At 45.0% G+C, this 576,716-nt stretch overlaps 3 protein-coding genes, 1 long non-coding RNA gene and 1 pseudogene across 5 annotated transcripts in view; 3 read left to right on the top strand and 2 right to left on the bottom strand.

Annotated features, from left to right (window-relative positions):
• The window catches only part of LOC134910018 (uncharacterized), a 35,286-nt gene extending 14,504 nt beyond the window's left edge, over nucleotides 1–20,782 (top strand). For both annotated transcript variants that reach the window (XM_063917555.1, XM_063917556.1), the window contains exons 2-4: nucleotides 9,125–9,589; nucleotides 18,326–18,784; nucleotides 19,560–20,782. In XM_063917555.1, the coding sequence (XP_063773625.1) occupies nucleotides 9,146–9,589; nucleotides 18,326–18,784; nucleotides 19,560–20,081 (1,425 nt within the window). In that variant the 5' untranslated portion in view covers nucleotides 9,125–9,145 and the 3' untranslated portion in view covers nucleotides 20,082–20,782. The remainder of the gene's footprint in view (nucleotides 1–9,124; nucleotides 9,590–18,325; nucleotides 18,785–19,559) is intronic.
• A 57,836-nt stretch (nucleotides 20,783–78,618) lies between these two features.
• On the bottom strand, nucleotides 78,619–156,678 carry LOC134910970 (protein unc-93 homolog A-like). Its single transcript, XM_063919361.1, has 8 exons — nucleotides 156,589–156,678; nucleotides 152,989–153,170; nucleotides 148,379–148,608; nucleotides 140,205–140,333; nucleotides 123,036–123,235; nucleotides 116,941–117,076; nucleotides 80,554–80,685; nucleotides 78,619–78,863 (listed from the first exon to the last, which is right to left on the bottom strand). Exons 1-8 carry the CDS (start codon nucleotides 156,676–156,678, stop codon nucleotides 78,619–78,621), a joined length of 1,344 nt encoding a protein of 447 aa, XP_063775431.1.
• On the top strand, nucleotides 127,004–128,443 carry LOC134909362 (tetratricopeptide repeat protein 39B-like; annotated as a pseudogene).
• A 129,730-nt stretch (nucleotides 156,679–286,408) lies between the features above and the next one.
• On the bottom strand, nucleotides 286,409–569,588 carry CAPN9 (calpain 9). The gene is made up of 20 exons (XM_063917552.1): nucleotides 569,207–569,588; nucleotides 459,985–460,054; nucleotides 453,238–453,356; nucleotides 441,033–441,166; nucleotides 437,101–437,269; nucleotides 418,848–418,931; nucleotides 399,414–399,499; nucleotides 391,018–391,095; nucleotides 390,286–390,446; nucleotides 387,588–387,745; nucleotides 371,242–371,450; nucleotides 358,422–358,458; nucleotides 348,874–348,954; nucleotides 345,019–345,076; nucleotides 339,206–339,270; nucleotides 323,338–323,406; nucleotides 319,989–320,067; nucleotides 317,051–317,167; nucleotides 288,211–288,269; nucleotides 286,409–286,767 (listed from the first exon to the last, which is right to left on the bottom strand). The coding sequence occupies exons 1-20, from the start codon at nucleotides 569,417–569,419 to the stop codon at nucleotides 286,741–286,743; spliced, it is 2,073 nt and encodes a 690-aa protein (XP_063773622.1). The 5' UTR covers nucleotides 569,420–569,588; the 3' UTR covers nucleotides 286,409–286,740.
• Nucleotides 542,295–569,212, top strand: LOC134910016 (uncharacterized). The gene is made up of 3 exons (XR_010176093.1): nucleotides 542,295–542,502; nucleotides 567,870–567,971; nucleotides 568,059–569,212. It is a non-coding gene; the product is annotated as an uncharacterized LOC134910016 (long non-coding RNA).
• Nucleotides 569,589–576,716: the final 7,128 nt, after the last annotated feature.

Raw genomic sequence — 576,716 nt, 5'->3', positions numbered from 1 at the left:
GGCCGGTGCTAAGGTGTTAGGCGCCCCCCTGCAAAATATCAATTTGCGCCCTCTCTCCTACAAAGGCATACACCGAGTGACAGAGGGGCATATATGGTGACAGTGGCAGATATATGCGGGGTGACAGGGACATACACAGGGTGACAGTGGCAGATATACACAGGGTGACAGGGATATACACGGGGTGACAGAGACATAAACAGGGTGACAGTGGCAGATATACATGGGGTGAAAGGGACATACGCAGGGTGACAGTAGCACATATACACGGGATGACAGGGACATATACAGGGTAACAGTGGCACGTATACACGGGTGACAGGGATATATACATGGTGACAGAGGGGTATAGACAGGGGACAGTGGCACATATACACAGGGTGACAGTGGGTTATGCCCTCGAGGTGACAGTGAGACATAATTCACAGAACATAGGACAGTGGGTCATGCACAGAGTGGCAATGCTGTGCCAATCCCCCTCCCCACTGTGCCCCAAATTACATCATACAGTATGCCCCACTATGCCTACAGCTTAATATAATACAACAGCTTAATTCTTACATTTTTCACAGTATTTCTCCTTTCAACTTTTTCCTCTGATCTTCTACTGTACTTTTTTCCGTGCCATGCAGCTCCTCTTGCACAGTGGCTCCTCATCATCTGTGCAGCAGCCGGGCACAGAACAGCTACAGAGGGAGGGATGCCGGGCAGACAGTCCCAGGCCAGCGCACGCAGAGTGACTGATGGAGTCAGATGCGGCGAGCACTGTGCAACACCCGAACATCATGGTGTGCGTTGCTGCCGGCAGTACGGCCCAATGTGCGGTGGAAAGGTCATTGGAAGAAGACGCTACAGACTCTGCTGAGCATGCTCAGCTTCCTCCGTCTCACCTCCTATTGCTATCACCGCGGTGCTCACTAAAGCAACTGCGGTCCAGCTTAAGTAGTTCGGCAGGTAGTTTTTTCACTAGCGGGGGGGGAGGGATGTGCCAGGGCCCCTCGGAAGCACGAGTACCCGTAGTACCCCCCTATTCAAGGGCCTGCCAATGGGCGCAGTGTGGAGTAAGGGGCAGGGGGAGGAGGACAGACACTGGAGATTGCACGGCGCACTTCACTGTTCACGCTGCACAGCCGGCAGTAACAGTGGACAGAAAGTAGCAGGGTAGCAGAGCGGGGAGAGCGCCTCTCCTAGCCGGCGCCTCCCTGCTTTGCATACCCTTGCTGAGTGGGTAGCGCCGGCACTGGCTGGAAGCTGGCCGGGACAATGACAAGCGGCCCTGTCGGGCCGCTTGTCATTGCATGCAGGCGGGAGGCAGCGGGCCGGGCAGGATCGGTTCGCGGGCCGCATCCGGCCCGCGGGCCGTATTTTGCCCACCCCTAATCTAGCGTCTCTCTTACCTGCTACTGCATTGGACTGGTTAACAAAACTGAGCTCCAGTGCCTGGAGCCGGGACTATAGAGGAGGTGGTGCATTGCATCCTGGGAACAGTCAAAGCTTTAGCCTGTTGGTGCCTCGGATCAAGATCCAACTCTACACCCCAATGTTATTCCCTGTGGAATCCAGTGTACCTCGCAGAAAGAGATTTAACAATGGCAAGTCTACCATAAATCTCCTTTTTGTTTTGTTTTTTTGTTTTTTTTTCCCCTTATCCAATGCTTAAAAAACTGAGGATATTTATTTTTTTGAAAACAAGGAGTTTTTATTGAAATTGACCAACAACCATAGTACTGGGAGACAAAAAATCAGTTACAGGTTTCAACAGTGAACACATGGAAAGCGTTCATCGACAATTTTGAACATCGAGAAAGTAGTGAAATGTCTAAACAATAGACTACGAAAACATATTCCGTGAAACTGCAGATCATCCGTGAAGAACAGCATACCACCCATCCAAGTATAGCCTACTTGGTGGTCATTCTCTATTTTATATAATAGATACAGAAATAAAAAACAGTAATAGGAACACTGAAGATAAGAAAAAGGAAAAATATAAGGGTGGGAAGGGGAAAGTAAGAAATAAGCAGATGAGTAAATGGGAGAATGGTCGCGGATATGGACATGGGTGTCAGCAGAGCCCGGGTATGGGTAAAGAGCGTGTGAGGAACCATGGGGACCAGATGTTATGAAACTGAGCCACTGTATTATTCCGTAAACTAGTCATCTTTTCCATGTCAGCAATATAGTTAATCTTAGCCACAAGTGCAGTTAGGGAGGGTGCCTTTTGGTCTTTCCAGTAGCTATCAGGGATTTAGCTGCCATACAGAAGTGCATAATTAGTTTATTTTGGCTTCTGGGCAGGTCGAGGATATAGACCTGAAAAAACTGAGGATATTTCTAAAGGAATAAGTTGTTGTTAACCATAAAAATCATATTCTGTTATCTTCATAGTGCTGTTTTGAGAATGAAAACCAATATATGGTTGCAGTGGACACCAGTGCTTTCTGTACAGCCGGATACACACTGCAGTGATGTTGGGATGTTTTGCTGTTTCGTAACGACAAATTGTCAACATTGTGTCATGTGTATGCCTGATTTGCGCTCTCCCGCTGTCGTTAGCAACGTATTCCTAACAGCCTATCTGCGGGGATGACAAAAGATATTGCTAGTGTCCCAGTGCAGTGTAAATGAAGGATGGAACAGTATGTTTTTCCATCCTTGATATGTGTACGGCCAATCCCCGCTGTCGCGACCATGGCACAATTGGCCATCGCTGTAGTGTGTACATAGAATATGTTTAATGCAACCACTATAAATGTAATGGTACCAAATTATATACACACATAAAACCTATATCCTGCTGGATTACCTCTGTGCTTTTAAATTTCCATTGTTCTAGTATACATACTTAACAAAAATATAAAAGCTGAAATCATACTGGTAGCCTGTATACTAAACATGCATTATTGCAGTGATTGTTTTGGAGGATGGGAGAGTGAGCATGTATTATCATCACTCCTTGGTCCTCACCACCAACAACTCAGCAGCATGTCAGTTTATTTATTATAAGTTTCTTATATAATGCCGTACATTCCGTTGCTCAGCCGCGAACCCTCAATTTAGAACATGTGTGAGCTTAGTATTGACACTAGCCACTCAGAGTTTAATGGGAGGAAGAAAGGGGCAAATCTTTAACGGGTGGTGACTGAGGAACACAAAACAGCCAGCTGCAAGCAGCCAAGGCCAGCACTGAGGACACTTGACTCTCATGGGGAGAGGTGAGTCTTCGTATGGCTGTGGACTGTGACTCACTGATGAGCCATAGAATTCTTAGGATTTGAAAGCTTACCGTGAGAGGAAGTGTGTGGTATCCTTGGACTTTTACACCCAGAGCTATTCAGTTACAGCCCCTTTTCTCTAACGTCCATGGGGATACTGGGACCATGGGGTATAGATTGGGTCCATTGGAGCCGTGGCACTTTAAAAATCTTCAGTGTGTGCTGGCTCCTCCTCTCTATGCCCCTTCTACATACTCAGTTTAGAAAAATTTGCCCAAGGAGCTGGGTGCATTCTCTGGAGCTTCAGAGAGTTTTCTTCAAAACTTTATTTTAGTTTGTTATTTTTAAGCAGAACTGACTGGCACCAGTCTGCCTGCGCCGTGGGACTTAGGAAGGGGAGGACTGAACCAACCTATTACAGGTTTAATGGTCCGGATCCCCGCTGACAGGACGAAGCTCCTGAGGTGTTGTTTCGCATTACCCCCAGGGTAATGCGACAGCACTCCAACAGCATGCCGCCACCCCTAACAGAGCTGAAGACGCTGGTGCGGTGAGTACAGAAACCAGGGTCCCGTTAGCGGGTCCCCGGTTATTATGGTGGCATAAGGGTGCAGCGGGCACACGGTGCTTCAGGCTGTGGTGCCCGCTGCATATCCACAGACTGGCGCTGGTGCAGTAAAGGGGTTTTAACCCCATTTTGTATGAAACATAATGAAAGCCAGTATAAATATCTTCAGGGACCGCGTGCCATTGAGGGGACGGGGCTTCCTGGAGAGCGGGACCAGCGGCTCAGAAGGCTTCATTTCCTGCTGCATCAGACTCCAGGCTGCATGCAGGGAAGCGCTGCTTCTCCAAGGACCCTCTGAAAACACCTTGTACTTGTACCAAGGGGGTTGTAGAAAGGGTGGAGCAATATATATTGAAAGTGAAACTAGTTCCCTTATCTGCGGCTCTAGTTTATGCCCGGCTAGACTTTGCTTTAGCTGTTGAGGCATAGTGTGCTGGTTCTGTCCCTCTCTATGTCACTCCATACAAGCTGTTTGGGGTTCTGTGTTATATCACTGGTACTGTGTTATTTCACTGCTATTGTGTGTGTGTGTGTGTGTGTGTGTGTGTGTGTGTGTGTGTGTGTGTGTGTGTGTGTGTGTGTTCTGCTGTACAAACATGTCAGGCAAAAAGGCAGTATGTCCCTCATGTAGCACAAAGTTTTCCCCTTCTCCAGGGGGATCTCTGCTGTGTACTTGGTGCACTTCCCCCTCTCAGGGAAGCAGCACACAGGAACCAGCAGGGCTTGATTATTTTTAAGGAATGATATCTAACATTAATTCTGAATTGGCTACTGCCAGGCACGAAAGACAAATGCTTTAAAAAAAATCTGTGGATGATTTTTTAGTTCATACTTCTGACCACAGACCGGCTTCTGTGCCCCCCTTGTTGGTTTCACAGAAACGCACACTCCCACAGGTACTCCAATCTGACACTGACATGCCAGATTTGGAAGAGGGAGAAGTAGATGGGGACAAAGGTGACATTACTCTGCCTCAGGGTGTAGAAGCCCTAATATATTCTATTAGTAATTTTTTTAATGTGAAGCCTAAATCTACTGCCACATTTCCTGTCTCAAAGGAATTAAACACTCTCTTTAAGGAGACGTGGGTTAATCCTGACAAAAAGTTTCAAACCCCTAAGCGGTTGTTAACCTCTTTCCACTTTCCTCCTGAGGATAGAAAAGTGTGGGAAAATCCCCCTATTGTGGATAAGCCAGTCTCCAGGCTGTTACGAAAAATTGGGGTGGTATTCATGTGACTGGCGGTCTGCTGACCGACAGTCACATGACCTCCTCCACCATCCCGCCGGCTCAGTATCCCGATGGTCGGCATGCCGACCAACAGGGACTATTTCCACTCGTGGGTGTCCACGACACCCATAGAGTGGGAATAGAACCCGTGGCGACCGCAGGTCGCCACCGAGCCCGCAGCGTGGCGAGCGCAGCGTGGCGAGCGCAGCGAGCCCGCAAGGGGCTTGCTGCACTCGCCCCTCCCCGCCGGGATGCTGCCGGGATCCCGGCCCGCCGGTTAGCCATACTACACCCGAAAAATTGTACTTCCTGTACCTGGTGCTATCTCCCTGAAAGACCCTGAGGATCGTAAAATTTAAACTATGCTCAACTCCATATACACTGCAATGGGAGTAGCACAGAGACCCACCATTGCTTGTGGTTGGATCACAAGGGCCATGGTCAAATATAATTAAAGGGTTTGACACTATGCCTCAGGATGAGATCCTAACTCTGTTGAAACATATCCAGGATGCTGCTAACTTCATGAGTGAGGCGATCAAGGAGATAGGCCTCATTATTGCCCACTCCATGTCTATGGCAGTACCAGCTCGCAGGGCGCTATGGCTGCGACAATGGACAGTGGATGCTGATTCCAAAAAAGGCGTTGAGAATCTTCCCTTCACGGGAGATGCCTTGTTTGGTGAAGAACTAAACAAGTGGATTTCTCAAGCAACGGCAGGTAAGTACCTATCTGCCATCTGCAGCTCCTGCGGCTCAAAGACCTTACCTTGGCCCCTCTTTACAGTCCTTTCGTGTGGCCAGGTTTGGAGGTAGGGCCAGGGGTGCCTCAAATGCAGCTAGAGGAACATGAGGAAAATCTCGCAGACCAGCGACCGCTGGATCCCTTGACCAGACATCTGTTTTTTCCACCACTGCAGGAGGACTATCAGGTGGGTGCTCGACTGCAATATTTCATCCAGGTTTGGGCAGAATCCTGCCGGGACCCTTTGGTAAGAGACCTAATATCCCAAGGTTACTGGTTAGAATTTCAAGCACTCCCTCCTCACAGATTAATCAGGTCGGGCTTACCAGCTTCACCTGTAGCAAGAGTTACCTTGCAGGACGCCATTCAAAAACTGCTATAAACGCAGGTTATTGTTTTAGTCCCTCCTCAGTTCTGAAACGGGTTTTTATTCAAGCCTATTCATGGTACCGAAACCGGACAGTTCAGTACAGCCGATCTTGAACCTCAAATCTCTGAACCTGTACCTACCTGTGTTCAAGTTCAAGTTGGAATCTCTAAGAGCGGTGGTCTCCGGTCTGGAGGAAAGGGAATTCTTGGTATCCCTGGATATCAAGGATGCAGACGTGTTTAAAAGGTGTCCTTCGCATTCAGCCACCCTTTATCCCTCACACGGCTCCGTGGGATCTCAATTTGGTCCTGACCTTTCTCCAATTGGATTGGATTGCTTTGAACCTTTGCATAGTCTTGAAATTCTTAACGTGTTAGACTGTCATGTTGCTGGCATTGGCCTCTGCGGGGTGTGTGTCAGAATTGGGGGCCTTACCCTGTAGGAGCCCTTATTTGATATTTAACGAGGATAGGGCGGAGCTCAGGACTCGCCCACAGTTTTTGCCGAAAGTGGTATCTGCTTTTTACATAAATCAGCCGATTTGTTGTTCCGGTGGTGCCTGACACATTGGTTACTCCAAAGTTCCTGGACCTGGTTCGGGCTTTGAAGACATCAAGCGCACCACTCGTCACAGAAAGTCTAACTCGCTTTTTGTCCTCTACGATGCTACAAAGATTGGATGTCCTGCTTCTAAGCAGTCAATTGTTCGTTGGATCCATCCGACTATCCAACAGGCTTACTCTTCGGCAGCATTGCCACTGTCGAGTTGTATTCAGGCCCCTCCACTAGGTCGTTTGGTTCTTCTTGGGTGGCTATTCGTGGTGTCTCGGCTTTGCAGTTATGCCGAGCTGCTACTTTGGTCTGGGTCGAACACGTTTGTGAAGTTCTACAAGTTCGATATCTTAGCCTCTGAGGACCTTCAGTTTGGTCAATCAGTTTTGCAGGGGTCTCAGCACTCTCCCACCCGTTCCGGGAGCTTTGGGACTTCCCCATGGTACCAATACCATCCCAGTATCCCCTAGGACGTTAGAGAAAATAGGAATTTAATATCTACCGGTAATTCCTTTTCTCGTAGTCCATACGGGATACTGAGCGCCTGCCTCAGTGCTTCGTGGTTTTCCTGCATACTTGTATGTTTCTTGGTTGGGCCTGCTGTTGCTGTCCCTGTTCCTGTTCTGGTTAGCGTTGCTATCCTTTGTTACTATTGTGTGTTGGTTCGTTGACTCGCCGTTATTCTTATCTATTTTCCTTCTCTCAAAGTATGTCCGTCTCCTCGGGCACAGTTTTCCTAGACAGTCTGTAGGAGGGGCATAGGGGGGAGGAGCCAGCACACACTGAACATTTTTAAAGTTTCAAAGCTCCAATGGACCCAATCTATACCCCATGATACTAATACCATCCCAGTATCTCTTACGGACTACGAGAAAAGGAATTACCAGTAGGTATTAAATTCCTATTTTCCTTGGTAAAATTGCAGCTAATGCGTTTAAGTACCCAGAGCTATGGGTTAACACAGGGATGGGGAACCTTCGGCCTTCCAGCTGTTGCTGAACTACACATACCAGCATGCCCTGCAACAGTTTTGCCATTTGGTCATGCTAAAACTGTTGCAGGGCATGCTGGGATGTGTAGTTCAACAACAGCTGGATGGGCCAAAGGTTCCCCATCCCTGGGTTAACACAACTTACTGCAGAATTCTGTTTGTGCCTCCTTCAGGCTCTAACAGAAATCCTTGTTAAGTCCAGCCTGCGGGCTGTAACTGAATAGCCCCAGCCAACGCATTAATTAATTAATTAACTAATTAATTGAATCTTGCCCTTAAATACAATCCTAAAACTTATTTTTAAATTAAAAATATATTTTCTGCTTAGAAAAATTATGATGTGCTCTTTATTACCTAGTGTTCAGTCTGAGCCCTCAGAGTGTACTTAGCTGGGGGGTGTAGTATGGTATGCCGGCGGCCGGAATCCCAACCGTCAGCATACCGACAACTGAGCGAGCGCAAATGAGCCCCTTGCCGGCACGGTGGCGCGCGTTATTCCGAGAATAGGTGTCAGTATGCCAGGTGCCGGTATACTGAGCGCCGGGATCCCAACAGCCGCATACTGAATACCACTTTAGCTGGGTTGTAGACAGTTTCACTTAAGTACGATTTCAAGAACTTGAGTATTTTCAGGTAGTTGAGGCTGCACATCTTCCCTGGCTCTGACGTCTATATTCTCTTTTCCACCTCTGATTTAAGAGGCACCAACCAGCTCTCAACTATCTATGATGAGACTAGACCTAAATACAGGTATGTCATCATACAGCTTTGCTGCAGTCACAGCAAATCGCTCCTCTTGGCACGTCAGGTCGCTTGAGAATAGTCTAGCATCTTTTTTTGCTTCTATTGTGCCGACTAGGGCGCACGAGTAGACTGCTGAATAATTTGATATGACACTTGTATATCTGTGTGACTGAGTGTCTGAATCTGTACACAAAGTGCTACAATGTAGCAGCCACAGCTTTTTTCCAAAAGTTCTGTTCTGCCCCATATGCAGACTCATTCACACACAATACACAAGTATAATATATCAAATGATTCAGCACAGTCTCCTTGTGCGTCCTAGTTGCATTGCGTGGTGACTAAGAAGCAGTTTTGACAAAAAAAGACACCCGGTATTTGCAGAGTTGCACAAGACCTGACGGCTCACTCACGCCAGGTATCTCGCACTGCATGGCGTATTGAGGCTAGATGTATGAGGACACATTTGTAGCTAGATAGCCAACTGATGTTTGAGCTTCTTTTGCATTTGCTTTTGTAAGTATGCGTTTGTAATAATCTTTAATTTTATCTTAAATTAAAAGTAATAAAGTAAAATAAATATGATCTAGTGCTTGCTATTCTTTCAAGGATATATATTGATCTCAAAGGACAGTACACATTTTATTCAGTTATCGAGGTTAAAGATTACACTGTACATTTACTTTTTTATTTTTTTATTACTTTTTTGTAGGTGATTATTATAACGAAGAAAATGTCTACAGAATGCCTAATGAACCCAGATTTTCTAATAGAGTTCATTGAAATGTATCGCTCTTTTCCTTGCTTATGGAAAGTGAAATGCTCTGATTATTCCAATAGACAGAAAAAAGCAGAAGCATATGACAAATTAGTCAGTCTTTGCCAATCAGTTTGTCCCACAGCAACAATAGAACTTGTTAAACATAAGATTGCAAATTTACGAACGGTGTTCAAAAAGGAATTAAAGAAGGTTGAGTCCTCAAGAAAATCTGGCGCCTCTGGTGATGACGTTTACATACCACGACTGTGGTACTTCGACCTTCTGAAATTTACTATTGACCCGGATGCACAACCACAGTCTATAGCCAACTTTTCTGACACATATGATATGCGACAAGAGGAAGAAAACACAGATGACAGCCTAGAAAGTGTTGGCGAAAGTACTAACGTGTCCCAGGTATTACGTTCATACTTTCCATTAGCCTATTGAATTATTTTTGCATGAATTTTAACGATATACAGAAACTCATTGCACCTTATCTACTGCACAAAGTCCTATCGAGTAAATCTCCATACACACTAGGCGATATTTCAACTATAGCCCTCATTTTGACCTTTCTGAGCCATGTCATTTGTAATATCGTCCAGTGTGTACGCACTATATCATTAACGAGGTGCTCTGTCGTCCGTACATGCAGGTTTTCACTCCCCCGCTTCGTCATACAAGATGTACTTACATCTTGTCGACGTCCCTTCCTGCTACATTTACCACCTAGCGCCAATTTGTCCATAATGGTAAGTCTATCCTACAGGTATGGATACAAGCCCCCCCCCCCCCCCCCCCTCCCTCTCCTTTATCTCTATTTAAAACAAAACTATTTTTTCTCTTTGGCTAGGCATGGGTGTAGGTAGTACAAGAAATGGAGGCAAAAACCGATTGATGGATTTAAATGTGGGAGAATTTTATTGTGACCCTCTCCACATACATTCAAACCCAAATTCGAAACTCCTTATGTAACATCTCCTGGTATCTTCTATGAATTGTCGAGGGTAACCTTCAACTTCAGTGTGATCATGGGGCATGGGGGTGTGAGCAGACCTTATTTTGTCAAATCCAACTTGATATAGGAGCAAATTTAGTGACCTCAGATTGCCAGATGGTGAGAAGCCCCCCATCCTAGCCCACAGCTATGTTTTATTTCTCTGTTACTTTTCCCTGATGATTCAGGGAGTGATATAAATTTAAGAAGCTGACATTCCAACCCAATGTATTAAAGATGATGATCCCAATAAACTCTCAATCAGGTTAAGGCCACATCAAAGATGCTTGTGTCACGGATAGTCATCCATTTGACAACAACCTAAAACAGACTTTCTTACAAGGCAAGAAAGAGCTGATAAATATAGTATTATATAACCAGATGAGCCATGTATCTATAGATTAATTCAAATCAGAAACCAGACAATTCAGTATGGTTATGAAAAAGGCCTAAGCAGTTTTTTACCCTAAAGATTCAGAATATTCAGATAGTTTGGAAAGTCCTTCTGCAGTGAGTGATGTCTCTGGCCGCCGAATCTCCTCTGCAGCTGTGGGAGGCCAGAGATGGATCAACACTTAATGTACATAAGTACGTAACAAATTCTTTTTGATTTAATGTAACTAAAGTGTTTGAAAACAATCATTTTGTCATATTACTTAGCAAATATTCTCTGCTGGGAGACTTGCATTTAGCACATTGTCACTTCAGTGGGACTTTTTGAATCTCTGTGGCTGGAGACTCATCCCACACAATACATTTGTGGCGCATTCACCATTATCTAAATATACGAGTTGGCGTTAGGTGCCATATACTGTAAATGTACATGGGTTAATGTTTTTTTTAACGTTCTATTTAGCGCTGTAGGCACAGTTGTAGAATTGCACATTTAAAATTTCTAGATTATACACTTCTAAGAAATGCATAACATATATTGTTTCCAAAAATCTACGGCATTTAAAAATAAGTTGCTCTTGGGACATTCTCACACAGGAATTGATATGTTATGACCCTTGCACTTGAAGGGGTCTATGGACAAGCAATTTCTTTGAGATGCAGTCCAAGGGAGTATTCTTGTGTGTCAATAGGTGTATTGAATACCTGTCAGAAGCTGCCGTCTTGTCGGTGTGGCTGGCTACGGGTATTGGGGATGAGACGTACCTTGACGGCCGTTCCCCGGCCAGGCACCTCTCTTGCTGCAGCACTTCTCCCCCCCTCCGTCGCAGACATCACTGCCGCCACTGGCAGCTCCCCCCCGCCAGCCGGCGCTCTATGCTCCCACCGCCGCCATCCATCTCTGCCTGCAGCCAGCCTGCTCCCCTCGCCGCCGCTGTCATCGCACCCGGCAGCCACTGACAGCAGCAGCAGGACAGGACCCCGGGTACGGCCAAATCCGACAGTCTGATTTGGCTCAAATCCGACAGTCTGATTTGGCCGTCCATTGAATAGAGCTTGTCAGATCCATTCCGACAAATGCATGTCGGAATGGATCCAACACTTATTGAATACACCCTTAGATATGTGAATGGAAGGATGCAATTGAAATTTGAGTTATTGACGTTTGTGAAAAAAACAAGAGTATGTTAATCAGATTGTGCTTGGTCAAGCAAACTTTTGTGTCATATATGAAAGAGAGCAGGAAATTCTGATGTACTCTGTATTTCTTTAGATTTTGTGACATAGCCTGATTAGTTAAAAAGACCACAGGGCGCACAATTTAAGAACCACTGGTGTAGACTGTAGAGGTTTATTTTCTAATTACCAAACAATAACTTTAAAGGGTCTAAATTGTTTGAAAGATTGGAATCCCTACTTTAGAAAGAGTGCACCACTGAGTTTCTACATGCTAGAATGGGGGTGATTGGATAATTTTAGTATATCCCCCTTCTCAGAGCATGGCTCTTCTGGTATTTCTGTAGTGTACTGGTGAGTGCCTGAAGCTGCGTGACACCAGTTTGCACCCACCCGATTACATCCTGATGTGCCTTCTTTTCAGCAAAAATCTCTCTCTGTTTTGTGCTGTACATTTTATAGTCTTGAAATTTATGAGTGCTGAGGGCGAGCATTTTAGAGCTATGTTGAAGACTGGTACAACTTGTCCTTAGCACTAAATGGTTTAATGTTAGTGTTTCTTGTAAATGAATTCAATGAAAAGGTGAGTAACGATGATATACAGTACAATCTAAATGAGCTCAATCTAATTGGGTCTACTAACTGTATAACATGAACCTATTTATGAATAAAAACATAATAAAATACTACAGTCACTACATTTATAGAGCTGAGATAACGCCTCAACAAATTTGTACGGTCACATGGGTATATGTATGAAGCAGTGATAAAAGTGGAGAAGTTGCTCATGGCAACCAATCAGCTGCTCTGTATAATTTTATAGTATGCAAATTATAAATGTTACGTCAATGCTGATTGGTTGCCATTGGCTGTAAAAATCATAAACGTAGGACGACACAATTTTTTCTATACAATATACATACAGTGTTAAAAAAGTTTATGTGGTAAAAACACAAATTGCATATGGTGTTATATAGAAACAATCTCCCTATATGGATCTAGGTTGCAAGTCCACGCATAAATTGATGCACATGTGTGGTCATTCCGAGTTGTTCGCTCGCTAGCTGCTTTTAGCAGCCGTGCAAACACTATGCTGCCTCCCACTGGGAGTGTATTTTAGCTTAGCAGAAGTGCGAACAAAAGGATCGCAGAGCGGCTACAAAAAAATTTTGTGCAGTTTCAGAGTAGCTCAAGACCTACTCAGCGCTTGGGATCACTTCAGACTGTTCAGTTCCTATTTTGACGTCACAAACACGCCCTGTGTTCGGCCAGCCACGCCTAAGTTTTCCCAGCCACACCTGCGTTTTTATCTGACGCCTGCGTTTTTCCGTTCACTCCCTGAAAACGGTCAATTGACACCCAGAAACGCCCACTTCCTGTCAATCACTCTGCGGCCAGCAGTGCGACTGAAAAGCTTCGCTAGACCATGTGTGAAACTACATCATTCGTTCATAGTACGACATGCATGCGCAGAAGTGCCTTTTTTTGCCTGATCACTGCGCTGCGACCGAAATCTGCTAGCGAACAACTCTGAATGACCCCCATTATTCAGCAGGTTGATTAGGCTAGGACACCTTCCTATTAAATGCAGTCACTGCAAAGTGGTATTCTTTTTACCGGATCAGATGAAAGATGATCCCTTTGATGTTGCATCAGCCTTAGGAGTAGTCCATTTCAATAGCTGCCAAATCTGGATGCCAAGTGATCCAATTGAGTGCAAATATTCTTCACCTGATAAATCGGATTTAATTAAAATTTTTAGAAACTGGAGGATCTTCTGAAACCGAATCTAGAAATTGGCTAGACAGTATTAACCTGCAACAATATGTTAACAAGAAAATGATCCCCAGAGGTCTTCGGCTCTTTAAACCCTCCATTTTTCAGGAGAATAGAGAATATCAAAAACAATGGGACCAATTATTAGATAATTGCCCCTTAGAATTGATGATGTTGATTATCAGGTACAGAAATACAAGAGTTTTCTTGATTGAGAAAGAAATAGAGGAGTTGAAGAAAACTATGGAAAAATATAATAATGAGCACATTTTTGAGAGGAAAGATAGAGCTATTAATGAGAAGGTCATTAAATTTGAACAAGGTCTTATGGATACAAACCGTAAGAAATGTAAATGTGATTTGTATGATTATGAAAATAATGAAGTTCGTACATATAAGCAGAAAAACAGACAAATAGAGAACAAAATTTAAACTAAAAATACGATACATGATGATCGATATTCACGCAGACCCTATAGAAAGGACAGATACCTGAGCATAGAGATCTTACCTACCACAGTAGATATGATAAACTTACAGACAACGACGAGTCAACAGGTACTCTCCATAGGAATACACTGCGTAGAGGAAGATTACCCAGTCGTAGAGAGAATGTGAATCATCATTCTAGGTTTAATGAGGGTCATGAACATAAGGAGAATTTTTTTAAGGGCATGCCACAAAACAAATATGAGGTGGTCAACAGACACCAACCTAAGAGTAACTCCAAAAGAAGAAGGGATCCAAGTATAGAGGATGCAGGGGAGGGAGACATGGGAAACAAAAACCCAAGGAGACAGCACATCTTTGGAGTCCAAATCCAGCGTTTTTAATATAAAACCCTCTCTAGGGCAGAGGTAGCCCCTCTAGAAAAGGGTCTGAAATTTTCACCCACCAATGCTCCCAACATATTCGAACTATGGGGGTAATTCTGAATTGATTGCAGCAGGAACTTTGTTAGCAGTTGGGCAAAACCATGTGCACTGCAGGGGAGGCAGATATAATATGTGCAGAGAGTTAGATTTGGGTGGTTTATTCTGTTACTGTGCAGGGTAAATACTGGCTGCGTTATTTCTACACTGCAATTTAGATTGCAGATTGAACACACCACACCCAAATCTAACTCTCTCTGCAAATGTTATATCTACCCCCCCCCCCTTGCAGTGCACATGGTTTTGCCCAACTGCTAAAAAAATTTCCTGCTGCGATCAACTTGGAATTACCCCCCATATGTTGACCTAAATAGGTTTGTATGTACCCTTTGTAGAAAGAGATATTTTGCCAAAAAAAAGTCTGTCTAGAAAGGAGTCTCTTCCCATCATTCCAGACAGTACAGATAACATTCTGTTGAGCAACTTCGAAGAGTTATGGGAGGAAAATCATGTGACCCCTGAAGAACCTTATATAGGGGAAAAGATTTTTGATATTAAGAGTCCTTACCACCTCTCCACGGATCCCACTCCACATCTCTTGCACTCAATTGGATCACTTGGCATCCAGATTTGGCAACTTTTGGACATCAAAAAACAATATGTGGAAATACCACCAATACTCCTGGCGCAATAATCAATAATTAGTTTATTTCACTTTTGTTCAAAATTCACCAGCTACACAAACAAAGGCTTTGCAAGAGCCTAAAGAGAAATACTATATAACACAAGGAGTAAGTAGCTAATTGTAGCTGCTACATTTGTTTCAAATATTTTTACATTGTAATAGTGTATGTGTTATAGTAAACATTTGAATCTTAAACAAGTCTCTTGGATTCTGTGAGTGAAAGCAAACACCTGTTAATCATTTACTTTGTTCTGAATTACCTAAGCGCACTTACTCCTTGTGTTATATAACTTTTGGACATCGTTTCATTATTGCATCCAGATTGCAGCAACTCTTCTATCCCTTCAGCTATTGAAATGGACTACTCCTAAGGCTGATGCAACATCAAAGGGATCATCTTTTATCTGATCTGGTAAAAACAATACCACTTCGCAGTGACTGCATTTAATAGGTAGGTGTCCTAGCCTAATCAACCTGCTGAATAATGTGCATCAATTTATGAGTGGACTTGCAACCTAGATCCGTATAGGGAGATTGTTTCTATATAACACCATATGCAATTTGTGTTTTTACCACATAAACCTTTTTAACACTGTAAGTATATTGTATAGAATAAATTGTGATTTTTTTTTTTTATGAAGCAAACCGTCCTACGTTTATGATTTTTACAGCCAGCACTGGTTCCGTTCTCTCTCTCTCTCTCTCTCTCTGTCTGTGTGTGTGTATATATATATATTTATTTACTAGGGGGTATGACCATCTCCATACCAGCTGCTGCTGTTTGCACGTTGAAACAATTCTGTTCTACTCCTATATAAACCTTGAAACAAAGTTTTAAGCAAATAGATATAAGACACCCCTTCGGCATAATTGAGAGTTGATCGCAGCAGCAAGTTTGTTAGCAATTGGGCAAAACCATGTGCACTGCAGGGGGGGCATGAGTAACATGTGCAGAGAGAGTTAGATTTGGGTGGATTATTTTGTTTCTGTGCAGGTTAAATACTGGCTGCTTTATTTTTACACTGCAATTTAGATTTCAGTTTGAATACACCCCACCCAAATCTAACTCTCTCTCTGCACATGTTATATCTGCCCCTCCTGCAGTGCACATGGTTTTGCCCAACTGCTAACAAAGTTGCTGCTGCGATCAACTCAGAATTAGGCCCTTGTCTTATCTCCCAAGCAAATCTTTCTTAGGGAACTGAACACACCTAGGGGAATTAAGTATTGAAGAAAATGTGGCACTTTGCTCTGATAGAACAATCGGTAAGTAATCCCGTCTCATCCATCAAGTATCCACTAAAACCCCTTTCAGATATTTGACTCAGGAATTTGCTGGGGCAAGCCGTGTCAACCCAGATACTGTGTGATATGGTCTACCCAGGTCAAAATTGCCGGGGCTTCTAACCTAGTCACTACCAAGGATATTCCCAGATCTAACCTGGGTTGCCTGCTGTCTCAAAAGTTCGACCTGGGTTTTTGAACCTGGGTCATGTTTAAATAGAGCCGATTGGTGGATCAGGAGCGCTGACTCATGATTCATCAGCCTGTGATGTCCACTTTTGATGATTACATTGTTTTGCAGGGCAGACACGGGTTCTGTTTGAAAGGGGTTGACCCGGGAATAATTCTGGTCCAAGCTGCAGTATGAAAGGGGTGTAGGAGCTGTGACTCTGGTCCAACCCATGTTCACAATCCCTGGCTTATGTCTGAAAGTGGTATTAACCAGTGTTTTAAGTGAATCTCAATCATGATCTTATACACTAATTTAACCACTTGCCTGGCGTGGTTGCATTATTTGTGAACATGCCAGGCTGTGCATTGTCTGACATTGTCGCAAACACTGCAAGCAGCCAGAAATATGGAGTGACCTCACTTAGGGTCCTCCCAACCCCTCTGCATCCCTGCAACCTACCCCAGTGACCCGGCGGCTTCAGAGAGGAGCAGTCAACCAAGAAATGTAAATTAACACCCCTCGGCTCCTCCCCAGTGTGCACCTGGTAGCTGTGCAGAGGAGCAGCCACTGGGGAAATCAAATTTGCAATGTCTTCGTTTAATAAGTCGTTTTAGACAAGTTTTAAATAGATGTTCTTGGCCGAATTCAATCATAAAATAATACAACAATTTCTGAGCGGTTTTTGGAAAATAATTTGGCAGTTAAGTGGTTAATACAGTTCAGTAAGATCATCAGAATGTGGGCTTCTCCAACACTGCTATAATACACTTATTTTGACCGTCTGTTGTCAGAAAGTAGTGCATATAAATGTTTCTGAATTTTAGTTTTTTGGGCCAGTATTTGAATGCCCTGACATGTATTCCAAAGACATGTATACAAATAATTTGTTTTTCTCATTGAAAGAGATTATTTAGATAGTATAGGCAACAACTTTTATTTGTAATTTAAATATTTAATAAAAAGTTATCCAGTTAATTGTTTAATAATTCATTTATTTACTAAATCTGTCCGTAGATAAGAAGGTTAAAAGGGGGTACACACGGAGAGATCTGCGCTCAATTTCAAAGCAATCTGACTGGTGTGTATGCCGCATAGCGATCGCCGGTACTAGATTGTGCCATTGTGTGTAGTGAGCCACCTCCCGCCCCCCTCGCTCAGCACACATCTCCCCGTGTGTGCCCCCCTCGCTCAGCACACATCTCCCCGTGTGTACCCCCCTTAAGACTCAAAACAAAATGTTGCAAAATAATTGATCAAATTTGATATCATAAATTAGTTTGAGATAAACACGTCTGCATTGGTTTCTTCCAATTGTGCTGTTATATTGCTGTTTCGTAGAAGGCTTATAGTGGAAGACACAATCAAAATGGTACACATTGAACTATCTTAGAGGAAGATATGTCATCTTACGGTTTAACGTATTATAAGGGTAGTGATCAGTGACATGGCACCTGGATTGTATCAGACTCCCTTTCACTGCTCTAACAGTATGGAATGTCTGTGCCTGGTAACAAAATATTGCAGTCTGTATAGTAAGAAATTGGTGTTTAGATAAACTGCAAGGTATAAATTTACAGATACGGTATACTCAGATTCCATAAAAAGGACAAAGTCAGCTCTAGGTAAAGCACCCTGCTATATACTTGTAGCACAACAAATATATTCTATGCAGCAAGCTTGCCAAACATATGATTTTTTTGTATACTGCATGGACAGACACTTTAAAAAAAAATAAAAAAATGTATTGTTAATATCTAATTAATATACCATTATAATTGAAAGTGTATTTTTATAGGTGGTTATTACAAAGAAGAAGATGTCAACAGAAATTTTTATGAATCCAGATTTCCTAAAAGAGTTCATTGAAATGTACCGATCTTTTCCTTGCTTATGGAAATTGAAATGCTCCGATTATTCCAATAGACAGAAAAAAGCAGATGCATATGACAAATTAGTCAGTCTTTGCAAAACTGTTTGTCCCACAGCAACCATAGATCTTGTTAAACATAAGATTGCAAATTTACGAACTGTTTTCAAAAAAGAATTAAAGAAAGTCGATTCCTCAAGAAAATCTGGCGCTTCTGGTGATGACGTTTACATACCGCGGCTGTGGTACTTTGATCTTCTGAAATTTACCATTGATCAGGATGAGCAATCTGTATCTAACTATCCTGACGCACATGATATGCGACAAGATGAAGAAAACACAGATGACAGCCTAGAAAGTGTTGGCGAAAGTACAAACTTGTCTCGGGTATGAAATCCAAACAATTAATTTACATTTTAAATTATATACAGATATGTTTCAATTTATTTACTTTCATAGAGTACTACATATACAATGCTAAAACATGGTTCTGTGTTGCACAAAATCTAGTTTTTTTTGCATGTCATTTACTAGTAAAATATAAATACTCCATTACCCACAGCAAGAATAAGCATAGATCCATCCAGTGTAACTGAACACACGTTTGATTGGTTGCAATAGATTTCTGCATATCTGCAATTGATTGCATTGAAATCTTACATGTAACATCCTAGTTTGAGCTCACTGTTTGTAGGAGTAAAGGATAGGGAAGCCAGTCTTGTAGTTGTAGTAGTTTTATGTACTATGGTGGTTTTTAAGAGATGGTCGCAGATTTTGCTATCGCAGAAAAATCTGAGACCATACTACTCACATGCTGGGCGCCGCCATGCGATTGCGATTCACTTGTGATCGAATAGAGGTTGATCTCTGCCATGTTTACTATCATCGGCTGGCCCCGAAAACGGTCATGACATGCCTACGTTTCCTGCCCTCCCAACGCCTGTCAGTCATGACGCAATTGCATCCTGCGGCCGCGGCGTGTGCACAGACCGCAAACCTCCAGCCTTCATAGCAAACGCAGCAGCTGCAGTCAGCTCTGAATAAGGCCCTTTGTGTTGGTAGGGATTTACTAATGCTCACACTGCTGGAAATATATAATTGAATTGACAGTAAATATATATATATATATATATATATATAATAATTTTTTTTTAATGTTTAGGTTTGTATTCGTTCTCGAAGTCATGAAGTCATTGAAATGCAACCACAAACCATTCCAATACTCAACCAGAGAAAAAGAAAAACCGTCAATGATGACTTAAGCAGACAACTACTTACTGAAGCTGCTGCAGTACTCAACCAAAAAGAAGATGAATTTGATGCTTTTGGGGTTACTGTCGCAGCAAAGTTGCGTAAAATGGATGACAAACAAAGACTATTATCAGAGGTCCTTATAACTGACATTTTGTTTAAAGGGATGATGAGAAAACTCACAGAAGACACAAGCATTTCTCTGTTCCAAATTCCACATTATGCTTGCCAGCCACCAAGTTGTTCTAGTTCTATTGAATATAATATTCAAAATCCTCAGACGGCAGCCTCACCGCGACAAGAATTTGTCTCCTACAATCATGAATATAGCTGTAGTCCAACACCAGGCAGGGGAAATGCCTCTTTCTGTATTTCCCCACTCCGTGGTTCACAAGTAACAGAACCTTCACAGTACAAGGAAGAACATTTATAGCCAGCGCACGTTTCTGCCATGTGACATCAAACACTTTATAGTGTTTTTTCTGGGACAGTACAATTAAAGCAGTTTCTTATTAGGGTTCTAATTTAAGTTGTTTTTATTATACATTAGTAATTCTGTTTTTATACAAAACTTTAATACTGTTTAATTTCTTTATTTTAAGAAAAGTTTTTTGTATGACAAATTTTGCAGTACAGTTGAAGTTTTCACTGTCTTTATTTTCTTAACTGACGTAGGCCAGGGAGGGTTATTTCCAACAAACCTTCCTATATATTTATGGTGGCGAGTGGGCAGGCCTAGCACAGCAAGTACATTCAACAATACCAGAAACCTATTCATATGGTCCCAGCTTAGATTATGATTATTAGCAGTTATTGCACCTGCAATACCAGGTCTGATCCACGACACTTACAGTAATTGTCAGATAACTATTGATGGTTAGAAAAGGCAAAATCTCTGACTGAAAACAGTGCAGAAAAATGCATTTATTTTTCTGCCTTGTCCGTAACCTTTACACTTTTTGGAGTTGTCCCCATAAACACTCTGCAGTCTTTTTGTGGGTGACACACAGATGCTCACTTTCATGTCCAGTTTTTACCACCCAACCATTAATTTTTACCATTTCAGGTTGCCTCCTAAAGTATTGCTCAGCTAAATCCTATTTATGTCTTAAATAAAGCAAGAGAGTGAGAAGGCATTGTCTTTATTATCATTTATTTATGTAGGGTCACTAATTATGCAGTGGTGTACAGAAAGGAATATTTGTCATTCAGATAAGTTCTTGCCCCCCTGGAGGTTAAGTTGTCGAACACAAAAGCACACACAGGGTACAAGGCAGCAGCAAATAAAACATACCAGTATATGTTTGTAGTGTTGGAGGAAACTGGAATACCTAGCAGAAGCCCACGCAATCATGGGGAGAACATACAAATAAAAGTAAAATAAAAAGATTTTTCATGGTTGGGAATCAAATGCATGACCCCAGAGCTGTGAGCTATCCTCCACTGTACTACCATCTATGTTGCTTAGATATGTATCATTATTGTACATACTGTATGTATGTTTCTAATATATTGGATTAAAAAAATAAATGTTATATATATATATATATAAACCACATAAACTTTAACCACCGAAAGAGGCAAAATATAGGGGACAGCACACCATTAAGTGGTAAAAAAAAATTCTTTAATCCATCAAAAAGTTAAAATCCATGGTATATTGGGGCCAAAAAATTAGGCATATCAAGAATAGATCTCACAAACTGCAGTCATAAAAGCGGGGTATAGTATAATCACCCATCCACATGTAATGCTTCTATATTTGTCAGAGTCGACGGACCCGTTTCAGTGCAGCATGCACCTTCATCCTAGACTACCTAACTACGTAATGCCAATGTGGGACATATATACCAAACACAACACATGAGAAGGATACAAAATACCTGTTGACAAAATATATACACGTTATGGTAAGAACTTACCGTTGGTAATGGTATTTCTCCTAAGTCCACAGGTTCCACAGAATAACAGTGGGATATGATGGAGCGACAGCGGATTGGCACCAAACGATCACAAGATTTCAGTCCTCCCAGGATGCAACTGGCCCGTCCATATATCCCCGCCCACTGGCTCAGGCAAATCAGTTGTATTCCAAAGCATTTAGGCAGGAGCATCATGTAGAGCCCTAATCAGGCGAGAAGAACACACATGCGCACCCTTCCGTACAAGAAGGAAGAGGTTTAGTGAGTAGAAAGATCCTCAAATCAGGTGCGTCAGGGTGGGATCCCTGTGGGACCTGTGGACTTAGGAGAAATACCATTATCAACGGTAAGTTCTTACCATAACGTATATTTCTCTGGCAGGGTCCACAGGTTATCCACAGGATAACAATGGGATTTCTCAAAGCAATTTAGTGGTTGGGACGCTCCTGATTGGACAGGAGAACCTTTCGCCCGAATTCAGTGTCATGAGAGGCAAAAGTATCCAAGGAATAATGTCTAATGGATGTGTTAATGGAAGACCATGTGGCTGCCTTACATATCTGTCCTGCTGAAGCACCATTTTGTGCTGCCCAAGAAGGACCTACCTTGGAGTAGAGTGAGCAGAGACATTATCCGGAACAAGGAGATATGCTCGAGAATATGCTTCTGAAATCGTCATTCGACGCCATCTTGCCAGCGTCTGTTTAGTAGCAGGCCATCCTCTCGTGAAATCTGTAGAGAATGTAGAGAGAATCTGTCTTTCTGATGGCACTGGTACGGTCCACGTAGATCCTTAATGCCCGGACTACATCCAGCGACGCATCTCCCGCAGAAAGTCCCGATACCTGAAAAGCCGGGACTACAATTTGTTCATTAAGGTGGAATTTAGACACCACCTTCGTAAGATACCCAGACCTAGTTCTGAGAATTGCTTTATCTGGATAAAAAGTCAGAAAAGGAGAACAACAAGAAAGCGCTCCTAAATCTGACACTCTTCTAGCTGATGCCATAGTCAGTAGAAAGAGAACTTTAGCTGTCAACTATTTAAGATCCACTTTCTTAAGTGGTTCAAATGGAGCAACATGAAGGGCTTTCAGTACTAAATTTAAGTCCCAAAGCACTGTAGGAGGAACAAAGGGAGGTCGAATGCGCAGCATTCCCTGGAAGAAAGTACGCACATCCTGTAAATTTGCAATTTTCTTTTGGAACCATACAGTCAATGCTGATACTTGTACTCTCAAGGAAGCCACCTTCAAACCTTTATCCATTCCCGCCTCAAGGAAATCTAAGACCCTAGAAATTTAGAAAGATTTTGGGTCCATATTTCTTTCACTGCACCAATGAATATAGGCTTGCCATATTCGGTGATAAATGTGAGCTGAGGAGGGTTTCCTCGTTCTGAGCATTGTTTGGATTACCTGTTGTGAGAATCCTCTTGACTTCAGGATAGAGGTTTCAAGAGCCACGCCATCAACGATAGTCGATCCAGATGCCTGGGGCCTTTCTTCTTGACTCGTGTACGGGTACTTTGTTGTTCAGACGGGACGCCATGAGATCTATCTCTGGCAAACCCCACTTGTCTAGTAGAGTCTGAAAGACTTCCGGATGTAGAGCCCATTCGCTTGCTTGAATGGTGTATCGTCTGAGAAAGTCTGCTTCCCAGTTTAGGACTCCCGGGACGAATACTGCGGACAATGCTGGAAGATGGAGTTCTGCCCATTTTAGTATGTGACTTACCTCCTTCATTGCTGTTTGACTGCACGTTCCTCCCTGATGGTTGAGGTACGCTACCGCCGTTACATTGTCCGAGCGAATCTGGACTGGTCTTCCTTGAAGAGTGTCCTTTGCCTGAATCAGTGCCATGTATATGGCCTGAAGTTCTAACAGATTTATTGTCCAGCAACTGTCTTCTGTGGTCCAATCTTCCGGACACTGTTCCCCAGCCCTGTAGACTGGCATCTGTTGTCAGGATCTCCCAATCTGATATCCAAAAGGGTCTCCCTTTGTCTAGATGGGATGTTTGTAGCCACCAGGCTAATGACTTTCTTACCTTGTGTGAAAGTACCATAGTCTGTTTCTTTATTGTCTGATGTATTCCATTCCATCTGGCCAGAATCGGACGCTGCTGAGGTCTTGAGTGGAATTGTGCATACTCCACCATGTCGAATGTTGACACCATCAAACCCATCAGTCGCATCGCTGCCTGGATTGATATTGTTTGACTGTGTAACAACTCCTGAGTCCTTGACTGTACCTTGGCTATCTTTTCCCGAGGTAAAAATATTTTCTGCAGACTTGAATCCAGTACAGCCCCCAAGTGAGTCATCCGTTGTGATGGAACTAGAGACGATTTTACCCAATTTATGAGCCATCTCTGCCTCTGCATACATGTTATTGTCTGTTGGAGATGGTCCAGAAGCATTTCCTGTGATTGTGCTAGAATTAACAGGTCGTTGAGGTATGGAAAAATTGTTATCCCCTGCTTAAGAAGATAAGCTGCTATAACCACCATGATCTTGGTAAATACTCTGGGTGCCGTGGCTAACTCAAAAGGTAATGCCTGGAACTGAAAATGTTGCTGGAGGATAGCGAACCTGAGATAGCACTGATGGGACAGTGCTATAGGAACATGTAGGTAAGCATTCTGAATATCCAGGGATACCATATAATCCCCTGGTTCCATGGCCAAAACTATGGAGCGTAACGTCTCCATGTGAAACCGTGGGACCCAAATATATTTGTTCAGCATTTTGAGATTGAGAATTGGCCGGAATGACCCATTTGGCTTCTGAACCAAAAACAGGTTGGAGTAAAACTCTGTCCCCGTTGTGCAGGGGGTACTGGAATGATTACCTCTAACTGAAGCAATTTCTGAACTGCTTCTTGCAAAGCCCTGGCCTTCGTCTCTACCCGAGATGGGCTGGTGCAAAAGAACCTTCGAGGAGGATGCTTCTTGAAAGAAAAAACATAACCCAGAGATAAAACTTCTTGCACCCAGGCATCTGTTGTAGACTGCTGCCATATCTGTGCAAATTGAAGATGTTGGCCCCCTACCATGGGGTCCCCCAGGAGGAGGCCCGCACCATCAGACTGATGGCTTATTCTCTGGTTTTAAGGCTGGCGTTCTGGTAGTCCATTGCTTTTTTGCCTTACCAAATATATTATATTGGGGCTGCTTACGATCACTTATTCCTTTTGCTTTTCCTTTTGACCCAAAGGGCTGAAAAGCGGGACCCCTACGTTTGGAGTTATATGTGGAAGGAAATTTTACCTTTTTGGAGTCTGCTTCTGACTCCAGAATATCTGTCAATTCTTAACCAAACAGAATGTTTCCTGTAAAAGGCAAAGATTCCGGAACCTTCTTAGATTCTGAATCCGCTTTCCATGTATGTAACCAAAGTGCTCTGCAAGCAGCTATTGTTGAAGCTGATGCCCTGGAGGTGCCCATATCTATTGCTGCTTCTTCCAAGAATATTGCAGCCTGTTTTATATGAGCTATATAGGATTCTTGCTCCCTTGAAGGTGCTGAAAGACCGTCTTCCAGTACCTCTATCCAGGCAGCAACTGCTATTGCCATCCAAGCTGAAGCCATGGCTGGCTTTATGACTGCCCCAGACAGAAAATATTTTTTCAGAAAACCATCCACTCTCGTATCCGTGACCTCATCCAATGACGTTGATGGCAAAGGCAATATAGATTTTCGCACTAATCGAATGACATGCGTATCTACTTTGAGAGCCATTTCCCATTTTAAACAGTTCCCAGCTGGAAAAGGATAATTGGAATCCCATTTTTTGGTAATTCTATATTTTTTACTGGGTGTAGTTAAAGCCTCTTCTATGATTTCCGTTAGTTGGTCTGACCCTGGAAACTCAGTCTTACCTGCTTTGGGCAATTTAAATACAGGTGCCTTGGTTTTTAACATGGGCTCTGCTGAATCCTCGAAGGATAGAATGGCCTTTCTTGCTCTAATTAATTCGGCTATATCCACTGAGCTGAGACCTTCTACTTGTTCTTCGTATGCCGAAGTAGAGTATATAGAGCTTTCATCGTCCGATGAATCATCCTGTGTAGCCTGGGAAGTTGACGGTTTACTTACACTTGGTTTATCAGCTTGTCTCTTTGTAGAAGCTGGTGAGGAAAATTATATACCGTAAGTAGGGAGCTGAATGTATGGGTTATGTGTGTACCCCATTCCTGGTAGCGAAGTTGTAGGAATTGCCTGTTCAGCTATACTGGACAAGGTCTGTGCAAACATCGCCCAAGGTGGATCTATCTGTACCTGACGTTGAACATCTGCCTTGTAATCTGCTGAAACGCAAAACAATTTGCACATAAACCATCCTGTACCAGATCCTGAGAGGATAATACAGTTTTGCAAGACCAACATGATATGAGTGTTGGTGTTACTGTGAGTGTACCCTCGTCACCTTTGGCACTCTTAGACATGATAAATAATCAGCACTTAAACCGTGTACTACACAATTTGTGACTGTAATCACTTTAACCTTCTACAGTGATATCAATCTGACCCTACCCATGCACCAGCATTGAGGACGAGAAGAAACAACTGATAAACATATATTAAAGTCAGCAATCGCCCTAGCAGTCAGTCACATGTTATATATTAGTCATATGAGCACATAATCAACTACAAACACATTTTAAAGTATGTAGGAGTACATATTACTGAATTCTGTTTTATACAGATCTTAAAATATTCAGACGCAATGCAAAGAAAACCACAGTAATGTACACAGACTCCTATACAAAAGGCACTTAAATTTAACTATTCATACTGACAAAAGTAGATAGAAATTTAGTGCTGTATAACCTGTACTCTGTAGATTGGGATACAGGGAGACTCGCCTCACTTCCAAGATCGATCAATACGTTAGCGAACTCTGAGTGGATCCAGACGCTACTAGTGTACACTGCCGCTCCGGGAACTCTTAAGTGGACGCAGACGCACTGTGCATGCAGACGCACTGGTCATAGAGACGCCTGTACTGTGACCGGGTCTCCTCCCGGTAGCGCTTAGTGAACACAGACGCAGCGGCCTATGCTGCGACCGAGACCCCTCGTGGTAGAGTCTGAGACGGAAGTGAAGCAACAGTTCATGGCGGGAGACTTGCGGAAACTGGTCATGAACTGGGGGGAGGGGCGAACAGGAGAGCGTCTAACTCCCTACCGCTGACATCAACCCTAGGGATCGCAGCCTCGTACTAATCCTGGTGCCTTATGATCCCTAAGGCCTAGCGCTGGAGCACCTGTGGTGGCAGCGTGTCAGCTACTGTTTGGTAGTCTATTCCCAGTACAGTGCGGCTGTGTCCGTATTCCCTGACTACATGGAACCGATGCCTTACCTTCTCCCCATGCTCCGGTCACAGCCTGGTAACGTCTACTAGATCTGCTAGTATATCCGACACAGACGCCCGTCGAGACAGCACTGTACACATGGGTAAGCGTTGCGACCCGGCGGAGAGAGTTGTTGGAGCGACTCTTTCCAATATAAGTATAAGACGCTGTTAAGAAAGATCGCTCAAAAACATAGACTATAAAAATAAAATAAAGCTTAGGGCTGCCAAGAACAGCAGCCCTCTGACCATGGTCTGGTTCCTGCCGCACCAAACAAAAAAATGATTTGTCTGAGCCAGTGGGTGGGGATATATGGACGGGCCCGTTGCATCCTGGGAGGACTGAAATCTTGTGATCGTTTGGTGCCAATCCGCTGTCGCTCCATCATATCCCATTGTTATCCCATGGATAACCTGTGGACCCTGCTGGAGAAATATTTATATATGTATGTATGTGTGTGTGTGTGTGTGTATATATATATATATATATATATAAGACACTCGCTTTCCCAGCTCATTGGTAAAAGCAAAACAAGCCAGCACTCACAGTTTAGATGAAGAATCGAAGAAGCTTTATTCCATATCAAAGCGACAAGTGTACATACAGGCACAGCCCGACAGCTGTTTCAACCGAAATAGGTCTTCCTCAGGGGCTACAAGAGCTGCGTGTAGCACAGGAATATAAGCGTAAAATGGCGCCAAAAACAAAAGAAACCATCACCCAATGGGAGGAGAGGGAGGCGGGACGAGTCCTGTATGCGGCTCCCCCGTCTCTCCTGCTCCGTCGCGTCATCGCTATTGTAAACACAGCCGGCGCCTTCCTTAGCAACGGCTCAGGTGCGCTATTCGCGAAGGGGGGACACCAGTGCAGTCGATGCTGAGCCTGCACAGCGGGCGGGGGGCAGAAGCGGGTGAATGTATAATGTACATGAGGATACATAAAGGCAAAGCAAGTGGCAAACAATAAAAGAAAAGTGTTGCGCATGAAAAGAAAACAAATATGATATTCACGTAGCATATGAATAAACAAAAACCATGTAAATAAACAAAAAATACATATGGGTCAATGTACATGCAAGGAGGAAGTAAGCTCCGCTGGAACCCACTGACAAACTAGTGTCAACACAAACTGCTAATGAAGCCCTATGTGTAGAAATGTATGAAGGAGTATGCATCATACATAGTACTGCATGCGTAAACTGTACCAAAGAGATTAGTCCCTAACTGCGCTACAAAATATCGACAGAAGCTAGAAACATTTTCAACAAGTTATGCACAACGGGTGGTAACACGAGTACTCATAAATGACACACGGCTATGTCAATGGGCAAAAGGAAGAATGTCCAGCCAAGCATATATTGAACAACATGCAAACCCACTCACCCTAAGGTGTGACAAAGGCTGAACTAAAAGCAATGCCAAGGCGTAGATGGAGCAGAATGAACTAACCATAAAGATGGACTGAGCACCATGGTCAGTATAGGGCAACAGGGGGAAATGGAGAGGAATGAATCCTATTAGAGCCCAAGTGCACATAGGTACCAAATAGGTTGAAGGTGGAAGAATGAGTGGTGAACATCGTCAGGGGAGGATGAATGAATGAAGGGGGAAGGGAAGTGAATCAACGTGACAAAAGATTGCCCAAACGGTAGCCCGCGGCTGTATGTGGCTGAGTGATAAAGATACAGCACTCGGTATTCCCAGGCTGTCCCCAAAACTGGTACTGACTGGGCCCAACACTGCTTAGTTTCCAAGATCGGACGGAATTGGACGTCGTCCAGTGTGGTATGGCTGTAGAGATCACTAAACTGCCACGTCCATGGCCAGAAAGGTGCTACCTGTTGTAGGGCCATGCTAAAGGTGGTAGTGAAAAATGGCAAGTTAAGATGCCAAGGTCAAAATGGTCACTTCCACAACCCCTGGAATGCCAATGTAAATAGCCACAAAGCTGTTTCATAGCCTGGAAAGTGCACGAGGGCTCAACCAAAAACCAACAGGAAGAAAACAATGGTGCTGGACACACTGCGGTGCCAGAGGAAATGAAACCAAAAACCCGGCTGAATCGCTTCACAAGAAACATCCCAGCCGGAAGTCTTCATTCATGCCATTGGGAGTCAGAGTATGCAGTCTGTGAATCCACTGGAGTTCTCTTTGAAGCAACAGTCTATCACGATCACCTCCCCGTTGCAGTGGTGGTATCTGGTCTATGATGCAACATTTGAGCTGATTGACCGTGTGGTGTGCATCTTTAAAGTGTCTTGCAACTGGTAAATTGGTAAAGTCTCTCGTGGTATCTGTGGACATAAGACACTTCTTGATAGAAGAACGGTGTTGGCTAAGTCTTTCCTTCAGCATTCTGCTGGTCTTGCCAACATACAGCCGATTGCATGGACATTTAAGTACATAGACAACTAAGCGACTGTTGCAATCCAGACACTGTTTGAGTACTCCTTGTTGTCAAACGGATTAATGAAGCGGTTGCCCAATGTCAGAAACGAACAGTTCGAACATCCCGTGCATCTGTATACCCCGGGTTTTTTAGTCAGCCAATTAGATGTTTTGTTGGTCTTTCTTTGAGAAAAGTCAGTCTTGACTAAAAGGTCCTAAACTGGATCATTGGCAATCAGGTGCCAGTGTTCACGTATTGTATTGCGGATAAAGCCAGAGGCTGTGGTGTACATACTGCTGAAGTTTAATCTGTCCCGTTCACTGTCTGCAGGACGATCCTTTTTGAGTAGAGCGTCTTCTCTCTTGATTTGTCCGATCCTGGATAGGGCATCATCTATCTCCTTCCTAGGATATCCTCTGTCAAGAAATCGTTGACACATAGATTCCAATGCAGCCGGAATAGCCGCAGGATCCGAGGTGATGCGAATCACCTGCAACAGTTGTGAAAAGGGTAGTCCCCTTTTCAGGGGTGCAGGGTGGAAGCTTGAGTGTAGCAACAGAGTATTTCTGTCTGAGTCCTTGCTGTAAATGTAAGTCAATAATTTGTTATCCTCCTTTTTGATCGATACATCCAAGAAATTGATGTGTGTTTTACTGAAAGTCAGGCTAAACCTGATAGTTCCTGGAAGTGAATTAAGTTAATTGATGAATGCCAAAAGGTTCTCTTCACTGCCTTGCCAAAGGAAAAATAAGTCATCAATGTAACGTACATAAAATGACAAAAATTGACCAAAAAAAGGATTACCAGTAATTTGCACCTGTTCATAAGCCGCCATAAAAATATTTGCGTAAGAGGGCGCCATGTTTGAACCCATAGCGGTCCCCTGTTTCTGTAAATAAAAACAATTTTCAAAAAGAAAATAATTTTTGTTAAGAATGACATCAATCAACAGCAGCAAGAAGGACACAGGTGGACCAAAATAGGCATCATTGTCAGTGAGAAGCTCTCTGCATGCTTCCATCCCTTGTGTGTGCGGGATATTGGTGTAGAGACTCGAAACATCTAGCGTCACCAGCAGGGTATCATCCGTGATGTTGTGTACCCATTCAAGTTTCCTCAAAAAATCCGACGTGTCTTCAATAAAACTGGCCGTTTGCTTAACCAACGGCTGTAGATAAAAATCTACTAGTTGAGATAAAGGTTGACAAAGGGACCCCCTTGCTGAAATAATGGGTCGTCCTGGTGGTTGAGAGAGAGATTTGTGAATTTTTGGGAGTGTATATAAAATAGGTATCCTGGGATGTGTAGTGGTCAGAAACTCAGCTGTGTTCTTGTTGATGTATCCATTATTAAGTCCCACCTGAATCCAGCATACCCGACCCACCATTTGCTGCTGTCTCCATTATAAACTTGACTAGGAGGGAGGAGTAGGAAGGAGGAAGGAAGTTAACGGTTAGAAAAAGATACCTTTATGTGGAAGACGACTCACAAGATATAGTAAGTCGGATATGCTGGATGTCAGTTCATTTCCCTAAGGTTTAGTGAAAAGATACCTTTATAAGATTTATACAGTTTTATTTACAGTAAGTAAGGTACGGTTTGATACCATACTTTTATATCCCTCACTGTGGTGGACCTTTCTAAAGGAGATTCACACCCTTCTGAGAAATAAGGTGACGGACCCACCCTTTTCGATTTCTTAAGGGGTTGGAGAAAGAAAGGGGTAAGGAGAATCCCCGTCTTCAGACCTACTATAATTCCTGTTCCCCTCTCTCTGTCTTGCTATCCTCAATGATCGAGACTGGAATAACCACCAGGCGATAGAAGGGAATTATTGAGCGCAGAAAGGAAGAGAGTTGAAATAAAGATACTTTTATGTGGAAGACTACTCCTGAAACATAGTAAGTCGGGTACGCCTAACACCATCCCATCTCCCTTGGTGATAAGATACCTTTATAGGATTTGTACAGTTTCATTATTAGTAAGTAAGGTACGGTCTGGTACCATACCTGCTTATCCTTCACTGTGGTGGACCCCTAAAGGAGAGATACACCCTTTCTGAAGAAAGTTTTAAGAACAATCAGAATACTCCCATCTCCTGCTTTAAGGAGAATAGGGTGACCGACCTACCCTGTTTGATTCATTACGGGGGTAATGGGGGTGGATAAAAGGGGAAAGAAATTTTCACCTCCAGAGTTCACTACAATCTTGTTTCCCTCTGTCTGTTTTTTCCTTTTAAATCGAGAAATCAAGTTACATGGGACTGAGAAGAAATCGTTTATATCCTGTCAGTCAGAACAGTGAGGAACATCTAAGGACTGTCTCCCAGTTTATGAGTACTAACTCCCATGTATGATTACATTTATGGTTTGTGAAATATCTGAAGTGAGCGCTGTCTAAGGTGGTTTCCAATTTTGATTGTAAAAGTTTATATATATTTCTCTAACGTCCTAGTGGATGCTGGGAACTCCGAAAGGACCATGGGGAATAGCGGGCTCCGAAGGAGGCTGGGCACTCTAGAAAGATTTAGGACTACCTGGTGTGCACTGGCTCCTCCCACTATGACCCTCCTCCAAGCCTCAGTTAGATTTTGTGCCCGGCCGAGGTTGGATGCACACTACTTGCTCTCCTGAGCTCTTAGAAGAAAGATAGTCTTAGGTTTATTATTTTCAGTGAGACCTGCTGGCAACAGGCTCACTGCAGCGAGGGACTAAGGGGAGAAGAAGCGAACTCGCCTGCTTGCAGCCGGATTGGGCTTCTTAGGCTACTGGACACCATTAGCTCCAGAGGGATCGACCGCAGGCCCAGCCTTGATGTTCGGTCCCGGAGCCGCGCCGCCGTCCCCCTTACAGAGCCAGAAGCAAGAAGATGGTCCGGAAAATCGGCGGCATGAAGACATCAGTCTTCACCAAGGTAGCGCACAGCACTGCAGCTATGCGCCATTGCTTCTCTCACACTTCACACTCCGGTCACTGAGGGTGCAGGGCGCTGGGGGGGGGGCGCCCTGAGGCAGCAATAAAAACACCTTGGCTGGCAAAAATACCTCAATATATAGCCCCAGGGGCTATATATGAGGTAAATACCCCTGCCAGAATCCAGAAAAAAGCGGGAGAATAGGCCGCGGAAAAGGGGCGGAGCTATCTCCCTCAGCACACTGGGCGCCATTTTTCCCTCACAGTTCCGCTGGAAGGAAGCTCCCTGGCTCTCCCCTGCAGATTACTCTACAGAAAAGGGTAAAAAAGAGAGAGGGGGGGCATTTAATTTGGCGCAGTATATAGTTTATATTAAAAGCAGCTATAAGGGACATAACTCAGTTAGTCCCTGCCTTATATAGCGCTCTGGTGTGTGCTGGCATACTCTCACTCTGTCCCCCCAAAGGGCTTTTGTGGGTCCTGTCCTCTATATTGAGCATTCCCTGTGTGTGTGGAGTGTGTCGGTACGGCTGTGTCGACATGTTTTATGAGGATAATGAGGTGGAGGCGGAGCAGATACCTTTAGAAGGGATGTCACCCCCTGGGGGGCAGACACCTGAGTGGATGTGCTTATGGAAAGAAATGAGTGCACGTATAGACTCCTTACATAAGAAATTTGACGACATGCCGACTGCGGGACAGCCGAGCTCTCAGCTCGTGCCTGTCCAGGTGTCTCAAAAGTCATCAGGGGCTCTGAAACGCCCGCTATCTCAGATGGCACAAGTAGATGTCGACACGGATACTGACACCAGTGTCGACGACGAGGAGTCAAATTTAATGCCCATTAAGGCCATTCACTGCATGATTGAGGCAATGAAAGAGGTGTTAAATATCTCTGATTTACATCCAGGTACCACAAAAAAGGGTACTATGTTTGGGGAGAAAAAACTACCTGTAGTTTCTCTATCGTCCTAGTGGATGCTGGGGTTCCTGAAAGGACCATGGGGAATAGCGGCTCCGCAGGAGACAGGGCACAAAAAGTAAAGCTTTACGATCAGGTGGTGTGTACTGGCTCCTCCCCCTATGACCCTCCTCCAAGCCTCAGTTAGATTTTTGTGCCCGGCCGAGAAGGGTGCAATCTAGGTGGCTCTCCTAAAGAGCTGCTTAGAAAAGTTTAGCTTAGGTTTTTTATTTTACAGTGAGTCCTGCTGGCAACAGGATCACTGCAACGAGGGACTTAGGGGAGAAGAAGTGAACTCACCTGCGTGCAGGATGGATTGGCTTCTTGGCTACTGGACATCAGCTCCAGAGGGACGATCACAGGTACAGCCTGGATGGTCACCGGAGCCTTGCCGCCGGCCCCCTTGCAGATGCTGAAGTAAGAAGAGGTCCAGAATCGGCGGCAGAAGACTCCTCAGTCTTCTAAAGGTAGCGCACAGCACTGCAGCTGTGCGCCATTTTCCTCTCAGCACACTTCACACGGCAGTCACTGAGGGTGCAGGGCGCTGGGAGGGGGGCGCCCTGGGAGGCAAATGAAAACCTATTTTGGCTAAAAATACCTCACATATAGCCTCCGGAGGCTATATGGAGATATTTAACCCCTGCCAGAATCCGTTAAGAGCGGGAGACGAGGCCGCCGAAAAAGGGGCGGGGCCTATCTCCTCAGCACACAGCGCCATTTTCCCTCACAGAAAGGCTGGAGGGAAGGCTCCCAGGCTCTCCCCTGCACTGCACTACAGAAACAGGGTTAAAACAGAGAGGGGGGGCACTAATTTGGCGTTAGAAATATATAAAAAAGATGCTATAAGGGAAAACACTTATATAAGGTTGTCCCTATATAATTATAGCGTTTTTGGTGTGTGCTGGCAAACTCTCCCTCTGTCTCTCCAAAGGGCTAGTGGGTCCTGTCCTCTATCAGAGCATTCCCTGTGTGTGTGCTGTGTGTCGGTACGTGTGTGTCGACATGTATGAGGACGATGTTGGTGAGGAGGCGGAGCAATTGCCTGTAATGGTGATGTCACTCTCTAGGGAGTCGACACCGGAATGGATGGCTTATTTAGGGAATTACGTGATAATGTCAACACGCTGCAAGGTCGGTTGACGACATGAGACGGCCGACAAACAATTAGTACCGGTCCAGACGTCTCAAAAACACCGTCAGGGGTTTTAAAACGCCCGTTTACTTTAGTCGGTCGACACAGACACAGACAGGGACACTGAATCCAGTGTCGACGGTGAATAAACAAACGTATTCCTTATTAGGGCCACACGTTAAAGGCAATGAAGGAGGTGTTACATATTTCTGATACTACAAGTACCACAAAAGAGGGTATTATGTGGGATGTGAAAAAACTACCGTAGTTTTTCCTGAATCAGATAAATTAAATAAAGTGTGTGATGATGCGTGGGTTCCCCCCGATAGAAAATTATGGGCGGTATACCCTTTCCCGCCAGAAGTTAGGGCGCGTTGGGAAACACCCCTTAGGGTGGATAAGGCGCTCACACGCTTATCAAAACAAGTGGCGGTACCGTCTATAGATAGGGCCGTCCTCAAGGACCAGCTGACAGGAGGCTGGAAAATATCATAAAAAGTATATACACACATACTGGTGTTATACTGCGACCAGCGATCGCCTCAGCCTGGATGTGCAGAGCTGGGGTGGCTTGGTCGGATTCCCTGACTAAAAATATTGATACCCTTGACAGGGACAGTATTTTATTGACTATAGAGCATTTAAAGGATGCATTTCTATATATGCGAGATGCACAGAGGGATATTTGCACTCTGGCATCAAGAGTAAATGCGATGTCTATATCTGCCAGAAGATGTTATGGACACGACAGTGGTCAGGTGATGCAGATTCCAAACGGCACAAAGGTGTATTGCCGTATAAAGGAAGAGGAGTTATTTGGGGTCGGTCCATCGGACCTGGTGGCCACGGCAACTGCTGGAAAATCCACCGTTTTTACCCTAAGTCACATCTCTGCAGAAAAAGACACCGTCTTTTCAGCCTCAGTCCTTTCGTCCCTATAAGATCATATCTGCCCAGGGATAGAGGAAAGGGAAGAAGACTGCAGCAGGCAGCCCATTCCCAGGAACAGAAGCGTTCCACCGCTTCTGACAAGTTCTCAGCATGGCGCTGAGACTGTACAGGACCCCTGGATCCTACAAGTAGTATCCCAGGGGTACAGATTGGAATGTCGAGACGTTTCCCCTTTGCAGGCTCCTGAAGTCTGCTTTACCAAGGTCTCCCTCCGACAAGGAGGCAGTATGGGAAAAAATTCACAAGCTGTATTCCCAGCAGGTGATAATTAAATTACCCCTCCTACTACAAGAAAAGGGGTATTATTCCACACTATATTGTGGTACTGAAGCCAGAAGGCTAGGTGAGACTTATTCTAAAAAAAATTTTGAACACTTACAAAGGTTCAAATCAAGATGGAGTCACTCAGAGCAGTGATAACGAACCAGGAAGAAGGGGACTATATAGTGTCCCGGGACATCAGGGATGCTTACCTCTATGTCCCAAATTTGCCCTTCTCACTAAGGGTACCTCAGGTTCGTGGTGCAGAACTGTCACTATCAGTTTCAGACGCTGCCGTTTGGATTGTCCACGGCACCCCGGGTCTTTACCAAGGTAATGGCCGAAATGATGATTCTTCTTCGAAGAAAAGGCGTCTTAATTATCCCTTACTTGGACGATCTCCTGATAAGGGCATAGTCCAGGGAACAGTTGGAGGTCGGAGTAGCACTATCTCGGATACTGCTACAACAGCACGGGTGGATTCTAAATATTCCAAAATCGCAGCTGATCCCGACGACACGTCTGCTGTGCCTAGGGATGATTCTGGACACAGTCCAGAAAAAGGTGTTTCTCCCGGAAGAGAAAGCCAGGGAGTTATCCGAGCTAGTCAGGAACCTCCTAAAAACAGTGCATCATTGCACAAGGGTCCTGGTAAAAATGGTGGCTTCCTACGAAGCAATTCCATTCGGCAGATTTCACGCAAGAACTTTTCAGTGGGATCTGCTGGACAAATGGTCCGGATCGCATCTTCAGATGCATCAGCGGATAACCCTATATCCAAGGACAAGGGTGTCTCTCCTGTGGTGGTTATAGAGTGCTCATCTTCTAGAGGGCCGCAGATTCGGCATTCAGGATTGGATGCTGGTGACCACGGAGCCCAGCCCGAGAGGCTGGGGAGCAGTCACACAAGGAAAAAATTTCCAGGGAGTGTGATCAAGTCTGGAGACTTTTCTCCACATAAATATACTGGAGCTAAGGGTAAATTTATAATGCTCTAAGCTTAGCAAGACCTCTGCTTCAAGGTCAGCCGGTATTGATCCAGTGGGAAAAACATCACGGCAGTCGCCCACGTAAACAGACAGGGCGACACAAGAAGCAGGAGGGCAATGGCAAAAACTGCAAGGACTTTTCGCTGGGCGGAAAATCATGTGATAGCACTGTCAGCAGTGTTTCATCCCGGGAATGGAAACTGGGAAGCAGACTTCCTCAGCAGGCACGACCTCCACCCGGGAGAGTGGAAACTTCATCGGGAAGTTTTTTCCACATGATTGTAAACCGTTGGGAAATACCAAAGGTGGACATGATGGCGTCCCGTCTGAACAAAAAACGGGACAGGTATTGCGCCAGGTCAAGAGACCCTCAGGCAATAGCTGTGGACGTTCTGGTAACACCGTGGGTGTACCAGTCGGTGTATGTGTTCCCTCCTCTGCTTCTCATACCTAAGGTGCTGAGAATTATAAGACGTAGAGGAGTAAGAACTATACTCATGGCTCCGGATTGGCCAAGAAGGACTTGGTACCCGGAACTTCAAGAGATGCTTACAGAGGTCTTATGGCCTCTGCTGCTAAGAAGGGACTTGCTTCAGCAAGTACCATGTCTGTTCCAAGACTTACCGCAGCTGCGTTTGTCGGCATGGCGGTGGAACGCCGGATCCTAAGAGAAAAAGGCATTCCGGAAGAGGTCATTCCTACCCTGGTCAAAGCCAGAAAGGAGGTGACCGCACAACATTATCATCACATGTGGCGAAAATATGTTGCGTGGTGTGAGGCCAGGAAGGCCCCACAAAGAAATTTCAACTCAGTCGTTTCCTGCATTTCCTGCAAACAGGAGTGTCTATGGGCCTCAAATTGGGGTCCATTAAGGTTCAAATTTCGGCCCTGTCGATTTTCTTCCAGAAAGAATTGGCTTCAGTTCCTGAAGTCCAGAAGTTTGTCAAGGGAGTATTGCATATACAACCCCCTTTTGTGCCTCCAGTGGCACTGTGGGATCTCAACGTAGTTCTGGGATTCCTCAAATCACATTGGTTTAAAACCAGTCAAATCTGTGGATTTGAAGCATCTCACATGAAAAGTGACCATGCTCTTGGCCCTGGCCTGGACCAGGCGAGTGTCAAATTGGTGTTTTTTTCTCAAAAAAGCCCATATCTGTTTGTCCATTCGGACAGGGCAGAGCTGCGGACTCGTCCCCAGTTCTCTCCCTAAGGTGGTGTCAGTGTTTCACCTGAACCAGCTTATTGTGGTGCCTTGCACCTACTAGGGACTTGGAGGACTCCAAGTTGCTAGATGTTGTCAGGGCCCTGAAAATATGTTCCAGGACGGCTGGAGTCAGGAAAACTGACTTGCTGTTATCCTGTATGCACCCAACAAACTGGGTGCTCTTGCTTCTAAGCAGACTATTGCTAGTTGGATGTGTAATACAATTCAGCTTGCACATTCTGTGGCAGGCCTGCCACAGCCAAAATATGTAAATGCCCATTCCACAAGGAAGGTGGGCTCATCTTGGGCGGCTGCCCGAGGGGTCTCGGCTTTACAACTTTGCCGAGCGGTTATTTAGTCAGGGGCAAACACGTTTGTAAAATCCTACAAATTTGATACCCTGGCTAAGGAGGACCTGGAGTTCTCTCATTCGGTGCTGCAGAGTCATCCGCACTCTCCCGCCCGTTTGGGAGCTTTGGTATTATCCCCATGGTCCTTTCAGGAACCCCAGCATCCACTAGGACGATAGAGAAAATAAGAATTTACTTACCGATAATTCTATTTCTCGGAGTCCGTAGTGGATGCTGGGCGCCCATCCCAAGTGCGGATTGTCTGCAATACTTGTACATAGTTACAAAAATCGGGTTATTATTGTTGTGAGCCATCTTTTCAGAGGCTCCGCTGTTATCATACTGTTAACTGGGTTCAGATCACAGGTTGTACAGTGTGATTGGTGTGGCTGGTATGAGTCTTACCCGGGATTCAAAATCCTTCCTTATTGTGTACGCTCGTCCGGGCACAGTACCTAACTGAGGCTTGGAGGAGGGTCATAGGGGGAGGAGCCAGTACACACCACCTGATCGTAAAGCTTTACTTTTTGTGCCCTGTCTCCTGCGGAGCCGCTATTCCCCATGGTCCTTTCAGGAACCCCAGCATCCACTACGGACTCCGAGAAATAGAATTATCGGTAAGTAAATTCTTATTTTTTCCCCCGTCAGCTGAATTAAATGAAGTGTGTGAAGAAGCGTGGGCTTTCCCTGATAAGAAATTGGTAATTCCTAAGAAGGTACTAATGGCGTTCCCTTTCCCGCCAGAGGATAGGTTACGTTGGGAAACACCTCCTAGAGTGGATAAAGCGCTCACACGTTTGTCTAAAAAGGTGGCACTACCGTCTCAGGATACGGCCGCCCTTAAGGAACCTGCTGATAGAAAGCAGGAGGCGATCCTGAAGTCTGTATATACACACTCAGGCATTATACTTAGACCAGCTATTGCGTCAGCATGGATGTGCAGTGCTGCCGCTGCGTGGTCGGATAAACTGTCAGAAAATATTGACACACTAGACAGAGACACGATTCTGCTAACAATTGACCATATCAAAGACTCAGTCTTATATATGAGAGATGCACAGAGGGAAGTCTGCCGGCTGGCATCTAAAATAAGTGCATTGTCCATCTCTGCTAGGAGATGCTTATGGACTCGCCAGTGGACTGGAGATGCAGATTCCAAAAGGCACATGGAAGTTTTGCCTTATAAGGGGGAGGAATTATTTGGGGATGGTCTCTCCGACCTAGTTTCCACAGCAACGTCTGGGAAGTCAGCATTTTTACCCCATGTCCCCTCACAGCCTAAGAAGGCGCCATTTTATCAGGTTCAGTCCTTTCGGACCCAGAAAAACAAGCGGGGAAAAGGAGGGTCTTTTCTCTCTAGAGGCAGAGGTAGGGGAAAAAGGCTGCAACAAACAGCAGGTTCCCAGGAGCAAAAGTCCTCCCCCGCTTCCTCTTCCAAGTCCGCCGCATGACGGTGGGGCTCCACAGGCGGAGCCAGGTACGGTGTGGGCCCGCCTCATGAAATTCAGCGATCAGTGGGCTCGCTCACAGGTGGATCCCTGGATCCTTCAAATAGTATCTCAGGGGTACAAGCTGGAATTCGAGGCGGCTCCACCCCACCGGTTCCTAAAATCTGCCTTGCCGATTGCTCCCTCAGACAGGGAGGCGGTGCTAGCAGCGATTCACAAGCTGTATTCCCAGCAGGTGATAATCAAGGTACCCCTACTTCAACAAGGCCGGGGTTACTATTCCACACTATTTGTGGTGCCGAAACCGGACGGTTCGGTGAGACCCATTTTAAATTTGAAATCCTTGAACACATACATAAAAAAATTCAAGTTCAAGATGGAATCGCTCAGGGCGGTTATTGCAAGCCTGGAGGAGGGGGATTACATGGTATCCCTGGACATCAAGGATGCTTACCTGCATGTCCCCATTTACCATCCTCACCAGAAGTACCTCAGATTTGTGGTACAGGATTGCCATTACCAATTCCAGACGCTGCCGTTTGGACTCTCCACGGCACCGAGGGTATTTACCAAGGTTATGGCGGAAATGATGATACTCCTTCGAAAAAAGGGAGTTTTAATTATCCCATACTTGGACGATCTCCTAATAAAGGCACGATCCAAGGAACAGTTGTTAGTGGGAGTAGCACTATCTCAGGAAGTGCTGCGCCAGCACGGCTGGATTCTGAATATCCCAAAGTCACAGCTGGTCCCGACGACACGTCTAATGTTCCTGGGAATGATTCTGGACACAGTCCAGAAAAAAAGTGTTTCTCCCGGAGGAGAAAGCCAGGGAGTTGTCTTCTCTAGTCAGAGACCTCCTAAAACCAAAACAGGTATCGGTGCATCACTGCACGCGGGTCCTGGGAAAGATGGTAGCTTCTTACGAAGCAATTCCATTCGGCAGGTTCCATGCCAGGATTTTTCAGTGGGACCTGTTGGACAAGTGGTCCGGATCGCATCTTCAGATGCATCGCTTGATAACCCTGTCCCCAAGAACCAGGGTGTCTCTTCTGTGGTGGCTGCAGAGTGCTCATCTTTTGGAGGGCCGCAGATTCGGCATACAGGACTGGGTCCTGGTGACCACGGATGCCAGCCTACGAGGCTGGGGGGCAGTCACAAAGGGAAGAAACTTCCAAGGACTATGGTCAAGTCAGGAGACTTCCCTTCACATAAATATTCTGGAGCTAAGGTCCATTTACAATGCCCTAAGTCAAGCAAAATCCCTGCTCCTACACCGGCCGGTGCTGATCCAGTCAGACAACATCACGGCAGTCGCCCATGTGAATCGACAGGGCGGCACAAGAAGCAGGATGGCAATGGCAGAAGCCACAAGGATTCTCCGATGGGCGGAAAATCATGTACTAGCACTGTCAGCAGTGTTCATCCCGGGAGTGGACAACTGGGAAGCAGACTTTCTCAGCAGGCACGACCTCCACCCGGGAGAGTGGGGACTTCATCCAGAAGTCTTCCAAATGATTGTAAATCAGTGGGGTCGTCCATAGGTGGACATGATGGCGTCCCGCCTAAACAAAAAACTAGAGAGGTATTGCGCCAGGTCAAGAGACCCTCAGGCGATAGCTGTGGACGCTCTAGTGACACCGTGGGTGTACCAGTCAGTTTATGTGTTCCCTCCCCTACCTCTCATACCAAAGGTATTGAGAATAATAAGAAAGCGAGGTGTAAACACAATTCTCGTGGTTCCGGATTGGCCAAGAAGAGCGTGGTACCCGGAACTTCAAGAGATGATCTCAGAGGACCCGTGGTCTCTGCCGCTCAGACAAGACCTGCTACAGCAGGGGCCCTGTCTGTTCCAAGACTTACCGCGGCTGCGTTTGACGGCATGGCGGTTGAACGCCGGATCCTGAAGGAAAAGGGCATTCCGGAGGAAGTCATTCCTACGCTTATTAAAGCTAGAAAAGAGGTTACAGCAAATCATTATCACCGCATATGGCGGAAGTATGTTGCATGGTGTGAGGCCGAAAAGGCCCCAACAGAGGAATTTCAACTAGGTCGATTTCTGCATTTCCTGCAAGCAGGAGTTAATATGGGCCTAAAACTAGGCTCCATTAAAGTACAGATCTCGGCTCTGTCGATTTTCTTTCAAAAAGAACTAGCTTCAGTACCTGAAGTTCAGACATTTGTGAAAGGAGTGCTGCATATTCAGCCCCCATTTGTGCCTCCTGTGGCACCTTGGGATCTCAACGTGATGTTGAGTTTCTTAAAATCACATTGGTTTGAGCCACTAAAAACCGTGGATCTGAAATATCTCACGTGGAAAGTGGTCATGTTATTGGCTTTGGCTTCAGCCAGGCGTGTGTCAGAATTGGCGGCTTTATCATGTAAAAGCCCTTATCTGATTTTCCATATGGATAGGGCAGAATTGAGGACTCGTCCCCAATTTCTCCCAAAGGTGGTGTCAGCGTTTCACCTGAACCAGCCTATTGTGGTGCCTGCGGCTACTAGGGACTTGGAGGACTCCAAGTTGCTAGACGTTGTCAGGGCCCTGAAAATATATGTTTCCAGGACGGCTGGAGTCAGAAAATCTGACTCGCTGTTTATCCTGTATGCACCCAACAAGCTGGGTGCTCCTGCTTCTAAGCAGACTATTGCTCGCTGGATTTGTAGTACAATTCAGCTTGCTCATTCTGTGGCAGGCCTGCCACAGCCAAAATCTGTAAATGCCCATTCCACTAGGAAGGTGGGCTCATCTTGGGCGGCTGCCCGAGGGGTCTCGGCTTTACAACTTTGCCGAGCAGCTACTTGGTCAGGGGCAAACACGTTTGCAAAATTCTACAAATTTGATACCCTGGCTGAGGAGGACCTGGAGTTCTCTCATTCGGTGCTGCAGAGTCATCCGCACTCTCCCGCCCGTTTGGGAGCTTTGGTATAATCCCCATGGTCCTTTCGGAGTTCCCAGCATCCACTAGGACAATAGAGAAAATAAGAATTTACTCACCGGTAATTCTATTTCTCGTAGTCCGTAGTGTATGCTGGGCGCCCATCCCAAGTGCGGTTTATCTGCAATACTTGTACATAGTTATTGTTAACTAAATCGGGTTATTGTTGAGCCATCTGTTGAGAGGCTCAGTTGTTTCATACTGTTAACTGGGATTCATATCACGAGTTGTACGGTGTGATTGGTGTGGCTGGTATGAGTCTTACCCGGGATTCAAAATCCTTCCTTATTGTGTACGCTCGTCCGGGCACAGTATCCTAACTGAGGCTTGGAGGAGGGTCATAGTGGGAGGAGCCAGTGCACACCAGGTAGTCCTAAATCTTTCTAGAGTGCCCAGCCTCCTTCGGAGCCCGCTATTCCCCATGGTCCTTTCGGAGTTCCCAGCATCCACTACGGACTACGAGAAATAGAATTACCGGTGAGTAAATTCTTATTATTTATTATATATATATATATTATATATATATATATATATATATATATATATATATGACAATAGCGTTCGGCACTCTGTATGACTTGGTAATACCAGCTCACTGGGTGCCCTCCACAGCGTTTGCAGCAATGTAGAATATTGTAACATGCGGCACTCACGGGTTTCTGAATAAACAAGTAAAGAGATGACTCCTCCTTGTGTACTTAACGTTTCGGTTTATTAACCGTCTTCAGAAGTAACAATTTACAAAAGTGAACAATCTTACCTTTATACATAACTATGACCACCACGTGCAATGTCCTCCGTTCGGACTGACTTCCGGTTTCGTCATCATCTAGAGACAACGCTGTCAAAGAGATGACGTGTGCTGGATTGTGATTAAACCATCACCATAGTAACAGGACAACATGGCAACACAGTAACAAAGGAATGCATTGTTTCCACATAGTAACTAATCAGAATATATTTACAATACAATCTCACAAATCCATAGTAACTGGTTGAAATTCATGTTAATCCACATAATGCATTTATAACCGATTAAAAAAGTTACATGTGCGAAGGATCACATTTGCAGCTAACTCACAAGAAACTGACCAGAGATAAAGTTTCATTGAGACCATATGGAGCCACGGTGTTAAGCCGGTGTATCCACCGTGCCTCCTTCTGCAATAATACCCTATGTCTATCTCCCCCTCGTTTAGATAAAGGGACTTGTTCTAATATCTTATAGCGCAAAGCTGCCAACGTGTGATTGTGCGACTTAAAATGTTTAGCTACGGGCTGATCTATATTTTTGCCTTCCAAAATCTGTTTGATGGCGCTTCTGTGCTGGGACATACGTTCTTTAAAAAGACATGTGGTCTTTCCGATATAATACAGACCACATGGGCATTTTATACAGTAAATTACAAACTTACTCGTGCAGGTAAGAACCTGCTGAATTTTAATTTTAATACCTGTATGAGGATGTAGTATGTAATCACCCGTCTCCAAATACAGGCATGTGGTACAGCCTGTGCATTTGTAATTACCTGGCTTCCTTTTCAAAAAAGTGCCACCATCTGTGTCACCCAATTGAGATATGTCATTGTGAACAACCAAATCCCTTATATTGCTACCCCTTTTATAACAAGGAAGAAACCTGCTAGATTTGATACTGGAGAGGTCAGGGTCTGCTTGTATTACCGGCCATATCCTTTTGGCCGTCTGAGTGAGTTTATGACTAGCTGTAGTGTATGTGGAAACGCATATAACTGCATTATCCAGTGATTTTTTTGTTACTAGCCGTTTCTGCTGGTATCTTAGGTTCTAGCATCGCTCTTGCCCTAGCTGTTTGAAGCAGATTATTACTATACCCCCGCTCCAAGAATCTTTGGGTCATGAAATCCATTTGCTTAGATTCTTCTCTGGAATCACTACAGATTCTACGTACTCTAAGGTACTGAGAGTAGGGGAGCCCATTTTTTAGAGATTTCGGGTGGTGACTTGAGGATAGTAACAGACTATTGACATCTGTAGGTTTATGAAAAATAGAGGTAACCAGTTTACCGTCAAGTTTGCTCACATTTACATCTAGAAAGTGTATGCTCTCAGCTTGTATGTCAAATGTGAATTTAATGAATTCATCCATTGTGTTCAATTGCTCCATCATATCTATAAAGGCTTCTTTTGAGCCAGTCCACAAAATAAACACATCATCTATGTAGCGTGTATACATAGCGATATTGGACTTATAGTTGGTATTAGACAAAATCAGATCATTTTCTATATTAAACATAAATGAATTTGCATATGCCGGTACGGCACAAGACCCCATCGCACAGCCTTTTATTTGTTCAAAAAATTCATTGTTAAATAAAAAATAGTTTCTATATAACGTGAGTTTTAGTAACGAAATGAAAAACTCTACCGCAGGACCATTGTAATTAGAATTTCCTTCTATTAATGTTTTGACTGCTTCTAAACCTCGATTATGTGGAATGCTGGTATACAGACTAACCACGTCTGCCGTGCATAACCAGCATGTTTTTAAATTAACTTCCAGATTACGTAGTTTTTGCAAGAATGTAGACGTATCTTTGAGGTACGTATTCTCATTCTGTATCACTGGCTGTAAAAAATAATCTATGTTTTTGGCCACATTAGAATATAAGGAATCCCTGGCTGCGATTATAGGACGCCCTGGGGCGCACATTGAGTCCTTGTGCAGTTTGGGGATAGTGTAGAATATTGGCACTTTAGGAGCCGGTGTCATTAATGAGGCATGTGTGTTCTTAGTAATGATACCATCTGTGACTGCCATCGCAAGTAGTTGATCTAATTCTTTAGTATATTTAACAGTAGGATCTGTAGGTAATCTTATATATACTGTATTGTCATTTAACTGTCTATACGCTTCAAGTTTATAATCAACCAGATCCTGAACCACTATGCCACCCCCCTTGTCGGCGGGGCGCACAGTGATATCAGGGTATGTTGATAAATTGCGCAAAGCTGTGCGCTCCTCTGTAGATAAATTAGAAACGTCAGGTGACACATTGCATTCATCAATACATTTAGACAAAGTTTTAGTGTATACCTTGATGGCAGGATTTATAGAATAAGGATCAAAAGTAGATTTGATTTTAACAGGACATTCAGGTACTGAAGGATTATTATCAGATTTAGAGTTGAAGAATTCTCTAAAATGAAGTTGTCTATTAAATCTGGACAGATCAACCATGCTATCAAAAGTTCTGTGCTGGTTGGTAGGCACAAAATTCAGTCCTTTAGATAGAACTTTGATCTCTGTTTCTGTCAGAGAACGTGAAGAAAGATTGTGCACTACTTCTTTGGTTTTGCCCCTTTTCCTCCCTTCCCTTTGGCATTGCTTGCCGCGTCTTGTTCTTGTTCGTTTGGGCTTTCTCGTTGGGCCCTGGTTTTGACGCCTAAAGGGGCTTGTTGAGCCTGGGGACGTCGTCTGGTGGGCGCTGCATCAGACTCACTGTTGGAAGCCCCACTCGAAGTGTCTCCCTCCAATGGAAATCTACGCCATCTTCCATATGATTTTGGACGATAGGAGTGGGGTTTAAATGATGGATTGTTAGCCCAAAGGTACACTTTATTTTCAACATAGTCCTTAGTGACTGTAGCTAATTTTTTGGTCTTGAATTTGATCAGATCTGTTTTATACTTTTCAACCTGCTGTGACAGTTTCAGCATCCAGTCACAGCTTGTATCTGTTGTTAGAATAGGCAATATAGTTGTTTCAAGCTCTCTGATTTTGTCCCGAACATTATTTAATTCTCTTGTTGCTTCCTCCACAACGAGTAACATCAAATCAAAGGATGCCTTGTTTAATACAGCCGCCCATTTGCGGCAAAATTCTGAATTATACCTGACAATCGTAGGAGTGTTTCGGATACGGAATCCTCTGGGGAGCATTCGGTCCCGATAATAATAATCGGCAAGCAATGCCAAAGGGAAGGGAGGAAAAGGGGCAAAACCAAAGAAGTAGTGCACAATCTTTCTTCACGTTCTCTGACAGAAACAGAGATCAAAGTTCTATCTAAAGAACTGAATTTTGTGCCTACCAACCAGCACAGAACTTTTGATAGCATGGTTGATCTGTCCAGATTTAATAGACAACTTCGTCTTAGAGAATTCTTCAACTCTAAATCTGATAATAATCCTTCAGTACCTGAATGTCCTGTTAAAATCAAATCTACTTTTGATCCTTATTCTATAAATCCTGCCATCAAGGTATACACTAAAACTTTGTCTAAATGTATTGATGAATGCAATGTGTCACCTGACGTTTCTAATTTATCTACAGAGGAGCGCACAGCTTTGCGCAATTTATCAACATACCCTGATATCACTGTGCGCCCCGCCGACAAGGGGGGTGGCATAGTGGTTCAGGATCTGGTTGATTATAAACTTGAAGCGTATAGACAGTTAAATGACAATACAGTATATATAAGATTACCTACAGATCCTACTGTTAAATATACTAAAGAATTAGCTCAACTACTTGCGATGGCAGTCACAGATGGTATCATTACTAAGAACACACATGCCTCATTAATGACACCGGCTCCTAAAGTGCCAATATTCTACACTATCCCCAAACTGCACAAGGACTCAATGTGCCCCCCAGGGCGTCCTATAATCGCAGCCAGGGATTTCTTATATTCTAATGTGGCCAAAAACATAGATTATTTTTTACAGCCAGTGATACAGAATGAGAATACGTACCTCAAAGATACGTCTACATTCTTGCAAAAACTACGTAATCTGGAAGTTAATTTAAAAACACGCTGGTTATGCACGGCCGACGTGGTTAGTCTGTATACCAGCATTCCACATAATCGAGGTTTAGAAGCAGTCAAAACATTAATAGAAGGAAATTCTAATTACACTGGTCCTGCGGTAGAGTTTTTCATTTCGTTACTAAAACTCACGTTATATAGAAACTATTTTTTATTTAACAATGAATTTTTTGAACAAATAAAAGGCTGTGCGATGGGGTCTTGTGCCATACCGGCATATGCAAATTCATTTATGTTTAATATAGAAAATGATCTGATTTTGTCTAATACCAACTATAAGTCCAATATCGCTATGTATACACGCTACATAGATGATGTGTTTATTTTGTGGACTGGCTCAAAAGAAGCCTTTATAGATATGATGGAGCAAGTGAACACAATGGATGAATCCATTAAATTCACATTTGACATACAAGCTGAGAGCATACACTTTCTAGATGTAAATGTGAGCAAACTTGACGGTAAACTGGTTACCTCTATTTTTCATAAACCTACAGATGTCAATAGTCTGTTACTATCCTCAAGTCACCACCCGAAATCTCTAAAAAATGGGCTCCCCTACTCTCAGTACCTTAGAGTACGTAGAATCTGTAGTGATTCCAGAGAAGAATCTAAGCAAATGGATTTCATGACCCAAAGATTCTTGGAGCGGGGGTATAGTAATAATCTGCTTCAAACAGCTAGGGCAAGAGCGATGCTAGAACCTAAGATACCAGCAGAAACGGCTAGTAACAAAAAAATCACTGGATAATGCAGTTATATGCGTTTCCACATACACTACAGCTAGTCATAAGCTCACTCAGACGGCCAAAAGGATATGGCCGGTAATACAAGCAGACCCTGACCTCTCCAGTATCAAATCTAGCAGGTTTCTTCCTTGTTATAAAAGGGGTAGCAATATAAGGGATTTGGTTGTTCACAATGACATATCTCAATTGGGTGACACAGATGGTGGCACTTTTTTGAAAAGGAAGCCAGGTAATTACAAATGCACAGGCTGTACCACATGCCTGTATTTGGAGACGGGTGATTACATACTACATCCTCATACAGGTATTAAAATAAAAATTTAGCAGGTTCTTACCTGCACGAGTAAGTTTTTAATTTACTGTATAAAATGCCCATGTGGTCTGTATTATATCGGAAAGACCACATGTCTTTTTAAAGAACGTATGTCCCAGCACAGAAGCGCCATCAAACAGATTTTGGAAGGCAAAAATATAGATCAGCCCGTAGCTAAACATTTTAAATCGCACAATCACACGTTGGCAGCTTTGCGCTATAAGATATTAGAACAAGTCCCTTTATCTAAACGAGGGGGAGATAGACATAGGGTATTATTGCAGAAGGAGGCACGGTGGATACACCGGCTTAACACCGTGGCTCCATATGGTCTCAATGAAACTGTATCTCTGGTCAGTTTCTTGTGAGTTAGCGGCAAATGTGATCCTTCGCACATGTAACTTCTTTAATCGGTTATAAATGCATTATGTGGATTAACATGAATTTCAACCAGTCACTATGGATTTGTGAGATTGTATTGTAAATATATTCTGATTAGTTACTATGTGGAAACAATGCATTCCTTTGTTACTGTGTTGCCATGTTGTCCTGTTACTATGGTGATGGTTTAATCACAATCCGGCACACGTCATCTCTTTGACAGCGTTGTCTCTAGATGATGACGAAACCGGAAGTCAGTCCGAACGGAGGACACTGCACGTGGTGGTCATAGTTATGTATAAAGGTAAGATTGTTCACTTTTGTAAATTGTTACTTCTGAAGACGGTTAATAAACCGAAACGTTAAGTACACAAGGAGGAGTCATCTCTTTACTTGTTTATTCAGAAACCCGTGAGTGCCGCCTGTTACAATATTCTATATATATATATATATATATATATAGCAGAAATGAAGGAGCGGCACTCAGCTTCTTGAAAATAGTTGAGTGTATTTCAAAAAACACAGTGGAAAACCAACGTTTCGGGGCTTACATGCCCCTTTGTCAAGGTGTGTGTAAGCACTTACACACACCTTGACAAAGGGGCATGTAAGCCCCGAAACGTTGGTTTCCCACTGTGTTTTTTGAAATACACTCAACTATTTTCAAGACGCTGAGTGCCGCTCCTTCATTTCTGCTGTATCGTATCTCTTTGGAAAAGGCACAAGCGCAGCATTGGGACTAGTCAGGGAGTGCCAACTCATCCACTCACTATATATATATATATATATATATATATAGAGTAAAGATACACTCGGCACTCCGCCAAATAAATGTAGACATCTTGCCCGGTGCCTTCCTTATGAGTTTGATATAAGTATGGTATGTAGGCGGCACTCGTGGACTTAATTCAAATAAGAAACCCGGACACTCCTGGGTTGAATACAACGTTTCGGATTTATTATCCTTCGTCAGGTATATAACAGATGCAAGAAATCAAGCTTACCTTTATGCAGTTAAGAAACACCAAGTGAAAGTGAAAGTAAGTGCAAAAACACTCCCCATGCTGCTGCTGCTGACGTCATCACCAATAGACGGCGCCTGAGCAGTGACTGGGACAAAGTGAAAATGAAAGTGAAAGTAAAAACCGTTACCATGGTTACAATGATACATTGTACAAACGGACATTACTACAGATGATCTTACAGCAATACTACAAAAAATAGCAACATAACCATTATAAGAAACAATTAAAGGAAATCATTTCATTTAGTCCATGCGGGGAAACAGTATTCAAAAGATGTATCCATTTAATTTCTAACTGCAGAAGGATCTTTCCTCTATCACCCCCCCTGATATCTTCCTTGACATGGTCCAACATCATGTAGCGTAATGAGGAGAGACTGTGCTTGCAAGTTTTAAAATGTTTGGCAACAGGCTGATCTATGTTTTTCCCTTCCAATATCTGCTTAATGGCGCTACGGTGTTGTGCCATTCTTTCTTTGAACTGGCACACCGTTTTGCCTATGTAATATAAGCTGCAAGGGCACCTAATGCAGTAGATCACATATTTGCTGGTGCAAGTAAAAACATGTTTTAATTTGATCTGTTTACCACTATGTGGATGCCTGATATAATTGCCGGTGTCCAGATAGGTGCAAGTAGTGCAACCTAAGCACCTGTAGTTTCCTGGTTTTTTAGTCATGAAGTGTTTAGGATATGTGGGTGACATGTTAGCAATGTCAACATGTATCACATGGTCCCCGATGTTTTTACCCCTTGTATAACAAGGTAGTAACGCACTTTCAGACAATTCTGCAAGGTCTGGGTCTGCTTGGACTACTGGCCAAACCCTTTTAGCGGTACTGACAATGGTCTTAGTAGATACCGTGTAATTGTTGACCCAAATCATGGTAGTGTCTATTTTATTAGGTTTGGGACAGGTGATATTCTTTACTTTAGGTGCTTTGAGTGCCTTAATTTTGGCTGATTGTAAATCCTTGTTGCTGTACCCCCTTTCTAGAAATTTTTTAGTCATAAGTTCCATTTTATTCACCTCATCAACAGGATCACTGCAAATGCGGTGAACCCGTAAGAATTGCGAATAGGGGAGACCTCTTTTAAGGGAGCCCGGATGGTGGCTGGAGGCATGCAGCATATTGTTGCAATCAGTGGGTTTCTGGTAAATAGATGTACTGAAGTCAACACCACGTATTTTTACCTCTACATCTAAAAAATGTATGTTTTCCTTTTGAATGTTCCACGTAAACTTGATGTGTCTGTCCCTAGTGTTGGCCAGTGACATCATATTAGTGAATTCCTCCTCTGTGCCCCTCCATAGGAGGAACACGTCGTCTATATATCTTGTATATAGGGGTATGAGATTGGCCAGGTCCTGGTTATCAAAGAACAATTGGTGTTCAACTAGGAACATGAAAGCATTCGCGTAGGTTGGTGCGACACAAGATCCCATCGCACAACCCCGGGTCTGCAGGAAAAATTCATTGTTAAAAATAAAATAATTTCTCTCCAAAACCAACCTCAAAAGTTGCAAGAAAAAATCCACATTAGGACCAAGATAGAGGGTGTTATTGGTAATCAAACTTCGTACAGCCTCGAGTCCCCTGTCATGAGGAATACTAGTGTATAGGCTTACTACATCAATAGTGCCTAGCCAGCAGTCTTCAGGTATAACACCAAAAGATCTGAGTTTATGCAAAAACATTGTCGTGTCTTTCAGATATGTAGATTGATTCTGAACTACCGGCTGGAGGTAAAAGTCAAGATATTTGGATACTTGATAGTACAAGGAGTCCCTGGCAGACACAATGGGTCTGCCAGGTGGCTTCTCACTGTTTTTATGCAATTTGGGAAGCATATTGAATACGGGTACCCGGGGATAATTACAACACAAAGCATTCTTTACAGATTCAGTAATATGTCCAGCCTCAACCGCAGACAGCAAGACATCCTCAAGCTCCCTTAGATACATAGCAGTGGGATCAGCCTCTAGCTTGGTATACACATTATCATCACATAACTGTCTGTAAGCTTCATCTCTATAATCACATAAGTCTTGCACCACAATGCCCCCACCTTTGTCGGCAGGGCGTATTGTTATGTCATTACAGGTCGCAAGATCACGCAATGCCTGCCATTCAGCAGGTGATAAATTCATGGTGCTAGTGACATTTTCTTTTTCACATAAATCAATACAATTAGTGACAGTTCTAGTGAAAGCTTTTATGGCTGTGTTGGAAGAATAGGGGTCAAAGTTAGATTTTGGTTTAACAGGACATGCTGGTTTATCAATTTTAGTTAAAGGTTTATCAGAGTCATTTTTACTAAAGAATTCTTTCAGTCTCAGTTGCCTGTTAAGGCGACTCAGGTCAACTTTGCTTTTGAGACTATTATGGGGGTTAGTCGGAACAAAATTCAAACCTTTACTCAACACCGCAGTCTCAATGTCAGTCAATGTGCGTGATGATAAATTATATATCATTTCTTTGTTGTTTTTGCAGCTCGCTTTGGTCTCCCTTTGGCATTGGCCGCCACGTCTGGTTCTTTGTCTTCTGCGCCGTCCTCCTTTGCTCTCGTTTTTACCCCTAAAGGGGAACGACCTCTGGAATTGGTGCGACTGGTGCTTGGTAGTTCTGCTTCACTGTGAGAAGTTCCACTGGAGGTGTCAGTATCTTGAGATGATCGTCCAGATTGTTTATTAAATTTATTGAACCTCCTGCGGTATGGTCTCCGTCCGCCCGGTTGCGGATTCGCCCAGTAGTATACCCGGTTCTCATCATAGTCTCTATTGACAGTAGCCAATTTTTTGGTTTTAAATTGAATTAATTCAGATCTGTATTTTTCTACCTCTGTGTTTAATTTAGCGATCCAGTCCACAGAAGTATCTGAGATCAGAGCATCCAGGCTGTTCTGCTCCAGAGTTTTAATTTTCTCTCTGGTGATGGCTAACTCCCTTGTGGATTCTTCAATGACGAGCAGCATTAAGTCAAACGAGGCTTTATTTAAAACGGCTACCCATTTCCGACAGAAATCTGTGTTGAAGCGTCCAATGGTGGGCATGTTTTTAATGCGAAAGCCCCTGGGGATTTTTTTCTCCCGAAAATAGTCCGATAAGCATACTCCATGTAGGTAGAAATCAGTTTCCCTGTTTCTGAGTCTCAGAAAATCAGTATAGATTTGTTCACTGGTTTTGACTCCAGTAGTTTGTGCCAGCTTGTCTGTAATCAGGATCCTGTTGGCATCAATATCAGATAAGGATAGAATTTCCCCAGTTAGTAGTGTAGTTGCTCTGTATCCTGGAACGTCCTCTGGTATCGTATCCATGATGTGCGGTCAGGTGCAGGATAAAATCAAAGAAAATATACTGACCCACTTGGTTCAAAGAAGTGCGGTTGCCTTAGCAATGGTGTGGATATGGCAGTCCAACCTATAGTAGAGTAAAGATACACTCGGCACTCCGCCAAATAAATGTAGACATCTTGCCCGGTGCCTTCCTTCTGAGTTTGATATAAGTATGGTATGTAGGCGGCACTCGTGGACTTAATTCAAATAAGAAACCCGGACACTCCTGGGTTGAATACAACGTTTCGGATTTATTATCCTTCGTCAGGTATATAACAGATGCAAGAAATCAAGCTTACCTTTATGCAGTTAAGAAACACCAAGTGAAAGTGAAAGTAAGTGCAAAAACACTCCCCATGCTGCTGCTGCTGACGTCATCACCAATAGACGGCGCCTGAGCAGTGACTGGGACAAAGTGAAAATGAAAGTGAAAGTAAAAACCGTTACCATGGTTACAATGATACATTGTACAAACGGACATTACTACAGATGATCTTACAGCAATACTACAAAAAATAGCAACATAACCATTATAAGAAACAATTAAAGGAAATCATTTCATTCAGTCCATGCGGGGAAACAGTATTCAAAAGATGTATCCATTTAATTTCTAACTGCAGAAGGATCTTTCCTCTATCACCCCCCCTGATATCTTCCTTGACATGGTCCAACATCATGTAGCGTAATGAGGAGAGACTGTGCTTGCAAGTTTTAAAATGTTTGGCAACAGGCTGATCTATGTTTTTCCCTTCCAATATCTGCTTAATGGCGCTACGGTGTTGTGCCATTCTTTCTTTGAACTGGCACACCGTTTTGCCTATGTAATATAAGCTGCAAGGGCACCTAGTGCAGTAGATCACATATTTGCTGGTGCAAGTAAAAACATGTTTTAATTTGATCTGTTTACCACTATGTGGATGCCTGATAGGTGCCCTTGCAGCTTATATTACATAGGCAAAACGGTGTGCCAGTTCAAAGAAAGAATGGCACAACACCGTAGCGCCATTAAGCAGATATTGGAAGGGAAAAACATAGATCAGCCTGTTGCCAAACATTTTAAAACTTGCAAGCACAGTCTCTCCTCATTACGCTACATGATGTTGGACCATGTCAAGGAAGATATCAGGGGGGGTGATAGAGGAAAGATCCTTCTGCAGTTAGAAATTAAATGGATACATCTTTTGAATACTGTTTCCCCGCATGGACTGAATGAAATGATTTCCTTTAATTGTTTCTTATAATGGTTATGTTGCTATTTTTTGTAGTATTGCTGTAAGATCATCTGTAGTAATGTCCGTTTGTACAATGTATCATTGTAACCATGGTAACGGTTTTTACTTTCACTTTCATTTTCACTTTGTCCCAGTCACTGCTCAGGCGCCGTCTATTGGTGATGACGTCAGCAGCAGCAGCATGGGGAGTGTTTTTGCACTTACTTTCACTTTCACTTGGTGTTTCTTAACTGCATAAAGGTAAGCTTGATTTCTTGCATCTGTTATATACCTGACGAAGGATAATAAATCCGAAACGTTGTATTCAACCCAGGAGTGTCCGGGTTTCTTATTTGAATTAAGTCCACGAGTGCCGCCTACATACCATACTTATATATATATATATATATATATATATATATATATATATATAGTTCCATGTAAGAAATGGCACTCAGAGTCGGCATTAGTGAACAAGCAAACAAATCTGTATTGAAGTTGAGTACTTTCGGGGACAGCACCCCGTCCTCAGAACTATACAGCAGATAAGACAGATAATGAAATCACAAACTCACCCGCAATATAAACCCCCTGTCACCAATCACCTCCAATACAGTATCCCGCGGACAAGACGGCATCCACAGCTGTGAACTGACGAGCGTGACGTACACCCGGCGGAAGTAGTCACGTCGCCATGGTAACAACCTGCCTGCGCTCCAAATAGAACGGAAGCCTGCGTTCCAGGACTTGTGACACTACCGAGGGCTGTCACTGCATCGCCAGTCACGTAACTGAGCCGATCGCGGGAGATCCGAACACTGGGCTGGGACCTACACCCCAGTCCATGTGTGCAATGTAGACCACAGTGCAACATATTAAATATAAAAATGCCCATACAGCAATGTACAAAAAATTAAAAAAAATATACATTAAAAAACATATATGTTAGCAACCGTGATGTGGAAACCACCTCCAGCCGTGAAATATGCTCCCTCGGTATACAGAGAGAACACATGCACAAAAGGAGACAGGATAAGGAAAAAAAAAAAGGTACATATCTATTATAAGACAGAAAGGAGGGTAATCTATACACCCACCATCAGATACCTCAAAAACCCAACAGTGAATGGTACCAATAATACTCATAGACAGAAAATCTCCAATATATCAGGGGGCCAATCGTACAATAAGGGGCAGGAACACAGGCGGAACTAGTTTAGACTGTTCCAATTTATCTTGTCGTTGAGACCGCCTGGTTTGATGGTACCAAGCCTCACTATCCATCGAGATTCTTTGAGTAAAAGAACCTTAGCTCTATAGCCCCCTCGAGGTGATTCTGGGACATGGTCGATCAGAAAATATCTGATGTCATCTAGTTTATGATTATGCAGCTTAAAATGACGGGGAACAGGTTGGTCAATATCCTTACCAGCTAGTGATAAACGTATCGCTGACCTATGTGCGTTCATACGTTCCTTGAATTTACGTGTGGTCTGTCCTACGTAGAATAACCCACACGGACAGACCACCACGTATATAACAAAGGACATATTACAGGTTAGAACAAACCTCATATCATACGTTTTGTCAACGTGTGGATGTTTAAATTTGGTACATTGAATCATAAAACGACAGGTAGTGCAATCATGACATGAATAACATCCAAAGGGTTTCCTGTATACGTTCGGGGTCTGTGGGATGTTACGACCTGTAATATCGGTATGTACCAACAGATCTTTAAGGTTACTCCCACGCCTAAATGCAGCCACAGGTCGTTTCCCCCTAAACATTGGAAGTTCACCATCAGTGCTGACAATAGGCCACAACGCTTTAGTAGCCTGTTTGATTATCGGACTGGCCACTGTATAGTCACTAACCCAAGGTAGAATCTGATCTTGGTCCCTGTTGTGTGGACTCAATAATTCAGATCTAGACATGTTCAACACCCTAGATTTATGGGCCATAAGGGACTTCTTGTCATAACCACGAACCAAAAATTTGTCAACAACTTTGTCTAGTTCCAAAGGAACCGTAGCAGAATTACTACAAATGCGGGCAACCCGCATCATCTGGGAAAGTGGTAACCCCTGTTTTCTCTGACGTCCTAGTGGATGCTGGGACTCCGTCAGGACCATGGGGGAATAGCGGCTCCGCAGGAGACAGGGCACAAAATTTAAAAGTTTGACCACTAGGTGGTGTGTACTGGCTCCTCCCCCTATGACCCTCCTCCAAGCCTCAGTTAGGTTTTTGTGCCCGTCCGAGCAGGGTGCAATCTAGGTGGCTCTCCTAAAGAGCTGCTTAGAAAAAGTTTGTTAGGTTTTTTATTTTCAGTGAGTCCTGCTGGCAACAGGCTCACTGCAACGAGGGACTTAGGGGAGAAGAAGTGAACTCACCTGCGTGCAGGATGGATTTGCTTCTTAGGCTACTGGACACTAGCTCCAGAGGGACGATCACAGGTACAGCCTGGATGGGTCACCGGAGCCGCGCCGCCGACCCCCTTGCAGATGCCGAATAGAGAAGAGGTCCAGAAACCGGCGGCAGAAGACGTCTCAGTCTCCATGAGGTAGCGCACAGCACTGCAGCTGTGCGCCATTGCTCTCCGCACACTTCACACCAGCGGTCACTGAGGGTGCAGGGCGCTGGGGGGGGCGCCCTGGGCAGCAATGTAATATACCTATTCTGGCTAAAATATATCACATATAGCCCCTGGGGCTATATGGATGTATTTAACCCCTGCCAGGTTCCAAATAAACCGGGAGAAGAAGCCCGCCGAAAAGGGGGCGGGGCCTATTCTCCTCAGCACACAGCGCCATTTTCCTGCCCAGCTCCGCTGCGAGGAAGGCTCCCAGGACTCTCCCCTGCACTGCACTACAGAAACAGGGTAAAAACAGAGAGGGGGGGCACTTATTGGCGATATTTATAATATTTGAGCTGCTATAAAGGGAACACACTTATTAAGGTTGTCCCTATATATATTTATAGCGCTTGGGTGTGTGCTGGCAAACTCTCCCTCTGTCTCCCCAAAGGGCTAGTGGGGTCCTGTCTTCTATCAGAGCATTCCCTGTGTGTCTGCTGTGTGTCGGTACGTGTGTGTCGACATGTATGAGGACGATGTTGGCGTGGAGGCGGAGCAATTGCCTGTAATGGTGATGTCACCCCCTAGGGAGTCGACACCAGAATGGATGGCTTTGTTTATGGAATTACGGGATAGTGTCAGCACGCTACAAAAGTCGGTTGACGACATGAGACAGCCGGCAAACCAGTTAGTACCTGTCCAGGCGTCTCAGACACCGTCAGGGGCTGTAAAACGCCCTTTACCTCTGTCGGTCGACCCAGACACTGACACTGAATCCAGTGTCGACGGTGAAGAAACAAATGTATTTTCCAGTAGGGCCACACGTTATATGATCACGGCAATGAAGGAGGCTTTGCATATCTCTGATACTGCAAGTACCACAAAAAGGGGTATTATGTGGGGTGTGAAAAAACTACCGATAGTTTTTCCTGAATCAGAGGAACTGAATGAAGTGTGTGATGAAGCGTGGGTTACCCCAGATAGAAAACTGCTAATTTCAAAGAAGTTATTGGCATTATACCCTTTCCCGCCAGAGGTTAGGGTGCGCTGGGAAACACCTCCTAGGGTGGATAAGGCGCTCACACGCTTATCAAGGCAAGTGGCGTTACCGTCTCCTGATACGGCCGCCCTCAAGGATCCAGCTGATAGGAGGCTGGAGAATACATTAAAAAGTATATACACACATACGGGTGTTATACTGAGACCAGCAATCGCCTCAGCCTGGATGTGCAGTGCTGGCGTGGCTTGGTCGGAGTCACTGTCTGAAAATATTGATACCCTGGATAGGGACAGTATTTTACTGACTATAGAGCAGTTAAAGGATGCATTTCTTTATATGCGAGATGCACAGAGAGATATTTGCACTCTGGCATCAAGAGTAAGTGCGATGTCCATATCTGCCAGAAGAAGTTTATGGACGCGCCAGTGGTCAGGTGATGCGGATTCCAAACGACATATGGAAGTATTGCCGTATAAGGGGGAGGAATTATTTGGGGTCGGTCTATCGGATCTGGTGGCCACGGCAACGGCCGGAAAATCCACCTTTTTACCCCAGGTCACCTCCCAGCAGAAAAAGCCGCAGGCTTTTCAGCCGCAGTCCTTTCGTTCCTATAAGAACAAACGAGCAAAAGGACATTCCTATTTGCCCCGAGGCAAAGGAAAGGGTAAGAGACTGCAACAAGCAGCTCCTTCCCAGGAGCAGAAGCCCTCCCCGGCTTCTACAAAGGCGTCAGCATGACGCTGGGACCTTACAAGCAGACTCAGGGGCGGTGGGGGGTCGCCTCAAACATTTCAGCGCACAGTGGGCTCACTCGCAGGTGGACCCCTGGATCCTGCAGGTAGTATCTCAGGGTTACAGGTTGGAATTCGAGAAGTCCCCTCCTCGCCGTTTCCTAAAGTCTGCTTTGCCAACGTCTCCCTCCGACAGGGCGACGGTATTGGAGGCCATTCACAAGCTGTATTCTCAGCAGGTGATAGTCAAGGTACCCCTCCTACAACAGGGACAGGGGTATTACTCCACGCTATTTGTGGTACCGAAGCCGGACGGCTCGGTAAGACCGATTCTAAATCTAAAATCTCTGAACCTGTACATACAAAAATTCAAGTTCAAGATGGAGTCACTCAGAGCAGTGATAGCGAATCTGGAAGAAGGGGATTTTATGGTGTCCTTGGACATCAAGGATGCTTACCTTCATGTTCCAATTTGTCCTTCACACCAAGGGTACCTCAGGTTCGTGGTCCAAAACTGTCATTATCAGTTTCAGACGCTGCCGTTTGGATTGTCCACGGCACCCCGGGTCTTTACCAAGGTAATGGCCGAAATGATGATCCTTCTTCGAAGAGAAGGCGTCTTAATTATCCCTTACTTGGACGATCTCCTGATAAGGGCAAGATCCAGAGAACAGCTGGAGGTCGGAGTAGCACTAACCCAAGTAGTGCTCCAACAACACGGGTGGATTCTGAATTTTCCAAAATCCCAACTGATCCCGACGACACGTCTGTTGTTCCTAGGGATGATTCTGGACACTGTTCAGAAAAAGGTATTTCTTCCGGAGGAGAAAGCCAGGGAGTTATCCGATCTAGTCAGGAACCTCCTAAAACCAGGAATAGTATCTGTGCATCAATGCACAAGAGTCCTGGGAAAAATGGTAGCTTCTTACGAAGCGATTCCATTCGGCAGATTCCATGCACGAACTTTTCAGTGGGATCTGCTGGACAAATGGTCCGGATCGCATCTGCAGATGCATCAGCGGATAAAATTGTCCACAAGGACAAGAGTGTCTCTGCTATGGTGGTTGCAGAGTGCTCATCTGTTAGAGGGCCGCAGATTCGGCATACAGAACTGGGTCCTAGTGACCACGGATGCCAGCCTGAGAGGCTGGGGAGCGGTCACACAGGGAAGAAACTTCCAGGGCGTGTGGTCAAGCCTGGAGATGTCTCTTCACATAAATATACTGGAGCTAAGAGCAATCTACAATGCTCTAAGCCTGGCAAAACCTCTGCTTCAGGGACAGCCGGTGTTGATTCAGTCGGACAACATCACGGCAGTCGCCCACGTAAACAGACAGGGCGGCACAAGAAGCAGGAGGGCAATGGCAGAAGCTGCAAGGATTCTCCGCTGGGCAGAAAATCATGTGTTAGCATTGTCAGCTGTGTTCATCCCGGGAGTGGACAACTGGGAAGCAGACTTCCTCAGCAGACACGATCTGCACCCGGGAGAGTGGGGACTTCATCCAGAAGTCTTCCACATGATTGTGGTCCATTGGGAAAGACCAATGGTGGACATGATGGCGTCCCGCCTCAACAAAAAACTGGACAGGTATTGCGCCAGGTCAAGAGACCCTCAGGCAATAGCTGTAGACGCTCTGGTAACACCATGGGTGTACCAGTCAGTGTATGTGTTTCCTCCTCTGCCTCTCATACCAAAAGTACTGAGAATTATAAAGACTTACCGCGGCTGCGTTTGACGGCATGGCGGTTGAACGCCGAATCCTAAGGGAAAAAGGCATTCCGGAAGTGGTCATCCCTACCCTGGTAAAAGCCAGGAAGGAGGTGACTGCACAACATTATCACCGCATTTGGAGAAAATATGTTGCGTGGTGTGAGGCCAGGAAGGCCCCGACGGAGGAATTTCAACTGGGTCGATTCCTACATTTCCTGCAAACAGGATTGTCTATGGGCCTCAAATTAGGGTCCATTAAGGTTCAAATTTCGGCCCTGTCGATTTTCTTCCAGAAAGAATTGGCTTCAGTTCCTGAAGTCCAGACTTTTGTAAAAGGAGTACTACATATACAGCCCCCGGTTGTGCCCCCAGTGGCACCGTGGGATCTTAATGTAGTTTTGGATTTTCTCAAATCCCATTAGTTTGAGCCACTCAAATCGGTGGATTTGAAATATCTTACATGGAAAGTAACCATGCTACTGGCCCTTGCTTCAGCCAGGAGAGTGTCAGAATTGGCGGCTTTATCGTATAAAAGCCCATATCTGATTTTCCATTCGGACAGGGCAGAACTGCGGACGCGTCCTCACTTTCTGCCTAAGGTGGTTTCAGCGTTTCACCTGAACCAGCCTATTGTGGTGCCTGCGGCTACTAGCGATTTGGAGGATTCCAAGTTGCTGGACGTTGTCAGAGCATTGAAAATATATATTTCAAGGACGGCTGGAGTCAGAAAATCTGACTCGCTGTTTATACTGTATGCACCCAACAAGCTGGGTGCTCCTGCTTCTAAGCAGACGATTGCTCGTTGGATTTGTAGCACAATTCAACTTGCACATTCTGTGGCAGGCCTGCCACAGCCTAAATCTGTCAAGGCCCATTCCACAAGGAAGGTGGGCTCATCTTGGGCGGCTGCCCGAGGGGTCTCGGCATTACAACTCTGCCGAGCAGCTACGTGGTCAGGGGAGAACACGTTTGTAAAATTCTACAAATTTGATACCCTGGCTAAGGAGGACCTGGAGTTCTCTCATTCGGTGCTGCAGAGTCATCCGCACTCTCCCGCCCGTTTGGGAGCTTTGGTATAATCCCCATGGTCCTGACGGAGTCCCAGCATCCACTAGGACGTCAGAGAAAATAAGATTTTACTTACCGATAAATCTATTTCTCGTAGTCCGTAGTGGATGCTGGGCGCCCATCCCAAGTGCGGATTGTCTGCAATACTTGTACATAGTTATTGTTACAAAAAAATCGGGTTGTTATTGTTGTGAGCCGTCTGTTCAGAGGCTCCTACATTTGTCATACTGTTAACTGGGTTCAGATCACAAGTTGTACGGTGTGATTGGTGTGGCTGGTATGAGTCTTACCCGGGATTCAAAATCGTTCCTTATTGTGTACGCTCGTCCGGGCACAGTATCCTAACTGAGGCTTGGAGGAGGGTCATAGGGGGAGGAGCCAGTACACACCACCTAGTGGTCAAACTTTTAAATTTTGTGCCCTGTCTCCTGCGGAGCCGCTATTCCCCCATGGTCCTGACGGAGTCCCAGCATCCACTACGGACTACGAGAAATAGATTTATCGGTAAGTAAAATCTTATTTTAAGGCTGGTGGGTGGTGACTAGATGCTACTAGCAATGTGTTTCTATCAGTCGCCTTGGTGTATACTTCTGTGGTGAAACGACCATTGGACAAAAATACATGAACATCCAAAAAATTGACATCCGTATAACTTGATGTATACGTAAACTTAATTGGAGTATCTAACCCATTAATATCCAACATCATATTTTCAAATTCTTGTTGACTACCTGTCCATAACAGGAACACATCGTCTATGTAGCGCTTGTAGAGTAGGATGTTCCCCCGATAGCGACTATTCTGGAAGAACATCCGACTCTCAAGCGCAAACATAAAAACATTTGCATAGGAGGGTGCCACGGGAGATCCCATAGCACACCCCCTAAGTTGCAAATAAAAACAACCATCAAAAATGAAATAATTCCTGCATAGTGTCAACTCAAGTAATTGCATGAACAGAGAATGATCAAACTGCTCATGTGGAACATTGGACTGTATGAATCCCCGCATCGCCTCTAGGCCACCATCATGGGGAATACTAGTATATAAACTACTAATGTCCAAACAACACATTAGGGTTCCACGGGGGACATCTTGGAAATCATCTAGGAGCTTCAAGAAAGTAGTAGTGTCTTTGAGGAAGGTATCTTGAGCCACGAGGCAGGGTTGCAAAGCACAGTCCAACAACTGAGAAACATTTGTGTACAAAGAGTCTCTGGCCGAGATTATTGGCCTTCCTGGGGGTTTCTGGCTGTCCTTGTGCAACTTAGGAATTGTGTAGAGTACTGGCACCTTAGGAAACTTCACACATAGTACCTCACAAATCTTGCTAGAAATTCTGTGACTTTGAGCTGCATCTTTGAGGATAGCACTTAGCTCACTCTGGAATTTGGACGTGGGATCCCCCTGTAATTTCTTATAGACAGACTGATCCGAGAGTTGCGCCAAAACTTCATTCCTATAGTCCTCCAGATTCTGGACGACTATGGCGCCCCCCTTATCCGCTGGTCGGATAGTAATATCTTCATAGGATTTGAGTTGTTGTAAAGCTCTAAACTCAAGTTTAGATAAATTAGGTCTAATTTGATGCGGTACCTGAGTAAATTTATTAACTGATTCATCCAATAATCGACTAAATGTCCTGATAGATGGGTTATACGAAACCGGATCAAATGTAGATCTAGAAGATTTTTTCAAAAAGGACGAAAATATTGGATTACCGCTATCAAACTGCTTGCCATGGAAATGTTCCTTCAGTCTCAGTTTGCGTGAGAATTGATGGAGATCCCGCTTCCAATTAAATTCATTGAAGAAATTAGTGGGTACAAAACTAAGACCCCTATTAAGAAATTGTAGTTCTAACGGACTCAGAGTTCTGTCCGAAAGGTTGAAGATTAGGTTTTCTTCTTTTCTTGTACTCTTCTGGTCCCTCTGGTTCTGGCCACCCCGGCAGGTGGGAGGTCGTCTTTGGTCTTTGACATATCTTTTTTTGCTGCACCTAAAGGGGCTGCACCGGACCTGTTACCCTCATCCGATTCAGAAATCACAAAGTCACTGTCAGTACTGGATCGATTGTCGGTGTTGCGTTGATTTGCTCTATTCCTCTGCCATGGTCTTCGTTTGGTCGAGGAAAACGAATTGCCTTGATTGCCACCACCACCAAGCCAATTATATACACGATTTTCGTCGTAATCGGCATCCACTGCAAATCTTTTGCTCCTTTTGAACTTCAGGAGCTCCCTGCGGTATTGATCACACTGGGATTCCAGTTTCTGCAGCCAATTGCAACTGGTGTCCTCCTCCAGCGTACTTTTGTGCTCCCTCTCATATGTGGCAATCTTCTGTCTGGTAATCTGTAGTTCTCTGTTGGCTTCTTCGACTACCAAAATAATGAGGTCGAAGGCACACTTGTTGAGTATAGCAACCCATTTACGGACAAAGTCCGGGTTGTTGCGTCCAATGGTAGGGACGTTTCTCACCCTGAATCCCCTAGGGATTTTTCTATCTCTATAATAGTCAGATAAAGAAATGCTATGTAGCAAAAAATCAATTTCACGGCGTTTTAACCTCAACAACTGACGGTATATATCATCTGCATTAAACGCCACATCCTCTACTAATAGCACTTCTTTAGATAAAATTCTTTCCACTTCAATGTTACTAAAACTAAAAGTTTCCCCCAACGGGGTTGCGGTGACTCCTGTGCCACCAACAGAATCAACAGGAGCAGGACTGACTTTATCTGGCTCCATGAGTTCAGCAATTTCACCAAACAATCACGTTAAGTAAATCCAAACACACTGTAGATAGAGGAAAGCAGTCTCTAGAGGGTAACAGCAGAAACAACAGAACCGGTGCCCTGCAACATGTGCTAAATAGCACAATGACATAAATCCATATATTGCCGGCACTCACTTGTAAATCAGCATGCCCTGGTGCAGCATAATCAAATTCATAGTTCCATGTAAAAAATGGCACTCAGAGTCGGCATTAGTGAACAAGCAAACAAATCTGTATTGAAGTTGAGTACTTTCGGGGACAGCACCCCGTCCTCAGAACTATACAGCAGATAAGACAGATAATGAAATCACAAACTCACCCGCAATATAAACCCCCTGTCACCAATCACCTCCAATACAGTATCCCGCGGACAAGACGGCGTCCACAGCTGTGAACTGACGAGCGTGACGTACACCCGGCGGAAGTAGTCACGTCGCCATGGTAACAACCTGCCTGCGCTCCAAATAGAACGGAAGCCTGCGTTCCAGGACGTGTGACACTACCGAGGGCTGTCACTGCATCGCCAGTCACGTAACTGAGCCGATCGCGGGAGATCCGAACACTGGGCTGGGACCTACACCCCAGTCCATGTGTGCAATGTAGACCACAGTGCAACATATTAAATATAAAAATGCCCATACAGCAATGTACAAAAAATTCAAAAAAATATACATTAAAAAACATATATGTTAGCAACCGTGATGTGGAAACCACCTCCAGCCGTGAAATATGCTCCCTCGGTATACAGAGAGAACACATGCACAAAAGGAGACAGGATAAGGAAAAAAAAAGGTACATATCTATTATAAGACAGAAAGGAGGGTAATCTATACACCCACCATCAGATACCTCAAAAACCCAACAGTGAATGGTACCAATAATACTCATAGACAGAAAATCTCCAATATATCAGGGGGCCAATCGTACAATAAGGGGCAGGAACACAGGCGGAACTAGTTTAGACTGTTCCAATTTATCTTGTCGTTGAGACCGCCTGGTTTGATGGTACCAAGCCTCACTATCCATCGAGATTCTTTGAGTAAAAGAACCTTAGCTCTATCGCCCCCTCGAGGTGATTCTGGGACATGGTCGATCAGAAAATATCTGATGTCCTCTAGTTTATGATTATGCAGCTTAAAATGACGGGGAACAGGTTGGTCAATATCCTTACCAGCTAGTGATAAACGTATCGCTGACCTATGTGCGTTCATACGTTCCTTGAATTTACGTGTGGTCTGTCCTACGTAGAATAACCCACACGGACAGACCACCACGTATATAACAAAGGACATATTACAGGTTAGAACAAACCTCATATCATACGTTTTGTCAACGTGTGGATGTTTAAATTTGGTACATTGAATCATAAAACGACAGGTAGTGCAATCATGACATGAATAACATCCAAAGGGTTTCCTGTATACGTTCGGGGTCTGTGGGATGTTACGACCTGTAATATCGGTATGTACCAACAGATCTTTAAGGTTACTCCCACGCCTAAACGCAGCCACAGGTCGTTTCCCCCTAAACATTGGAAGTTCACCATCAGTGCTGACAATAGGCCACAACGCTTTAGTAGCCTGTTTGATTATCGGACTGGCCACTGTCTAGTCACTAACCCAAGGTAGAATCTGATCTTGGTCCCTGTTGTGTGGACTCAATAATTCAGATCTAGACATGTTCAACACCCTAGATTTATGGGCCATAAGGGACTTCTTGTCATAACCACGAACCAAAAATTTGTCAACAACTTTGTCTAGTTCCAAAGGAACCGTAGCAGAATTACTACAAATGCGGGCAACCCGCATCATCTGGGAAAGTGGTAACCCCTGTTTTAAGGCTGGTGGGTGGTGACTAGATGCTACTAGCAATGTGTTTCTATCAGTCGCCTTGGTGTATACTTCTGTGGTGAAACGACCATTGGACAAAAATACATGAACATCCAAAAAATTGACATCCGTATAACTTGATGTATACGTAAACTTTAATTGGGGTATCTAACCCATTAATATCCAACATCATATTTTCAAATTCTTGTTGACTACCTGTCCATAACAGGAACACATCGTCTATGTAGCGCTTGTAGAGTAGGATGTTCCCCCGATAGCGACTATTCTGGAAGAACATCCGACTCTCAAGCGCAAACATAAAAACATTTGCATAGGAGGGTGCCACGGGAGATCCCATAGCACACCCCCTAAGTTGCAAATAAAAACAACCATCAAAAATGAAATAATTCCTGCATAGTGTCAACTCAAGTAATTGCATGAACAGAGAATGATCAAACTGCTCATGTGGAACATTGGACTGTATGAATCCCCGCATCGCCTCTAGGCCACCATCATGGGGAATACTAGTATATAAACTACTAATGTCCAAACAACACATTAGGGTTCCACGGGGGACATCTTGGAAATCATCTAGGAGCTTCAAGAAAGTAGTAGTGTCTTTGAGGAAGGTATCTTGAGCCACGAGGCAGGGTTGCAAAGCACAGTCCAACAACTGAGAAACATTTGTGTACAAAGAGTCTCTGGCCGAGATTATTGGCCTTCCTGGGGGTTTCTGGCTGTCCTTGTGCAACTTAGGAATTGTGTAGAGTACTGGCACCTTAGGAAACTTCACACATAGTACCTCACAAATCTTGCTAGAAATTCTGTGACTTTGAGCTGCATCTTTGAGGATAGCACTTAGCTCACTCTGGAATTTGGACGTGGGATCCCCCTGTAATTTCTTATAGACAGACTGATCCGAGAGTTGCGCCAAAACTTCATTCCTATAGTCCTCCAGATTCTGGACGACTATGGCGCCCCCCTTATCCGCTGTAATATGTCCTTTGTTATATACGTGGTGGTCTGTCCGTGTGGGTTATTCTACGTAGGACAGACCACACGTAAATTCAAGGAACGTATGAACGCACATAGGTCAGCGATACGTTTATCACTAGCTGGTAAGGATATTGACCAACCTGTCAATATCCCTGGTGGGAACTCGTCTACTACTTTTCAGTCAGTCCGGGAATAGACTAAGACCTGTGAATTAAGTATAGAATACAAAGAGGGACATTCTGGCATTTACAGATGTTTCCCCTCACTGATTTTTCAAATAGATCTTGCCGTTTCCCCTCTGGAAGGGGAGGTAGTACGCGACGCCATACCAGAGTTGCGTCAGGTTCAGGGAGTTGTCCTGCTGTCCCTGTACAAAAAAAAAAAAAAAAAGATTTCTCTTTACGTGGTTGACCTACAGGATGGATCCTCTCAGACCAGAGAACTCCAGCACGTAAAGGTAGAAAAGGGGTAAATGCGTGTTTCTCCGCATTCGGCTTACCTGGGTTGATATTCAGGATTGTCTTTTCCATTTCACCGGAGTGATGGCAGTCTGATGGGTTCTTTCAATAATAAGAGCTATTGTCATTCTGTACTGAGACGCTCTCCTGATTAAGGCGAGGTCAAGAAACAAGTGGTGCAAATCGTTGTTTCTCTCTGACTGTTCTTCAACACAGGTAATGGCTGTTGTTCCCAACGACGCAGATGTCGGAGGTGGGTATCGGAGTAGTTACTGAACGGTTGAAGTTCTGTGTTTTCCTGTGGAAAGAAGTCTGAGGACCCAGAGTCGGATCAGATTTGCAGATCCTGGTGTCCGTGCATGCAGATCTCCGAGACTGGGGAGCAGTCCTTGCAAGGGAAGTATTTCCAGAGGAAAAGGTCAAGCTGGGAAGCTTGTCTACAATAAGCTTTCTTGAATTAAGAGCTATTTTCAATAAACATATGCTTTGTGATCTACTGTGTTAATTCTGTCGGACGACTTGAAAGCTGTGGTGTAAGTAAGCCGCTTGGGGCGGAACATGGAGCAAAGCGGCAATAGCAGATGCCGTAAAAGTTTCCGCTAGGTGAAGGGACTGGTAAACGCTATATTAGCAGTCTTCGGTCCGGATGTAGACGATGGAGAAATAAATTCCCCTGCAGATGCGTTCTCCATCCGGGAGATATACAGTCGTCATCGAGAAGTTTAATTGAAGCGACAGGTCTTTGAGGTGCGCCTCAATTCAACATATTGGTGTCGCGCCTCAGCGAGAGATCTCAAGGATATTGTTCCAGGTCAGTGGACACTCAAGCTATAGCAGTGGACGTCCTCGGGACATCTTGGGTGTTTTCAGTCGGTCTATGTGTCCCCTCTGTTTTCACTCTTCTGATGGTGATAAACGTAAGACGAACAAAGGTTCAGGCGATCCTCATTGTTCCGGTCTGAACATGGAAGGCTTGTTATCCAGTTCTTCAAGATTTACTCATAGCGGATTCCTGGCCTCTTCCTCTACGTGACGAACTTGTTACAGCAAGATCCGGGCGTGTATCAAGACTTACCGTGGCTGCGTTGGGCGGCGTGGCGGTTGAATGCCATATCCTAGCCAGAAAGGGTATTTCCAGTGAAGTAATTTCCATTTTTCTTCAGGCTAGAACAAAAGTAATGGCAAAGCCTTACCACCGTGTTTGGAGAAACTATGTGTCTTGGTGTGAATGCAAGAAGGCTACTACGGAAGACTTTCAGTTGGATCGTTTTTCTCCATTCTTTGCAAGCAGGTGTGGGTGCAGGCCTAAAGTTAGGCTCCATTCAAGTGCGGTTTTGGCCTTATAAATTTTCTTTCAAGAAAGAATTGGCGACCTTTCCAGAAGTTCGGACCTTCGTGGAAGGAGTACTACACATCCAACCTCCATTTGTGCCCCCGTTGGCACCATGGGACCTTGACGTGGTGTTGCGTTTTCTTGTGTCACACTGTTTGGAACCTTTGTGAAAGGTTGTGTTAAAATTTGTCTTTGGAAAGTGGTCATGATATTGGTTTTGGTATCCGCAATGCGGGTGTTCGAAGTAGCGGCCTTGTCTCACAAGAGCCCCTTTGATTTTCCGTGTGGATAGAGAGGATTTGAGATTCTGCGAAATGTGTTTTCTGGGTTTCGCAGAAATCAGCCTATTTTGATGCCGTTGGTTACTTAGGCATTAGCTGAGTCAAAGTCTCTCGATGTATTCAGGGCTTTGAATATTTAGGTCGCCAATTTGGCTCAGATTGGGAAAACAGAGGCTCTGTTTGTCTGGTGTGTTTCCAGCATGATTGGGGCGCCTGAGTCTATGCAGTCTGTTACACACTGGATCTGTGATACGATTCAACGTGCTCGTTCTACGGCTGGATTGTCATTTCCGAAGTCGGTGGAGACCCATTTTACTAGGAAGATGGGCTCTTCTTGGGCGGATGCCCGAGGAGTCTCGGCGGTTCAACTTTGCCGAGCGGCTGCTTGGTCGGGTTCAAACACTTTTGTTATGCTCTACAAGTTTGATACCCTGGCTGATGGGGACCTTTTGTTTGCTCAGTCAGTGCTGCAGAGTCGTCCGCACTCTCCTGCCTGGTCTGGAGCTTTGGTATAAACCCCATGGTCCTTACGGAGTCCCCAGCATCCTCTAGGACGTATGAGTAAATAGGATTTTAATACCTACCGGTAAATCCTTTTCTCTTAGTCCGTAGAGGATGCTGGGCGCCCGTCCCAGTGCGTACTGTGTCTGCAGTAATTGGTTATGGTTACACTCTGGTGGTGTTTCTTTCTGTCAGCCTGTTGCTGACGTTGTTCATGCCATGGCATGCAGTGTTTTCTTATTGGTTGTGTTGACACACAGGTTGTGTTACATATTCTCTCAGCATGTGGCTGTGTATTTTTTCATACCGTTGGCTGGTATTCTATTGAATGCCACGTTTTGCGGTATGTTCGTGGTGTGAGCTGGTATGACACTCACCGTGTTTAAATAATACATTCTTTCCTCGAAATGTCTGTCTCTCCTGGGCACAGTTTCTATAACTGAGGTCTGGGGGAGGGGCATAGAGGGAGGAGCCAGTTCACACCCAGTCAAAGTTTTTTTTAGTGTGCTCAAGCTCCTGCGGATCCCGTCTATACCCCCATGGTCCTTACGGAGTCCCCAGCATCCTCTACGGACTAAGAGAAAAGGATTTACCGGTAGGTATTAAAATCCAATTTTAGTGTCTTTCCGGGTAAGTTTTGTGCTGTAGGCCATGCACCATTTTAGTTGCCCTAAATGTAAATTATAGCATATGTCTTGTTATTTAATAACCACACCTCGTATATCAGGTGAAAGCCATGCAGGCGTATCAACAGTAGAGTGCAGGTGTCAAGGGCTCGTCAGCCATTACCACATCTTCACAAATACAGCTTGCAGACACCAGCGGTGGAAGTGATGGGATCACAAGTGCTGACAGACGTTAGTTGACTTTCAGGTCATAACACATTGGAACTATTAATTACAGTCAAATTGGACTCATAAGGTCTCTCTGGACTGACTCAGATGTAATGGAGCAGGTAGGTATAGATTTAAGATAGGGTGAGCAAGGTATCCTCACTGATGCAGAATTATTAAATTCTAAACGAAGTCTATGGGGTATATTTACTAAAGTGCGGGTCATTTATCTAGCACCTTCTAGAACAGGGGTGGGCAATTATTTCAGCTGAGGGGCCATTTGACACTTTCTTGTCACTATCCGTGGGCCACGCATAAAATAGCAGCTCCCAGCCCCCCCCCCCCCCCCCCCCCCACATGCCAAAAATATAGGGACGTGGCTTTGTGTGGAAGGGGCATGGTCAACAAATAATACAGATTCATATTAGGCTGCTCCATTATTCAAATTGCGCCACACAGTAGCGCCACTTACACACATTACACCAGGTAGAGCCCCTTTTACACACATTATGGCAGGTAGAGCCCCTTTTACACACATTATGGCAGGTAGAGCCCCTTTTACACACATTATGGCAGGTAGAGCTCCCTTATACCCAGTATGGATGGTAGAGCCCCCTTTTACACATTACAGCAGGTACAGCCCCCTTTTACACATTACAGCAGGTACAGCCCCCTTTTACACATTACAGCTGGTAGAGCCCCCTTTTACACATTAACATTTTATTTGGGATAATCATTGCGCAGCAAGCACATTATCCAGTGTCTTGTGGCCCCTGGGGAAAGGTGTGACACAGTGACAGAACTCGGGGGGTGACACAGTGACAGAACACGGGGGGGGGGGGGTGACAGAGTGACAGAACACGGGGGGGGTGACACAGTGACAGGACGCGGGGGTGACACGGTGACAGAACACTGGGGTGACATGGTGACAGAACACTGGGGTGACACGGTGACAGAACACGGTGGGGGTGATACAGTGACAGAACACGGGGGGTGACACGGTGACAGAACACTGGGGTGACAGTGACAGAACACTGGGGTGACACGGTGACAGAACACGGTGGGGGTGACACAGTGACAGAACACGGGGGGTGACACGGTGACAGAACACGGGGGTGTGACACAGTGACAGAACACAGGGGGGTGACAGAACACTGGGGTGACACGGTGACAGAACACGGTGGGGGTGACACAGTGACAGAACACGGGGGTGACACGGTGACAGAAGACGGTGGGGGTGACACAGTGACAGAACACGGGGGGTGTCACGGTGACAGAACACGGGGGTGACACGGTGACAGAACACGGGAGGGGGTGACATGGTGACAGAACACGGGGGGGGGTGACATGGTGACAGAACACGGGGGGGTGACATGGTGACAGAACACGGGGGGTGTCACGGTGACAGAACACGGGGGGTGACATGGTGACAGAACACGGGAGGGGTTGGTACAGCGAGAGCTAAAGATCTCTACCTCCAACCTAAAAACAGTCTGACGCCACTGCCCGCACACACAAATATACACACACTAACACACACACACACACACACACACACTTTATTTCTTTCACTCACTTTTTTCAGTAACTCACTGATCTGGCTGGCAGTGCAGGAAGGATTGATCTGTAGTAGTCTGCTCGTCCCTGTAGCCACGCCCCCTGAGGTCCCGTGTAGCCACGCCCCTTCATCGGCCCGTAGCTCCACCCCTTTTTCGGCTGAACACAGCCGTTGTCACTGGGAACTCTGGAGGCGCCGTGCAGCAGCAGCAGGGGAGACTGCATCGGCAGCTTGAAGGTACTGCAGAGCAATGACAAGCAGTCGGGCCGCTTGTCATTGCTCGCTGGTGGGAGGCAGTGGGCCGGGCAGGATCGGTTTGCGGGCCGCATCCGGCCCGCGGGCCGTATTTTGCCCACCCCTATTCTAGAAGATAATGGGCAACATCTCCACTTCTATAAACCCGCACTTTGGTAAATATACCCCTTACATTAAATTTTGTCAACCACGGAGTAAATAGAAAGTAAATCCACCATTATATGCTTCTCACCCGTGACCCCACCAGCATTTATTTTTATTGGCCATTGTTTGGATTCTCTTTAGTTTTAATACATTTGATTCTATTTGTAGTTGATTATATGTGGCTATTCATTTAGATTTAATGTTAATTTTGACCCGTAATAACTTTGCTGCAAGTGTCAATAACAACGTCCATTTTATGATTTGCTTATAATCTTCGTGGTAACTGATTATTGACAGACTCAAGTGAAAATTAACATTCTTGGAATAAGCTACTGATTTTTGTTGCACTTAATAAATAAGGAATTGCTATTACTTTATTTATGAAAAAGAGCATGTTGATTCAAGCCAGAGGTACAACTGTATGAGTTTGAAGGTTGCAGCCAGGAAGAAAGAAGCTTTATAACTGAGCTCCTGTGGAAAGTCTGTAGAAAATTGATGGACTCTCTGCTCACTGAGATCCTCCATTTAAATGGTGTGCAATCATGTACTTAGAGTCAGTATCCTCATTAGTGCACACTACACAGCATTTATGTTGTATTGATGTCACCACAGATATTGTAAGGGCTGAAATAGTGCTTTAGACAGTTACATTACATACAGGCATATAACCCAGTGCCCTACTCTTTTTAAATAACCTCCTAAGCATAAAGAAATCTATATTTCTTAACATTGTGGCATGAATTTACAGAAGTTGGATTGCAGAAAATAAACATATAAGGAGAACCTTGTATGTATGTAAAACAAAATGGATATAAAACATATTCTCCTTTTATCTTTGCTCTCTAATTTCCCATTTTACTCTAGTAATTTTAATAATAATAAAAAAAATAACAGGAGTAGTTTTACTAACCATTTACTTCTAGTTTTATTCAAACTTACTATAATGTGAAAATTAATTAGTGGTGTGTGTGCATCATGAATAAAAACCATTTGTGGTTAGTTGTATTTTACAAACTTTAATTACATGTTCAAACCTTGCATAGACTTTAAAAAAAAATCAAAACCTGGGTAAAAAGAGTAAAACACTATTTCAAGTTATATATAATACTGTACTGTACATTCAACAGAAAATAAAAAAATAATTTTAAAATAAGGATAAAAAAAATACACAACCAACTAGCAATGATGATGAAGCTCAAGTTTTCTGAGTGTTTTTTTAATTAAATTATTACATTTTACATGACAAAACAATTGTGTTTTTATACAATGTTAGTTAATAAAATTTATTTTAAGATACAAAACAAATGACAAAATACTACACATAGCAAACACATGCCACCATCATGCACCAATGATCTTTCATGAACCATAAATAAACATAATTATCGGTATGATAAAAATACAAATAGGAAGGTAGTATTATATACTAGTCCTGCAAATTATATATTGCTAAACCCGCAGATACGGTATGTAGTAAAACATATGCATGTCCTAGTTTAAAAACATCTGTCAAATTGTAAAATGTTAAAATTGTTTTGTTGTATTAGTGATGATGATAGAAGCTCTAGTTAGATACCCCGCATTTGCGAGACACTGTACTACTATTAGTGAGATTCCACATCCAGCCGCAATTCCGCAGATACAATTAAAACTATTATGAAGTCCTATGATGTTCAGGGACAAGAATATGAGGGCCAGATTAATATTGGGGCGGATGGAGCGCCAGGCCACCACATAAAAGTAGGACCATCATCATGACAGCATAACAATGAACAGCTTGCCTAGCAGGCCACACAGTCGGCCATAAATCGTAAGTATTTAAATTGCATTACTATTTTTATCACAAAATGATGCATATTTTCTATTTTACGTATTTAGGAAGACATTGGGGCTGATAGTGTAGGGCAGTGATCTCCAACCCGTAGCTTGCGAGCTACCGGTAGCTCGCCGTAGTATTTTCGGTAGCTCACAAAGTTCACGGGCTTGGGCAGTCACTGGCACTCCTCCTCCCTTCATTTTTAATATGGTGCCAGCCGTCAGCCAATCAGAGCTCGTGGACCGGCAGTGGCGGCACCTGATTGGCTCACTTACCGGCACCATATTTCAAATGCTCGCCACCACCGGAGACTCTGTCACCCTCACCGCAGCTGCTCTCCGGACTTCACAGGATAGGCGCGCTCGGCGCTCTCCTCCCATTCCGTCCCACATACAGGAGGAGCAGCGGCAGTAGAAGAAGCCAGCAAGGGTTAGCACTGTGTGGGGCACTGTATCGGACACTGCGGGGGGGGCATTTTATCTGGCACTGGTGGGGGCATTGTATCTGGCACTGCTAGGAGGCATTATTTGTGTATGTGGCACTGCTGAGGGGCATTATTTGTGTATCTGGCACTACGTGGGGGGGCATTACTTGTAGTTGTGAGGCCACACCCACTTTCGCAGGAACGCACACATATTGGGGGGAGGGGGTAGCTCCTTCAGAGATTTTATTTTCCGAAAGTAGCTCACACCCCAATTAAGGTTGGAGACCACTGGTGTAGGGGGTGTACACACCCATGTGGTTCTGGCCACACCCACACTGTACTGGTCATGGCAAAGATGGATGACTGGAAAACTGCCAAGACTATTTATGAATTTTCTGCCACAGACATTGATGGTAAAACAGTGTCTTCTGGAGAAATATAGGGGAAATGTCTGCATCATCATCATCAATGTAGCACCTAAATAACGAAAAACACCTGTAAACTACACTCTGCTTGTCAAGCTTCACGACAAATATGCTGAGAGGAGTTTACACATCCTTGGGTTTTCCTGCAACCATGGGCCTAATTCTGAGTTGATAGCAGCATCAAATTTGTTAGCAGTTGGGCAAAACCATATGCACTGCAGGTGGGGTAGATATAACATGTGAAGAGAGAGTTAGATTTGGGAGGGGTGTGTTCAAACTGAAATCTAAATTGCAGTGTAAAAATAAAGCAGCCAGTATTTACCCTGCACAGAAACAAAATAACCCACCCAAATCTAACTCTCTCTGCACATGTTATATCTGTCCCCCCTGCAGTGCACATGGTTTTGGCCAATTGCTAACAAACTTGCTGCTGCGATCAACTCAGAATTACCCCCCCATATTGGAAAAAAGGAACCTGAGAATGAAGCTAAAATAAAAGACTTTGCTGCAAGGAAGAAGTCTGTTTTAATGCAAGAGATCAAACTATATTCTCCACTAAAACCGCTTACTGGAGAATGTCGTTATATGGAGCAATGCAAAAATTACTTCAGGGCTAGAAGAATGTAAGGAAATGCAAATAAAACATTATTTTAAAAAGGAGCAATGTACTTCACTAATTCATCCAGGCCAATCTTTTAATATCTTTGGCTATTCCCACAATAACGTGGAGAGCACACAATTTTAGTTTGAAGTCTCTATGATGATGGGGAGGGGGGGTCTGTATTTTGGCAGAGAAGTATATTTGTACGTGTCATACATACCAAAGTGATACATTTAATAAATACTCATGATTTGCAGTACATCCGGAAAGTATTCACAGCGCTTCACTTTCCACATTTTGTTATGTTAAAGCCTTATACCAAAATGGAATACATTTTTCCCTCAAAATTCTACACACAATGGGGGTCATTCCGAGTTGATCGTAGCTGTGCTAAATTTAGCCAATCAGGCAGAGGCAATCGCTAGGGAACAACGGCCTTCGGCCGTCTGGCATGCTCCGACGCACTGCGGCGCCGGCGCATGCGCAGATCTTACCCGATCGCTGCGCTGCGATAAACTGCAGCGAGCGATCGGGTCGGGATGACCCCCAATACCCCATAATGACAAGATTTTTGCATATTTATTTAAAAAAACAAACTAAGAAATCACATGTACATAAGTATTCACAGCCTTTGCTCAATACTTTTTGATGCACCTTTGGCAGCAATTACAGCCTCAAGTATTTTTGAATATGATGCCACAAGCTTGGCACACCTATCTTTGGGTAGTTTCGCCCAATCCTCTGTGCATCACCTTTCAAGCTCCATCAGGTTGGATGGGGAGCATTGGTGCACACTCGATGGGCCACTCAAGGACATTCACAGAGTTGTACTGAAGCCACTCCTTTGATATCTTAACTGTGTGCTTAGGGTTGTTGTCCTGCTGAAAGATGAACCGTCGCCCCAGTCTAAGGTCAAGAGCGCTCTGGAGCAGGTTTTCATCCAGGATGTCTCTGTACATTGCTGTATTCATCTTTCACTCTATACTGACTAGTCTCCCAGTTCCTGCCGCTGAAAAACATCCCCACAGCATGTTGCTGCCACCACCATGCTTCACTGTAGGGGTGGTATTGGCCTGGTGATGAGTGGTGCCTGGTTTCCTCCAAACATGACACCTGGCATTCACGCCAAAGAGTTCATCAGACCAGACAATTTTGTTTCTCATGGTCTGAGAGTCCTTCAGGTGTATTTTGGCAAACTCCAGGTGGGCTGCCATGTGCTTTTTACTAAGGAGTGTCTTCTGTCTGGCCACTCTACCATACAGGCCTGATTGGTGGATTGCTGCAGAGATGGTTGTCCTTCTGGAAGGTTCTCTCTCCACAGGGGAATGCTGTAGCTCTGACGCAGTGGCCATCGGGTTTTTGGTCACCTCCCTGACTAGGGCCCTTCTCCCCAGATCCTCAGTTTAGACGGCCGGCCAGCTCTAGGAAGAGTCCTGGTGGTTCCGAACTTCTTCCATTTACAGATGATGGAGGCCACTGTGCTCATTGGGACCTTCAAAGCAGCAGATATTTTTCTGTACCTTTCCCTAGATTTGTACCACGAGACAATCCTGTCTCGGAGGTCTACAGACAATTCGTTTGACTTCATGCTTGGTTTGTGCTCAGACATGCACTGTCAAGTGTGGGACCTTATATAGACAGGTGTGTGCCTTTTCAAATCATGTCCAATCAACTGAATTTACATCTCAAGGATGATCAGTGGAAACAGGATGCACCTGAGCTTAATTTTGATCTTCATGGCAAAGGTTGTGAATACTTATGTACATGTGATTTCTTTGTTTTTTATTTTAAATACATTTGCAAAAATCTAAAAAAAAAAAACTTTTTTCACTTTGTCATTATGGGGTATTGTGTGGAGAATTTTGAGGGAAAACATGAATTTATTCCATTATGGAATAGGGCTGTAACATAACAAAATTTGGAAAAAGTCAGGTGCTGTGAATACTTTTTGGATGCCATGTATGTAAGCCACAAATAAGGCTACAGTATTTTAGGAAACAAATGGAACAGTTTACAGTATCTAAATGAGAGGGGTAGGAGGCTGGAAGTGAGGTTATGTGTACACTGTACCTGCTACTGATTTCCATCTCTGCAAGCTTGTAACAGTGTGGACCAGTGTGTATTTAGCAGACCATCTAACTGTAGACACACTGGAGTAAAAGAATGGTGTTCTTTGTAACTGAGGACTCAGTAAAGGCAGTAAATGGGCATTGGTGAGCACAAGAGAATAATGCTATGAATCAGTATTAACATAAGAGTGATAAAAAAAATCACTTAAACAGCAGCAATATGGGTCCAGGTATGTCTATCTCATTTTATGCTTTTAGAAGTGGTAGACCATAAGTACACAGGTACTGTAGGTTGTTCTTAGTCATGGCTTTGCACCTTTCCACCAGGTATAGGCTACTGAAACAGGCCTCACAGTTTTATGCAAAGTGCTGAAATGCATGTACTGTATGTGGGAAAGCATGTGGACAGTGAGACAATGCAGTTGCCCGTTCAGTCAATGTTTTGAAAGTGTTTTTTTTTTTTAGTAGTTTCCTTGGGAACTATAAATATCCTATTAGATGTCACTTTAAATCGGCACTGCAGCTTTTTTGTTAATGTGTTTTGTTAATGAGTTGTTCTATCCTAATTATCCCTTCAAATAGCATTAAAGGAAATTGTTAATAATTATTTGTATTATTTTGTGTTTAGAAATGACTAAATGATGTCAACAAGTTTCTACTTTGTAAATTTTCCAAAATTTCAGCTAACAAATGATTTGTTAAAATAGGGCAAATAAAGGGAATTGTTTTTGAAATAGAAAAATAGAAAAGTACCAATCAGAATTCCATACAGCCTCTCTCATACAGTAACCACAGTCAATAGGCATTTGACAACACCAAAACTTGCAATTTGACCAGTGGCATCCAAAGATATATATATAATAGGTATAATATGTAATAAACTGATTGATTCATTCCAGAAAAGGGGGAAAAATATTTAGCAAAATGCTGTGCATAAATACATTATGCTGTATCTGTATCTTTGGGACCTTCTTCATTCGTTGCAGTAGCATTCCCGTATTCTATATATTCCACTGCTCCATAAAGCAAAATTCCAACCACTACAACACACATTAATACATACAGCTTGATATAAACACATAAAAATGAACTGTACCCAAAGGCAATGGCAAATCCAAGAGATTCCCAAAGAGAGAAATTGGCAAAGGCAGCTTCTTTATTCTTTTCAAACAGTACACCATATAAAGCTGCAAAATAAGACAATAATCAGAAACATTTTAAATCTGGGACTCAATAAAGATACTAGTAAGGGATAAACTTGTAATTTGTGAGTTATACTTTAATTAAGATCATTTCATGCACTATTTTCTTTAATGATCATTCTGTTATTCAAAACTTAAACAATATTTTATTATTTTTTGTTTTTTGCTTTAAGCATGTGATGATTTGTTTATATGCTTATATGCTTCTAAAGGTACATTCAAATGTACATGCTTCTGATGGCTGAGTCATCCTTAAGCTGGCCATACATTAGGACAACCAGCATTAGATCCGATTCCTCATAAGATTTCCCCTGGCACACAATTTGGAGTTTTATGTGAATAGGATGAAGCATACAATCTATCAATCGATTGTATGCCTCACAAAAAGCATGTGATCACCTGGAAGGACATGCCACTCAATAATGATGCTGATCATATACGATGCATTGTATGTGCTGTGAATAAAACACGGTACGATGTGCATACGATTACAACGGATAATATGGGCTGCATATATGATCTGAGGATGTGACATTCGACCCATGGGGCCACGCATCGCATTGTAATCATACCCAAAACATGTACAATGTGCACATAATGCATCATGTGACGCGTCTAAATCATACATTCGTGAGAGATCTCGTACTAGTGTATGGCCAGCTTTAGTCAGTGCATCCTAGTCTCCCATTTCTAGGTTTCTGAGTCTAGAATCTCTTCAATGAGGTGTTCTTACCCTGAACTAACCTTTTATTATTGTATATGTGTATACATAGAGAGAGAGGACGATAGTCTTCATCATAATGATCAAATTACACATTGTGAACAATCTACAAAATCAGACCAAACAAAAACACAACTAATTTAACTAATTTCATAGTTGCAAGTAGCCTGTAAATCTTGATTTAGTTATTACTATACAGTACAATCATGCCAATTTATTATTCACTTGTTACAAACCATAATGACCACATTTTAGGGCAGTTATGTTTAATTTTTAATATAAATAACAACATTGGGTGTGGTTCAATAGATTGATCATAATTAGGTCGACAGGGTCAAAAGGTTGACCTGGAAATGGTTGGCACAAAAATGGTCAACACAAGTTGGTGTCATTTTGTATGTTTAACCAAATGTAGAGCAAATTATTGGAAATGTGTACCCTCACAGGCTCACTTTGTTTGCAACGCTTCATGCCATTGTAGTCCACGTGGATGGTAAATGATAAAAAAACGTGTGTTGACCATTGCCATGTTGAACTTTTGAACTTGTTGACCTTTTACATGTTGACCTTTTGACCATGTCATCCTACATAAGTATGTGCATCCTAAATAAGTATGTACTCTAGGTTTGTTTTTCAGCATGTACTGTAGTTTTTTTTTACTGGCCAGTAGATACCAGCACAATTTAAAGGTGCAGTATAAGATTTAAAACCATTTGTTTAGTTGTGCATGGTGATATAATTTCGGTGGTCTTTATTTAAAATGTTTGATCCCTATATGACATATACTAGGCAAACCATTTCTGGCCTTTTTTACAAATACATAGAACTACTGACCCAATTGATCAGTGATAAAACAGGCACAACTATAGTGAGCACACAGGAGGCACAATAAAAGAAGTTACATTAGCACACTACTTCAAAGGCTTTATAGTGACCCCGCATGCTTGTACTTACAGCTTAGTAGTGTCTGCCACACTGCATCTGCAATTCCCCAGAGACCAGACATGACAAAGAATACAGCAAAATTGCCAGCTGTCGGTTTCCATATCAAGAAGCCAATAATACAACCAATATTTATAGCTGCTCCTGTTACAGAAACATTTGATGCAATTGATTAGGTTTCAAATAATACAATATATACAGTCAAAAGACTGTTGCAAAGATTAATTGTGAGTTAATAGAGATAATTTCATTATTATTATTATCCTTTATTTTTATGGTGCCATAAGGAGTCCACAGCGCCTTACAAAGTACAGAAACAGTAGGAGCAGAACAATAAAAAGAGATTTACAGTACAAAACATAGCAAATCATAGATAAGGTTTATTAACATTGCCGCAGCAGCAGTCAATAAGGCTTGAAAATTGGTGTATGCGTAGACAAGTAAGTCTAGGTGATGTACAGACCAGGGTAATCCAGTTAATGTGGTCAGCAGCAAGGGTGGTACACTAGTAAGTCTGGTTAAAGTACAGGCAAGGGTAATTCAGTTAATATGGTCAAACAGTTCCAGGATCAGATTCAAGTCAAATTATAAAAGTGTGCAGTTCTAGGCAGAAAGGACATGTAATGATCAAGCCCATCTGGGCTGTTCCTCCATAAATAATGGTGATGCTGTGATGTCAGCTCATGTCTCAGTTAGTCACTCTCACTAGAGGAAGTCTCAGCTCAGTGGCATCTGAGGGATGCAGTGGAAAGGGGACACTGGAAATTTTGAATGCAAATCGGCAGCTTAAACTAAGAAGACAGCCAAGTATACATGTGACTTCCTGGAACCCCTCTTCTGCCTCTTTTCCAGAGTTTGTGTCACCCGTTCCCCCACAACACAGAGGTGAATACTGCTTGTGACACCAGCTGCTGAAGGTGACTATCAGAAACAGTGGGACTATTGTTAAAATGCAAAAATTTATGAGATGGTCTAGACCAGTGGTCTCCAACCTTAATTGGGGTGTGAGCTACTTTCGGAAAATATAACCTCTGAAGGAGCTACCCCCTCCCCCCAATGCGCGTGTGTTCCTGTGAAAGTGGATGTGGCCTCACAACTACAAGTAATGCCCCCCGCGTAGTGCCAGATACACAAATAATGCCCCTCAGCAGTGCCAGATACACAAATAATGCCCCTCAGCAGTGCCAGATACACAAATAATGCCTCCCAGCAGAGACAGATACACAAATAATGCCCCCAGCAGTGCCAGATACACAAATAATGCCCCCAGCAGTGCCAGATATACAAATAATGCCTCCCAGCAGAGACAGATACACAAATAATGCCTCCTAGCCGTGCCAGATACAATGCCCCCACCAGTGCCAGATAAAATGCCCCCCGCAGTGTCCAATACAGTGCCCCACACAGTGCTAACCCTTGCTGGCTTCTTCTACTGCCGCTGGTGCTGCTCCTCCTGTATGAGGGACGGAATGGGACGAGAGAGCAGCGCGCGCCTCTCCTGTGAAGTCCGGAGAGCGGCTGCGGTGAGGGAGACAGAGTCTCCGGCGGTGGTGGGCATTTGAAATATGGTGCCGGTAAGTGAGCCAATCAAAACTCGCGGTCCGGCAGCCAATATGGTGCCGGCCGTCAGCCAATCAGGTGCTGCCACTGCCGGTCCACGAGCTCTGATTGGCTGACGGCCGGCACCATATTAAGAATGAAAGGAGGAGGAGTGCCAGTGACTGCCCAAGCCCGTGCACTTTGTGAGCTACCGAAAATACTACGGCGAGCTACGGGTTGGAGATCACTGGTCTAGACTTAGGTATGTAGAGGAAATGAAACACTAAACACAGAAGCGACTAATACATCTTCTGAATAAAGGACTGAGGGCCTGATTCAAAGATGTACGCAATGCCGATATATATACGTAGTTTAGTGTTTATCGACATTGGTGCATGCGCGACAGTCTCACTGCACTCGCTCCAAGGTTCCTTAGAGATGCCGCTCGCAGTGCGGATCTCTTTTCACACTGATTGAGAGTCCGTGCAAGTTTAGGTGAGGTAACGGAGAGAGGCAGCAAAAGGCAGGCATGTCGTGACCGTTATTGGGGCATGTCTCATCTTACATCTGTGGTCCTGTACACAGAAAACATGGCCCATTATCTCAGATCCAACGCCCATTCTTTGCGACTATAGGGTTACTCAGTTGTTCGAATATTGAAATATCTGACCATCGCTGCATGTTTGTGTGTAGCGGCTTGGATCTATGAAGCTGCCAGTGGACATCTCCATACATTTCCAGGTGGGTACAGCATTAGCATATTCTCACACAGCTGCTGCGATTGCATTAGCAGCCATCCCTGAATCAGGACCTGAGATCAGTGCAAGGTTGGACACCATGGATGAGAGCGCACAGTAAAGAACAGAGGATGAAGTAAAGTGTTCAGCAAGGGAAAATAAGGGTAAACCACCTGTTTGCCTTTCTTAAAAAAACAAGTGCAAGTAATAAAGCTACATGGACGAGTGGCTGAAGATAAATTATAATCCATTCCCAAAAGTATAGTATCTTGAAAATAATCTTGAAAATAATGAAGTGATGTGTGCACACTACAATTAGAACTTTACGTACACTGGCAATGCAGAAAAGCAGTAGTAAAATTAACTGTGGGGCTGGTATTAAAACCACTTTCAACTTGCCACCAAAGAACTGAAACCAAATGAGTTGCTTCTGAGAGGTGTTCTGGGTAATGAAAAAAGAATTCACTTTGCGCTTATTTTGATAATTAAAGGCTTAAATGAGATGAGTACAACCACATGTCGCAATATATATTTTGTTTTTAATGTATATTTAGCACTAATTAGTGCCTATTCCCACAGATTTAATACACTAGTAAACATAAATAAATATAAACATCAACAACCTAATCTAATACATAAATATTTTCTCCTAAATATTTGCAATAGATAAATCACTTCTTTATAAAACAACCACTAGTAGAGGTGGATCAATTACTAAAAAAGACAGTGCACTGTCAGATAAAAAGCATATATAGCAGAGCCTTTCCTTTTTTAAAAATCCAGCACAGATGCTTAATGAATGTCCTGATACAAATTGTTTCCAAAAGGTTAAATACCGTTCATACACATGTGTTGTATTCATAAGTGAGCCAGTTCTATTACCACGCCAATATGTGTAAAAGTTCAATATCAACCATTTATGAGGATGTTACTGGGCTCACCACAGTTAAGTGTACAAATGATGAAGCGGCTTCTCCCACTGAGTCAATCGTGTAGTACGAAGGAGTCGGCTAGGAGGCACCGGACGTCTCCGTCCTCCCCAGTCAAATTACCACTGCGCCTTCTGATGATTGCCAGTTAGTTTACTGCCGCTGTCTGGTGATAAGCTGATGCCCGTTTTCAGATCTATCCTCAACGGTTGGTTCCTCGTCACGGATACCTCTGACGCGTTTCGCTCGTACTGGAGCTTTATCGAAGAGTGACACTCTTAAAGCTCCAGTACGAGCGAAACACATCAGAGGTGATGAGGAACCAACCGTTGAGGATAGATCTGAAAACGGGCATCAGCTTATCACCAGACAGTGGCAGTAAACCAACTGGCAATCATCAGAAGGCGCAGTGGTAATTTGACTGGGGAGGACGGAGACGTCCGGTGCCTCCTAGCCGACTCCTTCGTACTACACGATTGACTCACAGTGGGAGAAGCCGCTTCATCATTTGTACACTTAACTGTGGTGAGCCCAGTAACATCCTCATAAATGGTTGATATTGAACTTTTACACATATTGGCGTGGTAATAGAACTGGCTCACTTATGATACAACACATGTGTATGAACGGTATTTAACCTTTTGGAAACAATTTGTATCAGGACATTCATTAAGCATCTGTGCTGGATTTTTTAAAAAGGAAAGGCTCTGCTATATACGCTTTTTATCTGCCAGTACTTTTTTAGTAATTGATCCACCTCTACTAGTGGTTGTTTTATAAAGAAGTGATTTATCTATTGCAAATATTTAGGTGAAAATATTTATGTATTAGATTAGGTTGTTGATGTTTATATTTATTTATGTTTACTAGTGTATTAAATCTGTGGGAATAGGCACTAATTAGTGCTAAATATACATTAAAAACAAAATATATATTGCGACATGTGGTTGTACTCATCTCATTTAAGCCTTTAATTATCAAAATAAGCGCAAAGTGAATTCTTTTTTCATTGTTTGTCTCCTGTAATAACGGGAGGTTTTTTTTTTATGCGTACACAGGCATAATTTCACTGTTTGCAGCTGAATCGTAATTAAGATTTGGTGGAATATTATAGATTTGTTTATAAATAAAAAATTTAACTAGCGCCTAGAGACATATTTGTGGAAACTGTGTTCTGGGTAATGCATTGCACGGATTGCTAGGATCTGTTCAGGCTTTCTATTTTCTTATTTGCACAAGTAACAAAAAAAAGCTGAAAATAATCCGAAATTGATAACCATCTCAAGGCCTTAAAGCCTAGGCTGGTAGGGAAATGTCAGGCTAAAAAGAGTGGGGTCCCCTGGTTTTTCATTAACTAGCACTAGGCTTCACCAGCCAGAGCTGTTGGCACTATAGTAGGTACACTTAGGGCTGTATTAAAATGATATATCACACCCAATCTCCTTTCTAAGATGATCCCAGTTATTGCACAGACTGCGCCCATAGTAATCAGGTTTAGTTGTGTAAAGGGTTGGGTGCCTCGCTACCCCGGGGGTAGGAAGCTGAAATTATATCATGCCCCCAAGGGCAGAAACAGAACGGGTGTGGAAGGGGATGAAAAGAATTGGATACCGCCCTTAGTGTGGGGTCCTCCCAACAGAGTGCCAACCAGCCCTAGGCCTGTCACTACAGGGCTGGTATTCCTAGGGCATTGGGCCCGCAAAATAATGTGAGCCCCCTTAGGGACAACAAGCCCTTTGCTGGGACTATTCCCCACACCCCTAGGAGGTGGATATGAGTTAATCATTTTGTGTACTGTCCAGTCCTCCCCATATCTAGCCACATAACTAGGTTTACCATACTATCTCTTTAAACCAGGACACTCATGGCACAGGTTCTGCAGCTGATAAAAACAAGGTGAAATGCAGGCTTGAAGTCAACCAGCCACAGAATCTGTGTAATTTATGAGTGTCCCGGTTGAAAGAGATAGTATGGTAAGCCTATGCATTACCTCACTTTCTGTCTGATACTCGCTCTGTGATTCTACCCCTCATCCCCTCCCAGAATCCCCTGTGGGAGACTACCACTCTGCTTAGGTTTCACCTTTACACCTTAGGGGACTCAGACAGTGGCCATACTGGAGGACGTCATCTGGAAGAATACCTGTCCTGTACTTTGATCAGATTTCTACACTATTGATATTTCTTATTTGATACAATCATGTTGGGTACGAAATCACGGCACTGAAATCCCTGACTGTCGGGATGCCGCTGTCGATATTCTAACTGTCGTTATTCCGACTAGCGGGATCCTGACAGCATCCAATATAATCTACTCGGCAACATTCCATGTCCTTTATTTTATTTTTTACATTTGTTTTTATTAAAGATTTTCAACATGTGGGTTATTACAACATATATATAAAAATAATCACAGCGAGTATATACAAGGATAAAGAAATATCACTATTACATTTAGCACATAGTGAAGTGAAAATTAATAACATAACCAATTATGGTAAAGAATTTGTACAAAAATTGTAAAATATAAGTAGTTTGTATAAGAAGGGGAAGGAAAGGGAGGAAAAGGTCGCCTGCAGCCCAACACTCCCCAAGCATAAAATTCAGACCTGATCGCTGCTGTGTTTTCTCACAGGCTGCGATCAGGTCTGAACTGCGAATGCACTGCAATGCGCAGGCGCGACGGATCACAGCACCGGTCAGCGACGGGATTGTGCGAAAAATCTGAACGCAAGGCGATTGACAGGAAGAGGGCATTTGTGGGTGGCAACTGACCGTTTTTAAGGAGTATCCGGAAAAACGCAGGAGGGACCAGGTGTTTGGAGGGAGGGTTTCTGACGTCAGCTCCAGCCCCAATCATCGCAGCGGCTGAGTAAGTCCTCGGCTGAGCAGAAACTGCACAAACTTATGTTTGTGCAGTTCTGCTACAAATGCAGTCACACACCTGCACACATCCAAAACCCTCCCCCTGTAGGCGGCGACTACCTGATCACAGGGATGCAAAAAACACACCCTAGCGATCAGGTCTCAATTACCCCCAATATTCTAACCAAACTGAATAGGAGCGTCAGATAGAAACATTCTGTTGTTTGGTTGAAATGTTCAGAATATCAATAAAAGATTCCCAGTCGGAAAAAAAAATTGTCAAGTCGTTGTTCTTCATATAAGCATGTCTCCATCCAGTCAATTTTAAACACAAGTTTATCCTTATACATTTTCAGAGAAGGAAAGGAGGGGTGTATCCATAGCTGAAGTATACACATCCTCACCACAGCTGTGAGTACCAGAAGCAGTTTGCGGTAACCCAATGAAATTTTGTAATTGATTGTTAATATACCAAAGATAGTCCATTCCAGGGTAAATGGTAAAAAATGTACCAGCTATGAAATAACAAATTCCTTGACTTGAAGCCAATTTTTTTTAATGGGGGTACAATCCCAAAAACAATGGTAAAGGGAAGTATCTGATCTAGCACATTTCAGACATGTTGATGAGGGAGAAAGTCTGATTAGATGACAATGGGAGAGGGACAAATATCCTCTATAAAAAAAGAAATAATTCTAAAACATTTCTTGGTAGGTTGTGGCTGCTAAAACTTGAATCTATGCATCTTATAAATAAGAAAGTCTGTTTGTTTGTCTGCTTGAGATAAACTCTGAAACCACTGAACCAATGCGGTTTTAACCATTTTGTAGGTAATTTTCTCAGGCAGTTTTAGGCTAAGTATCATCACGATTGGTCGTCAGGAGCAAGCCCAGCGACAGGGGAGGTGAAAGGGGACACAATTACCAGGCCCCGTCGTTCAGAGGGGCCAGAGGATCAGGGAGGGTGGGGAAACGGCACCATAACTTGGTCTCTCTTGGTCTGCGTGACACTGCCCTCTCCTGGCTGTCCTACCTCTCTGATCGTTCCTTCTCTGTCTCCTCTCATGACACCCCCCCCTTCCTCCACTTCCACTAACTTCTGGTGTCCCCCAAGTTTCTGTTCTTGGTCCTCTACTTTTCTCTCTCTCTATACGTCCTCTTTAGGTGAACTCATTAGGTCTTTCAACTTCCAATATAACCTCTATGCTGATAACACTCAAATCTACCTTTCCTCCCCTAATCTCTCCCCGGCTCTCCTCATTTGTGCCTCCAACTGTCTCTCTGCTATCTCTTCCTGGATGTCCCAGCACTATCTTAAACTCAACATGTCCAAGACTGAGTTGATCATCTTCCCACCCTCCCGCACAACCTCACCTCCCACAATCTCATTATCCATTTATGGCACGACTATTTCCTCTAGCTGACTCTCCAGTCTTCTGATTACTTCCTCCCACTCCTATCTCCAAGATTTTTCATGTGCTGCTCCCTTACTCTGGAATTCTCTACCTCTCCCCCTCAGACTCTCGACAGAACTTCAAACGGGCTCTTAAGACCCACTTCTTTACCAAACCCAGCCAAATCTAATCCTAACCCTCTGTCCCACGCCCGGTCTATCCCATCTGGTCACCCCTGTCTGTCTGCCCCTCCCCTTTAGAATGTAAGCTCTCATGAGTTGGGCCCTCTTCCCTCATGCACTTATCCTTTTATTACTTTAATAATCCTCAACTGCCTAAATCATGCAGTTTTCGGCCACCTTGATACTTATCTCAGTGTCGTCTACTGATGTAGTTATGTTCAGTTACCCCGTATTTGTCCTATATTGTCTTCAACTGTAAGTTACTGTTTTCCTGTTTTGATTATGTGCATATGTACTCTGTAATTGGGCGCTGCGGAACCCTTGTGGCGGCATATAAATAAAGGATAATAATAATAATAACATCCATGAATAGTTTTTACATTGTCTACACCAACGACCCACCAGTCACTTGGTCCGGTTCCCATGGTCCCGCCTCTATTGCTGACATTTCAACGTCATATACTGTGCTGCTCCTGTCTTTCCCATTCCCTGTCTCTTTCTGCCACTGAGGAGTAGAGAGAGCAGCAATGGGCAGGGCGAGCAGGATGTGTGGCCTGGGCAAAGGGAGCGCTGACTGGAGCAGATACATGGGACCAAGATCACGCTCTCCCCTTCATCAAACAGTACAGCTGCGATGTGGAGGCAGAAAGAGCAGAGGTAACCTGGCAGCCAACCTCTAAACAGTACATCTAAGACCCAGCAACTGCATAACCTTGAAATCAGCAGCACAGGAGATTGGACCAATCGTGACCTCCCTTAAGGTCATTTCAGAGAAGGGAAAACAGACTGCATTGCTTCAGTATTAGCAGCCAGATAGGAGTCCTGGCTAGCATTAAAATAAATCTTTGTGTTTGAATAAGAAAAGAACAATTTCCCTGGAGCTGCATGAGGTGGTCAGCCAAACACTAGAATTGTCAAAACACTGGACCCCCTGGAGATACCCATAGGAACCAATCAGATTCCAATCAACATTTATCTAGCTGCTGCTAGAAGATAATAGCTAGAATCGGATTGGTTGCTATGGGCAACATGTCTACTTCTAAAAAACTCACACCTTAGTAAATATACCCCTGTCTCTCTTTCTCTCTCTCTCTCTGCCCTGGTCTGTCTCTTTATCTCTCTCTCTTGCTGCCCCTGCTTTCTCCCTCTTTGCCCCTGGCCTGTTTCTCTCTCTCTTTGCCTCTTGTCTGTCTCCCTGGTCTCTTCCTCTCTCTGCCCCTGGTCTGTCTGTCTCTCTCTGTCCTTAGTCTGTCTGTCTATCTCTTTCTCTCTGTCCCTGGTGTCTCTCTGCCCCTGGTCTGTCTCTCCCTCTCTCCCCTTCTGTGTCTGCCCCTTGTCTCTCTCTGCTTTGGTCTTTCTTTCTCTCCCTGACCCCCCCCCCCCCCCCCATCTCTCTATCTCTCAGCCCCTGATTTGTCTCTCCATGGTCTGTCTCTCACTCTGCTCATGGTCTGTTTCCCTCTCTCTGCCCCTGGTCTATCTCTCTTTCCCTGGTCTGTCTCTCCCTCTCTCTCTGCCCTTTGTATGTCTCTCCCCATCTATCTCTCTCTGGCCCTGGTATGTATCTCTCTGCCCTTGTCCCTCTCTCTCTGGTTCCCTTCTCTCTCTGCCCCTGGTCTGTCTCACTCCCTCGTCTATCTCTCTCACTGCCCTTAGCCTGTCTCTTTCACTGCACCTGGTCTGTCTCTCTCTGTGCCCATGGTTTGTCTCTCTCTGGTCTCTCTCTCTCTGCCCCTGGTCTCTCTCTCCCCCCTCTCTCTCTCTGCCTCTGGTCTCTCTCCCTGCCCTCTTTCTCTCTGGCTATTTTCTGTCTCACTGCTGCTGGTCTGTCTCTCTCTCAATCTGTGCCCATGGTTTGTCTCTCTCCTTGGGTCTCCTCTGTCTCTCCGTGGTCTGTCTCTCTCACTGCCCTTGGTCTGTCTCTCTCTGCCCATGGTCTCCCCCCTCTCACTGCCCCTGGTCTGTCTCTCTTGTCTATCTCTGCCCCTGGTCTCTCCCCTCATTCTTACTTTCTGTCCCTGGTCTCTCCCCCTTATCTTTCTGTACCTAGTCTCTCCCTCTCTTTCTGCCCCTGGTCTCCCCCCTCTCTCTGCCCTGGTCTATTCATTCCTCTCTCTGTCCCTGGTCTCCCTCTGTCTCTGCTGTCTCTCTACCACTGATCTCTCTCCCTCCCTCTCTCTGCCCCTGGTCTCTTCTCTATGCCCATAGTCTCTCTCTCTCTCTGCCACTGGTCTGTCCTTCTCTGCCCTTGGTCTCTCCCTCTCTCGGCCCCTGGTCAGTCTCTCTCCCTATCTCTCTGCCACTGGTCTGTCTCTCCCTGGTCTCTCCATCTGTCCCTGGTCTGTCTCTCTCCCTGGTCTCTCCCTCTTTCTGACACTGGTCTCTTACTCTCTCTGCCCCTTCACTCTATGCCTCTGGTCTCTCCCCTCTCTCTCCCTGGTCTCCCTCTCTCTGCCCCTTGTCTCTCCCCCCATTCTCCCTGCCTAGTCTGTCTCTCTGCCCCTTGTCTATCTCTGCCCCTGGTCTTTCCTCTCTCTGCCCCTGGTCTCTTCCACTCCCCCTCTCTTTCTCTCGCTCTGCCCCTGGTCTCTCCCCTCTCTTTCTCTGCCCCTTGTCTGCAGCTCCTCTCTCTCTCTGCCCCTTGTCTCTCTCTTCCTCCCTCTGCCCCAGATCTTTCTTTATCTGACCTAGGTCTCTCTCTCACTCTTCCCTAGATCTCTGTCTATCTCCCTCTGACCCATGTCTTTATTTCTCTCCCACATTTGTCGCTCTCTCTCCTTTTCTCATGTTTCTCTCAGCACTGATAATGGCTTCCACCCTGCCATCAGTGTAGAGGGTGTCTCACTGGGACCCTGCAATTTCACTAGGCCCCTCCACTTTCATTGTCTTCTCTTCTCGGCCTGGATGATGGCAATGTTGCTCTGAGTCTGCAATGCTAGTTCTGTTCCTTGCCTGCTCCCTCTGATGGTACCATCAACAGCTGCATCCCATCTGGTGCTGTCACGTTCCAGAGGATGGTTTGTCTAACCTGACTATATGCGGGATGCTCGGGGCCATGAGAAGGTTCTGTATGTGTCATTGGCTCCTACTAAGTTGGGGTTGAAGGGGTGTAATTTTTTACATTTACCCTGAGTGCCATCAGGGTAAATGTAAAAAAGCCTCTGGAGAGCAACTTTGTGACGAGCAGGAAAACTGCCTCCTGCCTGCATTCCCACTTCTGTCCTTTCAAACACGAGACACCCTGAATGTGGTGACTCCCTCCTGGGTCCTGGCACCCTGGTAAATACTGTGATCATTGCAGTAAAAAATATAAATGAATCACAGTCACCAGCAAAAAAAAAATTCTGCAGCCAGATATGTATGTATACAGATGGAGCCTCCATTATTCAATCTCCTTCTGTGACTAGGCGTGCCCACCTGGACGCACCTAGTCACTGTGAGCGTCTTCGTCTGAATGGGTGCGCGTGCCCGGACAGGGATGTTCCCCATTCACTTGAATGGAGAGCGTCTCCGTCCATCAAACAGAGACACTTACAATGGGAAGCGGCTCTGTGCACTCCCGACGTGACTAGACGAATGGATCGCCTAGTCACGCCGAGAGTGCGTGCGTGTCCCTCGGTCATCTAAGATAACGCTGGCTCCATCTATATATATATGTTATAATGACACAACACCACTAACATGATTGGACACACTAGGTCACATGATCAAACACTATTTGCCAACTGTCACCAAAACCTCATAACAGAGCCACAACTGTATCACTCCTCAATTGTAAACACTAGTATTATTCACAGAGACAATACTCACAAAAGAGAAGCACTGAAGCCTCACTGCCAGCAGCACATCAGTCCAGCACTGCCAGCAGCACATCACTCATTCCCAGCAGCACATCACTCCTGCACTGACAGCAGCACATCACTTCGTCACTGCCAGCAGCACATCACTCCTTCACTGTCAGCAGCACATCACTCCCTTACTGCCAGCAGCACATCACTGCCAGCAGCACATCACTCCTCACTGCCAGCAGCACATCACTCCCTCGCTGCCAGTAGCACATCACTCCCTTACTAACAGCAGCACGTCACTCCCTCACTAAAAGCAGCACATCACTCCCTTGCTGACAGTAGCACATATCTCCCTCGATGGCAGCAGCACATCTATGCATGTCTCACTAGGAAAGATGCAGATCAACCAGTAGCCAGACATTTCAAAACAGCTGGTCATCAACTAAGATATACGATCATCAATCAAGTAACATCATCTATAAGGGGTAAAGACAGAGCAAAGAAACTCCTTCAAATGGAATCCAAGTGAATCTATGTACTGTACACCACACATCCTAAAAGACTTAGGGGTCTATTCATGAAGCAGTGAAAAGAGTGGAGAAGTGAGCCAGTGGAGAAGTTGCCCATGGCAAACAATCAGCATTGAAGTAACATTTATAATTTGCATACTATACAATTGTACGGAGCAGCTGATTGGTTGCCATGGGCAACTTCTCCACAGGCTCACTTCTCCACACTTATCACTGCTTCATGAATAGACACATTAATGACAGGATACTATGGAGTGTTTTCTTTTAATTCACTGGGCCTAATTCAGACCCCGTCGTTGAAGTGCGAAAATTGCAATGAAGATAGGCTGCGTAGGCAGGGGGCTACTCGAAACATGCAAAAGCATCACCGCCGTGAGATGCTTTTGCATTTCTGTGGGGGGAAGGGGGGGTGTTTGCAGGATCCAGCATGCGGGGCGGACTTGCCCTGTGCTGGGCGTCCCCCCGCATGTCAAAGAATTTGATCGTAGATGTGCTTTTTATTCCGCATATCTACAGTACGATCAGGTTCGCATTACCCCCCTTTTCTCTAACGTCCTAAGTGGATGCTGGGGACTCCGTAAGGACCATGGGGATTAGCGGCTCCGCAGGAGACTGGGCACAACTATAAAGAAAGCTTTTAGACTACTGGTGTGCACTGGCTCCTCCCACTAAGACCCTCCTCCAGACTTCAGTTAGATTCTTGTGCCCGGCTGAGCTGGATGCACACTAGGGGCTCTCCTGAGCACCTAGAAAGAAAGTATATTTAGGTTTTTTATTTTACAGTGAGATCTGCTGGCAACAGACTCACTGCAGCGAGGGACTAAGGGGAGAAGAAGCGAACCTACCTAACAGGTGGTAGTTTAGGCTTCTTAGGCTACTGGACACCATTAGCTCCAGAGGGATCGACCGCAGGACCCGACCTTGGTGTTTGTTCCCGGAGCCGCGCCGCCGTCCCCCTTACAGAGCCAGAAGCAACGAAGAGGTCCGGAAAATCGGCGGCAGAAGACTTCGGTCTTCACCAAGGTAGCGCACAGCACTGCAGCTGTGCGCCATTGCTCCTCATGTACACCTCACACTTCGGTCACTGATGGGTGCAGGGCGCTGGGGGGGGGGCGCCCTGAGGGCAATATATGACACCTTGGCTGGCAAATATACATCATATATAGTCCTAGAGGCTATATAGATGTAAAATTACCCCTGCCAGTATTCCAGAAAAAGCGGGAGAAAGTCCGCCGAAAAGGGGGCGGGGCTTCTCCCTCAGCACACTGGCGCCATTTTTCCCTCACAGCTCCGCTGGAAGGAAGCTCCATGGCTCTCCCCTGCAGTCTGAACGCTACAGAAGGGTAAAAAAGAGAGGGGGGGCACTAAATTTAGGCGCAGTATAGATAATATATATATATATATAAGATATATAAAAAAGCAGCTATAAGGGAAAACACTCATTGATAATGGGATCCCAGTGTTATATAGCGCTCTGGTGTGTGCTGGCATACTCTCTCTCTGTCTCCCCAAAGGGCTTTGTGGGGTCCTGTCCTCTGTCAGAGCATTCCCTGTGTGTTTGCGGTGTGTCGGTACGGCTGTGTCGACATGTTTGATGAGGAGGCTTATGTGGAGGCGGAGCAGATGCCTGTAAATGTGATGTCACCCCCTGCGGGGTCGACACCTGAGTGGATGGTGCTGTGGAAGGAATTACGTGATAGTGTCGACTCCTTACATAAAAGGTTTGACGACATACCAAATGTGGGACAGCCGGCTTCTCAGCCTGTGTCTGCCCAGGCGTCTCAAAAGCCATCAGGGGCTCTAAAACGCCCGCTACCTCAGATGGTTGACACAGATGTCGACACGGATACTGACTCCAGTGTCGACGACGAGGAGACTAATGTAACTTCCAGTAGGGCCACACGTTACATGATTGAGGCAATGAAAAATGTGTTACACATTTCTGATGTTACCCCCGGTACCACAAAAAAGGGTATAATGTTTGGAGAGAAAAAACTACCAGTAGCTTTTCCTCCATCTGAAGAGTTAAATGAAGTGTGTGAAGAAGCGTGGGCTTCCCCTGATAAAAAGCTGGTAATTTCTAAGAGGTTACTAATGGCGTACCCTTTCCCGCCAGAGGATAGGTCACGCTGGGAAACATCCCCTAGGGTGCATAAAGCGCTCACACGCTTGTCAAAAAAGGTGGCACTACCGTCTCCGGATACGGCCGCCCTGAAGGGATCTGCTGATAGAAAGCAGGAGGCTATCCTGAAATCTATATATACACACACAGGTGTTATATTGAGACCGGCTATAGCTTCAGCCTGGATGTGCAGTGCTGCTGCTGCGTGGTCAGATTCCCTGTCAGAAAATATAGATACCCTAGACAGGGACACTATTTTGCTAAACGTAGAGCATATAAAAGACGCACTTTTATACATGAGGGATGCACAGAGGGATATTTGCCGGCTGGCATTCAAAATTAGTGCAATGTCCATTTCTGCCAGGAGAGGGTTATGGACTCGGCAGTGGACAGGTGATGCAGATTCCAAACGACACATGGAAGTTCTGCCTTATAAGGGTGAGGAATTGTTCGGGGATGGTCTCTCGGACCTCGTTTCCACAGCAACAGCTGGGAAGTCTACATTTTTACCCCATGTTCCCTCACAACCAAAGAAAGCACCGTATTATCAGGTACAGTCCTTTCGGCCCAATAGGGGCAAGCGGGTTAAAGGCGCGTCCTTTCTGCCCAGAGGCAGAGGTAGGGGAAAGAAGCTGCAGCATACAGCTAGTTCCCAGGAGCAAAAGTCCTCCCCCGCTTCCTCTAAGTCCACAGCATGACGCTGGGGCTTCACAGGCAGAGCCAGGTACGGTGGGGGTCCGTCTCAAAAATTTCAGCAATCAGTGGGCTCGCTCACGGGTGGATCCCTGGATCCTTCAAGTAGTATCTCAGGGGTACAAGCTGGAATTCGAGACGTCTCCCCCCCGCCGTTTCCTCAAATCTGCCTTGCCAACCACTCCCTCAGGCAGGGAGGCAGTGTTACAGGCAATTCAAAAGCTGTATTCACAACAAGTGATAGTAAAGGTGCCCCTACTTCAACAAGGAAGGGGTTACTATTCCACAATGTTTGTGGTACCGAAACCGGACGGTTCGGTGAGACCCATTTTAAATTTGAAATCCTTGAACACATATATAAAAAAATTCAAGTTCAAGATGGAATCGCTCAGGGCGGTTATTGCAAGCCTGGACGAGGGGGATTACATGGTATCGCTGGACATCAAGGATGCTTACCTACATGTCCCCATTTACCATCCTCACCAGGAGGACCTCAGGTTTGTGGTACAAGATTGTCATTACCAATTCCAGACGTTGCCGTTCGGTCTCTCCACGGCTCCGAGGGTCTTTACCAAGGTAATGGCGGAAATGATGATACTCCTTCGAAAGAAGGGAGTTTTAATTATCCCGTACTTGGACGATCTCCTGATAAAGGCGAGGTCCAGAGAGCAGTTGTTGGTAGGGGTAGCACTATCTCGGGAAGTGCTACAACAGCACGGCTGGATTCTAAACATTCCAAAGTCACAGCTGGTCCCTGCGACGCGCCTGCTGTTCCTAGGGATGGTTCTGGACACAGAACAGAGAAAAGTGTTTCTCCCGGAGGAAAAGGCCAAGGAGCTGTCATCTCTAGTCAGAGGCCTCCTAAAACCAAAACAGGTGTCGGTGCATCACTGCACGCGGATCCTGGGAAAAATGGTAGCTTCCTACGAAGCGATTCCATTCGGCAGGTTGCATGCAAGAACCTTTCAGTGGGACCTGTTGGCAGTGGCGTCATGAGGGGGGTGCGGGGGGTGCGGCCCGCACCCAGGTGTCACCCTTCAATGGGGTGACACCAAAAAGAGTTGTACACCCACACTCTATTCACCGCCGCGGTGCCGCCTGATCTGTACTGCCGCAATCTATAGATGCCGGGTGCAGGACGTCACTCTCGTGACGTCACCACGCACGCCGGCACCGCAGGGCAGATCATTCTGTGAGGGAGAATGGGAGTCGAGTGCATGGTGCCCACGTGGGGTGCGCCCGGCTCCCGTCTTGCAGCTAGCGGGGTACCCGGCTCTCCTCCCTGCCTGCCACCGCCGGAGCACCGCCGGGCGCGCACAGGAGATGCGCCTGGATCTCATCCCTGCCGCTGAAGGAGCACCGCCGGGCGCGCACAGGAGATGCGCCTGGATCTCGTCCCTGCCACTGAAGGAGCACCGTCGGGCGCTTGGTTCCTGTACCTATCGCTGCTGGAGCTGGTAGGCTTTAAAATTAAATGACAATCTCCAGTATGTTCCTCTCCAACCCAGCGTCCTAATCCCCAGTCTGTCCCTCTCCCACTCTGCATCCTCTCCCACCCAGCATCCCAATCCCCAGTATGTCCTCCTTCCACCCTGCTTCCTCTCCCACCCAGTGTCCCAATCCCCAGTATGTCCCCCTCCCACTCTGTGTCCTCTCCTACCCAGCGTCCTAATTCCCGGTATGTCCCCCTCCCACTCTGCATCCTCTCCAATCCCAGCGTTCCAATCCCCAGTATGTCCCCCTCCCACTCTGCATCCTCTCCCACCCAGTGTCTCAATCCCCAGTATGTCCCCCTCCCACTCTGCGTCCTCTCCTACCCAGCGTCCCAATTCCCGGTATGTCCCCCTCCCACTCTGCATCCTCTCCAATCCCAGCGTTCCAATCCCCAGTATGTCCCCCTCCCACTCTGCATCCTCTCCCACCCAGTGTCTCAGTCCCCAGTATGTCCCCCTCCCACTCTGCGTCCTCTCCTACCCAGCGTCCCAATTCCCGGTATGTCCCACTCTGCATCCTCTCCAATCACAGCGTCCCAATCCCCAGTATGTCCCCCTCCCACTCTGCATCCTATCCCACCCAGCTTCCCAATCCCCAGTATGTCCCCCTCCCCACTCTGCGTCCTCTTCCACCCAGCGTCTCAATCCCCAGTATGTCCCCCTCCGACTCTGCATCCTCTCCCACCCAGCGTCCCAATCCCCAGTATGTCCCCCTCCCACTCTGCGTCCTCTCCCACCCAGCGTCCCAATTCCCGGTATGTCCCACTCTGCGTCCTCTCCCACCCAGCGTCTCAATCCCCAGTATGTCCTCCTCCCACTCTGCGTCCTCTCCCACCCAGTGTCCCAATCCCTAGTATGTCCCCCTCTCACTCTGCGTCCTCGCCCACCCTGCGTCCCAATCCCCAGTATGTCCCCCTCCCACTCTGCGTCCTCTCCCACCCAGTGTCCCAATCCTCAGTATGTCCCCCTCCCACCCTGCGTCCTCTCCCACCCAGCGTCCCAATCCCTAGTATGTCCCCCTCCCACCCTGCGTCCTCTCCCACCCAGCGTCCCAATCCCCAGTATGTCCACCTCCCACTCTGCGTCCTCTCCAACCCAGCGTACCAATCCCCAGTATGTCCTCCTCCAACTCTGCGTCCTCTCCCACCCAGCGTCCCAATCCCCAGCATGTCCTCCTCCCACCCAGTGTCCCAATCTTCAGTATGTCCTCCTCCCACTCTGCGTCCTCTCCCACCCAGCCTCCCAATCCCCAGCATGTCCCCCTCCCACCCAGCATCCCAATCTTCAGTATGTCCCCCTCCCACTCTGCGTCCTCTCCCACCCAGCATCCCAATCTCCAGTATGCCCTTCTCCCACTCTCCGTCCTCTCCCACCCAGTGTCCCAGTCCCCAGTATGTCCTCCTCCCACTCTGCGTCCTCTCCCACCCAGTGTCCCAATCCCCAGTATGTCCACCTCCCACTCTGCGTCCTCTCCAACCCAGCGTACCAATCCCCAGTATGTCCTCCTCCAACTCTGCGTCCTCTCCCACCCAGCGTCCCAATCCCCAGCATGTCCCCCTCCCACCCAGTGTCCCAATCTTCAGTATGTCCTCCTCCCACTCTGCGTCCTCTCCCACCCAGCCTCCCAATCCCCAGCATGTCCCCCTCCCACCCAGCATCCCAATCTTCAGTATGTCCCCCTCCCACTCTGCGTCCTCTCCCACCCAGCATCCCAATCTCCAGTATGCCCTTCTCCCACTCTCCGTCCTCTCCCACCCAGTGTCCCAGTCCCCAGTATGTCCTCCTCCCACTCTGCGTCCTCTCCCACCCAGCGTCCCAATCCCCGGTATGTCCCCCTCCCTCTCTGCATCCTCTCCCACCCAGCATCTCCCCCTTCCTCTGTCCCTCTATCCTCTATCCATTATGTCTTTCTCCCACCCTGCATCCCCCTCTCACCTAAAGCCCCCAACCTCCTCAGTCCCTTCCTCCATCATGTGTCCTCCCTCTCACCCAGTGCCTCTTAAGGACACCCACCTACTGATTGGCCACACTCCTTTTTCGGTATCTGCCACAGTACACTCTCGAGTGGACACTACCCCTTTCAATTTTCCATACCCCCACTTCAAAATTCCCTCTTCGATTACCGTATGTGTGTATATGTATGTGTGTGTGTGTGTGTATATATGTATATATATATATATATATATATATATGTATATATATATATATATATATATGTATGTATATGTATGTATGTATATGTGTATATATATATATTTTATACACACACACTGATAAGAAACCGTGTGGTGTGCTACGGGAGAAGGTCCATGGGGGGTGACACCATGAGTTACCACACCGGGTGACACCAACCCTAGTGACGCCTCTGCCTGTTGGACAAGTGGTCCGGATCGCATCTTCAGATGCATCGTCTGATAACCCTGTCTCCGAGGACAAGGGTGTCTCTGCTGTGGTGGCTGCAGAGTGCTCATCTTCTAGAGGGCCGCAGATTCGGCATACAGGACTGGGTCCTGGTGACCACGGATGCCAGCCTTCGAGGCTGGGGAGCAGTCACACAGGGAAGAAACTTCCAAGGACTATGGTCAAGTCAGGAGACTTCCCTGCACATAAATATTCTGGAACTAAGGGCCATTTACAATGCCCTAAGTCAGGCAAAACCCCTGCTTCAAAACCAGCCGGTACTGATCCAGTCAGACAACATCACGGCGGTCGCCCATGTAAATCGACAGGGCGGCACGAGAAGCAGGACGGCGATGGCAGAAGCCACAAGGATTCTCCAATGGGCGGAAAATTACGTGTTAGCACTGTCAGCAGTGTTCATTCCGGGAGTGGACAACTGGGAAGCAGACTTTCTCAGCAGGCACGACCTCCACCCGGGAGAATGGGGACTTCATCCAGAAGTCTTTCAAATGATTGTAAACCAGTGGGAAAAGCCACAGGTGGACATGATGGCGTCCCGCCTAAACAAAAAGCTAGAAAAATATTGCGCCAGGTCGAGAGACCCGCAGGCAATAGCTGTGGACGCTCTGGTAACACCGTGGGTGTACCGATCGGTTTATGTGTTCCCTCCTCTTCCTCTCATACCAAAGGTACTGAGGATAATAAGGAGAAGAGGAGTAAGAACCATACTCATTGTTCCGGATTGGCCAAGAAGAGCGTGGTCTCCGGAACTTCAAGAAATGGTGTCAGAGGACCCATGGCCTCTAGCGCTCAGACAAGACCTGCTGCAGCAGGGGCCCTGTCTGTTCCAAGACTTACCGCGGCTGCGTTTGACTGCATGGCGGTTGAACACGGATCCTGATGGAAAAGGGCATTCCGGAGGAAGTCATCCCTACGCTGATTAAAGCTAGGAAAGAAGTGACCGCAAACCATTATCACCGCATATGGCGAAAATATGTTGCGTGGTGTGAGGCCAGGAAGGCCCCAACGGAAGAATTTCAGCTGGGCCGGTTCCTGCACTTCCTACAGTCAGGGGTGACTATGGGCCTTAAATTGGGTTCCATTAAGGTCCAGATTTCGGATCTATCGATTTTCTTCTAGAGAGAATTGGCTTCACTACCTGTAGTTCAGACTTTTGTTAAGGGAGTGCTGCATATTCAGCCCCCTTTTGTGCCTCCAGTGGCACCTTGGGATCTCAACGTGGTGTTGGATTTCCTAAAGTCACATTGGTTTGAGCCACTGAAAACCGTGGATTTGAAATATCTCACGTGGAAAGTGGTCATGTTGTTGGCCTTGGCTTCGGCCAGGCGTGTTTCAGAATTGGCGGCTTTGTCGTGTAAAAGCCCTTATTTGATTTTCCATATGGATAGGGCAGAATTGAGGACTCGTCCCCAGTTTCTCCCCAAAGTGGTATCAGCTTTTCATCTGAACCAACCTATCGTGGTGCCTGCGGCTACAAATGACTTGGAGGCTTCCAAGTTGTTGGATGTAGTCAGGGCCCTAAAAATGTATGTTTCCAGGACAGCTGGAGTCAGAAAGACTGACTCGCTCTTTATCCTGTATGCGCCCAAAAAGTTGGGTGCACCTGCTTCAAAGCAGACTATTGCTCGCTGGATCTGTAGTACGATTCAGCTTGCACATTCTGCGGCTGGACTGCCGCATCCTAAATCTGTAAAAGCCCATTCCACGAGGAAGGTGGGCCCTTCTTGGGCGGCTGCCCGAGGGGTCTCGGCTCTTCAACTTTGCCGAGCAGCTACTTGGTCGGGGTCAAACACGTTTGCTAAATTCTACAAATTTGACACCCTGGCTGAGGAGGACCTTGAGTTCTCTCATTCGGTGCTGCAGAGTCATCCGCACTCTCCCGCCCATTTGGGAGCTTTGGTATAATCCCCATGGTCCTTACGGAGTCCCCAGCATCCACTTAGGACGTTAGAGAAAATAAGAATTTACTCACCGGTAATTCTATTTCTCATAGTCCGTAGTGGATGCTGGGCGCCCATCCCAAGTGCGGATTGTCTGCAATACTTGTATATAGTTATTGCTTAACTTAAGGGTTATTGTTGAGCCATCTGTTGAGAGGCTCAGTTGTTATCATACTGTTAACTGGGTATTGTATCACGAGTTATACGGTGTGATTGGTGTGGCTGGTATGAGTCTTACCCGGGATTCAAAATCCTTCCTTATTGTGTCAGCTCTTCCGGGCACAGTATCCTAACTGAAGTCTGGAGGAGGGTCTTAGTGGGAGGAGCCAGTGCACACCAGTAGTCTAAAAGCTTTCTTTATAGTTGTGCCCAGTCTCCTGCGGAGCCGCTAATCCCCATGGTCCTTACGGAGTCCCCAGCATCCACTACGGACTATGAGAAATAGAATTACCGGTGAGTAAATTCTTATTATTCGTCCCTTGATACATTATAGTGCTATGTCTCCCCTAAAATTGGTTATCTTTTCCATCTAACTACTGTATATGTTATTAGCATATACTATTGAGGTGAACCTTAATAGACACGTATGTCTCTTATTAGTATATTCTGTATTGACTGCTTTACAGCTCATACTCTCTTTATAAGCGATGTAGTTATGTGACCGTCACAATACCGGCACCTACATCCTGCTGCAGCAAAATCTCAACAGTCGGCATGCCGACTAGCAGGTTCTATTCCCACTCCGGGATGCCCACGACACCCATAGAGTGAGAACAGAAACTGTGGCGAGCGCAGCACGCCACTGAGCCCGTAAGGTGCTTCATTGCGGTCGCCCCCACCGGCATTCTAATCCCCGCGATCTTCGCATTGGTATGGTGACCCAACCCCTTTATTATTATTGTTTTAACAGCACACCATGCATTTTATTCTCTTTTTTTTTTTTTCACTTTTAACACTCATCACATGTGTCCTTCTTCTCTCCCCACCAGTGACGTGTGGTGGGGTGAGGCAGGTGAGGCAGAGCCTTTCCTGTCATACTTACGTTTAAACCAGAATTTTGATTGAATAAAGTACATGACAAATACTAATAATTTGTTTGAAATATCTTCTTTGCATTGTTCTAATAATTTTTATAGCCCAAACTCTGGAGTAAAAAGTCTATGGCAGGTGAGGCAGTGCCTCACATATCTGTCTTTTCTGCACATCTCAGATCAACACTCACCAAATTTCCAGGAGTTTATACTGCTGCACCTGTGTATAATGCCCAGATGTACCATTTGGCTTATATATTGCATGGAAATCTGGCACTGGGGTTAGCCAGTGCCTCCTGAGCCATTTAGCTCATAACACGTCCCTGCTCCCCACCCAGGGGGATGTGGATTTCTTCTCTCTAGCAACTGCTGCAGCGCTTCTCTCACTAACAGTGCATCAAGCTGTTGCGGTGTCCCAGCATTCATTACACTCCTGGAAACCGCCCTTCATAGCAACCGCAGCAGCGCTTCCCTCTCAACTGCCCCAACATGCTTTGCTCTCATCCCAGCATGCACGTCGGCGCCTGACACATGCCGAGGATGTCACTATGCCAGCGCCACCCAGGTGGCCGCGGGAGGAGGACTTGCACGGGGTCACCTAGGGATCATAGCAGGGACGTGCAGTCAGGGGAGGCAGTGCCTCCCCTGTCTTTAATGATTACAATAATACAAAGAATATACTTATGACACACTGTTTGTGTCATAAGTATATACTTTAGCCTTTGCATTATTTTGATAATTTTTTACCTACTAAAAAACTGTTTTAAAAGTGTTTTGAAGGCACCGCTCTCGGTGCTTCCCGCTGTCAATGATACAGGGCTGGAAGCGGGGGGCGTGTCCAAGCATAGGGCAGTCATAGCCCATAAAAAAAAAAAAAAAAAAAAGCGGCTCCTCTAGAAGTGCCGCTTTGACAGGGGTGTGCTGAAAGCAAGCACATGCAAGCACGCCCCTGTTACTGAGTCTCACGTGATTGGGCAGTGGGCGCAGGGGTTAAAGTGGGCCAGAACTGGGCCCGGCAATAGGGGAGTACAAAGTTAAAACCGTGGCGGGCCGCGAGTATCAGAGGGGCCTCTAGGTTCAGAGGCTCAAAAACCCTAAAAGTACATTTTAAATTGACCGGGCCAGCGAACCCCCCTTCCACTTACTACCGTAACTTGGTCCGGTCCTGACTCCCAGCAGTCCATGCTTCTTTGCTAAAAATGCTACTGAATGACACTGCAACGTCCTGATGCTGCGCTGAGGTGGCCCTTCCTCGCTTGTCCCTTCATGAAGAAATACCACCCTCCCTCCAGGCACTGAGACTGCTTCAGGCAGCAGCACCACCGCTGTCAGACTCCGCTTGCTACACAGACACCGTGGCAGTCCCTGAGGCAGCATCCTTAGCCTGCATTACGACGGGTGTGGTAAGTTAACATTGTATTTTTACTTTTTATTTTATTTTACATTGGAAGCCTGGCTGTGATTACTTCCTGTTACAACTGAATGGTGGGGTCAGAGGTGAAATGTTTGGGGGCACCAGGGAATGTCATGCTGGGGGATCAGGCTCCTGGCACCCTCACTACACCCCAGTGCTGGTTCTGTTATAACCCCAATAGTCACCATTACACTTCCAGCTGGGGTCTCTCCAGATGTGAACTGGTAGCTGCCGGGAGAACTGAGCCCTGAGGTCAGGAGACTGCAGCTGGCAGAGGGGCCCTTCACCTTCACTTTGAAATTTTTCTGAGCACGGACTCAGAACTTGCTATTCAATATATATATATACATAATACTGTATGTATATGTATGTGTGGGTGCTGGGGTCAAGGGGATAACGCTGTCCTGGGCCCCAAGATTTCTGTTGCCTGCTCTGGTCCCCCCCCCCCCCCCCCCCCCTCATCAGTGGCGCTATGTCACTGTCAGGAAGCAAGGATGGATTAAAGGGGAGCGGGTGATATGTTTGCCCCCATGGGGACCCTCCCACACTGCAGCAATTATTGCCCTGATGCCTTGCTGGCTCCCAGCAGCAGTGTTTAACCTGATGTTAACTGGACATAAATAACTACAAGTCCCTGCTGCAAGACTCCTGGCAGCAGCGACTTGTAGTTCTTTATGTTCAGTTACCGCAAACAAGTGCAAGGAGGTAGAACTACACCCCCCAGGAGCTGGGTACTGACAGCGATCTTCTGCTGTGTGGGTGAGCACTGATATACGCCTGTGTTGTGTGCTACTGGGTCAGTTGCCAGGGGAATTGGTATCCCACTCGCCAGAACAGTGTTGCTGTGTTTGCACTTTGCAGCATTGTCATCGATGTGGGCTGGGACATGCACAAATGAGCAGCCTGGGGAAAGAGTTAGTTCTGTGCTCCCACATAGCACACACTGAGTCACAAATACTAAGGGGAACTGCTGCAGGAGGGTCACAGGAGCAAGGAGCTACTGCTGTGACACGGGCAGGGAGCTGCAGGAGGGACACAAAGGCATGGATCTGCTGCAAGGACACAGGGGTAGGGAGATACTGGTGGGACACAGGGCACTTCAGCTGGCCACACACAGGCTGAAGCCTTGAGCAACAATATTAGTCCTGCATGCAGTTAGGAAAATTGAACCAAATAAGGTTAGGCGAATAAGGGGCACTACTATGTGACATAATGTGTATAAGGGGGATTACCGTGTTGTGTAATGTGAACAAAGAAAACTACTATGTGGTGTAATATGAATACAATTGTGCTACTATGTGGCATAATTTTAATTGGGGTTACTATTGTGTGACCATACCCATTAAGTGTAAACCACATCCCTTTTTTGCGCAGCGCGCCTTCGGTGCGCACTGTTCCTTTACAGGGTATGGGATGTAGGGCACAAATTTATCGTTTGCAGAGGGGCACCAAACACCCTAGCTTCGGTCCTGGTTAGGAGCAAGGGCAGGATGGTGGCGTCGAGGGAGCCAGGGCAGGATGGTGGCATGGAAGGAGACAGGGCAGGATGATGACGTCGAGGGAGCCAGGGCAGAATGGTGGCATGGAAGGAGACAGGGCAGGATGCTGGCATAGAGGGAGAGAGAGCAGGATGGTGGTGTAGAAGGAGACAGAGCAGGATGGTGGTGTAGAAGGAGACAGGACAGGATGGTGGCGTCGAGGGAGACAGAGCAGGATGGTGGTGTGGGAGGAGACAGGGCAGGATGCTGGAGTCGAGGGAGACAGGGCAGGATGGTGGCGCTTGAGGGAGACAGGGCAGGAAGGTGGCAGCCATTTGCATGGGCAGAGGCCATTAGTGGTGGTGGTAGTGGGCATCGGCTAGGGGGCAGTAGCAGGCTTCGGCTTGGCGGTGGTAGGGGTCATTGGCTGGACTCGGTGGACATTATGGCTGCAGTGCCTCACCAGCCACTGACCTCACCGCACGCCACTGGATCATAGCCCCTTATTTAAGGTAAGCTTTTCACTGTATTCACTGTTTGCACCCTGATGAAAAGGCCAATAGGGGGGACACTTGCATCTACATACACACACACACACACACACACACACACACACACACACACATATTTATATATATATATATATATATATATACACACACACACTGCTCAAGAAAATAAAGGGAACACTTAAACAACACAATGTAACTCCAAGTCAATCACACTTCTGTGAAATCAAACTGTCCACTTAGGAACCAACACTGATTGACAATCAATTTCACATGCTGTTGTGCAAATGGAATAGACAACAGGTGGAAATTATAGGCAATTAGCAAGACACCCTCAATAAAGGAGTTGTTCTGCAGGTGGTGACCACAGACCACTTCTCAGCTCCTATGCTTTCTGGCTGATGTTTTGGTCACTTTTGAAAGCTGGTGGTGCTTTCACTCTAGTGGTAGCATGAGACGGAGTCTACAACCCACACAAGTAGCTCAGGTAGTGCAGCTCATCCAGGATGGCACATCAATGCGAGCTGTGGCAAGAAGGTTTGCTGTGTCTGTCAGCGTAGTGTCCAGAGCATGGAGGCGCTACCAGGAGACAGGCCAGTACATCAGGAGACGTGGAGGAGGCCATAGGAGGGCAACAACCCAGCAGCAGGACCGCTACCTCCGCCTTTGTGCAAGGAGGAACAGGAGGAGCACTGCCAGAGCCCTGCAAAATGACCTCCAGCAAACCACAAATGTGCATGTGTCTACTCAAACGATCAGAAACAGACTCCATGAGGGTGGTATGAGGGCCCGACGTCCACAGGTGGGGGTTGTGCTTACAGCCCAACACTGTGCAGGACGTTTGGCATTTGCCAGAGAACACCAAGACTGGCAAATTCGCCACTGGCGCCCTGTGCTCTTCACAGATGAAAGCAGGTTCTCACTGAGCACATGTGACAGACGTGACAGAGACGCCAAGGAGAACGTTCTGCTGCCTGCAACATCCTCCAGCATAACCGGTTTGGCAGTGGGTCAGTAATGGTGTGAGGTGGCATTTCTTTGGGGGGCCGCACACCCCCCTTGTGAGACCATATGCTGGTGCGGTTGGCCCAGGGTTCCTCCTAATGCAAGACAATGCTAGACCTCATGTGGTTGGAGTGTGTCAGCAGTTCCTGCAAGACGAAGGCATTGATGCTATGGACTGGCCCACCCGTTCCCCAGACCTGAATCCAATTAAGCACATCTGGGACATCATGTCTCGCTCCATCCACCAACGCCACGTTGCACCACAGACTGTCCAGGAGTTGGCGGATGCTTTAGTCCAGGTCTGGGAGGAGATCCCTCAGGAGACCATCCGCCACCTCATCGGGAGCATGCCCAGGCGTTGTAGGGAGGTCATACAGGTACGTGGAGGCCACACACACTACTGAGCCTCATTTTGACTTGTTTTAAGGACATTACATCAAAGTTGGATCAGCCTGTAGTGTGTTTTTCCACTTTAATTTTGAGTGTGACTCCAAATCCAGACCTCCATGGGTTAATAAATTTGATTTCCATTGATAATTTTTGTGTGATTTTGTTGTCAGCACATTCAACTATGTAAAGTATTCCCTTTATTTTTTTGAGCAGTATATATATATATATATATATATGTATATAATACTGTTCAGTTACTGGACACATTTTATATACAGAGGCAGAACTACTGCCAGTGCAGCCAGTGCATTGCACAAGGCTCGCCGCAGGGAGGGGTCCACAGCCAGCAGCATTACAATGAGTCAGATTGACGCATAAGTGGCAGTTTGCCGCCAGTCCCCTGACTGGGCCAAGCTACTGTCTGCGCTGCAGTCCAAACCGGAGGGGGAGCATTATGGTCAGAGGGGTGTCCCTTCTTCTCCCTGTTCCTCCACTTAAAGAAATTTGACTGGTTGCCAGGTCAGGGCTGTGGGGATTCTGTGGAGCTCCGGCTGTGTGAGCTGCTCTGCAGGGGGCTGTGTGAGGCTGCACAGAGAAGCAGCAACTGTTTGAGGAGCTCCAGCTGTACTTCACTTCAGGCGGCAGGGTCCCGGACACAACCCCCAGAGGGAGATCATGCACGACCTTTTTGGCTTCACTAAGGTCTGGGGTTCTTCAGGTGAGGTCCCTGTTATTAGGGTGTAGGTGGAGCTTTTTGGATGGGGTGGGTGGGATGGGCCTGTTGTCACCCCTTGATGGGACTATATCATATAAAGTGGTAGTGATGTGGGGTGGTATGCCCTCTATGGCTCCCAGTATAAAGGAGCAGGATTTTGGGCATGGTGTGTAAGCCTTAAAGGTGATGTCAGTGAGTGCTGGGATGGCACTGGAGAGACACACAGGGAAATAGCCCTGAGAAGACACACAGGAGGATGGCGCTGGAGATACACACGGGGATGACGCTGGTGAGACACAGAGATGGATGGCGCTGCAGAGATGCACAGGTTGGTGGCACGGAGACACAGGTGGATGGTGGTGGGGAGATGCACAGGGGCATGGCGCTGGAAAGACACGGGGATGGTGCTGGAGAGATACAGGGGGATGGCACTGGAGAGAAACAGAGATGGATGGTGCTGCATAAACGTACAGGTTGGAGGCGCTGGGGAGACACAGGTGGATGGTGCTGTAGAGACACAGGGATGGCAATGGAGAGACGCACAGGGGGGTGGCACTGGACAGACATATGACGATGGCACTGGAGAGACACAGAGATGGATGTCACTGCAGGGATGCACAAGTGGGTGGCGCTGGGGAGACACAGGTCGATGGTGCTAGGGAGAAGCACAGGGGCATGGCGCTGGAAAGACACATGGGGATGGTGCTGGAGAGATACAGGGGGATGGCACTGGAGAGAAACAGAGATGGATGGTGCTGCAGGGACGCACAAGTGGGTGGCGCTGGGGAGACACAGGTGGATGGTGCTGGAGAGATACACAGTAGGATGGTGTTGGAGAGATGCACAGGGGGATGGTGCTGAAGAAACACAGGGATAGCACTGGAGAGATGCACAGGGGGATTGCGCTGGAGAGACACACAGGGATGGTGCTGGAGAGAAAGACAGGGATGGCGCTGGGGAGGTGCATAATTGGGTGGCTCTGGGAAGACACATGGAGATGGCACTGGAGAGACAGACAGGGGGATGGAGCTGGGGAGATGCACCTGTTGGATGGTGCAGAGAAGACACACAGGGATGGCACTGGGGAAACACACAGGGTGATGGCACTGGGAGACACACGGGGATGGTGCAGAGAAGACACACAGGGATGGCACTGGAGAGACGAACAGATAGATGCCACTGGAGAGACACAGAGATGGATGGTGCTGAAGAGACACACAGGGATGGCACTGGAGAGACACAGGTTGATGGCGCTGGAGAGACACAGATGGATGGCGCAGCAGAGACACAGGTGGGTGGTGATGAAAAGACACACGGGGATGGCACTGGAGAGACGAACAGATAGATGCCACTGGAGAGACACAGAGATGGATGGTGCTGAAGAGACACACAGGGATGGCACTGGAGAGACACAGGTGGATGGCGCTGGAGAGACACAGATGGATGGCGCAGCAGAGACACAGGTGGGTGGTGATGGAAAGACACACGGGGATGGTGCTGGAGAGACACAAGGGGATGGCGCTGGAGAGACACAGATGGATGGCGCAGCAGAGACACAGGTGGGTGGTGATGGAAAGACACACGGGGATGGTGCTGGAGAGACACGGGGATGGCGCTGGAGAGACACAGAGATTGATGGTACTGCAGAGATGCACAGGTGGTAGGCGCTGGGGAGACACAGGTGGATGGTGCTGGAGAGACACAGGGATGGCACTGGAGAGACACACGGGGATGGCACTGAAGAGATACAAGGGGATGGCACTGGAGAGACAGAGATGGATGGCTCTGCAGAGACACATAGGTGGGTGGTGATGGAAAGACACAAGGGTATGGTGCTGGAGAGACACAGGTGGATGGCGCTGGAGAGACAGAGATGGATGGCTCTGCAGAGACACAGGTGGGTGGTGATGGAAAGACACACGGGGATGGTGCTGGAGAGACACAGGTGGATGGCGCTGGAGAGACACAGGTGGATGGCGCTGGAGAGACACAGATGGATGGCGCAGCAGAGACACAGGTGGGTGGTGATGGAAAGACACACGGGGATGGTGCTGGAGAGACACAGGGTGATGGCACTGGGAGACACACGGGGATGGTGCAGAGAAAACACACAGGGATGGCACTGGAGAGACGAACAGATAGATGCCACTGGAGAGACACAGAGATGGATGATGCTGAAGAGACACACAGGGATGGCACTGGAGAGACACAGGTGGATGGCGCTGGAGAGACACAGATGGATGGCGCAGCAGAGACACAGGTGGGTGGTGATGGAAAGACACACGGGAATGGTGCTGGAGAGACACAGGGGGATGGCGCTGGAGAGACACAGAGATTGATGGTACTGCAGAGATGCACAGGTGGTAGGCGCTGGGGAGACACAGGTGGATGGTGCTGGAGAGACACAGGGATGGCACTGGAGAGACACACGGGGATGGTGCAGGAGAGATAGACAAGGGAATGGTGCTGGAGAGACACAGGGATGGCACTGGAGAGACACACGGGGATGGCACTGAAGAGATACAGGGGGATGGCACTGGAGAGACAGAGATGGATGGCTCTGCAGAGACAGATAGGTGGGTGGTGATGGAAAGACACATGGGTATGGTGCTGGAGAGACACAGGGGGATGGCGCTGGAGAGACACAGGTGGATGGCGCAGCAGAGACAGGTGGGTGGTGATGGAAAGACACACGGGTATGGTGCTGGAGAGACACAGGGGGATGGCGCTGGAGAGACACAGAGATTGATGGTGCTGCAGAGATGCACAGGTGGTAGGCGCTGGGGAGACACAGGTGGATAGTGCTGGAGAAATACACCGGGGAATGGCACTGGAGAGACACACGGGGATGGTGCAGGAGAGATAGACAAGGGGATGGTGCTGGGGAGATGCATAAGTGGGTGCCGCTGAGGAGATGGTGATGGCGCTGGAGAGACACACAAGGGGATGGTGCTGGAGAGATACACGGAGATGTCACTGGAAAGACACACAGGGGGATGGCGCTGGAGAGATGCATCTGGGGGATGGCGATAGGGAGATGCACAGAGGGATGGCACTGGAAGACTACAAGGCGATGGCACTGGGGAGACGCACTGGGCGATGGCACTGGGGAGACACACTGGGCCAGGGCCAGTGCTAGGGTGTTCGGCGCCCCCCTGCAAACTATAAATTTGCACCCTCCCATAATTTACAAAGGGGCAGCATGCAGTGAAAAAGAGGTGTGGTCTCACAAGGAAGGGGCGTGTCCACACAATAGTACCCCCATTTAAAATTTCGCCACACAGTAGCACAATCTTATTCACATTACCCTGCGCATAGTAGTGCGGTTTATACACATAATGTCCCCAGTAGTGGCATCGGTTATACACATAATAACCCCTTTAATAGCGCCGGTTATACGCATCATAGCCCCTATAGTAGTGCCAGTTCTACGCATAATACCTCCTGTAGTAGTGCCGGTTCTACGCATAATGGGGGTCATTTTGACCCATTTGCACGCAGCGGTTCTTCGCTGCAGTGTGAACAGGTCAGAAATGCGCATGTGCGGCGGATGCATTGCGCACGCGCATTGCCTGTCGACGTACAACGACGCCACCAGAGACAAATGTGATCGCAGCGGCGATCGCAAGAAGATGGACAGGCGAGAGGCGTTCGGGGCGGAAACTCACCATTTCCAGCCGTTTTCAGGGAGTGGTAAGAAAAACGCAGGCGTGTCCAGGCAAATGGAGGGCGGATGTCTGACTTCACAGCCGGGTCCTGCATCGCTGGAGCCGTCGCACAGGGTAAGTAGGTCTAGGGCTAGTCTTGTTTTGTGTGCAACTTTTTTAGCATAGCAGGGTTGCGGAGAATAGTTGATCGCACCAGCAGCAAAAAGTTGCTTGGTGCGATCAACTCGGAATGACGGCGATTGTGCCTAATTCAGAGTTGATCGAAGCAGCAAATTTGTTAGCAGTTGGGCAAAACCATGGGGGTCATTCCAAGTTGGTCGCTCGTTGACGATTTTCGCAACGGAGCGATTAAGGCAAAAATGCGCATGCGCATGGTACGCAGTGCGCATGCGCTAAGTAATTTAGCACAAAACTTAGTAGATTTACTCACGTCCGAATGAAGAATTTTCATCGTTGAAGTGATCGGAGTGTGATTGACAGGAAGTGGGTGTTTCTGGGCGGAAACTGACCGTTTTCTGGGAGTGTGCGGAAAAACGCAGGCGTGCCAGGATAAAACGCAGGAGTGGCAGGAGAAACGGGGGAGTGGCTGGCCTAACGCAGGGCGTGTTTGTGACGTCAAACCAGGAACGAAAGGGGCTGAGCTGATCGCAGTGTAGGAGTAAGTCTCGAGCTACTCAGAAACTAAGAATTATTTATTCGCAATTCTGCTACTCTTTCGTTCGCAATTCTGCTAAGCGAAGATACACTCCCAGAGGGCGGCGGCTTAGCGGGTGCAATGCTGCTAAGAGCAGCTAGCGAGCGAACAACTCGGAATGACCCCCAATGTGCACTGCAGGGGGGGGGGGGGGCAGATATAACATGTGCAGAGAGAGATTTGGGTGGGGTGTGTTCAAACTGAAATCTAAAATGCAGTGAAAAATAAAGCAGCCAGTATTTATCCTGCACAGAAACAAAATAACCCACTCAAATCTAACTCTCTCTGCACATGTTATACCTGCCACCCCCTAATAGCCCCTGTAGTAGCACCGGTTATACGCATAATAGCCAGTGTAGTAGTGCCAGTTATACTCATAATAGCCCCTGTAGTAGCGCCGGTTATACGCATAATAGCCCTTGTAGTAGTGCCAGTTATACGCATGATAGCCCCTGTAGTAGCGAAGGTTATACGCATAATCGCCCCTGTAGTAGCGAAGGTTATACGCATAAGAGCCCCTGTAGTAGCTCCGGTTATATGCATAATAGCCCCTGTAGTAGCGCCGGTTATATACATAATAGCCCCTGTAGTAGCGCTGGTTATATACATAATAGCCCCTGTAGTAGTGACAGTTATATATAATGCCCTCAGAAGTGCCATTTTTTTTACAAATTATGCCCCCCGTCCCACACACACATGCACATAGTCCACACACACATGCACATAGATACACACACACACACACACACACACACACACACACACACACACACACACACACACACAGCCGGTAGTAGCAGGGGGCACAGGGATACAGAGCAGGGAGAGCGCCTTTCCAACCTGGCGCCTACCTGCTTCGCATCCCTTTGCTGAGCAGGTAGTGCTGGGTCTGCACGGGGCGACAGCATTGGGGAGACGCATAGGGCAATGGTATTGGGGAGACGCACAGGGCGATGGCACTTGGGAGACGCAAAGGTCAATGGCACTGGGGAGACGCACAGGGCAATGGCACTGGGGAGACCCACAGGTCAGACTGCTAGTAGGATTAGAAGAAAAGGCTCAGGGACAGTAATTTTCAGTAAGATACCAATTCTAAAGAAACCATATTAATGATACAATTGGTACCAAATTAGCAAATACATTTTATTATTATAAAATAGTTTGATCAGGAAAACTCACATTTTTCCCTGTCCTGAAACTTCTGTTACTAGGTTTTATCTGGTGAACCTTTGTTGCATGATGACATTCGCTTTATTCCTACACAACCAGACAGCTTCCGGACCATATGATTTCCTACATTAAGGGTAATGGTCCCCTGCACTGCTTACCTGTAGTTTTTGTTGAGATTTCACAATGCCTTTGAGAAAATCTTCACATGGTCGCGACAGTGCTGTTATAAAAAAGGGCCCCTAAGCAGAACCTGGTATAGCAGCTAGTAGAATATAAAAGTGCTTTTAAAATCCATATCCCTTATTAACATGATTTACCCCTGTATAATCTTTGTTCATTGTAATGACAGCAACTACTCTGCAAGACATCAGTCTAGCATTACTTGGTTTACTGCAATATCTTTTTTTCAATGCAAATGCCTCATTGTATCCACTTACATTGAATTTGCAGATTCCTTTTATTACATCATTGCTGATGTTGTGGTACCACCTTGTGGTTTTTGCTAGCACTACACTTGGGAATATATTTTGCTACTTTACATGATTATTTGACCATAGCTACCATATTTGCGCGTATCTTATACATATCTGTTGCTGCAATCTTCTGATCTTGATATTAAATGGGCATAAATGCCACCCATACTGGGTGGTAAATGTATGAAGCAGTGATAGGAATGGAGAAGTGAGCCAGTGGAGAAGTTGCCCATGGCAACCAATCAGCATCGAACTAACATTTATAATTTGCATACTATAGAATTATACAGAGCAGCTGATTGGTTACCATGGTCAACTTCTCCACTGGCTCACTTCTCCACTCTTATCACTGCTTCATACATTTACCCCTATAGCTCTTGTACCCTCTAGCTCCCATTTTGTATGTTACATATTAGAAGACTGTAATACTGTAATTTTGTTTTTAGCAGATTGAGTCTCAATCTACACATCTCACTCCTGTTTTTTTCCATTGGTTTAAATGAAAAACTAATTTCACATCAGATGGATCCAACCGGTTCTTTGCCCACATTACAACTAGAGAACACTCTGCTGTATCATGTGTCTGACTCAGATTGCTCTCAACCACCCTATCAATGCAAATACAAATCTACAAAAACTACCAAACCCTTGAAAATGAAGTCCTCTGACATTGCTGTGGTCTATGGCCACAGATTTGGCTCAGTTAAACCAACCTTTGCAAAGATTTCATGAATCTGAACAATGCATCTCCAATTTGGACGATGAATTGCACCCCGCCAAACAAGTCATTAATGATCAGACAGAAGCAATATCCTCATTAGCTGACAAGTTGTATGACTTAGAAAAGTAGAATAACATGTGAGTTGGTCAAAGGTCATAAACTAAATGATACCGAATCATGTTCAAACAGCTATTATTTACATAATTTGATCATTAAGAAAGCCACAAATTTTGAAAAAAATATTAACCAGTTCAGTCAGTGCCAGATTCATCCCTTCAGTGGTGAGTTTTCAATTTAAAAACACACCCTGGGAGTGTGTTTTCAAATTGCCTTGGGAGCGGGGAGGGGAGTGATGGGGCAGGGCGTGGTTATCGCCTGGCAATCGCCCACGGGGATCGTCAGCCCCAGTGCTGATTCCCAGCCATCTTGCGGCACCTGGGAACCAGCATAAGCCATTATACAGCTAAGTCCACCCCCAGCCAATAGGAGTCCGGGGGGAGGTGTGACCAGTGCTCTGTGTGTGCGTGGCCAGCTCCGTGTGGGTGTGCACACCTCCTACACTACACTATCAGCCCCAATGTCTCCCTAAATACTGTACGTAGAAGTATTGCAGAATTTTGTGAGAAAATTAGAAATACAATTTAATAATTTTTGGCTGACCGTGTGGCCAGCTGGGCGACTGATCATTTTGCTGACATGATGATGCTCCTCTTTTTATCTGCAGGCCTGGAGCGCCAGCTCCATCTGCCCCATTGCTAATCCAGTCCTGAGTTCAGTGGTGAAATATTTTCATGGTATAAAAGTAGGTAACGGAGAGAAGTAGGGTCACTGCTTTTTCAATCAGTTTTGAGGAATATGAAACCTTGGCTATAATTGGACAAGTGAAATTGGGCACACAAATTCATGAGATATTTGGGTACTGCACTTCGCCCCCACCACTTTTATCTTTACACATACAGGGCAGTGTTTGCAACCGAATTTGTGTCTAGCTGTGGTAATTTATGGACTAAAATATGTTCATTCTGTTAATCTTTGTGCGTGTTAGTAGGATGTCATGTGTTCCGGTCAAACCACCAATTGTGTTTTTGTGTCTGTGCCTCAGCCATAATCATAAGTATCTGTACTTGCACCAGCCCCATGCTGAATGCAAAAGCTCTGTCTGAAACAGTAATCCCAGCTGCATCCCAACATCTAATGCAAGCGTGGAAGTCTGGTCTATGACACTCCCATCAGAAACAGCTACTCCATGGACCAGATTGAAATGATATCCACCCGCTATCTCCCGTTTAAAGTGATGGGAGATAGAGGAGCGATATGCAAATATGCCCCGTTATCACGCTGATTACACTCATTACAGTCTGGTTTAGGCGCGTCAAGTGCCTAAACCCAACTAAAGTAATGGGCGCGATCATGAAGAGACCCGTTTGGGCACCCAAATGGTCTCTCCACATACATTTCAGCTGGCTACCTCCGGGGGTAGCAAACTGAAATGAAAATGTCGCCCCCGTTGGCAGTAACATTAGAATACCGCCGGCGGGCGCGATAGAGGGCGGGAGGGAATTAGGAACATTTGAATCCTGCCCTATGTGTCTTAATACTCCAAAGCCAGTTCCTGCCTAAAAAGACGAATTGATATTAATCTCTGCACAAGATCTGACCAACACAGTCGAAACTACTGTACTTGCTACTTTGGACACATCATGTGCACACTATATTCTCAGATTCAATGACAGTACAATGACACATCTCTAGTTGCACTACAATTGCAAGTATCCACTGGCGCCTATATATTTGTAGATCTATAAGCACCAGCTAGCAAGAACAATCATTTGGGCAGATGTATTAATCCTGGAAAAGTGATAAAGCAGTGATAAGTAGAAGGTGATAACGCTCCAGCCAATCATTACGGGTTTGAACACTGACAGTTAGGAGCTGATTGGCTGGTGCGTTATCACCATCCACTTATCACTTCTTTATCACTGCTTTATCACTTCTCCGGGCTTAATACGTATTAACCTGGAGAAGGCATAAGGAAGTGATAAACCAGTGATATGTGAAAGGTGATAAACAAACCAGCCAATCAGCTCCAATATGTAAAGTAACAGTTAGGAGCTGATTGGCTGGTGCGTTTATCACCTTGCACATATCACTGGTTTATCACTTCCTTATGCCTTCTCCAGGTTAATACATCTGCCCCATTGTCTCTTAGTCCATGTTTGCAAAAGAATTGCCACACATGCTTTCATTGTATTTGGAAAGTATTACCCTGGTACCCACCAACCTTGCATATATGTAGGGACAGTAGGCTGAGTGAAGCTGGGCTTTCAGAAAGCAGAAAAATAAACCTTTTACTGTACGTTTTTACTTTAGTTTAATTAAATACAAGTGAAGATGACTGATTGACTCATCATGCTATATATTAGAAGAGAGGTCCTTCAAATCAAACTAGATGATTTTATAAAAAATAAATAAATTAGATGATAATAGACATACTACTTACCAAGTAAAAACAAAGGAATCCTTCCAGTATATTGTGTGAGTTTTCCAAAGATAACTGCACATAATGCATTAGTAACACCAAAGCAGATTATTACAAATCCCACATATTTAAGTCCCAGGATACAGGTCACGTAAGACTAGAGAACAGAATCAAAATTGTATTAGCAATTGACAGAAAACTCCTGCTAAAGGCAGAATTTCATTTTTTGGAGAACACAGACAAAAACACCTGCCATATTGTTTTCCTGAAAGCCAAAGTATTCTAATATGATCATTTAAACTGAATCCTTTAGGAAGGGTTAATCTATCATTTATACAATTTCAGGACTGCCATATTGTATGTTTGTAAGGGAAGATTGTATAATCAGGGCAATGTTTTTTGGTACTTTTGTACATCCTTTGCAATTGGTTGAAACACCTGCTCTGATGATTTGTGGAGTACATACAGCATACTTTCCATTTTGGCACAGCATACCCACTACAGTAAAGCAACCGATAGGCTTAAACAATAGGAGTTTCAGAGATTTCTTAGTCATACAAAATGGCCAGATCTTTACAGTACCTAGCAAAAAATCAGGCTTTGGCTTTATATCTAATGGAAATATAAACTTAGTATGTAAAATGGCAAACATCCATATTTTTAAAAAGATTAACCTGAAACGAATAATCACTCTCCACAAATTAAATAAATGTGGTCCTGATCCACCTATAGACCACACCCCATTCTCATGAGATGCCTTTCTGAGTCCAAGAATTGGGACAACTCCACCAAAATTGGGACATGTAAACTAAGGCAAACTCAATGCTCACTTAATATCATTACTTATTTAGGACATAAATACAGCTCAAACAAACAGAATAAAAAAAATGGAAAAGCTATAATAATTATTACAGATAATAGTCCATAACTAATATAGGTCACCGTCACAGGCAATATATTCCAGATTTTCCGGAAACGTACCAGTTTTTAGGTGTCCGTCTTGGGGGCCCAAACCACCCAAATGTCTCAGGATTTAGACGGGAAGGCTGGAGGGGCGGCCATGGGGTGTGGGCTGAAGATGGGCATGCCTGGTGGCAATCAACAGTGAGGGACTGCGTGGCAGTGGCTACAGCCAGCGCACTGGCAGGCAGCCATAGGCAGAGAGTGGCATTTTAAATCTGGTGCTGCCGTGAGCCAATTGGAGCTCACAGACCAGCAGCCAATCTGGAGTGGCCACAGTGGCGGCTCCTGTTTGGCTCACGGCCAGCGCCAGATTCAAAATGACACAGAGCTGTCTATCCATGCCTGCCTGTCAGTGTGCCGGCTGTCGGATCCTTCACCAGGCATCCCGGGAATGATGGCCAGTGAAGGAGGCAGGTCAGTGAGGGGAGCAAGGGGGTGGTATTTGGGGGGTGGGGGGAGGGTGGCAGTCCTGGGCCCCACAATTTCTCATGGCAGCAATGCCTCACTCTCTGCCCTAACCCCCATATGCTTGCAGAACAAAAGGTGCCCTACTTTCCCACTCCTGCAGTAGACTTCTCTTTAGCATCACTGTGTGTGGCATAATTAGTCTGTCAGCCAGTCACCCCACACAGGAGATGAATATGGGGAGATTCCAGCTGCACAACAGCACTGGAGAGGAGTAATGTACAGGCACAGGGTGTTTGTGTTGTGCTGATGGGCAGGGTCTCCTTTGCTTATGTTTCTCATTGAGGTGAATAGCGCTTTTTTTTTGGGTGTGGGCAAAAGCCAGAAACATATTAAATACAATGAAAAAGCCGGAAACCATGTAAAGTGTATTGAAAAAGCCAGAAATCATATTAAATGTATTGAAAAAGCCGTAAATCGTAGTAAATGCATTTAAAAAAGCCGGAAACCATGTAAAGTGTATTGGAAAAGCCGGAAATCATAGTAAGTACATTGAAAAAGATGGAAACCGTGTAAAGTTTATTGAATAAGCCAGAAATCCTATTTAATGCATTGAAAAAGCCGGAAATCGTAGTAAATGCATTCAAAATGCTGGGAAATCTTAGTAAATGCATTGAAAAAGCCGGAAACATAGTAAATACAATGAAAAAGCCGGAAACCATATAAAGTGGGGTGGGGTCGGCGTGAGCGGCGCAGGGCGAGGGGATGCGGCAGCGGGATGCAGTAAGATGCCCATAGGCTTCTATAGGGTATCATCATAAAAATCTGGTGATACCCTCTGCATTGTTAAGCGGGCAGCAAGGGGTTAGTACATTTGAAAATGTGGTAAAACCACAGAAAACGTGGGTTTTACCACATTTTTCCTTTAGTGCATCCCTTCCCAGCCATAGAGCATGGAGATATTAAAGGGACAATTATGGATATGCTGAGTAAACAGGAAAGTCTTGAGTTCATTTTTGAAGGATACTAGAGTGGGGGCCTCTCGAACTGTACGGGGAAGAGAGTTCCATAGAGTTGGAGCCACATGGCTAAAAGCTCGACCCCCAGATGAATTACGGAAGATTCTAGGTACTGCTAATAGTCCTTCATCTACAGATCTCAGTAGATGGTTTATGGCTTTTTCAATGTATTTACTATGATTTTTGGCTTTTTTTATACGCTTTACACGGTTTCTGGTTTTTCCAATACACTTTAATATGATTTCCAGCTTTTCCAATACACTTTACATGGTTTCCGGCTTTTTCAATGCTTTTATTATTATTTACGGCTTTCCAATACACTTTACATGGTTTCCGGCTTTTTATAATGCACTTTACTATGATTTTTGCCTTTTTCACTACATTTACTATGATTTCCTGCTTTTTCAATATATTTTACATGATTTCTGGCTTTTTCAATAGATTTACTATAATTTCGGTGTTTTTTTTTAATGCACTTTACTATCATTTCTGGCTTTTTCAATACACTTTACATGATTTCCGGCATTTTCAATACGTTTACTATGATTTCCGGCTTTTTCAATTAATTTTACATGATTTCCGGCTTCTTCAATCTATTTACTATGATTTCTGGCTTTTTTTAATACACTTTACATGATTTCTGGGTTTTTCAATACACTTTACATGATTTCCGGCATTTTCAATACGTTTACTATGATTTCCGGCTTTTTAAATTAATTTTACATGATTTCCGGCTTCTTCAATCTATTTACTATGATTTCTGGCTTTTTTTAATACACTTTACATGATTTACGGCTTTTCCAATACACTTTACTATAAATTCCGGCTTTTCCAATACACTTTACATGGTTTCCGGCTTTTTCAATGCTTTTACTATGATTTACGGCTTTTCCAATACAGTTTACATGGTTTCCTGCTTTTTAATTACACTTTACATGATTTGCGACTTTTCCAATACACTTTACTATGATTTACGGCTTTTCCAATACACTTTACATGGTTTCTGGCTTTTTCAATGCATTTACTATGGTTTCCGGCTTTCCAATACACTTTACATGGTTTCCGGCTTTTTTAATATACTTTACATGATTTACGGCTTTTCCAATACACTTTACATGGTTTTCGGCTCAATGCATTTACTGTGGTTTCCAGCTTTCCAATACACTTTACGTGGTTTCCGGCTTTTTTTAGTGCACTTTACTAAGATTTCTGGCTTTTCCAATACACTTTACTATGATTTACGGCTTTTCCAATACACTTTACATGGTTTCCATTTTTTTCAATGCATTTACTATGGTTTCCGGCTTTCCAATACACTTTACATGGTTTCCGGCTTTTTTAATGCACTTTACTATGATTTCCGGCTTTTCCAATACACTTTACATAGTTTCCGTCTTTTTTAATTCACTTTACATGATTTACGGCTTTTCCAATACACTTTACATGGTTTCCGGCTTTTTCAATGCATTTACTATGGTTTCCGGCTTTCCAATACACTTTACACGGTTTCCGGCTTTTTAAATACACTTTACATGATTTACAGCTTTTCCAATACACTTTACTATGATTTATGGCTTTTCCAATACACTTTACATGGTTTTCGGCTCAATGCATTTACTATGGTTTCCGGCTTTCCAATACACTTTAAGTGGGTTCCGGCTTTTTTAATGCACTTTACTATGATTTCTGGCTTTCCCAATACACTTTACTATGATTTACGGCTTTTCCAATACACTTTACATGGTTTCCGGCTTTTTCAATGCATTTACTATGGTTTCCGGCTTTCCAATACACTTTACATGGTTTCCGGCTTTTTTAATACACTTTACTATGATTTCCGGCTTTTTCAATACACTTTACATGGTTTTTGGCTCAATGCATTTACTATGGTTTCCGGCTTTCCAATACACTTTAAGTGGTTTCCGGCTTTTTTAATGCATTTTACTATGATTTCTGGCTTTTTCAATACATTTTACATGATTTCTGGCTTTTTCAATACATTTATTATAATTTCTGTTTTTTTTTTAATGCACTTTACTAAGATTTCCGGCTTTTTCAATACACTTTACATGATTTCCGGATTTTTCAATACACTTTACATGATTTCTGGCTTTTTCAATACATTTACTACGATTTCCAGCTTTTTCAATACATTTACTATGATTACCGGCTTTTCCAATACTCTTTACATGGTTTCCGTTTTTTCCAATGCATTTACTATATTTCCAGTTTTTACCCTCTTCCCTTTTTTTGTGTGTATTATTTTTGTATTTTTAAATGTTTTTAAAATAGTATTTTTAAAACTGTTTTTGAGGGGGAGGGTGCGTGGCCATGCCCTTGATTTGGACAGGCACCCAGACAGTGGCGGATCCAGGGGAGGGGGGCACTCGGACCCGTGCCCCTCTGTCATTTGTGGCCCCAACCCTATGTGACCCCCGGCGTCGCACAGGGAGATGACGGGCGCCCGCTGAGATTGTGTTACCAGCGGGCGCCCGTCTCTCCTCACCGTGAGCCGGAGGCAGGAGCTCAATACTGAGCTCCGGCTTCTGGCGCTGTCACTGTGCGGCGTGCACTATAGGAGACGTCTCTCTCATAAAGCTGACTGAGGAACGGACGCCCAGAGAGGAGGAGGACTGCAGCGGTCTGGAAGCGGGAACGGGGCTCGGTAAGTATGATGTTTTTTTTCTTCCTTAGTGCAGCAGGGGCATCTAATGGGGGCAAACTACGGGGGGGACCTTATTACTTGGGGGAGGCATCAACAAGGGGCATTACTACTAGGGGAATTAATACTGGGGGGCATCTACTGGGGGGCATTACTACTGGGGGGTCATCTATTGGGGGCAAACTCCTGGGGGGCATTACTACTGGGGGCAGCTACTGGGGGACATTTTTACTGGGGGGCATCTACTGGGGGCAAACTACCGGGGGACATTATTACTGGTGGCATCTACTGGGGGCATTAATACTGGGGGCATTATTACTGGGGCATCTACTGGGGGCATTACTACTGAGGGGGTCATCTATTGGGGGCAAACTCCTGGGGGGCATTACTACTGGGGGCAAACTACTGGAGGACCTAACTACTGGGGGGCATCTACTGGGGGCAAACTACTGGGGGACATTATTACTGGGGGCCAACTGCCCCTCACACACTGCACCCTGCCTCTCACACCCTGTCCCTCACACGCTGCCTCCTGCCCCCTGCACCTCACACGCAGCCCCTGCCCCTCACACCTTGCCCCCTGCTCCTCACACGCTGCCCCCTGCACCCTGCCTCTCACACACTGCCCCCTATAACCTGCCCCTCACACGCTGCCCTCTGCCCCTCACACACTGCCCTCTGCCCCTCACACGCTGCCCCCTGCCCCTCACACGCTGCCCCCTGCCCCTCAAACGCTGCACCCTGCACCTCACATGCACCGAAGCCGCACACAAATGTACTTGCCCCTTCCATGGTGCCCCCCCCCCCCCCTATCATTTTGTTCTGGATCCGCCCCTGCCCCCAGAATTGGTTAAGCCCCCCAGTGTGTCCCGGATTTTTATTTTTTAAATATATAGCAACCCTACTGAGGAACCACAAACCAGTCAAATTTAGCATGTACAGTATGTCCTACTATGACTGTCCTATGACGTTTTTTGACGACATGCTTTAGCTACAGTACCATCTATAATCTCATAACTCAATCATTGTTATGGATGAATCACAGTAAATGCTATTTCTAAACCTACCTTGGTAAAGTCACTAGCAATAAAACCTTGTTCAAAACCACTAAACATAGTGAGTGGGATGAGCAGACATTGTCTCTTGTCACGGAGATGCTTGAGTGCTGACAGAAGTGTGGAACAGGCTTTAGCTGCTTTTTCATCTTTATCTCCTTCTATTTGATCCAAGAATATAATTATCATCAAAACTGCTAGAACTCCGCAGCCTTAAAAAGGGAACACACAGACTTTACATTAATATAGCAAGTTAGATGAATGGATATATACTGTAAATATATATCACAGCTGGCATATGGTTCTACTAACTTTTGTCCTGTACTCTTTGTAATATTTTCATTGGTTATAGTTGGTTGGTAAAATGATAATTTAATAATAATGGACAAACATCAATTTTTTTTATTTATGTAACATAAACATGTAATTGCACCATTTGCATTGAATATATACTTTTTCATAGATAACAATATTTTAAAATAGTTTGTAGTAACAGTTTGCTGCTGATGTAGGCCATTTAAGCAGGTTCTATTTATTAAGAGTGAGCCCTCACTAACAATTTGTATCTCTACACAGCAATAAAAAAATAATTTACCAATCTGGAGCCCTGGTGAAAACCCTGCACCTCTGCACCTAACACTGGGGGTAATTCCAAGTTGATCGCAGCAGGAATTTTGTTAGCAGTTAGGCAAAACCATGTGTTCTGCTGGGGAGGCAGATTTAACATGTGCAGAGAGAGTTAGATTTGGGTGTGGTGTGTTCAATCTGCAATCTAATTTGCAGTGTAAAAATAAAGCAGCCAGTATTTACCCTGCACAGAAACAAAATAACCCATCCAAATCTAACTCTTTCTGCACATGTTATATCTGCCTCCCCTGCAGTGCACATGGTTTTGCCCAACTGCTAACAAAATTCCTGCTGCGATCAACTCAGAATTGCCCCCAATGTCCCCCATTGATGAGAATATGGTAATGCTATCTTAAATGGCATTACCGTGCAACAAAAAGCAAATCAAATTTAGTTAAGCTAACTGTCCCTATAGAGTGCTATGGGGCAGCAGCAAGTGTGTCAATTTTGATAAACAGAGAAAAGACTCTTGGGAAATTTTGAAACGCGTTAGTTTGAAGTTACAGCAGAAGAAGATAATAGCACTGATGGAACTCTCCTGTGACCGAGGAGTCTCAAAAACATACAACTAAGACAGCAGACCAACTTATACAGTGGCCACTTTCCTCCAGCAAGGTACCTTCTTATACACAGTGCGTGGGCTGGGAGACATAGCCACATGGACAATTTACAGTGCACTAGTTTAGTTTAATATGATACATGTTGTTTTATGATATTTTAGCCAGGTTTACATTTGGGATGGTAAGTACTGTACCTTAAATTGTCTACTATTGGAGTATGGGCCCGATTCATGTTTGTATGGAATTGCAGAGCCGCAAGGAAGTGGCTGTGCAATTCTATTTATTTATTTATTTATTAGCAGTTTCTTATATAGCGCAGCATATTCCGTTGCGCTTTACAATTAGAACAACAATTATAGAACAAAACTGGGCAAAGACAGACAGACAGAGGTAGGAAGGCCCTGCTCGCAAGCTTACAATCTATAGTCTAATTCAGCCTAATTCTAATGTAGCAGCAGGTGTCTGTAGTGGATAGAGGCTTCATGTTAGCACTAGCACGGATCCAAGTGCTGCGTCTGAGAATGCAACCTCTGATCATCACCATGACCATCAGCTGCCCTTACTCAGGCTGGCCATAGGATGCGAACACCAGGGTCCAGGATGTCTGCATCCGTTCAGAAGAGCGGTGCCAGGAGCTACCCCCGCTACGCCCTTCAAACATTGCAGCATGCTGACAGGAGGCTGCGAGCTTGTGCCTGTGCGGACCCCCAAACTTTGCATTTGTGCTCAGACCACTGGGTTTGCATGCAGATATAAATCAGGCCCTATGAACCTCTCAAATGTTTGGTGCTATTGTTTTTAAAGCTGTGGACAGAGCCGGCCCTAACCAATATGATGCCCTAGGCAAGATTTTGGCTGGTGCCCCCTAGCACCACCGCTGGTTCCGCCTCTGACCTTTCACCTCTTTCCCAGCACCACCACCCCTCATCCATAGCAGTCCTTATTTTGGTGTTTGTACCCCCTATATTTTAAATAGGAACAGTTCGCACATTTGGCGCACAGCCCAAAAAGGGGTGTGGTTTTGCTGGCAAGGGGCATGACCACACAATAGTAACCCCAATTCCAATTACGCCACACAGTGCTGCAACTTTATTCACATTTGATCATGCGATAGTGTCCATGTTACATCCCACAGTAGTATCACTTTACCTTATAAACATTACTCCTCACAGTAGAGCCCCTTATTCACATTACATCACACTGAATTGCTCCTTATTCACATTACACCACAACCTATTGCTCTTTATTCACATTAGACGAGTAGTGCCCTTTCTATACGCAATACCACATAGTAGAGCACCTTATACACATAATTCCACACAGTAATGCCCCTTACACATATGAGACACATTATTAATGTCCTTATAAACATTATGCGCCTTACACATTATGACAACCTTTATTAATGCCCTTTTACACATAATGTCCCTTACACATATGCTGCACATTATTAATGCCATTATACACATGACACACATAGTGCCCCCTACACATTTGCTGCACATTATTAGTGCCCCTATACACATAATAATGACACACATACAGTAGTACCCTGTTACACATATGCCGCACATTATTAATGCCCTTATACACATAATGACACACCTAGTGCCCCTTACACATATGTTGCACATTATTAATGCATTTTTACATGACACATATAATGCTCCTTACACATATTCTGAACACTACTGCACAACCAACCCGCTCACATGCACACAGCACTCACACTTCCACTAACACTGTGACCTCTGCCTCTGCTTGGATACAGATGTGTCCTCATAAATCTTGCCTCAATGCTAACGTCGGGCACATTTTTTTAATGAAAATGCATCTTATTTGCATTGCTATGTGGCTAGGATGCACAAGCAGCTTCTGCTAATTAAAATGATATGCAGCATGCCTATATAGTGTGTGAGACTGGCTGTATCTGCATATGAAATGCTACACACAGAATATAGACATGCTGCATATCATTTTAATCAGCAGAAGCTGCTGATGCCCCATGGCATATCAAATGCCCTAGGCAATTGCCTAGTTTGCCTATGCCTATGGCCGGCTCTGCCTGTGGATATGGTGCTGTGCCTCTTATAGATAATAATAAATGTATAATGTCTTTTATATTTCTGCAGACTTTATGTTAATATTTGTGTGCATTAATGTTATTATTAGGATAATTATATTAACAGTAATAATAATAATAATAATAATAATAATAATAATAATAAAAAACATTTTGCAATATAAAAAAAAAACAGTTCTTTGAAGTGACTTAAGTTCTGCCATATAACTTTTTTTTAATTAATTATTAATATGTGATTACAAGGGTGGACCTTGGAACACTACTACCCCTATAGTGTCATATTTTATCAGTTTGAGTATAAATAATATGCTTTTGTATTTTAAATTAGCCTATAAAAAAAAGAATGGATAATAATTGTATCTAAAAAGTCGAAAAAAAAGTAATTTTACCAATTTTTTACTGCCAAAGAGGCGATTAACTGCATTCAGGGTGATGGGCTCAGGGCATATGCATATTTATAATTGGTGCACCGTGCCAGGTGTGCAGTGCACACAGGGCCCTGGGTACAGGAGGGCCCCAGACTGCACAACCTGCACCCAGAGTATTCTTAAGTTGTGCCAGCAAGCTGGTCCCTCCTCCTCCATGGTGCCATCTTCCCAGTGACATCTTCTGGAAAATGGCGCCACACAGTGAAAGCAAAGACTTTGGCACGTGCCAGAGTTTTTGCTCTCTTGTGTGTATCCGCCATCTTCCTGAATATCAGTGTAAAGATGCCACCGCTGATGAGTGAGAACCTGCTTGCCGACACAAGGTAACATACAGTACATAGGTGCTGGGGGACCCGCTGCTCAGAGGAGAAGTCCTGCTGCACACGGGCCCCCTCAGACACCAGCCCCACCCTGCTCAGGGTAGGCTCTGATAAATAAATATATAAACCAGATGAGCTGTTTTTGGTTGGAGTGAGCAAATATCCAACCTGATATTGGAATACTTCATCCTGAAAAGAAATATGGCATTTGTAAATTACAGAAGAAGAGGTAGATGATGAAATTTTTGAAGGTGCATATGAAAATATTAGAGTAGCCTCCAAGATGGATCTACACGGTGTCCTGAAAGAATCCACTTTGTCTCTTAACTTATTTTAAGACAAGTTTTCAAAAGTTTTTTTTCTATTATTATATCCTTGGATTAAAGACAGCAAGTATCATGGATATAGCACCATCTTGGTTATGCAGTCAGCAATGACATTTGAGCCACATAATATACAGATAAGAATTGGTACAATAAAATAGGCTTTGCAGACATGTCAAAAGTTCAGGAAGAGAAATTCTGTTTTGGACTGCTTCTCTAATCTAGTATCAAACCATACAGGGAAATGTACTCTGAGATCTGATATTGAAAATGCCTCCTGCAGGAGGTTGCCTCGACAATTGTGCAGGATCAAAATCCAATCAACTTTATCAAAGGTCAGCTCAAAATCAGGACATGTTACCAAATCTAGAAGGAATTCCAGCAAGTACTTGCAGGGGTTTTCCAAGAAGATAAGGACTCAAGTGACACGCACAGTTTGAAGGGGGTGCCAAACTAGATATTGGAGTGTTTAATCTGATGCTTTCTGTCCTAACTTCAAGGACTGTAAGGCTGCTGGTAGTCTGTGGATTTTCCTGTGATAGGGAAGGTGGATCGTCTCCAACTACAAGAAGGAGCTTCTGGAGCTAGTTTGGAAGCAACTTGTGTGTCCCTGCAATCCTGTTTTATCATATGTACGGTACATCTCACTGATAGTTGGTACTAGGTAAAGTTATCCCCAAGCATATGTACTTATTGTACCTTACATCAAGAATTGCCCAAAGGGCTCCATTTTGTTCTATGCTGCTCAGCAAGATGTACTTACAGGAAACTTCAAAAGGGCACAGACAACATGCTCAGCAGGAATGGAAGCAGAATCACCACCTGCATTTCTGGGAGGTAATGTATAACTATTCTTTTTAGTAAGACTGGCTGCTAAAATACTACTATGCTGACCTGCTATGCAAGGGTAGCAGTGGTCAAATGCAACCTCTGTACTCCAAAAAGCAGCAATACTGATCATGCTTCTAGAAAATGCTGTGAAAACCACAGGAGAAGTTGCCTTGTTCAGACAAGTAGAAGATATGAAACAAAAAATTTGTGGGAAATCCATCCCAACAGGAAAAAAGTATAGATGCTAGCCCTGTCAAACTGACTCTGGCAGTTTTCCATATAATGTATGTGTGGAATGGCATCACAATACTTAGGAGCAGGAACGTGCAGTGAAATGGTTGAGGAGGCGCTGGCTAGTACCAAAGCCAGATTTACACACAATTTATGAGCCAAAGGTTTCATGTGGGCATTATGCACAGGTGCAGCAGTATATACTGCTGGAAATTTGGTGAGTTTTGATCATAGATATGCGGAAAATAAATAGACTTTTTATTCAAGAGTTTTGACTATAAAAATGATTAGAATAATATAAAGAAGAAATTTCTAATATATTCTTTGTATTTTCATATACGTTATTAAGTAAAAACTTTGGTTTAAATGTTAGTATGACTGGAAAGGCTCTGCCTCAACCCACCGAATGTCACTGCTTGGGAGAAGGCCTGACCTCACAGTAGATTGCTGGTTAGTACTAAAAAGCCGAATCTGCTTTACAAAATAAAAAAAATAAAAAATGTAACTGGATTTTTTAGATATGACCAATGCCTTGTCCAGTTGCTGAAAGGTCTTAAAGTTAGAAATACAGTATGTGTGTACAGGCTTCTTAATAATGCAGACTTTCTGTACACACCAGCGGATCCCCTGAGACAACGTTCAGCCCATTTGCTTAACCAGTGAAGTGGTTTATTGAAGGAATAAACTCACTGTTAAAAACATTGGTTCTCATGGAGCAAAGATGTAGGGGGGACATTCAAATGTGCACGGAGTTGCTATAGCGCTATATGGTGACACAGCAGGAGGCACCTATTACAAGCAGGCACCTTCTGAGGCAATAGCAATCTGTGCTGTATCTTGAGAAGCAGTATTGGATCATTCAGTCACCACCAATGGTGCCAATGGTGCCACACAAGCTGGCCGTCACAGAGGCCAGGAAATCTCTGACCTCCCATGCACCGAAAATCGGTACTTTACAATGATGGGTGTTGACCCCCTTGAGTGGAACAGGGTCTCATACAGCTCACCAGCCAGTGAGTGTATGTGGATGCAGGTAGCAGTGCAAGTATGCTGGAACTTCCAGGTAGGTGATAACAGGTCTCACTGGTGCTAAGTGGAAGACACGAACACAGCAACAAGATGGCGCCATGCAGCACTTAATTCTGCGGCCATCCTGGTAGAGGGAATGGCATGGAGTCTGGTAGCGCTCTCCACTATAAACATTCAAAACATTTGCATATACTGTATTACTACAGATTATTACATGTTGAGCTTCACTTAAATCAATTGACACAGAGTAAACAGAATATTTTAGCAGCTTGTGATGAATTACCTGATCTTCAACAGGCCATCATTAAAGACCATCATAAACAAGAGAACTCTCTTTGGGAAGAGGAAAGAATGATACGACCCATCCCACACCTTCCGAGTTATGTGTATTTGGACAGCATATATTTTATGTCTATAGTTATTTATATATCTTATATATTTTGTTTTGCTTTGTATATTTATTATCAGTTTTTTATATAGCACACACATATTCCGTAGCGCTGTACAGAGAATATTTGCCCATTCACATCAGTCCATGCCCCAGTGTAGCTTACAATCTATATTCCCTATCACATGTACACACAGACACATTCAAGCTAGGGTAAAAATTTTTTGTTGGGAGCCAATTAACCTACCAGTATATTTTTGGATTGTGGGAGGAAACCAGAGTACAGGGAGAATATACAAACTCCGCACAGTTAGGGCCATGGTGTGAATCGAACCCATGACCTCAGTGCTGTGAGGCAGTAATGCTAACCATTACACCATCCGTACTGCCCTGTATATATTAGAAAATACGTATTATAGCAATATGTTTTGTTTTTAATATATCTACTGTACAGTATATATGATGTGTTTTCATTTGATTTAAAAAAGCCTGGCTTCTAATACTACAGGTGTTATATTTTGGCTGTAAATGTAAATGAAGATGGATGCTCATGATATAAATACTAATGTACGAACAAATATACAATTTACATGACTGTTTTTGGCAATCTTTAATGAAGTATAGTTGAAAAAACAAAACACATGAAGGTGGTTTTGCCAAAATCAAACCACAAAGATGGGTTTAGAACAAAAACCAAAACATGGGGGGCACACACATCTCTATGTTTGTGTTAAATCTATTTTGAGATACGTTAGACTGGACATATATGTTTGTATCATATTTGTGTTATACAATTTTGACAGATATGTTCAGGGGACAAAATGGCTTAAATTTTAAATGACTGGTATGTCAATAACTAGTTTGCAATACAGAAAATTATACCGCTTTCAGACATGTGACCGGGGAATTTGCGGGGTCTAGCAAGTCGGCAAACTACCGTGTCACAGCTCTGTGACCCTGGTCAGGAGCAGAGTCGTGAACCCGGGACTTAGTCCCGAATCATTTGCATTCACACATACAGAAAACCCAGGTTGATGAGCGTTCACATGCAAAAAAACTTGATTTCCATGACAGGGATATTACAAAACTACAGTATACGGCAAAAAAGTTAAAACTGTTTCTACCCAGTTTTGTTCTATTACTTATAAACAACAAAAAAAGAAGAACACCTACACTCAAGTAGTCCCCCTGGCGCCAATATAATTAGTTTTATTCAATTACCAACATGTATATGTCCCAAATCCGCATGCAGCTCACCATATATAGAGGGACTTCCCAACCCCCTTCAAATGAACAAGAAAACTAAAACACAAGAAATACAGATAGCGCTTGCAGATTTATTATTATAATAAATTTATTAATTAACTATTATCTCAATGATAATTCTCCACTAGTACTATTATAGTACCAAGGATATAGATTAATAAAAAATATATATTTCCCTTGCCTTGACAACAAATTTTCATATATAAAAAAACTAAAACCACATTGACATCATTTAATAATATATAAAAAAATGCTCTGCTCCACAAATTGGTTTAGCTAGCCCTCTTAATACAGAAAGAGATACAATAGTTTCAATGAATCCAAGTGTTTCACTTAATTGCTACAAAGCTGCAACAGCTGAGTCCATTGTCTGGTTACTTAGTTTCATTTAGTTTACTGCTGTTTCCTTTCTTTGGTGATGGTAATCTTGAGATAGATGTTATAACATTAGATAATGTATGATATATATAATAGGGCTTGCTTTCAATCACACATAATACGTATAGTATTTAGCAGCTTTTTTGTCCACTTTAAATGACGCTGATCAGGTTAACAGCAATTTCATCGTGAAGCAGTAGAATTAATGAATATAGTCACCGTTTTTATAAGACATGGCCATGTTAAGTTTTAATTACCACTCCGCCTCAGGTTTCCGTCTTTGTAGTAGAGATGAGCGGGTTCGGTTTCTTTGAATCCGAACCCGCACGAACTTCACTTTTTTTTTCACGGGTCCGAGCGACTCGGATCTTCCCGCCTTGCTCGGTTAACCCGAGCGCGCCCGAACGTCATCATGACGCTGTCGGATTCTCGCGAGACTCGGATTCTATATAAGGAGCCGCGCGTCGCCGCCATTTTCACACGTGCATTGAGATTGATAGGGAGAGGACGTGGCTGGCGTCCTCTCCATTTAGATTAGATTTAGAAGAGAGAGAGATTGCTGTGATACTGTAGATTAGAAGAGAGTGCAGAGTGCAGACAGAGTTTAGTGACTGACGACCACAGTGACCAGTGACCACCAGAGACAGTGCAGTTGTTTGTTTTATTTAATATATCCGTTCTCTGCCTGAAAAAAACGATACACAGTCACACAGTGACTCAGTCTGTGTGCACTGCTCAGCCCAGTGTGCTGCACATCAATGTATTGTATATAAAGCTTATAATTGTGGGGGAGACTGGGGAGCACTGCAGGTTGTTATAGCAGGAGCCAGGAGTACATGATAAATAATATTATATTAAAATTAAACAGTGCACACTTTTGCTGCAGGAGTGCCACTGCCAGTGTGACTAGTGGTGACCAGTGCCTGACCACCAGTATATTAGTAGTATTGTATACTATCTCTTTATCAACCAGTCTATATTAGCAGCAGACACAGTACAGTGCGGTAGTTCACGGCTGTGGCTACCTCTGTGTCGGCACTCGGCAGGCAGTCCGTCCATCCATAATTGTATTATATACCACCTAACCGTGGTTTTTTTTTTCTTTCTTTATACCGTCGTCATAGTCATACTAGTTGTTACGAGTATACTACTATCTCTTTATCAACCAGTGTACAGTGCGGTAGTTCACGGCTGTGGCTACCTCTGTGTCGGAACTCGGCAGGCAGTCCGTCCATCCATAATTGTATTATAATATATACCACCTAACCGTGGTTTTTTTTTCGTTCTTTATACCGTCGTCATACTAGTTGTTACGAGTATACTACTATCTCTTTATCAACCAGTGTACAGTGCGGTAGTTCACGGCTGTGGCTACCTCTGTGTCGGAACTCGGCAGGCAGTCCGTCCATCCATAATTGTATCATAATATATACCACCTAACCGTGGTTTTTTTTTTCGTTCTTTATACCGTCGTCATACTAGTTGTTACGAGTATACTACTATCTCTTTATCAACCAGTGTACAGTGCGGTAGTTCACGGTTGTGGCTACCTCTGTGTCGGCACTCGGCAGGCAGTCCGTCCAACCATAATTGTATTATATACCACCTAACCGTGGTTTTTTTTTCATTCTTTATACCGTCGTCATACTAGTTGTTACGAGTATACTACTATCTCTTTATCAACCAGTGTACAGTGCGGTAGTTCACGGCTGTGGCTACCTCTGTGTCGGCACTCGGCAGGCAGTCCGTCCAACCATAATTGTATTATATACCACCTAACCGTGGTTTTTTTTTCATTCTTTATACCGTCGTCATACTAGTTGTTACGAGTATACTACTATCTCTTTATCAACCAGTGTACAGTGCGGTAGTTCACGGCTGTGGCTACCTCTGTGTCGGCACTCGGCAGCCCGTCCATAATTGTATATACCAGTGACCTAACCGTGGTTTGTTTTTCTTTCTTTATACATACATACTAGTTACGAGTATACTATCTCTTTATCAACCAGTCTATATATTAGCAGCAGACACAGTACAGTGCGGTAGTTCACGGCTGTGGCTACCTCTGTGTCGGCACTCGGCAGCCCGTCCATAATTGTATATACCACCTAACCGTGGTTTTTTTTTCTTTCTTTATACATACATACTAGTTACGAGTATACTATCTCTTTATCAACCAGTCTATATATTAGCAGCAGACACAGTACAGTGCGGTAGTTCACGGCTGTGGCTACCTCTGTGTCGGCACTCCGCAGCCCGTCCATAATTGTATATACCAGTGACCTAACCGTGGTTTTTTTTCTTTCTTTATACATACATACTAGTTACGAGTATACTATCTCTTTATCAACCAGTCTATATATTAGCAGCAGACACAGTACAGTGCGGTAGTTCACGGCTGTGGCTACCTCTGTGTCGGCACTCGGCAGCCCGTCCATAATTGTATATACCAGTGACCTAACCGTGGTTTTTTTTTCTTTCTTTATACATACATACTAGTTACGAGTATACTATCTCTTTATCAACCAGTCTATATATTAGCAGCAGACACAGTACAGTGCGGTAGTTCACGGCTGTGGCTACCTCTGTGTCGGCACTCGGCAGCCCGTCCATAATTGTATATACCACCTAACCGTGGTTTTTTTTTCTTTCTTTATACATACATACTAGTTACGAGTATACTATCTCTTTATCAACCAGTCTATATATTAGCAGCAGACACAGTACAGTGCGGTAGTTCACGGCTGTGGCTACCTCTGTGTCGGCACTCCGCAGCCCGTCCATAATTGTATATACCAGTGACCTAACCGTGGTTTTTTTTTCTTTCTTTATACATACATACTAGTTACGAGTATACTATCTCTTTATCAACCAGTCTATATATTAGCAGCAGACACAGTACAGTGCGGTAGTTCACGGCTGTGGCTACCTCTGTGTCGGCACTCGGCAGCCCGTCCATAATTGTATACTAGTATCCAATCCATCCATCTGCATTGTTTACCTGAGGTGCCTTTTAGTTGTGCCTATTAAAATATGGAGAACAAAAATGTTGAGGTTCCAAAATTAGGGAAAGATCAAGATCCACTTCCACCTCGTGCTGAAGCTGCTGCCACTAGTCATGGCCGAGACGATGAAATGCCAGCAACGTCGTCTGCCAAGGCCGATGCCCAATGGCATAGTACAGAGCATGTCAAAACCAAAACACCAAATATCAGTAAAAAAAGGACTCCAAAACCTAAAATAAAATTGTCGGAGGAGAAGCGTAAACTTGCCAATATGCCATTTACCACACGGAGTGGCAAGGAACGGCTGAGGCCCTGGCCTATGTTCATGGCTAGTGGTTCAGCTTCACATGAGGATGGAAGCACTCAGCCTCTCGCTAGAAAACTGAAAAGACTCAAGCTGGCAAAAGCACCGCAAAGAACTGTGCGTTCTTTGAAATCCCAAATCCACAAGGAGAGTCCAATTGTGTCGGTTGCGATGCCTGACCTTCCCAACACTGGACGTGAAGAGCATGCGCCTTCCACCATTTGCACGCCCCCTGCAAGTGCTGGAAGGAGCACCCGCAGTCCAGTTCCTGATAGTCAGATTGAAGATGTCAGTGTTGAAGTACACCAGGATGAGGAGGATATGGGTGTTGCTGGCGCTGGGGAGGAAATTGACCAGGAGGATTCTGATGGTGAGGTGGTTTGTTTAAGTCAGGCACCCGGGGAGACACCTGTTGTCCGTGGGAGGAATATGGCCGTTGACATGCCAGGTGAAAATACCAAAAAAATCAGCTCTTCGGTGTGGAGGTATTTCACCAGAAATGCGGACAACAGGTGTCAAGCCGTGTGTTCCCTTTGTCAAGCTGTAATAAGTAGGGGTAAGGACGTTAACCACCTCGGAACATCCTCCCTTATACGTCACCTGCAGCGCATTCATAATAAGTCAGTGACAAGTTCAAAAACTTTGGGTGACAGCGGAAGCAGTCCACTGACCAGTAAATCCCTTCCTCTTGTAACCAAGCTCACGCAAACCACCCCACCAACTCCCTCAGTGTCAATTTCCTCCTTCCCCAGGAATGCCAATAGTCCTGCAGGCCATGTCACTGGCAAGTCTGACGAGTCCTCTCCTGCCTGGGATTCCTCCGATGCATCCTTGCGTGTAACGCCTACTGCTGCTGGCGCTGCTGTTGTTGCCGCTGGGAGTCGATGGTCATCCCAGAGGGGAAGTCGTAAGCCCACTTGTACTACTTCCAGTAAGCAATTGACTGTTCAACAGTCCTTTGCGAGGAAGATGAAATATCACAGCAGTCATCCTACTGCAAAGCGGATAACTGAGTCCTTGACAACTATGTTGGTGTTAGACGTGCGTCCGGTATCCGCCGTTAGTTCACAGGGAACTAGACAATTTATTGAGGCAGTGTGCCCCCGTTACCAAATACCATCTAGGTTCCACTTCTCTAGGCAGGCGATACCGAGAATGTACACGGACGTCAGAAAAAGACTCACCAGTCTCCTAAAAAATGCAGTTGTACCCAATGTCCACTTAACCACGGACATGTGGACAAGTGGAGCAGGGCAGGGTCAGGACTATATGACTGTGACAGCCCACTGGGTAGATGTATGGACTCCCGCCGCAAGAACAGCAGCGGCGGCACCAGTAGCAGCATCTCGCAAACGCCAACTCTTTCCTAGGCAGGCTACGCTTTGTATCACCGCTTTCCAGAATACGCACACAGCTGAAAACCTCTTACGGCAACTGAGGAAGATCATCGCGGAATGGCTTACCCCAATTGGACTCTCCTGTGGATTTGTGGCATCGGACAACGCCAGCAATATTGTGTGTGCATTAAATATGGGCAAATTCCAGCACGTCCCATGTTTTGCACATACCTTGAATTTGGTGGTGCAGAATTTTTTTAAAAACGACAGGGGCGTGCAAGAGATGCTGTCGGTGGCCAGAAAAATTGCGGGACACTTTCGGCGTACAGGCACCACGTACAGAAGACTGGAGCACCACCAAAAACTACTGAACCTGCCCTGCCATCATCTGAAGCAAGAAGTGGTAACGAGGTGGAATTCAACCCTCTATATGCTTCAGAGGTTGGAGGAGCAGCAAAAGGCCATTCAAGCCTATACAATTGAGCACGATACAGGAGATGGAATGCACCTGTCTCAAGTGCAGTGGAGAATGATTTCAACGTTGTGCAAGGTTCTGATGCCCTTTGAACTTGCCACACGTGAAGTCAGTTCAGACACTGCCAGCCTGAGTCAGGTCATTCCCCTCATCAGGCTTTTGCAGAAGAAGCTGGAGGCATTGAAGAAGGAGCTAAAAGGGAGCGATTCCGCTAGGCATGTGGGACTTGTGGATGCAGCCCTTAATTCGCTTAACAAGGATTCACGGGTGGTCAATCTGTTGAAATCAGAGCACTACATTTTGGCCACCGTGCTCGATCCTAGATTTAAAGCCTACCTTGGATCTCTCTTTCCGGCAGACACAGGTCTGCTGGGGTTGAAAGACCTGCTGGTGACAAAATTGTCAAGTCAAGCGGAACGCGACCTGTCAACATCTCCTCCTTCACATTCTCCCGCAACTGGGGGTGCGAGGAAAAGGCTCAGAATTTCGAGCCCACCCGCTGGCGGTGATGCAGGGCAGTCTGGAGCGACTGCTGATGCTGACATCTGGTCCGGACTGAAGGACCTGACAACGATTACGGACATGTCGTCTACTGTCACTGCATATGATTCTCTCAACATTGATAGAATGGTGGAGGATTATATGAGTGACCGCATCCAAGTAGGCACGTCACACAGTCCGTACTTATACTGGCAGGAAAAAGAGGCAATTTGGAGGCCCTTGCACAAACTGGCTTTATTCTACCTAAGTTGCCCTCCCACAAGTGTGTACTCCGAAAGAGTGTTTAGTGCCGCCGCTCACCTTGTCAGCAATCGGCGTACGAGGTTACATCCAGAAAATGTGGAGAAGATGATGTTCATTAAAATGAATTATAATCAATTCCTCCGCGGAGACATTGACCAGCAGCAATTGCCTCCACAAAGTACACAGGGAGCTGAGATGGTGGATTCCAGTGGGGACGAATTGATAATCTGTGAGGAGGGGGATGTACACGGTGATATATCGGAGGGTGAAGATGAGGTGGACATCTTGCCTCTGTAGAGCCAGTTTGTGCAAGGAGAGATTAATTGCTTCTTTTTTGGGGGGGGTCCAAACCAACCCGTCATATCAGTCACAGTCGTGTGGCAGACCCTGTCACTGAAATGATGGGTTGGTTAAAGTGTGCATGTCCTGTTTTGTTTATACAACATAAGGGTGGGTGGGAGGGCCCAAGGATAATTCCATCTTGCACCTCTTTTTCTTTTCTTTTTCTTTGCATCATGTGCTGATTGGGGAGGGTTTTTTGGAAGGGACATCCTGCGTGACACTGCAGTGCCACTCCTAAATGGGCCCGGTGTTTGTGTCGGCCACTAGGGTCGCTAATCTTACTCACACAGTCAGCTACCTCATTGCGCCTCTTTTTTTCTTTGCGTCATGTGCTGTTTGGGGAGGGTTTTTTGGAAGGGACATCCTGCGTGACACTGCAGTGCCACTCCTAGATGGGCCCGGTGTTTGTGTCGGCCACTAGGGTCGCTAATCTTACTCACACAGCTACCTCATTGCGCCTCTTTTTTTCTTTGCGTCATGTGCTGTTTGGGGAGGGTTTTTTGGAAGGGACATCCTGCGTGACACTGCAGTGCCACTCCTAGATGGGCCCGGTGTTTGTGTCGGCCACTAGGGTCGCTAATCTTACTCACACAGTCAGCTACCTCATTGCGCCTCTTTTTTTCTTTGCGTCATGTGCTGTTTGGGGAGGGTTTTTTGGAAGGGCCATCCTGCGTGACACTGCAGTGCCACTCCTAGATGGGCCCGGTGTTTGTGTCGGCCACTAGGGTCGCTAATCTTACTCACACAGTCAGCTACCTCATTGCGCCTCTTTTTTTCTTTGCGTCATGTGCTGTTTGGGGAGGGTTTTTTGGAAGGGCCATCCTGCGTGACACTGCAGTGCCACTCCTAGATGGGCCCGGTGTTTGTGTCGGCCACTAGGGTCGCTAATCTTACTCACACAGCTACCTCATTGCGCCTCTATTTTTCTTTGCGTCATGTGCTGTTTGGGGAGGGTTTTTTGGAAGGGACATCCTGCGTGACACTGCAGTGCCACTCCTAGATGGGCCCGGTGTTTGTGTCGGCCACTAGGGTCGCTTATCTTACTCACACAGCGACCTCGGTGCAAATTTTAGGACTAAAAATAATATTGTGAGGTGTGAGGTATTCAGAATAGACTGAAAATGAGTGTAAATTATGGTTTTTGAGGTTAATAATACTTTGGGATCAAAATGACCCCCAAATTCTATGATTTAAGCTGTTTTTTAGTGTTTTTGGAAAAAAACACCCGAATCCAAAACACACCCGAATCCGACAAAAATAATTCGGTGAGGTTTTGCCAAAACGCGTTCGAACCCAAAACACGGCCGCGGAACCGAACCCAAAACCAAAACACAAAACCCGAAAAATTTCAGGCGCTCATCTCTACTTTGTAGTCCTCCCGGCTCTGGTACTAATTTACCGTTCCAATTGAGCCTTATCTGGAGATACGTCCAAAGTCCTCCTGATACTCGGCGTGAGTGGTAGAGTAAGTTGTCACTGGCAGGTGCAAATACAGAGACGCGTTTCACTACCTCCTGGCATCGGCAGCTTCCTCAGACTGAGGAAGCTGCCGATGCCAGGAGGTAGTGAAACGCGTCTCTGTATTTGCACCTGCCAGTGACAACTTACTCTACCACTCACGCCGAGTATCAGGAGGACTTTGGACGTATCTCCGGATAAGGCTCAATTGGAACGGTAAATTAGTACCAGAGCCGGGAGGACTACAAAGACGGAAACCTGAGGCGGAGTGGTAATTAAAACTTAACATGGCCATGTCTTATAAAAACTGTGACTATATTCATTAATTCTACTGCTTCACGATGAAATTGCTGTTAACCTGATCAGCGTCATTTAAAGTGGACAAAAAAGCTGCTAAATACTATACGTATTATGTGTGATTGAAAGCAAGCCCTATTATATATATCATACATTATCTAATGTTATAACATCTATCTCAAGATTACCATCACCAAAGAAAGGAAACAGCAGTAAACTAAATGAAACTAAGTAACCAGACAATGGACTCAGCTGTTGCAGCTTTGTAGCAATTAAGTGAAACACTTGGATTCATTGAAACTATTGTATCTCTTTCTGTATTAAGAGGGCTAGCTAAACCAATTTGTGGAGCAGAGCATTTTTTTTATATATTATTAATTGATGTCAATGTGGTTTTAGTTTTTTTATATATGAAAATTTGTTATCAAGGCAAGGGAAATATATATTTTTTATTAATCTATATCCTTGGTACTATAATAGTACTAGTGGAGAATTATCATTGAGATAATAGTTAATTAATAAATTTATTATAATAATAAATCTGCAAGCGCTATCTGTATTTCTTGTGTTTTAGTTTTCTTGTTCTATTACTGTTGTTCTAATTGTAAATTGCAACGGAATATGCTGCGCTATATAAGAAACTGTTAATAAATAAATAAAATAAATAAATAAAATCCTATTCTCACAGCAAAGGCACGGCAACATAATATACTTTATAGTCTCAAAACTATTTTTTCATCTATTCAACTACGTACCTGTGTAAGAGCCCAGGAGAATGTAAATAACAGTGTTTGATGGGCGATCTGCTGTATTATTTCCAGACTGAGTCAACTCATTTGGACAGTCACCTGCTCCACAAATAGTTTGATTTGGAGTATTCAGACCTACGAGTAGTAGAACAGTGTTAAAATGAGCATTTTGCTTATTGAGTTCATAAATCGATCATACAATATTATGCAGCACTGTAAACCAAGGAATTGTCCTATAACTGCACACAATTACACCTACATTTTAGATTCTGGTGCCTGACAGATGGAGAAACCAAGGAGGTGGTAATATAGAGATACGAACCACAGTCTCAATCACTCTTATAGGGGTATATTCACCATGAAAAATTGTGAACTAAGAAATTTTAATTTGCTGTATACTTAAGGCACACTAAACAGACAGTTTTTCGGAAAGTGATATATTTCCCCTTATTGCAGAGTCTCCTAGGATCTGTCCGGCTGCAGGCGCTGACCCCCTACCTCCTCTCAGCTGGCACCCTGTCAACAGAGGCTTCCCCCACTCCTCCCGTCACTTTGCTAATAATACTGGACTGCCTTACAGCCGCGGCCGCCCGCGCAAACCCCTGCAGCATGATACACGTTTTTTCCAGCGACCTGGCAGATCATACCGCTCTGCCCGACCCCACATGTTACTCTCTGCAGTTACGACCACCCTCTGCTGCACAAGCTACCATGTAAACGGCAGCATATGATGAGTTTCAAGGGCTGTTTGCCATCTCTTTTTCGGAGTTTGATGAATGTCACAATTTCTACATCCCCTGGGGAGTGTAGAAATTGTGACATTTTAAGGATGATGAATATGCCCCATAGTAAGTTATTAAGGAACATGAACCCGTTTGCTGCTAAGAGTTTACACACCACTAAAAAAATGTCATTATCACTTATTTTTTTATGCTGTGCCCACACAAATTCTACTTTTCTTTTCTTCAGAACACTCTTTGTTTTTCAGAAAATACCATTGGTCTTTTTGCTCAAATAAAAATTAAAAAGCATTTACCAAAATAAGCAAACAAAAGGCCTAATTCAGACCTGATCGCTGGGCTGCTAAAATTGTTGTCCTGCGATCAGATAGTCGCGGCCAATGGAGAATGCAAAGCCCTAACCCCCTCCCCTGTAGGCGGCGATTAGATGGTCGCAGCAGTGCAAAAAATAGCCTGCGTGCGACTAGGTCTGAATTAGGCCCACTGTCTTGTAATTACAGGTAAATATTGAAGGGCTCCACCATTTTAAAAGGGGCTCTCTGTTTCTTGTCTGGGTGCATGCTTATTATTAGAAGCCAGGTTGGGAAAGATTTTCCACATCCCTGAACTCAATTACTTTTCTGTATTTGAGGTCGTTATAGTCTGATGACCAGACTGATTATCAGACATTAAGTTCAAATAGGGCACTCCCCTCTTTCACACAAGGGGTCCGGGAGAACCAGGAGTGGGGAGGTAGATGTACTAAAAGTCCTTCTCATATTTTCATTATTTTTATTTTATTTTACATAATGCTACATAACTGACAGGGCTGTTTGTAGACAATTTGACTCCCAGTGTGAACACAAAAAAGTGCCCCCACCCATATACATATAAAAAATTAACATGCATGGGTGCCCCCAAAAGGGGGTGTGATCTTTATGTAATGGGCGTGGCTTTGCAGGAAAAGGCTACTTTTCACCATCATAGTGTCCCTTACACCATATTATGCCCCACACAGTAATACCCCTGCACCATATTAAGTCACCACAATAATGCCCCTGACACCATATTATGCACCACACAGTTATGCCCATGTCACCATATTAAGCACCCTCAATTATGCAACTGTCATCATATTATGCCCCCACTGTAATGCCCCTGACACTATATTATGCCTCCGTGTCGGGTGGTCTTCAGGTTGCCGACTGTCGGGATCCCGGCGCACAGTATACCGGCGCCGGAATCCCGACAGCCGGCATACCGACAGATATTCTCCCTCATGGGGGTCCACAAAGGGAGAATAAATAGTGTGGCGCGTGTAGCGCACCACCGTGCCCGCAAGGGGCTCATTTGCACTCGCCACGCTGTTGGTATGCTGGCGTCGGGGCTCCCTGGCGCTGGTATGCTGGTCGCCAGGAGCACGGCCGCCAGCATACCATACTACACATGACCGTGTCACCATATTATGCCCCTACTGTAAAACAGTATGCCATAGTACCTGTTTGTTCTCAAGGGGTTCTGCTGGTTGTCAGGAGATCCTCCCTGGCACCCACTAGTCTCTGGGGACTACTGTTTGTGCCTACTTCAGGGCCGAATCTAGACCTTGTGGCGCCCAGGGCGATAGTTTCCTTTGCCCTCCCCTCACCACCCCCAAACACCCCCCCCCACCCCCCCACACACAGACAAAACAGAGTTCGTGCTCGCGTCAATAAATAGGGGCTTGGCTTCATAGAGAAGGGGCGTTGTGCCCCCTGTAGCTGTGCCCCCAGCAGTTGTGCCCCCAGTAAATTTGCCCCCAGTAGTTGTGTCCCCTGTAGCTGTGCACCCAGTAGATTTGCCCACTTTAGCTGTGCACCCTGTAGTAGCGCCACTTACAAACACAAAAAAAAATAGAAAAACAAAACAATACCCACCAGCCCCGCTCCTGCTTCCCGAGCGCTGCTGCCGCTGCTGCTGCTCCATCTCTGGCCGCTTGCTCCTCTCTATGGGAGATATGTCATGACGTCTCTCCCATAGCAGCGCCGCACAGACAGTAGAAGTCAATTATGACCTCTAGCGTATGACAATCGCGCCGGCTGCATCGGGGGCACCCACACAGCCCATGGTGCCTGCTGCAGCCAGGGACCAGGATGCGGATGCCGGGTGTGGGTGCACGGCAGGCGCCTGCTGCCGTGCCTGCGGGACACAGCACCCCAGGTGCCCGTCCTGCTTGCCCGTGCCTAGATCCACTCCTGCCCCAGTTCACAGTATTAAAAATGACCATGTCAAACTGGCTGCCGTCTCCTCTAGCATCCTTAAAAACTATATTCTATGAGGCGGCAGCCATGTTGGGTAGGACATTTTCAATAGTATTCCAGATGGAATACTGTAACATGCAGTTTCCGGTGACCCTTTGCAATCGCACAGCTCGCACGGCCCTAGATATGCCACTGATAACTGACGTTGATGCAGAACCCACTCCCTGGCAGATTGCAAGTCCCCACTGCCTCCAAGAGTGGGGAGAAGAGGGTACTAATTTCCCAGACCTGATAGAGGGGCTAGCTGCTGTGTGCTGGTGGGTCTGTGGTGGTGTAGGGAGGCTGCTGCCACTTAGAAACAGCAGCAGTCTCTTCTGCTTGTTCGGTGGGCAAGGGGGGAGCAATCACACTGATCACGACCAATCTCTGTATTTGCCCTGGGCTCAAGTGCACGATAGCGACCCCCAAAGTGGTGGCACTGAAAATACCTATTTTTAAAACAATTATTTGTATAAGGGTGTGAGTGATTAGGCCGCACTCCCAAAATGTACCTAGGCCCGCCACAGCTCTCTACACTCCTACAAGTCCCCACCGGTCTACCTGCACACTGCACTACTGAAAGCTGGGCTTCTGAGGCCCTAGAACTCATCAGAGTTTTGTTTTTGGTTATTTGGTTAGGATCTACCAGTGGATGTCCTGCGAGCTACCGGTAGATTGTGTTTTACCTTTTGGCCAGGTCTGGTGTAGACTAATGTTCTTATACACAAAGAAATATAGCACAGCAGAACAAACCAATGAATTATCTGTGTGTTTTTTTTAGCTGTATTAGAGTGGTTGTGTGAAGAAAGCTGCCGTGGGGATTACTAACCTCCACGAGGCTGTGGTGATTGGCAGCGGGTCTGTATGGGCGGAGAAGCGGCGGCGGGCGCAGCTGAGGAGGGACTTAAAGCCGAGATGATTCAAGTTCCTCCAACCAGCAACCAGGGATTCACACCCCGTGCCAACAGCGAGCCAATCCCAGCTCATGGGTAGGCAGACAATTGGAAGCCGCCGTGGCGAGCCAATCGGAGCTCGTTGTGGCGAGACAATAGGGATCCACCGCTTCATCACTCTGACCCCTCCCAGTGTCTTATAATAAACGCTAAGGAGCCGCGGAGCTTAGTCAGGCGCTGGGCACAGATGAGTGAAGAGCTCCAGAAAGAAGATTTGGCGGCGGAGAAAGAAGAAGCCGCAGCGGGAGAAGAGAGAACCAGCAGTGGAAAAAGAAGCCTGGCAGCGGCGGCAGAAGAACCAGCGGTGGGAGAACACCCGGCAGTGTCGGAAGGAGATCCAGTGGAGGAAGAAGACTGGCGGAGAGCCAACAATTCTGGTAGGAGGTCCGGGGGACCTCTGCACTTACATCTAATCTACCCTATACCACCAGGCTGTGAGGAGTTAGGCCTGTGAGCACAGACAGGCAATAGGCCTGAGGGTTAGCAAGGAGTACTGGGGCCCTGTTCTTATAGTGATCTTGGGGCTAGGCCAAGATCACTTGTGGTCAAGTAGGCAGGCGCTAGGCCCATGGGTGAGTACAGGCACTAGGCCTGAGCACACATTAGAGGGCGCTAGGCCCTAGTCATTCTCCATTGGCCCAAGTAGGCAGGCCTAAAGGCCTGTGCTGCATAAAAAGGGTGTTCTGGGCACAGAGAATAATAGTTTGTTATTCCCAGCTCCTAACTGTCATTTTTCAAACCCAGCCTGTAACATGGAAGTTAGGAGCTGATTGGCTGGTGTGTTATCCCCTTCCACTTTATCACTTCACCAGGCTTAATAAATCTGCCCCTGAATAACAAAGAAATCTCAAGTTGAGTTCATGACTGTTGTATAGGTATTAGTGACGGAAGGGGTGGGGGAATGAGACAGGGGCAGTCAGGAGATGCTGGTTTTTAAAAAGGGGGGAAGCTGCAAGTGAAAGTAATTAAAACAGATAATTGACAAGTGCCGCCAATAATGCCCCCTGCAACGCTATGTGCACCCTCCGCACACACCTAGTTTCTGCCCTGGTGATAGATACAGTATCTATCCTCGATGGTACCATTGATGTAAAACATCGATGGCAAAAACCCATCTGTTAGGGAATCATCGATTATTTCACCAACCGATGGTCATCCATGCATTACTATGGAATGGGCTGCAGGCCAATCAGCGACTGGAGGGCTTTGTGGGTGTCAAGGGGGCGAAGCAATGCTCAGTGTCCCAAGACATTGTAAGGGGGAAAAAAACTGTCTGGTTGTTCTTTATCATTGATAGCTAGAAACCATCTGGTTCTCCCCCATCAATGGCAAAAATTATTCAACATCGACCATAAACCATCAATGATTTTGAATCATCGATGGTCAATGGCCATCCCTATAATTATGCTTATATAAGGGAAAATTTTTACATAGGAGAATGTGATATATATAGTATCTATATAATATGTACATACATGATATACTACCCCTTATACACCTAAGGCTGAGTACAGACTGCACAATATCATGACGATTAGTCTGACCTGAGAGAATCGGAACTACAAAAATAGGCCGCATTGTGCAGTGTGTACGGCGATTGCGCACTCCCGCAGGTCGCATTTGAGGTCATGTGTCACACGACAGAAAATCTGTGGTTAGTTCTCCAAAATGTTTGGAAAACCCTTCATGCCGAATTCCTTCAAAACTGTGTGCAAGTGTACCTAGAAGAACTGACGCTGTTTTGAAGGCAAAGGGTGGTTCCACAAAATATTGATTTGATGTAGAGTTCTCTTCTTTTCATTCACTTTGCATTTTGTTAAGTGATAAAAAAGAAATTATTAACACTTCTATTTTTAAAAGCATTCTTACTTGGCATCATGTTTTCCACACCTGCCTAAAACTTTTGCACAGTACTATATATATATATATATATATAGAGAGAGAGAGAGAGATTATATCTAGAATTTACCCCTGAGGAAGTCCTGTTAAAGGACGAAATGCGTATGGTGTATAAGGTGATTAGGATACCCTGTTTACATTTGGGAGTCCCCACCACTGAGCTCACATCCTGGGGTGGTTGGTGGCACTTGAATGTACATCTGTCCCGGTGTAACGCTGGTTCCTTAAAACACCTTGTATATGATGTGAAAATTGTTTACACTGTACATTTTATGCTGGATGTTCAAATAAACATTGTTCTATTAATCAAAGGCCTTGTGCCATATCTTGGGTGTCTACGTTTTTTGGTGTGAGATCTTTTCAGGAGAAATACTTGGCCGAGCACAACCAAGCAGTGATCTAAAAACTTCATCACTCGCCCCCAGGCTGGGGCTTCAATCAAGTCCTATTGGAATACGTTATGAACACTTGGACATTTGCATTTTTTAACCATTTATGAACTTTATTATGGACATTTGTTTTTGACACCTTAGCGCCCTCTGGTTTCTATTTTGTCTACATTTCTGCTGTTTCCACTAACAGGTTAGACTGTGAGCACTGGCGTATCTACAATGGGTGCAGTGTGTGTGGCGCACATGGCTCCTGGGTCCAGAGGGGGCCCACACCGCACACACTGCATCCATTTCTTCTATACTTACCTTTCCGGTGTCCATCGGCGACTATGTGTGGGCCCCCTCCTCTCCCGTAGCCGTCACCGCCGCTACTAGCGCACTGAGCGCTAGAGACTCTGGCACAGTGCCAGAGTCTACAGCACATGCGCAGGACTCTGGAAAAATGGCACGGCGGCCATTTTTCAGAGTCCTGCGCATGCGCTGTAGACTCTGGCACTGTGCCAGAGTCTCAGTGCTGAGAGCGCTAGCAGCGGCGGTGACGGCTACAGGAGAGGAGGGGGCCCACAAATGGAGTCTGCACACAGGTCCCCTCCTCTCTAGAAACGCAGCTGACTGTGAGGTGCTGCTCTTTGAAGCGCTTGAAAAAGTGTGTGTGAAAGTCTGTACAATTGAGTCCATTCACAAAATTCCACTTTTTTTTTGTAAGGTTTAGCCTGCTGGGGAGGGTTAGGTTTAGGCTGTGTGGAAAGAGGATTAAGTTTATCCACCCACAGGGATGGTTAGGATTAGGCTGCGGTGGGATGGGGGAGGGTTAGGTTTAAGCTGCTGGAAGGGGAGGTTAGGTTTATGCACCACCGGGAGGGTTAGAGTTAGGCTGCAGGGGGGAGGGTTAGGTTTAGGCTGTGGTAAGGGAGGGTTAGGGGGATATGGGGTAAGATTCTAACTATCGGGATGCCGCAGTCAGTATTCACAAATGCTGGCATTTCAGCCCCAACCCATCTATATAGCTCCATTAATATTTACTATTTATTTATAACTAATGTCCGATAAGACATCTATTTAAAATGTATTAATTGTGTTTTGTTAAACTTGCCACAGAAGCCTTGTTAGAAGTAGCAGAGTTATATTGCTTTCTAGAAGGTATGCAACTGTCTTTTAACTTATAGTTTTTTTTATTTTCTTTTTAGCAATTGATTGCTGGAGAAAAATGTGGTTTATTTAATAAATACAGTGCATATGAAATGCAAATGCAGCCCTGCAGTACTGTATGTGCATTTAACTTGTATTCAGCTATAAATGGTAGATGAACCAAAATAATTTTAGCCATAAACATGTTTACCAGCGGCATTCCAATAACATTTCTGCTGCCCAATGTTTTTATTTTGTTCCTGAGCTCCCAGTGTTCCTCATCCCTCCCTTCTTGCTGAACTTATTGAATTCATTTATAGAAGCAGGTGGGGAGTTTGACTGTGGAGGTACATCTGTGAAACCATAACACAGGTGTCCTAAGGTGAGCTCTGGGAGGACAAAACCCTCCCATGGAGCAGAAGGATCAGGATATTCAAGAAGAAAGGATAGTCAGGACAGTTAAGAAGAAAGAATAGTCAGGGCAGTCAAGAAGAAAGAATAGTCAGGATAGTCAAGAAGAAATATAGGCGAGTGCTGAAAAGTGCACATGTGAGTGCACGCTGCTCTTCCTACTTAAGATAACAACCTGAACAACGCTGCCATGCCAGGACCTGGAATAGGAAGGAGGACATGTCCTATGCTCAAGAACAACCTTCAAAGTAGGTAAACACATAAAATATTACCGCAGAAAGTCACAATCCACTCACCAGTGAGCATAGGTATTGGGATGGTATGTAGGGAAAAACTGAAATTAATAGAAGCATTTCTATTCTAAATATCATTCATGTAATATTTACAAGATTTTTTATTTACCTGCATTTGGTGTTAAGTTGAATACCAACGAAGAGATGAGATTTCCCCAAACACGACATGTTTGAACAATTAGAAAAAAATAACCAAAGTACTGGTTTACAACATCTTTAGATATTTTGCCACATGTTTCTGCATTTTTGCTTCCGATTATTGTAATATAAGTGCTTTTGCTTGCCCATAGCGGCCCTCCTCCTATTCCAACAAGTATAGAGGAAATGATCAGCGTTGGCCTGAAAAAACACATACACCTTTACACAAGTGTTTGATATTATTACCATTGTGACATGCATAAACATTTAAGAATCTGCAGGAATTTTTAAATATTTACCAATATATTTAAAGATGTATACAGTACATGGTCCAAAATAAGGGGAGGCATTTGATATGCCGGCTGTCGGGATCCTTGCGCTCACCATTCCCACCGGAATCCCGACAGTCGGAATCCCGTCAGCCGGCATACCGACAACTATTCTCCCTCTTGGGGTGTCCACGACACCCCTGGAGGGAGAATAAATAGCGTGGCACGCATAGTGCGCCACAGTGCCCACAAAGGGCTCTTTTGCTCTCACCTAGCTGCCTGCATGCCTACGGTCGGGATCTAGGTGCCGGTATGCTGGGCGCCAGGATCCCAAGCGCCAGCATAACATACTACACCCCAAAATAAGATATCTAAAAAGCATACACCCATCTTACATTTGTACGCTCATATTATGTGCTACTTGCCTATTAATATCTCTGATCTGCATTTAAAAGGTGTACGTCAGGATATCTACAAATCTAATGGTGCCCATGCACTAGACGATATTATGAACGATTTGGCCATTTTCGACGGATAGGAATGACAAATCGTTCATAACAGTGCAGATCGTTCAGTGTCCATGAACTATAGTGATCACGATGCGCGGTCCTGCTGGTCGTTGGTCGGTGCTTCTGATCTTCCCTGCTGCAAGGAAGATCTGAGGCTATAGTCAACGACAGCATGCTCCTGGATGTAGCCTTAAGATACCTGTATATCTTATGTGCATTGTACTATATCGTTTGCCCAGCACTACCAGGGAGCTGCCTGGGGAGTTCAAGGGAAATCGTTAAAAATAAATCATCCCTTACAGATCATCTAGTGTATGGGCGGGATGCGGTCAAGATCCCGCCAGACGGAATCCTGGCGGTCGAAATACCGACACCGGAATCCCGACATATTCTCCTCCATGGGTGTCCACGACACCCATAGAGGGAGAATAAAATAGTGGCGTGCGTTCTGCTCGCCACCCCTGTCGGGATTCTGCTGGTCGGGATTCCGGTGTCGGCATTTCGACCGCCAGGATCCCATCCAGCAGGATTTCGTACTGATCCCGTATGGGCACCTTTACAGCGAAAGCAAGTTACTGTATGTGCATGCACAATGCAACAGTTTGGTGAAGCTTGCATTGTGCATTTATCTGTCCAATATGGTAAGCAGAACGGTAACCCTTTGTCAGTTATTGTGTGAAAGCCGCCAGAACAGGTTTTGATGGTTTCCGTGCTTCCTTTAACACAATGCGATATGATATATGTCAGCATCCGGAGTCTTACCTCCGGTTCTGATCCCTGCGGCCTTCCTGTTGGTTGGCTGGTGTGGCTGCGACGGATAGGAGCTGCGGCAGCGAGGTCCTCCGGTGCGGCTGCCAGGCATCTGGAGGCCGGGATGCGGGTCCTGGGGAGCGGAGCATGGCAGCCGGAGGTGTCTGTTTCCCGGTGTCCTGTTGCTGGAGTGCGGCATCTGGGAGGCTGAGGCCAGAGGTAGTGGCTGTGTGCTGGTTCAACATATGTCCTCTGTGCAGGGAGCAGACATGTTGAAGACCAAGCCTAGCCAATATGTATCCCAGTTCGCGTCCAGCCAATCCGGTGCAGTCTTCCCTTATAAAAAACGGTGGATGCTTAGCTATGGTGCTAGTGCTTCAAGTTACTTGCTGCTGTAAGGTGCTCAAGCTCTGTGCTCCCAGGTTAACCCCTGGAATCCTGGTTCTGCTGTGGCTGTCCGGTGGTCAGTTCTGTTATTGCAGTCCTTTGCTCTGTCCACCACTTCTTGCAGTTTAACCACTGGTTCCACTATCCAGTAGAGGGTCTCCGTTTGCTCCTCTGTTCAACATCATATCACAAGTCATCTCTCCATTCGGTGTTCTTCAACATTGTTTACAAATCACAAGTCATTTCTCCTTTCAGTGTTCTTCAGCATCGTTTACAAATCATAAATCACTTCTTCATTCAGTATTCTTCATCATTGTTTACTAGTCACGAACACTTCGTCCTTCAGAATTCACTCAGTCTTATCGCCTAGCCGTTGTGTATGATTGAAGTCTCATTAAAACTGAGCTAATCTTTCCTCAGTGTTTCGTTCACAGTCATTGATCAGTCATCAGATCCCCAACTCAAGCCGAGCGTGACAATATACAGATGCAATTTTAAATCCATTAGTAATTAGACGGAATCCTGGCGAACCTCTATAGTTTTAATGAAGCCTGATAAGGTGTCACCTGCACAGTATAATAAGCCAGGTGGGTACCTTCCCAGTGTAGATATCTTTTAGTAAACATGGACTAATAAAAAATAAAACTGACCATCTCTAGTGCTATATAACCTGGGGCTAATTTTCACTATAACAGGGAGACCACTCCCGTCTGGAAAGACTGGCCCGATTCTCTTTATATCAGGGAAACAAGTAAGTGGGCTTCCCTGTGTTATTAGCTGCTCTATCACAAGTGTTTTTCCTAAAGCTGGACAATAACAATCTGGTCACTAGTGAGCAGGTAGCAGCGACCAGGGCCAGATTAAGGGCCACATGGGCCTGGGCTGATTGTGAGAAAGAGGCGAGGTGTGGCCAGTGCTGTGTGGGTGTGGCCAGTGCCATATGGGCGTGTACATACCCTACACTATCAGCTCTAATGTCTCCCCGATATGTCAAAATTATAAAAAAATTGCATAATTGTGTGAGAAAATTAGAAATGCAATCTTAATAGTTATGATTTATGGTGACCATGTGGCCAGCTAGTGGCTAGTGATCATCATGCTGCCATGATGATGGGCCTATTTTTATGTGGAGGCCTGGAGCTGTAGCTCCATCCGCCCCATTGTTAATCTGGCCCTGGCAGTGACATCTCATGGGGGGAGATAAAGTGGTGTAGTTACTCCAAGTAGCCAGTCTGCTTCTGTCATTTATCTAGCACAGTTTTTGAAATGATAGAAGTTGATTGTTGACAACTGCTTCACTTTATCTCACTCCAATACTTGATAGATCCCCCTATGATGTGTTATTTATTACTAATGGACAACAAAGAAAAAAGTTTTACCATTGGATTATGAGAAACAAGAAAACAAGACCTTTTGGGGGTAATTCCAAGTTGATCGCAGCAGGATTTTTGTTAGCAATTGGGCAAAACCATGGCCCTCATTCCGAGTTGTTCGCTCGCTAGCCGCTTTTCGCAGCAGTGCACACGCTAAGCCGCCGCCCTCTGGGAGTGAATCTTAGCTTAGCTGAATTGCGAACGAAGTATTCGCAATATTGCGAAAAGATTTTTCTTTGCAGTTTCTGAGTAGCTCGAGACTTACTCTGCCAGTGCGATCAGTTCAGTGCTTGTCGTTCCTGGTTTGACGTCACAAACACACCCAGCGTTCGCCCAGACACTCCCCCACGTTTCTCCAGCCACTCCCGCGTTTTTCCCAGAAACGGCAGTCACACACACCCATAAAACGGCCAGTTTCCGCCCAGAAACACCCACTTCCTGTCAATCACACTACGATCCCCAGAACGATGAAAAAACCTCGTAGTGCCGTGAGTAAAATACCTAACTTCTTAGCAAATTTACTTGTCGCAGCCGCAGTGCGAACATTGCGCATGCGCAATTAGCGGAAATTTGCACCGATGCGAAGGAAAATAACGAGCGAACAACTCGGAATGAGGGCCCATGTGCACTGCAGGGGAGGCAGATATAACATGTGCAGAGAGAGTTAGATTTGGGTGGGGTGTGTTCAATCTGCAATCTAATTTGCAGTGTAAAAATAAAGCAGACAGTATTTACCCTGCACAGAAATAAAATAACCCACCCAAATCTAACTCTTTCTGCACATGTTATATCTGCCTCCCCTGCAGTGCACATGGTTTTGCCCAATTGCTAACAAAAATCCTGCTGCGATCAACTTGGAATTACCCCCTTTATTTAATACATAGATGACAAGGGATTTTAGGTGAGATTTTATTACATATAAACTTCATTTTTTTAATTTACTTTGTGGTGTAAAGAACAATGATTTTAGGGAGTCTTTACCATTTTGTAATGTACATATTATGATACGGTGTACCTAGGTTTCATCTAGCTTGCTGCAAATTATCTCTCAAAATTACAACCCACAACAAACAGAATACTGAAATCACTCTATGAAATGTAGCTATATGTTGACATTTAATGGTTCATACTCTCAATTATTTGTTTTTGGATTTTCTGGATAGTTGACTTCTATATTGACCACACATATATGACTGGTTATGCCCCCATAGTTAGGTACCATGAATGATATTGTTCAATGTAATTCATATGTCAGACATTGTCATTTTCATGTAATGTGTGTAAGATATTTACCAGCTTGAATAAAAATTGCAGAGACTGTAGGAAATGAAGCAAAACATAGAAGCCACAATGGTCCACTTGCAACCAATTTTCTTTATCAGTAGAGGAGGGAGGAATAATGAAGAGAGACTGAGGGTCACATACATCACACTTAGTGAAGCAACACCAAGTCCTTCGATCTGATTCATGCTACTCTGTATGTGTAAAGAAGGTGAGAGATACATGATAGGTTACAGCAAGAGCACAAAACACATTTGAAAACTTTTTGTATTATTTTATTTTTAAATGTCATTTTTTTTATTGTGTTCAACTTTTTGGAATTCTGAATATTCTTGTTTATGTTTTGGGATTGTTTTGAACAAGCAATCAATATGCTGGATATATATTGTCCCATCTGATTCTTAAATATTGTTTCAGCGTTTCAAATAGTTTTGAAATATATCAGCGTATTTTGGAGGTGAGTCAGAGCTAATCATAGAAAATTAGCACATCTGCAATCAGATTCCGTGACATGCGGGGAAGGGGGGGGGGATGCCCAGCACAGGGCTAGTCTGCCCCGCATGTCAGGCCCTATCCCTCCCCCTGCACAGGTGCGAAAGCATTGTACGCCGGCGATGCATTCGCACCCGCCGAGTAGTTCCATGCCTGTGCAGCCTAGCTGCTCTGGCAGACGGCTACCCATAATATTTTGGGTCACAGCGGCTGCGTATGATGTCAAGCAGCCGCCGCGGCCCACCCCAGCAACATTCCGGACACGCCTGCGTTGTCCGGACAGCGTCACCCCTAATGGTATTCTAACGAAATTGGCACACACCCTCCTGACCCGCGACCACCTCTGCCTGTCAATCAGGCAGAGGCGATCGCACCAGTGAGATGCTTTCGCATCTCACTAGGTACACAAGCTCACTCCACAAAGGGCTTCAGAGTGTAATCGCTGCCAGTGCATCGATCGCCTCTGAATTAGGCCATTTGTTAATGGCAAAATTTTAGATGTGATGTTTCGCTACAGCTACAATAGCAACACAACATGTATAACATTTTGCCCTTAAACAATAAAATATGCCCTCCTTCCTGATTAGGTGCATGGTGCTAGAATGAACACTATTATGAATGTTATTTTATCTATTTTTTGTCAATTATAGCTACTGTATGTGCAAACTATAACTGTATTTCTTATTAAAATTACATTTTAACACATATTAACATACTAAAAGTTATTCTTATAGGTTTAACAATGCCCCCCCAAAATTCTATTTTCTCTACCATCATGTAATCAGTTACTTAAGTATTATAGACGCTTTCACTGCTTTCTAGTCATTATTACATAATAATTATGGTAAACACTGCAATGCATAACACAACATGTCATCTGTCATTTTAATGTGAAGAAAATTGGCAGCGGTAACAGCCCAAGGGAAGAGCCAAACACGCCTCATTTGGATGTGCATGACACAGCTCGTTCCTTCTTTCATGTTAGACTTTCTAAATTACATGACACTACATTTAAACGCACAATGTGTTGCATACTGCACATGATGCAATTGCTTTTCCGTTTATAATTATGATGCTTCCTTGAATTTGAAAAAGTAGCTCTTTACCAACAGCTATAAATGCATATGAGCCATGCGGAGGTGTTATGACTCCAAATACTTGATGCATCATTATGTATAAAAGGGATGTTTGTTAGGAAATTATTTCACCAAAATAATGCAGTGATGGTTTCCACACCTTCATGAACGGAATGAGTGAAGCTTTATTATGGTAATCATAAGTGCATGATAAGTTATGATCAAGGTGCTTGTAACTGGTGTGCTTCATTTCTATTAATCACCTCTTGAACTACAGGTCATGCTTGCATAGCATTGATTATGTGGCTGATTTTAGCTGAAACAAAGGGGGTCATTCCGAGTTGATCGCTAGCTGCATTTGTTCGCAGCGCAGCGATCAGGCTAAAAAATGGCAATTCTGTGCATGTGTATGCGGCGCAATGCGCACACGCGACGTACAGGCACAACGAATGAAGTAGTTTTGCACAGGGTCTAGCGAAGCATTTCTGTCGCACTGGTTGCCGCAGAGTGATTGACATGAAGTGGGCGTTTCTGGGTGGCAACTGACCGTTTTCAGGGAGTGTTCAGAAAAACGCAGGCAGGCCAGGGAAAACACAGGCGTGGCTGGGCGAATGCTGGGCGGGTTTGTGACGTCATATCCGGAACTGAATAGTCTGAAGTGATCGCAAGCGCTGAGTAGGTTTTGAGCTTCTCTGAAACTACACAAAAAAAATGTGCAGGCGCTCTGCGATCCAACCGTTTGCACTTCTGCTAAGCTAAAATATACTCCCAGTGGGCGGCGGCATAGCGTTTGCACGGCTGCTAAAAACTGCTAGCGAGCGATCAACTCGGAATGACCCCCAAAGTCATGTGGTCACAATGTAGTATAGCACTAAAAGAAGGTGAACAGTCCATTTTAAAGGCGAATTCCACTGTTTGATTATCGGATATGTAGCCAGCACTCTAAATAGGTGAAGAACATAAGCCAGACGGACCCTTTCCTTTATTGATCTTCCAGTGCCACTGCACAGTAGACAGAACAAAGAGCTTAGGTGACTGGGGGAAATTCAACCTGCTATCTCTGTTGGCAATTGCGGTATTGACAGGAGCAATAGACTAACCAACACACACAGCCCCTATCCGAACTCTTCGGTATGTACTACCAGCAGACGGCTGTCCATATTCCGACAGCAGTATCCCACCCGCCAGAATGCCTACAGCAGGGCGAGTGCTAAGAGTCCCCTTGCGAGCTCGATGCACTTGCCACAGGAACTATTCCCACTCTATGGGTGTTATGGACACCCATGAGAGGGAATAGCCTTGTGCGCCAGGATTCCGGCTTGCTGCATTGTTGGGATGTCGGTGTCTTGGTATCCTGAATGCGGGGATCCCGACCGCCGACAGTTTGACTGCATCCCCTTGAAATAGTTTTCACAGACTTAGCAAACCACATCCAACTGCATGCTGGGGTAGTCACTAATTATTTGCAGCCTAAGGGCCCGATTCAGCATGAGTTGTAGGTTTGTGAAAATCCAGGCTGCCCCGAATGCCGGGTCCTAACCCCCTGCTAAAATGCCAGCACTTTGCTGAACAGCAAAGTGCACGCATCATTAACATAGCACCATGCCTGCGCAGCTTAGCTATGTATGGGTCACAGCGGCTGCATGTGACTTCACGCAGCTGCCACGGCCCACCCCACAAATGGTCTGGAAATGCCTACATTGCCCAGACCGTGCACCCCCAACGCCACTTACGCCCACAAAATGCTGCAATGCCGCCCCGTCACCACCCTTTTCCAGCACTTAAACTGTGATTGATTACGATGCGAGCAGCAGTGTGCGCGCGCGCATGTGCAGAAGTGTTGAAATCGCCGAATAGCGATTTTCGCACTTCAGCGATCAAAGCTGAATCGGGCCCTAAATCAACTAAAAATTTTAAAAACTTAAAAACCCCTTCCAGTGTTTCATTTTAAGCACGAGAAACATATATATTCCCAAGACATTTAATATTCTCAATAAGATTTTCATCAATACATAGCAAATTAAGAAAACAATGTGCACCTTACCTGCAGAGTCTGAAGCCCCATGTATGCAGTATATAAAAGTAATATTCCAAATGATAGAACAAGGATGTTTTTGATATTTGAACATTGCATCCTGTATCGCCTTATTTCTTGCAGTATGCGGGTAATCTAAGTATGTAAGGAACAGTGAAGTGTCACGGGGATTTTATTTAACACTTCTAATTTATAAAACATATGTTGCATAAACATATACACAGGTGAATGCATGCATTCTGCTTTTTCATGTTTGCACCTGCTTTAGTCGCTTTGCACAACATTTTGTTAGCTTGCAGTGTTGATTATATCATCAAAAGTTACATTGTTAATGCAGTTACTACATCCTTATTTAATTAAAACTATTCATTTTTTTTAATTAAATCTTAAATACTGTGTTTTAGAGCATCAGTAAAGTTAATGAAAGAACACCAAATCAAGATAAAAATGTATTAGTTTTCAAAGGAGGGAATTCAGTAGTTTTGGGCATCTAATAATCCAGTCAAAACGGGACATTTTAGACGCCCAAACAATTGTCACTATTCAATTGTTGTTTGGGCGCACAAGCATATCACGCATGTCGCACCCAAACAGACAGGGTTTAGTTGCATATAAACGGCTAAACCCGTCTAAAGTCCTGCTGTGGGAATCCAAAGTGCCCAATTTGTGCACATTTCTCCTCACACCTCAGGAGGCTGCGAGAAGAAATGTCATCCCTACTGGGCGTCTAAATGGAGCAACAATTGAATTGCTACGTTTTGTGCCCCCAAGTGGTAGCCGCAGGGTAAATCAATTGAATTCCCTCTTAAGAGTTAAAAAAAGAAAGCCGTGCTTACCATTTATGTTCCATTCACCAGACCTTCTTGGGTTCCCGCTGTTTGATACCAACTTGTGGCACCTGCTGTGCTCTTTACTCTATCCTCGCTGGGCAAGCTGGCATGAGTACCCTTTCCCATGAACATACCATTCATTTCAGTTTGAAGCACACACACGATTACAGTACAGGGCAGGGCAATATGGGGCCACTACAGGTCTGGTGTATACAGCAAATGGAGTAAGTGCTTATGCAGAGTTGAACATATACCCATTTACGAAGCATTTTTTTGTGCTAATTTGTTCATAAAATAGGCACACACAAGTATTGGCGATACAGAGTCATAAACATTTTGAATGCATCTGTCTTAAGATGAGTTCCGGGTTTTACCTTGGGGCTGCAGCCCCCTTCCCCCCACCGTAAAAATCTGCCACTACCAGTGAGCCTCCAGTAACTTACTGGCTGTAAGTGCAGTTGCTTCACATTTAAAGCACTGTCAGCTAATTGCTCTTTGGACTGCGATCAGCAGATATTGCTTCAAATGGGAAACCACTCCCCTGCCTTCCTGACAGCTTTAATATGCTTCTAGGGGCTGCAGCTAATGCAGTCCCAAGAAGATGGAGGGGAGAAAGTAGCTGTTGTGCACATGCGCAAGTTTCGCTGCTAGCCATAATGTGCTTCTAGATGCAGTCCATGCAAGCCAGGCGTTTGTGAGCATGTTCTAGTCTTTGTTTTCCCCTATGCTTCACAGTGCTGCTTAGGCAGGTTGTGGACAGCGGCAGCCCCTCTCAAGACAAAAGGTAGAAACCACCACTGGTTAAGAAGACTGAAGAGGTGGTTTGTTATGGGGCATTCTTACTTAGGCAAAATTCACTGAGGGAGCATTCCCGCCAAGGTGTTCTATGCAGGTCTGGATGTAAGTAAAATGATGCCCTTTTGGATGTGTATTAGTGGCATCTAGTACAAAGCTGCTGGGTAGTAGCAAACCAGGTGCACATGCAGATATAGGGGGTCATTCCGAGTAGTTTGCTCGCTAGCAGATTTTAGCAGCATTGCACACGCTAAGCCGCCGCCCTCTGGGAGTGTATCTTAGCTTAGCAGAATTGCGAATGAAAGATTAGCAGAATTGCGAATAGAAAATTCTTAGCAGTTTCTGAGTAGCTCCAGACTTACTCCTACACTGCGATCAGCTCAGCCCGTTTCGTTCCTGGTTTGAAGTCACAAACACGCCCTGCGTTCGGCCAGCCACTCCCCCGTTTCTCAAGACACTCCCGCGTTTTATTCTGGCACGCCTGCGTTTTTCCACACACTACCATGCGCATGCGCATTTTTGCCTTAATCGCTCCGTTGCGAAAATCGGCAACGAGCGAACAACTCGGAATGACCCCCATAATCTCATATCAAGACACATTCTGCTCTGCATATGGCCAAATAGAAACATTTTGCTTAAACTTTCTACAGTACGTCCAGTCTACTTCCAAATCTACATCACGGCCCAGTGTGCGTGTGTAATGAGTGCAAGGGTAGATAAGACTATCTCAATTACATGTACCACATTTGTACTGTCATATTTGAATTTCATTGCTATATATGTGCATATAAGTTTATAGACTGGATAAAAGACACTCTAATAAAAGTAATGGCATGAACCCAGTTATCACTGCCACTGGGGAAATGCAGATATCAAAGCATTGTGTGTATTATAAAGGCTCTTCTAGCACTCATGAACTAGGATTGCCTGCCAAAATACAATCTATACCCACATCAAGGGGGTAATTCAGAATTGATCGCAGCATCAAATTTGTTAGCAGTTGGGCAAAACCATGGGGGTCATTCCGACCCATTCACACGCTGCAGTTTGTCGCAGCGGTGCAAACGGGTTGGAACTGCGCATGCGCGGCAGATGCATTGCGACACCACCAGTAGAAAAAGGGATCACAGCAGCGATCACAAGAAGACTGACAGGTGGGAGCAGTTCCGGGGCATCAACCGACCGTTTTCCAGGCATGGTGAGACGAATGCAGGCAAGTCCAGGCGTTTGGAGGGTGGATGTCTGACGTCAATTCCGGGACCTTCGTCGCTGGATCCGTCGCACAGGGTAAGTAAGTCTGACCCTAGTCTTGTTTTACAGGAAACTTTTTTAGCATAGCAGGGCTGCACAAGCGATCGCAGCCATGCTATGCTTAAATACACTCCCCCATAGGCGGCGTCAACTTGATTGCACGAGCAGCAAAAAGTTACTACGTGCGATCAACTCAGAATGAGGGCTCATGTGCACTGCAGGTGTGGCAGATATAACATGTGCAGAGAGAGTTAGATTTGGGTGAGTTATATTGTTTCTGTGCAGGGTAAATACTGGCTGCTTTATTTTTACACTGCAATTTAGATTGCAGATTGAACACACCACACCCAAATCTAACTCTCTCTGCACATGTTATATCTGCCCCCCCTGCAGTGCACATGGTTTTGCCCAACTGCTAACAAATTTGCTGCTGCGATCAACTCTGAATTACCCCCCAAGTTCATTAGGAAAACCTGTCACACCAAACAAAGGGGGTCATTCTGACCCATTCGCATACTGCAGTTTTTTGCAGCCGCGCAAACGGGTCATAACTGCGCATGCGCGTGGGCGGCAATGCGCAGGCGCATTGCAGCCTGGCGATGGCCGTCGCCGGGCAGCGACGAAAATAATGAAGAAAGCGTTTGCAGCAGCGAACGCAAGAAGATTGACAGGAAGAGGCCGGCCGGGGGTGGCAACTGACCGTTTTCTGGGAGTGCCAAAGAAAATGCAGGCGTGTCTGGCAGAATGCAGGGAGGGATCCAGCGGGTAAGTCTTGAGCTGTGCAGAGACTGCACAAACTTTTTGCTTCTGCAGTCTCTGTACAGCGTGTCACAGCCCTGCACAGCGATTCTCCCCTCCCCCGTAGGCAGCGACTACCTGATCGCAGCAGTGCTAAAAGTAGCCTACTAGTGATCAGGTCGGAATGAGGGCCAAAATCTTTTCCCATTTTGATGCAGAATCAGATGAATCACAGCTTTGAACCTCTTTAAATATTTGTTACTGATTAACTAGATATTATTTTTGTATTTGGGCACAAAAATCATAAGATTGCTACTTTAATGTGGGTTGAACTAACAGTAATGGAGTAGAAATCCACACAAGTTGACAAAAAGGCCACAAGTATTTGTAGGTAAGCAATGCTTTGAACAGCAGTTTTTGCCCCAGCTAATACCCCTTTCACACTGCCAATGCCAGATCCCACACAGGAATTGGAAACGGGTCCTTCCGGGGTGGGATCCGGCATTGGCCGCTGCTGCAGGCTTCCCTGACCCGGCAATATGCCGGGCGGGTTGCCATAGCAGCAAGGGGCGGAGGTGGAGAGGGCGCTGGGAGATGAGATCATCTCCGCGCTGCCTCTCCCTGCTGTAGTAAACGGGTCCCGGGACGCATCGACCTGGGAGCCCATTTACGCAGCCAATGACCCGGTATTCTACCCAGGTATAAAACTGCTTTATTCCCAGGTTGAATTGTCGTGTCAGGCGACCCGGGATTTCAGCTATGCCCCTTTCACACCGCACGCTGACCCGCGTCGACCCGGCAATATGCCAGGTCGATATCAGGTTATTTGTGCGGTGTGAAAGGGTTATTACATTGACATTACATATAATAAAGTATAATGAATGCTTAAAGAGTGTAGAGGCAATGGTTAAAGCATTATTTATACTGAAGGTAAGTGATAAATCAACTGCTAGTGGGCCTAATTCAGAGTTGATCAGAGCAGCAAATTTGTTAGCAGTTGGGCAAAACCATGGGGGTCATTCCGACCCGATCGCACGCTGCAGTTGTTCGCAGGGCAGCGATCGGGTCGGAACTGCGCATGCACCGGCACCGCAGTGAGCCGGCGCATGCCAGACGGCCGAAGACCATCATTACCTAGCGATCGCCTCTGCCTGATTGACAGGCAAAGGTGTTTGCTGGGCGGTGGCATTTAGCCGCTATTTTCGGGGCATTTTCCAGCCAACGCAGGCGTCGCCAGACCTTGCGGGGACGTCACACACAGCTGCTGCGACCTGGGGCAGCGACGAGGAGCTGCGCTGGCTGGGAGTTACTCTTCAAGTACAAAAGCATCGTCACTGTGCAATGCTTTTGTACGGGGGGTGGGGGGGTGGGGCGGACCGACATGCGGGGCGGACTAGTCCTGTGCTTGGCGTCTCCCCACATGTCTGGGAAGATGATCGTAGCTGTGCTAAATTTAGCACAGCTACGATCAACTCGGAATGACCCCCCCCCCACGTGCACTGCAGGGGGGGCAGATATAACATGTGCAGAGAGAGTTAGATTTGGGTGGGGTGTGTTCAAACTGAAATCTAAATTGCAGTGTAAAAATAAAGCAGGCAGTATTTTCCCTGCACAGAAACAAAATAACCCACCCAAATCTAACTCTCTCTGCAAATGTTATATCTGCCACACCTGCAGTGCACATGGGCCCTCATTCCGAGTTGTTCGCTCGTTATTTTTCTTCGCATCGGTGCGCCTGCGCCAAGTAAATTTGATAAAAAGTTTGGCTTAACGAAGAAATCTCTTCGTTCTGGTGATCGGAGTGTGATTGACAGGAAGTGGGTGTTTCTGGTCGGAAACTAGCCGTTTTATGGGTGTGTGTGAAAAAACGCAGCCGTTTCTGGGAAAAACGCGGGAGTGTCTGAAGAAACGGGGTAGTGTCTTGGCGAACGCTGGGTGTGTTTGTGACGTCAAACCAGGAACGAAACTGACTGAACTGATCGCAGTGGCAGAGTAAGTCTCGAGCTACTCAGAAACTGCTAAGACATATCTATTCGCAATTCTGCTAATCTTTCGTTCGCAATTCAGCTAAGCTAAGATACACTCCCAGTAGGCGGCGGCTTAGCGTGTGCAAAGCTGCTAAAAGCAGCTAGCGAGCGAACAACTCGGAATGACCCCCATGGTTTTGCCCAACTGCTAACAAATTTGCTGCTGCGATCAACTCTGAATTACCCCCAATGTACGCACAGTTGCCATTGCTAGATTCACGTGGTGGTAGCTTCAGTCCTGGCTGTTAAGGCATTTAATAAATTAATAAAAGTGTAAAGCATTGACCACAGATTGGGGAAGGGTTCAACAGACTTGCAATTAGACTTGTCAAAGACCGAGTTGCTTCATTCATAGGCAAGTTAGAATAAATTCACTATTGGTAATGAATGGAGGTCATTGCTGGCCTGTGTCAGAAAGTACAGTAGCACAAGCACTTTTACTGTGGTGTGCAGCATTATTAGTAGAAATCCCAAAGTACAGGAAGAATGTATAATATATAACTCATTTTTGTTAGTTTCACACATCTAGCATAGACAAAACACTTTTAATAGAAAAATGCAATATTTCAATTCAATTAGATATATATATGTATATACAGGTTGAGTATCCCTTATCCAAAATGCTTGGGACCAGAGGAATTTTGGATATCGGATTTTTCCGTATTTTGGAATAATTGCATACCATAATGAGATATTATGGTGATGGGACCTAAATCTAAGCACAGAATGCATTTATGTTACATATACTCCTTATACACACAGCCTGAAGGTCATTTTAGCCAATATTTTTCATAACTTTGTGCATTAAACAAAGTGTGTGTACATTCACACAATTCATTTATGTTTCATATACACCTTATGCACACAGCCTGTAGGCCATTTAATACAATATTTTTAATAACTTTGAGTATTAAACAAAGTTTGTGTACATCGAGCCATCAAAAAACAAAGGTTTCACTATCTCACTCAAAAAAGTCCGTATTTCGGAATATTCTGTATTTCGGAATATTTGGATATGGGATACTCAACCTATATATATATATATATATATATAAAAAGAAATCTACCGCACTCGCCATTCATTCCTAGGTTGGGGTGCAGTGGCCTGTGATGTCATTGTATGTTTCGTTCTTGTAAGTTTTTTATTTAAGCAGAGCTCTTGTCACTCACCATAGTAAACTAATTTGCCTTAATACATAATAATGGGGTTTTGGTTCATGGATTGATCAATACATTTAAGCTTGCAGCCCAATGTCAAGGGTCCCCACTTCACTACAAGTATTACTCTATTCAGGGCTGCCATCAGGGGGGACTGCCAGTACTGGAGTCCCGGGCCCAGACAGAAAGGGGCCCAGTCTGGCTCCCACAAGTAATAGAATGAAATAGAATCTCCCCTTATTTTTCCTCTCTCTATCCCACCTATTCCTTCTGTTCTCTCTACCATGTCCCTCTATTCCTTCACAATTCTCTCACTCTTGCTCTCGCTTCATCCCTTCCCTCCATGGGAATCATGATGGGGAGGCAAGGGGGCCCTGCCTATATGCGAGTCCCGGGTCCCACAGTTTATGATGGCAGTCCTCACTCTATTACCCAGATTTTTAAGAACCTGGTAACTGAGCTGTAAACCAGGTAGCATATTTTCAGCTTGACTCTCATATGACAGCATTTGCCAGGTACTTAAAAATCTGGGTAGGACTTGTAGTTAAATATGGTCCCTTGACACCGGGCTGCAAGCTTCAATATATTTATCAATCCATGAACTAAAACCCCATTATTTATGTTTACTATGGTGAGTGCTGAGCTCTGTGTGTGTGTGTGTGTGTGTGTGTGTGTGTGTGTATATATATATATATATATATATATATATATGTGTGTGTGTGTGTGTGTGTGTGTGTGTGTATATATATATATATATATATATATATGTGTGTGTGTGTGTGTGTGTATATATATATGTGTGTGTGTGTGTGTGTGTGTGTGTGTGTGTATATATATATATATATATATATATGTGTGTGTGTGTATATATATATATATATATATATATATATATATGTGTGTGTGTGTGTCTGTCTATCTCCTCTCCACAATGTTAGTCTATTTTTGGCAGAACAAAAAGAGAAAATAGCAGAAATAAAATACTTAAAATAAAACAGAGACAAACAAGGGTATCCAATTACCCGCGGTCAATTGTATCGCTGAGGTCTATCCTATTAGCCCAGATGCAGCATGCTCCCCCTGATGCCAGAACCTATAGTTGATTATGCTTCGGGTGCCTCAGGCCTGAGGCACCCGAAGCATAATCCGCAATAAGCAGCAGCTGGAGCCGCGATAACACATGGGATCTGGGACTTATTCCATGATCCCAAGTGTTATTGCGTGATCGCAGGTCCATTTTTGGATGATGAAAATGGCCTGCAATAGGATACTGCGATAATGACCATCAGTCATTAACCGCGATATCCGTCTGGTTTCACCCTGCCGAAAATGAATCGGCCGTAATTGGATACCCCCCAAAATATTTCCATCTGTGTCTACCCATCTTTAGGTTACTTGTTTTATTTATTTGATTATGAAGATTCCGTAACATGTGAGACCTAGAATTTTAAAAACCAGAGTTATCGTGGAACAAATTAATCACTTGACTGTTGTAGTATAAATATTAACATCATAGGACTTAAAAGCTATCTGAGGATCTGGTGAGTAATCATATTTAGCAATCATTGTGCCTCATTAACCTTCTGATTAAACATTTTAAAGCTGTCATTTAAATGTAGCTACGTATCCATATACAGGTATTTTATAGTTCTGTATTACGAGCTGCTGTCATGGTGAAGCCACCAAGCCAACTAATTGTTCTCACTTAAATCTGTGGACTTAATTAAACTACTGTCTCAAATGAGATACATTGCGGCTTTAAACCTTATATACAATTTAAAGTCATATATTTTAAACTTTTGTACTACCTAAAGATGAGTGCAAATGAAAAACAAAAGGTGATTTTGAAACATTAAACAGAAACATAGAAACATAGAATTTGTCGGCAGATAGGAACCACTTGGACCATCTAATCTGCCCTTTTTTTTTTTTTACATTATTTTTTTATCTCTAACCTTATTTGATCCTTATTTCTTTGTAAGGATATCCGTATGTCTATCCCATGCATGTTTAAATTGCTCTATTGTCTTAGCCTCTACCACCTCTGATGGGAGGCTATTCCACTTGTCCACTACCCTTTCTGTGAAGTAATTTTTCCGCAAATTTCCCCTGAACCTCCCCCCCTCCGGTCTCAGTGCATGTCCTCATGTCCTATTGCAAACCCAAAATATTAGATAAGGTTCTCTTTGTCTACAAACTTTCCCTGCTCATTGCCAAATTCAATGTTCTTTGGAAGTTGATTTGTACAAATAGAGGAGGAGATTAAGCATATCTCGGAGAGATATAAAGTACCACCAACCAATCAACTTCTAACTAATTTTTCAAATCAGCCTGTAAAATGGCATTTATGAGCGGATTGGTTCTTTTATCTGTTTCACTTAATCTCTCCAAGATTTTATAAATCTCAGTTATTGCTTGGGGTAAAGATCTGTTGGCAACAACAGTTGGAAATCCTGAAATTATAATTGAGAGGCTCAGCCAATTAGATGGGGCCATGGTGGAGATCAAAGATTGGACCCCTCTTGTTATATCAGGTAGAGTGCAGATTCCCCATTGTTGCAGTAACATGTGTATTATTACAGTACTAAAGACCCACTAATACTTGATGCTCCCTCAGAAAACACAACATTTACCAAAAAGCAAGCAACTAAGCTGTGGGGCCTAAGATAAATGTGAACGTTTGGGCCCAATCATTTATTTTCAGCCATAAACCTTATAAACAGGACAACCAATAAGGGAAAGGGGAATGGGGGGAATATCTTCTGCACAAGTCGAAAATCAATTATTCTTTTGAGTCTAATGAATACCCCAGTAATACATATATTTCTGTTATGATAATAGGGAATTAAGGACAAGCTGTGATATATACCTCAGAGGCAAATAATAGTGAGGATTTTGAAGGCTGCAGTAACTTGTCGGACCCTGAATGTATAATCATATTTATTAAAGTTTATCCTCATACTGAATAGTGAGATTATTATATGGTGGTCCTGGTTCTATAAACACCAATAACACAGCATATGGTAATATAACAAATTACACACAGTGAATACTTTTAATTGATACAGTATCTTTTATTTAATAATATTCTTCCGTAAATATTTCACATCATTTTAATCGTTTGACATTAAAAGTTATATTTTAGATTAATTATAATCTTTTCTTCTTTCCGTGCGCCAACAAAGAGACAATCTTTTCTATCCTCTTTTTTGTTCTTTATAAACAGGACATACAGGGGAATGGTCAGCATTTATTCATAACAGTATTAAAACATATTATGATCGTAATTCAATTATGGGGTAATTCAATTGTGCTTAATACTCTCGCCACCACGAGTTAGTGCGGCAACATTTTGGACTTGCACCACTTTGTTTGCAGCCCCATAGGGCTGCGTACAAAATTATGCAAATTCAAGGTAAATACTGTTACCGGCGTTTCAATGCCACTGCAATGGTAACTCGCACTTTACGCCTGTAATTGGGTTCACCCATATATAAGCTATGATGTCATATTTCCCACAGTAATGCGTTGAACACTGACCAGTTCACACTGCCAAAGAAACACCCATGGCATTCATTGTAAATACAAACCCCAGGAAGAATTTCATAGAGTATTTTGTACCGTATCTTACAACAATTATGCATACCTCATTATACTTGATGAAACATAAAGCCTAATACTAATTCTGTCACTTTATTCTCACAATTCTATACATCAGACTACTGTCTTTCCGATTGTACTGAATGGTATGCAATACAGCCATCATTTTTTAGCATTTTTAAATTTTTAAAAAAATGTATGTAAACAGGAAGAAATCAGTGATATAATTTCACAAATGAATGAAGACTTGACTAGAGTATTGAAGCTGCTGTAAACTTTGTATCAACTTGTAACTTTAGAAGAGTAACCTTGTGCACCTTGTTTAATAGAAGAAAAAAAAACTGTGCCAGATACAAAAGGGGCAGTTTGCTAGAGTGAACACAGGATAGGGGGAGAGAGGCTGGAAACTTGTGATTTTGCCCTAGCCTAATCACCCTCTCAAAACAACCTTAGTAGAGTCAAACCAATAATGTATATTTATCATTGTCAAAACCATAGAATACCACTATTCAAGTTTAAATCTGAATTATCTGAGTCCCTTATAGCTCTGGGACCTGGACTACTGCTTCAAATGCCCTCATGTGGCCCCTACAAAGAGGACAATAGTTTGCACTCATTAAGTCAATAGTTGTATATACAGTATATATATATATATATATATATATATATATATATATATATATATATATATATATATATATATATATATATAAATAAACAGCAATTGTGGCAGCACTCCATAATGACAACGATTACTTGCCTGGTGCCCTCCTAGGTACCTCAATAGCTTAATGTCCAAAATAGCAGACAGATGGGCGGTACTCAGAAATAATATCAGGCAACAAGCAGGGTAAGGCAACGTTTCGAAGTGTTCACACTACGAAACGTTGCCTTACCCTGCTTGTTGCCTGATATTATTTCTGAGTGCCGCCCATCTGTCTGCTATATATATATATTATATATATATATATTTTTTCCATTGCTTCAGAATTGTATGTGAATATAACATCTACAAACCTATTACCTCATCTTAGAGGTCCTATGTCATGCTCTTGGGACATTAAAAAAAATGTATGTGAACTATTGCAGTTTTGGTGATAATGTGAAGTTAAAAGCTGAAATATTGTGCTTTTTTTCATCACGTTTATACAGAAATACAGTAATTATTTAATGCAATACTATTAAGACATTGAAACTAATATATGCTAACATTTGTATAATTGCACCAATTATGTCATTTTTGTGGCATAATTTGCAAATATGTAACCTTACATTTTCTGTAAGGGTAAGCATTCATCTAAAAGTATTCAGCGTATGAATTTAAAAATGCAAGAGAACTACCCAGTGATTAAAAACAGTTCATGTAACATAGTGATCCATAAGTATTAATAAAAATAAAGCAACAGCTTAGCATTCTATGCAGCACATTTACTAATGTATTACACCAAATGTACAAGACATTTAAAAAATAATTAAGAAACAAGCAGATTGGCACTCACTTTTACAAGGCAATTCCGTCTTAAGAAGGTGCTTGGTCTTTATATTGTACTGAATATAATGGTCAACAATGTTCAAATAATAAGTACTGTATTCTTTCGACAGGTAGAAATTAAGTTCCTCATGCTGGTTTCAGCTTTTATAGTAAGTAGTTGTAACGCACACCCTCAAATTATATTAAAATGCTCTAGGTTACACCTTATTTTAGCTTTGTCAACACTTTTTGTAACAACCATTATGTGTTTAGTGATTTATTTTATGTAATTGTATGAATAGGGACACGTATATGTATGTATATATATATATATATATATATATAAAATTTAGTTAGAAGTTAGTAGGGACAGAAGAGTACAGAACAGAAGGTTCTCATGTCTCACCTACCGATACACTTCTGTTCCCAGTGACTATCTATGCCTGAATGATAACATGATGGTGAACAGTCTGCTGCTGAATTTCTAAGCGGAAAGACAGGGTAGGGGTATGTGGTTTGTCAGTTGCCAATGTGTATTCTCAAAATGCAAAGTTGATCAATTGTACAGTAAATGTATATAACCAATTTCAATACAGTGCTTATGTCAGTACTACAGTATTTTAGATTTATACACTTCAGATCTGTTTTTGTTTCATAATCACTTTAGAAAAGTACAGACTGAAGCACAAAGAACGTATTAAAGGTAGTTAATGGCTTTTTCTAAGAAAGCACTGAGCTAAAGAATAATAAAAGTGTGTGTGTGTGTGTGTGTGTATATATATACTCTATCTATCTATCTATCTATCTATCTATCTATCTATCTATCTATCTATCTATCTATCTATCTATCTATCTATCTATCTATCTATCTCTATCTATATACAGGGGTGCACTTAACTCTGGATCTCCACGGAGACTACTACTGTAAAAAGGCTGCTGCTGGCGCCACCACCTGCTGCTAAATGTCCTGTCCTTGTCAGCTCTTCACTCTTCGGGGATGCATTACTCCTCCCAGTTAGGCATTAGTGAAGTACCGGCTAGGACAGGACAAGGGGCAGCACGCTGCAGCGCTGGCGGCAGACTTTTAAAATAGGAGTCTCAGTGGGGATCCGGAGGTAAGCTCTCCCCCTCCCCAGTGCCTGCACCTGTTTCATGTTTTAGGGAGGCATGATGCCCCTTTGCCCCTCCCCCCCGTTCCGACGCCTCTGTATATTGTAATGCTGTAAGGGTACAAGGTGCCGTTTCCTGGGATAAATGGCAGCCTGCAGCAGCTGAGGAACCACACAAGTCCAGTTTCCGGTACAACTGGCCCAAGCCAGTTTTTATTAGACAGAAAATAAAACAAACCGCAAAAGAAAAATACCTTGCCTGTCCGCCACTAACTAAACACAAGATGTTCCTAACTATCACTAAACAAAAAAACACAGAGTTCTCCAGTACCCTGTATAGCTCACTTGTATCAGGAAGCGTGTCTCTCTCACAGAGATCCTGCAGTCTTCCCAGGCAGTCTGCACACCCTAATCAGGCCAGCAGCTCTATAACACTCTTACACAGCTGAAAGCCTGATTAGCCTTCTGTGAGGCCAAAGACCCGAACTGGGCCCAATGTCTGGAACTTGCCCCATCTCTCTTTCAGGGTCCTTACCCAGCTTTTCCAACAAACTGAAAAGGTTCTGACAAAACAAAACAAAAACAAAAACATATTCCTAGAAGTTTTCATTTTTCTAATACATGTAAGACAAGAACCTGGGACAAACATACCTGCCCTCAAACACTATCCCAGTGTTCTTGTCACATATCCCCCTCCCCTGTTTCGACCAAGGGGCCGGAACACTTGTAGCCCCCAGACAGAAGATGCGGGACAATGCATCTGCGTTGGCCAATTGTGTACCCGGTCTATGTTCGACAGTAAACTTAAAATCCTGCAACGCTAGAAACCATCTAGTTACCCGAGCATTCTTGCCTCTATTTACATACATCCATTTTAAAGGGGCATGATCCGTCACTAGTCTGAATTGTCTACCCAAGAGGTAATATCTCAAGGTATCTAGAGCCCACTTAATGGCCAAAGCCTCCTTTTCCACAATGGCATACCTTTTTTCATGCTCATTGAGTTTCCTACTCAAATAAATGATAGGGTGTTCGTCCCCATCTCTGGTTTGGGACAGCACAGCACCTATCCCTACCTCTGAGGCATCAGTCTGTACCACAAATTCTTTTGAAAAATCTGGTGTTATCAACACCGGTTGTGAACACAAAGCCACTTTTAACGCTTGGAACGCTTTTTCTGCATCAGGGTTCCATTTGACCATATTTGACCTCTTCCCTTTGGTAAGGTCTGACAACGGCACCGCTGTGGTCGCAAAACTGGGAATAAACCGTCTATAGTACCCAGTAATTCCCAAAAAAGCCCTTACCTGTTTTTTATTCACTGGACGAGGCCAGTTTTGAATAGCATCAATTTTATTCAATTGGGGCCTAATCAGACCTTTGCCTATGGTGAAGCCCAAGTATTTGACCTCCTCCATTGCGAGGCAGCACTTCTTTGGGTTAGCAGTTAACCCTGCCTCTCTGATTGAGTCCAGTACTGCTTGTACTTTAACCAAATGGGACCCCCAGTCTGTACTGTGAATTACCACATCATCCAAATAGGCAGCTGCATATTTTCTATGGGGCCTCAAAATTTTATCCATCGCCCATTGAAAGGTTGCTGGAGCCCCATGCAACCCAAAGGGTAACATCTTATACTGGTACAGCCCCTCCGGAACCGAAAAGGCTGTTTTTTCTTTGGCGCTATCAGATAAAGGTATTTGCCAGTAACCTTTGGTCAGGTCCAACGTGGTGAGAAACCTGGCTGTTCCCAGCCTTTCTATAAGCTCATCCACACGGGGCATGGGGTATGCGTCAAACTTGGACACCTCATTTAACTTCCAAAAGTCATTACAGAAGCGTATGCTACCGTCGTGCTTCGGGATGAGCACTATGGGACTGGACCACTCACTGTTAGATTCCTCTATGACTCCAAGTTCTAACATGGTTTTAACTTCTTTAGAAACAGCTTCTCGCTGAGCTTCAGGAATCCTATATGGCTTTAAATGAACCCTGACCCCTGGTTCTGTGACAATGTCATGTTTTATTATGGTCGTTCGGCCAGGCAGCTCTGAAAATATCTCCCTATTTTGGATGAGAAATTCTTTAACCTGATTGTTCTGATCAGCTGATAATGTCTCTGACACCTTCACTGCGGGAAGCAACCGAGGTGAAGACACCGAAGGGCAAGGCTCCGCTGACAGAGACAACCTATCTTTCCAGGGTTTGATTAAGTTAACATGGTCTGTTCGGGTTTTCTCTTTCCCGGCTGGTATACTTTGTAATTAACCTCATTCACTTTTTCCCTAATCTAAAATGGACCCTGCCATTTAGCTAGGAATTTGCTTTCCACAGTGGGTACCAAAACAAGAACTCTATCTTCAGGAGCAAATTCCCGTATCTTGGCACTCCGGTTATAGACCCTCTGTTGAGCACTTTGGGCCTGTTCCATGTGCTCTCTGACAACAGGTACCACGGCTGCAATCCTATCCTGCATTTGTGTTACATGTTCAATAACGCTTCTATAAGGAGTGGGCTGTCCTTCCCACGTCTCTTTGGCAATGTCCAACAGCCCTCTGGGGTGTCTACCATACAACAAATCAAATGGAGAAAACCCCGTAGAGGACTGAGGAACTTCTCTGATGGCCATTAACAAGTAGGGCAACAAACAATCCCAGTCTTTCCCATCTCTCTCAACAACCTTTTTTAACATACTTTTTAATGTTTTATTAAACCTTTCCACCAACCCGTCAGTTTGGGGATGGTAGATGGACGTCCTGAGGTGAGTGACCTTAAATAATTTGCACAATTCTTTCATGATCCTTGACATAAATGGAGTGCCTTGGTCAGTCAAAATTTCTTTTGGTATTCCCACTCTACTAAAAACCTGCACCAGCTCCCTAGCTATCGCCTTGGTTGTGATAGTGCGTAAAGGGACAGCCTCAGGATATCGAGTGGCATAATCCATAATTACCAGGATATACTGATGGCCTCGAGCAGACTTTAACAAGGGCCCCACGAGATCCATGGCTATTCTGTCAAACGGGACCATTATAATAGGCATGGGAACTAGTGGGCTCCTGAAATGGGGTCTAGGGGCATGATACTGGCATTCAGGACAGGAAGAACAATATTCAGACACTTCTTTATAAACCCCTGGCCAAAAGAACCTTTGTAAAACTCTTTCAGTGGTTTTTTTCTGCCCCTAAATGTCCTGCGGTAACGTGACTATGAGCTAAATCTAGTACCGTTCTCCGATAAGGCTGGGGAACTACCAGCTGTTCCACCACATCCTCATCCCTTTTGACAATGTGGTACAAGAGCTCATTACAGATGGCCATGTGGGGATACGTAACCCTGTCACCTGGTACCACAGGTTCCCCATTAACAATCTTAACATTCTCTCTAGCCTTTATTAAGGTAGGATCCTCTAACTGTTCAGACGCAAACAGATCCTTCTTTACCTCCAGGTCAGGCACGCTTTCAGTTCTAACTACTATGTCTCTGTTCCCAGCAAGAGGGTCCTCACTGGACTCCCCATCTGTCACTTCCCCAGCCAAACTAGCAAAAGGCAAAGGGTCAGAAAGTTCCGAAGACACACGTACATCCATAAAATCATCGGTATTATCAACTGGCTCTTTACTTCTCACATCTGTTGATAACCGTGATTCCCACAGTTTCCAAAAATTAGGAAAATCCCTCCCTATTATGGCCTCATGCACCAAGGTGGGGACCAGTCCTACTTTAACCATTGCTGACCCACAACAAGTTTCTATATTCACTTCAGCAGTGACATAATGTTGGGTATCCCCATGTATGCAAGTTACCCCAATAGGTATTTGCTGGACCTTTAAGGGGTTCAGTAACCCAGCTTGTACGAGGGTAACTAAACTTCCTGAATCTAGCAAGGCCTCTTTTCGGTTACCCTCTAAGAACACATCACATATTTGTTTTTCCAGCTCAGGTGAAGGTACCACAGTACAGGCTAACCTAGCAAAGAAAGACATTCTGCGACATTCAAAGGCAGCATCACATTGCATGGGTTCTTGCGTGACTGGGCAATTGGCAATAACATGACCTGGCATACCACACCTAAAACATTTAACCACACGATTATCAACCCGTCTGGGCAGCATAGACCGTTCTAGCCCCATTGGCCTGTCTCCAGGGCCAGTGTTTACAGTCTCTCCAGCCTTGCGTTCTCTTAACCGCCCAGCAACGTTTTCCCACGGAACAGTCTTACCAGTCTTTACTGAAGGGCGCTGTCGAGGATCTATGGGTTGCTGGGTGGTCATCAGTAGTTCCTCTGCTGCCAAATACCTCTCTACCATGTCCACTAATTGGTCAGCAGTACCCGGGTTTCCATGGCTCACCCACTTGCGCAGGACCATGGGCAAAGATCTCAAGTAGCGGTCCATGACGACTCTTTCAACCATCTGGGGACCAGTTAATGTCTCTGGCTGTAGCCATTTTTTTGTTAGCTGAATAAGGTCGTGCATCTGGGAGCGCAGAGGCTTCTCCATGGCGCACACCCAACGGTGCACCCGTTGTGCTCGTACTGACAGCGTGACTCCCAGGCGGGTCAGGATCTCAGTCTTTAGTTTATCATAGTCCCGAGCCTCAGCAGGGCTTAAATCAAAGTAAGCTTTTTGGGGCTCACCTGACAGAAAAGGTGCCAGCAGACTGGCCCACTGTGCTTTCGGCCAGTTCTCACGCTCGGCAGTCCTTTCAAACGTGGTCAGATAGGCCTCCACATCATCAGCCTCTGTCATTTTCTGCAGGAAGTGACTGGCCCGTATAGAACTAGAGCTGGTCGGAGCACTGACGGCCACATCTCCAACCCGAGCTGCAAGTCTCTGCACCACTTCTGCTAAGGCCTCTCTATCCTGACGCTGTAGTCTCCAATTTTCCTCCATAGCCACCTGCTGCTGTCTGTTCGCCTCTTGCTGAGCCGCTGTAGCTTGCAGCAGGGCTTTAAGCAGTTCCTCCATGTCGACAGATTTTCCAGGCGGCTTTGTAGCTGCTTTCACCCAGGACATATATCAAACCCTCGGGGTGAGTCTCAGCAACTTCACACTGTGCTGTATCTGCATAAACCACCGTTTTCTGCAGGCCTCATAAAGCTGCTGCTTTCACTTATGCGCAGAGCGGCTTGCTCGCATTCTCCACCAAGTTGTAACGCTGTAAGGGTACAAGGTGCCGTTTCCTGGGATAAATGGCAGCCTGCAGCAGCTGAGGAACCACACAAGTCCAGTTTCCGGTACAACTGGCCCCAGCCAGTTTTTATTAGACAGAAAATAAAACAAACAGCAAAAGAAAAATACCTTGCCTGTCCGGCACTAACTAAACACAAGATGTTCCTAACTATCACTAAACAAAAAAACACAGAGTTCTCCAGTACCCTGTATAGCTCACTTGTATCAGGAAGCGTGTCTCTCTCACAGAGATCCTGCAGTCTTCCCAGGCAGTCTGCACACCCTAATCAGGCCAGCAGCTCTATAACACTCTTACACAGCTGAAAGCCTGATTAGCCTTCTGTGAGGCCAAAGACCCGAACTAAGCCCAATGTCTGGAACTTGCCCCATCTCTCTTTCAGGGTCCTTACCCAGCTTTTCCAACAAACTGAAAAGGTTCTGACAAAACAAAACATATTCCCAGAAGTTTTCATTTTCTAATACATGTAAGACAAGAACCTGGGACAAACATACCTGCCCTCAAACACTATCCCAGTGTTCTTGTCACAATATATATATATATATATATATAAATATATAATAATAACTTTATTTATATAGCGCTCTTTCTCCAACAGGACTCAAGGTGCTTTACAGACATCAAAAACAATGCACATAGGCCCTCATTCCGAGTTGTTCGCTCGTTGCCGAGTTTCGCTATATTGCGATTAGTCGCTTACTGCGCATGCGCAAGGTTCGCAGAGCGCATGCGCTTAGATATTTTACACAAAAGTTAGGTATTTTACTCACGGCATAACGAGGATTTTTCATCGTTCTGGTGATCGGAGTGTGATTGACAGGAAGTGGGTGTTTCTGGGCGGAAACTGGCTGTTTTAAGGGTGTGTGCGGAAAAACACTGCCGTTTCTGGGAAAAACGCGGGAGTGGCTGGAGAAACGGGGGAGTGTCTGGGCGAACGCTGGGTGTGTTTGTGACGTCAAACCAGGAACGAAACTGACTGAACTGATCGCAGTGGCAGAGTAAGTCCCGAGCTACTCAGAAACTGCTAAGAAATTTCTATTCGCAATTATGCGAATCTTTCGTTCGCAATTCTGCAAAGCTAAGATTCACTCCCAGTAGGTGGCGGCTTAGCGTGTGCAATGCTGCTAAAAGCAGCTAGCGAGCGAACAACTCGGAATGAGGGCCCTAATACAGAAGATTTAAGTAATTCAGCAATTAACAAGCCACACAGGCATAAAAAGAAAACATTGAGCACACAGTAAGAATTATGCAGGATTGGTGTAGGCATTTTGGGTAACAACTTTCAAGGGTTGTGTATTCCACCCTCACAAGGTACCAGATGAGACAGCCATCTTGGGTGCACTGCATAGGTTTACCCTGGGTGGAATAGTCTACCCCTAGAAGATATAACACAAAATGGGGAGATTGTAACGTCTTCATGCTCAAGAGTAAGGTCCCAACAAAACCACCAAGTCCATGTATGTTTCATCCCATCCACATGTGTTCAAAATGAGGTAGTCATGTTATAAGCACTATGAAGGTTACACTCTGGTAGGTGAGCCATACAAGGGCCCAATGCATACATGGGCAAACTGACACTTGTGTAGCAGTAGTAGTAGTATACACTATACGGAAAGATCCACATGAAGAACAGCCTGCGTAGGAACCATCTGAGGCTACCATCTTGGGTGCACTGCATAGGTTACACTGACACACACACACACACACACACACACACACACACACACACACACACACACACACACACACACACACACACATTTCTGCAGCAGGTTACATTGGTTTCCACAGGGAAACATTGGGGTGTACAATGGACCTTGATCCAGAGGCACTAACAGGCTAAAGCTTTAGGCTATCCCAGGATGCATTGGGGCCTCCTCTATAACCCCGCCTCCAGGCACTGTGAGCTCAGTTTTCGTTGGTGTCTGCAGCAGCAGGTCACTTAACTGTGGGCTGCACTGGGCAGCCCTGAAAAAGCTTTTTCTGACAGAAAATTTCTTCAAAACTCTCTGGGACTGCAGGGCAAGGTCTCCCTTGTAAAGCCGCCTGTATACAGCACTGTGACTTTACAAACACTTGAGTATTCTATATGTCTTTATACAGACAGCATTATTGAAGAAAATGTGTATCTATTACAGGATATATTATATGAGTATTCTAACATATAACTCCGGTCTAGGACCGCACTGTACATATACTAGTCCAGTGCAGTTTTACTGTCATAATAATTATCTGCATTGCCTGTTACTGTGTGTGCCTGTATCTGCTGTGTGGTTTAACTTTTCAGTGTTTCCCAGATATATCTATCACTATATTCTATACCCTGTGGGACTAGATGCATCAGGGTCATATATATAGTGCGTCACAGTATTTATCTATTACGTGTATTCTACTGTGTACTCAGTCACATAACACTGGATTTATTTGCAGGTGTTGTGTACTGTGTATTCAGTCACATATTAACTGATTTAATCGCAGGTATTGTACTCTGTCTGGCTTTATCGTAATAAGTCGCTCTGTTGTTGCATTTGTGTACAGTGTCTAACAAGAAGGGCAGTAAGTCTGTGGACGCTCCTGCATCATGCAGAGCATGCACCAAAGGTTTACCAGATGGTCTGTCTGCAGCTCCTGGAAACAATCAGGAGCCACCCTGGGCTGCATTCACAAGCCTACTGGGTATTCTGGTGGAACTCCTTACGCCCCCTATGGGACCACCTGTGCCATTACAACCACAAATTGTCCCTATGGTTAATCCGCCTTGGGCGGAAAATTTGTCTAACCAGTTGCAGCAATTAAATCATTCCTTAGGCAAAAATCTACTCCAGGTCACTCTCGTGTCTCTGGGTCATCTAGAGGGCTGCTTCCTCCTCCCAATCCACTAATCTCTCAGATGTTTCATCTGAAGAGGAGGGGGAGAATACTGTCCTGTCATACACTGAATCAGGTGTTTCTGATGAGGATTCTCCAATGCAAATTGAAGTCCCTGCCCTTGTGGTTGCTATTAAGCAAATCCTACAAATCACTGATGATGAGGATTCCACTACTGTGGCTAAGAAAACTGATATCTTTAAACGGCAGAAGGTGGTTAAAAATCTATTAACCCATTCTGACCATTTGGTGGACATCAGGCAGGAGCCCTGGTCTAAGCCAGGGAGGAAATTCCCTATGTCTAAATGGGTCTTGGCTCGCTACCCTCTCCCTGCAGAGTTATGTAACAAGTGGGAAAATTCACCGCCGGTGGATTCTCATGTCACCCGCCTAGTGGTGTCGTCTACTCTGCCTGTCACCACTGTCACTCCACTGAAAGAACCGACAGATAAGCATGTGGAGGGATGCCTGAAGTCTATTTACTCCCTTACAGGTGCTGTACATAGACCCACTATTGTGGCCTCTTGGACTGCAAAAGGAATTGAAGAATGGGTTCAGGCATTATAGGAAAAACTGCACGAGGATATGTCTGACAATGCCAGACAATACCTGTCTCATATTACCACCGCCGCCTATTACATATTACATACAGGAGGCGTCCTCTGAGGCTGGTGTGTTGGCAGATTATGGCAAACTCCCATGATGTCCTCCTCAGTCATCTGCAACTGACGGTAAGCTTCCTACAAGCCCACGGGTGGCTCATCAATTGGAAGTAATCCTCACTGGTCCCAGCTTAGATTATGGTGTACCTGGGAGCACTCCTGGAAACACACAGTCAACGACTGTTTCTGTCTCCAGAAAAAGTCCTGAGACTTCAAGACAGGATAAGATGCTTCCTTTGTCGCCCCAGAGTGTCGATACACTCGGCGATGCTAGTACTTGGCCTGATGGTGTCAGCATTCAACATGGTAGAGGACGCTCAATTTCATTCTCGCCTTCTGCAGAGGTTAATCCTTTCCAAGTAGGGCGGCCTACTTCATCGGATTAGATCTCACATAATCACTTTGACTCTGGAGGCTTATCTGTCACCTACCTGGTGACTACAGGACCAGCAATTGAGCAGGGGCCATCCCTTCTGGATCCTCTACTGGGTCCTGCTGACAATGGACACCAGTCTGAGGGGATGGGGTGTGGTGCTGGAGCAACACTCTTTTCAGGGTCGATGGACAAAGGAGGAGTCACTTTTTCCAATAAACATTCTGGAGTTCCGGGCGGTGTTCAATGCATTGACTCTCGTCCCGCCTCTGGTACAGAACAGGCTGTTTCAAGTACGGTCACACAATGCCACTACAGTGGCATACATAAACCATCAAGGTGGCACTCGAAGCCGCAATGGCTATGATGGAAGTGTCAAAAATCCTTTGTTGTGCGGAGCACCATCTGCCAGCAATATCGGCAGTGTTCATTCCAGGTGTCCTGAACGGGGAAGAGGACTTCCTCAGTGGCCTGGACATGCACCCCAGAGAGTGGAGTCTTCATCCAGAAGTCTTTCAACTCCTAGTGGACAAGTGGGGCCTACCAGATGTAGACCTGATGGCGTCTCGACACAATCACAAGATTCCGGTCTTTGGATCAAGGACCAGGGATCGTTAAGCAACGTTTGTGGATGCACTGGCAATTCTATGGAACTATCGGCTGCCCTACATCTTCCCTCCAGTGTCACTTCTGCCCAGGGTCCTGCGGAAGTTCAAACAAGAAAGAGGATTTCTACTTCTAGTCGCTCCAGCATGGCTCGGACGGTATTGGTTTTCAGACCTGCAGGGTCTATCGACAGAGTATCCTCTTCTACTTCCTCAGCACCCAGACCTCCTCGTCCAGGGACCTTGTCTTTATCCGGACCTGGCCAGGCTGGCTTTGAAGCATCGCTCCTGAGAGCCAAAGGATTCCCTGAGGCGGTCATCCAAACTATGTTAAAAGCCAGTAAACCGGCTTCAGCTGGGATATATTACAGGGTGTGGAATTCTTACTTCACCTGGTGTGCTGATAAGAATTATGATGCGTACAGATTCAGAACTTCCAGAATTCTGGATTTTCTGCAAAGAGGCCTGGACTTAGGCCTTTGTCTGGCTTCCCTCAAGGTTCACATATCTGCCTTGTCAGTATGTTTCAGAGAAAAATTGCGTCTATACCTGACGTTCATACATTCACTCAGGGTGTCTTATGGATTCAGCTTCCCTATGTCCCTCCTGTGGCTCCATGGGATCTGGCTGTTGTCCTGAATGCCCTGCAAGTGTCTCCATTTGAACCTCTTGAGACGGTGGACCTTAAATGTCTCACAGCCAAGGTCTTGTTTTTACTGGCTATTGCCTCTGCTAGAAGGGTGTCGGATTTAGGTGCATTGTCTTGCTATCAGTGTCCAATCCCTTTATCTACATAGTCTGCATGTGTGTGTATATGTATGTATGTATGTATGTATGTATGTATGTGTATATATATATATATATATATATATATGTATACGTATGTATGTATGTATGTATGTATGTGTATGTATATATATATATATATATATATATATATAAATATAAATTAATCTCTGATAACCCTTTCTACAGCGGTCCTGATGTTGATTTTTTTCATCCGTCTGTTATAACTTACACTCAAATGCAATTACTTTATGTTTATTGGTGCCTTTTTTTTGCAGCTGCAAGGCTGTGCCATGGGCTCTAATGTAGCCCCTTCTTTCACTAATAAAGTAATGTAGTGGGTGGAAGAAGATTTTTTTTCTCTGTGATGCCTCCATTATGTCTGACATTCTAATGTTCCTTTGTCAATTCAACCTCTTTTCTCTTACGTCCTAGAGGATACTGGGTTCCACATTAGTACCATGGGTATAGACGGGTCCACTAGGAGCCTTGGACACTAATAAATCAATAGTGTGCACTGGCTCCTCCCTCTATGCCCCTCCTACCAGACTCAGTTTAGAAAATGTGCCCGGAGGAGCTGGTCACACTTAGGGAAGCTCCTGAAGAGTATTCTGCATTTATTTTCGGTTTATTTTCAGGCAGGGCTGATTAGCACCAGCCTGCCTGCTTCATGGGACTTAGGGGGGAGAACGGCCCAACTTCCTGGAGAGTTAATGGTCCTGTTTCTCCGCTGACAGACACTGAGCTCCTGAGGGAGTCATTTGCAAGCCCCACCAAGGCGAGCGTACCCTCTCGCAGCACGCCGCCACCCCTAACAGAGCCAGAAGATAGAAAAGTGGTGAGTACAGCGCTAGCGTCCCGGTTAGTGGGTCACCGGTGGGAATGGCAGCACAAGGGTAGGATCACAGCGCTGATGCAGGCCGTGCGCCAGGGGGCTCAGTAAGGATATACACAGGGATGTGTCACACTGTGAGGCAGGTGCGCTGAGCCACCAATGAGTACCCAAATCTGGCCACATACCTAACAGAGGGTTTTAACCCTCTGTTTGTCACTATAGCCCTCAGGCCAGTATAAAAAATGCGGGAATCCGCGCACCATTACGGGGGCAGGGCTTCACTATGAGCAGATACAGCAGCTCACCAGCATCATTTTCCCTCTGCAGCTTCAACTGGCAGGATTCACAGGGAAGCGCAGCTCCAACACAAGGACTACACGTCTCCTCAGCGGTACCAGAGGGTCTTAGTAAGAGGGGGAGCAGTGTTCATATACTAAGCCCTATTAAGGTGCTTAGTTTGTGACCCAGCTGAGTTTTACTTTAGCTAGAAGGGCGCTGTGTGGCTGGCTCCAGCTTCTGTATCTCCCTGCGGGCTCTGTGTGGGTTAAACTGTGTTTTCACCATCTGTGTGTGTGGGTGTGTACCTTCCCATTGCCATGTCCAGGGGCTGCATTTCCTGCAAAGCAGAGTGTCTGTCTTTTCCAGGAGACTCACTACCCTGTACTCAGGATAGTGCACATTCTCAGGCCAGTGGGGCTGAACTCCTATGGTTAGATTCTATTAAGAGGATGATATCTAATATTTCTACTAAATTATCCCATACTGAGAAAGAGATGCAATTCTTAAGACAGTCTATGGATGACCTGATAAATAGAGATTCAGTTCCCATACCAGCGTCTCAGACCCAAGCCATTTGCCCCCCACAATAGCGTATTCTGGCCCAGCTCATGCAGGCTGATACTGATGATGATACATCAGACCCAGAGGAGGGTGAAGTGGATGCGAGTGGGGGGGATGCTGTCCTGTCACAAGGAATACAGGCCCTAATAGAAGCTATCAGAAATGTCCTGCACATTCCCGACAGGTTGGCTGAGGTCGAGGAGGGATCTTATTTTAATGTAAAAAAGAACTCCTCAACAACTTTTCCTGCATCCAAGGAATTGAATGCCCTGTGTGAAGAAACTTGGGCTATTCCTGACAAAAAGTTTCAGATCCCTAAAAGATTAATTACATCCTTTCCCTTCCCTCTGGAAGATAGAAAGAAATGGGAAAACCAGCTGATTGTTGCTGCATCGGTGTCTAGGTTGTCATGTAAAATAGTCTTACCTGTTCCTGGGGCAGCATCCTTAAAGAGTACGGCTGACCGCAAGATTGAGACCACTCTCAAATCTTTATACACTGCTGTGGGGGTGGCCCAGAGACCCATTATTGCTTGTGCATGGATCACTAAGTCCATTGCTAAGTGGTCAGGTAACCTAATTGACAAATTAGATTCCTTACCCAGGGGGGAAATAATTTTACTCCTACAGCATATTTAGGATTCTGCTAACTTTATGGTGGAGGCCATAAAGGAAATTGGTTTACTCAATGCATGCACCACTGCCTTGGCGGTGTCAGCGTGCAGGGGCTTGTGGCTATGCCAGTGGACTGCGGATGCAGATTCCAGGAAAGGCGTGGAAAGCCTGCCATTCACAGGTGAGGCCCTTTTTGGAGATGAACTGGATAAGTGCAGCACTCCCAGCTAGGAAAACCTACTCTGCTCCAACTCTGCAGTCCTTTCGGACAGCGAAATTTAAAAGCAAAGCCAAAGGTTCTTCTACTGCCTTCAAAGGCAATAAAAGTAAACACAGAAAACCAGCAGCTGCAGGTTCTCAGGAACAGACCTCTGGATCTGCTTCCTCAAAGCCTTCAGCATGATGGTGGACCGCACTGCCTGGAAGACAGGCAGGTGGGAGCCCAGTTACAGTGTTTCAGTCACATTTGGGCAGCATCTTGCCAGGATCCCTGGGTAACAGACCTTATCAACCAGGGATACAGACTGGAGTTTCAAGAACTCCCACCTCACAGATTCTTCAAATCAGGCTTACCAGCTTCTCCAGAAGCAAGTATGATTTTACAGGCAGCCTTTCAAAAACAGACAGGTCATTGTTCCAGTTCCACCTCAACTACACAACAAAGGTTATTACTCCAACCTGTTTGTGATTCCGAAACTGGATGGTTTGGTAAGGCCCATTTTAAACCTCAAATCACTGAACCCGTACTTGCGGGTGTTCAAGTTCAAGATGAGTCTCTGAGGTTGGTGATCTCAGGTCTGGAGGAAGGGGAATTTCTGGTGTCTCTGGACATCAAGGATGCGTACCTTCATATTCCGATTTGGCCGCCTCATCAGGCTTATCTAAGATTTGCACTACAAGACTGTCACTACCAGTTACAGATGCTGCCATTTGGCCTCTCCACGGCACCGAGGGTAGTTACCAAGGTAATGGCAGAGATGATGTTTCTCCTCCGCAAGCAGGGAGTGAACAAATTACCATACCTGGACGAACTGCTGATAAAAGCGCCATCCAGGGAGAGGTTGTTGGACAACATTGTCCTCTCAACCTGACTACTTCGGGATCACGGGTGGATTGTGAACTTACCAAAATCCCACCTGGAACCAACACGAAGGCTTCAGTTCCTGGGGATGATACTGGATACGGAGCAACAGAAGGTACTCTTCCATTGGAAAAGGCATTAGTGATCCAGTCGATGGTGCGGGATGTTCTCAAACCAGCCCGGATATTGGTGCATCTATGCATTCGCCTTCTGGGGAAGATGGTCGCCTCTTACGAGGCTCTGCAGTATGGACGATTTCATGCGAGTCCCTTCCAGCTGTAACTGTTGGACAAATGGTACGGATCGCATCTTCACAAACGTCTGTCGCCAAAAGCCAGGATTTCTCTTCTGTGGTGACTTCAGACTTCTCACCTGACCGAGGGTCGAAGGTTCGGGATTCAAAATTGGATTCTGCTAACCACAGACGCAAGCCTCAGAGGTTGGGGAGCGGTCACCCAGGGGGAAAGGTTCCAAGGAAAATGGTCAAGTCAGGAAGCCTTTCTTCAGATCAACATTCTGGAACTAAGGGCCATATACAACGCCCTTCTACAGGTGTCCCATCTTCTTCAAGATCACGCCATTCAGGTTCAGTCAGACAATGTGACGGCAGTAACGTACAGAAACCGACAGGGCGGAGCGAAGAACGAAGAGCAGAGCGGCAATGTCAGAGGTAACAAGAATTCTCCTCTGGGCAGAAAGACACGTGGTGGCACTGTCGGCAATCTTCATTCCTGGAGTAGACAACTGGGAAGCGGACTTCCTCAGCAGACATGACCTCTACCCAGGAGAGTGGGCCTTCACCCGCAGGTGTTCGAGTCCTTAACACGTAGGTGGGGAATTCCACAGATAGCCTCAACAAGAAGCTAAAGCAGTATTGTTCCAGGTCGAGGGACCCACAAGCAGTGGCAGTGGATGTTCTGGTGACTCCATGGGTCTACCAGATGGTTTATGTGTTCCCGCCTCTTCCATTGATTCCAAGAATTCTCAAAAGAATCAAAAGGGAAAAGGTTCAAGCAATTATCATTGCTCCAGATTGGCCAAGAAGGAGCTGGTACGTGGATCTACTGGAGTTGCTCCTGGAGGAGCCATGGCCTCTGCCTCTTTGAGAGGATCTTCACCAACAGGGGCCGTTCGTCTATCAAGACTTACCATGGCTATGTTTGACAGTGTGGAGGTTGAGCATCAAATTCTAGCCCTAATCCAAGCCAGGAAAGGGGTAACGTCTAAACCAGTGTTTTTCAACCACTGTGCCGTGGCACACTAATGTATCCTGAGCAGTCTCCATAGTGTGCCGCCATAGAAGCAGAGCCAGGCCCATCAGTGTTTTGCCACTACTGAGGCTCAATACTGGTGGGTTAAGTGGTTGGAGAGCCAGGTCTAATTTTGGGCAAGGGCAGTGTTGGGCTCTTCTGGCTTTCTCAGATGTGGCTCAGGCGTTACCTATGGAGAAGCTGAGACATGTCATCCTAAGACACGCAACTGCACCATGCATAACCATTATATTTGACTGTGTCTTGGCAATATTTAGATCTTGTTCAGTGTGTCGCGAGTTGTAAAAGGTTGAAAATCTGTGGTCTAAACATTACCACCATGTTTGGAAAAAATATGTTTCATGGTGTGAAAACAGGAAATTTCCTGCAGTGGAATTTCAGTTGGGATGTTTTCTGCTTTTCTACAGTCAGGTGTGGATGTGGGCCTACGTTTGGGCTCCTTGAAAGTCCAGATTTTGGCCTTGTCCATTTTCTTCCAGAAACAATTGGCTTCCCTCCCTAAGGTTCAGACGTTCATGAAGGGTGTTACAAAAACAAACATTCCATGTGGCGCTTAATAATACATAAAGAATTTCTGTATTTTATTTTTGTAAAAAATATGCAATAATATCAAAAACTCCCAGAAGTCAGTAACAACACAACATACAATATGTGCTTCAAGAAAATTACATATATATTAAAATAGAAATGGAAAACCTTAACACCGTAACACATCAATATAGCCTGACTGGGACTCAGTATATCATATGGCTGTCTGCACTTTTGGTGAGTTATTAGAGTCGTGCACTGAGCACCACAGCTGATGCTTGATAGTGTTAGGTTCCTGGTGCTCAGAACAAGGGAGATGTTGCTTAGTGAGTCCAGAGCACCAGAACGTGATGCTGAAATAAGGTGTGGTGTGGAAATAGCCCCTAGCACCCTACCTCCACTGTTTCACCTGTGTGGTCAGTTCACGCCTGAGTGACTATGGTTTCTTGGACCCACGGCAGCCGCGTTTGAAGTGCGGATTAGGTCTGCCCAACTCCGATGCCCCCAGGTCTTAGAGTGAGACAAGGCGTGAACCGAGACAGGATAACAAGGGGACCTCTAACTAAAGCAAACAGAAGGCTAGGGGCTACTAACAACCCTAAAACTAAATATATGTGCGGCACGCCGCCAAAGGAAAAGAACAACAAAGGAAATGCTGTCCACATGCCGACACAATACTGTTGTGTACCGGCGGTGACAGCATAAGCAGAACCCTCTGCAAAACACCAGTAACAAAATATAACCAAAGAATACTGCGGCCTAGGCCGACGGACGCGGCAAAGCCGCTACTCACGGAACCGGTACAAATACTGGCAAACTGACAGGAACCCCCAATGCAGCCGACACAGACTCTCAGAACCGGAGGACAGGCAGAATCCCAAACGACAGACCGGTGGACACCAAGAAGCCAGACACTCGACCAGGCACAGACAAAGCCACAGGACTTCTGGACAGGAACGCTTCACGGCAGGACACTGGGATCGGACACTGGAACCGACACTGGAACCGACACTGGAACCGACACTGGAACTGACACTGGAACCGACACTGGAAGCAGCTAGACAGACACTGCTAGACAGGAGCTCAGTAACTGGCAGGGACTAGCTCAGAACTCAAGAACTCTGGAACTATCACCAGCATCTGTGTATTGCACTGAGCCAGAATATAACAGAGAGTCCTAATTAATTATGTAGTGCAGCTGCCCTGCTGCACAACTGAGAGGTGCAATTAACAGACAGGTGAGGCTGAACACATGGGAACAAGCTGCAATTACACAGACTCACCACCGGCAGCAAACAAGAGTCTTCTTAAACCAGAGCAACGGGAAATCCTGGCCTGCAAGACAACTATAAACATAAAATACGGAAAACAGGAATGAACCACTACCTGTGGTTCATAACAGTACCCTCTCCTTAAGGGTGAGCTCCGAACACCCCATGACACCCATAGGGAACTTAAACAGAAGTATAACATAAAATACATAACCAAAATGCAAAACAGGAATGAGCCACAGCCGTGGCTCATAACAGTACCCCCCCTTGAGGAGGGGTCAAAGGACCCCAAAATTCAGGTTTTCCAAAACAAGGTATACATTAATAAACCTGACACTGAAACAAACAGACAAAGACAAGAAACAGAAATAAGCTGTGGCAACAGCTTGTAACAGTCCCCCCCCCCCCCCCCCCCCCCCGACGGTGGCCACTGGACACAAGACAAGGAGACATTTTTTTTTTATTTTTTTTATATATCAAGGCAAGAGTCAATAATTATTTCTTTTTCTTCCTCTTCTTATTTTTACAAAGTTCTTGAGGTCTGACCAAGGTAATTCCCCAAACATTGTCTGAACTGATGGTACCTCCCAGCAAAGGATCAAATCAGAGATTGGTTTCTTAACCTTGGGAGCTGAACTTTCAGGCAAAGTACTACTATTAGAAGAAGACAGAAAAGCACATCCTGCAGTCAAAACAACGGGCTGAGACTCTTGTGCCGAGTTTACAGTATACGGTGAACTCTCAGCAGATAAGATGGGTGACCTAGAGGAACCTGAACCAATTTCTTTGGAACCATATCTTTTAATAACTGCATCACTGAATGCTGAGGGATCCTGAAGAATGGGATCTTCAGTTTTCATTAAATTGGATGCCCACTCAAAAGGCTCCCCTCTAAAGGAATATATCAGATAGAGCACAAGGTTCTCTGAAGTGATGCCCAGAAATAGTCTAGACAACATAATGATGTAATAGTGTTTGTAAAGCGCCAGAAATTGGACTAAGTCCCCATCAAAGATTATAGATGTTGAGATATCAACAGAGTCAGGATCTGCTTCCTTCCCATCTGACTGACTAGAGTGCTTTGCTAGGACCTGGTCACTATTGACCTTACTTGAGGCTGAGACTTTCTGAACCCCACCTGGGGCAGTGGCCCTCGGAACCCCACCCGGGGTAGTGACTTTCTGAACCCCACCCGGGGGCAGTGACTTTCTGAACCCCACCCGGGGCAGTGACTTTCTGAACCCCACCCGGGGCAGTGACTTTCTGAACCCCACCTGGGGCAGTGACTTTCTGAACCCCACCGGGGCAGTGACTTTCTGAACCCCACCCGGGGCAGTGGCCTTCGGGAACCCCGCTGGGGCAGTGGCCTTCGGGAACCCCGCTGGGGGCAGCACCTCGGATTCTTTTACTGGGACCGGGCCGTCAGCCTCCCTCTCTGGGACCGGGCCGTCAGCCTCCCTCTCTGGGACTGGACGTCAGCCTCCCTCTCTGGGACCGGGCCGTCAGCCTCCCTCTCCGAGTCGATAATTATCGAAACTTCTCCCGGGACAATGACTTCCGGGACTTTTGCTGAAGCTATAACCTTCAGAACCTCCACTAACGCTATGCCTCTTGAGTCCTTTCCTGGGGAAGCGACTTCTAGACCCTTCTCTGGGGCTGTGTCTCTCGAGACCCCACTTGGGGATATTACTTCAAAGATCCCTTCTGGGGTTTTGCTTCTCGAGTTCCCTTCTAGAACTATGGTTTTAGACACCATCTCTGGAGTTGCACTTTTCAAGTCCCTACCTGGGGTAACAGCTTCTGAGACCCCTTCTGGTATTGACACCTGAGCTTTAATATTCGATGTCCCTCTATGACCCAGGGCATCGGGTACCGCTCCAGGACTCTGGGCATCGGGTACCGCTCCAGGACTCTGGGCATCGGGTACCGCTCCAGGACTCTGGGCATCGGGTACCGCTCCAGGACTCTGGGCATCGGGCACCGCTCCAGGACTCTGGGCATCGGGCACCGCTCCAGGACTCTGGGCATCGGGCACCGCTCCAGGACTCTGGGCATCGGGCACCGCTCCAGGACCCCGGGCATCGGGCACCACTCCCGGACCCCGGGCATCGGGCACCACTCCAGGACCCCGGGCATCGGGCACCACTCCAGGACCCCGGGCATCGGGCACCACTCCAGGACCCTGGGCATCGGGCACCACTCCAGGACCCTGGGCATCGGGCACCACTCCAGGACCCTGGGCATCGGGCACCACTCCAGGACCCCGGGCATCGGGCACCACTCCAGGACCCCAGGCATCGGGCACCGCTCCAGGGGTTTGAAACTCTGCTTCAACAGGAAAATCAAGAGAGGAGAGAAACATTCTCCTTTGGTCCCTGAATCTATAATGGGGCTCCCTAGCCCAAGGACCCCAATTATAGGACAGAGTGCTTTTTAGTGTGGGTTGTGTGACAAGTACCTCTGTCACAGTAGAGACAGGAGTAGGTTTTGTATCCTGACTCAACTTGGCCAGAGGGCAGGACTTGTCGCCACACTTTGGCTTGAGGTCTGCAGATAGTGGCCTAAACCCCCACAATATAGGCATAAATTTAAGTTTCTGCGATGCAGACGCTCCTCTTCTGAGAGCCTGGGCCGCAGAAAACTTTTACACTTTTTCTCTCCAACTGAACCTGAGGATTCTCTTGTCACCATATTGTGAGCAAGAGTCTCTTTAGAGGTAGATGAACTCTCAATGACTTCTGGCAAGATAAGCTAAATTTTAGTCAGAAGGTTTTGCAGTTGCTTTAAGGATTGCTGCAAAACTTCCAGTCGCTCAGGTTTCAAAGCACTGAAAGCAGAGTTTAGGGCTAAGAGAGACGCCTGCAGGGCTTGCATAGTTGGCATAGGAGGATTTTAAACTAGACAAGACAAGACTAAACTAGACTAGACAAGACAAGACTGGACTGGATTTTTTTTTTTTAAACCAGACAAGACTGGATTCTGCACACCGGACTGGATTCTGCACACTGAATTCTAGACAGGACTGGATTCTGCACACCGGACTGGATTCTGCACACTGAATTCTAGACAGGACTGGATTCTAAACACCGGACTGGATTCTGCACACTGAATTCTAGACAGGACTGGATTCTAAACACCGGACTGGATTCAGCACACTGAATTCTAGACAGGACTGGATTCTAAACACCGGACTGGATTCTAAACACTGAATTCTAGACAAGACACTGGACCAAAAAAGAAAAAACTACTATTTAGCTTTGTTTCTTTTTTGTTGTATGGCTGGTGATAATGTTAGGTTCCTGGTGCTCAGAACAAGGGAGATGTTGCGTAGTGAGTCCAGAGCACCAGAACGTGACGCTGAAATAAGGTGTGGTGTGGAAATAGCCCCTAGCACCCTACCTCCATTGTTTCACCCGTGTGGTCAGTTCACGCCTGAGTGACTATGGTTTCTTGGGCCCACGGCAGCCGCGTTTGAAGGGCAGATTAGGTCTGCCCAACTCCGATGCCCCCAGGTCTTAGAGTGAGACAAGGCGTGAACTGAGACAGGATAACAACAAGGGGACCTCTAACTAAAGCAAACAGAAGGCTAGGGGCTACTAACAACCCTAAAACTAAATATATGTGCGGCATGCCGCCAAAAGAAAAGAACAACAAAGGAAATGCTGTCCACACGCCGACACAATACTGTTGTGTACCGGCGGTGACAGCATAAGCAGAACCCTCTGCAAAACACCAGTAACAAAATATAACCAAAGAATACTGCGGCCTAGGCCGATGGACGCGGCCAAGCCGCTACTCATGGAACCTGTACAAATACTGGCAAACGGACAGGAACCCCCAATGCAGCCGACACAGACTCTCAGAACCGGAGGACAGGCAGAATCCCAAACGACAGACCGGTGGACACCAAGAAGCCAGACACTCGACCAGGCACAGACAAAGCCACAGGACTTCTGGACAGGAACGCTTCACGGCAGGACACGGGATCGGACACTGGAACCGACACTGGAACCGACACTGGAACTGACACTGGAAGCAGCTAGACAGACACTGCTAGACAGGAGCTCAGGAACTGGCAGGGACTAGCTCAGAACTCAAGAACTCTGGAACTATCACCAGCGTCTGTGTATTGCAATGAGCCAGAATATAACAGAGTCCTAATTAATTATATCGTGCTGCTGCCCTGCTGCACAACTGAGAGGTGCAATTAACAGACAGGTGAGGCTGAACACATGGGAACAAGCTGCAATTACACAGACTCACCACCGGCAGCAAACAAGAGTCTTCTTAAACCAGAGCAACGGGAAATCCTGGCCTGCAAGACAACTATAAACATAAAATACGGAACACAGGAATGAACCACTACCTGTGGTTCATAACAGATAGATGGTGCAGTCATTCATCATGGATATATAATCAAACTCAAAAATAAAAATGAAAATAAAGAGTTCTGAATATTAGATTTGCTCACATAAGTTTAAGGGATCCTTGATTCCCAAATAGTGATGCAGCACAGCATGTTCAGCACCTGGGATAGATGACAATGAAAGCCAGCCACTGGTGTAGAGTTCAGTATCTGGGGCCCCATGTCTCGCAGCCAGCGAGACCGGGATCTGCAGTTCTATTAAAAGAGTCACTCAGTGTGACTAGCAGTGGGTGCTCCGACAGTGTGCCTCCGGTGTGCCAGCGGAGGCGATAGGTAATCACGGCTGCCGGGTGCGCTCGGTGCTGATTAGCACGTTGGTGGTCTGTGGCGCTGCTGTGAGCACCGACAGGGCCGTAACTAGGGGGGCTAAGGGGTCACGTGCCCCGGGCGCCGGAAGGAGGGGGGCGCCGAGAACTCTGCCCGGCTCCTTCGGCCATCTGCTCCTCCGCCCGCCGATACATCCTAAAAATCCAGCATTGTCACGGAGGGGAGGTGGTAGCTATTGCATCCAGCAGGGCATATTTCTGTTATCATCAGCTGCCTACTGGACTATACCAGGTTACCTGCATTCACATACTGACACGCTGACCGCGGCCCGCTCACACAACAGTGCTTCGCTGCACTCACGATCGGCAGCACCAACACTTTACACTATCCGGCTACCTGCAATTGCATATTGTCAGACTGACAATGGTCAGCACATTTAACAGTGCTCCACTGAACTTACAATCGGCGGCACTAACATCCCGTGTGGATGTTAGTGCCGCCGATTGTAAGTTCAGTGGAGCACTGTTAAATGTGCTGACCGTTGTCAGTGTGACAATATGCAATTGCAGGTAGCCGGATAGTGTAAAGTGTTGGTGCTGCCGATCGTGAGTGCAGCGAAGCACTGTTGTGTGAGCGGGCCCCGGTCAGCGTGTCAGTATGTGAATGCAGGTAACCTGGTATAGTCCAGTAGGCAGCTGATGATAACTGAAATATGCCCTGCTGGATGCAATAGCTACCACCTCCCCTCCGTGACAATGCTGGATTTTTAGGATGTATCGGCGGGCGGAGGAGCAGATGGCCAGTAGGCAGCTGTTGATAAAAGAAATATGCGCCGTGTCATTACTGGCTGTCTCCATTGGAATCCAAGAACACATCTACACGATGCATTTACAGCACTACAGGCTTGAAGTGCACATTAGTAGGAGAGCCACAGCTGTGATAGGTAAAGTTGGAAACTGTCTAAAGAATATATGTGAAACATTTTGATAGTGACAGCAGTGACTCCCATCTCTCCCTCACCCCTCTCTCCCTATCCCTCACCCCTCTCTCCCTATCTCTGCCTCACCCCTCTCTCTCTCCCCATCTCCCCCTCAACCCCCTCTCCTATCTCTCTCAGTCTCTTCTCTCTAATCTTTATCTCTCTCTCACCCCTCTCTCTCCCTCTCCTCCATCTCTCTCCCTCACGTCTCTGTCTCTCTCTGCTCTCCCATCTCTTTCTCCCTCTCTCCCCTGTGGGGCTGCATAATGTTAATGAGGGGTACTACTGTGCCGTGTGATGAGAATAAGGTTGCACTACAGCGTGGCGTAGTTTTAATGGTTTTTTCAATTAACGTTTAATTATTATTTCTTTAAATTTTTTTACAAATGAAAATATTTTAATTAATGGTTTTTATTTTTAACTTATATATATATATATATATATATATATATTTTTCGGGGGGGGGTTTGGGGGGTTGGGGGTGCCAAATTACTGCCTTACCCCGGGTGCCGAGAATCCTAGTTTCGGCCCTGGCGCCGGTCCCCGTGTTTGGAGTGCTCAGGTAAAAAAGGCAGGCTCTGTTGGTTGCAGCAAGAGCCGGGTGTTTGGAGTTGCAGCGGCTGAAAGTCCGAAGATACTGCTCTCACCGTGTGTGGCAGATGGTATCGGCTTTGCCGAGTGATCCCCTGGTGTTGTGCTGATGGATGCAGTGAAACAGGCAGGCTAATAGTGTGCCTGGAAAAGGTTCTGCCGGGAATGAATGCGAGTGGGTCCTGTGTCCTTGCGTTTCAATGCACAACAGTGCGTCTTTATCCAAAGGCAGTTCTTGAAAGGGGTTCTGCACATCCAACCACCCTTTGTGCCTCCCACGGCACCTTGGGATCTTAACGTGGTGCAGCAGTTTCTACAATCGGAATGGTTTGAGCCTTTACAGGAGGTTGACGTAAAGATTCTTACGTGGAAGACTGTTACACTGTTGGCCTTAGCTTCCGCAAGGCATTTGTCCGAACTGGGGGCGTTGTCTCACAAAAGCCCCTATTTAATTTTTCATGAGGATAGAGCTGAACTCAGAACTTGTCAGCAATGTATTCCTAAGGTGGTGACTGCATTTCATATCAACCAACCTATTGTGGTTCCGGTGCCTACTGACACCTCTGCTACCTCAAAGTCCCTGGATGTTGTGAGGGCTTTGAAGATCTATGTGAAGCGGACAGCTCGTCTCAGAAAATCTGACTTGCTGTTTGTTCTCTATGATCCCAAGAAAATTGGGTGTCCTGCTTCAAAGCAGTCTATTGCTCGCTGGATCAGGCTTACTATCCAGCAGGCTTATTCTACGGCAGGATTGCCGGTTCCTAAAGTACAGGCCCACTCTACTAGGTCGGTGGGTTCTTACTGGGTGGCTGCCCGGGGTGTCTCGGCTTTCCAGCTCTGCCGAGCAGCTACTTTGTTGCGTTCTAACACGTTTGCTAAGTGCTACAAGTTCGATACTTTGGCCTCTGAGGACCTTCAGTTTGGTCAGTCAATTCTGCAGGATCCTCAGCACTCTCCCACCCGGTTTGGGAGCTTTGGTACATCTCCATGGTACTAATGTGGACCCCAGTATCCTCTAGGACGTAAGAGAAAATAGGATTTTAATCTCCTACTGGTAAATTCTTTTCTCATAGTCCGTAGAGGATACTGGGCGCCTGCCCAGTGCTTCGTGTTTCCTGCACTGTTACTTAGTTAAGTAATGTTGTTGGTTCAGCTGTTGCTGTTCCTGTTCAAGTTTGGATAGCATAGCTTTCCTCTTATTTGTGTGTGCTGGTTCGAATCTCACCACTGTCCGTCTCCTCGGGCACAGTTTCTAGACTGAGTCTGGTAGGAGGGGCATAGAGGGAGAAGCCAGTGCACACTATTGATTTCTTAAAGTGCCCAAGGCTCATAGTGGACCCATCTATTCCCATGGTACTAAAGTGGACCCCTGTATCCTCTACGGACTACGAGAAAAGGATTTACCGGTAGGTGATTAAAATCCTATTTTCAAAACCAATTAAGGTTGCTGTTACCCCAGAACCAGCTCTCTACCTAAGTCTGATTACTGACAGGTCAAATCCTATTACCAGCTAGAGCTGCATTAGCACAATTTGGATGCAGTCAGGATCCCACCTGTTGGGATCCCAGCAGTCAGATTACTGACGCCGGAATCTCAACACTATTTAGAATGCCGACACCAGCATCCCAAATAGGTAGACTTCCCGGTATCGAAATCCCGACAGTCGGGATGCCGAACGTCCTGACACCGCGCCGCTGAAGAGGTAAACTGCGGGGGTGGGGGAGGTTAGGTTTAGGCTGCGGGAAGAAGGTTAGGGTTAGGCAGCTCCCCGGGAGGGTTAGGGTGTGGGGAGCAAGGGTTAGGGTTAGGCACCCCCCTCCGAGGGTTAGGGTTAGGCTACAGCCCAGGAGGGTTATGTTTAGGCAGCAGGGACAGGAGGTTAGGTTTAGGAACTTACAGGGGGAAGGTTAGGGTTAGGCCCTAGGGGGGACGTTAGGCAGCATGTAGGGAGGGTTAGGGTTAGGGGAGGTAGGGGAGAGGGTATACACCCCTTATTTACCTCTGTCAGCTTATTCACTATCAGAATCCCGATGTCGGTATTTCGAATGCAGGGATCCCGGCCACTGGCTTTTCGTACTGATCCCGCACAATTATGCAAATCCTTTACTACCACCACTTTAGCTAAAGTTATTACTAAAATTCAATGTAACTTTGAATGGAAACTTTTACAGCTTCATAGTCTTCATAGTATGACTCCCTTATTCTCAAATGCTCTGTGCAAACAGAATTACAAACTATAAGACAAAATTAGAAATGGAATTTACCAGGATGGTTGACAATTTTGTAGCATGAGGCTATGACTGATGATTTAATGAAAGCAAAAAACAAATTCCTTAAGATATCTAGAGCCTTGGCACTTCAAGAAATGACTAGAAAACAGACTGATATCTTCAGGTTTGTGGTTGTTGTGTCACACAAATGGCGCTACCCAGTGAACCAAATAGCAATGTGTTTTATCTTTTCAGAGAATAACAATTTAAGATATATTCACAATACCTTATTTAATGACAAATCATAACAGATAAAAGTACACAATACATAACAAATATGGAAATAAAAGAAATTGCATTCTTTAAAAACTTCTCCAATGAATAAAAGTCTTAAAAATGGGGCATACCGCATCTGGTGTTGAGGAGCTGCAGGTGTCGTTAGAATGGACTGCAGAGTAACCGGTTTACTCTGCATAGGCTCCTAAGCTTTACCAGTCGGTGGTGTCTCAGTCCCCAATGTAGTCTCGTTCAAAGCTGTTGGTGTCCACAGGTGGAGTGCGCCAATGCGTTTAGAAACATCTAGTCTCTTTTTCAAGGCTAGACAAGCCTACATAGAATTTGTTACAGCTGTAAAAGATACAATAAATCACCCCTTCTGTCATGCAGTTGATAAAATGTTAGAGTATAATGATTTTTCCAAAATGGTCAGTGATAGTCTTGAGAATGAATTGGCATGCTTTGCAGTGGCTGCATGGGTATGTACCTATGGTTGTAGGTGTCCTTTCCCGGATTTGTTGAAAATGGCTGGTGACCAGTCTGTCCTTCAGGATCGTGGATCTTCTCCAACTCATCGAGACCTGAGGGCCTAATTTTGCAGATAAAATGGGATCTTGGGCAGTATGGATGGTGTAATGGTTAGCATTACTGCCTCACAGCACTGAGGTCATGGGTTCGATTCCCACCATGGCCCTAACTGTGCGGAGTTTGTATATTTTCCCCGTACTTGCATGGGTTTCCTCCGGGTGCTCCGGTTTCTTCCCACAATCCAAAAATATACTGTTAGGTTTATTGGCTCCAAACAAAAACTAACCCTAGCGTGAATGTGTCTGTGTGTACATGTGATAGGGAATATAGATTGTAAGCTCCACTGGTGCAGGGACTGATGTGATAGGGCAAATATTCTCTGTAAAAGCGCTGCAGAATATGTGTTTACTATATAAATAACTGGTAATAAACTAGTAATAAAACTTGGTTGAGGACTCCCCAGTGTTTCTGAATTGCTTGTTTTACTTGATGCCATTCCTGGCAGAATCCTCCTGCAAATCTGACAGTATTCTTGTCTGGTTTCTTTTGTTTTTCTCAAAAAACAGTTCTTCTCTATTCATGTGTTTCACATTTCTACTGGCTTTCTTAATTGATGTCTTGCTGTACCCCCTTTCCCTCAGTCTGGTAGAGAGGTCTATACTCTGTTCTTCAAACTGTAAATCATCTGAATAGTTTCTTCTCAGATGGAGAAATTCCCCTTTGCGTATATTTTCAAGAGTTGGGGGGAAATGAGAACAGGTCTGATGTAACAAAGTATTAGTGGATGTTTCCTTTCTGTACAGTTTTGAAGAAAGCATGCCTCTATCATTCTTATAAATAAGTAGGTCGAGAAATGGAAGTTTCTTCTGACTTATATTGTGAGTTAAGTGAATATTTAAATTGTTGTTGTTAAGATGTTCGATGAAGAGGGGTAATAATTGTATATCCCCATCCCATATCATCAGGATATCATCAATATACCTTATCCACATTGTGATGTTTGAAGTAAAGCTGTCATTTTGGTCTCAAAATACAAATTCTCTCTCCCACCATCCAAGGAAAATATTGGCATATGTGGTGCACAGGCAGCCTCCATAGCGGTCCCCCTGGTTTTTAAGTAAAATCTATTGTTAAAGGTGAAGAGATTATGGTGCAATATGAACTGGAGTAGTTCAGCCAAGAAAACATGGAATTTTTTCTCTTTCAGTTTTATGTCGTGTATCTTACGAAGAACATCCGTAGTGTCCTGAATGCAGGAGGGAAGGCATAGTGCGTGATGTTGTAGATGTACAGTAAGTCCACAAAGATACTGGCCTTTTCTCTAAGTGACCCTATCCCAGAGTCGATCGGTCTGCCAGTAGGTGTGTTGATATCCTTGTAGAATTTGGGTAACATGTAGAAAGTTGGAATGTGTGGGTGATACATTTGAAGATTTTGAAATTCAGTAGTTGTTATGGTCCCTTCCTCATATGCCTTGTTAAGGATCCTGTGGTATAGAGTTTTATAATTCTCCAAAGGATTAAGCAAAACTCTTTGGTAACACTTGGTATTCTCCAGCTGTTGGTATGCCTCCTTCAGATATTTTTCTTGAGGCCATATTACCACATTACCCCCTTTATCTGAGGGTTTAATTATGATGTCTTGCCATGTTTCTATTTTCCTGAGTGCATTCAGTTCCTTTCTGGATAGATTAGAGTTGTGAAGTGGCCTGGATTTTCCTGAGTGAATCTGATCGAATTCTTTTGATACCTGTCTGGTAAATATTTGTACTTTTGGACTTGTTTGTTCCATTGGAAAAAATTAGAACTTTTTCTTACAGATTGGTCTGTTACTGACCTCCCATTGCATACCTACTGTGCCCATAGATTCTTGATCTAGTTCCTGGAGAGCTTCTAATGCATCGGATCCCAGTTCTGACGTCTCTGGTGGATTTAAATTAGTTATCTCCTCATGACTGTTAGAGTGTGTTGGTTCCACTCCATCGTCCTGTGCTTTATTATGATACGTCATCAGAAGCAGCTTTCTAACAAACATTTTCAGGTCCTTTTCCCAACTGAATCTATTGAAATTTTCAGTTTGGGAGTAGGATAAACCTTTTCCCAAGACTGAGATCTTTTCCTCGTTTAATTTATGTGTGGAGAGGTTAATGATGTTTAATTTTGATGAGGGTCCATGTGGTAATGCCAGTGGGTTTGAAGGATCCGATGTTATCTCCTCCATGTGTTCTGTGCTGGTTGTCTCCTTGGGGGTGGTAAGTCCCATAGCTGTTGTTGTCTTCCCCTTCCTCCTCTTGCTCCCCATCCTTGTCTTTCATCGTTGTGACGATACCCATGGTACATCATTTACCATAATTTACCTCCAATAGAAAATTATAAACAGCTAAACCTCTATATCTAAACTCAAGGTAGGGGCACGCTAAAACTAGGGAAGTCTCTACATCACTACTTTCACCCTAGAAAATTATAAACAGCTAAACTTCTATATCTAACTTCAAAGTACAGGCACGCTATTATGGAAGTCTCAACATCACAACTTTCGCCCCCTGGCGGCCGATACATACCGCCGATAGCATGTCTCCAAGAGCAGCAGGAGGCAACATTGAGAACCTATTTATAGCAATCTATCACTCCCCACTACATGTCTATCTTATCTCTACATTCCCCAGGTCTAACATAAGGTTCCAACATACTAGTCGTAATAGCTAAGCGCGACACATCCAGGAGATACACTCCTTTGCTCCTATTCCACTAATTGTAACAATCCTTTTATAAAGTACCCCAATGAATAAATATAAAAAATCCCCCTTTCCCCTTCAATTTTATTTCCTTCAAATGCTCTACTATTGGTATTTAAAATATGGGTTGGGCATATGATAATCAAATCTAATCAACATTTGAGTTCATCTCTACCTGTTTCAGTTTTCTAGCTCATTAATCTAAATCTGCGGCCATGGAGAATATGGCTATAGTACACTGCTTATGCGGACAAGTGACAGACGAACATACTAATATAAATGTACATGGTACAAATGGTATGCACCTACTTTTCAACTTGCCAACACGCTGCAATTAGCTGTAACACTCAAAATGAATGCATAATGATCGCAGCTTGTAGACATGCAGGTAATGGTCATAGTACATTGCTCATGAGATAGACGAGCAAACTAATACAAATGCACACGGTGCAAATGGTATGCACCCACTCTTCAGCCAGCTGACATGCCAGAACATGATCTTATTACAATTAGCACTACTGGTCCCGGAGCTCAGAGGGTGTGCTAAAGTGTATGCAATACCCGCGCCGCTAATTGGACCACCCCAGGAGAGCCACAATTGGAAGCTTCCCCTGATATAACTTGGACCGGGAGGACTCAGAGTTCATGCTACCCGTAAACAAGTTTTTGTGAAACGTATGTAGGGAGCAGTGGACACGGTCACGGAGGACACGCACCCGTGACAGCGAGAGCCGGCAGGAGCAGAGATCCGCACAGCCATTCAGTCCTCATCGTGCCTCCAGGCAATAACCAAGGCGAGAGGGGGAGGACGCACATTGAACCATATTGTATGGTAAAAGCCACCTATGTGCATGTTAGCAAGGGTATGAATTCATAGGCTTTTTCCCTTTTATGTGCAGGATGAGCCAGTCCTACTAACTAAGGCGATTCCAGACAGGCAGTATTGAGAAAGAACAGCTAATCAGTATTAGGACAGAGATTTGCTCAAATAACCCCAAACTGCCTACTTCAGATTGAGAATTTACTGTATCTATATTGTTTCTGGAACACTGCCAGCCACTTGCGAGAGGAAGTAATTGTAATAAACTGTTACAATTACTCCAAATCAGCATAGCCATGTTGGGATACAATGTGTCATGTGTAGCCATTTGTTAGAACTATTATAGTAACAATCATTGTGTACACCTTTCAACTCAGCATATCAATGCAAGGAAGTTCAAGGAAGTATTACGTTGATACAATTGGAGAGAGACCAGCAAAGGGAAATTCTATCCCATATGACAAGCGGAGTTCATACATCTATTGCACACATATGTATGTGTCAACTTTGTTTCCCTGTCCTCCATTCCTGATTTTGCCGCACCTTGGACGGGCATTGAGATAATTTCCCTGCACTCTGATTTTTTCACAAGAAAAGTCTCTTTGCTGCCAAAAGGGCAGGACATATTTTCTTCTCCTTCCTTCAAGCTATAAAACGGTGTCACAACTTCTCTCATTCCCTGCCCAATACCAACTACCTGGCAAGACAGGAGAACAGCAGAAGGGTAGGGATGACTCTCACAATGGGTTGCGTTTTTGGAGGGCTATTCTCTTTTTAGGAGGGATAGGGCTACCAAAAGGGGAGGAGGGCTATGTCTCTTCATTAAACCATCTCTTAAACCATGCTTAATAGATACTATTTACAATGGGATTGGAGATAACGTGGAGTCGCTATGGGTTGAGATCAAAAGTGAGGGCACTGAAGCAAAGAAACTAATCATTGGCATGTGCTACAAGCAACCAGATATTAGCATACTAGGCAGTGCCGACAACCGAGATTGAGAAACGCTAGCCACATGAGGAATTTTTATTACATTCGAGCTGTTTGAATAGGCAATTTGCCAACAGCAACTAACAAGAGGGCACTGAAAGTTATGTATTGTGTGCTATACCAGTACAATTGCATTGCATGAGGCAGCGTTAACAGCAGAGACTGAGAACGCTAGCCAGGTACAACAGTTCTGTCCCCAGATTAGCTATATGATTGGGCAAGCTGCCAATAGTTATTTGTAGAAGGAAATTCCAAGAACAGCACTCTACAATACAGTACAATGTACCATATGGGACAGCACTGACAGCAGAGTCTGGAAATGCTGACCAACATTGTACTTTTATATATTTGTCAGTACAAATTTGATTGATGCTCATCAGTGGTGATACAGCATTATGTGTTAATATAAAGAGATCAATTGGTATCAAGAAGGATAGTGGTATAGTGAATATTGTGGGAACATCGGATGATGTAGTCACAATTTTGACAGGCAAGGAGCTAATTGGGACATATTGAGCTTATCTGGTCTACCCTATCAGATCTAACGTCTAATAACATACATGTTACAGTACACTTAAGGAGCCCATATCATATTAAATTGATTGACAGAATTGTGGTTCACTTAGGTGGAACTTTTGTTATTCTGATAAGCACGCATACTCATAATCGAGGTCATTGTACACAATAATTGAAGTATTTTATATAAGACATTGCACAGCATAGTGGGTGTAGTGTGTGGTTTTTTAATAATCACAGGTTGCACTTTGTCTTTCACTTGTCCTTTCATTTATTTTAATATTTCACAGTTACAGGCTTTTTAAGTATATGAAATAAAAGTTATATTTTAAATGTAAAATCATTTGTATTAGTGCGCCACCTAAGACCAATCTTTTCTTCCTTGTTCCAAAACCTATATATATATATATATATATATATATTGGCAACAATATATGTGTGGCAGCACCCCCAGTTGATACATAAGACAAGGAATTGTTATGAATTGTAAGTTGGGGTTTCGTCATTGTTCAATTTAGAATATGGTACTAGTGCAGTAGTTTTCCCATCCCCCCCTTTTCCTTTGTAACATTATAATATGAACAGATTAACGCAGAATACAAGTTGAATTCGATGGGCAGTTTGCCTCTTCTCAACCTCACTGACTATGTAACTGTATAACTATAACAGTCACAGCTTTCATTGTTTATCAATATAAGCATACATAATTCAAAAGGAATACCTATAAGCAAGTGAGACTAGAATGTCTTATACCTCTACTTGATTAACATTGGCTAATACCAGCACAGATCTTTATTGTAATATAAAAGCAACAGTGACCACATGATTCAAACCCTGTGTATACTCTGACTATTGGGTAACCTATAGGTGAATGACGGTCATTTTTTACATAACATATGGTTTGTGAGTGAACTTCATAACAAAAGAGGTACTATTCTTATACCATAAGGTGGCATATTACAAATTATACCACCTCTTCTTGAAAACCTATACAATTCCTTCTCTCCGCAAATAGTGGTATCCTGCTGCTGACTGTTCTGGAGAACCTACGATCATACCATACCGTAAATGCCCAACCTCGTCTGATCTTGGAAGCAATACGATATTGGGCTTGGCCAGTAACTGGTTGGATGACCACCAGGGAATACCAGGTGCCGTAGATGTCCAGATACACCGTTTCAGCTAAAGGACCATCCTGCACGGTCTCTAAAATATATATTGAGCATCCATGCTTTGGATAGACCACAATTTCTTCAATATTTTCTTGGAAGAAACCTTTACGTTCGCTATATATAGCCTAATTAATCTTTTTATGTGCTGGGCATAATTTGTGTCTTTATATTAAAAGTGTTTACATTAAAAGTTATGTTTTAATTCACATTTATCAAGCCTTCACCTCAGAGTTTGAGTGCTCCCAATCAAGGTTACTTCTTTTTCTCTCTCCCCACTTGCATATTCAGTTATGTCTACTAACCCTTTGGGAGCACCACTGACAATCACACTTATTGCTAACTAACTAGTATGACACTATAGGTAGAGAGTGATAAATACCAGACAGCCGTCTTAAGTCAGTTTTCTCTGAGACCAACTTTATTGTCTATTTCTTACATATACCCACTACCCTGTGCGGCTTCCCTAACCCTACCCTCTTTCTCGCTAACATTCAATACGGTATCATTGAATGTATATTGTTCATCCCACAATAAAGTTGTTTAAGACAAGTTACATGTTATAGATCAATACTTATTTTCAAACACTTGCATTATGAGAGTAGTTTGAGACCTTGGTATAAAATCTAGATAGATGCTCCAACGGTCATGACATTTAGCTATGCCTTTCTCAATATCTACTAGAGCTGATCTTCTGTCATACTTCAAAACCCTCCGATGGTCTCTGGCAGTGTCAGAACTTGCAAGTGGTGGTCCCAGGTGCACAAATTTGCTCTGCCCCCCCCCTCCCTCATTCTGCCATACAGATAGAGGGTGTGGTTGATGTGAGAAGCAGTGGCTGTCAGTGACAGAGGCTGTGGATGACAGCGGCAGAGGCCTTGGGTGTCAGAGAGGCAGGTGGTGACTGGCGAGTCATTGGGTAAAGGAGCGGTAGCAGGTTACAGGGAGAAGGTGGTAGAGAGAAGTAGTGGATGACAGGAGAGAGGCAGTGGGTGAGAGGAAGAGGCAGATAGGTGACAGCAAGAAAGGCTGTGGGTAACGAGAGAAGTTGTGAGTGACAGAGAGGCAGGAAGTGTCAGGTAGAGGAGGCTGGGAGAGACAGAGGGTGAAAGGAAGAGGTAGTGGGTGGCAAGGTGATAGTGGGTGATGGGAAGGCATAGGGTGACAGGGAGAGAAATAGTTTGACAGTGGAAGGCAGTGGGCAACCAGTGAGAGACAGTGGGTGACTGGTGCGAGGCAGAGGGTGACAACGACAGTGTTCTCCCCAGAATTTGTTTCAAGCCAGATGGCATTATGAGGTGGTTGGACAGGGTGTGGGGTGGAGGTGTTAATGTATGGGCTTTGGGGGAGAGGTGGGCCTGATGTCTGTGGTGGCATCATGTCTCAGGGGCCCCCTTTACCTTCACAAATGTGACAGGTTAAGGGGTTTCTAGGTCGACATGGTCTCTAGGTCTACATGTTCTAGGTCAACATGACAGAAGGTCGACATGAGTCATTCACATTTTTTATTTCTTTTTTTAACTTTTTCATGCTTTACGATCCACATGGACTACAACTGGAAATGGTAACCTTGCCTGAAGCATGGCTAGCGCAGTGAGGGGACACGGTGCACTAATTGGGGTTTCCAGTCACTCGTCTGTAACGTCGACCTTGTACATGTCGACCTAGAGACCATGTCGACCTAGAAACCATGTCGACCTACTTACTGTTGACCAATAGCGGTCGACCTAGACACTGTCGACCTAAGTGTGGTCGACCCTATGATCCACACCCATAAGGCAGACACATATTTCTAGCAACCACAGATACAAGAAAATGATGTCATTTATTATTTTAAATCAACTGCACTTTCAGGTGTAGAGAAAGTGGGACACAACTTACACAGCACTCTTCATTACATAGCTTGCTAAAGAAAGTCTATAAATATAAATGTGATCTATACAAAGCGCTTAGCATTCTGTCTCAACACAACCATAGCCTTAGTCACTCTGTCATGTGTGAGGTTGCCCTACATAATAAGTATTACACGTCCTATTAACTCTGTACTACCTTTGCAGTGTTTCTTACTATAGGGATTACTAATGAGGGTGTGCATCTGAAATATGATTATACTAAGCCTTAAGCTTGAGTACATAAATGGCAGGATACAAATTAAGCCTGCTTAATGAATTAAATGTAATTATCTATTTTATAACTAAAAACATTTGCACATTTACGATTAGTTAAATGCTGTAAGGAATATTTTTCCAGTTGTTTATAGAAATTGCAACAAATTGATGCTGTAACTGATAATCTTCAAATTTGTAGGTAAGTGACATTGATGATAGCTGAAACCACTGGTTACATATCCAGGAGAAAATACAAGCACTGTAGAAGCATTGGTAAGGGGCCTCCGTGAACCTCAGTGTCGCACATAAATGTATGATCACATGTCTGTAGTTATGCAAGCACTTAATCGTATAATATGGAACTGGACATTATATTTAGTTTTTACTTAAGGTCAAATACATTTTTCAGTCCATTATATGTAGAATAAAAGCATGGCTGCTGGCATAACTTGTTAGTCACATGCACAATATCTCCTTTTATCCTGCAATACTACAGTATGTTTATCTTCTTCTGCTCCGCTTTGTCAGTCCCTCTATATGGATGCCTGTGTATTAATTACCATATAAAATACATCCACATACTGTAATTCTATTCACAAAACTCACTAACATATATCTTCTTTTATTTCACAATATCTCCCAGCTCCCAGCTCTGGTCTGCACAAGATCTGCATCTCTCTAATGCTGGCCATACAATTGTGAGATATCGGGTACAACCATGTGATTTTGATAACTCTCAGTGACAAATCGCATGGTTTGCACACCAATCACATGTGTCACCCGACGCTATGCGTGGGCACGCTGGACGAATCTCGCATCTGAAGATATTATGTGCTGAACATAGTATTCGATCACCTGATTTGAGGTCGCAAGGGGCATGCGATTTATCGTGTGATCGTTTGCACATCAAATGGCAAAAAAAAGCACTTCAGATGTGATTTATCGCACGGGGAGCTTAAAGGGAAATTGCAGCGCATACAATCGCATATATGTATGGGCACCATTACACATGCATTACCTGCTCTCAGTCACGGTAACGGGACTTTTTTTTGTGCAGCGTCCACTCTATGCAATACCCCTCACTGCACAGGACTTTCCTCTTCAATCCAAACCTTTAAACATTCCCTGAGAATTCACTTCTTCAGGCAGCTTATGATATTCCATAACCACCCACACAACCTCCATAAGTTATCCTACCCATTTACCTTCTATGTAGTCCACACATAACTTTACATATTTTCTTGCCATGCTGCTTTCGGTTCTCCTCCTCCGCCACTTGCAAGCATTAGCATCTGCGTGGGTCCTGTTTTACTTCAAGTCCTCCCAGGGTGTCAGCAGCTTCAGTTCTCACGGCAGCCGTGCATACAGGTACACAACGACCATGTCACTGCCTCGGAAGTGGCAGTGCCAATGTCCAGTGAGGGTACTGGGGAGACTGGACTAAGGGAGGCATTCTCTGTCTCCTCTAGATATATTAGAAGGGTCGCGATAGGGAACCAATTTAATAACAATAATCGCCAGTGGTTAAAAAGTTAATGACAATTTATTATAATTACATATGTATGTATACACATCTCTTTAAAAACAAAAAATACTAAAAAGCAGACAGCACCAAAAGATACATATGCATGTAGTAATCAAGGATAAATGTAGCAATCAAGGCTGTAGTAGATACTTATGTTACAGTTCAGTTCATGCATGTATCTAAATTCCTCAGTGGAATAGACATGATTGTAAATATTACAGTCCAGAAGTATACAAATAAAGTACTGTATCTAGGTTTGAGTCAGATATTATAAACCGGCTAGAGATATGGGTCCAGTTAGAGAATTAAAGTCATTAAATATATATAAATCCAAGCTGTGACTTTTAATTAGTATGGTGTGGTGGTCAGTGAAGGGGAGAAGGGAGTGCTGTAAGGGGATCAGTGAAGGTGTTTTTCCTGTGGTGGCCGAGGTCTGTTGTTGCAGGGTCAAAAACTCGGGTGTAAGTTAGCCTTTCCTGCAAGGCCACACCAATTTTAGAGAGGCCATGCCCATTTTAGCGGGCCACGTCCCCTCAGGGGAGCGCGCACAAAATCGTATTTTAATGTCTATGCAGAGGGGGCTGCATTTTTGAATGTCTATGGCAGGGTGGCATTTTTTTTAATGCTTGCACTGGGAGACAAATTGTCTAGAAACAGCCCTGGAGGGGTCAGTCAGGAAGATATGAGGGGATGGCTAGTAGAAAAGCCACAGGGCTCCTGTCACCTGGGCCAAGGAAGTAGTTTGTTGCCCCCCCCCCCAAAAAAAAAATCAGAAAGAGAATGGGGGGGGTAGGAGTGGGGGGGGGGGGGGTTTGATAGAGAGAGAAGGCCAGAGAAATACAGGGGAGAGATAAGAGAGAGAGAGGATGGAAAGATAGAGGAGAGACAGAGAGAAAGGGGGGAAACAGAGAGAGAGAGAGAGAGAGAGAGAGAGAGAGAGAGAGGATGGAAAGATAGAATGGGAAGAGGGGAAGGGTAGAGAGTTGGAGATAGAGAGCGGGGAGGGAGAGAGAAGACAGATGAAGCGGTGTCCCTGCCTGGGATGCAGGTTGTGGGTGAGGAGTGTGGGTGTTCGCGGACCTTGGAGCCGAGGATGGAGTTTCTAGATCTGCAGGCCTTGTCCAGAAGTAACTGGAGCATGATGGATGTTCAGGCCAGGGTCCAGAAATGGCAGCTGGTCAGGTCCACATAACATCCCAGTATAGTGTCAGATACACATAATGTACCCACTATAGTGCCAGATTGTTATGAGTCACTGCTGTGGATAATTTCTGTTTGTGTTTTCTGGCTGTCTCCTAGCAACCTGGAAGTTGGCTACTGTGTGTAGCAGCACACCTATTTGGGAATGCTTTGTTACCTGACTCCAGCCTGTTGTTTCTTGAGAAAGTCAGGAGCCTGGTGGATGTGCAGCAGCACAGCTGCAGAGAGTTGGTAATTAGGAGAGGCTGGCTTTGCTGTGACTCTCATTGACTCTTGTGCCCTATATATGTGTTGTCTGTCTCTCACTTCTTGCTGGTCATAGTTCCTGGTTGCAGCGGGTACCCTTGTATCAAGGTTCTATTGATAGTCGTGGAAATCTTTGGTTATTCTGCTACTGTCCTCTGCAGTATTCCTATGTTCAGTTCTGTGTCAGTTGTATAGGTATCAGCATCCAACTCGGTTATACCTGTGTCTAGATCTGTGTCGGTTATGTAATTATCAGCATCCAACTCAGTTATACCTGTGTCCAGCCCTGTGTCAGTACATAATCATCAGCTTCTTACTCTGTGTCAGTTGCATTATATGTCTTGATTGCTTTTGTTATTTCTGCTTATAGTACTCCTCATCTTCTTGCTATACAGTCTTGTGTTTCCTCAGTTATCTATCTTACCTGCATATCCTCAGTACTCCCAATGCCAGTGAGTCTGTCTCTTCATTGTTTTGTCTAACTTCTTTCTGTAGATTATAGTCTGTGTATGTACTTTATGTTGTTTCCTCACCCGAAAGCTGTCCAAAGTTTGGGAGAGTTATGTGTTTAAGTGTCTATTGTTTGTTCTTTAGTCTCTTGTCTTAGAGCAGCTCCTATCCTCTTTTGGTCTTTCGCTCCATTGTCATTGATTAAGGTCACTCAGGGGTTGAGCTCATACTACAACCAGTGGTGTAAGACCTGGCAGCATCCTAGTACTAGTAGGCATGTTCCACCTTATGGGAAAAGTGGCTGTTATAGGAGTGAAGACCTGCTGGTAGTTTCTATGAGTCTCAACTCTGGGTGTACAGGGGTCACTATCCAGAAGACCTCCAGAAGCTTCACACTTCTTAGAAGGAGAACCATTGCTAGCTGTAACACAGATACACATATGCCCCCAGTATAGTGTCAGATACACATAATGCCCCAGAATAGTGCCAGTTATACATAATATCCTCAGTATACTGCCAGATACACATAATGTCCCAGTATAGTGCCAGATACACATATGTCCCCAGTAAAGTGCCAGATACACATATTCCACCAGTATAGTGCCAGATACACATGTCCCCAGTATAGTGTCAGAATGTCCCCAGTATAGTGCCAGATGCACAAAATGTCTCTAGTATAGTGCCAGATACACATATGCCCCAGTACAGGGCCAGATACACATATGCCCCCAGTATAGTGCCAGATACACATATGCCCCCAGTATAGTGCCAGGTACACACATGTCCCCACAGTGCAAGATAGACATATGCCCCTAGTGCCAGATACAAATATGCCCCCATAGTGCCAGATACACACATCCCCCATAGTGCCAGATACACATATGCCCCCATAGTGCCAGATACACAAATTTCCCTCACTGCCAGATACACATATGCCCCCACTGCCAGATACATATATGCCTCCTGTATAGTGCCAGATACACATATGCTCCAACTGCCAGATACACATATGCCCCCAGTGCCAGATACACATATGCCCCCAGTGCTAGACACACATATGCCCACAGTGCCAAATACACATATGCCCCCATAGTGCTGCTCACTGCTGCCAGGCTCCTCTGCTGCTGTCACAGCCGCCACGCTCTGCTGGCTGCCACCGGGCTCTTCTTCTGCTGTCACCACTGCCAGGCTCTGCTGGCTGCCAATGGGCTTCTCTGATTCTGTCACCATCACTGGGATCCTTTGCTGCTGACTGCCGCTGGGCTCATCTGCTGCTGTGGCCGAGGGGAGGAGAGTGCAGCGCGCGCCTCTCCTGCCCCTCAGGCCGGTCTCTGGCGGTGACCATCTCAAATATGGCACCAATTCATGAGTCAATCAAAGCTCGCGGTCCAGCGGCCAATCAGGAGCCACTGCTGCCGGTCCACGAGCTCTAACACAGTAAAATAGTAAAATAGTAGGTGAGGTTGAAAAAAGACCAGTAGTCCATCAAGTTCAACCTGAATTATATTATAGTCCCTATTTTATTCTGGTTAAAGGCAATATCCTCGGATATCTTTTTCTGTTAGTAATTTATCTAGAGAAACAAACAAGAAAAAAAGAAGACTCTTTTGTTTGGAGGCACTCTTCTAAATTAGTTAAAATTTAACTTTTATTACATCCTTTCATAAAAAATCTGTTATAGACAAAGTGAAAAATTACAAAATAATTCCAAATAACACACCAAAAAAGAGTCCTATATAATATATGATTTATGAGTATTGATATGAAGCTCCTCTATATATCACATAAATCACTCAGCACCACAAAAGATGCAAGATGACTGAAAATGTGCATACAAAATATCAACCCACAGACCCAATAAGGCCAGTTTCTCAACAAAACAAACCGGCAGCAGACAAATCCCACAATGCCTGGGATTGAAGGGATAAATGTTTTATATATACATGCGTCACTAATATCATGAACCGCCTACACATGTCCTATAATAGGATGCTCCTCTACGTCACCTAAAGTTATAAGGCATATAATCATTGGTGATGACGATTTGAAGGCATTAGTATATTAAAACACACTCAAGATCATGTGGTCAGTAACAAAGTTAGAATGTAACATATTAGCAACTTATGCTCATTTTGATATTTGTATACACTGATAGAAAAGAAAAGAGAGATCACTTGTCGTAGGGATAGTAATAGCATAGAAAAACACATGTATTTGACTCGGATTGCAGATCTGCTTTTGACCATATGCTCGTCAGCAAAGAATGGCCAATGAGAGTCCGTTAAACCGATACACGTGATCAAAAGGATCCCCTGTATCTGCTGTCAGCCCCTAGAAATGGGGCTCATGAGAGTACAGAAAGTATTAGATAAATAGGAGCATAGATCTCAATAGGACTCTAATGTGATAGAAAATATTTGGTATCCGGACTCCAGGTCGACAACAAAAAGGTCGACACACCTTAGGTCGATGCCAATTGGTCGACACACCTTAGGTCGACATGGACAAAAGGCCGACATGAACACGGTCGACATGGAAAAAAGGTCGACATGAGTTTTTCACAATTTTTTTCTGTTTTGGAACTTTTTCATACTTAACGATCCACGTGGACTACGATTGGAACGGTAATCTGTGCTGAGCGAAGCGGAGTGGAGCAAAGGCACCATGCCCGAAGCATGGCGAGCGAAGCGAGCCATGCGAGGGGACGCGGTGCACTAATTGGGGTTCCCAGTCACTCTACGAAGAAAACGACACCAAAAATAAATAAAAAACTCATGTCGACCTTTTTCCATGTCGACCTTTTGTCCATGTCGACCTTTTGTCCATGTCGACCTAAGGTGTGTCGACCAATTGACGTCGACCTAAGGTGTGTCGACCTTTTTGTTGTCGACCTGGAGTCCCAGACCCAAAATATTTAACTATCCCCACAACCAAGGCTGAGGATTTCTTAAACAATATAATTAATAGTGTGCAACCATATGTGTATACACACTTGCTTTAACAGCAAATAATGCCCTATATAATTAATAGTGTGCAACCTTATGTGTATACACACTTGTTTTGACAGCAAATAATGCCCTTTAATTATACTAATCAAATATATTTTTTATAAATATTTCTCTGCAGCGTTTTTTTGAAACCCCTATGGAGGAGAAATAGTGAAAGAGAAACGATCTCTGTTCCTAGATGTAATTTACAACCCTTGAACATGTGCCGAATGGCAGTGAATGCCTTTAGGCTGCAAAAACGTTGTACTAAGAGATACTAGCTATAAACCCCTGCTTGGAAGTAGAATACAACAATGCCAATTGAGGAAATCCTCTCTACTCCCCAGGTGATATAGTGAAAGAAGGAAAAAGTGATTAATACCTTTAACAATTTGCTGCAGAGAAGGGCTGCTGCCAGACAGACGTTAGGGACCCGGTGTGCACAGCCGGACTCCCTGGCTCTAACACGTGTTTCACCCTGTGGGCTTGATCACAGTCAGACTCCATTTTGTTGCCCAGACTTCCAGTTTAGATAAATCACTCGACTCCATATCCATATCTGACTTGATTACCCTACATATTTTAGTATCATCTGCAAAGATTGAAACTGTGCTTTCTAGTCTTTCTCCTAGATCATTTATAAATATGTAAAAAAATGGTGGACTCAGCACAGAACCCTGCAGTTTTCCACTGATTACTTTAGCCCAGGTGGAAAACATCCCTTTAACCACCACTTGCTGTTCCCTGTTATCAAGCCAATTCCTCACCCATGTACAAATAGTGTTTCCTAATCCAGATCCCTTAATTTGAAAATTAGCCTCCTGTGAGGCACTGTGTCGAAAGCTTAAAAATCCAGATAGACCACATGTACTGCGTTACCCTGGTCAAGATTGTTGCTTCCTTTCTCATAGAAGCTAATCAAATTAGTTTGACATGACCTACAGTACTTCTCACAAAAGCATGTTGGATCTTATTAATAGCCTTGGAGTTCTCCAAGTACTCCTGTATGCTATCCCTTAGTATACCTTCCAATAGTTTCCCCACTATTGATGTCAGACTAACCGGTCTATAGTTACCAAGATGGAGTTTAATGCCCTTTTTAAATATTAGAACAACCTCTGCTATATGCCAATCCTTTGGTACCATGCCTGATACAAGTGAATCAGTGAAAATCAGATACAGTGGCCTTGCTATTTCAGCGTTTTGCTCCATCAGAAACCTTGGATGAAGTCCATCCGGACCAGGAGATTTATTAGTCTTAATTTTTTTTAATCGCTCACGGACTACTTCCTCAGACATATAAGTATTAAGCAACGGCCCTTTAACATAACTTTTATTATTGTTACTCACTAATCCCACCATCTGGTCCTCTCTAGTAAACAATGATGGAAAAAATGTGTTCAATATTTCAGCTTTTTCTTTGTCATCATTTATCAAGAATCCCAGTTCACTTTTTAATGGTCCTATATTCTCCTTTTTTAGCCTCTTACCATTTACGTACTTAAATAATTTTTTAGGGTTACTCTTCTTAGCGATTTGCTTTTCGTTTTTTATTTTAGCTGCTCTGATTTCCTTTTTGCATTTTTTGGTTACATTTTTTGTTACATTCCTTGGAGTACTGGAATGACTCCGCCTTCCAAATCTGATTTAAAAGCTTTGAATGCTGTCCTCTTTTTATCCATTTCTCCCTTTACCTTTTTGTTTAGCCACATTGGATTGAATTTAATACTCTTATTTTTATTGCCCATGGGGATGCACTTTTGGGTATATTTGTCTAGCGTTGATGTAAAAACAGTTCACATTTCAGCAATGTTCTTTCCCTAAAACAAAGTTTCCCAATCTATGTCCTTTAGTGCATGTTTCAGCCTGTTAAAAATTGCTTTTTTAACGTTAATAGTTTTAGTTGAACCCTTAGAGTGCTGCTATTGAAAATTAATGTCAAATTTGATCATATTATGATCACTGTTACCCAAAGTCTCACCTACTGTGCTATTGGCTATTATCTCCACGTTAGTCCTTACTCTGGTTGGTACTTCAACTATTTGTGACAAGTAGTTATCTTTTAGCATATTTAAGAACCTTTTACCCCTAGCTGTATCACATGATTCGCTGGCCCAATTTATGTCTGGATAATTAAAATCCACAATGATTAGGACCTCCCACAGTTTCACTGCTTTCTCGATTTGCATCAAGAGTTGCGCTTCCTCAGTCACAATAATATCAGGCGGTTTATAGCATGTTCCTATTAAAAGCTTCTTTGTACATTTACTTCCCATAGACATTTCAACCCATAATGTCTCCACAATTTCTCCAGTCCCCTCATAAATAACCTCCTTTAGTTATGGTTTTAGAAATGGTTTGACATAAAGACATACACCACTCCCTCTTTTAATAGCCCTGTCTCTCCTGAAAAGAGTATAACCCTCCAAGTTAGCTGCCCAGTCATGAGAATCATCCCACCATGTCTCCGTGATACCTATAATATCATATTGTTCCTTTATTACAAGCAATTCTGGTTCCCCCATTTGCATGAAAGGCTTCTTGCATTTGTAAGCATACACTTTAGGTAAATAATACCCTAATCTATATTTGTCTATTCATTGATATCCTTTCCAATCTTAATTTAGCTTTCCCTAATTTTCCAATTATAGCTGTTCTTTCCCTCCCTCCTTCTACATCCTCATTATTCCTAATACCTCCCCCCTTGCAGCACTCGCTAATTATCCCGTAGCTTCTTACTAAACCCTCCCCCCTGCCATCTAGTTTAAAATCTCCTCCAACCTTCTAACCATCCTTCCCTCCAGCACTGCTCTGATTGGCTGATGAACTGGCGCCTGATTTGAGTTGTCTGACGGGCCGGTGGATGGATACCCATAGGAGTCCACTCCTAAGGAAGGTGCCTTGAGCCGGCCCTAGCAGTGTTCACTGCAGCCACCGCTGGATGCAATGAGCAGGCAGGGCAGGGGACCAAAGCAGCGTGTGCAGCTATAGGTGAGTGACAGGCCAGTGCAGGGGGGTCTCCAGCAATACAGCATAGTCCAGAAAATGGTAGGCTGGACTCCAGGTAGACATGCAAATGATATTGTTCAGTGAGTATGAACGATATTGTTTGCGGGGGACCTTGCACGATGTCACTGACATCAGCAAGTGTGTACCTAGCCTTAGTCACATGCAATGCCGATATTCACAGAGTTGCAGGATTTTTTGCTACTGTTCATACATGATGATTTGGAAATATAATTTTATCCGATTATAAATGTCCACAAAAATGTTTGAAGTGCAAAAGAAAGGTGTTTGATTAAAAGATATTCAATTAAATTAATATGGATATCAGAGCAGTTCTCATCCACAAATGCTCATTTAAAAAGATAACATCATGCAGCATGAGTACAGTTCCATAAAATGAAGAACTGACCCCCAATATATTTTTATACACTGAGTTTTATACTGCTACAATTACTAGACAGATTAACTACCAACCAACCAACCAACCAACCAACCAACCACATCACACAATATAAAGACACATTTAGGCTATATTGGCGTAAGCTCAAGGCTCGTCCTTGGAATGGGATCTACATGTCTGTGGCATTTTGACTCTGTCAACAGGAAGAACATTGGGGCAGCTGTATTAACCTGGAGAAGGCATAAGGAAGTGATAAACCAGTGATGAGTGCAAGGTGATAAAGGCACCAGCCAATCAGATCCTATCTGTTCATTTACATATTGGAGCTGATTGGCTGGTGCCTTTATCACCTTGCACATATCACTGGTTTATCACTTCCTTATGCCTTCTCCAGGTTAATACATCTGCCACATTGTCTTATCTGTGCCTAGAATATCTTAAGACAAAGCCTTGAGCAGGACAGAAGTAGCTTGTGTCAAAGTCGAAAAATATTGCAGTACACACATCACGTACAAACAACACACAGATGGCCTCCGCGCGTGTACTTGTTCTGCTGTGCGTGCACATATTCGCAATTTGCGTATGGTCGCTCCCGCGGTCGTGCGCATCAGCGCGTGGTATGGATATTTACAGTAGAGTTTGTGAACGCATGGAGAGCTATTAAAACACATTACATATTTAATCCAAATAGTGCACAATGTACACATAGTCCCCCTGACCCACACCAGAAAATAACAACAGCTTAAATAGTTTCAGAACAAGGGGATTCACCTTTACAGAATAGGAGGGGACATTACAAGGTCATAAGGTGGTGTTTGGTATCCAGCTGTAGGGTATTTTAAGGGTAACATTCCGGTGTTGGTTTGAGGAAGATTTCATGTTCCAGCGGATAGTTATGTGCAGAAGCAGAATATAGATATGAACTGTATTTACTGTACATTATGTATGCGGCAGGAATCGAGAGGAGACCACCCACAAGAGCAGTTAGAACAGACATCGCCCACCATTTCAAACCGACCTATGACCTCTCCTATACTGTAAAAGTGCATTCCTGTGTCCAATGGACAAAGGGATTACAGTATCCATTGTAATGCTTTTGGAAGAATTGTATAAATAAGCCTGCTGCAGCCTGGTCTGGCACAAGACTCACAACGTTATCTATTAGATTACGGAGGACCGGACCGGGAAGTGCACGCGAATATACTCACGTATGTACCATTGACTGTAGCCATTGTTCTGTTATATTGTCTTATATTGTATTGTATATATTGTAACCCCCTTTCAGCAATATTACGCTGTGGTGTCGGAACCCAGCGATTTAACTACAAATCGGTGTTGTGTCTTCCTTTCCCCGCTATGGTTTAAAAGTGTATTAGTAACGCATTGCATTGCTGTGTAAGGTTTAAAGCGTATTCATTGGGTGTGTACGCGCTGCGGGTGCATTGTACCATCAGCGCGACGTTTGTACACAGAGTCCGTACATCGTACGGGACTCTGTACGCTAATAGCGTAAAAAGTACATAGCGTGTGTACCAAGTATAGCGGCCGCAGCGGCTAAAGGTTTAAAGTGTGTTTAGACTGTATAGAAGGTATAGCTTTTCATTCCTGTATATAAATCGACATTATCAATTGGGGGCATCGTCCGGTTTTCCACATATCCACAGCCTAACAGGTCACAGCAGACTTAACCTATCAGCAAAAGGGTGGACAGGTATCCTACGTATCCTTTTCTTGGTCGGTGGATGCACTGAGAAACCCTACTTATTTGCTGATTAAATGACGTCTGCTCTGTATGGTTTGTAGGGATGCTGGTAGAACTCGTAAATTAAACAGAGGGAAAAAAAAGCTATTTAAAATCTGTGAATTTATTTTTGGCGCCAAATGCGTACACAACAAAAGCGTACACCCACACTCTTTGTACACCCGCTCACATTGTTGCCATAGGACTGATTGCTAGATTCATAATATAAATATTAAGGAAGTAAGTGTAAAACACAAACACAGTCTGGCCTAGTTATAAAGGTTTATACAGAAAGAAACTGTCTGGCGTGTTAAGTGAGCGATTATAGTTAATATTGCTCACATTTATAGAAATTGTGTGAGTTGTTTTATTGCGTCCGCACATTGGTACACGTGGTACGGAACGTGAGGACAGCGTACACAAAAACATGCACGTGGCACAAGGTCGCACACATGGCACAGAGGTACGCACGGTTGCGTAATTACGCAAGCTTGCGTAGCGTTGTGTGCGCAGAATAAAACCACACGATAGTTTGTTTAGTTTAAAGGTGGTACAGTAGCCACGCTACAATAGCACAAGATTGCCCAGTTTCCAAAGTTTAGAATAAAACTCTTATTTACTGTATTGCCTCTGGGAGTAAAACTGCTTGTCTGAATGAATGATAATTTTCTATACAGAAAAACCAAAGTGTATTTGAGTGAGCGAACGTAGGAGCGAGTGGAAATTTGAACCCCGGAATTCGGGATCCCGTCGTGCGGTACATCAAGTGAGTGGAGACTTGGTGGCGTGAGGCGGTTGACTCACGTTAGTATAAGGTTTCAAACGCAAATCGTGAGGTGATTTGTAAAGGAGCGTGATAGTGAATTGTATTGCGAAGTATTGAAGTTAAAAGGTTTTTGGTATTACGCTCCAGACTGAGGGTCCCAGTTTGTATAACGACCCGTGTCGTACAGCAGATAAGTAACAAGTACCTATATGCTGTGCGATTGGACAGCGCATTTGTGGATGCGATATATATAGCGCAACTGGATACCCCTTTACGTGCTTTGCATAAAATCGCTGTACCATTAGCACTGTATAGAGCATACGCAAGTGTGATTTGTGTATAAGTGTATAGGGAGTTTTTGCTGGTCTCTCTCAGGAAAATCTCCAATGGTGTATATTCACTGGAAATAGGTAAGTCACTCCTAAACACTTCCAGTGAATAGAAATCAGATAGGGACCTCACTGGGTACGTGGTGGTCATTCTTGGAGTGAGTCGTGGTACCCGGCGGAGAAGGAGTGGGTGAAAGCGCTTTAAGAACTTTCACCGTCTATTCGTATTGTGCATTGGGGATTGCGTAATAAGGAAAAAGTCCGCGATGGGATCCAATTGCACAAGCGGTGGATGTTTAACGAGGGTTCAGGTTGAGGTGCCGCGGCCCAAGGGGTCACCGAGGTTTGTTATGTGTGGTAAATATGGATCACACACTGAAAACTTTTTGTCTGAATGGGTACGTATGACTGACAAAGATAGGGTACCATTCCCTAAAGTGGGCAGTTTTGAACCAGAGGTATTGCAGAATTTAAGGATAAGTATATGTTTAATAAAATCCCGAAAACAAAGGATTAGACATACAGATTGTTTAAACTTATGGCAACAAGAGGGGGATATACAAAGAGAATTAGCTCGCGCAGCAGGTTCCAAACCTAGCGGGAAAATAATGGCGACCGCACCACCACCACCACCATATATTGTGGGGGAGAAAGTGGCTACAGACAATGGCACATTGGTACAAGATAAGAGTGTAATTGATAAATGTACTAATGCTAACCCTTGCCAGTTGAATCCCATTTTAAATTTTCCCCAGGACTGCGAGCAGGAAGATGAGCCCAGCACAATATCGGCACTCTCTCTAGCAGCCACTATACAAGACACTCAGGTGGGCACGGCCCAACCAACAAGAGCAGTAGTCAGGCCCCCTAGCGGAGGGATAAGTGAGGTCGTGTCCACAGGTAAGTACGGTACCGTACATTATGCAGAAACCATAGCACCCCACATTGTAGAATCAAACCAGAATTATGTAATTGAATTAAATCCTGTCAGGGTGATTGCAGTCCCCAATGGGAAGACTGACGCTCAGGGAGTAACTCCCGTCAGGAACATTGCCATGCATTGTCCCTGGTCCCAGACAGAATTGAGGTCAATTATGTCAGAATTTCCTGATCCCGGAAAAGATCTAGTCGCATGCCAGAGGTTCATTAAAGAGTAAGGTAACGCCACCGAACCCACAAACAAAGATTGGCGAACAGTGCTATGGGTATGTTTACCCTCCAATATTGACCCCGCGAAGTTCATAACTGATTGTAACTTAGACGCAGAGGTACCTCTCACTGAGGAGTACACTCAGGAGAATGTGCGGCAAATAAATCTGCAATTAGGAGTATATTTCCCTACTGTTGTCAAATGGAATAAAATCTTTTCCATAAGACAAAAAGAAGGTGAAATGGCATCTGAATATTTCCATCGAGCACTGCAGGAAATGGCTAGATACACTGGGGTCGAGGATATTAAGGACAATGCACATCACAGGCAGGTAGCCGTTTCTGTATTAATGGACGGGTTGAAGGACACACTGAGGACAAGGGTACAGACCTCTCTACCAAACTGGAGAGGTATCTCAGTGGCTGCATTGAGAGAGTCCACTGTCGAACATGATAGGAACATCATTAAACACAGGGAGTCACAGGGGGAAAAACTGATGACTGTAAGTATAGGTGCACTTACCACAAAGCGACATCAGCTGAAACCCCAGACCCCTGATGGTAAGTCACATGAAGCAACATGCTATAATTGTCACAAGATAGGACATTACTCAAGGGAATGTAGGAATAAAGGTTCACATAATGTATACCGACCCCCTAGACCAGGATATGAACCACACTACAATACACATAATTGGGATCAGGGACCGCATAGGAGAAGTTACAAGCCACACGCAGGGGAAACAAGGAGGTACCCACCTAGGAGTGACTGTCAGACCTCTGAAAATTCTCAGCTACCCCCCTCACATATTGTAGCTGCCAGTGCACTGCGGGAGGGTCTCATCACACAATAGGGGTTGGGCCACACCTGTAGTCTGCAGCCAGTGAAGTTGATTGCTAGCCTTGGTAGTGAACCTGAGGTCACGGTTGATGTAGCTGGTATACCATTACCTTTTCTTGTAGACACAGGGGCGGCCAGGTCAGTGTTAAATTCGACTGTAGGTATAAAAACCACGGGTAAAACAATTGCGGCAATGGGAGTAACAGGAACAGTGCAACACTATCCTTTGAGTAGACCTGCAGAGATTACGATAGGGCCCTTGCAAACCAAGCATACTTTTTTGCTGGCTGCAGCGGCTCCGACTAACCTGCTTGGAAGAGATTTATTGTGTAAAATGCAGTGTGTCATATACTGTACTCCTGAGGGTGTCTACTTGGATATACCTGAGAATCACGTTCAGGAAGTACAAGATATATTAGACACCCCTCAAAGGCTAATGTCGCATTCTGCTGTTATAGACAAGTGTCCAGCAAAGGTAGAGGGAATGATCTCCCTTTGGACCAAAGATGGACAAGACACTGGATTGATGGCGAATGTAGCTCCGGTAATAGTGCAAGTAAAAGATGGTAGGATAGCTCCAAAAATCCCCCAGTATCCTCTGAAGCCAGAGGTAGAATTGGGAGTGTACCCCGTCATAGAGCGGTTGCTACAACAGGGCATACTAGTCAGGACATCCAGCACTGTCAATAGTCCCATCTTCCCTGTGAAAAAGAGTGGGGGGGAGGGGTTACAGGCTAGTGCAGGATCTAAGGGGGATAAACAAGATAGTTGAGAGCCAATTCCCCGTAGTGCCCAATCCAGCTGTCATCCTCATGCAAATTCCCCCTACTGCAAAATTTTTCACTGTCATTGACCTCTGTTCTGCCTTCTTTTCTGTCTCTCTGCACCCTGATAGCCAATACCTCTTTGCATTTACATACAGGGGAGTACAGTACACCTGTACTCGTCTCCCCCAAGGTTTCATTGACAGCCCAAGTATTTTCTCCCCGGCTTTACATGACTGTTTACAATCCTTTCAACCTGAGAGTGGATCAGTACTAATACAGTATGTCGATGACTTATTGTTGTGTTCTGATTCACTCGAATCGTCCTTGAAAGACACGAAACAGCTTCTGTTTCATCTTTCCCATACAGGACACAAGGTTTCAAAGGATAAGTTGCAGTTGTGCCGGACCAGGGTAAAATATTTGGGACATTGCTTGACTCAAGGACTTAGACATCTCACCGCTGATAGAATACAGGCGATTCGCGACATGACTGCCACAAACCCAGCAACAGATCCGCACTTTCCTTGGAATGTGTGGGTACTGCCGAAACTGGATCCCAGGGTTCTCCATGCTGGCTTTACCTTTGCAAGAAATGGTCTCTTTGAACAAACCAGATCGGATCTCGCACACAGATGAGTCCGAACTGGCATTTGAGAGACTCAAACAGTGCCTATCACAGGCACCTGCATTAGGTATGCCAGATTATGGGAAGCCCTTTGAATTATATGGTACAGAAAGTGCAGGGTGCGCGGCAGGTGTCTTAACCCAGAGACATGGTGATGCCAGTAGGCCGGTAGCTTACTACAGTGCACAGTTGGACACTGTAGCGCGGTCTCTCCCCACATGCTTGCGAAGTGTTGCAGCGATAGCTTTGCTAGTAAGTAAAAGCGAAGACGTAGTGTTAGGACACAACCTGACCATCCATACACCTCATGCATTATCAGCCTTACTAAACTCCGCCCAAACCAGACATGTCTCATCGGCACGGTTTACAAAATGGGAATTATCACTGATGGCCCCTGTAAACATCACCATTAAGAGATGCAGCGCACTAAATCCTGCAACTTACTTGCCAAGTGTGCCTGGACAGGCACAAAGGGTGGAGGATGAGAATGATGGTGAAGGAGGATTTAGTGCAGAGACTGATACGCATGATTGTATGGAATACCTGAATCAGACTTTCACTGCGAGACCTGACATCAGTGACAACCCACTGGAAGGCGTAGACTTTACCTTTTACACTGACGGTAGTTGCCATAGACAGACAGAATTGGGAGACTTGTGTACTGGATACGCAGTTGTAGACGACAGAGGTATCATAGAAGCTGAACCCCTGGGCCCACCGCACTCAGCACAAGTTGCTGAGCTGGTCGCCCTAACCAGAGCGTGTCAATTGGCCAAGGGTAAGTCAGCTAATATATACACAGATTCTAGGTATGCCTTTGGAGTGGTGCATGATTTCGGGGCCCTATGACGCCTCAGAAATTTCATGACGGCAGCTGGCACACCTGTAGTGCATGCGTCTCACATAAAAAGGCTTCTAACAGCGATATAAGAACCAGACAGAGTGGCTGTTATCAAGTGCAAAGCACACACTTACAACCAAGACCCAATTTCACTTGGTAACAGCCGGGCAGACGAAGCTGCTAAATCAGCAGCCAGCACCCCCATACAAACGAACATCACATCACTGATGACATTCAACATAATCAACACACAAAAATTAATTGAAATGCAAAATTTGTGTTCCTCACAGGAAAAGGCGGTCTGGAGGTCAAAGGGGTATGGCCAGGAGTCCTCAGGACTCTGGACAGATGGACACGGTAAGCCAGTGGCCCCCAGAGCATATCTTCCAGGTCTAGCTGAGGCGGCACACGGTCTGACTCACCTGGGCAAAGAGTGTATGTGCAAGCTAGTGAGAGCCTACTGGTGTGCGCCAGGATTCTCTTCTCATGCAGGTAAGAGAGCAATGACATGTTTTACTTGCTTGAGGAAGAATATTGGAAAGTCAATACCAACAGAGCCATCCCATATCCCTAAACCAGACAGAATGCTGGGTGTGCTCACAAGTACCTCAAGGTCAGAGCAAGTCAGGATTAGTACCATACCCTTTAGGTAGATGAGGTACTCGAATTGCGGGGTGGGAGACCGGTGGAAAAGAAATTCAATATTTCTAGGCCCCCTAGTTTGAAGCTCCACCAGTATCATGTAGATAGATCCTTATTATGTTTCAATATTTCCAATTACCGAAAACCGGGAAATTGGGAAGTGACGTGGAATAACCAGACAATGACCTTTTCACACAGAGCTGATAGGATACCCATATACTCTGAACTTGTACGCCAAATAGCCAACAGTGGAAGGTATTTTCGGTATAGGTATACTCGAGGAAGCAAGACCATGTGGGTTGGAAAAGTATCGCCAGGGTATTGTGCTCATATCATCCAGCCCGATACTTGTACTGAGCAGATGGGAGAACTAGGGATTGGGTTTTTCACGGGGAAAGTTTGTAATATGGTGATGTCATATTCTGTCCCCTATGTTCTCCCGGATGATGCCTATTTTATTTGTGGGAGGAAGGCGTACAAGTGGCTTGCCCCGAGCTCAGAGGGATTGTGTTATATTTGGAGAGTACTGCCAGATGTCATGACCATAACCCATGATAAGATGAGAGATGTTCACTGCAGTGCTCAGGCTCCTTATACTCATACTCACTATGAACACATCGTCAAGAGACATCTCATAGATAGGACAGAGCACGCAGCCTCTGGTTTGATCCACGAATCCACCGGGATTCAATTCCTTCTCGCATTAGACATCACCCGTACTGCCAGAGGAATTATAAATTATAGGTATATCCATGCGCTAGCGAACTTGATAGATAATATCACTGAGATGTATGACGACACCTTCAGGTATACGGGAATGGAGTTACAAGCTTACAAGAAGGAACTGATCCAGCACAGGATGGTCCTTAATTATATCACGGCCGTGACGGGTGGGTACTGTGTCACTTTGGCAACTCAATATGGTGTGAAGTGCTGTACGTATATTACAAACAGCACTGATGACCCAACCGAGATTATCGATCAAAAGATGGACGATATCTTGCAGTTGAAGTGGGAGATCCGGAGGAGACACAACCTTACCTAACGGCTGTGGGTAATGAGCTGACCGGCTGGGTCTCATGGTTGAACCCACAAAATTGGTTCTAAGGATTAGGAGAGTGGGCTCAAAATGTTATTATGAGTGTAGGGAAGCTTCTCCTTTGTATCCTGGGAGTTGTCATAATTATTAACTTGATATTTAGGTGTGTTCGAATTCTGACGCGGCGAAAGCACGGCACAAAGTTGATGAGTCTAAGGAGCGAGGGCATTGTTATAGCAGCAGATTTAATTTACGACCCATCCATAGAGACAGTGTTATGATAAGGATTGCAAATGAATTCCATGGCCTGTTTCTTTCACCCGTTTTTCTTTTGTCTCCCCCTCTGCCCAGATACACCCATCCGGAAAAGACATCAGCCCTACCCAAGAATGTTTATGTAAATGTTTATGTGAATGTATTTTAGATATGTGTCTTATCTTCATCTCCACAACCTCCAGTTAATAGCACACATAGTCGACAGGTGATATCCACATATACTAGCACTCACATATGTTCCCCCTCCATGTATCATCAACTAAATGTGCACCCCATTTGTTGGAACAAGAAGCCGAAAAGAGCTCGGTAGTGTTTGTTGGCCCATTTACAGACCCTTAATACGGGATGAGAAGGATTTAATGTATACTTCGCAATACCTCGAAGCTTATTTAGAACATATACGGCCCGATGATACATGCCCCTCAGACATGGATTCATACATACATGCTTTTTACTATACCATTAGGTCATGCATTTCCTACCTACCACTCTCCCCCGACCATCCAAAACTTCTGTAGATATTGTGTAGATATTTTTCTGTTTAGTGATTAGATAGTGGCAGTTATTGATGACTGCCAAAGGGTGGACTGTCAAAGTCGAAAAATATTGCAGTACACACATCACGTACAAACAACACACAGATGGCCTCCGCACGTGTACTTGTTCTGCTGTGCGTGCACATATTCGCAATTTGCGTATGGTCGCTCCCGCAGTCGTGCGCATCAGCGCGTGGTATGGGTATTTACGGTAGAGTTTGTGAACACATGGAGAGCTATCAAAACACACTACATATTTAATCCAAATAGTGCACAATGTACACACAGTCCCCTGGCACCACACCAGAAAATAACAACAGTTTAAATGGTTTCAGAACAAGGGGATTCACCTTTACAGAATAGGAGGGGACAGAACAAGGTCATAAGGTGGTGTTTGGTATCCAGCTGTAGGGTATTTAAGGGTAACATTCCGGTGTTGGTTTGAGGAAGATCGCATGTTCCTGCGGATAGTTATGTGCAGAAGCAGAATATAGATATGAACTGTATTTACTGTACATTATGTATGCGGCGGGAATCGAGAGGAGACCACCCACAAGAGCAGTTAGAACAGACATCGCCCACCAATTCAAACCGACCTATGACCTCTCCTGTACTGTAAAAGTGCATTCCTGTGTCCAATGGACAAAGGGATTACAGTATCCATTGTATTGCTTTTGGAAGAATTGTATAAATAAAGCCTGCTGCAGCCTGGTCTGGCACAAGACTCACAACGTTATCTATTAGATTATGGAGGACCGGACCGGGAAGTGCATGCGAATATACTCACGTATGTACCATTGACTGTAGCCATTATTCTGTTATATTGTCTTATATTTATTGTATATATTGTAACCCCCTTTCAGCAATATTACGCTATGGTGTCGGAACCCAGTGATTTAACTACAAATCGGTGTTGTGTCTTCCTTTCCCTGCTATAGTTTAAAAGTGTATTAGTAACGCATTGCATTGCTGTATAAGGTTTAAAGCGTATTCATTGGGTGTGTACGCGCTGCGGGTGCATTGTACCGTCAGCGCGACGTTTGTACACAGAGTCCGTACATCGTACGGGACTCTGTACGCTAATAGCGTAAAAAGTACGTAGCGTGTGTACCAAGTATAGCAGCCGCAGCGGCTAAAGGTTTAAAGTGTGTTTAGAGTGTATAGAAGGTATAGCTTTTCATTCCTGTATATAAATCGACATTATCACTTGGTATATAGGCTGAAAGTTATATACTGTACATCTTTGAGTATAACAGTTCCTAGTAGATTGCTATAATACAAATGCTTCTGACCGAAGTGAAGCCATTTTGTCACAACTATAATTTAAAATGGCTTCACTTATAATTAATACATATACTTTTCCCAAACTATCCCTTTATCAACTCCCTTGAACCCTATTTTTCTTCCACATCAGTAAAAATCCCTCATAACTCGTATGGTGCATGCGTTCAGGGCCATCTTTTCGTATGGGCTCAGTGGGCAGTTGCCCAAGGGCCCCAGGATTATAAAGGCCCTAGTCTGATAGCTGAGGGTCCCCTTTTTCCAGGGGTACCAGATTTTTGAAAATCTGCCCTGGGGAATTGGAGATATACGAGTTCAAAGCAGTGGTCCCCATCCAAGCCTTATTTGCTCTTCCCAGCCAGATATCTCGGGTTCTGTCTAATTTAGGGGGGTATTCAGTTAGTGCCATTTTTTCGACCAGTCGAAAAAACTGCACTTTTTCAAGCATTTTTAGGTCGAATTTACATTCGACCTATTCAATGCCTATGCCGGTTTTCTGACTGGTCATAAAATACACACGGGCGAAAACCGTCACTGATCCAAGGGGGTAATTCTGAGTTGATCGCAGCAGCAAGTTTGTTAGCAATTGGGCAAAACCATGTGCACTGCAGGGGGGGGGCAGATATAACGTGTGCAGATAGAATTAGATTTGGGTGGGTTATTTTGTTTCTGTGCAGGGTAAATACTGGCTGCTTTATTTTTACACTGCAATTTAGATTTCAGTTTGAATAAACCCCACCCAAATCTAACTCTCTCTGCACATGTTATATCTGCCCCCCTGCAGTGCACATGGTTTTGCCCAACTGCTAACAAAGTTGCTGCTGCGATCAACTCAGAATTAGGCCCCATGTGTTTTGTCGATCTTGCTGGCGATTTTTAACAGTTTTTGGGTCCGTTTTCACCCATGCCGATTCAATAAACCCCCCCCTCCCGGAAAAGACATGGGCGACAATGGATTAAAAAACAGGCGAAAGCGGCCACTATTGGAAACACTGAGGTCGAATTTGTGCCAATTTTCCGACTGTCATAAAATTCAGCACTAATTTAATATACCCCATAGGGTTTTATGAAAGTATACTCCAAAATCTGGGACTCTTCTCTCTCGGTGGACACTATAAGCTTGTCTCTATCTTGCCCAGAGCCAGAGATATCAGTCTTCCAACTGCTGGTTCCTGTTCCAGTGCCATACGCCTGGTATGCAGTTTCATATTTTCATTGGGGGATTGCACTGGCTCCCGAACTCTGTTCCCCAAGTTCCCAATACCCTAAAGGTAGTACTCTCTAATTTTTAATTCCATTGAAAACTAAGAAATATATTTCCAGGAACTGGAGATATCTGCAGTCAAGCAAGCTGCCCTCCCACTGGGTAATGATGAATATGAAGCACATTGATGCCCTATCCACCCCTCCACTGCTTATTAAACACCCTCTACCACCCTGGAAGTCATGTACTGCGGCCCCTTCATTCAGTCCAATGCCCCCTTCTACAGTTTAGTGTTCTCCCTCCCACCATCTATGCAGTAAAGGGGTAATTAGCAGTAATTATTACTCTGGGTCCTACATGCTGAGAGGAAGATAGAACACCCCCTACCGCACACGGAACATCAAAGCTGCTGATGATAGCACCCCACACCCCTACCACTGGAGGATGTGTAGGGACCCCAGTGCATTGCTTTGCCCAGGGGTCTACACTTCTGGTAAGACTACCCTGCATGCATTACACAGTGGAGAAGCTGCCCACAGCATACGCGCACACAGAGGCAGTTTCCGAGTACCTGGAACCCCCCCCCCCCGCCCGACAATCCATCAGCGAGGCGGACAATTTTTTTTTTGAGCAGAGCGCAGGCAGTTCTGTCCGTAGCATGGCAGAGCTGCCATGAGAATCCGCTTACTGAATGAAGGGTAGCTGCAGCGCGCAGCTCCTCTCATTAATTTCCACTTCCCCTGGAGCTGGGCTGGCTGGGTGAGAGGCAGCGACTGTCTCCCTTGACTCTGGTAACGGTGAGTGTCTGGTAGTGTGTAGGAGAGTGCCAGCGGTAGCGGGAGAGGGGGGCAGCAGGCATCTTTAATATATGAGGCTGGCTCGCTGAGCACTCTCTGATGTCCTGGCAGCTTGCGGGGGATGGGGGGCGGAAGGGGGGGGGGGATGTCTATAATAAATGATAGTGGCAGTGTTTTATTTACATGTGAAAGAGGTGAATGTGTATATAAGTGTGTTATGTGTACTGTATATGTGTATTTTTATGCTGTGAGTATGCATCCTATATGTGGGTTTATGATGTGTGCGTATGTATGCTGTGTGTGTATGCATCCTATGTGTATGCATGTCCTGGGTGTTTGTAAGTATGCCGGGTATAGGTATGTATCGTTCATGTGTCACACACACACACACACACACACACACACACACACACACACACACACACACACACACACACACACACACACACACATATATCCTTGTGCCCCAAAAGGTGTATATTTGTATGTAGATGTGCGTGTGTTAAAAAAACCCTATATATATATATATATATATATATATATATATATATACTTATACACACACAGAAACCCCCCCCCCCCCTAAAAATCCTGCATTTGCCCTTGCACAGCAACCAATCACAGTGCCATGTTGGAGGAGGTACAGTGGACCACGATCACAGCAGCAGTGCAAGTTGCAGCTCTCAGAAGCACATGCCCTAACTCACGCTGTGGGATGTAGCTGGAGCATAGGGGCAAAGGGCCCTAGAGGCACCTGGGATGAAGACGCTGGGCAGCTGGACAGTGTGTAGAGGAAGAAACGCTGGGACAGGGAATGACAAAAGCAATAACAACAGGATAAGTATAATGAGAAGACAGAAAAAAAATAAAAAATGGGAAGCAATATAAGAAAAATAAAAAGAAAGCAACAACCTTATGAACTACTAACCACCCTCCCCCTTGAGACCTAAGGTACACTATCAATAAACCCCATATTTCTGCTGCTGTTGTCAGGGGTCACTGAAGCCTGCCCCATGCCAGAGGGTTTAATTGTTCCTCAGGCATATGAAATGCCTTCTGACATAATTATTTCAGACATTAAAGTAAATAATAAAAAAACCGAAGACTAACAACCTGCTTTATTATACTGATGATTCAAACACCTTAACGTGTGCACAGCATCTATAATTTTAACTAATCTCTGCATTAACTCTGGGAACAGTTAAACACGGCAAATGACATATTTTCATTATGTAATATACATTTTATTGTAAATCTGAAATGAGCTGTCATTATATTCATGTCATACAGTATGGCATGTCATTTCTTCTTACATGTACAAACATAGAGAATGTGAAATATCTCACGTGTTGTCACGGTATGGGATATGTTAAGGGGCCAAATAGTTTAAATTGCATCGAATATGGTGCATAACGCACCGTGTGTGCAGGGCTTGCAATGCCAATGCGCGGTCCCACTGCGTCGGTATTGCAAACCCACATCTCATGTACATGCATGCCAAATGTGATCAGATTGCAAGCAAACACGGAGCATATCGCACCGTGGCCCTCATTCCGAGTTGTTCGCTCGCTAGCTGCTTTTAGCAGCATTGCACACGCTAGGCCGCCGCCCTCTGGGAGTGTATCTTAGCAAGGCAGAATTGCGAACAAAAGATTAGCAGAATTGCGAATAGAAATTTCTTAGCAGTTTCTGAGTAGCTCCAGACTTACTCCTACATTGCGATCAGTTCAGTCAGTTTCGTTCCTGGTTTGACGTCACAAACACACCCAGCGTTAGCCCAGACACTCCCCCGTTTCTTCAGACACTCCCGCGTTTTTCCCAGAAACGCCAGCGTTTTTTCGCACACTCCCAGAAAACGGCCAGTTTCCGCCCAGAAACACCCACTTCTTGTCAATCACACTACGATCACCAGAACAATGAAAAAGCTTCGTTATGCCGTGAGTAAAATACCTAACTTTTGTGTAAAATAACTAAGCGCATGCGCTCTGCGAACCTTGCGCATGCGCAGTAAGCGACTAATCGCAGTATAGCGAAAATTTGGAAACGAGCGAACAACTCGGAATGACCCCCCGTGTGTATAGAAAAGCCTTGAGATCCTGATTTACGTCACCCAAGCCACTCCCCGGACACTGCCTGAGCCCTCCTCTTTTCACACTGCGTGGAGGAAGGAAAGGAAGCCATCAAGCAGCAGCCAGAGCCTTCAGTTTTGGTATTAAAAACCATAGGCAAAACTAGAGTTCTGGTAATGGGTAGTCCCAGTTTTAGCACTGTGTCAGAATATATATATATCTGAGTGAGAATTTTTTAAGCCCCCACTCCTTCCAATGCTCGCCTGGGAAAGTGGGCGTGGCCCCGCAACTATATATTATGTTATCAAACTATAAATATATATATATTATCACACTCCCCTCAAACACACATAATTGGCAGCCTTACACATAATGGCCACAGAAATACTGTAGCTGCTTACACATACTGCCCACCGATATGAGGATTGGGAAAAAACTGTAATGGCCCCAGTAGTGCCAGTTACACATAATGCACCAGTAGTGCCAGTTATAAATGATGACCCCAGCAGTGCCAGATACAAATAATGCCCCAGCAGTACCAGGTAAATGTAATGTCCTCAGCAGTGCCAGGTACACATAATGCCCCCAGCAGTGCCAGATACACGTAATATCCCCAGCAGTGCCAGATACATGTAATACCACCAGTGGTGCCAGATACATGTAATGCCCCAGTGGTGCCAGTTACACATAATACCCCCAGTGGTGCCAGGTACATGTAATACCCCTAGCAGTGCAAGATACACATAATGCCCCCAGAGGTGCCAGATACACATAATACCCCCACACACATTGCCAGCCTATGCCCTCCCATCACACACATTGCCAGCCTGTGCCCTCCCATCACACACTTTGCCATCCAATGCCCTCCCATCACACACATTGCTAACCTGTGCTCTCCCATCACACACATTGCCAGCCTGCTCCCTTCATCACAGCCATTGCCAACCTGCACCACCATCACCAGCCTGTGCTCACCATCACCAATGCCAGCCTGTGCCCACCATCAATGTCAATGCCAGCCTTTGCCCTACCATCATACACATGTGCCCTTCACTACACACATTTCCAGACTGCCTGTACCCTCCTTCACACGCAATGGTAGCCTGTGCCTTCCACCATACACAATGCCAGCATGTGTCATCAATCAAACACAATGCCATCCCTTGCCCACCATCACACCCAATGCTAGCTTGTACCCAAAATGACACCTAAAGCCAGCCTGCACCCCACATCTCACACATTGCCAGCATGTGCCCTGTCATTAAACACATTGCCAGACAGCCTGTACCCTCCATCACAATGAATGCCTCTGTCATCCATCATACACAATGCCATCCCATGGGCACCATCACAACCAGTGACAGACTGTGCCCACAATTAAACCAAATGCCAGCCTGCACACACCATTACACACATTGCCAGCCTGTGCCCTTAACTACACACATTGCCTGTCTGCCTTTACCCTCCATCACACACAATGCTAGCCTGTGCAGCCATCATACACAATGCCTTACCATGCCCGCCAGCACACCCAATGCCAGCCTGGGCCCTCAATTACACCCAATGCCAGCCTGCGCCCTTCACACACATTGCCAGCTTGTGCCTTGCCATCACACATTGTCAGCCTGTGCCCTCCTTTACACAGATTGCTAGCCTGTGTCTGCCATCACATACATTGATAGCCTTGCCTTCTCATCACACACATTTCCAGCCTGTGCCCTACATCAAGGTTGTAGCTACCATAGGTGCAGGGAGTGCAGCTGCTATGGGGCCCAGAGCTGAGAAGGGCCCACCTTCCCTATCAAAGTTACATATGTTATATACATTTTTCGTCATTGGGTGGTACGTATGGGTCCTTTCAAGCTTTTTCCTTGGGGCCTGCAATATATCTAGGTATGCCCCTGGACCCGCTCATTGTAGTGTAGTAAAAAATTAACTGGAGGGCATTTTAATGTTATATAATATGAACCGAGGCACTGTAATGAGGCACAATATGAACAGGGAGCACTATATATCATAATGTGAATTGGTGATTGATGTGCGGCAGAATGTGTACTGGCAGCTCTGAAATGTGACATAGGGTGATCTTAAGCAATACTGCTATTCATAGAAGAAACTAGGGAACTACTATGGGGCATAACATTAAATAAGGCTCCACTATGGTTCAGAAAGTGAACTAGGGCACTATTATAGGGCATACAATTAACAACTGTGTCTCTCTAGATGCATTGGGATGGGGGCCCCATCAAAATGTTGCTATGGGGCCCACAAAGTTCTTGCTATGCCCCTGCCCTCCATCACGCACATCACCAACCTGTGCCCTCCATCACACACTGCCAGCCTGTGCCCTGCATCACACACAATGCCAGCCTGCAATATCCATCACACAATGCCAGGATGCACCCTTCATTTTACACATTGTCAGCCTGGCTGACTGCAACCTCCATTACACACGCTGCCAGCCTGTGGCATCCATTGTACACAATGACAGCCAATGCCCTCTCACTAATTTAACTGTACATATACGAAATCAGCAAAAAATGTCCCCAAGAAAAGCATTGGAGAGGGGGCATTGAGGCACAGTCTCCGCTCTTCCACCATGCAATGGAAGATGAAATCCCGGTAGTGTGATGTAACAAGTCACGGGGGGCAATTTTTTACATTTTTCTTTACCATGGTGACTGGGATTTGCCAGAGATAGATGGACTAAGATGTGAGATGGCTATAGAGCACATATAACAGAGGATATATAACACATTGTGACTAGAAAATACTTCTACTTCTGCAGTTACAGTAGATTGTGGACTTTCCAGTATGGGTGAAGAATTAGAGATGTGCACTTGAAATTTTTCGGGTTTTGTGTTTTGGTTTTGGGTTCGGTTCCGCGGCCGTGTTTTGGGTTCGACCGCGTTTTGGCAAAACCTCACCGAATTTTTTTTGTCGGATTCGGGTGTGTTTTGGATTCGGGTGTTTTTTTCAAAAAACCCTAAAAAACAGCTTAAATCATAGAATTTGGGGGTCATTTTGATCCCAAAGTATTATTAACCTCAAAAACCATAATTTCCACTCATTTTCAGTCTATTCTGAATACCTCACACCTCACAATATTATTTTTAGTCCTAAAATTTGCACCGAGGTCGCTGGATGACTAAGCTAAGCGACCCTAGTGGCCGACACAAACACCTGGCCCATCTTGGAGTGGCACTGCAGTGTCACGCAGGATGGCCCTTCCAAAAAACACTCCCCAAACAGCACATGACGCAAAGAAAAAAAGAGGCGCAATGAGGTAGCTGTGTGAGTAAGATAAGCGACCCTAGTGGCCGACACAAACACCTGGCCCATCTAGGAGTGGCACTGCAGTGTCACGCAGGATGGCCCTTCCAAAAAACCCTCCCCAAACAGCACATGACGCAAAGAAAAAAAGAGGCGCAATGAGGTAGCTGTGTGAGTAAGCTAAGCGACCCTAGTGGCCGACACAAACACCTGGCCCATCTAGGAGTGGCACTGCAGTGTCACGCAGGATGGCCCTTCCAAAAAACACTCCCCAAACAGCACATGACGCAAAGAAAAAAAGAGGCGCAATGAGGTAGCTGTGTGAGTAAGCTAAGCGACCCTAGTGGCCGACACAAACACCTGGCCCATCTAGGAGTGGCACTGCAGTGTCACGCAGGATGGCCCTTCCAAAAAACACTCCCCAAACAGCACATGACGCAAAGAAAAAAAGAGGCGCAATGAGGTAGCTGTGTGAGTAAGCTAAGCGACCCTAGTGGCCGACACAAACACCTGGCCCATCTAGGAGTGGCACTGCAGTGTCACGCAGGATGGCCCTTCCAAAAAACACTCCCCAAACAGCACATGACGCAAAGAAGAAAAAAAGAGGCGCAATGAGGTAGCTGTGTGAGTAAGCTAAGCGACCCTAGTGGCCGACACAAACACCTGGCCCATCTAGGAGTGGCACTGCAGTGTCACGCAGGATGGCCCTTCCAAAAAACACTCCCCAAACAGCACATGACGCAAAGAAGAAAAAAAGAGGCGCAATGAGGTAGCTGTGTGAGTAAGCTAAGCGACCCTAGTGGCCGACACAAACACCTGGCCCATCTAGGAGTGTCACTGCAGTGTCACGCAGGATGGCCCTTCCAAAAAACACTCCCCAAACAGCACATGACGCAAATAAAAATGAAAGAAAAAAGAGGTGCAAGATGGAATTGTCCTTGGGCCCTCCCACCCACCCTTATGTTGTATAAACAGGACATGCACACTTTAACCAACCCATCATTTCAGTGACAGGGTCTGCCACACGACTGTGACTGAAATGACGGGTTGGTTTGGACCCCCACCAAAAAAGAAGCAATTAATCTCTCCTTGCACAAACTGGCTCTACAGAGGCAAGATGTCCACCTCATCATCATCCTCCGATATATCACCGTGTACATCCCGCTCCTCACAGATTATCAATTCGTCCCCACTGGAATCCACCATCTCAGCTCCCTGTGTACTTTGTGGAGGCAATTGCTGCTGGTCAATGTCTCCACGGAGGAATTGATTCTAATTCATTTTAATGAACATCATCTTCTCCACATTTTCCGGAAGTAACCTCGTACGCCGATTGCTGACAAGGTGAGCGGCGGCACTAAACACTCTTTCGGAGTACACACTTGTGGGAGGGCAACTTAGGTAGAATAAAGCCAGTTTGTGCAAGGGCCTCCAAATTGCCTCTTTTTCCTGCCAGTATAAGTACGGACTGTCTGACGTGCCTACTTGGATGCGGTCACTCATATAATCCTCCACCATTCTTTCAATGGTGAGAGAATCATATGCAGTGACAGTAGACGACATGTCCGTAATCGTTGTCAGGTCCTTCAGTCCGGACCAGATGTCAGCATCAGCAGTCGCTCCAGACTGCCCTGCATCACCGCCAGCGGGTGGGCTCGGAATTCTGAGCCTTTTCCTCGCACCCCCAGTTGCGGGAGAATGTGAAGGAGGAGATGTTGACAGGTCGCGTTCCGCTTGACTTGACAATTTTCTCACCAGCAGGTCTTTGAACCCCAGCAGACTTGTGTCTGCCGGAAAGAGAGATCCAAGGTAGGTTTTAAATCTAGGATCGAGCACGGTGGCCAAAATGTAGTGCTCTGATTTCAACAGATTGACCACCCGTGAATCCTTGTTAAGCGAATTAAGGGCTCCATCCACAAGTCCCACATGCCTAGCGGAATCGCTCCCTTTTAGCTCCTCCTTCAATGCCTCCAGCTTCTTCTGCAAAAGCCTGATGAGGGGAATGACCTGACTCAGGCTGGCAGTGTCTGAACTGACTTCACGTGTGGCAAGTTCAAAAGGTTGCAGAACCTTGCACAACGTTGAAATCATTCTCCACTGCGCTTGAGACAGGTACATTCCACCTCCTATATCGTGCTCAATTGTATAGGCTTGAATGGCCTTTTGCTGCTCCTCCAACCTCTGAAGCATATATAGGGTTGAATTCCACCTCGTTACCACTTCTTGCTTCAGATGATGGCAGGGCAGGTTCAGGCGTTTTTGGTGGTGCTCCAGTCTTCTGTACGTGGTGCCTGTACGCCGAAAGTGTCCCGCAATTCTTCTGGCCACCGACAGCATCTCTTGCACGCCCCTGTCGTTTTTTAAAAAATTCTGCACCACCAAATTCAAGGTATGTGCAAAACATGGGACGTGCTGGAATTTGCCCATATTTAATGCACACACAATATTGCTGGCGTTGTCCGATGCCACAAATCCACAGGAGAGTCCAATTGGGGTAAGCCATTCCGCGATGATCTTCCTCAGTTGCCGTAAGAGGTTTTCAGCTGTGTGCGTATTCTGGAAACCGGTGATACAAAGCGTAGCCTGCCTAGGAAAGAGTTGGCGTTTGCGAGATGCTGCTACTGGTGCCGCCGCTGCTGTTCTTGCGGCGGGAGTCCATACATCTACCCAGTGGGCTGTCACAGTCATATAGTCCTGAGTCTGCCCTGCTCCACTTGTCCACATGTCCGTGGTTAAGTGGACATTGGGTACAACTGCATTTTTTAGGACACTGGTGAGTCTTTTTCTGACGTCCGTGTACATTCTCGGTATCGCCTGCCTAGAGAAGTGGAACCTAGATGGTATTTGGTAACGGGGGCACACTACCTCAAGAAATTGTCTAGTTCCCTGTGAACTAACGGCGGATACCGGACGCACGTCTAACACCAACATAGTTGTCAAGGCCTCAGTTATCCGCTTTGCAACAGGATGACTGCTGTGATATTTCATCTTCCTCGCAAAGGACTGTTGGACAGTCAATTGCTTGGTGGAAGTAGTAAAAGTGGGCTTACGACTTCCCCTCTGGGATGACCATCGACTCCCAGCAGCAACAACAGCAGCGCCAGCAGCAGTAGGCGTTACACGCAAGGATGCATCGGAGGAATCCCAGGCAGGAGAGGACTCGTCAGAATTGCCAGTAACATGGCCTGCAGGACTATTGGCATTCCTGGGGAAGGAGGAAATTGACACTGAGGGAGTTGGTGGGGTTGTTTGCGTGAGCTTGGTTACAAGAGGAAGGGATTTTCTGGTCAGTGGACTGCTTCCGCTGTCGCCCAAAGTTTTTGAACTTGTCACTGACTTATTATGAATGCGCTGCAGGTGACGTATAAGGGAGGATGTTCCGAGGTGGTTAACGTCCTTACCCCTACTTATTACAGCTTGACAAAGGCAACACACGGCTTGACAAATGTTGTCCGCATTTATGTTGAAATACTTCCACACCGAAGAGCTGATTTTTTTGGTATTTTCACCAGGCATGTCAACGGCCATATTCCTCCCACGGACAACAGGTGTCTCCCCGGGTGCCTGACTTAAACAAACCACCTCACCATCAGAATCCTCCTTGTCAATTTCCTCCCCAGCGCCAGCAACACCCATATCCTCCTCATCCTGGTGTACTTCAACACTGACATCTTCAATCTGACTATCAGGAACTGGACTGCGGGTGCTCCTTCCAGCACTTGCAGGGGGCGTGCAAATGGTGGAAGGCGCATGCTCTTCACGTCCAGTGTTGGGAAGGTCAGGCATCGCAACCGACACAATTGGACTCTCCTTGTGGATTTGGGATTTCGAAGAACGCACAGTTCTTTGCGGTGCTTTTGCCAGCTTGAGTCTTTTCATTTTTCTAGCGAGAGGCTGAGTGCTTCCATCCTCATGTGAAGCTGAACCACTAGCCATGAACATAGGCCAGGGCCTCAGCCGTTCCTTGCCACTCCGTGTGGTAAATGGCATATTGGCAAGTTTACGCTTCTCCGACGACAATTTTATTTTAGATTTTGGAGTCCTTTTTTTACTGATATTTGGTGTTTTGGATTTTACATGCTCTGTACTAAGACATTGGGCATCGGCCTTGGCAGACGACGTTGATGGCATTTCATCATCTCGGCCATGACTAGTGGCAGCAGCTTCAGCACGAGGTGGAAGTGGATCTTGATCTTTCCCTATTTTTGGAACCTCAACATTTTTGTTCTCCATATTTTAATAGGCACAACTAAAAGGCACCTCAGGTAAACAATGGAGATGGATGGATACTAGTATACAATTATGAATGGACGAGCGACTGCCGACACAGAGGTAGCTACAGCCGTGGACTACCGTACTGTGTCTGCTGCTAATATAGACTGGATGATAATGAGATGAAATTAATATATATATATATATATATATATAATATCACTAGTACTGCAGCCGGACAGGTATATATATTTATTATGTAATGACGGACCTGCTGGACACTGTCAGCTCAGCACCGCAGACTGCTACAGTAAGCTACTATAGTAGTATGTATCAAGACGAAAGAAAAAAAAAAACCACGGGTAGGTGGTATACAATTATGGATGGACGAGCGACTGCCGACACAGAGGTAGCTACAGCCGTGGACTACCGTACTTTGTCTGCTGCTAATATAGACTGGATGATAATGAGATGAAATTAATATATATATATATAATATCACTAGTACTGCAGCCGGACAGGTATATATATTTATTATGTAATGACTGATGACGGACCAGCTGGACACTGTCAGCTCAGCACCGCAGACTGCTACAGTAAGCTACTATAGTAGTATGTATCAAGAAGAAAGAAAAAAAAAAAAACACGGGTAGGTGGTATACAATTATGGATGGACGAGCGACTGCCGACACAGAGGTAGCTACAGCCGTGGACTACCGTACTGTGTCTGCTGCTAATATAGACTGGATGATAATGAGATGAAATTAATATATATATATATATATAATATCACTAGTACTGCAGCCGGACAGGTATATATATTTATTATGTAATGACGGACCTGCTGGACACTGTCAGCTCAGCACCGCAGACTGCTACAGTAAGCTACTATAGTAGTATGTATCAAGAAGAAAGAAAAAAAAAAACCACGGGTAGGTGGTATACAATTATGGATGGACGAGCGACTGCCGACACAGAGGTAGCTACAGCCGTGGACTACCGTACTGTGTCTGCTGCTAATATAGACTGGATGATAATGAGATGAAATTAATATATATATATATAATATCACTAGTACTGCAGCCGGACAGGTATATATATTTATTATGTAATGACTGATGACGGACCAGCTGGACACTGTCAGCTCAGCACCGCAGACTGCTACAGTAAGCTACTATAGTAGTATGTATCAAGAAGAAAGAAAAAAAAAAAACACGGGTAGGTGGTATACAATTATGGATGGACGAGTGACTGCCGACACAGAGGTAGCTACAGCCGTGGACTACCGTACTGTGTCTGCTGCTAATATAGACTGGATGATAATGAGATGAAATTAATATATATATATATATATATATATAATATCACTAGTACTGCAGCCGGACAGGTATATATATTTATTATGTAATGACTGATGACGGACCTGCTGGACACTGTCAGCTCAGCACCGCAGACTGCTACAGTAAGCTACTATAGTATGTATCAAGAAGAAAGAAAAAAAAAAAAAAACACGGGTAGGTGGTATACAATTATATATATATACAATTATATATATATATATATATATATATTAAACTGGTGGTGATTAATTAAACTGGTGGTCAGGTCACTGGTCACACTATCAGCAACTTGCAAGTAGTACTCCTAAGCAGACAATCACAATATACTGGTGGTCAGTGTGGTCACAATGGCAGTGTGGCTGGCACTCTGGCAGCAAAAGTGTGCACTGTACGTTAAAATATGTACTCCTGCTCTCAGACTCTAACTGCTCCCCACTGTCTTCCCCACAAGTCAGATATACATATACAGTCACACTACACTTCAGCAAGTAGTAGTACTCCTAAAAATGCTCCCCAAAATTACTAAATACTGTGTCTCTCTCTACTCTAGTCTCTTCTCTATAAACGGAGAGGACGCCAGCCACGTCCTCTCCCTATCAATCTCAATGCACGTGTGAAAATGGCGGCGACGCGCGGCTCCTTATATAGAATCCGAGTCTCGCGATAGAATACGAGCCTCGCGAGAATCCGACAGCGGGATGATGACGTTCGGGCGCGCTCGGGTTAACCGAGCAAGGCGGGAGGATCCGAGTCGCTCGGACCCGTGAGAAAAAAGCTGAAGTTCGGGCGGGTTCGGATTCCGAGGAACCGAACCCGCTCATCTCTATGAAGAATGCTTGCAGAATTGGAAATAGGCAGTTACCAGTTCCACAATCAAAATGGTGGCACTCTTCTGCCAGTTGTTGGTGTCAACCTACAGCCTACCCATTTGTTGTTTTACCTGGGTGTTAGCTGCGGTGTGTATATCTCCCAGATTGATTGTTGTTCTCCCACCCAGGTTCTTGGCCACACCCCTCATTATCTCTTTTTCTACTCTATTCCCCCCTTTTTCATATTTTTTTTCTTCCCGGTTTGTTTTTAATTTTTTTTCCATCTTTAATATTCCTGTAAAAAAAATAAGTTTGATATATTGGCCCTCATTCCGAGTTGTTCGCTCGGTAATTTTCTTCGCATCGCAGCGATTTTCCGCTAATTGCGCATGCGCAATGTTCACACTGCGACTGCGCCAAGTAAATTTGCTAAGAAGTTTGGTATTTTACTCACGGCATTACGAGGTTTTTTCTTCGTTCTGGTGATCGTAGTGTGATTGACAGGAAGTGGGTGTTTCTGGGCGGAAACTGGCCGTTTTATGGGTGTGTGTGAAAAAACGCTACCATTTCTGGGAAAAACGCGGGAGTGGCTGGAGAAACAGGGGAGTGTCTGGGCGAACGCTGCGTGTGTTTGTGACGTCAAACCAGGAACGACAAGCACTAAACTGATCGCACTGGAAGAGTAAGTCTCGAGCTACTCAGAAACTGCACAGATAAATATTTTCGCAATATTGCGAATCTTTCGTTCGCAATTTTGCTAAGCTAAGATTCACTCCCAGTAGGCGGCGGCTTAGCGTGTGCAATGCTGCTAAAAGCAGCTTGCGAGCGAACAACTCGGAATGAGGGCCATTGCCTATCTATTTATTTGGTTTTATTGCTATTGGGATGTCAGTCCTATGGGCTATTTCACACAGAATAAATTAGATTCAATTTCATGGCCCAAGCAACATAGCGTTGCAATAAAGGGAATCTGCTTCCCAGCACGTCTGCCAGAGCTCTCATATATAATACATATAATATATAATAAATAGGTCATTTACTCCCAGTTTATGACTCCTAGCTTATTATATGATTTGTGATCACCAGCTGTATACAGTGTAAACAGCTGGTGGTCACAAATCATATAATAAGATACATTTGCTAATAGAATTTTGTGGGTAATTCCAAGTTGATCGCAGCAGGAATTTTGTTAGCAGTTGGGCAAAACCATGTGCACTGCAGGGGAGGCAGATATAACATGTGCAGAAAGAGTTAGATTTGGGTGGGTTATTTTATTTCTGTGCAGGGTAAATACTGGCTGCTTTATTTTTACACTGCAAATTAGATTGCAGATTGAACACACCCCTCCCAAATCTAACTCTCTCTGCACATGTTAAATCTGCCTCCCCTGCAGTGCACATGGGGGGTCATTCCGAGTTGTTCGCTCGGTATTTTTTTCTCGCAACGGAGTGATTAGTCGCTAATGCGCATGCGCAATGTCCGCAGTGCGACTGCGCCAAGTAAATTTGCTATGCAGTTAGGAATTTTACGAGGTTTTTTCTTCGTTCTGGTGATCGGAGTGTGATTGACAGGAAGTGGGTGTTTCTGGGCGGAAACAGGCCGTTTTATGGGAGTGTGCGAAAAAACGCTACCGTTTCCGGGAAAAACGCGGGAGTGGCTGGAGAAACGGGGGAGTGTCTGGGCGAACGCTGGGTGTGTTTGTGACGTCAAACCAGGAACGACAAGCACTGAACTGATCGCAGATGCCGAGTAAGTTTGAAGCTACTCAGAAACTGCTAAGAATTGTCTATTCGCAATTCTGCTAATCTTTAATTCGCAATTTTGATATGCTAAGATTCACTCCCAGTAGGCGGCGGCTTAGCGTGTGCAAAGCTGCTAAAAGCAGCTTGCGAGCGAACAACTCGGAATGACCCCCATGGTTTTGCCCAATTGCTAACAAAATTCCTGCTGCGATCAACTTGGAATTACCCCCATTGTGCCCTTGGGATGAGTACTGTACTGTATGTTTTCATGTCTTTTTGGCTGAGAGTAAATTACCTATTTATTATATATTATATGTATTACGGTATACATGAGAGATCTGGCAGACGTGCTGAACCATCCATTAGCCTGTAACTAGAAGGTCACTTACTGACTGTACTTCCAACTTCCAAGCTGTAACGGTCTGCACTGTCGCAGAAACGCGGGCGGGACTCGAGGGAGGACGGCAGCTTCAGAGGCTGTGGCTTCCGGACGGGTACGAGTGCAGCGTGACATCATAACGCGGTGCCACGCCATGCACAAACAATAGAATTGAATTGATTTCCAACATGGGGGGGTCGGAGCTGTCGAACTGTCGGTCAGCAAATACATTCATGACCAGGAGGATACTAATTAAATTAATAAATCAGGTTTTCAGGCAAATGGGTGGTTTGGTGCACCCCCAGACCACCCCCCTCTTTCGCCTATATTAAAAACCACTGACCACCAATGTTTTTACTTAAAATGGACACCACTATGTATCCTCTGTAATACCAACCCACTATTTAAATGAGCTTTTTGTAAAAATTTTTAGCATGGTACAACATGATTCAAATCGCTCATGGTTCACCATGTGTATATGCAATATCGGCTCCCAGGACTTCAAGGGAAATCGCACGGAACAAATCTCACACGGTACAAATCTCACCGTGTGTAGGTCACTTTACATATAGTTTGAGAATGTTATTAGTAGCTCTGTAATTGTTTTGTAGTAGCCCATTAAAAAGATGGTGAGATGTAGCTGATCGCTGATGGAGGGTACCTCATGCTTCTGATAATAACCTGCCTCCTTTTGACCTCAAGGTGGTGCTATAATGATACAGTTCTCAAAGAATCACTTCCTATTGGCTACATCATGGACATGTGCTTCATGATATGCTCCCTGTACTATTTCAATATGGAATTGATGAGTTGCGGAAGGCTCATCTACCCTTCCGGTAGTATTTCTGATGGGCATGTAGCAAAGTCTAATGTACATGTAAGGGCCATGTTGGGGATTTATGATGGGCATATTTTGAGGTCTTATTTTGTGTCTTTTTTGGGTTTTTTTTTTTACTTTCTTCAAATTAAGGGTAATGTGTGGTTCTTTTGAAGTCTGAAGGGCCACATATGCATACCTTAAAGTTTATCAGGTTTCTCATCACTGCTTTGGACAGTAGTAGGGTGTCTCTTAACCCACCATTGTAAAATTGTATACAGTACATTACTGTTAGGTGCACATGGCTTCCCCTTCACGAGCAGAACAGGGTGTAACAGAACATACCTTGTGACTTTCCCTGCAGTTGAAATTAACAGCACAGGACTGTGCCACTTGTATCTGGACAGTTCTGACTGTGATGCTGTCTCTCAGGGCTGCCATCAGAAATGATGGGGCCTGGGACTGACAAATTAGGCAGCCCCCTCACCACACACACTGCCACATAGCCACACATACACCGCCCCATAGACACACACAGCTCACAGTCCCACAACTGCCTCCAAACTCTCCTTCCGCTCCGCCATGCATCCCCCACAGCTTACCATTGAGAGGAGGCCCAGGTGGCAGTGGAGAGGGACAGCGCCAGCAGCTCCGATTTGCTTTATAGTCAGAATACCTCCATGGCTTTGTCCCTCTGTGGCTGCCTGCTGGTACACAGGCAGCCAGCCCAGTCCCAGACCCTCTCTGTAGCTACCTAGGCCCCATCCCAGTCCTGGCTCGAGATTAGAGTTCCGACCGTCCCCCCTTGATGGCGGGCCTGCGGTCTCTTACCTGTTGATGCAGCTAATATCTACTACTGCTGTTGTCTTAAGCTCAGTTGTTTATTGTCTGAATTATGCAATGTTGTGAACCTGATATAAAAAATATATAATAAATAATACTGTAAAAGCTGTTGTGTATGTGTGTACAGCAGGCATGTCCAAACTGCGGCCCTCCAGCTGTTGAGAAACTACGCATCCCAGCATGCCCTGACACAGCTTTAGCATTCACTGAGAGCAAAACTGTGTCAGGGCATGCTGGGATATGTAGTTTCACAACAGCTGGAGGGCCGCAGTTTGGACATGCCTGGTGTACAGTCTTGATGGTGAGCAGCCTTTAGCGGAGCAAGGGTGCACACAGCTCACCAGCCAGTCATTGTCCTCTCTCAGAGTAGCGGTGCAGGTCTCTGGAACAGCACATAAAGCAAGGTAGCATTACAGGTATCAGGAGCTAAGAGGAGGAGATCCACCATGTCATATATACACAGTGGCAAAATTACGCTGTGCATGCGCAGATACATTATCAGTGGCCATCCTGGCAATGGAATGAAGCATCCTTGATTAGCTATTTTTGGACTTCTAAAAGCCCCCATGCTACAAGCTTCTCAATGTTACAGCTACTTCATAGCAATCTGTAAAAAAGGTAAGTTTAGACTCATAAAAGAAAATCATTTAATCAAAAAAATTGGGTTTCTATGGAACTTTAGCAAAGCCCATCTTCCTAACAATGTAGGCTTCAGCAATAGTTTCTTGACTCACAAATATTGAACTGTTGTCAGTGTCACAATGCTTGATGTCTTTGTGCTTTAGACTCCTGTTTCTTGAAAAAGTATTTTCCATTCACACCAGTCAGTCTTTGACTTTGCAATTTGCATCTCCTGAGGTACACAATATGCAATGTTTGTGAACTCTTCATAATATCTTCTGGGTGGCTTGCTGATGTTTGATATAGCAGATGATCTTTGTTGTGGTTGAATGTCCATGCTGATAGTTTCTAGTTCACAATTGTCTCCATCTGCTGGCATGTCCCATTGCACAAGTATGCTCTACATGTTAAAATCTGTTTTTTTCTGCAACTTCCATTGTTTCTTTGAATACAATGGGCTTAATTCTGACCTGATCGCTGGGCAGCTAAGCTTTTTCCTGCTGGCTCTGGCTGCTGCAGTCTGGCATCTGACAGGCAGCTGCAGCTATGACTAATACCTAATATTTGAAAACAAAGTTAGGCAAAGCATCTGCACAGTACCAGGTTTTCTCTGATCAGAAGAGAAGGAAAGCACCCTTGTTGAACCCAGGTGATATGTTCTGGCTATCAACTAGACATTATTAAAATTGTGGGAGATACCGCACTGACCATAGATACTCTGCTTACCAGCATAAAGAAACCAAAATTAAACAAATATAAAGGTAAATTCCTCTTAGTGTTTGTATTGGTGGTGCACCCTGAGTCAGTACTGTACTAAGCAATAGAACATGGAGAAAAAGAATTCAGGAAGTGATCAAGCCCTAGTACGGGCGAAACACATCTTCCGCCAGCCTCCTATCGTCAGTTCTGTCATCCTTCCATGTAGACCACGGGTGTATGCCGCACAAGGGTTCTGTCGACTTCCGCTTGTCCCGCCGCTATCAGCCCCACAATTTTTGACTGCAAACCACAGGTAAACTGCCATAAGGCATCGCTGACTGCCTTTTCTTATCATAGATAGGGACTATGGGGCATACTCTTATTTGTTCCAATCGATTCATAACGTTACCAATCTGTTTGTATTGCATATCTGCTATTTCATTAGATAATTTGCCAACCTATTTCTAATGGTACATAATGTTTATATTGCAAAGCTGTTGCTTTGAATAGTATATTAGTGATGATTATACACGTTAGGATCATGGAACCTGGACAATAAGCTTGTCATTGGATTAATTCTCTATAACATCCATTTCCTTATCACATTTAACAGGTACACCTTTTTGTCTTGCTAAACTACAATGGACCTAATTCAGAGTTGATCTCAGCAGAAAATTTGTTAGCAGTTGGGCAAAACCATGTGCAGTGCAGGTGGGGCAGATATAACATGTGCAGAGAAAGTTAGATTGGGAGGGTTGTGTTCAAACTGAAATCTAAAGTGCAGTGTAAAAATAAAGCAGGCAGTATTTATCCTGCACAGAAACAAAATAACCCACCCAAATCTAACTCTCTCTGCACATGTTACATCTGCCCCCCCCCCCCCCCCCCCCCCTGCAGTGCACATGGTTTTGCCCAACTGCTAACAAATTTGCTGCTGCAATCAACACTGAATTACCTCTATTGTTGCTTGAAACAGCTATATACATTTATCTATCTCCAATTTTTTATGCATAGGGTCTATTAATACTGTTATGAACCTACTTATTGCACCTACCAACTCTATAAATGCATATCGCTTTCTTTACATTATATTATTCGACGTATATATGCCCTATTCCATGATTAGACTTTACTACACTGGAACCAACTGTGCACAGGTTTGCTTATTGAACAACAGTGTTTGAACACACTAGTTATTGTTTGTATCAATCTAACTCAATCAATTTGAACCTATTTTGCATACCTATTTTCTACAATAGTGACACTTCATTTTCTTTTCTACATTCTGGACTCTCACCAGCGATCCATTGGTTTACGGGTGGTTTTACCCCCTATACCTTGCCAAACGTTGGCAGCAGATCAACCTATCTAAATTTTCCCATATTTCCTAAATTCTCAATCACTTCATACCTCTCTTTGTTTACGTGAACTCTCATCAGTGATCCCAGAGTGACGAGGGTATTTATACCCCTACTATCATACCACACTGTAAATGCGCGACCCCGTCCGATCTTGGATCAGTACTTGGATGAGTGACCCCCTGGGAAGACTGAGTTTAGTAGAGATTTGAGTGATTGGCAAACTCTGTGCCTAACGCTGACAGCAGATTCACTATCTTTTTCTATCTTATAAAGTACGAATACGTACGGTCATCTCTGCTGTTTTCTTAATCTTTATTCCAACGGTTCATGCAATTTAGGTGTGAATTCCCCTATATGTGAATTCTTTCTACTTCAAAGTTCAACCATTTTCAAGACTTACTTTTGAAAATTGACAAGCAAGCACACCCATAGGTTCACACAATACTGATCGATTTAGGGTATCGATGACTATCACTGACTACTAATATTACATATCTGGTCCCCCCATTAGGGGTCATTCTATACATTGTCAATAATTGAGAGACCATTTATGCTACAGTTTTTACTATTATGCATGTTGTTTATTTGTTTGTTTAGGGCACACCAACTGTCAAATTTTTTTTTATAACGGAATAAATAAATATATATGTTTTACATTTTCAATATTTTAGTCTTCTTTTGACTAATTTCAAGAGTGCACCCACGAAAGAGTCTTCTTTCTTTTTCTCCATGTTATATTGCTATCAACTAGCTTCAGCTGAAAGTTAGCTCCCTGGTTCATTGGTGCCTTCCAATTGCTTCAAGTAATTAATCCAGTGGCCATCAGATTTAATCTTCCAGCTACACTCAAAGTTCTTAATGATTTCCATAACCTTAGCCTTATACCACTGGTTCTTAATAAGTTTGAAACATCCAGAAGTCCTCCTTCTGCCATTTCAGTTGACCACCTGGGGGTATATTTACTAAAATTTGATCTTGAGATCACTTTTGTGAATCTAAAAAAGCAACTGAAATCACTTCTATTTGATTTTCTAAATCCCTGAAAAAACCCTCATTTACTAAATATCGATTTTGCATTCGATTTTCAAATCAAATTCGATTTTGATTCATGTTTAGAAGGGATCTTGGGTTGAGATTTTGAAATCCCTTCCAAAATTGAACCTCAAGTACCCATTAAAACCCCCAGCAAAATCAAATGCAAAATCGAACAGAACTTCCTCATTGCTTCCTATTGGTCCAAATGTACAGTATTAAATGCACACAAATTATTTTTTTTCTAAATACTTACAGCTGAAATAGTTGGCAATAAGCTTAGCACTAATTGTCAGGAATCGGCGTTCAGCTGCGTCTCACTTACCAGCGCGCTGGTGTGCGGGCCTCCGGAGGTCATGGCCCCAGTTGCAGCTGCATGGACGCGCTGACCGCGAGCATCATCTCCCGTGTCACTGAGTACCCCTGAGTCTGGTCCTGTGTGTGTATTCTGCTGGGTGCCGGCATCCGGCCTGTATGGAAGCTGCCATGACATCTGCGCTCAGCTGATCCCGGCATCCAATCCAGCGCTGTGTTTCCAGCCAGAGTTCAGTGACCAATCACTGCAGAGCAAGGGGTATAAGTTCCAGTCCGTGGCTCACTCACATCGCCTCGGACAACGAGTCACATACCGTGTGCCTTGTTCTCCTGGTTCCTGTGTTCCTGTTTCCAGCATTCCTCCGTGGTTACCTTCATTGTTCCAGTTACCATTTCTACAAACTCTCCTGTTACTCTGGATTCCAGCTACATCCAGCCACAAACCCATCAGCAGTAAGAGACTCTCCTCAGGTGTTCATTTCATTACCTTACCTGTGCACTCATTATCAGCATACCATCTGTGCATCTCAGCAGTTATACCAACTATTTGCTTAGAGACTGTCTCCTGCTTAAGCCTAGTGTGGCTATATGGACTTGTGCTATATAGAGACTGTGTGTTTCTCAAGTATACCGGAGTTCTGCTTATCCAACAGTTGTCAGTTTATCTCATCTTGTGTTATACAGAGACTGTGTGCTTTCAAGTACTATTGGAGTTCTTTTCATATCATCTGCATTCATTATCAAGTTGTTTTACAGTTTACTGCAAGAGACTTTCAGTTGTTTGGATTCAGTTACCTATTATTGTTTTCTGCATTACCGGTTTTCAGTTTATATAGTGTTATACCATCTGCTCTTTGCTAATAAACATCAGCGCATATGCGCAGGACTTTTATATTGCCTCCACGCTTTATACATCGCACCAGCACTGACCCACTAGCGCCCTGCCGGGGACAGACAAAACCAGAGACCTGACACTAATCTGCCTACCTGCCTGCCTTCCGCTTTCTGTGCTCACATAGTCAATTGTTGGTAACAAAACCTCTGCCTGCTCCCTGTATATTGTATAATCATGTGTGATTATGTAAAAAAAGTCAGCAGAACACAATATTGGACACTTTTGCTAAATGATATAATAATATGCCTCCAGAATTATCTAATTTTAATAGACCAAAGGGGCATTCTGTCATGGATTGGGTGGCTATATGTATAGGTAACTTACCCATTAACCATCCCTCTGGCATTTTTTTGCAGGCAGAGATGATTTGCTGGGGATGTAGGCATCATGGCACGAACCAGGATAGCCAGTTACAACACTAATGAATTTAAGTTTATTATATCATCCAACAAAAGTATCAGATATTGTGCTACGCTGCTATCTATTGCACATTCATGGATTATGTATGATGCTCATTGGAATAAAAATATGAAGTGTTAAACTCATGAAACTGCTAATGTTGCTCTGATAATTGCTCTGATTATTGCTCTTGGGATCTCTCAGTCAGGTGGTAATTTGCATACTGCAGGTAGGTGTACAACATACCATAACTTTAGACAGCTATTATTTCTACATTCACACTGCTTCACATGCATGTAGGTACTTAAAAAGTCATCACAATAATTTTCCTATTTATAAGCTCAAATCGAATCTAACTTCATTCTATTCATTTGATGATTTCAAGTTCGATTTAGAGTTTGATTTCAAATTGAACTTTAGTAAATGAAGGGATTCTATATAGGACTATGGGAAAACATCGGTTTTTTTTAGAAATGTGATTTCTATTGAGATGTGAGTTGAATTTGACTTTAGAAACAATTTGACATTCAGTTTTGCCTTTAGTAAATCTCTTCAGTCAAAATCGAATGGAAATAGAATGCCAAAATCCCATTTAAATCAAAATCAACAATAGTAAATTTTGCCCCTGGAGGAATTCGAGGCGAGGAAAATTCTGAACTCCAGGATCTCTCAAAGATCTGTTCAATACCTGAGGGATTGGAAGGGGTTTGGTCCTTAAGAATGTTGTTGGGTGAAGTCTTTGTACATTCATGCTCCTCAGCTTCTACAGAATATCCATCAAATTTTTCCTCATAAGCTATTTGAGGGGTGTCCGGTGCCCACCCTAACTCTAGTGGGGGCAAGGTGATGTCATTGTTATGGGGTCCAGGGGCTTGGGAGGGCTGGACCTATGTTATAAAGTTGCATACCAATTTCCAAGATTTGCCTGTTAAGCAATTGGGTCTGATCCATTAGACAGCCTGAATTGTGTGACATTACATTTTCAGTAAGAGGAGTGCTTAGTGTATGTTATAATGATAAGGGGGTACTATCATGTGGCATAATTTGAACTGGAGGCCACTGTAATGTGGCACAATATGAACTAGAGGGCACTGTAATGTAATGTAATAATCTGATCTACTCATTTTAATGTGGTTGGCACTATAATGTTACATAATAAGAACTGAGGCACTAGGTCTCTCACCCTTCAAACAGCTCAAAACATAAAATAACAGGCACTTTTAATAATATAGTCTATTTTTTTTCGCACCGTTCAGCTCCCCTAGCAAACCCCACTACTAACAGCATTCTCCTTCAATAAATATACCAACCACATGGGCTCACGGCCCGACATTAAACATCAATAGAATGCACAGATAGGCCTGTTGGCCAGTAGAGGTAATTGCTCTAATGTGTTAATTTACAGATAGTAATTTATCATAGGTGAGGCTTGTATAACAACGTATTCTCCTACAAAGTCTATCACACAGTTGTAAAAGCATACTGTATGGTTATGAGACTGAAATAACAGATTTAAGATTAAGAAATCCAACATTCTTCTCTTACAATCCTGCTGTCATTCATTCATTCATTCATTCATTCATTCATTCATTCATTCATTCAGTTACCTGCTGTTAGCAGGTTTAAGTTACACTAACTACACTATAAGGAAATTGAATCCTATTATTTATACCTATTAATTGATAGCCTTAGGAAGTAGTTCTATTAAATCTATTATATGGCAATGTACTTTGGCAGTCAATGACAGAGCCCTGCTACACGGTAACTGAATCGTACTGTAATTAGTGATTAGAGCAAGTGAAGTTTGTATTGCTACAGTAGGTCTATATTAATTATTGACTACACTTACATAGTTACACAGTTGTTAAGGTTGAAAAAAGACAAATGTCCTTCGAGTTCAACCTATATTATAATTTTTTTATGTTAATTAAATGCTGTATCCCTGGATATTTTTTTCCGCTAGGAATTAATCTAATCCATTTTTAAACTTATTGATTGAGTCCACCATTACTACCTTCTCTGGCAGAGAATTCCAAATCCTTACTGCTCTTACTGTGAAGAACCCTTTTCTCTGTTGAGTATGGAATTTTTTTTCTTCTAACCTCAGGGGGTGTCCTCATGTCCTATGTAGGTTTTTTTGGTACACAAATCGTTTGATAAATCCTTGTATTGTCCCTTAATGTATTTATAAATATTAATAATGTTCCCTCTCAGTCGCCTCTTTTCCAGTGTGAACATATCTAACCTTTTAAATCTTTCCTCATAATCCAGTACCTCTAACCCCTTAACCAGTTTAGAGGCTCGCCTCTGAACCTTTTTGAGTTCCAAGATATCTTTTTTATACTGCGGTGCCCAGAACTGTACACAATATTCCAGGTGTGGCTGCACCAATTATTTATACAGTGGCAGGATTACACTCTCACCCCTTGTCCATACCCCGTTTTATGCATGCTAACACCTTATTAGCTTTTGTTGCTGCATTTTGACATTGCGTACTGCTACAAAGTTTATTATCGATGAGCACTCCCAAATCTTTTTCAACCACCGTTATCCCTACATTTTCCCCATTTAGTTTATAGGCTGCCTAATTGTTCTTAGTCCCAAAGTGCATAACTTTACATTTGTCTGTATTGAACCTCATTCTCCATTTATCCGCCCAGACCTCAAGGCTAGATAAGTCATTCTGTAAAGACTCACCATCCTTGTCTGAATTAATTATTCTACATAGTTTAGTATCATCTGCAAAAAATTGACACTGTGCTTTCCAGTCCCTCTCCTAGGTCATTAATGAATATGTTAAACAGCAGTGAACCCTGCGGTATTCCACTGAGTACTTAATAAGTGGTTTATCTGTTAACACTGCCATATATGTACAGCAAAGTTTAAACCGTACAGTGAAAATCGAAATAAAAGGCACATCTATAAATGCTCACTAATGTCATTTAATGCTTTGAGAAAAACTGAGAATAGACAGTTAGTTCTAAACTATCTGTAGAAGTGACAATCGGCTCCTGGGGTTAGTATCTCTAAAGATTAATTCTGAACATTTTCTTTTGAAAATCGATTTATAAAATTTAACATCAATGTTGTGTTTCGGGTTCTAAAGCACACATTTAATATAATAACATACAATTTTAAAAACAATGTCAAAAACTGGTAGGAAATGTACTATTTAAACCCTGCAGCACAACATGGATGTTGAACAATTCAATGAATGGTTTGAAATGACAGACATCGATCTTTTGTAAATTTACCAACTAGAGAATGTGCAACAAATTAACACATTAATATAACAAAATAAAAGCAACATTTCTTTAGAACTAAACTGAAATTGAGTATCCTATAAAGGGAGACCAAAATCATATCACCATACTGTATATAGGATGATCACTATAATTATAAATGTAATTTAGGAATCTAAAACATTTCAATATTTTGTTCCCTTTGGAATTAACAAATGAAGCTTTCATTCTCATACTTCTGCCAACACATATAATCAGAGAGAATTTACCTTGATAATATTATGTTAGTTGGTCATTTATAATGATAAAATATCTTTGGACCTATTGGAGTACTGTGTATGCAAACACGTCAATTAATGGTAAATACCCAGCATTATATGAATATATAACTCTTTATTCTACATACAGTGTTCCTAATTATAATTATACACTAGCGGATACATTCACATTACCTATTGTTGGAGTTCTAAAACTACCTAATATATATGGGCATCTGCAATAATTTATTGGACATTTTTAATGGAGTAAAGTCCAAATTATTTTTGTGCTACTGTATATTTATTTATTGTAATAGACAGCTATCCTATTAGTATTTACTAATATAAGAGACAATACGGTCAGTAACAGATCACTTGCATACATTAAAAATATTGTAGCTATAGAAGGCAACATAGAGGCATACATCTGAGAAAACAGTTTAATACTGTACTTTTTATTCACATTTTCATTATCACATTCTTTATACTTTATTGTAAATATATTTTGCTATATATTGTAATAATTTATTGATTTTAAATAAGAATGATAAAGTTTATATTTATATACATTCTTATTTTGTAATACGATTGGTCTGTGGTAGCATTCCATATCCAATAATTGATATTGAGGTGATTATATTATTAAATTACTCTACATAAATTTTCCCAAGTGCAACACGTATTCTTTTTTTTCCTTTTTTTGCTGCAGGAATAACAGCCTAGTAGAAAAGATAATAATAACACAGTTGTCGAACCAACAAATCACAGGCCTCAGGCCTGTACAGGTAAATGTTGATAGCTTACCAGGCTAGTAGTCTTTACACCAATACAGTAAGGTTGGCAAAGCTCATAATGAAAAGTGATGCTAAATGGCATTGTCTTTGGGCCTTCCCACGCTTATGTTGAATATTAAAAAAGGACATCAACAGTTAAACAGGGACTGCCATTTTTGTTAATCATCCTCAAAGTTGAAGATTTCATCATCCTCATCATCATCCTCATCACTGTTTTTACTATCACCATCACACAATATTCACTCATCCCCATTGGAATCAACCTCTACAATCTCTGTAATTGGCAGCAACAGTATTCCTATTGGAATTTGTAGTTCATTTTGATGAAAAACAGTTTTCCCACATTTTTTGGAAGTAGCATCCTACGCTGATTGCTCACAAGGTTCCTGGATTTGCTAACCATTCTGGGGGAAATGTAATAGGGTGTGAGAATCAGAAAGTGAGAGATTTTGGTAAAATTCTCCTGTTTTTTTTTAAAGTGGCAATCATTTAAATAGCAAAACCAGGTTGATTTTGCCATTTAAATGATTGCCACTTTAAAAAAACAGGAGAATTTTACCAAAATCTCTCACTTTCTGATTCTCACACCCTATTACATTTCTACCTCTTTCTGAGTACACACTGGAGTGTGGGCAGTTTAAGTACACAAAAGCTATTTTTCAGGGTCTGGGTCAGTCAAGCAGGGAGCCAGATAGCAAGGGAATTCCAACAACAGGTAACCAAGATGGAGCAGATACGCAATAAGGCTAAGCCCTCCCTGCCTTTTACTAGTCAAGAACCAATCCGGATTCCCAATGGGGAATAAGCTCTGTATTCTAATTGGTGGCAGTGGTCACGTGAATAATTGGGAAGCAGCAGTCTCAGCTGTAGCAGTAGAACTGAGACGGCATAGGAAGAAGCATCCCGGCTGCTTAGCAACAGCCAGGCCTGAAGCCATTGTGAGCCAACACTGCAGTGTGGCAGCTCGTAGTGTCCCAGTTGCCTAGCAATGGCTGGGATGAGGTGGGCTGTGTAAGCCGTTGCAGCAAATGTGGCGGCTCCTAACAGATAGAGGTGTTGTGTTCTTTAAGATGCGATACAGTGTTTATATTTGAGCTTCCTTTCTTACACCTTCTTTCCCTTGACCCCCTTTAATCACTTAACTGACGATTTTGTCCCCACAAAACTGCTCAGAAATTGCAGTTTTTTTTTTAATTACTTATTAAAGCTTAAAAAGTATTTTAATAATATATTAAAATATTTTATTTAAAAAAATATATCTAGGGAGTGTTTTGCACCCCTCCATCCCCCCATGCCCATAGGTCCCCCTTTATAAAATATCTTCCCACCTTCAGTGGCAATAGAACCCCCAGTGGTCTTAATTCTTTGTAATAGTACCCCCACAACCCGTTCATAGTAAAAAAAACAACCCATTTTTTTTATCCCCCTTTCCCCATCCAGCATAATTTAACATTATATTTCTCCTACCCCATCCCGACTGGTTATAGATCTTCCCCTGGGGGTTAACCATGAGCATATACTACCCCCATCCCCCACATAGAGAGTGCAGCCGAGCGTGTGTTATGGAGGACTGATTATTATTCCCCTCTGCTGCAGTTGATCTGTGCACAAGTAGAGATCAGCCAAATTAAGCAGGAGCTCCAGAATGCTGGCCACAGAGCATTCTGGGGTGCAATTCTGGACATGATGTTTGTGTTCAGAGACTGCTGCATCACTCCAGGGGATACTGGGAGCCAGAGGAGATCTGTTCGGCACTTGCGCAGAACGGATCTCCTAATAATCACGATAAGAACACAGGGCAGCGTGTCACATGTGATACAACCTGGCCAGGTAATGTACACCTGGCTCTGGTCACAACACAGTGCTAGGGAAGTGGTTAAAAGTAGATGTTGAACCTACTGCCAGCACTAATACTGGGTTTGTTACTTTTCTTTTATTGACTGATCCATGATAGATTTTCTTTTTTACAGCAGGGCAGGAGTAAACTGAGGCATGTAGGGGTGAGCGGGTACTAATTACCTGGGCCCTGCGGGCGCCCGGGTCAGCATGCCCTTCCTTCCCCACGTGTCAGCTGGCAGCAGCCTCTCTCTCACCCTAGCAGCCAGCACATGCTGCTGTCTACTGGGCTGCATAGGTCTGGGGAGGCTGCTGTGATTGAGCTACAGCAGTTCTTCTCTGCCTGTGGGAGGGGGTGCTGAAATCACACTGATCATGCCACCTATGGATCTAATGGCATTCCCCTGTGAAGTATGAAGTGTGAATATTATTTTTTTAAGATTTTTTTTAAAAAGGGGATGTGGCCACAGCATCCATGATTAGTCCATGCCACTGCATTATGTGCGCCCGGCCTCTCTCTCTATGCCTCTGGGAGTAAAGCTCCAAATGAACATGCAATGAGATAGTGAAATGAGAGACTATGGGGGTCATTCCGACCTGGTCGCACGCTACTGCTTTCCGCAGCGCAGCAATCAGGTCACTATTGCGCATGCATATGCACCGCAATGCGCGGGCGTGTCGTACGGGTAAAAAGCAGATCGTTGCTGAGCGATGGATTTAACAAAGAATCCATTCGCACAGGCTGAAGTGATTGCAAGGGCTGAGTAAGTTCAGACCTACTCAGAAACCGCACAAAATGTTTCTGTAAACCTCGGCTGCACTGGCGTTCGCACACTAAAAAAATACACTCCCCTATAGGCGGCGACTATCTGATCACAGCGCTGCAAAAAGTAGCTAGCGAGTGATCAACTCGGAATGACCCCTCTAACCTTTAACATGCAGTTATATTAAAAGACTGGAGATTTTTTTTAGACATATTTTTTATTTTTTTTGTCACAGTGCTGTGACTGGACAGTCCCTTGCCCTCCTAAAAGGAGAGTTATGCAGTAATCTGACATTGTCATGAGAATTCTGTCAGCTTCAACCACCATGATGTTCCATGATGATATTCACAGGTTGAGCTAAATTACTGTACCCCCCACCCCCCTTCTTTGTTCCTCTATATGGGGTATTGTTAATATGTAGTGCCTCCACCCAAGCTATTTAAAGTGCTTATACAATACAATAGGTTGGCTTGGGACAGCCTATATTTTATCTTAATGATGCTGGGGTATGATATACTCTTTAATATGCACATATATTCATATACATGGTATACCTTTTTTATCCTCTTTCGTTCTCTTCATGTGCTTTGGTTCTTCTCGATAATGACAATAAACCACCAGAGATATGTCTATTTTAGGTTTACTTTATACAGTACAACACTAATATAACAGTGTTACAGTACATGTATCCACAAGCGGATTTACCGCTAGGCAACATAGGCAGCCGATTTGGGCCCGGTAGTTCTCAGGGGGGCCCGGCCAGCAGGGCTGTATTACAGACAGCAGCTGCGTGAGTGATAAAAATTGCGCTGGCCAGGCTGGCTGAATGCTTCCAGGTTTGGACTGACTCCCGAGCCCGCCTACCCCCCTGCACATGCTCATACGCCAGCAGGGTGTCCGTATGGAGCGTGCATGTCTGCCAGTGTTGGGGGATGTGTCACTGACTGTGCCACGTGGAGAGGATAGTGCAGGGAAACGGAGCATGTCACATGTCGGCTGCTGCCTGTCACTGTGATGCGGGGAAGGGGAAAGAGACAGCCGACAGCCGGAGAGGAGAGCCAGCACTGTGATCGGTTGGCTGAAGAGGGAGAGACAGTCAGCAGAGTGATCCGCGGGGTAGGGGGAGAAGCAGAGCCATCCAGCGCTGTGATCCGGGGGAGGGAATGAGATACAGCCCGCAGAGTGATCCGAGAGGTGGTGTTTTTTTGTAACCGTCCCTAGCTATTGGCAATTGCCTAGGAAATCAGCAAATCGTAGGGTCATCTGGGCATTTGTTTGGGTTGTTACGAGCGCATATGAACGCATGCTATTACGACAGGTGGGTATTCCTTGCAGGACATCTACGTTCATGCGGCATTGGTGGGGGCTATTTCACAATAGCATGCTAATACGTGTTGAAATATGAAACAGAATAAAGGTTTATTCATGTGCATGTACTTACGTTGGAGGGACAGCAGATAGCAATATATACGGATGCATGTGATTTATTTGTCTGCTGTATAGTCAAGTACTTGTTTGTCTTCTTTCCCATGTGTCTTCTAGAGAGAGAGAGCTGAGCACATGTAGCAGACATGTTAGTTTGAAAAGCGGTTACTAAAAAGCTGATGTTTGTCACAGGTACATTGATCCTGTTACTCAGTGTTATATGAAGAAGTTATACCTTTACAAGACTCATCCTGTCTGATTGTAACGTAGCTCCTGTGACCTAACCAGAGATCTCACAGTGTCAGATTGTTCAGAAATTATGAAATGCCAATGCTGCATAAAAGCAAAAGCAACAAGGGTGACAATTCCAAAGAAAGGTGAAAGCAAAGCTTCAAGACCACTATATCTTGTACATAGTGATGTATGCGGACCTATGAAAATACGCACAACATTAGGCAAAGGGTATGGTCCAAAATTAATGACAACTATTTCAGGTTCACAGTCACGTATCTAATACAAAGTAAAGATGAAGTCTTAGACAAGCTGCAAGACTACGTGTCTATGCAGTGGCGTAAGGTCGTCACAGTCGGCCGGAGGCAAGATAAATATTGGTGCCCCCCTATTTCCTATATTAAGATAAATATATGTACGTATGTGTGTGTGTATATATATGTGTGTGTTGTGTGTGTGTGCGTGCGTGCGTGCGTGTGTGTGTGTGTGTGTGTGTGTGTGTGTTTGTGTGTGTGTGTATGGAGTGTTCTGAAAAAAAATTATATACTGTATTTATACATTTAATTGTCTTTTATTTTAAATCACACATTTCTTAGCAGTCATACCCAGGATTAGAACCCATGACCTGTTACACTGACAGCAGACACTTTACTGATGGAGCTATTTGCTCCTGTAGAGGAAGCATGAGAATGCTAACTATATGAAGTTACGTGTAATTGTCAGAGAATTATCTTCATATAGTTAGAATTCTCATATTTCCTATACAGGAGCAAACAGCTTCATCAGTAAGGTGCCGCATCCAGTGTAATAGGTCGTGGTTTCTAATCCCGGGTATTACACTTGTAAAATGTGTATCTACAGTATAATAATAAGGCTGTGACGTGTAAGGTGCAGGGACCAGTGAGGAAGTCGGACACTGAAAAGACAGCGGCAGCTATCAATTAACTTAATACAATGGTGTCACAGAATGGGAGGAGAGGTGCCCCCCTTCAGAGCAGGAGCCCGGCGGTAGATAACTCCGTTGCCTCCCAGAGTTATGCCTCTGTGTCCATGACCAGAAACAGATTCAAGAGGAATATGCTAACTTTCCACAGCGATAACGGAGGCGAGTTCACAGGACAGAAAGTGAAACAGTACTTACGAGGACTCTGTATAGAGCATCAGAAGACAATACCGTACACCCCAGAGCAAAATGGTGTATCTGAAAGTAAAAACAGATCGTCACCAGAAATTATAAGATATATGCTCAAAGATTCGGGACTTCTTGAAACCTTATTTAAACTTGAAACCTGGGCGTCTAAATGGAGAATGAAGTTCAATATAGAGAAATGCAAAGTTATGCATTTTGGGTTAAAAAACACATTTGCTTCCTACACTCTGAATGGGGAAAATATAGGGGTAACTGTGGTGGTAAAAGATTTGGGGATGCTCATAGATAATAGGCTTAACAACAGTGCACAATGGGGTTCATTCCGAATTGATTGCTCGCTGCCGCTTTTCACAGCTCAGCGATCAGGTAAAAAAATTGCAAAACTGCGCATGCATATGCACTGCAATGCACACGTGCTTCGTATGGGTACAAAGCGGATCGTTGCTGGGCAATGGATTTAGTGAAGATTCCATTCGCACAGCTGAACGCAAGGTGATTGACAGAAAGAGGGCGTTTATGGGTGTCAACTGACTGTTTTCTGGAAGTGTTTGGGAAAACGCAGGCATGTCCAGGTGTTTGCAGGGCGGGCGTCTGACGTCAATTCCGACACCAAAAAGACTGAAGTGATCGCAAGGGCAGAGCTACTCTGAAACTGCACAAAATGTTTTTGCTGCGCTTGGCTGCAAAGGCGTTCACACACTTACAAAGCAAAAATACACTCCCCGTGGGCGGCAACTATGCGTTTGCATGGCTGCTAAAAGTAGCTAGCGAGCTATCAACTCGAAATGACCCCCATTCCCTCATTCCGAGTTGATCGCTAGCTGCCGTTGTTCGCTGCGTAGCGATCATTTAAAAAAATGGCAAAACTACACATGCATATGAGCCGCAATGCACACGCGCAGTGTACGGGTACAAAGAGCATCATTGTTTTGCACTGCTTCTAGCAACGATTCCATTCGCACAGCCAATCGCAAGGAGATTGACAGAAAGTGGGAGTTTATGGGTGTCAACTGACCGTTTTCTGGGAGTGTTTGGAAAAATGCAGGTGTGTCCAGGCGTTTGCAGTAGGGGTATCTGACGTCAATTTTGTGCAGTTTCAGAGTAGCTTCAGACATACTCAGCGCTTGCGATCACTTCAGACTATTCAGTTCCTGCTTTGACGTCATGAACACGCCCTGCGTTCGCCCAGCCACGCCTGCGTTTTTCTTGGCACGCCTGCATTTTTCTAAACACTCCCTGAAAACGGTCAGTTAACACCCAGAAACGCCCACTTCATGTCAATCACTCTGCGGCCAGCAGTGCGACTGAAAAGCTTCGCTAGACCTTGTGTGAAACTACATCGTTCATTGTAATAGTACGATGCGCGTGCGCATTGCTCCGCATATGCATGCGCAGAAGTGCCTATTTTTTGCCTGATCGCTGCACAGCGAACGAAAGCAGCTAGCGATCAACTCAGAAGGACCCCCCCTTATGCGATATGGTATGGTAAGAAACCCAGCCTTAAACACATCAGAGTTTTCAGATGCAAAGCCTTCACCTACATTCCAGCAGAAAAACGGAGCAAATTACAGAACCGAGCAGTCGATTGGGTTCTAGTCGGTTACAGTGAACATTCAAAAGGCTACAGAATCTGAAATCAAAAGATTGGAAAAATAATTATAAGTAACAGTGTGACATTCATGGAAGAAGCAAGAGATGATGTCATAATTCCAGGAAACTCAATTGAAGAGGAAAATCCAAAGAAACAGATGAAGTAGAAATCACTCAAGAAGTCGAGGTACAACATAGGACAGATATCAGCGACACTCAGGAAAGTATAACAGAAGGAGTGAGACGCTCTTCAAGAGAAAATAAAGGAAAAGCACCCATACATTTATCTTACAAAGCCACAGTTGTTAACATACTAGAACCTACATTATGGGAAGAAATTGCTACCTTTCCAGAAAGAGAAGCACAGAAATGGCTAAGAGTCACAAAGGAAGAAATGGAATCAATGAAAGACAACCAGACATTGACGTTGATCAAACTACCAGCAGCTAAAAAGGCCATAGCATGTAAATGGACTTTTAAGGTCAAGTATGATACTGTAGGAAAAGTAGAAAGATACAAGGCAAGATTAGTTGCTAAAGGATATTCACAGAAATTTGGAGAAGACTATGATGAAACGTTTGCTCCAATTGTGAAGCACACCACCATTAGAACCTTACTTCTAACAGCAGCCATAAAAGGTATGCAAGTGAAACATTTCGACGTGAAGACAGCTTTCTTACATGGTGAACTAAAGAAAGACATATACATGGAAAAACCACCAGGTTTTGTGAATTCTCAAGAACCAGATCATGTATGTAAGCTTAACAAAAGTATATACGGTCTAAAGCAAGCAGCAAGAGCATGGAATACAAAGATAAATGAAGTCTTGATGGAGAAGGGATTCACAGAACAGGGGCGGATTGGGATCGAACACCAGCCCAGGAAATTTACGGAAGCATCCCTAATGGGGGTGGAGTCTGTTGCAGGGGAGGAGTCTGCCAAGAGGGTGGGGTCACTCCTCTGAGGTCCTGATTCTGAGATAGACACAGTTGGGGCCTCCTTTGCTTTACATTATGTTAATGTTTACCTGCAACTAATTGCATATGCTGCTACAATGTCCTTCCCTGATGTACATCTGTAAGTCTGAATATACAAGGACTGATATGCCCACTTTCAGTATCTACTGACACTGCAGTCATGCGTTCAATCTACTTCTGATTTTATTGATTTTTCATTCTACAAACCCCTTTTTTTAACATTATGTTATAAAGTACAAGGAGGGGGAGCAAACACTACATACAGCACAGTACAGGAAGGGAGCACACACTACATACAGTACAGTACAGGAAGGGAGCATACACATGTAGTGAAACACAGACACAGGGGACCAGCGCAGCCGAATCTATCCCAATGGCCAATCCACCCCTGATTACATAGATAGCCACCACATTATTACAGGAGTAACACCACATTATACAAATAGCACCACATCACACAAACAGCACTGCATTACATGTATAGCACCGCACTACACATATAGCACCGCATTACCCAAATAGCACCACATTACATGTATAGCACCGCACTACACGTATAGCACCGCATTATACAAATAGCACCACATTACACGTATAGCACCTCATTATACAAATAGCACCACATTATATACGTAGCCACCGCATTACATATGTAGCCATCATATTACATACGTAGCCACTGCATTACATAAATAGGCCCATCATCAGGGACAGACATTGGGCAGCTATAGAGCTGAAGGACTTTGCATTAGAGATTGTCCCAGGGCTGGCTGTGAGTGCTGCCTGATCAGCTGGCATCTTGAGAAAAGATACGTTGTGCTCCTGTCCAGTCCCAAAACCATACACTGGGACCAGGGGCACCCTAACCCTTACACCAACATAATAATGCAAATAATGTAAATAAAAATAACCTCTCTGCCGGGTCCCTTTCAGTGGTCAGTCGCCACTCAGGCCAGTTCAGTGAGAGTGCAGGAGCTAGGGTGGTGGCGGGTGTAGTGAACCCGGCTCTGACTATCACTATGCTGCTGCTCCCGTGCCGGGCTCATTAAATAGACTTTTGGCTGGGGCCAGGGAGAGGATGCTGCTGGGCTGGTTAACTTTCTCCAGGTTCTCCGTCCGTTGGTAGAACAGCTTCACCACTTTTCACGGCTAGCGGCACCTGTAAGTGCCCGCTAGCCTAACTTCTGGATTGCATTCCAATGAACCACAACTACTGGAAGCAGTGTGAGCCAGCCCAGCCTGAGTGTGAATCAGCCTGGCTGAGGGGGATATGGGACCGGCCCATCAGAATCTGTCATGGTGTCCTGGTGGGCCAATCCGCCCCTGCATCAGAAGTAAAGCAGACCCCTGTCTTTATACAAAGTTAATAGAAGAAAGATGGATCTATGTATTAATTTACGCGGATGATTAACTAGTTTGTTTTGAACAAGAAGCAGATCAAATTGAACTACTACAAGAACTAAACAGTCAGTTTGAAACTTAAGATCTAGGTCACATAATGCATTATTTGGGAATGCAAATCTCAAGAGAAGATTATGGAACATTTACATTAAATCAGAAATGCAAGATTCAGGAAACCATTGAGGAGTTCAATATGCAAGATGCAAAGACAGCAACCACTCCTATGGAGACAAGTTATGTAAAGGAATCAAACGATCAGAATGAACTGTTACAAAATAATCATCTATGCAGAAAAGCAATAGGTAAATTGTTATATATTGTAACCGTCGCCAGACCAGACATTTCCACAGCAGTTAGGATCCTAAGTAGAAATGTTTCCAAACCAACACAGATGGACTGGAATGCAGTTAAGAGAGTAATTCGTTATTAGAAAGGAACGATTAACAAGAAGCTTAAACTCTCAGCAAGTACAAGTCATAAGTTACCAGGACAAGTTGACTCAGACTGGGCTGGAGACACAAATGACAGAAAATCCACAGGTGGATATTTATTCTCAATTGGAGAAGGAATAATCAGCTGGACAAGCAAGAAACAGTCTTCCGTAGCACTGTCATTTACAGAGGCTGAATATATCGCGGCAGCTCATGCTAGTCAAGAAGTGATATGGTTAATGCAACTGCTATCAGACCTAGGAATGCATCAAGAAGAACTTATCAAGATATATGAGCACAAACAGAGAGAATCCAAGAACCAAGCATATTGATGTCAAGCATCATTTTCTGAGGGATATACAAGAACAAGGCATTTAAGAGTTGAACTATTGCCCAACAGAGGATATGACGGCTGATATCCTAACATAGGGGGTCATTCCGATCCGTTCGCTCGCTGCATTTTCACGCAGCAGAGCGAACGGGTCCCTGCTGCGCATGCGCCGGCGCGTTTGTGCGCCTGCGCATGTGGCACGGCCGACGGTCGTGGCAGGACAGCGATCGCCTCTGCCTGATTGACAGGCAGAGGCGATCGATGGGTGGGAGGGGGTGAAACGGCGGCGTTTGGCCGCCATTTTGTAGGCGCGGTCCGGCCAACGCAGGCGTGGCCGGACCGAACGCGGGGCGGGCCGCAGCGGCTGCGTGACATCATACGCAGCCGCTGCGGGCCAGGGAGTGAGGAGTAGCTCCCGGCCAGCTCGCTAAAGCTGCGCTGGCCAGGAGTTACTCCTAAAGTGCAAAGGCATCGCCACTGTGCAAAACATTTGCACTTCTGCAAGGGGGGCCGGACTGACATGCAGGGCGGACTAGCCCCATGCTGAACGTCACCCCGCATGTCAGGAAAGTTGAACGTAGCTGTGCAAAATTTTGCACAGCTACGATCAACTCGGAATGACCCCCTAAGCCTCTTGTCAAAGATAGACATTGGAGACTTATAGCAAAGATGGGTTTAATTGAAGAAACCTAGTCTGTTGAGAAGGGGTGTTGAAATATGCAACAGAATGAAGGTTTATTCAAATGCATGTACTTACCTTGGAGGGACAGCTGATGGCGATATATACAGATGCATGTGTATTATTTGTCTGCTGTATATTCAAGTACTTCTTTGTCTTCTTTCCCATGTGTCTTCTAGAGAGAGAGAGAGTCGAGAGCTGAGTACATGTAGCAGACATGTTTGTTTGAGAAGCTGTTACTGAGAAGCTGATGTTTGTCACAGTTACATTGATCCTGTTACTCAGTGTCATATAAAGAAGTTATACCTTTACAAGACTCATCCTGTCTGATTGTAAGGTAACTCCTGTGATGATCTTTTATGTATGAGAACTCCGCTGCACTCCTATGGTACAATCCATCACCAAACACCAACAATATGCATGCGCGTATCCTGTTGCAAATAGAAACATCCCCTGATTTTGTTTGTAACCAAAATCACCACTGATGGCATCATGTCAGCACGTTTGCGTAACCAAACAAAAAAATAATAATGAAACACTGCTCCACTTTTATACTCAGATCTGTAAATAGACATTTTGGTGCCCTGGGTGAGTTAGAGCACTGGCGTGCCCCCATCATCATATTTTGTTGGGTCAACAGTATTCACCTCTGGTGCTGAAGCATATTTTGCACGTTCATGCCCTGACCCCATAAGTGACACACCAATATACTCTTTCTAAAATCTGACAAAAAAGAAAACACCTAAAGTTAGGCCTTTCAAGAACAAATACAATCTCTCTCTCTCTCTCTCTCTCTCTCTCTCTCTCTCTCTCTCTCTCTCTATATATATATATATATACAGGTTGAGTATCCCTTATCCAAAATGTTTGGGACCAGAGGTATTTTGGATATCGGATTTTTCCGTATTTTGGAATAATTGCATACCATAATGAGATATCATGGCAATGGGACCTAAATTTAAGCACAGAATGCATTTATGTTTTATATGCACCTTATACACACAGCCTGAAGGTAATTTTAGCCAATATTTTTTATAACTTTGTGCATTAAACAAAGTGTGTCTACATTCACACAATTCATTTATGTTTCATATACACCTTATATACACAGTCTGAAGGTCATTTAATACATTATTATTAATAACTGTGTGTATTAAACAAAGTTTGTGTACATTGAGCCATCAGAAAACAAAAGTTTCACTATCTCAGTCTCGCTCAAAAAAGTCTGTATTTCGGAATATTACGTATTTCGGATATTTGGATATGGGATACTCAACCTGTATATATATATATATATATATATATGTGTGTGTACACAGTCCATTCCTTGCATATTCCACATAGGTCTGATACAAGGAGAGTGTCACTATCCGGGTGACTGGTCGCCATTTTCTGCAAGTTAGGTGTCTCCTGAGATTGGCTCAGCGTGCCAGGCCCGGGTCATAACTATGTTGTGTTTTACATTTCATTTTTGTGTTACCCGCAGCACCGGCTCAGCGGCCTTCTTAGTGATTTCACTTAGCTTAGTATGGCGCTCCTAGCCCCGTCGCGGCCATCACCGCCGCACCCGCAATCCTCCCGCATGGAGACTGAATGTGGCGTCCTCTGTGAACCGCGGCCGCTGCTGTCATCCCTGTGGCTGCTGTGTGTGTGGCGTGGAGTCTTCTGCTGCCGCGGCCTCCACCGCCATTTTTGTTTGGCACATGGTTCTTTCCCCTTCAAACTCTGTCATGGGCGCACCCATGTTGGATAAAGTCACATGTTATTCATTTTACCAATCCACAGCGCTGCTGGTGCCTGTGTCAAGTTGTCAGCCAATGCCTGTTCACCAGCGGGTATAAATATCCTGTCCCAGCGCCCAGGAAGTTGTCAGTGCTTCAATTGTCTGTTCAGTGATTCCAGTCTGCAGCTTCACTAGAGACTCTCCTGTGTTATACTCTGCAGTACAGCCTGACTCCCCTGTGTCTATACTCTGCGGTGCAGCCTGCTTCTCCTGTGATAACTCTCTGCGGTGCAGTCTGCTTCTCCTGTGATAACTCTCTGTGGCGCAGCCTGCTTCTCCTGTGATAACTCTGCGGTGCAGTCTGCTTCTCCTGTGATAACCCTCGGTGGTGCAGCCTGACTTTCCTGCTACTGCACCCTGTGTTGGCAGAGTATATACTTTGGCTACTAGTAGCTTCTCCAGCGGAACTCTGTTCATTGTTCTCAGTATTCAACATTACAGCTAAGTGCTATTCCTGCGATCTCTAGCATCATTCTAATATTTCTTCAACGTTCTCAAGCATCATTAAATACCTTCAACTACTTTTCAAGTTACTGGTCTCAAACCAGTCGGAACTCAGAGACTCTTTTCATGGTTATTGTTTTGTTGCATTTTTCATGACTTTTATTATTTAATAAAACCCTTAAAGTTATCTCCAGTTGTCGTGGTCACGCCTTCGGGCATTGGTGCTGCAGCCTCTGCGCATGGCTAGGAGTCCCATCTCACCTCCTAAGTTTAAGTACCCATCAGCCCCTACAACTGAGGCTTCCCGCTACCAACACCAGCCCTCAGTTGTGACAGAGAGCAGCACACCACCAAGTAGAAAAAAAAATGAAAAAGTGATTTAATGCAGTAGCAGTATAATCAAGCCTTTAAGGTAAATTGCTTATACTCATCAAAATTCCACAGGATAAAGTCCATGGGTAAATGCACAGCCATCCCTACGGCCCATTTCGGTTATGAAACCTTCATCATGGCTGACCCCATGATGAAGGTTTGATAACCAAAATGGGCTATAGGGATGGCTGTGCATTTACCCATGGACTTTATCCTGTGGAATTTTGATGAGTATAAGCAATTTACCTTAAAGGCTTGATTATATCACTTTTTCCTTTTTTCCTACTTGGTGGTGTGCTGGTCTCCTTGTATCAGACCTATGTGGAATATGCAAGGAATGGACTGTATTTACTCTATTTGAGCTGGCACCTGAGGTATAATACTACAAAGTGTGTGCGATTTATCTCTGGATGCTATATATATATATATATAAGTTGTAACACTGTAGGGGTGCAAGGCGCCTTTTCCTGGGGAATATGGTAGCACGCAGCAGCTGAGGAACAACACAAGTCCAGTTTCTGGTACAACTGACCCCGGCCAGTTTTATTGAAACAGAAAATAAAACAAACCCCAAAATAAAAATACCTTGCCTGTCCGGCACTAACTAAACATAAGATATTCCTAACTGTCACTAAACAAAACACAGAGTTCTTCAGTACATACTGTATAGCTTACTTGCATCAGAAAGCGTGTCTCTCACACACCGATCCCTCAGCCTTCCCAGGCAGTCTGCCCATACTAATCAGGTTAGCAGCACTATAACACACTTACACAGCTGAAACCCTGATTAGCCCTCTGTGAGGCCAAAGACCCGAACTGGGCCCAATGTCTAGAACTCGCCTTATCTCTCTCTCAGAGCCTTTACCCAGCTTTTACAGCAAACTGAAAAGGTTCAGACAAAACAAAAAGCATTTTTCCTAGAAGTTAACATTTTCTAAAACATGTAAGACAAGAACCTGGGACAAATATACCTGCCCTCAAACACTATCCCAGTGTTCTTGTCACATATCCCCCTCCCCTGTTTCGACCTAGGGGCCGGAACACTTGTAGCCCCCAAACAGAAGATGCGAGACAATGCATCTGCGTTGGCCAATTGTGTTCCCGGTCTATGTTCGACAGTAAACTTAAAGTCCTGCAACGCTAGAAACCATCTAGTTACACGAGCATTCTTGCCTCTATTTACATACATCCATTTTAAAGGGGCATGGTCTGTCACTAGTCTGAATTGTCTACCCAAGAGGTAATATCTCAAGGTATCTAGTGCCCACTTAATGGCCAAAGCCTCCTTTTCCACAATGGCATACCTTTTTTCATGCTCATTGAGTTTCCTACTCAAATAAATGATAGGGTGTTCGTCCCCATCTCTGGTTTGGGACAGCACAGCACCTATCCCTACCTCTGAGGCATCTGTCTGTACCACAAATTCTTTTGAAAAATCTGGTGTTATCAACACCGGTTGTGAACACAAAGCCACTTTTAACGCTTGGAACGCCTTTTCTGCATCAGGGTTCCATTTCACCACATTTGACTGCTTCCCTTTGGTAAGGTCTGACAACGGCACCGCTGTGGTCGCAAAATTAGGAATAAACCGTCTATAGTACCCAGTAATTCCCAAAAAAGCCCTTACCTGTTTTTTATTCACTGGACGAGGCCAGTTTTGAATAGCATCAACTTTATTCAATTGGGGCCTAATCAGACCTCTGCCTATGGTGAAGCCCAAGTATTTGACCTCCTCCATTGCGAGGCAGCACTTCTTTGGGTTAGCAGTTAACCCTGCCTCTCTGATTGAGTCCAGTACTGCTTGTACTTTAACCAAATGGGACCCCCAGTCTGTACTGTGAATTACCACATCATCCAAATAGGCAGCTGCATATTTTCTATGGGGCCTCAAAATTTTATCCATCGCCCGTTGAAAGGTTGCTGGAGCCCCATGCAACCCAAAGGGTAACATCTTATACTGGTACAGCCCCTCCGGAACCGAAAAGGCTGTTTTTTCTTTGGCGCTATCAGATAAAGGTATTTGCCAGTAACCTTTGGTCAGGTCCAATGTGGTGAGAAACCTGGCTGTTCCCAGCCTTTCTACAAGCTCATCCACACGGGGCATGGGGTATGCGTCAAACTTGGACACCTCATTTAACTTACGAAAGTCATTACAGAAGCGTATGCTACCGTCGGGCTTCGGGATGAGCACTATGGGACTGGACCACTCACTGTTAGACTCCTCTATGACTCCAAGTTCTAACATGGTTTTAACTTCCTTAGAAATAGCTTCTCGCTGAGCTTCAGGAATCCTATATGGCTTTAAATGAACCCTGACCCCTGGTTCTGTGACAATGTCATGTTTTATTATGGTCGTTCGGCCAGGCAGCTCTGAAAATACCTCCCTATTTTGGATGAGAAATTCTTTAACCTGATTGTTCTGATCAGCTGATAATGTCTCTGACACCTTCACTGCGGGAAGCAACCGGGGTGAAAACACCGAAGGGCAAGGCTCCGCTGACAGAGACAACCTATCTTTCCAGGGTTTGATTAAGTTAACATGGTAAATCTGTTCGGGTTTTCTCTTTCCCGGCTGGTATACTTTGTAATTAACCTCATTCACTTTTTCCCTAATCTCAAATGGACCCTGCCATTTAGCTAGGAATTTGCTTTCCACAGTGGGTACCAAAACAAGAACTCTATCTCCAGGAGCAAATTCCCGTATCTTGGCACTCCGGTTATAGACCCTCTGTTGAGCACTTTGGGCCTGTTCCATGTGCTCTCTGACAACAGGTACCACGGCTGCAATCCTATCCTGCATTTGTGTTACATGCTCAATAACGCTTCTATAAGGAGTGGGCTGTCCTTCCCACGTCTCTTTGGCAATATCCAACAACCCTCTGGGGTGTCTACCATACAACAAATCAAACGGAGAAAACCCCGTAGAGGACTGAGGAACTTCTCTGATGGCCATTAACAAGTAGGGCAACAAACAATCCCAGTTTTTCCCATCTCTCTCAACAACCTTTTTTAACATACTTTTTAATGTTTTATTAAACCTTTCCACCAACCCGTCAGTTTGGGGATGGTAGATGGACGTCCTGAGGTGAGTGACCTTAAATAACTTGCACAATTCTTTCATGATCCTTGACATAAATGGAGTACCTTGGTCAGTCAAAATTTATTTTGGTATTCCCACTCTACTAAATACCTGCACCAGCTCCTTAGCTATCGCCTTGGTTGTGATAGTGCGTAAAGGGACAGCCTCAGGATATCGAGTGGCATAGTCCATAATTACCAGGATATACTGATGGCCCCGAGCAGACTTTAACAAGGGCCCCACGAGATCCATGGCTATTCTGTCAAACGGGACCTCTATAATAGGCATGGGAACTAGTGGGCTCCTGAAATGGGGTCTAGGGGCATGATACTGGCATTCAGGACAGGAAGAACAATATTCAGACACTTCTTTATAAACCCCTGGCCAAAAGAACCTTTGTAAAACTCTTTCAGTGGTTTTTTCTGCCCCTAAATGTCCTGCGGTAACGTGACTATGAGCTAAATCTAGTACCGTTCTCCGATAAGGCTGGGGAACTACCAGCTGTTCTACCACATCCTCACCCCTTTTGACAATGTGGTACAAGAGCTCATTACAGATGGCCATGTGGGGATACGTAACCCTGTCACCTGGTACCACAGGTTCCCCATTAACAATCTTAACATTCTCTCTAGCCTTTATTAAGGTAGGATCCTTTAACTGTTCAGACGCAAACAGATCCTTCTTTACCTCCAGGTCAGGCACGCTTTCAGTTCTAACTACTATGTCTCTGTTCCCGGCAAGAGGGTCCTCACTGGACTCCCCATCTGTCACTTCCCCAGCCAAACTAGCAAAAGGCAAAGGGCCAGAAAGTTCCGAAGACCCACGTACATCCATAAAATCACCGGTATTATCAACTGGCTTTTTACTTCTCACATCTGTTGATAACCGTGATTCCCACAGTTTCCAAAAATGAGGAAAATCCCTCCCTATTATGGCCTCATGCACCAAGGTAGGGACCAGTCCCACTTTAACCATTGCTGACCCACAACAAGTTTCTATATTCACCTCAGCAGTGGCATAATGTTGGGTATCCCCATGTATGCAAGTTACCCCAATAGGTATTTGCTGGACCTTTAAGGGGTTCACTAACCCAGCTTTCACGAGGGTAACTAAACTTCCTGAATCTAGCAAGGCCTCTACCCGGTTACCCTCTAAGAACACATCACACATTTGTTTTTCCAGCTCAGGTGAAGGTACCACAGTACAGGCTAACCTAGCAAAGAAAGACATTCTGCGACATTCAAAGGCAGCATCACATTGCATGGGTTCTTGCATGACTGGGCAATTGGCAACAACATGACCTGGCATACCACATCTAAAACATTTAACCACACGATTATCAACCCGTTTGGGCAACATAGACCGTTCTAGCCCCATTGGCCTGTCTCCAGGGCCAGTGTTTACAGTCTCTCCAGCCTTGCGTTCTCTTAACCGCCCAGCAACGTTTTCCCACGGAACAGTCTTACCAGTCTTTACTGAAGGGCGCTGTCGAGGATCTATGGGTTGCTGGGGGGTCATCAGTAGTTCCTCTGCTGCCAAATACCGCTCTACCATGTCTACTAATTGGTCAGCAGTACCCGGGTTTCCATGGCTCACCCACTTGCGCAGGACCATGGGCAAAGATCTCAAGTAGCGGTCCATGACGACTCTTTCAACCATCTGGGGACCAGTTAATGTCTCTGGCTGTAGCCATTTTTTTGTTAGCTGAATAAGGTCGTGCATCTGAGAGCGCGGAGGCTTCTCCATGGCGTACACCCAACGGTGCACCCGTTGTGCTCGTACTGACAGCGTGACTCCCAGGCGGGTCAGGATCTCAGTCTTTAGTTTATCATAGTCCCGAGCCTCAGCAGGGCTTAAATCAAAGTACGCTTTTTGGGGCTCACCTGACAGAAAAGGTGCCAGCAGACTGGCCCACTGTGCTTTTGGCCAGTTCTCACGCTCTGCAGTCCTTTCAAACGTGGTCAAGTAGGCCTCCACATCGTCAGCCTCTGTCATTTTCTGCAAGAAGTGACTGGCCCGTATAGAACTAGAGCTGGTCGGAGCGCTGACGGCCACATCTCCAATCCGGGCTGCAAGGCTCTGCACCACTTCTGTTAAGGCCTCTCTATCCTGACGCTGTTGCCGGTAAAGTTCGTCAATAGCCACCTGCTGCTGTCTCCTATTTTCTTCCATTGCCACCTGCTGCTGTCGGTTGGCCTCCTGCTGAGCCGCTGTAGCTTGCAGCAAGGCTTTAAGCAGATCCTCCATGTCGACAGATTTTTCAGGCGGCTTTGTAGCTGCTTTCACCCAAGACATATATCAAACCCTCAGGGGTGAGTCTCAGTAACTTCACACTGGGCTGTATCTGCATAAACCACCGTTTTCTGCAGGCCTCACAAAGCTGCTGCTTTCACTTATGCGCAGAACGGGGTTGCTCGCATTCTCCACCAAGTTGTAACACTGTAGGGGTGCAAGGCGCCTTTTCCTGGGGAATATGGTAGCACGCAGCAGCTGAGGAACAACACAAGTCCAGTTTCTGGTACAACTGACCCCGGCCAGTTTTATTGAAACAGAAAATAAAACAAACCCCAAAATAAAAATACCTTGCCTGTCCGGCACTAACTAAACATAAGATATTCCTAACTGTCACTAAACAAAACACAGAGTTCTTCAGTACATACTGTATAGCTTACTTGCATCAGAAAGCGTGTCTCTCACACACCGATCCCTCAGCCTTCCCAGGCAGTCTGCCCATACTAATCAGGTTAGCAGCACTATAACACACTTACACAGCTGAAACCCTGATTAGCCCTCTGTGAGGCCAAAGACCCGAACTGGGCCCAATGTCTAGAACTCGCCTTATCTCTCTCTCAGAGCCTTTACCCAGCTTTTACAGCAAACTGAAAAGGTTCAGACAAAACAAAAAGCATTTTTCCTAGAAGTTAACATTTTCTAAAACATGTAAGACAAGAACCTGGGACAAATATACCTGCCCTCAAACACTATCCCAGTGTTCTTGTCACAATATATATATATAAATATATATATATCCACACAATAGGCACGGCACTCCAGGGACTCGCTCCAGAAAAACCTTTAATTGCGGTGCTTACATCTACATGTTTCAAGGCCTCAGCCCCTTCGTCAGGATACACCAATACTGGTACCAATACGAAGGGGCTGAGGCCTTGAAACATGTAGATGTAAGCACCGCAATTAAAGGTTTTTCAGGAACAAGCCTCTTCAGTGCCGTGCCTATTGTGTGGATATGCTGTTGTTTTCTGCACTGGACACCGGGACCAGTTATTCTTAAGCAAGGAGTGCCGGCTGAATTGTATTTCTAAATATATATATATAAATATTAGTATAATGGGTACGGCATATGCCAAGTCACCTCTGTCTTTAACCAACCAGTTTGACCCTGCCTGCTTTCTGGCTAGCTCTGCCCTATCTCTGTTGTACCACCCCACTCCCTTTCCTCTCTATCGCAGCTCCATCCAGTAACCCCTCACTGCAATTATTAAAGGGATACACAAAGCAGCCCTGGCCTGACATCGCTTTTCTTTCATGAAAGAGGGCGTGCATGTCTTGTGTTAGGCAATTGGCAAACTGCAGCCGAAATAGAATGGGTGTCTGTGTGATGTGAGGGGTAACCTGAGGCGCCTTTCCGGTTTGTTATTAAATTGATTGCACAGAGTATTATGAATTAATTTAAACCAAAGATTAGCATTTGCCTACCAATACCTTGTATGGCTGCTGTGTAATAGTGAAGTTACTGTATACTCAGTGTGTGTTAAATGGTAAATTGTAGCTCGTTCTTGACTGAGTGTGCGTGTCTGCTGTTAAGGAAGCATCAGTCTGTGGCCCTCTCTGTGAATAAGAGTGTGTATAAGGTGTTAGGGAAATTACAGACTGGGTACTTTACTACATGACAGTGTGTGTCTGGCAGAGACTTTCCCCAGTTGACCAGGAGACATTTTTTTATTTTATATTGCCACTGATTACTTTTTACCCAGAAGGAATTGTGTAGTGGAGAGGGAGTGGATGATTTGGAATTGTCAAGAACATGGTTGGTGTTCAGTGTCAGCAGGGCTGATGCTAGTGTGTTCGGCGCCCCCCTGCAAATGATAAATTTGCGCCCTCCCATATTTTACAAAGGGACAGTGTGCTGCAAAAAGGGGTGTGATCTCACAAGGAAGGGGTGTGGCCACACAATTGTACCCCCTTTTAAAATGACGCCACACAGTAGCACAATTTTATTCACCTTACCCTTACTTTACCCTGTGCATAGAAATGCTGTTTATACTCATAATGCCCCCAGTAGTGGCGCCGGGTATACACAAAATAGCCTCTGTGATAGCGCCGGTTATACACATAATAGCCCCTGTGGTAGTGCCGGTTATACACATAATAGCCCCTGTAGTAGCGCCAGTTATACACATAATAGACCCTGTAGTATCACCGGTTATATACAATGCCCTCAGAAGTGGGATTTATTCAAATTATGCCCCCCTCCCACCAGTGGTGCAAGTAGAAAAAATTTCTTAGGGGTACTGTGTGTGCGCACCAAAAATGGGTGTGGCCAAATGCTACATAGGGCGTGGACAATGAAAATGGGGCATGATACACATATGGGGGGCCAGATACACGTATGACACCAATAGTTCCAGATACACATATGCCCCCACAGTGCCAGATATGCTCCCACAGTGCCAGATACACATATGCCCCCACCGTGCCACATATGCTCCTACAGTGCCTGACATGCCCCAACAGTGCCAGATACACGAATGCCCCTCAGTGCCAGATACACAAATGCCCCTCAGTGCCAGATACACAAATGCCCTACAGTGCCAGATACACGAATGCCCCACAGTACCAGATACACGAATGTCCCACAGTGCCTGATACACAAATCCCCCCAGCAGTGCCATATATGCCCCCACAGTGCCAGATACGCCCCCACTGTGCTAGATACACATATGCCCCCCAGTGCCATATATGTCCCCACAGTGCCAGATACACATATGCCCCCAGTGCCAGATATGCTCCACAGTGCCAGATACACATTGCCCCACAGTGCCATATACACTGCCTCCCACACACATAGATACACATACACATACACATAGACCCACACACATATACTCACACACATACATACTGTAGATACACATACACATAGATAGATACACATATACACACACATATACTGTAGATACACATACACATAGATACATACACATACATATACACACACACACACACACACACACACACACACACACACACACACACACACACATAGATACATACTGTAGATACACATACACATACTGCAAATAGATTCACACGCACACACACACACACACACACACACACACACACACACACACACACACACACACGCACACACTTTCTCACTCACGCTCCTTCAACATGCCATCTGGCTGGCTGTATTTGTAGCAGTTTGTCCTCTTCAGCCTGGTCCCGTGTAGTTCCGCCCCTCAGCGCCGTGTAGCTATGACCCATTTTCGTCCAGAGCCCAGGACACAGACGGACAGTGCAGGGGGGTAGGGGGAAGCTTTAAGCTTCCAGCGCCGCTGCCTGACAAACACAGACACAGCAGCCAGCAGCAGCAGCAGGGGGCCCAGGTGCAACAGCGGGGATGCTGAGCAGGGAGAGCGCCTCTCCTGCCTGGCGCCTACCTGCTTTGCATCCCTTTGCTGAGTGGGTAGCGCCGGGTCTGAGTGTTGGACTGGTCCATAAGGTACCCCCCCCCCGGTGGGCCCCATTGCCTGGGGGCCCACCCCCTCCTCTAGAGATCAGGTTCCAGACTGCGCACTTGTATTTTTTTGTTTAAATAAATTTATTGAGAATTTTTCAATAAAGAACAAATAGTCTGAACAAAGTGCAGTACAAAGCAGAGTAACACATAGTACAAAAAGCTACAAACATAAGTATGAAATGTAAACATAGACAAGCTAATGGATCAGGAGTAAATCGAACTGAGAATAGTTGACTGGCATATGTTAAAAGTTTAGCCCAAAATCGTTTAAGTTTTCTGTAGTGACACAAGCAATGTAGGAACGAAGCAGAAGACACTCCACACTTAATATAACCACCGGATTCTTGTTGAGCCATGTGTTTGCGCTGCAGAGGGGTTATATGTGCCCTGTGAGTAGTACGCAGATGTAACATAGTAACATAGTATTTGAGGTTGAATAGAGGCAAATTGCCCATCGTGTTCAACCAGTTTTAAGTTGTGATGATTCTACATACTTGCTAAATAATGTTTTATGACTAGTTAGCTACTATAGCTCATGTTACCCCCGGATTAACCACGTTAATATTTTAAGTATTATAACCTTGGATAGCTTTTTCATTCAGAAATGTATCCATTCCTTTTTTAAATCCAATTACAGAGTCCGCCATTACCACCTTCCCTGGCAGGGAATTCCACATCCTGATTGCCCTAACAGTGAAGAACCCTTTCCTCCGTTGCGTTCGGAACTTTCTCTCCTCCAGTCGCAGCGAGTGCCCACGTGTCCTAAACTGTGTTCTTTTAATAAATAATTCCTCTGATAACTCTTTGTGATGTCCCTTTACATATTTGAAGATATTAATAATATCTCCCCTTAGGCGCCTCTTTTCTAGTGTATACATATTCAGCCTAGTAAGTCTTTCCTTATAGTCCAGTCCTTCTAGGTCTTTATTCAATTTAGTAGCTCGCCTTTGAACACTTTCGAGTTCACTGATGTCTTTTTTATACAATGGTGCCCAAAACTGAACACAATATTCAAGGTGCGGACGTACCAATGCCGTATACAGTGGCATGATTACATCCGAGTCCCTTGTCTCAATTCCCCTTTTTATGCACGCTAGCACCTTACTTGCCTTCTTTACTGTGTTTTGACATTGTGTATGGTTAATAAGCCTATTATCAATGAATACCCCCAAATCTTTTTCCAACTCTGTTTCCCCTAGGCGTTCCCCATTTAAATGTAGGATGCAAGTTTGTTTTTAGTCCCAAAATGCATAACCTTGCATTTGTCTGTATTGAACCTCATTTTCCATTTAGACGCCCAGAGTTCAAGTTTAGATAGATCATTCTGCAAGGACTCCACATCCAATTCTGAACTAATTACCTTAAACAGTTTAGTATCATCTGCAAAGATTGACACTGTGCTTTCCAGGCCTATTTCTAGGTCATTGATAAATATGTTGAACAGTAGTGGTCTGAGTACAGACCCTTGTGGTATTCCTGTAGAGATGAGGAATTTAATAGTTTGAGAGATCTTTCACAGGAGTCAGTGATATCAGATAGATCCAGAGCCGGCCCTAACCAATATGATGCCCTAGGCAAGATTTTGGCTGGTGCCCCCTAGCACCACCGCTAGTTCTGCAGGAAATATCTGGCATGAGTCAGCTGGCAGCTCTGCTAAAGTCAGGCGCCTTCTGTTTATGAAAATGCATCTTATTTGCATTACTATGTGGCTAGGATGCACAAGCAGCTTCTGCTGATTAAAATGATATGCAGCATGCCTATATTCTGTGTGCGACTGTGTCTGTATCTGCATACGAAATGCTACAATACAGTGATTTTCAGGAATACACACAACGTAGCATTTTGTATGCAGATACAGCCGCAGCCACACACAGAATATAGGCATGCCGCATATCATTTTAATCAGCAGAAGCTGCTGGTGCCCCTAAGCATACCAAATGCCCTAGGCATTTGCCTAGTTTGCCTATGCCTAAGGACGGCTCTGGATAGATCCATTAATGTGCTGTAGGTAGATCAGTTTTCCACTTTGAGAATAGTTTGTCCCATTGTGGTGTGGCTGAGATCGAGAGCAGTATAGAATAAATCTATTTCATTTTAAAGGGGTCTTAAGTAGAGATGTGCGGCAGGCACTTTTCATGTTTTGTGTTTCGGTTTTGGGGGGTAATTCCAAGTTGATCGCAGCAGGATTTTTTTTTAGCAATTGGGCAAAACCATGTGCACTGCAGGGGAGGCAGATATAACATGTGCAGAGGGAGTTAGATTTGGGTGGGGTGTGTTCAATCTGCAATCTAATTTGCAGTGTAAAAATAAAGCAGCCAGTATTTACCCTGCACAGAAACAAAATAACCCACCCAAATCTAACTCTCTCTGGACATGTTATATCTGCCTCCCCTGCAGTGCACATGGTTTTGCCCAATTGCTAAAAAAAATCCTGCTGCGATCAACTTGGAATTACCCCCTTGGTTCTAATTCCCCGCTAGTTTTGGTTTTGGCTTGGTTTTGCCAAAACCACCCTTTCGTATTTTGGTTTTGGATCTGGATGATTTTTGAAAAAAACAAACATAAAAAAAGCTAAAATCACAGAATTTGGGGGTAATTTTGATCTTACAGTATTATTAACTTCAATAACATTCATTTCCAGTCTATTCTGAACACCTCACAATATTATTTTTAGGCCAAAAGGTTGCACCGAGGTGGCTGTATGACTAAGCTAAGCGGCACAAACACCTGGCCCATCTAGGAGTGGTACTGCAGTGGCAGACAAGATGGCAGATTTAAAAAATAGGCCCCAAACAGCACATGATGCAAAGAAGAAAAAGAAGTGAAGAAGTGCACTGAGGTTGCTGTATGACTAAGCTAAGCGACACAACCACCTGGCCCATCTAGTAGGGGCATGCAGTGGCTGAATGTTGAAAGTGGCCCACAATTTTTCAGTCCATTGACAGCATTTCCAGCATGCCCCTGTCATTTTAAAAAAATTCTGCAATTGGTGGACTTATACGGCAGTACCCCTGGACTAATACAGCATTACCCCTGGACTTATACGGCAGTGTCAGACAGGATGGCACATTAAAAAACCATGCCCCAAACAGCACATGATGCAAATATGAAAAAGAGGTACACCAAGGTTGCTGTATGACTAAGCTAAGTGACACAAGTGTGCGGCACATACACCTGGCCCATCTAGGGTTGGCACTGCAGTCCCACTGCACTAATGGCGGATACCGGACGCATGTCTAACACCAGCATAGTTGTTATGGCCTCAGTAATCCTCTTTGCAACAGGGTATATATATACGGCAGTATCACTGGAATTATACAGCAGGATCACTGGATTTATACGGCAGGATCACTGTAATTATATGCCAGTACCACTGTAAATATACGGCAGGATTACTGTAATTAAACGGCAGGATCACTGGAATTATATGGCAGGATCACTGGAATTATACGGCAGAATTACTGGAATTATACGGCAGGATCACTGGATTTATATGGCAGTACCGCTGGACATATATGGCAGTACCGCTGGACATATACGGCACGATCACTGGACATATACTACAGTACCACTGGACATATACGGCAGTACCACTGGACATATACGGCAGTACCACTGGACATATATACGGCAGCACAGGGCACCCCCACTGGACAGATGCAGGACAACACAGCACCACTGCAATGGACTGGACTTACAGCAGCACTGGACATATGGCAGCAGAGGACACCACTGTGACTGGTCACTGGACTGACTGATGCACAGGACACTACCACTGGTCTGATGCAGGACAACACAGCAACACTGTAAGGGACTTATTATACAGCAGCATTGGACATATAGCAGCAGAGGACACATCCACTGTGACTGGACAGATGCAGCACAAGACACGGACACTGAGGACACTGAGAGAACGGAGACACATCCTCTCTCTACACTCTCCAATGCCGGAGTGAAAATGGCGGGGCTGTGCGGCTCCTTATATGGAATCCAAACCCCGCGAGAATCCGACAGCGGGATGATGACGTTTTGCCTCGTTCTGGTTTCTGAGTCAGGTGGGAAAATCCGAGCCTGACTCGGATCCGGGCTCGTGACGTGAAGTCCGGTAGGGTTCGGTTCTCTGAGAACCGAACCCGCTCATCTCTAGTCCTAAGTAATGTATCTATGGCTTTTGAAGCCGGATTTGTGTTCTGTAACATGTTGGGGTATGAGGAGGTGAAAGAATAATAATAGTGATGCACCTGGAAATACAGGAATAAATGTTGGTTAGGGACATCATATTTATGACATAAATCAGAAATGAAGTATATAGCGCCTCCTGGGTCGAAAACCTTGGCGAAAGAGTCAAGTCCTTTAGTTCGCCATGTCAAATAAATAGAATTGTGTAACAAGGGGGGGCGGGGAGACTGGGTTACCCCACAATGGGACATATTGAGTAATACATGGGTTCCTCTGACATTTTTTGTTGAGAGAGATCCATGCTGAGAAAGTATCTTTAAAGAGTTTATAGTTTTTAATGTTAGCGGGAATTAGAGAAGGTTTGCAATGGAGTAGAGCGCTAGGCGCATATTGGTGAAAAATGGCTAAATCTAGGGCCGAGTCTGTGTAAGTGTTTTTATTTAAAAGCCAATCATTTATACAGAGAAAATGGGCTGCTATGGAATATGTATAAAGTTCCAGAGCACCAAAACCTCCATCTTTCCTGAGCAATTTAAGTTATTGTCTAGCAACTTGTGGTCTTTGCCATAGGGATTTTGAGAAAAGGGCTTCCAGTCTTAGGATATCTGGAAAAGTGAGAGCAATTTGTAACATTTGAATATAATAAAATATTTTAGGAAAGATAATGTTTTTTATTACTGCAGGTCTTCCCAAAAGCGACAGAGGTAGGTCTTTCCATGAATCTAAGTTTAACGCTATTTTTTAAATAGCTTGTGAAAAATGTATTTTATATAAATTGGAAAGGTCTGAACAAATATTTATACCAAGGTATTTGAAGTAAGAATTGTTATTTTAAAAGAGGGTATACCAGGAGTGAGTAGTGCAGAAGGGGGAGCATTGCCTAATAATAAAATTTCGGATTTAGTGACATTTATTTTATAGCCAGCAACTTGTCCAAATGAGTCGATAAGATTGATTAATGCTGGTAGAGATTGTAGATAGAAAAAGAAGAGTGTCATCTGCGAATAAGGCGATTCTTAATTCTTCTGGGCCTATGTGAATGCCTTGAATCAATGGGGAAGTACGAATGGCTATTGCGAGAGGCTCGATTGCTATATCAAAGAGGAGAGGGGAAAGGGGGCATCCCTGTCGTGTACCTGCATGCAACGTGAGAAGACGAAGAGGAGCATAAGGCACGCATGAGTGATACAAACTCCTTGGGGAACACAAATTTTTCTAAGGTACTAAAGAGGTGAGGCCATAAAAAAAGGTCAAAGGCCTTTTCTGCATCGAGTGTGAGAATTAAATTGGACTGGGAAGATGAAGATGAGGAAACATGTTAAATGACTGAAAGTACCTTCCTAAGATTCACCACTGTGTGTCTTCCAGTTACAAAGCCGGTTTGGTCTTTATGTATAATCAACAGAAGGAGTCATTTTAGTCAATCAGTTAAGATTTTGATGAAGATTTTGTACTCCAACGTTTAGTAAATAAATCGGCCTGTAAGAGCCCGGGAGAGATAAGTCTCTATCAGGCTTTGGGAGAACTTTTATTACAGCGGTGGCGAAGTGGTCAGGTAGGGCCCTACCGGTCAAAATTTGATTGTAAAAGGATTGTAATGCCTTACTAATTTTAGGACAGAGGAGCTCAGGGTCGGACTGTTCCACAGGGGTACAGGGGACACCTCCGGTGGGCCCCACTGCCTGGAGGCCCACTCCCTCTTTGAAAGGTTAGGTTCGAGACTGTCCCCTTGAATTTTACATTATACATATGTTACATTATACTGCAGAGGACTATGGTGTATTTTCTACAGTGCATTGCAGTTATTAATCTGGTACATTATCATGCATGCGCTAGCAGTATTTACTATATATTCCACACCCCTAAACTTGGGCCCCTAACACTGTATCCCCCCCGGTGGGCCCTTCATGCCCCAGTCCGACACTGGAGGAGCATATAAAATACGTTTGAGTATCTGCCTGGGCCTGGGGCTTTAGCACATTTGAGGTTTTTAATAGTTTGTGAAAAGTCATCTATTGATATAGGGGCTGTTAAGGAGTGTGTGAATTCATCAGGTATTTGGGGCAAGGGAAGAGAATCCCAGAATTTAGATGAGTCATAGGAAGGTGGAATGGAGAGAGAGTGAACTGGGATAGTGGGATTGTGGAGGAATGGGGGGGGTGTAATTTCATATAAAATTCCCACATTATTTCAGTCATCTGACTATTGGAGGTAGTGAGCGAGCCATTTAGAGTTTTAATGGGTTAACTACCATTGGTTTTCGGCACCTTGTAACAGTGTAGCAAGAAGCTAGCCAGTCTTATTTCTGAATTTGTGAAATTTGTAACTAATATTAAATTGGTACTTGTATCCTGCAGCCTGGAGAAGCTCATTAAAGTGAGTTTTCGCTAAAATGTAAGCATTTTTATTTTCCTGGTTAGGATTTCATTTATAGGTCTGGTAAACTATGGATAAAGATTGCTGTTTATCCAGATATAAGGAGTTATGTTGTTTTTTAGTGTGTGAACAATATGAAAGTATTTCACCTCTAAAAACAGACTTAGCTGTCTGCCAGAAAAGAATGGGGTCATCAGACTCATGTACTGAGTTATGTAAGAGAAAGTTTTTCCAGGCAGATTCAAATTTGTTTTTAAAATCAATAGATTTAACTAAGTAGGAAGGAAACAATCATAAAGGTTTAGGGCACCACATAAAATTAGTGAAGAGATATGAATATAGTTTGGTCATGAGTGAAGTGAAAAAAAAGTTTTTTTTATAAATATTGGATGCTTAGACATTACAAATGTGGTATAGTTTACCAGTGCCGTAACTAGGTGTGTGCCGATGGTGCATTGCCCAAGCAACACCCCCCCTCCTCCTAAGGGCGGCCGTCAGCCAGCTCGTCAGCGGCTATCAGCCAGCTCGTCATATTACTAAAGTCAGGCGCCGGTGAACTGGCGCCATATTTGAGATAGTGCGGCAGCAGTAGAGAAACCCGGCCATCAGTGGATCCCAGCGGCAGTGTCAGGAGAAGAGGAGCCCGGCGGCAGCCAGTGGTGAGCAGCGCTACTGGGGGCACATCTGTATCTGGCATTGGGGGCATATCTGTATCTGGCACTGGGGGTATATCTGTAAATGGCACTGGGGGCATATCTGGATCTGACACTAGGGACATGTATGTATCTGGCACTGGGGGCATAACTGTATCTGGCACAGGGGACATGTATGTATCTGGCACAGGGGACATGTATGTATCTGGCACAGGGGACATGTATGTATCTGACATTGGGGACATGTATGTATCTGGCATTGGGGACATATATGTATCTGGCAGTGGCATTGGGGACATGTATGTATCTGGCTCTGGGGACATGTCTGTATCTGGCACTGGGGACATGTCTGTATCTGGCACTGGGCTTGATTCAGACCTGAGTTCAGCTGTGCCTTTGCGCACAGCAGGCGATTATCGATAGACTGCGCATGTGTACGCACCGCAATGCACATGCGCGGTACCAAACAACAGGCATCGCCGAAATGCGACAGGCTGGTGCAAAAATTTCGATCGCCCAGCCATTTGCATGCTGATTGACAGGAATAGTACGTTCGGTGGTAACTGACCATCTTCTGGGAGTGTCAGGAAAAACACAGGCGTTCCCAAGCATTTTCAGGGAGTTTACCAGTGTGTGACATCAGCTCCGGACCCAGTCAGCCTGTTCTCATCGCACTGTAGGAGTAAGTCCTGGGCAGCGTACAGACTGCACGGTGGTAAAATCATTAGATGGTGAGTGTGGTGGGAACGGATTTGCAGCTGTCCGCTGACCGAGGGACATTTGTAGCACGGCATACACATGCAATCGCACGCTTGCCCTGGCAAATTTACACTCCCCCTTGGGCGGCGACTATCTGAACCCAGGACAGCAAAATTAGCAGCACAGCGATCAGGTCTGAATCACCCCCATTGTGTGTAAAGCTACTAATTGTGTGTGAATGTTAGAGGGGTGATTTATATATATATATATATATATATATATATATATATATATATATATATATATATATATGGGGGGGGGGGGGTGCCGATGCTGTTTCTTGCACACAGCACTAAAATGCCTAGTTACAGCATTGTAGTTTACCAACTAGTTTGATGTCAATGATAATGCATCGACCATTAGGGTCAGCTGTATGTGCTAGAACTGCAATTTGGAGTGACTTTTTCGCTAAGATTACCACCCCACAAGATTTTGAGTTAAGGGAGGCAGCTCCCAATAACAACCAATTTAACATTGCAGTTTTTTTGTTTCCTATAAAACGCTGAAGTTTGTAGCAGCGATGTGAACGGGTCAGAACTGCGCATGCACGGTGGATGCACTGCGCATGCGCATCATTGCCCGGCAACAGCTGTCGCCGGGTAGCAACGCCACAAACGGAAAAAGTGATTGCAGCGGCGATCGCAAGAAAACTGACAGGCGGAAGGCGTTCCAGGGCGTCAACTCACCGTTTTCCAGGCGTGGTGAGGTGAACGCAGGCATGTCCAGGCGTTTGGAGGGCGGATGTCTGACGTCAATCCTGGGACCTTCATCGCTGGATCCGTCACACAGGATAAGTAAGTCTGACCCTGGTCTTGTTTTGCAGGAAACTTTTTTAGAATAGCAGGGCTGCACAAGCGATCGCAGCCCTGCTATGCTAAAATACACTCCCCCATAGGCAGCGTCAAGTGGATCGCACGAGCAGCAAAAAGTTGCTACGTGCGATCAACTCGGAATGAGGGCCCTTGTCTTTCTCCAAATGGGTAACAGCGCCTTTCAGCAATGTCACATCGTCTATGGTGGTCCCCAAACATTTCTCAGCGTCAGACACCCTATGTGTTAGGAGCTACAATTGTGCAGTGATATCACTAACAGCTTTCTGAAGCAAGGGAGTCATAGTGTTCTGAATGGCAGAGACGATTTCATCATATGTGACCGGTGTAGTGGCGCTGTCCTGTTTGGAAGAACTGCCACGTGCCTGAGGCAGCTGCAATAGATTTCTTAGCTGCAGGCGTTCCCGATGCTGCATTGGTGCTCGGCACCATGTTGTGCTCAGCGCGGCGTTCCTCCTGCCTAGGAGGGAGAGCTGGGTGGGTCAGTTTTAGCTGGGCTGCAGTGCCTAAAAACTTCTCCATGCATACGCTGAGGCTAGCTGGATGTAATATGTGAGCTGTGTGTGGCTGTGGAACACAGCGCTGTGCGGGAAAACTGGCGGATTGGACGGAGCTTGTGGGAGCTGCTGCTCACTCCTCCATGCCGGAACCGGAAGTCCGCACACTTGAATTTTACGTTACATATGTTACATTATACTGCACAGGACTATGGTGTAATTTCAGCAGTGCTTTGTTGTTATTAATCTGCTATATTATCATGCATGCACTAGCAGTATTTATTATTTCTACTTATAGATCATGCAATCTCTAATGGTTCATGCAATCTCTAATGGTTAGCCAAGACTCTGTGGTGGCTAGCTACAACCCTTCTGGAAGCTGGCCACACCCCTAAGCATAGGCCATTACCACTGCATTCTACCGATGGGCCCTAAATGTCCCAGTCCGACACTGTTGGCGTTCACGCCTTATTGATGTCTTCACGAACACCACAACAGGTCCAACATTCCTGCACATTATGGCTGTGTAAAAGCACAATAAGATCAGTCAGTAATAGGTAAGTTTGGCAGGAGGGAATTTTTTTTTAAATAAGGTAAAATATTGGTAAGAATAAGGGGTTTATTATGATTATTGCTATTTATTTTTAGAGTGAAGGAGTTAATTTTATGAGCGTAAGGTGTTAATGACTGAATATAATTAATTGATGATGTATTAAGAGTGGCAATGATAGAATTTGTTATTGTAAACAGGTTAAAATTGTTAATGGGTTGTGATGATGATGATGATGATGGAGCTAATGAATTTTGAGCAGGTGTTAATTAATGATTAGAAAATGATACTGTGTGTCAGTTACTCAGTTACTCTCTGTATTATAGGGCAGTCATAGTAATGTTCTCTATTTTATGGTAGTCACTGAGGTGGTCTCTGCATTGTATGGTGGTGTGACGTCACGCAGCCCGCCCCCGGCACGGTCCGGCCACGCCTGTGTTGGCCGGACCGCGCCCCTTAAACGGCGGCTTAACTCCACCGTCCCGACCCCTCCCGCTTAGCGACCGCCTCTGCCTGTCAATCAGGCAGAGGCGGTCGCTAGCTAAAGACTGCTGTCGGCTGTCTGGCATGCGCCGGCGCACTGCGGCACTGGTGCATGTGAGGTTCAGGCCTGATCGTTGCTGTGCGAACACGCACAGCACCAATCAGGTTTGAATTGCCCCCATTTGGGCCTAATTCAGAGTTGATCGCAGCAACAAATTTGTTAGCAGTTGGGCAAAACCATGTGCACTGCAGGGGGGGGGGGGGGCAGATATAACGCGCAGAGAGAGTTAGATTTGGGTGGGGTGTGTCCAAACTGAAATCTAAATTGCAGTGTAAAAATAAAGCAGCCAGTATTTACCCTGCACAGAAACAATATAACCCACCCAAATCTGACTCTCTCTGCACATGTTATATCTGCCACACCTGCAGTGCACATGGGGGATGATTCCGAGTTGTACGTTCGTTGCCGATTTTCGCAACGGAGCGATTAAGGCAAAAATGCGCATGTGCATGGTTCGCAGTGCGCATGCGGTTAGTATTTTAACACAAAACTTACTAGATTTACACACGCCCGAACAAAGATTTTTCATCGTTGAAGTGATCGTAGTGTGATTGACAGGAAGTGGGTGTTTCTGGGCGGAAACTGGCCGTTTTCTGGGAGTGTGCGGAAAAACGCAGGCGTGCCAGGGAAAAACGCGGGAGTGTCTGAAGAAACGGGGGAGTGGCTGGCCGAACGCTGGGTGTGTTTGTGACGTCAAACCAGGAACGATACTGACTGAACTGATCGCAGTGGCAGAGTAAGTCTGGAGCTACTCAGAAACTGCTAAGAAATTTCTATCCTCAATTCTGCTATGCTAAGATTCACTCCCAGTGGGCGGTGGCTTTGTGTGTGCAATGCTGCTAAAAGCAGCTAGCGAGCGAACAACTCGGAATCACCCCCATGGTTTTGCCCATATGCTAACAAATTTGCTGCTGCGATCAACTCTGAATTACTCCAAAGATCTGTTGTCAAGTGCACACATTTGCTGGCTATTCAGAGTTGAATATATCTCAGTTGCAAATCCAGTGCATGGATCTAGGCAGTAAGTTGAGTAAGAGTCTGTCATAAGCATGTAGACAAAATTGCAGCCAAAGTTGAGCTGTATGTACGCAGAGATCTGATTGCTGCTGTGTGTACGATCAGGTACTGACTGCGCATGTATATGCACCGCAATGCGTACACATGTCGGACAGCGACAAGGGCATTGCTGGTCAGCGGCAGGATGGTGTGAAAATTCTGATCGCATGGTCGTTCGCAAGGAGATTGACAGGAGGAAGCCATTTGTGGGTGGTAACTGACCGTTTACTGGGAGTGTCCGGAAAAACGCAGGCGTTCCCAAGCGTTTTCAGTGAAGGTGTCTGACATCAGCTCCGGCCCCGATCAGCCTGATGTGATCGCACTGTAGGGGTACGTCCTGGGCTGCGCAGAGACTGCACACACTGGATTTTAGCAGCTCGGCGTTCACATGCGATTGCACACTTGAACGACAAATATATACTCCCGCTGGAGGCGGCAACTATCTGAATGTAGGACAGCAAAGTTAGCAGCCCAGCGATCAGGTCTGAATGACCCCCCATGTGCAGTGCAGGTGGGGCAGAGGTATCATGTGCAGAGAGAGTTAGATTTTGGTGGGGTGTGTTCAAACTGAAATCTAAATTGCAGTGTAGTAATTAAGCAGTCATTATTTACCCTGCACAGAAACAATATACCCACCCAAATCTAACTCTCTCTGCACATGTTACATGTTACATCTGCTAACAAACCTGAATAGCCTCCTTAGCACAGTACACGCAGTGCAAGTGCGATTGCGCCCGACCTGAGTGCAATCAGATCTATGAGGTTACAGAAACACAAGATAACGCTAATTATACAAAATCTCACACCGCAAAACAGTAATAATGCAGAGACAGAAAATGTTACGCAACAGACATACCTATTTGATATAATAATTGTATTTCAAAAGATTTATTAAAAAACACAGAATAGGTGCATGAATACTCTGGTCTATATAATTAGATGGATATGCCTGTAAAAGATCAAAAGTAAATCTAACGCTAAATGCTTTAGTACACTGTGTTGTGTCTTAAAATAATGTTTATTAAAATGTCAAACATTTTATTTGAACATTGTGAAAAAGAAGCAGGCCAATTATAGTGTCTGGCTACTATGGAGCTCAGAACTGTGCATGAAAATGTTTTGCTCATTCTTGCATGAGCAACCTGGCCAAGAATGCATAGCCAGTAAGGTGGTGATCCACAACGTCCCCTCAGATGTTCATTGCGAGACTGATGAACTGAAAAGAAAAGAGAACGTTATAAATCATTGGCCCTCATTCCGAGTTGTTCGCTCGCTAGCCGCTTTTCGCAGCAGTGCACACGCTAAGCCGCCGCCCTCTGGGAGTGAATCTTAGCTTAGCAGAATTGCGAACGAAGTATTCGCAATATTTCAAAAAGATTTTTCTTTGCAGTTTCTGAGTAGCTCGAGACTTACTCTTCCAGTGCGATCAGTTCAGTGCTTGTCGTTCCTGGTTTGACGTCACAAACACACCCAGCGTTCGCCCAGACACTCCCCCGTTTCTCCAGCCACTCCCGCGTTTTTCCCAGAAACGGCAGGGTTTTTTCACACACTCCCATAAAATGGCCAGTTTCCACCCAGAAATACCCACTTCCTGTCAATCACACTACGATCAGCAGAACGAAGAAAAAAACCTTGTAATGCCGTGAGTAAAATACCAAACTTCATAGCAAATTTACTTGGCGCAGCCGCAGTGCGAACATTGCGCATGCGCAGTTAGCGGAAAATCGCACCGATGCGAAGCAAAATAATGAGCGAACAACTCGGAATGAGGGCCATTGTCTCCATTTTCACTTAGGAAATGGGTAACACATACACGTAGAATACAAATATATAAATGAACACGCCATTCTATAAGCAGAAAAATGGAGAAAGCTGTTTACAAGCTGGAAGACTTTCCCTATATGAAAGCAGTTGCATGTCAAAGGACATGACTACATACCTCCCAACTGTCCCAATTTTCGCGAGATAGTCCCGTTTTTTGGGGACTGTCCTGCTTTCCCACCCACAGGTCACAATGTCCCGCGGTGGGGGGGCAGTTGGGAGGCTCTCTCACTTGCTGCTCTGAGCAGCAGTGAATAGATGCTGTGCGCACGTGCGCAGCGTCTATTCACTAAAGACGGAGGGAGAGTGGGCATGCCCCCTCAGTGATGAAAACCGGGGGCGTGGCATGCGATTGTGACACTCCCGCAAAGTCACACCCCTTCCTCGAGGCCACGCCCCTTTTGTGGTCAATTTTTTTTTTTGCTGCCAAAAAGTTGGGAGGTATGTGACTACATACCAGTAAATAAAGTTGCTGAATGCTGTATCGCAAACACAAACTATTATATTTCATTATATTTGCACAAGAACTTTATGAAATGGTTTGATGAGGACTTGTCATCAGCATTATTTTTTTACCTGTACTACACACTGTCTGGTGCTATGGTTGTGAAATGGCATAGTGTAGTTGAAAAAATGCTCTCTCCCAGGACAATGTAGGGGCACTACAATGCTTCCGCAATGCCGCAACATGCATTCCCTTGTACACTAGGTGTGACTTCACCAGTAGCCATACCACACCAGTACCCTGGTCCACCCGATGTTTTGGCAACCCTGGCTAGGGCTCTGTGTGTAAAAGCATTTATTTAGACTACATAAATTTTTCTTGTTATGTTATTACCTCAGCTTGGTTTATGCTGATTGTATCGGCTGTGCTTTTGTTCAGTGCTTTAAACACTCCTAGGAAAGGAAAATAAATAAATGTAATGTATATATTATATATACACAAAATTACATATATACACATACATATTCATATATTTGCATACAGACATACAGAGGCGTAATTCTGGGAGGCAAAGGAGTCGGCTGCCAGGGGCTCCTGCTCTGTAGGGGGCACCTCTCCTCCCGTTCCATGTATTGATTGATAGCAGCTGCTATCTCTTCCTTCCTGCACTCAGTTTATTATAGATGTACATTTTACAAGTATTATACCCAGGATAAAAACCCACGACCTATTACACCTTACTGATGAAGCTATCTGCTCTATCATAGGAAGTGTGAGAATTCTAACTATATAAAGTTATTTTGGCAATAACAAGTAACTTCATATAGTTAGAATCTGCAGGCCTGCTTAGCAGGAGTAAATATCTCCATCAGTTTCCAGTATAATAGGACGTGGGATCTAATTCTTAGTATGACACTTGTAAAATAATTGTTGGAGAAATAACCAGCATTGATCTGCCTAGTTGCAATGGTTTTGAACTGACAATTCTAGCTTCATATAGTTAGAATCTGCAGGCTTGCTAAGCAGGAGCAAATAGCTCAGTAAGGTGTCTTCCTTCAGGGTTCTAATCCTGGGTATGACTGCTAAGAAAGGTGTGATTTAAAATAAATGACCATGAAAAAAACAAAATAAGCATATATATATATATATGGTTCTTCCAAATGAGATCTATACAGATGAGTCCTTCATCGGGGAAAACCCATCTGCTTCATATGATGCAAGACACTTGGAACAACTTACAGTATATGCTTGGCAAAACAACGGTGTGAGATAATCTGCAACAAGACCCCTCGTTAATCAAGAATACTGCCCATAGGGTATAGTTTTATAACATCAAAGGAGATAAAATTAGTGCTATACCAAATGCCTCAATAATTATTATAAGAGAATAATAATATTAATGAGGGTTGGTGTTGCTCCCCAGAGTCAGGAAAGTTACCAAATAACAAAGAAGAAAAAAAGAAGACTCTATTTTGGGGACACTATTTGAATTTTTCCAGAGCCTAATCTGTCCACAATTATATAACTTTTATTTATCCCATTAAAATAAAAGGGGTTTAACTAATCAGACATAGACACACTTATAATTATACACACACATACTGTATATATATATTTTAGACCAAGAACCCGCTGATGTGCTGGGTCTGCAATAGAGATGAGCGGGTTCGGTTTCTCTGAATCCGAACCCGCCCGAACTTCATGGTTTTTTTCACGGGTCCGAGCAGACTCGGATCCTCCCGCCTTGCTCGGTTAACCCGAGCGCGCCCGAACGTCATCATGACGCTGTCGGATTCTCGCGAGACTCGGATTCTATATAAGGAGCCGCGCGTCGCCGCCATTTTCACACGTGCATTGAGATTGATAGGGAGAGGACGTGGCTGGCGTCCTCTCCATTTAGATTATAAGAGAGAGAGATTTACTGGAGCTTAGGACTAGGAGGAGTACTGTAGAAGTGTAGAGAGTGCAGAGAGTTTACTAGTGAGTGACCACCAGACAGTGCAGTTTATTTAATATATCCGTTCTCTGCCTGAAAAAAGCGATACACACAGTGACTCAGTCACATACCATATCTGTGTGCACTGCTCAGGCTCAGCCCAGTGTGCTGCATCATCTATATATATTATATATCTGTCTGACTGCTCAGCTCACACAGCTTATAATTGTGGGGGAGACTGGGGAGCACTGCAGTGCCAGTTATAGGTTATAGCAGGAGCCAGGAGTACATAATATTATATAGTGAGTGACCACCAGACAGTGCAGTTTATTTAATATATCCGTTCTCTGCCTGAAAAAAGCGATACACACAGTGACTCAGTCACATACCATATCTGTGTGCACTGCTCAGGCTCAGCCCAGTGTGCTGCATCATCTATATATATTATATATCTGTCTGACTGCTCAGCTCACACAGCTTATAATTGTGGGGGAGACTGGGGAGCACTGCAGTGCCAGTTATAGGTTATAGCAGGAGCCAGGAGTACATAATATTATATTAAAATTAAACAGTGCACACTTTTGCTGCAGGAGTGCCACTGCCAGTGTGACTGACCAGTGACCTGACCACACTGACCACCAGTATAGTTAGTAGTATACTTATATTGTGATTGCCTGAAAAAGTTAAACACTCGTCGTGTGACTTCACTTGTGTGTGGTGGTTTTTTTTTTATTCTATAAAAATAAAACTCATTCTGCTGACAGACAGTGTCCAGCAGGTCCGTCATTATATAATATATAATATATACCTGTCCGGCTGCAGTAGTGATATATATATATTTTTTATATCATTTATCATCCAGTCGCAGCAGACACAGTACGGTAGTTCTCGGCTGTGGCTACCTCTGTGTCTGCACTCGGCAGGCAGTCCGTCCATAATTGTATACCACCTAACCGTGGTTTTTTTTTCTTCTTTATACATACATACTACTACGACATCTCTTTATCAACCAGTCTATATTAGCAGCAGACACAGTACAGTACGGTAGTTCATGGCTGTGGCTACCTCTGTGTCTGCACTCGGCAGGCAGTCCGTCCATAATTGTATACCACCTAACCGTGGTTTTTTTTTCTTTCTTCTTTATACATACATAGTTACATAGACATCTCTTTATCAACCAGTCTATATTAGCAGCAGACACAGTACAGTACGGTAGTTCACGGCTGTGGCTACCTCTGTGTCTGCACTCGGCAGGCAGTCCGTCCATAATTGTATACCACCTAACCGTGGTTTTTTTTTCTTTCTTCTTTATACATACATACTACTACGACATCTCTTTATCAACCAGTCTATATTATTAGCAGCAGACACAGTACAGTACGGTAGTTCACGGCTGTGGCTACCTCTGTGTCTGCACTCGGCAGGCAGTCCGTCCATAATTGTATACCACCTAACCGTGGTTTTTTTTTCTTTCTTCTTTATACATACATAGTTACATAGACATCTCTTTATCAACCAGTCTATATTAGCAGCAGACACAGTACAGTACGGTAGTTCACGGCTGTGGCTACCTCTGTGTCTGCACTCGGCAGGCAGTCCGTCCATAATTGTATACCACCTAACCGTGGTTTTTTTTTCTTTCTTCTTTATACATACATAGTTACATAGACATCTCTTTATCAACCAGTCTATATTAGCAGCAGACACAGTACAGTACGGTAGTTCACGGCTGTGGCTACCTCTGTGTCTGCACTCGGCAGGCAGTCCGTCCATAATTGTATACCACCTAACCGTGGTTTTTTTTTACTTTCTTCTTTATACATACATAGTTACATAGACATCTCTTTATCAACCAGTCTATATTAGCAGCAGACACAGTACAGTACGGTAGTTCACGGCTGTGGCTACCTCTGTGTCTGCACTCGGCAGGCAGTCCGTCCATAATTGTATACCACCTAACCGTGGTTTTTTTTTCTTTCTTCTTTATACATACATAGTTACATAGACATCTCTTTATCAACCAGTCTATATTAGCAGCAGACACAGTACAGTACGGTAGTTCACGGCTGTGGCTACCTCTGTGTCTGCACTCGGCAGGCAGTCCGTCCATAATTGTATACCACCTAACCGTGGTTTTTTTTTCTTTCTTCTTTATACATACATAGTTACATAGACATCTCTTTATCAACCAGTCTATATTAGCAGCAGACACAGTACAGTACGGTAGTTCACGGCTGTGGCTACCTCTGTGTCTGCACTCGGCAGGCAGTCCGTCCATAATTGTATACCACCTAACCGTGGTTTTTTTTTCTTTCTTCTTTATACATACATAGTTACATAGACATCTCTTTATCAACCAGTCTATATTAGCAGCAGACACAGTACAGTACGGTAGTTCACGGCTGTGGCTACCTCTGTGTCTGCACTCGGCAGGCAGTCCATAATTGTATACTAGTATCCATCTCCATTGTTTACCTGAGGTGCCTTTTAGTTGTGCCTATTAAAATATGGAGAACAAAAATGTTGAGGTTCCAAAATTAGGGAAAGATCAAGATCCACTTCCACCTCGTGCTGAAGCTGCTGCCACTAGTCATGGCCGAGACGATGAAATGCCAGCAACGTCGTCTGCCAAGGCCGATGCCCAATGTCATAGTACAGAGCATGTCAAATCCAAAACACCAAATATCGGAAAAAAAAGGACTCCAAAACCTAAAATAAAATTGTCGGAGGAGAAGCGTAAACTTGCCAATATGCCATTTACGACACGGAGTGGCAAGGAACGGCTGAGGCCCTGGCCTATGTTCATGGCTAGTGGTTCAGCTTCACATGAGGATGGAAGCACTCAGCCTCTCGCTAGAAAAATGAAAAGACTCAAGCTGGCAAAAGCAGCACAGCAAAGAACTGTGCATTCTTCGAAATCCCAAATCCACAAGGAGAGTCCAATTGTGTCGGTTGCGATGCCTGACCTTCCCAACACTGGACGTGAAGAGCATGCGCCTTCCACCATTTGCATGCCCCCTGCAAGTGCTGGAAGGAGCACCCGCAGTCCAGTTCCTGATAGTCAGATTGAAGATGTCAGTGTTGAAGTACACCAGGATGAGGAGGATATGGGTGTTGCTGGCGCTGGGGAGGAAATTGACCATGAGGATTCTGATGGTGAGGTGGTTTGTTTAAGTCAGGCACCCGGGGAGACACCTGTTGTCCGTGGGAGGAATATGGCCATTGACATGCCAGGTGAAAATACCAAAAAAATCAGCTCTTCGGTGTGGAGGTATTTCAACAGAAATGCGGACAACAGGTGTCAAGCCGTGTGTTGCCTTTGTCAAGCTGTAATAAGTAGGGGTAAGGACGTTAACCACCTCGGAACATCCTCCCTTATACGTCACCTGCAGCGCATTCATAATAAGTCAGTGACAAGTTCAAAAACTTTGGGTGACAGCGGAAGCAGTCCACTGACCAGTAAATCCCTTCCTCTTGTAACCAAGCTCACGCAAACCACCCCACCAACTCCCTCAGTGTCAATTTCCTCCTTCCCCAGGAATGCCAATAGTCCTGCAGGCCATGTCACTGGCAATTCTGACGATTCCTCTCCTGCCTGGGATTCCTCCGATGCATCCTTGCGTGTAACGCCTACTGCTGCTGGCGCTGCTGTTGTTGCTGCTGGGAGTCGATGGTCATCCCAGAGGGGAAGTCGTAAGCCCACTTGTACTACTTCCAGTAAGCAATTGACTGTTCAACAGTCCTTTGCGAGGAAGATGAAATATCACAGCAGTCATCCTGCTGCAAAGCGGATAACTGAGGCCTTGACAACTATGTTGGTGTTAGACGTGCGTCCGGTATCCGCCGTTAGTTCACAGGGAACTAGACAATTTATTGAGGCAGTGTGCCCCCGTTACCAAATACCATCTAGGTTCCACTTCTCTAGGCAGGCGATACCGAGAATGTACACGGACGTCAGAAAAAGACTCACCAGTGTCCTAAAAAATGCAGTTGTACCCAATGTCCACTTAACCACGGACATGTGGACAAGTGGAGCAGGGCAGGGTCAGGACTATATGACTGTGACAGCCCACTGGGTAGATGTATGGACTCCCGCCGCAAGAACAGCAGCGGCGGTACCAGTAGCAGCATCTCGCAAACGCCAACTCTTTCCTAGGCAGGCTACGCTTTGTATCACCGGTTTCCAGAATACGCACACAGCTGAAAACCTCTTACGGCAACTGAGGAAGATCATCGCGGAATGGCTTACCCCATTTGGACTCTCCTGTGGATTTGTGGCATCGGACAACGCCAGCAATATTGTGTGTGCATTAAATATGGGCAAATTCCAGCACGTCCCATGTTTTGCACATACCTTGAATTTGGTGGTGCAGAATTTTTAAAAAAACGACAGGGGCGTGCAAGAGATGCTGTCGGTGACCAGAAGAATTGCGGGACACTTTCGGCATACAGGCACCACGTACAGAAGACTGGAGCACCACCAAAAACTACTGAACCTGCCCTGCCATCATCTGAAGCAAGAAGTGGTAACGAGGTGGAATTCAACCCTCTATATGCTTCAGAGGTTGGAGGAGCAGCAAAAGGCCATTCAAGCCTATACAATTGAGCACGATATAGTAGGTGGAATGCACCTGTCTCAAGCGCAGTGGAGAATGATTTCAACGTTGTGCAAGGTTCTGATGCCCTTTGAACTTGCCACACGTGAAGTCAGTTCAGACACTGCCAGCCTGAGTCAGGTCATTCCCCTCATCAGGCTTTTGCAGAAGAAGCTGGAGACATTGAAGGAGGAGCTAACACGGAGCGATTCCGCTAGGCATGTGGGACTTGTGGATGGAGCCCTTAATTCGCTTAACAAGGATTCACGGGTGGTCAATCTGTTGAAATCAGAGCACTACATTTTGGCCACCGTGCTCGATCCTAGATTTAAAGCCTACCTTGGATCTCTCTTTCCGGCAGACACAAGTCTGCTGGGGTTGAAAGACCTGCTGGTGACAAAATTGTCAAGTCAAGCGGAACGCGACCTGTCAACATCTCCTCCTTCACATTCTCCCGCAACTGGGGGTGCGAGGAAAAGGCTCAGAATTCCGAGCCCACCCGCTGGCGGTGATGCAGGGCAGTCTGGAGCGACTGCTGATGCTGACATCTGGTCCGGACTGAAGGACCTGACAACGATTACGGACATGTCGTCTACTGTCACTGCATATGATTCTCTCAACATTGATAGAATGGTGGAGGATTATATGAGTGACCGCATCCAAGTAGGCACGTCACACAGTCCGTACTTATACTGGCAGGAAAAAGAGGCAATTTGGAGGCCCTTGCACAAACTGGCTTTATTCTACCTAAGTTGCCCTCCCACAAGTGTGTACTCCGAAAGAGTGTTTAGTGCCGCCGCTCACCTTGTCAGCAATCGGCGTACGAGGTTACATCCAGAAAATGTGGAGAAGATGATGTTCATTAAAATGAATTATAATCAATTCCTCCGCGGAGACATTGACCAGCAGCAATTGCCTCCACAAAGTACACAGGGAGCTGAGATGGTGGATTCCAGTGGGGACGAATTGATAATCTGTGAGGAGGGGGATGTACACGGTGATATATCGGAGGGTGATGATGAGGTGGACATCTTGCCTCTGTAGAGCCAGTTTGTGCAAGGAGAGATTAATTGCTTCTTTTTTGGGGGGGGTCCAAACCAACCCGTCATATCAGTCACAGTCGTGTGGCAGACCCTGTCACTGAAATGATGGGTTGGTTAAAGTGTGCATGTCCTGTTTTGTTTATACAACATAAGGGTGGGTGGGAGGGCCCAAGGACAATTCCATCTTGCACCTCTTTTTTCTTTTCTTTTTCTTTGCATCATGTGCTGATTGGGGAGGGTTTTTTGGAAGGGACATCCTGCGTGACACTGCAGTGCCACTCCTAAATGGGCCCGGTGTTTGTGTCGGCCACTAGGGTCGCTAATCTTACTCACACAGTCAGCTACCTCATTGCGCCTCTTTTTTTCTTTGCGTCATGTGCTGTTTGGGGAGGGTTTTTTGGAAGGGACATCCTGCGTGACACTGCAGTGCCACTCCTAGATGGGCCCGGTGTTTGTGTCGGCCACTAGGGTCGCTAATCTTACTCACACAGCTACCTCATTGCGCCTCTTTTTTTCTTTGCGTCATGTGCTGTTTGGGGAGGGTTTTTTGGAAGGGACATCCTGCGTGACACTGCAGTGCCACTCCTAGATGGGCCCGGTGTTTGTGTCGGCCACTAGGGTCGCTAATCTTACTCACACAGCTACCTCATTGCGCCTCTTTTTTTCTTTGCGTCATGTGCTGTTTGGGGAGGGTTTTTTGGAAGGGCCATCCTGCGTGACACTGCAGTGCCACTCCTAGATGGGCCCGGTGTTTGTGTCGGCCACTAGGGTCGCTAATCTTACTCACACAGCTACCTCATTGCGCCTCTTTTTTTCTTTGCGTCATGTGCTGTTTGGGGAGGGTTTTTTGGAAGGGACATCCTGCGTGACACTGCAGTGCCACTCCTAGATGGGCCCGGTGTTTGTGTCGGCCACTAGGGTCGCTAATCTTACTCACACAGCTACCTCATTGCGCCTCTTTTTTTCTTTGCGTCATGTGCTGTTTGGGGAGGGTTTTTTGGAAGGGACATCCTGCGTGACACTGCAGTGCCACTCCTAGATGGGCCCGGTGTTTGTGTCGGCCACTAGGGTCGCTAATCTTACTCACACAGCTACCTCATTGCGCCTCTTTTTTTCTTTGCGTCATGTGCTGTTTGGGGAGGGTTTTTTGGAAGGGCCATCCTGCGTGACACTGCAGTGCCACTCCTAGATGGGCCCGGTGTTTGTGTCGGCCACTAGGGTCGCTAATCTTACTCACACAGCTACCTCATTGCGCCTCTTTTTTTCTTTGCGTCATGTGCTGTTTGGGGAGGGTTTTTTGGAAGGGACATCCTGCGTGACACTGCAGTGCCACTCCTAGATGGGCCCGGTGTTTGTGTCGGCCACTAGGGTCGCTTATCTTACTCACACAGCGACCTCGGTGCAAATTTTAGGACTAAAAATAATATTGTGAGGTGTGAGGTATTCAGAATAGACTGAAAATGAGTGTAAATTATGGTTTTTGAGGTTAATAATACTTTGGGATCAAAATGACCCCCAAATTCTATGATTTAAGCTGTTTTTTAGTGTTTTTTGAAAAAAACACCCGAATCCAAAACACACCCGAATCCGACAAAAAAAATTCGGTGAGGTTTTGCCAAAACGCGTTCGAACCCAAAACACGGCCGCGGAACCGAACCCAAAACCAAAACACAAAACCCGAAAAATTTCAGGCGCTCATCTCTAGTCTGCAATTCATATAATAGTACTAAAATTAGTATTCTCACAATTTTGCAAGGTCTCAGTTAAATAGAATGGGTAAACCACTGACCAGCCAAAATGAAATGGTTAATTCCAAACAGTTATAGTATGCTAGAAATTTTTAAATTCCAGAAAGCTAAAATAGTTACTGGTAGAATTGTACATGGTAATGCCACCTTAATAATCAACCAGACAGCAATGTTAATCACAAATCCTGGATAAATAGTAACCAGCCGCTTTCTGTTACCTTGTTGCCAAGAACCTGTATAATAGAGATACACTAACTCAGAAATCAATTGGCATCAAACATGGATACATTTATACCAATTCCCAGATGTAATAACACCCAAATAAAAGTGTCCGGATTAATGACCAAAAATAGGGTTTGTATCCAGAGCTGGCCCTAGACATATGCACACTAGGCAAATTCCTAGTGCATTTGATATGCCTAGGGGTACCAGTAGCTTCTGCCGATTAAAATTATATGCGGCATGCCTATATTCTGTGTGTAGCATTTTGTATGCATATACAGCCACAAACACAGTATATAGGCATGCTGCATATAATTTTAATCAGCAGAAGCTGCTTGTGCATCTTAGCCAAATAGCAGTGCAAATAAGATGCATTTTCATCAAAAAAGGTGCCCGACGTTAGCAGTTCTGCCAGCAGGCTCACACCAGGCATCTCCTGCTGCATGGCGCATTGAGGCAAGATTTATGAGGACACATCTGTATCCAAGCAGAGGCAGAGGTCACAGTGTTAGTGGCCATGTGAGTGCTGTGTGTGAGTGGGCTGGTGGTGCAATAGTGTTCGTCATAAGGGGTATTATGCGTGTCATGTGTATAAATGCATTAATAATGTGCAGCAAATGTGTAGTTATGTGTATGAGGGCATTAATAATGTGCGGCAAATGTGTAAGGGACATTATGTGTATGAGGCCATTAATAATGTGTGTCATGTGTAAGGGGAATTACTGTGTGATATTATGTGTATAAATGCATTATTATGTGTATAAGGTGTGGCGTACCGTATAGAAAGGGCACGGTCTAATGTGAATAAAGAGCAATATGGTGTGGTATAATGGGAATAAGGAGCAATTCAGTTTGATGTAATGTGAATAAGGGGCACTACTATGAGGAGTAACATTTATAAGGTAAAGTGGTACTACAGTGTGATGTAACGTCAATTAGGGACACTATCGCATGATATAATGTGAATAAAGTTGTACTACTGTGTGATGTAATTTGTTATTGGGTGTACTATTGTATGGCGATGCCCCTTGCCAGCAAAAACATACCTCTTTTTGGGCTGTGTGCCAAATGTGCGCACTGTTCCTATTTAAAATATAGGTGTAGGAACACCAAAATAAGGACTACTATGGGTGAGGGGTGATGGTGCAGGGTCATATGCGGAACTAGCGGTGGTGCTAGGGGGCACCAGCCAAAATCTTGCCTAGGGCATCATATTGGTTAGGGCTGGTTCTGTTTGTATCTACGATTTAGCAAAATAAACTGGCTAATCTGGTCACTAAGAGACAGAATTGTATTAAGTATAAGGCCAATCAGAGTTTAAGTGGTCTCAGGTGTTATAGAGCAATAGCTGCACCCTTCCCAAAACCCTGTGAACTGGGACCGATTCTCCAGTAATTAAGGTATTAGTACAAGATATTAACAATCACAGGAAAATTGTAATGACAATGGTGGTAGCTAGCTAGGCATCTATATTCCAGCTTGTTAATATGTCCTGCATATTTCACTTAACATTATGCAAATAAACAATAATCACTGGTTCCTTAGAAAATACCCAGATAATTTGCGTTGCATAGGAGGAATTCAAGCAGGCCAGCTAACCAGGCGCCCGCTACTTCTGCTGTCACACCGTAATGAACTACAGATCACCTATACAGATTCAGCGGATGAGAGGGCAGCAGACAGGGAATATCTGGTGAGAAGGAAGAAAAGATAGCTGTACTGCTGTCCCTGTTAGAGCGACTGCAGCACCTTGATTTCATGAAACATTGCAAGGTGCTATGCCGCAATCCCAGGATGAGAGCTGTCCGGAAGATGTTTACCGCTAACTGTAGCTACTAACAGCAGAAGGAGGGGAGAGAAGCATGTAGACACTCATTGGTCAGTGGTTCCCTTAACATCAGAGCAACATATCGGTGCTGATAACGCGTTTCACCCGTAGGCTTGTTCACATCGCTGCACTGTTTAGCGTGTGTGGTGAAGTCCCATAATTGACCCTATATTGCCAAGATAGACCTATCACATAGAGACAGAGTGATTGATGTCTCATCCATCCAATAAGAGGATGGGCGCTGTCTTTAACCCATTAGTTTGTTTCTTAAAGGTCAACATAATTAGCACTCAGTGTCCACAAACTGCAGTCTATCATTATGACAATTAACGTACTATGCTAATCAAGCATGAACTGACATCATGATCCAACCTTACAGTATACAAACCAATACGTTTCTTTGAGAATTATTAGCAAAAAAAAAAAACACTAGTGAGTTTTCCACTAAAGAAGGCTTAGTATGTGGTGCACTCTTTTTAAGAATTTTTTTTGGTAAATGACTAAGTTAAACTTAACTTTTATTAATGTAATAAAATAAGTCTCTTAAACAGGCATAGTATCCTTTTGATAGCCTGAGAGTGCATGTATAATGATGTGTAGCCCTAAAATGGGCTAATCATACCAATATATTTTCAAACTCCTCAATAGAGTAAAGGCAACTTTTATTTGTATTAAGCCTAATGATAATATACTAATAATAGCGTATCAGTTCTATTTTGTCAATCTATGAGACCCTTCTCCTAATTAAGAGAATCTGATACTAGCCACTCCCTGCAATATCACCTCCAGTGTCTGTATGGTTTGAGAATCATGAGATAAATTCTTATGGTAAGTATTCTAGAATTTGAACATCGGCATTATAAATCTTGGCCAATAAGGACTATGGAGGACCCCGTTCCTGGGGGCGGCATGAGTGCCCACTTATGCTAACTTATTTATAGGTTGGTGGGAGCAAGAGTTAGTCTTCTGTGATGAAAACGAATGCTATACCAAACATGTAACAATGTGGTATCGCTACATTGACGATATCTTCATGATATGGAATGCAGGGCAAGACCTCTTATTAGAGTTTATTGAGAAACTTAACACTAATAATTTAAACTTAAAGTTAACATCAGAAATTAGCAGTACAGAGATTTCCTTTTTGGATGTGAAAATATATAAAGGTTTCCAGAATAAAGTGGAAACCAAACTATATAAGAAAACCACTGCTACAATACACTACTTCACAGGTTCTCAAACTCTGTCCTCAGGACCCCACACAGTGCATGTTTTGCAGGTAACCCAGCAGGTGCACAGGTGTATTCATTATTCAATGACCCATTTTAAAAGATCCACAGGTGAAGCTAATCATTTCAGTTGTGAATCTGTGAGGAGACCTGCAAAACATGAACTGTGTGGGGTCCTGAGGACCAAGTTTGAGAACCTGTGCACTACTTCATCAAACCAATCATCATTTTCCACCAACGGTGGAAAACATACCAAAAGGTGAATTTTTGAGACTCTGCTGGAATTGCTCTGAGACTGTTGTTTTTAAACAACAAAGTGAAGAACTAACAAATGGACTCAGGGAGAGAGGGTATAGCCACAATTCCATAAAACGAGCCAAGTGCTCTTTAAGGGAGACCAATAGAGGAACTCTGATCTTTGGTCAGAAAGATGGTACTGCAAGAAAGGATGAAAAACTGAGATTTGTCATGAATTTCAGCCATGGGTGGGATCGGATTAAGAAATGTATCCAGAAACACTGGCACATTCTTCTGTCAGATAAGGATTTATCTGAACATATCGACACCAATGTATCCATGAGCTGGCGACGTGCTCCGAATCTACGTGATCATCTTGTAAGGAGTCATTACACCTGCACAGCTCCAAAACCTCCCACCTTAATTGGATCCTTTCCGTGTGGAGCCTGTAAGGCTTGCCAATATATGATCAGGAATAAGGAAGTGGTGGACAAATATGGCAATAACATCAAAATCAAGGATTACATTAATTGTTGAACAACAGGTGTTATTTACTGCATCTCATGTGAATGCAACATGAACTATGTGGGCATGACTACCAGGATGATGAAACAGCGCATTTTAGAACATGTAGGAACAGTCATGAATGCTGCTCTTGACCTGAGTAGAAGGAAACAGTTGACCACGGTAGCTAGACATTTTCATTTCACACTCAAAGGTAATCTTGGGAGTTTCAAGGCATTTGGCTTGGAAAAAGTACATCTTGGCATCAGAGGTGGGGACCTGACCAAAGAGCTGTTGAAACGAGAGAGCTTTTGGACTTTCAGATCGGGCGCTTTGGCACCGGGAGGTTTAAATGAGTATATAAATTACAGCGCCTTTATCTAATTATGGTTGACAGAACTAACAACTTTAGTTTGTAGGGACCATTTTGCCACAGGAAATTTGTGACATAATTTGGTCCCCCAATCATGTCCCCTCCCACCAGCCATATTAACATACTATCAATAATGTATTTATTGTAATCTGCTTGTCCCCTCCCACCAGCCACATTAACATACCATCAAGAATGTATTTATTGTAATCCCCCTCTTCTCATCAGTTCCTGACCTATATGCAACTCCTTTCATGGGGATTCTATTAATTCCAAACATTATGTCGGTCTTGCCGTTCTCTTTCACTTTTTACATTTGTCATTTTTTCATTTAGTTCAATATCCTCATTATTACAAGTTTTCTATAAACTACTTCTACTTGTCACGATCCGGGTATCTGGACGCCATTTCTTACCCATCAGATGCCTCCTAAGGCTGGCTCAGCGCTCCAGGACCGGATCCCATCTGTTATCCTGATGTGTACATTCCTGTATCCTCTCCTGTCACTCTGGGACGCTGTCACAGTAAACGCCATATTACACCTGGCATGGCGTCTCCCGCGGCCTCCGCCGCCGTCCCTGAACTTCTGCATGCAGAGTGTCTGAGTGGCGATTACGTCAGCCGCGGCCTCCGCTGTGTCCGCGTGGTTGGATGTGCATCTGTCAGCCTGGCGCCTCCTGTCTCCGGTGGCCGGCGCCGCCATTACTGTTTTCATTACCACATGGATTACAAACCAAACTTCCCTCCAAGAGTCTGCATGGGCGCAGTCATCTTGGATTCAGCTGATCATTTCCACCAATCTGTTCTCAGTATTGATAATCTGCATAATTGCCTAGCCAATCCCTTCCTTGCTGCAGGTATAAATACACTATGCCTGAGCAAGGAAGGCGTCAGTGCTTTGGTTGTCAAACCTAGTTCCTGTTTGTCTCTCTCCTGTGATTGTCTTCCAGGTTCCAGCTCCTGTCTCAAGACTTCCACCATAGAGACCCGCACCAGCATTCCACCTGCGGTGTAGCCTGACTCTCCAATCCATTGTGGATTCATCTGTTTCCAGCTACAACATTACCTGCTTCCAGCTCAGCTTCCAGCAGAGTACAGCTTCCCTTAAAGGGCCGGTGTCCTTTCTACACTTTACCACTCTCCACCGGTATTATTATTTCTCCGCTCTCAAGTTCTACATTTCAGTTCATATTTCATCGCTCCCAAGTTCATTTATTATTTAACTGGTTCCAGCCAGTATCCACTCCGTGCTAACAACAGTCTGGTTCCAGCCAGTATCCACAGCAGCTGTTTTATCTTCAGCAACCCAGCTTTTCCTGGAACACCAGCTGGCACAATCCTGGGTTATCTCCATTGCTACAGTCGGGCCTGGTAAGGACTTTCCATCTAGAAGATCATAAGAACTATCTCACACTACCAGTGCCCTGTGGCTCCTGCCATCCTGTAGTACCCAGGAACTGTATTTATTCTTTGCTGACTTTTACGTTTTCTTTTACTGCTGCTGTGTTGCGGAGTTGTCATAATAAACATCATTGACTTTTATCCAAGTTGTCGTGGTCACGCCTTCGGGCAGTTATTATTCATGTTACTTACATGTCCAGGGGTCTGATACAACCTCCCAGGTTCCGGTACATCTCAGCCCCTACAACTGAGGCTGCCTCCCGTCAGCTCAGGCCCTCAGTTGTGACAGTAAGCACTGACCTAATGAATCCAGCCGGAGACCAGGATCAAGCGGCCAGGCCGATGCAAGAACTGGCAGCCCGACTAGAACATCAGGAGGCTGCACAGGGCCACATCATCCGCTGTCTCCAGGATCTCTCTACTCGGCTGGATGGGATTCAGACAACTCTCCGTGGATCAGGCGCGTCTGGTGCGTCAACCACAGTGACTCCAGCTATAACCCCACCCACCTTACCCATTTCTGCTCCACGTCTTCATCTTCCAACGCCAGCAAAATTTGACGGATCTCCAAGATTCTGCAGGGGATTTCTCAACCAGTGTGAGATTCAGTTTGAGCTACAACCTGGCAATTTTCCCAGTGACCGTACAAAAATTGCCTACATTATTTCTCTTCTCAGTGGCTCAGCCCTTGATTGGGCATCACCGTTATGGGAGAGGTCCGACACCCTGCTATCTTCCTACACTGCCTTCGTGTCAACATTCAGGCGCTTCTTCGACGAGCCAGGCCGGGTAACCTCAGCTTCATCCGAGATTCTCCGTTTACGCCAGGGGTCACGTACTGTAGGACAATATCTGATACAGTTCCAGATCCTGGCATCCGAACTGGCATGGAACGACGAGGCCCTGTATGCTGCATTCTGGCATGGCTTATCTGAGCGTATTAAAGATGAGTTAGCTACCAGAGACTTACCTTCTAAGTTAGATGAGCTAATCTCACTCTGCACGAAAGTTGATTTACGTTTCAGAGAGAGAGCAACTGAGCGTGGAAGATCATCTGCTCCAAAATCTTCTGCTCCTCCTCCTCGTCAACTGTCACCATCTAAAGATGAGCCCATGCAACTTGGCCGTTCCCGTTTAACTCCTGCTGAGCGCCGAAGACGTCTCTCCGAGTTTCTCTGTCTCTATTGTGCAGCTCCGTCTCACACCATTAATGCCTGTCCCAAACGTCCGGGAAACTCCAAATCCTAGCTCGCCAAGGAGAGGGCCGGCTAGGAGTAATGATCTCCTCTCCATCTCCTCAAGATTGTAATCTCCCAGTCTCGCTTCAAGTTGCTCAACGTTATCGGAACGTCATTGCCCTCCTTGATTCCGGAGCAACTGGGAACTTTATTACCGAAGCCTATGTTAAACGGTGGTCCCTACCCACCGAGAGACTTCCTTCGTCCATTTCTTTAACTGCCATGGATGGCAGCAAAATTTTTGATGCAGTTATTTCTTTAAGGACTCTACCAGTTCGTCTGAGAGTGGGAGTTCTTCATTCCGAACTTATTTCTTTTTTAGTGATTCCAAGAGCCACACATCCTGTGGTCCTGGGCCTTCCATGGCTCCGTCTTCACAATCCTACAATTGATTGGACGACTACGCAAATCCTGGCATGGGGTTCCTCCTGTGCTGAGACATGTTTGTTTAAAGTATTGCCTGTCTGTTCTTCCTCCCCCAGGTCGTCTGATGTTCCACCTCCTCCATATCAAGATTTCACGGATGTGTTCAGTAAAGCTTCTGCTGATATCCTTCCTCCTCATAGAGAATGGGACTGTCCGATTGATCTCGTTCCAGGGAAGGTTCCACCTCGAGGCCGAACTTATCCGTTGTCTCTGCCTGAGACGCATTCTATGGAGGAATATATTAAAGAGAACCTAGCAAAGGGGTTCATTCGACCTTCTTCTTCTCCAGCCGGCGCAGGCTTCTTTTTTGTAAAAAAGAAAGATGGTGGTCTGCGGCCGTGCATCGACTACAGAGGTTTGAACGACATTACCATCAAGAACCGTTATCCTTTACCCCTGATTACTGAGCTCTTTGACAGAGTTAGCGGAGCTACCATCTTTACAAAGCTGGACTTGCGAGGTGCATACAATCTCATCCGGATCCGTGAGGGTGACGAGTGGAAGACCGCCTTTAACACCCGTGACGGACATTATGAGTACCTCGTCATGCCCTTCGGATTGAGCAATGCTCCAGCTGTCTTCCAGAATTTTGTCAATGAGATCTTCAGAGACATTCTATACCGTCATGTCGTGGTCTATCTAGACGATATCCTCATTTTTGCCAACGATTTAGAGGAACATCGTTTTTGGGTTAAAGAGGTTCTGTCCCGTCTCCGTGTCAATCATCTCTATTGCAAATTAGAAAAATGCGTCTTTGAAGTCAAGTCCATTCCGTTTCTAGGGTACATTGTGTCCGGTTCCGGACTAGAGATGGATCCTGAGAAACTACAAGCAATCCAAAATTGGCCGGTACCCTTAACCCTCAAAGGGGTCCAGAGGTTCTTAGGGTTCGCCAACTATTACCGAAAGTTTATACGAGACTTTTCCACCATTGTGGCGCCTATTACTGCTTTCACTAAGAAGGGTGCTAACCCGTCCAAGTGGTCTGAAGAAGCCATGCAAGCATTTCATCTTTTAAAACAAAGGTTCATCTCTGCGCCTGTTCTGAAACAGCCTGACATCGACTCTCCTTTCATCTTAGAGGTGGATGCCTCCTCCGTTGGAGTAGGAGCGGTGTTATCTCAGAGGGCTAAAGATGGCCATTTACACCCTTGCAGTTTCTTCTCCCGGAAGTTCTCCCCAGCTGAGCGCAACTATGCCATTGGCGACCAGGAGTTGCTAGCCATCAAGCTCGCTCTAGAAGAGTGGAGGTATCTGTTGGAGGGAGCTTCTCATTCAATCACCATACTTACAGACCACAAGAACCTTTTATACCTGAAGGGCGCACAATGTCTCAACCCTCGTCAGGCCAGATGGGCACTTTTCTTTTCCAGGTTCGACTTTAAACTCCAGTTCTGTCCGGGCTCTCAGAATCGCAAGGCCGATGCCCTTTCCCGCTCATGGGAGCAAGAAAATGAGTCAGAGTCTTCAGACAAGCATCCTATTATAAATCCGTTGGCATTCTCCACGGTAGGGATGGACTCTACGCCCCCATCAGGGAAAAGTTTTGTGAAGCCGATGCTAAGGAAGAAGCTCATGCATTGGGCCCATGCTTCCCGTTTTGCCGGACATACAGGTATCCAAAAAACCCTGGAGTTTATCTCTAGGTCCTATTGGTGGCCAACTCTGAAAAAGGACGTCTTGGAGTTTATTGCATCTTGCCCAAAGTGTGCCCAACATAAAGTATCCCGCCAGTCGCCTGCGGGGCAACTGGTTCCACTATCCGTTCCCCGTCGACCATGGACCCACTTGTCGATGGATTTCATTACAGACTTACCCATGTGCAACAAGTTCAATACCATCTGGGTGGTAGTTGACCGGTTCACCAAGATGGCACACTTCATTCCTCTCACCGGTCTTCCGTCAGCTTCCAAGTTGGCTCAAGTATTCATACAAGAGATCTTCCGACTCCACGGTCTTCCTGAAGAAATTATCTCAGATCGAGGAGTTCAATTCACAGCCAAATTCTGGCGAAGTTTATGTCAAGTCCTCCAAGTCAAGCTAAAGTTTTCCACGGCTTACCATCCTCAGACCAATGGTCAAACCGAGAGGGTGAATCAGGACTTGGAGGCCTTCCTCCGCATCTATGTGTCCTCCTCTCAAGATGACTGGGTTCAATTACTTCCCTGGGCCGAGTTCTGTCATAACAACCAGTATCATTCTTCATCTGCTTCAACACCATTCTTCACTAACTTTGGATTCCACCCTAAAGTCCCTGAGTTCCAACCGCTTCCAGCAACTTCTGTTCCCGCAGTGGATATCACCTTGCATCAGTTTGCCAATATCTGGAAGAGCGTACGATCAGCTCTGCTCAAGGCATCGTTCAGGTACAAGAAGTTTGCGGATAAGAAGCGTCGAGCAGTTCCTGCTCTCAAGGTGGGTGATCGGGTATGGTTATCCACGAAGAATTTGAGGTTAAGAGTTCCCAGTATGAAGTTTGCACCTCGCTATATCGGTCCTTTCAAGATTGAACAAGTCATCAATCCTGTTGCTTACAGACTCCAGTTGCCTCCCTTCTTAAAAATACCCAGGACATTCCATGTTTCCCTGTTGAAACCGCTGATCTTGAATCGGTTTCATTCCTCACTTCCTCCAACTCCGAAAGTCCAAACTCAACGAGGCATTGAGTATGAAGTGGCCAAGATCCTGGACTCACGTCACCGTTACGGTCAACTACAATATCTTATTGACTGGAAGGGTTATGGTCCTGAGGAACGTTCATGGACCAATGCTTCTGATGTCCATGCTCCTGCCTTGGTCCGGAGATTCCATTCCAAGTTTCCTCAAAAGCCAAAGAAGTGTCCTGGGGCCACTCCTAAAGGGGGGGGTGCTGTCACGATCCGGGTATCTGGACGCCATTTCTTACCCATCAGATGCCTCCTAAGGCTGGCTCAGCGCTCCAGGACCGGATCCCATCTGTTATCCTGATGTGTACATTCCTGTATCCTCTCCTGTCACTCTGGGACGCTGTCACAGTAAACGCCATATTACACCTGGCATGGCGTCTCCCGCGGCCTCCGCCGCCGTCCCTGAACTTCTGCATGCAGAGTGTCTGAGTGGCGATTACGTCAGCCGCGGCCTCCGCTGTGTCCGCGTGGTTGGATGTGCATCTGTCAGCCTGGCGCCTCCTGTCTCCGGTGGCCGGCGCCGCCATTACTGTTTTCATTACCACATGGATTACAAACCAAACTTCCCTCCAAGAGTCTGCATGGGCGCAGCCATCTTGGATTCTGTCAGCTGATCATTTCCACCAATCTGTTCTCAGTATTGATAATCTGCATAATTGCCTAGCCAATCCCTTCCTTGCTGCAGGTATAAATACACTATGCCTGAGCAAGGAAGGCGTCAGTGCTTTGGTTGTCAAACCTAGTTCCTGTTTGTCTCTCTCCTGTGATTGTCTTCCAGGTTCCAGCTCCTGTCTCAAGACTTCCACCATAGAGACCCGCACCAGCATTCCACCTGCGGTGTAGCCTGACTCTCCAATCCATTGTGGATTCATCTGTTTCCAGCTACAACATTACCTGCTTCCAGCTCAGCTTCCAGCAGAGTACAGCTTCCCTTAAAGGGCCGGTGTCCTTTCTACACTTTACCACTCTCCACCGGTATTATTATTTCTCCGCTCTCAAGTTCTACATTTCAGTTCATATTTCATCGCTCCCAAGTTCATTTATTATTTAACTGGTTCCAGCCAGTATCCACTCCGTGCTAACAACAGTCTGGTTCCAGCCAGTATCCACAGCAGCTGTTTTATCTTCAGCAACCCAGCTTTTCCTGGAACACCAGCTGGCACAATCCTGGGTTATCTCCATTGCTACAGTCGGGCCTGGTAAGGACTTTCCATCTAGAAGATCATAAGAACTATCTCACACTACCAGTGCCCTGTGGCTCCTGCCATCCTGTAGTACCCAGGAACTGTATTTATTCTTTGCTGACTTTTACGTTTTCTTTTACTGCTGCTGTGTTGCGGAGTTGTCATAATAAACATCATTGACTTTTATCCAAGTTGTCGTGGTCACGCCTTCGGGCAGTTATTATTCATGTTACTTACATGTCCAGGGGTCTGATACAACCTCCCAGGTTCCGGTACATCTCAGCCCCTACAACTGAGGCTGCCTCCCGTCAGCTCAGGCCCTCAGTTGTGACACTACTTAGTAGCACAGCATAATAGACGTTTGATTATAAGGAGTAGCTAACAAGTATAATATATTTTCCTGAGAACAGTAATATGCAAATGAAATCAATAGCAGTTAAGTTTCTTCCCTTTTTAGTTTACAATATCACAAAAATCTTTGTGTATCAGTGGGTAAGGATGAACTAATATCTTAAAACTATGCTCAATCAGTGTGACTATATAGTTCATAATTATGCGGGACTTAAACTTAGAAAGCACAATATATTGCTTATTGTGCCTTTCTTGATGACCATATAATTGCTTAAATTGATTAAATCTATAATCCCGCATTTTAATTGACTTTCATAATTTTGCAGGATTTAAATACAGATAGCACAATATACTGCCTATTGAGCTGGTTTTTTGATGATAATATAAGTGCCTACATTTATAATCAGTGCACTTTTTAAGCCTTGGTCCCTGATAAAATTTAAAGATACAATATGCTCATGTGTGGCAGGAACTATTTTTTCTTTAAGCCTAAATTAATCAAGTCTCTCTATCTTCAGACAGCGGTCTATTATAAGCTTCAAACCTGATTTCAGTGTGCGGTTTATATTTAAAATCATAACACAGATTTGGTCTGTATACCATAACTATGTGTTATAATGACAGTCCATGCAGAGTTGGTTTGTATACTCTAAGGTTGGACCATGATGTCAGTTTATGCACGATTAGCATAGTGCGTTATATTGTTTCTGTGCAGGGTAAATAATGGTTGCTTTATTTTTACACTGAAACTTATATTTCAGTTTGGACACACCCCACCCATATCTTACTCTCTCTGCACATGTTATACCCCCCCCCCCCTCCCTGCAGTGCACATATTTTGGCCATTAGCTAACAAATTTTCTGCTCCGATCAGATCTGAACTAGGCCCTCTGGCACAAAACCAGAGTCTTCTGCACCGCCCGGAGAGGAGGGGGTCTACAGGGAGCCTGCACTGGACCCCCCTCCTCTCTTAAACCGCCCCTGCGTTGATGAACATAAATGGAATTAACTGATGATGCCAGTCACAAGAATGCTTTTTGCTTTATGACGACAACTAGCATGCTCTCTATGTCATATTATGGTAACTAGCATGCTATCTGTATTGTGTGACCATCATCAGTATGCTCTGTGTGACACTAGAATGCTCTCTTTATATTATAATGGTAATTATGTTGCACTCTGCATTTTATGGTGGTCATTAGAATGTTCTCTGTATGGCAGTCACTATCATACTCTGTATATTGCAAATAGTTTAAAATTATGTGCTCTGTATTGTATGGCATTCATTAGGAGACTATCCTATGTAATGTATCTTTGGAGCCTCCATTTACCAGGTACAGTAGCTAGCTATTGTGCAGAGGGGGGTTCTGCTCTCTTCCAGTGCCTTCTTAACTCCCTCCACCATATACCCCTATTCCTCCCCTCTCTTTCTGTTGTGCAGCAAATGTTTTCATTTCTCTCTCTCTCTCTCTCTCTCTCTCTCTCTTCTCTTTCTCATGGGACTCCTCCTCTCTACCCTCCTACTGTCCCTTGCAGCACCCACTGAAAGCTGTGGGAGTGGGGCCGCCCCTAATCTCTAGTGCAGTGGTTCTCAAACTCGGTCCTCAGGAACCCACACAGTGCATGTTTTGCAGGTAACCCAGCAGGTGCACAGGTGTTAATTACTCATTGACACATTTTAAAAGGTCCACAGGTGGAGCTAATTATTTCACTTGTGATTATGTGAGGAGACCTGCAAAACATGCACTGTGTGGGGTCCTGAGGACCGAGTTTGAGAACCTGTGCTCTAGTGTACAACTGCTAGAGCAGAGGTTCTCAGAAGGCACCCCAATGGTCCAGGTTTTAAGTTCATCCCTGCTTGGCCACAGGCAACTTAATTATTGTAGCACATTAGTCAATTTGATTTAACCATCTGTGCTTAACCATGAATACCTGGACCATTGGGGTGGCTTGAGGGTTGCGTTTCAGATCCTCTGTGTTAGACATAGATGAAGGATATTATATTACTGACTCGAATGGTATCCATTTGGATTTAATGGCATATTGATTGCTGTTTACAAAATATATAAATTACTATACAAAAGGGAGTACTGTTGCTGGATTCATGTTTTTCAGCACATGAAAATTGGAAGAAATAACTTATTGTATAACGTTATTGCGGTTATCGGTTCAGCACACACCTAGGGGTATATCTATTAAAGGTCGTGTCCGTTTCAATTGAAGCTGAAACCGGGCAGATGTTAAATCAGTGCTTTTTAGACAACAATATTCCATCAGTTTTGAAACCAATGGCAAATTGACCTTTAATAAATTTACCGCTTAGTGTACTGTACGTTATTGTAAATGCAGAATGTGTTTATTAAAGCTCTGATATTCCTGAGGGAGGATGTCTACAGCATGTTTGGTAACGCCTTTGTTAATAAGCATCTAGTTTAAGTACTGTAAGCTTTTTCAGGTACCAGTAAAAGAGCAAAGTGGTAGCAGTAAGTACTCTTTTACAACTGGTATGCACAGGGCTGCCATCAGAAATTGTGGGGCCCGGGACTGACAAAATAGATAGGGCCCCTCCCTCCCCATAAAAAAAGCTTCAATGCTCCACCCCTATGTGATGTCATACATTGTGATGTTACACATAAGTGGAGTGTTGTGGACCTACAGGAACGGTTCACAGGGAGCTGATGTACACATAAGGCTGTTTTAAGCAATCCTCCCTGCGCATCAACCTGCTGTTGATTCACAGACTGGTGCAGCTCTACAGGTATTGGCAGTAGGAGCCAGGGGAGGGCCCCTTCTCTGTAAGGGCCCGGGAAACCAGTCCCCACAGTCCCCCCCTGATGGCTGCCCTGGATGTGCAGTTGGCACTTGCAGTCGGTGGGTGTCCTTAGGCCACTGAAAGAATAAGGAATCTCAAGGTGAATATGTAAAACCACATGGGTTCAGCACCGGGTGTTTCCCCTGTACCCCTGTGGGCCAGTCTGACCTTGTACTGATTATGAGTTTAGTCATTGTCTCTGTTGCTGATGGGATTGAAAGCAGGGTGTTCAAATACTAACATAAAATGCACCATTCCTGATGTTATGAAACTGGAGCCGTGCATCTGGACTTACATGGAAACACTATTTTGCTTTATTATTGTTATTATTATTAGTACTACTAGTTAAAAGCCTGTCAAAATGACGGACACCAGGGCCGGATCATAGGGGAGGGGGTGGTCGCTACTACCACAGGAGCGGACAAGTTTCTGGAAGTCTTGCTGCTGGGAGCCGGGGCTCTGTCATGCTGAGCAGGTGTGTGTGTGTGTGTGTGTCATAGGCGTGCGCAGCTCATTTTATTAGGGGGTGCACCCCCCGGAGGGGCATGTCTAGCACCGCCTTTTGGGCGTAACAAGCACCGCCTTTTGGGCGTGTCTAGCACCACCCATAGACATGTCTAGAACTATTTTACATTCTCTCAGTAAAATCACATGGCTTATTCTAATTTCTCCCTAATAATAAAGTAGATATAATATACCCCAGAGAAATAAAAATGAAATATAATGGTGCGACCACCAGGCAGTACTGATGGTCTGCTACGGCATAACCCTGAGTGCTAGCTGCCGCTGTATCCTATTCACAGCTTACACTTCCCCAATCTATCCCTGATCTAGTGGCGGAACTAGAGAGTGATGGGCCTAAGTGCATATGCATTCCCCTCCCCACCCCCACCCCACACACACCCCTTGCACCCCCCAGCACTACACCCTAATTTTGAGTGGGCCACTCTGAAAAGTACGGGAGATTTATTGAGCCAAATGGGAGGTGATCATGAGACCGCCTGTCGGAAAACTGGCACCGTGCCCGCCGAGTGGCTTTCTAGCGCTCACTCCACTGCAGGCACACTGGTGGTCGGTATCCCGCTGTCGGGATCATGACAGCCGGGACGAACATTTCCATTTTAATATAAGACAAGTAAGGTTATAATTTACACATGTGCCATCAGAGCCTCATTTGCCTCTTTCTATGCCAACAGACCCCTCCTATGCAATACACCAGCATTTGTCACACATGTCCCCATGCTCAGCAGCTACTGACAGTAGTGCCCCTTATTCACATTATGAGACAAAATTCACATTATGCCACAGAGTATGAGCCGAAATTCACATGACCCCACACAGTATGAGCTAAATTCACATTACGCCACACAGTATGAGCTGAAATTCACATGACCCCACACAGTATGAGCTAAATTCACATTACGCCACACAGTATGAGACAAAATTAACATTACGCCCCACAGTATGAGCTGAAATTCACATGAACCCACACAGTATGAGCTAAATTCACATTACGCCACACAGTATGAGACAAAATTCACATTACGCCACACAGTATGAGACAAAATTAACATTACGCCCCACAGTATGAGCTGAAATTCACATGACCCCACACAGTATGAGCCGAATTCACATTATGCCACGCAGTATGAGACAAAATTAACATTACGCCCCACAGTATGAGCTGAAATTCACATTACCCCACACAGTATGAGCTGAAATTCACATTACACCACACAGTATGAGCCGAAAATCATATTACGCCACACAGTATTAGACAAAATTCACATTACACCACACAGTATGAGCCAAAATTCATATTATGCCACACAGTATGAGCTGAAATTCACATTACGCCACACAGTATGAGCAAAAATTCAGATTATACCACACTGTATGAGCTGAAATTCACATTACGCCACACAGTATGAGCCAAACTTCACATTACGCCACACTGTATGAGCCGAACTTCACATTACTCCACACTGTATGAGCCGAAATTCACATTACACCACACAGTATGAGCCGAAATTCACATTACGCCACACAGTATGAGACGAAATTCACATTACGCCACACAGTATGAGCCGAAATTCACATTACGCCACACAGTATGAGACGAAAGTCACATTACGCCACACAGTATGAGTCGAAATTTCACCCTTTGACATACAGTATGAACTGAAATTAACGTTACGCCACACAGTATGATCCAAAACACACGTTATGTCACACAGTATGATCCAAAACACACGTTATGTCACACAGTATGAGCCGGAATTCACATTATGGCAAACAATATGCCACCAGCAGTGCCAGATACACATAATACCCCCGTAGTGCTCGCCGTTATTACAATAGTATAACACATTATTAATAATAAATATTTTGAGGGATACAAATAATCCATAGTAATAATAAAATCCAAATTTAACATATTAAACACGCTATCTGTCAGTGTGTCAGTGACACACTGACAGATAGCGTGTGTCTTAAGGCCCATATACACTGTGCGATTTTTGCCCAGTGTGTATGCACCTTTACACTCTCTGCTGAGTGCTGAACTGTCTCAGGCTCGCTCAGCTGTGTCCTCCGCTCTGGTGGCGGATCCGATTCATCCTGAGAGGAACGCTACCTGAGCTGGGCCTGTGATGTTGGCGTGGCTGGCGGTGGCAGTTACAGGACAGTGAGGACACGGCGCAGAGGCAAATGCAGGATTTTTATGGGGGGGTTCCATATATATATATATATATATATATATATTCAGCAAAAACAATGGGCGGCACTCCTAGGAGATGTTAATAATTAAACTACATCACAGCATGTCACCAATCACGTAGTACACATACTGTACACACACAGCATACATTGACACAGTAAACTCAATTAATAGTGAACATACACATAGATAACATACATACATACATACATACATCACATATAGCAGTAGTATACAACATGCATATATACAGTAGAGTAGACACACACAGTAGCATAGATATACACAGCAGACACAGCTGACACCATAGTATACATACTGTAGTGTACACACATATCTTTTCACCAAAAAATAAAACACAGCCACCATAATTGCATATAGACGCTGCCAGCCCCTGCCGGGTCAGCGAGATCCCGCCCGGCCAGTATCTTTAATCAAAGACGCCCGCGTACCCATCCCCCACCGGACCCGCCACTACCACAGTTACCCCCTAACATGCATCTCATACCTACAGACCGGAGACGCTGCATCTGACTAGGCCAGTCCACCCCCATGAGAAGAAAAATGCCTGAGGAGCAGCTCTCACTCACCCCCCTGCATGTGCAAAGCCGCTGGAGGAGACTGGAGAGCGCGGGCGGGAGGCGGAGCTTGACATCAGTCACCCCCTGTGCGGCTGCTGCGCTGGGCAGCCGTTCGTGACACCAGCATGAGCCTCTAGAATTATTTTGTCCACGGCGGCGAGCGGCAGGCGCAGCAACACCGTTTGTCAGTGTCAGACTGCAATGAGCAGAGCTGGCACTGCGGCGGCTTATCGCGAACATCGCAGGCATGGGGGTGCCGGACATTAGGGGGTGCCTGTGCGCACCAGGCACCCCCCGTGCGCACGCCTATGGTGTGTGTGTGTGTGTGTGTGTATGTGTGTGTGTGTGTGTGTGTGTGTGGCATTAGCCTTTTATATATATGTAGATGTAGTAAATCTGTAATGGGCAGGCTACAATGATGCTGTACTATATACACCGGTACTGGCATGTGTAAGCTCCTGGCCAGTCTCGTGGTAGAGAACAGCAGCTGGCTGGAGGGTGTCTGCATATGGCCTGTGCGGGGTGTGGTTGGGGTGAGCAGAGGATCCCACCCTTCCACTGGCACACAGTATATATAATGCAGCTGAGCTGGTTATCTGCCTCCTCCTCACCCACATCATCTGCAGCCCCAGCACCAACCCCTCCTCCTCTCGGTCACTGCACTGCTCACCCCCACACAGAGTCTCAGCCCTCCCTGGGCTATTTCATTTTCTCCACCCCGCTGTTACGTGTCCCAGGGGCCTTCGCGCTGAGCGATGCGGGACTGTCTGGTGGTTCCTGCATCTGTTTCCTGGATACTGCTGCTACTTGTTGATGAGTCCCGTTATGACAAGTAACCTGGGATTGCAGCATAGTATATGGCGTATGGGGTCAGGGTATGTTCTATATGGTGGGAACAGTATATGGAGGAGGGGGGTGCCCTGTATGTAGGGGGCACTTTATGGAGGGGTATAGGGATGCAGTGTGTATATATGGGCAGTATATGGTTGGTGGTGCAGTGTATATAGGGACAGTATACAGTGGGGGTGCAGTGTACATATGATGTGTGTGTCCCGGCAGCACCACAGATGTGAGGAGCAGTGTTATACAAAGCCCTGAAACAGGATAAATTGCACGGTGATGAAGTACCAGCCAATCAGCTCCTAACTGCCATGTTACAGGCTGGATTTGTAAAATGACAGGAGCTGGTTGGCTGGTACTTTATCACGGTGAAATGTATCACTTTTCAAGGCTTAGTACATCTCCCCTTTAGCCTTTTATATAAGTCATTATAAATGGCAACTGCCACACCAAAAACCTACCCCTACCCCCACTCTCTCTGCCCACAGCTCTCCATATGCAGCAAGTGCTAATAAACAGTCAGATCAGTATTTTTAATTAATTAACAGTAGGCTGTAACATCTCCCTGCAGTATCACTTTCACTTTCAGCACACAAAGGAGTCATTTGGACCATGTAGTGGCCTCTAGTTGCCGCATATAACAGATGTTTGGAGCAGCCTTAGCCTTTTATTATATAGGATTACTATTATTATTATTATTATTATTATTATTATTATCCTACATAATTAACATGCTAAAATGTTGCTTATGGTACTAAACTTTCATAGGCCTACTTGTTTTCACTATATATATATTTCCATTACACAGCAATAGTCTTAAGCTGGGTACACCCTGTGTAATGTATGAGCCATTTCAGCGAACGGTTAATATATATCGCTAGTTGGGTCAGCAGGTGTGTACACCCAATATGTTTAGCACAGATGATGGCCGATATATATCTGCAGATATATAAGTGCATCTGGCTGTGTGTACTGGCAGTCCGCCTACTGCCCGTACATTTGCTGCAGGGACTGATGACATGGCTGCGCGTACAACTGCCTGCTCACCTGTGACATCAGAACGACACATCGATCGGCCAATCGGTAGTGTGTATACTCACCTGAATCAGCTGTTCTGGTGGTGCCAGTATGTACCCAGCATAAGATATAGAACACATCCAACTTTGTGTCTCTCCAAAATTTAGATCAGATCATTATAGATACGAGTTTGTTGCAAGATATAATTTTTGCCAGAAAACTGTTGACATTTGTGTTACTGTAGGTCTCCAAGGAAACAAAAAACTTTAAGCCATGTTATACTCACTGCAAGCATTGTCCAGTCGAATTATACAGTTCAGAAAATCATCGAACTCTATTTGATAACTGTCATCAGCGTATCTCAAGACGATCAGTTGCAAGATTATGTTATTAAGCTGATATCCTAGAGAATGATATACAAACTGATGTTTATTACATTGTATTTAAGTGACAGTTACAATGAAATTCTGCAATTATTATTATTATACAGTCAAGGTATAAAAAAAATGGCATTTTGTTTGTGCACTCAGCAACATTCTATCCAGTATTTACCTTCAAAATATTCACATATTATATCCTTTGTATGCTATTTACAGGTATGTGTTATAAATCCAACTAGAACAAAGAATTCTACTTTGTGAAACCATACTGCACTTCAGAGAGCAAATAAAAAATGTGCCCCTAGGGGTATGGTAGAACCCACAGTGGGCACCACTGCCTGAGGGCCCAATCCCTTCTCTACGGGATCAGGATCCTGACTATGCACTTTAATTATACAATATACAGATGTTACATTATAATGGCCAGTGCTTTTGCATTTTCTACAGTGCATTGCTGGGGATGTGGTCAGCAACCCGGCGCACTGGATGACCCTGAAATCCCGACACATCACAGGATCCCGGCACCGGAATCCTGATGGTAAGTATTGGGGTAAGGGTTAGGGCCCCGGGGATGGGGTGGGGGGTAGAGCTAGGCACCACTGAGGGGGGGTTTAGCCATAACCGCCACACCCCTTTGTCTTACCCCTGGTCGCCACCCCCTGTGATTAGCCGTAGCTGACACCCCCTGTGTCCCTAGCTGCCACTCCAGGCAGGTTAGGGTTAGGGTAGGGGGCGGGGAAGGGGTAAATGATTGCGACCGCTGACATCACTGCCATTGGCAAATCATATCACACCCCATTGCTGTTATTAATTTGGTACAGTACATTATCATGCATGCACTAGCAGTATGTACTATACATACTAAATACTTATAAAGGTGCCAAGGCCATGCACTCTCTAATGGTTAGCTAAGCCTCTGCGGAGGTTGACCACACCCCCATTGGAGGATAGCCACACCCCTAAGTATGTACCCCAATCCTGGCATTTCCCGGTGGGCCCTTTATGCCCCAGTCCAGCACTGGTACTAACAGATTAAGAGCTGTGTGAGTTAATGCATCCTAAGTCAACTGCAGTAGGAAAACTAGATCAGCCCAGCAAATGTGTGCTACTCAAAGGAGTAGGCAGTATTTTCCCTGCATTTGCACCCTTTACATCTTACATTGTATGCACCTTTATGCTAGAGACCCTCATGATAATATGCAAATGCTCGTTTCAACCTTCTCCTGGTGTACTTCCGTGCAAGAATTGAGATGAGCACTTTCTGCATATATGCACATTGTAACATCTCTAGTGATTCTAGTAGTTCTTTGTAAGGATATTCATATGCCTATCCCAAGCATGTTTAAATTGCTCTACAGTCTTAGCCTCTAGCACTTCTGACAGGAGGCTATTCCACCTCCATAGTATCTCCAGTGTTCTAGTCCACGCACAGAAACTTCATAAAGCCACCAAGCTTCCTGCATACTGCCTCTCCTCCAACTGCAACCCTAGACTCCAGCCCGGGAACACAAACACACCCAGATCTAACAGGCCCTTCTTGATATATCTGATGTGTCCAGTGCCCTGAAGGTAATTCCAGGATCTGCGTAAAGCTTTGAGTGTGGAAGCTAGTCTGATTGGCCAAGGTAGTGAACACCAAAGTATAAGAGCAGCACAAGATAAGCTTTAGAGATGGTAGTGATAGGTGAAGGTTAGTTACAACTGGTTGCCCTATCCTTGTCCCTGTGCTTGTCCTTCCCTGACCTTGTGCCTGATTCAGTTGCACCCACAGGAGTGTTTCTAAAGTGTTTGCATACACCGACCCTTCATTGTTCACATTGGAAGCCATACTCAGTTGGAAAATCTACACCTGCCAAAGTGCTGTTGGAAGTTTTGATGGAGCGATCTATAGTGGCTTCTGCACAAAGCGGTATTATAGCATCTACAAATGCTCCAAATGGTAATCCTTGTACATTCATATCTAAGGACGTACACCAGGGAAGGGCTATAAGGCAGCATTTGCATTAAGTCACAGATGGGCAACTGCCAATAGGCATAGGGGTGTCTGTGTCCCCTGTGAATCAGATCCCTTGAGTTTATTGTAATGTTTTATTTTCTTGAGGTGTACTTATGCTATGGTGTGCTGTACGTATACTGTGACACTTGTCTATCCTGTGTATGGTGCTGTGTCCACTTTGTGGCGTCTGATAAATAAATGATAATAAGAAGATGCAATTTTGGGAAATGCTTTGTATAGTAGAAATAGAATTAAAAATGACAGGCAGAAAAATGGAAGTAATAATGAAGTGAATGAAGAAAATAGCATGGTAGCAGCATTGTTGAAATTCTATTTTTTAATTGTAGGATAAAACTCCTGAGATAGGAAACGATGACGAGAGCATCAGTAAATGTTTTAGTGGTGTCATTTCTGAGAGAAGGATGGATAAAAGATATTCATAGATCAATAGGAAATAGTCAAAGGCAGTAGGCAGATAGCGTAGATAGACAAGGAAGAATTAATAGTCATCCAGAACATTAGTGCTGTTTTAGTGATTAGTGCACAGATTAATAGTGGTCACAAGTATACCAGTTTGAGGAAAAAGATAAAGGAATGGCTTTTTAATTATTGGAGTAATCAATATATGCTTAATAGAAGATTACAAATTAATATAAAAAAAGATAAGGATTTGAATTAATTGAAAGATAAATCTGATGAATTATCAGACATTTCAGACTATTTTTTTTTTAATCAAATATTTTTCATGGTAATGTTCATTAATGTATAACAACAATTAGATACTGCTTCAATTGTAGCTCCATTGGATTTACGGTAAAACTGTTAACTTAAAAATAAAAATAGTTTACCTGCTGCCTTCAAAGCCAGTCGCAGTTCATATGAAGACATAGTTCCTGATTTATCTGTGTCAAACTTCAAAAAGATACCCTGAAACACAAATACCAAATTATATCATATTTCTGAGGCGGATTTAGGGGGAGGACGCCCCTAGGCACAACAGTAACTGCCTCTCCCCCACCTGCCTAATTTTATTATTTTTATTGATTGGTTACAAACCTTCATTTGATGATTGCTAATTTAATAGAATAATAAAAAAGCCACTATGACATTTTTTTATTTTTTATTTATATATACATATATACTAAGTAGGACAGCTTACTGGGGCAGTATGTGCATGTCCAACCCATTTACACTCCATTCAAGATTGTATATGGTACAGCACACTGGAAATATTCTGCAGTTACTGGTACTTTTTGTGCTGACAGTACCAACACAAGCATCTAAGTGTCGCTCCCAAACAAGTGCCGTCCCAAGGCACGTGCCTCACAGGAAATTCACCACTGTGTATATGTGCTTGTAGAAAGCAAAATCAGTGAGCGGAATCCTTACACTTATTTTATGTATAAATATAGAATTAAAAGCAAATCAAACTCTCATATTTTCTTCTTTATTTTCTAATTAACATTCCAGAAAGATGAGAAAATGTTATTAAGCTGCTATAGGGAGATAGGCTTACTGGTAAAAATATGTAGCTATTTTCTTGTGGATGCTGGTGCATAATTCATATTCATTTCAAATCAGAAAATCTTTTTTAGTAAGATTTATGGTCACACATAACTTGTTTTACAAGGGATACCTGACCTTTTCTTTTTTTTTTTACCTCCATGAGATCTGAGTAATATTATCAGAACAGGTGTCCAATGATCCCAAGATCCCTAAGACTGACACTGGTGCTGTTGGTTCTCCATAGCAGGATAATCAAATATTTGTATTTACAGAAATGTTAAAAATGAAAATCATGGCTACTACATGTTCATTTCCCTGTACTGTTCTTAGGTAATGGCGAACATTGATAGTAACACATACAGTACAGACAAATGGCATGTGCCTCCTGTAACTGAAGGAAGAATTTGTCCCTCCCTCATTGTCAGGGAGCAGTTCAAGATTTTTGTCCCCACTTGGCTCATTGATCCCATCCCCCCTACCTTCGTACCCTTTCTCCTAGTGTCTTCCTCCATTTTGCCCACTTTTTCAACATCTCCCTCTCTAGTGGCATCTTCCCCTCCACCTTCAAACAAGCTACTTTGCAACCCATTTCTCAGCCCCAGAGCTGTAACTAGACGTTCTGGTGCACTTTGCCAGAGAGAGAATGAAATAAACCCAAGGGCATACAGGGTTTAAATTAGGGCATCTGAAATAAATACATTTTTTACAGTGGTAAAGAAAAAACACATCTAATAAAGGTTAAACTTTAGTGCAGAAAACCATACAATTGCCAACATGCCATTCACCACATGCAGTGGCAAGGAAAGGCTCAATGGTGGTTCTGCAACTGTCAGTGAGGCCTCTTCTCCTGCCTCGTATGTTGATGATGCAAGCACTTCTCACTTAGAGTGTAGAAGAGGTCACTACATTGTGGCGATCGTGCTTGACACTAGCTTTATGTCATACATTGTGTCTTTCTTTCCAACTACCCAGATCTTAAGATAAGCAAAGAGCTTCTGGTGAGCAAATTGTCAGCTCAGGTGGTACATGACAAAATGACGTCTTCTCCTTTTCTGTCAACTGCTGCTGCCAGGAAAAAACTTAGCTTTCCCAAGAGATCCAGCTGTGATGCAGAGGAGTTAACACAACATTTTAACATGTAATCTGGTCTAACAGAATTGCTCAAAATTAGTGACACCTCTACCATAACTCTATCTGATATAGTCAGCATCCAAAGAATGGTGGGAGATTATTTAAATGACAGCATAAAAATAGGTATGTCACAGAGTCCCTTTCAGTAATAGAAGGAATAAAAAGGCAATTTGGAGGCCCTTGTACAAACTCACTTTGCATTATTTGAGCTGCCTACCCTCCAGTGTGTACTCAGAAAGAGTTTTCAGCACAGCCGGGAACCTTGTAAGTGATCGGTGTAGGATGCTACTTACTCAAAATGTGGAAAAAATAATATTCTTTAAAATGAACTGGAATTTCTACGAATTACTTTACTGGCAGTTACATCAAATTACAGAGACTTCTGTAATGGTGGATTCCAACGGTGATGAATTAATACATACCTCCCAACTTTACCGTATCACAAAGAGGGACTACTGCTTGGCGAAGCTGCAGCCGTCGAGGAAATGGGGGTGTGGTTTTGGAGAAGGGTGTGGCTTCAGAGAAAGGGGTGTGGCTTCACGGTATTGCAATCGCGTGCCATGGCCCCTGTTTCTCGTCACTATGGGGGCATGACCAGCGCTCAGTGAGCTGCTGGCATGCCCCAGTCCTTCTGTCTCCATGAATAGATGCTGTGTGTGCATACGCATAGCGTCTATTCACCGCTGCTCTGCTAAGAAGGGCAGCAAGTGCAGGAGCCTCCCAACTGCCCCCCCCACCACCACCACGGGACACTGCTGCCCATGGGTGGGACAGCGGGGCAGTAAAAAAAACCAACCAGGACTGTCCCGCGAAAATTGAGACAGTTGGGAGGTATGATTAATATAGAGTGAGGATGATGTACACTGATGAGGGTGAGGAATCGGATGGCGAGAATGACCTCTTCCAACTGTAGAGAGTATTAGCTGTCTTAAGCCCATTGGCAGCTTGTTTTGTGGGGGCCCAAACAAACCAAGCTTTTCGGCCACAAAAGTGGCAGTTCCCATCGCTGAAGTGCTTGTGGGTCTATTTACTAAGCCTTGGAGAGAGATAAAGTAGATGGCGATAAGGTACCAACCAACCAGCTCTTAACTGTCATTTTTCAAACACAGTCTGTAACATTAAGGTTAGGAACTGATTGGCTGGTACTTTATCTCTGTCCACTTTATCTCTCTCCAAGGCTTAGTAAATAGAACCCTATGTTTGTTAAACTGTGCATGTCTTTTTTAATATCCAGCATAAGAGTGGGTGGGAGGGCCCAAGAACAATTCCATCTTGTACCACTTTTCTTTTCTGCCAGTGCGGTGAGGCAATGTTTCACATTACACCACAAGTATGTTTGCCTGGTTTCTATATTACTGTTACTGCTAGTTCTGGTATTTGCACCTTGCCCTCTTCTTGGTCTGGCATTCATTTTTAAACATTCCTTTTTATTTTGTTTGCTGTACTTGACAAATGCATGGGATGCATTTGGGTGAGCTGCAATAAGCAAACTTTTATATTTATATACAGTACTTTCAAATTCACAAAAAGTTATATAAAAAAGATTCAGGTGCCTCTTACAATCCAAGTCTTCATCTTGTCCCAGAAAATTTTAAACTCTTCAAATCCAAGTTTCCCGTTGCCTGTAGTCTAGTGTATTAAATATTAAGGTATAAAACACACTTAACATTTTTACATAATTTATTTTATTTTCTTAAACAATACAGAAAAACGAATGCATACACATTAGCAGCATTGATTTGACAAAGTTTTGCTTATTTTTAGTTTTACGATAACTATGCCTTTAAGTGATGACAGAGCCAATTGAGATATTTCTATTCAATATTCACTTTCTAATTTAAATTCAGAATGGTCATTAGCCAGGAAATAAATTGTGTTATGAAAATGTAAATGGCGCAATAACTATATTGTTTAATAAATACGTTACTGTTTCTTCTGGCAGAGTTTACCTTGACATGCCATCGCTTTGTCTTTGTGATAAGCAATGTGCTTCAAAAAAGCCTTGTGCAAATTTTAATAAAGTGTTAAGATTTCCAAACTAAGGGGTTGATTCAAATCACCGACAGTTGAATAGCGCCGGGAATTAGCTCCCGGCGCTATTCAATACAGCGCCAAGTGACACTCAATTGTCGGGAATTTTTCTCTCACCCCCGGGGGATGAGGGAGGAAATCCGACAAAACTGCTGCCGCGCGGCCGGCGCGAGCCTGATTCTGTCAGGAATCAGCATCGCAGCGGAGCGTTAAGTCGGAGAATGCCCGTTCTCCAGACAAATCAACCTGTTAAGTCCGGGAGAACGGGCATTCGCCGACTTAACTTGAGATGAATTGAATAGCGCCGGGAGCTAATTCCTGGCGCTATTCAACTGTCGGTGAATTGAATCGACCCCTAAGATTGTTTTAGGCTGTGTCTCAGAAACTGTAGGCATGGTCTGCTAGGTCAATTGTAAAGCACAACGGAATATCCTGCGCTATATAAGACTGTTAATAAATAAATAAAGAGACGGCGTGGTTGAGTTGGAATAACAACAGATGACAGATAAAAGGCTAGAGGTAGACCAACATGAACTCTAAAGCTGGCTGGAATATGCATGTCCCCTAAACTTAGGCATATAATTGACTTGAAAACATGGTTATATTTCAGTTCAAAAGGAACATGGGAGGGTGAAGGTTATTGTTCTAAACATTTTGGAAAAAGATATCTTTCCTTCCTTTCAAGTAAGCTCTTAACTGAGGGCCTCCTCTGAGTTGTTTTTTTTTTTTTTTGTGTGGCTTACATGTGCATTTTCATACTGTGCAAAACAGATGTATTCATATAAGGATTTTGTGCATTTCTAAAACGTGCTGCCTCACATACCTGGAGAGATGAAACAAGGCTGGGGAAGTTGAGTATAAAAAGGCTGCAAGCATAGCATTTGGACGCTCCCCAGATACGCTTCATGGAGATGTACAGTGTTTTGTGGGTACCTGATTCCTTATGTGAGATAAATGTTGTAATGGACAGTAGTGCCACCTTGCCACTTATGATCGGATGCTTACACAACTGACACCTGTAGCTGATAGCGTTATTCAAATTTTGAATTTGTCATTTCCAATTGAACTATTGCAGGAAAATATTTACCTATTGGATTTTTTAAAAGATAAATTGGGGTGGTGGTGGTGGTGGTGGTGGTGGGGGTTGGTGTTTTCATTTCACTATATTTTATATGGTATAAGCAACTTTCACACTTATAATATCACTGGCAGGACACTATTCTATCATGTGTACATAACACATTGTTACATTATTTTGCATAGACAAATGGTAATTAGATTTTCACATTAATTACTGAAACTGCCAAGTCAAAATGCTATGCTTTTGTTTGATCAACGTATATGATTTTGTGTATCAGATAATTCATATGGTATCCGGATGATAGGTCAACAATGTATTGATCAACAGTCAATAGGTCGACACCATACGGTCAACATGCATTAGGTCGACAGGTACAAAAGTTTGACAGATTAAATGTTAACAGTGCTTAAGGTATACTTGCCTACTCTCCCGGAATGGCTGAGAGCGTCCCGAAGATTGGGTGACGCTCCTGATCACCCAAAAAGTTGGCAAGTGTTCTGGCTATCAGCCAAGTCCCCTGCATCCCCCAGGAACAGCACAAACATATCCTCCACAGCGGGGGTGCAGAAGACATGGGCCCTCATTCCGAGTTGTTCGCTCGCTAGCTGCTTTTAGCAGCATTGCACACGCTAAGCCGCCGCCCTCTGGGAGTGTATCTTAGCTTAGCAGAATTGCGAACGAAAGATTAGCAGAATTGCGCATAGAAATTTCTTATCAGTTTCTGAGTAGCTCCAGACTTACTCAGCCATTGCGATCAGTTCAGTCAGTTTCGTTCCTGGTTTGACGTCACAAACACACCCAGCGTTCGCCCAGACACTCCCCTGTTTCTTCAGACACTCCCGCGTTTTTCCCAGAAACGCCAGCATTTTTTCGCACACGCCCAGGAAACGGCCAGTTTCCGCCCAGAAACACCTACTTCCTGTCAATCACAGTACGATCACCAGAACGATGAAAAATCCTCGTTATGCCGTGAGTAAAATACCTAACTTTTGTGTAAAATAACTAAGCGCATGCGCTTTGCGAACCTTGCGCATGCGCAGTAAGCGACTAATCGCAATATAGCAAAAATCGGCAACGAGCGAACAACTCGGAATGACCCCCATGATTCACACTGAATTACCCTGCTTCACTATCCTGTTCATCTCAGCATAGTGTAGTGGGGGCGTGGTCACGATGACACAATCTTGTCGTCATGCACCGTGCTCCGCCTCCAATAGAGCATCATATTTTTCATCCTTCACGCCACCCTGGGCCGCACCACAATACCTGCTGCGCTGACCTGGTTGCCTCCTCCCTGCCAGAATGTCGGCAAGTATGGCTTAAGGTCAACATGACAATGGTTGACACATACAAATGGTCTACATGTGTTTTGTGGGTTTTTCATATATTTTCTCAACTCAATCTGCTAGACTTACTGTACTATCCACATGGACATCTCTTGTAAATAGTAACCCTGCCCGACGTGTGGCAAGTGAAGCGAGCCGGTGAGGGCAGATATTTGAACTGATGGTGGTCATATTTCATGCAATATACAGGATTTGGGGGAAAAAGCATGTCAAACTTTTTTGTGGCGACCATTGTCATGCCGTCCTTTTGTATCTGTTGAACCTTTTGTACCTGCCAACCTTATACATGTCGACCATTCAAGAGGCTCCTATCTCCTACAGACACCCCCTGCTGCATGTGCATCTTACTGACAGAATTCCATACCCGCTTTCTTGCGGCTGTGCAATTCCTTACAATCATGAATCAGGCCCAATGAGCAGGATAGAGCAGCGAGGTCGGGCAGTGTGGGGGTGTGACGCGTCATGTGGGGTGAGGTGGAGGTGTGAAAATACAAAGCAGGTGGTACATGAAGCCAGTAGCGGCTCTTGCCACGGGCAAGCAGGACTTTTGCCCGGGGCGCCGCTGTCCCGGGGGCGCTGCCGCCATGGCAAGAGCCGCTACTAACTTGGATGGCGGCGGCTGTGGTTTTGAAAAGGTCCTCTCCGCAAAGGGAATCTAGATGCGCAGTGAGGTAGCGTCTAGTTTCCCTTTGCGGAGAGGACCTTTCTGTGCAGCGCTATGGGAGAGACGTCATGACGTCTCTCCCATAGCTGAGAGGAGCGGCGCCGGAGACAGAGTGCACTGGTCGGGAACAGGAACGGGGCTGGTAAGTATTTTTTTTTTTTACTAGGTGCACAGCTACTTTTGGGCACTACTAATGGAGGCACAGCTGCAGGGGGCATACTAAGGGGGGCACAACTACTTGGGGCACAACTAATGGGGGCACAGCTGCATGGGGCACACTAAGGGGGGCACAACTAATGGGGGCACAACTACTTGGGCCACAACTAATGGGGGAACAGCTGCAGGGGGCACAACTACTGGGGCCACAACTAATGGGGGCACAGCTGCAGGGGGAACACTAAGGGGGGCACAACTACTGGGCCCACAACTAATGGGGGCACAGCTGCAGGGGGCACAACTACTGGGGCCACACAGGAAACTTTCGCCCTGGGTGCCACAAGGTCTAGAACCGGCCCTGCATGAAGCGTCATGGCCGTGATTGCGTCATCATAGCCCATGCTCCCTGCTATACAATGCCGAGATTACCGCAATTATACAGCAAGGAACGTGGCTATGATGACGCGATTCACAAGAATCACGTCATTGGCCGTCCAGACTGCCCACTTTACATGTTAAGCGGGTGGCGAAGATAGAGCTGAAATCGGGAGACTTGCCTATTCTTCTGGGGAGGGGAAGGCCATGGGGATGGCGACACGATTTTCGGGAGCTTCCCAGCTATTCCGGGAGAGTAGGCAAGTATGTCTCAAACTTGATTTAAACCTGATTAATTGTAAGCTACATTAAGATGCATTAGTTCTGGATTAGTTGTCACATTTTAATTGTCTTATTGATTTTATTATTTTCTTTTATATGTCTATATGTTATTAATACATTAAGGGGCTAATTCAGAGTTGGGAACAAATAAATAATAAGCAAGTAACTGTGTACCTGGGCAAAACCATGTTACACTGCAGGTGGGCAAATGTTAAATGTGCTGAGAGCTTCAGATTTGGGAGGGCTGTGTCATAGCTCAAATCTAAAGGCCAGTGTGAAATAAATGTATTTACTCCATTGCATTGTAGCATGACTTGCTTTACTTTGCTTTGTTGCCAACTCTGAATCAGCCCCTATGGGCCGATTCAGAGTTACAGTGTTGATTCAAATCTAAAGGCCAGTGTGAAATAAATGTATTTACTCCATTGCATTGTAGCATGACTTGCTTTACTTTGCTTTGTTGCCAACTCTGAATCAGCCCCTATGGGCCGATTCAGAGTTACAGTGTTGATTCAGATGCACAGCCTCTAAAATGTATTAGAAATGTATTGGGCGTTCCTGGGTGGTGACTGAGAGGTGACAGGGAGGTGACCATTTACAAACACAGAGAGATACCATCTTATAGGAATGTTGGGGCCAGGGCCGGCGCTACCATTAGGCAGCTTTAGGCAGCTGCCTATGAGCGCCGGCCACTAGAGGGCGGCATGCCCCTCCTGAATTAGTTTAACCTAAAAATCATGTTGCGCAGGGCTGGCTAGCGGCGGCCCCAGTGCGGGTCTAACCAGCCGCAGCCATCACTATTAGTCATCCCCGGCCAGGGTGAACTGTGGCTGCCGTGCCCCCTCTGCTGACAGACCCCGGCAACAAGCAGGAGTAGCAGCGCGATGCTGCTGTGTCCTAAATCCGGGCAGACAGCAGCATCGTCCTCTCCCTCCAACCCCTGCAGCCGTAGGCAGGGAGGTTCGATCGCTGCCCCCAGCCTTCCATGCTCCCTCACCTGTCGCCGTTTGCCACAAGCTGCTGGCCGCCCTACTGCTTCTGGGCTGGCTCCCTTGTATTTGCCTGACCGCGGCCGGCTCCACCTCCTGGAACCACACATACAGTATATGACAGTCCCAGCCACAGTCAGCAAAAAATGTATGTGAAATCATGTATTGTCATCTTACTCTAATACTACATAAGGGTTAATAGGTATAATTTTTCTAGAGGGGGGAGGTCGGTACAACGGAAGTTAGGGGTGGGGATAATTAACTGAAAACATATATGCTATAAATTTAATTTATATATATATATATATATATAGAGTAACAGAAGGGCGGCACTCGGAGACTCGTTTTTAACAAATAAAGTGCAGTGACTTTATTGTGAACATCAACGTTTCGGGGTCTGCGCCCCGTCGTTGATGTTCACAATAAAGTCACTGCACTTTATTTGTTAAAAACGAGTCTCCGAGTGCCGCCCTTCTGTTACTCTATTTGTCTGGGCTATCACCTAGAGGGAGGGTACCGGTAGCAAGCTATATTCAGAAAGACGTCTGAGTGCCGGGTCGTACTGTATTTTATATATATATATATATATATATATATATATATAGGGCGTGGTTACCTGCTGTGGATGTTGTGACGTCACCCACTGGGTCCAGGGAGGGGGGAGGGGCGAGACAGAGCGAGACGGAGCACAACAGTGACAGTGTCTATTTCATTGAGCTTGGATCTCTAAACCTAAATGTATGTGGATATTATTCAGTTTTTTTATAAAGTGATTACTTTTAACTAACCAGTGCGCTCTCCTGATTCTTCCTAGTATATATATATATATATATATATATATATATATATATATATAAAATCAGAGGAATAAAGAGGCGGCACTCGGAGACTTGTAAATTCAGAGTGTATTCACAGCAAGTGACATCAACGTTTCGGGGACCAATTCCCCTTCGTCAGGATAAAGTGACAGTGCATCAAAACAGTTTAAATAGCATAACCCATTACTCACCCCATGTGCACATGTATTCAATCATCTGATTGTTGCCAGCTGGCCACCCGTCGGAGCCTCCGCTCCGTGCTTCCGCCCTCGTCAGCGTGGACCGGAAGTGACGTCGCGGGACCCCTCCGTTGTGTCCATGGCAACACTATGTGCAAAACAAATACATCATCAGTGTAAACAGCGGCTATTCAGACAGCACACCATGACAAATATAACATTATTCATATTAAGTGCTACAGTGTCAAACAACAATAGTGTTAGATGAAACTTACTAAACATATTCTTATATTATAAAATATTGTGAAACCTTACAGTTATGTCATCGTGAGATTCCTATTAAAAACAATGGTGCATCGCAGATAACCCTGCCGTTCGAAATGCCTTCTTGTGTTGTCCATCAGGCACACTTTGTCTCAGGCTTCAATTAACCCTTTAACTTTTATGCTGCTATTAGGGCCTAATGAACAGCTTGTCCAGACTGGCAGTCCTCACTCACAGTCACTGCCCTATTAATGGACCTATCACCAAGCCATAGAGATGGATGAAAAATAAATTTAAACAAACGGCACTTATTAGTGTTAGCGGCCCGGCTGATGAGGTTTTTTTTAAATAAAGTTAATTAAGCCCAAATTATCGTTGAGCCCGTTAGGTTTTAACGTGTTCAGCCTATGGATCCACATGGATTCAAGTTGTAGGAGCCTTTTGCCCCTATTGCCCCCCCGCACTGACTCTGGGACATGGTCTATAATACGATGTTTGAGGGTGGCCATACTGTGACGGTGTTCCACAAAGTGCTTTGCAACAGGCTGGTCACCCCCTCCTGTGACCAACGCATTTCTAATGGCCAGCCTGTGCTGTGCCATCCTCACCTTGAATTGGCACTCTGTTTTGCCTATGTAGTAGCGCCCACAAGGGCATATAATGGCGTATATCACAAATTTTGAGCTACAGGTTAATGGCCATTTGATTTTAAAGCTCTTCCCTGAGCAGGGGTGGGCAATAGAATCCCCAGGTGACATGTATGTGCACGTAGTGCACCCAGTGCATTTGAAACATCCATTTTTTCTTGTCATAAAGTGGGTGGGTTTTGTTTTAAATTTGGACATATCGGTTTTCACTAAATGATCCTTGATACTCCTACCCTTTGTATAACTGGACATAACTCGTGTCCCCCTAAATACTTCCAGATCTGGGTCACTTGCAACTATCGGCCAAAGGGCCCGTAGCTTCTGTTGTACTTGCCTACTGTTGGTTTTATATTCACATGCCCACGGGATGGTTTTGGACATGTCCTTGGAATTACTTGGTGTAAATAGGTCATTCCTCTTAGCCGCAGTAGCTTTAGTGCGAGCTGCAGAGAGTAATTTCTGAGGATACCCTCTCTCTCGGAACCTGTGTTCCATCTCATCAAGTTGGACATCTCTTATTTGAATCTGGCTATTGGTTCTGCACACTCTGAGAAACTGTGAGTTACACCAAGTAATTCCAAGGACATGTCCAAAACCATCCCGTGGGCATGTGAATATAAAACCAACAGTAGGCAAGTACAACAGAAGCTACGGGCCCTTTGGCCGATAGTTGCAAGTGACCCAGATCTGGAAGTATTTAGGGGGACACGAGTTATGTCTAGTTATACAAAGGGTAGGAGTATCAAGGATCATTTAGTGAAAACCGATATGTCCAAATTTAAAACAAAACCCACCCACTTTATGACAAGAAAAAATGGATGTTTCAAATGCACTGGGTGCACTACGTGCACATACATGTCACCTGGGGATTCTATTGCCCACCCCTGCTCAGGGAAGAGCTTTAAAATCAAATGGCCATTAACCTGTAGCTCAAAATTTGTGATATACGCCATTATATGCCCTTGTGGGCGCTACTACATAGACAAAACAGAGTGCCAATTCAAGGTGAGGATGGCACAGCACAGGCTGGCCATTAGAAATGCGTTGGTCACAGGAGGGGGTGACCAGCCTGTTGCAAAGCACTTTGTGGAACACCGTCACAGTATGGCCACCCTCAAACATCGTATTATAGACCATGTCCCAGAGTCAGTGCGGGGGGGCAATAGGGGCAAAAGGCTCCTACAACTTGAATCCATGTGGATCCATAGGCTGAACACGTTAAAACCTAACGGGCTCAACGATAATTTGGGCTTAATTAACTTTATTTAAAAAAAACCTCATCAGCCGGGCCGCTAACACTAATAAGTGCCGTTTGTTTAAATTTATTTTTCATCCATCTCTATGGCTTGGTGATAGGTCCATTAATAGGGCAGTGACTGTGAGTGAGGACTGCCTGTCTGGACAAGCTGTTCATTAGGCCCTAATATCAGCATAAAAGTTAAAGGGTTAATTGAAGCCTGAGACAAAGTGTGCCTGATGGACAACACAAGAAGGCATTTCGAACGGCAGGGTTATCTGCGATGCACCATTGTTTTTAATAGGAATCTCACGATGACATAACTGTAAGGTTTCACAATATTTTATAATATAAGAATATGTTTAGTAAGTTTTATCTAACACTATTGTTGTTTGACACTGTAGCACTTAATATGAATAATGTTATATTTGTCATGGTGTGCTGTCTGAATAGCCGCTGTTTACACTGATGATGTATTTGTTTTGCACATAGTGTTGCCATGGACACAACGGAGGGGTCCCGCGACGTCACTTCCGGTCCACGCTGACGAGGGCGGAAGCACGGAGCGAAGGCTCCGACGGGTGGCCAGCTGGCAACAATCAGATGATTGAATACATGTGCACATGGGGTGAGTAATGGGTTATGCTATTTAAACTGTTTTGATGCACTGCCACTTTATCCTGACGAAGGGGAATTGGTCCCCGAAACGTTGATGTCACTTGCTGTGAATACACTCTGAATTTACAAGTCTCCGAGTGCCGCCTCTTTATTCCTCTGATTATACATACCGGAGGGGTACCTTCGGATGGGGAAGGCACAGGAGCAAGCCATATGCCGCTGTGGATTTAGTGAGTGCCGGGGTTAATGCACAAGAATATATATATATATATATATATATATATACAGCTGCTCGGCTCCGGCACTCCTGCTGTACACAGCTTGCTCAGGTGCCTTCCCTGTGGGACATGCCCACATACATGTAGAGATTGTTTTGGAGGAGGCACTCAAAGACTTACACAAATGGTGAAAAAACATCCACGTGTGGATGTTGTTTTAATGCGTGTTACGTTTCGGGGACGTATCCCCTTCCTCAGACAGTGAAATAGTGCAATAGTACAGATATAAATACATATACTAATCAGTGCCACTTACCCCCCTTCCATGACTCTCAGCTGTGTGCCTCGCGGTGTTCCAGACCTGTCAACCAAAAGCACCAAGCAACTTTCTGAGTAGAAAGAACGGATGCTTTAAATGCCTAGGATGCATAACATGTTCCTTCATGCTGACAGGTGATACCATACCACACCCACAGACTGGCCAGAGGCTTAAAATCAGGTGGCCACTAACGTGCACCACAAAATATGTGGTGTACGTTATAGTATGCCCTTGTGGGTTATACTATGTCGGAAAGACAGAATGCCAATTAAAAGTGAGACTTACACAACATTGTTCGGCCATACGGGCAGCAATAGAATCCGGTAAAAGTGATCAACCGGTTGCCCGTCACTTTGCTATCTTGCGACATAATCTTGCCAGCCTTAGATACAAGGCGGTAGATCATGTCCCTCCCTCCATACGTGGGGGTGACAGGGGCAAGAAATTGCTCCAACTCGAATCCAAATGGATTTTTAGACTAGATAGCTTGGATCCAAGGGGACTCAATGAAAATATGGGGCTTATTAATTTCCTATAGAAGTGGTAAACGTAAGATCCGTTAAAAATAAACTGTAGCCGATATACTCCTGTATTTTCAATTTATATTAGTAGAATCCACCATATTGGTTGACTTTAAATCCCCTTCTGTGTTTGGCAATAACGACATTCAGAATTATAATGTACAGCGGCACTCAGAATCAAGTATTAAAAGTAAAATATCATACGACAAAAATTAGGTGTAAGATAATTGGTAAAAGTACTATACTTTTATGGCTATGCCATATGGCAAGTTTGAGTATTAGGTGGTCCGTTGCAGCTTTCACACGTACACATTGCACATTTTTTTATTTTTTTCGTTTTTATAGTAGACATACTCCAGCCCATATTGGGCGCAATTGTATCTTGTATGTCTAAAGTATTTTATGTCAACACGTAGAATTGTGTTTCACTATGTGTCTCATGTTTATCTAGTATTTAGATGTTATGAATGTGCATTTACGTATTTGTTTCCTTCATGACAGTAAGCTGTGCGTTGTCATGGTAACCGGCTGACCCGATGACGCTACTTCCTGTGCTCGGGTAACGGAGAAACCGGAAGTGCGGGACATGGGAGGTCTGGAACACCGTGAGGCACACAGCTGAGAGTCATGGAAGGGGGGTAAGTGGCACTGATTAGTATATGTATTTATATCTGTACTATTGCACTATTTCACTGTCTGAGGAAGGGGATACGTCCCCGAAACGTAACACGCATTAAAACAACATCCACACGTGGATGTTTTTTCACCATTTGTGTAAGTCTTTGAGTGCCGCCTCCAAAACAATCTCTATATATATATATATATATACTCAAGATCAGAATGTGGGACCCCCTGGGCTATCAGTTTCACTATCCATGTAGATATGTAATGGGAATACCAGATTCTGAACTAGAGAATATATATATATATATATATATATAGTATCCATATGCGGCGGCACTCAGAATAAAACACACCAGGCAGGTTTAGTTACCGTTTCAATGCTCAATAGGTTGCATTTTCGTCAGGGTGCAGAACGTTCTGCACCCTGACGAAAATGCAACCTATTGAGCATTGAGACGTTGGTAACTAAACCTTCCTGGTCTGTTTTATTCTGAGTGCCACTGCATATGGAAACTACATTATGCTACACACATTGATGCAGCATGGATTGGAGGGCACCAGCTATTGACTGCTTTAACTAACTGTTTATGCTTTGAGGGGTGCCGCTTTACAAATATATATATATATATATATATATATATATATATATACACAATGGAAAAAAAATTGCGCCACTTGGTGGTAAATCCCTGAAGATAGTTTTAAATAGAAAAATATTGAGGGGTTCTAAGCGACCAACGGTGTTTATACAGCTACTTAAAAGAATAGTACCCAGTGTATAAAAAATATATTATTATAATCACAGGAGCCAATAAAAAAGAAAAAATAATAAAAAAAATTCTAAAAATATTCACATCTGACATATACCAAAATAATTGGTTTCATAGGAACACAAAAAATAAATAAATACAAGATATACAAAGTATTAGGATAAAAGCGCATAAATATAGATAAAAGATATGTATATATCTTATCTTAGATAGAGGTCATCAAGGGTTAGCCCAACGCATTTCGTCTATGATAGACTTTGATTTACTTTTTTTTTTTTACATTTTGTATAAACAGGAAAGGGGATACAGGACACAAAATCAATAAGTATATATATATATATACTTGAAGGGGTGTAACTAGCATTTACAACTATAATTAAAGAAAGAAACATAATAGGCACTCACTTTTCATGAAATGGATATACTGTATTATAAAAAGATTGGATATATATAATATATTTGCATTTTTGCTCCAGTACAGGCACACATTTGTGTTTTATGTGCCAGCTGTTTATAGGTGGTGCACTGGACAGTACACACAACCATGTGAGAGACAACAACACCATTATTTTGAATCGGGAGCCATCTGCGAGCCGGACCGGCAGCCAATTATAATGTGGCATAATGTGTTTGGGGCATTACTGTAGTGTGGCATAATGTTATAAGGGGCATTCCAGTGTGTGTCATAATCTATAAGTGGCACTACTGTGTGGCAAAATGTATAAGGAGCATTACTGTGTGGCATAATGTATAGTGGGCATTACTGTGTGGAATAATGTATAGGGAGCATTACTTTATGGCATATTGTGTTATAAGGGGCACTATTACTGTGTGGCAGGGCCGTTTCTTGGGGCAGGCGAGCAGTGCAACCGCACTGGGCGCCCACCGCGGCACTAACTGTGGCTCCCTGCTTCCCCCTCCTATTTCTCCCCGAGTAACCCGCTGGGGGGGGGGCGGAGTTTCACGGAATGACGCGGTTGCGTCGTTACGTCACTACGCAACCCCGTCACTCCGCAAAACTTCCCCCCCCCCGAGCGGAGTACAGAGGGGGATCCAAGTTAGGCATAGGGAAAGGCCGGCATGAGGAGCGACTGGTGAGGCGGGCCGAAGAGCGGTAATCGCCTCTGTAAGTATTCTCTCTCTCTCAATGTGTAAAATGGGGACACCTGCCGTAATGTGTGAAATGGGGACTCTTGCCTGCCGTAGTGTGGGGATTTAATGTATCAAGGGCATTGTGGTGTGTGGCATAATATGGTGCAGGGGGCATTACTGTGTGGAGCTTAATATGGCAGAATTTTTTTTTCCTGTGGTGGTCGTGATCTGTTGGAGCAGGGTCAAAAACTGGATTGTGAGGTAGTCTTTTCAGATGAGGCCATGTCCATTTAAATGAGGCCACACCCATTTAGACGAGGCCACGCCCCCTTGGCAGGTGCACGCGCAAGTTTTTTTTTTCTATCTAGGTGTGTGTGGGGGGTGGGCACATTTTTTTATGTCATGGGGGGCGCATTTTTAAATCTCGCACTGGGAGCTAAATTGGCTAGAAACAGCCCTGCTGTGTGGCATAATGTGTATAAGGAGTACTACTGTGTGGCAGGATGTGAATGGACTCTACTGTGTGGTTTAATGGAAATGGGCTCTACTGTGATGTAACGTGAATAGGAGGCACGACTATGTGACGCAACATCAATAAGAGGCACTACTGTAAAAGTAACGTGAATAAGGAGGAGGGTTGGTTGGGTTCAGTTTTGCCTAGGGTGCTGAGAAACCTTGCACCGGCCCTGGTTGGGGCATATCACTGAAAGTGGTGGCATACACAGAGGCTTAATTGTTCTTATTGAAGCCATACTCAGATGGAGAATCTGCACCTAGCATAGGGCTGGTGCATGTTTTGATGATGTGACTGATGGTAACACACCAAGTGGTGTTTGAGCATCTAAAGACACTGAAAGTGAGCGTCTTGGGGCCTAATTCAGACCTGATCACTAGCAAGTGATTTTTGCACTGCTGCGATCAGAGGAGTGTATTTTAGCTGTGCAAGTGTGTGAACGCATGTGTAGCAGAGCTGTACAAACAGATTTTGTGCAGTCTCTGCGCACCCCAGAACCTACTCAGCCACTGCGATCGCATCAGCCTGTCCGGGACCGGAATTGATGTCAGGAACCTGCGTTTTTCCAGACACTCCCTGAAAACGGTTAGCTGCCACCCACAAATGCCTTCTTCCTGTCAATCTCCTTGCGATCGCCTATGCAAACGGATCTGTCGCACAAACCCATTGCTGAACGGCGATCCGCTTTGAACCCATGCAATGCGCCTGCGCATTGCGGAGCATACGCATGCGCAGTTTGGACCTGATCGCCCACTGTGCGAAAACGCACAGCAGCGATCAGATCTCAATTACCCCCTTGGTCCTTCACACTGGGACGCAAGGCTGTACACAAGAGAAGCATATTAGCATAAAGGTAGATGCACTACTGTGGCAAAACACATACAAACAGCTGCCACTGCGCCCGACACAGAATCAGGCCTTAAGTGCTGAAATAGATTGGTGTCATTTTCTAACAGTGCTCACTGTTTCATTTCTTTGCTACACATACTGTAGGGGAAACAGCAACATCTATTTTAGGTCTATAACACAACTATTGATTTTACATTTTTATTATTGCTTATAATAATTACACCTGACTTATTTTGCTGTCTTTTGTATAACTTCATATAGTTTCTGAGGTTGAGAAAAGACAATTTGTCCATCGAGTTCAGCCTGTTAGTGGTCTCTTACACTGAACTATTTTTAAGAGTACTGTAATTTTAACTGTGGTGAGTGTTTAGCTGTAAACTAAAATATTCTGTTTTTTTATTACTATAGTACATGATTTACCCACCATAACCCTGTATATCTTTATCCATCAGGATTTTATCAAGCCGATTTTTAAAAATAGTGACTGAGTCCGCCATTACTACACTCTCAGGCAAGGAGTTCCATATATGTATTGTCCTTACTGTGAAGAAACCTTTCCGTCTTTGTGCAACATCTCCTCTCCTCCAATCTAAGCGGGTGTCCACGTATCCTTTGTAATGATCTTACGAAAAACAAATCCTCCACATGCTCTGTGTATTGACCCCTTATATACGTGTAAATGTTAATCATGTCCCCTCTTAATCTCCTTTTTTCCAATGTAAACTTGCCTATCATAGCAATCCCCTTTATCAATTTGGGGGGTAATTCCAAGTTGATCGCAGCAGGATTTTTTTTTTAGCAATTGGGCAAAACCATGTGCACTGCAGGGGAGGCAGATATAACATGTGCAGAAAGAGTTAGATTTGGGTGTTTTTTTTTGTTTCTGTGCAGGGTAAATACTGGCTGCTTTATTTTTACACTGCAAATTAGATTGCAGATTGAACACACCCCATCCAAATCTAACTCTCTCTGCACATGTTATATCTGCCTCCCCTGCAGTGCACATGGTTTTGCCCAATTGCTAACAAAAATCCTGCTGCGATCAACTTGGAATTACCCCCTAGGTTCACTCAGAATGGATATGGAAATGCTGCTATGTTATGAGATTGATGTATTTTGAAATACATACAGCTCATCATACACAGTCTGCAATTTTTGTGACAAAATGTAAATTTGTACACTTAAGAACCAAAATGCGTAAATTGGCAAATAAGGGCCCTCATTCCGAGTCGTTCGCTCGGTATTTTTCATCGCATCGCAGTGAAATTCCGCTTAGTACGCATGCGCAATATTCGCACTGCGACTGCGCCAAGTAATTTTACAATGGAGATAGTATTTTTACTCACGGCTTTTTCCTCGCTCCGGCGATCGTAGTGTGATTGACAGGAAATGGGTGTTACTGGGCGGAAACACAGCGTTTTCGGGGCGTGTGGATAAAAACGCTACCGTTTCCGGAAAAAACGCAGGAGTGGCCGGAGAAACGGGGGAGTGTCTGGGCGAACGCTGGGTGTGTTTATGACGTCAAACCAGGAACGACAAGCACTGAACTGATCGCAGATGCCGAGTAAGTCTGAAGCTACTCTGAAACTGCTAAGTAGTTTGTAATCGCAATATTGCGAATACATCGGTCGCAATTTTAAGAAGCTAAGATACACTCCCAGTAGGCGTAGGCTTAGCCTGAGCAACTCTGCTAAATTCGCCTTGCGAGCGATCAACTCGGAATGAGGGCCAATATTCTATCTCCATAACCCCTGTAAATCACCATTACTAACCACTGTTTTCTTTCCTCCTGTTTCCCTTTCTCCATATTAACATATGTATAATTAAAGGATACATCCATAAGAGCGATTATGTTTATGCATGACAGAAGGCTCAGATCCTTAAATTTAATATTCTTTGCTGAAAAAAAACAGAAAAGGTAAAATGTTAAATAAATATGCAATAACAAAATGCTAATATGTAGTAATAATATATAAACATATATACCAGAGGAAGTCCTTGCAGCCAGTGAGGGGAGGTGGCTGCTGGGTGCTATCGTTCTCCCTGCTAATGTCTGTGGGTCACACACACACTGGGGGGAGGGAGGGGGGAGTCACACACTAGGGGGTCTTACAAACACTCACACACACTGCTAATGCAGAAGTGCAGAAGTCTGGATCCTGACAGGCTAGATCAGGCATTCCCAACCACGGTCCTCAAGGCACACTAAGGGGCCCTACACATATCACGATGCGCCGCCGAGGTGCCCGACGGCCGATACGGCCGACGAGCGACCCAACGGCGGGGGGGCAATGACGGGGGGAGTGAAGTTTCTTCACTCCCCCCCGTCACGCGGCTGCATTGAAGTGCAGGCAAATATGGACGAGATCGTCCATATTGGCCTGCATGCACAGCCGACGGGAGACCAACGATGAACGAGCGCGGGGACTCCAGCGGGGACGCGCATCGTTCATCGCTGGAGTCTCCACACTGAAAGATATGAACGAGTTCTCGTTCATTTATGAACGAGATCGTTCATATCTTTCAGAAAATCGGCCAGTGTGTAGGGCCTATAACAGTGCATGTTTTAGTGATATCCAGGCTTCAGCACAGGTGACTTAATTAGTACCTCAGTTATTTTGATTTAACCATCTGTGCTGCAGCCTGGATATCACTAAAACCTGCATTGTTGGTGTGCCTTGAGGACCGCTGTTGGGAATGCCTGGGCTAGAGGAAGACACTGCTTCGGAAGGTGATAAATTAAGGACTAATTAAGCTAATTGGAATTTTCCAATTGCGTAATTAGTCATGGGGGGGAGGGGTTGGGTGCAGCTGTTCCAGAGCAAGCCCATAAATAATAATTTTATTTATATAGTGCTCTTTCTTTAATAAGACTCAAGGCGCTAAGCAGAGAGAATGAACATAGGGGGTCATTCCGAGCTGATCGCTAGCTGCCGTTGTTCGCAGCGATCAGGCTAAAAATCAGCATTTCTGCACATGCGTATGCACGGCAATGCGCACGCGTGACATATGGGTACAAAGGCTTTTGTGGTTGTGCACAGATTCTAGCAAAGTTTTCAGTCGCACTGACGGCCGCAAGAAGATTGACAGGAAGTTTCTGGGTGTTAACTGAACTTTTTCAGAGAGTTTTTGCAAAAACGCAGGCGTGTCTGAAAAAATGCAGGCATGGCTGGGCGTTCACTGGGCGGGTGTATGACGTCAAATCCGGACAGGAATAGGCTGAAGTGATCGCAAGCGCTGAGTAGGTTTTTGCAGATCTCGGGCTACACATGCGTGCGCACTTCTGCTAAGCTAAAATACACTCCCCAGAGGGCGGCGGCATAGCGTTTGCACAGCTGCTAAAACTAGCTAGCGAGCGATCAACTCGGAATGAACCCCTGAGTGTTTTCTGTGTAGGCAAGCTGCTTCAATTTAGGTGACCAGCCTCTTAGACACAGATTAGAATAGGATGACGCTGCGCTCAACCTCTCAAATGTTTTCTAATGTTTGTGCACTCTACTTGGGTTTCAGAGAGTGTTAACTAGCCATGTGAGGTTTACAAAATATATGGCTCAATATGACTAATTTCAAAGGTTTTTTTACTAAACGCAAATGATCAGTATACACATGAGAAATACAGCACAATCTGGAAAAGCAATGTACTAACTATTCATGAGGGAAAATCCAAATACATGTGTACTGCTGTTCGCTTCATATAGAGAAAACAGAAAAAAAAAATTCTTTATGACTGCTGACATACCATAGGGGTACTTGAACCTGAGTATATGTAATTCTGGAGGGTACAATGCTGGTTGACTGAAGTGTGTGTGTGTGTGTGTGTGTGTGTGTGTGTGTGTGTGTGTGTGTGTCATACTTGCCTACTCTCCCAGAATGGCCAGGAGGCCCCCCAGAAGAGCAAGCAAGTCTCACGATTTTTAAGGTCCCCTCCTGCCCAGCCGCTCACATTACTCACAAAGTGGGCGGTCTGGGCAGTCGATGACACCATTCTTGCTGAATCGCATCATCGTAGCCATGCCCCCTGCAGTATAATGCCACTAATATCAGCATTACAGAGCGGGTTCATGGCTTAAATGATGCAATGCAGTAACCACGCCCCGTTCTGTGTCCGCCGCATCATAGCCCTGCCCCGCCCCCCTGCTGAGCTGACCTAGCTGCTCTCATGGAGAGAGCAGCCAGGATGTCAGCAAGTATGGTGTGTGTGTGTGGCCCACTAATCCTTGAAAATGTTAATATGAATGTACTATTTGTGGTATGCAAAGTTTCTTTGAGGTGTAATGCTTCCTTGTCTGATTCTGTTAGTGCCATGCATTCTACCTCGGTGGTGGACAGGGCTACAATGGGTTACTTTCCACTTGACTGGCTTACTGTTACACCTGCTAATAGAAATATATATATCCCTTATAGGAATGACATTCAAATTCATCTGTTCCCCAATCAGCATCACAGAATGATTCAGTGCAGAATTGTAAGGATTGGCAAATTATAACTTTAAGGAAGTTGGAACCTTTCAGGTATCTGAAGATTCTCTTAACTACTATCCAATGTTGTTTCCCAGGATTTGTGGCAAACCTGCCTACTGCGTGTGTGATGTCAGGGCGAGTTCCAACACTTGTGTTCATTAAATGTCCACTAGCATTCAGATAAGGAACTTTTCTCATGCTCTCTATCTCCTCTTTACTTATTGCTGACATGGCTTTGGTTAGTTTGATGCTTTTGTCAATATGTGTATCTATTGGTTTAGCATCTGTAATACTATCCTTGGTGATTATTCCTTCAATGTAGGTTTGCTGATCAATAGATATAACTCCTTTCTCTAGATCCTGTGAGATTCTCAGGCCTAGCAAGTAGTGTGCAGGACCTACAGATGTGTCCTCATACATCTTGCCTCAATACGCCATGTATCGGCAGATGCCTGTGCAACTCCCTTAGCATATTTTTGCTGAAAATGCATATTATTTCTATATGAATAAGATGCACAAACAGACTCTGCTGATTAAAACGATAGTCGGCATGCCCATATTGACTGTGCGTTTGCGGCTGTATCGGCATACGAAATAATGTCGTAAACCAACACAGCAAAATTTGCAAACAGAATATAGCATGCAGCTTATCAATTTAATCAGCTTAAGCTGCTTGTGCATCTAATTTGCATCGTTTTGCGAAGAACTCCAGTGTGATTCACAGAGTTGCTGTAAGGCGGGGAAACACGTCTCAATCTGACCGCTCGGTGTGACTACACTGGCAAGTTATACTGCACTACCTCACGTAACTGGGACTGGACATACCTCCGGAGAAGGCTCGTACTACAGGTTTAAAGCACCAGAGCCGGGAGAGAACGGAAAATACACAACCCGCACTGAGGATGTGGTAAATCACCTGTTTTAAAGTAGCATGGCCATGCTTAACTGCAATTGCACATTTTAAACTCTGCAAAAGAACTATCTTTATTTGCATGCCTAAATAACATCTGCTTATTATAGAAGCTTACACATGAACTGTTTTAAGTTGATTTACATATAAATCCTTTATGCTTGGCAAATTAACCATTTACCTTTTCTCTGCTTGGCAAAATGCAAAACAAACCAACTGACTAAGCACTAACTTGGTAAGAAAGGATCTTTTGCAAAAAATCCTTCAAGCACGGACTATCTGTACTAGAGGACTGGTTGCAACTAGGCTTTTAATATATGTATGCCGCAAGTTAGCCGGGCCAGGAATTATTTTGTTATATCATAAGTATACTAACAGAATGCTGGTTCTCTATGAATACAGGTTGAGTATCCCTTATCCAAAATGCTTGGGACCAGCAATATTTTGGATATCGGATATTTCCGTATTTTGGAATAATTGCATACCATAATGAGATATCATGGTGATGGGACGCTAGTTTAAGCACAGAATGCATCTATGTTTCATATACACCTTATACACACAGTCTGAAAGTAATTTTAGCCAATATTTTTAATAACTTTGTGCATTAAACAAAGTGTGTGTACATTCACACAATTCATTTATGTTTCATATACACCTTATACACACAGCCTGAAGGTCATTTAATCCAATATTTTTAATAACTTTGTGTATTAAATGAAGTTTGTGTACATTGAGCCATCAGAAAACAAAGGTTTCAATATTTCACTCTCACTCAAAAAATTCCGTATTTCGGAATATTCCGTATTTTGGAATATTTGGATATGGGATACTCAACCTGTAATAGTTTGTTTCTGTGATATATGCAGGTAAAGGATGCATTGAGATAGAGAATAATTGCATATGGTGTAGGATTGTTTTGTCAGTGCAATTGGTCCACAGGGGGCTATTTTATGGTTATATATAGTATATATATTTTATAGTAAGTAAAAAGTTAAATAAAAATAAAAACATATTTTAAAATATTCTGTCAGCGCTTTCTAAGTCTTTTCTGGAGGTGTTTGCTTTTTTGAAGGGGGGAGTAGCCCCTTCTATATAGAATAGCTGCTTAGTATTAAAAATGGAGCATTTAACCGGCGCCAGGTGATACTTGGTATCTTTGTGTGTTTTGCGAAGAAGACACATTTTATGGAAAAAGTCATGTGCAAAGACACTCGTGCTACTGAATCACACCACAGCATAGTGCGACTAGAAGGGTTGTTTAATGTACAGGGGGGCTAGATGTAAGTGGACACGTCTATAGATCTTACATCTTCGACTTCTGTCCTAACAGCTGCTTGACATCTGTGATGTGCAGCTCCTGGCCTGCTGATAACAGATCATCCACATACACAACCATAATAAAGAGTCTGTCTTCTATTTGTTTATGGTAAAAAAAATGATCATGGTGAACGCATAAAGTCCATTCCTTGTAATACAGCATCTAATTTGATGTACCAACAATGACCAGTATGTTTAAGACCATGCAAAGCTTTCTTTGAGAAACAGACTTATCTGTCTTGAAAATATCCTCGCAGTAATGCTGTGGAGGTTCCAAGTACTGTATATCTCTTCTGCCAGTTGTCAATTTTAAAAAAAGCTAAGTCAAAGTCTTATTGGTGTAACAGCTGATTGTAAAAGGCAGACATGGCAATGACTAAGTGTAATGTACTGTACCTTGCCACAGGTGAGTAAGTTTCACTGCAGTCAACGCCAGATCTCTGTGTATAACCCTTTCAGACAAGACAAGCTTTATAGAGGGCTATGTCCTGTCTGTATTGCATAACATAACCTGCTGACATGTGTGTATTATTCGTGGTATACACAAGTTAGATAATAGAATATACCACAGGAATTAGCATATGAAGTAGTTACAATAACAGGTAGTGAAGGTGAAGCAGAACATACAGTGGAGTCATGTATGTGTAGTGGCATGCAGGATATCACAGGTCTCCCTGGAGCTGAGTACTACACAGCCGCGTAATAGTGCGGTACTCAAACAGTGACAAGATGGTGCCACGCATGCATAGAAGACATATAGATTGCCAAGTTTGTAAAGGACATTTTGTAGATAGCGCACAAGTGCACACCATTACTAATAGAAAAAAAGCTGGAGGATTTGTAAAGCATAAAGCTGAAAATTGTATTAGCGGATAAAACCCCCCAATATTTTCAAATAAGTAATGTATAATGCCTTTTACAGGTATCTTTTACCATGTGTTATATGGCTGAACTTACTTCTTTGTAGCACAGCATTCAAAATATATTGCAATTCTTTCTCATTCACTTCCATGTCCTATAATTGAAAGATATATATATTTAGCACATTTATATATATATGGATTTGCTTGGATTTACTGTGTTTTACCCAGCATCTTATTGGCTCTCACGTGTTTTGGATAGCCAGTAAGATAACTTGCGACACTTTGGCAAAAAGAACAGAGTAAATCCAAACCTGAACATCTCTAATATATACTGCTTATATACAGTAATATAAGTTATATATATATATATATATATATACACACACGATAGATAGATAGATAGATAGATAGATAGATAGATAGATAGATAGATAGATAGATAGATAGACAGACAGACATTGGCATCATGTGTCTGTATGACTAATTGAATGCTATTCCCTGAGAGATGGTGACTAAATGATAGCTAATGTCATTCTACCCATAAGACTCACAAAAAGCACATTTCCAGAGGATGTGAGAGGAATTAACTATTTGTCCCTCCACCGATATGGCATACTCCACTGTATTCAGTAACAGTGTCTTGTAAGTGTATCCTTAAAATTCTAGAAATAGTTTACATTTTAGATATCTTTGCTTCATCATTACTTCTCCAGTTAAGTTTTCCTACAGATTCAAGTATATTCTGGATGCAGAAGACATTAGCATCCAAAATCGCATTCCAGAATGAGAACACATCAGGTGAAGGTATCACCTGGCACAGGCAGGCAGGGATAGGGACTTCAAAATGATCCCATCCCTGTGATGTGCCGAGTGTGGTGCCAGGGCTGCTGTGCATTCACGGTCAGGCTGACCACCACGCACAGGGACCATTTCTGGTGGAGGGTTCATGGAGAACCCTGCCGGAACTACAGTCGTGATCTGTAGCTCATAGGCTACACCAGGCTATCACAATCTGAAGATTGCTATAGCTGCAGGAGCCAATATTGGTTGGTTGGTACTTTATCATCGTGCAATTTATCACAATGTGATCAAGCCCAGAACTGGTAACAGCAGTTACGCCCACTTCCGGTCAACCTGTGCAGCGCACATGGACCCGGACAATAGACACAACATGAAGGACTGACCTCATCACTCACAAATTACTGGTAATCTTTTTCAATCTCTTTCAGCACTCTCTCATCAGAAAACAGTGTATAGACGCCACCCTGCAATGCCTGTGAGCAACAGGGGGCTGGCTCATCACATTTTCTGACAGCAGAAGTGCGCTTAATCTTTCCTATCAGTGATGCACCCGGGCGCTATCTTCACATTCATGCACAAACCAAATGGCAGATTCTGCTACACATTGGGGTCAATATACATATTGGAGAAAGCATCATCATCAGCGTCCTTATTCTTTCCATATATTCAGCATAAATGTGAGATAAACTATAACAGTACAAAGAAATCATCTACTCTATTTGTGATACAAAGGGGGACTTGCCGCCGAGCAACACTTACTGAATTGCAGTCTTCAAATTAAATTAAATCAGTCATAGATTTCAGACAGTTGAAATGTTACAAAGGTGACTATGAATGCAAAGTAGAGGAATTCTCTAAAAGTTGTTATGAAATAACACATAAAACATACCTCCCAAAATGACCCTTTCCAGGAGGGACAGAATGCTCTACTTCTGGACTTTCCTCTTAATTTAGGATTGCCAGCACCTGTGGTGAAACACCTTTCTTATTCATTAACCTATTCAACACAGGTGGCAGTAATCATAAATTAAGAGAAAAGTCCAGAAGCAGAGCATTGTGTTCCTCCTGGAGAGGGTCATGTTGGGAGGTATGGTATACCATACTTGCCTACCTGACCCTCTCCATGAGGGAGAAAATGCTCTGTTCCTGGACTTTCCTGGTAATGTATGATTGCCATCAGTAGCTGCTCTTGCCATAGGCAAGCAGGACTTTTGCCCGGGGCACCGCTGTCCCAGGGGCGCTGCCGCCATGGCAAGAGCCTCTACTAACTAGGATGGCGGCGGCGGGTTTGAAAAGGTCCTCTCCGCGAAGGGAATCTAGACGCGCAGTGAGGTAGCGTCTACTTTCCCTTTGTGGAGAGGACCTTTCTGTGCAGCGCTATGGGAGAGACGTCATGACGTCTCTCCCATAGATCAGAGGAGCGGCACCGGCGGCGGAGACAGTGCCATGGTCGCGAACAGGAACGGGGCTGGTAAGTATTTTTTATACAACTAATGGGGGCACAGCTGCAGGGGGCACAACTAATGGGGGCACAGCTGCAGGTGCACAGCTGCAGGGGGCACAACTAATGGGGGCACAGCTGCAGGGGGCACAACTAATGGGGGCACAGCTGCAGGGGCACAACTATTGGGGCCACAACTAATGGGGACACAGCTACAGGGGGCACAATTAATGGGGGCACAGCTGCAGGGGGCACAACTAACGGGGGCACAGCTGCAGGGGCACACTACGGGGGGCACAACTACTGGGGGTACAGCTGCAGGGGGCACACTAAGTTGGGCACAACTACTGGGGCCACAACTGCAGGGGGCACAACTGCAGGGGGCACAACTACTGGGGGCATAGCTGCAGGGGGCACAACTATTGGGGCCACAACTTATGGCGGCACAGCTGCAGGGGGTAAAACTGCAGGGGGCACACTAAGGGGGGCACAACTACTGGGGCCAGAACTAATGGGGGCACAGCAGCTACTGGGGGCACAACAGCTACTGGGGGAACAGCTGTAGGGGGCACAACACAGCGACTGTGGGCACAGCTCTACAGGGTGCGCCACGTTACAGGGGGCAAAACTGACCATGCCCCTTTCCTATGAAGCCACACCCCCAATTTTTTGCACACGCCTTCGGCGCGCACTAACCTTATATTGCAGCCTCGGGGGGGAGGGGGGGGGGGCAAAGGAAACTTTCGCCCTGGGTGCCACAAGGTCTAGAACCGGCCCTGATTGCCATCACCTGTGGTGAAACACCTTTCTTATCAATTAGCTAGCTCACCACAGGTGATGGCAATCATACATTACCAGGAAAGTCCAGGAACAGAGCATTTTCTCCCTCATGGAGAGGGTCAGGTAGGCAAGTATGCCCTGCACCCATTAATTGAAATACTTACCCTTTCAGAGTCCCACAATGCAGCAGCATAGGGAAATGGTGTGGCGCCATTTTCCTGGAGATCTGCGCATGCGCTGTAGACTCTGTGCCCAGAGTCTACACAGCACTGCCAGCTAGAGTGGAAGGGGCCCAGCCGGAGCCTGCACGCGGGCATCCTTCTCTCTAGAAATGCCCCTGCCACCAGCACTAAACAATAAAAGGGAATATGCCCAACAGACAAAACTTACATATTGCTGGCACATACAAATTACTGTTATCACTCTCCAGTGTGGACTCACAACCCCTAAGTGCAGCAAGTTATCACTCTCCAAGGCTTGATAAATTTGGGCCAATAATCTGATAACTTTTTTGTATCATTTTATTAAAAGTGATTATAAGATTCATCAGCTTTTTTATTACTCAAATTCACACTACTCATCCTTATGGATGCTGTCCGACCTCTCTGCTCATGAATAGTGAGCTGAAGCTTTCACTAGTGAGTCCCAGCCGGTTGCTTAGTGACTGGGATGGACATGATTATGCACTGCAGCCACCACTATGGTGGTACACTGATTCTCATTACAAACTCCTGTACGGGGCAGTCTTTCATAAAATGACTGTGGTTTAGACAGGCAACGAGGACAGCCTCCTTGCTGTGATAGATTCTGCCTGTTCTGTTTCTCTAGCTATCACTGTTCTGTTAACTAGCGAATACAGTATGTTACTTTATATTCTCTGAAACTAGGAGTTTGACATCTCACCACCAAACGATTGTTTATACTTACTTCTCCAGCAATTTGCTCAAAAAATGTACGAAATTGTTTTTCTTCCTCAGTTTCTTTATGTGGAGGATTTGGTTTTGGTGGCTGTAAAAATATGATTTAATTCATAAAATTATAGAGGGATAATTTTCCAGTCAATACTGTAGATACATAATTTCTATCATATTTCAGCTGCAAAAACATAGCTGTAGACCATGGATCTTCAACCTGCGGCACTCCAGCTGCTGTGGAACTACACATCCCAGTATGCACTGTCTCAGTTTTAGCATGCCTTAATAGCAAAACTGTGACAGGGCATGCTGGGATGTGTAGCTCCAGAGCAGCTGGAAGTCCACAGGTTGAAGACCCATGCTGTAGACCAGAGGTTCTCAAACTCGGTCCTCGGGGGCACACACAGTGCATGTTTTGCAGGTCTCCTCACAGAATCGCAAGTGAAATAATTAGCTCCACCTGTGGACCTTTTAAAATGTGTCAGTGAGTAATTAATACACCTGTGCACCTGCTGGGTTACCTGCAAAACATGCGCTGTGTGTGCTCCCGAGGACCGAGTTTGAGAACCCCTGCTGTAGACCATTCCTTCTGTACATCAATCCACTATGAACACATCTACATGCAGAACAGATCTGCGTTTTCTCCAGTGTTTAAAATACTGCATTGATTGGTCTCATTGCTTATATATATATATATATATATATATATATATATATATATATATATATATATTTGTACAAACTTAAAGGAGAAAAAAAGGGAATCAAATTTTTAGTAGCAGCACTCCCATCCACAAGAAAATTAATTCTTCTTTCTTAGATATAACATTATTAATACTTTATTGATAACCTTATAAAGTCAAGAAGAAGTTTCAATACCCATATGTGATGCAAATTTCTTTATTGTTATCACATATGTGATGTAAATTTCTTTATTGTTATCACATATGTGATGTAAATTTCTTTATTGTTATCACATATGATGTATTATATGTCCCCCTATTTTAAGGAGGTCATGTAGAGTGAAGTATAAAATTCATAGAGACAGAATAAATTTGTTGTGAATAAATGTGGTTTAAAAGAAAGTGCTAGTATGCTGTCTTTATTCTGTAAATTAATCAAGTACCTGTGATATTACAGATTGGTTTATAATTCTTCAAATGACCACTAACTGTTTTTTTCCAAGGATATGTCTAGAGGGTTACAAATATAACAATGTTTGCATAATATTTGCAAGTTCTTCATTCAGTGATCAAAATATAACATTTGTTGCTCTATATTGATATGATGAGAATATTTAGAACAACACTGAATGTGAGATATATTCCTGTTTTTAATAGCTGGATAATAATAAATCTTCCTACTTTCTAGATGCTGGGCAATTCCAGCTGTTATTTAAGTTACTGTTCTATATTACTGAATTATTCCAGCTATATTTGTCCAGAAATGGTGCCAGTATACAAATCTATATTCCTTACGAACTTTAATTAAATATGGAGCAGACTAAAAATGCCGCCATGTTGTTTCTTCCTCATATATCCAGATAACAATTTTAATGCCTATTCATACATGAATATAAGGCTCGTATTGCTCTGTATAGCATAGGTATGCATTCCCATGCTTATAAATGGTTTGTTCTTACAAACTGGATTTTATACGAGTTACCACTGTTTGGATGTTTTGATATTATTTAACAAATAAACCTCGGTCTAACTGGTGCCCCACATCACTCTCCTGATTGGGGAAATAAACCACAGTAGTCCGTGTGTCTCACATAAATGGTAGATCACACTGGGACTATTAGAAACAAGTTGGTAGTAAAACTTCCAATAATACTGTATGTTTAAGAATAATGTAGGAATTATAACATGACACTTGGAGATAAACCTTCCCTTCTCACATTCTCACATATATAGAGCCAGTGTTGGACAATTATGCTAAATTGTTAACCCTTCTTATCACCTCTTTATTGGATTATACTGTGATGTTACAGATTACTTTGTGATTCTTCAAATAACCACTGACTATTCTTGCCAGTGATATATGTAGACTTTAGAGGGTTATAAATGTAGCAATATTTTCATAGTGTTTACAGATTTTTCATTCAGTGATCAAAGTGCTACATTTGTTGCTTTATAGTAGCATAATGAGGATATTTAGTACATCACTGCAATGTGAGATATATTCCTGCTCTCAAGTACTGGATGATGATACAGCTCTATTACTGAATTATACCAGCTACATTTATCCAGGAATAGTGCCAGCATATATGTCTATATTCCTTACACACTTTAATTAAATATCAAGCAGACTAAAATGCTGCTATGTTAGTTATTGCTCATGTATCCAGATAACAGTTTTAATGCCTGTTCCTGCATGAGTATCAGGCTCGCATTACCCTAAACAGCACGGGTATACATTTCCATGCTTATTAATGACTTGTTTTTAATAGTGGATTTTATATGAGTTGCCACTGTTTAAATATGTGATATTTAGTCTATCTGGTACCCCAATTCACTCTCCTGACTGGGGAAATAAACCACAATAGTCTGTATGTCTCACATAAATAATAAATTAAGCAGGGACTGTTAGAAATAACTATTAGATGGTAAAACTTCCCTTGATATGCTAAATAGTGGTGTAGGGATTAGACAGAGCATGACACTAGGAGATAAGCCTCCCCTTCTCACATTATCACATATATAAAGCCAGCGTTGGTCTATTATGTCAGATTGTTAACCCTTCATAACAGTGGCGTAAGTTTGTCCCAGTTGCCCGGAGGCAAGATAAATATTGGTGCCCGCCTATTTCCTATATCAAGATAAATATGTGTGTGTGTGTGTTTAGAGTGTTCTGAAATTTTTTTTAATATACTATATTTATACATTTAATTGTCTTTTATTTTAAATCACACATTTCTTAGCAGTCATACCCCGGATTAGAACCCATGACCTGTTGCACTGACAGCAGACACTTTACTGATGGAGTTATTTGCTCCTGTAGAGGAAGCATGAGAATTCTAACTATATGAAGTTACGTGTAATTGTCAGAGAAGTATCTTCATATAGTTAAAATTCTCATATTTCCTATACAGAAGCAAACAGCTTCATCAGTAAGGTGTCTGCTTCCAGTGTAATAGGTTGTGGTTTCTAATACTGGGGGTGACACTTGTAAAATGTATATAATAAAGAGGGTGTGATCTGTAAGGTGCAGGGACCAGTGAGGAATTCTGCCACTGAAAAGACAGCGACAGCGACTAATTAACTTAATTCATGGTGTCACAGAATGGGAGGAGAGGTGCCCCCTTCAGAGCAGGAGCCCGGTGGTAGATGACTCTGTTGCCTCCCAGAGTTCTGCCTCTGCTTCATAACACCTATATGGTGAATTATACCATAAGAACACACAGGATTTAATTACACATGATAACAGTACAGACAGCGCACAGCAATGCCCATTTCACTTTACTAAGCTTTGTCAGGGCTATAGTACACGGCGCCCGCCTCAGGAAGCATATTAATACTTTTTTGGAGCCAATCAAAAGAGAGTGGAGTGGATTAAACCAATCAATAGATCTAACCAGAAATTCAAATCCCTGTCCGTTATGTTCAGTGAGTGGCTTTACAATGATCACTAACAACGGACAGCTGCAGCGCGTCTCCTCTCCCTGCCCATTGCCGCTCGATAAGCGGCTTGGTTAAGGCCACTGATCAATATCACCTGCGGTGCTAATGTTCTCCCAGCTAACTTGCCCGTCAAGCATATTATATTACCTGACCATGCCTAAACAGGTTAACTGCCCTGTAATCTGTTCAATTGGTAACTGCTAAAATCCCCCTGTTACTGGGGATAGTTCTTGGTCCTGCTGATATTATTAATGCATGTGTTTTAATATATAATAGAGGGAATTTGCATATTCTTGATAGCCTACACTGATTAACCCTTCACAACGATGTATTATTATAGATATTACAACAACATATAGTTTATATCTTCCATTATTTCTACATATTAGACAATGGACCATTGTGAATAAATAGTGAATAGTTTTCCCATATGAATAATATTTACACTGTAAATTGATTTCATAGACATGAGATTGTTGACCACTATTTAATATCGCTCGTTTGTAAATAAATAATTATTTTTAAGTGCTTATAAATGACAAATAAAAATTAAAATATCTACTGTGAAAAGTGAAAATAAAAATGAAAGTGGCAGTGCAAAAATTATTTTCAAATAAAACAAATGTGACAATTCAAACTGTGTAGCATTTTTATTCCATATACAGAATAATTTAAAATAATATTGTGATGAAGTGACCTGAATAAATATGTGACCCTATAAATGGTTTTGCTATAAAATAATGTGAATATACAGTGTTTAAATTTAATCTACATAAAGTGATTGTGAAAAAAGCAACATTATAATACAAATATTGCAAATGTGCATAAAATGGCCCTCATTCCGAGTTGTTCGCACACTAGCTGCTTTTAGCAGCATTGCACACGCTAGGCCGCCGCCCTCTGGGAGTGTATCTTAGTTTAGCAGAATTGCGAACGAAAGATTAGCAGAACTGCTACTAAATAATTCTTTGCAGTTTCTGAGTAGCTCCAGACCTACTCCTAGATTGCGATCAGCTCAGTCCGTTTAGTTCCTGGTTTGACGTCACAAACACACCCAGCATTCAGCCAGCCACTCCCCCGTTTCTCCAGACACTCCCGCGTTTTTCCCTGTCGCGCCTGCGTTTTTTAGCACACTCCCGGAAAACGCTCAGTTACCACCCAGAAATGCCCCTTTCCTGTGAATCACTCACCGATCAGCAGAGCGACTGAAAAGCACCGCAGGATCTACAGCAAATCTACTAAGATTTTAGTTAAATAACTAAGCGCATGCACCCTGCATGCCTTGCGCATGCGCATTTTGCAACAAATCGCAGCATAGCGAAAATCAGCAACGTGCGAACAACTCGGAATGACCCCCAATGTGTGCTGTTTGGGCAATTCCATAATGGTCACCTTAATCAAATTCCTTATAGTTTGTTCCATTAAAAAGTGTATATAAATTAATTATTGAGTATTGACCTCCTTTGTGCCTCATTTATTTGAAGTGTAGTCCTAGTGCATTTTAGGTCACAAACCCACACATCCAAATTGAATTCAATATCTTCAAACAAGATGTACAATACCAAATAATGGTAGCAACTGAGAAACATTTATTGTATGGTATCAATATCTCCAGTTACGGGGAAATCATCCCATTCAAATACTAGTCCTTTAGAGTTTAAGTGCAAGCACTATCCATACTGCTATGCCCTCGAATTCTAATGCAGGTAAGTATCTAGCAATTGCCTATACCAGTAAATTACAGTATGTAGAGGTCCAAATCCTTATCAGGTAAGTATAATACAATTCCTTTTCCCCCTCCCTTTTTACCATGGATGTCCGATACATATGCAATTGTATGAATACGATATATTATACTTACCTGATAAGGATTTGGACCTCTACATACTGTAATTTACTAGTATAGGCAATTGCTAGATACTTACCTGCATTAGAATTCGAGGGCATAGCAGTATGGATAGTGCTAGCACTTAAACTCTAAAGGACTAGTTTTTGAATGGAATGATTTTCCCGTAACTGGAGATATTGATACCATACAATAAATGTTTCTCAGTTGTTACCATTGTTTGGTATTGTACATCTTGTTTGAAGATATTGAATTCAATTTGGATGCGTGGGTTTGTGACCTAAAATGCACTAGGACTACACTTTAAATAAATGAGGCACAAAGGAGGTCAATACTCAATAATTAATTTATATACACTTTTTAATGGAACAAACTATAAGGAATGTGATTAAGGTGACCATGATAGAATTGCCCAAACAGCACACATTGTATGCACATTTGCAATATTTTTATTATAATGTTGCTCTTTTCACAATCACTTTATGTAGATTAAATGTAAACACTGTATATTCACATTATTTTATAGCAAAACCATTTATAGGGTCACATATTTATTCAGGTCACTTCATCACAATATTATTTGAAATTATTCTGTATATGGAATAAAAATGCTACACAGTTTGAATTGTCACATTTGTTTTATTTGAAAATAATTTTTGCACTGCCACTTTCATTTTTATTTTCACTTTTCACAGTAGATATTTTAATTTTTATTTGTCATTTATAAGCACTTAAAAATAATTATTTATTTACAAACGAGCGATATTAAATAGTGGTCAACAATCTCATGTCTATGAAATCAATTTACAGTGTAAATGTTATTCATATGGGAAAACTATTCACTATTTATTCACAATGGTCCATTGTCTAATATGTAGAAATAATGGAAGATATAAACTATATGTTGTTGTAATATCTATAATAATACATCGTTGTGAAGGGTTAATCAGTGTAGGCTATCAAGAATATGCAAATTCCCTCTATTATATATTAAAACGGTATCCGGACTCCAGGTCGACAGCACAAAGGTCGACACACCTTAGGTCGACGCCAATTGGTCGACACACCTTAGGTCGACATGGACAAAATGTCGACAGGAACAAGGTCGACATGGAAAAGGTCGACATGCGTTTTTCACGATTTTTTTCTTTTTTTGAAACTTTTCATACTTAACGATCCACGTGGACTACGATTGGAACGGTAAAGTGTGCCGAGCGAAGCGAAGGCACCATGCCCGAAGCATGGCGAGCGAAGCGAGCCATGCGAGGGGACGCGGTGCACTACTTGGGGTTCCCGGTCACTCTACGAAGAAAACGACACCAAAAAAAACATAAAAAACTCATGTCGACCTTTTTCCATGTCGACCTTTTGTCCATGTCGACCTAAGGTGTGTCGACCAATTGGTGTCGACCTAAGGTGTGTCGACCTATGTGCTGTCGACCCTGAGTCCCAGACCCATTAAAGCACATGCATTAATAATATCAGCAGGACCAAGAACTATCCCCAGTAACAGGGGGATTTTAGCAGTTACCAATTGAACAGATTACAGGGCAGTTAACCTGTTTAGGCATGGTCAGGACGACGGGCAAGTTAGCTGGGAGAGCATTAGCGCCGCAGGTGATATTGATCAGTGGCCTTAACCAAGCCGCTTATCGAGCGGCAATGGGCAGGGAGAGGAGACGCGCTGCAGCTGTCCGTTGTTAGTGATCATTGTAAAGCCACTCACTGAACATAACGGACAGGGATTTGAATTTCTGGTTAGATCTATTGATTGGTTTAATCCACTCCACTCTCTTTTGATTGGCTCCAAAAAAGTATTAATACGCTTCCTGAGGCAGGCGCCGTGTACTATAGCCCTGACGAAGCTTAGTAAAGTGACATGGGCATTGCTGTGCGCTGTCTGTACTGTTATTATGTATAATTAAATCCTGTGAGTTCTTATGGTATAATTCACCAAATAGGTGTTAAGAAGGGTTAACAATCTAACATAATAGACCAACGCTGGCTTTATATATCTGATAATGTGAGAAGGGGAGGCTTATCTCCTAGTGTCATGCTCTAATCCCTACACCACTATTTAGCATATCAAGGGAAGTTTTACCATCTAATAGTTATTTCTAACAGTCCCTGTTTAATTTATTATTTATGTGAGACATACAGACTATTGTGGTTTATTTCCCCAGTCAGGAGAGTGAATTGGGGTACCAGATAGACAAAGGAATATTTACCTATCACTAAATATCACATATTTAAACAGTGGCAACTCATATAAAATCCACTATTAAAAACAAGTCATTAATAAGCATGGAAATGTATACCCGTGCTGTTTAGGGTAATGCGAGCCTGATACTCATGCAGGAACAGGCATTAAAACTGTTATCTGGATACATGAGCAATAACTAACATAGCAGCATTTTAGTCTGCTTGATATTTAATTAAAGTGTGTAAGGAATATAGACATATATGCTGGCACTATTCCTGGATAAATGTAGCTGGTATAATTCAGTAATAGAGCTGTATCATCATCCAGCACTTGAGAGCAGGAATATATCTCACATTGCAGTGATGTACTAAATATCCTCATTATGCTACTATAAAGCAACAAATGTTGCACTTTGATCACTGAATGAAAAAATCTGTAAACACTATGCAAATATTGCTACATTTATAACCCTCTACATATATCACTGGCAAGAATAGTCAGTGGTTATTTGAAGAATCACAAAGTAATCTGTAACATCACAGTATAATCCAATAAAGAGGTGTTAAGAAGGGTCAACAATTTAGCATAATTGTCCAACACTGGCTCTATATATGTGAGAATGTGAGAAGGGAAGGTTTATCTCCAAGTGTCATGTTATAATTCCTACATTATTCTTAAGCATACAGTATTATTGGAAGTTTTACTACCAACTTGTTTCTACTAGTCCCGGTCTGATCTACCATTTATGTGAGACACACGGACTACTGTGGTTTATTTCCCCAATCAGGAGAGTGATGTGGGGCACCAGTTAGACCGAGGTTTATTTGTTAAATAATATCAAAACATCCAAACAGTGGTAACTCGTATAAAATCCAGTTTGTAAGAACAAACCATTTATAAGCATGGGAATGCATACCTATGCTATACAGAGCAATACGAGCCTTATATTCATGTATGAATAGGCATTAAAATTGTTATCTGGATATATGAGGAAGAAACAACATGGCAGCATTTTTAGTCTGCTCCATATTTAATTAAAGTTTGTAAGGAATATAGATTTGTATACTGGCACCATTTCTGGACAAATATAGCTGGAATAATTCAGCAATATGGAACAGTAACTTAAATAACAGCTGGAATTACCCAGCATCTAGTAAGTAGGAAGATTTATTATTATCCAGCTATTGAAAACAGGAATATATCTCACATTGCAGTATTGTTCTAAATATTCTTATCATACCACTATAGAGCAACAAATGTTATATTTTGATCACTGAATGAAGAACTTGCAAATATTATGCAAACATTGTTATATTTGTAACCCTCTAGACATATCCTTGGAAAAAACAGTTAGTGGTCATTTGAAGAATCATAAACCAATCTGTAATATCACTGGTATTTGATTAATTTACAGAATAAAGACAGCATACTAGCACTTTCTTTTAAACCACATTTATTCACAACAAATTTATTCTGTCTCTATCAATTTTATAATTCACTCTACATGACCTCCTCGAAATAGGGGGACATATAATACATCATATGTGATAACAATAAAGAAATTTACATCACATATGGGTATTGAAACTTCTTCTTGATTTTATAAGGTTATCAATAAAGTATTAATAATGTTATTTCTAAGAAAGAATAATTAATTTACTTGTTGAAGGGAAAGAGTGCTTCTAATAAAAAGTTGATTCCTTTTTTTTTCTCCTTTAAGTTTGTACATGTATACTGAATCAATAAGCAGCACCATTTATATGTGTTTTATGTTGAAACATTTGTTTTGTCAACATAAATTATCACTCTAATAATATTCCCTGTATAATATTGATCATCAAATAATCTGGTGCAGGAATATCTCTAATTCAAAATATATATATACTTACCTCAGGGATTTCCACTTTTATATCGCCATCAACCTCTCTATAAAAAAACACATTTCTTAGATTACAAGAGTTCTTTTGATTTGTGCAGTAAATTATGGCCCTCATTCCGAGTTGATCGGTCGCAAGGCGAATTTAGCAGAGTTACACACGCTAAGCCGCCGCCTACTGGGAGTGAATCTTAGCTTCTTAAAATTGCGACCGATGTATTCGCAATATTGCGATTACTAACTACTTAGCAGTTTCAGAGTAGCTCCAGACTTACTCTGCCTGTGCGATCAGTTCAGTGCTTGTCGTTCCTGGTTGACGTCACAAACACACCCAGCGTTCGCCCAGGCACTCCCACCGTTTCCCCGGCCACTCCTGCGTTTTTTCCGGAAACGGTAGCGTTTTCAGCCACACGCCCCTGAAACGCCGTGTTTCCGCCCAGTAACACCCATTTCCTGTCAATCACATTACGATCGCCGGAGCGAAGAAAAAGCCGTGAGTAAAAATACTTTCTTCATAGTAAAGTTACTTGGCGCAGTCGCAGTGCGAATATTGCGCATGCGTACTAAGCGGATTTTCACTGCGATGCGATGAAAAAGAACGAGCGAACAACTCGGAATGAGGGCCTATGTTTTAGGGTCAATAACACAGTTAATTCAAATATTTTATTTGAAGAAAACTGAAGGAGCTGCTTATTTTCTCACGTCCCCTGTTTATGTACAATATTTATTATAGTAATAAAGTAAAACCAGACAAGTACATCAGCAATCACAAAAAAACAATCTTTAGAATCTGACATTTTCCCATACTTAAAGATTCCCCGATCCACCAATCTGCCCACATACATTACAGATATTTTTCAGTGATTTGCAGATAATTTCCAGCAATTACAGATCTACAGTACCAATCTTGAAAGACTCATCCGTTTACTAGAAACAGTCTGCAAATCTGCTGGTTGTTTTACCATACACTAGCAATCTACAGAACCCAAATCAATCTGTGAAATCCAACATGTTGGACAACCTGATTTAACAATCCCAATCAAATTTTGATCTGAATCCACAATAATTGTATTCTACCTTTGTTCTTGTATCTCTGTGTATTTCTGTTACCACACTGTATACTCCTCTGTAAACTCCTGGTACTTCTGGTATTGTGTACTCCTGTTCTCTTGGTAGTCTGGCATTGTGTGCTCCTGTCTTTGTATAATCCCGGTACTTCTGGCATTGTGTACTCCTGTTGTCTGTACTCCTGGTATTCTGGCATTGTGTGCTCCTGTCTTTGTGTACTCCTGGTACTTCTGGTACTGTTTACTCCTGTTTTCTGTGTACTCCCAGTACTTCTGGCATTATGTATTCCTGTTTACTGTGTACTCCTGGTATTCTGGCATTGTGTACTCCTGTCTCTGTGTACTCCTGAAATCCTGTACTCCAGGTACTTCTGGCATTCTGTACTCTTTGGGTACTTAGGAGTCTATTTACTAAGCCTTGAATGGAGATAAAGTAGACGGAGATAAAGTAGACGGAGATAAAGTACCAGCCAACCAGCTCCTGTCATTTTTCAAGCACAGCCTGTAACATGGAAGCTGATTGGCTGTTATTTTATATCCGTCCACTTTATCCCCACTCAAGGCTTAGTAAATAGACCCCTTGGTTTCTGTGAATGGTTTTACTTCTGGTATTCTATACTACTGGTACTTATGGAATCCTGAACTGCTATACTCCTGGAACTACTGTCATCTGATATTTCTGTTTACTTTGTATAGTGAGGACTTCTGCCATCCTTGGAAATTTGTGTAATTTAAGTATACTGTTTGCTTGCATATCCACTGACATCTTCATGCACAATGGGCTTTAACTCGAAGTAGATATTTGTAACCTTATTGTTGATGCCATGAAAGAGTTAACTCATAGCTTCGGGTACATATCCCTAAATCTATAGGTTAACGGGGATTTGTGCAAGGATAAGGGCTTGTAATTGAATAGCTCCAGGCATAAAAATCTAAGCCAACAAGCACTTTTCCTTCTGTGGCTAATTGAATCTGGCTCTAAATCTTTTTTTCTTTTTCTTTTTTTGTATTGAGACTTTTTAAATGAAAGTATAATCTTAAATGAAAGGTCCTCAGACAGATTCTATATATGATAAAGCCTTGATAACTTTTTCATCTATAACTCCATATGCAATGTACACATCATACAGAGGTAGCCACGTTCAGCTTTGCCACCGAGCATCTTATCTGTGGCAAAGCTGCAACGGCTAGAATAGGGATGAATGGGCAGCATACCTAGTTGCAGCTCAGTGTGCGAAATCGCAGCTATGGCTTGACGAAGTATGTATGCCAATGTGGCAGTGCTGCAGGTACGATGAGAGTGGTTACATCTGTGTCTCATATTACAATATAGCCTTTTACAATGATGCAATGAACACTATTATTATGTTTTATTTTTAAAAGGTAAATTCTGTATATTTTTTAGAGCTGTGCGGCGGACACTTTTCGAGTTTTGTGTTTTGGTTTTGGATCTAGATCCCCGCTTATGTTTTGGATTGGTTTTGCCAAAACCACCCTTTCAGGTTTTGGTTTTGGATCTGGATGATTTTTTTAAAAACAACCAAACATAAGCACAGCTAAAATCACAGAATTTTGGGGTAATTTTGATCCTACGGTATTATTATTAACCTCAATAACATTCATGTCCATTCCTTTCCAGTCTATTCTGAGCACCTCACATCTCACAATATTGTTTTTAGGCCAAAAGGTTGCATCAAGGTAGCTGGATGGCTAAGCTAAGCGACACAAGGGGGCGGCGCTAACACCTGGCCCATCTAGGAGTGGCACTGCAGTGGCAGACAGGATGGCAGTTTTAAAAACTAGGCCCCAAAGAGCCCGTAATGCAAAGAAAAAAAGAGGTGCAACGAGGTAGCTGGATGACTAAGCTAAGCGACACAAGTGGGCAACACAAACACCTGGCCCATCTAGGAGTGGCACTGCTGTGGCAGACAGGATGGCAGTTTTAAAAACTAGGCCCCAAAGAGCACACAATACAAAAAAAAAAAGAGGTTCAAGACCCTTATGTTGTTTAAACAGGACATGCACAGTTTAATAAACCCATCATTTAAGCGACAGGTAGTCCCCCTTGAAAAAGCTTGCTAAGTTCTCTGAATCATAGCTAGCTACAAACATACCACCTCCATATTTGATGACTTTTCACATTATGAGAAGAGGCAAGAGGAAGAGGACAGTGTCAAGAAGGTGATTAAAAATTAGAGAGGCACACGCAATCAGGAACAACACACAGGATTTCACCTCCACTCCTATATTGGTGTGGAACAGAAAACACTTCAACCAAGCAAATATACTGTATAATGGTATAATTACCACGTTACTGGACAAACTAAAAACTAGTGGCCAAAGCCTCCAAAATTGTACCCCTTCTGCATTTTCAGAGATTAAGATAATCTCGGATTTAATGCTGAGATACAAATAAACTGGTTTATAACACAGGATCAAGGTTGGATATTTTCCCCTCCACGGAGTCTGGAGACTAATTTTGTGAAAATCTTGTCGGTTTCTTTTTTTCCATTTTTTTTATTGCATTTTTATTTACATATTTTGTGGCAGATGCCTTATTTTTGTTTTTTTACAGCTCCCAGTTACACGCATGTGAGCATACCTGTGCGTCCCAATTACACGCATGTGAGCATACCTGTGTGCCTTGTTTATTTTATTCATATTTTATTTTTAAATAGAGCAGCCCCTTAGATGTTTTAGCAGCCCCTTCTGAGCCCCCACAACAGCCATGGATGGGGCAAGTTGAGTTCGGGTGGGTTCGGTAAAGTACTAAGCACGACTGTGCAGTACATTTTTTTGTTATTGAGCCCCTGCCCTAGTGGAGCTTACCACTCTACAGTCCAAACTCATTTCATACTATAAGTAGGACTATGCGAGGAAGCAATGCTAACCTCTGTGTCACCAGCATGCCTCAGCCTGCCAAGCCAGACATCTTCTTGGCTGTAAGCCACCATGAGACTCCATACTGGGCCTTATTCAGTAACTGTTTGTGCCTCAGAGGAGCTCCTGGCCTATTTAAGGCTGCAGTGCAATGGAAAGCTGAAGCAGTGCAAGATCACTGAAACTCAGTTCCACCTCTGCCTCGCGGTGTTAGAAGAACAACCGCCAGTGCAACCAGTGCGTTGCACTGGGTCCCGCCTCTGTCCAGGGGCCCAAAGCATGTAATGAGTCAAACTGACTCATTACATGCCGCTGTGTGCTGCGGGCAACCGCTGCCCGCAGTACACAGCCGCCCAGAGAGAGAGGAGAGGAGCGCAGCGGTACAGGGGAAGGAGGAGGAGGGAGGTGGAGGAGGGAGCCGCAGCCAGGGCCGGCGCTATCACTAGGCAGCTTTAGGCAGCTGCCTATGAGCGCCGGCCACTGGAGGGCGGCAGAACACACTGATGAGAAAATGCTGTCTCTACAAATCTGTCGCCCCCCCACCTCCGTGATAGCGCCTCACATATTCACTTGAGGGCTCAGGCATGTTGCCTGCACCCTTACCACCCCCCCACCCCCAGGGCCAGGGCACTTTTATTTTCCCTTTGCAGCCACATGCTGCAGTGTGCTCATACAGAAGCCGACGCTCTGCTGAGTTTGCTTCCTGCATGGACAGGAACAGGAAGTCACGTGGTGCACATGTGACTGTGAGAGAGGAGAGGAGCCTTCAGACGTGAGGAGCAGCAGCCCAGCAGCAGGTCTATCAGAAAGCCATACCATACGGGGGAGCACAGACTCAGGTACATTCTGCTGCTAATGAGGGAAACTGGTAATTTTACTGTGTGCAGGGGAGGGGGTGGTATATTAGTGTGTGCAGGGGGGGTATATTAGTGTGTGCTGGGGAGGGGGGTGGTATATTAGTGTGTGCAGGGGGGGTATATTAATGTGTGCAGGGGAGGGGGTGGTATATTAGTGTGTGCAGGGGGGGTATATTAGTGTGTGCTGGGGAGGGGGGTGGTATATTAGTGTGTGCAGGGGGGGTATATTAATGTGTGCAGGGGAGGGGGTGGTATATTAGTGTGTGCAGGGGGGGTATATTAGTGTGTGCTGGGGAGGGGGGTGGTATATTAGTGTGTGCAGGGGGGGGTATATTAGTGTGCGCAGGGGAGGGGGTGGTATATTAGTGTGTGCAGGGGGGTATATTAGTGTGTGCTGGGGAGGGGGGTATATTAATGTGTGCAGGGGGGGTTGTATATTAGTGTGTGCAGGGTAGGGGGGGTGGTATATTAATGTGTGCAGGTGAGGGGTGGTGGTATATTAATGTGTTCAGGGTCGGGGGGGTGGTATATTAGTGTGTGCAGGGGAGGGGGGGTGGTATATTAGTGTGTGCAGGGGGGTATATTAGTGTGTGCATGGGAGGGGGGGTGGTATATTAGTGTGTGCAGCGGAGGGGGGTATATTAGTGTGTGCAGCGGAGGGGGGTATATTAGTGTGTGCAGCGGAGGGGGGTATATTAGTGTGTGCAGCGGAGGGGGGTATATTAATGTGTGCAGCGGAGGGGGGTATATTAATGTGTGCAGCGGAAGGGGGTATATTAATGTGTCCAGCGGAGGGGGTATATTAATGTGTGCAGCGGAGGGGGGTGGTATATTAGTGTGTGCAGCGGAGGGGGGTGGTATATTAGTGTGTGCAGCGGAGGGGGGTGGTATATTAGTGTGTGCAGCGGAGGGGGGTATATTAATGTGTGCAGCGGAGGGGGGTATATTAGTGTGTGCAGCGGAGGGGGGTATATTAGTGTGTGCAGGGGAGGGGGTGGTATATTAGTGTGTGCAGGGGGGGTATATTAGTGTGTGCTGGGGAGGGGGGTATATTAATGTGTGCAGGGGGGGTTGTATATTAGTGTGTGCAGGGTAGGGGGGGTGGTATATTAATGTGTGCAGGTGAGGGGGGGTGGTATATTAATGTGTTCAGGGGAGGGGGGGTGGTATATTAGTGTGTGCAGGGGAGGGGGGGTGGTATATTAGTGTGTGCAGGGGGGTATATTAGTGTGTGCATGGGAGGGGGGGTGGTATATTAGTGTGTGCAGCGGAGGGGGGTATATTAGTGTGTGCAGCGGAGGGGGGTATATTAGTGTGTGCAGCGGAGGGGGGTATATTGATGTGTGCAGCGGAGGGGGGTATATTAATGTGTGCAGCGGAAGGGGGTATATTAATGTGTCCAGCGGAGGGGGTATATTAATGTGTGCAGCGGAGGGGGGTGGTATATTAATGTGTGCAGCGGAGGGGGGTGGTATATTAGTGTGTGCAGCGGAGGGGGGTATATTAATGTGTGCAGCGGAGGGGGGTATATTAGTGTGTGCAGCGGAGGGGGGTATATTAGTGTGTGCAGCGGAGGGGGGTATATTAGTGTGTGCAGCGGAAGGGGGTATATTAATGTGTCCAGCGGAGGGGGTATATTAATGTGTGCAGCGGAGGGGGGTGGTATATTAGTGTGTGCAGCGGAGGGGGGTGGTATATTAGTGTGTGCAGCGGAGGGGGGTGGTATATTAGTGTGTGCAGCGGAGGGGGGTATATTAATGTGTGCAGCGGAGGGGGGTATATTAGTGTGTGCAGCGGAGGGGGGTATATTAGTGTGTGCAGGGGAGGGGGTGGTATATTAGTGTGTGCAGGGGGGGTATATTAGTGTGTGCTGGGGAGGGGGGTATATTAATGTGTGCAGGGGGGGTTGTATATTAGTGTGTGCAGGGTAGGGGGGGTGGTATATTAATGTGTGCAGGTGAGGGGGGGTGGTATATTAATGTGTTCAGGGGAGGGGGGGTGGTATATTAGTGTGTGCAGGGGAGGGGGGGTGGTATATTAGTGTGTGCAGGGGGGTATATTAGTGTGTGCATGGGAGGGGGGTGGTATATTAGTGTGTGCAGCGGAGGGGGGTATATTAGTGTGTGCAGCGGAGGGGGGTATATTAGTGTGTGCAGCGGAGGGGGGTATATTAATGTGTGCAGCGGAGGGGGGTATATTAATGTGTGCAGCGGAAGGGGGTATATTAATGTGTCCAGCGGAGGGGGTATATTAATGTGTGCAGCGGAGGGGGGTGGTATATTAATGTGTGCAGCGGAGGGGGGTGGTATATTAGTGTGTGCAGCGGAGGGGGGTATATTAATGTGTGCAGCGGAGGGGGGTATATTAGTGTGTGCAGCGGAGGGGGGTATATTAGTGTGTGCAGCGGAGGGGGGTATATTAGTGTGTGCAGCGGAGGGGGGGTGGTATATTAGTGTGTGCAGCGGAGGGGGGGTGGTATATTAGTGTGTGCAGCGGAGGGGGTGGTGGTATATTAGTGTGTGCAGCGGAGGGGGGGTGGTATATTAGTGTGTGCAGCGGAGGGGGGGTATATTAATGTGTGCAGGGGAGGGGGGGACGGTATATAAAAAATTTGTATGGGGGAGTGGCATATTAATGTGTTTTTGTTTTTTAATTAATGCAGTTTCCCACTGCCTATCACCCACTGCCTCTCCCCGCCCGTCACCTCTCTCCTGAGACCCTCTCCCTATCACTCACTGACTCTTATACCGCTTTTAGACCAACAGCGCGGGTCGCAGCCGGGAGCCTGACACGTGTGCTACCCGGCTGCGCCCTGCGTCAGCTCCCTTTCCCACTGCACTCGCCAACCCGGCATATTGCCAGTGACGCGGCGGGGGTGGCACTTGGAGATCACATGATCTCCAAGCGCCGCCCGCACATTCACTGTACACTGCAAAGTTTGCCGAGTTGAACACGTGTTCAACCCTGCAAACCACCCGAGTTGGAATACCGGGTCACTCGACCCGGATTATTCCAACTCGAACCTTTTACACCAGCCAGCAACACGGGTTATGCACCTTCAAGTGCAATAATCCGTGTTATATGCTGGCGGTGTAAAAGGGGTATTGCCCTCACTCCGTCACCTCTCTTCTATTACACTCTTCCTGTTGTTCACCATTTCCCCATCACCTCTCTCGCTTGTTACCCAGTGACTCTCACCCTCTCAATGTCACCCCCTGTTTTCACCCTCTGCTTGTCACCTTCCTCCACTCACTGGTCACTGCCTGTCCCTAGCTTCACTCTCTACCCTTCTCCCACTGCCTCTCCCTGCTGTTACCCTTTTCCCGTCCGCTCTCTCTCCTGTCACCCTCTCCCTGTCACCTACTGACTTTTCTGTCACCCACCGTCTCTAACACTCACCCGATCACCCTCTCTCTTTTCACATTTCTGTGGGGTCTATTCATGAAGCAGTGAAAAGTGTGGAGAAGTAAGTCAGTGAAGAAGTTGCCCATGGCAACCAATCAGCTTATATAATTGCATAGAATACACTTTATAAATGTTACCTCAACACTGATTGGTTGCCATAGGCAACTTCTCCACTGTTTACACTGCATCATGAATAGACCCACATCCTCCTCCCCCCCCCCCCCACACACACACACACCTTGCGATTTCAGTCTCAGGCGTGTTTTTGACCACCACCCCTTCAGCGATTGCAGACTCCCGCATGTCGCCAGCTAGCCCCCACCCCCACAATTGCAGACTCCTGCATGTACGGCATCCACCACGTACCACTATGTAAGCATGCAGGGGGGGGAGCAGGCTAAAGTTTTGCCTAGGGTGTCAAGAAACCTTGCACCGGCCCTGGCCGCAGCAGCGCTTTGTTACTGATTGAGGCGCTGCTGCTGTCCCTCTGCTTCACTATAGGCTGCCCTCTGCCGCTGTGAAGCACATCCCAGCATTCACAGCGGCGGAGAACAGCCTATAGTGAAGCAGAGGGACAGCAGCAGCAGCACCTCCACCAATAACACAGCGCTGCTGCGGCTCCCTCCTCCTCCTTCTCTCCTGCCTGGGATCTCTGCCAGAAGCTGCGCCGAGGAGCCTGAGCCAGCGGAGAGGGTAAGTATAATTCTTTTTCTCTTTCTTTCTTTCTTTCTTTCTTTCTTTCTTTCTTTCCAAAAAGGGGGACTGTCTGCCGTAATGTGTAAAAAAGGGGGATCTGCCTGCCGTGATGTGTAAAAAGGGGACGCTGTCTGCCGCAATGTGTAAAAAGGGGGAATCTGCCTGGCGTAATGTGTAAAAAGGGGGAATCTGCCTGCCGTGATGTGTAAAAAGGGCACGCTGTCTGCCGTAATGTGTAAAAAGGGGGACGCTGTCTGCTGTAATGTGTAACAAGGGCACGCTGTCTGCCATTATGTGTAAAAAGGGGACGCTGTCTGCCTCTATGTGTAAAAACGGCACGCTATCTGCGTTATGTGTAAAAAGGGGGACGCTTTCTGTCATAATGTGTAAAAAGGGGACGCTGTCTGCCGTAATGTGTAAAAAGGGGAATCTGTCTGCTGTAAGGTGTAAAAGGGTCTCTGCCTGGTGTAGTGGTGCTACTGTGCGGCGTAATTTGAATAATGGAGACTACTGTGCACCGTTTTATGAATTGGTATTATTTTGTGGCCACACCCCTTCCCCACGAAGCCACGCCCCTATGTATTTTTGCACGCGCCTACGGCGCGCACTGCCCCTGTTTTGCATGCAGGGGTGGGGCTCCGATGCCGTTTCTTGCACACAGTGCTAAAATGTCTAGTTACGGCACTGTTGCTAGGTATCCACTTCCCTGAGCAGGTCCCCCTCACCAGATCCTCTCCAGGGGTGAGGGGGTGGGATGGGGGGGCACAAAGCATTTTGTCGCACCTGGACCCACCGCTCGCTAGTTCCGCCACTGCCGCGAGGTCTTGCAATAACCCTACGCAGCCCTTAGGAAAAGAAGATCCCTGCACGACAAATGCGCATCTTCTAAAAAAAATAATTCCAAAATGTGAAACATCAATAATAAATCAAAATTAAGGTTGACTAATTGGAGCCATTCATTTGAGTGAGTTCCTAATATGAAATAATTGAGAAGAACCTCTCTCTAATGGTCTGGCAGAAAATCTCGCTTTTACCTCTCCGGCAGTTGTGCAGGATTATGATTCAGGGCCTAATTCAGACTTGGTCGTAGCCGTGCAAAATTTTGCATGGCTACGATCAGTTTCTCAGACATGTGGGGGGACCCTGAGCACAAGGCTAGTCCCCTATGCATGTCTGGCTCTGTCCCTCCGCACAAGTACAAAAGCATCGCACAGTGGGAATGCTTTAGTACTTGACGAGTAGCTCCCTACCAGCGCAGTTCCTGCGTGCTGGCAGGGAGCTACTCGGCACTGTCTGGGTCACAGCGGCTGTGTGTGACATCATGCAGCCACCACGGCCCACCCCCCACAGGTCCAGTCAGGCGGCCAAACGCCGCCGGCCCAACCCCTCTGAGCCAGCGACCACCTCTGCCTGTCAACAGGCAGAGGTGATCGCAGGGCTGAGATGGCCTTCGGCTGTCAGGCATGCGCCGGCGCACTGCGGCTCCAGTGAATGCGCAGTTCAGACCTGGTCGGCTGCTGTGTAAAAATGCACAGCAGTGATCTGGTCTGAATTAGGCCCTCAGTCTCTTATGAGTCACAGTGACTTTGGCCACAAATGTGGTTTCTCCCCACTTTATTTAAAAACACTTCAGCAGTTTCCATTTCCACCTTTGCGGCTAGTTTTCACAAATCTATTTGTGATGTTGAAGCTTGTTTTATATCTGATCTTGGCTTTCATTGAAACCTATGATCAAGTACATCAGCACCCCTGAAATTTTACGGCAGCACCCCTGGATTTATACAGCATAGGCAGCACCCCTAGAGAATTACACAGCATAGCAGAAAGGCAACAGCACCCCTGGACTTAAACGGCAGTGGGGCAGCACCCTTGAACTGATAGGGCAGAGGGGAAGCACCCCACATAGGGCAGCACCCCTGGAATGATGTAGCAAAGAAAAGACGTGCATGATGGAATTGTCCTCCCACCCACCCTTATGTTGTATAAACAGGACATGCACACTTTAACAAACCAATCATTTCAGCGACAGGGTCTGCAACACAGCTGTGGCTGAAATGATTGGTTTGTTTGGGCTCCCACCAAAAAAGAAGCATTTAATCTCTCCTTGCACAAACTGGCTCTACAGTGGCAAGATGTCGTCCTCATCTACAGATCCCCCCCCCCCCCATTCAGTGTTTACATCCTTATCCTCACAGAGAAATACTATTCAAACAAACAAACCACATCATTTAGGTGTCAGTTGACTGCTTAAACTATTACCCAAAGTTTCTGAACTTGACAATGACTTATGATGAATGCGCTGCAGGTAAAGGGAAGATGTTCCAAGGTGGTTAACGTCCTTACCCCTACTTATTATGGATTGACAAAGGCAACAGATGGCTTAACACATGTTGTCCGGATTTGTGGAGAAATGATTCCACACCGAAGAGATGGCTTTTTTGGTATTTTGCCCAGGCATGACAATGGGCTTTTTCATCCCATTGATCAACTGTCTCCACTGGTGCCTTATTCAAACAAACCACATCACCATCAGAATCCTCATCGTCAACTTCCTCTGCAGCGCCAGCTACACCAATATCCTCCTCATCCTGGTGTACTTCTACAGTGACATCCTCAATCTCAATATCAGCAACTGGACTGGTGGTGCTCCTCCCAGCACATGCAGGGGGCATGCAAATAGTGGTATGAGCCTCCACTTCCCATACAGTGTTGTGAAGGTCAGGCCTAGACATCGTAACCGCGGACAGTGCCAGCACCCCTGTATTTTCACAACACCCCTGTAATTTTACAGCACGCAAGACAAAGCCAGTGTACATTTATATTCACTGCACCCCTGCATTTTTACAGCATACAATACCAGTGTACTTTTATTTTAACTACAGCACCTCTGAATTTTTACAGCATACAGGGTCAGTGTACATTTATGTTCACTGCACCCTAGAATTATTACAGCATACAAGACAGTGCCAGTGTACATTGATTGTCATTGCTCCCTAGAATTACTATAGCATACAAGACAGGGCCAGTGTACATTTATTTTCACTGCACCCCTGAATTTATACAGCATACAGGGCCAGTGTACATTTATTTTCACTGTACCCCAGAATTTTAAAAGCATACAAGACAGAGTAAGTGTACATTGATTTTACTGCACCCCTGAGATTTTACAGCATACAGGGCCAGTGTAATATTATTTTAACGTCACTCCTATATTTTTACAGCCTACAGGACCAGTGTGCTTTTCATTTTTAACAACTGCACCCCTGAATTTTTACAGCATACAGAGCCAGTGTAATGTTATTTTAACAGCATCACCCATATATTTTTACAGCATACAGGAACAGTGTGCTTTTAATTTTTAACAACTGCACCCCTGAATTTTTACAGCATACAGGGCCAGTGTAATGTTATTTTAACAGCAGCACCCCTATATTTCACAGCATACAGGACAGCTACACCCATGTACAGCACATGAAACACCAGTGACAGCCAGGACAGCACCCCTAACACAGCACAGGTACACCACAGTGACTGCAGCAGCACCCCTACAGAGCACACACTAACCCCATCCGATGCCACCACCCACAGAGAGAGACAGAGGTCTGTCTCCCTTACTCTCCAAGTCCGGAGTGAAAATGGCGGCAATGTGCGCCTGTTTATATGGTATCCAAAACCCTCAAGAATCTGACAGCGGGATGATGATGTTTTGCCTTATTCTGGTTTACGAGTCTGGCAGGAAGTTCTGAGCAGGACTTGGATCTGGGCTCGGAACGGGATATTCGGGGGGGAGGGGGTTTAGTTCTCTGTGAACTGAACCCGCTCATCTCTAATATTTTTACGTAGAATTTAAAACACCTTAAGTTTTGAATTATTGGAGAACTTTTAATTATTAAGCCTCAGCTTTAATGAATCTGTAGAAATTCCTTACTTAATCGTTGCTTTCTTCTCCGAGAATATTCTGAGGCAAAAGTCGGCCTCTTGATGAGGTTCAAATGTTGTAGGGACTAGCATGTATTCACCAGGTGGAAGCCTGAATCTCTGGGAGATTTCTCTTAAGTTAATGTAAGTCTTGCTTCTTGCTTTAGATCCATTAAATTTGAAGAAATCTTTTGTCACCTGTGACTCTGCACCAGGACACTGTAAGTCATAAGCACAATACCATGATAAATAAAATAGTAACATTCCAAAACATGATAAATATGCCATTATTTTGCTGCCCAGAAGAAAACCAACCCAGGACCAGGGGCAGATTGACAGGTCAGGGCGCCCCTAGCCATAACAGTTATGGCCACTACCATCTCTATTTTATAATTTTCATTGTTTGATTTTAAGCCCTCATTTGGCGATTGGCAGCTGAATATACAATAAGACAACAGTAAAACAAGCCATGAGCTATGACATTTTATTTGTAATTATTTATACATGTTTACCATGTAGGAAATCCATACTCCACTTAAGATGGCATACAGTACATTGGAAATAGCTTGTTTTAACTAGGAAATTTCAGACTGACAATTATAAAACCAAGTCCAAGTGTCGCCCTTTAGCAAATAGCACCCCTAGCACACAAGTTCAGTAAAGAAAGAGCATAGAGATGTAAGCCCACCAAACCCCTTAGACATACGTCCAATATTGATGTAGACATATACTAAGGTAAGCAGTGTTGGACTGGCCCACAGGAGTACAGGGGAAACCACCGGTGGGCCCCACTGCCTGCCCCCCCCCCTTCCCCTCTAGGGATCAAGGTGCACTTGAATTAATCCACTCCCCTCTTATTAACACTCATGAGCTTTTAACCTATCTATGTACACTAACTGTCGCATCCTCTACCTGTCACCATAAGAAACTATCACACACCTCCCCCAACTATACCTATCTCTCTCTTCTTCTGCTTCTACTAGCTGGTGACATATCCCCAAATCCAGGTCCCATCCACATACCACGCTCACATTCAGCTGATTCACAACAGAATATAAAATCAACAAACCTTATCAACATCACTTGTCTCCCATCTACCTCCAAGTCACTAAAATGTGCTTTATGGAATGCACGCTCTGTTTGCAACAAATTAACAGCTATTCATGACCTTTTCATAGCAAAAAAATTCAATATGCTGGCTATAACAGAAACCTGGCTCACACAATCAGACACTGCCTCCCCTGCAGCACTGTCACATGGTGGCCTCCACTTCACACACACCCCCAGGCCTGGTAACATCAAAGGAGGGGGTGTTGGAATATTACTATCCAAATGTTACACGCACATTGTTTTACCACCTGTTCCCTCACTCACATTTACATCCTTTAAAGTACACTCTATTAGGATTTTCACCCCTTTCTCTCTGCGTGTTGCAGCTATCTATTGCCCACCTGGGCAACCCAAAAAGTTTCTGGAAGATTTTTGTGCATGGCTCCCTCACTTTCTATCCTCTGACATCTCCACCATCATTATGGGTGATATCAATCTCTCTATTGACAGTCCACAATCTCCCCATGCCTCTAAACTACTCTCTCTAACCTCCTCTCTTGGCCTCTCCCAATGGACTGACTCCCCTACTCATCAGGAGGGCCACTGCCTTGATCTTGTATTCACCAGACTATGCTCTGTTTCTGAACTCACTAACACTCCTTTCCCTCTCTCAGATCACAACCTTATCACATGCATGCTCTCCTCCATTACTTCAAACTCCATGTCCCTAAAGTCTACAAGGACACCTCTTACCCGCAGAAATATTAACGCTATTAATTTTCAACAACTATCTACCTCTCTGCAACCACTGCTTTCACCAATTTCTACATTCACCTCTCCAGAGACTGCTGTGTCACACCTTAACCAAACTCTAGTAACAGCACTTGATGAAGTGGCTCCAGCTACCCATCACACTCCACGTAGACTTAGATGTCAACCGTGGCACTCTAAATAGGCACTCTAAATACACTAGACACTTACAAAAACTCTCACGAAAAGTTGAACGCCAGTGGCGTAAATCTCGTAGTTCAAGTGACTTTCTCACATATAAGACCACCTACCACTCTTATCGTACTGCTCTGGACACTGCCAAACAAACATATTTTCAATCTCTCATCTCTGCTCAAGCCTCTAACCCCAAGCGACTTTTTAAAATCACTTCTTGTCCCTCCCTCACCTAACCCACCAGCCACTGTCAGTGCGCAAGATCTTGCTTCCTATTTCAAGGACAAGATTGACAAGATCCGAAATTAAATGGTATGCTCTTCCACAGCAAGTGACCTGCTCAATTCCCTGCCTGAACCCTCTAACACCTTCTCTTCTTTTGATCCTACAAATGAAGATGAAGTATCTGCACTCTTTTCATCTGCCTACTCTAATACCTCTCCCCTTGACTCTATACCCTCACAAATTAGTAAAGCTCTGTCTACTGTGCTCATCCCAACCTTAACGAAAATCTGTAATCTCTCCCTGTCTACTGGTATCTTTCCTTCTCTATACAAGCATGCAGTGATTACTCCCATTCTGAAAAAACAAAACTCTGACCCGAACTCTCTCTCTAACTACCGTCCCATCTCTCAGCTCCCATGCCCCTCCAAGCTACTGGAGAGACTTGCCTACACTCGCCTCACACACTTTCTTAACTCACACAGCCTACTGGACCCACTTCAGTCAGGATTTCATGCCCAACACTCCACAGAGACAGCACTGACTAAGGTAGTGAATGATTTGGTCACTGCTAAATCTAAAGGACATTTCTCTCTCCTTATTCTCCTTGATCTCTCTGCTGCTTTTGACACTGTTGACCACTCTCTTCTCATACAAACACTACATTCCCTAGGTATTCAGGACACAGCCCTTTCTTGGTTCTCATCCTACCTATCTAATCGCTCCTTCAGTGTTCGTTTCTCTGATTCCACCTCTCCTTCGCTACCTCTCTCAGTTGGAGTACCGCAAGGCTCAGTCCTAGGTCCTCTGCTTTTCTCTATCTATACCACATCTCTTGGCAAACTAATCAACTCTTTCGGATTTCAGTACCATCTGTATGCGGATGATACTCAAATCTACCTATCCTCCCCTGATTTGTCACCATCTGTATTGGGCCGTGTCACTGAATGCCTTTCTGCCATTTCATCTTGGATGACATCTCGCCACCTCAAACTTAATATTTCCAAAACAGAATTAATTATATTTCCACCGGCCAATAGTAGTTTCCAACCTGATATCTCTATCACTGTTGAGAATTCTGCAATCACCCCTACCCCACAAGCTCGCTGCCTAGGTGTCATTCTTGACTCTGAACTGTCCTTTGTTACCCACATTCAATCTGTCTCAAGATCATGTTACATACATCTAAGAAACATATCCAAAATACGCCCTTATCTTACACAAGACACAGCAAAAACTCTAATCCATGCTCTCATTGTCTCCCGCATTGATTATTGTAATAGTCTCCTGACCGGTCTTCCCAAACATAGGCTCTCACCACTACAATCCATTTTGAATGCAGCTGCGAGGCTAATCTTCCTTGCCAGACGTTCATCGTCTGCAGATCCGCTCTGTCAGTCCCTCCATTGGTTACCGGTATTCTACCGTATTAAATATAAAATACTTTTACTCACATACAGGGCTATTAACCAAACTGCACCAACATACATCTCTTCACTCATCTCAAAATATCTCCCTACCCGACCTCTCCGCTCTGCACAAGATCTACGTCTCTCATCCACACGCATTACTTGTTCACACTCAAAATTACAGGACTTTATCCGGGCTTCACCCACTCTGTGGAATGCCCTCCCACGCACAGTAAGACTCGCCTCTAGTCTCCAAACCTTTAAATGTTCCCTGAAAACTCACCTCTTCAGACAAGCCTATCAAATTCCAGACCCACCCACATAACCTTCAGTGCTTCCCTATCTAATTACATCCTCTGTAGAGTATTCATAACATCACATATCTTGTCTTTCTTTAGTCTCACACCCTCCTGACACTTGGATAACTTTGTGGGGTATCATCATACAACCCATTAAGAACCTAGCAATCTGGTGGACCATTATGCAATAGTTAGCATCAATCCTTGTGTATCTATGCCTATTTCCCTATAGATTGTAAGCTTGCGAGCAGGGCCTTCCCACCTCTGTCTGTCTGTTTTTACCCAGTTTTGTTCTATTACTGTTGTTCTAATTGTAAAGCGCAACGGAATATGCTGCGCTATATAAGAAACTGTTAATAAATAATAAAAATAAATAAATAATTATACATCACATGTGTTACCTTATGCTGCACAGGACTATGGTGTATTTTCTACAGTGCATTGCTGTTATTAATCTGGTACATTATCATGCATGGACTAGCAGTATTTACTATATAAATATATCAAGGGGCCCAGACCATGCACTCTCTAATGGTTAGCCAAGCCTCTGTGAAGGCTAGACACACCCTCTCTGGAGAATGGCCACACCCCTAAACATGGGCCCCTACCATTGCATTCCCCCGGTGGGACCTTCATGCCCCAGTCCAACACTGAAGGTAAGCTATTTAGGATGCATATCTTTGAGCTACTAAAAGGCCTGGTGCAAGCTTCTGAGTTAAAGATGGTCACATCTATGTGACTAACTTTGCAGGTTCTGCTATCATAGGAAATAGCAGCATTGATGAAAACTGTATTATATTGGTAGGAATTAGCGATATTTGATATATATGAATATGGGCGTAACTATAGTGAGTGCAAGGGGTGCCATTGCTATGTGGCCAAGAGGCTTAGGGGCCTGGACCCAGGTTATAAAGTTGCTCACAAATTTCCCAGATTTGCTTGCTAAGCAATTGGGTCAGATCCATTTCCCAGACAGAATTGTGTGACATTACCTTTTCAGTGATAAGTGTGTGTACTGGATGTTATAATGGTAAGGCACTGGCATATCTATAATAGGTGCAGTGTGTGCGGTGCACACTGGCCCCTGGGTCCAGAGGCTCCACTGCACACACTGCACCCATTTTATTAATACTTACATAGGAACATAGTCGGTGAGGTTGAAAAAAGACTAGTAGTCCATCGAGTGCAACCTGAATTATATTGCTTTCCCTATTCTGTTTAGGTAAAAGGCTATATCCTCGTATGTCTTTTTCCATTAGGAATTGGTCTAACCCATTTTTAAACGCATTGACTGAGTCCGCCATTACAACCTTCTCTTGCAGTGTATTCCATATTCATATTGCCCTTACAGTGAAGAATCCCTTCCTGCGCTGAGTACGAAATTTCCTCTCCTCAAGCCTTAGCGGGTGTCCGTACGTTTTGTGTAGAGGTCTCTTAGTAAACAAATCACATGATAGCTCCGCATATTGCCCCTTTATATATTTGTAAATATTAATCATATCTCCTCTTAGTCGTAAACATATCTAACCTAGAAAGCCTCTTTTCATAGTCCAGTGTCTCCAACCCCTTAATCAATTTGGTAGCTCACCTCTGAACCTTTTCAAGTTCTAACATGTCTCTTGTATAGTGGGGTGCCCAGAACTGTACACAATACTCAAGATGCAGCCGTACCAACGATTTGTACAGTGGTAGGATTACGCTCTCATCCCTAGTCTCAATTCCCCTTTTAGTGCATGCTAACACCTCATTTGCCTTTGTTGCTGCACTTTGACATTGTATGTTGCCGCTAATCTACTATCAATGAACAACCCCAAATCCTTTTCTAATACAGTTTCCCCTTAATTTTCCCCATTTAATTGGTAGGTTGCATTTTTATTCTTAGTCCCAAAGTGCATAACTTTACATTTTTCCACATTAAACCTCATACACCATTTCATTGCCCAAACTTCCAGTTTAAATAAATCACTCTGAAGAGACTCCACATCCACATCTGACTTGATTACCCTACAGATTTTTGTATTGTCTGCAAAAATGTACACGTGCTTTCTAGTCCTTCTCCTAAATCATTAATAAATATATTAAATTATAGTGGCCCCAGCACAGAACCTTGCGGTATTCCACTTATTACTTTAGCCCAGGTGGAAAACATCCCATTAATCACCACTCGCTGTTCCCTGTTATCAAGCCAATTACTCACCCATGTACAAATAGTGTCTGCTATACCGAGAATTGTGTCTGCTATACCGAGTGTCTGCTATTACCCCTCCGGAGTCCTGCGCCGACATCAGCAGCACTGTGGAATCACAATGAAAATGGCTCCATTTTCATGGTGTTCTGCACTCTAGTGCTCAGACTCTCCAGCGCTGCCTGCAGAGAGGAGGGGGCCTGAACGGAAGAGGAAGCACATGGGCATCCTCCTCTCTTAAAGCGCCCCTGTGGTAAGGATACACTGTAATGTAGCAATAATTTGAAGTGGAGGCTACTGTAATGTGGCACAATATGAACTGAAGGGCACTGTAATGTGTCATAATCTGATCTGCTCATTGTAATGTGGAGGGCACTATAATGTTACATAGTAAGAACTGGGACACTTTATTGTTGCACAATATGAAATAGAGGCACTATAGTGTGGCATAATATGAATTGGGGCACTGTAATGTGGCACAGTATGAACAGGGGGCAGTGTAATGTGGCATAATATGAACTGGGGACACTGTATGACATAATGTGAATTGGGGATACTGTGTGGCATAATGTGTACTGGCAGCTCTACAATGTGACATCATGTAAACTAGGGAGCTACAATGGTTCATAAAATAAACTAGGGCACTATTATGGTGCATAAATAATAACTGCTGTGGGGAGGTGTCTCTCTAGAAGCATTGGGAGAGGGGCTTCTTCAATATGTTGCTATGGGGCCTACAATGTTCTGGTTATGCCCTTGCATATGAATACAGGTTAAGCTCTGCTTTTTTTCAGTTTGAAACACCAACTTACAGGCTTACTATATTCAGAAAGCTGAATAGAGCCATGTCTTAAATATGTATAGTAGACAAGATGTCAATTATTAAAAAGAGGCACAATATGTGCAGTCATAAAGGAGAAGGCATAAGGAAGGTTGGTCACGGGCCAGCGCAGTGAAATGACAGTATTAAGGACATTATTATATTACATAGAATTATGGTTGACCCCTGGCAGCGCAGCCTGGCTACACTGTCACGCAGTCCGCCGCCATTTTTTTAATCAAAAAACACTTCCAGCCCACCACCATTGAGCCTAGCCTGTCAGCAAAATGCTGTGTCACCGCCCCCTGATGGCCATCATTGTCAATCACCTTGCTGACACGAGAGAGTATAGCATGCACACTGCGGCCCTCTGCGTATGCACAGACTACCCGAATGCAGCTGCTACGTACAGACAAGCGGCTGTGTTTGGGTATGAATGACACCCTAAGACCAACCCAGCAGTTTCCACAACTTACTACATAGAAAAGTTTTAAGTTGCATACACACTATGAGATATTGCATACAATATTGCTGATATTGTATGATTGCATACAATATTACATAGTGTGTACAAACGATTTATCATATGATGCGTGCTCCCGTGGACATCCACCATCTGACTGGCATACAGTCTTGATGGTGCAATATCATGATCTTTTTTGTAGTGTGTACATACAACCATAGGATTTTAGGGCGTTGACATCAGCCTGGACCCTCCTCCTCCTTCTTGTGTTTGTGCTCCCTTAAAAAAAACTCCAGCCCCATAAGATATCCTTTTATTATTATTATTATTACTAGGTGATTCATCGCGCCCTACGGGCGCTCTTCACAACGTCGTTAGGGGCTACGCCCCGTTAACCCCTGCACGCCTTTGAACATACGCAGGCCGGTAGATAACAGAACCAGAAATGCAGGGCAGTATAGAGGGCATACAGAAATGGGTTCCGGTTGAGAAAAGGTAGACAGGTGTAGGGGGGGAGAAAAGGAATGTACAAAAAAAACGCTGCGCGATGGGTAAAGGATAGGGAGAGGCAGGGTGGTAGGGAGAGGATAAAAGAGAGGGAATGTGTTAGACAGAAAATAGCGTTGCAAGAGGCTACGACCTGTTAACCCCTGCACGGGCTTCAGCTGTGCTATAATTGTTATTATATGGAGTATTACCTTCACAAAAGTTTATGCTATTGGGTAAATATTGCAAGGAGGAAGGGCGTGCGATTGTCAAGGGGGCGTAGCCCTTTGTGAGGGCGTGAAGAGTGGCCGCAGGGCACAATGAATAACATAGTGTAGTATATACTGCTAGTGTATGTAGCGCAGCTTATACACACAGTGGCCACAGGTATCAGAGCCGCATATACACACAATGGACACAGGTAGCTGAGCCGCTTATACACACAATGGACACAGGTAACGGAGCCGCGTATCCACACAGTGGCCAGAGGTAGCAGGCCAGCTTATACACACAATACTCACAGGTAGCAGAGCCGCTTATACACACAATACCCACAGGTAGCAGAGCCGCTTATACACACAGGGCCCACAGGTAGCAGCACAGCTTATACACACAGCGCCCACAGGTAGCAACGCAGCTTATACACACAGTGGCCACAGGTATCAGAGCCACGTATCCACACAGTGGCCAGAGGTAGCAGGGCAGCTTATACACACAATACCCAATGGTAGCAGAGCCGCTTATACACACAGCGCCCACAGGCAGCAGAGCCGCTTATACACACAGCGCCCACAGGCAGCAGAGCCGCTTATACACACAGTGCCCACAGGTAGCAGAGCCGCTTATACACACAGCGCCCACAGGTAGCAGAGACGCTTATACACATAGTGGCCACAGGTAGCAGAGCCGCTTATACACACAGTGCCCACAGGTAACAGAGACGTTTATACACAACGTGTCCACAGGTAGCAAAGCAGTTTATATACACAATGAGCACAGGTAGCAGTGTTGCTTATACACACAATGGCCCCCGGTAGCAGTGCCACTTCTACACACAATTCCCATAGGTAACAGAGGCGCTTATACACACAGTGGCCACAGCTAGCTGAGTCGCTTATACATACAATGGCCACAGGTAGCAGCACCACTTATACACACAATGGCCACTTTTAGCAGCACCGCTTATACACACAATGGCCACTGGTAGCAGTGTCACTTATACACACAATGGCCACAGGTATCAGCACCACTTATACACACAATGGCGACAGGTAGCAGTGTCATTTATACACACAATGGCCACTGGTAGCAGAGCCGCGTATACACACAGTGCCCACAGGTAGCAGCGCCACTTATACACACAGTGCCCACAGGTAGCAGTGCCACTTATACACAATGGCCACAGGTAGCAGTGTCGCTTAGACACATAATGGCCACACTATTACTTTTTTTAATTAATCCAATGTCCACTGGTGGCATCTATACTCACAGAAATTCAGTGTGTGTGTGGGGTGTTTGGAAAGAGGGTGGGTTCAGTGAGGTGGAGGTGCCTATCCGTGCAGCTGATCACCCTGATTCAGGGAATCACTTGTAGCAGCTGCAGATGGTGTCCGAGGTGCTACGTGTGGTGGAGGTGTGGGTGTGGGAGGGGGTCCAGAGGTGTTGCGGGTGGGTGCAGTGGCACGGATGGCGGAAAGGGTGCAGAGGTGCTGTGGGTGGGGGAGGGGTAGGTGTGGAGGGGGCAGAGCCGGATTAACAGGGGGGTTCCGGGGGTAAGTACCCCGGGCCCCCCTGTCAGAAAAGGGCCCCCCTCCACTCGCCGGAGATCAGATCTCTAATCCGATCTGATCAGCGGCACTGCACTACGGGGCATTGCGCTCCCCTGCCCACTGCAGAGATTACTGAGCGAAGTGAGCGATGGCTCAGCGCCGCGCACGCAGGGGCCGACCCATCCTCACTGATGATTCTTTTGGGGGACGGAATGGTACGAGACAATGTAGAGCGCAGGCAGCTGTGTCAGGAACGCGCAGCTGCCTGCTCATCACACTGACAAAGAGGATAGCTGACTGTAGGGGGAGCTGCAGCGTCAGCCCCTCCTAGGCAGTTCCAGTGTGAGACCTGCTGACCCGGGGTTGTGTCTTCCGGAGCCGCTCTGCCATGTGGAGACAGGTGTGTGTCTCGCGGTGGAAGGGGAATGGGGGAGAGTGGGAGGCGATCTTTAATAAATGGTGACAGCTTTATTTTGTATGTGTGCTATGTGGTTACTGTGTATGTGGTACTATGTATGCATGTGTGCAATGCACATGGTGAGAATATCTGTATATGCTGTGCTATGTATATGTGTGTGTGGTGTGCTATGTATTTGTGTGCAATGTATGTGTGGTGTGCTGTGTGTTCAATGTGTATGTGTGTGTGGTGTACTATGTACATGTATAGTGTGCTATGTATATGTGTATGTGCAATGTGTAGGAGTATGGTGTGCTATGTTTGTTTGGGGTATACTGTGTGTGCAATATGTGTGTGTGGTGTGCTATGTATGTGTGTGCAATGTTTATGTCTGTGGTGCTGTGTGTACAATGTGTATATATGTGGTGTACAACGTATGTGTCTGGGCAGCTAGAAATTCAGTAAGCATGGTGTGCCATGTATGCGTGTACAATGTGTGTGTGTGTGTGTGTGTGTGTGTGTGTGTGTGTGTAATGTGCATATGTGTGCAACATGGAAACCCCCCCAGTAAAGCCTGCGTTTGCCCCTGCAGCTGCCCAATAAGCGTAAGTCAAGCTGCACCCTCTGGATGGAAGTTCCCTGGCAGCGTGGGGATTAGTGCTGGCGGGGTGCACTGCAGAGAAGGAGAGGCACATTCACACTCTCCTCTTAGGTTTGTAAGTCAGGATTTTTTTTTTTTTAAGTTATGCTTTAAATTTTAAGTCAGGCTCTGAATTTTATCTATCTATCTATCTATCTATCTATCTATCTATCTATCTATCTATCTATCTATCTATCTATCTATCTATCTATCACTTCTAAAGGACAGGGTCTCGCAGGACCTGTGAATGTCGTTACCTGTGCTTCAGAAGTTCTATTATTGTTGGATGGCACCTGGTCAATTAACTTATGGTAAGGGAGTGCCTGTCAACTTTCCAGTGTGTGTGTGTGTGTATATATATATATATATATATAAACGATTATCCTTCCCAACCTGTGGCTCAGGTATTATGCGGCGAAGGAAAGCAGGCGGCACTCCAAGGACTTGTGTGACAACTTGTATTCAAAGCATAGTGACAAAAATGAAAAACAGTGATACAGGTATCTTACTACGACGTTTCAAGGCATAGCAGCCTTTTCATCAGGTAAGTGACCCTGGTGCTGTGAAAGAAACAAAAAACGAACAGCACCAGGGTCACTTACCTGATGAAAAGGCTGCTATGCCTTGAAACGTCGTAGTAAGATACCTGTACCACTGTTTTTCATTTTTGTCACTATGCTTTGAATACAAGTTGTCACACAAGTCCTTGGAGTGCCGCCTGCTTTCCTTCGCCGCATAATACCTGAGCCACAGGTTGGGAAGGATAATCGTTTATATGATCATTTGGAGGGCACCCAGGCATTTTTTCCATTTATCAGAGTGCCGGATGTCTCTGTCTGTATATATATATATATATATATGTAATGGATCAGGTCAGGATCCTGGCAGTGCTTGGAACCCCAACCACTGGAAACCTGAACGAGTAATCTATGGTGGTGGGGGGAGGCGTTAGGGTCAGGCTGAGGAGGGGTGGCTAGGTTTAGGCTTCGGGGAGGTTAGGTTTAGTTTAGGCACCCCCGGGGAGAGTTATGGTTAGGCTGTGGGTGGGGGTGTGTGTTTAGGTTTAGGCTGCGTGAAGGGAAGGTTAGGTTTAGGCACACCTGGGGATGGTTATGGTTAGGCTGCAGAGGTGGGGGAGGGTTAGCTTTAGACTGCGGGAAGGAAGGGTTAGCGGGGCATTGGGGAAAGGTAAATATACTTACCTTGTCCCTATCAGGATTTTCATCATTGGGATACCGCCGGCATATCAGACCAACCCATATGTATGTATATATGTGTATATATGTATATATGTGTAATATATATGTGTGTGTGTGTGTATGAATATATGAAATAGGTAATTAACCCATACTACCCGATACTCCCCTTAGTTCAAATGATACAGCGTGTATATATATATATGTATGTATTAGAATTTTACATTTACACCTTAGGGCCCCCCTGTCTTAAGTACCCCGGGCCCCCTGATGCCTTAATCCAGCTCTGGGAGGGGGCGCGGATGGGGGAGGGGGTGCGGGTGGGGGAGGTGTGGGTGTGGAAGGGGAGTGTAGATGCTGTTGGTGGGGGAGGGGTGGGTGCGGGGGGGGCTGTGGATGAAGGAGGGGGTCTGGAGGTGGTGTGCGTGGGGGAGGGGCGATGTAGTGGGAGTGTGTTTGGGGAGGTGGGGTTGCAGGGGGGGTGAGGTTGGGTTCTAGAAGTGCTGCGGGTGGAGGAGGGGTGGCTGCAGGGGAGCCGCGGGTTGTGGGTGCTATGGGTGGGGGAGGGGGCGGGAGTGCTGCAGGTGGGGGAGGGGCGTGTGCCGTGGGTGGGGTGGAGGGTGTGGGGGTTTTAGCGGGGGGGGGAGAGGTGGGTATGGGGGTGAGGGAGGTGTGGGGGGTGCTAGGGGTGGGCAGGAGTGCAGCGCACGGGGGAGGAGCGTGTGCCGCGGGTGGGTGCTGATGTGGTGGATGCTGTGGGTGCTGCATGTTGGGGAGGGGCGGGTGGGGTGTAGGGTGCGGGGGTGTAGCAGGGTGGGGGAAGTGCGGGGGTGGTGCGGGTGGGGTAGGGGGTGCAGCGGGCGGGGGTGGGCGTGTGGTGCGAGTGGGGGGCAGATGTGGTGGATGCTGTGGGTGTCGTGGGCGGGGGAGGTGCGGGGGGGAGAGGTGGGTATGGGGTGGGGTAGGGGTGGGTGGGGTGGAGGGTGCAGGGGTGTAGTGGGGCGGAGAGATGGGTATGGGGGTGGGGGAGGTGCGGGGGTGCTGCGGGTGGGGGAGGGGCAGGGGTTTTGCGGGTTGTGGGTTATACGGGTGGGGGAGGGGGTGGGAGTGCCTCGGGTGGGAGAGGAGCGTGTGCCGGGGTGGGGGATAGATGTGGGGAGGGGGCGGGGGGTGCTACGGGTGGGGGCGCGAGTGCCACGGGTGGGGGAGGGGCGGGGGGTGCTGCGGGTGTGGGTGGTACGGGTGGGGGAGGGGGGTGGGAGTGCCGACGTTGGGGGCAGATGTGGTGGATACTGTGGGTGTCGCAGGTGGGGGAGCCGCGGGTAGGGGTGGGGTGGAGGGTGTAGCGTGGGGAGAGGTGGGTATGGGGGCGGGAGAGGGGCGAGGGCTCCGCGGGTGAGGGAGGGGCGGGGGTGCCGGGGTTTGAGGGTGCTACGGGTGGGGAAGGGGGCGGGAGTGGTGAGGGTGGGGGAGGGGCGTGTACCGTGGGTGGAGGACAGATGTGGTCGGTGGTGTGGGTGCCACGGGTGGGGGAGGGGCGGGGGGTGCCGCGGGTGGGGGATGGGGTGCTGCAGGTGTGGGTGCTACGGGTGGGGGAGGGGGCGGGAGTGCCGTGGGTGGGGGAGGGGCATGTACCGCGGGTGCTGGAGGGGCGGGAGTGGCGCGGGTGGGGGAGGCGTGGGGGGTGCTTCAGGTGTGGGTGCAATGGGTGGGGGAGGGAGCGAGAGTGCCGTGCGTGGGGGAGGGGCGTCTGCCGCGGGTGCTGGAGGGGCGGGAGTGCCGCGGGTGGGGGGTGCTTCAGGTGTGGGTTATTCAGGTGGGAGAGGGGGCGGGAGTGCCGCGGGTGGGGGAGGGGCGGGGGGTGCTGCAGATGTGGGTGCAATGGGTGGGGGAGGGGGCGGGAGTGCCGCGGGTGGGGGAGGGGCGTCTGCCGCGGGTGGGGGAGGGAGTGCCGCGGGTGGGCGAGGGGCGCTGCGGGTGGGAGGGAGCGGGGTGGCGCAGGGCATGTGCCGCGGGTGGGGGGGGTATATTGTGGAGGCTGTGGGTGCCGCGGGTGGGAGGGGGGCGGGTGCGGCAGGCCGAGGTCGTCCACAGCATTCTCAGCCGCACTGTCTAGCAAGACTCACCGGCTGCAGTGTCACAACTCACCAGGGTGCAGGAAGTGTACGGGGAGGAGGGAAAGAGGGGACTGGGCGGAGATAGGGAGGGGACTGGGTGGGGATGGGCGGACCGAGGGAGCGGACTGTTCCTGGCCTGCATCCAGCCACCCAGATCTGTGCCTGTGACTCCGCCCAGCGTTAGAAATGCAGGCACAGAGTCACAGGGCTAATATATAGGAGATTATTATTATTATTATTATTATCCTTTATTCATATGGCGCCACAAGGGTTCCGCAGCGCCCAATTACAGAGTACATAAACAAATAATCAAACAGGAAAACAGCAACTTACAGTTGATGACAGTATAGGACAAGTACAGGGTAAATAAACATCGACACTGGAATAAGTATCAGGTGGCAGAAGACTGCTGGATTTGGTGCAGTTGAAGATTATTAAAGTAAGAAAAAGGATAAGCACATGAGGGAAGAGGGCCCTGCTCGTGAGAGCTCACATTCTAAAGGGGAGGGGTAGACAGACAGGGGTGACACAGATGGGGTGCATAGAGAGCGTGGAACAGAGGGTTAGGATGAGCTGGGTTTGGTGGAGAAGTGGGTCTTGAGAGCCCGTTTGAAGTTTTGTAGAGAGGTGGAGAGTCTGAGGGGGAGAGGTAGGGAATTCCAGAGAAGTGGTGCAGCACGTGAAAAATCTTGGAGGTAGGAGTGGGAGGAAGTAATCCGTAGGCAGGAGAGTCGGTGTGCATTAGCAGAGCGAAGAGGACGGGTGGGAGTGTAAAGGGAGATAAGGTCAGAGATGTAGATTTTATCTTATCTTATTGTTTAATTGTATAGTGTGTATGCCCGATCTCATATGTCGGGAAATTGTATAAATAGGGCACACATCGTACTAATGTGTACACAGCCTAACAGTATATTCCATGGGAGAATAAGGCATTTAGAAACGCATGATTTGGTATAACTATATACAATTCTAGTAGGGAAAGGAAACTACTATAAATTTAACAAGATGAATATTATAGAGGTATTAGAAAATATTTTTGTATTTGATACATATTTAAGTTTTGAAGGCTCAAAACACAAAATTCTTGGTGGAGAAATAAAAATCAGAATCTTTGTAAACCACTACTGGAGGTGAGCAAAATGTTTTCAGAACAGAATGTTCCTTCACATAATTCTGCATTTGTGGTGGTATTGGGACGCAGTTAATTTCCAGACTGTTGGAATCCCAGTGGTTGAAATACCAACACCGAAATCCCGGCACCCGTTGAAATACCAGCGGTTGGGATTCCGGAATCTCCACTTGGGTGGAGGTCCACTTCACCACCTGAGGGGGAACAGATTAGTGTGTTGCCACCGGGCCCAAAGCGTGGCGAGCGTAGCAAGCCCATGAGGGGCCACACTGTGTTCGAGATCAGGATTCTGACTGCCTGAATTCCGGCATTGGTATTTCGACTGCGAGGATCCCAACAGTCAGGATACTGTATCCGTGGTATTTTCAAATTTCTTTCTCAGAACTTGGCCCTAAATGGTCCCTATGAATTTGCCTCTGCCATTTTTTTTTTTGCCAGACCAGTAGAATAAATTGACACTGTCGTCAGCTCTAACTATAGAATGTTCATTTTGGTAAATGCATGATTTACAAATACAGCTTGGAATGGCCATTTTAAAGAAAGGTGTATGTAAAGCAGAACACAAAGATTGTATTGCTGGACTTTGCACCTGTCCTTCCTAACCCAACTGGCATAACATTACACAATGACACTGACTGTGCTCATCTCTGTCTACAAAACTACTTTGAAGTAGAACATTATGTTCAGATAAGTGTACATAAGTACTGGGAAAATATAGTAATTTATTTGTAAATTATGTATATAATAATATATACAGGTTGAGTCTCCCTTATCCAAAATGCTTGGGACCAGAGGTATTTTGGATATGGGATTTTTCCGTATTTTGGAATAATTGCATACCATAATGAGATATCATGGTGATGGGACCTAAATCTAAGCACAGAATGCATTTATGTTTCATATACACCTTATACACACAGCCTGAAGGTCATTTTAGCCAATATTTTTTATAACTTTGTGCATTAAACAAAGTGTGTGTACATTCACACAATTCATTTATGTTTCATATACACCTTATACACACAGCCTGAAGGTCATTTAATACAATATTTTTAATAACTTTGTGTATTAAACAAAGTTTGTGTACATTGAGCTATCAGAAGACAAAGTTTTCACTATCTCACTCTCACTCAAAAAAGTCCGTATTTCGGAATATTCCGTATTTCGGAATATTTGGATATAGGATACTCAACCTGTAATATAATTTTAGAAAATGCAATATATCTAACCTGATAGATAGTATATCCTATTGTTAACATATCAGCTCCTGCTTTTTTTAACTTGCGTCTATTCTTTTGCATCAATGCTGCAATGAAAGTACATTCGTGGTGGCCATCATCCTTCTCTTCAAGGCTCAGCTTAATTTGTGGATTTGTCCAAAAGGTTTCTTGAAAGAAAGATAACATGATAAAGTGGCATCAACTGTAAATTGAGGATATAACAACACATGTGTTGAGAAAAATGCAATGAAATTGTGATGACAAAACCTTGTATATTACTAACAGAATGTGGTATGGGGTCTATTTACTAAGCTCGGATGGAGATAAAGTGGCCAGAGATTACGTACCAGCCAACCAGCTGCTGTCATTTTTGCCTGGAACATGGCAGTTACTAACTGATTGACTTGTACTTTATCTCCATCCAAGGCTTTCCCTATCACATGAGTACATGTTTTTGATCTGATGGAAGAAAACAGGTAAGGAATACGTCTCCCAAACATAGAGAACATACAAACTCCACACTAGTAGGACTGGAATCAAACCTAGACTGCCAGAACTGCAAAGCAGCATTACTCCTCCAATCGTAGTTGTACAGTATAAAAAATAAATAAATGTCATTCAATATAGCCAGTGCATGTCTTCAGGGTAGATCAAAAATGTTTGGAGGTCTGCAGAAATGAGTCCGTGGGCTGCCAGCTAGCAATCCCCATATGGGGCAAGCGAGGGGGGGGGGGGGGGGGTAGGGGACCTGGACTGCGTAGTAGCAGATCTTGCCACGGGCAAGCAGGACTTTTGCCCGGGGCACCGTTGCCCCGAGGGCGCCGCTACCGTGGCAACATCCGCTACTGGTGCCAGTGCCGTGCCATGCGCGATGACGTCATCACGCACCGCACGGCATTGTGTGAACGGCCATAGACGCTAGAGGTCATAATTGACCTCTAGTGTCTATGAGGTGCTATGGGAGAGACATCATTACTTCTCTCCCATAGATCCGAGGAGCGGCGCCGGCGGCCGGAGACGGAGGGCAGCAGTGTTCGGAAAGCAGGAGCGGGGATGGTAAGTATTTATTTATTTATATTGGTAAGCAGCACAGCTACTGGGGGCACAACTACTGAGGGCACAGCTACACAGTGGGCACAGCACTGGGGGCACAATTACTGAGGGTACAACTACAGGGGTCACAGTATTAGGGGCACAGCTACAGGGGGCACAGTATTGGGGGCACAACTACTGATGGCACAGCTGCAGGGGGCACAGTACTGGGGGCACAACTACTGAGGGCACAACTACAGGGGGCATAACTGACCACGCCCCTTCCCCATGAAGTCACACCTCTATTTCTTGCCACACGCCTATGATGCGCACTAACCCTGTTTTACTTGTCGGGGGTCGCCAAAGGAAACTTTCGCCCTGGGCGCCACAATGTCTAGAACCGGCCCTGGGACTGCGCACCCTAATTCTAAACATGATGAGAGGTGCTAGCCCTGCAGAAGATAGTATGGTAACTTTGTAGTTGCATCATTTATCACACAGAGGAGGAACTGTCTACACACTTTTTTTTTAGTTGTCAGTTGATTAGTACACAATTCCATTAAACATTCATCTTAATCATATAATGTAAAAATTACACTAATGGCCTATATAACTGATCTATTACATACATACTGTATACTGATATGTAATATATGCATGTCGGTCCCTCTGTCTTCATATTTTAGTAGTACAGTAAATCAAAATGTTTTACGAGTGTTATGGGACAAACCATGCTGGTATGTAAGGGATGCAAATGCATTGTTTTTTTTTTATCATAAACCCACATAAAAAGCCAGATTATGGCACCATAATTTAAGTTCCAGTATATATTTATCAAGAAGGACAAACAAAACATAACAAATCACTGTAGGTATAGGGTACAAGTTAAGTATGGAAAAAAAATGGTCTAAACAGACTGGATTACAACATACTGTAAGATCATAAGGTGAAATAAAACCAAAAAAATCAGCTAGATAGAATGTGAGAAGTGCCAGGAACTATAAAACAACACTAGTATCATCTACAGTATGATAAAAGAAGGGAAAAAGAAGAGAAAAGTGAAAGCAAGAGAAAGGAAAATTATAATTGGTTGAAATGGAGAGAGCGTAAAACCAAAAGCAAGAAATAATTTTTTTTTTTAAAGGAAAGAAAAGAACAAGTAAAGGGGTGATCCATTCGACACAAGTGCACGCCAAAGGGAGATAATGCAGAGAGACAGTTATCTATAGGTGTTAGACCCTAAGTATAAGCCAAGGTCCTCAACTGGAACTAAACTCCATGTTTTTCGGGACCCGATAAAAGTAGATCATCCTCATTCCAATCTGAAAAACCACTGTTTAATGGTTTTTTAAGAAATTATTGGTTAAGGGAAGTGCAGGAGTGTAGAATGATTCCCTTGTTGCCAAAGTAGAAAGCTTTTATTATACTAAATAATTACAGCAAAATTCAGGAATGAAAAAAAAAATTATTAAAATTACTGGCTGTGGGAAATTTACTTTGTGCTCAAAAAAGTAAATTGCAAAAAGAGCTTTCATTATATAGTTAATCACATGATTATTTTAAACAACCATCATTTTCCAAAACAATAAGATAATGGCGTTGAATCCTCATTCCAGAAAGTGTCACTGTACAGTGAACATACAAGTTACAGTATAAAAGAATGACAAGTAGGTACCTAAAAAATTTCTGCACCCGCCAGCAGTAGAGCCTCTGATCCAGCTCCCTTCATGGGCTGCCACCTCCCATTGGTGCTCTATATCATCATCTAAGGCATCAGGAGTAAGGTTACAAATTTCAACTTTGTCAAAATATCTCTTGAAATCCTCAAATTTCATCCTAATATAAAAATATAAATATAAAAATGTTACAAGGCTGCATTGAAAAAACAAAAACAAAACAGTATAAATTCACATTCTCCCAGTTAGCAGTATGATGGGGATATGTTCAGAATGCCTCTGTCACCTTGCACATGTCCCTCTGTTACCCACATATATACCCCTCTGTCACCCTGCGTCTGTCCCTCAGTCATCCCACGTATTTGTCCCTCTATCACCCCATGCCTTTAGTGTGTAAAAAGTATGGGTGGGAGGTGGGATGCCTAAAGTATGGGCAGGAGGGAAAGCACAAATTTAAAGTTTGCAATATTAATTAGTTTCATGTACATTAATTATATAAACTGTAGTGACAGCTGTTATCATGCTTTTAAAATATCACTTACTGCATCAGTACAACATTTGTTTGATACATTCTGATAGTAGACTGCTAAAAAAAGTGCTGGTCCATAATATGTCACAAAGTGTTCAGGAGGAACAGTAATAAAAATTCAATTGTAGAGTGGATTTTCTAAGTAAGCAGCCCATTTTACATTACAGATACATTTACAAGAAATATGTAATTATGAAATTACCAGAATTCTCCATCATCGAGTGATGTTTGGCAAAGGCGTTTCCTCTCTGCCGGGTCAATAGAATTCCATTCTGTAGCACTAAAAGAAAATGATAAAAAAAAGTTCAACACAATCCTTAAAATTGCTTAAATTATTTAAAGTGTTGCCTTATTAGGGATGTAATGACAATATGATTGATGTTGCATTTAGTATTTTGAAAATCCAACTTCCAATATGGGAGCGAGGGATCTAAAATAGAATATATTTTACATTTGTAACTTATGGGCAATTCCATGAACATATGGACATACAGAAGAGCCCAAAACATAAAAGTCTACACAAGTACAAGATGTTAGTGTTATTAATCAGTTGAAATGCTGTATTTTACAAATTATTTTTTATATTAGGGCTCTTTTCAGTGTTCACTGAATGAAAACTATTTTATTGGCAGGCTCTCAGTCTTTGCATATAGAGCAATGAAAATATATGTGTTTGATTACATTATCATATACAGTAATATCTCAATATCAGGGTTAATATAATGGAATAAGGCAATATAGCATCCAAAAATAATTCTATCTCCATGATATGGTTAAATTAAAACATACAATAGTTACCGAATAAGGTAAAAAAGTTTGATAATTTTATTCATATTTTGAGATATAACCTCAAAATTCTGTTTTGTTTTTTTTTAACATATTTTTTATTAAAGCTTTAATAAGCTTTTTAAAAGATGATCTTAACATTTTTTTTTTAGGCTGTAATTTGAGGTAATGGAATCACATTACAGATATATACTCATACAGCACAACTAGACTCAATATGCCATATGACACGAGAAACCTTTCACAAATGAACCAAGTCCCGCGTACCTCTGCTAGCACTGGACATCTTTTTTTTACATGTTTTTACACCAGGAGACTGTGCTGTTTAATTTGGCAGGCAACATTTGTTTATCTGTGTCCCACTGAGTCTGTACACATACCGTATCACAACAGAACTGGGGGTGGTCTTCAGTTTGCCGGCTGTCGGGATCCCGGCGCACAGTATACCAGTGCCATAATACCGACAGCTGGCATACCGACATCTTTTCTCCCTCTTCGGGGTCCACGACCCCACTGTAGGGAGAATAGATAGAGTGGCGAGCGCAGCGAGCCCGCAAGGGGCTCATTTGTGCTCGCCCAGCTGTCGGTATGCCGGCGGTCGGGATTCCGGCACCAGTATGCTGGCCGCCAGGAGCCCGGCACCCGGCATGCCCTACTACACCCCAGAACTGGTCATGAAAATAATCCATGACTGCTGCTTCCTAGCAATTCATTTACAAATTCAGACTCAGTCATACACAAATATACATATTGAATTAATGACATCAGTCTCCCGATGCATCCTAGTGGCATTGCATTGTGACTTGGATGGATTTTTTTGTGTAAAAAGACACAAAAAACACACCCAGTGCTAGAAAAGTCACATGGGACCTGGTACGCGAGGGAACAAGTAACATGACTGTATCAATAATGTATGAGGATACATCAGTAGGTTGCTCCTTTGATCAGGAAGCAGATCTAAAGAGGAAGTGTCACCATTTATACAGTCAATGCTTTCACAGGCTGCAATGAACCGTGTGCTGAGTCATTTTGTAAATAATCCTGAACAAGAGCATTTTATATTGGGTTTGGTTTAATAGATCTACATTAAAATGGTCTACAATCAATAGATTGACCCCAAATGGTTAACAGGGTCAAAATGTCAACAGGTAAAAGGTAGACATTAGAAAAGGTCAACAGGATCAAAAGGTCGACATGGAAATGGTCAACAAAAAAAAGTATTTTTTGTGTTTTTTCCCCCCCATTTTTGCCCTTCTAAAACTTATTATTATTATTAGTGTACACCATCTCATATTGCTCACCACGTTTCGGGCAAGGTGCCTTGCTCAGCTATCACTGAGCTCGGCAGAGGTTAATATACCCAATCGTAGTCCACATGGATGGTAAAGTTTAAAAAATAATAATAAAAACCTGTGTCGATCATTGTCATGTCGACCTTTTGAACCATTCAACCTTTTGTGCTGTCTAATTTTTACATGTCTACCTTTTGACCATGTTCATCTTTTGTACCTGTCAACCTAATGCATGTCGATAATCCGGATACCTTTTATATTATTATCAATACATTTCAACATATTTTTGGTGAGTTCCAGAGGCTCAGTAAAGGTTACATTTCATTATTGTACTATTTTATTAGTCTTCATTTTGTTTTGAATGTACTTAATTGTAGTTGATATTTTTGATTTGCACTTCTATGTATCTGAATCTATGTTTGAATGTTTACAGTATATCAACTTTTATTCACAAGTATTCCAAGTATTGATCTATGTTGATAAATTCCAAATTATGTAATTTTATCCTTAAATATAATGTAAAACATAGTCGGAAATATAAGTATTAGTAGTTGTATTAGTAGGTAGCAAACACATTGTAATCATAACATGCTCATTACCCACCTGGTGATTCCATTGCTTTATTAAAAAATGTTCCCAGGTTATACAAATTGTCATACTTTTACCAAATTTATAAAGAGATATACCCAGGATGTCCACATTTAGCAATAAAATTGTGAAAATCTAGAGTTAATTGTGGCACGCGTCCACATCGCGATTACCACTAGTCGCAACAAACTTTGTCCCATTCGTGGCAGCATATGCACCATGCGATCCTATGGCTCACGGGTATGTGCACATTGCATGTTCACACTCACGGGCAATCTATTTGTGGCATACCAGCTGTGGTTGCCGCGAATAGCATGTAAGCTGAAGGCTGGCACATCTGTACCTTACACAAGATAGCCCTTAAGCTATTTTGATAGTATTTTATATGGGGTTTAATGTGTGCTGTTGAGTTATGATGATTTGCTCACATTAGTGATGGCAGTTGTATGATGATAGAGTTCATCACTGTAAAAAGGTGATTCCGTTACTGATGCAATTTCCCTAATACACATAGAGCCTCATTTACAGTTACAGTAAAATGGCATCTAAAGCACAGGCAACAAAAAATAGTGATTTAATATAAACAGATAAATGTGCAAATGTATTCATTATCACCAACCTGATGAGGATACATTAGATTTTACTGTTCTTTAATGGTTTATAACATTTAAAGGAAAAGAAAGAAAAAAACAGTGATGCCCAACAAAAAAAAAGTGATCTAAGTAATAGGTCCTACACATAAGGAGATATCACTGAAAGATATGAATGATCTTATTCATTAATGAACGAGATATCGTTCATATCTTTCAGTGTGAATGCACAGCCCCGCGCTCGTTCATCATTGGTATCGGGTCTCTTATACATGCAGGCCAATATGGACAATCTCGTCCATATTAGCATGCGTTGTTATGGGGCCGGGTGATGGGGGGGAGTGAAGAAACTTTACTCCCCCCGTCACTCCCCCTTCCCCACCACTGGGTCACCTGTCGGCCGTATCGGCCGTCGGGCACCTTGGCGGCATATCAACTAATGTGTAGGACCCTTAAGAGAGCTCATACAGTAGCTACTAGCTAGCACCAAAAGCAGGAATTTCAAAGGAATGAACATGGGGCATCCGGGAATGGCGAACAAGTAAACTAGCAGCATGGGGTCTGCCTGTCATAATGTAATACAGCCCCAGCCTGTTCAGCATGCAGCTTCATTTCCATTAAAAAAAAATATATAGAGAAAGAAACTCAGTCTGAGTGGCTGGAAGCGGTTTGAGTCCTCATGAGTTAATACAATACAATGTAGTTTATTTATTATACATTTTATCAATGAACTACATTGTATTTATAGAATTCATTGCGGCTCTAGTCCATGGGGTCTAGAAGATTGATACTGTAATTAATAACAGACCTCCATAAAGAACAGTATGCCACATTTATACGTTTAAAAAAAAAAAATTCTAAGGGATTAAAAAGTGGAAGAAAGAAAAGGATCCCACCAAGGATTTATGGGAGTATTAAACTGATAAAAGAGGTTATAGGGGAGTTTTAAGTTAAACAAAATAATTTTCATTTTTCACAGTGTGTGTTGTTTGGACTGCATTTTCTATGTGGTACTGCACAGTCTAGCAGTCTCTGGATGTCAGGGCATGTTGATGCTTGTAGTTTTACAAGTGCCAGCATACCTAAGCAGTTTTTGGCTGCCAAAGCTTCCTGGGACCTAATAGTGCCACAGGAAATAAGGCTGATTTCTAGCATTTAACTCTTCATTGCACCAATATCCACCATGCAAGGGTAGTGGTAAGAAGCCTAATGCTTTAAACACTTACCTGACGATTTTTCCCTTCAAAACCATTCTTAACATTGTTTGTAAAAACATTTTTTTTAATCTAATATAGTTTAAAAAGTATTTTTCAAACTGTTTAAATATTATATTATGCACATCGGCAGGATGGATTACCTTCTCAAATACTGAGGGACACAGTGGGGCGCAAGGTCGCATGTGATGCCATGTGAAGTTTGAGGTGAGATTTATTCTTGGGTGGAGGAGCACTCTGTTTTTTATAGTGCACCTGCTTCTAATAGGGAATTCAGCCCCACACTAATTCTCCTGTTATAGTGTGACCTGCCCATCCTCTTGTAGCATGGTCACAGATCCAGCCTTTGCAGAGGGACGCATCTCTGACAATTCCCATAACTAGACTATGAACATTGGTACTATTTATACATTTTGTGATGCTTTTATTTATTTATTCATTTAAAACCTTTTTATTTTACATTATAAAGGCTTTTGCTGTTAATAACACTCATCAAGAGGACGGCCCACCCCGTCCAACCTTTTGAGAGGGGTGCCATGGCAAGACCAGAAGTAGTCACTGGTGCTGCAATTCTAAGTGCAACATAGGTTGGGAAAAAAAACCCTCTAATAAACCAAATAATGTGAACTTGAGAAGTGTTTTAGCAATAAAGCTGAATCTTACGGCACCTGGGAGACTGACCTGTATCTACACACCCATAATGACCCAAAAGGCAGAACCAGGAGAGAAAAGAGCCTGCTCACAATAAGTAATTATACTGTTTTACATTGTTATAAAGTGGAATGGTGCCATATGATTTAGCGATAGAGGCATGAGGTGGCTCTGATGGCACAAACAGGGCCTGTGAAGGGGTATGATGCCATATACAGAGCATTACTAGGTGTATGATGGCATTTAAGGGGTATGTGGAGGTGACTGATGAAATATAAGGGGTAAGAGGGGGCTCTGATTGCATATACAGAGCATCAGAGGAGGTGTCTGATGGGCATACAAGGGGCATGTGGATGGGTCTGAGACAGATTTAGATGGGTTCCAATGAATAGGTCGACAGTGTCTAGGTTGACAGACAATAGGTTGACCCCATATGGTCGACATGCATTAAGTCAACAGGGTCAATAGGTCGACATGATAATGGTCAACACACAAATGGCTGACATAAGTTTTTCTTTAATGTTTTTCCAACTTTTGCTTGATTTACTATCCACGTGATGTACTATTGGGAATAGTAACCAGTCCGAAACATGGTGTGGGAAGCAAGGCCACGAGAGTACACATTTCCGTTGACTGTGCTTAGATATTTTTTAAACATACAAAATGACACGCCAAAAAACTTGAGTCTACCATTGTCATGTCGAACTTTTGACCCTGTTGACCTAATGCATGTTGACCATGTGGGGTTGACCTAGTGACTGTCTATCTTTTGTACCACTACTTATAAAGATAGATGGATAAACAGACAAAATAATGTGTAGAAATGGCACACTGATAAAAAAAGGTTATCTACCCTTTCACTAGTGCAGATGTGTCAGTGTAATGTAGCCCAAACCTTCCCCATCAGTGTCACGTGACACGCAGTATCGTGCGGTGGGGTGAGGCAGGTGAGGCAGAGCCTTTCCTGTCATACTTACGTTTGTGCCAGAGTTTTAACTGTGTAAAGTATATGATAAATACAAAGAATATGTTAGAAATATCTCCTTTGTATTATTCTAATAATTTTTATAGCCAAAACTCTGGAGTAAAAAGTCTATGACAGGTGAGGCAGTGCCTCACCTGTGTATCTTTTCCGCTCATCTTTGACCAAAACTCACCAAATTTCCAGGAGTTTATACTGCTGCACCTGTGTATAATGCCCAGATGTACCCTCTGGCTCATATACTGTGTGTAAATCTGGCACTGGGGCCAGCTAGTGCATCCTGATCCATTTAGCTCCCTGGTGACACGTGTGCATACCCTCTCAACCCGGGAGCAGGAGCATTGCCCCATGGGTGCCACAGTAACAATGCGTTGGCTGCCAGGGAGAGACGCAACCAGAGCCGGCCTTAGCTATAGGCAGGCTAGGCATTTGCCTAGGGCATCCAAGCATGTCTAGGGGCATCCAAGCATGCCCCTGCAGTATCACATGCTGGGAGGGACAGTCTGTAAACTATCTGTTACTTTCTAAATGTATTCAATCAGTACTTGTATACACTGCTGTTTACATTTGTCAAATAGAATGCACACTGTCCCTTGAACTCCCTCCAACATGCATGAATGCCAATGACTTGTGAGACCTTAGACAGCAGAAGCCCAGTAACTTCAATTCCTGGACCTGTGACATTTTTACTGACTATATAAGGTTATTACTGGATGGCTCCTTATGATACCACATGTGTATTGTGGAAGACTGCTCCACATAAATCTGACGTCACCTATACTGCTTGTGCACATGGGGGAGGGGGACCCTGCTATCCTGTGTCCCTTATCCCTGTGCAAATCTTAGGTGTCTGCAGGGATATAACAATGGCAGTGTTCTCTCCACACTTTATTTCTCAGTCAGTCCATGCCATAAAATTCCCTTGCCATCCAGCACTGTAACGTTGTCAGTAAGTTGCGTTGCACTATTTCTATATGAAACGTCAGTGCAGCGTGACTTTCAGATGCGTCTGACTGGAGAGCAGAGCATATTGCTCCCGCAGTATAAAATAAAGGACATGCAGTTGCCGGGAGTAACAGACACCGGCAAACACACTGAACAGTGAAGAGAACGGAACAGTTGCTACATGTTTGATACTGGTCTTTTTGTATAACCAGCAAGTATGGCAGTATCTGGACTTTGCTGCCATCTGTGTCCAACCAGCAAGCTAAAATAAAGGATGTGGCTTGCAAAGGATGGCATACCCTGTGAAGTCACATCTCTTGTACAGGTGCCCCTTTACCAGGTGCGAGCGCAAGTACTCGCCCGTCCTGCCACCCTCATCTCACAAAACGCAGTCATGAATCTAGGGAGCTGCATGGGTGCACACACTGGCTGCAAGCACACCAGCAAGCAAAAGTAAGTTTTATAAAAAATAAAGCTACTAGCGTTACTAATGTGGGGCATATGTGTAAGGTGAATTGCTGTGTGGAATTATGTGTATTATGGGCAGTACTAATGTGGTTCATATGTGTAAGGTGCATTACTGTGTGGAATTTTTTGCATTATGGTGAGGCATTATGCAGGGTTGAACTGGCCCACAGGGGCACAGGGTAACCCCCCCGGTGAGCCCCACTGCCTGAGTGTTGCTGGGTCAGATGCATAATTAGCGGTGGTGCTAGGGGGCACCAGCCCAAATTTTGCCTAGGGCATCAAATTAGCTAGGGCCAGCTCTGGACGCAACACACAACTGCAAACCAACATGGAGACCAATAGCCTGCCCACCTACCACTGGATGAGGCAGCCTCGCCGAGATTGAAGTGGCAACTAGCCTCGACTGGAACCTCAGTCAAAATGATGGCTGTAAAACAGAGCAGTGATCTGACCATATACCCACAGTGACAGAAGGGTTAAAATGATCAGCCAAGGCTACCCTCTATCTTCAGACAGAGGTAAGCCTGCAGCTATCACCACATCACAAGGCCTATCTGTTTACTTTACATTGCAGGTTTGCAAGCATTACTTGTGGCACTCCTTTATGATGTTATAGGTCTATAGGATATAAGATTTTTTTTTTCTTGAGGAATACACAATCTTAGACCTTGCTTGTGTGACCCAATTGAGATTTTGAGTTTGAAATGCCTGCACTAGAGTGTTAGGCTGTCAGCAACTGTAAAGTATCCTGCCCATGTGTGTAAACCCCCCCCAGTTCTGAAGGGAAGGCAGCCCTGCTGCTTGTGCGATATAATTTCTTAAGTTACATAGGGAGACAAAGTATGAAATGCTATAAAAAGCTAAGGTGGAGTGCCCAGGAGAAAGGCCTCTCTCTAGATTCAATGGGAGCCAATTTAAAATGTTGCTTTGGGGCCCACAAAGTTCTAGTTATACCCCTAGGACATAGCAGATGGCATGATGGAAATGGGGGAAGGAATGGTTTTATGAGCAAACTACATGATTGCCAGGGGTACACACAGAGCTCTATGTACCACCATCATACTGTATGGCACAATACTTACTTGTCACTCCAGGCTCCATTCCACTCCACCTGTCCCCATGGGTTTCTCACTCTAATAAGCTGTACCTTTTGTCCTCTGTAATTCACCTATAGAAGAGAGAAATCAATTGCATTTATTTAGTACTGTATATTGAATCTCAGTCATATGGTTTTAGGCAAGGCTTAAAGTGGTCCTGGAGAGGTGGTGGAACTCGTTTATTGCGCCCCCCCCCTCCTCACATTAATTGGAGCCAGGGCCAGTGCTAGTGTTTTCGGCATCCCCTGCAAACAGGTGTAGTATGTTATGGTGGCGGCCAGGATCCCGGACGCCACATGTCAGCAGCTAGGTGAGCGCAAATGAGCTCCTTGCACGCTCGCCATGCTGCACTTGCGGTCGCGCGCCACTCTATTTATTCTCCCTCCAGCAGGGTCGTGGACTCCCAAGAGGGAGAAAAGGTGTTGGGATTCCGGCGCTGGTATACTGAGCACCGGGATCCCAACAGCCGGCATACTGAATACCACCCCTGCAAACAATAAATTAGTGCCCTACTTCCAATACTTTATAAAGGGATATTGATCTCACATAGAAGCAGCATGGTCACACAATAGTACCCCCAATTCAAACTGCACAACACAGGAGCACAATATTAATCACATTACACCGCATGTAATGTCCCTGATTCATATTACACCACATAGTAATGACCCTTATTCAGGTTATGTCACTCAGTACACTCGCGCACGCAGGGGGGGTTTCCGAGTACCTGGAGACCCCCCCTGCCTGCCGATCCATCGGCGCAGGTGACTGATAGTTTCAGATTAATTTTTTTTAATAGATGGAGGAGCTGAGGTGGCATCTGTAGCGCAGCAGCCTCCTTATGTTCACACAGCGTGGCTGAATGTAGGGGGAGCTGCGGCGCACAGCTCCGCTCAGGCAGCCGCCGCTCCCATGGAGACTGAGAAGGAGCTGTCCGGGTGAGTGCGCCTCACATGCTCGAGGAGATGCCGGGGTCGGGGGTGGTAAGAAGGGGTCGGGTGTCCCGATAGCCGCAGCAGCGGGATACAGTGAAATCTAGGTCTTTATCCGTATGGTGAGGGAGGAGAATTAATAAGAGGGATGTCTTTTATAAATGGACTTAGTGTACAAACTAGAGATGTGCACCGGAAATTTTTCGGGTTTTGTGTTTTGGTTTTGGGTTCGGTTCCGCGGCCGTGTTTTGGGTTCGAACGCGTTTTGGCAAAACCTCAACGAATTTTTTTTGTCGGATTCGGGTGTGTTTTGGATTCGGGTGTTTTTTTCAAAAAACCCTAAAAAACAGCTTAAATCATAGAATTTGGGGGTCATTTTGATCCCAAAGTATTATTAACCTCAAAAACCATAATTTCCACTCATTTTCAGTCTATTCTGAACACCTCACAATATTATTTTTAGTCCTAAAATTTGCACCGAGGTCACTGGATGACTAAGCTAAGCGACCCAAGTGGCCGACACAAACACCTGGCCCATCTAGGAGTGGCACTGCAGTGTCACGCAGGATGGCCCATCCAAAAAACACTCCCCAAACAGCACATGACGCAAAGAAAAAAAGAGGCGCAATGAGGTAGCTGTGTGACTAAGCTCAGCGACCCAAGTGGCCGACACAAACACCTGGCCCATCTAGGAGTGGCACTGCAGTGTCACGCAGGATGGCCCTTCCAAAAAACACTCCCCAAACAGCACATGATGCAAAGAAAAAAAGAGGCGCAATGAGGTAGCTGTGTGACTAAGCTCAACGACCCAAGTGGCCGACACAAACACCTGGCCCATCTAGGAGTGGCACTGCAGTGTCACGCAGGCTGGCCCTTCAAAAAACTACTCCCCAAACAGCACATGACGCAAAGAAAAAAAGAGGCGCAATGAGGTAGCTGTGTGAGTAAGCTAAGCGACCCTAGTGGCCGACACAAACACCTGGCCTATCTAGGAGTGTCACTGCAGTGTCACGCAGGATGGCCCTTCAAAAAACACTCCTCAAACAGCACATGACGCAAAGAAGAAAAAAAAGAGGTGCAATGAGGTAGCTGTGTGAGTAAGCAAAGCGACCCTAGTGGCCGACACAAACACCTGGCCCATCTAGGAGTGGCACTGCAGTGTCACGCAGGATGGCCCTTCAAAAAAATACTCCCCAAACAGCACATGACGCAAAGAAAAATTAAAGAAAAAAGAGGTGCAAGATGGAATTGTCCTTGGGCCCTCCCACCCACCCTTATGTTGTATAAACAGGACATGCACACTTTAACCAACCCATCATTTCAGTGACAGGGTCTGCCACACGACTGTGACTGAAATGACGGGTTGGTTTGGACCCCCACCAAAAAAGAAGCAATTAATCTCTCCTTGCACAAACTGGCTCTACAGAGGCAAGATTTCCCCCTTATCATCATCCTCCGATATATCACCGTGTACATCCCCCTCCTCACAGATTATCAATTCGTCCCCACTGGAATCCACCATCTCAGCTCCCTGTGTACTTTGTGGAGGCAATTGCTGCTGGTCAATGTCTCCACGGAGGAATTGATTATAATTCATTTTAATGAACATCATCTTCTCCACATTTTCTGGAAGTAACCTCGTACGCCGATTGCTGACAAGGTGAGCGGCGGCACTAAACACTCTTTCGGAGTACACACTTGTGGGAGGGCAACTTAGGTAGAATAAAGCCAGTTTGTGCAAGGGCCTCCAAATTGCCTCTTTTTCCTGCCAGTATAAGTACGGACTGTCTGACGTGCCTACTTGGATGCGGTCACTCATATAATCCTCCACCATTCTTTCAATGGGGAGAGAATCATATGCAGTGCCAGTAGACGACATGTCCGTAATCGTTGGCAGGTCCTTCAGTCCGGACCAGATGTCAGCATCAGCAGTCGCTCCAGACTGCCCTGCATCACCGCCAGCGGGTGGGCTCGGAATTCTGAGCCTTTTCCTCGCACCCCCAGTTGCAGGAGAATGTGAAGGAGGAGATGTTGACAGGTCGCGTTCCGCTTGACTTGACAATTTTCTCACCAGCAGTTCTTTGAACCCCAGCAGACTTGTGTCTGCCGGAAAGAGAGATCCAAGGTAGGTTTTAAATCTAGGATCAAGCACGGTGGCCAAAATGTAGTGCTCTGATTTCAACAGATTGACCACCCGTGAATCCTTGTTAAGCGAATTAAGGGCTCCATCCACAAGTCCCACATGCCTAGCGGAATCGCTCTGTGTTAGCTCCTCCTTCAATGTCTCCAGCTTCTTCTGCAAAAGCCTGATGAGGGGAATGACCTGACTCAGGCTGGCAGTGTCTGAACTGACTTCACGTGTGGCAAGTTCAAAAGGTTGCAGAACCTTGCACAACGTTGAAATCATTCTCCACTGCGCTTGAGACAGGTGCATTCCACCTCCTATATCGTGCTCAGTTGTATAGGCTTGAATGGCCTTTTGCTGCTCCTCCAACCTCTGAAGCATATAGAGGGTTGAATTCCACCTCGTTACCGCTTCTTGCTTCAGATGATGGCATGGCAGGTTCAGGCGTTTTTGGTGTTGCTCCAGTCTTCTGTACGTGGTGCCTGTACGCCGAAAGTGTCCCGCAATTCTTCTGGCCACCGACAGCATCTCTTGCACGCCCCTCTCGTTTTTTAAATAATTCTGCACCACCAAATTCAAGGTATGTGCAAAACATGGGACGTGCTGGAATTTGCCCAGATTTAATGCACACACAATATTGCTGGCGTTGTCCGATGCCACAAATCCACAGGAGAGTCCAATTGGGGTAAGCCATTCCGCGATGATCTTCCTCAGTTGCCGTAAGAGGTTTTCAGCTGTGTGCGTATTCTGGAAACCGGTGACACAAAGCGTAGCCTGCCTAGGAAAGAGTTGGCGTTTGCGAGATGCTGCTACTGGTGCCGCCGCTGCTGTTCTTGCGGCGGGAGTCCATACATCTACCCAGTGGGCTGTCACAGTCATATAGTCCTGACCCTGCCCTGCTCCACTTGTCCACATGTCCGTGGTTAAGTGGACATTGGGTACAGCTGCATTTTTTAGGACACTGGTGACTCTTTTTCTGAGGTCTGTGTACATTTTCGGTATCGCCTGCCTAGAGAAATGGAACCTAGATGGTATTTGGTACCGGGGACACAGTACCTCCAACAAGTCTCTAGTTGCCTCTGCAGTAATGATGGATACCGGAACCACGTTTCTCACCACCCAGGATGCCAAGGCCTCAGTTATCCGCTTTGCAGCAGGATGACTGCTGTGATATTTCATCTTCCTCGCAAAGGACTGTTGGACAGTCAATTGCTTGGTGGAAGTAGTAAAAGTGGTCTTACGACTTCCCCTCTGGGATGACCATCGACTCCCAGCAGCAACAACAGCAGCGCCAGCAGCAGTAGGCGTTACACGCAAGGATGCATCGGAGGAATCCCAGGCAGGAGAGGACTCGTCAGAATTGCCAGTGACATGGCCTGCAGGACTATTGGCATTCCTGGGGAAGGAGGAAATTGACACTGAGGGAGTTGGTGGGGTGGTTTGCGTGAGCTTGGTTACAAGAGGAAGGGATTTACTGGTCAGTGGACTGCTTCCGCTGTCGCCCAAAGTTTTTGAACTTGTCACTGACTTATTATGAATGCGCTGCAGGTGACGTATAAGGGAGGATGTTCCGAGGTGGTTAACGTCCTTACCCCTACTTATTACAGCTTGACAAAGGCAACACACGGCTTGACAAATGTTGTCCGCATTTCTGTTGAAATACTTCCACACCGAAGAGCTGATTTTTTTGGTATTTTCACCAGGCATGTCAATGGCCATATTCCTCCCACGGACAACAGGTGTCTCCCCGGGTGCCTGACTTAAACAAACCACCTCACCATCAGAATCCTCCTTGTCAATTTCCTCCCCAGCGCCAGCAACACCCATATCCTCCTCATCCTGGTGTACTTCAACACTGACATCTTCAATCTGACTATCAGGAACTGGACTGCGGGTGCTCCTTCCAGCACTTGCAGGGGGCGTGCAAATGGTGGAAGGCGCATGCTCTTCACGTCCAGTGTTGGGAAGGTCAGGCATCGCAACCGACACAATTGGACTCTCCTTGTGGATTTGGGATTTCGAAGAACGCACAGTTCTTTGCTGTGCTTTTGCCAGCTTGAGTCTTTTCATTTTTCTAGCGAGAGGCTGAGTGCTTCCATCCTCATGTGAAGCTGAACCACTAGCCATGAACATAGGCCAGGGCCTCAGCCGTTCCTTGCCACTCCGTGTGGTAAATGGCATATTGGCAAGTTTACGCTTCTCCTCCGACAATTTTATTTTAGATTTTTGAGTCCTTTTTTTACTGATATTTGGTGTTTTGGATTTTACATGCTCTGTACTATGACATTGGGCATCGGCCTTGGCAGACGACGTTGATGGAATTTCATCGTCTCGGCCATGACTAGTGGCAGCAGCTTCAGCACGAGGTGGAAGTGGATCTTGATCTTTCCCTATTTTTGGAACCTCAACATTTTTGTTCTCCATATTTTAATAGGCACAACTAAAAGGCACCTCAGGTAAACAATGGAGATGGATGGATACTAGTATACTTATGGATGACGAGCGACTGCCGACACAGAGGTAGCTACAGCCGTGGACTACCGTACTGTGTCTGCTGCTAATATAGACTGGATGATAATGAGATAAAATTAAAATATATATATATATATCACACTAGTACTGCAGCCGGACAGGTATATATTATGTAATGACGGACCTGCTGGACACTGTCTGTCAGCACTGCAGACTCCTAAAGTAAGCTACTAGTATCAAGAAGATAGAAAAAAAAAACCACGGGTAGGTGGTATACAATTATGGATGGACGAGCGACTGCCGACACAGAGGTAGCTACAGCCGTGGACTACCGTACTGTGTCTGCTGCTAATATAGACTGGATGATAATGAGATAAAATTAAAATATATATATATATCACACTAGTACTGCAGCCGGACAGGTATATATTATGTAATGACAACCTGCTGGACACTGTCTGTCAGCACTGCAGACTCCTAAAGTAAGCTACTAGTATCAAGAAGATAGAAAAAAAAAAAAAAAACACGGGTAGGTGGTATACAATTATGGATGGACGAGCGACTGCCGACACAGAGGTAGCTACAGCCGTGGACTACCGTACTGTGTCTGCTGCTAATATAGACTGGATGATAATGAGATAAAATTAAAATATATATATATCACACTAATACTGCAGCCGGACAGGTATATATTATGTAATGACAACCTGCTGGACACTGTCTGTCAGCACTGCAGACTCCTAAAGTAAGCTACTAGTATCAAGAAGATAGAAAAAAAAAAAAAACCACGGGTAGGTGGTATACAATTATGGATGGACGAGCGACTGCCGACACAGAGGTAGCTACAGCCGTGGACTACCGTACTGTGTCTGCTGCTAATATAGACTGGATGATAATGAGATAAAATTAAAATATATATATATATCACACTAGTACTGCAGCCGGACAGGTATATATTATGTAATGACGGACCTGCTGGACACTGTCTGTCAGCACTGCAGACTCCTAAAGTAAGCTACTAGTATCAAGAAGATAGAAAAAAAAAAAAAAACCACGGGTAGGTGGTATACAATTATGGATGGACGAGCGACTGCCGACACAGAGGTAGCTACAGCCGTGGACTACCGTACTGTGTCTGCTGCTAATATAGACTGGATGATAATGAGATAAAATTAAAATATATATATATATATCACACTAGTACTGCAGCCGGACAGGTATATATTATGTAATGACGGACCTGCTGGACACTGTCTGCAGAATGCGTTTATAAAAACACCACACGACGAGTGTTTAACTTTTTCAGGCAGACAATCACAATATACTGGTGGTCAGCAGACAATCACAATATACTGGTGGTCAGTGGTCACTGGTCAGTCACACTGGCAGTGGCACTCTGGCAGCAAAAGTGTGCACTGTACTTAAAATATGTACTCCTGCTATAACTGCTCCCCAGTATCCCCCACAATTAAGCTGTGTGAGCAGTGAGCACTCAGCACAGTCAGATAATGATATACAGTATTACATATGATGCAGCACACTGGGCTGAGCACAGATATGGTATGTGACTGTGTCACACTGTGTATCGTTTTTTTTCAGGCAGAGAACGGATTAATTAAACTGGTGGTGGTCACTGGTCACACTATCAGCAAGTAGTACTCCGTCCTAAGCAGACAATCACAATATACTGGTGGTCAGTGTGGTCACTGGTCAGTCACACTGGCAGTGTGGCACTCTGGCAGCAAAAGTGTGCACTGTACTTAAAATATATTATTTATGTACTCCTGCTCTAACTGCTCCCCAGTCTCCCCCACAATTAAGCTGTGTGAGCAGTGAGCACTCAGCACAGTCAGATATACAGTATTACATATGATGATGCAGCACACTGAGGCTGAGCACAGATATGGTATGTGACTGTGTCACACTGTGTATCGTTTTTTTTCAGGCAGAGAACGGATTAATTAAACTGGTGGTCAATGGTCACTGGTCACACTATCAGCAAGTAGTAGTACTCCAGTCCTAATATGCTCCCCAAAATTAGTAAATAGTGTCTCTAACTCTCTACTCTCTTCTCTATAAACGGAGAGGACGCCAGCCACGTCCTCTCCCTATCAATCTCAATGCACGTGTGAAAATGGCGGCGACGCGCGGCTCCTTATATAGAATCCGAGTCTCGCGATAGAATCCGAGCCTCGCGAGAATCCGACAGCGGGATGATGACGTTCGGGCGCGCTCGGGTTAACCGAGCAAGGCGGGAGGATCCGAGCCTGCTCGGCCCCGTGTAAAAAAAGCTGAAGTTCGGCGGGTTCGGATTCCGAGAAACCGAACCCGCTCATCACTAGTACAAACACAAACATTTATGCATAGGGGTGAGGGTTGTGCAATATATATATATATATATAATGAACAAAAAATCTGCGGCACTCGAGGTCTTGTGAAAAAAACGTAGTTTGTATTAAAACATCAACATAATGTCCATCGACGTTTCGGGGACTTCAACCCCTTTGTCAAGATGTGTGCATCTATATATATATATATATATATATATATATATATATATAGTTTGTGTGTGTGTGTGTTTTATAGGGACAGGTGTAGTTTGGCTCTCCCAGTATAGTCCAATGCAGTGCAGCGGCGGATACGACAGAGCAAAGACAGGGCGCTGAAACTTTGCCATTTGCATACATGCCGCCTGAAGTGTATTTATTTTAGACACTAGGAGTGCTGTGCCCGCCGCTACAGTATATATATATATATATATATATATATATATATATATCACCCAGGTGTACAAAATTACCATCAGGCAAGCGGCCTCCTCCCCTCCCCCCACACCATCCTCCATTGACTGTCTCATCTCTGTCTACCCCCCTTTCACCCGTCTGCCCCTGAACACAGCTGCAGGGAGCCCGCCAGAGCAGCTGCACATCCCAAGATACCTTGCATGCTCCAGGTAAGTGCTCTCCAAGGCAACTCACTCTGAGTGTAAGCTCTTCAGTCCAGATTTATTCTGCTGATGATGATATCTCTCTTCCCATGCCTCTCTCTTGTTCCCCATGTCTCTCTCTCTCCCTCTCTCCTCATGCCCATCTCTTTCTCTCCCCATACCTCTCTCCCTCCATCCCTCTTTTTCTCTCTTTCCCTATGCCTCTCTCCATCGCACTCTTCATGCCTCTTTCAAATATACACACACACACACACACACACACACACACACACACACACACACACACACACACACACACACTTGCAGTGGGTTGGGGATTTCAATATAGGTGCATATGTTTTATATATATACATATATGTATATATATATATATACATACAATCAGCTCATCCGACACTCATGTATAAAACTTCTTAAAAGTGCTCTTGTAGGGGACGCCCCCCCCCCCCCCCCCCCACACACACACACGTGCAGTATCAGAGGAAGAAAGCAGCACTCAGAGTCTCCAAGTCCGGTGCAAATAACTTGTGGCGCTTTAATCAACGTTTCGGGGTTACCCCCTTCATCAGGATATTTATATATATATTTATATCTGGAAACCCCGCCCTAAAAATCCTGCATTTGCCCCTGCAGTAGTGCCCTTTATGCATGTTATGCTACACAATGGTACCCTTTATACATGTTATGCCACACAGTAGTGCCCCTTATATACAGTACCCACAGCAGTGCCCCTTATACACAATTCCCACAGTAGTAGTGCCCCTTACACATAATGCCCACAGTTGTAGTGCCACTTACACATAATGACCACAGTTGTGGCACTTATACACATGCCTACAGAAGTTCCTCTTATATACAATTCCCATGTAGTATCACTCCTTACACATAATGACCACAGTAGTGCTGCTTATACACATAATGCCCACAGTAATGCCCCTTATACACATCTCTGCCTCTGTGACTCTAGCAGCTCACTGCCTGTGTCCCTCCAGCAGCTCTATGCCCTGTATCCCTCCAGCAGCTTCCCCACCTCTCTTGTCCCTCCAGCCCCCTCTCATCTTGTCTTCAAGATGCACAGAGCCTGCTCCTCTTCATGGCTCCCCCCCACTTCAGCAGCGGTCACAGCATAACATCACATACGCTGTGCCAGAAAAGGAAGCCACTGGGACCTGAGGAGGAGATGAATGCTGTACAACAGACACAGCAAGTGTGAGTACCAGGAGGGGTGGGTTGTAAATGGAGAAGGATGATGGAGCCACCAGGACCTAAGGAAGGGGGAGGTGGCTGCAGCTCATCAGTAACACTAGCGCCGCCTGCATCATCTATGGTGATGGGGCAAGTTTTTCTGTTGGAATTACTGTGCAGGGAAATGGAGATGGTGGAACTAGTTCCCTCTACCATTACAGGTGGTGGAACTCGGTTCCACCTCGTTCCCCCCCACTTTAACCTCTGGTTTTAGGTCAAGTAGTAGTAGAGTTATTGCTTTTTTCTATGCATCCAATATCTTGTCTTTTATCCTTAAATGTAAGTTCATATGATAAGTTTTATATCCAAAATTAAAATAAAGCAGTTTCAATCTGCTGGACAGTATGGTCATAAAGCAGCATAAATAAATAGTGAATAAATAAAGCTTCTCCCCCATGTCTTACTTCAGAGAAATGTGTTCAATGACAGTAGTGCTATGCGCTTTTGTCTATATCGGCCCTGCTATCTACATGATAGCAAGCTGATATGCCGGGCAAGGTATGAACAGTCAGTGGCACCACAGCAGGGACAGCTCCGTTGCTGGCTGTGGCGGCTGCCGGCTCTGGGCTGCATAAGAGATCTTGGGGTAAATGTATTATATCGGCACGGATCATGCTGCTATAACACTTACTGCTTCACCTCATTACCAAGGTGAAGCAGGAAGCTACATCAACAAGATGTGGCTATGCCCCCCCCTGAGTACACAGTGCATCAGCTTAGTGCTGATGCGCTATGTCTCCCTGCCCAGCCAGCTGCCCTGCGCATGTGCAGGATCTTGCTACTTACGCGTGATCCCCTGCTCAGCCCAGAGCTGGCATTCACCACAGCCAGGGACAGCCCTGTCCCTGTTGTGGAGTATAGGCATCGCCACCTGCAGCTGCAGGCGTAGGAACGGTCAGCGATACTAACTGTTCATACCTTGCCCCCTCATATTGGCCTGCTATCTGTTAGATAGCTGTGCCAATGTGGACAGCGGCACATCACACCCCTGTCACTGAGCAAACACCGCAGCTGTCATACATGCGCTGATACTGCTTCTCCCCATAACATAGGGTAAAACATTTACCCCTTGATAGTAGCGAGATCTCGTGCATACCCAGTGGAGCTGGCCATGGGTGAGTCACAGCAGTACCACTGAATCACACATGAGCAAATCACTATGGCACAGAGGCCTCTGGGAGAAGAAGTCTCAGCACCTGCGCAGTGGGAACAAGATGAACAGGATTGTGGAAAGTAGAAGGGCACACATCACTGTAAAGGTTAATTAACTCTCTTTGGCATCGGGTGTTATAAAGCATGCTGCCGATAAGTGGACCCTTTTCACCATGAAACGGAGGTGAAGCAGGTTCACACAAATAACGGACGATGTATGCACATTTGTACATCCACCTAAATGTAGATTTTTCAAACCGTAATCACTAAGGAAGAGGAAGCAGTGCTCAGGAGCATACATCTCAGTACATCTAATAGACTTGCTGTACACTCTATTGCAGGGTGATTTCACTGAAAGATTAATAGGACATCCTTTGTTATGGTAGCTTCATGAATAATCGTAGCTACTGAGGAGCTGTTTTGCTGGTATGTAGTCAGGGATAGGCATACGGTTCATGGTCCACTTTAACCTTCAAAAGAACCACGTTACCCTTAATATCACCCACATTACTTGTCCCAATATACCAATATATCCTTAGACCATCACATGCCACAGAAGGCCAACACATGCCGCAAAGAACAACCAGTTTAATCAAAAACCTCCAACTAACTTCCAAAATACCCAACATGCGGCTGATCCACCCCCCCGTTTTTCCCTTGTTCCAATTAGACCCGTCACTAAGGGGGTTATTTATCAAGCTTTCTAAAATGTGGACAAGTTGCCCTTAGCAACCAATCAGCTTCTTTTTTTTAATAAAATGTACTTGATAAATGGTAGAAAGAAGCTGATTGGTTACTATGGCCAACTTCTCCATTTGTTCACTTGTCCACTCTTTACAAGGATTGATAAATTACTCCTAAATCTGGGTACACATTAGTCAATATGTTGTCTGATCTGGCTGATTAGACCGACATATTGGGCACATCGTCTACTATGTACCCACTATGTTGCTGTTGATGCACACTCCCGCGGGCTGTCAGCGACATCCACCATCAGCCCTACATGCAGGGCCAACGGGGGATGTTGTTAACGAGGGCCATGATGCCGAATGCAGCATGGCCCCCGCCATTGCTGCCCGCATTGGCAAGTGTGCATGCACTTGTCAATGGCGGGTCCCCCACCGGGTCCCATCACTGCCGATGTTGGGCTGGGTACACATTGTAAAGTGTGTATCAGCTTATAAGTGCTGGTGACCAGTCACTGCTAATTTAATGACCACTATCAGTAATTGGGATTCATTGGTAATTATTAATACCACTCTGAATAACAAAAAAAATCTGTAATTGAAATTCAGTGAATCTTTTATTGTAGAAATAAGAGGGAGCCCATGTGGTACAGACCTCACTGCACTCCTCCTTCTCTGACTGGGCAGGAGCAAATTTAGGGGTCAGGCCACCCCTAGGCACAACATTATCAGATGCCCCCCATCATGTCACTGCCCCCTTCATGTTGGGGCCTCCTGACTGCCAAAGTAGCACCAAGATCCCTCCTCCCCCTTCCTCCCTCAGCGGTTACAATATAAAAAAATAAGTTGTGATGATAAAATCATAAAAAAGAATCACTTGGCCTCATCAGGACATCGGCCTAGAAGGACTGTTGTGCAAGTGAGCATGCTGTGCCCCCCTTAGCAAGTGTCACCCCCTAGGCACATGCCTTACATTACTAGTGATAATCCACCACTGTGATTTGGGATTATCAAAACTTGGAGAGAGATAATATGGAGAAGTTGTCAGCTTTTAATTGGATGAGTAGTGCTACACCAGTGCCCATGAGATGGGGGCATTATCCGTGCACTTTCCTGGGGATTTGCTGTCTTCACTGCTATTCTCCCCTCAGCAGGCACATTACACTGTCCCGAGATGGGAACATTTTTCTGAGAGGTGAAATGGAAGGCTCAGCTGTCCTTGCTTCTCTGAATTGCTTTCCCCATACTACTGTATGGTGAAGTGATATGTACACCAATCAGGAACAGTGCTTGACAGGCTAGAACTGGGGACTGAGGAGCAGGGTTACAATATTATTACCTTACCACAGCCTGGTGGGCTGTGGTAAGGTAAGGGCAGTGTTCGGTGGGACTTGGCTCCACCTCCACCCTTGACACAGCCCTTCTTTATCTTACTACAGGCCAACTGCCACCCCCACCACCTCCTCCCCAGCAACCAACAGTGTGTGGCTAGTTATTACTGTGGGCTGATCCAGCTCTGTGCCCTTCTCATCTCCCACTTCATATTCTTTCCCCTCAACTTCCCTTCATCCTTTCAGCAGATCCACCCCTCCCGGCACACCCGACAACCCCCACCCTTGCACTCTCTTCCCCTTTCCCACAAGATTCCGCTGTGACCTGCATGTTGTTATTCCTGTAAATGTATGCTATACACTTTGTAGTGTGATCTGTGCTTTGTTATATATGCGTATATGTACTGTACACAGAGGTGTAGTGAGGGTGGCTTCAGTGGAGCACGAGCTCCGGGCACCAGACAAGTTAGAGGGCGCGCTGCTGCCTGCCACCCTCCCTTCCTGTGGGCCTCTCTACTGGCAGCCACAAAGCAGGAGGAGAAGAAGAAGCAGAGGGGGTGCACACTGAATCAGACTCGGAGACTAAGGGGTACATTTACTAAGCAGTGATAAGAGCGGAAAAGTGAGCCAGTGGAGAAGTTGCCCATGGCAACCAATCAGCACTGAAGTAACATCTATAATTTGCATACTATAAAATGACACAGAGCTGCTGATTGGTCGATGGAGAAATTTCTCCACTGGCTCACTTCTCCGCTCTTATCACTGCTTAGTAAATGTACCCCTAAGTAGGGAATAGGGCAGGCCAGAGACGACAGCAGGAGACACTGACAGCTGGCACATGCAGACATCTTTATATGTCTCACTGTCTGCTTGTAGCTGTGCAGCAGGCTTATTTTTGTCCTGCAGCACCTCTCTCTTTCCTGGAAGCTGCAGCATGTCTGTACTTCAGATGCTGCAACACCTCTCTCTGCCCCAGCTGCTGCAGCACCTTTTTGCATTAGAAGCTGCAGCACCTCACTCTCTCTGCCCCTCAGGCTGCTGTGGTACAGCTCTCTCTGCCCTTCAGACTGCTGCAGTGCAGCTCTCTCTGCCCCTCAGGCTGCTGCGGCACAGCTCTCTCTGCCTCTCAGGCTGCAGTAGTGCATCTCTCTCTTCCCCTCAGGGTGCTATGGTTCAGCTCTCTCTGCCCCTCAGGCTGCTGAGGTGCACCTCTCTCTGCTCCTCAGGCTGCAGCAGTGCATCTCTCTCTGCCCCTCAGGGTGCTATGGTTCAGCTCTCTCTGCCCCTCAGGCTGCTGAGGTGCACCTCTCTCTGCTCCTCAGGCTGCAGCAGTGCATCTCTCTCTGCCCCTCAGGGTGCTATGGTTCAGCTCTCTCTGCCCCTCAGGCTGCTGAGGTGCACCTCTCTCTGCTCCTCAGGCTGCAGCAGTGCATCTCTCTCTGCCCCTCAGGGTGCTATGGTTCAGCTCTCTCTGCCCCTCAGGCTGCTGCGGCACAGCTCTCTCTGCCTCTCAGGCTGCAGTAGTGCATCTCTCTCTGCCCCTCAGGGAGCTATGGTTCAGCTCTCTCTGCCCCTCAGGCTGCTGCGGCACAGCTCTCTCTGCCTCTCAGGCTGCAGTAGTGCATCTCTCTCTGCCCCTCAGGGTGCTATGGTTCAGCTCTCTCTGCCCCTCAGGCTGCTGAGGTGCACCTCTCTCTGCTCCTCAGGCTGCAGCAGTGCATCTCTCTCTGCCCCTCAGGGTGCTATGGTTCAGCTCTCTCTGCCCCTCAGGCTGCTGCGGCACACCTCTCTCTGCTCCTCAGGCTGCAGTAGTGCATCTCTCTCTGCCCCTCAGGGTGCTATGGTTCAGCTCTCTCTGCCCCTCAGGCTGCTGCGGCACAGCTCTCTCTGCCTCTCAGGCTGCAGTAGTGCATCTCTCTCTGCCCCTCAGGGTGCTATGGTTCAGCTCTCTCTGCCCCTCAGGCTGCTGAGGTGCACCTCTCTCTGCTCCTCAGGCTGCAGCAGTGCATCTCTCTCTGCCCCTCAGGGTGCTATGGTTCAGCTCTCTCTGCCCCTCAGGCTGCTGAGGTGCACCTCTTTCTACTCCTCAGGCTGCAGCAGTGCATCTCTCTCTGTCCCTCAGGGTGCTATGGTTCAGCTCTCTCTGCCCCTCAGGCTGCTGCGGCGCAGCTCTCTCTACCCCTCAGGCAATTCTGGGACAATATTTTCATTGAAGCATAGGGGGATTATCAGGTCTGGGATGGCAGTTCTAGGGTATTATTTTCATTGAGGCATTGGAGGATTATCTAATCTGGGGGGGCAGTTTTGGGGCATTATTTTAATTCACAGATTGGGGGTTATACGATGCGTGTATGTGTGGGGGAGAGGGGTCACATTTGGGCCTTTATTTTCATTGAGGAATTGGGAGGTTGTGAGCTCAGGTCAGTTGGGGCATATATAGTGTTTTTAATATATTTGAATTAAACAAGTATATAGTTAAATACAGCTAATTCCATAGCAGCTCTACCATAGTGTAATGTGTATAAGGGGCTCTACTGTATGGCGTAATGTGTATAAGGGGTACTACTGTGTGGTATAATGTAAATAATGGCCACTGCTGTGTGGCGTAATGTGTATAAGTGTCTCTACTGTGTAGCATATCGTGTATAAGGGGTACTACTGTGTGGTGTAATGTAAATAATGGACACTACTGATAATGCGCTGTAATGTGAATTGGTAATATTCCATGGCCATGTACATTCCTAATGAAGCCATTGATTACTTATTATTATCAGTTATTTATATAGCACACACATATTCCGCAGCACTTTACAGAGAATACTTCGCCATTCACATCAATTTATTAATAAAAACATGCTGATAATAATACCAATGATATAAAATTATTGTGTATGGCTATATAATAGAACACACCTTGATAAATATAGATATCATATGAGGTTTTAAAGCAGCTTGTATAGTAAACTTGCTGAAGATCCGTAATCACTCACAAGGTTGACACTTGTGGATTAATTTGTGTAATTGAATAAGGAATGGTCCCAGGTAATGCACAAAGTTCCCGTCACAGAGCTCTGCTGCTATAATATGTACCTCTCCTGTGGGCTGGTCCGAGACCGGGCGTCCCCGGTTCTTAGTCCTGCGTTGCCCACTCGTGCTGTGAAAAAGTCACGTGATACGTGACGAAACGCGTTAGGACCCCGCCTCATTATCCACCTTGATTAAGGTATCTACACCAGCAGCTCTTTGCCGAGTTCCCACGGACTTCTCTACCGGCACTCTGGTTCCTGCAAGCCGCACACACCAGCCTGCGGCTCTCATCTGTTACATTGGCCTCACTTGCTACAACAGCCCGGCGGTCATCACCATCTCCTTGCTGCACAGCACGAGTGGGCAACGCAGGACTAAGAACCGGGGACGCCCGGTCTCGGACCAGCCCACCGGAGAGGTACATATTATAGCAGCAGAGCTCTGTGACGGGAACTTTGTGCATTACCTGGGACCATTCCTTATTCAATTACACAAATGAATCCACAAGTGTCAACCTTGTGAGTGATTACGGATCTTCAGCAAGTTTATTATACAAGCTGCTTTAAAACCTCATATGATATCTATATTTATCAAGGTGTGTTCTATTATATAGCCATACACAATAATTTTATATCATTGGTATTATTATCAGCATGTTTTTATTAAGTATTCTGGTTAATAAATTGTGTTAATTTTTTTAAACGTCGGCTCTCATTAATTTCTTTCCCTGTTACATTGCGCAGCCGTTTCTTTGTTTTCTGTGATTTCTTTATGACACTCACCTAGTGTTGTCGGCCGCGCATTATATCAGGGGAATTCTCTGACATTGCACAGTCTATTTGGGCGCTTATAAGCAGTCATTTAGTTTTTTAGTACCCGTGGGAAACCTACGCAAGCATGGAGAGAATATATAAACTCCACACAGTTGGAGCCATAGTGGGAAATGAACCCATGATATCAGGGATGTGAGGCAGTAATGCTAACCATTACACCGTCCGCACTGTCATGCCCCTATATTGTTGTTGCAAGCCTTCGGCAAGCACTGACCCTATTTTAAACATGGGGGGCACCCAAAGGAATCTTCCCCCCTGAGCTCAACAAGGTCTTGAAGCGGCCGTGTCACCAATTTAGGATTTTTAGATATTGTTTCTTTTTAAATGTAACATGCCACCCCATGTTGGCTAGGCCCCCAATTCAGTAAAGGGGAGGGGGGGCACCAAAATATACCCTTGCTCCGGGCACCATGGCACCTAGCTACACCTCTGACTGTACAATACGTCGTAAAGGCTTTTTCACGGTAAGGACAATACGTGTTTGAAATTCCCTGCCCGAGGGAGTTGTAATGGTGGAATCTGTCAACACCTTTAAGAATGGGTTAGATAAATTCCTAATGGATAAGGATATCCAGGGGTATGGTGCATAGTCATGCATTATAGTTACTATAAATAGGGATAAAATGCAACGGCTGACAGCAGAATCAGTCAGAAATTTTAGTCAAATCATCATGCATAGGAGACGACAAATAGGTTGAACTCGATGGACAATTGTCTTTTTTCTAGAGATGAGCGGGTTCGGATATAACACCAGAATTAACGCCAGTTCGGTTTTATCCGGATTTTTCTTATTGGATATCCAAAACACGTGACATCCGTAAGCCAATAAGATGCCGTTTTGAGAACCGAGTAAATCAGAGTAAAAACGAGTAAAACCGAACCCGCTCATCTCTACTTTTTTCAACCTCAGATACTATGTTACTATGTTACTATGTACACCACTGTATATCGTGATATAGTGAGACCTATGCATTGCTATAGGTATTTGTGTTGTGTATTGTCGAGTGTTATCTGTATTTTATGTATGTTTATGTGCATTTTAGACTAGGACCTTTGCATTTTTATATATCTGTGCTGTGTAGAGTTACCTGTCTATTGCTATAGGTGTGTGTAGCACACTGTGTAGTGTATCCTGTACATTCTTATATATGTATTGTTAGAAGGGTGCCTGCTGTATACAGTCTATTGTGACAAGTGTATTGTCAGGCGGTATGTGCTGTTCAAAGTGTAGTAGGGATGGACATTTCAATGCACTGTTTACAAACATCAATGTTTTTCTTTCAATGGCAGTATTTTTACCATTTGATGGTGGTGTTCTGATGTTTGTTTGAATGGCAATGATTTGATGGTGTTCCGAAGGTAACCTTTTTTTTTTAAGGGACAGTAACTGGGTACAAAGGAACAGTGACAGGGCACAGCGCGGGCAATAATGGGGCATAAAGGTGGCAGCTACTGGGAACATGGGGGTGGGCACTGCTGCATCTTCTGCTTTCTGGTAGAGGAGAGGAGACTGGAGAGGCTAGTAATGGGACATACACTGTATTATTGCACAGCTGCTCTCAAATTGGCTGATTTGGTTCAGATACTTTGTACAGTCTAGTGCATTCTTGTCTCTGGTGATGCTACTCTGCCGGGACAAAGTTGCAAGGCAGGCTGTCAGTTGTAGTATTTCTGTACTCTGGCCACAGTTTCAGGAAGCAGTGACTGGTTGTGTGTGTGTGGGGGATGGGCAGTTGTATTCATATTTTTTATGTTAGATGTGGGTCACTGATGGTCTCTGCATTACATATATGGCAATCACTGTGGTGCTTTCTGCATAGTGGTCACTGCTATGCTCTCTTTATTATATAGTGGGTAATGTGATGATTTCTGTATTATGTGGTGGTCACTGCGATACTCTCTGTATTATATGGCGGTCACTGAGATGCTCCTTGTGCTGTTCCCTGTATTATATGGCTGTCACTGTGATTGTCCCTGCATTATATAGTAGTCACTGCGACACTCTCTGTATAATATTAGCATTTCAATGCTTTCTGTCACTATTGGCATTGCAACGTTTTCTGCCACACCCCTTAATAAGCTGGTCACACCCAGTTGTGGATTACCAAATAGTGAGAGTAGGAACTGGCCTATAGGCCCCGTGCCTTTTAGGGGCCCCATGATAACGAATCAAAATAATATTGATTTTATCTTGAAAGAAAATGACAATCAAGCTTTCTTGATATCCAAAAGATAGTAAAAATAATCAACTGAAAGAAACAAAAACTTTACATTAAAGACTCCATAGAGAAAATACTGTATTAATGTAATATACCCATTAACAACTTAAACTACAGTACATAAATCATAGACATCAGATTTACATTACAGTTTCCTGATCGTAGACTGTTGGTTGGTAAAATTAAAAATGTATTAGGAGATAATTTGCGAGGGGGCATGTTGAACTAGGTACAATTTTTTGTCCCCATTGCTCCCATGATGCTATTACCTCTCAACCCTCTAAAAAAAAATTGATCATGCCTTTATGTTGACAGCCATGCATGGGAACAAATTTGGTTATGCCTACATCAGTGAGCCAGCAAGCCTAGATCAAGGCATATATTACATGAGTCCAGGCAAGAATAGAACTGTTCCAATAGATATTGATACAAAGAATACTACACACGTACCACATCTAAACCAGTTATGGAATATGCATGGCCCTTTACAAGTCCTTGAGGGGTTTTAGCTTCTGATTCAGCAGAACTTGCAGTCTGAAAAGATAATGGAGAAAACAATATAGTAAATTAAATGTCAGTAACAATTATTATAATCATAATAATACAACATTTTCTTAGGCAGTGCTGTGCCATTGTATTCAGTAGAATAGCTGCACTTTATTTATAACCCCTATTTGGGTTTAATATTTTATTTATCCCAACAAATTGTAACTGCTATATACTGACTTTTCAATGGCCTAATACCAGTGGTTTGTGCAGTGGATATAGATATCGTTAGAGATTGCACTCCTGCTCCTTTACTGTGAAGCTAGACAGCCACCTTTACTAAGATGGCCCCTACAACCTGTCCTGCGCATGCTCGACTTATTGCCCTTGCACAGTGTCAGACTGGGGCATGAAAGGCCCACTATGGGAATGTAGTGATAGGGGCCCATAATTAAAAGGTGTGGTCATCCAGAGAAGGTGTGGCTACCATTCATTTGGCATGTCTTTGTGCAGTTTCTGTAGAAGTGAACAAAGCCCTTGTAAAAGTAGTTCAGATAGTGCTTCCAGCAGATTGAATTCAAGAACTGACTGGTCGCTTACTGCCTAATATGTGGCTGAATGGAGATGGGACAGTGGATGAGGTGACTGGTTACTTACTGCCTAATATGTGGCTGAATGGAGAATGGAGATGGGACAGTGGATGAGGTGACTGGTCACTTACTGCTTAATATGTGGCTGATTGGCGAATGGAGACGGGACAGTGGATGAGGTGGCTGGTCACTTACTGCCTAATATGTGGCTGATTGGAGAATGGAGATGGGACAGTGGATGAGGTGGCTGGTCACTTACTGCCTAATATGTTGCTGATTGGAGAATGGAGATAGGACAGTGGATGAGGTGGCTGGTCACTTACTGCCTAATATGTGGCTGATTGGAGAATGGAGACAGGACAGTGGATGAGGTGGCTGGTCACTTACTGCCTAATATGTTGCTGATAGGCGAATGGAGACGGGACAGTGGATGAGGTGGCTGGTCACTTACTGCCTAATATGTGGCTGATTGGAGAATGGAGACGGGACAGTGGATGAGGTGACTGGTCACTTACTGCCTATTATGTGGCTGATTGGAGAATGGAGATGGGACTGTGGAAGATGAGGTGGCTGGTCACTTACTGCCTAATATGTGGCTGATTGGAGAATGGAGACGGGACAGTGGATGAGGTGGCTGGTCACTTACTGCCTAATATGTGGCTGACTAGAGAATGGAGACGGGACAGTGGATGAGGTGACTGGTCACTTACTGCCTAATATGTGGCTGAATGGAGAATGGAGACGGGACAGTGGATGAGGTGGCTGGTCACTTACTGCTTAATATGTGGCTGATTGGAGAATGGAGACGGGACAGTGGATAAGGTGACTGGTCACTTACTGCCTAATATGTGGCTGAATGGAGACGGGACAGTGGATGAGGTGGCTGGTCACTTACTGCTTAATATGTGGCTGATTGGCGAATGGAGATGGGACAGTGGATGAGGTGGCTGGTCACTTACTGCCTAATATGTGGCTGAATGGAGAATGGAGACGGGACAGTGGATGAGGTGGCTGGTCACTTACTGCTTAATATGTGGCTGATTGGCGAATGGAGATGGGACAGTGGATGAGGTGACTGGTCACTTACTGCCTAATATGTGGCTGATTGGAGAATGGAGATGGGACAGTGGATGAGGTGACTGGTCACTTACTGCCTAATATGTGGCTGATTGGAGAATGGAGACGGGACAGTGGATGAGGTGGCTGGTCACTTACTGCCTAATATGTGGCTGATTGGAGAATGGAGATGGGACAGTGGATGAGGTGGCTGGTCACTTACTGCCTAATATGTTGCTGATTGGAGAATGGAGACGGGACAGTGGATGAGGTGGCTGGTCACTTACTGCTTAATATGTGGCTGATTGGCGAATGGAGACGGGACAGTGGATAAGGTGGCTGGTCACTTACTGCCTAATATGTGGCTGATTGGAGAATGGAGATGGGACAGTGGATGAGGTGGCTGGTCACTTACTGCCTAATATGTTGCTGATTGGAGAATGGAGATAGGACAGTGGATGAGGTGGCTGGTCACTTACTGCCTAATATGTGGCTGATTGGAGAATGGAGACAGGACAGTGGATGAGGTGGCTGGTCACTTACTGGCTAATATGTGGCTGATTGGCGAATGGAGACGGGACAGTGGATGAGGTGGCTGGTCACTTACTGCCTAATATGTGGCTGATTGGCGAATGGAGACGGGACAGTGGATGAGGTGACTGGTCACTTACTGCCTAATATGTGGCTGACTAGAGAATGGAGACGGGACAGTGGATGAGGTGACTGGTCACTTACTGCCTAATATGTGGCTGAATGGAGAATGGAGACGGGACAGTGGATGAGGTGGCTGGTCACTTACTGCTTAATATGTGGCTGATTGGAGAATGGAGACGGGACAGTGGATAAGGTGACTGGTCACTTACTGCCTAATATGTGGCTGAATGGAGAATGGAGACGGGACAGTGGATGAGGTGGCTGGTCACTTACTGCTTAATATGTGGCTGATTGGCGAATGGAGATGGGACAGTGGATGAGGTGGCTGGTCACTTACTGCCTAATATGTGGCTGAATGGAGAATGGAGACGGGACAGTGGATGAGGTGGCTGGTCACTTACTGCTTAATATGTGGCTGATTGGCGAATGGAGATGGGACAGTGGATGAGGTGACTGGTCACTTACTGCCTAATATGTGGCTGATTGGAGAATGGAGATGGGACAGTGGATGAGGTGACTGGTCACTTACTGCCTAATATGTGGCTGATTGGAGAATGGAGACGGGACAGTGGATGAGGTGGCTGGTCACTTACTGCCTAATATGTGGCTGATTGGAGAATGGAGATGGGACAGTGGATGAGGTGGCTGGTCACTTACTGCCTAATATGTTGCTGATTGGAGAATGGAGACGGGACAGTGGATGAGGTGGCTGGTCACTTACTGCTTAATATGTGGCTGATTGGCGAATGGAGACGGGACAGTGGATAAGGTGGCTGGTCACTTACTGCCTAATATGTGGCTGATTGGAGAATGGAGATGGGACAGTGGATGAGGTGGCTGGTCACTTACTGCCTAATATGTTGCTGATTGGAGAATGGAGATAGGACAGTGGATGAGGTGGCTGGTCACTTACTGCCTAATATGTGGCTGATTGGAGAATGGAGACAGGACAGTGGATGAGGTGGCTGGTCACTTACTGCCTAATATGTGGCTGATTGGCGAATGGAGACGGGACAGTGGATGAGGTGGCTGGTCACTTACTGCCTAATATGTGGCTGATTGGCGAATGGAGACGGGACAGTGGATGAGGTGACTGGTCACTTACTGCCTAATATGTGGCTGATTGGAGAATGGAGACGGGACAGTGGATGAGGTGACTGGTCACTTACTGCCTATTATGTGGCTGATTGGAGAATGGAGATGGGACAGTGGAAGATGAGGTGGCTGGTCACTTACTGCCTAATATGTGGCTGATTGGAGAATGGAGACGGGACAGTGGATGAGGTGGCTGGTCACTTACTGCCTAATATGTGGCTGACTAGAGAATGGAGACGGGACAGTGGATGAGGTGACTGGTCACTTACTGCCTAATATGTGGCTGAATGGAGAATGGAGACGGGACAGTGGATGAGGTGGCTGGTCACTTACTGCTTAATATGTGGCTGATTGGAGAATGGAGACGGGACAGTGGATGAGGTGACTGGTCACTTACTGCCTAATATGTGGCTGAATGGAGAATGGAGACGGGACAGTGGATGAGGTGGCTGGTCACTTACTGCTTAATATGTGGCTGATTGGCGAATGGAGATGGGACAGTGGATGAGGTGGCTGGTCACTTACTGCCTAATATGTGGCTGAATGGAGAATGGAGACGGGACAGTGGATGAGGTGGCTGGTCACTTACTGCTTAATATGTGGCTGATTGGCGAATGGAGATGGGACAGTGGATGAGGTGACTGGTCACTTACTGCCTAATATGTGGCTGATTGGAGAATGGAGATAGGACAGTGGATGAGGTGGCTTGTCACTTACTGCCTAATATGTGGCTGATTGGAGAATGGAGACGGGACAGTGGATGAGGTGGCTGGTCACTTACTGCCTAATATGTGGCTGATTGGAGAATGGAGATGGGACAGTGGATGAGGTGGCTGGTCACTTACTGCCTAATATGTTGCTGATTGGAGAATGGAGATGGGACAGTGGATGAGGTGGCTGGTCACTTACTGCTTAATATGTGGCTGATTGGCGAATGGAGACGGGACAGTGGATAAGGTGGCTGGTCACTTACTGCCTAATATGTGGCTGATTGGAGAATGGAGACAGGACAGTGGATGAGGTGGCTGGTCACTTACTGCCTAATATGTGGCTGATTGGCGAATGGAGACGGGACAGTGGATGAGGTGGCTGGTCACTTACTGCCTAATATGTGGCTGATTGGCGAATGGAGACGGGACAGTGGATGAGGTGGCTGGTCACTTACTGCCTAATATGTGGCTGATTGGAGAATGGAGACGGGACAGTGGATGAGGTGACTGGTCACTTACTGCCTATTATGTGGCTGATTGGAGAATGGAGATGGGACAGTGGAAGATGAGGTGGCTGGTCACTTACTGCCTAATATGTGGCTGATTGGAGAATGGAGACGGGACAGTGGATGAGGTGGCTGGTCATTTACTGCCTAATATGTGGCTGATTGGAGAATGGAGACGGGACAGTGGATGAGGTGGCTGGTCACTTATTGCCTAATATGTGGCTGATTGGAGAATGGAGACGGGACAGTGGATGAGGTGGCTGGTCACTTACTGCCTAATATGTGGCTGATTGGAGAATGGAGACGGGACAGTGGATGAGGTGGCTGGTCACTTACTGCCTAATATGTGGCTGATTGGAGAATGGAGACGGGACAGTGGATGAGGTGGCTGGTCACTTATTGCCTAATATGTGGCTGATTGGAGAATGGAGACGGGACAGTGGATGAGGAGACTGGTCACTTACTGCCTAATATGTGGCTGATTGGAGAATGGAGACGGGACAGTGGATGAGGTGACTGGTCACTTACTGCCTATTATGTGGCTGATTGGAGAATGGAGATGGGACAGTGGAAGATGAGGTGGCTGGTCACTTAATGCCTAATATGTGGCTGATTGGAGAATGGAGACGGGACAGTGGATGAGGTGGCTGGTCATTTACTGCCTAATATGTGGCTGATTGGAGAATGGAGACGGGACAGTGGATGAGGTGGCTGGTCACTTACTGCCTAATATGTGGCTGATTGGAGAATGGAAACGGGACAGTGGATGAGGTGGCTGGTCACTTACTGCCTAATATGTGGCTGATTGGAGAATGGAGACAGGACAGTGGATGAGGTGGCTGGTCACTTACTGCCTAATATGTGGCTGATTGGAGAATGGAGACGGGACAGTGGATGAGGTGGCTGGTCACTTACTGCCTAATATGTGGCTGATTGGAGAATGTAGATGATACAGTGGATGAGGTGGCTGGTCACTTACTGCCTAATATGTGGCTGATTGGAGAATGGAGACGGGACAGTGGATTAGGTGGCTGGTCACTTACTGCCTAATATGTGGCTGATTGGAGAATGGAGACAGGACAGTGGATGAGGTGGCTGGTCACTTACTGCCTAATATGTGGCTGATTGGAGAATGGAGACAGGACCGTGGATGAGGTGGCTGGTCACTTACTGCCTAATATGTGGCTGATTGGAGAATGGAGACGGGACAGTGGATGAGGTGGCTGTTCACTTACTGCCTAATATGTGGCTGATTGGAGAATGGAGATAGGACAGTGGATGAGGTGGCTGGTCACTTACTGCCTAATATGTGGCTGATTGGAGAATGGAGACAGGACAGTGGATGAGGTGGCTGGTCACTTACTGCCTAATATGTGGCTGATTGGAGAATGGAGACGGGACAGTGGATGAGGTGGCTGGTCACTTACTGCCTAATATGTGGCTGATTGGAGAATGTAGATGATACAGTGGATGAGGTGGCTGGTCACTTACTGCCTAATATGTGGCTGATTGGAGAATGGAGACGGGACAGTGGATTAGGTGGCTGGTCACTTACTGCCTAATATGTGGCTGATTGGAGAATGGAGACAGGACAGTGGATGAGGTGGCTGGTCACTTACTGCCTAATATGTGGCTGATTGGAGAATGGAGACAGGACCGTGGATGAGGTGGCTGGTCACTTACTGCCTAATATGTGGCTGATTGGAGAATGGAGACGGGACAGTGGATGAGGTGGCTGTTCACTTACTGCCTAATATGTGGCTGATTGGAGAATGGAGATAGGACAGTGGATGAGGTGGCTGGTCACTTACTGCCTAATATGTGGCTGATTGGAGAAAGGAGACGGGACAGTGGATGAGGTGGCTGGTCACTTACTGCCTAATATGTGGCTGATTGGAGAATGGAGATGGAACAGTGGATGAGGTGGCTGGTCACTTACTGCCTAATATGTGGCTGATTGGAGAATGGAGACGGAACAGTGGATGAGGTGGTACAGGATGGTGGTGAGAATGAACATCCAAAGTATAAGTAATTCAATTTCAAAGTTAAATAAGTTAAATATTAAAAGTCTAATACAGAGAAAGAGAACTGCACTCAAAACATATTATTTACATACAGATGGAGCAATGCTAGTCGTGGCTCTGTCTGTGCCTGGGTGCGCCTAACGCCGAGAGCGTCTCCGTCCGGTCGGGCACGCGCCCCATTCACTAGAATGTGAGAGCATATCCATCCGGGACGCGCACACGTCCATGACAGAGATGCTGTCGGAGACGCGCCCCATTCACTAGAATGGGAGAGCGTCTCTGTGCACTCCCGGTGGGGCTAGGCAGGCAGATCACGCCTGGAGTGCACACCTGCGATGGAGCCGTCTCAGATGAGCCCTGCTCCATCTGTTAACACAATGGTTTCTTTGCAATATTCAGGAATGTTTTGGGCCCCTGGTTTGGGAACGGACCTGAGGGCTTGAGAGGTTGCTGAATATTGCTAATAAACCATAGTGTTTATAGGAGGGTCAGTCTTTTCTTCTGCAATAACACTCTCTCTCTCTCTCTCTGTATATATATATATATATATCTAACGAAATCCCTGATTGGACGAAACGCACTGGGCATGGCTACACTACGTGGACGCTGTGATATCACCTGTATAGACCGGAGCCAGCATGAGAGACTCGGACAGACCGATCACAGCACTGACGGTATTACTCTTGACGTTTGCATTGCCTTTGCACAATATATTAAACTTACATGTATGTGGATATTTAAAGAAGCGCCATCCATAAAGAAAAAGGTGTAATTATTTGATTTATTCAATAGATCACATATGTATTGACATACCACAAATATTAATCGCAATACCCTCCCAGCAATAAACATGTATTAAGCAATTAAAAAGGTCACATGCATTAATAACTGATTTCAATTTATCCAATAATAACTGAACAGCTGTGAATATATAACCAGGAGGAAAAGCACTTTTCAAAAAATTAAAATGAGTAAAAAATGAAAAAATAAAAATAAAAAGTCTATATTAATGAGACTGTCCAATTAGAGACAACACTGCACCAGTCTTTTTTAGTTCCACAATGGGCTTGAATCAGACTCTTTATGATTAAAATTACAATTTGGCAAGCATTTCCAGGACAGTTCAATTTAATGTTTATTGCTGGGGGGGATATTGCGATTAATATTTGTGGTATGTTAATACATATGTGATTTATTGAATAAATCAAATAATTACATCTTTTTCTTTATGGATGGCGCTTCTTTAAACATCCCCCTTTTTTTCTTGTATAATATTGAGATTTAGCAAACTCAATTTAGTAGCTGCAGTCCGGGGAACAGGTGTAATTCATTGACAAATACCTATAGACAATTGTGTAGTAGTTTTTTCAAGTGTCTCCAAGTCATTTCACTAGCGCCCACACTCTCTTCTATTTTTTTGTATGTGGATATTGTTTTATTTTATCAAATTTGACTATTACTTGTTTTATGAGTGCGCTCTCCAATTCTTCCTAGCACTAATACCAAATACTCCACTGGCCTGGAGGGGGATGCAGCTGCACTTGGAGGATTAGTAGGAGAAAGCAAAACTCCAGATAATGTATAGCAGCAGTAACCAGGCAACGGATGCAGGAACCACCAGACGGTCCAGCAGTGCTCAGAGCGGAGGCATTTGGACATGTGTGGCCATTTACTGGTGGGACAAGAAGGTGAATCAGCAGTGGCGTAAGTTTGTCCCAGTTGCCCGGAGGCAAGAAAAATATTGGTGACCCCCCCTATATATATATATATATATATTTGCTCCTGCATAGCAAACCTGCAGATTGTAACTATATGAAGCTACTACAAAACCGTTGCAACTAGGCAGATCTTTGTAGGGGTCCAGCCACACACTACATAGATCTGCTCAGTCACTCACAATGCTGATTATTTCTCTGACAATTAATTTGCAAGTGTCATATCCAGGATTAGAACCCACAACCTATTACACTGGAAGCATGCACCTTACTGATGGAGATATCTGCTCTTGCATAGGAAGTATGAGAATTCTAACTATATGAAGTTACGTGTAATTGTCAGAGAAATAACTTCATATAGTTAGAATTCTCATGCTTCCTTTATAGGAGCAAATAGCTTCATCAGTAAGGTAACTGCTTCCAGTGTATCCAGACCCTCCAACCTGACCCGTCCCACTAGGTATAAAATGCTCTGTTTCTGGACTTCCCTCTTAATTTATGATTTCCATCACCTGTGTTGAACTAGTTAAATGATAAGAAAGCTGTTTCTTCACAGGTGATGGCAATAATAAATTAAGAGGGAAGTCCAGAAAGAGAGCATTTTGTACCTAGTGGGGCGGGTCATGTTGGAGGGTATGGTGTATCTATAATAAAGAGGGTGTGATTTGCAAGGTGTAGTGACTTGTGGGGAAGTCGGGTATGGAAGAGATACCGGCTGCTGTCAGTTAATTAATTAACGTCACTGAACACACAGAACAGGAGGAGAAGTGCCCCCCTTCAAAGCAGGAGCCCGGCGGCAGCTGACTCAGTTGCCTCCCAGAGTTCTGCCTCTGTGAATCAGTCTGGCAGGAAGAAGTAAGAGCCTGTGACGGGTGAACAGTGCAGTGACTGGGAGGAGGAGGGGTAGGTGCTGGGGCTGCAGATGCTATGTATACTGTGCACCAATGGAGGAAGGGGTCCAGTGCTCGCCCATCCCACACCCCGCACTGGCCATGCTCAGACCCCTCCGGACAGCTGGTGGTGGCCTCTACCCCCCAGACTGGCCGGAACCTGTTCGGGGACTGGTGAGCTTACACGTGCCCGTACTGGTGTATATAGTGCAGCATCATTATAGCCTGACTATTACAGATAATAAGAATTTACTTACCGATAATTCTATTTCTCGTAGTCCGTAGTGGATGCTGGGAACTCCGTAAGGACCATGGGGAATAGCGGCTCCGCAGGAGACTGGGCACAAAAAGAAAAGCTTTAGGACTACCTGGTGTGCACTGGCTCCTCCCCCTATGACCCTCCTCCAAGCCTCAGTTAGGATACTGTGCCCGGACGAGCGTACACAATAAGGAAGGATTTTGAATCCCGGGTAAGACTCATACCAGCCACACCAATCACACCGTACAACTTGTGATATAAACCCAGTTAACAGCATGATAACAGAGGAGCCTCTGGATAGATGGCTCACAACAACAATAACCCGATTTGTTAACAATAACTATGTACAAGTATTGCAGATAATCCGCACTTGGGATGGGCGCCCAGCATCCACTACGGACTACGAGAAATAGAATTATCGGTAAGTAAATTCTTATTTTCTCTGACGTCCTAGTGGATGCTGGGAACTCCGTAAGGACCATGGGGATTATACCAAAGCTCCCAAACGGGCGGGAGAGTGCGGATGACTCTGCAGCACCGAGTGAGAAAACTCCAGGTCCTCCTCAGCCAGAGTGTCAAATTTGTAAAATTTTACAAAAGTATTTGACCCTGACCAAGTAGCAGCTCGGCAGAGTTGTAAAGCCGAGACCCCTCGGGCAGCCGCCCAAGAAGAGTCCACCTTCCTTGTGGAGTGGGCTTTTACCGATTTTGGCTGTGGCAGGCCTGCCACAGAATGCGCAAGCTGAATTGTACTACAAATCCAGCGAGCAATAGTCTGCTTAGAAGCAGGAGCACCCAGCTTGTTGGGTGCGTACAGGATAAATAGCGAGTCAGATTTTCTGACTCCAGCCGTCCTGGAAACATATATTTTCAGGGCCCTGACAACGTCCAGCAACTTGGAGTCCTCCAAGTCCTTAGTAGCCGCAGGTACCACAATAGGCTGGTTCAGATGAAACGCTGAAACCACCTTTGGGAGAAATTGAGGACGCGTCCTCAATTCTGCCCTGTCCGTATGAAAAATCAGGTAAGGGCTTTTACAGGATAAAGCCGCCAATTCGGACACACGCCTGGCTGAAGCCAGGGCCAACAACATGACCACTTTCCATGTGAGATATTTTAATTCCACAGTGTTGAGTGGTTCAAACCAATGTGATTTTAGGAAATTCAAAACAACATTCAGATCCCAGGGTGCCACTGGAGGCACAAAAGGAGGCTGTATATGTAGCACTCCCTTAACAAACGTCTGGACTTCAGGCACTGAAGCCAGTTCTCTCTGAAAGAAAATCGACAGGGCCGAAATCTGGACCTTAATGGATCCTAATTTTAGGCCCATAGACACTCCTGCTTGCAGGAAATGCAGGAATCGACCCAATTGAAATTCCTCCGTCGGGGCCTTTTTGGCCTCGCACCACGCAACATATATCCGCCAGATGCGGTGATAATGCTTTTCGGTTACATCCTTTCTGGCTTTTATCAAAGTAGGGATGACTTCGTCTGGAATGCCTTTTTCCTTTAGGATCCGGCGTTCAACCGTCATGCCGTCAAACGCAGCCGCGGTAAGTCTTGGAACAGACAGGGTCCCTGCTGGAGCAGGTCCCTTCTCAGAGGTAGAGGCCACGGGTCCTCTGTGAGCATCTCTTGAAGTTCCGGGTACCAAGTCCTTCTTGGCCAATCCGGAGCCACGAGAATAGATCTTACTCCTCCCCGCCGTATAATTCTCAGCACCTTTGGTATGAGAGGCAGAGGAGGGAACACATACACTGACTGGTACACCCACGGCGTTACCAGAGCGTCCACAGCTATTGCTTGAGGGTCCCTTGACCTGGCGCAATACCTGTCCAGTTTTTTGTTGAGGCGGGACGCCATCATGTCCACCTTTGGTTTTTCCCAACGGTTTATCATCATGTGGAAGACTTCGGGGTGAAGTCCCCACTCTCCCGGGTGGAGGTCGTGCCTGCTGAGGAAGTCTGCTTCCCAGTTGTCCACTCCCGGAATGAACACTGCCGACAGTGCTATCACATGATTTTCCGCCCAGCGAAGAATCCTTGCAGCTTCTGCCATTGCCCTCCTGCTTCTTGTGCCGCCCTGTCTGTTTACGTGGGCGACTGCCGTGATGTTGTCCGACTGGATCAGCACCGGCTGACCTTGAAGCAGAGGTCTTGCTTGGCTTAGAGCATTGTAAATGGCTCTTAACTCCAGGATATTTATGTGAAGTGATGTCTCCAGGCTTGACCACAAGCCCTGGAAGTTTCTTCCCTGTGTGACTGCTCCCCAGCCTCGCAGGCTGGCATCCGTGGTCACCAGAACCCAGTCCTGAATGCCGAATCTGCGGCCCTCTAGAAGATGAGCACTCTGCAACCACCACAGGAGAGACACCCTTGTCCTCGGGGACAGGGTTATTCGCTGATGCATCTGAAGATGCGATCCGGACCATTTGTCCAGCAGGTCCCACTGGAATGTTCTTGCGTGGAATCTGCCGAATGGGATTGCTTCGTAGGAAGCTACCATTTTTCCCAGGACCCTTGTGCATTGGTGCACTGATACTTGGCCTGGTTTAAGGAGGTTTCTGACTAGCTCGGATAACTCTCTGGCTTTCTCTTCCGGGAGAAACACCTTTTTCTGGACTGTGTCCAGGATCATCCCTAGGAACAGAAGACGTGTCGTCGGGATCAGCTGCGATTTTGGGATATTGAGAATCCAACCGTGCTGCCGCAGCACTACTTGAGATAGTGCTACTCCGACTACCAACTGTTCCTTGGATCTTGCCCTTATCAGGAGATCGTCCAAGTAAGGGATAATTAAAACTCCCTTCCTTCGAAGGAGTATCATCATTTCGGCCATTACTTTGGTAAAGACCCGGGGCGCCGTGGACAATCCAAACGGCAGCGTCTGAAACTGATAGTGGCAGTTCTGTACCACAAACCTGAGGTACCCTTGGTGAGAAGGGTAAATTGGGACATGGAGGTAAGCATCCTTGATGTCCAGAGACACCATATAATCCCCTTCTTCCAGGTTCGCGATCACCGCTCTGAGTGACTCCATCTTGAATTTGAACCTCTGTATGTAAGTGTTCAAAAATGTTAGATTTAAAATAGGTCTCACCGAGCCATCCGGCTTCGGTACCACAAACAGCGTGGAATAATACCCCTTTCCCTGTTGCAGGAGGGGTACCTTGATTATCACCTGCTGTGAATACAGCTTGTGAATGGCTTACAATACCGCCTCCCTGTCGGAGGGAGACGCCGGTAAGGCAGACTTTAGGAAACGGCGAGGGGGGGACGTCTCGAATTCCAATTTGTACCCCTGAGATACCACCTGAAGGATCCAGGGGTCCACTTGTGAGTGAGCCCACTGCGCGCTGAAATTCTTGAGACGGGCCCCCACCGTGCCTGAGTCCGCTTGTAGAGCCCCAGCGTCATGCTGAGGACTTGGCAGAAGCAGGAGAGGGCTTCTGTTCCTGGGAACTGGCTGTTTGCTGCAGCCTTTTTCCTCTCCCTCTGCCACGGGGCAGAAATGAGGAGCCTTTCGCCCGCTTGCCCTTATGGGGCCGAAAGGACTGCGCCTGATAATACGGCGTCTTTTTATGTTGAGAGGCTACCTGGGGTAAAAATGTGGATTTCCCAGCAGTTGCCGTGGATACCAGGTCCGATAGACCTACCCCAAATAACTCCTCCCCTTTATAAGGCAATACTTCCATATGCCTTTTGGAATCAGCATCACCTGACCACTGCCGCGTCCATAACCCTCTTCTGGCAGATATGGACAGCGCACTTACTCTTGATGCCAGTCGGCAAATATCCCTCTGTGCATCACGCATATATAAAAATGCATCTTTTAAATGCTCTATAGTCAGTAATATACTGTCCCTATCCAGGGTATCAATATTTTCAGTCAGGGAATCCGACCAAGCCACCCCAGCACTGCACATCCAGGCTGAGGCGATTGCTGGTCGCAGTATAACACCCGTGTGAGTGTATATACATTTTAGGATATTCTCCTGCTTTCTGTCAGCAGGTTCCTTAAGGGCGGCCGTATCAGGAGACGGTAGTGCCACCTGTTTAGACAAGCGTGTAAGCGCTTTATCCACCCTAGGAGGTGTTTCCCAACGTGCCCTATCCTCTGGCGGGAAGGGGTATGATGCCAATAACTTTTTAGGAATTATCAGTTTTTTATCGGGAGAAACCCACGCTTCATCACACACTTCATTTAATTCCTCAGATGCAGGAAAAACTACAGGTAGTTTTTTCTCACCAAACATAATACCCTTTTTAGTGGTACTTGTACTATCAGAAATGTGTAAAACATTTTTCATTGCCTCAATCATGTAACGTGTGGCCCTACTGGAAGTCACATTCGTCTCTTCATCGTCGACACTGGAGTCAGTATCCGTGTCGGCGTCTGTATCTGCCATCTGAGGTAGCTGGCGTTTTAGAGCCCCTGATGGTCTTTGAGACGCCTGGACAGGCACCAGCTGAGTAGCCGGCTGTCTCATGTCATCAACCGTCTTTTGTAAAGAGCTGACACTTTCACGTAAATCCTTCCATAAGCTCATCCACTCAGGTGTCGACTCCCTAGGGGGTGACATCACCATTACAGGCAATTGCTCCGTCTCCACATCATTTTCCTCTTCATACATGTCGACACAGTCGTACCGACACACAGCACACACACAGGGAATGCTCTGATAGAGGACAGGACCCCACTAGCCCTTTGGGGAGACAGATGGAGAGTATGCCAGCACACACCAGAGCGCTATATATATGTTGGGATAACACCAAACAGAGTGTTTTTGCCTTTATAGCTGCTGTGTATATTATACTGCGCCTAATTAGTGCCCCCCCCCCCCCCTCTTGTTTTACCCTTTTCTGTAGTGCAGGACTGCAGGGGAGAGTCAGGGAGACGTCCTTCCAGCGGAGCTGTGAGGGAAAATGGCGCCAGTGTGCTGAGGAGATAGGCTCCGCCCCCTTCTCGGCGGACTTTTCTCCCGCTTTTTTCAGGAATCTGGCAGGGGTTAATATACATCCATATAGCCCTGGGGGTTATATGTGATGTAATTTAGCCAGCCAAGGTGTTTATATTGCTGCTCAGGGCGCCCCTCCCCCCAGCGCCCTGCACCCATCAGTGACCGGAGCGTGTGGTGCATGAGGAGCAACGGTGCACAGCTGCAGTGCTGTGCGCTACCTTGGTGAAGACTGATGTCTTCTGCCGCCGATTTTCCGGACCTCTTCTTGCTTCTGGCTCTGTAAGGGGGCCGGCGGCGCGGCTCTGGGACCGGACTCCGAGGCTGGGCCTGTGTTCGGTCCCTCTGGAGCTAATGGTGTCCAGTAGCCTAAGAAGCCCAAGCTGGCTGCAAGCAGGCAGGTTCGCTTCTTCTCCCCTTAGTCCCTCGATGCAGTGAGCCTGTTGCCAGCAGGTCTCACTGAAAATAAAAAACCTAAAACTAACTTTTCCTAAGAAGCTCAGGAGAGCCTCCTAGATTGCACCCAGCTCGGTCGGGCACAAAAATCTAACTGAGGCTTGGAGGAGGGTCATAGGGGGAGGAGCCAGTGCACACCAGGTAGTCCTAAAGCTTTTCTTTTTGTGCCCAGTCTCCTGCGGAGCCGCTATTCCCCATGGTCCTTACGGAGTTCCCAGCATCCACTAGGACGTCAGAGAAATATAGCATCTATATTTCTAAAAGGTTAATGCTACACACACACACTCAGCATGACAGAGCCCCGGCTCACAGCACAGGACTTCCTTAAACCCGGCAGCTCATGTGTGAGTAGCGCCCGCCCTCCAAATATAATCCTGCCCTGGTGTCCGTCATTTTGACGGGCTTTTAACTAGTCAGACCATAAAAATTGGATACCCTTTACATTTGTAACCCTTGCTCCTAAATGTTTTCTGACATAGACTAGTAGTTTAAATTCTGCCAAACGTATAACATACTTTCTGTCTTCCTTCTAAAACCCCATTTCCATTAGTTATACTGAGTGTATGGTAGTAAGTAATCAAAAAAATATAATTCAGTGGTGAATAAATAGTGGAATACCCAAATTAACATTGAATTAATAACTATCCTAACCATATCAACTTGTTACTATATGAAACAGGAGTGAAATAATAACATTAATTTATGATTAAAGCATCATATGCCAAGCGCATGCATCTACTGATGATTCAGTCTCACAGGCATAAAGGATAGTGCTGGGGAAAGTGAACGTGTCTAGTAACTGTTATGGTATCAAGCATATAGGAAGTGGTGGTGTGGTCACATAGATGCGTAGCTAAGCACACAGGTTACAATATATGCATTTACATCAGTGCATGCAATGCAAATCAGCAAATGTAAATGTGTGCAACTTGTGTGCAATTCTGCATCATCCCCGGTATGTACACATTGATATATTGTCACTGCATGTATCGGATATGATGAGTGTCTTTTTCTTATTGATTATTAAGACCAGATGAGAGAAGTACAGTATATTTTTACATTCACATTCACACAATGCTAGACACTAGATAAGATTATCAATTATAGCAAAACACTTCAAAATGAATTAAATAGGTTAGCATTGTCTTTTGTCATATTCACAGAAGTAACTATACATCCATCAATCTATAATGCATGTAGTTAACATTTTATACTGAGATAGAGTACTACTGCCATCTATTGTTCAAAGTTAGCATTGCTTTAGTCAATTATTTAAGAACACTATTAGGGGAATTCAATTACCCACAAGCGAGGGGGTCAAGTTGACATTGCGATGGCTTGTGCAACTCGCTGGCCACGTGGCTTGCAATTGTGCAAGACTCTATGGGGCTGCAAACAAAAAAAAACTGCGATTCTGGAGGTACCGTGTTTTTCAGCATATATGCCACACTCACGGAACCTCTGGACTCGCAGATATTTGTACTTTTGCACTTACTTATGGGTGCAATAAAGTCACAATATAATCGCACTTAGGCCCTCATTCCGAGTTGTTCGCTTGCTAGCTGCTTTTAGCAGCAGTGCAAATGCTAAGCTGCCTCCCTCTGGGAGTGTATCTTAGCTTAGCAGAAGTGCGAACGAAAGCTACAGTGCAGCGCTGTTACAAAAAAAGATTGTGCAGTTTCTGAGTAGCTCGAGATTTACTCTTAGCTAGCGGTCACTTCAGACTGTTTAGTTCCTGTTTTGACATCACAAACACACACTGCGTTCGGCCAGCCACGCCTATGTTTCCTCAGCCACTCCTGCGTTTTTATCTGGCACGCCTGCGTTTTTCCACACACTCCCCGTAAACGGTCAGTTACCACCCAGAAACACCCACTTCCTGTCAATCACTCTGCGGCCAGCAGTGCGACTGAAAAGCGTCGCTAGAGCTTGTGTAAAACTGCATCGGCTTTTGTGAAAGTACGTCGCGCGTGCGCACTGCGCCCCATACGCATGCGCAGAAGTGCCGCATTTTTACCTAATCGCTGCGCTGCGACCGAAAGCAGCTAGCGATGAACTCAGAATGACCACCTTAATCGGATCCCCCCTTCTGTATGTGGTAAATATAAATGTGTATGAGTTGCAGGCACAGAGTTTTCTGCAATTTAGCTATTAGTTTTAATTTAAAGCAGCAATAAAGGCATCTAACCTAGGTTTACCTTTAAATTATTGCAGCTTTAAAACCAGTAGCTAAATTGCTAAAAACTTATGGGGGGCTGTAACTCGCAGGCTTACATTTACCCAGATAAACAGAGTGCCAGGACATTCAGTTGGACCTCGCTAGTCAGTGATGAAATACAGTTCCACTTCTCCTCCATGAAGATTTTAGGATGCATAACCATAAGACTAGCAAACATGGAGCATGCTCGCCATGCATAAACCTGCTAAATCAGTTATGTATCATGTAACCTTATTTTGAAGTTAAGTAAAATTATTTTCCTGCACATCCTATGTGTTCATTTATTATTGTTTCTTTGTATTTTAAGTAAGTAAGCTTTACAACCTGTTACACCATAAAGTATCAGAATTCTGTCTACAATTCAATCTCTTCAGAATGAGACTAAAGGTGCATACCCACAGATAGATTTGACAAACGAGGTGGGCGTTCCTGATCAATGTGAACGACCAATCGTTCCAATCGTTCCATGCGTATGAACAATGACTATGCCGATGCGCGCACACATGGGTCGCTAGCGACAGTCTCAGATCTTTTGTACATGCAAAAAGATCTAAGGGGCCCTACACACTCGGCGATGCGCCGCCGAGGTGCCCGACGGCCGATACGGCCGACGAGCAACCCGGCGGCGGGGGGGCAGTGACGGGGGGAGTGAAATTTCTTCACTCCCCCCGTCACCCGGCTGCATTGAAGTGCAGGCAAATATGGACGAGATCGTCCATATTGGCCTGCATGCACAGCCGACGGGAGATCAGCGATGAACGAGCGCGGGGCCGCGCATCGTTCATCGCTGGAGTCTCCACACTGAAAGATATGAACGAGTTCTCGTTCATTTATGAACGAGATCGTTCATATCTTTCAGAATATCGGCATGTGTGTAGGGCCTATAAGGCTGTCACTAGCGATACCATGCTGCCAAATGCAGCATGGTCCCCACTCCACCCCGCCACCGTTCATCCCTGCCGAGTACGATGTGTCATTCAGTAACACGTTGTGCCGTGTGTACTCACCTTAAATCAGTAATTGTTTTTTTACTATAGAATGTTTGAATTGAAATAAATAAAATAAATCAATAAAATGTACTTACATCAATAGAACATCCCAACATTGATCCTCTTTTCAAAGCTTTGTCCATTATCTCAAAATAATTGTTAGGAGCACTTTTGTTTTCATACGTTTCAGATACTCCCCCAGTAAAATCTTCCATTGCTTCTATGGTACTGCCCCCTTTTAAGGCTTCAAAACTGCCATTAAGTCTAGAATAAAATACATATAATGTTTTCTTTAATAAAGATTTTAACTGGTTTGTGTTTTTGACATGATTGGCCAAAAGGCCAAAACTGGTTTCTTTATTCATTTGATCTGTCATTACATAATATTGCAATGATTAAAAGGAAATTTTAACAAAGTACAACATTAAATAACTATGTAAAAAAAAAAGAATAATAGGAAAACAACACAGTATATTTTGATTTTGTTCTGTTACTGGATTAAGATTGCATTTTACACACACTATTTTGTTTACACATTTTTAGTAAATGCAGTCCCCCATTGATTTCAAGATTAACCATCATTAAAAGAAAAATATATGAATATATGCTGTTCAATTATTTAAGATTATTGGGGAGATTTATCAAAGCTTGGCGAGAGATATAGTGGAGAGAGATAAAGTACTAACCAGTATGGATAGTGTAGAGGCAGTATGAATGCTGTAATGGATAGCATTACTGCATCACAGCACTGAGGTCATCGGTTCAATACTCACCATGATCGTAACTGTGTGGAGTTTGTATATTCTCCCGCACTTGCGTGGGTTTTCACCGGGTACACCGGTTTCCTCCCACAATCCAAAAATATACTGGTAGGTTAATTGGTTCCCAGCAAAAAATTAAGCTTAGTGTTTGTATGTTCAGTACATGTGGAGACTAGATGTGCCAAGTGATTCTAATCTCTGCAGTCAAATTCTATGTTTCTATGTAACCAATCAGCTTTTAACTGTCATTTTACAGTCTGTGTTTGAAAAATTACAGGAGCTTATTGGTTGGTACTTTATCGCTCTCCACTTTATCTCTCTTTGTTTTGTTATGTAATCACAACTAGTAGAATTTGGAGACATCAGGGTCATTAGATTAGGAAAATCATCTAATTTTGCTATGCCAAAAAATTTGAAGAATACCCATGGAATGCCACAATCACATAATCTTACAGAGAGGAACATTTGGAAGTTTCACTATAACAATATTGGGGGAAAGGTCACATGGATGTCATAAATAGGGCATTATGAAGGTTCTGAGGGACTATGTATCAAACAGTGGAAAGACTGGAGAAGTGGACCAGCAGATAAGTTGCCCATATACTGTACTGTAAACCAATCAGCTTCCAGGTAGTATTTATCAAATACATTCTATAAGTATAAGCTAATTGGTTGCTAACTTCTCTACTGGTCCACTTCACACTTTTTAACTGCTTGTACAATGGTCTATTTGTTCTTCACACACCAATGCAGTTATTCATTCTTTTAATTATCCGTATTTTCCATTTCATTCTGTCTTATTCAGTTATTGTTTTTCTCATATTTTAGTTTGATAGATTTCTTATATGAATATTTTGGGGGTGATACCACTGCTAACTGTGCATACTGATCAATTTGAACGAAAAGGCAGTGTTATACTGTAGTGGATAAATCTGAGAAGATCTCTGTTTGAAAATAAAATCACTGGATAGATACAAAAGATGTGATAAAATGCAAAAAATCTCCTAAATAAGAGAACTGTCTGAAAAGAAAGATTACTTGTTTATTAGAACATTGGAGTTGTACTTGATGTCTCGTAATTATTACATTTGTTACCATATATTGAAATTGCTTTCAAAATTTGTTCAAGTAATTTCCTTTTTTTAATTTAATATTAATTTCCTAAATCAGAAGGTACTTTAATTATGAATGTAAGTGAGATCAATGAATATTTATTAGTGATAGTGTCAAATCACCTTCAATAATATACAGCTGTGAGTCAGCTTTGTTAAATGATATATATAGTGTATATGACATAACTCATGGATCGGCCTCTTGATCTTTATTTGGTTTTCTTGTGATGCTGTATTTTTTTTATCAACATGATACATTTTTATATTGTGTCAAAATATGACTACTGGCAACTTGTATTGTTTCCACTGTTAAGCATTTCTATCTAATTTATCTGGGGCCAACTTAACATTATTCTGAGTTTTGCCCCAAAAACGTTAATTTCTTATCACTATGTACTGTATTGCAGCAATGAGAAATTATACATTTGGGCAAAGCCGTCTTGCCCAGGTCAATATAGACTAAAAAGTATGCAATCACTTTACTTCTGGGTTATCATAGAAAATGTGATACTGTAGCTAAGCCTCTTTATGCTGAAAGAGGCATAACGGGAGGGAAGAGGAGTTTCAATGAAGGGCAAGTACGGTAAAGGAGTGTTTGCATACTTGCCCCTATAGACAGCCACAGATACGCTTTAAGAAGTGTATCTGTTGCTACGGCATCACACATTTATTCTTAGCATGGTTCTTGCTATTGTGTCAGATAAGTAAATAAACAATTCTAAAAAAGAAAAAAAAAACAGCATCCAGTTATATACTATTATTATTATTATTATTATTATTTTCATTTTAATTTACACTGGGGACATGCATATTGCTTCCCCAGCTTTTGGGCTGCCTTCCCTACCTTTCCTCCAGCTCACAGGTGGTACTCAAAAAACAGGCCTGTCCCAACAAAATCATAATTGGGGATGTGGTCAAGATCCCGCTGGACGGGATCCCGGCGGTCGGAATCCAGACACCGGGATCTCATCTGGCGGGATCTCGTACTGATCCCCATATTTGTTGTGGGTATTCAAACATCCAAACTATATTCATACACATATACCCATGTCACACAGATAGCCACATATTCACATACATATATAGTCACACACACACACACACACACACACACACACACACACACACACACACACTACAATACAGTGTCCCCCATCTCTCTTACCTTACACTGTAGGTACACTGTCTGCAGCTGCTTCTCCCCTCCTCTCTCCCATGCTACTAGCACTGATTGTACAGTCTGGTCAGACTGCATCCTCCATGTCCAGTTTCTGCAGCTTGCAGGGTACTCCTGCACTGCTGCTGTAAAAAAAGTCTGGGGTGTCCACTGAATGAGAGTGCTCCAGCGGCACTCCCAATACTTTTTAAAAGTCTCCTGTGCTCTCCTAGGTACCTGAACAGGTCCACAATACACCATAGCAGAGGCGGCACTTGGATAAATATACCATCACGAGCAGAACAGCATTTTATTCTGCTTGTGATGGTATATTTATCCGAGAGCCACATCTGCTATGGTCTATCTATCTATCTATCTATCTATCTATCTATCTATCTATCTATCTATCTATCTATCTATCTATCTATCTATCTATCTATCTATCTATCATTGTGTAAGTTGCTATAGCTCACCTAGAGGCTAATTCAGGTGTGATCGGAGTAGCTATAGCTGCTGTTTCCTGGGAAGTAGCAGTGACAGCTCTGTATGTAAATGCAGCAGGAGGCACCTATTACAAGTAGATGCCTTCTGCTGCAGTAGTGGTCCGAGCTGCATGCTGGGACGCAGCATTGGATCACTGTAACACCATTGAGCAGCTTGCGGCACCCATGGGGTTGCGGAGATCCTGCCCCCCCAAATCAAATCATGTTGTTGGCAGCAACACACCTCCGTTTTAACAAACGGAGGCCATCGCCAACCCCAAACGTCATCAGACTGTTAATCACTGACAGTTGGATGGCACACTGCCTCCTGTGTTGCAGGACCCATTTGTGCATGCAAATGGGTACTGTACATGTGTCAGGACGCAGATCTTTAGGGATCTAAATTAGCCCAATCATTATTTATTTTACAACAAATGCAAAGACATTAAAAAATACGTTTAAAAAAAAAAATGTTGGATCCTTAGAAAAAACAGTGAAATATTTGGAAATACTCACTTGGCATAAGCTTTTTCCAGCAACGCACTCCAAAACTCATTAAGGTCAGCTGAGTGAAGAAATACCAACCGATTTCGAAAGGTAGGAAGTCTATCATCAATCACAACATCAAGCCACTCATTATGTTGCCAAAACTACAAGAAAGTAATAAGGAGTGTCAATTTAATTGGGCTAGGTTGAATATTAAAGAATCAAAGTACCACTTCTTTTTTTTTAATGTATTTTATTTATTAACCTTTAGACAGAATGTTCTAAATATACAGGAAGCAAACAATATATTAAGAGAACAATAAATGAAGCAGCTTTACTATACGTAGTTTTGGTTCAACAGATCTACAGTGTCTAGATAGACAGTCAATAGGTCGACACCAATGATTGACATGCATTTGGTTGACATGAACAAAACGTCAATATGGTCATCAGGTCTACCTGTAAAAGGTCGACACAAGAAAAGGTCAACAAGTAAAAAATGTTGACATGTGAAAAGTTCGACATGGAAAAGTGTCAACACAAAAAAGGTTTTTTTTGTTTGGCGTCATTTTCACCATCATAGCACAGGGAACCCCAATTAGTGCATCGCATCCCCTCACATGGCTCGCTTCACTCACCATGCTTCGGGCAAGATGCCAGGTTCCACTACTGCTACGCTTGGCACAGGTTACAATCGTAGTCCACATGGACAGTAAACTATGAAAAAGTTAAGATAAATAGTGTGTCAACCATGTGTCTCGACCGTTGGCATGTTGACCATATAAATCTGTCCCCCTTTTGTACATGTTGGTCACAAGCACCTAATGACCAAGTCGTCCTAATGCATGTCGACCATTTGGTGTCGACATATTGAATGTCTAACTAGAAACTGCAGATCTATAGACCACATAGTCTAACTGTACAGTATTAATCCTCACATTTCTAGAAGATTTGTTATCAAAACACAAACAAAAAAAGAAAACATCAATGACAGCATAATAAAAAATATACAGTACTTTACGTATAAATATTACAAATGTTGAACTAATTGAAAGCTGTGGAGGAACTACAGCCAGGTAATGTAAACATGCATTACATCAATGAAGTTAGATTATATTCCTATGATGATAAAAAAAATATATATTATAGGGTAGATAGATGCCTTATCTCTGCTTTACCTGATAGTTACATAAAATGCACATTAGAAAATATAGTGAAAATCAAAACTAAACGCCCATATACACTAGTTGATATGATAAACGAGTGTAGTGTGTTATGCCGGCGGCCGGGATCCTGGCGGCCAGCATGCTGGCGCCAGAATCCCGACCGCCAGCATGCTGGCAGTTGGGCAAGCGCAAATGAGCCCCTTGCGGGCTCGCTGCACTCGCCACGCTGCGCTTGCCATGCTGCTGGCACGCTATTTATTCTCCCTCCAGGGGTGTCATGGACCCCCAAGAGGGAGAATAGTTGTTGGTATGCCGGGTGTCGGGATTCCGGCACTGGTATATTGAGCGCCGGGATTCCAACAGCTGGCATACTGAATACCACCAATGATAAACAATTTCGCTCATTTCGACCCTTCCTGAACATTTTTGCCCAGTGTGTACGCAGTAACCTATAAATGATGCTTGGCGCTGTGCCTCGTTAACGAGGCTCACTGTCACCTGGGCAGGCATCTCAATTTAGTTTCATCATCCAAGGCTGCATGCACGGCCCGGCCAGCGATATCGCACAGTAAGTACTGTATGTCCACGTCGAGGGACCTGGGACGGGAGGGGGACATACTAGACGATGTTGCTCGAGGAGCACATCGCCACCTTTAGAAGCTCTCACCAGTCCCTGCAAATCAGTAAATGAGTGGGCCTTTTTGCTACTATAGGTTTCTTATTGGATAAGCTCAAAGTTCTAAGCGCTCTCTCTGTACTGTATATCTAACTTAGATTACTGTTAGTTGAATATTGACTCTGCTTGTTTCCACTGGCTTGAGATTTTGACTATAAAGGGGGGTACACATGGAGAGATCCGTGCTTAAAATCTAAGCAATATGACTAGATTGCTTAGAAGCTAAGCACGGATCTCTCCGTGTGTATGCCCCACAGCGATAGCCCAATGGTGGGAACTTTGCGGTCAGCGGTAGACCACAAGAGTGATCCGACATAACCTCGCGGTCTACCGCTGACTGCAAAGTTCCCACCATTGGATATAATGGAGTTTCTATGCGCTACGTTGTATCTCGAGTGCGCCGCCTGACTGGCAGTTCAGGTGCGCACAGCCAATCAGGAGAGTGCCATGACGTGGCGCTCCCTGATTGGCTGAAGGGAACCTCTTTGAGACCAGTCACGGGGGGTCACGCCAGTCGGGGAAAGGGGTCCCATGTGTAAACATGGGACCCCTTTCAGTGCATGGTTCGGTTTCTTCGTTTTTTTTTTTTTACCAAGTACGTGGATTACAACAAGAAGAGGACCGATCTACACAGGATTGTTTTGAGTATAGTTTTATTTACAGGTACCCCGTGGATTCTACGTAGAGAAGGGGACCGACTCTTCGTGTCAACATAGGTAAGTATGTGTGTATGTTGGTGTGCATGTATGTAATAAAGTTGTACTGTCACGGTGTGTGCGTTGTGTTTTTTTGGGGGTATTTTTTTTGTAGTAGAACGACAGGTACCAGCGGGCCCGTTTCCCCCCCGCATGCTGGTACTTGTGGTTCTCTAAGTACCAGCTTGTGGGGGAGGCTTGCTGGGACTTGTGGTTCTGCTGCAAAAAACAATATTCTTTTTTTTGTCACAAAAGGCTATCAGCCCCCCATCCGCCACCCTTGGATGGGGGGGACAGCCTCGGGCTTCACCCCTGGCCCTTGGGTGGCTGGAGGGGGGACCCCTCGATTTAAGGGGTCCCCACTCCTCCAGGGTACCCCTGCCACTGGTGACTAGTTGGGGATTTAATGCCACGGCCGCAGGGACCTATATAAAAGTGTCCCCCGGCTGTGGCATTATCTCTCTGACTAGTGGAGCCCGGTGCTGGTGGAAAAAATACGGGGGACCCCTACGTATTTTGTCCCCCGTATTTTTTGCACCAGGACCAGGCGCAGAGCCTGGTGCTGGTTGTTTAAATATGGGGGAACCACAGTCAATTTTCCCCCCATATTTTTATAACCAGGACCGGCTCAAAGAGCCCGAGGCTGGTTATGCTTAGGAGGGGGGACCCCACGCAATTTTTTTCAGGATTTATTGAACACTTTTGTGAAGTCCATGAAGTCGAATCCAGGCCGCCCACTATTCGTCAATTGGTCCGTTTTTCGACAGCGGGACTGTCGAATCTGTTATTTATTGAATATGTCGAATTCGGGTCCCGGTGGGAGGGTTTCGCCTGTCGAATGTGTAAAATCCAAAAACGGTCGAATTCACGCCGGAATTCGACTGCAATTTAATATACCCCAAGATGCCTTGTATGGATATATTAGGAAATACCCCTCTCCATTTTGCCAGGCTGGAGTTCAGTGTTCCTACATTCCAGTGACGTGCGGTGGGGTGAGGCAGGTGCGCTCGTCCCTGCTAAATTCAACTGACTTTTCACCTGAGAGTATATAAATGAAGTCGAATAAATCAATAGGGATCCCCGGCTGACTATATTATCTATATTGCATGACTTGTCCTTATCTGATAGGGCCAATAGAACTTTCTTTATAAAACTGCGAAGTTGAAAATAAACAAAGAGGGGTATAGGGATTTGGGAGTATGATTGTTCACGTGTACGCAACTGTAAGGTGTCTAAATCTAGAAATTGATAAATTAATCGCAGACCTTTCCTAGACCAAGAGGTGAGCAAATCAGATGACAAACCCATGGCAAATCCGATGTTATGGGTTATTAGGAGAACATTTTTTGGGAGGTTGAGACCCCCATCTTATTACGGAACAACCTCCAGGCAGTACAAGTGGTAGTTAGTAATAAGTTTTTGGTAACATGAGCAGGGAAAGCAGAAGGTCGCATATGTAATAGACTAGATAATGATATCTGAGGGCATAATGCTTGTTCTAAGCTCGTATTGGCATAATTTTCCGTGTCTTTCAACCAATCCAGAGCATATCTATAATTCGCCGCTAGTGCATAGGTGCGAAAACAAGGCAGATTAACCCCCCCCCCCCCCCCCCCCCGATGTGGGAGGTTCACAAGGAGATACGTGGTTTCTTATTCGCCCAAATGAATTTACTAACCACTGTATTTAACATTTTTAGATCCGTCTCTGAGATCAGTAGCGGTAACATCTGCAGTGGGTACAGTATTCTCCGGAAAGAAATAATTTTTATGAGATGAGATCTGCCTAAATAAGATAGGGGTAGATGTTTCCAGATGTTTCCAGCTATAAAAGTCAGACTGTATATGATTAATTATGCCTGGGAAATTCACCCTATACAAATTGAATGGGTTGGTGGGGACGTTTAATCCTAAATATTTTAAAGAGGAGGTGGCCCATTTAAATGGGAACTTGTCATCCCAATGTAATTTAGCAACTTTATGTAATGCTAAGGCTTCAGATTTTGATTTATTAATTAGAAATCCTGATATCTTATGAAAGTCCTCCAGCAGTGTAAGAAAACTGGGCAGAACCGTTTGAGGATTCTCAAAAAACAACAATAGATCATATGCATAGGCAGTCACCTTCAACTCATGATGTCCTATATGGATTCCTCTCCAATCCGAGCAATCATAAAAGTGGTGTATAAGTGGGTCCAAAGCCAAATTAAAAAGCAATGGGGACAAGGGGCAGCCCTGTCTAGTGCCTCTATATAGTTGAAAGGATTCAGTGTTAAAATGATTAACCGTTAGACTCGCCTTATATGTTTTATATAAAGTCCTAAAAAAAGGTAACAAATTGTGCTCCAAAGTTTTTAGAATGTAACGTTCTCAATAGATGGGCCCATGACACCCTATCAAAAGCCTTGTCCGCATCACAACTTAGTACAAGGGCGTTGCCAGAAGTTGATGAGAGTGACTTTGTCAGAACTGCGATTACCTGTCGCATGTTATGTACAGAGGTCCTGCCTTTCACAAAGCTTGTCTGTGAGGGGTGCAACAGAGTGGGCAATAGCAATTGCGATCTTTGTGCTATGATTGCAGTGAGAATCTTGAGATCTTTATTGAGAAGAGATATTGGGTGATAAGATTGGACCAGCTGTGGGTCCTTCCCTGGTTTGTGTATTATTATTATTTGAGCCTGATTAAAGTCAGACGGAGCGTCGTTCCCTTCCAGAATAGAACTATATAATGACAATAAATGGGGTACTAAGATAGGGTATAGTGATTTATAATATTCGGCACTAAGGCCGTCCGGGCCCGGTGATTTCCTGACAGGGAGGTGTTTTATGGCATTCGTGAGGTCAAGTTCAGAGATCGGGGCGGTAAGAGAGTCACGCTCTTCATCAGACAATTTAGGATCTGTAACATTTTTAAGGAAGTTGGCACCTAAAACTGGATTGTCTATAGGGGAAGTGTACAAATCTTTATAATACTGTAAAAAGGCATCAGCAATATCAGGAGTATCATATAGCGTGCCCGATAGTGCCGTGAGGGATTGAATATTCTTAACTTTCCTGTATCCTTTAACTACATTAGCTAGCAACTTCCCAGCCTTATTTCCCCATTTGAAATATCTGTGTTTTTGATAGAGATGAGCGGGCTCGGATTTACTCGGTTCTTTACGCCAGAATTATCGCCATTTCTTATTTTCTGGATTTTTCTTATTGGCTATCTAAAACACGTGACATCCGATAGCCAATTAGGAGATTCGGGTAAATCCGAGTAAAACCGAACCCGCTCATCTCTAGTTTTTGATAATCTAAACACCATTGTGCTCTTTCCGTACATAAAGTATCATAAAGGGCCTTGAAACATCTATATTCATTATATGTAGTTTCAGTGTCTGAACACAATAAGGCTTCATAGGCAGCTTTCAGTTGTAAGCTCAATGACTAATATCTCTGATTTAGACTCTTTTTCTTATTGGAGACATAAGCAATTATATGACCTCTCAAGACAGGTTTAGAGGCTGTCCAGAATAAATGAATGCCTCTGTATGCTCTATATTAGCATCTATATCAGTGGTTCCCAAACTGTGTGCCGTGGCACCCTGGGGTGCCGCGGGACACTTGCAGGGGTGCCTCAGGTTGGTGGTCAAGGACCAATTCAAACTATTTATTGTCAATTTAATAGGCAAAACCAGTGCTGATGGCTTCCAGTTATAAAATATGTGGACAAACAGAAGCAAATCTTGTCCCTCACCACATAACTGACCCTAAAGATGACATATAAACATAATTTACTTAATCTAATATTTTTTTCTAAATTTCTCAATAAGAAACTTGTGGCCTAGGGGTGCCGTGAAAAAAAATTCTGACACTCCAGGGTGCCGTGACTCACAAAAGTTTGGGAACCACTGATCTATATAGTTAGCCATCTGCTGGTCTAAAAACAATTTAAAATCTGGTGAAGTATAAAGATATGTTGGAAACCTCTAGTTGAAATAGTGACTTTAGGTGCATTAAGGGACAATGTGAACCAAGGGGGAGCGTGGTCGGATAACGCAATATTCTCAACTTTAGAGTTGCAGATCCTAGAGAGTAGAGATGTGGACACCAACCAGAAATCTATTCTCGTGGAAGTACGATGTGGGTGTGAACAGAATGTGTATGCCCTCTCTACCAGATGATGATATCTCCAAGGATCTACAGTATTAAACAGAGAGTTTGTGTCAAAAGCGAAAATGCAGGTGATACACCAGGGCGACCACTTTTAGGGAGATCTGACTTGTCCATCGAGAGTGACAATGTGGTATTAAAGTCACCACCCAGAACCAATACACCTTCCGCCCAATCCTGTAGTTTGGCATACACAGCAGTAAAAAAGGTGTTATTAAAACCTGTTGGGGCATACAGAGTTGCTACAGTAAATAATTCACCTTTAATTTCTAACTTCAGAAACAAAAAACGACTCTCTACATCTATCTGTGAATCTAATATGTTATATTGGAGAGATTTGCGGAGAATTATCAATACCCCTCTTTTTTTCGTCAAGAAAGAAGCAGCTGTTACATCGCCTATCCACACCTCATGAAGTGTGTTAGTATCACTGGCTCTCCAATGGGTCTCCTGAATCACAGCAATATCAGGCCGTCGCCGTTTTAAGTGTTACAAGACCTTTTCACGTTTAATAGGGGTGTTCAGCCATTCAACGTTCCACGAAAGAAGCTTCAAGGAACATTGTACTATAGCGGTATCTGTTTGTGGGGCCATACTGTCATCCGTTCCTAGTCTAACAAATAACAAAATGAAAAAGACATCACAAATTGTCATCCCCTGTGTCCCAGCAAGCATGGGGAACGCCGGATAAACAGGATAGAAGAAAATACATGTGTGTAACTTCGCCACTAACAGCCTCTGAAAAGAATTACAAAGAAGAGTGACCAAAATACAGTCCTATAAATTTTTAACATATTACGAACCAAAAGGAGAGACTCAGAAAGCCCTATGTCTTCAAAAACAAAAAAACGTATTTGAGTAGAGAAGAAAAGGGGAAGGAAAGAGTTGTAGGGAGTTAGAACATGAAGAACCATGACAAAGTAAAGCATATCTATGACTCTGACATATATGGCATGCTTGTGTAAGAAGAATAAGTATCAATGACAATGACATATACTGAAAAAAACTCAAATGTAAAGAGGAATCAGGCATTTTGAACACAGTGAAATATGTTGTACAGCTATACTTGTTTCATTCACTCCGCCACATCCGTAGCGGGTGTTGAAGCTTCCGGGAGAGAACTCACAAAGACTTTCGCAGGTTGTGGGGAATAAAAAAGATGCTGTTTACCAGCGTAGGACACACAGAGCTTAGCAGGGTAAAGTAAGGCAAAGCGCAGTCCAGCATCGAAATGAAGTTTGCAGATAGGGGAGAATGCTCGTCTCTTCATGACGACCTGATACGAGAAGTCCTAAAAAAGCAATAATCTGTTGCCTTGGTAAGTTAGATCTTTGTGTTTCCGGTACGCATCAAGAATTCGAACTTTATCAGTATAGTTAAGAAACTTTGATATTACTGGCCGAGGTCTACGTTGATCATTCGGCCGGTCCGGTCCAATCTTGTGTACTCGTTCCACCAGGATAAAAGGAAACCAGCGACATGAGATCCGCCATTTTGACTGACTCCGGCAGGCTGATTATACGTAAATTACCTCTGCGATTGCGATTTTCTAAGTCCTCAAGCTTCTTCTGGACTGCCGTGAGAGCCGATTCCTGGGGCTTAATAACCACTTGGGCAGCTAGGAGGTGATCCTCTACAGTAGAGAAGCATTGCGAGTGGTATTTTAGTTGCGACATAGCCGAGTCAATGGATTCCTTAAGTCCAGCTAATTTTTTATCGAGCAAGGGTGATATTAAATCAGAAATCTCCTACGCCTTAGCAATGGCTGTCGAGCTGAATTTGTAAGTGTCAGCGATGCCATCCATTACATCGTCTCTCCCGGGTGACGAAGAAAGGCTTGTGGGTGCTGGTGGATTGGACCTGGTATCTCTGGTTCTAACCACCATTCCCCCTCTGCCAGCTTTCTGTTGTTTTGCCATAAATGTATCCATAAAGATGAGCACAAGAATACAGGCACTGAATATATGCGTATAGCCTGGTGGATCCGGTGCAGTAAACGGCAGGGAGGTTACATGCAGACCGCTCTTCTAATATGGTAGGCAAATTTCAAAGTTTATAATACAGAATAATGGAGGTATGCACTTAGTGAGAGACAATGAGGGGATGCCAGGCTACCCCTCTTGTGTTTGTAAACATGTGCAGTGCCTAAGCAGATAAAGATAGCACCTCTTCAAATAGTTCTCCCAGCCACAGGTGGGAAGGTTAGGGTGTCAGAAAAAGAAGGAGTGCCTTACTGTGTAATATGGGGCAGAACCACCACTATATTCAGGTTCCAGGAACCAAGATGGCCGCCAGGTCCTCAAACACCCCAGAGTGTGCTGTTCTTAGCGGGGCACAGCGCGTACAGGGGATCCGGTGAGACTCCTCTCACTCTATGCAGGCTATGTCCAGCACACCCGGGTTGCGGCCAGAGGCCAAGATGCCACCAGTTCCACCGATTCCCCCGGCGCGCAGTTGGTGGAGATGGGAGCCGCAAGATGACGGCGGGTGTTGGAGGCTGCGGCGTGTGGGACAGCCGCCAGGCCAGACTCCGGTGATGTGGCTGCGCAGGGGACCGCTGATGGCTCTGTGCTTTCCCTGCAATATCACTGTCATGGTGCCGCACAGACCAGGTAAGTGCCAGCGCTATTTAGGTTTCTGAACTGGCACTTTTTCCTCGGAGACCAGGGAGCCCATGTAAAATGCAGCCGCCGCTCAGGGTCCGCCCACCGGAAGTCCCATACTAAGTATTTCTTAACAGTGTCTTATATAGCGCAGCATATTCTGTTGCGCTTTATAATTGGAACAACAGTAATAGAACAGAACTGGTTAAAAACTACCAGACATAGAGGTAAGAAGGCCCTGCTCGCATGTTTACAATCTATAGGGAAACAGGTATTGATACACAAGGATGTTATCTATTGCATTAAAGTTCTCTAGATTGCAAAGGTTCTTAATGGGCTGTATGATATAGTCACCCAGCAATGTTTGCCAAGGGTCAGGAGGGTGTAAAAGTGTAGAAGGACAACATATGTGAGGCTATGTGTGGACAGTACAGAGGGGATGTAGTTAGATAGGGAGGCTTATATGGATGGGTCCAGAATTGGATAAGCTTGTCTTAAGAGGCGAGCTTTCAGGGAACGTTTGAAGGTTTGTAGACTAGAGGTGAGTCTTATTGTGTGTGGGAGGGCATTCCACAGAGTCCTGTAATAAGTAATGCGTGTGGATGATAGACGCAGATCTTGTGCAGAATAAAGAGGTCTGATAGAGAGATCTTTTGAGATGAGTGAAGAGATGTACTGTATGTTTGTGCAGTTTGGTTAATAACCTAATATGTAAGTAAAAGTATTTTATATTGAATACAGTAGAATACCGATAACCAATGGTTATATTGAATATGGTAGAATATCGGAAATCAGTGGTAGTTCCTTTATCAAAGTTCTAGTGGACTTATTATTTCTGTTTTAAAAGGCAGTGTTTTTATATTTTTACTATTCATCAGCCCATTTCTTCATTATATATGAATGAATATCAAATATGATTTAAGGCTAAATCAAATTAGCGTCTTCCCACATTGAACATTTGGAACACAACTTCAGACAGTGCTCTGCAGATCACATGGGCTGTAGCGAAAATTGTGGCCCAGAATAAAAGCTGGATGATACATGTTATTTTTCAGGGTCTGTCCAACCATTGTTTAATGCTGTGGTCCATGTGTACAGAAGATGTTTCATGTACCAGAATAAATGGTGCCTGCTGTATTTTCTTGTGCTTGATTTAATTGTAAAGAAAGGCCTGGGTATGGCCATCAATGATTCAAAATCATCAATGGTTCCCACCCAGTGTTGATGTTGAATAGTTTTACAATCTATGGCAGGGTATAGAGGGGGTAATTCAGAGTTGATCGCAGCAGCAAATTTGTTAGCAGTTGGGCAAAACCATGTGCACTGCAGGTGGGGTAGATATAACATTTGCAGAGAGAGTTAGATTTGGGTGGGTTATTTTGTTTCTGTGCAGGGTAAATACTGGCTGCTTTATTTTTACACTGCAATTTAGATTTCAGTTTGAACACACCCCACCCAAATCTAACTCTCTCTGTACATGTTATATCTGCCCCCCCTGCAGTGCACATGGTTTTGCCCAAGAAATTTGCTGCTGCGATCAACTCTGAGTTAGGCCCATAATGTTTTTCCGCATTGATGGTTGTTGTTGACCTGATGGTTCCCCCCACCCCTCCACCCTTATACAGTGCAGTACATGCTGCTGATTGACAGCTGAGACTGTCAAGTCAGCTATAGAGTGAGTCAGGACCTCTGCATCCCGGCACACTGTATGTAAGTGACACACATACAGTGTGCTGGGATGCCAATGTTCCGCCTCACTGTATAGCTGACTTACCAGTCTTATCTGTCAGTCAGCAGCCACACACTGCCTCCTGTTATTACACACAAACAGTCTATGCTGACCTAGACTCCGCCCTAGGGCACCACCCAAAGGGCAGAACGAGACTCAAGACTGTAGCCCGGAGGCATGCATAAAACCGCCAAGGTTGATAACCATCAATGGTACATGTGCTCTGATGGCCATCCCCAGAATGTGCCCTTGATTAGAAATGTTAAAGAAAAGAGCTTATACTGATAAATGCACCATAATGCCTTTCCAGTAACAGAAAATAAAAGTGCACTGATAATTGAATAAAAGATCACTAAAGCAGTCAGTGCCGGGCATGTCAAAAAGACTGAGGAAAAGCTGATGTTACAATAGATTGTAGTTTATACCCATTGAAGAAGAGCATCTTTGCATATCCAATAGGCCTGGCACAGGTTTTCTTGTTGTTGCTGATGACCGCTCAACGGTGGTCATTCCGAGTTGATCGCAGCCAGCAACTTTTAGCTGCTGCTGCGATCATTAGTCCATGCCTATGGGGGAGTGTATTTTAGCTTAGCAGGGCTGCGATCGCTTGTGCAGCCCTGCTAAGCTAAAAAAATTTCAAGCAGAACACGACTAGCCCTGGACATACTTACCCTGTGCGACGATCTCTGCGATGCTGGAGCCGGCTTTGACGTCACTCCTCCGCCCTCTGTTCTGCTGGACACGTTTGCGTTTTACTCACTACTCCCCGAAAACGGCTCCAAACGCTCCGGATCCGCCCAGCCACGCCTCTAACCCGGCGACCCCTGTCGCTGGGCAACATCGCACATGCGCTCTGCGCCCGCCTCGCATGCGCATACCACACCCGATCGCACCGCAGCGATAAACCGCTGCGTGCAAATGGGTCGGAATGACCCCCAATATATTTCTCCAGTTGTGTACATACACCAGATTTGTGTAAGTGTTCCTATTAATTTTGCATGTGTGAAAGAAACATAAAATTCCCAGGTTTAGCTCTAAATCAAGCCTAGTGTATATCGCCTTATAAACAGTGTTGTGATGTCCATTTTATGTGCTCTCTTTACAATGTCATAAAATTATATTTATTAATGTTAAAAAAAATGCAATTACTTGTAAACAGCCACATTTCCTAAGACTGATGATAAAATAACTTAATATACAGCCTTACTTGAAAATGAAATATGCCGGCATATCCAGAGCCAAAAGACTGGTCAGGTGGAACCACTCTATACAGTACCTTCTCACTGAGAGTGAGAGAGGCTATTGCAGCCAAAAGCCAGCAGTCCCCTGCAAATGGAAGCACATGCACAAATAAACGCACTGATTTCAAACAAAATGATACAGGAATGTTATAAGTTACAGCAGGGGCAGCTTAAGAAAGGAGTGAGCCCTTGTGCACATTTTTCTAGCGCACACTTCCCCCTCACAGTGACCCCTTCCATCAGGAACAAAATGTTCCGCTTCCCTCTTAATTTGTGATTGTTGTCACGTGATGAAATGCCTTTCTTATCAATTAACTGGTTCAAAACAGGTGACTGCAACTGTAAATTAAGAGGGAAGCCCAGGAACAGATCTTTTTGAACTTGATACCAATCAACTGCTCTGTATATGCTTATATTATGCAAATTATAAATGTTACGTCAATGCTGATTGGTTGCCATGGGCAAATTTTCCACTGGCTCACTTCTCCATTCTTATCACTGCTTAGTACATCTCCCCCAAATTTTTTGATCGAAATCTGAACTAATTCCTCATACCTTCCCTCTGCTTTGATATACATGGTTTTGCAATGGAATAAATGGGAATAACCGCTGATAACAGTGTTATGTATTGTATTTACTGTACATAAAGGCATTATTGCTGTGTAGCTGGTACTATGCATAATATAGATAAATCCAAGCTCTAGCATGTGTTCTTTATATTTCCTAGGCAAAACTGGCAATTCATTTCCCACATTGCCTACCATACATTAGACATTAGGCCTAATTCAGACCTGATCGGTGCTCTGCGTTTTCGCTCAGCAGCTGGTCAGTTCTGAACTACGCATGGACTGGTGCTGTAGTGCACCGGCGCAGACAGCCAACGACCGTCTCAGCCCTATGATCACCTCTGCATGATTAACAGGCAGAGGCTTTTGCTGGGCGGGAGGGGGCAGGCCGGCGCCATTTAGCCGCCATTTTAGGGGCACGGTCCGGGGGGCAGGCTGATGTCACGTGCAACTGCTGTGACCCGCATAGTGAAGAGTAGCTCCCTGCCAGCGCGCAGTAGCTGTGCAGGTAGGGAGCTACTCCTAAAGTACAAAAGCATTGCCACTGTGCGATGCTTTTATACTTGTGCGGGGGAGGGGGTAGCGCCTGACATGCGGGGCGGACTAGCCCTGTGCTGGGCGTCCCGCCGCATGTCTGTGTGACTGATCGTAGATGTGCTAAATTTAGCACATCTGCGATCAGGTCTGAATTAGGCCCATTGTTAACAATTGTAGTAAGTAATGAAGACCATTTCCTGCTATGCCTCACATGTTTCAGGTATTGTGCACAATTCCTGATTTCCCACTTTGCCTATAACATACTGTATTATATACAAAATTAGCCTACAACTGAATTTAGTGAGAAGCAGGATAATGTCATTATTGAATCACTGACCTTGTAGAAAAGTTTCAAATGTTGTTATATTTAACCTACTTTAGTGCTGAAATGCCCCATGCATAAAGTGAAGTTGAATCAAAAATAGTTTGTCGTGTTTGGTGTAGAAGAACTTGACTGCCCAGTACATATTCCTGAACTTATTCTACTTGATCTCTCTGCTGCTTTTGACACTGTGGACCATCCTCTCCTACTGCAAATCCTTCACTCCATTGGTCTGCATGACACTGCCCTCTCTTGGCTGTCTTCCTACCTCTCTGACCGTTCATTCTCGGTCTCCTCTCATGACTCCACCTCCCCCTCACTTCCATTAACTGTAGGTGTACCCCAAGGTTCTGTCCTTGGTCCCCTTCTCTTCTCTCTCTATACATCCTCACTAGGTAAGCTCATTAGTTCTTTTGGCTTCCAATATCATCTCTATGCTGATGACACCCAAATCTATCTTTCCTCTCCAGACCTCTCCCCTGCTCTCCTCACTCGTATCTCCAACTGTCTCTCTGCTACCTCTTCCTGGATGTCCCAGCGCTTTCTTAAACTTAACATGTCTAAGACCGAGCTGATCATCTTCCCTCCTTCCCGCATAACCTCACCTCCTACAATCTCATTATCTATTGATGGCACTACTATCTCCTCTAGCCCCCAAGTGCGCTGTCTTGGAGTAATCCTTGACTCCTCCCTCTCCTTCAAACCACACATTCAGCACCTCTCACAAACCTGCCGTTTTCATCTAAAAATATTTCCAGCATCAGACCCTTTCTGACCCAGGATACTACTAAGACTCTTATCCACTCACTGGTCATCTCCAGACTGGACTACTGTAATCTCCTCCTGACTGGCATTCCCGACAAACACCTCTCTCCACTCCAATCTATCCTCAATGCTGATGCCCGGCTCATTTTCCTCACCAAACGCACTACGTCTACCTCTCCTCTCCTACTAGACCTTCACTGGCTCCCCTTCCCTGGCTCCCCTTCCCTTTCAGAATCCATTTCAAGCTTCTCACACTCGCTTACAAAGCCCTCACCCACTCCTCTCCCACCTACATCTCTGACCTTATCTCCCTTTACACTCCCACCCGTCCTCTTCGCTCTGCTAATGAACAACGACTCTCCTCCCTATGGATTACTTCCTCCCACTCCTACCTCCAAGATTTTTCACGTGCTGCACCACTTCTGTGGAATTCCCTACCTCTCCCCCTCAGACTCTCCACCTCTCTACAAAACTTCAAACGGGCTCTCAAGACCCACTTCTTCACCAAACCCAGCCAAATCTCATCCTAAGCCTCTGTTCCACATTCTCTATGTACCCCATCTGTGTCACCCCTGTCTGTCTACCCCTCCCCTTTAGATTGTAAGCTCTCACGAGCAGGGCCCTCTTCCCTCATGTGCTTATCCTTTGTCTTACTTTAATAATCTTCAACTGTACCACATCCAGCAGTCTTCTGCCACCTGATACTTATTCCAGTGTCGATGTTTATTTACCCTGTACTTGTCCTATACTGTCATCAACTGTAAGTTGCTGTTTTCCTGTTTGATTATTTATGTACTCTGTAATTGGGCGCTGCGGAACCCTTGTGGCACCATATAAATAAAGGATAATAATAATAATAATAATAACAACTCAATCTCAGTACTGGAGCAGGGCTCACTGGTGCCCTGTGTTGTCCCGTGCTATCCAGATGCAGAGGCCGCAGGGCAGCGCCATCCAATGGCACATCTTGGACACCCCTTCCTCCCTGCTCAACCCAGGGCCGTAACTAGCTGTCTGCCAGCGATGCCTGGCCCACAGCGCATATGCACTGTGGGCGCACCTTCTGGCAGCACAGTCTGCACGGCCGCCCGGCCGCCCTACAGTGCTGCTGTAGCGCTGCCCTGTATCAAGTGGTGTGCGCTCAGCTACTTCTCTGTTGCTGCGTGCACCAATCACTATACAGATAAGGTAGCGTGCACCGTGCAGAAGACTTTCAGCGCCACCTTCCCCCCGGATAGGACGCTCCACACCTGTCCCCTCCCTCCCTGCAGTGTCTCAGGGAGAGACGTGATTAAGTCTTTCCCAGCCCCAGATGACTCCCACAGTGCCCTGTGCGGCGAGAAACTGCAGCATTTGGGCAGGGGGAGAGGAGGAGGCACAGTGATAGTTTTCAGAGCATTGCTGCCATTATTAAAGGAGGTAGCTGTGGCTGCGTGAGTAGAAGTAATTGAGTGGATGGAGGTCAAAAGCTTCAGTTTGGGATGGTTCAGGGCTCCCAAACACAGCTTGAACCAAGGGGTAACGATCTCTATTTTCTTCTACTGTCATTGGGTACCATACACTTTCTTCCTCGGGGACTTGAGACAGGAGGTAGCGTTCCCTCTGAGTCACCTGACACATTGAATATCGTTCTCTCTTCTTCCTCTACTTGACATAGCTGGAATCTTTCCCATTCCTTGGGAACTTGGCACATAGCCTTTCTATTGGGTCTTCTGGAACCTGACACAATGCGTATGTCTCTCCCAACCCCAGCTGACTCCCACAGTGCCTTGTGCCCCAAGGAGCCGCAGCATTTGGGTGAGGGAGGGGGGGGGGGGGGGAGGAGGAGACATTACTGATCACAGTGCAGCCCAAGACAGCGAGTTCTGAGTCAGACCTCTGGTGACCTTTCCCTCACCTGCTGTAATGTGTAAAATGGGGACTCTACCTGGCGTAATGTGTAAAATGTGGACTCTACCTTGCATAATATGTAAAAGGGGGCTCTACCTGTCATAATGTGTAAAATGGGGACTCTACATGCTGTACTGTGTAAAAGGGAGCTCTGCCTTCCGTAATGTGTAAAAAGGAGCTCTACCTGCCATAATGTGTAAAAAGGAGCTCTACCTGCCATAATGTGTAAAATGGTGCTCTACCTGGTGGAATGTTTGACAGGTTCTACCTGGTGTAATGTGTGTAAGTGGTGCCACTGTGTGGCGTAATTTGAATAATGGAGACTACTGTGCAGCGTAATATGAATTGGTATTATTTTGTGTTCACGCCCCTTCCTCATAAAGCCATGCCCCTATATTTTTTGTTGCGCACTGTGGCCCTATTATAAATATTGGGGGGCTGTTTCTTGCACACAGCGCTAAAATGTCTAGTTACGGCACTGGCTCAACCTCACTAAATAACCTGGGTATTCACAGAAACCAGGGCCATAACTTGGTGTGTGCGGAGTGTGCTCCACATATAGCACTGTAGGGTAGGGGACGCTGTTGGCAGCACTTAAATATGAATAATCTAATTACTTTCACTTGCAACTTCCCCCTTTTTTAATCTCCTGGCTACCCCTGTCTATTGCACCCACCCCTTTTGTCGCTTATATCTAAACAGCATTTACAGTATGGACTTGACTTGATAACTCTTTGTTGTTCAGTTGCACTGTCTTTTATTACATTTTGGTATGCTAATGTGCCTGGGATTCAAACCTTTTGCCTGTAACATTGCAGTAGGACACTAAATTCATTGAGCTACAGAATCTGCCATTAAATAGAAGGGGTTGGGGGCACCCAATAAGTCACAGCTCTGGTAGAAACAATATTCATAGAGATACCTCCAATGAGATACCACCAACATCCGCACTTACAGTGCATCTAGAAAGTATTCACAGCGCTTCACTTTTTCCACATTTTGTTATGTTACAGCCTTATTCCAAAATGGAATAAATTCATTTTCCCCTCAAAATTCTACATACAATACCCCATAATGACAATGTGAGAAAAGTTTTTTTTAGATTTTTGCAAATTTATTAAAAATAAAAAACTAAGAAATCACATGTACATAAATATTCACAACCTTTGCTGAATACTTTGTTGATGCACCTTTGACAGCAATTACAGCCTCAAGTCCTTTTGAATATGATGCCAAAAGCTTGGCACACCTATCTTTGGGCAGTTTTGCCCATTCCTCTTTGCAGCACCTCTCAAGCTCCATCAGGTTGGACGAGAAGCGTCAGTGCACAGCCATTTTCAGATCTCTCCAGAGATGTTCAATCGGATTCAAGTCTGGGCTCTGGCTGGGCCACTCAAGGACATTCACAGAGTTGTCCTGAAGCCACTCCTTTGATATCTTGGCTGTGTGCTTAGGGTTGTTGTCCTGCTGAAAGATGAACCGTCGCCCCAGTATGAGGTCAAGAGTACTCTAGAGCAGGTTTTCTCTGTACATTGTTGCATTCATCTTTCCCTCTATCCTGACCGTCAATCTTTGTCTCATCAGACCAGAGAATTTTGTTTCTTGTGGTCTGAGAGTCCTTCAGGTGCATTTTGGCAAACTCCAGGCGGGCTGCTGTGTGCTTTTTACTAAGGAGTGGCTTCCGTCTGGCCATTCTATCATACAGGCCTGATTGGTGGATTGCTGCAGAGATGGTTGTCCTTCTGGAAGGTTCTCCTTTGTCCACAGAGGAATGCTGTAGCTCTAACAGAGTGACCATCGGATTCTTGGTCACCTCCCTGACTAAGGCCCTTCTCCCCCGATCGCTCAGTTTAGACGGCTGGCCAGCTCTAAGAAGAGTACTGGTGGCTCTGAACTTCTTCCATTTATGAATGATGGATGCCACTGTGCTCATTGGGACCTTCAAAGCAGCAGATATTTTTCTGTGCCCTTCCCCAGATTTATGCCTCGAGACAATCTTGTCTCGGAGGTCTACAGATAATTCCTTTGACTTCATGCTTGGTTTGTGCTCAGACATGCACTGTCAAGTGTAGGACCCTTATATAGACAGGTGTGTGCCTTTCCAAATCATGTCCAATCAACTGAATATACCACGGGTGGACTCCAATTAAGCTTTAGTTACATCTCAAGGATGATCAGTGGAAACAGGATGCACCTGAGCTCAATTTTGAGCTTCATGGCAAAGGCTGTGAATACTTATGTACATTTTTAGTTTTTAATTTTTTAATAATTTGCAAAAATCTCAATCTCAAATCGTTGTCATTATGGGGTATTGTGTGTAAATTTTTGAGGGAATAAATTAATTTATTCCATTTTGGAATAAGGCTGTAACATAACAAAATGTGGAAAAAGTGAAGTGCTGTGAATAATTTCCGGATGCACTGTGTACACAAAGTTCACTTAGGTCACGTGTCTAGCTCCTATTCAATAGATAGGTTCCATTAAATTTATTATTGATTGCACTCACAAAATAGTTTTCCATTGCAAGTTTGTAACAAATGTAACAAATGCACTTTATATCAAAATGAAAACTAAAATGAAAATAACCTCCTTTGAATTTTATTGAAATGATTTACACTATAATCTATGCTTACCAAGGTCACCTTGACACACATCTGTTCTTGAAGCACCACCTAAAATAAACTCAGGGTCTTTAACAATGTCCTGTTGAAAAAAAATTAAAATAAATTGTCAAAACACTTATTTACAGACTACAGCATAACATAACAATATGTTATAGTGCAGTTTACAAGAGACAATCTTAACTTTTTAAGAAAGTAGATCTAATTTATAATCTTACAATTTTCAAAGAACATTAAAAGACTTAAAGCTACAGTAGGATCCCTTATACAAATCAGCCCCAGAGAGTTAAAAGTTGACTGAGGCATTCAGTAGCAGTAGGAATTTGTGGGAAGATAAGATTATCCAAAATATCCATGTTAAATACAGAAATATAAGGTAAAACACAGTTGGATATTAGCTTAGTTTAAGCTACTGTTGTTTAAACGTGTAAGAATAATTGACACAAAGCTCCCAGATATATAAGATTATAAAAGTTTTTAAAAAACCAGGTGCTGCAGCCAACAACTGTCTGTAAATTACTTGTTACTACTAATGCGGTGGTGCTTACCGGGGGCTGTCCTGAGTATCCAGAAACCCCCCTGACAGATATTTGCTGGTCAACATGGAAGGGGCAGGGCCAATAAGACATGATTCTAAAGGAATACCTAAAATATATTTTAGGAATCCCAGGCTAAAATATAGATATGAGGAAAGCCTCTGCAGAAGGTATCTATCATCTTAATGTAGTGCAAAAACAATGAAAAGTATCAAAGCAATGTTATATGTCAATTCAGTGTAATAATGGGTATTGTTCGCAGTAACCGGAGAAAAGTTAGATTTGGGTGGGGTGTGTTCAAACTGAAATCTATATTGCAGTATAAAAATAAAGCAACCAGTATTTACCATGCACAGAAACAAAATAACCCACCCAAATCTTACTCTCTCTGCAAATTATATCTACCCCACCTGCAGTGCACATGGTTTTGCCCATTAGAGAAAGATTTTGCTGCTGTGATCAGGTCTGAATTAGGACCAGTGTGCAGAAGCGCAGCAGGAAGGTAAGGGAATCCTTTAAGTGCGCCTCCATCGTCGATAGATCATCCATGCCTTCGGCGGTGTTTGATCCACTAGCACTGTGGCCAGGCGGGGGAGTTGTGGCTGAGGAGCGGGGCCTCAGACAGCCACTGGCATGCTGCTGTAGAAGGACATAAATTATTGTCTACAGCAGCACAGCAGTGTACAGATGATATGGGCCTGTTTTGATGGTAGGCTTAGAGTTGAAGTTCCATGAGCCCCATTGTTAATCTGGCCCTGTCTTTAGGATATGGTAAAACGGTAGATTTGTAGTACGAATGTGCAGCCAACAAATACTGTATACAGCAACTACGTGATGTTATGTCAACATGGGCCAGGTTCTCCAAGGTACATGGTTGAGTCACATTATTATGACCACCTCCTACATTTGACGTTGGCAGCGTGCAGCCCATGAAGTACATCACATGTCATGCGCTGATTTAATAGGTATATAAGGTGTACAATAAGCCGTCTGCACACATATCACTCGTTGCTGTCATGGGCAAAAGGGGCAATTTATCTAAGTTGCAAAAAGAGATGATTAACGGCTTTTGTGCCAAAGGTGTCAGTAATTCTGAAACAGCGCAGTTTGTGAACTGTCCGCGTGCTGCTGTGGTGAAGGTGTATCGTAACCGGACTATTTCTTGCATAATTGTTACAGTTGACTATTTTTTTGTGTAGGATTTCATTGTCATTTAATTGATACAGTGCAGGATATAACTTTATTTATATTGTGATTGAAGTTGTTCTTATACCAGATAACAGAAGAAACCATGTTGATATTTTGCATCATATCTGCATCTCTATCTCTGTGAACCTGGACGAAGACCTAACTTTTCTGCTGGAGCAAGGTACAGCAGGAAATAATTTTCGGAAGAGGACTGTCAACCAAATAATCAACCAAAAAGGTTGATTAAAAAGTAACATTTGGCTATATATGTTTTAAATACATATATGCTTACCTGATCAAAAAAACACATTGTCTATTCATTCCAAGTTACGCTCTGATTAAATTGTCTATTTATTGTAAATATGCCTCAGTACAGTAATTTCCATTAAAACAGTGAAAAATAAATAAGTTCCGGGGATGCACCAAATTCTCTACATATTTACCTTCAGGACACATCTCCACCCAAGATAAATGATAACAGCAAACAAAGTACAAGGTTCAGATGTGTAAATTTAACACACCCAAAGCCTAAAAACCAACACAACCACTTTCTATGACAGGTTAGTTTATCTGTCATTGTAATATGCACGCTCTTTAAGTGTACAGGGTCAGCATGTTATTAGGAATGTCTGTTCTGAATCTAGTTAAAGGTCTGTGCTGGAACTTCCTCAGAGTCTGGTGCATCTACCTTGTACTATAGCCTTCAGAACTAGAGTGTTGCATAAAACATCACTTTCCTCTCTTGTCAATCTACCTCTGTTTCTTTATACTAACTTTATATCACTTTCCTGGCTTCCTGTTTGATGCCAATAAAGTACAAACTCCTCTTAATTACATACAAAGCCATCAACCACTTTTCTCCTCCCTATAGTACATCTCTAATCTTTATTTTTTACTGTCCGCTTTATTCTGCCAATGACTGCTGCTACTTCTCCTTCCTGATCATCTTCAGAATTTCTCCAGCACTTCTCCCAACCATTGGAATGCAATGGCTTAGCCAGGGGATGTGCAGGGGGAGCAATAGGGTGTACAATAAGGGTGTGCATTGGGGCAAATATACAGCTTCAGCTGCGTCTCCCCCCCCCCCCCCCCCCCAATCCCCTCTGCCCTGCACAAATTGCAGTGTAAACCGCAGTTTATGCAGAGATTCTTGGGCTGTTTGCCATCTCAGGATGGCAAACAGTTTCTCTGTCAAACTCTGAAAATAAAGTATTTTTGGAGTTTGATGAATGTCACAATTTGTACATACTATGGGGAGTGTAGAAATTGTGACAGTTTAAGTATGATGAATATGTCTGTGTCTGTGAGTGTTTACAGTTTGACCACTCACTGGACCGGACTGTGGGGGTGATTCAGACCTGATCGTAGATGTGCTAACTTTAGCACAGCTACGATTAGCTTCCCTGACTTGCGGGCGGGGGGACGCCCGGTACAGGGCTAGTCCGCCCCGCATGTCAGGCACAGCGGTGATGCTTTTGTACTGTAGGAGTAGCTCCCTACCAGCGCAGCTCCAGCGCGCTGGTAGGGAGCTACTCGTCGCTGTGAGGGATGCAGCGGCTGCGTGTGATGTCACGCCACCGCCGCAGCCCGCCCCCCCAATGGTCTGGGCACACCTGCGGTGCCCGGACCGTGCACCCTAAATGACGGCCAAACGCTGCTGGCCCACCCCCTCCCGCCCAGCGACCGCCTCTGCCTGTCAATCGGGCAGAGGCAATCGCTGCGCTAAGACAGCCGTCGGCTGTCTGGCATGCGCCGGCACCAGAGCATACGCAGTTTAGGCCTGATCACTGCTGTGCGAAAATGCACATCACCGATCAGGTCTGAATTAGCCCCTGTGTGCATACCTAGGTGGTGAGAACTAAAGAAGCTGTAGCCTGCAGGGGAAGGGGGAGGGTTCACTGACACTGTCAAAAGTGTTTAAACAATGAACCCCCAAAAATGTATAACTTAAAGGCTACTAAATTAATTAATGAATTAATTAAGCAGTTTTGTTTTACCAAAATGCCATGAGTGTGTGTGTGTGGGGGACGGACGGACGCTTGCCAGAAACCGTTTAGGTTGGGAGGAGTAAAATTTATAGTTACACCTGCTGCCCTTAGCACACATATAATGAAACTAATGCTGCCCACAGATCTAATGATTTATTGTCAGATCTGGACAGTTGGAATGAAAACCTGGTAATGGATGAGCGCAAATTACAGTTGGCCATTTGCTCCTAAATGCCGTAAAAAACTGACAGAAATGAACATGGATTTAACCAATTAGGGTCTCACACAGATATTGGATCTATGTGAGACCCTTTAGTTTCATTATCTGTGTGAGACCCTAGTTCTATTATCTGTTGAGAGCATATTAATAGACATAATAAACACTAGGGTGGGAAGGAGCAGGAGTGTTGCAAGGGTGGCTCCGGGTGGCAAAAAAATAAGAGGGAGTGCTGCCACCCACCACACCTCCCCTTTCTACGGATCACTGTACTGGCAGCCACAGAGCAGAAGGAGCAGAAGCAGAGGGGGCGCACACTGACTCTGAGACTAGGTAGGAAACAGGGCAGGCCAGAGGTGACAGCAGGAGACATTGACAACCAGAACATGCCGGAGCTCTGCCCGCCCTCTTTATACAGTATGTCTCACTGTCTGCTTGTAGCTGTGCAGCACGGTTACTTCTGTCCTGCAGCACCACTCTCTGCTCCTGCTGCTGCAGCACTTCTCTCTTTCCTGGAAGCTGCAGCACATGTCTCTACTTCAGTCTTGCTGCAGCAGCTCTCTCTGCCCTAGCTGCTGCAGCACCTCATTCTGCCCTGGCTTCTGCAGAACCTCTCTCTGCCCCAGCTGCTGTAGCACCTCTCGCTGCCCCAGCGGCTCTAGCACCTCTCGCTGCCCCAGCGGCTCCAGCTGTTTCTCTCTACATTGATGCGTTAGCACCTCTCTCTTCCCCAGCTGCTGCTGCTGTGCAACACCTCTCTCTGCAGCAACTGCTGCAGCTAATTTAGCATAACTACATCTGCTAACACTCGCATGCTAAGGGCCACCCAGCATGCCAATTGGTACCAGCTATGTCATCGCAATGCAGTTGCGATCGCATCTCAGACGCTGCAAAATAAGGGTAGCCCCCTGCCTGTGCAGCCTGGCTGCAAAGGCAGTTGGACCACCATAATTTTAACCATCGCAGTGGTCATGTGATGGCACGTTGCGTGGTGTTTGACAACATGTTATTATCATTTTGTAGTTGCTTTACATATTTTCACTAAAATCTAAATTCTTGTTCAGAATTACTTCTGTCCTCAAGTATACAAACTATGAAATCTATCAACGTGTGGTCTTGACAAAGCGCCAGAAATCCCATCAGGATAACAAAGGTCTCCAAAGCTGTTTGCAATTATCAATGTGGAAAAATTTTGGGTACTGGAGACTTGTTGGGTAACTTTCTAGAGTACGCTTGGCAAATGTTTTATCTCAACCATATCAATATTCTGCATTTTTATAAGCAGGTGAGAGATGACTTTGAGACTTTGGCATCATGCTACAATGCAGTGTCTGGGGGGTATGGAACTCCAGGTCGACACCAAAAAGGTCGACACACCTAAGGTCGACACCAATTGGTCGACACACCTTAGGTTGACACCTGAAATAGGTGCACATGGACAAAAGGTCGACATGAACAAGGTCAACATGGAAAAAGGTCGACATGCGTTTTTAATGGGGGGGTTTGTGTCGTTTTCTTCGTAGAGTGACCGAGAACCCCAATTAGTGTCTCGCAGTGAGGGGGGGAGGGGCATTTGGGATGATCACTGCTATGCAAGCAGTGGTGTTTGATTGGCAAGCATTGGATAAACAGATGCCATGTGCATCTACAGAATGTGGGGACAGTCTCTGGGGGCAGCCCAGCATTTCCATAGGAAGCCACCATGCATTCGCAGCAAAGATGGAAAGGGACACATCTGTAGGTCAACCCTGTGAGTCGATGTCCCTCATTGTTGTGTCAGTGCTGCTTATGCAATTGCTGAGCACCATGCGATGACTCCGGTGGGTGCCTACATCCATTTGGCAGCTTCACTTGTGATGATTAGCAGTTCCGTAGCCTGAAAATTTGTAACCGCGTAGCGCACAAACATGAATTAGGCCCAGTGTCAGATTCTATGGAGCCTAAGGCAGTGTTGCTCAGCTCCAGCCCTCAAGCAACTGTAAGAGTGCATGTTTTCTATATCTCCTTCGTTGAGCACGTGTATTCATTGACAAATATAAAAAAACAGGTGATTTTTTCACTTGTGATTCTCTGAGGAAACCTGGAAAAATGCACTGTTAGCAATCACTGAGGGTGGGAGATGATAGAAACTGTCTTAGGATCTACAGACTGAACACATTTTGGTTTGAGACTACATCAACATTTTCATTTTCTAAAAGCCTGATTCAGAGTCGCTCGCTATGCCAATATTCACAAATGGTCTATGTTTTTCAACGGCGCATCTGACTATGTTGCTAAAAAGTCGCCCAGTGTATGGTAACTTGTTGTGAACTGAGATGGTTAATTGCTCACATTGGAGGCCATACGCTTAGCATGGGGCTGGTACATGTTTAGAAGGTTCATCTGATGATTGCAACTAAAGATGCTCCAAGTGACCCATGGATGAAACTGTACACAAGGGAAGGGCCTGTAAATGTATTAGCATAAAATCACACATGCTATACCCTTAAACGATGCACACAAGGGGTCGGGTACAGGATCCCCGTGGTCAGAATTAGAGATGAGCGGATTCGGTTTTACTCGGTTTTACTCGGTTCTCAAAACAGAACCTTATTGGCTATCCAAAACACGTGACATCCGTGAGCCAATTAGATGCCGTTTTGAGAACCGAGTAAAACCGAGTAAAACCGAACCCGCTCATCTCTAGTCAGAATACCGACTTCGGGATCCCAACCGCCAGAATGTTGGCAGGGGGGCGGGAGTAACGAGGCCCCTTGCGGGCTTGCTGTGCTCCCCACGCTACGAGCTCGCCACAGGTTCTATTCCCACTCCATCCCCACACAAGGATGCAGCAGTATCAGAATTAAAAGCTGCTACTAAATGAGCATGTGATCTGTATTCTTCACCAGTTAACCCTTAATGAAAAGTTTGAGAGTGGGGAAATGCTGGGTTTTAAAAATAATTATCTTTTACAGTATGTGCACTGGCTTGATATGCTTACCATCTGCTATATACACAGTCAAGTCACAATATTATGACCACCACCTAATCTCTCTCTCTCTCTCTCTCTCTAAATCTCATATATATATATATTAGAGATGTGCACCGGAAATTTTTTGGGTTTCGTGTTTTGGTTTTGGATTCGGTTCCGCGGCCGTGTTTTGGATTCGGATGCGTTTTGGCAAAACCTCCCTGAAATGTTTTGTTGGATTCGGGTGTTTTTTTTTAAAAAAACCCTCAAAAACAGCTTAAATCATAGAGTTTCGGGGTAATTTTGATCCTATAGTATTATTAACCTCAATAACCATAATTTACACTCATTTCCAGCCTATTCTGAACACCTCACAATACTATTTTTAGTACTAAAATTTGCACCAAGGTCACTGGATGACTAAGCGACCCAAGTGGGCGGCACAAACACCTGGCCCGTCTAGGAGTGGCACTGCAGTGTCAGACAGGATGGCACTTAAAGAAATTGGCCCCAAACAGCACATGATGCAAAGAAAAGAGAAAAAGAGGTGCACTGTGGTCGCTGTATGGCTAAGCTAAGCGACACAAACACCTCAATATCACAGGAATTATTTGTTCTTCTAATCAATGGTATTATTGGTCCAAATCACTGGAAGAAAATGTCAAATTCACTGGAATTATTTGTTTTAATCAATGGTATTATTGGTCCAACTCACTGGAAGAAAATGACAAAATCACAGGAATTATTTGTTCTAATCAATGGTATTATTGGTCCAAATCACTGGAAGAAAATGACAATCAATGGTATTATTGGTCCAAATCACTGGAAGAAAATGACAATCAATGGTATTATTGGTCCAAATCACTGGAAGAAAATGACAAAATCACAGGAATTATTCGTTCCAATTAATGGTATTATTGGTCCAAATCACTGGAAAAAAATGACAAAATCACTGGAATTATATGGCAGTATTGTCGGGAATTATATCAAATGGCAGTACCACTGGACATATACGGAAGTGTCAGACAGGATGGCACTTAAAAAAATAGTCCGCAAACTGCACATGATGACAAAGAAAAGAGAAAAAGAGGTGCACTGTGGTCGCTGGATGGCTAAGCTAAGCGACACATACACCTCAATATCACAGGAATTATTTGTTCTAATCAGTGGTATTATTGGTCCAAATCACTGGAAGAAAATGACAAAATCACAGGAATTATTTGTTCTAATCAATGGTATTATTGGTCCAAATCACTGGAAGAAAATGACAAAATCACAGGAATTATTCGTTCTAATAAATAGTATTATTGGTCCAAATCACTGGAAGAAAATGACAAAATCACTGGAACTATTTGGCAAGCTCACTGTAATTAATAATTAATTATAAATCACTGATATTAATTGGTAAAATCTCGCTATCGCCTGCCTAGTGAAGTGGAATCTAGATGGGATTTTGTACTGGGGACACAATAACTTCATCAATTGTCTAAATCCCAATGCACTAATGGCGGAAAACGGGCGCACGTTTAACAGCGCACTGATTATACTGATCAATCACTGATTATACTGAGCACTGATTTTACTGAGCACTGATGATACTACTGAGAACTGACACTGAGCAGCGAGAACAGCACTGGACTATTGTACTGTAGTATACTGGTCACCACAATGCTGCACTGTACTACTTTATACTGCTCACAACAATGCAGCACAGATATGGATACTTGAAGTGACATGGAGCTACAAGATACAGCAATGGCCTACTGTACTGTACAACTATATACTGTTGGTCACCAAAATGCGGCACTGTACTACTATATATACTGCTCACAAAAATGCAGCACAGATATGGAATGGATACTTGAAGTGACACGGAGCTGCAAGATACAGCAATGGCCTACTGTACTGAACAACTATATACTGTTGGTCACAAAAATGCTGCACTGTACTACTATATATACTGCTCACTAAAATGCAGCACAGATATGGAATGGATACTTGAAGTGACACGGAGCTGCATGATACAGCAATGGCCTACTGTACTGTACAACTATATACTGTTGGTCACCAAAATGCAGCACACTGAGCACAGATATTTGCAGCACACTGAGCACAGATATTTGCAGCACACTGAGCACAGATATGGAGCTTTTCAGGCAGAGAACATAGCCACGTTCTCTCCGTTCAATCTCCAATGCACGAGTGAAAATGGCGGCGACGCGCGGCTCTTTATATAGAATACGAATCTCGCGAGAATCCGACAGCAGGATGATGACGTTCGGCCGCGTTCGGGTTAACCGAGCAAGGCGGGAAGATCCGAGGCTGCCTCGGAGCCATGTACAATAGGTGAAGTTCGGGGGGGTTCAGATCTCGATGAACCGAACCTGCTCATCTCTAATATATATATATATATATATATATACAGATTTGTCCTCATACATCTAATCTCAATATGCCACGTAGTGCGAGATTCCTGGCATGAGTGAGCCTTCAGGTCCTATCTCTGATAGCATCTGGCATCTTTTTTGGCAGAAATGCATCCAAGGTGATCTGTGAGACATTTCAGTTGAAATTACTTCTACTCCTGGTATGATAGAAAGTACCTGTCAACTGTTGAAGACCACATTGAGGCTCTTTGTAGATCTTGTGATTTTCCTCCCTATGCACTTGCCAAGGTGGCTGTTAATATAGTAATTTGCTGTCTCCTGCATAATCTGTCCCACATCAAAGTAAGCTTTTGACTATCCCAGTAGACAGTAAGGCATCAAGAGTTCTTGGACCATCAGCTAATGTGTAGAATATGAAGAAGGTAGGTAGGCAGGCTAGGCAAAGATTCACTGAGGACGATTTGTCCAAAAAGTGTACAGTTATACTAAATTGTCAGCAATACAAAATCTTAGATCCATGGTCATGGTTGTCTGAGAGTGTAACTTTACACTATACACTATACAGGTACGGCGTGTGCTGGTGGACACCAGGGGTTTATCCCCAATGTATTTCTAGCTCAGACTACCCCCTCCTTTCATGCACCTGAATTGTATTTCCTAATTTATTTGAGCAACTTACATTTTGTTCTGTTAATATGAGGGGCATGGATGGGACCAGTGTTTGGAGGGTATGCTGGCCATTGTAGTGCCATTTGGAGATCCCGAGGGTATCTTCAGGTTAGTTAGCTCCTAGTTAGCTCTCAATACGGATACATTTGCTCAGATGCCATTATCATGTGGCATTATGTTATATTACCCGGAAGGGTTGCTATTATTATTATTAGTACCTGGGATGGGTCTAGGGTGCAGTTCCCCCTGGATTGGTGGGGCTGGGCTGCTTTGGGGTAGTACACTGCGAGATCTTATTTAGCACCCCCTTAACACATTTATTAATCCTTCTGGTCTTTTAATTACACTTTCACTAGTATATTAATTTTTGTATATAGATTTTGCTATCATTTTATTAACACTTATTAACACTTTACCTTCTCGCATTGTGCTGCCCTGGGGTAGCTGGCCTTTGCCGGTTTGTGGGGTTCTGCACCCCCCGGGCCTAGACCTAGAGTTAGGGACCACCAGCATCAGAGGAGCCTTGTCGGGGCCTGGTGGTTTACCATACGTTTGCAAACTGTATGTAACTAAGACCTCTGGATTTCTATTATATGTATATATATATATATATATACAGGTTGAGTCTCCCTTATCCAAATTGCTCGGGACCAGGGGTATTTTGGATATGGGATTTTTCCGTATTTTGGAATAATTGCATACCATAATGAGATATCATGGTGATGGGACCTAAATCTAAGCACAGAATACATTTATGTTACATATACACCTTATACACACAGCCTGAAGGTCATTTTAGCCAATATTTTTTATAACTTTGTGCATTAAACAAAGTGTGTGTACATTCACACAATTCATTTATGTTTCATATACACCTTATATACACAGCCTGAAGGTCATTTAACACAATATTTTTAATAACTTTGTGTATTAAACAAAGTTTGTGTACATTGAGCCATCAGAAAACAAAGGTTTCACTGTCTCACTCTCACTCAAAAAAGTCCGTATTTCGGAATATTCCGTATTTCGGAATATTTGGATATGGGATACTCAACCTGTATAGTCTTTCATGTCTTGGTACAGGTACAGCTCGGTGTGCTGGGGGACACCAGGGGTTTATCCCCAATGTATTTCTAGAATGGTTAGAGTGCTACCCCCCAACTTCCCCTGCGGGACACTGCGGCCTTTGGGCGGGACTATCCTGTCAAAAATGGAACAGTTAGGAGGTATGCCTCTACTTAATGTCGGTGTGCATCTTACACTTTCATACTGGCTTATAGGGGCTAATTCAGATGTGGACGGAGTAGCTGTTTCCTTGGAAGCAGCAGTGATAGTTCTGTATATATTGTAAATGCAGTAGGAGTCATCAGTTACAAGTAGACACTTCCTGCTGCAGTAGCGTTCCGAGCTGCATCCTAGAATGCAGGCATCGGATCACTGCGACACCATCGGGTGGCTTGCGGCACTCATGGGGTTGTGCAAACCGCCCATTGCAGATGATTGTAAGAGGCCAGGAAATCTCCATTCAATGACGGACATCCTGGACTCTTCCCTCCCCCTAAACGGCGGCTGTCAAACGAAGGCTGTCGCAGCCCCTAAACAGCATCAGACTGTCAATCACTAACAGCCTCATGTCCAATTGGTTCCAACGTCTTAGGACCCGTTCGAGTAGAACAGGTCCTGCACATGTGCAGAGTACCATTACTCATTACTTTGTGAGGAAAGCAGCAACTCATCTACATCTGTATCACCCTCTAATGTTTAAACAATTCAGGCAATTTGTAATTCCTTCTGTAGGTTGTGATCTTCTAGTATTTCTTCTGTGACCCCTTTGTGTTTATTCTATAACATACCTCCAAACTGTCCCGATTTTTGCAGGACAGTCCTGTTTTTTTGGGGGTCTGTCCCACTGTCTCTGATCACTCGCTGCTCTGCTCAGTTCAGTTCAGTTCAGAGCAGCGATGAATAGTCTATTCCAATGAGGCAGAGGGACTGGGGGCATGGCCAGCAGCTCACAGAGCGCTGGCCATGCCCCCACTGTGATGGAAATGGGAGGCGTGGCTCGTGATAGCTTCATTCACGTGAAGCCATGCCCCATTTCCATTAGACCACACCCACTTTTCAGTGACGCATGGCTTTGCCGCGCATAAGGTCCCGCTCTCAGTCCTCTAGATGTTGGGAGGTATGTTAATATGTGATACATTATACTATCTGTGCCGTTGAGTTGAGCATGGAGTCATATGCAGCACCTGTTAGCTCAGGTAGCCATAAACCTACAAACTCATTTAACATTGACAATTTACACTGTATTAACAATGGAGTGCAAGTATTGTCATTTCCAATATGTTTCTTAATACATCTGTTTTCTCTTTGCCTGCTGTACAGCACTCCAATAGCACACCATGACCTGAATACCTCACACCCATTCTGCCTTTTGTGTATAAGGATGTATGCTGCATTTCAACTTTCTGTTCCTTTCTCTGTGTTTCCTAAGAAAAGATCCAGGAGTGAAATTTGTTAACCATTTGTTGTCACGCTGTCCTGTAATATTGCATAGACAACCAAACGGCTAGTACCTGATATTTAGCTGAAAACTCACAGCAGCTTTTCTCTCTGCACTGAACAACTACTGTATTTAACACAGACTACCAATATACTGTAGGCGCTAAAACACTTCTACTGTATATTATTACAAGATTCTACAAGGCTTAGGCTGTGGGGTGAAGGATTAGGGTTAGAGGATTTGGGGATTAGGGATAGCATACTTAAATAGTAGATGTTGGGATCCTGAGCGTCGGGATGCACTGTCGGTATTCTGACCGTCGACATCCCAAGTGCCAGGATCCTGATACCATCTCGAATGGTCCGAGTAGTCGCATAATACAGTTAGTACTTTGAGAATTTGTGCAGCAAAGTTAATTATTGCATGTTAGTTTATAATAGCAACTTAATGCTCTGCCGCAGTATATATACACTTATGGTGATAATTAAGTATTCCAATATATAATGTGACAGTTTTTCCTAATAAAGTATGAAAAATGATAGGTACATATTCCAAGACAGCATATACCAGTTCATTAATAGCTCGCTTTTTTCATGTCCAGTTACTTCAGCAGAAATGCAGTACATTCTTGGATCACAGCCAGAAACTCTGAGTCACATAAAAAAGATAAAGCAGGTTGAACAGGATTTGGTGACGGCTCCACCGCCTCCTAGTTAAATATGTTTTGTCATTTGATAGTAGCAAAGTTCACTACAAATCTCACAATTCTCGTTTCTAAAATATTTAAAATTAGCCTTTGGGTATATATTAAACTCTAGTAGAAGAAGTCTTCATTCAAACCTGTTTGCTACTGATTATTATGGAAAGTAGTAATATGACATTTATACTGAATAGCACTCCTATATAACAGATGGTACATTTCTTTATAAAACCTTATTTTCTGTGCCACAGTGACATCACAACAGATACTATATATACATTTTATTCAAAATCACTGCATTAGCTTCTGTTCTAATTTACTTAAGACTGGCACTTATACAAATTATACTGTATTGCAGTGGGTCCAAACTGTGTGCCTAGGCACCCTGGGGTGAGGCTCTTGCAGGGGTGCCTTGGATGGGCGGCACAGGATCAAATCAAATTACAGTGGTCAAACTGATAGGCAAAGCCAGTGCTAGTGGCTGCCAATGATAAAACATGTGGACAATCAGACGCACAACTGTACACCACCACATAACTGACCCTAAGGATGACAGGTAGGCACAATTTACTAGCAGCCAGTATTTACCCTGCATGTCAGTCTTTACCCTGCATGCAAAAAAAAAAAAAAAAAAAAAAGTATTTGCACCCCTGGCATTGCAACATGATTTGCCAAGGTGCAGTTACTTGTTCTTTATAGCTTTAATCCTACTCAGGCCCTCTGGGAGAATGAATTATAGCTAAGAGATTAGTTAAGGAGGATACAGTGACATTGCGTTCAGTTATCCATCGAAATCAAGCACTGGAGAAAATAGATATCCATCATTGGGGGCAATTCAATTCAACACGCTGTTTAATAACGTCGTAAACGAGTGTCCAGAGCTATTCAATTAACAGCTACACCCCTGCACTTAAATTGGGAGATGCAGGTTACAGAATGCCGTTTAGTCGTGGTAAACAGCATTCTCCGATATAAGTGTCAGGTGCGATGCTGTTAGCACGGGTGGTAAACCCGCAACTCGCATCACGGCACTAGATTTGCTGGATTTGTCCTCGCGCATCAGGAGGGCACTCATTCCCGGCACTATTCAATAGCACATTGAATTGACCCCTATGAATTTATTTTACTTCAAGAGCCAGGAACAATGCCTGGAGAGACAAAATGGGGGTGGCAGAGGTGGGCAATTGTAGGCTCATTACAGTAATGATGTGTTCTAGAGATGAGCGGATTCGGTTTTACTCGGATTTACTCGGTTCTCAAAACGGCATTTTATTGGCTCACGGATGTCACGTGTTTTGAATAGCCAATAAGATGCCGTTTTGAGAACCGAGTAAATACAAGTAAAACTGAATCCGCTCATCTCTAGACTGTGTTCACATAAGTGTGGCTCAGACTTGCAACAAAAAAGAAATTTTTAAAATGTGGCCAAACCTTCAAAAATGCTGTTCTCGAAGGTTTGGCCATTTACCCCATAGGCACCAAGCCCTGGAATGCAATAGAGTGCTTGGATGCAGATAGGACTTTGGGTCACAAACTGGACTTCATGGTGCGATTATCTCATGCGATTTGATCTTTTTAGTTCAAATCACATCTCGTTTAGTTCAAACCGCACTGTGTTTTCCCTTGCGATGCGATGCATGCTCCCACGTAGTCAATATCGCAAGGCAAAAATAATAAGAATTTACTTACCGATAATTCTATTTCTCGGAGTCCGTAGTGGATGCTGGGGTTCCTGAAAGGACCATGGGGAATAGCGGCTCCGCAGGAGACAGGGCACAAAAAAGTAAAGCTTTTACCAGATCAGGTGGTGTGCACTGGCTCCTCCCCCTATGACCCTCCTCCAGACTCCAGTTAGGTACTGTGCCCGGACGAGCGTACACAATAAGGGAGGCAATTTGAATCCCGGGTAAGACTCATACCAGCCACACCAATCACACCGTACAACTTGTGAACTAAACCCAGTTAACAGTATGATAACAGAAAGAGCCTCTTAAAGATGGCTCCTTAACAATATAACCCGAATTAGTTAACAATAACTATGTACAGTATTGCAGATAATCCGCACTTGGGATGGGCGCCCAGCATCCACTACGGACTCCGAGAAATAGAATTATCGGTAAGTAAATTCTTATTTTCTCTATCGTCCTAAGTGGATGCTGGGGTTCCTGAAAGGACCATGGGGATTATACCAAAGCTCCCAAACGGGCGGGAGAGTGCGGATGACTCTGCAGCACCGAATGAGAGAATTCCAAGTCCTCTTTTGCCAGGGTATCAAATTTGTAGAATTTTACAAACGTGTTTTCCCCCGACCACGTAGCTGCTCGGCAGAATTGTAATGCCGAGACCCCTCGGGCAGCCGCCCAAGATGAGCCCACCTTCCTTGTGGAATGGGCCTTAACAGATTTAGGCTGTGGCAGGCCTGCCACAGAATGAGCAAGTTGAATTGTGTTACAAATCCAACGAGCAATCGTCTGCTTAGAAGCAGGGGCACCCAACTTGTTGGGTGCATATAGTATCAACAGCGAGTCAGATTTTCTGACTTCAGCCGTCCTTGAAATGTATATTTTTAAGGCTCTGACAACGTCCAACAACTTGGAGTCCTCCAAGTCGCCAGTGGCCGCAGGCACCACAATAGGTTGGTTCAGGTGAAACGCTGATACCACCTTAGGGAGAAAATGCGGACGAGTCCTCAGTTCTGCCCTATCCGAATGGAAGATTAGATAAGGGCTTTTATAAGATAAAGCCGCCAATTCAGATACTCTCCTGGCGGAAGCCAGGGCCAGTAACATAGTCACTTTCCATGTGAGATATTTAAAATCCACCTTTTTCAATGGTTCAAACCAATGGGATTTGAGGAAATCTAAAACTACATTTAGATCCCACGGTGCCACCGGAGGCACCACAGGAGGCTGTATATGCAGTACTCCTTTAACAAAAGTCTGTACCTCAGGAACTGAGGCCAATTCTTTTTGGAAGAATATTGACAGGGCCGAAATTTGAACCTTAATAGATCTCAATTTGAGACCCATAGACAATCCTGATTGTAGGAAATGTAGGAAACGACCCAGTTGAAATTCCTCCGTCGGAACACTCCGATCCTCGCACCACGCGACATATTTTCGCCAAATGCGGTGATAATGTTTCGCGGTGACTTCCTTCCTTGCCTTAATCAAGGTAGGAATGACTTCTTCTGGAATGCCTTTCCCTTTTAGGATCTGGCGTTCAACCGCCATGCCGTCAAACGCAGCCGCGGTAAGTCTTGAAAGAGACAGGGACCCTGTTGTAGCAGGTCCCTTCTCAGAAGTAGAGGGCACGGGTCGTCCGTGACCAACTCTTGAAGTTCCGGGTACCAAGTCCTTCTTGGCCAATCCGGAGCCACTAGTATTGTTCTTACTCCTCCTCACCGTATAATCTTCAATACCTTTGGTATGAGAGGCAGAGGAGGAAACACATATACTGATTTGTACACCCAAGGTGTTACCAGTGCGTCCACAGCTATTGCCTGTGGATCTCTTGACCTGGCGCAATACTTGTCCAGTTTCTTGTTGAGGCGAGACGCCATCATGTCTACCATTGGTCTTTCCCAACAGTTTATTAGCATGTGGAAGACTTCTGGATGAAGACCCCCCTCTCCCGGGTGAATATCGTGTCTGCTGAGGAAGTCTGCTTCCCAGTTGTCCACGCCCGGGAAGAACACTGCTGACAGTGCTATTACGTGATTCTCCGCCCAGCGAAGAATCTTGGCAGCTTCTGCCATTGCACTCCTGCTTCTTGTGCCGCCCTGTCTGTTTACATGGGCGACCGCCGTGATGTTGTCCGACTGAATCAACACCGGTTTTCCTTGCAGGAGTGGTTCCGCCTGGCTTAGAGCATTTTAGATTGCTCTTAGTACCAGAATGTTTATGTGAAGAGACTTTTCCAGGTTCGTCCATACCCCCTGGAAGTTTCTTCCTTGTGTGACTGCTCCCCAACCTCTCAGGCTGGCGTCCGTGGTCACCAGGATCAAATCCTGTATGCCGAATCTGCGGCCCTCCAATAGATGAGCCTTTTGCAACCACCACAGAAGATATACCCTTGTCCTTGGCGACAGGGTTATTCGCAGGTGCATCTGAGGATGCGACCCTGACCATTTGTCCAACAGATCCCTTTGGAAAATTCTTGCATGGAATCTGCCGAATGGAATTGCTTCGTAAAAAGCCACCATTTTTCCCAGGACTCTTGTGCATTGATGTACAGACACCTTTCCTGGTTTTAGGAGGTTCCTGACAGGTCGGATAACTCCTTGGCTTTTTCCTCGGGAAGAAAAACCTTTTTCTGAACCGTGTCCAGAATCATCCCTAGGAACAGCAGACGTATCGTCGGAAAACAGCTGCGATTCTTGGAATATTTAGAATCCAGTCGTGCCGTCGAAGAACTACTTTAGATAGTGCTCTTCCGACCTCCAACTGTTCTCTGGAACTTGCCCTTTTTAGGTCGTGCAAGTAAGGGATAATTTAGATGCCTTTTTTCTTTGAAGAAACATCTTTTCGGCCATTACCTTGGTAAAAAGGCCCGGGGTGCCGTGGATAATTCAAACGGCATCGTCTGAAACTGATATTGACAGTTCTGTACCACGAACCAGAGGTACCCTTGATGAGAAGGACAAAATTTGGACATGGAGGTAATCCTTGATGTCCAGGGACACCATATAGTCCCCTTTTTTCCGGTTCGCTATCACTGCTCTGAGTGACTTTATCTCGATTTGAACCTTTTATGTAAGTGTTCAAAACATTTTAGATTTAGACTATGTGTCACCAAGCCGTCTGGCTTCAGTACCACAATATAGTGTGGAAAAATAATACCCTTTTCCTTGTCGTAGGAGGGGTACTTTGATTATCACCTGCTGGATATACAGCTTGTGAATTGTTTCCAATGCTGCCTCCCTGTCGGAGGGAGCCGTTGGTAAAGCAGACTTCAGGAACCTGCGAGGAGAAGATGTCTCGACTCTCCAATCTTTACCCCTGGGATAATACTCGTACGATCTAGGGGTCAACTTGCGAGTGATCCCACTGCGCCCTGAGACTCTTGAGACTACCCCCCCACCTTGAGTCCGCTTGCACGGCCCCAGCGTCATGCTGAGGACTTGGCAGACGCGGTGGAGGGCTTCTTTTCCTGGGAAAGGGCTGCCTGCTGCAGTCTACTTCCCTTACCTCTATGTCTGGGCAGATATGACTGGCCTTTTGCCTGCATGCCCTCATGGGAAAGGAAAGATTGAGGCTGAAAAGACGGTGTCTTTTTTAGCTGAGATGTAACTTGGGGTAAAAAAGGTTGGATTTCCCAGCTGTTGCTGTGGTCCCCAGGTCCGATGGACCGACCCCCAAATAACTCCTTCCCTTTATACAGCAATACTTCCATCTGCCGTATGGGATCTGTATCACCTGACCACTGTCGTGTCCCTGACATCTTCTGGGAGATATGGACAACGCACTTATCTTGATGCCAGAGAGCAAATATCCCTCTGTGCATCTCACATACATATATATAGAATGCATCCTATTAAATGCTCTACATGAATAAAATATTTTCAGTCAGGGAATCCGACCAAGCCAACCCAGCACTGCATCTCCAGGCTGATGGCGATCGCTGGTCGCAGTATAACCACCGTATGTGTGTATATACTTTTTAGGATATTTTTCCAGCTTCCTATCAGCTGGCTCCTTGAGGGCGGCCGTATCTGGAGACGGTAACGCCACTTGATAAGCGTGTGAGCGCCTTATCACCCTAAGGGGTGTTTCCCAACGTACCCTAATTTCTGGCGGGAAAGGGTATAACGCCAATATTTGCTATCGGGGTAACCCTACGCATCATCACACACTTCATTTTATTTTATCTGATTCAGGAAAAACTACAGGTAGTTTTTTCACTCCCACATAATACCCTTTCTTGTGGTACTTGTAGTATCAGAAACACGTAACACCTCCTTCATTGTAAATGGGCGTTTTTAAAACCCCTGACGGTGTTTCTGAGACGCCTGGACCGGTCCTAATAGATTGTCGGCCGTCTCATGTCGTCAACCGACCTTGCAGCGTGTTGACATTCTCACGTAATTCTCTAAATAAGCCATCCATTCCGGTGTCGACTCCCTAGAGAGTGACATCACCATTACAGGCAATTTCTCCGCCTCCTCACCAACATCGTCCTCATACATGTCGACACACACGTACCGACACACAGCACACACACCGGGAATGCTCTGACAGAGGACAGGACCCACTAGCCCTTTGGGGAGACAGAGGGAGAGTCTGCCAGCACACACCAAAAACGCTATAATTATATAGGGACAACCTTATATAAGTGTTTCTCCCTTATAGCATCTTTTATATATATACAATATCGCCAAAATCAGTGCCCCCCCTCTCTGTTTTAACCCTGTTTCTGTAATGCAGTGCAGGGGAGAGCCTGGGAGCCTTCTCTCCAGCTTTTCTGTGAGAGAAAATGGCGCTGTGTGCTGAGGAGATAGGCCCCGCCCCTTTTTCGGCGGGCTCGTCTCCCGCTATTTTTGAAGTTAGGCAGGGGTTAAATATCTCCATATAGCCTCTGTGGGCTATATGTGAGGTATTTTTTGCCTCTAATAAGGTTTTTATTTGCCTCTCAGAGCGCCCCCCCCAGCGCTCTGCACCCTCAGTGACTGTTGTGTGAAGTGTGCTGAGAGGAAAATGGCGCACAGCTGCAGTGCTGTGCGCTACCTTTATGAAGACTCAGGAGTCTTCAGCCGCCGATTTTGGACCTCTTCTCTCTTCAGCGTCTGCAAGGGGGCCGGCGGCGCGGCTCCGGTGACCATCCAGGCTGTACCTGTGATCGTCCCTCTGGAGCTAGTGTCCAGTAGCCAAGCAGCAAATCCACTCTGCACGCAGGTGAGTTCACTACTTCTCCCCTAAGTCCCTCGTTGCAGTGATCCTGTTGCCAGCAGGACTCACTGTAAAGTAAAAAACCTAAGCTAAACTTTCTCTAAGCAGCTCTTTAGGAGAGCCACCTAGATTGCACCCTTCTCGTTCGGGCACAAAATCTAACTGGAGTCTGGAGGAGGGTCATAGGGGGAGGAGCCAGTGCACACCACCTGATCTGGTAAAAGCTTTACTTTTTTGTGCCCTGTCTCCTGCGGAGCCGCTATTCCCCATGGTCCTTTCAGGAACCCCAGCATCCACTTAGGACGATAGAGAAAGTATGTTCATTCAGGTATTTTTGTATTACATTGCAACCAGCCCATTATTTTAATTACCAATTAAATGTAATTTTAATTAATTTAATTATTTTAAGTGGTGTTGGTTTATTGAAGTACTGTATAACAGGTACAGCCGTACTAACTTGTATACATGCTGGTTCTCCTTGCTCAAAGTTTCAGCATTGTGGGGTTCTATACCCAGCTGGTGAGTGTATGCTGCTTGCAGGTAGTGGTGCTGGATACTGGAACTGGCATGCAGGTAATCACTGGTGTCTCTCTGGAGCTAAGTGGGAGAGTTGTGTCTCCACCATGTTGATTCTGACACAGTCTCACACAGTACTAAGTAGGAATCTACAAGATGGCTGCAGTCATATGGTGCAGCAGTACATCATATTGAAGGCCAGATTTCCCTGGGTCCTAGTACCCAGCATGTATGCACAGTGGGGAGTGCACTGATTTTTTAACAATTGTAACTGGACTTTGAACTGGATTTGAACTGGACTTTGGATGACTCTAAAACTTGTACAAGGCCCTAAGCACTATGCTTTCCCAGCCTTTCTCTATCAGACTATCTTAAACATTTTGTCATTCAATTTATTGCCTTCTTTATTGATCCATTTTTTCTATTTCCATTCATTGCCTTTCCTTTGTTATTCAGATTTATTCTCTGACTTTACACTGTTTATTTGCCTTGGTCACTTCTGTAACCACTGTGATGTGAGTAAAATCCTGTCCTCAGGCTACTGGACCTACTATTCACCCTCACCTCTATTACATCTGGGTCTACACACCAACACAGACAATCAGTAGTAACACTGATCAGGCGCTCTTACAACAAGCTAATGGATTGGCTGCAGCTTCAAATATAAAAATGTATCCGTTTCCTACACACCTATAGTCTGGGGCTTCACACCAGCAATGCCCCTACTACAGTCATGTCACACCTTCTGGACATCTGCACTATGTCCTTCTCAAAATTGAGAGCGAGCATTTTGCCTAGTTGGCTTGGTACACTACCACCTTGTTCCAAACTCTCTGTGTTACCTAGCATGACTAACTACAACCTGCCTAATACAGCTTGAACTGCTCTTGTACTTTGTAGTTTATAGCTCCCCAAAGTGTAATCTCCTCTCCGTAAATTGTTTAAGGTTATCTCTGATGTAGGGTGCTCAAGATGGATGGTTTGACAAGTACTTTTGTAGTGGCATGAACAATACAGGTTCTGTTGATTCTGTTGGTACTTTCTATTTTATATTTAATTTTTTACATGCATATAGTTTACTTCTATCAAATGTAAAGCACTTTCAGTTTATTAGGAAAAAAGCGCTATACAATTAAATATATTTATACATTTTCATCTATAATCTCTTCATGAATAATGATGGAGTGAAAGTATATATTACAGTTAAGACTGGGATACGCACAGAAAACCAGTATACTATTAACTGATCTGTGATGGGATCAAGTAGACAGGTACTAGAGTTGGAAGCAGTGGCATATTAAGATAGGGAGGGGTCCATGTGCAGTCTCCGTCCGGATCCCCTCCCCTCTTGCCAGCAGTCCATTATCCACCATCGAGGGGGGACTGCCGGTACTGCAGTCCCGGGCCCGCAGACAGAGGAAGAAGGGGGGGCCCGACCCCCTCACCCCAGCTCATAACCCAGTGCTGTACATGTGCTTATACTAATGTGCGGATACTGGCCTGGGTAGTGTGCTCAGATGAGTAGAGAGGTGGAGGGGGAGCCCAGCACAATCATTCAATTCTTGTACAGCAAATTGCAAAAGCTTAACCCATGATGGGTACTTGAAGCCACGCCCCCTCAGTTGTGGCAGTCTGAAGCTCCGCCCCTAGCCATTTGTAGCCACGCCCACTACCCCGCGGCTGTTGGAAGCCCCACCTTCAGCCATTCATCACTTCTGGCCTCCCTAGCTCTGGCCATTCATCTCCTTTACTCGTAGCTCTGCCCCTCCCTGACGCCTGCTATAAACTTTGCCCCCATCCATCTGAAGTACCACCCATTCAAGTTGCCTGAAGCCACCCTGTTCAGCTGCCTGTGAACTCACTGGAGCCAGCCTACTAAGTGTGTGTTTGTGGAATATATATATATATATATATATATGTATACATATATATATATGGGTTGGGGCCGCGTTACCAGCGGCCGTGCTCTGGTGGTCATCATCCCAACGCCGGGATCCCGGATGCAGGATGCAGAATGCCGGCAGGGGGTGGAGGGAAGGTGAGCGGAATGAAGCCCCTTGGTAGGCGGGATGCAGGGGAGGTTATGTGACCATTGGTCTCCTGACCGTCGGTCACATAACTACATCGTGAACAGTATGTGTTTATATCGAGAATGTTTCAGTAGGTGAATGGCAGGATTTGAAAATAAAGATTTTGGGCATTTATGGAAGTTAATAGGGCCAATTTGGTATGGTTGAGAAGAGATTTAGGGGTCTATTCATATAGGTTTGCGGCTATGGGTTGTTGCCTTTCACTATATACTATATCGCATCAGTTTGTTGTTAAGTTAACTTTGTTAAGTAGCATGTAGACTTACCTTTGCTGTGATGCAATCTTAAAACACAGGCTTCGACAATCCAGTTGTTATTCATTTCTATGCATGTGCTGATGGCTGGTATTTGGTCCTGTGTGAGCACAGGAGAGGCAATGGCTGCTGGCCTATAAAGGGGGCAGAACAAGAGCCGATGGCTGGCAGACAGTACAGATTACGTCATCCTGCGATGGCGAATCTGATCACAGCAGAGAGACAAAAAGCAGAGCTTTCCATTCTCCTGTGAATTGTTCTCCCCATACTACTGCATGGGGAAGCGATCCAGACACAGAGCGGGGTATGCCGCTGGAGAAGTCATGAACATCTTCACAGAAAGCTGCTTCCTGAATAGAAGTGTGAGGCCCTTTTTTCAATTAAAAGGGATTTTCAGTACTTTATAAATAGACCCCTTAAATATATATATAGAAAAAGCACTTGCTGTTAGATGCCTACGTGGAGAAGAGAGATTGGATGTATGTTTGTTTAGCACAGAGCATTTCAACAAACATGATAGCTAGCACGGTATATGAGTTAGAGATGTGCGGCTCAGTTTTCAGAAAACCGAGCCCACCCAAAATTACAGTTTCCGAGTGAATCTGAGCCGTGACTCTGGTTTTACTGCTAGTCTCAGATTCCAAAATGAGGCAAAAAGTCACCTTTTTGATGTCGTATCTCGCGTATTTCTGATTCGATAGGGCAGCATTAACCCTTTTCTGGTGTACACTAGGGCTGTAACTGCCCATAGTGCAGCCCAGAGCTCTTTATAGTAATACAGGGCAACATTACCCCTTTATTGGTGCACAGTGGTGCCCGCAAAAGTTTTCAGTGTGTGCCACCATTGCTATAACACTGTATAACTGCAGTGATTCAAAGCAGTGTGTAAAAAAGAAAATAAACCTTAAAAACAAACAAACGTGTTTTCACTAGAGATGTGTGGCGGGCACTTTTCGTGTTTTGTGTTTTGGTTTTGGTTCTAATTCCCCGCTCGTGTTTTGGGTTGGTTTTGTCAAAACCACCCTTTCGTGTTTTGGTTTTGGATCTGGATAATTTTTGGAACCCCCCCCCCCATAAAAACAGCTAAAATCACAGAATTTGGGGGTCATTTTGATCCTATGGTATTATTAACCTCAATAACATTAATTTCCACTCATTTCCAGCCTATTCTGAACACCTCATACCTCACAATATTGTTTTTAGGCCTAAAAGTTGCACCGAGGTGGCTGTATGACTAAGCTAAGCGACACAAGTGTGCGGCACAAACACCTGGCCCATCTAGGAGTGGCACTGCAGTTGCAGACAGGATGGCACTTTAAAAAACTAGGCCCCAAACATCACATTATGCAAAGATGAAAAAGAGATGCAATGAGGTAGCTGTGTGACTAAGCTAAGCGACACAAGTGTGCGGCACAAACATGGGACGTGCTGGAATTTGTCCAGATGTAATACACGCACAGTATTGGTGGCACAGGATAGCGTACCCTAGTGGCGTGCGGTGAGGTCAGTGGCTGGTGAGGCACTACAGCAATAATATCCTCCGAATCCTGCCGATGACCCCTACCGCCGCAGAGCCAATGCCCGCTTCCACCGCCAATGTCTTAAAAACTCGCCCACCATCAACTGACCCAGCCCTCCGCCACTAATTTGCATCTCAGTCTGATGCCGCCAATGCCCGCTGTCTGCCTGCTCATCATACTTGTGATTTATTGTACATTTTTATAGAAAAACTAAATAAAAATTACTGTTTGGGACTGGGAAGGGAGTGGGAGGAGGACATGAATGCAATTTTGTTGTCCAGGGCTTCCATTAACTTAATGGAGAAGGGTCTGAATGGGTTAAAAAAAGTAAAAAAAAAACCACTTACACACTCACACATACTTACCTACATCCCACGCCGATCACGTCCACTTGTCCATGTAGAATCCAATAGGGGTACCTGTAAAAATGAAAATTATACTTACAAACGAAGTAATCCACAGGAGGGGGAGAGAGAGAGAGATGGCTGGGAGCGGGAGGACGGAGGAGCACAGACAGGAGAGAGTGCCGCTGCTGGTTGGGAGGACGGAGCCGGTGTCGGAGGAGGAACGAGGGTGGAGGGGATTCCTACCCGGCCACCGCACTCAGGTACACAGACGCTGCGCCGGAGGAGGAATGAAGGGGGGGAGGATTCCTACCTGCCCACCGCACTCAGGCACCGCCACTTTCGCCTCCAACGTCGCCTGTGGGTCATTGGACAGCAGATCCGCTGGGCCAATCACATATGGGGGCAGGCGCGGATTGGGCAACAAAAGTGTCCCTGGAAAAATTTCTAAAAGTGGCCTCATGTGGGTGGCACCAAACCAACTGTAGGCAGAGCCAATACCAAAGTAGATGGGATTAATACTTCAAAATTATATTAACCCCAGACATATTACACCTCACACCGCCAGACATATTACACCTCACACCCCCAGACATATTACACCTCACACCCCCAGACATAATATTACACCTCACACCCCCAGACATAATATTACACCTAACAACTCATACCTACAAATATTATATTACGCCTCATACCCACAGACATATTACATCTCATAGCCACAGACATACTGTATTACACCTCAAAACCCCCAGACATAATATTAAACCTGACATCTTACACCCTCAGAAATATTACACCTAACACCTCCAAATATTATATTACACCTCATACCCCCAGACATATTACATCTCATACCTCCATACATAATACACCTCACACCCCCAGACATAATAGTACACCTCACACCTCCAAATATTATATTACACCTCATACCCCCAGACATATTACATCTCATACCTCCATACATAATACACCTCACACCCCCAGACATAATAGTACACCTCACGCCCCAATACATAATATTACACCTCACACCTGCAAATATGATATTACACCTCAAAACCCCCAGACATTATATTAAACCTAACACCTCATGCCCCCAGAAATAATATTACATCTAACACCTCCAAATATTATATTACAGCTCATACACACATACACATTACACCTCATACCCACAGACACATTACACCTCATTCCCCCATACATATTAATGCACCTCATTCCCCCATACATATAAATGCACCTCATTCCCCCATACATATTAATGCACCTCATTCCCCCATACATATTAATGCACCTCATTCCCCCATACATATTAATGCACCTCATTCCCCCATACATGTTAATGCACCTCATTCCCCCATACATAATGCACCTCGCACCTCATTCCCCCATACATAATGCACCTCATTCCCCCATACATATTAATGCACCTCATTCCCCCATACATATTAATGCACCTCATTCCCCCATACATATTAATGCCAGTGACGTGCGGTGAGGTCAGGGCCTGGGGAGGCACTGCAGCTAAACTCGCCCCCCCCCCCCAAAAAAAAAAAAAAAAAAAGTGCAGTCCCCCCACACAACTAAAACCAGCACCAGGCAGAACCAGCCAGGGGGGATAATGCCATAGCAGGGGAGACACTCAGTGTGGGGTCCCCCTGCCATGCCATTAAACACCCCCCAAACCAGTCAGCCCAGGGCTGGAATTCCTCGGAAAGTGGGGTCCCCAAAAAATCAAAATGGGGTCCCCCCTCCCGAGCAACAACCAGCACTGGGCTGATAGCCCAGTGCTATGCCCCGCACCCCTGGTGGCGGTGGGTGCGGGGTTCATTGTATGTTCTGTTCTTTACAGGTTGCCTACAGATCCCAGCAAGCCTGCCCCAGCATGCTGGCACTTGGAGAACCACAAGTGCCAGCATGCCCGAACATAAAGGGCCCGCTGGCACCTGTAGTCCACCTGCAAAGAATAGTAATATTGTTCTTTACAGGTGGCCTACAGGTCCCAGCAAGCCTGCCCCAGCATGCTGGCACTTGGAGAACCACAAGTGCCAGCATGCCCGGACATAAAGGGCCCGCTGGCACCTGTAAAGAAAATATTTTAAAAAAAAACACAACACATTCTTTAAAAAATTCTTTATTAAACTGGGTCTTCACCTGGGGGCGGCGGCCTTTAAGCTCTTTTGCATGGCCGCCGCCTTCCCAGGGCTTCCGGCGTCTTCACCTGGGAGGGCGCCACCTCCCCAGGGCTTCTGGGGTCTTCCTCCGGCGTCTTCACCTGGTGGGCGGCGGCTGCTAAGCTCTTTTGCATAGCCGCCGCCCATCCAGGACTTCCACGACGTCTTCACCTGGGAGGCGGCGGCCTTTAAGCTCTTTTGCATGGCCGCCGCCTTCCCAGGACTTCCAGCATCTTCACCTGGTGGGCGGCGGCTGCTAAGCTCTTTTGCATAGCCGCCGCCCATCCAGGACTTCCACGGCGTCTTCAGGAGCTCTTCTCCGCTCCTCCTCCGCCGTCGGACTGACAGCCGCTGCCTCGCGCTGACTTATATAAGTCAGCGGGAGGGGGCGGGGCGATGACGCGGCGAGCCATGATTGGCTCGCGGCGGCCATCTTGAATTTCAAAAATGACGCTGAGGCGCCATTTTTGAAATGGGTACCGCTTCCGCTGCCAAAACTCTGCTACCGCCGCCGCTACCGCCGCCCGCCTCTCCGCATCCCGTACCTCCGCCGCCCGGCCCGCCGCTTCCCGTACCTCCGCCGCCGCACCTCCGCAGGTACCGATGCCGCCCCATACAGTGATTGACAGCGGATCCAGTGACGGATCCGCTGGCCAATCACTGTGGCCTCACTCACAGGGACGTGCTTTCATAGGTTGAAAGCACGTCCCTGTAGGAAAGCGGCACCACTAATGGTGCCGCTTTCCCATGTTATTTCAATGGACTTTTCCAGCCCATTGCTAGGGCCCGCCTGTGCCCGCCCCCCCGCTCCCCATACTTTTCCTAATCACTACGGGAGGCACCACGATCGGTGCCTCCCAAAGTGATTTGAACATATATAATGATAGGTAAAATAATAAAGAAGATACTTATGTGTCATAAGTATCTTCTTTGTATTATTTTACTCATTAATGACAGGGGAGGCACTGCCTCCCCTGCCTCCCCTGACTGCACGTCCCTGATTAATGCACCTCATTCCCCCATACATATTAATGCACCTCATTCCCCCATACATATTAATGCACCTCATTCCCCCATACATATTAATGCACCTCATTCCCCCATACATAATGCACCTCATTCCCCCATACATAATGCACCTCATTTCCCCATACATATTAATGCACCTCATTCCCCCATACATAATGCACCTCATTTCCCCATACTTAATGCACCTCGTACCTCATTCCCCCATACATAATGCACCTCATTCCCCCATACATAATGCACCTCATTCCTCCAAACATAATGCACCTCATTCCCCCATACATAATGCACCTCATTCCCCCATACATAATGCACCTCATTCCTCCATACATAATGCACCTCATTCCCCCATACATACTGCACCTTGCACCTCATTCCCCCAAACATAAGGCACCTCATTCCCCCAAACATAATGCACCTCATTCCCCCATACATAATGCACCTCATTCCCCCAAACATAAGGCACCTCATTCCCCCAAACATAAGGCACCTCGCACCTCATGCCCCCATACATAATGCACCTCATTCCCCCATACATAATGCACCCCATTCCCCCAAACATAAGGCACCTCATTCCCCCAAACATAAGGCACCTCGCACCTCATGCCCCCATACATAATGCACCTCATTCCTCCATACATAATGCACTTTATACCCCCATACATAATGCACCTCACACCTCATTCCCCCATACATTATGCACCTCATTCCCCCATACTTAATCATATGCCTCACACTCCACCGCGATCAGGCCTTCTCTTACCGCCGATGAAGACAGTGGCCCTTACAGGTGTGCGGACCTCCTCTTCTAGTCAGCCGCGTTGGTTCGTCCGGCTCTCCTGACAGCGGCCGGTGGCCGCAGCGCTGGCATCGCAGGCACACAGGTGACGGGAAGGGGGGATGGCCGGCTCTTAGATAACGGCCGCTGCAAGTAAGCAGGTGACGGGGGGGGGGGGGGGGGGGGGGGGGGATGGCCGGCTCCCTAGAAAGACATCGCAGGCACATAGGTGACGGGTAGGGGGGGGGGGGGGGGGCTGGCCGCACACTGCAGTAAGTAAGCATGTGACGGGGAACAGGGGATGGCCGGCTCTCCTGACAGCGGCCGCTGGCCGCAGCGCAGCACTCTCAGGTAATCCATACAACAGTTAGCAGGGGACGTGGAGGGGGGCAGTGCTGCTTATGACAGGCAGCCCCACAGCCCAATCAGACCACCGGGATATTCCCCAGTTTGACCAATAGCCAATCCGGGCGGGTCTTGGGGACTGACAGTGTCATTGAGGCACCAGTATAGGTGCCGCCTCACCATTAATTTTCAATGGGCTATCATAGCCCATTGCTGCGCCCTGCCCCCTGCCCGCCCCCCCCCGCTGCCCGATCTTTTAGTGTTAGCAGCGGGAGGCACCTCTCTCGCTGCCTCCCACCCTAACATGCAGCCACATACACAGGGGGGAAATGATTACAATAATAAAAGAAGATATTTATCACAGAATCTGTGCTATAAGTATCTTCTTTTTATTATTTTAATCATTATGACAGGGGAGGCACTGCCTCCCCTGACTGCACGTCCCTGGCGTACCCCTAAACCACACACACACATGGCAAAGCCTGTAAAATGAATTTGGATAATAACCCTTTTATTTGAAGCTATTATAATAATATGCAGCACATGCGAGCGTACCCCTACACCACACAGGGCAAACCCTGTAAAATTATTTGGATAATAAAATAAGTAATGTATATAACCCTTTTATTTGGAGTAAATAATATACAGCGCAGGACACCACCACTGGACTTATGGCAGCACAAGACAGTACCCCTGGAGTTGTTCGGCAGTGTCAGGCAGGATGGCACTTTAAAAAACTTGTCCCCAAACAGCACATGATGCAAAGAAGAAAAAGAGGTGCAAGATGGAATTGTCCTTGGGCCCTCCCACCCACCCTTATGTTGTATAAACAGGACATGCACACTTTAACAAACCCATCATTTCAGCGACAGGGTCTGCCACATGACTGTGGCTGAAATGACTGGTTGGTTTTGGCCCCCACCAAAAAAGAAGCAATCAATCTCTCCTTGCACAAACTGGCTCTATAGAGGCAAGATGTCAACCTCATCCTCATCCTCCGATTCCTCACCCCTTTCACTGTGTGCATCCTCCTCCTCACAGAGTATTAGTTAGTCCCCACTGGACTCCACCATCACAGGTCCCTGTGTACTTTCCAGAGGCAATTGCTGGTAAAGGTCTTCCCGGAGGAATTTACAATTCATTTTGATGAACATCATCTTCTCCACATTTTGTGGAAGTAACCTCCTACACCGATCGCTGGCAAGGTTACCAGCTGCACTAAACAATCTTTCAGAGTACACACTGGAGGAGGGGCAACTTGGGTAAAATAAAGCCAGTTTGTGCAAGGGCATCCAAATTGCCTCTTTTTCCTGCCAGTATACATATGGACTGTCTGACATGCCTACTTGGATGCTGTCACTCATATAATCATCCACCATTATTTCAATGGTGACAGAATCATAGGCAGTGACAGTAAACATGTCAATAATCATTGGCAGGTCCTTCAGGCCGGACCAGATGTCAGCACTCGCTCCTGACTGCCCTGCATCACCGCCAGCAGGTGGGCTCGGAAAATGTATCCTTTTCCTCGCAGCCCCAGATGCGGGAGAAAGTGAAGGGTCGCGTTCCGCTTGAGTTGACAATTTTCTCACCACCAAGTCTTTGAAACTCTGCAGACTTGTGTCTGCCGGAAAGAGAGATACAACGTAGGCTTTAAACCTAGGATCGAGCACGGTGGCCAAAATGTAGTTCTCTGATTTCAACAGATTGACCACCCTTGAATCCTGGCAAAGCAAATGAAGGACTCCATCCACAAGTCCCACATACTTTGCGGAATTGCTCCATCTTAGCTCCTCCTTCAATTTCTCCAGCTGCTTCTGCAAAAGCCTGATGAGGGGAATGACCTGACTCAAGCTGGCAGTGTCTGAACTGACTTCACCTGTGGCAAGTTCGAAGGGTTGGAGAACTTTGCACAAGACGGAAATCATTCTCCACTGTACTTGAGACAGGTGCATTCCCCTCCTTTGTCTATATCGTAGGGGGATGTATAGGATTGAATGGCCTTTTGCTGCTCCTCCATCCTCTGAAGCATATAGAGTGTTCAATTCCACCTCATTGCCACCTCTTGCTTCAGGTGATGGCAGGGCACGTTCAGGAGTGTTTGTTGGCACTCCAGTCTTCAGCACGTGGTGGCTGAATGCCAAAAGTGGCCCGCAATTGTTCAGGCTACTAATGGTATCTCCTGCATGCCCCTGTCATTTTTTTAAATTCTGCACCACCAAATTAATTGTATGTGCAAAACATGGTACGTGCTGGAATTTGCCCAGATGTAATGCACGAACAATATTGGTAGCGTTGTCCGATATCACAAATCCGCAGGAGAGTCTAATTGGGCAATTTTTAGAGATAATAACACTTGTTATCAAGGGAGCGCTCCCTTGATAACAAGTGTTATTATCTCTAAAAATTGGTTTATTATTGGTAGAACAGTACTACCTATGGGAGCAGCAATTTACAATATACTGTGAAATTAAACAGATGCACAAGATCTAATGAAATAAGCAACAACTGGTGGAATAGTTAAGTTTTTATAGGAGCGCTGGGTTCTATATATATATATATATATGGTTATATATATATATATAGACTTTTTTAGAGTCTAATTGGGGTAAGCCATTGTGCAATGATGTTCCTCAGTTTCCATAACACCAACATAGCTGTCAAGGCCTCAGTTATCCGCTTTGCAACAGGATGACTGCTGTCATATTTCCTCTTCCTCACAAAGAACTTTTGGACAGTCAATTGCTTAGTTGAAGTAGTACAAGTGGTCTTCAGACTTCCCCTCTGGGATGACAATTGACTCCCAGCAGCAACAACAGCAGCTGCATCAACAGCATGTGTACCACTCAAGGATCCTCTGGAGGAATCCCAGTTAGGAGAGGACTCCTCAGACTTGCCAGTGACATGGCCTGCAGGACTACTGATGTTCCTGACTGAGGAGGAAGTTGACGTTGAGGGAGTTGGTGGTATGGCTTGCAGGAGCTTGGGTACAAGAGGAAGAAGGGATTTAGGTGTCAGTGGACTGCTTACGCTCTTACCCAAAGTTTCACAACTTACTTCTGATGAATGCGCTGCAGGTGACGTATAAGGGAGGATGTTCCTAGGTGGTTAACATCATTACCCCTACTTATTACAGATTGACAGAGGCAACACATGACTTGACACCTGTTGTCCGGATTTGTGGAGAAATAATTCCACACTGAAGAGGTGGCATTTTTGTTATTTTGCCCAGGCATCACAATGGGCTTCTTCATCCCATGGACAATAGGAGTCTCCCCCGGTGCCTCATTTAAACAAACCACATCACCATCAGAATCCTCATCGTCAACTTCCTCCTCAGCGCCAGCAACACCCATATTCTCATCCTGGTGTACTTCAACAGTGACATATTCAATTTGAATTTCAGAAACTGGATTATGGGTGCGTGCAAATGGTGAAAGGAGCCTCCTCTTCCCATCCATTGTTGGGAAGGTCAGACATCGCAACCGCCGACACACTTGGACTCTCTTTGGGGATTTGTGATACCATCTTAGAATGCACAGTTCTTTTCTGTGCTTTTCCCAGCTTAACTCTTATCATGTTTCTAGTGGGAGGATGAGGGCTTCCATCATCATGTGAATCTGAACCACTAGTCATGAACATAGGCCAGGGCCTTGGCTGTTCCTTGCCACTCCGTGTCGTAAATGGCATATTGGCATTCTCCTCAGACCATTTAAATTTCTTTTTTTGGGTCTTTTTACTGAACTTTGGCTTTTCGGATTTTACATGCCCTCTACTATCACATTGGGCATTGGCCTTGACAGACGACGTTAATGGTATTTCATCATCTATGTCATGACTAGTTGCAGCAGCTTCAGCACTAGGAGGAAGTGGTGCTTGATCTTTCCCTATTTTATCCTCCAAATTTTTGTTCTCCATTATTTTTCTGGAGTTATATAACAATATGTGGTACAGGAGAGCATACTTCTACACCACACAGGGCAAACCCTGTGAAAATTATTTGGATTAAATATTAATAACCCCTTTATTTGGAGTAAATAATATACTACACAGGACAGCACCACTGAACTTATATGGCAGCACCACTGGACTGGATTTATATGGATTTATATGGAATTATACGGCAGTATCACTGGAATTATACGGCAGGATCACTGGATTTATATGGTAGGATCACTGGAATTATACGGCAGGATCACTGGATTTATAAGGCAGGATCACTGGAATTATATGGCAGGATCACTGGATTTATACGACAGGATCACTGGATTTATACGGCAGTATCACTGGACATATATGGCAGTAGCACTGGACTGGACTTATTCGTCAGTACCACTGTAATTATGCCGCAGATCACTGGAATTATACGGCAGGATCACTGGATTTATACGGCAGGATCACTAGATTTATACGGCAGAATCAGTGGAATTATACGGCAGTATCACTGGAATTATACCGCAAGATCACTAGAATTATACGGCTGGACCACTGGATTTATATGGCAGGATCACTGGATTTATATGGCAGGATCACTGGAATTATACGGCAATATCACAGGAATTATACGCCAGTATCCCGAGAATTATACGGCAATATCACTGTAATTATACACCAGTATCACGGGAATTATATGACAATATCACGTAATTATACGGCAATATCACTGTAATTATACGCCAGTATCATGGGAATTATATGGCAATATCACTGTAATTATACGACAATGGGGGTAATTCCAAGTTGATCGCAGCAGGAATTCTGTTAGCAATTGGGCAAAACCATGGGGGTCATTCCGAGTTGTTCGCTCGGTAAATTTCTTCGCATCGCAGCGTTTTTCCGCTTAATGCGCATGCGCAATGTCCGCACTGCGACTGCGCCAAGTAAATTTGCTATGCACTTAGGAATTTTACTCACGGCATTTTCATCGTTCTGGCGATCGTAATGTGATTGACAGGAAATGGGTGTTACTGGGCGGAAACAGGCCGTTTTATGGGCGTGTGGGAAAAAACGCAACCGTTTCCGGAAAAAACGCAGGAGTGGCTTGAGAAACGGGGGAGTGTCTGGGCGAACGCTGGGTGTGTTTGTGACGTCAAACCAGGAACGACAAGCAGTGAAATGATCGCAGATGCCGAGTAAGTCTGAAGCTACTCAGAAACTGCTACGAGGTGTGTAATCGCAATATTGCGAATACATCGTTCGCAATTTTAAGATGCTAAGATTCACTCCCAGTAGGCGGCGGCTTAGCATGAGCAAATCTGCTAAAATTCACTTGCGAGCGAACAACTCGGAATGACCCCCCATGTGCACTGCAGGGGAGGCAGATATAACATGTGCAGAGAGAGTTAGATTTGGGTGTGGTGTGTTCAATCTGCAATCTAATTTGCAGTGTAAAAATAAAGCAGCCAGTATTTACCCTGCACAGAAATAAAATAACCCACCCAAATCTAACTCTTTCTGCACATGTTATATCTGCCCCCCCTGCAGTGCACATGGTTTTGCCCAACTGCTAAAAAATTTCCTGCTGCGATCAACTTGGAATTACCCCCAATATCACAGGAATTATGCGCCAGTATCCCAAGAATTATATGGCAATATCACAGGAATTATACGCCAGTATCCCGAGAATTATACGGCAATATCACTGTAATTATACACCAGTATCACGGGAATTATATGACAATATCACTGTAATTATATGGCAATATCACTGTAATTATACGCCAGTATCATGGGAATTATATGGCACGCGCGTCGTATCAGTACGAAGCCCTTTGTGGTTTTGCACTGGTTCTAGCGACGATTCCAATCGCACAGCCGAACGCAAGGAGATTGACAGAAAGAGGGCGTTTATGGGTGTCAACTTACCGTTTTCTGGGAGTGTTTGGAAAAACGCAGGTGTGGCCGGGCGTTTGCTGTGCGGGTATCTGACGTCATTTCCGTGTCACTCGTCGCAGCAATCATTGCACAGGATAAGTAACTACAGGGCTGGTCTTGTTTTGCACAAAATGTGTTTGCAAGCATTCGGCTGCACATGCGTTCGCACTCCTGCAAAGCAAAAATACACTCCCTCATGGGCGGCGACTATGCGTTTGCACTGCTGCTTAAATCCGCTAGCGAGCGATCAACTCGGAATGACCCCCAATATCACTGTAATTATACGGCAATATCACAGGAATTATACGCCAGTATCCCGAGAATTATACGGCAATATCACAGGAATTATGCTCCAGTATCACGGGAATAATACAGCAATATCACCAGTGGTCGAAGTGGAAATTTTTAAGTGGGGGTATGGAAAAGTTAAGGATGCAATTATGCACGCGGCGAAGGCGCGCGTGCTCCAGAAAAGGGGGCGTGGTCACCCAAAAGGGTCCATGTCCAGTGTAGTAGAACCCCTTATACTATCTAGTACTGGTGCCCCTTTCACCTTATAGCACACGGTACGAGCTGAAATTCCCATTATAGCACACGGTGCAAGCCGAAATTCACATTATAGCACACGGTACGAGCCTAAATTCACATTATACCACACAGAATGAGCCAAAATTCACATTATACCGCACGGTATGAGCTGAAATTCACATTATAGCACACAGAATGAGCCGAAATTCACATTATAGCACACAGAATGAGCCGAAATTCACATTATACCACACAGAATGAGCCGAAATTCACATTTTAGCACACAGAATGAGCCGAAAATCACTTAATGACATATGGAATAAGATAAAATTCACATTATGCCACATGAAATGAGACAAAATTCAGGGAGTGTGACAGCAGGGACATAGGGAGAGGGACAGGGAAGTGACTTCAGGGACATAAGGACAGGGAGAGTGACAGAGAGACAGGGAAAGTGACAGCATGGAAATAGGGACAGGGAGAGTGACAGAGGGACAGGGAAAGTGACAGCAGGGACATAGGGACAGGGAGAGTGACAGAGGGACAGGGAAAGTGACAGCAGGGGCAGGGATAGTGACAGAGGGACAGGGAAAGTGACAGCAGGGACATAGGGACAGAGAGAGTGACAGCAGAGACATAGGGACAGGGAGAGTGACAGAGAGAGGGACAGCAAGGGCATACAGTAGGGACCAGGGAGAGAGAAAGGCAGTAGGGTAAGATTACCTATTTAGCAGCGTGATGCTGAGGATGCTGTGGTCTGCGGTGCATGAGGAGGCTGTGGTCGGTGCAGGGTGGAGGAGGCCTCAGGAGGCCTCAGAGATGGTGCAGAGAAGGACTGAGGGCAGCAGAGGAGCGGCGGTGCTATGGAGGAGTATGGAGGAAGCTGTGTTCGGCGGCCTTTGGTGGATTCCTATGATGTGGCGCTACTATTTCAAATCTCACGCGGAGCAGCAGCCAATCAGGAGCGGCCGCCAATGTGTAGCTGAGTGGCACACTCAGTGGCTATTACAATGCCATCTGGTCCCTGCTGAGTGGATGGAACTGGGAACATCTGGGGGGCGTATATACAGCACTGCCCTCCTGACAACATTAGGAAGCCTGAGCATTAATTAGGACGAATCACAAAGCCACCTAGGACCTGCACACCCAATAATGGCCAGTGTTAGGACGGCTATGTACTTACCCACCCCAGCACATACACTGAACATACAGTATAAAGGCATTTATATCATGAATAACAGTAAGATATATATAGCAGATCCTGTGCACACACACAGCTACAGAGGACCACACCTATGCAGTACACTGGGGGATAGAGCATGATATGCTGAGTAACATATGTAGACAGCTACACGTGTGTGCAGGCCCCTGTGCACGGCGCTTACCTCCCCACAGCACCGCCTGCAGCGCCAGGCACAGCAGCAGAGACGTGCCCGCAAGCTCAGCCAGTGCATGGAGACCGCTCAGCCGCAGGGTTGAGAGTGGCAACGTGATTCTGGTAGCGGCACAGGCTGCGGGGAGGGGGGAGCTCAGCTGTCAGGCCCCGCCCAGGCCTGGCTATATCAGCTGCTGTCGAGTGACTGGAGATATAATGCTGCACAGCAATGCTCCCGGCCCGGTGGGGGGGACAGTGCTCGAAGAAGTGCCGGTATACCATACCGTTGTCTGCCGGCCCACTTCGAGCACTGAATATCACAGTAATTATACGCCAGTATCCTGAGAATTATACGGTAATATCACAGTAATTATACGGCAGTATCACGGGAATTATACGGCAGTATCACTGTAATTGAATTATACGCCAGTATCCCGAGAAATATACATCAATATCACTGTAATTATACGCCAGAATCACGGGAATTATATGGCAATATCACTGTAATTAAACGGCAATATCACAGGAATTATAGACCAGTATCCCGATAATTATACGGCAATATCACTGTAATCATACGCCAGTATCACGGGAATTATACAGCAATATCACAGGAATTATACACCAGTATCCCGAGAATTATACGGTTAAATCACAGGAATTATACTCCAGAATCATTGTAATTATACGCCAGTATCACGGGAACTATACGTCAATATCACTGTAATTATACGCCAGTATCACGGGAATTATATGGCAATATCACTGTAATTATACGGCAATATCACAGGAATTATACACCAGTATCCCGAGAATTATACGGCAATATCACTGTAATTATACGCCAGTATCACGGGAATTATACAGCAATATCACAGGAATTATACGGCAAAATCACAGGAATTTTACGCCAGTATCACGGGAATTATACAGCAATATCACAGGAACTATACACCAGTATCCCGAGAATTATACGGCAATATCACAGGAATTATACGCCAGTATCACGGGAATTATACAGCAATATCACAGGAATTATACGGCAAGATCACTGTAATTATACGCCAGTATCACGGGAAATATATGGCAATATCACTGTAATTATACTTCAGTATCACGGGAATTATATGGCAATATCACTGTAATTATACGGCAATAGCACAGGAATTATATGCCAGTATCCCGAGAATTATACGGCAATATCACAGAAATGATACGCCAGTATCACGGGAATTATACAGCAATAACACAGAAATTATACGGCAATATCACTGTATTTATACGGTAATATCACAGGAATTATACGCCAGTATCCCGATAATTATACGCCAATATCACTGTAATTATACACCAGTATCACGGGAATTATATGGCAATATCACTGTAATTATATGGCAATATCACAGGAATTATACGCCAGTATCCTAAGAATTACACGGCAATATCACTGTAATTATACGCCAGTATCACGGGAACTATACGTCAATATCACTGTAATTATACGCCAGTATCACGGGAATAATATGGCAATATCACTGTAATTATACGGCAATATCACAGGAATTATACACCAGTATCCCGAGAATTATACGGCAATATCACTGTAATTATACGCCAGTATCACGGGAATTATACAGCAATATCACAGGAATTATACGGCAAAATCACAGGAATTATACGCCAGTATCACGGGAATTATACAGCAATATCACAGGAACTATACACCAGTATCCCGAGAATTATACGGCAATATCACAGGAATTATACGCCAGTATCACGGGAAATATATGGCAATATCACTGTAATTATACGCCAGTATCACGGGAAATATATGGCAATATCACTGTAATTATACTTCAGTATCACGGGAATTATATGGCAATATCACTGTAATTATACGGCAATATCACAGGAATTATATGCCAGTATTCCGAGAATTATACGGCAATATCACAGAAATGATACGGCAATATCACTGTAATTATACGGCAATATCACAGGAATTATACCCCAGTATCCCGATAATTATACGCCAATATCACTGTAATTATACACCAGTATCACGGTAATTATATGGCAATATCACTGTAATTATATGGCAATATCACAGGAATTATACGCCAGTATCCTAAGAATTACACGGCAATATCACTGTAATTATACGCCAGTATCATGGGAATTATACGGCAATATCACGGGAATTATACAGCAATATCACTGGTATTATACGCCAGTAACACTGGATATATGGTAGCAGAGGACACCACCACTGTGACTGGTCACTGGACTGATGCTGCACAAGTGAGACACTACCCCTGGTCTGATGCAAGACAACACAGCAAAACTGCAAGGGACTTATACAGCAGCACTGGGGACATATAGCAGCAGAGGCAGTGGCAGAACTACCGCCAGTGCAGTACCTTGCACTGGGACCCACCACTGTCTAGGGGCCCTAAGCAGCGCAGTATGTAATGAGTCAAACTGACTCATTACATGCTGCTGTGTGCTGCGGGCAACCACCGCCAGCAGCACACAGCCGCCGCCGAGGACAGAAGAGGAGCGCAGCGGCCACGGGGGTGAAGGAGTAGGAGAGAGGTGGAGGAGGGTCCCGCAGCAGCGCAATGTAATTGGTGGAGGCGCTGCTGCTGCTGTCCCTTTCCTTCCCCATAGGCTGTACTCCGCCACTGTGAATGCTGGGAAGCGCATCCCAACATCCACAGCGGCGGGGGACAGCCAATGGGGTAGAAAAGGGACAGGAGCAGCAGTGCCTCCACCAATTACACAGCGCTGCTGCGACTCCCTCCTCCATCTCCCTCCTCCTCCTTGTCTCCTGCCTGGGATCTGCCAGAAGCTGCACGAGGAGCCCGAGCCAGCGGAGACAGTAAGTATAATTCATTCTTTCTTTCTTTCTTTCTTTCTTTCTTTCTTTCTTTCTTTCTTTCTCTCTCTCTCTTTCTTTTTTTCTATATATTCTGTCTGCCGTACTGTGTAAAAAGGGGACGCTGTCTGCCGTAATGTGTAAAAAATGGGACGCTGTCTGCCATAATGTGTAAAAAGGGGACGCTGTCTGCTGTAATGTCTAAAAAGGGGGACGCTGTCTGCCATAATGTGTAAAAAGGGTACGCTGTCTGCCGCAATGTGTAAAAAGGGGATGCTGTCTGCCGTAATGTGTAAAAAGGGGACGCTGTCTGCCGTAATGTGTAAAAAGGGGACGCTGTCTGCCGTAAGGTGTAAAAAGGGGACGCTGTCTGCCGTAAGGTGTAAAAAGGGGACGCTGTCTGCCTTAATGTGTAAAAAGGGGGACACTGTCTGCCTTAATGTGTAAAAAGGGGACGCTGTCTGCCGTAAGGTGTAAAAAGGGGACGCTGTCTGCCGTAAGGTGTAAAAGGGGGAATTTGTCCGCCGTAAGCTGTAAAAGTGGCTCTATCTGGTGTAGTGGTGCTACTGTGCGGCGTAATTTGAATAATGGAGACTACTGTGCACCATTATATGAATTGGTATTATTTTGTGGCCACACCCCTTCCCCCACGAAGCCACGCCCCTATTATTTTTTGCACGCACTGCCCCTGTTTTACATGGAGGTGGGGGGGCTCCGATGCCATTTCTTGCACACAGTGCTAAAATGTCTAGTTACGGCACTGTTGCTAGGTATCCATCTCTCTGAACCTGAGCAGGTCCCCCTCATCAGATCCTCTGCAGGGGTGAGGGAGTGGACTTGGATGAGATGGGGAGGGGACGGGGGGGGGGGGGGGGCAATGCATTTTGTTGCACCTGGACCCACCGCTTGCTAGTTCCGCCACTGAGCAGAGGACACCACCACCAGGGGCAAACGCAGGATTTAGTGAGGGGGGTTTCCGTGGGCGGGTGTGTGTGTGTCAGGGACGTGCAGTGAGCTAAAAGGCAAATGAGGCACTAGCTAGCACTAGAGACAGATTTACACACAAAATATGAGCCAAAGGGTACATCTGGGCATTATACACAGGTGCAGCAGTATAAACTCCTGGAAATTTGGTGAGTTTTGATCAGAGATGTGCAGAAAAGATAAGCAGGTGAGGCATAGACTTTTTACTACAGAGTTTTGGCTATAAAAATGATTAGAATAATGCAAAGAAGATATTTCAAACATATTCTTTGTATTTTTCATATACTTTATACAGTCAAAACTCTGGTGCAAACAATAGTATAACAGGAAAGGCTCTGCCTCACCCCACCGCACGTCACTGGTGTGTGTGTGTATATGTGTGTGTGTGTATATATATATATATATATATATATATATATATACACACGCACACACAGGTGTATACATGTATATGTATATACATTCATACATATGTGCACAAACACACATATACATACATACATAATGACAAATACATAAATACTCACAGTTGTATGCATAGGGGCTGGGAGCAAAGGGGCATGAGTGTAAGGACGGAGGGAGCTGCTGTGGCTGAACATGCCCAGCCAGCAGTTCCCCCCAAAACAATCTGTAATGGGCCCTACACATTTAACGATCCGCCGCCGAGCTGCCTGACGGTGGATATGGCCGACGGGCGACCCGGCGGCGGGGTGTTAGTGATGGGGGGAGTGAAGTTTCTTTACTCCCCCCGTCACACGGCTCCATAGAAGTGCAGGCAAATATGGATGAGATCGTCCATATTGGCCTGCATGCACAGCCGACGGGGCACCAGCGATGAACGAGCGCGGGGCCTCGCATTGTTCATCGCTGGTGCCTCCACACTCAAAAGTATGAATGGTATCTCGTTCATTAATGAACAAGATCGTTTATATCTTTGAGAATTATCGCCCAGTGTGTAGGGCCTATAAGAAGAGAGCTACAGTTGCCAGGGCAGGCTTAACCATTCAGGGGGCCCAGGGCACTTAATGCAGGGGGGTCCTCCCCTTCTTGTTGGCAATAATACCCTTGATGTGCCTGCTATTTCCCCCCCTCCCTCCTTTCAACACAATGAGGCTTATCACTGAACGTACCTTAAAAACAGCTGTGTCTCTGTCTCATAAATAGAAAATTCGGCTCATCAGGGGAGTTTCCAGGTACTCGGAAACCCACCCTGCATGCGCCACTGACCACTGTGACTGGTCACTGGACTGATGCTGCACAAGAGAGACACTACCCCTGGTCTGATGCAAGACAACACAGCAAAACTGCAAGGGACTTATACAGCAACCAGTAGCACTGGGGACATAGAGCAGCAGAGGACACCAACACTGTGACTGGATGGACTGATGCAGCATAAGACACTGACTACACTGGACTGAGCAGCACAAGACAGCACTAGAATCGCCACCCCACTTTCCCGCCCACACAGACACTGAGGACGGAGACATGTCCTCTCACTACACTCTACGAGACTGGAGTGAAAATGGCCATGACGCGCGGCTCCTTATATGGAATCCAAATCCCGCGAGAATCTGACAGCGGGATGATGACGTTTTTCCTCGTTTTGGTTTCCGAGTCAGGCGGTAAAACCCGAGCCTGACTCGGATCGGGGCTCGTGACGTGAAGTCCGGTAGGGTTCGGTTCTCTGAGAACCAAACCCGCTCATCTCTAGTTTTCACTCAGGGACAGGCAGTGGCACTGTTACAATGATGCTCAGTACAGTAGGTGCTGTGCTACTGCGTTAATAATATAAGCACTGTGAGTCGAAGTGTGAAGTTGTCATTTGTTAAAAAACAATAGGTATTCAGATATTCACGTTAATAATATGTGTTGTGCGAGTTGTAGTGTGAAGTTGCTGTCATTTGTTAAAAAATAGAAAAAAAAATAGTTTTTTAGTTCTGAGCCAGGCAGTGGCACTGTGTTCTAATAATGGTCAGTAGGTACCATGTCACTGCATTAATAATATAAGCATTTGGTGATTTGCAGTGTGAAGTTGATGTCATTTGTTGAAAAACAGATTATTATTTTTTTAAACCTATGTGTGTTCAGGGCCAGGCAGTGGCATCATGTTACAATAACAGTGTGTAGGTGCCATGCCACCACTTAAATAATATATGCGCTGTGGGAGTCACAGTGGGAAGTTGTTGTCATTTGTTGAAAAACAGAAAAAAAAGGGTATTTTTTTTGTGTGTTCAGGGCCAGGCAGTGGCACTGAGTTACAATAATGCTCAGCAGGTGCAATGCCACCACGTTAATAATATAAGTGCCATGAGTGGATATAGATCACAACCAGTCAATGGAAGAGCAGGAGCAGCAAACCAAGTATTACTGCTGTGGCTGCTGCCAATCATGATAGTACTACAACATCTACTAAAGGTGGTCCAAGGGGCAGCAAGTTCAAGAAAGGGCACCTGAAATCCAAATATTTCACAATGTTAAAAAAGGTAGATGTGTCACCTTTAAAACTGACAAATCAGTGCAAAAAAAAAAACAAAAAATGTTTAAGGGTATACAGTATTTACTAAGGTGCAGATTTTTAGAAGTGGAGATGGTGCTCATAGTAACTAATCAATCAGATTCTAGCTATTATCTTCTATAAGGTGCTAGATAAATAATAAGTAGAAGCTGATTGTTTGCTATGGGTAGCATCTCCACTTCTAAAAACATGCATTTTAGTAAATCTACCTCTAAGGCTGAAGAAAACACTGTGTTCACCTATCCCTGAGGAAAGTCTAGGGGTGTCCACATAAGACAGGGCCGGATTAAGGCTGGTGTGGACCCAGGTGTAACAAAGTTGTGAGGGCCTCCACTAGTAAAATTGCTGGCACACCCTGAGCACCCACCACCATGTACCATTACAAAACTCACACACTGAATGTAGCAGTCACACTACCTGATGCAGCAGCAGGGACAGTACACCGCTGCACCAGATGCGGAAGGTCACGGTCAGTGTCTTGAAGGAAATCACTACACTAACCTGCTAGACTGACTACACAGAGCTCCTTGGCAGCCGTTGATTAACAGCTGAACCACCAGAAGTACACTACACCACTTGGAACACCAATGTGCGGGGGCCCCTAATGTGTGGGAGACCTAGAATCTGTCACTCATCCCTTAATCTGGCCCTGACGTTAGCTATGTGTAAGTCTGACATTTATTACACTGTACTCATAGAGAAACCTCCTTTCACCAATTCTGAACCCTCTGCAAATGTGGGGATGAGCAGTACAAGTTGATGATGATGATGATGACATAATAGAAATTGAGGATGCTAATATGGAAATGCAACAGGATGAGACGGATATTTGTGTATTATCTGACGCTAATGAAAATATTGATGATGAAGATGCTGATGATGTTGTTTGTGTAGTCAGCTGCCAGTGGCAGCAGTTCTTGCCTGTGATAAACGGATAGCCATTGTGATACCTCTTGGGTGTGGGATTATTTTAACCCAAATTTTGACAATGTTTGTGAAGGCATTTCCTCCATTTGTGAGGCCCAAGTTAGTGGAGGTAGGGACGTCAACAATCTAAGCACCTTCTCCATGTTACATCATTTGTGGCGAGCTCATTACACTTATTTTACAAAATTATTATAATTTGTAAAATAATAATAAGCAGTCCAGAATCAACTACCAGTATTTTGGGCCAGCCCATGCAATCTCCACTGTCAACACCCTCATCATAAACCTCCTCATTAATGAATGGAGGTAGTACTTAAATAAAAGTGATTTGTGGGGGCCCAAACGAACCAAGCACTTCTGACACAAATGTAGCAATCCCTGTCACTGAAGTGCTTGGATTGTTAAACTGTGCATGTCCTTTTTAATATACAACATAAGTGTGGGTGAGAGGGCGCAAGGACATTTCCATTTTGCACCACTTTTCATAATGGGCTGTATTTTTGGGGTGCATTGGGGATGGTCTTTTTAGCATAGACATTTTTACTGGTTATTGCTTTAATAAATTACTAATTTTAAATAGAAATAACTGACGTGTGTTTGTGCCACTGATCTGCTGCTTAGTGTAGCCTGACAGCCCTTGCCCAATATTGGTGAAGAATATTGTGAGCTGTGAGGTGGTCAAAACTGACTGGAAATGAGTAGAAATTAATGCTATTGAGGTTAATAATACTGATACTAGCTGTTTTTAGCATTAAAAAAATATACAGATCCAAAATCAAAACACAGGGGTCAGTGCACATCTTTATTATGAATAAGTTAGAAGTAAAACAGACTTTTGCAAATTTCTATTTTGCAAGAAAGTATTTGGAGGCACTGTGTTTCTTTAGAATGGCAAGGCTGTTATTGTTGTCAGCCTGAAAATTAAACAGTATTTCAAGTCAATTTATCTAGGGCTCTCACTAGTGTTTGTTTAATAAGACCACTAGATCAGAAGATCATATAGAAATTGGATAGAGAAGTTGATGCAAAGTGATAATAAAATATTGAATCTTAAATATAACTGAAACGACTTGATAGAGTTTTACAGCAAAGAGATTAAAGTAACGGGGAGATCTTGTAGGATATAAGGTGATCTGACAGAGTGGAAAAAGTGGTTGTAGAAATCAGAAACTGAACATAGTTTAGGGAACACAAGGCAGTAGCCAATCCCTATGAGCAGAAAGGTCTAGCCACTATGACATGCTGAGAGAGGAGGCTATGAGAGACTATTTTAATAGCACAAGGAGAATGTGCATAGTCAATGAGGGATGATGAAATCACCAAATGTGATTGTTGGGGTTTCAGAAGCTAAGAAAATGTGGTAACCAGGCAATGAATGTTCAAAAAATTGTTGGTGTAGTCCAGGGGGACGAGAGATCACAGGAACACGTAAGGAGAATGTGTTGAAAATCTGAATAGTATGCTATAAAAAATGTGAATAATAGTGAGGATGGCACATAGAAAGTGTGAAAGTGCAACTTGGGGAAACTCTAACCTCACCTCCTTGTCTGATTTAAGGTCTGGAAGTGTGGGTCAAGTGGAAAGTACTATGTGGAACGGCTACTAGCAAGGCTGCCAAGAGAAATCCTGGGCCCTGGTGCAACAACTTCCTGGGCCCCCCTGCCTCCCCTGGAAGGGGAGTGACCACAGCATGCTAGTGGGTGTGTCTAGCACATGAGAAGCACCCACTTACAGGAGCATGGCATGCCTCCCAGCCAGGGCATTAGAGAGCCTGTCTGGGCAAAATACTTTTTAAGGGGGGCATGACCTAATCACAGGAGGCGTGGACCTGGGCCCCCACTGGGCCCCTCCATCAGATCTGGGCCCAGGTAATTTGTACCCTCTCCCCATCTCTTGGCACCACTGGCTACAAGTGTGTTACTGTGTGAGACATTTTCTGTAACTAAATTGAGGTTGTTTGAAAATAAGAGGTCACAGATGAAGTTTTTTTCAATCCATGTTTTAGGATTTTATAGGTTTTCAAAATTTCAGTTTAGGAATTTATATGTTGTATGAAAATAAAACAAAAGCACGCAACATATTATGTTTGAAACTCTGCCTTTATTACAGATGTGTCCTGCTACTTACTTACAGCATTTACTCCCATGATGTGCTATGGTCACTGGAAGCTGCCATCCATTTGTAGCCTCTGCTTTCTCATAGAAGCGAATGGATCACAGGTGTGTGCATACACTTGCACCTGTGAATCTCGGGAGCGGAAAGTCGCACTGCGCACGCTATGCAGCAAGGCTGTAACAGGACACATCTTTATATATGAAATACATATGAAAACTACTCATTCCACACATTTCCACAGTAAATTTATTTAATTTCATCTTTCAACTTAACAGTAAAAATAGGTAATTTTAGGTACCAACACTCAGATTAGGTCTTTGTCGGTCCTGTAGAAATTAAGTATGTTATTCCCTGGTACATAAAATACAAAAGGAAACTGATATTTTGAGTGTAATGGGAAAGGATTAGAATAGGTTAGAACCGTAGAATCCTGGGCTTAACTATAACCATTTTAATTACTACTGCATCCATTTCTGCAAATATCTACTACTGTAGTCCGGGGTGTATCTGGAAGTCCGAGCGTACCTGGCAAAGTAGGGGCTGTCACCCTCCTCCCTGCCACCACACACACACACACACACACACACACACACACACACACACTTGAAATAAGGTGTGAGTATTGAAAAAGGGACATGGTCTTGTGGGGGAATGGCGTGGACACAATAGTAGTTCCAATTCAAATTATGCCACAAAGTAGTGTCCCTTATTCACATTACATCGCACAGTAGTGTCTCGTATTCATGTTACACCATTCCTCCCCCCTAACCCACCTTTCCTACAGCCTGATCTTAACCCGCGCCCCCTCCTAGCCTCTTCAGTGGTGCCTAACCCTAACCCACCCTTCCTAATCTCCCTCCCCGATGCCTAACCCACACCCTCTCACCCTCGCAGCCTAAACCTAACGCTCCCACGCGGGTTGCCAGTGCAGACTATGGCACCAACTTGATCCAGATTTTGGCATTCTGCATCGCTATCTATGTTGGGATGCCAGCATCAGCATTCCAAGCAGTTTCGGGATGCTGGCGTCAGCTTTCCGACTGCCGGGTTGCCAAACGCCGGCATCTTAACTGCATCCCGAATGAAATGCTAATGAGATGCTGTGAGATGAGCCTCAAATGGACCCAGCCAGAAGTGCTTCCTTCCATCACTTCCAAGACAAAATGATCAATTATATAATTAAATTATATACATTTCCTTGAACCTGGCCTTGAAATAGGTAAGATATGTATTTTCTTTATTACACTCAACAAGTTAAAATTTTTGCTTACTTACTTACTACTTACTTACATCTAACATGCATGAAAATCGTGTAGTTTTCCAGGTACTGCAGTCCCTTCTCCCAAACACTGACACTTTTTTATTATCTTCAACAACATATAGATCTATAGCACTGTGCTATATAACAATTGCTGTGTACCTGGTGAGAGTCTGTTACTGCCGGCGTGGTGCCAGTGTCCGTCAGCAGCACACTGCACTACTGTCTGCCAGCACCACATTTGTAATTAGACACAAAATAAACTACAGTTCCCAGCAGCCATTGCTGTAGTTTATTTTGAGTCTGATTACAAGTGCGATGCTGCCGGATAGTAGTCTGATGGGATCCGGTCAAGATGCCGCCGGACGGAATCCCGGCGGTCGAAATACCGACGCCGGAATCCCGACCGCCACAATCCCGACATATTCTCCCTCCGTGGGTGTCCACGACACCCATAGAGGGAGAATATAATAGTGTGCCGAGCGTAGCGAGGCACCGTGCCCGCAGCGTGGCGAGCGAAGCGAGCCCGCAAGGGGCTGTGTTCCGCTCGCCACCCCTGTCGGCATTGTGTGGTCGGGATTCCGGCGTCGGGATTTCGACCGCCGGGATTCCGACCAGCGGCATTTAGTACTGATCCCAGTCTGATCACTAGTGCAGTTCAGTGCAGTGCTGACGGACACCGGCGGCGCGACGGCAGTAACAGACTCTCACCAGGTACAGTCTGACAGTACTACTTTTCTACCCCTCATTCACGGGTGGCACCACCATGCGGCGCCCCTTCATTGCCTGGCTCCCCTGGCGAGTGCCATCCTGGCCAATGGGTAGATACGCTCCTGACTGTAGTATAACTTTTTATTAGAGATGTGCATTTCGGTTCTCCAGAAATACAAATCCACCCAAATTTTGTGGATCCGACCCGAACCAAAACCCAATCTGGATCTCAAAGGAGATCTGATCTGAAAAAAATCCCGGCTAGGATCTTTTCACGGTTTGGAATTCGTATTTTAATTTGCAAAAAGTACATGATTTTAGCTGCTTTTATAAATTTTATTAATGATTATTGATTTATTTTATTTTATTTTAAACCGAACCAAAATCTGAATAAAAACAAACAAACACCTGAGGGTGGTTTTGCAAAACCAAAACACGAAGATGGAATTAAAACCAAAACCAAAACACAGGGATCCGAGCACATCTCTTCTTTTTATTAGAGATGAGCGGGTTCGGTTTCTCTGAATCCGAACCCGCCCGAACTTCATGGTTTTTTTCACGGGTCCGAGCAGACTCGGATCCTCCCGCCTTGCTCGGTTAACCCGAGCGCGCCCGAACGTCATCATGACGCTGTCGGATTCTCGCGAGACTCGGATTCTATATAAGGAGCCGCGCGTCGCCGCCATTTTCACACGTGCATTGAGATTGATAGGGAGAGGACGTGGCTGGCGTCCTCTCCATTTAGATTATAAGAGAGAGAGATTTACTGGAGCTTAGGACTAGGAGGAGTACTGTAGAAGTGTAGAGAGTGCAGAGAGTTTACTAGTGAGTGACCACCAGACAGTGCAGTTTATTTAATATATCCGTTCTCTGCCTGAAAAAAGCGATACACACAGTGACTCAGTCACATACCATATCTGTGTGCACTGCTCAGGCTCAGCCCAGTGTGCTGCATCATCTATATATATTATATATCTGTCTGACTGCTCAGCTCACACAGCTTATAATTGTGGGGGAGACTGGGGAGCACTGCAGTGCCAGTTATAGGTTATAGCAGGAGCCAGGAGTACATAATATTATATAGTGAGTGACCACCAGACAGTGCAGTTTATTTAATATATCCGTTCTCTGCCTGAAAAAAGCGATACACACAGTGACTCAGTCACATACCATATCTGTGTGCACTGCTCAGGCTCAGCCCAGTGTGCTGCATCATCTATATATATTATATATCTGTCTGACTGCTCAGCTCACACAGCTTATAATTGTGGGGGAGACTGGGGAGCACTGCAGTGCCAGTTATAGGTTATAGCAGGAGCCAGGAGTACATAATATTATATTAAAATTAAACAGTGCACACTTTTGCTGCAGGAGTGCCACTGCCAGTGTGACTGACCAGTGACCTGACCACACTGACCACCAGTATAGTTAGTAGTATACTTATATTGTGATTGCCTGAAAAAGTTAAACACTCGTCGTGTGACTTCACTTGTGTGTTGTTTTTTTTTTTTTCTATAAAAATAAAACTCATTCTGCTGACAGACAGTGTACAGCAGGTCCGTCATTATATAATATATAATATATACCTGTCCGGCTGCAGTAGTGATATATATATATTTTTTATATCATTTATCATCCAGTCGCAGCAGACACAGTACGGTAGTTCACGGCTGTGGCTACCTCTGTGTCTGCACTCGGCAGGCAGTCCGTCCATAATTGTATACCACCTAACCGTGGTTTTTTTTCCTTCTTTATACATACATACTACTACGACATCTCTTTATCAACCAGTCTATATTAGCAGCAGACACAGTACAGTACGGTAGTTCACGGCTGTGGCTTCCTCTGTGTCTGCACTCGGCAGGCAGTCCGTCCATAATTGTATACCACCTAACCGTGGTTTTTTTTTCTTTCTTCTTTATACATACATAGTTACATAGACATCTCTTTATCAACCAGTCTATATTAGCAGCAGACACAGTACAGTACGGTAGTTCACGGCTGTGGCTACCTCTGTGTCTGCACTCGGCAGGCAGTCCGTCCATAATTGTATACCACCTAACCGTGGTTTTTTTTTCTTTCTTCTTTATACATACATAGTTACATAGACATCTCTTTATCAACCAGTCTATATTAGCAGCAGACACAGTACAGTACGGTAGTTCACGGCTGTGGCTACCTCTGTGTCTGCACTCGGCAGGCAGTCCGTCCATAATTGTATACCACCTAACCGTGGTTTTTTTTTCTTTCTTCTTTATACATACATAGTTACATAGACATCTCTTTATCAACCAGTCTATATTAGCAGCAGACACAGTACAGTACGGTAGTTCACGGCTGTGGCTACCTCTGTGTCTGCACTCGGCAGGCAGTCCATAATTGTATACTAGTATCCATCTCCATTGTTTACCTGAGGTGCCTTTTAGTTGTGCCTATTAAAATATGGAGAACAAAAATGTTGAGGTTCCAAAATTAGGGAAAGATCAAGATCCACTTCCACCTCGTGCTGAAGCTGCTGCCACTAGTCATGGCCGAGACGATGAAATGCCAGCAACGTCGTCTGCCAAGGCCGATGCCCAATGGCATAGTACAGAGCATGTCAAAACCAAAACACCAAATATCAGTAAAAAAAGGACTCCAAAACCTAAAATAAAATTGTCGGAGGAGAAGCGTAAACTTGCCAATATGCCATTTACCACACGGAGTGGCAAGGAACGGCTGAGGCCCTGGCCTATGTTCATGGCTAGTGGTTCAGCTTCACATGAGGATGGAAGCACTCAGCCTCTCGCTAGAAAACTGAAAAGACTCAAGCTGGCAAAAGCACCGCAAAGAACTGTGCGTTCTTTGAAATCCCAAATCCACAAGGAGAGTCCAATTGTGTCGGTTGCGATGCCTGACCTTCCCAACACTGGACGTGAAGAGCATGCGCCTTCCACCATTTGCACGCCCCCTGCAAGTGCTGGAAGGAGCACCCGCAGTCCAGTTCCTGATAGTCAGATTGAAGATGTCAGTGTTGAAGTACACCAGGATGAGGAGGATATGGGTGTTGCTGGCGCTGGGGAGGAAATTGACCAGGAGGATTCTGATGGTGAGGTGGTTTGTTTAAGTCAGGCACCCGGGGAGACACCTGTTGTCCGTGGGAGGAATATGGCCGTTGACATGCCAGGTGAAAATACCAAAAAAATCAGCTCTTCGGTGTGGAGGTATTTCAACAGAAATGCGGACAACAGGTGTCAAGCCGTGTGTTCCCTTTGTCAAGCTGTAATAAGTAGGGGTAAGGACGTTAACCACCTCGGAACATCCTCCCTTATACGTCACCTGCAGCGCATTCATAATAAGTCAGTGACAAGTTCAAAAACTTTGGGTGACAGCGGAAGCAGTCCACTGACCAGTAAATCCCTTCCTCTTGTAACCAAGCTCACGCAAACCACCCCACCAACTCCCTCAGTGTCAATTTCCTCCTTCCCCAGGAATGCCAATAGTCCTGCAGGCCATGTCACTGGCAATTCTGACGAGTCCTCTCCTGCCTGGGATTCCTCCGATGCATCCTTGCGTGTAACGCCTACTGCTGCTGGCGCTGCTGTTGTTGCTGCTGGGAGTCGATGGTCATCCCAGAGGGGAAGTCGTAAGCCCACTTGTACTACTTCCAGTAAGCAATTGACTGTTCAACAGTCCTTTGCGAGGAAGATGAAATATCACAGCAGTCATCCTGCTACAAAGCGGATAACTGAGGCCTTGACAACTATGTTGGTGTTAGACGTGCGTCCGGTATCCGCCGTTAGTTCACAGGGAACTAGACAATTTATTGAGGCAGTGTGCCCCCGTTACCAAATACCATCTAGGTTCCACTTCTCTAGGCAGGCGATACCGAGAATGTACACGGACGTCAGAAAAAGACTCACCAGTGTCCTAAAAAATGCAGTTGTACCCAATGTCCACTTAACCACGGACATGTGGACAAGTGGAGCAGGGCAGGGTCAGGACTATATGACTGTGACAGCCCACTGGGTAGATGTATGGACTCCCGCCGCAAGAACAGCAGCGGCGGCACCAGTAGCAGCATCTCGCAAACGCCAACTCTTTCCTAGGCAGGCTACGCTTTGTATCACCGCTTTCCAGAATACGCACACAGCTGAAAACCTCTTACGGCAACTGAGGAAGATCATCGCGGAATGGCTTACCCCAATTGGACTCTCCTGTGGATTTGTGGTATCGGACAACGCCAGCAATATTGTGTGTGCATTAAATATGGGCAAATTCCAGCACGTCCCATGTTTTGCACATACCTTGAATTTGGTGGTGCAGAATTTTTTAAAAAACGACAGGGGCGTGCAAGAGATGCTGTCGGTGGCCAGAAGAATTGCGGGACACTTTCGGCGTACAGGCACCACGTACAGAAGACTGGAGCACCACCAAAAACTACTGAACCTGCCCTGCCATCATCTGAAGCAAGAAGTGGTAACGAGGTGGAATTCAACCCTCTATATGCTTCAGAGGTTGGAGGAGCAGCAAAAGGCCATTCAAGCCTATACAATTGAGCACGATATAGTAGGTGGAATGCACCTGTCTCAAGCGCAGTGGAGAATGATTTCAACGTTGTGCAAGGTTCTGATGCCCTTTGAACTTGCCACACGTGAAGTCAGTTCAGACACTGCCAGCCTGAGTCAGGTCATTCCCCTCATCAGGCTTTTGCAGAAGAAGCTGGAGACATTGAAGGAGGAGCTAACACGGAGCGATTCCGCTAGGCATGTGGGACTTGTGGATGGAGCCCTTAATTCGCTTAACAAGGATTCACGGGTGGTCAATCTGTTGAAATCAGAGCACTACATTTTGGCCACCGTGCTCGATCCTAGATTTAAAGCCTACCTTGGATCTCTCTTTCCGGCAGACACAAGTCTGCTGGGGTTGAAAGACCTGCTGGTGACAAAATTGTCAAGTCAAGCGGAACGCGACCTGTCAACATCTCCTCCTTCACATTCTCCCGCAACTGGGGGTGCGAGGAAAAGGCTCAGAATTCCGAGCCCACCCGCTGGCGGTGATGCAGGGCAGTCTGGAGCGACTGCTGATGCTGACATCTGGTCCGGACTGAAGGACCTGACAACGATTACGGACATGTCGTCTACTGTCACTGCATATGATTCTCTCAACATTGATAGAATGGTGGAGGATTATATGAGTGACCGCATCCAAGTAGGCACGTCACACAGTCCGTACTTATACTGGCAGGAAAAAGAGGCAATTTGGAGGCCCTTGCACAAACTGGCTTTATTCTACCTAAGTTGCCCTCCCACAAGTGTGTACTCCGAAAGAGTGTTTAGTGCCGCCGCTCACCTTGTCAGCAATCGGCGTACGAGGTTACATCCAGAAAATGTGGAGAAGATGATGTTCATTAAAATGAATTATAATCAATTCCTCCGCGGAGACATTGACCAGCAGCAATTGCCTCCACAAAGTACACAGGGAGCTGAGATGGTGGATTCCAGTGGGGACGAATTGATAATCTGTGAGGAGGGGGATGTACACGGTGATATATCGGAGGGTGATGATGAGGTGGACATCTTGCCTCTGTAGAGCCAGTTTGTGCAAGGAGAGATTAATTGCTTCTTTTTTGGGGGGGGTCCAAACCAACCCGTCATATCAGTCACAGTCGTGTGGCAGACCCTGTCACTGAAATGATGGGTTGGTTAAAGTGTGCATGTCCTGTTTTGTTTATACAACATAAGGGTGGGTGGGAGGGCCCAAGGACAATTCCATCTTGCACCTCTTTTTTCTTTTCTTTTTCTTTGCGTCATGTGCTGTTTGGGGAGGGTTTTTTGGAAGGGCCATCCTGCGTGACACTGCAGTGCCACTCCTAGATGGGCCCGGTGTTTGTGTCGGCCACTAGGGTCGCTAATCTTACTCACACAGCTACCTCATTGCGCCTCTTTTTTTCTTTGCGTCATGTGCTGTTTGGGGAGGGTTTTTTGGAAGGGACATCCTGCGTGACACTGCAGTGCCACTCCTAGATGGGCCCGGTGTTTGTGTCGGCTACTAGGGTCGCTAATCTTACTCACACAGCTACCTCATTGCGCCTCTTTTTTTCTTTGCGTCATGTGCTGTTTGGGGAGGTTTTTTTGGAAGGGACATCCTGCGTGACACTGCAGTGCCACTCCTAGATGGGCCCGGTGTTTGTGTCGGCCACTAGGGTCGCTAATCTTACTCACACAGCTACCTCATTGCGCCTCTTTTTTTCTTTGCGTCATGTGCTGTTTGGGGAGGGTTTTTTGGAAGGGCCATCCTGCGTGACACTGCAGTGCCACTCCTAGATGGGCCCGGTGTTTGTGTCGGCCACTAGGGTCGCTAATCTTACTCACACAGCTACCTCATTGCGCCTCTTTTTTTCTTTGCGTCATGTGCTGTTTGGGGAGGGTTTTTTGGAAGGGACATCCTGCGTGACACTGCAGTGCCACTCCTAGATGGGCCCGGTGTTTGTGTCGGCCACTAGGGTCGCTTATCTTACTCACACAGCGACCTCGGTGCAAATTTTAGGACTAAAAATAATATTGTGAGGTGTGAGGTATTCAGAATAGACTGAAAATGAGTGTAAATTATGGTTTTTGAGGTTAATAATACTTTGGGATCAAAATGACCCCCAAATTCTATGATTTAAGCTGTTTTTTAGTGTTTTTTGAAAAAAACACCCGAATCCAAAACACACCCGAATCCGACAAAAAAAATTCGGTGAGGTTTTGCCAAAACGCGTTCGAACCCAAAACACGGCCGCGGAACCGAACCCAAAACCAAAACACAAAACCCGAAAAATTTCAGGCGCTCATCTCTACTTTTTATGGGATATCTGATTTAGCACGCTTCTCTTTCCTACCTTTCACCATAGGCCTTGTCACATCATAGAAAGATGTTTCCATCATTTCTACCTACTGTAGAATGCAGTCTCCAGGTACATACACACTGGACGTTTTTGCCCAGTGTGTATGCAGAGCGATGATGTGAATATTACTGGGCGGAAAATTGCACAGAGCATAAACACTGAGCGATTTTCACCTGAGCCAGCGATGTTCATGGGAGGTGAACCACTTTCTACAGTAGGAGACTGTGGAAAGTGGTTCACTTGGCAGGTAAAACACATCGACAGACAGCGGCAGCCAGCGATGATGCAGGAATGCGAATCAGCGCTCACTGCTCATCGCCCGGCCATACACTCTAGGCAGGGACGTGCGGTGAGCTAAATGGCTCAGGAGGCACTGGCTAGCACCAGAGCCAGTTTTACATGCAATATATGAGCCAAAGGGTATATGTGGGTGTAATGCACAGGTGCAGCAGTATATACTGCTGGAAATTTGTTGAGTTTTGATCTGAGATGTGCGGAAAAGATAGGTGGTGGAGGCACTGCCTCACCTGCCATAGACTTTTTACTCCACAGTTTTGGCTATAAAAATTATTAGAATAATACAAAGAAGATATTTCAAACATAATCTTTGTATTTTTCATATACTTTATCATACCTCCCAACATGACCCTCTCCAGGAGGGACAGAATACTCTGCTCCTGGACTTCCCTCTTAATGTATGATTGCCATCACCTGTGCTGAAACACCTTTTTTATCCATTTACCTGTTCAATACAGGTGCCAACAATCATAAATTAAGAGGGAAGTCCAGAAGCAGAGTATTCTGTCCCTCCTGGAGAGGGTCATGTTGGGAGTAGTGATGTGCACCGGAAATTTTTCATGTTTTGGTTTTGGATTCAGACGCGTTTTGGCAAAACCTCCCTGAAAATTTTTTATCGGATTCGGGTGTGTTTTGGATTTGGGTGTTTTTTTTACAAAAAACCCTCAAAAACAGCTTAAATCATAGAATGTGGGGGTCATTTTGATCCCATAGTATTATTAACCTCAATAACCATAATTTCCACTCATTCTCAGTCTATTCTGAACACCTCACACCTCACAATATTATTTTTAGTCCTAAAATTTGCACCGAGGTCGCTGGATGACTAAGCTAAGCGACCCAAGTGGCCGACACAAACACCTGGCCCATCTAGGAGTGGCACTGCAGTGTCAGACAGGATGGCACTTCAAAAAAATAGTCCCCAAACAGCACATGATGCAAAGAAAAAAAGAGGCGCAATGAGGTAGCTGTGTGACTAAGCTAAGCGACCCAAGTGGCCGACACAAACACCTGGCCCATCTAGGAGTGGCACTGCAGTGTCAGACAGGATGGCAGATTTAAAAAATAGTCCCCAAACAGCACATGATGCAAAGAAAAAGAGGTGCCCCAAGGTCGCTGGATGGCTAAGCTAAGCGACCCAAGTGGCCGACACAAACACCTGGCCCATCTAGGAGTGGCACTGCAGTGTCAGACAGGATGGCAGATTTAAAAAATAGTCCCCAAACAGCACATGATGCAAAGAAAAAAAGAGGTGCACCAAGGTCGCAGGATGGCTAAGCTAAGCGACCCAAGTGGCCGACACAAACACCTGGCCCATCTAGGAGTGGCACTGCAGTGTCAGAAAGGATGGCAGATTTAAAAAATAGTCCCCAAACAGCACATGATGCAAAGAAAAAAAGAGGTGCACCAAGGTCGCTGGATGGCTAAGCTAAGCGACACAAGTGGCCGACACAAACACCTGGCCCACCTAGGAGTGGCACTGCAGTGTCAGACAGGATGGCACTTCAAAAAAATAGTCCCCAAACAGCACATGATGCAAAGAAAAAAAGAGGCGCAATGAGGTAGCTGTGTGACTAAGCTAAGCGACCCAAGTGGCCGACACAAACACCTGGCCCATCTAGGAGTGGCACTGCAGTGTCAGACAGGATGGCAGATTTAAAAAATAGTCCCCAAACAGCACATGATGCAAAGAAAAAAAGAGGTGCACCAAGGTCGCTGGATGGCTAAGCTAAGCGACCCAAGTGGCCGACACAAACACCTGGCCCATCTAGGAGTGGCACTGCAGTGTCAGACAGGATGGCAGATTTAAAAAATAGTCCCCAAACAGCACATGATGCAAAGAAAAAAAGAGGTGCACCAAGGTCGCTGGATGGCTAAGCTAAGCGACCCAAGTGGCCGACACAAACACCTGGCCCATCTAGGAGTGGCACTGCAGTGTCAGACAGGATGGCAGATTTAAAAAATAGTCCCCAAACAGCACATGATGCAAAGAAAAAAAGAGGTGCACCAAGGTCGCTGGATGGCTAAGCTAAGCGACACAAGTGGCCGACACAAACACCTGGCCCACCTAGGAGTGGCACTGCAGTGTCAGACAGGATGGCACTTCAAAAAAATAGTCCCCAAACAGCACATGATGCAAAGAAAAATGAAAGAAAAAAGAGGTGCAAGATGGAATTGTCCTTGGGCCCTCCCACCCACCCTTATGTTGTATAAACAGGACATACACACTTTAACAAACCCATCATTTGAGCGACAGGGTCTGCCACACGACTGTGACTGAAATGACTGGTTGGTTTGGGCCCCCACCAAAAAAGAAGCAATCAATCTCTCCTTGCACAAACTGGCTCTACAGAGGCAAGATGTCCACCTCCTCCTCATCATCCAATTCTTCACCCCTTTCACTGTGTACATCCCCCTCCTCATAGATTATTAATTCGTCCCCACTGGAATCCAACATCTCAGGTCCCTGTGTACTTTCTGGAGGCAATTGCTGGTGAATGTTTCCACGGAGGAATTGATTATAATTAATTTTGATGAACATCATCTTCTCCATATTTTCTGGAAGTAACCTCGTACGCCGATTGCTGACAAGGTGAGCGGCTGCACTAAACACTCTTTCGGAGTACACACTGGAGGGGGGGCAACTTAGGTAAAATAAAGCCAGTTTGTGCCTCTTTTTCCTGCCAGTATACGTACGGACTGTCTGACATGCCTACTTGGATGCGGTCACTCATATAATCCTCCACCATTCTTTCAATGGTGACAGAATCATATGCAGTGACAGTAGACGACATGTCAGTAATCGTTGGCAGGTCCTTCAGTCCGGACCAGATGTCAGCACTCGCTCCAGACTGCCCTGCATCACCGCCAGCGGGTGGGCTCAGAATTCTGAGCCTTTTCCTCGCACCCCCAGTTGCGGGAGAATGTGAAGGAGGAGCTGTTGACGGGTCACGTTCCGCTTGACTTGACAATTTTCTCACCAGCAGGTCTTTGAAGTTTGAACCTCTGCAGACTTGTGTCTGCCGGAAAGAGAGATACAACGTAGGTTTTAAATCTAGGATCGAGCACGGTGGCCAAAATGTAGTGCTCTGATTTCAACAGATTGACCACCCGTGAATCCTGGTTAAGCGAATTAAGGGCTCCATCCACAAGTCCCACATGCCAAGCGGAATCGCTCTGTTTTAGCTCCTCCTTCAATGTCTCCAGCTTCTTCTGCAAAAGCCTAATGAAGGGAATGACCTGACTCAGGCTGGCAGTGTCTGAACTGACTTCACGTGTGGCAAGTTGAAAGGGTTGCAGAACCTTGCACAACGTTGAAATCATTCTCCACTGCGCTTGAGTCAGGTGCATTCCCCCTCCTTTGCCTATATCGTAGGCAGATGTATAGGCTTGAATGGCCTTTTGCTGCTCCTCCATCCTCTGAAGCATATAGAGGGTTGAATTCCACCTCGTTACCACCTCTTGCTTCGGATGATGGCAGGGCAGGTTCAGGACTGATTGCTGGTGCTCCAGTCTTCGGCACGCGGTGGCTGAATGCCGAAAGTGGCCCGCAATTCTTCGGGCCACCAACAGCATCTCTTGCACGCCCCTGTCATTTTTTAAATAATTCTGCACCACCATATTCAATGTATGTGCAAAACATGGGACGTGCTGGAATTTGCCCAAATGTAATGCACGCACAATATTTGTGGCGTTGTCCGATGTCACAAATCCCCAGGAGAGTCCAATTGGGGTAAGCCATTCTGCGATGATGTTCCTCAGTTTCCGTAAGAGGTTGTCAGCTGTGTGCCTCTTATGGAAAGCGGTAAACGAGTTGGCGTTTGCGAGATGCTGCTACTGGTGCCGCCGCTGCTGTTCTTGCTGCGGGAGGCAATACATCTACCCAGTGGGCTGTCACAGTCATATTGTCCTGAGTCTGCCCTGCTCCACTTGTCCACATGTCCGTGGTTAAGTGGACATTGGGCACAACTGCATTTTTTACGACACTGGTGACTCTTTTTCTGACGTCTGTGTACATTTTCGGTATCGCCTGCCTAGAGAAATGGAACCTAGATGGTATTTGGTACCAGGGACACAGTACCTCAATAAAGTCTCTAGTTCCCTGTGAATTAACGGTGGATACCGGAAACACGTTTCTCACCGCCCAGGCTGCCAAGGCCTGAGTTATCCGCTTTGCAGCAGGATGACTGCTGTGATATTTCATCTTCCTCTCAAAGGACTGTTGGACAGTCAATTGCTTACTGGAAGTAGTACAAGTGGTCTTCCGACTTCCCCTCTGGGATGACGATCGACTCCCAGCTTCAACAACAGCAGCGCCAGCAGCAGTAGGCGTTACACTCAAGGATGCATTGGAGGAATCCCAGGCAGGAGAGGACTCGTCAGACTTGACAGTGATATGGCCTGCAGAACTATTGGCTTTCCTGTGTAAGGAGGAAATTGACACTGAGGGAGTTGGTGGTGTGGTTTGCTGGAGCTTGGTTACAAGAGGAAGGGATTTAGTGGTCAGTGGACTGCTTCTGCTGTCATCCAAAGTTTTTGAACTTGTCACTGACTTCTGATGAATGCGGTCCAGGTGACGTGATGCTCCTAGGTGGTTAACGTCCTTACCCCTACTTATTACAGCTTGACAAAGGCAACACATGGCTTGACACCAGTTGTCCGCATTTCTGTTGAAATAATTCCACACCGAAGAGGTGATTTTTTTTTGTATTTTGACCAGGCATGTCAATGGCCATATTCGTCCCACGGACAACAGGTGTCTCCCCGGGTGCCTGACTTAAACAAACCACCTCACCATCAGAATCCTCCTTGTCAATTTCCTCCCCAGCGCCAGCAACACCCATATCCTCATCCTGGTGTACTTCAACAGTGACATCTTCAATTTGACTATCAGGAACTGGACTGCGGGTGCTCCTTCCAGCACTTGCAGGGGGCGTGCAAATGGTGGAAGGCGCAACCTCTTCCCGTCCAGTGTTGGAAGGTCAGGCATCGCAACCGACACAATTGGACTCTCCTTGGGGATTTGTGATTTAGTAGAACGCACAGTTCTTTGCTGTGCTTTTGCCATCTTAACTCTTTTAAGTTTTCTAGCAGGAGGATGAGTGCTTCCATCCTCAGGTGAAGCTGAACCACTAGCCTTGAACATAGGCCAGGGCCTCAGCCGTTCCTTGCCACTCTGTGTCATAAATGGCACATTGGCAAGTTTACGCTTCTCAGATGATTTTGATTTAGATTTTTGGGTCATTTTACTGAGCTTTATTTTTTGGGATTTTACATACTCTCTACTATGACATTGGGCATCGGCCTTGGCAGACGACGTTGATGGCATTTCATCATCTCGGCCATGACTAGTGGCAGCAGCTTCAGCACGAGGTGGAAGTGGATCTTGATCTTTCCCTATTTTACCCTCCACATTTTTGTTCTCCATTTTTTAATGTGTGGAATTTTATGCCAGTAATATATCAATAGCAATGGCCTACTACTATATATACTGCGCACAACTGAATTGCACCACAGGTATGGATGGATAGTATACTAGAGGACACAGAGGTAGGTAGAGCAGTGGACTACTGTACCGTACTGCTATATATATAGTTATACTGGTGGTCAGCAAAATTCTGCACTGTCCTCCTACTATATACTACAATGCAGCACAGATATGGAGCGTTTTTCAGGCAGAGAACGTATAATACTGGTGGTCACTGGTCAGCAAAACTCTGCACTGTGCTCCTACTATATAATACTGCTGGTCCCCAGTCCCCACAATAAAGCAATTAGCACACTGAGCACAGATATTTGCAGCACACTGAGCACAGTCAGATATGGAGCGTTTTTCAGGCAGAGAACGTAGATATTTGCACTTGCAGCACACTGAGCACAGATATTTGCAGCACACTGAGCACAGATATTTGCAGCACAATTTGCAGCCCACTGAACATAGAAACTGAGAGGACGCTAGCCACGTCCTCTCACGATCATCTCCAATGCACGAGTGAAAATTGGCGGCGACGCGTGGCTCCTTATATAGAATACGAATCTCGCGAGAATCCGACCGCGGGATGATGACGTTCGGGCGCGCTCGGGTTAACCGAGCAAGGCGGGAGGATCCGAGTTGCTCGGACCCGTGAAAAAAAAGGTGACGTTCGGGCGGGTTCGGATCCCGAGGATCCGAACCCGCTCATCACTAGTTGGGAGGTATGCTTTATACAGTCAAAACTCTGGTACAAACGTTAGTATGACAGAAAAGGCTCTGCCTCACCTGCCTCACCCCACCGCACGTCACTGACTCTAGGTGATTTTGAGCTCGAAGTAGCTCAAAATGCCAAAAGTGAGCTACTTTGAGCTCAAAATTGCCTAGTGTGTGTATGCACCTTTACATAGCTCTTCTGAGTTTAACACAGAGAGTTCACTTTAGCCCCTTCAATGGTGGGTTTTCAGTTTAAAAACTGGGAGTGTGTTTTTAAATTGGCGTGGGAGAGGGAGGTGCAGGGGGGGGGCGATGGACGGGGTAGGGCAACATTATCACCTGGCAATCACCCGCGGGGATTGCCAGCATTAGCGCTGATTCCCGGCTGCCTTGTGGCGCCCAGGAATCAGCATAAGCCATTTTACAGCTAAGCGCCCCCCCCCCAGCCAATAGGAGTCTGGGGGGCGAGCTAAACTCCTTAATAATGATGTTTCCATCATTTCTACCTACTGTAGAATACAGTCTTAAGGTGCATACACACTGGATGTTTTTGCCTAGTGTGTATGCTGAGCAATGATGTAAACATTGCTGGGCGAAAAATCGCACACACTGAACGATTTTCATCCGGCCCAGCGATTTTCACGGGAGGTGAACCACTTTCCACAGTAGGAGACTGTGGAAAGTGGTTCATTCAGCCAGTAAAGCACATCGACGGACAGCGGCAGCCAGCGATGATGCAGGAATGCGAATCAGCGCTCACTGCTCATCACCTGGCTAAACACTCTAGGTGATTTTGAGCTCAAAGTAGCTCAAAATGCCAAAAGTGAGCTACTTTGAGCTCAAAATCGCCTAGCGTGTATTAGAGATGAGCGGGTTCGGTTCATCGGAATCCGAACCCGCCCGAACTTCATGTTTTTTTTCACGGGTCCGAGCGACTCGGATCTTCCCGCCTTGCTCGGTTAACCCGAGCGCGCCCGAACGTCATCATGACGCTGTCGGATTCTCGCGAGACTCGGATTCTATATAAGGAGCCGCGCGTCGCCGCCATTTTCACACGTGCATTGAGATTGATAGGGAGAGGACGTGGCTGGCGTCCTCTCCATTTAGATTAGAAGAGAGAGAGTGAGATTGATTTGAGACAGAGACACTTGATTTACTGGAGCTTAGGAGTACTGTAGAGAGTGCAGAGTTTAGTAGTGACTGACCACAGTGACCACCAGACAGTGCAGTTTTATTTAATATAATCCGTTCTCTGCCTGAAAAAAACGATACACAGTGACTCAGTCACATACCATATCTGTGTGCACTGCTCAGCCCAGTGTGCTGCATCATCTATGTATATATCTGACTGTGCTCACACAGCTTATAATTGTGGGGGAGACTGGGGAGCAGTGCCAGTTATAGGTTATAGCAGGAGCCAGGAGTACATATTATTAAAATTAAACAGTGCACACTTTTGCTGCAGGAGTGCCACTGCCAGTGTGACTGACCAGTGACCTGACCACCAGTATAGTTAGTAGTATACTATATTGTGATTGCCTGAAAAAGTTAAACACTCGTCGTGTGACTTGTGTGGTGTTTTTTTTTTATTCTATAAAAAACTCATTCTGCTGACAGACAGTGTCCAGCAGGTCCGTCATTATATAATATATACCTGTCCGGCTGCAGTAGTGATATATATATATTTTTTATATCATTATTTATCATCCAGTCGCAGCAGACACAGTACGGTAGTTCACGGCTGTAGCTACCTCTGTGTCGGCACTCGGCAGTCCATCCATAATTGTATACCACCTACCCGTGGTTTTTTTTTCTTTCTTCTTTATACATACATACTACATCTCTTTATCAACCAGTCTATATTAGCAGCAGACACAGTACAGTAGTCCACGGCTGTAGCTACCTCTGTGTCGGCACTCGGCAGTCCATCCATAATTGTATACCACCTACCCGTGGTTTTTTTTTCTTTCTTCTTTATACATACATACTACATCTCTTTATCAACCAGTCTATATTAGCAGCAGACACAGTACAGTACGGTAGTCCACGGCTGTAGCTACCTCTGTGTCGGCACTCGGCAGTCCGTCCATAATTGTATACCACCTACCCGTGGTTTTTTTTTCTTTCTTCTTTATACATACATACTACATCTCTTTATCAACCAGTCTATATTAGCAGCAGACACAGTACAGTAGTCCACGGCTGTAGCTACCTCTGTGTCGGCACTCGGCAGTTCATCCATAATTGTATACCACCTACCCGTGGTTTTTTTTTCTTTCTTCTTTATACATACTACATCTCATTATCATCCAGTCTATATTAGCAGCAGACACAGTACAGTACGGTAGTCCACGGCTGTAGCTACCTCTGTGTCGGCACTCGGCAGTCCGTCCATAATTGTATACCACCTACCCGTGGTTTTTTTTTTCTTTCTTCTTTATACATACTACATCTCATTATCAACCAGTCTATATTAGCAGCAGACACAGTACGGTAGTCCACGGCTGTAGCTACCTCTGTGTCGGCACTCGGCAGTCCATCCATAATTGTATACCACCTACCCGTGGTTTTTTTTTCTTTCTTCTTTATACATACATACTACATCTCATTATCATCCAGTCTATATTAGCAGCAGACACAGTACAGTACAATAGTCCACGGCTGTAGCTACCTCTGTGTCGGCACTCGGCAGTCCATCCATAATTGTATACTAGTATCCATCCATCTCCATTGTTTACCTGAGGTGCCTTTTAGTTGTGCCTATTAAAATATGGAGAACAAAAATGTTGAGGTTCCAAAATTAGGGAAAGATCAAGATCCACTTCCACCTCGTGCTGAAGCTGCTGCCACTAGTCATGGCCGAGACGATGAAATGCCAGCAACGTCGTCTGCCAAGGCCGATGCCCAATGTCATAGTACAGAGCATGTCAAATCCAAAACACCAAATATCAGTAAAAAAAGGACTCCAAAACCTAAAATAAAATTGTCGGAGGAGAAGCGTAAACTTGCCAATATGCCATTTACCACACGGAGTGGCAAGGAACGGCTGAGGCCCTGGCCTATGTTCATGGCTAGTGGTTCAGCTTCACATGAGGATGGAAGCACTCAGCCTCTCGCTAGAAAACTGAAAAGACTCAAGCTGGCAAAAGCACCGCAAAGAACTGTGCGTTCTTCGAAATCCCAAATCCACAAGGAGAGTCCAATTGTGTCGGTTGCGATGCCTGACCTTCCCAACACTGGACGTGAAGAGCATGCGCCTTCCACCATTTGCACGCCCCCTGCAAGTGCTGGAAGGAGCACCCGCAGTCCAGTTCCTGATAGTCAGATTGAAGATGTCAGTGTTGAAGTACACCAGGATGAGGAGGATATGGGTGTTGCTGGCGCTGGGGAGGAAATTGACCAGGATGATTCTGATGGTGAGGTCGTTTGTTTAAGTCAGGCACCCGGGGAGACACCTGTTGTCCGTGGGAGGAATATGGCCGTTGACATGCCTGGTGAAAATACCAAAAAAATCAGCTCTTCGGTGTGGAAGTATTTCACCAGAAATGCGGACAACATTTGTCAAGCCGTGTGTTCCCTTTGTCAAGCTGTAATAAGTAGGGGTAAGGACGTTAACCACCTCGGAACATCCTCCCTTATACGTCACCTGCAGCGCATTCATAATAAGTCAGTGACAAGTTCAAAAACTTTGGGCGACAGCGGAAGCAGTCCACTGACCAGTAAATCCCTTCCTCTTGTAACCAAGCTCACGCAAACCACCCCACCAACTCCCTCAGTGTCAATTTCCTCCTTCCCCAGGAATGCCAATAGTCCTGCAGGCCATGTCACTGGCAATTCTGACGAGTCCTCTCCTGCCTGGGATTCCTCCGATGCATCCTTGTGTGTAACGCCTACTGCTGCTGGCGCTGCTGTTGTTGCTGCTGGGAGTCGATGGTCATCCCAGAGGGGAAGTCGTAAGCCCACTTGTACTACTTCCAGTAAGCAATTGACTGTCCAACAGTCCTTTGCGAGGAAGATGAAATATCACAGCAGTCATCCTGCTGCAAAGCGGATAACTGAGGCCTTGACAACTATGTTGGTGTTAGACGTGCGTCCGGTATCCGCCGTTAGTTCACAGGGAACTAGACAATTTATTGAGGCAGTGTGCCCCCGTTACCAAATACCATCTAGGTTCCACTTCTGTAGGCAGGCGATACCGAGAATGTACACGGACGTCAGAAAAAGACTCACCAGTGTCCTAAAAAATGCAGTTGTACCCAATGTCCACTTAACCACGGACATGTGGACAAGTGGAGCAGGGCAGGGTCAGGACTATATGACTGTGACAGCCCACTGGGTAGATGTATGGACTCCCGCCGCAAGAACAGCAGCGGCGGCACCAGTAGCAGCATCTCGCAAACGCCAACTCTTTCCTAGGCAGGCTACGCTTTGTATCACCGCTTTCCAGAATACGCACACAGCTAAAAACCTCTTACGGCAACTGAGGAAGATCATCGCAGAATGGCTTACCCCAATTGGACTCTCCTGTGGATTTGTGGCATCGGACAACGCCAGCAATATTGTGTGTGCATTAAATATGGGCAAATTCCAGCACGTCCCATGTTTTGCACATACCTTGAATTTGGTGGTGCAGAATTTTTTTAAAAACGACAGGGGCGTGCAAGAGATGCTGTCGGTGGCCAGAAGAATTGCGGGACACTTTCGGCGTACAGGCACCACGTACAGAAGACTGGAGCACCACCAAAAACTACTGAACCTGCCCTGCCATCATCTGAAGCAAGAAGTGGTAACGAGGTGGAATTCAACCCTCTATATGCTTCAGAGGTTGGAGGAGCAGCAAAAGGCCATTCAAGCCTATACAATTGAGCACGATATAGGAGGTGGAATGCACCTGTCTCAAGTGCAGTGGAGAATGATTTCAACGTTGTGCAAGGTTCTGATGCCCTTTGAACTTGCCACACGTGAAGTCAGTTCAGACACTGCCAGCCTGAGTCAGGTCATTCCCCTCATCAGGCTTTTGCAGAAGAAGCTGGAGACATTGAAGGAGGAGCTAACACGGAGCGATTCCGCTAGGCATGTGGGACTTGTGGATGGAGCCCTTAATTCGCTTAACAAGGATTCACGGGTGGTCAATCTGTTGAAATCAGAGCACTACATTTTGGCCACCGTGCTCGATCCTAGATTTAAAACCTACCTTGGATCTCTCTTTCCGGCAGACACAAGTCTGCTGGGGTTGAAAGACCTGCTGGTGAGAAAATTGTCAAGTCAAGCGGAACGCGACCTGTCAACATCTCCTCCTTCACATTCTCCCGCAACTGGGGGTGCGAGGAAAAGGCTCAGAATTCCGAGCCCACCCGCTGGCGGTGATGCAGGGCAGTCTGGAGCGACTGCTGATGCTGACATCTGGTCCGGACTGAAGGACCTGACAACGATTACGGACATGTCGTCTACTGTCACTGCATATGATTCTCTCAACATTGAAAGAATGGTGGAGGATTATATGAGTGACCGCATCCAAGTAGGCACGTCACACAGTCCGTACTTATACTGGCAGGAAAAAGAGGCAATTTGGAGGCCCTTGCACAAACTGGCTTTATTCTACCTAAGTTGCCCTCCCACAAGTGTGTACTTCGAAAGAGTGTTTAGTGCCGCCGCTCACCTTGTCAGCAATCGGCGTACGAGGTTACATCCAGAAAATGTGGAGAAGATGATGTTCATTAAAATGAATTATAATCAATTCCTCCGCGGAGACATTGACCAGCAGCAATTGCCTCCACAAAGTACACAGGGAGCTGAGATGGTGGATTCCAGTGGGGACGAATTGATAATCTGTGAGGAGGGGGATGTACATGGTGATATATCGGAGGATGATGATGAGGTGGACATCTTGCCTCTGTAGAGCCAGTTTGTGCAAGGAGAGATTAATTGCTTCTTTTTTGGGGGGGGTCCAAACCAACCCGTCATATCAGTCACAGTCGTGTGGCAGACCCTGTCACTGAAATGATGGGTTGGTTAAAGTGTGCATGTCCTGTTTATACAACATAAGGGTGGGTGGGAGGGCCCAAGGACAATTCCATCTTGCACCTCTTTTTTCTTTTATTTTTCTTTGCGTCATGTGCTGTTTGGGGAGGGTTTTTTGGAAGGGCCATCCTGCGTGACACTGCAGTGCCACTCCTAGATGGGCCCGGTGTTTGTGTCGGCCACTAGGGTCGCTTATCTTACTCACACAGTCAGCTACCTCATTGCGCCTCTTTTTTTCTTTGCGTCATGTGCTGTTTGGGGAGGGTTTTTTGGAAGGGCCATCCTGCGTGACACTGCAGTGCCACTCCTAGATGGGCCCGGTGTTTGTGTCGGCCACTAGGGTCGCTTATCTTACTCACACAGTCAGCTACCTCATTGCGCCTCTTTTTTTCTTTGCGTCATGTGCTGTTTGGGGAGGGTTTTTTGGAAGGGCCATCATGCGTGACACTGCAGTGCCACTCCTAGATGGGCCCGGTGTTTGTGTCGGCCACTAGGGTCGCTTATCTTACTCACACAGTCAGCTACCTCATTGCGCCTCTTTTTTTCTTTGCGTCATGTGCTGTTTGGGAAGGGTTTTTTGGAAGGGCCATCCTGCGTGACACTGCAGTGCCACTCCTAGATGGGCCCGGTGTTTGTGTCGGCCACTAGGGTCGCTTATCTTACTCACACAGTCAGCTACCTCATTGCGCCTCTTTTTTTCTTTGCGTCATGTGCTGTTTGGGGAGGGTTTTTTGGAAGGGACATCCTGCGTGACACTGCAGTGCCACTCCTAGATGGGCCCGGTGTTTGTGTCGGCCACTAGGGTCGCTTATCTTACTCACACAGCTACCTCATTGCGCCTCTTTTTTTCTTTGCGTCATGTGCTGTTTGGGGAGGGTTTTTTGGAAGGGACATCCTGCGTGACACTGCAGTGCCACTCCTAGATGGGCCCGGTGTTTGTGTCGGCCACTAGGGTCGCTTATCTTACTCACACAGCGACCTCGGTGCAAATTTTAGGACTAAAAATAATATTGTGAGGTGTGAGGTATTCAGAATAGACTGAAAATGAGTGTAAATTATGGTTTTTGAGGTTAATAATACTTTGGGATCAAAATGACCCCCAAATTCTATGATTTAAGCTGTTTTTTAGGGTTTTTTGAAAAAAACACCCGAATCCAAAACACACCCCAATCCGACAAAAAAAATTCGGTGAGGTTTTGCCAAAACGCGGTCGAACCCAAAACACGGCCGCGGAACCGAACCCAAAACCAAAACACAAAACCCGAAAAATTTCCGGCGCTCATCTCTAGCGTGTATGCACCTTTTCATAGCTCTTCTGAGTTTAACACAGAGTTCACTTTAACCCCTTCAGTGGTGGGTTTTCAATTTAAATCACCCGCTGGGATCGCCAGCCCCAGTGCTGATTCCCGGCTGCCTTGTGGAGTCTGGGTGGTGGGATAAACTCCATAATGGAGTATGCTGATTCCCTGGCACCGTGCACGCTGCACGCCTGTCCCAAGGGAGTCAGGAGGTAGTATGCCGGGAAATCTTCCAGGGTAGCCAGTGTTGGCTAGCCCGGAAGATTTCCACGCATACCACCGCATAGGTTAAATTCAGTTTTAAATGTATGTAAAACTACAGATGTGTGGCGGGCACTTTTCGTGTTTTTGTTTTGGTTCTGGTTTCATTCTCGTGTTTTGGAACTGGATTGGTTTTTCCAAAACCACCCTTTCGAGTTTTGGTTTATTCTGAACACCTCACTCCTCACAGTAGTGTTGTTAGGCCAAAAAGGTTGCACCGAGGTGGCTGTATGACTAAGCTAAGCGACACAAATGTGTGGCACAAACACCTGGCCCATCTAGGAGTGGCACTGCAGTGTCAGACAGGATGACACTTAAAAAAAAATAGTCCCCAAACAGCACATAATGCAAAGAAGAAAAAGAGGTGTAATGAGGTGGCTATATGACCAAGTTAAGCGACACAAATGTGCGGCACAAAACCCTGGCCCATCTAAGAGTGGCACTGCAGGGGCAGACAGGATGGCCCTTGAAAAAAAATAGTCCCCAAACAGCACATCATGCAAAGAGGAAAAAGAGGTGCAATGAGGTAGCTGGATGACTAAGCTAAGCGACACAAGTGTTCGGCACAAACACCTGGCCCATCTAGGAGTGGCACTGCAGTGGCAGACAGCATGGCACGTAAAAAAACAGTCCCCAAACAGCACATCATGCAAGGAAGTATAAAAGCAGCAATGAGGTAACTGGATGACTAAGCTAAGCGGCACAAGTGTGCGGCACAAACACCTGGCCCATCTGGGGTTGACACTGCAGTCCCACTGCACTAATGGCGAATACCGGATGCACGTCTAACACCAACATAGCTGTCAAGGCCTCAGTAATCCGCTTTGCAACAGGATGACTGCTGTCATATTTCATCTTTCTCGCAAAGGACTGTTGGACAGTCATTTGCTTAGTTGAAGTAGTACAAGTGGTCTTCCGACTTCCCCTCTGGGATGACGATCAACTCCCAGCAGCAACAACAGCAGCTGCGGCAGCACCAGTAGGAGGAAGTGGTTTTTGATCTTTCCCTATTTTATCCTCCAAATTTTTGTTCTCCATTATTTTTCTGGCGTTATATAACAAAATGCAGCAAAGGAGAGCATACCTCTACACCACACAGGGCAAACCCTGTAAAAATGATTTGGATTAAATATTAATAACCCCAATTATTTGGAGTAAATAATATAAAGCACAGGACATCACCACTAAACTTATATGGCAGCACCACTGGACTTGATTTATACGCCAGTACCACTGGATTTATATGGCAGTACCACTGGACTTATACGGCAGTACCACTGGACTTATATGGCAGTACCACTGGACATATACAGCAGTATCACTGGAATTATATAGCAGTATCACTGGAATTATACGGCAGTACCACTGGAATTATATGGCAGTACCACTGGACTGGATTTACACGGCAGTATCACTGGACTATTACGCCAGTACCACTGGAATTATACATCAGTATCACTGGAATTATACGGCAGTAACATTGGATTTATATGGCAGTATCACTGGATTTATTACGTCAGTACCACTTGAATTATATGTCACTAGCACTGGACTTATATGCCAGTACCACTGGAATTATACGGCAGTATCACTGGACATATATGGAAGTATCACTGGAATTATATGTCAGTATCACTGGCATTATATGGCAGTACCACTGGACATATACGGCAGTATCACTGGAATTATATGGCAGTACCACTAGACATATAAAGCAGTATCACTGGAGTTATATGGCAGTACCACTGGACTTATACGGCAGTACCACTGGACATATATGGCAGTATTTGTAAGATAAGTAAAGAGTCGCACAGACGCCTTCTTTTCAGTTCTGTATTCTCATATATAGTATCAGTCCTTTCCCTTTTATTCAGTAATATAGATAAGTACCTTATATGTATTGGGAGGTGCTCCTAGGAATGATGTAGATATAAAGGATCAAAAGAAAAGAAATTCCCTGTAATGTGCACACACGGACTTATATACTTTCTTAAAGTCAAATATCTTTATGATAGATGACCACAAATTCTAAAATATAACTTTTATTGTAATCATTAAAACATAAGTGAAATATAGTGCATGTGAAATAAATTGTGACAAAATAAATAAAGTGAATTAAAAAGCTTGGCCACTGTAATTGTGTATTTCTTCACTGTCTCCAGTATCTTAGAATAATGTTTCAATATTTGTAGCAATGCTAGTTGCTTAGGGGTATATGCAATTGCGGTCGAATTCCGGCTGGAATTCGACCGTTTTTGAATTCGACACAATTTGACAGTCAAAACCCTCCCGCCGGGACCCGAATTTGACATATTCAATAAATAACGGATTTGACAGTCCCACTGTCGAAAAACGGACCAATTGACGAATAGTGGGCGGCCTGGATTCGACTTCATGGACGGCACAAAGTGTTCAAAAAATCGTGAAAAAAATTGCTTGGGTTCCCCCCTCCTAAGCATAGCCAGCCTTGGGCTCTTTGAGACGGTCCTGGTTGTAAAAATACGGGGGGAAAAATGACAGGGGTTCCCCCGTATTTTAACAACCAGCACCGGGCTCTGCGTCTGGTCCTGGTGTAAAAAATACGGGGACAAAAGACGTAGGGGTCCCCCGTATTTTTCACACGAGCACCGGGCTCCACTAGCCAAGGAGATATTGCCACAGCCGGGGGACACTTTTATATTGGTCCCTGCGGCCGTGGCATTAAATCCCCAACTAGTCACCCCTGGCGGGGGTACCCTGGAGGAGTGGGGACCCCTTAAATCAAGGGGTCCCCTCTCTACAGCCACCCAAGGGCCAGGGGTGAAGCCCGAGGCTGTCCCCTCCCATCCAAGGGTGGTGGATGGGGGGCTGATAGCCATGTGTCAAAAAAAGAATATTGTTTCTTGTAGCAGAACTACAAGCCCCAGCAAGCCTCCCCCGCAAGCTGGTACTTAGAGAACCACAAGTACCAGCATGCGGGGGGGGGGGGAAACAGGCCCGCTGGTACCTGTAGTTCTACTACAAAAAAAATACCCAAATAAAAACAATACACACACACACACCGTGATAGTATAACTTTATTACATACATGCACACCAACATACATACATACTTACCTATGTTGACACAAAGAGTCGGTCCCCTTCTCCACGTAGAATCCACGGGGTACCTGTAAATAAAATTGTACTCACAACAATCCAGTATAGATCAGTCCTCTTCTTGTTTGTAATCCACGTACTTGGCAAAATAAAAAAACGGAAAACACGGACCACGCACTGAAAGAGGTCCCATGTTTATACATGGTTCCCTTTCCCCGACTGGTGGGACCCCTGTGACTGCTGTCAAAGAGGGTCCCTTCAGCCAATCAGGGAGCGCCACGTCATGGCACTCTCCTGATTGGCTGTGCGCGCCTGAACTGTCAGTCAGGCGGAGCACTCGAGATACAATGTAGCGCATAGGCGCTCCATTGTATCCAATGGTGGGAACTTTGCAGTCAGCGGTAGACCACAAGAGTGACCCCACATAACCTCGCGGTCTACCGCTGACTGCAAAGTTTCCACCATTGGATACAATGGAGCGCCTATGCGCTACATGTTATGATTCCAGCACTCTGGTCAGAGGAGATCTTATGGCAAGGACCGGAGCACTGGAACGGAATGCTGGGGAAGGGAGCAGGACGGGAAAATAGCCCCTGGCGCCCTAACTCTGTTGTCTCACCCGTGTTGTCAGAAATCCCCTGCGAGACTATGGTTTCTTGAGCCCTTGGCAGCCGCGTTTGAAGGGCGGATTATGTCTGCCCAACTTCGATGCCCCCCGGTCTTAATGAGAGACAAAGGGAAACCCGAGACAGGGTGATAACAAGAGGCCCTCTAACTAAACAACCAGGCCAGGGGCTAAGCAAACTCAAAACTATAATATGTGCGGAGAAACCGCCAGGGAAAAGGACAACCAAAATATCCACTTGTCCAATTCTCCTACCCGGCACCGCCGAGTACCAGAGAGGACTTGTGGAAGCGGAACCCTCCGCAAATGCTCCAAACACAAAATCTAAAAGGTAAAGCGGCTGAGCCGCAACACACGGCAGAGCCGCAACTCACGAACACCACTGGATATAAAACGGTGATCAGTCAGGACTCCAGGGAACCAAACGACCTCTTGGGATGAGATGACAACTCCCGAATACCGGACTTCTGAGGACTGGAATGACCGGATACAGCAGGACTGGAAACAGACTCTCAGCAAACAAAGGCAGCATGCAGGAAGCTATTACCGGCGTCTGTGAGAAGCCCTGGGAGTGTATTTAACAAGGAGTCCTCCAATCAGCTGCTAAAGGCTGATTAGAATAAATGCCGTGCAGCTGCCTTGCTGCACGGCCAGAGAGCAGGTGAATATCTTAATTTCCTAAAGCCTAGCAACGGGGAACGCGGTCCGCCAGTGGCGTCCCCGTTGCTAGGGTCCGTGCGGCTCAGCGCGCCCGGCGTCTAGCGTTGCTAGGGAGCCGGCGGCTGTACGCGCACGGCGTCTCTAGTTGCTAGGCGCCGGGCCGCGCAGACAAGCGGACCCCGGCGCCTAACAGTACCCCCCCCCTTGAGGAGGGGTCAAGGAACCCCTAAAGCCAGGTTTCTGAGGAAATTCACGAAAAAATGCCCTCTTGAGCCTCGGGGCATGAAGATCCTTATCCAGGACCCAAGACCTTTCCTCCGGACCATAGCCTTTCCAGTGAACTAGAAAATACAGCCGACCCCGGGACAATTTGGAATCGAGAACCTTCTCTACCAAGAACTCCTGTTGTCCCTGTACATCCACTGGAGATCTACCCTGAGAGATCTTCCGAGGAAATCTACTGGAAGAAACGTATTGTTTCAACAGGGAACAATGAAACGTATTTCCAATCCTGAGAGATCTTGGTAAACGTAACCGAAAGGCAACTGGGTTGACTCTTTTAATAATAAGAAATGGCCCAATAAATTTGGGTCCCAGTCTAGCCGAGGATTGTCGAAGCCTGATGTTGCGAGTCGACAACCACACCCTATCTCCCACCTTAAAAGTGCAAGGACGTCGGAGCCTGTCAGAAAATTTCTTCTCTCGAAAGGCCGCTTTTCTACTCATCTCCAGATTTAATTCGGATGAGGTTGTACGCTCCTCTAAGGTCAATTTTAGAAAAAATCACAGCATAACGTAACTGATCAAAGAGTACAGAAATCAACGGCAAAGGATAGGTGTTTTTAACTGAGATCTTATTCAGGGCTCTAAAATCAATGCAAGGTCTAAGCGAGCCATCCTTTTTCTCCACAAAGAAGAAGCCTGCACTTAAAGGAGATTTTGATGGTCTAATAAATCCTTTCTCAAGGCTCTCCTTTACATAATCATTCATAGCCGCAGTTTCTGGCCCGGATAATGCATATAATCTTCCCTTTGGCAATGCGGCACCAGGAATTAACTCAATAGCACAATCATAAGGCTGATGGGGAGGAGGAATGTCCGCATTGCCTTTGGAGAAAACATCAGCAAACTCCAGGTATTCCACCGGAATGAGTTCTGGAATGATAGCTGCTACTCTGACTGGAAACGTGATACATTCCTTATCACAAAAAGTACCCCATTGTGAAATCTCCCCCGACCGCCAATCAATGGTGGGATTATGAAAGGCCAGCCAAGGGTGACCCAGAACAACTGGAACTGCTGGGCAATGTGTAAGATAGAACTCGATTTTCTCGGAATGTAGAGCTCCTACTGTAAGTAGTACAGGGGGTGTACGGAGAGAAATAATCCCATTAGACAGCGGACTCCCATCTAAGCCATGCATGGTGACACACCTACCCAAAGGTAACTGAGGAATGCCTAAGGCCTTAGCCCAAGTTAAATCCATAAAGTTTCCTGCAGCTCCACTGTCAACAAAAGCCGACACCGAAGAACTGAGGCTGCCAAAGGAAACTTTAACTGGGACTAAAAGGGAGTTATTTGAGGAGATAAGCTGCAGACCTAGGTGAACCCCCTCACAATTCACCTGGTCAAAGCGTTTCCCGACTTGTTCGGACAATTACGAGCAAAATGTCCCTTACCCCCACAGTACAGACAAAGACCAGAATTTTGCCTTCTGGCTCTTTCTTCAGGAGACAGCCGGGAGAGACCCATCTGCATGGGCTCCTCTACGTCTTCAGGAATGGAATATACACACGGACTTGACCTTACAGGTGCTCCTTTTTCAGCCCTCCGCTCTCTGAGACGACGATCAATCTTAATAGAAAGCTCCATGAGTTTATCGAGAGTCTCAGGAGCGGGGTACTGAAGGAGACTGTCTTTTATAGACTCTGATAAGCAGAGGCGAAACTGACTGCGCAGGGCTGGGTCATTCCAGCCACAGTCGTTCGACCAACGGCGAAACTCCGTACAATAAACCTCCGCAGGATTTCTACCCTGTCTGAGAGCGCGCAACTGACTTTCAGCGGACGCCTCTCTATCAGGGTCATCATACAAGAGCCCTAAAGACTCAAAAAAAGCGTCAACTGACAACAATGCCGGATCCTCTGCTCTTAAACCAAATGCCCAGGTCTGAGGATCCCCCTGGAGCAAAGAAATAATAATCCCGACCCGCTGAGATTCAGTACCCGAGGAAGTCGGTCTTAAACGAAAATAAAGTTTACAGGATTCTTTAAAATTAAAAAACTCTTTTCTATCACCAGAAAAACGGTCAGGTAAATGCATCTTTGGTTCAGGGACTACCCTTGGGGAAGCTCGCAAAAGATCTTCCTGCGACTTCACCCGAAGAGAAAGATCCTGAACCATCTGAGTAAGTTCTTGAATCTGGCTGACTAAGAGCTGACCAGGATTTGGCCCTAAACCTGTTGGATTCATGAGGCCGATAAACTCTCACAAAACTGAATGAGAAAAAATTAAACCCCGTTTAATTTTAAGTTTTGGTATGGCCGGTAATAATGTTATGATTCCAGCACTCTGGTCAGAGGAGATCTTATGGCAAGGACCGGAGCACTGGAACGGAATGCTGGGGAAGGGAGCAGGACGGGAAAATAGCCCCTGGCGCCCTAACTCTGTTGTCTCACCCGTGTTGTCAGAAATCCCCTGCGAGACTATGGTTTCTTGAGCCCTTGGCAGCCGCGTTTGAAGGGCGGATTTATGTCTGCCCAACTTCGATGCCCCCCGGTCTTAATGAGAGACAAAGGGAAACCCGAGACAGGGTGATAACAAGAGGCCCTCTAACTAAACAACCAGGCCAGGGGCTAAGCAAACTCAAAACTATAATATGTGCGGAGAAACCGCCAGGGAAAAGGACAACCAAAATATTCACTTGTCCAATTCTCCTACCCGGCACCGCCGAGTACCAGAGAGGACTTGTGGAAGCGGAACCCTCCGCAAATGCTCCAAACACAAAATCTAAAAGGTAAAGCGGCTGAGCCGCAACACACGGCAGAGCCGCAACTCACGAACACCACTGGATATAAAACGGTGATCAGTCAGGACTCCAGGGAACCAAACGACCTCTTGGGATGAGATGACATCTCCCGAATACCGGACTTCTGAGGACTGGAATGACCGGATACAGCAGGACTGGAAACAGACTCTCAGCAAACAAAGGCAGCATGCAGGAAGCTATTACCGGCGTCTGTGAGAAGCCCTGGGAGTGTATTTAACAAGGAGTCCTCCAATCAGCTGCTAAAGGCTGATTAGAATAAATGCCGTGCAGCTGCCTTGCTGCACGGCCAGAGAGCAGGTGAATATCTTAATTTCCTAAAGCCTAGCAACAGGGAACGCGGTCCGCCAGTGGCGTCCCCGTTGCTAGGGTCCGTGCGGCTCAGCGCGCCCGGCGTCTAGCGTTGCTAGGGAGCCGGCGGCTGTACGCGCACGGCGTCTCTAGTTGCTAGGCGCCGGGCCGCGCAGACAAGCGGACCCCGGCGCCTAACACTACAGTGTATCTCGAGTGCGCCGCCTGATTGACAGCTCAGGCCCGCACAGCCAATCAGGAGAGTGCCATGTTGTGGCACTCCCTGATTGGCTGAAGGGACCCTCTTTGACAGCAGTCACGGGGGGTCCCGCCAGTTGGGGAAAGGGGTCCCATGTGTAAACATGGGACCCCTTTCAGTGCGTGGTCCGTGTTTTCCGTTTTTTTATTTTGCCAAGTACGTGGATTACAAACAAGAAGAGGACTGATCTACACTGGATTGTTGTGAGTACAATTTTATTTACAGGTACCCTGTGGATTCTACGTGGAGAAGGGGACCGACTCTTCGTGTCAACATAGGTAAGTATGTGTGTATATTGGTGTGCATGTATGAAATAAAGTTATACTGTCACGGTGTGTGTGTACTGTTTTTATTTGGGTATTTTTTTTGTAGTAGAACTACAGGTACCAGCGGGCCCGTTTTCCCCCTGCATGCTGGTACTTATGGTTCTCCAAGTACCAGCTTGCAGGGGAGGCTTGCTGGGACTTGTAGTTCTGCGACAAAAAGCAATATTTTATTTTGACACATGGCTATCTGCCCCCCATCCACCACCCTTGGATTGGGGGGACAGCCTCGAGCTTCACCCCTGGCCCTTGGGTGGTTGGAGGGGGGGACCCCTTGATTTAAGTGGTCCCCACTCCTCCAGGATACCCTGGCCAGGGGTGACTAGTTGGGGATTTAATGCCACGGCCACAGGGACCTATATAAAAGTGTCCCCCGGCTGTGGCATTATCTCTCTGGCTAGTGGAGCCCGGTGCTGGTGTAAAAAATATGGGGGACCCCTACGTCTTTTGTCCCCCATATGTTTTGCACCAGGACTGGATACAGAGCCCGGTGCTGGTTGTTGAAATACGGGGGAATCCCTGTCATTTTTCCCCTGTATTTTTACAACCAGGACCGGCTCAAAGAGCCCGAGGCTGGTTATGCTTAGGAGGGGGGACCCCACGCATTTTTTTTCAGGAATTTTAACACTTTTACACACTTTCCAACCTAAAAACATGCACTGATCTCTCCATATTACTGGAGTTTGTAAAAAAAAAAATATATATTCTTTTAAAAAAATCGATAAAATAATACTTGTGGCTCCTAAGGACAAACCAAGTAGATAATCCCTTCTAATATAAATAGATATGCTATTAGCAATAAAAAAAGCACAAAAAAATTCATGTTTTTAAAAATTTTTATTAGATCACGACAGGAAAATGAGGTGGAATGAAATTGACGAAATAACTGTCGAAAAGCACTGTTGTCGAATCGACATTCTTCAATTGAATATACTTTTGTCTAAAAGACGCATTTTAACATTGCAGACATGTCGAATTGAAAAAAAGTCGAATTGCCGAAAGTCGAAAATGAAAAGGCAGGTTTTTTGTTGAAAAGTACTGTATTGCATTGTCGAATCAAATTTGACAGGCTCTTTGTGTCGAAAATGACCCGTTTTTCGACATTTTCGTCAATTTGACCCCAATTGCATATACCCCTTAGTGTCTTGAAATGTATCTAGGAGTTTGTATAATTTGTATCTAGGAGTTGATAGCTCCTAAGTGTGATTTCATAGTACCACCACTATTATAATTTAACTCTGTGCTTGCAGTGTGCGCATCACTGACTAATAATGCACTCTTTGTTATAAATACTTAAGTGGTGGGCCATATAGTTTTATTAACCGAGGTGCCTACTAGTGTTCAGTATAGATAAATCAATTGTTGCTGCTTCGGGGAACAATATCCCTGTGCTGCTATCCTAAACATCTGACCAAATGATGAGTTGTGTGATTTAATTTTTCTTTTCCTTAGGCTCCCCTTAATCCTGTCTGACAGATGGATAGTCCACAAACAGTTAGGGCTTATTCACGTTCTCTCTAGGTGCTGAATGTGTATAACATTGATATTTGATAGTGCTCTATATTGTATGGCACTGGACTGTATTTATGATTACATTGATATATCAGCACTAATTACACACACATAATATATTATAAAGTTTTTGTGGCACATTCATCATACAGCTTTTATTCAATACTCATAATAGGACAGTTGTTTATTCAATGTAATGTTAGTACATATGCTTTTCATGTGTACGGTAGCACAGTGTGTTTAAACTGTAATTCTACCTATGCGCTGCGGTTCACACATCCACAGTATCACTGGGGCCGTACATGTCCCCTCAGTGTAGTGCTGCTCGCACACTGTGTGTCCATTTAATAGGGCCCACACACATACAGTCTTTCACAATAAAGCCCTAAAGCGGCATGGACCTAAATTTCCTTCACGCCGCGTGTATCAGCGGAAAGCCGCTGACCGTGGCTCCCGTGTGAGAGACCACCCGCGTGACTATATGGGCTGTATAGAGGCTGTCTCCGGTGTGGTGTGTGAGCGATGGCGCCCGTAGAGGCTGCAGCTTCTACTATAAACACGGGCACTTATTGTAAATACACACTTTACTAGACAGACAACATGTTAGGACAGTCGCTGAGCTAAGTGATAGATAGGACACATGGTATCTGCATCCGATCTCCTATATACGGCAGTATCACTGGACATATACAGCAGTATCACTGGACTGGATTTATATGCCAGCACCACTGGATTTATACGGCAGTGCCACTGGGCATATATGGCAGTATCACTGGAATTATATGGCAGTAACACTGGACATATATGGCAGTATCACTGGATTTATATGGCAGTATCACTGGACATATACGGTAGTATCACTGGACATATACGGCAGTACTACTGGGCTTATACAGCAGCAGAGGGACATCACCACTGGACTGATGCAGGACAACACAGCACCACTGCAATGGACTGAACTTATACAGCAGCACTGGACATATGGCAGCAGAGGACACCACCACTGTGACTGGACGAGTGGTCTTCAGTATGCCGGCGGTCGGCCGCCGGCAGATCGTAGTGATGCAGCAGAAGACATTACCACTGTACTGATGCAGGACAACACAGCACCACTGCACTGGAATTATACAGCAGCACTGGACATATGGAAGCGGAGGACACCACCACTGTGACTGGACTGATGCAGCATAAGACACTACACTGGACTGAGCAGCACAAGACAGCACTGGAATCACCACCCCACTTTCCCTCCCACACAGACACTGAGGATGCAGACACGTCCTCTCGCTACACTCTCCAATGCCGGAGTGAAAATGGCGGTGATGCGCGGCTCCTTATATGGAATCCAAAACCTGCAAGAAGCCGGCAGCATGATGATGACGTTTTGCCTCGTTCTTGTTTCCGACTCAGGCGGGAAAACCTGAGTCGGGCTCGGATCCAGACTCGGGTAGTGAAGTCCGGTAGGGTTCGGTTCTCAAGGAACCGAACCCGCTCATCTCTATGTAAAACAAAGATCCACTCTGTAAAACACCTGGACCCACAGACAGTTCCTAACTGCAGTCATATACTACAAAGCTCACAAATAGTTCTGGCAGAGCTTTACTGCACTTTTAAAATTCTGCTTTAAGCAGATAGTTTAAATACTTATACAAGCTGCAAAAATGAAACAGTGGTACTTTCTAAAACAATCCAATGTGTTACTGAGTGTGTTGACTATGGGGGTAATTCTGAGTTGATCGCAGCAGGAATTTTGTTAGCAGTTGGGCAAAACCATGTGCACTGCAGGGGGGCAGATATAACATGTGCAGAAAGAGTTAGATTTGGGTGGGTTATTTTGTTTCTGTGCAGCGTAAATACTGGCTGCTTTATTTTTACACTGCAATTTAGATTGCAGATTGAACACACCACATCCAAATCTAACTCTCTCTGCACATGTTATATCTGCCCCCCCCTGCAGTGCACATGGGCCCTCATTCCGAGTTGTTCGCTCGCAAGCGGATTTTAGCAGATTTGCTCATGCTAAGCCGCCGCCTACTGGGAGTAAATCTTAGCATCTTAAAATTGCGAACGATGTATTCGCAATATTGCGATTACACACCTCGTAGCAGTTTCTGAGTAGCTCCAGACTTACTCGGCATCTGCGATCAGTTCAGTGCTTGTCGTTCCTGGTTTGACGTCACAAACACACCCAGCGTTCGCCCAGACACTCCTCCGTTTCTCCGGCCACTCCTGCGTTTTTTCCGGAAACGGTAGCGTTTTTTCCCACACGCCCATAAAACGGCCTGTTTCCGCCCAGTAACACCCATTTCCTGCCAATCACATTACGATCGCCAGAACGATGAAAAAGCCGTGAGTAAAATTCCAAACTACATAGCAAATTTACTTCGCGCAGTCGCAGTGCGGACATTGCGCATGCGCATTAAGCGGAAAATCGCTGCGATGCGAAGATTTTTACCGAGCGAACAACTCGGAATGAGGGCCTTGGTTTTGCCCATTTGCTAACAAAGGGGGTAATTCCAAGTTGATCGCAGCAGGAAATTTTTTAGCAGTTGGGAAAAACCATGTGCACTGCAGGGGAGGCAGATATAACATGTGCAGAAAGAGTTAGATTTGAGTCGGTTATTTTATTTCTGTGCAGGGTAAATACTGGCTGCTTTATTTTTACACTGCAAATTAAATTGCAGATTGAACACACCACACCCAAATCTATCTCTCTCTGCAAATGTTATATCTGCCTCCCCTGCAGTGCACATGGTTTTGCCCAACTGCTAAAAAATTTCCTGCTGCGATCAACTTGGAATTACCCCCCATATTCCTGCTGCGATCTACTCAGAATTACCCCCTATGTCTTAAATCTTAATGCACAATGAACCACTAGACAATTCAAAAATATTCTTTCAAATTAAATATACAGTACTTTCACCATGTACAAAATGTCAACAAGTCGGCATGTCGACAAAGGGTCTAACCCTAACCACAACACAATCCTAACCCTACAATTAATTGCAGCATAAACCCAACTCTAATTTAAGCTTAAAATTATAGTCAACCAGGGACGTGCAGTCAGGGGAGGCAGTGCCTCCCCTGTCATTATTGATTAAAATAATACTAAGAAGATACTTATGACACAGAATATCTTCTTAGTATTATTTTAATAAGTAATCCTTTAGCAATTATATTATTTTACAATGTATAATCAGTTTTTAATGTGTGTTGGAGGCACCACTCTTGGTGCCTCCCGATGTCAGTATGAATGGGCCGGAAGCGGGGGGCGGGGCCAAGCAGTGTGCAGCAAAAACCCATTAAGAAAAACCCAGGAAGCGGCACCTAATAGCAGTGCCTCTTTGACAGGGGCAGCAGTGCCTCTTTGACAGGGGCGTGCTGTCAGCTCATATGAAAGCACGCCCCTGTCCCTGATCTTATGTGATTGGGCACTGAGCAGTGGGGCTGTGATCATGATGTGAGCTGCAGAGCAGTGCAGGGGAACAGCCAGCCCTCCTCCTCGGCTCCAGACTCCGGACTTCAAGACAGCAGCACAGCTGCCACTAGTACACAGGTACCAGCTTCCTCAATCCTCTCATAGCATGGGAGTGGGGCAGGCAGAGTTTGTGTGTTGGGAATGGGGGAGGGGGGACAGTCTGCAGACACATTGTGTAAGCTGCAGTACGAGGGTGGTGTGAGGAGAGAGGGCAGCCTGCAGTCACAGTGTGACCTAGTGTGCACAGCACAGTCCTAGTGTGTATGAGGGAGGGGGGCAGCCTGGAGTCACAGTGTCTGTGTGATCAGCACTGTCCTAGTGTGTATGGGGGAGGGGGGCAGTCTGCAGTCACAGTGTCTGTGTGATCAGCACTGTCCTAGTGTGTATGGGGGAGGGGGTCAGTCTGCAGTCACAGTGTCTGTGTGCACAGCACAGTCCTAGTGTGTATGGGGGAGGGGGGCAGTCTGCAGTCACAGTGTGTGACCTAGTGTGCACAGCGCAGTCCTAGTGTGTATGGGGGAGGGGGGCAGTCTGCAGTCACAGTGTGTGTCCTAGTGTGCACAGCACAGTCCTAGTGTGTATGGGGGAGGGGGGCAGTCTGCAGTCACAGTGTGTGTCCTAGTGTGCACAGCACAGTCCTAGTGTGTATGGGGGAGGGGGGCAGTCTGCAGTCACAGTGTGTGTCCTAGTGTGCACAGCACTGTCCTAGTGTGTATGGGGGAGGGGGGCAGTCTGCAGTCACAGTGTGTGTCCTAGTGTGCACAGCACAGTCCTAGTGTGTATGGGGGAGGGGGGCAGTCTGCAGTCACAGTGTCTGTGTGCACAGCACAGTCCTAGTGTGTATGGGGGAGGGGGGCAGTCTGCAGTCACAGTGTGTGACCTAGTGTGCACAGCACAGTCCTAGTGTGTATGGGGGAGGGGGGCAGTCTGCAGTCACAGTGTGTGTCCTAGTGTGCACAGCACAGTCCTAGTGTGTATGGGGGAGGGGGGCAGTCTGCAGTCACAGTGTGTGTCCTAGTGTGCACAGCACTGTCCTAGTGTGTATGGGGGAGGGGGGCAGTCTGCAGTCACAGTGTGTGTCCTAGTGTGCACAGCACAGTCCTAGTGTGTATGGGGGAGGGGGGCAGTCTGCAGTCACAGTGTGTGTCCTAGTGTGCACAGCACTGTCCTAGTGTGTATGGGGGAGGGGGGCAGTCTGCAGTCACAGTGTGTGTCCTAGTGTGCACAGCACAGTCCTAGTGTGTATGGGGGAGGGGGGCAGTCTGCAGTCACAGTGTGTGTCCTAGTGTGCACAGCACTGTCCTAGTGTGTATGGGGGAGGGGGGGCAGTCTGCAGTCACAGTGTCTGTGTGATCAGCACTGTCCTAGTGTGTATGGGGGAGGGGGGGCAGTCTGCAGTCACAGTGTCTGTGTGATCAGCACTGTCCTAGTGTCTATGGGGGGGGGCAGTCTGCAGTCAGTGTGTGTGTGTGTGTGTATAATCTACAGTCCAGGTGTGTATGTGGGAGGGCAGTCTGAGTGTGTGTGTATGTATGTGGGACCGCAACAGTCTACAGTTGGAGTGCGTGTGTGTGTGTATTCTGCAGTGAAAGTATGTGTGGGGTGTGGAGACAGTCCGCAGTCAAAGCGTGGTAGGGAATGCGGCATTCTGCAGTCCAAATTAGGAATAGACCTATACTGAGATGCAGTCAAGATCCCTGCAGTCGGGATCCCAACAGTCAATATACCAGCGGAGGGTTTGGGTTAGGCTGCAGGGGTGGGGTAGGTTAGTCTTAGGCTGCGAATGGGTGTGTGTGTTATGGTTAGGCTGTGGGAGAAGATTTTGATCATCGCGGTGGTGACTGCCAGGATTTCTATACCATCACCCTATATATACAGATGTGTCCTCATACATCTTGCCTCAATACGCTACATAGCGAGAGATACATGGCATGAGCGAGCTGACAGGTCCCGTGCAACTCGGCGTCAGGCGTCTTATTCGTATTGCTATGTGGATAGGAAGCACAAGCAGACTGCTGATTAAAATGAAATGCGAAACGCCTGTACTCTGTATGCGATTGAAACTGTTTCTGCCTACGAAATGCTACGGTACTACTTCGTCACAGCGTGGCATGAGTAGAAGGGTGGCACGTACAGGGAGACTAGATGTAAGTGGACACCTCTGTATGCTATACATTATAAAAATGTGTGAGGCATGTGGGTGCTAATTATATGTGTGTGTATGTAACACACACGGAAATCCCCCCTCGCAAATCCTGCGTTTGCCCCTGCGGGATTACTGTAGCAATGGACAAAATTGCATTCAAGTACTCCTCCCACTCCCTCTCCAGTCCCAAACACTAATATTTGTTTCTCTGACGTCCTAGTGGATGCTGGGAACTCCGTAAGGACCATGGGGAATAGCGGCTCCGCAGGAGACTGGGCACAAAAGTAAAGCTTTAGGACTACCTGGTGTGCACTGGCTCCTCCCCCTATGACCCTCCTCCAAGCCTCAGTTAGATTTTTGTGCCCGACCGAGAAGGGTGCACACTAGGGGCTCTCCTGAGCTCTTAGTGAAAGTTTAGTTTTAGGTTTTTTATTTTCAGTGAGACCTGCTGGCAACAGGCTCACTGCATCGAGGGACTAAGGGGAGAAGAAGCGAACTCACCTGCTTGCAGAGTGGATTGGGCTTCTTAGGCTACTGGACACCATTAGCTCCAGAGGGACCGAACACAGGCCCAGCCTCGGAGTCCGGTCCCAGAGCCGCGCCGCCGGCCCCCTTACAGAGCCAGAAGCAAGAAGAGGTCCGGAAAATCGGCGGCAGAAGACATCCTGTCTTCACCAAGGTAGCGCACAGCACTGCAGCTGTGCGCCATTGCTCCTCAGCACACTTCACACTCCGGTCACTGAGGGTGCAGGGCGCTAGGGGGGGGCGCCCTGAGCAGCAATAGAAACACCTTGGCTGGCGAAAATACATCACATATAGCCCCCAGGGCTATATGGATGAATTTTAACCCCTGCCAGATTCCACATAAAAGCGGGAGAAAAGGCCGCCGAGAAGGGGGCGGAGCCTATCTCCTCAGCACACAGGCGCCATTTTCCCTCACAGCTCCGCTGGAAGGACGTCTCCCTGACTCTCCCCTGCAGTCCTGCACTACAGAAACAGGGTAAAAAAGAGAGGGGGGCACTAATTTGGCGTAATATTAACAAATAGCAGCTATAAGGGGGAAAAACACTTATTTAAGGTTATCCCTGTATATATATAGCGCTCTGGTGTGTGCTGGCATACTCTCCCTCTGTCTCCCCAAAGGGCTATTGGGGTCCTGTCCTCTGTCAGAGCATTCCCTGTGTGTGTGCTGTGTGTCGGTACGTTGTGTCGACATGTATGAGGAGGAAAATGATGTGGAGGCGGAGCAATTGCCTATAATAGAGATGTCACCCCCTAGGGAGTCGACACCTGAGTGGATGATCTTATGGAAGGAATTACGTGACAGTGTCAGCTCTTTGCAAAAGACAGTTGACGACATGAGACAGCCGGCTACTCAGCTTGTGCCTGTCCAGGCGTCTCAAAAGCCATCAGGGGCTCTAAAACGGCCGTTACCTCAGATGGTAGATACAGACGTCGACACGGATACTGACTCCAGTGTCGACGGGGAAGAGACAAACGTGACTTCCAATAGGGCCACACGTTACATGATTGAGGCAATGAAAAATGTTTTACATATTTCTGATAATACCAGTACCACTAAAAAGGGTATTATGTTCGGTGAGAAAAAACTACCTGTAGTTTTTCCTGAATCTGAGGAATTAAATGAGGTGTGTGATGAAGCGTGGGTTTCCCCCGATAAAAAACTAATAATTTCTAAAAAATTATTGGCATTATATCCTTTCCCGCCAGAGATTAGGGCGCGTTGGGAAACACCCCCTAGGGTGGATAAAGCACTCACACGCTTATCAAAACAGGTGGCTCTACCCTCTCCTGAGACGGCCGCCCTTAAGGATCCTGCTGATAGAAAGCAGGAGGGTATCCTAAAATGTATATACACACATACTGGTGTTATACTGCGACCAGCAATCGCCTCAGCCTGGATGTGCAGTGCTGGTTTGGCTTGGTCGGATTCCCTGACTGAAAATATTGATACCCTAGACAGGGACATTATATTACTGACTATAGAGCATTTAAAAGATGCATTTCTATATATGCGTGATGCACAGCGGGATATTTGCCGACTGGCATCAAGAGTAAGTGCGCTGTCCATTTCTGCCAGAAGAGGGTTATGGACGCGACAGTGGTCAGGTGATGCGGATTCCAAACGGCATATGGAAGTATTGCCGTATAAAGGGGAGGAGTTATTTGGGGTAGGTCTGTCAGACCTGGTGGCCACGGCAACGGCTGGGAAATCCACATTTTTACCCCAGGTCGCCTCTCAACATAAGAAGACGCCGTATTATCAGGCGCAGTCCTTTCGTCCCCATAAGGGCAAGCAAGCGAAAGGCTCCTCATTTCTGCCCTGGGGCAGAGGAAGGGGAAAAAGGCTGCAACAGACAGCCAATCCCCAGGAACAGAAGCCCTCTCCCGCTTCTGCCAAGTCCTCAGCATGACGCTGGGGCTTTACAAGCGGACTTAGGCACGGTGGGGGCACGTCTCAAGAATTTCAGCGCGCAGTGGGCTCACTCGCAAGTAGACCCCTGGGTCCTTCAGGTGGTATCTCAGGGGTACAAATTGGAATTCGAGACACCTCCCCCTCGCCGTTTCCTAAAGTCTGCTTTACCGACGTCTCCCTCCGACAGGGAGGCGGTATTGGAGGCCATTCACAAGCTGTATTCTCAGCAGGTGATAATCAAGGTACCCCTCCTGCAACAGGGCAAGGGGTATTATTCAACGCTGTTTGTGATACCGAAGCCGGACGGCTCGGTGAAACCTATTTTAAATCTGAAATCCTTGAACACTTACATACAAAGGTTCAAGTTGAAGATGGAGTCACTCAGAGCAGTGATCGCGAACCTGGAAGAAGGGGACTATATGGTGTCTCTGGACATCAAGGATGCTTACCTCCATGTCCCAATTTACCCTTCTCACCAAGGGTACCTCAGGTTTGTGGTACAGAACTGTCACTATCAGTTTCAGACGCTGCCGTTTGGATTGTCCACGGCACCCCGGGTCTTTACCAAGGTAATGGCCGAAATGATGATACTCCTTCGAAGAGAAGGCGTCTTAATTATCCCTTACTTGGACGATCTCCTGATAAGGGCAAGATCCAAGGAACGGTTAGTAGTCGGAGTAGCACTATCTCAAGTAGTGTTACGGAAGCACGGGTGGATTCTAAATATCCCAAAATCACAGCTGATTCCGACGACACGTCTGCTGTTCCTAGGGATAATTCTGGACACAGTCCAGAAAAAGGTGTTTCTTCCGGAGGAGAAAGCCAGGGAGTTATCCGAGTTAGTCAGAAACCTCCTGAAACCAGACCGGGTCTCAGTGCATCAATGCACAAGGGTCCTGGGAAAAATGGTGGCTTCCTACGAAGCGATTCCATTCGTCAGATTCCACGCAAGAACATTTCAGTGGGATCTGCTGGACAAATGGTCCGGATCGCATCTTCACATGCATCAGCGGATAACCCTGTCCCCAAGGACAAGAGTGTCTCTCCTGTGGTGGTTGCAGAGTGCTCATCTTCTAGAGGGCCGCAGATTCGGCATTTAGGACTGGGTCCTGGTGACCACGGATGCCAGCCTGAGAGGCTGGGGAGCAGTCACACAGGGAAGAAATTTCCAGGGCTTGTGGTCAAGCCTGGAAACGTCACTTCACATAAATATCCTGGAACTAAGGGCCATTTACAGTGCTCTAAGCCAAGCAAGACCTCTGCTTCAGGGTCAGCCGGTGTTGATCCAGTCAGACAACATCACGGCAGTCGCCCACGTAAACAGACAGGGCGACACAAGAAGCAGGAGGGCAATGGCAGAAGCTGCAAGGATTCTTCGCTGGGCGGAAAATCATGTGATAGCACTGTCAGCAGTGTTCATTCCGGGAGTGGACAACTGGGAAGCAGACTTCCTCAGCAGACACGACCTCCACCCGGGAGAGTGGGGACTTCATCCAGAAGTCTTCCACATGATTGTAAACCGTTGGGAAAAACCAAAGGTGGACATGATGGCATCCCGTCTCAACAAAAAACTAGACCGGTATTGCGCCAGGTCAAGGGACCCTCAGGCAATAGCGGTGGACGCTCTGGTAACACCGTGGGTGTACCAGTCAGTGTATGTGTTCCCTCCTCTGCCTCTCATACCCAAGGTACTGAGAATTATAAGACGGAGAGGAGTAAGAACTATACTCGTGGCTCCGGATTGGCCAAGAAGGACTTGGTACCCGGAACTTCAAGAGATGCTCACAGAGGACCCATGGCCTCTACCTCTAAGAAGGGACTTGCTCCAGCAGGGACCCTGTCTGTTCCAAGACTTACCGCGGCTGCATTTGACGGCATGGCGGTTGAACGCCGGATCCTGAAGGAAAAAGGCATTCCGGATGAAGTCATCCCTACCCTGATCAAAGCCAGGAAGGATGTAACCGCACAGCATTATCACCGTATTTGGCGTAAATATGTTGCGTGGTGCGAGGCCAGGAAGGCCCCTACAGAGGAATTTCAACTGGGTCGTTTCCTTCATTTCCTGCAAACAGGACTGTCTATGGGCCTAAAATTAGGGTCCATTAAGGTTCAAATTTCGGCCCTGTTGATTTTCTTCCAGAAAGAACTGGCTTCAGTTCCTGAAGTTCAGACGTTTGTCAAAGGAGTACTGCATATACAGCCTCCTTTTGTGCCTCCAGTGGCACCCTGGGATCTCAATGTGGTTTTGGGGTTCCTAAAATCACATTGGTTTGAACCACTTACCACTGTGGACTTAAAATATCTCACATGGAAAGTGGTAATGTTGTTGGCCCTGGCTTCAGCCAGGCGCGTGTCAGAATTGGCGGCTTTGTCCTATAAAAGCCCTTACCTGATTTTTCATACGGATAGGGCAGAATTGAGGACTCGTCCTCAGTTTCTCCCTAAGGTGGTTTCAGCGTTTCACCTGAACCAGCCTATTGTGGTACCTGCGGCTACTAGGGACTTGGAGGACTCCAAGTTGCTGGACGTAGTCAGGGCCCTGAAAATATATGTTTCCAGGACGGCTGGAGTCAGAAAACCTGACTCGCTGTTTATCCTGTATGCACCCAACAAGCTGGGTGCTCCTGCTTCTAAGCAGACTATTGCTCGTTGGATTTGTAGTACAATTCAGCTTGCACATTCTGTGGCAGGCCTGCCACAGCCAAAATCTGTAAAAGCCCATTCCACAAGGAAGGTGGGCTCATCTTGGGCGGCTGCCCGAGGGGTCTCGGCGTTACAACTTTGCCGAGCAGCTACTTGGTCAGGGGCAAACACGTTTGCTAAATTCTACAAATTTGATACCCTGGCTGAGGAGGACCTGGAGTTCTCTCTTTCGGTGCTGCAGAGTCATCCGCACTCTCCCGCCCGTTTGGGAGCTTTGGTATAATCCCCATGGTCCTTACGGAGTTCCCAGCATCCACTAGGACGTCAGAGAAAATAAGAATTTACTCACCGGTAATTCTATTTCTCGTAGTCCGTAGTGGATGCTGGGCGCCCATCCCAAGTGCGGATTGTCTGCAATACTTGTACATAGTTACAAAAATCGGGTTATTATTGTTGGGAGCCATCTTTTCAGAGGCTCCTCTGTTATCATACTGTTAACTGGGTTCAGATGACAAGTTGTACGGTGTGATTGGTGTGGCTGGTATGAGTCTTACCCGGGATTCATAAATCCTTCCTTATTGTGTACGCTCGTCCGGGCACAGTATCCTAACTGAGGCTTGGAGGAGGGTCATAGGGGGAGGAGCCAGTGCACACCAGGTAGTCCTAAAGCTTTACTTTTGTGCCCAGTCTCCTGCGGAGCCGCTATTCCCCATGGTCCTTACGGAGTTCCCAGCATCCACTACGGACTACGAGAAATAGAATTACCGGTGATTAAATTCTTATTTTTTTATTTTATAAAAAATGTACAACATATTAGCCGCCTATTTGATGAGCAGCCATGCTGCTGGCATTGGTGGCATCGGACTGAGATGTGAAATGGCGGCAAGGGCAGTTGATGGCAGCAGTTTTGTAGGCCTTTACCGGTGGTGGCAGCATTTAGCGGTAGCAGGCATCAGGGTTGGTGGCAGTAGCAGGCATTGGCTTGGGGACGGTAGCGGGCATCAGCTTGGCGGCGGTAGGGGTCATCGGCGGGTTTCAGCGGACATTGTGGCTGCAGTGCCTTACCAGCCACTGACCTCACCGCACGCCACTGTAGTCAACATTTTAGTAGCCTGCATTCCTACATTGTCGACATTTTGACAAGTCATTATTGTGTATAGTAAGTCGATATCCTGACCTTGTTGTTATTAATTATGGTGTCAAAATTCTGAATGTTGACATACTGGCTCATACCGGAACGAGTCCATAACAATACATTATTAAAACAAACAAAACCTCTTTGTATAGTGCATGCTATATATAGCTAAGTAGTTTTTGCAGATATTTTTTAATATATCTCTAAGTTTTTAGTGAAATACCAAAATATCAGTTAATTTGTGCTGAATATGCATTTTTCTGTCAATTGGTAGCCATGGCTGTAGCAACAGTTAGTATATTACAACAAAATAATACTAAAAAAAAACGTGTTATTATTGTGTGAGTGACAGCATGTAGATACTGATGTAAAGGAGGTAATTCAATCTACAGTAGAAACTTGTACTATAAACATGTCATTAGGGCTATTCTAAGCACATCAGTGGGGACCTGCTCAAGCCAGTTATATTTATCATTATGCATGGTGTGGTGTTCTAGACTAAAGTTTTCTCTTTCTAGTTGTCCATATATCCAGTTACGCTTTTTATGAGCTTGTGAGAAATACTGTAGAAAGCATGGCCTGACAGTACTTACACAGGTATATATGTTTATAAAAGTGGAAATATATTTACATCTACAATTTGTTTGCCCTGTGGTTGATGTTATTTGATTATAAGCAACAGTATTGACAAACCATGAAAATATTTTTTATTGATTATTTAATACAATTTTACTGACAAATACCTACAATCAAAATCCCGATGGTTAAAATACCAACAACCATTGACCGACGGTCAAAATACCGACAAGGTCAAAATCCCAACATGGTCAAAATATAGACATTTAAAATGTTGTCAGGTCAAAACGTCGACATGAGTTCTTCATGATTTTTTTCATTGAAACCGACTTGTTCATACTTTACCAACACAGTGGACCTGGAGGGAGAATATAATAGTGCCTGAAACATGACGAATGCAGCGAGCCATGCAAGGGGATGCAGTACACTTATACAGTGTCCATGTGTATGTCGGCATAGACAAAATACATGGAAGAACCTGTGTCGACCTGTTGAGCTGTCGAAATTTTAAATGTCAGTATTTTGACCTTGTCGTTATTTTAAATGTCGGTATTTTGACCGTCGGTATTTTGATTGTTGGTGTTTCATACTAAACCCGTCCGGAACTGAACGCAATATCTACATAGGGCTTGCAGACTTTAAATACAAGTTTTACAGCTCTTTGCAATCTCTGTACATCACTGTAAGCACAGTGGTTTCTGAATAGTGAATATACTACCAATTTATTTGAGGGAACTTTGTTAATCCCCTCCCCTGTGCCAGACTGAAAAATGCAGGATACAGACATGGTTAGTGGCAACGGCAACACAAATATTGGGGATCACAACAGGATTCTGGTGGTCTGGATGCCGGCTGTCAGGTGATTGACGTTGGAATACCGACACTACTCGGAATCGGCTGCTATGCTGTCCACTACTCTATTTAGACCAGGCATTCCCAACCGCGGTCCTCAAGGTACACCAACAGTGCAGGTTTTAGTGATATCCAGGCTTCAGCACAGATGGTTAAATCAAAATAACTGAGCTACTAATTAAGTCACCTGTGTTCAAGCCTGGATATCACTAATACCAGGACTGTTATGGGCCCTACTCACTTGACGATGCGCCGCCGAGGTGCCCGACGGCCGAAACGGCCGACGAGCGACCCAGCGGCGGGGGGGCAGTGACGGGGGGAGTGAAGTTTCTTCACTCCCCCCGTCACGCGGCTGCATTGAAGTGCAGGCAAATATGGACGAGATCGTCCATATTGGCCTGCATGCACAGCCGACGGGAGACCAGCGATGAACGAGCGCGGGGCCGCGCATCGTTCATCGCTGGAGTCTCCACACTGAAAGATATGAACGAGATCGTTCATATCTTTCAGAAAATCGGCCAGTGTGTAGGGCCTATTAGTGTGCCTTGAGGACCGTGGTTGGGAAACACTGATTTAGACAGACTGAAATCCATATTTTTACTGGCTGTCAATTAATGTAATGATGATTGGCAACTCTAAGAAGAAATATGCAAATTTATAGTGGAGATGCTAAATACGCCTCAATATTGACATTAGGCAACTGTCCTAATGTCAGCGAGTCACACAAAAGCAAGCACGATGCCTGATAATAATCTGACTCAAATACAATGCATTACTCATGTGTGAGTGCCAGGGGTGTATCTTCCTATTGGCCAGGATGGCACTTGCCAGGGGCGCTGGCCAAGAGGGGGGCGCCGCCTGGCAGTGCCACCCGCGCCAGGGGGTAGAATGACATAGCAGTTCTCACTGAGTACAACCCTTAGCAGTGCTCATCCACTGCCGGACTCTCAGAAGCGTATTACACTCTGACACTCTCTGTGACTACAGTCACAATGATGGTGAATATAGCCAGGGAGCGGGGCACTTTCTGGTATGGGGAGGGGCGAGGCACCTCCTCTTCCTCATCCGCTCCCCTTCTCATTGGTCCCACGCGGTCCTTCACCAAACACCAGCAACTACAATCAGCACCAGTCAGCAGTGCAGCATGAGCATACCTGTACATTTTCTGCGGTACCGTAGCTGCACTGCATGGTCTATCCTGGCAGCCTGGATCACAGCTTACAAAGAGCTCTGTATGGAGAGGTATCTAGACCAGTGACTGCCTGTCCAGCTGTGTTGAGACTACAAGTCCCAGCACACCTTATTGTATGTATTGCAATCACAGCTAGAGAGGGGTTTTTAACTGTATGTATGTGTGCATATATCCCCTCAGTGCCCCTGTCCACACCCTCCTTGTAATTCCCCCTTAGTGTCACTGCCCGCACCATCCCTGTAACTGCCGCCTCAGTGACCCTGCCCATACACTCCTGTAATTCCCTCTCAGTGACCCTGCCCATACACTCCTGTAATTCCCCCTCAGTGTCCCTGACCTCAGCCTCCCTGTGACTACCCCCTCAGTGACCCTGCCCATACACTCCTGTAATTCCCTCTCAGTGTCCCTGTCCGCACCCTTCCCATAATTCCCCCTCAGTATCCCTGCTCACACCCTCCCCGTAATTCCCTCTCAGTGTCCCTACCAGCACCCTAACCGTAATTCATCCTCAGTGTCCCTGCTGGCACCCTCCCCGTAATTCCATCTCAGTGCCCCTGCCCGCACCCTCCTCATAATTCCTCCTCAGCAGGGCCGTAACTAGGTGTGTGCCAGCGGTACTTGGCACACAGCGCACATGCACTATGGGCACAGTACCACTGGTAACACCTGTAGTTCCGCAATGCAATGTGAGCCTGCAGTAATTAAAGCCCTGCCCCCACCCTCGGAATGATGAGCTTACAGTACAGCCAGACCACTCTCCCCCCCCATCCACCAGAGGTTATAATGAGCATCGGCAATACTGCCCAATCCCCTCCGCCGCCGCCACCACCACCGTAGGTTAAAGTGAGCTGCGGGTTGCTGTAGTGCCCGATCCTCCCCTCACCGCGCACCCACTCCTGCCAGAGTTACAATGCAGTGCATACAACGGCAACCCGGCAGTCATGTCCTCCCCCTCCTGCCTGGAGGTTACAGTGACGATCTTCTGCACTCCTGTAGACCTGTACTCCCCGGGGACATGCCAGCTGAAAATCTCTATATCTACAAGCACACACAGCGGCAGTGAGCGGCCAGCGAGCTTCTGGACTGCACCTACGCAGCCCCTCTGCCCCAGTCTGTGCTTGTCAGTGAGCGGCCTGGTCTCCGGGCAACGGATTGACAGTGTCCCATGAGATCAGGATCATGCAGCAGCCACACAACTACAACTGGGTGAGCAGAACAGCAGCAAGTGGTAGGGACTCTTCATGCCAGCCCTTAGAAAGTGAGAGGAGAGGAGAGAAGTGCCTGGGTCCTGATGCTGTGGAACCACAAGTCCTATCATGCCCTGACAGCCATTACATGATAGAGCATGCTTGGACTTGTGGTTCCACCATAGCTGGAGAGCAGACATTGCCTACCTCCAAGTTCTCATGATTTTTGTACAGAGCCGTAGCTAGGTGTGTGCCGAGTGTTCTCGGCCCACAGTACATTGGCACTGAGGACAGAGAACCGCATGTAATGTGTAAAAGGGAGCTCTGCCTGCTGTAACGTGTAAAAGGGAGCTCTGTCTGCGTAATGTGTAAAAGGGAGCTCTGCTTGCTGTAACGTGTAAAAGGGAGCTCTGCCTGCCATAATGTGTAATAGGGGCTCTACCTGGAGTAATGTGTAAAATGGGGCTCCACCTGGCATAATGTGTTTAAGTGGCATCATTTGATTAATGGAGGACACTGTGCAGTGTAATATGAATTGGGATTATTCTGTTGCCATGCCCCTAACACATAAAGCCACACCCCTATAGTCTTGGCGCACACCTACAGTGCGCACTGGCCCTATTTTAAATATGGTGGTGGGGGGGGGGGCGCTGAGGCTGTTTCTTGCACACAGCGCTAAAATGTCTAGTTACGGCACTGCTCCTCAGTGTCCCTGCCTGCACCCTCCCCATAATTCCATCTCAGTGTCCCTGCCCGCACCCTCCTTGTAATTCCTCCTCAGTGTCCCTTCCCGCACCCTCTCTGTAATTGCCCCTCAGTGTCCTTGACCTCAGCCTCCCTGTAGCCCCTCCCTCTCATTTTCCCTACCCAAACCCACCCTGTAATTCCCCCTTAGTGTCCCTGACCTCCGTCTTCCTGTCACTCCCTCCTCAGTGTCCCTGCCCACACCCTCCTGTAATTCCACCTCAGTGTCCTGCCTGTACCCTCCCCGTAATTCCCCCTCAGTGTCCCTGCCCACACCCTCCTGTAATTCCACCTCAGTGTCCTGCCTGTACCCTCCCCGTAATTCCCCCTCAGTGTCCCTGCCCGCACACTCCTGTAAATCCCCCGCAGTGTCCCTGCCCACACCCTCCCTGTACTTGCCCCTCAGTGTCCCTGACCTCAGCCTCCCTGTACTTGCCCCTCAGTGTCCCTGACCTCAGCCTCCCTGTAAGCCCTCCATCTCATTATCCCTACCCGCACCCTCCCTGTAATTCTCCCTCAGTGTCCCTGACCTCAGCCTCTCTGTAAACCTCCCCCCCCCCACTCCCCGCTGTGTCCCTGGGTGCGGGAGGTAGTGGGCGCCAGTTCCTTACTTTGCCAGGGGCGCTCAGACCCCTAGACACACCCCTGGTGAGTGGAATCACCCAGTGGAAATGGATGTAGACTATCTCTTTTGCCAGAGCAAAGTCATAGGGCAAATGGTAAAAAAATACAAAAAAATATTTAATTTTGTGTAAATTAATTTACTATAAGCATAAACAACATGAAAGTTAAAATAAACAGTATATGCAATTGCAATGAAGATTCAGCTGCTGACTAGAGAACTTGTGCATTTGCAAACCATTAGTAATGTTATTTCAGCAATTAAAACATAACTTGCATTAAAAAAAATCTAGCTATGTTCACTACAAAATGTGTGAAAGTTGTCATGAAAACTAAATGTAATACACCAAGAACCACACCTAAGTATAGAAGCCCTCATTGCATATTTGCATGTTATTATCAGCGTTACGCTTAACAGCATAGGTAAATATCCTATGAGCTGAACTCCAACTTTGCATTACGTACAATGTACTGCACCGTGTAGATAGAAGGCATCAATACTGTACTTGGCACCTTATATGATTCAGCTTATTTATCTTTACCCATTCATGCCAGATAGTGCACTTCTGTATCTAGCAACATTATACCGATAAGTCGTTTATTGTAAAAATATCACACTTTGGTTACTTATGGCTGTTTCATTGAATGTCCCCTGATAACATTGTGTTTTATTATGTAGGAAACAGCAGTATGACAGCTCCCAGTAATATTAGTATAAGTGCATGTAGACTGAACTTGTAAATGACTTGTAAATGAACTTGTAGTTGACGACCATCGGCGACTGCAGACCCTGGGCTGCAATGCCGACCACATAGCGCAGGGGGGAACTGCTTATCTGTGTATTAGTCGCCGTGCGCCACCTGGGACTCAGTATAAGGCTTCATAATCCTTCTAAGCCTTCCTCCAGACTTCGGTGAAACTAGCCAGTGGGAGTCTTGGGGCTGCCAATCTCCGGGGAAAACAACCTGCACATATATTACATATATCATAACATGTATGTTTATATGAGATAAGCAGTTTTCCCCTACAGTATGTGGACAGTGATGCAGCGCTGCTGGTGATGACATGTTCTTTTACAATGGTAGCCGGTACTTATTAATTCGTCAAAAATGTTACCCCTGGGGCGTGGCCTGGAGGCTGACTGAATAGGCTGCACTGCATCTGAGCTCCCAGGGATCTGGGACTAAATAGTGTCAAAAAAGCCTCCATTTACACAAATCTTTGATTTCCAAGATCAGATCTAAGCTCTACCCTGGTGGTGCAAGCGAGGAGTCAGAGCTGCGGAGTCGGGGAGCCGGTTTTCTGGCTCCTGCGGACTGCGGCCTACTCCTTGCCCTGAAGCCGTGGCCTCAATTTTCAGATCATCCCCCGACGTGTGGACCTCCACCCCGAGAACGCCCGCAGTGCCCTCCGAAAACCCTTCTACCGCTGCTACAGCGGTCTTCAATACCCGAGACTCCTTCCCGCTCGACAGACTTACCCCGGGACCGAGGATTGCCGGACCTCGCGCTCCGGAGCCCGGACGGCGGCCATCATGGCTGTAGGTGAGGAGAGAATACACGGCGGCTGGCGGCCCCCGAGAGGACGCGGCTGGCGGCCCCCGAGAGGACGCGGCTGGCGGCCCCCGAGAGGACGTGGCTGGCGGCCCTGGCCCAGAGGGAGGACCGCAGCAACCACCGCTGAGGAGCCCCTCCAGAACAGCCGTCTGACAGAGAGACAGACGGACCGCAGAATCACCCGCGCCCCCCCCCCCCTGTCTGCCGGGGGAACGTCATCCACTCCAGCAGGTACAATTCAACACCCCAAGAGACCCATTCTAAGCGTGCTCCTGGGTCCAGGAGTGAGAGCGGCCCGAGGAGATAACGTAGACCCTCCTCCCCGCCCCCCGCCCGGCTCGCCCTCGGTCACTTGAAGGGCCTGTGACCCCCCGCGAGTCCACCCACGGCTGTGGGCACCACGCGGCAGCAGATAGCGAAACCTGCACGGCCTCCTGGGACCTTCTTCCAAGAAAAGCTGACCACGGAGGCTAGAGATGGAGGCCCACTATTAAAAGGCTGCAGGGGCTAACTTAGGGGCCTCGTACCCCGGCATTACCAACACCCCCCCCTCTCTGTCTGGATCCTTCCCCTAGAGAAAGGCTACACCCTTATACCAGAGCCTGCTTATATCGGGAATTATTCCCCCTTAAGCTACAATAACCCCAGATCCTTCAAAATCGGCAGTCTTAACCCAAGTCTCCCTGGAGCGCTAGAAAGGTGGAGGCTGGAGCTCTCCCAAGTATCTCCTCGGGGTGCAAAGAGTATGGATAACCTAACACCTATGTCAGCCCTACTTATGCCAATGTAATACAAGAGGACTCTCCCACCGCTGCCTTTATCTACGTGATGTCTCGTTAGTCCCTGAGACAGTGGAGCCTTCTGATCATCACAGTCCTGTGTTTGAAAACGCTGAGCTTTCCTCTTCGAGGCCTTATTATGCCTGGAAGACGTAACAAACCGTCAAAACCTGCGCAACAGCTGTCATTTTTCAAGTCGTCACCGAAAATGCCTGGCTCCAAAGTCGTCGGGACCTCCACAAAGGGTGTAGTCCCTCAGACCTCTCCCCAACTGGAGGTGCCCCTTCCCAAAGCCGGAACTGCTGCGGGTCTGGACAGAGTGGGAGATGGAGAGGCCCTTACGGTCGGTACTATGAAGCTACTTCTGTCCCGATTTAAGGAGGAGGTTGCGGCTGAGTTCCGTACCACATTAACGGCGTGTCAACAATCTATTGACGACCTAGGCGGTCGCACAGACCATTTGGAAACTAAAATGGAGGAAGTTGTGGGGTCTCATAACGGCCTATTGGACTCTCATGATGCACTGGAAGCGGAGGTGAAGCTTTTGCGAGACAAAGTCACAGATTTGGAAGACAGGTCGCGCCGCAGTAATCTCAAACTACGTGGGGTCCCCGAATCGGTGTCACACAGCAGTTTACACGACTACGCCGTGGCCTTGTTTAAGGCGCTTTTACCTAAGTCCCCACCTGCAGACTTCCTAATAGACCGGATACATCGGCTGCCGAAGGCCAGAGCGGCCCCAGGAGAGGCCCCCAGAGATGTCCTAATGAAACTGCACTACTTCCACGTTAAAGAGGCCTTATTGAAAGCGTCTAGACCGTCGTCTGACACAGCCTCAGCTCTTCAAGGACTCCAACTCTTTGGTGACCTGTCTGCTGCCACCCTTTTCAAAAGGAGGTCGTTTCAACCGATCACTATGGCCCTCAGGAAGGCGGATATCCCATATCGTTGGGGTTTCCCTACCAAGTTGCTGGTCTCCCGAGATGCTCCACTGTCTCTATTTCTTCTATAGATGAGGGAATGAAATTGCTGAGGTCATGGAACGTTGTTGATCCCGCGGCGGACCCCTCCCCCCGTCGACTTCAGCAGGACTGGTCCTCGGCGAGATGAGGAGGCCCGCTCTGAGTCGGAATGTTTCCTTAGCTACTGCGCTTCTACTGTTGTGACTCCAGCGACTCTTTTGATAGGGGCAATGTGCCTGACGCCTGCCCTGACATGGCGTTTTTTTTTTATCCTTTATATTTTTAATATTCATTGTGGGCCTGCTGGTATAGCTCTAGTGTTTGATATACAGAAGGAGTCGCTGGATTGAGTCTAATGTTGGATTTATGTGTTCTGTTTCCTTGTTAGAATGTTGTTGTCCTGCTTTATTTGCCCTGAAGATGTGGATTGCACACTTGTGCATTAATTTGCTCATATACTATCGAGATATTCGTAATTTCCTTAGATTACATTATAAAAGTATGGCGGCTGGTGGGAGTGCTGCCACTAACCCCCCCCTTTAGCCTACACAGCCGCCACAATATGGCGACTGGATGTGATCTCAAGAGAGATCAATTTAGTTTCGTTTTTTTTATTTTTCTTATGTTTTTCCTCATGTCTTCTGTTATGTTTCCCCCCCCTTCTCAGGTAGATCAGCTTAAACGCAGAAATAAGTTAACGAAATCAATAGCCCCATCGGAAGCAGATTATGGTTAAGATAGTTTCTATTAATGCCAAAGGCCTTAATTCTCCCCAAAAGCGAAGAGTGGCCTTGAATTATTTTCAGAAAATGAAGGCACAGGTGGTGGCGGTGCAGGAGACACATTTCCAGAGTCAAACCCCCCCCCCCTCTTCACTAATTCACGATACCCCCTTTGCTATACTGCAAACGGACCCACTAAGAGAGCTGGAGTGGCTCTTCTTATAGCACAAAACTGCCCATTCGTTCTGTCCTCTAAATATGAAGACCCTAACGGGAGATATCTAATCTTAGTGGGTCAAATAGAAAATGTAGAGACCACTCTGGTCTCTTGCTACGCCCCTAACACCAAACAAATCCCATTTCTTAGAACCTTTTGTAGAGTGCTCCAGGAACATACGAGGGGAGCCCTCTTGATCCTTGGAGACTTCAACATGGTGCTGGACCCCACTATAGACCGTTCCCGTCCAACCCGAACTCTGCGTAGCAGTCCATCCCAGGACCCCTCAGGCAGATTTAGTCAACTCCTAGCGGAGTATGAGTTATATGATGTCTGGAGAGCCAAACACCCTGCAGAACGAGATTACACTTTTTATTCCCACGTACACAGTTCATACTCTAGAATAGACCTAGCTTTAGCGGATAAATGGACCCTGGCGGCCATTAGTAAAGCGGACATATTACCTATGACTTGGTCAGACCACTCACCACTTGTTGTAGTTTGGGATATTAGTAAGAGGGTGGTCCCACATGGTCCATGGAGACTGGGTTCATACCTTCTTGCCCGCCCTGAGGCCCGACAGGCCATCCAGCAATCCCTAGATCTTTATTTGGAGACAAATTGCCCCAAGGATACATCCATCTTCACCCATTGGTGTTCCCTGAAAGCCGTGGTTAGAGGCTCCGCAATCCAGACAGCATCTAGAATTAAACGTGAATATAGAAACAGATACGCCTCGGCCGAAAGGGAGGCTGCCCGTCTGGCATCTGCGCATAAAATCAACCCCGATAATAAAGCCCTCTTTATGCAACTACTTGCCGACCGCGTAAAGGTAAATACATTTGCCTTAGCAGAAGTTCACCGCAATCTCCAGCGGCTCAACCAACAATACTATAGGCTCGGTAATAGAGCGGGACGTCTGCTGGCGTGTAAACTGAGGGGACGCAGAGCAAAAGAACGCATACAAGCAATCCATACATCCTCGGGAGTTAAAGTAACTGATCCAGGTGAGATAGCTAATGCGTTTGCTGAATATTATTCGCAGCTGTATAACCTTAGAAAAGACCCTAGTACACCTCAGCCCACTCCGGCAGACATAGCTAAGTTCTTAGATGGCCTGTCGCTACCCACTATCGATCCTCAGACTCGCGAGTCCATTAGCTCACCCTGGGTACTCGAGGAAGTCGAAGCAGTAATAGACTCCTGTCCAGTAAATAAGGCCCCCGGTCCAGATGGATACCCATCTAACTTTTACAAAGCATATGAAACAACTCTTGCCCCGCTTTTATTGTCGGTGTTCAATGAAGCTTCTGACTCTACATATTTCCCGAAGGAAATGTTGGAGGCCCGAATAGTTACCATCCCTAAACCGGACAAAGCTCCTACAGCGGTTCAGAATTATCGTCCGATTGCACTGCTGAATACCAACCTTAAATTATTCGCAAAGATGGTCGCAAATAGGATATCCCCCCTTTTACCCGGCTTAATTAAACCAGACCAGGTGGGCTTTGTAATGGGCCGGCAAGCATCAGACAACACACGCAGAGTGATAAACTTGATTGAACGCTGCCAGGCCCGAGACGAACCTCTCTTGCTCCTTTCTCTGGATGCAGAGAAGGCATTCGATAGACTCCACTGGGACTATCTAAGGGCCACCCTGGGCTGTTTTGGGTTTACGGGCAAAATACTAGACTCCATACTGGCTTTATATTCCTCACCCTCGGCTTCGGTTTTCACTAATGGGTGTATCTCCTCTACATTTAATATAACTAATGGGACTCGCCATGGTTGCCCCCTGTCACCCCTCATTTTTGTGCTGGCTGTCGAGTCTCTGGCGGAGCGGATCAGGATATTAGACTCAATTGTTGGTCCAGTGATAGGGGGAATGTCCCACAAAATCTGTCTCTTTGCCGACGATATCTTAGTATGCCTTAGAGAGCCTGAATTATCGCTGCCACACTTACATTCCCTCTTGAACTCTTACGCAGCTGTCTCATATTACAAGTTGAATACTACTAAGACTGAGGCCCTCCCTCTGAATGTGCCTGACAATACCCTTAGACGTCTAAAAAACGACTACAAATACGCGTGGCAACTCAGATCACTTAAATATTTAGGAGTCCATATATCTAGGGAACGGGATTTAATGGGGTGTAACTATGACCCTCTCTTTCGGGCATTTGAACTATTTATCAAAGACTGGATGATGCAGGAGGTTTCCTGGGTTGGACGAGTGGCAGCCGCAAAGATGGTACTCCTACCTAAATTGATGTATCTTTTTCGAACCATCCCCAGAACCTTCCCTAAAGATATTTGCAATAAGTTTAACCGATTGATAACTAACTATGTCTGGGGAGGCTCAAAACCGAGAATAGCGAAATCCACTTTAATTGCGCCAAAATATGCCGGTGGAGTTTCATACCCAGATCTAGAAAGATACCATAGTGCGCGTTTACTCGCCCAGGCCAGTGATTGGCTCTCCCAGAGCACTCCTAAACCATGGGTATCCTTAGAACAGAATGCTGTATCCCCCTTTACATTACCAGACTTGTTCTGGTTGCCTGCCACCTCAATCCCCGCTGGGGCAGCTGAATGCTCCGCAGTCCAAGTAACGATGCGGATATGGAGAACGGTACTTAAACCTCTCCCTGCTGGCGCTTTGCCCTCCCCCCAATTATCTCTCCACACTATAGCCCTATTGATCCCAGATCTGCATTTGCACCATTGGAGGGACATGGGCATAACCACCCTACAGGATGTCCTACTAGACGGTGTTTTAGTCCCCTTTTCCCTACTCCAGGAAAAATTTCAGGTGCCTAAACAAGATTTCCATAAATATCTGCAACTGAGACATTGGCTCCAAAGCTGCTCCCCCAACCGAGCCCGCTATACCGGTCTTCCTAAATTGCTGACCTCTCTTTTATTGCCTAGCGGTAATAGGGGAGGATTTTCCAGATGGTACCAATATCTGGTGACTGAAGCCCGGCATGGGACTTTCCCCTCTCAGATTAAATGGGAGAAAGACCTCCCTATGGTCTTCACCGAAGATATATGGAAAGCGATCTTTAAATCTTGTTTCACAATTTCCAAATGTGTAAATCACTGCAAAATGTATTATAAATTGGTCCATAGGGTATATTTTACACCGGAGAGGTTACACAAGATTTGGCCTAATGTCTCCGCTGGCTGTTGGAGGAATTGTGGGATGGTGGGAGATATCCTTCATATATTTTGGTTATGTCCAGCAATACAGTCGCTCTGGAGGGAGATATTCCTTTTCATCTCTCACATATTAGGAGTAACCCTTACACCTGACCCCCTGATGGCACTCTTTCACTATTATTACGGTGAAATGTCTAGTCAAGATAGGTATCTTTTAGGACACATTCTCATAGCATCCAAGGCCGCTATAGCCTCCAAATGGAAGTCGGCAGTCGTCCCCACTCTATCAATGATAGTGCAAAAGGTACATCAACATTTTGTGTTTGAAACAGCTGAGGGCACCCACTCTTCGGAGACTATCCCTATTAGAAAGAAATGGCTTAAATGGTCCCTATATAAGGAGAGATCGGGCCAAATTGGTACCGCTGGTACACCAGCTGACATACCTGACCTCTCTTCGCTTCACTCCCCGATCCATATTGAACATTAGCTTGTTCCGCGATGCAGACCTTCTGCCCTTCATCACATTATAATATCATTGCTGTATTATGATCCCCCTGATACCTACTTTTCCTTTCCCTTGTCTTTATTAGTTATGTTATGTGTATATGTCTTCTCCCCCTTTTTCAGATTACAGTTGCCAATTTATCTGTAATTGTAATATGTTTGAAAACTCAATAATAAAAACGTAATATTAAAAAAAAAAAAATGTTACCCCTCAGCTAACTGTTGGCTCAGAACTATTCAGTTAGGCCCTGTATCACCAGTGTGTTAAGCCAAGAGCGTGCAGATTTCCTTGCAGCCTCAGGAGCAGGGAAACCCCTAGAAACCGCCTTTTAAGTGAAAGCTATTAGTTACTGCACAGTAGCCAAGGGTTTACCACGCAGGGAAAAAGCAGAATAATGAAAAGAATGCAAGCACCTGTCACTTATCTTAATGAGTAACATATTGGTCACGCATACCCAACCCATTTAAAAGTCAGATGTGCTAACGTAAACTGTATATTTTCTCATCCTGTCATACCCGTAAGGCTGGGGGTGATTTTGGTTTAAGCATGGTTAAAGTACAGTAAATGAAAGACAAAAGTGCTACTTAAAATAATTAATCTTTTCTGCATACAAAGGTGTGGACTAAACCATGCTTTTGGACCCCCCCCCCCAAGACACATACTGTACTTTATGGCTACAAACCTCCTGTCTTCCTAGTGACATTCAGAAAGATGGCGCATTCACACAATAGAACAAAAGCTCTGGCACAGTGCCAGAGTCTTTGCGTTCACCGTGCGGTGCTATCTTTACAAAGATGTCACTGGGAAGATAACCGAGAAGGAGAAGGGGTCTGCTTGTCAGCACAAGGTACAGTAAGTATATTCTGGTTGCAGGGTATGCAGTGTGAAGCCCCCTGTACCCAGGGCCTCTTTTGCACTGCACTACCTACAACCATTATAAATACCTGCAGTATGCATTAAATTTGATCTGAGGAGATGCTTTTATTTTCTAACCCACTATCAGAGCCGGCCCTAACCAATATGATGCCCTAGGCGAGATTTTGGCTGGTGCCCCCTATAACCGTCACTAGTTTCGCCTCTGACCCTGCATCCCTTCCCCAGCACAATCGCCCCTCACCCATAGCAGTCCTTATTTTGGTGTTCCTACCCCCTATATTTTAAATAAGAACAGTGCACACATTCGACGCACAGCCCAAAAAGCGGTGTGTTCTTGCTGGGAAGGGGCATGGCCACACAATAGTACCCCCAATTCAAATTACGCCACACAGTAGTGCAACTTTATTCACATTATATCATGAGATAGTGTCCCTTATTCACGTTACATCACACAGTAGTACCACTTTACCTTATATACATTACTAATCACAATAGTGCTCCTTATTCACATTACATCACACTAAATTGCTCTTTGTTCACATTAGACCACACAGTAGTGCCCTTTCTGAAAGTTACGCCACACAGTAGAGCACTTATACAAATAATACCACACGTTAGTAATACCTTTATACACATAGGAGCTAATTCAGGTTGGATCACAAATCACAATCCAACCGGAATTATTGCGATCGCCCTGCTCGTGCATGCGCAGTCCCCTGTCCTGCATATGCACCCGTACTTTCTGCTGATTCAGAGGCAGAGGTGTTTGCGGGGCGGTGGGGGCGGGCAGCAACGCTCCATTTCCTAGGCGTGGGCATGGTCTGTAAATGGGGGGTGTGCTGGCGCAAACGGGGGTGTGATCGCCGCAGCTGCATGATGTCAGAAGCAGTTGCTATGATCGGGAACATGATGGCAGGCTTCCTGCGGGTGCAGCCAAACTGCGCCAGCAGAAGGCATCCTTAATTTCTGCTAACAAGTAGAAATTGCGATGCGATCGCAAATTCTGCTTGTTGAAGTGGGGGGAGGTGGCGGTCAGCATGCTGGGCGGCCTTGCCCTGCGATGGGTGGCCTCCAGCATGCGATCAAAAGGATTGCAAATTATAATTAGCAGAATTTGCAATCCTTACTGAATTAGGGCCATAATACAACACAGTAATGCCCCTTACACATATGACACACATCATTAATGTCCATATACACATGATTCCCCTTACATATGCCAAACACTACTGCACAACCAACCCATTCGCACACAGCACTCACATAGCCACTAACACTGTGACTTCTGCTTCTGCTTGGATACAGATGTGTCCTCATACATCTTACCTCAATAGGCCATGCAGCAGGAGATGCCTGGCGTGAGTCAGCTGGCAGCTCTGCTAACGTCGGGCACCTTTTTTGACAAAAATGTGTCTTATTTGCATTGCCATAGGATGCACAAGCAGCTTCTGCTGATTAAAATTATATGCGGCATGCCTATATTCTGTGTGCAACTGTGGTTGTATCTGCATACAAAGTGCTATGTTACAGTGATTTCCAGGAAGAATACACTGTAACGTAGCATTTCATATGCAGATACAGCCTTAGTCACACAAAGAATACAGGCATGCATGCCACATATCATTTTAATCAGCTGAAGCTGCTTGTGCCCCTAGGCATACCAAATGCTGTAGGCATTTGCATAGTTTGCCTATGCCTAGGGCCGGCTCTGCCTACTATTCATGCTACTCTACAGTTGTGCTTCTTGCCACTGTCACCAGGTGCAAACCATGCAATCACAAACCTCGAATTCAACAAAACATTTTCTATTATTAAATTCATGGTATCAACTGTCCAACTCACAGTGCAACTCACTGTACTCCTTTATCCCCCAGGTACCTCCTTTTATATTTCTATCATAACAGAATATATTATGTGTCGATTGTAAACCGCAAAAGTGGATATCTGCAGCAAATGCTCTTGGCCAGGGCACATGTCTACTTTGCATAATTGTACCTGTGTTTATAGGACCTGCATTGATTTACATGGTAGTGGCTGTAAGGGTACAAATGCTTACATTGGACAAAATGGAGTTTATTATGCCTTAGTAAATGCAGGGTAAGGGCCATATTTAATAGGAGCTGCTAATGCTATGTGATTGCTTTATGCCCGTTTCAAGCCCAGTACGTGTGCGCAGTTCCCGATCTGTGCATACGCAGGCTGTCTGACAGGCAGAGGCATTCGCAGGGTGGTCATGGGTGGCAACACGGCATTATATGGTTGGTGTGGAAAAAATGTGGGTGGGGCCATTTTCAGTGTGGCTGCATTACGTCACACCCGGCCGCTGCGATGGGAAACATGTCAGGCTGTGAAGGCAATTACTAAGCGATGCTATCACAATTAAATTGCGACCACATCGCTGGCCAACAATTATCTATGCCCTGTGCTGGGCGGCCCCTATCTTGCGATCACAAGCAGGTGCAGTTTTGCTGAAATAGCAAAACTGCAACTGAAGCTGAATCAGGTCCCAAGATCAATTTTCAGGAGAGTATTATTTTAATAAGATAAGATGGTGGATAACACAGGTAACAAGGGTGCACCTTCCTTTTTAATAGTGCGTATAGCATTTGTCTCAACAATCAAAGTCACTTTCTATCATATTTCTATGGTGCCACAGATTGGGTCTTGTTCATATACTTATAATGGAATGCTTTTTGAACCATTTAGGTGCTTTTATTTTTGTCTCACCACAAAAATTCTGCAGCGCCATATACAGCAAAAATTCACCCTAATATACCCTATATAGAGAAATGTGTATTCAAATCAGTGAGATTATTAAATGATACAGTTATACCAAATAAATTATAGTCCCAAATTAGCCATTAACCTCATGAAGACATAGAATAAGCTCCCATGAGCAGCATTTTGAAAAGAAAAAGAAAGTAACATCTTATAATAGCACCAGTAGTGTTAGCTGAGAGGACTTTAATGGCATGTGGATTGCTATGGCAGACCTGAAATGATCCATGAAAAAGTCTGCACAAAGCCCTTTAAATTCAGTCATGTATCTGTGTGCATGGCACAAGAACGCTGCATAAACTATATTCCCTGCTCTTCCACATGTATGTCCTCGCTATATTCTCTCCTGCAGGTGTAGCAGATTATCCACACTTACAACACCCTGCTTAGGAATTGCCAAAAGCTAAAGAATAAACAAGACAGGCACAAGGTCGACACTGGTAAAGGTCAACAGGTACAAAAGGTCGACAGGGTCAAAATGTTGACATGCCAATGGTCGACACACAAATGGTTGACACACTTTCTTTCTTTTTCATTTTAGGGGTTAGTGTGGATAGTTTTTCCATCTGGGACCACCATTTGTAGAAACGCGTCTTCTCATGGGATTGCTTTGCTCGCCGCCCTTTGGGCTCAGGGTCTCGCTTCTTTCTCTACAAGGTTGCTAAAGATTTATGATTTGTGACATGGATAGTCAAGGAAGGCAAAAGTCCATCAACATGAAAGAACCCCAAAACATGTGTCGACCATATGAACCTGTGGATCTTTTGAACCTGTCGACCTTTTCCAGTGTCAACCTTTGGAATTTGGAATTTTGGAAAGTCATGCCAAAATATTTCTGTCTACCCAGGATTTTCCCATCTGAACACGATATATTTTCCTGCTAAATTGTGTGAATGACATATTATAGAAGCCCATATTAATGCAAAGGTTGCAGCGACACAACTTTCCTTTTTATATTCCATTATAAGGTTCTTGTGTATGACACGTATAAATTTCTCCCAATATGTCATATATCTATGTCATAAGCATAAGTTAAAAGAACAAAAGGAATGGGTTTGTTGATGGTGCATTAAAGTATGTCTAATATTTTTATTTAAATTGTAAATACTGCATAGACATTACAGACTGATATTAAGATATATTCATGAATTAGCAATCAAATAATAATCAATATTACCTGATTCAGCCTTAGCATAGGGAAGCACTGAATCCAGAATATCGATTTACAGTACCAGGCTAAACCTGCACTGGGGATTTTCAAGATTAAATCTCATGCAATTAATCTTTTAACTAAAAGCAAATTTACTATGGGGCAGATCTAATAACAAATGATATTCTAGTTATCACTTGTTACTAATCTTAATTGAAGCACCAACTAATCAGCTCCTGTCATTTTTCAAATGCATGACAGTTACTGTAGGAGCTGATTGTTTGGAGTACCATTTAAGATTAGTAATGAGTGATAACTACACTATCACTTGTTAAATCCGCCCCTGTGTTCTGTAGTTCAAATGAGCCTTTCTTGCCTAGAATTGCCTAATATATTTCGGGATGAGCAATTAATTGCCTGAAGCACCTGTTACTGGGAACAGAAATCCAGTGTTAACAGTTAGATTTTATCTAATAAAACTATATTAATAAAAATCATTTACATAGCCTAACTTTTAGTACATCAATTGTATTTCTTACCTTGGGCCTTTTCCAGACAAAAGGAATATTTGGTTTCTCACTGTAGAACAGCGAGGCATCATTTGCAGGGAAATCTGCATCTTCAAACAGAGTACCATTTCGAAGACACTCCTGCTTCAGCTGCTCATAAGTTTTGCCAGATGAATGAATACTTCGGGCAGTCTGTGGGGTACTGGGTTCCTTTTTTCTTGGGTCCTGATAGATGTATGGCATTCTTTACCTAGCTAGTGTTTTTTCAAAGTGGCGCAATGTGCAAATGTTAAGAACTGAGCTTTGAAGGAAGAAAGCAAAAAAAAAAATACAAGTCACACAAGCACATACACACACAGCTACTGCATAACAGCCTGACAGCTCAGTGGAAATACATGCAAGGTGGACAAGCTGAAATCTTTACAGACGGGTGATTAAAACAAACATTCAAAAAATGTTTGCTCCTCCTTTCCTTCCACCTGCTAGAATGAGAGAAAACCTACCTTTGTCAAAGCAAAATGATATGAGGCAACACCCTGTTGAGCCAACAAGAGTACTGACAAACTTTCAGCACTTATGTTTTATTGTGCTTGTTATGCAAAATTCTCAAAAGTAAAAAAAAGAAAAAAAAAAGAAAGTATGTTAGAATTATATTTTTAAATAAGAATTACATAACATAAAAACTGAGTGTCAGTTAATTTCCTCTAAGTCGAGTTTTATTCACACTAGTGTTGTTCTTACTAATAAGAAAAATGATATAAAAAAAAATAATTTGTTCCTTAAAAAATGTTTTTCAATTTTTTGTGTGTTTTGAATGTTGGACATAGAAGTTTTCACTTTGTTTTCACTAAAATAAAAAACGTATAATGCTTTCATTTACAAATACCAGTTTAATAGGGGAGTAAATATTCCACATTCATTTTCTTTTCTTAACTTAAACTGTACAACAATTCTATGGAAATTATATTTAATTGTTTATATGTATATTATGATTGTGTGTTTCCCTATTATTTACGCTCCACCATACGATTTTATATCTTTAGTATTTATCTCAACTTTTAGCTTGGTAAAATGACTTTCAAAATATTTAAATTATTTTAGAATTACAGTTTCTCTATGATCAATGAAAATATTTTAATAATTTCCCCCCGGGGTAAATGTAGTAGTATAGTTCAAAATGGAATATGCAGTACTTATAAATAAACACCATGGAGCTGAGGTAAAGTGGAATGAACGTTGTCTATAGTTGCTCACACTTTGCATGCATAGAAGTACATAAATGTGTATATTTGCTCGTATGTATTTTACTGCCCAGAGTGTCCCTATCCATATGGTTTGACGCCTGTCTTCAGTGGCAGGTTCAGGAGTGGAGAAAGGGGAAAGGGGAGGGGGAGGTACATGTGCCTTCTTGCAATATTTTGTACAGAAAAGAATACCACTAGTAAAGTGTTCCTAAGCTGATGGGCGTGCTTAACTCCAAAACTTTTTTGTCTTTTATTAGGGCCTGGAGCCACTGTGATGTTAAACATGTTGGTGATGATCCTGTCTACAATACAGCTACCTAACTGTGGGCCTAATTCAGATCTGATTGCTGTGCTGCGTTTTTTGCTGTCCTGCGATCAGATAGTCACCGCCTACAGGGCGAGTGTATTTTTGACGTGCACGTGTGCAATCGCATGTGTAGCAGAGCTGTAAAAATACACTTTGTGCAGTCTGTGCGCAGCCCAGGACTTACTCCTCCAGTGTGATGAAAATGGGCTGATCGGGGCCGGACACTCAGTAAACGCTCAGTTGCCACTCACAAACGGCCTCTTCCTGTCAATCACCTTGCGAACGCCCGTGCGATTGGATTTTTCGCACCATCACGTCGCTGACTGGCGATGCCAGTTGTTGTTGTCCTACGCGCGTACGCATTGGGGTGCATACACATGTGCTGTTATGACCTGATCGCCCGCTGTGCGAAAACGCACAGCAGCGATCAGATCTGAATTACCCCCAAAGATACCAGGTGGCCTGTTTAGTACAGCCTCCCTGTATTCTGCACTACATGAAGCTTAAAGGTGGCACTTTGAGTTGAAATTAAAGTGTGAAATAGGATGTGAAACAGGCTGAGGTGCAGGTGGTTACTGTGTGTGCGATTTACAATTTACATGTGTGTTGCCAATCTGCTAACAGATCACATCAGGTCAAGATTTTACTGGAAAACCAAATTACATATATGGCCAGCATAAGTGATAATGTTGTTCGCTTTGTGCCATGACACAGACTTGAGATGAGGAGAGGATGAGTGTTGTTCTCATGATGTATGATTAGACTAGCTCGGTTTGTGCTAAAAGCACTATATCATACATAAACGGGATCGGTATGAAATACCTACAATCAAAATCCCGACGGTCGAAATCCCGACAGCAATTGACCGACGGGTAAAATCCTGACAAGGTCAAATTCCCGACATGGACAAAATACCGACATTTAAAATATCGACAAGGTCAAAATACCGGCATGTAAAATGTCGTCAGACCAAAATGCCAACATGAGTTTTTCATTGTTTTTTTGGTGTGTATGTCGACATAGGTTGATATGGACGCCATATAAGTGTACCGTGTCCGCTCGCATGGCTCGCTGCGCTCGCCATGCTTCCGGCACGGTGCCTCGCTGTGCTTGGCGCACTATTATATTCCCCCTCCAGGTCCACTGGGATGTTAAAGTATGAACAAGTCGGTTTCAATTAGAAAATCATGAAAATCTCATGTCTTCATTTTTTGACCTGTCCATATTTTACATGTCAGTATTTTGACCTTGTCAGTATTTTAAATGTTGGTATTTTGACCATGTTGGGATTTTGACCTTGTCAGGATTTTAACCATCGGCCAATTGCTGTCGGTATTTTGACCGTTGGGATTTTGATTGTCGGTAAATTGACTGCATCCCACATAAACATGTATTCCCCACTCTCAGTGACAAGTTATGTTGCATGATTTAAAATTGGAATTGATATATTTCACTTCAGTTAGAGATTATGGGGCATATTCATTAATATGCCCCATCTGCTCCCCGATACTTAGGTATCCAACACATCACGAGTTGCGGCAGTGGATACCATATTACCGGAACAATTCAAGATTGCACCAGTGCATAGATAGCTGTTCTGAGATCACACATGGATATGGAGAGGGCTGGCATCTGCGGAGGGATCGGATACCTTTTTGCAATCCATGTCTCCTTCCCATAGAACTGAATGGGACTTTGGGAACCAACGCCATCTGAAGATGGCCTAGGTTTCTGCAGTCAAACTCGGAAAACATCAGTTTTCCGAGACTGATAAATGAAGGTCCCCAATCTAGTATCGGAGCTGCAAGGTAAGCAGTGATTTCTTCTAGACTACTGTATATGTGTAATGCATAGCCCCGATACGTAGATTTTTCAAATAAAAGTGAAATCAAGTCTTTTCACTTACATTTAAAGTGACCCCCCGGCCCCTACCCAAAACAGTGTGCATGCGATAGCACAACTTTAAAACAGACAACTACATTTTAACTATATTTCTCTTAAACAGAGCTGTGTAAACTGAACTATGTGAAAGGTAATTACAGGTGTGCAGTAATGACCTAGCTAGGCAGGTTTTGGGATATCTAGATGCAGGAAGATATAAGCAGAGGAGACTGCTGCATTGTCCATAGGCAGCGCTCAGACTCTAGGCTACTAACTGTACAAAGCTAGTACTGTAAAATGTATATGGCACACAGATAGGTGTAGTATGGTATGCCGGCGCTCGGGCTCCCGGCGACCAGCATACCGGCGCCGGGAGTCAGACCGCCGGCATACCGACAGCGTGGCGAGTGCAAAGGAGCCACACTATTTTATTCTCCCTCCAGGGTTGTCGTGGACCCCCACGAGGGAGAATAGTTGTCGGTATGCTGGTATACTGTGCGCCGGGATCCCGACATTCGGCATACAGAAGACCACCCCACACAGATATATGAGCTCTTTAATTAGTACAAACGTGAACATTGACCAACCTGTTATTTAATTCAGAGTCATGCACGCTAAACATAATTCTACGTGCAGTCATTTCTAAAAGTGGTATTGTAATTACTTTATAAACACCAACAGTGCCACCTAGATGTCAAAAATAACGAATAATTGCCACTCAACAGTACAGTATGTGACAATAACTTCTGAATGAGACTACTCTAAGCATTGTGAATATCAATATGCCACACGTGGCGATTGTGTGAGAGGCCCAGGGGGTGATTTTTTTTTTTGCATCAGTTGTCTTTTATATCTTTTGATGAATATCCTTTTAGGTTGACATTCCCTATCTATAGGTGGCAGCATTAAATACTGTATAGTATACTGTATGTCCCAGGGCAGCGAGGTCAGGTTTTCTTTATTGGATTATCAAAACCTTTACCCAGTGAAGTGACAGAGGGGCAGATGTATTAACCTGGAGAAGGTATAAGGAAGTGATAAACCAGTGATAAATGCAAGGTGATAAACACACCAGCCAATCAGCTCCCATATGTAAATTAACAGGTAGGAGCTGATTGGCTGGTGCATTATCACCTTGCACTTAACACTGCATTATCACTGGTTTATCACTTCCTTATGCCTTCTCCAGGTTAATAATACATCTACCCCAGAATGCCAAGCATCCATACCAACTGTAGTTGTTCTTCACCACTTGCAAGCTTTCTCCAAGAAGTCCAATTTGAATTTGTCTGGCCCCAGATAGACATACTCTTGTGACTAATTGATTCTTTTATCCCGACTGATATTGCTTTTCATTCCACTGCATGATTTAGAAGTTAATACATGGGTTATTTTATTCCACATTAGAATACCAATGATTTGAAAACAGTGTTACATCTGCTGTGACTGTTGTGCTAACAACTTTCTGGCTTCAGTTACTATTTCAAAATCCAAATTGTTATCTTTATTCAACTAGCAATCATTAATTTGCTGAAATCGAGCCCTTGTATGAACCATAAAGCTGATATATTGGTGAAGTGATTAAATTGTTTTTGTTTATATATCCATGAACAGCATCATTATTTTAGTGTCATGAGGGATTTTTACCTTTGTAATGATGTATGTTTTGTTATATTCTGTACAGGTTGTGTGGCCCATGTAATAGCTGCTGTAGTTATCATTGCATTACTTTTTGTTACATAGTAATACAGAACCAGCAAGTCAATAAAACTCATCATGTTAATCCGAGGGGTATGTGTCAGCGGGAGGATCAATCACAAGCCCAATCTCTTTAATGTGGTTTGTGATTGATCTTCTTGTACACAATCCCCAACCACACCTAGTTTTCAGACAGGATTGTGAGAGAAACGGATGAACCCAGGGAAATTTAACTGCATAGAGCAGCCCTCGGAGCTTTTTCCTGGGTGTAGGAACATGTTAGTAATTTTCCTAGATGACCATGCATCTTAATATAGAAAATGGAATTCTGCTTTTTGTCTAAGTGTATTTTAAAAATATATCTCCCATTAGCTTCAGCATTTCAAAGTTTACAGTACAAAATGCCATCAAAACTATGCTGAACTTATACCTACATAACTATATAAAGCATTAATTTATTATATGATAAAAAGACATTGTAAACTGCATTGTGAATTTGTAATTCATTTTTAAGTTTTTTTTCTTTCAGCTTTCACAAAATGGTGATTATGGTTTCCTTGTCTCTTATCCAGATAGTGCTTTACCCAGACAACCTTTCACAGCAATACGGTGATCAATTTGTAACAGTTCATTTGTTTTGCAGGGGTTTATTTTGTATTTTTGTTCTATTGCTTTTTGTTATGAACCTCAAAATACAAACCCACAACACTTCTGTATGTGTGCCTTTCTGTTCCCCAATGGCTTGATGCAGATTTGAACATAAGCCCCATTGCAGTGTATCTTCTGTGTTTTCAGACTCCACGTGGTCTGGTCGCGGTCACTACGGTCACAATGTAGTGTTCTATGTATTCAGTGCACCTCCACTGCTGACTAAATTGGCGTAACTGGGCTGTAAAGGGGAAGTCTTCATGTATGCAAAGTTAAGCGTTTCAAGCATGAACAGAACTGCAGGCTAGGCAGAGCTGGAAATAAGCTTGGATACACTTGTTGGGGGATGTATCTTTTTCACCAAGTATAGGCTGGTTCATGTAGGCACTGATGATGATGATGATGATGATGATGATGATGACTAATAGAAAATCAAGAATATGACTAGGGGGCAGGTGCATCCCAAAATGCATTCAGCTCTGTATATGGCAAATACTGCATATGTATTTTTTATTCAGACATGCAAGAGACACACAGCTTATTTAGCTAAAACTTTGTATCAGATTACAAGTGTAATTACAAAAGCAATAACTTAAAGGATGTTAGATTAATGTAACATGGAGGATTGTCATGGCTACTGACAAATACTGCACTTGTACAGTATAATGATTTCTACTATGACTAGATCATCTTTCATGTCTCCAATGTCCACTAACTGTACTCATTCTAAAGGTATACACGGTATACACCATCACTGGTTTCCCCACAAAAATGGGTACAGGTATTGCCAAAGGTTTACTTAATATTGATGGCTGATAATGCTTCTGCCTTGCAGTAACCTGACTTTTCCCACTAGCAGCTAAAATGCAATTCTCCTACCTTATGCATTAGTTTTACCTACACCTCTTTTCAAGCGGGCCATATGTACCTTCTGTGTCATGTGCATAATTTGTTTCATTACCCCCACAATGTACAGTACTGCGCAATACAGTATGTCAGCACTTTGCAGATCTAGGGGGGAGATTCACTAAGCCTTGGAGAGTGATAAAGTGGAGAGAGATAAAGTACCAACCAGTGGCAACCATATAGTGCAGGGGGGAACCGCTTAGCACATATAAACATACATGTTCTGATATATGTAATACATGTGCTGGCTGGTTTCCCCGAGGATCGTCAACGCTGTGTGTCTCAGGTGCCATGGAAACTCAGCACAAGCATCACACTTCTTCTAAGTCCACCCCCAGATTCCTATGAAACTAGCCAATGGGAGTATGGGGGCCCGGCTTAGAAGAAATGGGATGCCTTATGCTGAGTCCTGTGTGTCGCATGGCGCCTGATGCACACAGCGCTGCCGATCCCGTTGGAACCAGCCAGCACATATATTACATACATCAGAACCTGTTTGTTTATATGTGCTAAGCAGTTCCCTCCTGTACAATATGGTTGACGCTGCAGCCGCTGCTGGTACCAACCAATCAGCTCCTAACTGTCATTTTACAGGCTGCGTTTGACAAGTTACAGTTCGGAGCTGATTGGTTGGTAGTTTATTTCTCTCTAAGGTTTAGTACATCTGCCCCAAAAGATGAAAATAAAAATACTGTAGCAATTCAGATGTGTATCTAAATTCTTCTAATTGATAAAGTAACTAGCTGGTTGGTTACAGTATTTTAGCACACATCAATATAAAAATTAGAAAAAAAATCTATCCGAACGCTCTTATTTTTCACAATTTTTATTTACATAAACAAATAAATAAATAAAT

Source organism: Pseudophryne corroboree, chromosome 4 (assembly GCF_028390025.1).
Source record: "Pseudophryne corroboree isolate aPseCor3 chromosome 4, aPseCor3.hap2, whole genome shotgun sequence".
In the NCBI taxonomy this organism is placed as follows: Eukaryota; Metazoa; Chordata; class Amphibia; order Anura; family Myobatrachidae; genus Pseudophryne; species Pseudophryne corroboree.
The sequence above is the reverse complement of the archived record's forward strand: the minus strand, read 5'-3'. Positions and strand labels throughout refer to the sequence as shown.

What these genes read in the sequence shown, in the direction of transcription:
- CAPN9 (XM_063917552.1), bottom strand. Translation starts at nt 569,419, where the DNA reads ATGCCATACATCTATCAGGACCCAAGAAAAAAGGAACCCAGTACCCCA. An exon ending in TTGTCTGGAAAAGGCCCAAG is followed by an intron (nt 460,055 to 569,206) that starts GTAAGAAATACA and finishes TTTTTTCAACAG; the next exon opens with GACATTGTTAAAGACCCTGA. An exon ending in ACATAATCGCTCTTATGGAT is followed by an intron (nt 323,407 to 339,205) that starts GTATCCTTTAAT and finishes TTAATACACTAG; the next exon opens with ACTACAGGCAACGGGAAACT.
- LOC134910970 (XM_063919361.1), bottom strand. Translation starts at nt 156,678, where the DNA reads ATGCAATGTTCAAATATCAAAAACATCCTTGTTCTATCATTTGGAATA. An exon ending in TGGGGCTTCAGACTCTGCAG is followed by an intron (nt 153,171 to 156,588) that starts GTAAGGTGCACA and finishes TTACACATACAG; the next exon opens with AGTAGCATGAATCAGATCGA. An exon ending in CAACTTAACACCAAATGCAG is followed by an intron (nt 140,334 to 148,378) that starts GTAAATAAAAAA and finishes TACTACTCGTAG; the next exon opens with GTCTGAATACTCCAAATCAA.